At 39.4% G+C, this 574,471-nt stretch overlaps 3 protein-coding genes and 1 long non-coding RNA gene across 11 annotated transcripts; 2 read left to right on the plus strand and 2 right to left on the minus strand.

The window, feature by feature from the left end:
- Positions 1-3,540: 3,540 nt before the first annotated feature.
- On the minus strand, positions 3,541-101,185 carry PIP5K1B (phosphatidylinositol-4-phosphate 5-kinase type 1 beta). Of its 6 annotated transcripts, none has more exons than XM_051643619.1 (17): positions 101,035-101,185; positions 98,150-98,272; positions 72,039-72,117; positions 70,238-70,306; positions 59,669-59,696; positions 58,983-59,113; positions 50,141-50,258; positions 45,403-45,555; positions 43,337-43,636; positions 35,890-36,101; positions 33,258-33,341; positions 33,109-33,157; positions 32,483-32,567; positions 27,734-27,889; positions 25,767-25,911; positions 15,677-15,794; positions 3,541-4,245 (listed from the first exon to the last, which is right to left on the minus strand). In XM_051643619.1, the coding sequence occupies exons 4-17, from the start codon at positions 70,285-70,287 to the stop codon at positions 4,243-4,245; spliced, it is 1,632 nt and encodes a 543-aa protein (XP_051499579.1). In that variant the 5' UTR covers positions 70,288-70,306; positions 72,039-72,117; positions 98,150-98,272; positions 101,035-101,185; the 3' UTR covers positions 3,541-4,242. The 6 variants fall into 6 exon arrangements, with proteins under 6 accessions (XP_051499579.1, XP_051499580.1, XP_051499581.1 ...); XM_051643620.1 differs by lacking the exon at positions 101,035-101,185 and adding an exon at positions 100,399-100,655; XM_051643621.1 differs by lacking the exon at positions 98,150-98,272.
- A 48,591-nt stretch (positions 101,186-149,776) lies between these two features.
- Positions 149,777-163,180, plus strand: LOC127396057 (riboflavin kinase-like). The gene is made up of 4 exons (XM_051643625.1): positions 149,777-149,962; positions 151,433-151,584; positions 152,577-152,679; positions 154,954-163,180. Exons 1-4 carry the CDS (start codon positions 149,881-149,883, stop codon positions 155,079-155,081), a joined length of 465 nt encoding a protein of 154 aa, XP_051499585.1. The 5' UTR covers positions 149,777-149,880; the 3' UTR covers positions 155,082-163,180.
- A 713-nt stretch (positions 163,181-163,893) lies between these two features.
- Positions 163,894-414,279, minus strand: PCSK5 (proprotein convertase subtilisin/kexin type 5). 2 transcript variants are annotated; one of them, XM_051643618.1, is made up of 37 exons: positions 413,561-414,279; positions 390,044-390,148; positions 361,605-361,718; positions 336,119-336,262; positions 333,786-333,862; positions 308,557-308,645; positions 303,462-303,634; positions 288,861-289,073; positions 282,911-283,011; positions 272,060-272,163; positions 253,380-253,497; positions 252,122-252,310; positions 242,143-242,279; positions 232,497-232,640; positions 230,900-231,002; positions 230,129-230,322; positions 228,650-228,734; positions 226,375-226,472; positions 225,673-225,802; positions 224,492-224,607; positions 209,278-209,380; positions 205,895-206,031; positions 204,437-204,634; positions 204,037-204,105; positions 189,280-189,322; positions 188,348-188,490; positions 187,072-187,272; positions 177,168-177,251; positions 176,431-176,626; positions 173,993-174,210; positions 172,436-172,669; positions 171,761-171,991; positions 170,688-170,865; positions 169,301-169,518; positions 167,471-167,586; positions 165,895-166,081; positions 163,894-165,279 (listed from the first exon to the last, which is right to left on the minus strand). In XM_051643618.1, the coding sequence occupies exons 1-37, from the start codon at positions 413,756-413,758 to the stop codon at positions 164,876-164,878; spliced, it is 5,592 nt and encodes a 1,863-aa protein (XP_051499578.1). In that variant the 5' UTR covers positions 413,759-414,279; the 3' UTR covers positions 163,894-164,875. The 2 variants fall into 2 exon arrangements, with proteins under 2 accessions (XP_051499578.1, XP_051499577.1); XM_051643617.1 differs by lacking the exons at positions 163,894-165,279; positions 165,895-166,081; positions 167,471-167,586; ... (12 more) ...; positions 205,895-206,031; positions 209,278-209,380 and adding an exon at positions 220,441-222,692.
- Positions 414,280-415,520: 1,241 nt separating this feature from the next.
- Positions 415,521-427,235, plus strand: LOC127396058 (uncharacterized). 2 transcript variants are annotated; one of them, XR_007891893.1, is made up of 5 exons: positions 415,521-415,964; positions 420,447-420,538; positions 421,392-421,526; positions 423,346-426,424; positions 427,035-427,235. It is a non-coding gene; the product is annotated as an uncharacterized LOC127396058 (long non-coding RNA). The 2 variants fall into 2 exon arrangements; XR_007891894.1 differs by lacking the exon at positions 421,392-421,526.
- The last annotated feature ends 147,236 nt before the right edge of the window (positions 427,236-574,471 follow it).

The following is a 574,471-nucleotide window of genomic DNA, read 5'->3' on the forward strand; positions in this document are numbered from 1 at the left end:
ACTGCCTAAGTTTCTACTGAGTTATTTAAATACTGGTAATACATTATTCATGATAGTTGATGATGTCAAGAGTCTCAGCTAGACATTTTTTATTGTTACTTACACTGAGAATATAAAATAGTTTTACCAGATGAGAGATAGTAATTTATTCTGATGAAAAAGTTTCTTAAACGTTTTCTGTGGGAACACAGACAAATTTAATTTCAGATCCTTGCATAGGATAGGACTGCAAGATGCAACAGTTGCAAGTAAAATCATCAATATGTAAAGCATACAAGTATTAAGAAGCTTACCAATGATTACTGTGTGATCCATTTTTACATTTCTGAAAGTCTCACTTGAGTAAGCACCTGGCATCTTGCAGTGCTTTAGGGAAGCAGTCGTCAAGTTCCTCAACAAAATCTACAGGCATTTCCTTTTTTTTCTTAAAGCTGAAATAATTTTCTACCATATGAGAAGAAAGAGCCCAGACGATTCAAGTCTGGGCTTTGATGTCTGTTGTAGTTAAGAGTTCTCTGTTATCTAGCTTAGACAGCCTCTTGTCTCTTTCTAGCAGTACTGTGTCTTTCTCAATTACCAGAAACCTCCCTCAAACCCTGTACGGGTCTGTGTTCTTGAATTTTGTGAGGGAAATTTTTATCCATCAAGCAGGTACAAGATACTTTCTGGTTCCTTGAAGACCAACCCACATTCTCACCACTCCTGGCAGAAACTAGCTGTTCTTGCAGCTACATACTGAGATAAGGCCTACAGGGAGAAACAGCTTTTATCAGACTGCTGAATAAATTAGTAAAGCAAACAATTCCATTTTCATACCTTAGTGGGGAGAGGGGAAAGCAGCTGGAAGAACGGAGGAATGCCTGTTCTTTTATATAGCATTTGATCCAGTAAAGGTGATGCTTGTTTACACACCTCCCCATTGCTATAAAAACTGATATTTTCTGGTTTTATTGAGGTAGTTCCACAGTGATTGTTCTCTCAGCTTTCAGAGTAATACGTAACTCTGAATAGAAAATCTTCATCTCTTATTTCTAAGATAACAACAAATCAATGAATTAGCATAGAGTTATTAGCCATCTCACATCCTGAGTCTTTTAAAAAATTGTCAACAATGTTAAAGTTAATTAAGTTTACAGGACACTACTACCAGCAAGGATCATTCACATTATTTCAAAAAAGGGCTGGACAACAACAACTTATTATTTTTCACCTTGATCCTTGTCCCTTAGGTTATTGTTGTTCATACCACACCACTTCAGTATCAGTATCTTTGTGGCTGGTGTTAAATAAATGAAAAGCAGTTTCTGATGCAGAATAGCTGCAGGATGAGGCCCCACACCTTCAGTCTGGAAAAAGCTGGTATCTTTTTTGTTGCAAGCAGATGCGTTCATCACTGGGAATAGGTTGGCAAGTGCCTTCTATAAAGATCATGTGGAGTGCAATACTCATTACTCTTTTATCACTGTCTAGTGTTCAGGGTTTGGGAAAAGTGCATTGAACTATATGAAATTAAATTGCTTGAAGTCTAAGCACAGTCAACTAGAAAACAGATCTTGGGGTAGGTGTGAGTATTTTCAAACCATTGAAAGTACAAGGACATGAAATTTTTGTTGGGGTTTGGTTTTGTTGTTGTTGGTTGGTTTTGTTTTGTTTTTAAACTGAGGACAACTGTTACATGCTACCACCAAAGGCAAAACTCGCCCTCTGAATGCCATATGATTAAATCCCTGGGTCAGATACACAAATTTGGAGTTATTCCCTACCTTTCCCTAAGCAGGCATCAACCTGTGCTTTTTTCCTTCTGGGCAGGTTGCAGGGCCAGAGTATTCAGATACCACTGCACACAGATAGCCTTTGTCTGTGACCTAATTCTTCAAATTTTGCTCCCTGTGGTGAGTTCCATCTGTTGAGATCTGGAGAAATAGACCAGTATGTTACTTTAATACTCCAGGGAGTTGATTATACCTTCTGTATGTATTTTATTTCTACTTGATATGCCCTGTCTCATCAGCTTTATAGATATGTTTAGTAGTCATAATGTTTTCATCAAAGTGTACCAATGCAAAATACGAATGCAAGATGAAAAGAAATAAAATACTAAGGCACAAAACACGCATATCCTTACAAACTCCTGTACTCTTTCATGTTTGAAGCTTTATGCCATTTAATGCATTAGAGAAACAAATGGGTTCCAAGTTGCTGATCATTAATATTACTTAGGTGTAATCCATCTTCCATCTCAGTGGTACCATGTACTCACCCAGAAAAAAACCCAACAAACAAACTCCAAAACCCAACAACCCCCCCCCCCCCCCCCCCCACCCAGTTTCTAAGTTCACATGCTTTGGAGAAGGTTCTGCCAACAGACTCTGTAGGATCTACAGGATTTCCTTTTGCATCTATTAAAGGACTTTTCATTTATAAATGACTGTGTTAAATGGATGAAACACAAAGATGGCTCAGTCTCTGAATAGTTTAGTTTAGGCATTCTGGTTTTGTTCAGAACTGTTGCCGTTATGTTGGATGCCCAAGGACCAAGTAATTCAGACAGTCCAGTCCAGTAGGTAATTGGAAAAAAAGTGACATGTATGTACTTCATGAAGGTTAATCTGGTGCTTAAACTAAGAAATTTCATGGCGTTTCTCAAAGAAGACTAATCAGAAGTACCTGCTTTGCACGGACATATGTTCTAAATATGCTGTATTCTATGCATGAAGATATACTACACATAGATGTACAAAATGTTTTTGCTCACAGGGCATGCAGATCAGTCTTTTGTATTTCTAAGAAGAATGTTATAGAATAATTATCTTGCTGAGATTAAGCAATCTAATTTTAAACCCTGGAAGAAAAGTAATCATGAGACACAGGCTCTAAGAAAATACCACCTTTCTATTTCTCTATTCTGTGCATAATTAAGGAATAATACCATCCTCTGTGCCAGGGTTACAGGATTACATTAAAACAAACAAACAAACAACACACAATTAAAAAAAATCCACACTGAAACCTTACATGAAAAATTCTTCAGAGGTAGAAGGCATAATTCTAGGAATTGAAGTTCCAAATTCTGGTTGTGCCAATGCAGCAGGTTTGCAGCACTTACTCCTTAAAGAAATGTTACTAGTAATAATTTCCATAAACTTCTGGAGTGACAGCTGCTTAGTTTTTAAATACACCACTGCACTGAAACATGAAGTCTTGGATTGATGGTCACTGGTGTTTAGGATTATCTCTCTCCTGCTAGGGAAATCAAGGAAACAAGAACAGTTTCTGTAGTTAGGTTAAAATGATTGCACACATTGAAAACCCTTAAATGCGTTTATGAAGCAATGCCTGCTGAGTATGTTCCTTTCCTTTTTCTGCTCTTAATTTCAAGATTCCCCTCTTCATTATAGAGCTGGTAGAGATAAAGACAGACGCTGTGTTACAGAGTGCATGTCATACCTCTTGAAATGCCTCTCCAGACCATCTCAGGAAGGTAGAGGAATACCAAAACATTAAGTCCTGTACAGATCAAAAGCAAGTTGACAGCTGTGATAGTCTTGAAAACAAAATACTTTATTCATCAAAAATCCTATAGTTTACAGTAGTATTTACTAAATAAATTATTTAAGTTCTCTTTTACAAGAAATAAACTAAAATCAAAAATATTTCAAAGACAATGTATGTACACAACATAAGGCCTTGTTATAAATAACATTTTTTTTATCCTTTTCACCAGAAGTGAAAGTATCTTTAAAGGTTCATTTTCATATAGTATGTGCAGAGGTTTGCCATAACCCTTGTATGACATTAATTCCAATTTCCACTGATGTGGACCTAAGTTATTAGAATTGAAGGGTCAAAACAAATTAATTTTATTCACCACTGTGCTTATTTTTAAATCAGTAAAGCAGGTAATAGATTTTGCTTGTGCATAGTTACAGAATGCATGCAGATGAAACCATTAGAGAGATAAGAAAATACCACTTTCAAGTCCAAAAAAGGTGATGGGCAATATAGTAGAAAGCAGCCCAAACACACAGTTCTTCACAGTTCAGCAAGCAACAGCAGATGATAGCAGAGTGTGGAATGTTTCACGTCATTCTTGCCAAGCCCACTTCCTAGAATAAGTTCAGTTGATTATCACTCTTTGTCTATTAGGCTCAGCAAATTCCTCCTTCTTAAATCAGGAGTGCAGAAAGTACTCTTGATTAACCACCGTCACTTTTCTTAGTTTTACTCTTCATGTGTACTTCGTTACTGGAAATAAAGAAATTACATGTGAAGTCAAGATTGGTGTTTATTCGTTTTCTTACAGAAATATAAAAAGGTTACATCCTTCTTCCTCTAAACACACTGCAGCACAGTTTGGCAGTGATTCTTTTCTTACCTTGCCTCTAATCAAAAGCACTGGGTCTCTCTTCTTCACAACAGCTAAGCCCTATGGTTTTGCAGAAATTGCAGTACACTTGTATTATGTGAGAGAGAACCACTTTCTGCTGCAAGACACTGAACATTCTGGACATCCAGAGAAGGCAGTCCAAACTCCGAGCACTCAGCAGTTCACCAAATCTTTTATTACCTTGCAGCATTGACTGAGGCCTTTTTTACTATAAACTGTTAGGGAAAAGACTGCTGTCTTTGTATGTCACGTATAAAAGTTCCGTTAGCTTCCACACAGTACCCTCTCTGGTTGAAAAATCATGCCTATCTGAAAACTTTAATGCACAACTAATACTCTAGTCAATGTCACATTGATCACTCTATTTCACAAAAAAAAACCCCACAACAAAACAACAACAAAACCCAACAAAACAACCAAAAAGCCCCAAACAATAATGTTAATGAACTAAGAGTTTTCTATAGTATCTTCTAGAGAAGGAGCAGTCACATAATACAAATAGTTGATCACTTTTTAGCATCTCTGTCGAGTCAGAGACAAGTTAAAAAGGATCTGCTCTTTGTTGAACACCTTATTGCTACAACTCGAACCAAGGATAATCTAACAGCTCAACAAAATGTTGCAGTATATTGAATGAATCTCAGCTAATGTATCCAACATGGAGAAGGACACAAAACCAAAACAGAGACATCTGTAGTGTCCTGACTAAAACCTCATTTAAAAATATTATAAAGGCATAAGTTCCCATTTATTAAACAGATTTTTTTAAGGTCATTTCTACAATGTACTTTTCAATACAAACATTAAACCAATCTTTAAATAATTCAACAAGAATCTAATCTTTACTATGAAGAACAAAAAAGAACTTCAAAGGCATTTTTAAAAGCTTATCTTAGAAACAGGTAAACAGCAGATTTAAATAAATATTTTAATTATGACTTTTAGCACTAGACCTTGAACCTTTAAGAATGATATTTCAGTATCATTAGACCTGGACCTGAGCCACCAAGGTGCAGTTGCAGCCCAGAAGGCCAACTCCATCCTGGGCTGTATCAGAAGAAGTGTGGCCAGCAGATTGAGAGAGGTGATTCTGCCCCTCTCCTCTGCCCTGGTGAGACCTCATCTGGAATACTGCATCCAGCTCTGGTGCCCCCAACAAAAGACAGGTGGGGACCTGTTGGAACGTGTCCAGAGAAGGGCCATGAAAATGATCCAAGGGCTGGAGCACCTCTCTTATGAGGACAGGCTGAGGGAGTTGGGGTTGTTCAGTCTGAAGAAGAGAAGGCTCCAGGGGACCTCATAGCGGCCTTCCAGTACCTGAAGGGAGCCTACAGGAAAGCTGGGGAGGGTCTTTTCACAGGGGCTTGCAGTGAGAGGACAAGGCGTAATGGTTTTAAGCTGAAAGAAGAGAGATTTAGGTTAGAGATCAGGCAGAAATTCTTCAGTATAAGGGGTGGTGAGACACTGGAACAGGCTGCCCAGAGATGCTGTGGGGGCTCCATCCCTGGAGGTGCTCAAGGGCAGGTTGGATGGGGCTCTGAGCAGCCTGTTCTAGTGGAAGGTGTCCCTGCCCATGCAGGGGAATTGAAACTCGATGATCTTCAAGGTCCCTTCCAACTCAAAAAAATCTGTGATTGTGTGATTCTGTAATATTGTTCTGTGGCAACCTTTAAATCTCTTGCTGCACTGTACACCAGTGTTAGAGAGTTCATAATCACTGATGCTAGTGAGCACGGTGCTAACTTTTCAGAGGCTGTTGTCTCTCTCTAGAGACATCTCACAAAGAGTATATAATCGATTTATAGTGTTTGAGTCCACTTGAAGCTTTTTGTATTGGAGCATCTTTGTGCTTCAGTTCTCTTTTTGCAGATTTGTTTTTGATCTGATTGATTTCCTCATATGGTGCATTAAAAGCCTTGTGGCATGAGAACATATATATTAGTGACAATATGTGCAGGCCCTTCAGCACTTGGTTTACTTAGGTAACCTCTTACATGTAATCTGATATGGTACCTTTTTAATCTAATCAAGCATGTAATTCCTGTGTCTGATTTTAATGAAAGGGTGACTGAAACGTTGCTGCTATGCTGCTTCCTACATAATGTTGCTTTTTCAAGGACACTTCTGCCAAAATATATTTAAGTGCGTGGTTGTTGTTTCACCTCACACCACGTTTCAGTTCTATGAGAGACACAGGTCTCTTTTTCATCTCCTTTTTAAGAGTGTGCATGGATGGATACTGGGGTAAGATACATAACAGAGGAAATGAATAGTTCCTTCACTGCATAAAACAAGTAGGTTTGCTTCTTCAGCCTTAATTAAACAGGATTCTATTTTAAGAAGAGAGTGTTTGATTGGTTCCAGTATGCATTTAAGGATTTTAAGGATTATTCTGCTCTCAAGGGAAAGAAAGGATGTAAGTGAAGGGGCCTGGATTCCCTTCCTACGGTCCCAGAAATAATGTCCAGTCTACCATGTTTTTCCATCAGTATCTTCACAGGAAATAGTGAGGCAGAAAAACTGAAGCCTCTAGAAAAACAGCAATGTTATCATAATTAGAGGTCTGTGGTATAGTGTTACTGTGCACTTTTTAGCTTTTTTTTACATGGATCCTGTCTAGAAACTGCCTTAATTTCAGCTGCACCCTGAAAATAACTACAAAATTATTAGAATTGAATAAAATGTTATGAAAGACCAAGAAGCAAAATATTTCTCAATGAAAAACAAACGCTTCACCAAGGAGCTATGGTGGAAGTACAACCCCCTAGCCAAAGCTGTATCTGACAGGGACACTTAATTCAACCTGGCTTCATTCAAGCCAGGAGGGATTTTCTTCTCTGAAAAAAAAAACAACAACCAACAAGTTTATACGAGACAAGAGAGTTTGGGGTGCTAAACTGAAAATAGCTGAAAGGGGGGGATATTTTCAAGAGAAAGTAACTGTGAAGATGAACAGTGATAGAGTAACCTGACAGCTGAGAGTTTGAATATGAGCTAAGAAATGCTCAAAGAGACAGAACTCTGTGGAGTGAGAACAGAATAATTGAGGAAGAGCACTTAAGAGTAGTAAGAGGCAGACAGTTTTGACAGTTTCTAAACAGGTATTGAATAGATCAATATTTGCAAATCTGCTTATCTATTCATCTACAGAAGCTTTGAAATACAAAATTCTTTTCCAGCCATTGAAATCCTATAATAAAATTGGCATTTGAACATAAACCACAACATAATTCTAAATGTAATAACATTATTTATGCAGTTCATCTGACATAAATCATAGCCACACTAACCACACTCTAAATATGCTGGGCTTGTTCATAGAATCATAGAATGGTTTGGGTTGGAAGGGACCTTAGAGATCATGTAGTTTCTACCCCCCTGCATAGGCAGGGACACCTCCCACTAGACCAGGTTACTCAAAGTTCCATCCAATCTGTTCTTGAACATTTCCAGGGAGGGGGGAGCCACAACCTCCCTGGGCAACCTGTGCTTCATAGTGAAAATTTTCTTCCTAATATCTATTCTACATCTCCTCTCTTCCAGTTTTAATCCATTACCCCTCATCCTCTTACTACAAGCCCAGCTTTCCTGTAGCCCCTTCAGGTACTGGGAGGTGCTATTAGGTCTCCCCAGAGCCTTCTCTTCTCCAGACTGCACAACTCCAACTCTCTCAGCCTGTCTTCATAGGAGAGCTGCTCCAGCCCCCTGATCATCTTCATGGCCCTCCTCTGGACTTGCTCCAACAGCTCCACATCCTTCTTATGCTGGGTGCTCCAGAACTGGACACAGTACTCCAGGTGGGGTCTCATAAGAGCAGAACAGAGGAGGAGAATCACCTCCCTGGACTTGCTCGCTATGCTTCTTTTCATGCAGCTCAGGATATGGTTGTCTTTCTGGGCTGCATTCATCACTACAGTTTTTCCATTCTCCTATTTTACTGAAGCCCTTAACAATCCTTTGAAACCATATATCCAGTGGTAGTGAGTTCTAAACTACATGGAAATTTTGTGAGTCCTTCCTTGAAAAACAGCAGGCAATGCTGTATTTCCATGTAACAATTTCTGTTCTAAGAATCTTCTGTTGTAGTTAATATACATAAGTATTCTTCAAGCTCAAGAGTTCATTAATCAAATCCTACAGGCAGGGCATGTATTTGTTTATTTTAATCTTATAGTTACCACTAGATGCCTTAAGATGCAGAGCATTACAAAGTAGCAAGCTTCAAAGTTTGTTGCTGTACTATTGAAGTGCGTGTTCTTGTTCTACTGAAGTGTAAAGGAAATCAAACCTACTTGCAGTGAACCAATTAAAGTAATTCTTAAGTCTTACTACTCTGATTGTACTGATACTGTAGTCTGTCAAAACAATATGTGAACTGCCTTTCTAAGCAATTTCAAGTGTATGCTGAGTAGTTCATAATTGCACATGTTGCACTTTCAGCGATAGAAAGCTCAATCAAAGAAGTTGGCACTTCACTGCAAAACAGAAGGAACAAGGTGACTTTAAGGTATTGTTTTCTAAGAGAATTTAACACTTCTAAGGACCTCCACATATCAGTTCTTAGTAACACTGGACTAAAGTCTTCAGGATTGGTTACAGTTGCTGGTGTCTCTTAAGAAACTTTTGCATGATTTGGCTTGTATTTCCTACCAATCATATTCCATGGAACACAGTAAACTTTTGTGCTCAACAGTGTTTGCTGACATTCAATGCTTTTCTGCTTGTGTATCAGCTGATGCTCGTACTGACACTAATAAATAGGGCTTTAGGGGAATTTTAAAAGGAGATTAAGTTTATTTCCAGTAGGAAAAGGAAACATACTTTTTCTCTGGGTTTTTTTTGTATTTCTACATCAAAGTGTTACAAAGAAGAGTGTTAGCTTCTCTGTTACTGGCTTACATACAGGACACTTGTTTATCTCAGACAGCATCTTTTGCTTCTAAGTATCTGATCTATCTCTGTATTACATATTCATAAAAGGAATAACCTTTTAATGTTTTAATTCTCTGCACAGAAAATTTCAAATTCCCAACCATTTTATGTACCTGCTTCTATCTTTTTGCAATCTTTATTTAACAAGTACATTTTTAAAATAGAATATTCAGTAGTTGTTTCCCACTGTATGGTACTAGAATATTTGGAAATAATTTAGATTGGCTTATACTTACTGCTCAGTGCAGATCATGGTTAGTCATATTTTACTAATAAAAGATATATTCCTTAAGCTATTATTTGTGTTAAAAGATTTAAGAGAAAATAAACCAATGACACTTTCAAGTAAACTTGGATTTGAGGTTGTTTCTAACAGTGCTGTTTAGAGCTGCAAGTTGCATAAAACGCTGGTTTGATGAAACAGGTCTTTTTTCAGTACTGAGGAACTCTGGGCCCACACCAGCCCTTCAGTATGCCAAAACAGTCAGTATGTCTCTGTACCTGTGTCCTGGAACAAAAAATCTTACTGTTACCAGGTAAATGCTCAATTCTGACATCAGCTGCACAATGTGAGTCTGCAGGGTGTTGCCTTAATGTAACACCCCAAAACTAATGCTCTTACCTGTAATAAGAATTAATTTTAGTTTGGTGTGGTTTTTTGTTTTTTCTTACAATCTGCCCCAGCCCAGCTTACTTGACTGTCTGAATTTTTGCAAAACACTGTTCAGCCAAATGCCATTATTAAGCTGTGTTTTATATTAACACAATGTCATTTTACTACAGTATGTTTTTTTTGTTTGTTTGGGTGTTTTTTGTTGTTTTTTTGCTTAGTTTTTTTTTTTTTCCCCCCAACTATGGATCAAAAATTCGTAACTCTTGAATAGGATTAAAAATCGTCCAAGAAGTTTGGTATTTCAAAGCAGGAGGCAAACACATATAATGGATTAGTGGGGTGACTGAAATTAAGCAAGTGAAGATACTTTCCATTATAATATCTAGCAAGTAAGACTAGAGCAGCTTGCCTTGCAGTAGAAACACACACAAGGATTATTAAGTATGGGATTAAAGGAAAGTCTGGGAATGCCATTTAAAGCTACATTTTCTCCTCACGCTTTTAAAAGGTGAAAATGTATCTTGTAACATTTACAATTAAGGCTTAAATCAGCTAATGCAAACATAATATATTTGATTTATTTTTGAGACCTACATTAGAAATTATTGACCTGTTTCTAGTGTTCTCAACAAGGTGCATCTTCTAGCTTACATTTAATCATCCTCCTATAAAAGTAAAACTGTTTTCGGCAGTGAATCAAACTACTAACACACATCCTGATCCTTCAGTATCTGACTTACCCAACCAGAAGCCAACTAGTGTTTCAGGCAGTCCTGAAGGATATGGGGGGGGGGGGGGGGGCGCATTGTAAGTAAAAGGTTAGTGGATAAAATTGTATCTTATTCCTCTTCCTTCCACAAACACCTCAGCATATGTACATAGGTACATGTGATAAAGTTACTGCTCACTTCCACAATAATCTCAAAACAGTTAGGGAGGCATCAGTGCAGTGTGTGGAACAGGACCAAAAAGGCAGGGGTAAGTAACTTCTCAAGATGAGTTTGCAACTTCAAAAGTAACATGTGATTAGCCACAGTATCCAACCTCCTTGAAGCTGTTGTTGCATACCTAGATGCTGGAGCTATGTGCCCCTACTTTGTCTTGATTATTGAATTTTGGGTATGGAGTGTGTAGAGAAAGGGTGCTGCTAAGACAAAAAAGCATCTATGATTCTCTCTACTTCAAACCTATTTATTCTTCCAGACCTTTCTTTAGGGGAAAAGCTGGGTTTTATTTATTTTTCTGTTGATACTGATTAGTGGAATACACATATACTTACTGCAGTTTCCCAGACTTAGTAGTAATGCATGTTTTACAAGGCAAAAATTAACTAAAGGATCATCATCACACCTAAAACTCAGGACAGCTTTATAGAAGGTATATTACCAATGCCTGTCACTAGATTTTCATAGCATTCCACCACCCACTTATAGATGTCAAACTCTAAAAAAAGCACTTCACAGAGCTGAGCAGTGCTACTGATACACAGATTGCTATATTACAAACCACAAATAGAAGTTTTCAAGAAGAAGTTTTTTTCTGTTAAGTGTGGCCAAGACAACCACAGAAAAGCCCAGGTTGGAAGAGACATTGAAAGATCATCTGGTCCAGCCTTTATGGAGAAGGGAGCCTGGATGAGATTATCTAGCACCCCATCCGATTGCATCTTGAAACCTCCAGTGATGGGGACTCCACCATTCTCCTGGAGAGGTTGTTCCAGTGACCGATTGTTCTCCCTGTAAAAATATTTGTTTCTTATACAAAGATGAAACCTCTTCCAATGCAACTCCTACCTGTCACTCCTTGTGAAGAGAAAGCCTCTTTGTAAAGTACTGGAAAACTGTGATAATGTTCCTCCTGAAGCTTCTCTTCTACAGGCTGAAAACGTAATTGCTTCAGCCCTTCCTCATAGGACAGGTTCTTCAGCCCTTTGATCATCTTCATGGCCCACCTTTAGACCTTCTCTAGTCTGTCTGTGTCTGTTTTTGAACCAGACACCAGAACTGAACCCAGTACCCCAGCTGTGGTCCGACAAGTGCTGAGTAAAGCGAGATGATCAAGTCTCTTATCTCTGCTAGTTGTCTCTTATCTCTACTAGTTGTGCCCCTACAGATGCAGCTCAGGATTCGATTTGCGTTGGTTGCCACAGTGGCTGACACGTGTTCAGCTTGTTCACCAGGACCCACAAGTCCCTATCAGCAAGATTGCTCCCCAGCCACACAGATCATGGCCTGCACTGGGCTCTTGGTTACGTCATCCCAGGTGCAGGACTTCACACTTTGTTAAACTTCACCCAGTCCTTGCCAGCCCACTCTTCCAGCTTGTCCAGGTTGCTCTGGAAGATGGCTGATGTGTCCACCTCACCACCCAGTGTAATGTCATCAGCAGACATGAGGAGGGTACTTTCAGTCCTATTGTCTGCATTATTTATGAAGATGTTGAACAGTATGGGGCCTGGTATTGATTCCTGAGGAACCCTGCTTGTGACAGGCTGCCAGCCTGAGTAAAAAACATTGATCACCATCCTCTGAGTGTGGTGGCTGTGACAATTTTCTGTCCATGTTGCAGACTACCCATCCAATCTGCATCTTGATAGTTTGTCCAGGAGGAGGCTTCGCTGAAGTCCAGGCATGCAAGATCTACTACTCTCTCCATGTTGATAGAAAATGTTATTTTTTTGTAGAAGGTTACTCTGTCATAATTTGCCTTTGGTAAATCCATGCTGGATTTTCCCAATCACCTGCTTCATTTGGTTTGTAATAGTTTCTCAGAGGGCTTCTGGCACCACTTTTACAGGAACAGAAGTAAGGCTAAGGGGCATGTAGTTTCTTGGGTCCTCTTTTAGGCCATTCTTGCAGATAAGATAGGACATTTACCTTCCTTCAGTCATCAGGCATGCCCCTTGATCTCCATGACTTTCAGAGATTATAGGCAGTGGCCTTGCAACAATGTCAGTCACTTCTGTTAACACTTGAGGGTGGATTCCCTCCAGGCTCATCAATTTATGTGGGCTGAGCCCTTGCAGAGGGCCCCTGCTGGTGGGTCAAAACATGCGTTGTCATAGCTACTTCATCCTTTGATACGGGGTCCAGCTATGCTGATAAAAACAGAAGCAAAGAAAGTATTGAGAACTTCTGCCTTGTCATCATTATTAGTAACTCGTTTCACTGCCCTGTTCAGTAAGAGGCCAATGTCTTCCTTGCATTTCTGCTAACTGCTCACGTATCTGAAGAACCCTTTCTTCTTGACATCTCAGGACAATTTCAGTTCTAGTTGAGCCTTAAGCTTTCTGCATGCATCTCTGCATGCCTTAGCAAGGTTCCTGTAGTCCTCAATGGGTATTTGGCTGCCTTTCACAGCTGCTATGCTGCCTTTTTTTTTTTTTTTTTTGCTTTTAACCACACTCAAAAGCTCATTGCCTTCTTCCTTTTCCTTTGTAGGCAATGGATTTTTCTTATATTTCTAGGAGGCTCCTGACTCTCACAAGCTCCTTTGTCCTCCATGTATGCTTCCCATGGAATCTCTTAAATCTGGGCTCTGAGCATACTGAAGTGGCCTTTTCTAAAATTCAGGGTCTTCGTCCTGCTGGTGGTCTTCAGTGTTCTTAGCGGGATCTTAAAACTCCACAATGTTGTGAGCACTGTATCCATGGCTATCGTTGGTAGTTATGTTGTCAAGTACGTCTTTTCAGTTTGTGAGCAGTACATACAGCATTGTACTTACCCTTGTTAGAATGTCCAGCACCTGTAGCAGGAAGCAGCTCTCATGCATTCCAGGAATCTCATGGACAACTTGTGTGCTGCTGTGTTGTTCTCCCAGCAAAATTTTACATAATCTGAGTAAGCCATTAGGATCTTGTTCTGTTGGCCCAAGACTTCCTTTAGCAGCCAAAAAAGGTTTTGTCAGCCTCATCATTTGGTTGGAAGGTCAGTAACAGATAGCTAACACAAGATCATCCTTGGTGATGTACCACCTAGTCTCTTTCCAAAGGCATTCAACAGAACTTTTGCAGTATCCATATCTTAACCTACATACACTCAAATTTATCTTTTTTAATGAAGTATGAGCCAACCTCCTCTTCCTCCTTTTCTATCTTTCCAAAAGTGTTCTTAGTCATCCATTGTGGTCTCCCAGTGATCTGAGTCTTCCCACAAAGTTTCTGCGCTTTCTAACAGATTGTAACTCTCTGACTGGCCATGGAGCTACAGTTCTTCCTCTTTGCTGCCCAGACTGTATGCGTTGGTATATATGCACCTGAGGTGACTGGACTTAAGGTTCCTGCCTTTGTAAAGGGCTGGGAAGCATTCCCCACTATGCTCATCCACCCTTATGAATATGCAGGTGTCACACAGCTCTGGATGCTACCCTCCAAGTTTGTTGGTTTAAAGCACAATTCACTAAGTCATCCAGTTTGCTAGCAAGGTTAGGTGCATATGATTACTCATTTGTCCATTTCCCATAACATTTTAAGATGTGAGTCTCTCTTCAAAGATGATTCATGTCAATATCACATCAGCAACAAGAAACATTAACACAAGTCCTGCAGGAATAGGCTGATTTAATGGACTACTTGAGGACACAGTTAACTGAGTCAATTCTACATCTAATTGGCCATTGCTACTTGGTACTGTCTCATTTCAGTGGAGGCAGGATAGACAACAACTCCAAGTGTGCTTCCCTTCCCAGCTGAATGAATGGACCAGACGATCTGTTGAGGTTCCTTCAAACCTGGGCTGTTCTATGATTCTATGATACTCTGGATCTTAAGACAAATATCAGGAAACTCTAGGGATAGGAAAAATAAACAATGAAGCGCGCTTCTAACCTAAAAAGGAAACAACCATGCCTGTGTGAAACATTTATTAGTCTTTCCTTCTTCACCTTTCCTCTCTAGGAACATTTTTGCCACAGAAGTCACAGACATTTATTTATTAAAATAGACGGAAAATATTATATTACTAGGATACTATAAGAATTGTTTAATTTGTGCTTTATGAAAACAAACCTTTGGGAAAGAAGCCAAGCTAAACATACTTCCCTCCTATACTTATACTGAGATTTTAATTTTCAAAACAGCCTAGAAGAGTTAGAGTCACAAAACTTCACTCAATTGGATCTGGAGCTGGGTGCCTACTGCCTTACATCTGTGGAATGTGATCTGTAGAGACCAACAGAATCTTTAAAACAAAGGTGATATGAAAATAACCAAAGATGTAGACTTCAACTTATATTTCAGCAGCCAGGTAAACTGTTCACTAGGAAGCAAAACAGCAAGGAAAATATACATTTAAAATAATATTCCAGCCACCACAACTGGATAACCTTTCAGAGGAAAAATGGGAGCAGTTGATGTACTTCACCTTGATCTCTACTTTACTGGCTTCAAAATCACCTATGTAAACACAGAACTCCCTCTCTGAAAAAAAATAATTTCTGCATTGTGTAATATTCAACATGAAAAGGAAGGATTTTTTTCCCCCCCCCCCCTCCTTTGGAAAACAAAAACTCCCTACTGTCAGAGAAAAACCGAAAGGCATTTTGGCATACTTAATTGTTAACACAATAGTTAATAGATGTATAGTGTCTTGAAGGATCTGCTTTGGCAAGGTACTTAAGCATATGTCCTATGTAAGAATGATAATGAACTCTGAATCTTGAAGTTAAGTATGTGCTTTAGTCACTGAGCCTGAGTCAAAGAAATTACAGGGGAAAAAAAGCCCATCAGAAAGAGCCTGACAACTTACTAAGTAGACATCCAAAACTGAAGCATTATCATTTTCCATTTCCATTGTGCTCTGTTCTGAAGTCAAATAGATGGCACTGTCTTCTAAAGTGAATGTTGAACTCGAAGGTATCCCTTTACTGCAAAGAGAAAGCAGACCAAAAATACAAAGTTACAGAGAGCTCAGTCATAGCTGTATATTTTAAAGTACATTTCTGTCTCAAACAAAAAGCTTCAAATATCTGAAAAGATGAAATGCAAATGGACACATATAAATGTGTTGACAGTGGCTAGATAACTGGCACCTCATGTTGACTAACATACATAAACCACAGTTTCTACTTTTGCATTAGTTAAAATTTTATCAGAAAGTAATACCGTTCCTGAACTCTATTAACTTAAAGAAAGAATATCTATTATGGTCTGAGTGGGCCAGGCTAATTTTTGGTACCAATAAAAGGAGCTACAGACAGGGTCTTTAAGACTCTGAGGGATCTGAGAGGGGTGGAACAGAATTAAGTCAGTATTCCTTTCCATTTCCTGCCTTACTCTACAGAAGGAGGACAGGAAGCCCAGTCCCTTTTTTCCTACTCCCTTCTTCCTTGCTGCTGGTGTGGTCAGAAGTCTCAGAGAGAGGCTCTGCAGAATCCAGCTCTGTCAGGTACTGTTTAGAACCCTGGACTCCTCACCCAAGTCGGTGCTGTCACACAAACCCCTCAGCCACGTATCTCTGTGATCATTGAGATTGGTTTTATATATATTTGTATGTAATTGTATGTGTCTGCTCTGCATCCCATGTGTTACTGCCCTTGTTTCAGTAAACCTGTTCCAGCTATAGTTTCCAGCCTTTAAGTTTCTCTTCCTTATTCCCTTTTTATCTTCCCTTGGGAGGATGGAGTCAGGTATAGAGAGCAATCCTCTGTCTTTTTGTTTGCCTTGACCACTAAACCAAGACAATGTCACAGTAAATGTGGGGTAATTTCACTAATTGCAAAATAAGTTACTTCCACACTACACATGGTGTACATTTTGACAGTATTTGTTAATTCAAAATAGGAAAAAAAAATTGGTAATTAAGCGCAGTAGCATTGGACTTTTTAATGCAGATATGGGATCACTTGCAGCCAACTATTCAGAAAGGAAAGTGCAAGAACAAGAGTGTACTGTAATTAGTACAAGTCTGCAAGGAAGTGATACTTACAGAGCAGGTGCACTGTACTATTCAGATAAGATTTTTTTTCTCTGCTATCTACAAAGAATGTGAAACTGCAAATGCATCCACACAGGAATCTTGCTTTGTTTTATAAACACAGTTTGAACCACAAAGCTGAAATTTTTAAAGGTGTTTTAATGGAGTCAGGTGCCCATTATCACCTGTCCTCCCTCACTAGCTGCCAGAGACTAGTAAGACTCCAGGCTGCCTGAAAAACCCAACTGTGAGTTTTGCAGAGACAGATTATAAAAGTTCTTATCTATTTACACACAATGTGAAAAGCAAACAATTCTGCATTATATTTAGGCATGAAAACACAGTTACAGTCATCAGCCCAGAAATTACTAATTTCACCCTCCCTTCGCAGTACTTTGTAGTTTAAGCATGTTTCAAATAGGTTATAATTTCAGAAAGGGCAAAGCTAGCATGCAAAGTAGAAAACAAATTCAAATGCTCACCAAAATAATGAATCATCAGTCACTCTCATGTAATTAGTATGAAGTGTACAGCGTTACTTTTGCCACATTACAATGTTCCTTTTGTTATATACCACATTAGGCATCTTTTCAATAGCAAGACTACCTATTTTGTCCCAAGGCTGACCCAGCTCCCACTGACTTAGTAGCATTTTTGTCACACTCATCACTTTTTTTCTATTGGGCAATGCTTCAGTCACATCAATTTTCTGCCAATGGTTTATTTTACTGAAAGGGTGAGGGCAGACATGAAGGGATAAAATGGGATGTTATTGTATGTTAGACTATGTTTATCATCTCCCACAAAATAAGCTCTGGCATGAAAGATACTACTACTCATGGCAAAAGGCAAGGCGGTGAAGTCAATTTCACTTGCAGAATTATTATCTATGCTGTTGCACAGTTCAGGCCTCTGAATGTTCCCATAAATGAAAACCACATGACATGAGATGAATGTTCTGTAAGCAGCTACTACTGCTACAAAAATATGCAAAACCACTGGTCAACCTTCCTTCTGGAAAATAGTGCTCTGCATTACTAACTATAAACCAAGTCAGGTAGGCTGTGGCTTTCATCCTTGCATCAAGTTAGGTTAAACGGCAAAAATGTGAAATCGTTACTCCTTTCATATACATATCAAATCACATCCCTTCCACTTTTACTGCTGTTATTTTTAACTTCTTTCAGTTCCAGAAAACTCTGGAATCTGTGCTCAAGATGACATGAGACTTCTGCAATTCACATCAGTGGCATTTTATTTTACATCCTTCATGTATCAGAAGACTAAGATAAAGTCCACCTACTCTTTCAATTTAATTCACTGGCTTATTGTGACACTTTTCTTCCTCTCTTCTCTGCTTTCCATTAGAAGGCACTGTCCTTCTTTTACTCTTAGTTTGTTAAATTGCAATCTCTGCTGCTTTGCAGCCTGATATGGATAGCAAACAATAGGAATGTGAGTTCAGTGCTCAGTCTTGGACTGTTAAACTACTAGTTTTATATATATAGCAGAATAAAGACAATGCCGTCTTCCCTTTGGAGTGTGTTCTACCTGTTACAGAAATACACTACACAGTCAGGCAGCAAATGACAGCTGAAACGAAAACACCATGTTAAGAGAAGTCAAAGAGAAGCTCCTATAAATGTTACAGATTGGTTATTTAGTAGTCAGCTTCCTAGACAAGGAGATTCAATACACAGAGACAAATAATATGTAAAATACATAATAACATACTGAAAGAAACGGAGCAGAACAAAGTACAAAGATAAGAGTAGTCTTAAATCCAGAAAACCAGCAGCAAATAAAGTCCCTTGAACAAAAGTAGGCATGAAAAAAGAGAATGAAACAACACAGATGCCAATCCACCTTTTTTCTTACAAAGATCCACAACTTATTTGCAGATAGCAATCTCTGTGCTTCTGTGACTTTCATACTGAATAATTAGAGATAAACTCTGCAAAGTAAGACTCATTTCATGTATAAAGAATTATTAGAAGAAGTAGGGTAGGAAAAGTGGCAAACCATGACATGTGAATCAGTAAACATCACAATAAGGAAGAGCAGGGGGTGACCTCTCTTGTTATTCACCAGAATTTTAATCGGAAACCTCTAGAAAGTACCTCGGAGCAAAAAAATATATTAAACAGTTATGATGAAAACAGGGCACTATATTTATTTTCTGCTCTCCTATTAATTATTAGGTTTGCTTAATTTCCTCTTGAGTCACATAGCAGTGGTACTCTTTCTAGAGACGTTTTGAGAGGATAAACTTTTGTAACAGGAAATGTAATGATCTATGAAATCACATGGGCTACTTTTCTGAAAAAAAATACATACATTTTACATATACTTATATGCTTGTAGCAGAACAGGTGAAATTGAAGGGACATTCGGGGCTAAATATGAACCACCACAGTGGATCACTTGCACAAAGCAGACTTAGGAACTTCCATTCATAAGCCTAGTCTTTTAGTCTCTGTTAGGTCCTTCTTCCACTGTCAGGGACACTGACCTTTGACTTTCAGGACAGTACTGATCTGCTCCAGGGAAATAACTGCTTTACAGAACACTTGCCTATTTTACAAACTTCTATTAAGGAAATGCTCCAGCTAGATCTTCTAAAACAATTATCTTTGTTACTGCTTTCTTGCTACCCTTCACAGCTCAAGCATTGAAAATTACTCAGAATCTACAATATGCACAAATTTGACGATGGCAAAACATAAGTCTCTACTTTTGCCACAGTAACTAATAATTTTGAGTTTCTAGCCTTTGTTTTATACACAAGCCTCAGAACATCAGTGGGCTGTCTTGAGAATCAGTCAGCTCTCCTTGCTTTGCTGGAGTTAATGCCTGTTCTGAATTCTTACGTGCTATATGGTATTTAATACTAAATCTAAATACCTACACAAAGAAAAAAAATGTATTAAGAGAAGTTTCCTGTACTTAAATAATACATCAGTAGAGCAGCATTATAACCACACAGACTAGTTTAAATAAATTTTGTAACAAAGTAACATTTTTTTCCAGATTAGTATGTTATTAAAGATTCTCTAATGAGTAAAAGATTAAGTGTAAATGGCTCAGAAAAGTTGAAAGGAAGAACTGTATTTCTTTTTAAGGAAATCTAGGTGCTCCAGTGATCCCTTGGTACTGATACTGACCACTTGTTGACACTAAGTTGACACTAAGGACTCCTTAACCATTTACACTGAATTCCAGGGATTACACAATAGTCCTGTGGCTATGAAAGTAACTCATATTGCAGCTAGAGTTCAGTGAAAACTAGTAGGAAAAGCAAATTTCAGATTAATCTTTCTTAAGACTATGAACTCCACAAGACAGAGACCATCATACTATGTCTGAGGCTGAAATTCTTTATTTTTATGTGTGTCCAGAACAAGCATTCAAATGCCAGGAAACAAGCACTTCATAAACAAACTACAAGAAACTTCTGCATAAAGGAATGATAAAAACCCCACAACAACTAATAATTAATCTCTTAACAGCAACACATGCTGTCAGCAGTTGGTAACTAAAAGTTCAAATTTCTGCAACACCATCAATCAGCTTTTTTGGTCACGAGATTTATGCAGACTTCTGGTAGGGCAGAGAAATTGTGGGCAGGCACAGGAGAGAACAAGAGAAATCCCTATACACATGGTTTATCAGAAAGAACACTTCAGTGGAAGAGATGTTTTGTACAGTATAAACAGTGCACTTAGTTCTCATCCTTAAATTTTCAGACTGAAAAGGAAAAAAGCTAAGCAACTCCCCTCCACACATTTTTACAGTTACTTTCTCCCTCTTAGTAATGTTTAGCCACCATGAGCGTGCGCAGCTGTGCTGTTGCTGTCCCACTGCTAAAGCAGCCTATTTTATCTTGGTTCTTAATTAAAAAAGAAAAAAAAAGAAGCAAAAGTAATTCAATCACAGGAGAACTGGGAAAGCCTTGTTTTTCTTTAAGCCACAATTACATGTTTCTTCAATCATAGTAAAATTTTCTCTTTCCTCCCGGGATTCCCCCAGTGTCTCAGTGCATCTGTTCCTAGCATTAAAGCATTCAAGTCTTTTTACTCCAGCTAGCTGATTATTTTCATGAATCTTGCATGGATTTAATCCTCTTTGAATCAGACTCAGACACATTTTTCTGGGCTTTGGATGCTAAGACTGGTGGGTGGATAGACAGAACATTGAAACTTACGACACAAAATTTTGATTACATGGAAAACCAGAGTGGTAAAAGGTGTGATTCAGTATTCCTTACAACAGTGAACTAATGCCTACAAATCCCTTTCACTGAAACAACAGCAGAAGAGTTTGCTTTTATTTTCCAAGCTGTTTTTGAAAAGATTGTTTGATAGAATATCAAGTCATGGGACACTTCTGTTCAAAGTTTGGACATTTCAGGAAGTTTTGACTGTGTAAAAGGAAAACAAAAAAGCCTCAAAGCCTTCCAAAATTTCAGGTAGTCTGCACCGAAAAAAAGCAGTGCAAAGGTAAGGAAAACAAACAATTGAAAAATACACAGAAAAGGAGGAAGAGGAGGAAAGAGAAATCACAAGTCCATACTACATACACATCTTACAGAAAGGAGGTACAGAATACATAAAGAGGAACAAGAATTAGATTTCATATAAAGTGTTTTCCTAGGCTCAAGCATACAAAAAGAATTCAGCAATCCTCCTTATGTAAACCTTTAGTATCTTGGCATTGCTCTAAAGACAGAGAGGTAAAGTACCCCTTTATATATCATGGGATTTTGTTTGGGTTACTGAATGGAAGCCATGAGATCTGCTGAAAGATACTTTGGAAAGAGACTTTCTGTTGTATCTTGAAACTCCTGTTTAAAACATTTCCAGTAGCACCTGCAAAGACATTATTAGCCTTCTTCTATTCTTTGCAATTGTATAAGCAACGTCAACTGAGACAACAGTCATACTGCTCAGGACATTCAGAATATTAATCTGTAATTTAATTCATCAGTACTAATTAGGAAAACATGTGGAGGGAGGAAAAATCTGTTACCACCTCTGCTATAAAAATAATCTCCAATATAACATGTAAGTATTACATTTTCTAAGATATAGCAAAAAAAACCTTTCAAAAAAATGTATTTGGACTTCAAAATTAACATATATTCTATTGGAAAAAGAGATGTTTTAGGTACTAAAATAAATCTGCACCAAATATAAGTTTGAGAAGGAGTGGAAAATGTTTGAAAACTTGAATAGAAGCAATAAATCGCCAATTCTCTTAGTAATGACACTTGATATTGCTTATGACAGAATCACTTCACTGAGAAATAGCTTCATAGAACAGAAACCAGCTGTCTTCTAACATGAAAGCCTACATTTGCTGAGTAACACTTTTGTCCATTTTTTCCCGTTTCCTTCCCTTTTTTAGATAAAGTTCCTTTTGTGCTGAAAAATACAGCCATTTTCTCACCCCCACTACTCCATTTACTACTTCTACCAGTTCCCCTTCATACTGCCTGCGTAACACCTCGAGTTTCCTCTCACTCTGCAAGGACTGAGGAATAATTTGGTGAAAAATAATCAGCTGTCAGTCTGCAAAACCACTCCTAATAAACTGTATGTTTATGACAAATCCCTAAATGCTGCTCTGCATTATCTACCAATTATTTATGCTAGTTCCAATCTGTACCAAGTCGGGTCTAACATAAACCCTCCTCACATGATAAAAATCTCTGGATCCAGCTCCAGCTCAGCAAGTCACCTCAGTCTGCTTAACCACACTGACAGCAGCAGCTCCTTGCTTCCTACATAACGAGTGCTAATCACCCTCACCGACAGATGAGCTGAGCTCCTTTCTCATGTAACTTTCTCACATAAAATGCAATTTCACTCTCCCTGGAAGAAAATTCCATTAATGGTTGACAGAAACTGAGGGTAATTCTGAAAAAAACCTAAAGTTAAAAAGACAGTGTGAGCTTGAAGGTACATGAAAGTATTATTGTTCTCTTTTTAATGAGGCAAATAATAGCACCTGTCCTCTCACGGGTATAGGCACATAGTGCTTGTCAGAATTAATAGGAGTCAAGGAACTGTACAGATACTGTATTATTACTATGCACACAGGATTATCTCCTTTTGACTGGTTACAAGGATATTAGTGTACCCTCTACTTTGTACCAGGACACTGAAGGAGGAGGAGGAAAAAACCTGATGAAGAAGATGCCAAACTGTAGTTCTCTTAAATAACTTGAAGCAGAATATCATAGTCAATTACATATTTAAAGACTGACAGCAGGCTCACATTTGTAAACAAATCATGTCCTTGCCAAAAGACTAGCAAGGATGTTAGTTGGTCAGCCACTCTGGCAGATCTCCTGGCTACAGGATAAGGTCTTTTGTTTTGGCACATGACACAGAAAGACATACACATCTGTGAACACTGGTGCAAGGTCTGCTGTGTTAAGAGAACCACGTCCTGTTGTACAGATGACTTCACAGTATGCAAACCTGGACTGCAGACACTACAGTTCCAATCTGATTTTGTAAGATAAAGATGTGGAGGGTAAAAGCATAACTGACAACTTGTACTACATTTTAGGTTCTTTCATAGACTGGATAACAACTGAAGAGTAAACAAGTCGAAACACACAAAGTGAGCTCTGCTAAAACCTGTATTTATTTTAGAATTATTCTGGAATATATTTACAGGAAAATATCATGGACTTAGTAACAGCTTTTCTCTACAACTAATTTGTGGAGAGTAAAGAGTATCTGAAATGTTTTACTAGCAGTAAGTCTGAACCCTTTATCCAGACAACTCCACAAGTCTTTTGCTAACTGACACTAACAAAGTACTTCTGTAGTTTCATTTGAGGTTTAAAGCAAATAACACCCCCACCTCCCCCCCCCCCCAAGAAACAAACAGTACCCCACAACTTTGTTTCTAGAAAAGCTAAAACTTGCTAAAAGATCACGGAATACTGAAGTCTTACAGTTAACTTTGTCCCAAACTAGACAAGACTGACAGAAGCTGAGTTGATGGACCTCTATTTCTACTAACGTGTATTCATTAGTAATTTTATTTCCTAAAGCTTGTGTAGATGCATTTTGGGTGTAGAGGCATTTGTGATGGTTCTGTAATTAAAACTTCATCTTTGTTACACCCCATACCATGCCTCATTCTAGTCTTTTACACCAAAACACCAAACCTATGGAAGATGCCGCATCAGTGAGATTTATCTCAACTTGATGAAAATAGAAGCTGCAAGTATTACTTCGATCAAGTAACTCTGCAAGTAATTTTACTTCTTAAAAAAATGTAGCTGGACAAATTTTAATAGGAGGTAAAATCCTACTGCCTCTAGATGGCTTTTAAAATAACTTCACCTCTTTGGAAAACATGCAGTTTAAAGTAAAGAACTATAACTTGGCATGTAAGGAAGCTTCTCGAATTGTGTAGTACAGGATTACAAATTTTTTCAAAGAAAACTCAAGATACTTGGGCCCACAGCAATTACTCCTCCTGATAAAAACAGATAAAGAAATGGCTGTTCTACAGTATGACACATGGTAAAGAGATCACAAGCAGGCAAGAGCACGCAACACATGTCAGGTGTACAAAGTAGAGTACAGGCACATACACAGATGCTCTCAGAATCACAGAACGTTTGGAGCTGGAAGGGACCTTGAAGATCATCGAGTTTCAATTCCCCTGCATGGGCAGGGACACCTCCCACTAGAACAGGCTGCTCAGAGCCCCATCCAATCTGCCCTTGAGCACCTCCAGGGATGGAGCCCCCACAGCATCTCTGGGCAGCCTGTTCCAGTGTCTCACCACCCCTTATACTGAAGAATTTCTGCCTGATCTCTAACCTAAATCTCTCTTCCTTCAGCTTAAAACCATTACGCCTTGTCCTCTCACTGCAAGCCCCTGTGAAAAGACCCTCCCCAGCTTTCCTGTAGGCCCCCTTCAGGTACTGGAAGGCCACTGTGAGGTCCCCTGGAGCCTTCTCTTCTTCAGACTGAACAACCCCAGCTCCCCTCAGCCTGTGCTCATAAGAGAGGTGCTCCAGCCCTTGGATCATTTTCATGGCCCTTCTCTGGACACGTTCCAACAGGTCCTCACCTTTCTTTTGTTGGGGGCACCAGAGCTGGATGCAGTATTCCAGATGAGGTCTCACCAGGGCAGAGGAGAGGGGCAGAATCACCTCTCTCAATCTGCTGGCCACACTTCTTTTGATACAGCTCAGGATGGAGTTGGCCTTCTGGCAACACATTAGTGGTTCATGTCCAGCTTTTGATCCACTAGTACCCCCAGGTCCTTTTCCACAGAACTCCTCTCAAGTGTGACCTCCCCCCGCCTGTATTCACATCTTGGGTTACAGTGGCCCAGGTGCAGGGTAAAAATCAGACAGGCTCTCATCACACCCATGGGTGAAGTTTCAAAGAAATTAACTTCAGAAAACTCTAATTTCTAAAGAACTTAAAGCAGACCATTCAGCACTGTACATTGAGAATAAAGTTCAGCTTGAAAGTAGGTCCCTCTTCCTAGCACATCACAGTTTTCTCCAGCTGCTCTAGGATACAGCCAAGTTACAAGTATTTCCTACCCTGATGTTAATGTAGTTTGATTTATGGCACAAACTAAGGCCTAAGCAAGTTTCTAATGCCAAGTTTAGTTTTTGAACATGACAAAAATTCTAAGTACGCTATAACATGTTTGCTATGTTTTGCTTTCTAACTTGTGACCCCAGTCATAATACAAGAAACAAATAACAAACAAATACATAACAAATCCTATGGGATTATAGCACCCCTCCTTCATTGGAGAGGCTGAAGACTGAGCTATAGAGACACTTGCCTCTTCTACTTTTTCTTCTCTCACAAATCCCCCTTCCATTGCAAACATGGTCAGACTTTTAGTAAAACCACATATACAATGTTACCTGCTAGAATAGAGCATAGGTTGATCACGTTGATAATGCTCATCTACATTCAAGGAAGAACAAGAAATTGTGGTTGCCAAGGAAGCTGCTTCAAACAGAGATGGAGTGCTTGGCACTAGATCTGGCCGGTGGCGTGAAGCTAGTACTATATAGACAAAAATGAAGAACAACATCAACAAATTTGATTTCAAATGGAATGCAAGAATCTTTATGCAAATGTATGGAGTCACATAGTGCTTTCAACAGCTTTTTAAAGGTTCTTAATATGTTTGAATATGTGAGATCCTAATATTCATGTGTCCATGCCCACACTCTCTGGTATTACACGGTGTGGGAAAACAGAACTTGGATTCTGCTTTAACTTTCTTGGAAGCAGCTGTGCAGAGGAGCTCAAGATGAGCAGTGCTTAACTGGGTATTTGGCCTTGGACCTGACAAGCAGGCAAATTAATGTCCAGTGGGGGGGATAGGCCCAGCTCGCTGGCAGGAAGGAATGCACTGCTGTCCTTGTCTGCCTGTCCTCAAACCCAGCTGCCTAATGGCTGCATGGCCAGACTGGGCATGACTTGTGAAGTGAGGCTCCACAGTCAGAGGTTGTGCAATACAGGTCTGGATCCAAGCCTGTCTGACTTCATGTGGTGATTTGCACGTGAAGTGAGTCCTGGGCATTAACAAAGCTTGAATTTACATACAAAGCAGGCACTGGGCATCTCCCTCACCTTTTCTTAATTAATAAGCATTATTAGTTTGTTAAGAATCCACCAATAGACTAGTTATGACATAAGTCCCAGCTCCTCAAAAGGTACTAAATTAGTTGTTGAATCCTCTGCTTGGCACAAGAAAAGCACCTCCACTGGAATGGGTCAATGGGCATGATCCTCTCTTCTTCCCCCCAGGCAGGGACACCTCCTTGGAGATATCATGACTTTCACCTTTTGGGTAGGGGTGAAAGCATCCCCGGGTGTACTGTGTATTGTATAGTTTTAAATTATTACTATTGCTAGCAATATTAACATCTATTAAGAGTACTATTGTTGTCAGTACATTTATCAACTGCTATCTTGAACTTGTTGTATCTGTCACCTTAATAAATTACCTTATGTTTATGTCTAACTACTTTGTATTTGCCACTTTTGTAAACCTGTTCTTACAGCAGTCCTCACTTGAGGACAGCAGGACAAATGTTACGTGGTTGTATGCATAAACATACATAAAATCCTTTAGCTTTAAACTGTTGATTAAGACCTGGGATGTAAGACTGCAGTCTGGCCTCCCCCAGCGCTCTGGTATACAAAGGTTGTTGGAGAGCAAGTGAGCTATAGTCTGAAATCCTGTGGCTTCAATGGGAGGGTCCTCCTCCACCACACAGCTAGCACACACATACATACTTCCAGGCTTTTTGCCTTTACAGGACACAGGACAAATTTCAGCTGCTAGGCAGTACAGTCAGCAGAACACAGCTCAAATATTAAACAATGGTATTAATATCTGATGAATTTTTATAATTTTTGGGACTGGCGTCACAATACCAGGGCCCAGTTTTCAGATTAGACAGCTAGTTTGCCTTTGAGCCTGGCTGCAGATGAGCTCTGACAGGGGCAAACCTTGTATCTTTTCAGAAAGTCTCTGGGAACAATGAATTAAGCTTCGAAACACTTCATGTGACATGTTTGTTTAAATGTCAATGAAAAGCATAGCAGTAGCTCTGGTCTCATTCCACTCTGGGCTGGAACAATTTTTTAAGATCCCCTAAAATCCAAAATACTAACATCAAACTATAACCTTAATTCTGACATCATCTTGCTCCTGAATGTCCATTCTGCTAAATATGACTAACAACTCTCTCCAGGAGAATAACCTGACTAAAGTTTAGAAAGATCAATCAGATGGGAAGCTTACAGGGCTTCTAGAGCTTATACTAAATTCCTTTAAAGACACCGTTTAAGCTGTTGATTTGAAAGATATTACCTTCTTCATCAAGGCTGGCATAGCTTTGTCCTTCAGCAAGAAAGCCATGCTTCTCATCCTTCCACTCCTGGCTAACTGCACATACTATTTCTTGTGATGTTGCTTTTAGGGCTGTGATAGAATTGCACCGTTTCTTTGAAGGTGAAGACTTCAAAGCTGCATTACCAAATGAAAATAGGTGTTGAATGATGTCATCTTATGTACCTGCACATCTTTAACAGCATATAGAAAAGCAAGCTATCTACAAAGCTAGAGTTTCTGAATACAGATGAGAACACATTCAGATACAATCCCACTAAGCAATTATTAAACTAGAGCCAAAGACTTTGTTATTTCATGTATGAGAGAAGAAGTGTTGTCCTTTTCTGAGGTTTCTTACTGCCCACTGGATCAAAAAGATCAAGTCAGTTAACAAATTTTGACACCACTAAGTTACAAATCTCCTATGGAGTATCAATCTCTGTAATCAGAGACATAATAATACAGAGAAAAAAGAGAAGACAGGAAAACTGAAAAGACATGTGGAGTATTCTGAGAGGTTATGATAATTTCCTTGAGCTGTGAACTACTGCTGTATAATGATGTACGTGCTACTGAAGAATTTCCACTTCAGTGACATGTATGAAACATCCTATTTGGGTAAAATAAACATGTAAAAAATTATGATGGCTTGAGCATTCTGGTATGAGTAACTCCTCTGTAATTCTTAGAAGGCCTTGCCTACTTTTAATGGCATTTTGGGTGAGACTCTAGGAACTGCCTATTGCCACGATTACTGAACCATGAACCCCATTTGTAGTTCTTCTCCAGACAGATGCCAGACAGTTCATTTAGTGTTGATCAGTTGCCAGCTGCTGACCTCCTTGCATTGGTTGCAAGGTTACTTGAGATGCACTACATTAGTTCATATTGTGCCCTACTACAAAATTGAAATTAAAAGCATCAAAGCCACTTGGCTGAAGACTGAAGAAGAGAACCAGATCAATAGCTCCATTACATTGCTGAAAAATAACAGTAAATAGCTGCTGAGCTAGCCTTTGCCCAAGGCTTAATCTTCTCATTCTGTTTTTGTTGTTATTTATGGAGGTTTATTCTGCACACTATGGGAAAAAACACACATTCAGAACATTAAGAGTTTAAACTGAAATGTCCAACTTGAACTTTAGAAACAATGTTCCTAAAGGCGGGAACACTCCCAATTCTTTATTTTATGAAAGAATAATAATGCATTTGAACCATTAATCTATGTAAAAGAAGATTAATAGGTTTGTGTGCAGAGAAGATCAAGAAGAGTAGGATATTAAAACAGGTTAATAGCCTGGAAAAACGAGACAGGCAAATTAAGATTAGAGAGAAAATTAGGCATGATGCCCTGTATTCAAATACAAAACGGGTTGTGTCTTGTACTGACATAAATCAAGCAGTCAGAATGAGAAAGAAATGAAAAAAGACTCAAAAGTTCAGGAAACCTATATGGCCACATGAGACATTTATTTTGTTCAACAGACAGAAGTATCAAGTTGTCTACTCCTTACTCTCTATCCGTGCAGAGGAGTTCCCTTTAGTATTGTCTCAGACAACAGAGTTCCCACCAGCTCTCTGGCAAAATTGTTGTAGGATTTTGAAAGACTTTTTTCTCCTTTCAGATTAATTTTGCTTTATATTTTGTCATACTATATCAGATTATTTTGTTTTTATATTAATCATCCTTTCCTGAAAGATTTACACCTTAAATTGTTACCTTTATGCTAGTATTTATAGTGAATCTTGTTTCACTTAAATCTCATTTAGTTCTACCCTTTATTTGCATTTTGTTCTACCTCTAACCATACAGATGTGTTTCTCACTCCAGAAAACTAAAAACAATGTTAAAAGAACAGCACCACGTTGGCAAAAAGGTATTTACAAAACACCTCCTATCAGTTTGAGACAATGCCATGTCAATACCCTTTCTGTAGTATGTGAAACAAGTGTCCATACCACATTTTGACATACAACTCCAACATCCTCTACGTTACAAGTAGAACTGTAAACTGCTAACTAGTATCCATTTGAGAGTATAAATTCCTCTATAAACCATATAGTTTTAGGCAGTCAATTTTATTTCTTTGCCAAGAACTCTGCTTTATAAAAAGTGGTAAAACTCACAAAACACTGTTTCCTAGAGACTAATCAGAAACACTCCTTCTCTTACTAGGAAAACAAGAAAAAAGTGCCATTTCAGCATATCTACAGATTTATAAAATAATTAGCAGGAAAGCAGGAAGTTAGTACAAATGCATACTATTTTAAGCAACTTTTCTGTATGTCTTATGATAAGGTTTTATACCACTTGCCGTAATTGTTGCAAAAATCCTCATTGCTCAGATAACCAGAACAGCTTTCCCCCAAAGGGTAGCCTGGGCCACAGTGAACCACATGCACTCATCTTTGCCTCGTTGGTATATTCATCAGGTCTTCCCTACAGACTTCCTTACTGTACACACACTGAATCCTCTGCGGTTGTCATCATCCTTTTCTGTATTTCACAGAATTATTTGAGTTGGAAGGGACCTTAAAGATTATCTAGTTCCAGCCCCCCTGCATGGGCAGGGACACCTTCCACTAGACCAGGTTGCTCAGAGTCCTATCCAGCCTGGCCTTGAACACTCCAGGGATGGGGCTTCCACAACTTCCCTGGGCAATCTGTTGCAGTGTCTTAGCACCCTCAATCTGAAGAATTTCTTCCTAATGTCTAATCTAAATCTCCCTGCTTCCAGTTCTGATTAATTACTGCTCATCCTCTCATTACAAGCCCCACTAAAAAGCCCTTTCCCAGCTTTCCTGTAGCCCCTTCAGGTACTGAAAGGCTGCTATGAGGTTTCCTGGAGCCTTCTCTTCTCCAGGCTGAGCAGCCCCAACTCTCTCAGCCTGTTTTCATAGGAGAGGCGCTCCAGCCTTCATACCTGTGATGCTTCAGAATGAATATCCTTTCAGTAGCCTGACCAACTCATAAAGGAATTATCCATCAATTCATTAATATTTATAAGACTGTCTAGAAGTCTTACTTTCCTGAATACTCTCACAACATACCATGCATATAGGGAATGACTAATTTGGGTTAATTCAAATTCTCTCTTCTAAAGACTCCTCCACAGTACTTAAAACATGTATTTTCTTGTTGGTTTTGTTATTTTTTTTAGTCCAGCTACTCTCAGCTTTCTGCTTTCATCAGTCTATCTTTTCTTTTTCTTCTTACTTAGTAATTTCACAAAGTACTTAACTACCCACACTTCTGATTTCTTGTTGCTCTTAGTTACCAGTTTTCCCTCCTCCTTCTTGCTCTTTTAGGCCTAATGTATGTTCTAATCTGCAATGTCTCCATCATTGGTTTTCACACACAGTGTCTGCAGGGGAAGGAGATGCTCCAGACACCAGAGCAGAGATTTCTCTGCAGCCCCTGGTGAAGACCATGGTGAAGCCAATTGTCCCCCTGCAACTCATGAAGGTTAATGGTAGAGCAGATATCCACCTGCAACCTCTATAAGACCCCACACTCACGCTGGAGCAGGTGGATGTGCCTAAAGGAAGCTGTTACCATGTGGAAAGCCTGGGTGGGAGCAGGCTCTTGGCAGGACCTATGGAACCCTGGAAAGAGGAGCCTTTGCTGGATCAGGTTTGCTGGCAGGACTTATGACCCTGCGGGGGACCTGCACTGAAGCAGTCTATTCCTGAAGGACTGCGCCCTGGGAAAGGACCAGTGTTGAAGAACTGCATGAAGAACTGCCAGTGTGGGAGGGACCCCAACTGAAGCAGGGGAAGAGTGTGAGAAAGAAGGAGTGGCAGAGATGTTGATGAACTGATTACAACCCTCATTCCCCAACCTCCTGTGTTGCCCAGAGGGAGGAGGTAGTGAATTCTGGAGGGAAGTTGAGCCCCAGAAGAAACGAGTGGTCAGGGGAAAGTGTTTTAAGATTTGGTTTTATTTCTCATTATCCTGATCTGATTTGATGGAACTAAATTAATTTTCCCAAGTCAAGTCTGTTTTGCCCATGGCAATAAATGGTGGGTCATCTTCCTGTCCTTATCTTGACCCATGAAAGTTTTGTTGTATTTTTCTCTCCTGTTCTTTAGTTGAGGAGCGGGAGTGATAGAACAGCTTGGGGGGCACCTGGAGTCCAGCTAAGGTCAACCCACCACACTCTGTAAATAGCCAATAGTGATATGTATCTTACCATTGAGTATTAATTAAAAGAAGGAAGGAGAAATGGAGAGGAAAACTATATACAGGTTATACTGACAAAGACAAAAGGCTTTCTGAATATCCAACTTCTGATTTTTTTCCTTGATAAGCACAGCATAAATCCATATCAAAGGTAAGAAAGACTGTTCTTACAAACATGCTGGAGGTAGTATATAAACAATCTTTACTTTTGCAAATTAGATAAAATCAGTTGAAATATTCCTATGAATAACCGGCACAGGACGAGAAATATCATTAGATCATTACATTTATCTTTATATCAATGCTAATGAAAGGGAACCTGTTTTACCTTCACATGCTCCTAATGTGACAAAAAATACACAGCAAATAATTCTCTGTAATTTTACTATTAGAGTACAATGCCATCAACTCCAGTAAAGAAACTTAACTTCCGGCAATGTAAGTGATACGTAATGTTGAAAGGATTCTTTTATTGGTAAGACAGGAGTGTGACAAAGTAATTATTATAAAAACACCTACAAGTGTAAAAATGACAACTTTCTTACCTTGAACTTTCCTGAAAACTTTTGTACTCATAAACTTTAAAAATCTGTCTGCATAAAAGCTTGGTCGGTGAACTGAAACAGTATCCTACAAGATTGAAAAAAAATCTCAGTCACATTTTCCATAAGTAATTCTCAAGTAAATTCCCAAGAAAGAAGCTGGACACCTCAGGTAAACTGTATTATCCATTTCAGGCATACTGAAAAACAAGTGAACTCCAACTCAAGTTTTTCTTTTTTAAAGGTTAATTATTCTTGACTTTTTCTTTATATATTTAATTTATGACATTATGAATTATTCAGCCATTTTCTGTAAAATCTTCCTAGCATTTGAAATGCTTTTTTTCACACTGTGCACATGTTTCAGTTACAGACTCATCCATGTCCTGCTAAGTGGCCACTGTCTTGCTTAAGATATAAGGACAGGCTTATGATTTTAGTAGCTTTTTGAAAGATCAATAAATAAAATCAGGGCATATATTGGCAAACAGACCTAAAATATTTTGGCAACAGCCCAAACCACATAGTAGACTACAGATATACTGGAGCAAAATCTTTCCTGGTCAAGATAAGTTACATTTCCATTAGCTGAAGTATCAGCAGTTAAAAATAAAATAAAATGTACATACCCCATCATAAACAAGAGCTTTCCAAGAATGTTCCAGTTTCTTCATTAGCCTAAGCACATAAATACAAAATCAGAATTGCTTTGTAATATTTCTGCATTTGTAAGTAATGTCAGAAGCCTCATTCAAGAAAAACTTGAAATTCAACTTACCTGTAAGACTGGAGAATATCAATAATGCCCATAAATAGAAGCAGCTTTTCTCCTTTGTGGCTTTTAGCTGGAATACCGCCCATTCTGAGAGAAAAAAAAAAAACCACAAACCATGTCAGTTTATCTTTTAAGACGTCTCTGATCATCAACTAGCAGGTGAACTGTACCTACTTGCAACCCCCCAAAAATATACACAACGTTAAAGCTACATGCCACAGTGCAAAGTCAGTCAAATGTGGGTCACTTGGTATACAACTGATTTTAAATGGCAAACGTAAAATATGTGGCATCCAGTGGTGAATATCCATTATGAACAAAGAGTATTTTAGGATAACTTTTAGATAGGATTGGAAATATCTACATTATCTGAAAATTGGAAAAAAACATACATAATTTTATTAGTAAGGAAAATAAGTAATTTTGCCCAGCTAAAGGAGAATTTTGTCACTTTATGGATCACATGTAATGAAGCTGTAGAGAGCCTGCACATTACTCTAACTCTAAAAAGGTCGTATTGTGTATCTTTCACTAAAAATTTAGAGTATATGCTTCTCCAAAATTGCTTCACAGACAGATTAGTGACAGAAAAGGTAACAGGACCAAGCTGAAAAGCCTGACTGCCTAGATCTCCACTTGGTTCAGAGTATTTACTCAGCTATGACCTTTAAGAACAGGGTGCTCATTTTAAGACCCTCTCTATGGAGAATCATAAAATGGTTCAAATTTGAAGGGACCTTAAAGATCATCTAGTTCCAACCCCCCTGCACAGGCAGGGACACCTCCCACTAGATCAGGTTGCTCCAAGCCCCATCCAGTTTGTCCTTGAACACTTCCAGGGATACGGCTTCCACAACTTCCCTGGGCAACCTGTGCCACTGTCTCACCACCCTCACACTAAATAATTTCTTCAAAATGTCTAACCTAAATGTGCTCTCTTCCAGTTTTGAACTGTTACCTCTTGTGCTCTCACTACAAAACCTTGTAAAAATTCCCTCCCAAACTTTCCTTTAGTCTCCCTTCAGGTACTGGAAGGCTGCTATAAGGTCTATTCCACCACTTAGGAAAAAAGGTTTATTGTTTTTAGAATCAGAAACTGAAATCTAATTTTCAGTTTGTAAGCTTCTGTTGACACTGATGCACCCACTATGAAACCAGAGATTGAAGATCCAACACATGCAATATCTCCAGATCTTTTTTAACAGTTTGAGAAACAACTAAGACAAACCTGAAACAGCTATCAAAGACACAGCTGAGAGTGTATTTGCCATCCTGCCTTTAAAGCACAGTAGTCCCTTCCCCCAACAAAACAGGACCACTATCCCATTTACTTTTTTTTTTCTTTTTTTTAAATTCTTTTTTATTGGGGGGGAGGTTTTTTTATTATTTTAGGCAAAAAGGAAACCATGTAAGAACAAGTAGAGTTTAAATTACTGTAAAACCCTGTTACTGTAAATTCCAGCTCAATTAACCAGTCTTACATTCAGAAGTGTTAAGTGGCTTACACAACTACATTCTGTCAGGTTTTCCTGGAAGCTATGACTGGAAATTCGATCCAGCACAAGAAGCAGTTACTGCTGCTGGGTATCCATTATCATCCTCATGCCTCCTTGCATGGCCTTACAATGAAACAAAGCAGAAGACTGACCTAGGGTCTTTTTTGTAAAACTTAGGTTTATTTTCACCCACATCAGTGAGATCTGCCACACTACCAGTTATTTCAATATGTGAGAGGACGCAGCGCCAAGAAGGACTCGACTGCTGCAGGAGGCTTTCAGCAGCCATACTACTCTGCTCAGCATCTGGACAGCACTACATCAGCTCCAGTGATGTGGGTGTCCAGGGTGCATTTCCATAATTAACAACCACAAAGACTTTGTCTGATGACCTGTATCAGCCTTGGCTTTAAGTTAAAAAACAAAACCAAAACACAACTCCCAGAACTGCCAGTGTAATCCCTCTGCCACCATTCACCATCTTCTGTGTCAACATGAGTAATGCTGTAAAATCTGGGTGAAACTCAGCTCTAATTAAAATTACACAGTTCTGAACATCTGGAAACTCTCATGATGCTAAATATCCCAATTCTCCCATTTTTTTTTGTGGGAGATTTAAGCACATGTTTCTATACCATCAGTTGTATTTACCTAGACAGCACCCTTGAAAACGAGAACAATAACTCCTTAATTTGTAATTAAGTGCTCATTATAATGAAGGATTGATTATATAGAATGAAAATGGTGAACATAATGCTGTCACTAACACCTAATGTATTTTAAAGGAAACAACAGAGCGACCATTGTGTCTATACTTGAATTTCTACTGCAGTTTTTGCTAGGTAGAAAAATAGGAAGGAGAAGTGCTTTATCTCAGTAAATATCCTACATGGACATAATGTATTTAAAGATAATCAGTCTACTAATGACTGTTTTAATTTCCTGCTCTGCATAAAATCTTGATGGTCCAGCTTTTTTTGGGGGAAAAAAAAAAAAAGGCAGAAAAAAATAAAGGCCTTCAACTCCTGAAACGTGGTGTACGTTTGAATGTTTTGCCTCTTATCCCCAAGTGGCACAGAATGGAGAAACAGAATGTGCAAGTTTTAATAGCAATCTCAAGAGCAGGTTACAGCACTTACGTGTTTGTTGTCTCTGTGCTAAGTGAGTCCCCTGACTTCCCAGGGCCCTGTATTGACTCCATCGCTGTGGAATAGAGAACCTTCTGCCCTCCAGGTCGTCTTGTGTCTGCTGTGCTCTGAGAACTCTCTCCCTCTTTTTCCTTCAAGTTACTCTTCAGCATGTGGATTCCCAGTAGCAGACTGTAATCCATTATCTTAAAACTTTCTAGAACCTATCAGAAAAGAAGAAAATGCTTACTGAAACAAAAAAAAGACTACATACAATATGAATTACACAGCAGCATTTTGAAAACCCAAGTAAAAGTAGGCCTTCAAAGCACAAGTTTCTCTTCTGCTTTATTTTTAATATTTTTTTTACTCTTCCCAGATAAGTCAAAGTGCTAGTTACCTAATTAGCTCAATGCTTTTGTTACAAATGGGAAAGTAAGATGCATAACTGAAATGTAACCTGATATTATTTCGTAGTCAAGGAAGGTATGCCCAGTCAGGACCTTTTTTATTTCTAGCAAATAATCAATTAATAGTTCCACCATGTACTCATGAACTAAATACATTTTTAAAGTAACCTCTAATGCATGTTCCAGACTTTACAGAGCATTTTTGCCTAGATGACTCTCTACCACCCCTCTGCCTCCTGTTTATAATGAAGAAAGCAGTCTGGAGAACTTTCAAATATCAATAACTGCATTTGCTACAACCCTTTCATTAACAGTCTGTGGAATTTGGGTAAAAAAAATCAGGCATATCTCTTCACTAAGCTAAACAAGGTCCACCTGAACTGCAATGCAGTTTTACTTCAGAAATATGAGTCAACCCGCTAGCCTTCTCTACCAACCATCTTTGCCTGTCAGTAGGCAAGTTCCCATTTTTCTTCCACACACAGGTACTTTCTTAAGTTTCTCATCAGTTACATCATTATGAAGTCTGGCATACTGCCATTAGAAGGAAGTAAAAGTTCATGTCAACATGCAAATGTGAACTAGACAAGCCGTGATCACATCTGGTAGTATAACCAAACTGTTAGCAGATAGAAACTGGGATAAGTATCTTATATAAGAAGAGCAGTGCTAAGTGGGGGGAGAAAAATGGAGAGTGACCAGGAGGGAGATGCTGTGACACTCACCTCTCCTTTACTTCATGATTTATGGTGTTTTGGCACACAACGCCCTAAGATAATGTTATAATTTCTGGTATAGAATCAAGAGTCAACAGTACATTTTTTTATGTGAACAAGAACAGAACGTGATTTTGCAGAGATGACAAATAAAGTAACTCCACGTATGTCATTTTGATGATGACTATGGAAGTATAAATATTTTTACACAAAACAGTGAAATGTCTTGTTAACTCTTAGTCACATTTTGCAAATCCAAAATGAGATTTGTTGGCAATCACCAGGAAAAGTCTCATGGTCTCTAAAAGCATATGAGGAAAAAGGAGTCTACACATCCGAAGAGATAATTCTAAATCCAGTGTTCAAGGTGGCCTACAAGAAAGCTGGGGAGGAACTGTTTACAAGGGTGTGTAGCCATTGGACAAAACGGCCTTAAGCTAGAGCAGGGTAGATTTAGATTGGATATTAGGAAGAAGTTCTTTACTATGAGGGGAGTGAAACACTGGAACAGGTTGCCCAGAGAGGTGGTGGAAGCCCCATGCTGCAGTTCAATATGGCTTCAAGTTGTGCCAACAATACTGTTGGTAAGAAATGGGCTACTGATATTATTTGGTTTAAAGAATAATCTGTGCAGACCCCTTGAGGCAGAAAAAGAGAGAAGAAATCCAATAAAACCCTGCCACTACTATGGGTTTTGAAAAATTCAGTGAGTAAATGTGATCACACAAGAACTCTGTAACAGATACTTTGTAATACAGGTGCCAACATATTAATTGCTCTAATGTCAACTTAAAAATGAAAACCAGGTAAGCACATACTTTTGTTTAGAACATTCCTCAACACTTGCACAAAATTATGATAAATGCAGAGAGCACCCCTAATGAACTATGCCTTTTGCTTTTACAGCAACAGAATAATTTCCAGTCATCGCTACTGAATGTCTGAAACAGAAAAAAACCCCAACAAAACAAAACAGAAATCATACCAGTATTGCATCAAGCTATTTCAAAATAATTCTGGTAAAAATGCAACTTTGGAATAAATCAACTCAATTTCCATTTAAAATTATCAGAGAGGAAATACCATAATACAAAAAGCTAAATTCTGTGGTTTGCTTTCTAATTCTACTTACAAAGTCTTAGCAGCAATGTGTTTTGTCCTTCATGTTCTGAAAAATTTTAAGCAGTGAGAAAGAAAAAAACCTCATGACTCAAACTCCTACTCTAATCATCAAACAAAAAAAAGGTCTTCATGAAGTTTAATGCTCCAGATAGTGTGAAAATATTAGTTAAATAATCCTGATTTATCACATAAATAATCCTGACAATACTCCTATGGGAAATCTAATAACTCTCGTAACTTGCTAATGCAAAAACACACTATAAAAATTTAGTGTTCTGTCCAGAAACATTTTGGTTTCCCTATCTTCAGTAAGACATGCCTCAAGGAAAGAGGTGAAGAAGGAAACAGTAGAGCTTATTTGAGTCACTCTTCTTAGTAACATCTGTATTTAGAGAAAAGATACTTTTCCACTTTTATGAATTTATAAGAGATATCCCCAGGGAGAAATCATAAAACATTCATACTTTGCCTACATGTAGGTCATCAGCACTTCAATGGATAGCTTTAGAAATACCCTTTCTATTGAGACAGAAAATCTAACAACTGCAAGACAAAATTCCATGGTTTTACAGAGAGTTGCCTTGTCAGTTCGTGTGAAACAACTTTTGTAAATTAAGTGTTAAATGTGGATTCCTAAGGTTACCATGTTAACTGAGAAGAATTTATAAGCCAGCTCTTAAATACCCTTTGTTTGGGAAAAAAGTCATCCTTAAGTGTGGGAAACTGTTCTTCCCCACATAAGTATAAACAAAATGCCTTTTAAGCCAGCAAAGGCCTTCTGCTGATTATTCCCAGCAAACGGACCAAAACCAGGCCTGCTGCTCTAGGACAAATGAAAGCAAAACAACCAGTATGATACAAGGCAGGAAGGATGGACAAGTTATGCATTGTCCTGCTAGTCACAGCCTTAACTTGGGGTTCATGGATGCCAATTGGCTCTAGACATCAGTATGTTCATCCATTGCAGCAGTGACACTGCCTGGACAGGGGGTCACTGGGGTGCAAAAGGGGCAGGTTCAGCAGGTGAGAGGGGCTGCTAAGACGCTTCCTGCATGGGACACCCCCCTGCTGCTCCTCGGGCCTGCCCTGCTGCGGAGCCTGGTGCGGGCTCTGCCTGCTGACCTGCCCGGGGATCCAGCCTGAGCCCTGACGGTGGGTGTGCCGGGTTCTGACCCCTGGAGCACCGGGGCCTTCCCGCAGCTGTCGGGGCCAGGGCTGGAGTCCCCCCGTTTTGCTGCCGGGGAAACCAAACCGCTGCTGCTGTCCCCCGACACCACGGACTTGGGGACCCTGCCGCAGCTGCCTGCCAAGGAGAGCAGCCGCCGCTGCTGCTGAGAGGGGGCACCCACTGCCGCCTCTGCCGCTGGGGAAGAAGACGCTGGGGACTGCACTGGGGCTGCACCCCCTCCCAAACCCAGCTGCTGGAGGGGAACCTCCTCGCTGCGGGAGGGTCACGACTCCATACACCCCCCTCTCCCTCTCCCCAGACTTGCACACACAGCGCGACCTCGTTGAGGACTGTGTCGGGGCTTCCTCCCTCCCTCTCCTTTGATCCGCAACCCTCTCTCGGGGAGAACAGCTTAAAGGCACAGCACTTTTGCATATAGCCCTGGTAGCCATTTGCCATTTAGTGTAGCCGCTCATTATTAAACCAGTTAATTCGTTAAGTAAACACTGATCCCACTAACAGTTCGTGGGCGCGGTGAGGGTGCTATTCTGATCTCTGCTCTAAAACAGGGCCCGGAGCGGCCGCTCCCGGGAGAGGGGCGAGCGCCACGGGCGACCCTCGCTCTCTTTTAAAATCCCCTCGACCCTGGTGGGGAAGTCACGGAAGCACCTGACAGCCTCTAGCCTCTGGGTCGGCATCGGTTTGCGGCATTCAGCAACAAATCGAGTTCACAGACTCTTAGGAAACCTGGCCCTCTTTCCCCCTGGTTTTTCAAACAGATGAGGAATAAATCTTAACTTCGGTTTTTACAATAGTATGTGTCTTTGCAATTTTACTGGGGAATTTCAACCCAATTTTTAGGATAAATAAAAACGGTTTGATTTGCATAGATAGCTTTTTTAATGTCTGATTTTTATATACATGAAGAATTATGCAAGAGAAGGGAGAAATAATGGGAAATGACTGACAAAAGGAGGCTATCCGAGTGCTTACAGGTAAACATTTACTAAGTAGACATTAACAGCAATGTAATGAGCAATAGGAACAAACTTGTTTTTTTTTTTTTTTCCTTTTACCCAGTTAAGAGAGGTAACTGCCTTTACATGCATTCCTCTGTTTAGCACTTTTCAATTTTCCTTTCTCTCTGGGATGCAGCAGCAGATGGAGAGGGAAAAACACAACCAGGCTATTTTTATTCAAATACCCCAAATTCCTGCATATAATTAGTTGACATTCAAGAACACACCATACCTGAGAGAGTGTTCGAAGCAAAGATTTACCAATACAAAATACTGTGATTACCTGTTCTCCTGAAATCCATGTTTCTTGTTCAAAGTTACATGCTATGTTAGGCAACTAGATGAGAAATAGTGTGTAGAGTAGTATCTCTGTATAGCCAAAACACTCTTAGTTATAGAAGGAATTCCCTTCTTTTCTTTTAATAAACAGTTGCCAGTTCTTCCGTATGGATTCTTCTTTAAGGGCTTACAGGGAAAATTTTAACAGTGTTTTCATAACCAAAACACTGAGCCATATTCTGATGAAATATGCTGTCGTACCTTTCTGACAATAATTTTGGACATGTACCTTTAAAAAAACTCTATCTTAATTTTTAACATGGGGTGATCAAAAGGCCAACTGTTACTTGTGTTTAGACTATTAATTCCTTGTACCAGAAGTGTTTTTCCTGTGCTCTCTGCCCAGAACAGTGGTAATTTTTATTTATTAAACTGCCTAAAGGCTCCAGCAAAGATCAAACAAGTACGAAAGGATGCATAGCTTTACTTCGTGCCCTATCAACTATAAAAAATCAAATCTTACAATTAATTCACTTCTAGCCTCTCATACAGAGTTGTACTTACGGTGCTTGTACCTAACACACAACTTAGTACCATAGCTTATCCTTTGCCCCACAAAAGTATTCCTCTACACAGAAACAATTTCTGAAGGATTAAGTGTTTATAGCAAAAGACAACAGCAGCTAAGTTTGACATGGAGTTTAATTTTCTGCATCTTTAAGAAAAAAAAAAAAGAAATCCACAAGTGCACTTTAAACTATCTTCAATGCATTTGCTGACTTTGCTTTTACTTAGTACTTGCTTATGTGTCACAAAACTTAATCCTTGGTCTCATTTATGAGTATAACTGTTGCTGTTAATATTTATAAGACACTGTATTTGGAAATTCTTTTAGATTCTGCTTATTATTTTCTATATAATAGATTCCCTCCACAGGCTTTGACTGGGCAAGTAACCTTTGGTAAGTGGGGGGAACCCCAACAGGGCATCCAGATCCCCAGATGTGACCACACCGATGCATTCTGCGTTATCACACATGGCAGGAGCTCAGGAAATGCTCATTGCAAGAGGCTTCAAAAATAACAATGTGTAGTGTTAGATAAATGTCTCACACTGAATATGCAGCTGAATATTAGGTCACACAGTTTTACAAACGAAGCACAAGGCATTGCAGACCTCTGTGATAATTAAACAAGAAGTACTATTCATGTACAAAAACAAGGCTTTCCATCTTGCACTGCAGGTGGCAGTGAACAACAAACTCTGAAGTTCAGGATGCCTACTCTGTGTGATGAGTTCAGTTCACCCATTCTGCTGTTTTATTATTAAACTCTCAGGATTCCCTTCAGACAAAGCCAATCTTTTCTTTCCACAACCCCTGTGAATCTTTCTGAAACTTTGAGAGACCCGGATAACTCCCCTTTTCTCTACTTTTTATTTTCTTACTTCTGCTACAGAGAAAAATCCATTTTGCAGCAGTTCTTCCTGTCTGCAAGATGCACGGAATCCATTCATCAAGGTCCTCTCAAAGGACAATGGCAGGTATCCTCCTCCTGCCTTGAAAATGTTATCTGGACAGTAAGTACTGTATTTCAGCTAAGGAAGAAGGTAATTTGCTCCAGAACTAAGACTGCTGCCACCAGACCTGCTTTCCCCACTCAGTCTTCCTAGCTCTTTGTTAACTTAAAAAGAGGCAGACTTACCCAAACAGTACTGAGTTTGCAGCTCTACACAGTTTATTCTTATAAAAATAATAAATTACTATTTAGGACTATTCATTGTGTCTCAGATAGAAATCATTAAAATCTCCAAATTAATGGAAAGCAAGAATGATAATTTAAAAAACACTCTACCAGACTATATCCTATATTCATCTGTGTTTCCACAGATGGAACAGTGCAATTCTGAAAGCATGAATAGCAGAACTGCCCTGCACAAAGGAATCTGAGGGTTGTGCTGGATGGTAAGCTCAATGAGTTAGGAATGTGCCCTAGTTGCCAAAATGGCCAACTGTATCCTGGGGTGCATTAAGCAATTAAGCAAATTATAGCCAGCTGGTTGAAACAGGTGATTGTCCCACTACACTCAGCATCGTGTGGCCCCAACTCAAGTTCTGTGTGCAGTTTTGGACAAGAAAGATGGTGAAAATCCTAGAGGGCATAACTTGCGAGGAGCAGATGATGATATTAAATTTGTTCAGCTTAGCAGAGACTGAGGGGTGACCTAATTGCTGTCTAAAACTTTCTCACGATGGGGGCAGAAAGGGTGGCACTGATCTCTGGTGTCTAGTGACAGGATGTGGAGGAAAGGCTCCAACCTGCATCAGGCAAGTTCTGACTGGGTATTAGGAAAAAGTTCTTCCCTTAACGGTTGGTCAATGACTGGAACAAGTTTCCCAGGAAAGTGGTCATGGCACCAAGCCTGTTAGTGTTCAAAAAGTATTTGGACAACACTCTCAGATATATGGTTTAAATTTTAGATTGCCCTGTGTGGAGTCAGGAGTCACAATTTGATGACCCTCATGGATCCCTTCCACATCAGGATATCCCATTCTATGATCTCAGATCCCAACAGCTTAACTAAAACACAGGCTTCATCGGTGCCTTGACATCCATAGACTTTCCTAATTACATTGCATGGAATGGGAAGGGTAATTAACATTCAGAGCTTGCTCTCTGTTTTCCTGAGGTAAATCTGTATCATATGTGAACACAGAAATTTAAATAGTCAATAATTATTACTCACTCGACAATCCCGCTGTAGTGTTTTCATTAGTGCACTGTGTGTTTCAGAGTCAAAATACAATCCTTCATGCATGTCTTGTAAGAAATCCAAGTCTTTGAATGTAGGGTTTGACTTCTCCCTCTCTTTTCTTGATGCTCTCCGTTTGTATGTCGAGCCTTTCAAGTCATACGTGAAATGCATTTTCAAGGCTCGTGGTAAAACATTGTTCATTACAACAATTCTAATATTAATGCCTCCTGACTGAACGCAGTATAGCCCATAAAACTTGGGAAGAAGAGTCCTTGGATTCTGGTTCAGATTCTAGAACAAAAGATACATGGTTAAATATGTCTCTTTCCAATAAACTTTCATGCTTAAGAAAGTTTCTTTTTAATACCCAAGGACATTAACAAACAAGAAGAAAACTGTGCATGTTTCCCTGTTCAGTGTAGTTTATTTGACCAGCTGATATTCTTTGTGGGTCTGCAATCAGAAAGCTATCACAAAAATAGTCTTTTTGCCAGGAACTTATATAAGCCAAGAGAAGAGTATTAACTGGATTTATTCCAGGTTTCTTTCTCACATCCCATGAAAGAGCAGACTAGGCCAAATCTAAAAGCATCCTGAAGGTTTAATGAATTAATTCTGCGCTGAACAAGCTTTGCATTCCCCCAGCCATAAGGAGTTTGGGTCAAATGTAGTTCTCATTACCTTGACTTGGATTCTGAAAAACAGAACCCCTTTCTCCATAAGGCTTTTCACATTGAGGGTTAGTGCCAAACGACCAGGTTGTCTCCACAGGAGTGTGGAGAACCATGACTGACCATCAAAGAGAAAAGTGTGAAATAATCCAAATTCCACAACAGGCAAGAAATTCACTCTGAGTGGATTAGAGAAGCGAGAAAGAAAATCCTCCTACTGAATACAACTATTCTGTTTTTTTCATTAAAAAGCAGGAACGGTAAAAACTACAAGTCTTATTACTTAGTCACAACATACGACAGGAAGAAAGCACTTTCATAAGAAATTATCAGCGATTTAAGTTTTACACTTTCAAACCCCTTGCATGTGGTAGCAGTGACAATGAAGATCCCAAAAACAAAGCAAAGTGGCCTTATATTTACTTGTAATAACTCAAATTATGCCAAGCTGATTATCAATTAAGTACCTGTCACCATTGCTCTTTTTGATGCTCTCAGTGGTTATTTTTTTTAAACAAACACTGAATCCACACTACTGTAGCCTAATAATGCCACTAATAAAAAAAATAATGTAAGGTAAACAGTACTCCTCATTTTTAGCACATGCAAGAGAGTAACTTTTCAAGTGTTTTTGTAATAAAGCTAAAAAGAAAAGTCAGGCACAGGTATAACACTCCAAAGTTCTGCATACCACCCAAAAGAATGTCTGTTCATATGTATGAGTGTTTTTTGTTAAAATCAGATGAATATTTTGCCCTTTTGGATGATCAACCCACAAAAACCAATGCAATCAACTTAGAATTAGCGTCCAAAAAGCTCAATCTAAAAATTACGTTTTGAACAAATTATATGGATAAAAGTATTTTACATCATTATTTTAATACATGAGAAATTAAAATCAGAAGCAGTCCAGTAACAAAATGAACCTGACTGGTCTAGTTTCTCTCTCCACTCTGAGTGAAATGCAGTGGGTAGACAAACACAACAGGGAGAAGAAAAGTTGAATTAGAAATTTAGAAACTTTTTTTTTTGTTACTAGCTTATTAGAAGCAAAGTTTGTATCAAATCACAGGATGACATTCAGCTTTGTCTTGAATGCTAAAAGGAGAGTGTTTATTATCTTTAATATATTCTTGATTTATATCTATTTTTTCTGATGGATGTGCAGGATACAAAGCTGAGAGACAGGCAAAAAAATGTCAAAAGTATTATGAAAAATATGGATAAAGCAAATGAAAGACAAAAAGGAAACGGACAAAGACAAACAAAAGGCAACAAGACAAAACAAAGGAAAACAAAGGAAGAGACAACAAAGGAAACGGAATCTTCAGAAGTGTGATATGAAACAGAAAAAATACAGGTAAAATACAGTCCTGTATTACTTACCATATAATAACCTGGCAAGAGCTTCTGAAGAAACTCAGCCTCTTTGTGTTGAACTGTTTTGATGATGAACTCGTCATCACTAGTTACAAAAAATAAGGACCCACTGGCACCTGGGTTGGACAATTCAATTAAAGGCTCACTGCAGACTGAGTACTGTAAAAGACAAAAAAATGTTTTTCACTATCAATACATGAGTTACTCAAACACAAGTTTAACACAAAGAACTGCAGGTTCAAAATAGGCACAGGACAACTGTGGAACTTACTCTTTGGGCTTCCACTGCAGCAAAGGTACTACTGTGCAGCAAACTGGTTCACAGTGATTTGGCTGAGATTTGGCCCACCAGTTGTTACACTCCACTCTGCTACAGAACCATGGAAAAGCAGTTGACATCTGAGGGTATGGTCCCTCTTCATGTCCCACTAAACCAGCTGAACTTTCCTTGGAGTGGAGTGAGTTGTTGACGTGGAGCGAGTCCACCCTCACACCATCAGCATTGCAAATTCTGATGTCAGAAGCCTTAAGACAACATTTGCACTGCAATTGTTTGCTTTTCATAGCCATCTATGAATCAGGTACAGCAGGTTGTTAAACACACCAGGACTAGAGTTTTCTCACTGTAGACAAATAGGCAAGTCCTCTCCAGTGAATCCAGGATTGAAAACATTAGAATAATAATTTTGGTATAGCTGCTAATGTAATTTTTTGATAGAAAACTGCGTGAAACAGGAAAACTAAATACTAGTCAACAGGAAATAATGGGTTTTGTAGGACCATTCTTTTGGATACTTAGACAGGTCCTCTCTTCCATGGGGCATCAGTAATAATGACCATCACATTAAGGAGGAAAAAGAAACCACAGAGTATTCCTTACCAGTAGAACCAGATGTCATACGGAGGCTAATGTATATTTATTAAATCTCCACTAATTCACACTTCATACTTCATTCAAACAAAATGGAGAAGAAATAATAAGCTCAGACACTTGCAAAAATCTCTTTACAATTAAACTCAAGAGCTTGTTTAAAATAGAGCATCACTAAACTTTCATTCACACACTCTTTTCCTTTGTTACATATAATCAGGCTTACACACTTGGAGATACACTGTGCAGTCCAGTATTTTAAGGCTTCAGTCTTTGAAAGAAACAAATCTACATACAATATGAATTCTGAGTAGTGTAAGCACCAGGGAATTACTCTTCACAGTGCAGTTTGACTTATTGTCTCCTCAGAACAAAAGGAATAACTGTTTCAGTTACAAATGTCTGGTTTACTGGGTCACTGCCTGACATGAGTTGAGGAATTCCACATAAAAAACCAGGTTTGTTGAAAACAGCTTTAATTAATTTTAACTAGAGTATTGCCATATATTTCAGTGGTGGTGATAGCAAAGAAAACTGATACAAGAAAATCTATTAAGTATATTCTTTTTTGTGAGCAGTTGAATTAAAGAAGCATGCTTCCTATGGACTCTAACCACTGCCTTACTGCATTTTCTTTCCCTGGCTCCAGCTGAGGCTTTTCCCAAGCTTGTAATTTTTAAGAAACTTTTGCATGCTATAAAAATGTTCACTGTTTCTCTTCCTGCTTCTCCAGTTCACTCAGTTCCAATTAATATGAGACATTTCTTACTAGTGCTATAGTTGCAATTGTCCTCAGAACAGCATTGCTGAGCCTTAACACTACAGACCTTCAGAGCAAATCAACAGTTGTACTGCCTGCATTTTTCTTGCCAAAACACATAAAGCTTCATGAGTAATTGTCATTGTTGTAAGCATTTGAGAGCAATTATCCTGAACATTAAAGCTCAATAAAACAGCATAGCATAAGCACGAGTTATTAACCTACACAGTTTGTTGGTAATTTCACAGTTAAGTTCATTTCTGTAAAATTAAAGTCTGTTCACCAACTGTTGCTACACAAACAACACAGCTGATTTTGACTGGATGGTTATGAAAATCCAATTAAAACTGAAAAGTAAGAAAATCCCCAATCCTGTGGCAATTATGTACTTTATGATAAAGAAGTTTCCCAGCAAACCGCCAGTATTCCATGAGGTTGCCAGTTAAAATTTAATTTTACCAGCTGTTCAAATGCATTTACCCTTGTTATCCAGTCTGACTCCCACAGTGCATTACTGCTTAACCTCCTCGGAAAAGGTGAAACTGTAAATCTTTGGCATTTGTCACTGCAACTACACATGAGGCAAACATTTAGAAAGCAATCCAGCTTTCTGCTTTCACTCTACCCTCCCAAAAGCAAGACTACAGAACTAAAATATTGGCTTCTTTTCCCTGCAGTGCACAAAGGGGTTCTACCAAGTGAAGCATACTTTTATGCGGCTCGTGGAGAAGCTCAAACTGAAGAAGAAAGCATACGGGGGATGAAAGCTAGGGCAGGTATCCTGGGAGGATTTCAGAGAGGTTGTCTGAGCAGCTAGGGATCAGGTTAGGAGAGCCAAATCCCTGCTAGAATTAAATCTCAGCAGGGATGTTAGTAACAAACAGAAAAGCTTCTATAGGTATGTTGGGAAGAAAAGGACAACCAAGGAGAATGTAGGCCCTCTCCTGAAGGAAACACAGGATATTGAGAAGGCTGAGGTCCTCAATGACTTCTTTGCTTCAGTCTTCTCTGGCAAGTGCTTCAGCCTCAACACCAAGGCCAAAACAGGTAAAGCAGGGACTGGGAGAGTGAATTACCCCCACTGTAGGTGTAGAGTAGGTTCGTGAGCATTTAAAGAAGCTGAAGGTGCGTAAATCTATGGGACCTGATGGGATTCACCCATGGGTCCTGAGGGAGCTGGCAGATGTAGTTGCTAAGCCTCTGTCCGTCATATTTGAGAGGTCATGGCAGTCTGGTAAGGTTCCTGCTGATGGGAAAAAAGGGAACATAGCCCCTGTTTTTAAAAAGGGGAAAAAGGATGACCCAGGGAACTACAGGCCAGTCAGTGTGCCCAGCAAGATCATGGAGCAGATCCACCTGGAAAGTCTGCTAAGGCACATGGAAAATAAAGAGGTGATTGGTGACAGCCAACATGGCGTCACTAAGGGCAAGTCATGCCTGACCAATCTGGTGGCCTTCTACAACAAGGCTACAGGGATGGTGGATGGTGGCAGAGCAACTGATGTCATCTGCCTGGATTTGTGCAAGGGTTTGACACTGCCCCACATGACATCCTGGTCTCCAAACTGACAAGGCATGGATTTGACAGATGAACCACTTGGTGGATAAGAGATTGGCTGGATGGCCACACCCAGAGAGTTGTGGTCAATGGTTCAATGTCCAAATGGAGGCAGGTGACAAGTGGTGTCCCTCAGGGGTCAGTATTGGGACCAGTGCTGTGTAACATCTTTGTTGGAGACATGGAGAGTGGGATTGAGTGTATCCTCAGCAAGTTTGCTGATGATACCAAGCTGCGTGGAGTAGCTGACACCCTAGAAGGAAGGGATGCCATCCAGAGGGACCCTGACAGGCTGGAGAGGTGGGCCAGTGCCAACCTCATGAAGTTCAACAAGGCCAAGTGCAAGGTCCTGCACCTGGGTCGGTGCAACCCCAGGCAAAAATACAGGCTGGGGGAAGAATGTCTGGAGAGCAGTCCTGAGGAGAAGGACTTGGGGGTGATAGTCGATGAGAAGCTTGACATGAGCTGCCAGTGTGTGCTTGCAGCCCAGAAGGCCAACCCCATCCTGGGCTGCATCAAAAGAAGTGTGGCCAGCAGGGCCAGGGAGGTGATTCTGCCCCTCTACTCTGCTCTGGTGGGACCCCATCTGGAATCCTGTGTACAGTTCTGGTGCCCTCAGCACAAGAATAATATAGACCTGTTGGAGAGAGTCCAGAGATGGGCCACCAAGAGTTGGGGCTGTTCAGCCTAGAGAAGAGAAGGCTGCAGGGAGACCTTATAGCACCTTCCAGTACATGAAAGGGGCCTACAGGAAAGCTGGGGAGGGTCTTTTCATCAGAGAAGACAGTGATAGGACAAGGGGTAATGGTTTTAAACTGAGAGAGGGGAGATTTAGGTTAGATATTAGGAAGAAATTCTTCACTATAAGGGTGGTGAGGAACTGGAATGGGTTGCCCAGGGAGGTTGTTGATGCCCCATCCCTGGAGGTTTTTAAGACCAAGCTGGGCGAGGTTTTGTGCAACCTGGTCTACTGGTAGGGTTCCCTGCTCATGGAAGCGGGGTTGGAACTGCTGATCTTTAAGATCCCTTTCAACCCTAATGATTTTATGATGGCAGCAAATGCATGACTGTTTTCTCACATAAACACTTGAATACTCAGGAGGAGTAAGTCTTCAAAATGTAAAATACAGAGAACAAAGGAGATATTCTAAAATGCTTCTCTTTCAGCTGGCTACCCATTTTTCTCAAGGCTAGCTGGGAACATTTGCAGACAAACACTTCATTAAAGAAGTGATTAAATAATGCAAATAAAATTATTACTTTACTAGAAGTCAGTTGTTAGAAGTCACGCAAGTACTAATTATAACTTCTCTAGAAACAAGGACCTGAATGAGAAGTAATACTCATGTAACTCTAGACAATTAACAAGGTAGGTTTTTACAGGAATTGTCTCAAAGATGAAGAACTAAACACTACAAATATTCACTAGTTATATACCACCCCCCACACAAAATTCACTACCTGTTTGGGACCACTAAAGCAGCCTCTTCTGTCACTATGAAACTAGCATACACTATAATCATTTGCAACTCAAAGGAAAACTGCAGGCTCTTACCAAGTAATCGTCAGGCTTGATACCAAAAAGTTCTCTGAAATAGCGGAAGGCAAAAGGTGCATACGTCTTAAATCTGAAGTCAGGGTAATGATGAGCAGGGGTAAGATTGCTCCCTTCACTGAAAACAAAAACAAACCAAAAGCAATTATTACTGAGTAATATTCAGTGACTTCCTGCAGCTTGTTTTCCTGTAACACTGCGTAACTCAGCCACTGGCCTTCTAAGACAGGAGTCATAAATGCAAATAAACCTCCCTATCACCATCAATCAGTATAACAGAAATGTCTGAGAGAGACAGAGTATTGCCAGTAAATCCCTTTCTCCTTCCTTAAAGGAAATTACCGTTTTCATCACGCACATCTATTTGCAAAAAGACTGGGTTTAAACTAAGGCTACAACTTCTGATACCCTTACAAGGTAAGCCAGTCCAATAGTTTCCTGAGGCAGGAAGGGTTACCCCACTTCATTTAAGGTCTTGCAGAAAGTTTGGACTTCCTGCTAGCTTGGTGACATGAACTAGTCTGCAGGGGAGTCTGACGGGACACAAAAGACAGTACAACAGATAGGGTAGAACTGTGCAGTCTGAACAGTGGGAAAGAAGCAGGACTACATAGGCTTTTGGTGCCAGCCAACATTTGATTATTAGCTAGACTTATCTATGGAACACCACCCTCAGCATTAGTCTCTTCTGCAGGATAACTGCAGTTACGGTATCTCTGTCTTTCTTGCTGGGTCAGTCTAGAATTGGGAAGTCACTTCAGTTTTGCTGAACTTAAAAGTGGTTTTCTGTTTATCTGCCTGTCAAGACATATTTTACCACAACTCAATCAATTGGTAAATTCTGGAAAAGGGTGTGCAGTACAGTTTCCAGCTTGAAGAAACACAAAGACTGCTAGGTTGTCCAGCCTGGAAGACAGTCTTTCATAAAGGAAAAAAAACACAACAAAAAACAAAACCAAAGAAACAGAAAAAATATTGTTGACTCCTTAGCTTGTTTTGTCTTGTCTTTATATTTACTATTTCACTGTATTTTTAGGCTGAAGTTACATGAGTCTTGAGAGACAGAAGAGAGAGGGGAGGGAGGGAGAGGGGAGAGTGCATGAGAAAGAGAGGAAAAAAGCTAGGAATTCATAGAGCTATGAAAAGGAATAAACTCTAAGCAGCATTCCAGCAAAGACTAAATTAAACACCGTGAAAACATTTAGGAGTTTTGATCCTTTACAACTAATTCTTGTAATTTGAACTTGTCACCATCCATTAAAAACAATTTAATGACAGAAGTCGACTCAAACCACCTAGCTACCCCCACACACATACTGCCAAAACCCAACAGAACTGAACTTCTATTAACTAAACAATAAGAGCTGGAGAACAAGCTTTCTCAGGGTCCAGAAATGCCTATACTTCATACTCTTGAATAGGAGATGAAAGGAGGGAAAAAAACTACAGGATTTCAGTCAGTTGTAGACAACAAGGATATATAAAAAGACATTAGAATAATGCTGCTGCTTTTGGGGTGCTAAACCATATGGTTAACAGCTAGTGAGAGATGCCTAGTTCTAATGAACTCACCAGATCACTTTCTAGTCTACACTATCACAACTCCAAGGTATTAACATAAAATCCACATGTATTTTACTGTTCCATTATACAGTTGTCCTGGTTTGAGCCAGCGTGAAGCCAATTTTCCTTCTACTGATTTTTTTTTTTTTTTTTTCAGTAAGCTTTCTTTTAACTAGTAGCAGAGTGTTCCAGCTAGGAATGATAACAAACGGTGGAATGTTTTTCTAACTGCTGGATCTTCAAGGTCACATCTTTACTCTGCTGGCTCAGACACTACGGGGAGATCTATGACCCCCCTGTAGGAGGCTGAGTTAGACAGACAGCAAAACTGGCCAGAGATATTCCATTCCATATATCTACGTAAGCTCAGAGGAAGGTCAGAGACCACAGAAGACAACTTCCTTCCTGCTTCTGCTTCCTTTCTCTTCTCTCCATGGCTGGTGTCCAGGGAGGACTCTGTCCATCCAACACCCTCGACCCCCAGGCTCAAGCTCTCCTGACCCTCAATACTCTGTGCTTTCTCCAGCAGCTCCGGGATTTTTCGGGACTGTTTGCAGCTCAGGAGATGCTGTGGGAGTTGCTGGGGGTGGAGGGAGGCAAGAGGCTTTTGCACATACCTGAACATATTTGTATATAATTGTATATATTTTCTTTTGTCATTAGTGTTTAATTAAAGCGGTGTAGTTGAGTTTTCAATCCAGCAAAGTCTCTCTTTCTCTCTCTCCTTCCCCAGCTGGGTGGGAGGGGGAGGGGACCGAGAACGTTGTTGTTGAACCCAAGTCAAATGGTGACAACATTAAAAAATAGAAAGCAATAGGATACTAGGCTGAAGATAGTAGGTTTTCTTTACAATTAAGTTGTCTTATGCTCTTTTTTTATAAGGCCTTTCAGCAGCTCAGAATACTGCCAGTCTTGTCTGACATGGTTTTATACAGTTGGATGCATCTAGTTCAATTTTTGTGCAGTATGAGGATGCCAAAGGGATAATACGTAGCTACGCTGGGAACCTGAAGGTGTATTTGTAAATACATTTAATTGTTGCAAGATGCAGAGAAGAACAGAAAAGTGTTCTCTGCTGAAGCATCAGGTCATTATCAGGGAAGATTAATAATCTGAAGTTCATAAAAAAGCCTTCCCTTTCTGTACATAAATACCTTTATAAATCTGCTTCCTGCAGCCGTAGCAAAAGCTTCTTTTGAGAAAGCATGACAATAGACTACATGTCCTTACTATACCAGAAGACATACTGTGTTTTTGGAACTTCACCAGGCTGAAATGAAGGTACGAGGTTTGCTATAACGCTATGGGTCAAACCATTCAATAAATACATATAGAGTAAAATGATCAATACTGGGCGTGCAAGTGGACAGTAATGCATAGCAAGTGGAGACTTACTCGAGAATAATTGAAAACAGCACTTACTTTGGAACAGCACCTAAACAGAGGGAAATTCTGTGTATTCAGAGCAAATCACAGAATCTTAGGGGTTGGAAGGGACCTCAAAAGATCATCCAGTCCAACCCCCCTGCCAGAGCAGGGTCACCCAGAGCACATCACACAGGAAGGCGTCCAGGCGGGTTTTGAATGTCTCCAGCAAAGGAGACTCCACAACCTCTCTGGGCAGCCTGTTCCAATGCTCTGTCACTCTCACAGTAAAGAAGTTTTTTCTGATGTTTACATGGAACCTCCTATGCTCCAGTTTGCACCCACTGTCCCTTGTCCTATCACTGGACATCACTGAAAAAAGCCTGGCTCCATCCTCCTGACACTTGCCCTTAGCACATTTGTAAACATTGATGAGGTTGCCCCTCACTCTCCTCTTCTCCAAGCTAAAGAGACTCAGCTCCCTCAGCCTTTCCTCATAAGGGATAAATACATACTCACAGATCAAGGAATGCTTTGGGTGTATTTATTTCCTTTATTTCATTTCAGGGAAGAAACTGTTTCCTACATGATGGAAGCAGATACCATGGCCACCTGTACAAACAGGTATGTGTTTGTTTCTTTCATACTGTGCAGTAAAGTCCAGAGGTAATATCCTTGTATCTCACTACATGTTCTCCTATACTTCTGGTTACTACATGCTGTCCTAAGCAGTCCTCTGCAAGGCAGCTTTAAAATACAGCTGTGAATAGTAAATATCTTCAAAACAAGTCAAGCCAGCCATATGTATATAACAGCTGAATACACAGACATTATTTCACAACCAACGGCAGATGCCACCAAAGCAAAGGAGCTCAAGAGTACTTTAAAAAATAGTTTGTCTACATAACCACACAAATATCGAGGTTATCACAGGTTTACCAAGAATTTGACACTAGCACAAGTAGCTAAGACAAGTAATTAATAATGAACGTGCTTTTGTTCTTGTTGCCACAGTGTCCTCATTTTGAATACTGTTTGTTTTGCAAACAGAAACTACTTCCTCCTATCTATGCTATCACTCTACTCACAAACCATAAAAAGTGTTTCAACACTTGGGGCATCCTGTGCACCTCTGCAACTGAAGTACCAAAGAGCAGCAGTGTTTTATCAAAGGCTTCAGGCCACTTCCTTATCTGTCTTGTGGAACTGCCCAACTGGAAACAAATTCAGAGGCCTAAGTTGCACAACATCTAAGCACTAGTGTGAACACTGAGTACTATTGACACTGAGCCTGCAGATTGTTCTTTTATTACAAAGACACTACTTAGCCCATTATGTAACTTATGACACAATTTTGGTAAAAAGGTATGTCCAAGGGCAAGTGTCAATTTTCCTCATTTTTCCTCAATATTTCCTGAAAAACATATCAGAAAACAGTATACTTTAGGTTTAGGTGTAGGTTTAAGCCCAGACTGGTTAAAATAGATCCAGGGTTTTACTTTTGTTAGTATTTTTGCCTACTTATTTGGTCTGCCATTCAAATACTATTATAATACAATGTTAAGCTTTTGACAATAAATAGCAAAAAGCACCAAATAATCTTTCTTTAGCATCACAATAAAGCAATTTGGAATTGAAACAGTTCACTGTACAGATGACTGTAGGGTGCATACAGCTCAACAGAATCTAACAGACTTTTTAGTTAAATTAGAAATTATAGCAAGTGTTCTCAATACATAGGGTCTAGACCCTGAAAATAAAGAGCACTAGCAAGGGAAGTGCACAAGACTGATCAACAGCTTGCTGCAAAAAGATCACATGCACAGCTGTGCTTAGCAGCAACCTCCATATAAGAAAACAAAGATGGAGCCTGAAACATAGTGCCTTGCTTCAAATGCTCCATATTTCTGAAGCTGCAAATGGCAGACTACACAAACTTAGCTGACTGAATGGAGCAGCTCCAGTTTGGCTTGTCAGGCCTCATAAAGAGTATCTGCTTACTTAGTACATGTCTGCTGGAAATGCTTAAGCAAGATGCCCACATTGCCACCTCGCAGGCAGCTGCATGGCCCCATGGCTGAGCAACTAGCTTGAGCCACCACTGCTGACACAGCTAGGCTTATTAGCTCAGAAACGATCCTTTCTGACCATGTTCACATCACTTGGAGCCAGCTCTACATTGGAATCAAACAGCTATTGAAACACTTGACAAATGACTGATTTAGAGACAAAATGTACCACCAAGATATGACCTGGTTCCAACCAAGGAAGTCCAGGACACAGTGGATAATTCAGGAAGGGAAGAATATGCCCCACACAGCTGAACCCTAGGACAGAGTGTTGATAGCACAGGCAGATGCTCAACCTTCTCACTGAACCCTCCAGCCACTTCTGGAGTACTGCAGTACCAGCACCAGGTAAGTGACTCTGTGGCTGGATTTCCAAAGCAGTGTTTAAAAGCCAAAAGGCAGGTTACTTGGAGTATTTCCCCCTGCAGTTTTATCCTATTCAGGAAGCTGGTGGAGACTTCAGGCACTATCTTCAGAATCAACTGGGTCACTGCAGACTGCATTTGTTTCTCAGTCCAAAGAGCACATTTGCACAGTGCCATTCAAACTCAATCTGGATGGCAGTTTTCAATGAACTCCTTTATAACGCCCCTAATAATGCCTCAGTTCCCAAAAGCACCATGTTATAAACTCCTGGCCAGCCTGCAGAAAAAGGGATGAAGGAGATGCCACACCATGAAGCTGAAAGCAACAAAAACACTTTTCTACTTCCTCCACCACTTCAATGTACAACTGAAAGCAAGCACCTTTGCAATTCAAATCCACCCCCTATGCTTCACTCAAAGTCAGTTCCTGAAATGAACACTTACATGAATCTGGGCTAAAACTCTGACCAATTTACCCAGTTACAAAATCACTTGATAACAGGCATAACCTGAAATCCATGGAGTTATTCACTGCCACAATAAGCAAGGCAGTTACATTCAGGACTGAACTGACCACTTTTTTTTTTTTTTTTACCCTGGTTTTCTTCTTCCTCCTTCATGAATCCTGAACACTGCTGGAAGTGTTTTGCTCTGGTTACCGAAGCTGACGTACAGGTGGTGCTGGAGTGTACTTCAGGGGCTGAGAGATACACAGAAACTACTTATCTTCTGCAACTGAAAATTTGTAAACAGCTGTTGGTTATTTTCCCCTAACAGTAAAAGGGCACAGATAACACTGTTTTGCTTGCTGGCATACAGGCTGCTGTTTTATAGCATTTCTACTGGCTCACATCTATTTTATCACTACCACCGTAACAGTGCTTGTGTTGCTGTGAAAGCAGCAGGTGTGCCTATGACTGAAAAAGAGCTGTCCTCTCACCTTGCTGCCAGACCCAGATGACGAGAGGTGGAGTCAGGGAAAACATGAGAGGAGGTAGAGCAGGACAGCTTGCAAAAAAGCAAACTGCTGTGAATCAGCTACACTGAAGAGGAAGCTCAGCTGAATTATGCGTACTCAAAACACATGGAAAAATTCTGGGCCTGGCTTTATAAGCTGCCTGCTTTCAGCACCACACTTGCTGCACTGACAGATTATCCTCCAGCTGTAGACATGTGGCAAAAAAATTTCTTAACTTCAGCTTGCTCCAGGGTGCTTCCAGGTAGAGGTCAGATAACTGGATTTGCTGGTGTAACTCATTTCAATTAATTGCTTTCAACACAGACCAATGCAAAGGGGAGGGAAAGTCAATAAAATAATGACTTCTAACAATACTGCCTCTCCTAGAAAAAGTGAGGAGTACCATAAATGCACCTTGGGAGCACAGACTTACCTTGAAAACCCATGTGACCTTAGCTTTTTATGTCCCAGTAGGGTAACAAAGCTACCTATAGATCCAGGAGTAATTTATATAATGCCATAATGAAAAACTCAATGTTCCAACACCCTCAACCAGTAGGAAATAACCTTGTATCATTATGTACTATCCTAAACTATAACAATTTATGCAAACTTCTGTTTGAAATCGTTTTAGAATAATGAACATACATTAAGACATAGGAAGGACTTGAAATTTGACAGTTCTATGCATAATCATAAGAAATCAAGTGTCATGCTGCTCTTGCAATTACTTTCATTTGTCTAATTTTCTTAATATTTATTTATAGGAAACTGACCAGAAAAATGCTACTAAAGCTCTTAGAATAAATTCTATGTTAGTGCACACAGGCTATTCCTTCTACCTTTGTTTTCTTTTTAAGGCAGCAGGGATGTCCCCCAGCTCCACCTTAAAACCAACAGAAAACAGAGAAACCTCATTTCCAAGTGTACATGCATGTAAGCTTTATAGGAGAGAAGACATATGCAATATCATGGACCGCAAACCATTTCATTTTAATCGCTTCTTTGCTACTATGGTAAGAAAGAGATTGGAATTTTTTTTGAAACTGTTATGTAATAAAACACTTTTAGCATGTGTGTTTAATTTAATTTCCATGAACAACAAAGCTGGTACCACAGCTAAACAAATTACAGAAGCCTGCATCACTGCCACATTTCACAACTAGGATGGCTTATACTTTCTCACTCTGTTTTTCAGCCCAGTAAAAACTTTGCTACATGATATGCAAATTTCTCAGCTGTAATTTGGATTTTTTTTCAACGAAATTTTGTGATTCCAGTGTATGAAAACACATGCACATAGTTAACTTCTCTGTATTTACCTAATCTATAACAGGAAGACTACACAGCTGTGCATAAACCCTGCAGCTAATATCAGAATGAGGATACAAATATTCTGAATTATTAGGAACTAAATAATGTAATGTAAAAGCTACAATTAAAATAAGAAATACTTTTTCTTCTCCTTAAAGAATATGCCAGAACAGAGGAAAACAGGAATTTACATGAGGAGATACCAACTTGTGCCTGCAATTATTTTGCACATTGTCAGTTTAACACTACATTGTCATTTTAGCTTTTTTTCATGACATCAGTAGTTTTTAAGGATTGTAAATTATGAGAAACAGTTTATGAAGAGGCATTAAAACTACACATGAACAAAAATGTTGAAAACCCACAGAAGGCATTCCCAAATGCAGGGAGTACTGCATACACAGCATGTTCTTACAGAAATGGTGGACATTACTGGTACTTAGCACTTCTAAGAACATAGAAAACACTGAAGAGAGCAAGTAATCCTAATTTTGAATACATTTTTACTAAACCTTCTCTGTCCATATGTAACTTGAAAAAGTTAGCCAGTATTGTACGTGAGCTTCTGAAGCCCCCAAATTAGTACGACCTTGATTTTTCTTATAAGCATAACTGTATTCTTACAAATTCTACACCATTAACACGGCAGTGATAGAACTGGAGGTGGCTAAATGCAAAGCAGTAATGGTGCACAACGTGCAGTCAGCTAGCAAGAGCTGAGCCTGATCACAGGCTAAAGTCATGGCTAAAATTTTATAATGCAGTGTAAATTCTTGCATTTCTCTTAATACTGCAGGACTTCAATTTTCATAAATGTTGATGACATCTAAACAAAATAGCAAGTATTCTCAGTTTTTAAAAACTGAACTATGCATGTGAATGTTGGACATAACACTTCATTGCATACGGAGCCACAAATCACTTCCAATTTTAATTACCAGCTTCTTGAAATTGAAAGTGTCACAATTACTTTCCTTCTCCAGAAGAGACAAGTTTCAAATTTCAGCTGAAGTGTGATCTTTCCAGTTTTCTCCCTGCGTTCACTTTCAATGGCAACATGATGACAGAGCAATTTTCAAGTTCTCATACATTAAATTTACTCTAACCCCATTTTGTTAGAACTCGAAAACAATCCTTGTTTGAAATATCTAGTTAAGACTTTAATTATGAAATTATATTGAAAAATAATTGAATTGACTTGTCCTTACCTTGGCAGAAAGACACTTTCCACGACATAGAAGTCTTGCATAAGAACATCTCTGTCTGGTTTTGATGTAAGGTTTCCTACTGTGTATCCTATTCCCAGCTGGATAGCACCTTTAATAGCTGAGGATGTAGTCTGTGTAGAAAGTAAGAAATCAAGCATGAGTTTGCAAAAAATAGATTTCTGTTATCAGTAACATTATATGCTAAACTATTAATAATTTTCATAATAACAATGCCATATCATTTTTACCTCCTAGACCTCAGAGAGATAACTACTTTTAAGTTAAAAGATTTAAAAGAAACACCAAACACTACTGGACATTCAAACTACTTCAGATAATCTTCTGGAAAAAAACAGAAATTCCAGGCAATTGCACACACATGCCAAGGCATCACAATACAGGCAGATGGTTTAAATGCAAGTTTTGGATACAAATATATGTATTAAGTTCTGCTTAATGGTCAATACATGAGGTGCATTAACTGGGGAGAATACAGAGAGAAACTGAAGTGATGAGGAAGAAAAATCTCTGTATAAAAATCTATATGCAGAGAGTGAAATGTCTTAAATTGAACAAACAGGGCTTGCAAGGGTGAAAAGGGTTTGGAAGGATAGTGACAAATTGTGATACTGTATTTAGATAAATTGAGACCATCTCTGAAACTTTCTCATGCTGTCTAGACAAACCTGCTGGATGGACAAAAAAATGGCAGACCTGTGTCAAAATAAGAAATTAGCATTCTTTCACCAGTTTGAAGATACTATTTTGGTTCCTGTTTTCAGGTTTCACCTCCCACCCACCAAAGAAACAAGACTGTCTCAGCGAAAGCAAAGAACAACAGAAGTTTCACGGTCAGAACAACTTCAGCACGTAAATAAGAACATTTCAGGAGTGGAAATGACATTAAAAAAGGGCTCAAGTAGACAAAACTACTCTTGTTATAGCTCTCAAAACAGCATATGCTAGATTGCTTATTTTTAGAAAAGATAGATGTGTAGCTCCTAAATAATTCTGCTTGCACACCAAGCAGAACTTGTACTTGTGTAACAGCTCAGAACAGAAAATTTGGTAGGAACAAACACCAACACCATTCTTAGACTGGCACTTTGACTACTGAAAAGATTTGGCTTTGTGTTGTAAGAAGATTCACGTTCTTCTTTCCTTGAAAGGCCTCGTATTCATGAATTATTATCGCCCAACAAAAGCCATAATTATGTAACTTTGATTAAACCCGTACACATACAAATAGGCTTTCTGCTTCACAGCAGGACGACCACCCTGCTCACTGCCACAGTAAGGGACTGTGGAAGAGCAATAGATAGCACACAGCACTGTATTTTATTAACAAGAGAGGATAAAGCCATTAAAAAAAGGCAAATAACCTGCCAATGTGATTTCAAGAGGATAAATCTGGATCACCTTTCAAGCTCATAAACAGTCTCTGTACGATTTCTGCAAATTTGAAAGAAAACTACAGCCTCTGGAGTGTAGAATGTAAGGCTCTGTACTGGTACAGTGCAGATCTTACACATACTATTACCTTCCTGTTGATTTCCATTTCTATTCAAGAGTGCCATTAGTAATCACCCATCATTTCTGCAGGAATCATGGCAATGGGTTTAACAGAAAGTCAATGTATGAAGTAACACAGGATACTTTACAAACTGTTTTAAAACAAACTGATAGCAGCTACAGCATGCTGAAGGCAATTGCTGATCCCAAAGTCAATGATTTGTGAACAACTGTTAAAAGTTAACCCCACTGAGGGCTGGTCACCCAATATTGACTTAGCAAATGAATTTTTTCTTTTCACAAGCCTTAAAATGAAAACAAACCCAACTTTGAAATTCATCTCAATACAAACACTTGTTTTGGCCTAACTTCTTTATTATTATTATTTTGAGATCATTAACAGAATCCAAGGAAGAGACAACAAGCTGCTTCTCAAGCCTTAGAGGAAACGTTCTTGATTAATCTATTTTAAGATTATAAAAGTATATTTATTGGAATCTACAAATGCAAATTGAAAAACTTATCTTTCATGCATTCTTCCTTACTCAGACACTCTTGTAATGCCCATTAAGGCTGCAAAATCTAGTTTTAAACCTAAGCCTCTTATTTCTTTCAACTCCTCTTAAATACTCTCCTGCTGTAGAACAAGCAATAAAAACTGATTATCTTCTGTGCTACAAGTTCTCTCTTAGAGACTGAAATAAATTTTTCTTCCTATTAACCTCATGTCATGATTTAAAAAGTGGCCCTGAGTCAATATATCAGCTGCAATTGTACAGCTGACAGTGTATGGTGCCTGTACTCTTGAATATTTTAATCTATTATCAACACCTTCTGAAGCTCCAAGAAATGAAAGAATGAGACTAATTAGCAGGAGAAACAACTTCAGCTAATGAATTTTAGATTAGGAAACTACTTGCATTTGTAGCAAATGGTGCACACTGTGACAACAACTGCCTTTGCTACCAGAAAGGGCACAGAGAGGAAAAGTACCATTGTTCTTTTGCTGATTAGGGCATTACTGTCTACTGCACAGGTGCGTTAGTGGTTTTTTGTATTGACAAAGATGACAAAAACCCATTAAAATGTTGCCAGTTTCAGACTAACCTACCTTTTGTTGGCTCTGATATTTTGGTTGCTAATGTGCCAGGCCAGGATCTGTCCTTGTTGGCAACAACCTCCTCAAAATGAATGTCTCATCACCTCCTGAACACAGCTCAAAGAACAGTAAATTTATGCTAGCTCAATGCTTTCTGCCATACGGCAAGCATGTTCTGGACATGCTAGTGGGATTTCTCTCCAAAGCAAGACTAATACAAATTCAGGTTTAACTGTACCTTATGTAGATAATGACAAAGAAAGCACCAAAGTATAAGGTTAATTACAACACCTGCAGCCATACAAACTGAGAAAATGCTCATTCTCTGTACTACTGCCCCAGAGTGCCAGTCTTGCAGGTAGGGACACCTCTCACACACCTACCACCAGCTGCTTCTTAAATGGGAGCAGAGTAGCTAAAGGAAAAGTTGCATTACAGGAAACAGTGCTGAGAGAAAATGCATCCCAGATAGACTCTGCTAGACTCTGCTTCACACCGAACACAAATAAGATTACCCTTCCCTCTTTAGATTGCTCTGTATTCACGTACTAGATTAAGGCAAATAACACCGGGAATTATTGTAATGACTTTATTTTCATCTCAAGCTACAAAATTCTTTCTCTGCATCACATGTAATGCTTAGACAATTCACCTTTAGCATTCTCACACTTTGTATTTCAGTCAGTTTACCTTGCTGTCCATAATATGAACGTATTCAAAATGAAGCATAATTCTTCCTCCTGTCTACTGCTTCTCTACAGTTTTATCCCTGCATATAAAAGCTTAAATTGTGTTCATTCTTAGGAAACACACCTTTGCCCCTTTTTGTTAAGAAATAACCATATATTTTCTCTAATATTTGCTGTATGGCATTGCTAAAAAGCCTGTAGAGATAAAAACTATATGCAGAGTCATAAAGCATAACAACAGATTACAGGATGAAAACAGAATACAATACAGAACACAAGTATATGGGATCTCTGGATCACTAATAAATATTCTAGCACTAAATGTGCTGTCTCGTGAATGTCTCATGTTGTCTACAGATGGGTATTCCACTTGCTCTACATCACTCCAAGCTGAAATCCTTTTTCAGAGTAGCAAAATAAAAGATAACTTAAATCCTTTCAATCCTACAGTATATTATACTATGCTGTACTGAGAAAGTATATTATACATTGTTCAGTAATTATTTCCATTAGAGTCTCATGTTTGTAAATGGCTGGCAAATCTAACTAACCACTGATGTGATGGTAAAGGATAGGTTCTAAGTATATGGTGCACAAAGACTTCGGATCTGGTAAACAGATTTATTATTTTAAACAAGTTCTCTTGTTTTTCTCCATATTTGTACAGGACTGTTAATGACAGAAAACAAATCATTTAACAAACCATGAGCAGAGAGGAACTGAGTGGGATGCAGGTATAGAAGTTCCACTCAACTCTCCTTCACTAAGTTATTTTCACACTCTTAACTCTTTAATTGTTCTTTTCTAAGTTTTTATGCATTCCCCACAAGCTGCTATGAAAAACATAACTCTTAACATTCTTGCCTACTTTATGTGCAGACATCCTAGGGATATTTTTTAGGACTGTGTGGATGTAAACTTTGTCCTTGTTTATCTGTCCTCCCTTTTCATAACTCATTTTATCACCGCTGAAGTTTGGTCTGTGAACTTTCTGGGGAAAAGATGGTGAGTCTTCCAGAAGACACCTGCCTTATTGCAAGTGCTATAAAGCAATGAAAAAAATAAACAAATTACCCTGCAGCAAATCAACCTCATCACCCCTCTGCAAGGCAAGATGATATGATGCTTGCTTTCTTCCACTGTCTGTACTACTATCAAACAGGTTTGAAAATCTGCCTATTGAAATGCAGAGATACCTAGTTACCACAGTTCTGAGTAAGAGACTGGGAGAAAAAGGCATCTGAGCAGAAGCTACCTCTGATTAACACTGCCCTGCAGCCATGCTTCCCACAACATAGCTTCCATTAATTCATTTTCTTACACTACCATCTGTGGAGAAGCCTGCTTTCCTCTCCATCAGCAGCCCACTCTGCTGCTTGGTGGGACTGAATGAATGAGACTGCTGTAGAATAGCTACATCAGCAAAGGATGTGTGCCTTCAGTGAAGTGTTAAAAAAAATAAAATAAAGTTAAATCCATGGGGTCTCACTTGAACAAAATTATTCAAGCCACATGGGTTAGGCCAGATGTGAATTTTGTACTACAAATAAGCATTTGTTCTTCAGATATACTGGATACGCAAAGTACCAGAAGTCTCATAAACACAATCATTATTTCTAGACTCCTGAAAAGATACCAAGTATTCATAAATTGTGCAAACCCTTATGCCAAACCACCTGAGGAGAGCGCCTGCTGAAAAACAGTATGTGTTCTTCAAGTAACATTTTAAAAGAGCCCTCTTTCAACATTAGGAAGTTGCCACTAGGCTCCAGAAGTTTATACAGCTATTGCCTAGTTTTTGCTTCTGCACTAAAGCCCTTCTTTCATCCTTTAGTGCCACTCTACCTCAGAATGCTTTCTGCAGCTGCCAAGTTTGAGCTGTCAATTTCCTTTTATATCAAATCACAAATAGGGACATAAAAATAGTTACTAGAAAACTCCACTGACTAAACTAGTTTTACTCTTTCTCCACAACTTGTAACCACAGGTCACTACAGCCATGGTAACTCTTCACTCTTCCTTCAGCTCACTTCTTTCTCTCTCAACTGTAGCTGCTGTAGGTTACACTTCATGAAGCTGGACTTCTGCCCATCACTCTCATCTCTGGATCTTGCTGCTGGGGGTGGCAGTGTACGGTCTGGGGTGAGGATGGGGTGAATGGCTATTACTAAGTTTTTCTTTCTTCTAGCATACTATACTGAATGCTAGATATATATATAAATGCTAGATCATCAAACAAGTGCCACTGATAATACTGTGTTTTGTTGTGTTTGGGGGTTTTTTTAACTCTTTATATAATTACTGTTCAAAGTTAGTGAAAGTAGTTTTCTGGTAGTTCTTTGAAAAATTTTAACAATTTTGTTGGAGTGGTTTCTCAAGAAACAGTTAGACACCCACACATGAGATCCTTCCAGCTCAACTTCTATCAGAATAATTTCCTGACTCAAGCTGAATCTGATCTGTAAGTTTTCTTTTGCCAGGGAAGTGGACCACAACTTGACTACTGTAGGAAATTCAAGACATGCAGATTTAATTAATTCAGATAAAGATTTTACCTACCTCTATTTTAGCTGGGCTGACCAAAATAATAAAGAAAATACTGGAAGACTCTAAAGTTCCAGAAATGCAACTGACAGGCCTACAGTCTACTTGCTATTCTGGAAAGCTTTATCCTAGATGAAGTCAAGTATGTTTTCCTGGAGGAAGTTCATTTTTACGTGACTAAGGTGAACTCAAAAACAACGAAAACCAATTGTTACTACAGATGTCTGTATTATGTGGATAGCTATTATAATTATTCTACATAGAATCATGTTTTAAACATACTGCTATTGCACAGGAGAAGACGTCAGAAATAAACTTTTTCACTGTACTCAAGATTCCTTTTTCTGCCAGAATGAACAGAAAAATAATCCCTTTGGGAGCACTCCCATGGCCAAACTATGCTAAAGTTACAGCAGAGAAAGAAGCACATTTTGAAGATTGCCCATTTTCACCAGTGAATGATTCACATGCTTTTTCTTAGCACAGAGCTACAACTAATTTATCACAGCTAACTAGTCCTCAGAGCCAAGGTGCACTAAATGAGAACATTAGCCTCAGCACTGCACACCCTGACAGTATGAACAGCATGCAAAAGGCAGAATTACAGAATAGAAGCGAGAACCACCAAAGAAGAAGCAGGTTATGGAGTTTTTAGTTCTCACTCATTCTCTATTTGCTGTAGCAGCTGAGTCCCACACCACACAGTGCAACTGCAACTGTATGTCCTTTCAGCACTAGTCAGTCCAGTTGCTGAATCATCCACTCCAGAGCCCCCCAAAGTAAGGGGGAGTTAACCATAAGGAAAAGAAAGGGAAAGTTTTCTACATGCCCAAAGAAAAAATTGTTTTATTTTGCGGGTTTTTTTCAAATAGCTGTTAGAAATTGCTTGGTCTCTAATGGAAATGGGTTTTAGTAAGCTATTGTTCTCTGTATCAAAGGGACAAATTGTACTGGCTAAGGTAAGCAGTTTCATTTACACTCAATAAAAAAAACCTTTATCTCCAAGACAAAAAACCTAATTTTTTACAGTTGCATAAAACAGATTGATTAAGAAGAAAAACAGGTATTTGAGATTGTTTTCTCTGATTTTCCCCCAGGTTTCTCTTACGAGATAGTGCACAGCTCTTAATAAAGGATATTTACAATTCCAGATCAAGCAACTAAAACACTGTTTAATATATATTCCTCACTGGATCTGGCATAGGGAAAAAGCCTCCAAAGCCAAGACACTTTTAAATTTTCTCTAACAGGTCACTGGATTTTACATTGCAAAGCAGACATTTTCCATACACACACCACTTTTTCCATTTTTATGTACTTTTTTTCTAGAGCTGCACAGACATAAGCTTTGCAAGCTATTATGAAAGATAAATGGACACAAGACATAATTAAGAAAAACGCAAACCTGTTTAAAACAAAAGGCTGTTCTGCTTTTTAGATCAGACTGCGGATTGCTCTTCCTCACCCTCCACACCCTCACAAGGAAAACATAACCTTTCAGCAGAGCAGTGTAAACACATCCCTTATCCCTAGAGATGCCATTTTATTTTGGTCGTTACGGACACTCTAGCACGCATCTGAGTATCACGTACTTTTTGCCATAAAGTGACTGCAGAATTAGAAGCACCAAAAGCCGTTTTTGAACTGCTGGGAGAAGACAGAGGCACACTGGCATTTTGCTTTGTGAGAAGACAGAAGAGCCTAAGGAAGATTTCGAAGTTAAGACCAAACCACAAAGCTCATGACAGAGTTATTGAGTCCTCATGTGGAACCAATGTCACATTTCACTGTGACCACTGTAATCACATTTCAGAATTATCACTAGCATCCTCTTGAATTACCCATAAAACTCTTCTAATGTCTGTGCCTCTGCACTATGTGTGAGTCATTCTGCCACCAGCTATGCTATTTCTCTGTTGAAACTCTGTGCTCACCTCTTACAACACCACTTCTTTGGCACCAGACCTTTCCAGGGGAGCACATGACTGCTAAGAATATTTCAGGTCAAAGATACACACCAGTACCACAGGTTCCATGTCACAGTCCTTCATAAACTTAGTCTTAACAGCAGTTACACACCTGCCCTTGTGCTATATATTAGAGGTTGAAGTAGAGCAGAGTAAAAACCAGAATTGCCACAATTCAAGGCAACGTACTATCCCTTTTGCTTTTCTAAGCTGAACAGCACAAGCTTCTTCACCTTTTTTCTTAAAAAAAAAATAAAAAAATTGGAAGCGGAGCCTCTGAGTGGCAAGAATTTGTCAGCAACTACTTGAGTGTCATGCCTAAGCATTTCCACTGTGATCAAGGGCAGATGCCCAAGTAGCTAAAAAAGCACCAGTGGAGGAAACAACCTCTTCTCCAGCCCAGATTTCTGGAGGAAGTGGCACAAGAAATCACAGGACAGACCTGCAAATATTTTCCAGCCAAACAAACCAACTGCAACAATCCATGACTGGAGAACTGTAAACGCAATGCCTGCATAAGAGAGTGAAGGAAAGCAATACGGGCAATAAAAACCAGACAGGTCTTAACTGTAAACAAGACTTGAACGGAGCAAGATAGCCTTGTCAAAGTTTCCAAAAAATATGAAAACTAAATGGGAAATGGCATGAAATGCCTCTAACACAAGTACTGCCTGCCTCACCCTCTAGCCAACCTTCCAGAAGTACGAAGTTGATTCTATTAAAAATATATGAAAGAATGTTACATGGAATAATGTCTGAAGAAGGCGAGAACTAACAGCAAGCACAAGGCTTTTATGGGAAGAAAAAAAAAAAGGCAAAAAAAAAGCAAAGAAAAAGCAAAAGCATCAAGGAATGGTGTTCTGGTTTGGTTTGGTGGATTTTCAGGTAGCAGGGGAAGGGCCCCAGGAGTGGCTCCGGTAAGAAGCTGAGAAGATCCCCCTGCTCCAAAACCAGCCAAGAAGCCATTAGAGGGACAATAGATGCACCTCTGCGATTAACTTACAAAAGAACTTAAATGAGACCTGAGCAGAGGAGCACTTAAGGGAGAAGAGCTGTGCTGGTGAAGGAGAGCAGTGCTGGTGGTTGGTAAGGAAGAAGGGGAAGAAGGTGCCCAAACAAAAGTTTCCCTGCAACCCATGGCGAGATGGCAGCTGTCCCCCTGCACTTATGGAGGAACATCCTGGAACATTCCCTGGGGGTGCCAGGAGGGGTGAATTTGGCCAGTGGACTTGGATTTTGTGGCCAGAGGATTTGCTGCCAGTGGACTCTGACTATGTAGCTTTGGAAGACCCAATGCCAGGAGAGGTGGCTGTTCCCAAAGCAGCCCATGACTCTGTGGAAAGCCCAGGCTGGAGCAGCTCTGGACCTCGTGGGAAGGACTCATGAAGGAGAGGTTTGTGGAGGACTCTCCCATGGGAGGGACCCTGTGGGGAAGCAGGGAAGGACTGTAAGGAATCCTTCTTCCTGAGGAGGAAGGAGCAGCAGGAACCACCAGCCTGTGAACTGACTCTAAACCCCATCCCCTGTCCCCCTGTGCCACTGGGGGGAAGGAGGGAGAGAAACTGGGAACCAAAGTGATTCGGGCCCAGGAAGAAGGGAGGGGTGAGGTAACATATGCAAGCCCTGCTCTGTGTGCTGTCTGTGTCCTGTGTGTGTTTGATTGGTGTGAAATTAAATCACTATTTTTTCCCCAAGTTGAGTCTGTTTTGCCCGGGACCTTAACTGGTGAAGAGCCCTCATTATCCTTTGCTTCGACCCATGAGCTCCTCATCCCAGTGTGTGTGCCGGGGAGGGGGGGAGGTGGGGAGTGGAAGAAGCTGAGTGAGTGGACACAGGGCTGGTTCTTTGTTGTCATGTTAGGCCCAAACCACGACATATAGATAAACTGTGGGGTCAAAATTTATTAATTTTTTAATTAACATTATCCCAAATACCAGGAGCATAATGATAACATTTGATGACATGACTAATCTACGTGGCATATTTAACACAGCATCTTGCATACAAAACAACTGAGGGTGTAAGTATAACAAAAGGAATTAAACTGGTGTACAAGTACAGACAACTGCTGGTTGGTGGTTCAGGAAAAAGGGCAGAATTTTGAGATTACAGTCACTGTGACCTCCCAATGTAACATCGTTGTTAGATCTCGTCAGAGATGCATTTCTAGTAAAATACACAGAAGAAATTGTGCCATAGTGAGAAGTATTTACAAGGATTTCTGTAGAATATTGTGAATTTAGAGTTGGACAGGAACAGAGAAAGGCATGTAGGATGACTGGGAAACAGCAACTCACCTTTGGTGAGACTACCATAATTTGTCTTTTCTAGTCTAGCAACATAAAATTGTAAAAGTGTTCACCTCAGGCACTGAACTTTTCTTCATTCCTCACACTAAGCATCAAGAAAAATTTAGAATTCAGTATTTTAAAGTCATAAGCTGGGAGACTGAATGTAACCCATCTTTGAAAGGAAAAACTGTTTTCTCAAACAATTTTCTTAGAAATGAAAGGATAATCTGGCATGTTAAAGTCACCCAGGTACTGAAAATATAGCTGCCAGCAAAAGGGATGGGAAAAGAAACAGTAGCTTATTATTCTCCTTGACTTCACCAGCAGTGCTGTAGGTAACACTCGTAACTTAAGAACTCTAACCCATTACACTTAACCTTGCACTGTAAGATTATGCAGATCTCTATGCTAAATTACAAAAAAACCCCCAACCAAACAAAAACCACAACCACTTGAGGTGATCTGTCAAGAAAATTATCAAATCTGGTGGCTAACAACTTGGATGTGTAAATATGTATAGGAAAATGTGCATTAATAGCTCCCCTTACTTACCAACAGTGCTAGGTCGACCTAAGTAATGCTGGTCCCTGAGAATTGGTGACAGAAAAACAAACACATGACCAGTATCATCTCCTGCTACAATGCCTAAACAGCCTTATGCTGCTACTATTCATACATGCTCCTACATTAAATATGTAGTAAACATATATCTTGTAAACAACACTTGTTTTTCGGAAAACAAAGTAAACAAGAAGTGTACTGTTTGGCAAAGCACTGAGGAGGTGGGTAGGGTACGTTTGTAGTCCAGATGAATTGCCTAAACATTCAAAGCTTTTGGGAACTTACCGTATTAAATATCTGACAAGAGCGTTTATGCCCAGAGGTGTATCTGTTGCTAAGAGCAAAGAATTTCCATCAATCCAGCAACACTGTATACTTCAAAGCTATATTGAAGAAACTTTCAAATAGCTCTGCAGTGGGTAAAAACATCTTATGATTTCACAGAAGAAATAAGTACTTTCAAAAAATTCATGGAATGTATTTTGTTCATTCCTGTACTTTATCAGTTCTGCAATATATTTCACTTCAAGCAGGTCTGAATTACCAATATGAAGTAAAAACATGCAATGGAAATGCCACAAATCTGATTTACCTTTTTGTATGTTTTCTCTTCATTTGGTTTTCCAGCAATAACATCTCCATTTTCAGTAACAGATGACATCTAATAAAAGAAGCTTAAGTTATAAAGCAACTACTTCGTTTAGAAAAGTAAGTGTTCAGAAAACATCTTACAATGTGTTATCCATTTTTTTTCTAAATTAAAACTTTTCAGAGGGCAGCAAGTCACCAAGATCAGTGATATTTCATGAGCATCTTCCTCCATTTAAATTATCTTAAGCTCACCCCTTTTTTTTGGTCACCTGCTTAAAACTATGTTCAGAAGGGCAGAGGGTAAATGTTTTGTTTAATATCACCTCTTTCCCTCTTTATAGGGGCAGTTCAAAATGCACTGCATGTTCTATTTTCCTACTGCATCCAAAATTCACTCTTCCTTTGAACTCATTGCTACTTCAGGAGTATATCTTAGATGACTGTTACATGGTTCTCTCTTAGAATCAGCAACATGCTTTAAGCATACAAACATGACACATATACCCCTTGCCCTTTTCATTCCTGATTAATTATTCTTCTGCTACGCTTATGCACATCTCTGAAACAGCTTAGGTCTAAGTCCAGGGTTCCCACACTTGGTCAGATATGTGATGTCATGAGAAGCAAAACAAAATCCCAGCTACGTGCAGGCCACCAACACATGTTCAGAAGGAGCCAGATCTACCAGCTTAATATCAGTTCTTTACCAAAAGGTAGTGAATTCCACTACTATGATGGCAATGTACTCTATTGGATTATTAAAGAATTATTAAGTAAAAAAAGGCCAGCAATCACATTAAAAGTTAAAGGTCATGCTATCATTTTTCATCACCTTTTCTGTGTGGTTATTTCATCAATCTTCACATATCAACAGTGGCAGATGTCCTTTAAGTCACCTGTTAATTAACTTTTATCCGTTTCTGTGTTACTTGACCTGTAAACTCTTTAGGGAAGGGCAATGTCTATTTACTAGATCCTATTATAGTGGCAGAGTACTCCCAGGTTACACTGCAATACGAAAGGACACAGTTTGGCAAACTGACTAGGCACACTTACTGGACCTTAGTGAAATTTTATTTTCTGTTCTTTTTCTCTTTTAATTCATAGCAACAATGCAATCCTCTTCCAAAGCAAATATATGTTTTCCTTGTGCTTCACACAGTCTCGTCATTTTACAGTTTTAATAAAAGCAAGCACACTCATGCAGACTTTGAAATTCTGGTTTTCTAAGACAACATTTCCACAAATCCTCCTACAAAAATCAAATAAGAGAGGCAAATTGCTCTCTCTCCTCAATCACTGTTCAAGCACCTTATCAGTACTCAAAAGTACTTTTGGAAGTATTTTCCAGGCATACTAAAAGGACAGTACTGCTCCAGGCATGTGCCAAGCTTACAACTGACTCTACATGACCCTGTATTTCTTTTTCCAACATTAGTATGCATGCCTGCAGGAAGACCTTGCAATGAAATCCTGCTCCTTAGCAGACTGCACAAGATAAGGGACAGTGACAGGCGAAACTATGGGGCTTGTGAGCCAAATACTCAGTGGCATGTCTCAGACATGCAAGGCCTTTGGCTGCATTGACACTGTATCTCATCTGAGGAACAAGGAGGTAAAGGACACTGCATCTTTTCATGGCTATAAGACACACTAGGTCAAGCATAAACCACTAAGTTAGAGATCACTTGGTTCAGACACTCAGTGTGGCTGCTAAAGTGAAAGAAACAAAAAGCTACAAGGACGTGTTTTAAAAATCATTCTACATTTTGCCAACACTTTCACAAGGGAAATATACATACCCTTATGAACAACAGGAAAAGTCATCTGGAGAGCAGCATAAAGTTGAAGTCAATCATTGTCATTAATGTTTTCCAGAACCTATTAAAAGAAAAATCTGTTATAAATACGCCATCACGAATTTACATTTTGCAGAGTAGCTTTAGAATTCCTTTTTCTACTATGTTTCAGCCCCAGCAAGAATCCAGCTATGAGTGACGCTGTTCAAGAATCATCTCAAATAATTTAGTTACTAATAGGTCATTTACTATACTTAGAAACTAGAATTACACAGGATAAAAATCACTGCAATCTAATTTTCCTTTGCCCTAGATACTTCACTACTGTAGCACCAGCAACCCTACAATAAATAATTTATATAGAGCACTAGACATACATATTCTAGAGTGCTGGATAATTACATGCTCTCTTCCACAATAATTTTAGAAACTAAATACTAAACCTTAAAAAAGTGCCACTCACTTGGGATAGCCCATATTTTAATTCCATCAAAGCCAACAAGATATGCAACAAGAGTGACTGGAGGACTGCACACCGAATAGTCATGGAGAGCAAATAAACACATTTTGCAAGTTTTGTGTAGTGGTAGTTACTAAAAATAATTTCTGCAAGTAGTCTTGTCAAGGTAAGCTATTTCACAGTTAAAATGGTTTGACTAAACATACGAGCAAAATATTACATAATCACATATTATTTGATACCTCTTCGGAATTCTCTCTCTCTCCCATCTTCCAAATCCATTTTAACCTACATCAGTAAACCTATTATTCAATTTAATTTCTTTGCCACACCAGAAGAAAACAAATCTCTTTTGCCTTTAATCAGTACAAATAGCATCTTATATGTAGTTAAAAATGTATTAAAGAAAAAATATCCCCAGGCCTCATTCACTGAATTTAATTTTCCAGTAATCTGAAAAATACACATTACACCATTAGAAAACCTTTTCACAGGAGCTTTCAAAACTGAAAGAGAAGCAGAATATTAATTAGATCTGAGTGAAAAACAAAACAAACAAACAAAACAAACAAACAAAAAACACAAATAAAAAGGGACAACAAATAGCAACCTGGAACAAAAAACCGCTTCATTAGGAAAACCTCTTCTAACATGACTGAATAGTATCTTCCTGCTGCAGCTGGCTACATTCTTGATTGCAGCCTTCATGCAATTAATGTATCTTAACCAGTAATTTCTTTACTTGGATGTGTACTAGCAAACACATCAAACTCCTCAGTTAAAGGCATCAACTCTGTTTTTATAACTGCGTGTAGTTTATCTAGCTTACCTATATTCACACATTTAACATTAGTTAACACTTATCAATGCCTGTAACATTATTAGTACATGACGAGAGAATTATAAAACTTCTGTTAAAAAAGCTTTTGTAGGAAAAGAATTTTAATCACTAGTAAGAGGAAATTGGTCCCTAGGTAAAACCATCAAAACCCCTCAGATTGCTTTTCTCCACACTCCCCCAAGGGAGTATTGACAAGGTGTTCTACTAGTCCCAAAACTTCCTAATAAACGACCATGCATACTCAGCAAAACCCAAACATGAATGTGAACTTTGTTAATTAAGATGAAGGAAATACTCATGCCAGATAAGGAAAAAAAGTCTTTTTGATTCCACATAGTAAGAGGAATTATTCAAAATCAGTCCGTTCATGTGAAAATACACCGTGATTAAGGTAATTTTTTCCTGTCTATGCCAGTTTATTTTATTCCTATAGGCATCTAGAATACAATTATTTCAGTTCATCATCTTTTGAGAAACAGAGCACACAGCTCTAATTTCTCTGGGGTTGTGTTAAACATCTTTCAAGATCTTTGCTGAGACAACAGTCTCCTATTCCATGCTAACAATTTTCTGCAAAGCAAGTATCACTGTATTTTCTCCCTGCTCTGCAGTTGCTGAGGTGGTAGAGGGTGCTTTCTCACATGCCTTACTTTGTGCATAGCAGAGCTACTTTCTCAGTTCTGCTGAAGTTTAACAGTGCAAGGATAGGTCACAATTTACAATCTTGGACACAATTCTAGGCTAAACTACAACTATTTATTTATTACAGTAACTACTGTAACTAAAGCACCATATCTCTGCATGTATCTATCCAAGGGCAGGCTCACAGTAAGGTAAGAGGAGGTGGGCATAGGAGGTGAGAACAGAGGAGGAAAACATTTAATCCCAAAAATATTGCAGGTATTCAGTCGAAGACTGGGCTATAAAGATCTTCTATTAGTGTCTTAGATGACACAGACACATTTTACTTTTTAGTTTCTCACACTGGAATTTTTGAATTGCATGCTTCTTAACTAACACAAATGCAACTTCCACGATTCGGGGAAAAAAGTGTCGTATGCATTTTCCTCTAAAGCTTCAGGGCTGTCTTTTTAATTTCTCTGTCTAGCCAGAAGCCCTCTGTGTCAGCACTCCCTGCCCACCATGCAGCCACAACTTTGAGAACTGAGGGGACAAACAGCACATGTGAGCTTCCTACCCAGCTCCTCTTTTTTGTTCTTGAATTTTTAATTGTGTTTTCCTTATATAGCAGAAATTCACCTTTTACTGACAGCATAAGGCATTCATTTTCCCAGAGGGTAAGTAACTGTTTTTACACAACCTTAATGACTGAGGCCCAGCTCACAGAAACAGGTATTGGTACTAACACCTGAATGGCTCTTCAGCGCAATTTCAGAGTCCAGAGCCACAATAGCACAAGTAACAGCTACATATTTTATCTTCTGTAAAAAATCACATTATTTGTTTTGAAAATAATCTGCTGTGAATTTTCAGATGGAAACTTGTTTACAACAATGGAAATAACAGAAAAATTATTAAAGAAATCAAAGTTCTGAAGTCCTTAGAAACATAGCATTACTGTGCTGCTCCAACAAAACACATCCCTTCACATTTTTAAGTTCTGTATTTTTAAAATTCTGCATCTCACATAAAACTTAAAAGCCCTCTAGAAAGGGGTGAGTTGTTTTTTCTTCCCCTCCATGAACTTCCAAATTCAAAGCTTCCTTGTGAGAGTCTTAAATCTGTCTTAGTCCTCTACTGCCTATTAGCCTATTTAACATCTACTGTTAACTGCTGTGTCCTCTGCTCTTCCCATAAGTGCTGAAGGATCTCTAATGTCTTTCCTAACACCCACTGTACAAGCAGGGCAAAGCTTCTACTGCATCATAGATGGTGTTCGTGTATTAAGAACTATGGGATTTTTCCAAATCACTGATCCCAGACCAGCAATCAGAAAGAACAAACATTTGATTCCTGACATAACTGACGTCACACTGTGTATTTTGCAGGAACTGCTACAGGCCCTCCTTTTATAAAGTGAAATGGCCTCGTTCATTTCTCATTACTTAGTAACAGACAGTATATGAAGCAGAAAAGTGCATTTATACAGAGCCAAAGATGACTTCCCAATTCCTACTTACGTTTTCAGAATTGAGATTTCCTGTGCCAACAATAGTAACTTTTAGAAGACTAGCAATCTTTCTGTAAAGCCAATGGAGTTACAAATGAAGAAAAATTATCAAAATGGGGTTTTCTTTGAAACAAGTGAAAGAAAGAAACATGTACACATGATATACAACTGCATGTAATAGAAGAATATAGAAGGTAACATAGCTCCACAGTGAAGAGCACAGATAAAAGACACTGCAGACTCCAGAATTGGAGATCTGCTCCATTACTTTGGCAGCTTTGATATGGCAATGGTCCTAATATTACTAAGACATAGCAGACACTGAACTTTGAGATAACACCACCATATAATGAATATTGTCCAACAAAATGCTGCAGCATGTTGGGACAAATGGCTGATTAAAAAAGCAAAAAGCACAAACAGAGGGAAAATTCTTCTACATTTGGCTTTTACAGTATAGCCAAAGTTGAATGACCATAACATGGGGGTCACCATAACACGGTAATGATTTTTTGAAGGAAAGCAAGGCAAACTGCGTCAGTAGGTAAGATCCAAGGGGAATGAAATCTCATACAAAGGGAAAAGGAGGTCAGAGGACGTGTTACTTATTTTCTGAACGAATGACACAAATAGGAGTCCGAACAAACCCACCCAGCTGGGTGAGGAATATATGCAAAAGAGTAATTTGGTCAAACCAACAACTTCAGTAATCTGAAACTCCAGAGGAAAAAAAAAAAAAAAAAAAAATCACATAAAAAATGGAAAATAGGTCAAATGGATAAGGCTAAGTATAAAAAGCATCAGTTCTCTACAGGCAGCTTGTAAGAGAAACACCACTGGGAATTATTCAGCATATTAGCATGCAATCAGTCACAATAAAGTTTGCAGAAGGCTATGCTGTGGAAACACTGAGCTCACTGCTAGAGTGGATCATCACAATCTTCCAGTTCTTTTATGTTCTCTTAGCCTGGCTCCTGCAAGTGTAACTTTTGTACACACAGCTTTTACTGAATGCTAAGTTAAGCTTTTCGGTAGCCAGGTTATCTAAGAAATTCAAGTCTTTAAAATCCCCATTTTTGTCCCCATATAAGGATCTGTGAGGGTCGGTACCCTCCCCTCTCTGGAGCAACTGGCTGTCTCATGGAGCAGTGATCTAAACTGCTAAAAACGGCTGCTCCTCCTGCTCCCTGCCTTTCCCTTCTCCATGGACTGAACAACAACTACTAGGCCTCGCTGAAGAAAAAGACTCTAAGGTGGGAACTCTGTGGTGAGACTGCAGCAAGGTCTTGGGATCTAACTGGATAATAGCTCACAGGGAAAAGCAAAGAACCAATTGGAGACATGGGATGACAATGTAACAAACTATGTAAGAACAGGGATAGATGCCAGCTGGTTTCTCCATTTTGCTTTGGACTGCTTGCTTGCTGCTTCTCCTGTTGGGGTTTCCTCTCCTAAACTTCCCCACTTACAAGTATTGCTGGGTGGGAAACGTTCACAGTTGGAGTGTTACCCCAAGTTTCTTTTGTTATCCCTTATTGTTCTTTGCCCTTACTGAACCTCCTTTCCCTAAATTCTGTTAAATCCCTTAAGTAAACCATTCAATTAATAAACTTTAAATCGACTCTGTTTATCGTGGGTGTGGTGGTTGTTGGTTGCTGGCACTGCAGCTGCCGCTCCTCTGAGAGGCGAACATCGCCTGCAGGCCCGCGGTCCCATTAAATTTCTCCAACAGGGAGAAAAGAGTCAGACTGCAACAGGACCCTTCTATACAGTTGCAATATGTACCTTAAGAGTGGAAGAGACTACACTGAAGGATGTGATAGCTAATGCTGGAGATTTTTGACAGATTAGACAACTGTTTTTCATGTAGTTGGTACCATCATGAAGGAAGGGAAAGGACTAGAAACGCTGTCATGATTCACAGAATTACAGCATCAGAGTGGTAAGGGTTGGAAGGAAATTCTGAAGTTCATCTAGTCCAACCCCCCTGCTAGAGCACAATCACCCACGGCAAATGACACAGGAACATGGGTTTTGAATATCTCCAGAGAGACTCCAAAGCCTCTCTAGACAGGCTGTTGCAGTGCTCCATTATCCTCAGCTTAAAGAAGCTTTTCCTTCTGTTTAATTTGATCCTCCTATCCTCCAGTTTGTGCCCATTTCCCTTTGCCCATTCACTGTACACTGCTGAGGTGACTGGGCCCATCATCTTTGTGGCCCTGTGCTGGACTCTTTGAAGTAGTTGCTTATCCTTCAAGAACCAGGGAGCCCAGTGGACCCCTTGGATCTTTTGTGACAGCTCATATGTGGGAACAAAACCTGTGGTGCATCAAAGCACAATTCCCACTGCCCCACTTGCAAGGATGGACCCGCCAAGCACGGGCTGGAGCTGCAGGCATACGAACGGGGGCCAAGCCCCCCACAACAAGCTGACATGACTGATTTCCCGCAGGCTTTCACCTCTGCTTTTGCCATCGCACACCACAGCTTAACAATCACCACACTGTGAGGCCTATTGACACACAGACCAGCATCTGGTGAGCTGCTGGGGACTGGTGCTCCATTTTTGCCACTTCCCAGCCTTGAATGAACAGGACCAGGAGCTGGACTGTCTCCCTTTGCTCTGAAGATAGGGTGGGCTGGCAGTTCTCGGGCTCTGGCAGAGGCTGGGTGAAGGCTGAGGTGCTCATTGAGGGCATTTTCAAGATCAGGAATGGTTTTCACTGGTGGGTTTGTTATGGGTTAGCAGTCAAGGCTGTACAGGACCAGCACAGCTCAGGCTAACCCTGGACAGGCCAGCTCAAGCCTCCTCAGCCTGTCTGCAGTCACCAGCCGTGGGGGAAGCCCCAGACCCTGCCAGGTACTGGCCTCATGAACTCTTTACTTCTCTAGTTACCTGCGAGGCTCCTCATAAGCGCGAGGAGAACAACAATTCCCAGAAGAGGCCCCCTTTCTCCCCCAGCCCGTGATGCTAGGCCTCCTGGTGGATCAACTGCAGGGACACCGGGGCACCCCTGGGTCTGCCCTCCAGCCTGTCCTGGGTTGGCCGGGTCCGGGAGAGGCTGGGGAGGGTTTGAGGTGGGCCCTGCCTCTCCCCCACCCAAGCGCCCGGTTCCACAGTATCACAAAGGACCACTCAAGCTGTGTATCTGCAGTAATCTCAGTGGATCCAAGCTGCAGCTGCTATGACCAAGCAAGCACTCACTAGCACCCTCACTGCAGCACCAGTGTTCCTCAAGCCTCAGGAGAACTCACCAAGACAAACAAACAGACTAACCTGCCAAGGAGTAACAGGCAAAATGGAACTCTGTACCACGGCAAGCACAGCTTTTATATGGACTACCCTGAGATCAGGAAGAAACTTGGAAGGGAATGAGAAAGGCGATGCAACACGTCAGACCTTTGGCCACTGCGAAACAGGAAATTGATTGTCTCAGTTGTTTCATTCATACTTTCACATAACCTCAAAAGTTTCAAGTTCACTTGTGACAAAACCAGGAAACAAGACTGAGAGACGGAAAGAAGTGTTAGCAGCAGTGCCCAATGGGCTGAGCAACAGCACCAGAACAAAGTTCAAAATGAACCTGGAGGAAAGATCTACAGTAACACAACAGCTGAGACCAGGTACCCAACTGTGTATTTAAGCAACCACTTGGTTTTCAGGTGTCCAACTTGTATGAAAAATAAGGGCACTCAAGAATGGATATAGAAGACCAATGTAAGCACCAAATTTGAAAGTTATGTCTAAATTCAAATGGGAGACATCAAGTTACTGTACCGAATAAGAAACTATGTTATGACAATTAAAGAAACACCCCGCTATTTATTTTCCTTTAGGAAAGTAAAAACTGCAATTAGTACAAGTTTTCCTTGCACTCCTCCAACTTAGTTTTAATTAGAAATTAAAAGAAAGCTCACTTTAGTCTTTAAAATTATTTTTTAAAAACCCTCTTGTATGATTCTCAGCACAGAACAATGCCTACATCCAAAATTTCAATTAGATTCAGTTTCCTATACATCAAAAGTTCCTAACTTTATAAAATGACAAAATCTGAAGCTTTTCTTGGTTTAAATGAGTCTTCTAACATGCTTTTTTATAAACTACAGAGAAATCTTCAAGGGAGAAAAAAGAAATTTAAGAAGCTGCATCTGACAAGAATAGTTTAAAAATAAAGAATGATAAAATAAAATTCTGAAACCAGTGAAGTAAACAACTGCTCTGGATGTGAGGAAATAGCTGCTATTTGTCACAGCTGGTATGTAGTTGTTACCAAACTGTGACTGCAATTTTACAACTACTAGACCACAACCGCACCACTAAGTGCATGAAAAGAACTCCTAGTACTTTAAAAAGTTATGCTATTATCTGACCTTGGGGCTGCTTAAATGTAAAGGTTACTTTTGTCCTTATAAGGAACTGATACTTTCATTCTCTAAGTCAGCCTTCCATGGGCAGATCAAAACAAAAAACTACTTTTTGGCTGACAGCAGCCTGACAGCATGCTGAATTTTGCATTAATCTGAAATTATTAATATTCTTGAAGTGTACTTTAAGGAATTAAACCATACCAGCATGCAAATATATCCTGCTAACATTAAGGAATGTGAGGTACATCTTGGGAAGAAATATGTACAGCTGTTTTAAGGTATTGAAGTGTAGCCACAGAACTTTTAAATGGTGATAGAAACGTTTTCAAACAGAAATTTGTAAGCAGTTATTTACAACCAAATGATGCAAATTGTCCTCTAACAGTCTTCCACCTGCCAAACCAAACTGAAAAATCTACTCCTGAACAGTTTTGGCAGCAAGAAAGCAAAATTAATTCATTACTAAATATTTTTGCCAGTTCCAAAACACTCCATTATTTTTCTGATGTGCTTTATACTCCACATTATTTCACCAATATGAACATTCTTGTATAAAAAAATGCAAGCTCATAAACAATCTAAAAGCACCGTCAGTTTTCCGCCCTGGGGAATTTTCAACAAATGGGTAGCTTTTTGTTTGTGTTAAAATAATCTAGATGGAAATATTACAAGAAAATTAAAAATCTTTAGCTATCACTATAAGCAAAGGATACATCTGCACGTAAATTAGCTTTCCTATATTGAAAAAAAAATAATTGTGAACACAGTAAGAATGGGACTTAAAAAGGACACAATTCACCACACGCAAGAGCAAGCAGTGGGTGAGCACTCAACAGCAGAGCCATACACAGTCTGACACCACTGATTTTAAAGAGGACAGACCAGAACCTGTCAGCGCTTCCAAGGAAAATGAATGCGAGTTTTCCCACAAGTGAAAGAGGTCTTTTACTTCTTGAGAGGTCTGAATACGAATCTCCTTCCTTCACATAGAAGCTCTCTGAAACGCTATCTACACCCCTTAGTGCATCATTTTAAGTGGCTTAGAAGCATCATTATGACTAGGTTAGAAAAGAGTATCATCTGTCAGCTAGCCAGTCAGGCCCACACCATGGTTTTTTCAAATGGTAAAAATACAGCTTACAGTAGTTAGAAAGAACACAAGACACATTAATCACACCTTTTGCCTAATGCATACTGGTTTATGAATCATTAACTAGAAAGAGAACAAAATTCCAACAAGATAAAATATAGTCACCGGCTATGACGATTGTACAGTTTCAATAAACTAAAGTGAAAAAACCCCACCACTAAATCAATAGGTTCTTACAGGAACAGAGTGTTCTTACGATTTAAAGTATACAATGTGATACTTCACTTTCTGATACGCCTTATCTGGCATTAATCAGACGGAATGTATGATTAAATAAATTAAATTATTTTTTCCAACCTAGAATTTTACCAGTTATTAGTATGCAATATTTTATTTTTTTAGTCCAAAGTGACATGAACCAGCATGCTGAAAGGCACATATGTTTAAATATACTTATAGAAAATTGCCTTTCAGTAGTTGCTGTAAGCAATGTGCTCTTACATTCTAAACCTCTTAGTTTTGTGCTCTGTTGCCAGGAATAAACAGCCTGACAATTAGCTTAGTAAGAAAAAAAGGATGTTCATTATTATTTTGGACTAGCTAGCTATGCTTTTACTTTGCAGACAATGAAGAGGCTGGTCTTCAATTTTCCTTGCAATACAGTATCCTTGTAAGAGCAAAGAACCGTAGCCCTGTACTAGTTACTAAGGACCCCCAAATACAGGACCAGAAAATAGCCAAGACCAGCCAAAGTACTCTGTGTGCTTACTCCTCACCATCAGTCTAGCAGCAAGAATGGCCACAGGACAGAGACGGCCCCTTCATTGCAGGTGCAGCAGAAGGTCACCAAACTGGTGATGGTGGTGTGAATGGTCTTCTTGCAGTGCACTGTATTATTCAAATGCGTGTGTATGCAAGTTAGTGAAAGCACACGCGAGAACAACAGAGGAAGGGCAGGTGCTGTAAGATGCCTCACAAGCCAGACCAAGTGTGCTGTACCACATTAAAAAAAGCTGCTGTTAACTAGCAGTGACTAGCACTGAACCCACGTAATAGCCAGAAAAAGTGGACGCTACTTATATCTGCCTTCAAAGCAAATACCTTACAGAAGAAAGCACTGATTTGGCGATACAGGTCTTGCCTTGCCTTTTGGTCAAAAGTATGTAGGAGTTGTGAGGACGATGCTAAGTGAGGCTATGATGGACACAGCCTCAACCCTGCAGCAGATGGAAAACCACTCTCCCCTCACAAAGGTAAAGCAGGAGTCCTGCAATGCTCTTCGGCAGATGCTTCACTTGGGAGTTTCTCTGAATCATGAAAAGTGATAATGAGGTTTTCTAATTAAATAACTCTTGAATGCTTGCTCTACCAAACAACGTGCCCATGTTCAAACACCTGTTTCAGAATAATATCTTGAATCAATAGGCCCTTCAGGTCCTAAACTTGGACACTGTGGTCTCGGCACTGGTTTGGAATTATCTCCTTCCATACCACCAAGTGTAAGGTGGCACAGCTCTGTGTAACAAATACAGCTTCCAAGAGCTGACACTTACCAGGGTTAATGGATAGAAGAGGAATCTGTAGGTGTATTTCATATCTTCATGGCATGTATCTCCATGAGGGTGTACACACCTCTTTGCTCTGAGGGTAGCCAAAGCTATTGAAGTCTCTCTGGCCTAGTCTTGGCGATGCTTATTTCCTTTGCTGTCTTTATGTCCTCACAGCAGGAAGAAAACTAAAACAAGCTGAAAAGCATACTTTCACTTTGAAGATTTTCACACATAAAACAGAAAGAAAGGGTGCAAGAGAGCACAGCGATTTGGCAAATAAAGAAAAATGTGAAAAAGAGGCAAGAAGGTGAGGGAGAGACTCAACAAGAGATTGTGCATGGTTGAACTGGGAGGAGAAAAGGCATGGAAAGCAATACTAGCTGGGGCACAAGGGAGGCTAAGTGAAAGAGAAGCACATGGTAATAGGAAATACATTAATAGAAAGGCTTTCTGCTTTGGTCTATTAAAAATACACATTCTATGTCCCTAACTTTCAGTAGCCAAAAGTACAGTCAGGGGTGGGGGGTATGGAATAAAAATTCAATAAACAGCTGATATAGTATAAAGTTACGTTGCAGGGAAAAGAGCAAAGAAAATAACCTCCATTTTTATCCTCAAGTCAATATTTTTGTCTCAACATACAGAAAGGTCAGTTAACTGTGATCTCACAGAAAGGGCCTGATATATTCAGTCCTGCTCCTTTTGCCTGTTGTCAGGCAACTACTGTCTATACAAAATAGCATCAATCCATGGTCAAGATCAAAGATTAGAACAAACCAAGCAGCCAAACCCAAAGTGCAGTAGTGCTTAGCTGCAGAGGCAATCATTGTAAAGCTTGAAGAGATGTACCTGCAAAACACCATTGGAGGGATACTGTGCACACAAAGCAGAACTGGCTCATGCAGAAGCCTGCGATGGGGTCAGCAAACCTGAGCCGTTTCCTACAGTAAATTTCATTTGCCTACACCAAGCTGCTGTGAAAAGAAAGCATTCTCTCGCCTTGGCTTCATCAGTTTCAGGTATTTACCATGAACTATTATTAGATGAACCACAAACTACACACAGAAATTAAGCTTTCAGATTAAGTGAAAGATTATATTTACAGGTATACATACAGGTTTTTTTTCATACTCTGCTATTTGGTACCTACCTGCAGCTGTTTTACCTGTGTGAGATAAGATGTTTATTACCCTTCACGTCAGTGCATAACATTGTTATCCCAAACTCCTCAACTGAATAGTTACACCACATTATAGGCACAGTTCTGTTTGAAATAGTTGTAGTTTTAGACTGCCAAAATAGAGAAAAATCAGGGCCCTATTCATCTCTCTCGATAAATTTTGAGTCTTTATTAATTCTTCACACCTCTAACTACCAAGCCTCCTAATCTTCTTTCAATAGACAGCTAAGTTGTTTTTTTTTTTTTCTAGCCAGTGCATAGTTTATACTCACAGACATGCATCAAAGAAAAGCAGTATTTGCTGATTGATCAATCCAAATTACCACCTGGATGTTGTGCTAAAACAAATGCAATGATACTAAGAATTCTATTACCAGGAAATCAGTGCAAAAGGAGATAATGCTTCAGTTCTACAGCTTAATAACCAGATTATATCTTTACAAAAGCAAACAAATGTACTGAAGAATTCAGCAAGATATTAAACACTATTTGTATTTTTTTAAGTACATGCTGTCAATACTGTGAAGCATCCTTCTGCACTGCTATTTCAAATATATTGAATCTTAGTAGAAGATGCTGGTGAAGCATATTTTAAAAACCTTGCCAAGCAGCTAAGGTTGCATTACCGTCCACATTTGAGAGGACTCCAAATGGTGCTTTACCATGCAAACCAGACAGATTTAGAAGTCTAGGTGTACAATGTTCTGTAGCAGGAAGTTTTGCAAGCAGAAAAGGTTCTGCTTGCATAGTCTCTGTGTGGGAGAATTTGATGATTACAAAGGGAACCTCTGAGTTAAGTGGAGGAGACAAAGGAGCAAGATGTGAACATGTACTTATTTTGCTGAAGTTCTGTGTTACACTGTTCTTCCAAACGGAACAAAAATAAGTTTCAGTTCCTTTCCTACCTGTTAGGAGGGATGAGAAGCACAGTAATGATAAACCAGAAAAGGCTCAAATGAGTGATGTCCCTTCCGCAACATGTTATTTGATTACAGAGCTTTTACTACAGACACCTAAGACTCTTGCACTCCTTTTCCTCAGTCTTTACACCATGCAAAATAGATCACATAAAGAGACTAAAGAATAATAAAAGGTTGCACACATAGTATTTTTCTTCCTCTAAGTCAAATTCAAGATTAACTATAGGATCTGAGAGAGCAAGACAGGATATCACTACTGTGATTTACCCGCCTTTACATCTTGAGGACATATTTCAACAAACAGCATCAATGTGCGAATTTCAGTATAGCAGTTTGTAACCACAGATGGAGCTCACCTCTCTTCTTTTTGCACAGACCTCAGTCACACACTGCCTGTTGCAAGGACCGAACAGAAAGCACTGCACTCATCATGCAGTGCTTGAGGCCTCTATTCGTCATACCACAGAAGAAGAGACACCATGCAGAAATAAAATTTTTTCTCACTGTGCCTCATTCTGGACATGATGACATAATTCCTAGCTAAAAATATGCCATTCATCAGGCTTGCTCCTTCATGTGCTCACTGAAATCGTTATGAGTGCTATTTCCTATACAACATCGGGACTATCTCATCGTTTCAACTGATCCATGCTCCTGCTAGACCATTTCTAGCTTAATCTCCACATTCCACCACTAAGATGTAATAATGCTCTCAGGAAAACTTTAAACACACTTGTTTTCCTCATATTGCAGCTCATTGTTACGTAACTGTTACCAGGAAAACACATATTTGATAACGAGGAAAAAAAATACAGCATTATTTTCTCCTCCACCTTCAAAACTGTGTCAAATTAGACTTGTTAGTATTTTTTAACATGAAGATAGTCCATAAATATATCCCATGTAGGCTTTTTGCAAAACACACCATTTTATCCATGTTAAATTTGAGGTATGAGACCAAGGAATGCCTTTGGAGCTCATTAAATCAACATCATTTTGACTGTATGTTGCAGTATGTGCCGTCCTGTGTGAGCAAGCTTCCTCACTATCTTCTTACACTCTAACTTTGTCACTGCACACTTTTTCCAAAATAGTTTCCTCCCATTACTTGGCAAGATGCATCATTATCTCTCTGGGCCTGTAATATTTGCAAAAATACAATGATGATGCCAAAATTGAATAAGTGAATAATTAACAGTCCACATCCACTCCCTTGAGGCATTTTCCTGGACAACATTCATAATTAGGAATAAATTTAGGTTTCACAAGAGATTACTCAAAAATAAGAGAAGCAATATTATTTCTGAAGAAAAGTGTCTTCCTTTCCCACACCACTATGGCCTTAGTAAAATTACTCCCATACTTAGCTGCATGGAGAACCAGGCCTTGTTTAAAAAAATAAAGTGGAAGTATGTATGTCACCAACTCAAAAAAAACATCCCACCTTCACTGCAATAGCTGAAGAAGGATCCATAAAGAATAGGAACAGCAAAACTAAGGATAAGGAAACAACAGAAAAACACTTCCCCCTGAAATTCCACAGTTCAGAGTGGTCTAAAAGGGAAACTACTTGAATGCTTGTATTAGCTCTAAGCATAAAGACAATTTCATATGAAATCTCCCTGTTATTCTCACGTAGTATGACACCAACAACTGCATCTTCAGGTAAGAAATCTCTTAAGGGAAAGTGTCTGTGTTTTAGTTAGATAACCAAATAACCTGGAGCCCACAGAAGAAAATGATAGGCCAAATAATGGAATTACAGAGTCCCTGACATCCTTATTTCCTTTGCAGAACCATGCTATAACACTCCTGTCACTTTCCTTGTTCCTCACCTCCAAAAACCGGAAAGTATGAACAACCCCAATGCTGAAAGGATAGGCTGTATTTTAAAAGTCTCATTATTCTTGCTATTGTAAGTTTTCACTTTGCTTTGGAATAAACTGGACTGTCCATTTCTGCCTTGTCAATTCTTAAGATACCACTTTCAACTGGGTTACTTCTTACGCCATACAGGAGAGCAGCAATGAAGAAGGCAGCATGCTGTCTTTCAGTTTACAGCATCTGAGGTGAATGCTGCAGGTTTTGTCTATTTTTATTAAGCGCTAATGGTCCATAAAAAGATCTAACACGTTAATGCTTTTTTTTTTTCCTAAGTGGAAAATCTTGCTGTACAGAGATTATGCAATTTATCCAATTACCTATTTCATGGAATTCTGTAATAGTAATGAACTTAAAATCAATTAAAAAAATTAGATATGTAGTTGAAGACTGCTTCACTGTTCAACTGATGTCGTTGTTTCTAATATCTATTAGATGGGATGTAAGTATCAGCAACTAAAATTTTAAGACATGCTGCTACATGCCTGTACTCTCCAGAGAGATCAAGCCACTGAAATTGTATTTCAGAACAGATTTTTATCAAACATCAGCAGGAAACAAGCTGCTATGGGTTTTGGTTTCTAGACATTCTCCTGGCCACTGACTAAAGGTAGCAGGAACAACAGAACTGTATGACGAGCAAGACACAGTTACCCATGAGGATGACAGTACTGACCTAAGCAATCTGTAAAATTTCTATCTTCAGAACTACGAAACCATGCAAGATACATTCAAGTTCTTACATAAATCCTAAAATGTTCTTACATAAACCCAGAGTCCAGAAAGGCCCTTCAGAAGTAAGCTGAAGTATGTCCTTATAGATGCATATAAAATTTATATGCATTTTTTAACATACTGTCTACAAATCTACACAACCAGAACTGAAGTTACATGAACCAGCTGCAGCTGATTGAACAACTCGATTTCACGTACCAGCTAGATTTAATTTTTCAACAAAATGCAAAATTGCATCAGGTATGCTGTATAAAATTTGTAACTTTACATTTAGTTTTAGCAACAAAGACACAGTATCTAGCAAACCCCACAGAAATCAGAAAGCCATAAAAGAATTTTATTTCTCCACCTTCCAACCTTGGGGGTGCTCCTGCCAATCCTGCTCTCAAGTATATTACCACCCTGTACTACCATTCTCACTTTGTAGATACATATCTTACAGTTTTTCTCAAGAGTGTGCAAAGCACTTTCTAAATGCCCTTTACAGTTGTTAAGCAGAAGCAACAAATACACAAAATGTTTTGAGGTCCCACAGAAAAACCCCAACCCTCCATCTCCCTGTGCCAACTGCTGATTATTGTTTCATTTAGCAGAAGTACCACTGAAAAGTCAGTCAAAAACTGTTTGTTCTCAACCTTTTCAGCTTCAGCTTTGCTGCCCGTAGATGCCACAGCCCTCAATGCTTAAAATGTGTTCATAAATCCTCATATGATAAACAATACTAAATGAGCACTGGAAGCAAACAAAAATTTTACTGTGGTTGCTACTGCAACAAAGTTTTAACCCAAGCAGTTACCAAATTCCAGTCAGAGGTTCATCATTAGTACCTCTAGAGATTCTTGCAAACGGAAAACATAAGTTTCATTTTAAGTACTTACTTCCCTTTCATACTACTTCTTAAAAGCATACATATTTCTCATAGTTTTCATATACTTTATGATGCATTAGCACAATATTACATGGTCACAAACACTGAGAAAAATGTTTACATTTCAACAAACATGTTAAAATCCTGAACGAAACTTAGCATCCCTGCAATCAGACCTGAAGTTCAAGACAAATTCTTTCTGCTTTTTAAAAATCAAGACATTGCTCAATAGCAGCCAACAAAAATATCCTAAGGCATCCTTTGTTTTTAACTCAACTTTTCTGAGCTGCACTTCTTATCATGCACTTTATCATCATTTGCAGATATAGCAAAGCAAAACCAATTTTTTCTACTAATGTCAAGCTGTGACCAAAAAAAACCCCAAAACCAAGCAACAACTTACAAATTATTTCCTAACACAGCCTGTTATTACACACCTAGCTTCAGCTGAAGGCAGTTGAAATTGCCACTGGCATTTTAACCTCCCGTTGAACCATTCCAAACAAACAATGTACTTGTGCTTTCACATTTGCTTTACCTCCTGATGCTATCCTGCTATTGCATATTAAATCAGTCATATACCAGACATTAAAAAAGACAGACTGGACACTAAAGAAATCAGGCTTGCATGAACAAATAAATTAGAAGACTGAAGGAATTTCAGATCATATTTGTTAGCTGCATAAATTAAACTCAAATCTCTAGTATCTGGATGAACAACATACAAGTAGACCAGTTAATTTCATATTAAAATAAACTGAACATGATAATTTTAGACTTAAGCTCTTCCTTGAGACCCTCCCAACCAACGGGAAATCCCCTTAAATTCTGCAAAGCACTATGAACTGCTTGACACTACTGTCCACCACTGACTTTCAGTCCCTCTCTGATCACAAAGTCAGCCTGGCACAGGGATGCAGTCATGAGCAGGTAAGATTCAGCTGAAGTAAGAGCTACTAAAATGCCATACATAGAAATAAATTAAATAGATTTTCTCATAACTGCTGTGGTGTAGATTTGTGAAATAAACCGCCTCGGTGTTCTGGCAGCCTGCTTTAGGTTGCAGGGGAAAAAAAAAAAAAAAAAGCATCAGTCTGCAAAACCTCCCTTTTGAAAGGCAAATGTACAATTAAAATTAGATTATTACCTGGTAATGTATGTTACTATTTAAAATCATGAAGCTAAGCTACTCACCTCCCAATACACAATCAGTACAGATGCTTTTATTACTACAATTCTCACTAACTGCCTTAATCTAATTAAAAGCTGTCTGTGCACTAGGCTTTTTTTTTTTTCTCCAAACAGAACTTTTAACTACTCAAACACAATCTGATGCGAGATGAATAAAGCATGCAAAGCTACCCTTTGTTGTATGGTATCACATTGTGACCAAGGAGTTAAGGCAGTCCTTCAAACGAAGGTAACTTTCACAATTCATTTATAAGCTAAACATAGACCCAAACTGGCCAGAGATTATGTTTATGCATCAGTTCTTTATGGTAATATATTACATACACCCCAGATGCACATCTCGTCGCTATCAGTCTTCCGCAACAACACTGCACTGATGCCTTCCCTCTGCCAGCTGTGCCAAGCCACGTTTGACACAAGGCTGATTCAGGGCCCGGGGAAGGCTGCCATTGGGATGACTGCTAGTGAGAGCCAGAGGGGCCTTTTCCCACATAAAAGAGTTGTGGGCAAGTATGGAAAAGCTGTGTCCAGACAGAAGCCTCACTTCAATCTTTGCACCAGGGCACACACTTACCCTAGAAGAGGCTTTCCTTGTTCACCCAAAGAACACCGGGACTCAGATCTCACCACTTCAGCTGCTGCAGGTGTCAGAGGGAGAGGCTGTAATTGAGAACCCTGTGCAGCAAACTAACAAAGGGAACACCAACTGTAGGAACGAAAGGGTCTTGATTAGGTTTCACATTCTGGAATCACATATTGCCATTTCATATCAAACTTGGAACCACGATTCAAGTGGTGAGACAAGTAAGGGCCATTCCAAATTACAATCTCTGCCATGTGTATGCACAAACTGGGAGGAGTAAAGGCAAGTGCTAAAGGTGACTGCACCTAGTAATTGTGCAGATGTTCACAGCTACTTAGTAGTTAATGATTGACACCTCCACATAAGATCAAACAGCTGCTTAAAAAGTATCATTCTTACATCACAGGTAAATAAATTCAAGCACCAAAAATATGAGGTAGGATACTCATATGATGCACAACCGTTTTAGGTCTGCACCAAACTCACAGTCTGATCACAAATGCACCTCAACTATGTGATCTTTCTTGAGAAGGTTCAAAGATGAGTTCTGTAGTACACAACTACTGTAGGGATCCTTACAACTTTTCCTCTGAAGACACTAACGTAAAAGAGGGTGCTGGTCCCTGACACCTCAACATGTCAATCTTCAGGTGCATTTTCGAGCCTGTAGAGTTCCTATCACCTCTGTGACATAAAGCATGTGAAGCAGAATGAAGCTGAGTAGGTTCAAATATTGAACAGACTTGTGAAAAGAAACTCAGAAGTCACTAACATGCGAGGCATGCACTGTTTGGGCTTTAGTACAATGGAGCTGAGAACACAAAGAAATCCAGCTAATTCTAGAAACCGGGGGCCCCCAGAGACAAGAGACCATGGCTCTTTTTTCCTGTCTAAGCAACATTTCTAACCATTCACATAGTAAGAAAATACTGTCAATGTACTTTGCTGAAACAGAGATAATTTCCTTTCTTATTGTTGCAAGGTACATTAATCTTAAAACACATTCAGCTCTCCCACAGTAAGCACCGTATCTTTTAAAATCAAGAGAGACAAGTGCATATTACAGGCAACCCTTTGCAAACAAGCCTATGCAGAAATGGAAAAAACTGAGGGTACTAACTAGCACTAGAATAATTAGTTTAATGACTCACTGGATTATTATGGGAAAGAGGAAGTTAACTGATAGATTCAGCTGCTAACATAAGGCAATAATCCCAATTTGAGCACCAATAAATCCAAAGAGTGATTCACAACCGGTTGTTTCTTGTATACTGAAGCTTTGTACGCTTACACATGGATAATTACAGCACAACAGGGAGGCCTTTGCTCACATAATAATAAAAACGCAGTCTGTTGAGGTAAGGAGACATAAATGAGGGAAACACTGCCTTCATTACATGCTGTATAGGCTGTAGGTGAGTCAGTATTAATTCGCTGCTCAAAACCTCCCATCTTGCCACTCTGCTACAAACAGCTAGTCAAACAGCACAGGCAGTCCTAGGTGGGGTCTGTCTGCCTGCATTAACACTCAGGACTTCACTGTAAGTGTACGCAAAGCACATGACAAAAGTCACATCCATGTATACACCAACACACAACAAAACCTGATAGTTTGATAGTAACCTAAAGAAAGAGAACTAGCCTTGCAAACTCTAAACGACAGCCTTACAAAATAGCCAGTCTAGCTAGTCACTGGTATGTTTGTTGGCTATTTTGCATGAGAACACCTCAGTACATTGAATCTGCTGTTTAACATAGGCAGACAATTAAAATATTTCTCCACAGACAGCTAAAAATTAGTTGCCCATGTTCTACATAATTCCAGACAGAGAGCTCGAGACTGAGCAGATAATAGCTTACAATACTCAAAAACTTAATTAAAAGTTTTGAGGGCTAATGAGTAGGGTGCTCCTCCTACTGTTGGAGTTTCTTCTTTTCAAACACTGAAGCATAAGACTTTGAATAAAACATCCCTAACAATACATTTCAGACATGAAGCAGTACATGAACTGTCTTACAAAGTTGTAAGCTACTCATTCTTTAATCTTAGCTCTGGAAAACTATATTTAAAAAAGCAAACAAATGAAATGTTACTTTAATGTCAGCATTTTAGCAGACATTCCTACATAAATGAAACAAGTAATTTGCAATCCACATTGCTATTTAGGAGGTCCTTCTGAATTACTGTAGATTATTTTATTGAAGAGGTCTGAAACTCTTCCTTCTCAGAATCAGTATCACTAAAACTTTTCCTAAATTCATTGTTCTGTCAAGCTACAACAGAATTTTAAAAGGTATCTTAAAATGGCATAGGTATTTGTATTTCAATTTTAGGTACTTATAATATCTCATAGTTAATTCCACTATTTGTTCACCAAGCTGTAATATTTTATGTGTTTTTCTGCCCAGAAACCAGATACCAAACTGCCTCTGACAATATCATCTCTGCTTTTGCATATGCTTAGAATCACCACATTGCCATGACTGAACATTAAAGCAACACCACATCTCTCCACAGGATCTCCAATACACATTACAGCAGAAGTCTAACCACCAAGGAAAAAGCGATCATAAAACACTATCATCCTTACTCATCTGCATTCCCAGTAGCTGCAAACTATTTCTAGTGTAAAGACCTGCAAAGATCACAAGCAAAGTTCCAATTTAGATTCCATTGCCACTTAGAAATACACAATAATGCACTTTCAATTTAAAATATTTTAGTGTGCTACTACATCGAGCTATGAATAGCTGGCAAAAGGTTTACAATGTAAACAAAACCTGACAACATGAAATGTACAAGTATCATTATTTAATGAGATTACTTGTTACATCATCATGTTTGTATTAAAAACAAAACCAGAAGCTGGGGCCTCCCATGAAAAGGTTTTCTGTTTCCTAGCCAAAAACCTCTTCATAATACTTCCTTTGTTTCAGCATTTAACAAAGTGACTGAACTTGGTGGGACATCTCTCTTCCCTCCCAGGACCGCTAACTACCACTCAGAAGATGAAAGTTTCTTTTCCTCAAAGTGTGTGCAAGATTGAACAGGGTGTAAAGGACTAAAAGCACCAGTCCCTCAAACACCTCACTGTGTGCCTGCCTTCTTGCACTGCAATATCCTTTATGGGATCATCCCTAATAACTTCCACATCACTCCAAACCAAGCAAAGACACCAGAGTTTTGACAGAACTTGAAGTTTGACTTCAGGGTATGCTCCTCTATGCAAGGTAAGCCACGTGTGCTTACCTTTTTTTGGTTTTTTCCAGGATTATTTATTGAGAGCTCTGAAAACAAGACCACTCAGAGCCAGCGTAAAATGACATTATTCCTGGTGCACAGGAGCTGGGTGGACTGGGTAAGATGCAATCTCGACACCACAGAAATCAGGACCATTCCTTTTACTCCCTGTACAGACTGTAACATGTATCACAAGTTAAAATGGAGGAGATCCTGATCTGCACCTTCAGGTGCGGATCTGCTTATTATGCTCTGCACTATGAAGAGCATAAAGGTGCAGTAATCTTTACCTTAACTCAAAAGCCAAAAGACTACACTACACAGGAAGTCCTCCATCAGCTAAGAAGGTAAATTTTCACCACTCCATCCCCAGATAAACTTTTCCTAATATAGTCAGCAGACACACTAGAGGAAAAATGGCTGAACAGGATTATTTATTGCCTTCAAAATATTTTTTTAGAATTACTCATATAAAAACACTTGTATATTCAAACAAATCAGAACACAAGCCATCTCAAATTTTTAAGACATTAGAACAAGAGAAGTACAACCTAAAGACAAAGTCTGTGACACATCCCCGTCCCTTACTTGAGCTCTCAATGTCAAACTTGACACTAAATAATAAAGTGATGCAAAAAACTCAAATAGCACTATTGAAAATAAAGTTCAGTGTTCTTACCTGAGATGGTTTTGGTTCCTTTCTAGAGGTTAAAAAAAAGTCAATGTGCTACTGTTATCAATGACTGGCAGACAAGCCAACCATATACCACTGCACACACACACCTTCCTATCCAGGAGGAAGCACCAAAAACCCATGCAGAGCCAACCGCCACACTGTAAACCTGGGCATGGTCTCATACAAACACAGCTATTCTCAGGCAAAAAGCCTTGACTCATGACACATTAAAACTGAAACATTAATTAAATACAAAGGGAAAGTACATTTGAAGAATCTTTAAAGGCAGAAAGTTACCTTAGCAGTGTGAAGGGAATGTCAGAATCTTTCCATTTAGTCCAATCATCCTCTGAAGCTTTGTACATATAGCCCTAACAGGAAGATCATTAATTTCTAAATTCCTTTTTAATAATCCTACGACTTTGCGACTTGGGTTAGGAAAGGTACAGAAACATGAAGATGGCTGTTTTGACCCAAAATAAACATCTTCACTGATCTTCTGTGGTGACTGCAATGCATTTTTACATCACCAAAACACAAACATGGCTATTCCCTGTTCCTCTTTGTCTTGAGCATTAAGGATGATTTACCAACAAGTGAGTTTGCTGAAGGAAAAAGAGCAGACAAAGAAAACACATTTCCCAAATTTTTAAGAAACCTCTAGGAACCTAAAAAAAACTCATTAAGACTATGTGACACACAGCCTGTGACCCTGCTGTTGTCTCAAAAATCAGCTGTAATGAGCAAACCTCAGTCTGAGATGTGATATCTCATGCAGTTAATCCTCTTCACAAACTGAAAAAAATCAAGTTCAGATTTCAGGAAGAAACAACAAGTCTTTAACAAATCCAAGACAAAATGCTTATCTGCTCTCTTGTGGCTAATGGCAGAAGATTTCACAAGAGCTTATGTAACTAAACAGAAGTCCATTCCAGCACTGGGAAACCTTTCCATGCATGCCAGTCAGTAGGAGCAGCAAACTAACACAAGACAGAAGCCAGTAGAGGCTACAAGACCAGAACAGACCCAGGGCTCCCATCAGCTTGCCACCCTTGGTACCTCCCTGCTCACAGAATCACAGAATCTTAGGGTTGGAAGGGACCTTGAAAGATCATCAAGTCCAACCCCTCCTGCCAGAGCAGGATCACCTAGAGCACATCACACAGGAACACGTCCAGGTGGGTTTTGAATGTCTCCAGTGAAGGAGACTCCACAACCTCCCTGGGCAGCCTGTTCCAGTGCTCTGTCATTCCCACAGGAAAGAAGTTTTTTCTGACGTTTACATGGAACCTCCTATGACCCAGTTTGCACCCACTGCCCTTGTCCTGTCACTGGACATCACTGAAAAAAGTCTGGCTCCATCCTCCTGACACGTGCCCTTAGCATATTTATTAACATTGATGAGGTCCCCCCTCAGTCTCTTCTTCTCCAAGCTAAAGAGACCCAGCTCCCTCAGCCTTTCCTCATAAGGGAGATGTTCCACCCCCTTAACCATTTTTGTGGCTCTGTGCTGGACTCTTCCCAGCAGTTCCCTGTCCTTCATGAACTGTGGGGCCAAGAACTGGACACAATATTCCAGATGTGGCCTCACCAAGGCAGAAGAGAGGGGGAGGAGAACCTTCCTTTACCTACTAACCACACGTCTTCTAATGCACCCCAGGATGCCATTGACCTTCTTGGCCACAAGGGCACACTGCTGGCTCATGGTCATCTTCCAGTCCACCAGGACCCCCAGGTCCCTTTCCCCTACACTGCTCTCCAGCAGGTCAGCCCCCAACCTGTACTGGTACATGGGGTTGTTCTTCCCCAGATGCAAAACTCTACACTTGCCCTTGTTGAATTTCATCAAGTTTCTCCCCGCCCAGCTCTCCAGCCTGTCTAGGTCTTGCTGAATGGTAGCACAGACTTCTGGTGTGTCAGCCACTCCTCCCAGTTTAGTGTCATCAGCAAACTTGCTGAGGGCACATTCTGTTCCCTCATCCAGGTCACTGATAAAAATATTGAATAGCACCAATCCCCGTACCGACTCCTGAGAGACTCCACTAGTCACAGGCCTCCAACTAGAGTGTGTCCCATTGACTACAACTCTCTTGACTTCTTCCTTTCAACCAGTTCATGATCCACCTCAATACCTGACCATCAAGACCACACTTTCTCAGTTTATTGACGAGGATGCTGTGGGAGACAGTGTCAAATGCTTTACTGAAATCAAACCACATCAACTGCCCTACCATCATCTATCCACCTAGTTACTTCCTCATAGAAGGCTATAAGGTTGGTCAAACATGACTTTCCCTTGGTAAAACCATGTTGACTGCTCTTAATGACTCCCTCATCCTTGATATGCCTAGAGATAGTGACAAGAAGTTGTTCAATCACCTTGCCAGGGATGGAGGTGAGGCTGACCGGTCTATAGTTACCTGGGTCCTCCTTCTTGCCCTCCTTGTAGACTGGAGTGACATTTGCTATCCTCCAGTCCTCAGGCACCTCTCCTGTTGCCCACAACTTACCACAGAAGATGGAGAATGGCCTAGGAATGACCTCTGCCAGCTCCCTCAGCACCCGCAGGTGTATTCCATCCGGATGCTTCAATTTATGGATGTCCAGATTGCTTAACTGATCCCTAACTGCTTCCCCAGCTACTACTACCGGGACTAGTTATGCTGAGACCTGGAGATTAACAGGCACACCTCTGCTACAACTTAGTTATCATTTAGCTGCATGGATGTATGCCCTGGTATTTAGCTGCCTCACAACAGTACTAAGGCAAAGAACTTCTCATGAAAACAAATTCAGCAACAGAAAAAAGCAAATTATTTTCCCTGATAGAGAGGGGCAGGAAGTTCTCAGTACAAAACAGCGCAAGGAGAATCCAGCCCATTTACTCCCTTTGCAGGCACAGGTATGTCCACAGGCTTTGCTATGCTACAGCTTGCAGCAACAGAAGAAAAGGCCTGATGGGTACAGAAAGTGAGATTTAGGCTAGGATGCAGACTGGGTGGCAGCAACAGCTGTTGCAGAAGATAATCAACAAGTTTCTCTCTCTTGACTAGATTAAAGGAATGCCAAGAGCAATCTCACTATCTGTTTTCTCAACAGCAAAAGAAGCTAAGAGGTCTCACTCTACTAATTCCACTTCTCTTCTGCCTCTCCACTGCCATTTACACGTTCCACATAGGACAACCCTACAGATGGTCGTACTAGCAAACTGCAGCAGTTAAGTCAGCTGAAAAACAGCTGCCCTCCACACCAATTTCTTTTGTTCTTGTGAAGTTATTTTCAAGCTGGATCAGTTCAGTGATCTGATATCATCACAAAGCCTCACTAACAGCTGTGCAACCACAGTCAAAAAAGTGGCAAACTGCCATAACAGTTGTAGTATTCTAAATCAGCTTTGGTGCTGAAGGCAACATCCCGTTAAACTGCACTGCTCATCAAGTTGTAAACTTAAATGCTAGCAGTTTCCTTCAGTTCAAATGGTACAGCTACATTGCTGGAGTTGCAAACAAGACTTAGTAACTGCAACAGTAAATCACAGCAATACTTCTGCTATTGAATAGTATTCAATTTTTTAAGTATTTGTGCAATTCAATAATTTTTGTATTTGTGCCTATTATGCTGAATATAATTCTGACCATAATTTAGCAGCTTCTGTTAAAGAACACCAAGATGTTTGTACAGAGACAAAATGGGCCAAGTGGAACCATATTTCACATCCTTGGTACTTTTTTCATAGGACGAGTTTTATGATTCACAGTAACCTGGTCTCCACTAACAGAGGATAAAAATCACGTTATTGACACTAGGCCACAACCTGCAGACACATACTTCTTACATAGCATTGGATGAGTCTTTCAGCCCCAGTGTCTCAGCTCCAGGGTGTGTAATCTAGGTGTTCCCTGGCCTCAAAGAGACATTTTAAAAGGCATTATCACTACCTACAGAATTTGAAATACTGCAGTAAAAAGAATCATACAAAAAACAGAGGGTACCAAACACAGGGGGCTGACCAGATTTCATGCAGTCACACAAGACATTAATCTTGAGTTAAAAGAGCTAGTGATAAAAACAAGCAGCTAAAATGGCCACCATCCAGCACCTGCTTCACTAGACACAAACGTGCTATGACTATGCATGTACACAGCACCACACAAACTTTTACAAGCAACCTGTTGACTGTGATGCAGATCATACTAAAGAAACTAATGCTAGCTCATTACTACTTTTAGTTTTAAAAAACCCTCATACATCAAAATACAAAACACAAGCACATCCAGACAATGGTGAAAATACACAATGTATTTGCAATATCCACAATTTCCCTCTACTTTGCTGATCACAAATATAATAGCTAGTTTCACAGCAAGGAGGAAAAAAAAGTAAAAAGCAAATATTGTACCTTGCAGAAGGCTGATATGGTTTTCTAGTTCACAACAGGAGAATGAAGAAGGACAGAATTTCCAGCTCACTGAGGGAAGACTTGAAGTTTCTTCCTCACATAGGAGAAAAAGCTTGTTCTGGACTGCACAAAAGTGAAGAATAAGACAAGATACATGACCTCATAACCACAGCAGGACTCTGCAATGACCAACGAGACACACTTGATATATTTAGGGAAAATAAAGCTTGCAGTATCAGTGGTGTGGGTCCACAACAAGCAGGGACAGTACAAAATGGATTCACACACAAATTACACCTAGAAGATGAAGAATGGTTCAAGCTGTACCTTACACTGGATGGCAGTGAAGACATGAGTAACCCCCTCCCATTCCCCAGCTAGCAGTATAAGTAAAACTTCCTTTAGAAAAGCATTTCATTGAACTTGTGCAGAGTTTTAAGCAATATGCAGTTTTGAACATTACAACATATACCAAACTACTCATCCATATGCTTCTAAGCGTATTATTTCACCTGATTAGTGAAGCTTGCTTTTTTAGCTTCTACAGTACACAAATACTGTATAGAGTATACAAATTTCAACTATAGCACCATATAATTACCAGCAGTAACCAAAGTAACCACACTCCAACACCAGCAAGGACACATTCTCTAACAATTGTGTCAGACAAAATGCTTAGGCGGGCTCTCAGCAATTGTCAGCACAGCACCATATCCTGCAGGGTGCTGAAAACTGCACAGAAGCTGTGCCAGCTCCCCTTAAAACCAAATGAAGGCTGGGAGGAGAAGGCAAGGCAGTGCTTTACGAACAGCTGCCTAGGTCCTAAGGAAAAGCTGCTGCCAGCTTGCATCCTAAAGTAGCGGAGCAAACCAATACACTTACTGTGCCTTGGTCACACAGACCATAAAAGCAGAGTAGACACTGCCCTCGCAGAGCTGCAAGAATGAGTGAGCATGTCCTCAACACTGGATGGACCACATTATGCAAGCCACAGAGGAAGTATTTCTTTACAGTTTCTAGCCCATTCTTATAGTGTCAAAAGCAAAACCAGAAATCCTTTAGCTACTTACACAGCAGATAAGAAACAAAACTGGAAATAAACAACACCACTCCACAAACACACTATTACAGCAAGCCATGTAAGCATATGCATATTTTTAGGCATGTGCTTCAGCTCTCCTGGTATCAAGACCTAAATACATAACTAAAGATTATAAACAGCCCTTAACAAGCACCAACTGAAGTCAGTGAAAGAAATCTCCTGCTGTTTTTAATGGCTTAAGGATCAATTCCTAAACTTAGAATATGACTTCCCACTCCCTGTTTTGTCTAATTGGAGGAGGAAAAAAAGAAAAGAGATTAAATACAGTAAAGCAAAATGAATGAAAGAGAAACATTTTTCTAATAATATTTTACTTTTCCCTCAATATATTAATTGCCAGAAGTTGACCTTTGAAAGCAAAGCAGATTTAAATATTTGTGTTCAATTTTGTTTTTTGTGAATCAGTTGTGAGATGGCTACAGGGTAAAAATGTACATTAAGGATGGGAGAAAGTATCAGGGAGGAGGAAGAGAGGAGACAAATTAAGAATTATTTATGGTTTTTAGGTTCTGGAAGAGTCAGAGTAACATACCCATTAGGCATTCTTCAGACTATGAATTCTCTGCTTCAAAGTTCAAATAATTTTGTGACACCATTTAATGAACGTTATGCAAAAGCATCTCTACATGGGATAAGCATCCTACAAATTATGTCGATACATAAACACCCCCCCCCCAAAACAGTGGTTGCTATAACATACATGCACTAGTTCCCTGTTAATGGTCCTTACGCTGGGTTAATTTTAAGAAGAGTTTCTGCGGTTTTAATTTTTATCTGAGCCCTCCACCTTACATTTGCCAAATGTTAGCTCGAAACATTTCTATAAATACTCTGTAACAAAATACCAGGAACAAACCCCTTTATTCACCTTAAGCAATATCCTTTTAGAAGCAACATGAAACAAGTATATTTACATTTCCTTTATGAGAGCTAACATAATATCCGCACGAACTTCTCCTACGGCAACAGCACGTACCATAGCTCCATTTTAAAGAAGCCGCACTAAAAAGGCGAGGAAAAAACAAACAAACAAACCCAAAACATACCACCACCACAACAAAACAACCCACCTCTGATCACCAAGCAGTGTTTCGGAAACACTGCTATTTTAGGAAAGCCACTTGACGGTACTAAGAAGCATGTTTACCGTTTCAAGAGTTTCCTGCTGTCGGACGCTATTCAGCAAAAGGAGCATCTTGGTCAGAAACCTCCCGGCCCCCTCCAGCTCTGCCAGGTGCAGCCGTCCGGGGACCCGCTGCCGGGGACGAGCTGCGCGCACCTGGAAAAGCTCCTTCAGCCGCAGCGGAGTTTAATCCTGGCACGAGCCAGCGCCTGAGGCACGCAGGAGTCTACCCCTCGCAACCCTATTGGTTTTGGGTTGTTTACTTCTCCTCAGAAAGCTACGATCCCACAACCGAGAGACGCAAAAGTCCGTCGAAGTTCACAGAAAAACGCTCCCCCCCAAAAAAAAACAACCCCAAAATCCAACCAACCAAACGCCTACAAGAAGCCCAGACAGGAGCGGCGTTTTCAGCCACTCCTTCGCGCTGCAGCCGGCGCGGCTGCCGAACGCGGAGCGGGACCCGCGGCGCCCGGCTCAGCGCAGCCCCCGCCCGGCTCGGCCCGGGGTGCCCCCCCCTCCCCCCTGGAGGGAGCTAACCAGCCCGCAAAATAAAACCAGGGAAAAAGCAGACAGGACGCGCCGAAGCCCCCCGCGCCGAGACCGCCCACCCCCCACAGGGGGGAAAAGGAAGGCAAGAAAACACAGAGGCACCGCACGTACGGATGTGCCCGCCTCCTCCGGCGGGTGCCCGTCAGGGCCTCCAGCACGGCAGCCTCCGCTACGCCGGGGGCCTCGCCACACCGCCGCCGTCCTGCCGAGCTCCCCGAGGCCGGAGCGGGCACAGGGCTGCCGCCCGCCCGGCACCGCAGCCGCTCCCTGACGCCCAGCGCCGGCGTGCGGCGCCGAGAGGCGCGGGGGGCGGGGCGGAGCGCTCCGCGGCCCCGGCCCCGGCCCCGGCCCCGGCCCCGCCCGCCGCGGGCTCGGAGGCGGCGGGTGCCTCCCGGCGGCGGCGCGCGTCCCTTCCGCGCTTCCCCCGCGGGCCGGCGTCCTGCTGGCTGCTTCTGTCGCCTCCTGGCCGGTGTTTGCGGCTGCTCGGGTGGTTTGGAGCAGCGTGGGGGCGGGGGCCGGGCTCCAGGGTTGCTAGCAGACGCTGTTGCGAGGGGTGGTGGCGGGCTCCGTGCGGCTTGGGCGGCGAGGCACTGACGTGTGGCAGCACCTGTGGCCCGTTTTTGGCGGGAGGGGCTCGGCCTCCGAGGCCAGCTGGCCCTTCTGGGCCCAGCTTGTTAGCACGGACCAAAGGGTCACCGACTGGTGCGTGCTCACCTCCTTACCTCTTGTTTTGTGTCTCCAGGGTTGTGCGCATTTATCGTATGTGAGAGAGCTCTGAGTACTGTTTCTCAGGTGGAGCTCCTTCGGGGCCGGCCGTCAGGAGACGCGCGTGACCCGCGTGGGACCACACAAGAACTGTCACTGCAGAGGCTGCCTGGACACTCCTGTCTATGCTGAGAAGGCCAAAAATCCAAGTTGTTAATTCCCCCAACGTTACGTACTTCGCATGTTTTAAGTTTCAGATGCCTTGGGGAGGTATTGAGGAGGAGGGCTGTGAGGAAAGCTATAAATCAGTGTAGATGAATGAATGTGAAAAGGAAGCTGGGGGAACAAACATGCAAAGATTTCCTGCTGAAAAAATGGGGGATTTGGAGGACCTCATCCACAACACTGCTGCATTCAAGGGAACGTGTCTTCTTCTGGGGCCTGAGCAATTCTTGAGGAGCAAGGGAACACATCTACAGAGGCCTGAGCAATTCTTGAGGAACGGAGTGGAACAGAGTGCTGCAGCTGTGCTTCTGTACCACCCAGGGCTGCTGTGCCTGCTCACTGCTTGAGAATGGCTACAAACTCTTAGCGTTTTCCCAGGACCATTGTATTCCTGGTACAACAGGCTACTCCCAAGCTACACAAGATGACTGCGTAATAGCTGTGCATTTATAGCTGTAATTACTGATACTGGATACACTGACTCATGGATGTTGAATTCCAAGTACAGAAGGAACTATTATATGTGTGCACCTGTTAAATCACGTAGTGTTTTAGTGCTACTTCTATTTTGTGTCATGTTGTTCAAGGTCCTACGTTACTCTTTTTGTGTATTCCATGGTATTGATAACAAATGATAGCAGAGTGACTACATCATACATTTACTCAGATCGAGGAGCAACAATCTCAACACTTAAATGGCAGTGACTTCCCTAGGTCAGAATTGCAAGAGAGATCTCTGGCAAACTAGCCTTCTGGTCTTTTCCCCTGGTGCTTCAGCTCTTGCATTTCTTAGCAGTAGAAGTAGAGTGGCTCATATACACTGCAGCCAGATGTGCCATCTGGCTCAGCTTTGAATCTTCAGAGCGGATGACACTTTCTTAACATATTCAAAATTTGCAGCATTAACTATTTTGTGGTGATTTGAATATTTGGAAGATGGCAGATAATGATCTACTATTGTGAGGGCTTTTCAGAATTTTCTTTCAGGTCATTAAGATGGACTGCTTCATATTATGTTTCACCTTAACTGACAAGACTGAACTGTCTTACAGAGCTCTTGCAAAGTATGTTTTAAGAAAAACTGCAAAGAGCAATGACACTGGTTGCATGCAGCAAACAGGCAACAGTGAGTCAGGCCCAAGAAGAGCAGACAGAACCCTTCCTCTACAAAAGCATCCTAAAGTAGAAGAGAGTTTCTTCCTTCTATCTTCCTTGTGCTGAACCAAACAAGTACCTGAATGTTTATTTTTTTTCCACTCGTGCATCACTCAGTGCTATATGATGCAAGGAAACTGTCAGTAAGCAACAAGTTATGAACCATTGTCTGCCTTCTTCTTGCATTGCCAGGGTGAGGAAGCTGAGTGCCCTGGGGAGTGTTAGCAGCATCCTTGCACAGGTAGGTGAAAACCAGCCTGATGAGAGTTGCCACTGTCTGTGGTAGCAGATTGCACCTTACAACCTAACTTTCTGCAATTATGATTTTGATAGGTTGCCCTGCACTGAATTCCATACTAACACTTTTTGCTGTTTACATCATATGAGCTAGCAAGATAACTGCAGAAAATCTGGAGCCATAAGTGATAGTCCAACACATTTTTCTTACTCATGTAATGATTTTTTTTATGGGATTGATGTTGCTGTTTATGTAAAGGACATTTATGTCCATGACTTCAAAACATTAAAACGTCTCACAGCCTGTTTTTTCCTCAGAATATCTGAAATGAGAAAAATACTATTTTTAAAATTTATAAATACATGATTGAAGACCTGTATTGACAATACACTAAAGTCAGTTGTAAGACTCATAGTTCCAGATCAAAAGCACTGAGACAGAGGGAATGGAATAAACTCTTTGCTGGTGCAGTATCCTACAGGAAGTTTATATTAATTAGCTTTATGTTGATGGATTTTTTACCTTTCCTTCCTCAGCAGCTTATATTCTTGACTGTGTGGGGAGAAATGTAATTGCGTGCCATGCCTGACCCAGAACAAGTTATGCTACTGGGACAATCAGTGCTGCACATGTCTAGGAAGAGTTTTACTGCAACCGTCAGTAGTTGCAGTTGGATCATTTTGCCCATGTAGAAAAATTAACAAGAAAGAAACTAAGAAAGGATTTATAGAAATCTGAAAATGCAGTAGGAGGCAATTTAGAGCATTCTGAGTAGCAATATGTAACAAAGCCTTGTGCATCAAAAGCCTTTCTCTAAGATAATAACTTCTGCAGGAGTGAAAACAACATGCTGTTTCAAGACTGACAATTATATAGCATGTTAGTTTGGAGACAGATCATTTTTTCTAGACATGTATGGAACTACGAAGAGTTCCATTTCTTGTCTTAGTTAAAATTAGCATTTTTTCCCATCTCCTATGTTCCCCTCCCACCACGCTTTTAAGTGTATGCAAGGTATTATTAAAAAACACCCAAACTGTTTTCCAGTTCTACTTATTTGATCAGCTTATGAAAATAATGAAATATATTTATTAAAATAATATTAAGCACTCTCATTAAGGATGCACTTTACAGGAAACAGTCTCTTATATTTGTCTGAACAGTCAAGGGCATTTTCTCCTTTCTGCCTAGTAATTGCTGTTATAATTAACCTTTTATTTTCTTACATACTGTCAAGGAGATGTGAGCTATGGCATATCAGCATGTCAACAATAAGCCTGAATTTTGTTTGCAGAAAAGAAGGGCAGGAGAGAAGGCCTTATAAAAGTGCCCTCAGTGCTTTTAAGAAAGAAGACCTTTTTCAGTAGGGACTACCTGGATTTCATATGACTGCTTTCAGAAGTGCGTTTGGTATTTAAGAATTGACTTCTCATTTGCCCACTCCCCTTCCCCCCCCCCCTTTTTTTTTTCTTTGCTCCACAAACAACAGAAATAACTGAGCTCAGCTAGTCACTCAGCTATAGTCTAGAAATTGGAGAGCTCTTCATACAGATACTCACATAAGCCATGGTAATTCATTTGTCTACAAGTTGGCAAATCAGTCATACTGATTCCTTCCTTGGGACAAAACTGCTGTCTTTGTACCACTAATAGTATTCACATTATCACAGGATCATCAAGGCTGGAAAAGACCTTTAAGATCATCAAGTCCAGCCTATATATTCTTCTAGGCAGAACAGTTGCACTTTTCAGGAACTGAAGAAATACGAAAAACGGACTCCTCCCTGAATCCCTTTCTGCAGTCCAGCTAAGTTTACAAGTAAGTTCAGTCTTTATGTGTTCCTCATCCATGACTGTGGCCTCTTAGCCACCCACATATCCTTGCATTTGTCTTAGTTAGTGAACAGTTCTGTGAAAAGCTGTTTTTCTTTGCTCTTGCAATTATGAGGCTGCAGAACATATGTATATGGTGCTGACAACACGTAGATGGACTTCCAGTCTGAATGTTGCCATTATTTCCTGTTTTTTGAAGACTAAACTAGGTCTGCAGGGAAAATTGCATGTAAGAAAAAAGAGGTTGTAAGAACTTTTCTAAAAGTGAAAGAGGGAGAAGCATCTGGGTGAGTTAAAATGCCAGCACTGCTAACCAGAAGGCATGCAAGGTTCTGGCAGTTAATTAATTAAATTAAGTTTTGCCACATGTTCACTTGAAAACTGAGCAGTGTAGAGCTCTCCTAGCCATCAAAAACTAGATGACATTGATTCTGTTTTCCAGTTTATGACATGTATCTGAAGTGATCTAATGCCAAGGAAGAGCAGTCATGGAGAAGTGCCTAAACAATTATTTTCTTTCCCTATTGATTTTACCGCTTAGAGGATATGGATGCAAACTGGTGCAAAATTTTCTGATGGAGAAAATTAGTAAAGTGTTACACTAAATGTCTGGACATTTTTATTGACTAGTCTTGTAGTTTAATGCTTTTCAAAATAACATTTCAATGACTCTAGAAATGTCATTTTAGATAAAAGATTATTTGAATGCACACTGTTAAAGAAGCATCATACCTAAAGTGAGATTGCATTTATAAAGATTTTACATGCTCACTAGTGGTGCACTCATTAATTTACAATAACCTGCATTATTGAAATATAAGAATTCTGCTTTGTATCTGAAGCAACCTGGAAAATGAAAATTCCATTTGAACCCAAACTAGTATAAATGTTTAAATTCTTTAAATTCTACAAAGGCAATAATTACACAAAACTAATGAGAATGCAGGTACATGCATTAACCTTGCAGACTTCTGCTGGCATTTGTGTCTTTCTCCTTCTCAGATCTTTGACTTCTGTTTGAGATACTAAATCAAAGTAAACTCTGGTCTGTGTGCATTCCTCAGGTTTCTCTGACTATCACTCCATATAGTCTTTCAGGGAAATTTGATGCCTGTGTAATATCTTCCATGTAGAGAGTTGCCTTCTCCTGTGCTTGGGATTCTGCCCCCTCTGATAATAAGCCATTTGTTCTTCAGTCTTTCAGTACTGTTTTATGTTTTAGCTTTTAAAGAGTATCTTGTCTTTAAGAAAAAGGTACTCAGAATTAATGTCAGGGAATTTAACTATGAGATGCAGTGCATTTTTAATGGGTTTTGGTGCCAGTTTACTGATAAAATCCTGCTCTTGAGTGCTGTGCACATGGGTGCTCACATTCCATTTCTAAGAGTATTCAGAAGTGCATTACTCATGTATCAGTGTGATATCTTTGTATTTCAAAACAAGAAATTGCATCTGGCTTTTGCACGTGTAGTTACATGCAAATTTTATTGCACTCCTTTCAGAAATCTTTTCACAGTGTGGGTCATGCGCAGTTAGTAACAGGTCAAGAAAACATGTTTTTATTAATTCCCTAGCAAAACAGGAGCTCTAATCCCTGAAAAGTTTCCTATGTAAGGCAGACATAGACAGCAAGACCACGTTTTTTACAGGCACATTCCTTTATAACTGCCTTGGGTCAGAGTTTCAGAGTATTTCTCTATTGCAGCATCACATCATCATATGGAAAAGAAAATGCAAGTATGTACTATTCTTTTCCTAAAGCTTGATCCTGTGGCCTGTGGTCTCTCTGGCACAGAGGGCTATGCAAATATTGTGAATTCTGAAGGGAATTCTGCTATCAGATGCAAGAGTTGCATTAGCAACTTAATTAGCCCAGAAAAAGAGCAATAGTGACATAGTTACACGGTTAGTGCTCCAAAAGCATTGTCTTTCATCACTATCTCTAAATGCTGGTAATTAGGCAGACTGTGACTTTCTAGCCCTGCATGAGATGCTGCATTAGACTGTGTGAGCTGTCAAGCAGATGTTCTGTGGTTAATAAACTGCTGCTTCTAAGTCTGAAAAGAGTAAGAGTGCACTACTGTGAGGAAAATGGTAAAAAAATGTTAGAGTGATTTTTTCCAGTCACAAAAGAAAGAACAAAATAAGAATCATAACAGAGAACAAACAAAAGCAGGAGCACATGAAACAGAAGCTTGTGTGATGAATTCCTCCTCTGCCTTCAAAATCCAGCTTGTTCAGAAGAATTTATTTTGCAGTGTCTGAATATTCTTGTGACTCCATCCAATGAAAATGTGTATCTGGAAAACTTAATAACAGAACAGCAACATACCTGTCATGATGCTTCAAAATTTTTTGCATATGTTCTCTTGGTAAGCTCTCTGTGTTCAGATCTTGGTGTCTGAAAAGAAGACTGTCAAAGGTAATGAGACACTGTGCTGAAGAAGACGTGTCTGCAAAGGTCATCAAAGAACTATAGGTAAGGTTTTGGCTGTGTGTTCCTGAGTTGCACATACAACATAGTTGCTAGCATTTTCATGCTTCTGATTCTGTGATTCTATGAGTCTATGACTGGGATATCTCCTGGAAACACTGTTTTAAAGGATTATGTTAGAAGAAAAAAAATTCCTTAGCCCGTTAATTTTGCTGTAGATAATGGTGTCATTTCTGATTTGACATTTCTGCTGAGCTTCCATGTGTTTTCACTGTATATTGTTATTCAAGTGTTATTTAGGAATGACTTTAAGAAAAAAAACCCCAACAAGTAGCTGTTTCATGATTGCAGTGAAATGTGGAGAAGGGTTCCAATCTTGTTTCCCTTTGTGAGTATTTGTTACACTCATGAATGCAATTCATCTATTTGTAGACTAAAATTGAAGATGTGTTTGAAGAAGAGGCCAGTAAAATTTGATGGGGAATAGGCTTGCAAGTCTGTAAAAGCTGGATGGCCTTCCCCTAAAAACACCTGGCTATTAAGGAATGTTTGTCTGCTCTATTTATTGCAGAGGTGGAAGAGAAAAATACAGTCACATTCCTGTTAGTGCACTTGCTGTCCAAACTTAATTTGTGTTCTCCTTTATGTATTAAAAGAAAAGCTGTCTTCATTTGAAGTGAATTATACCATCAGGAGAAAAGAGCTGCCAGGGCAGTAGGAGATAAATTATTTTTAAGAAAACCTGCAAGGAACAGAAAACCTGTTTCTTTCACTTATATGTGTGTTTGAGGTGTCTGACTTTCTCAAGGTACACAGAAATAAAGTATCAGACCTCTCTCCCTTGCGACTGGCTTGGCTATAGTACTTAGTGGGGTTTTTTGTAAGGTTTTAAGCTTTCTATTCAGTATTTTCTGTAAATACATGGATAGACTCAGCCAAAGGAGAATTTAAGTGTCCATATGTACCTCAGGGCAAGACTAGTTTGCTCCAGAAATTCTTTCATGACGAAGTGACTTTCATTGAGTTCTGTTAAAAATCAAAGGGCTGTTCTCTTCTTCATAGTAACAAATGCTGACCTTCGATGCTCATCTGTACAGTTGAGTTGCCATCTGTTTATACAGCCCCACTAACTTGCTGTGGGCTTCTCACAGAGAGATACACTCTAACCCCATGCATGAGACTGCAGGAATATTTCAGGCAATATTTATAATTGTCTAGGAGGAATATAATTGTCATTATCAGTATCAAATTGTCATTGTCGGTATCAAATAGCCAATATTATTAATTTTAGTAATCTTTCAAAATCAAGATCAGTGCAAACATTCCTACTGAGCTGCTACTACATTGATAAAGCCTGAATTTGCAATAATTTTCTTACGTAAGTAGTTCAAGAGATATTCTTTCTCCAGTGGGTTGAAGTCAGATTCCTACAGTGGACATGCAGGGAGAGAAGCATGCCTGAATTCCAGCTGATATCTCACTCAGTACAGGTCTCATAGCTGTATCACTTGCTCGGATAAACCACAATAAATATATTACCTGCATTCAGTGAGACTGAAATAAATGTTGATATTTTTATCACATATGCCTATAGACTCTTGAAGTTTCTCTTTTGAATTGTAACTGCTTATATGAAACAGAAAATGGCTTAATCTCTTTATTTGTTGCAAATGGAAGACAAGTCTTTGAAATAAAATCACACTCCCACTCTTACATACAGAGCATTGAAGAATTAATTATCAGTGGAAATACTTTAAAGATGTACATAAAATGTTGAACAACTTAGACCACTGGTTTGGTGGGTTTTTTTCATGTTTATTTTAAATGATTCCATTTTTATAGTAATTTCCATTTGCATTCTTTTTTCTTTCCTTAATACTTGTGATTTTTTTTTCCCTTTACTTACTGTATTTTCCTCAATTTTTCCTTGTATGCTATTTTTGACTGTAAATGGTTACCAGATATTTTAGCTTTTGTTTTGATTTGTGGAACTACAGTCTCTCAAAGCTAGGTGCTGTGGATTTCTGCAACTTTTTGCATATTCTTCTATGAAATACACATATTCTATCCTCTAGCAGGTTAAAGGTGTGCAAGATTATTTGTTTTACTTAAATGTGATAAACCATGTTGGCTTTCTGGGTGGAGCAGTGATCAATAGCAAAATGGGAACTAGCCAGTGACTTTTTCATAATGACTCCTTTTGAATGTTGCACTTAGAAACACATCCTGTCAGTATTTCAATTTCTCACTTAAAATGGTATTAATAATCAGAAGCCAAAACGCTTGTTACTTTTATTATTTTAAATGGTTTGCCAGCTTCCACATAAGAAGAGACCTACAAAATATATCTTAAAATTCCTGCTACTTGATGCCAGGTGCTGTATAAAAGCTGCAATTCAAGCAAAGAACTTCCTTGCCCAACCAGCTGCAAAGTCAGGGTGCAGTAATGCAGCATGTCTTTTCTCCCCAAGGCAAAGAAAACCTGCACTGCTTTAGTACTTGAAAAATCATGAACTGAAGTTCTACAGTGTGCAGCTTTTCATACACAGGGTTCCTAAATCGGTCGTAGTAGATATATCTAGCTATGTATAAAGATCTCACAATTTATTTATTTTTTTCTTTGGGTTACAGATCATAATCTTGTTCTGATTCAGTGTTCATTCAACTGGGACAACGAATCCAAACCAATCATTTAACCTTTTGGGTGTACTCAACATTTTGTTAGGTTCTTCAGCATTATTGATTGTGTTACCGTTGAAATAATTAAATACATTAGATAGAGCAGTTAACATGTTTAACAGTAACTGTTTTCCTGTTGTGGGGATCTAATAAATAAATTGTATCCCCACACCCCCTATGTGAAAATGCCTAGGAAAACAGATTATTTTAAGTCCAATCTTTAAGTCTATAAATTAAAATCAGTGTATCAGCTGAAAGATCCTTGCCAGACAATGAAAAATGGGGCATAGAGTTGGTGGAATTTTTTTGAAGTTAGAAGTTTGTTTACTTCTTTTAAGTCAGTGTTCCCATAGGCTGAAATTCCATGTTTATTTACCCTTAAGTTACTAGCCACTTTGTACTAAGTCTCATCCCCTCAGGGAAGGGATAAGATATTAGAATCTCAGTTCTGTAGTGACCAAGGCAAAAGGAATTTAATTTTATTTTTTGTCTACAAATTTGTTACAAAGTATTTCAGAGCATCAATTTATTGAAATATATTTTCAGGCTAATCCAAGTTATCATTTCAATTTAGATTTTATAGCACTGTCCCTGTTGCTGTAATGGTTTCTTGTCTGGCAGTTAATGAGATGGTAAGCATCTCCATGAGAAATGAAAAGGTCAAAAAGAAGTTATATAAAACATATTTGTTAACACTAAATACTTGGAATTCTTCCCACTGTGAATCTGGATAGTAAATATTTAATCTGCTAGTATTCCCCCAAAAAAACTGCGTAAAAAGTTTATTTCATTAAATGTAGTAATTATTTAAATGTTTTTATCACAGGCCTTTAGCACAGGAAGTCAATAAAACCTTACAGTAAACACTCAACTTGAAGGTAAAAAAAATAATAAAAAAATACCTAGAGCAGAGCATTTTCATAAACTTTTATTTATTAACTTTTTGTGTTTCAAAAGCAATTGATGAAGCAAGCTATTACTTAAGTGCTTTGAATTGTTTCTTTGACCTTGTTATTAGTTATTTCACTTTCACAGTGATTATAAAATTACTATTGCCAGTTGTAAACTCCCCTTAACTGTGTTTGAACTGCGTCACCATGTTAAATGGCAACATTACTGTATTGTCCTCACAGTGCAATCTGACATATTTTGAGTCAACAATTTGTTTCATGGATACAAAGTTTTTGGTGACAGTTCACAATTGGCCCACTGACAAATTCTTGGAGAGTGTGGCTCACCAAAACCAGTGTCTTTCCAAGTTTTTTAGCAGATTTCTAGGGGAGTGGGACTGCAGCAACATTACACACCACAGCACTTATCGCAAAACAGAAACAACTTATTTAAAAAAAAATAAAAATAAGTAAATTTGGGAGTATTAAAAACTATTTTCCTCTTGGTGGACTCTTTCAGGCCACTAGAGATTTGGATCTGCTGCTGTTAAAATTGATACCAAAATCCTCAATTATTTTGGTGGGATCAAACCCAAAAGCAACTGGAGTTCTGTGAAGATACCAAAACCATAATATGAATGTAGCAAATATAAGCTGTGATCAATTTGATCTAGATTTTTTTAAAATTTTTTTTAGTAGCCAAGCACCTTGTGCTGGGTTTGTGTTTTTGCTTTTTGTGGGGTTGTGGGGGTTTTGTTTGTTTGTTTGTTTTTGTTTTGTTGTGGTTTTTTTGGTTTTGTTTTTTTTGTATCTTTAAGACAAACCAGAGACTCAAATGCAAAATCCAACATAGAGCTGTATTACACAATTAGTCACAGCTGAAAGTGTTGAATACAAAAATAAGGGTGCTGATTACTATAACATATAAATGCATTTTCTTCCATTTCCCAGTCCTCTTCTGTGATTAATGTATCACTAAATAAGCCTTTGAAGGCTAAATTCACAAAATCGCAATTTAAGCACTCAAGTTTCCATTTGGTACAATTTCAGAAAAATGGTGATCCAAAATTCTTAATATTTGATGCTGAGAACCAAAGGTACCTGCTGGCTTTATACAAACGATCAGAGATAGAATTTCTTTATTCAGACATGTTAGAGTCAGAGGACTGCTTACCAGTATGCCTCTGCCTTAGAAGTATCACTCTAGAGGACTTAAGTATTGTGCATAATTAATAGATCATTTGAACCGAACAAAGGTCTAGAAATTTGTTGTACAGTGTGTTTACAGGAAGAATCAGAATAAGTCCAGTCAGCATCCATTCATACAGTTATCAAAAGCTATTAGTTGTTTAGGAATGGATTTTAACTACTGAGCTAGAGAGAAATTACATCCCATTACTAAGTCTGAGATGTCATTAGTTCCCAAGATTTCTGATAATTGGAGTGAAAAATAAAAGAGGTCTTAGGGAATTTCACATGAGAAGGGAAGTGTGTATGTTGAGGAGAGACTTTTTATGATTTTAGGTTAAGAAAAGACCATATACACAAATATGAAGTGACATATACATATGGATTGTGCATTCAGAGCCCTGAGAAAATATGCAAACAATGCTATTAGTCTGTAGTTTTGGTGAAAATTATTTTTTAATTAAATCATCACTATGAAGTCTTAGGCCGCACAACTGGAGAAACAGAATAATGCTTGCAGCTGTTCTTTCTAAACAATTTTTCATCAGTAGCCAAGTTTTCAAGAAGCAGCCTTGATGTGAGCACTCAGTGTACACATATGCGTAGATTTAGAAAGGTCAGAAACAGCATCATCCCCGTATTGTCTTCATCAGAGTGCAGAAATGACAGAGCACACATGACAAGCAAGAAACATGTCAAGAACATCCTAGCTGCAGTAGCTGTTCTTGCAGAACTTCACTTTCTCCAGGCAAAAATGCACTGTCAGTTTTTAAAGGAGGCAACCAAACAGCAAATCAGCACTTCTGCAGTGTAGCCACAAGCAGTGTCAAAACCACCAAAAAAGACTCCTAGTTGAACCTCCTTAACAGTCTCTTTCTTAGCAAGCTTGCTTTTACCAAGTTCTCATCTGCACAAATATCTAAATAATCTTTTGGGAAGAAAGATGGGCCACATCCTCTCTTCATAAATTGTCTAAATTAAGGCAGCCACTGAAGACTTCTAACCCTTCAAAGTGCCTCAACAAGTGAGCTCAGGCCACCTTTCTATTCCGTAACAAGCTCAGTTCTCTGATATATGTTCCCATAATCTATCTACTTCTCATATGTGAAAGAGTCAAGAAAATCTGGACCTAGGACCATCTTAAAACTCACTCGACATATGACAAATCTTTTGCCAAGTGACTCCTTTAGGCATTTAAAAAAACGTGTACACGCATTTTATCTTTTATTGCTGCTCTATCTCCATAAAGAAAGAATGTGAAAATAGAAGAGTATTTAATAAGTTATTATTTAAAATGGAGTGAAAGTAGCCATTTGTCTGGGTGTCAGTTTTACCCTGTTATATTATTAATCTGCATTTTATAGTACTGGCCATAAATGTTAGACAAAACTGTGTTATAAAAAAAAGGGAGACTGACAGGGGACGTTAGGCAAGAGAAGAAATAGTATTAGGGACAGTGAAGATGGGAGTAGGAGAAGAGATTGGAGACAGAAAGAAAAATAAGTATAGGAACCTTGACAGGGAAAAATGTCCTTGCTACCCATGACATAGGGCTTCCATCCCACAACTCCTCAGTGGCAGAGAAGCTGGGATGATATCAGCCTACTGTTTCATAACTCCACAACTTGGCAGGTATTAAGTTCAAATTAGCATGACAAAGGAAACAACCCTTTATTTCTTAATGCCTAGGCCTCACCTAGGGCAAATACAGTAGCTAAACAGATGTAAATAAATTAAGAAAATTTAAAAGGTACTAGAAAGGCTGGAATGATTGCTGCCAGTACTCTGATTAAAGGGCTTGAGCCTGCTCATCTTGTACATCTAAACTTGTATGTTGACTCAGTATGAGACTTGCCTGTATTTAAGAGCTATATGTTTATATAATGAGACAGAATCTTAATGGTACTGATGTCCTCCCTAATACAGAGAGTGTTTCATTCTAGCTGCCTTTTGACAGCATGGAAGTTCTCCCAGAATCCCCAACTCAGACCCTGCAGGCCAAAAGCTGCTCTCTTCAAAACCTGGACAAAGTTCAAATGAAGTTAAAAAACCTAGTTATCTGCTGACTTCTTTGAAGGATGAGGGGAATGTGTCTGTATACTTTCATGTTTGTTTGGGTGCTTTTCAGATACACAGCTGGTTATGAGATGGCAAGGGCTCATAGTTGCCCTTAAAAGTCCAGTTTTCAGATGTGTAAGACACTATCATTTTACAGTATCATACAGACTCTCCAGGGGATGGCACGTATACAAGACAAGTCAAAGAATTTTGAGACTCATTCTTCAGAAAAGCAAAAGTCAGGTTTTCCTGTTTGATATACTCATTACAGTGAAGTAATGGGAAGTCACATGTTACATCAGAGGACAGAAACTCAAAAAATGTCTATTTCTCTTTGCTTACCAGTATAAACAAAGTGAACTCAGCTCAAACTATGATGCTCTTTTAGTCAGAGTGTTATTTTCCTGCCACACACTGAGATAAACAAAATTTTGTGTTCGTGATTTGGAGAACCATGTGAAAGGGGAGAAAACAGGCTAAAATTATAATAATTGCAATGATACAGCTTATAAATCAAAGCATTTTGATATCCTAGGAAATAACTCTGGTTTGCAAATTGTCCTATTTTCTTCCTCATTCCTTCTTCTGGTGTCATATGCTGCATATAAGATGACCGCAAAGAATACAAGTTTGGATGAAGTGGCCTTCAGAAGAAACTTACTGCCTTGGAAAAACAGGAAATATTTATGAAAACAAAGGCAGCTTTGAGATATTCAGAGCTTATGTTCTACCCAGTATCAGTCTTGGATAAAAATTTAAAAAGCATCCAATGCCCTATTACTTTTGCCAAATGCTCAGCAAGTGGAATTGACATAGAGCAAGTTTACTAGTTGATAGGGGGTGTAATGTTCCTGAAATATTTTGTCTCACACATTTTCCAATAAATCTCAAAACTGTAAAATATTAATAAGAAAGGTACTGAGTTTCACAACAGAGAGTAGCAGCTTTTCTGTCAGAGCAGAACTTTAGCAGAGGAGAGCATAATTTTCTTAACACAGAAAGTAAACATAGTTGGGAAATAAACAGAGGAAAAATGCACTTTTAATCTCAACACGAGGATAATTTAATGTCCCTTGGAAAAAGCAGTGGACTATTATCCCAGTCATCCTGTACAACTTATCAGCAGAGGCTGCATTACTGGTATAGTGACATATTTTTAGATAAGTTGAAAGTACTGCTCTGTTTGGAGACAACATTTCTGTAATATTACTCTGCTAGTCTGGTTACCTGAACACAGAGAGATGTCTTATGAGGCCATCAAGGTAAGTTCTGTGTGGTAAGGTGTGACCCTGTGCCTTTCTAAATGTGCTCCTTTAAAATCCAGTTCAAAGTCAAAACATAGGATAATTAGCCACCACAGTTCCCAAAACAACAGTTGGGTTTTCAAGGTGGTGATTTTCAAACAAGTGATTTGTTTCATTTTGCAGTGCTTGAATACTCAAGGTGAGATATTTCTCTCCCCCACAACTCTTACCTGCTGCCCCTCCAACCCCGGGTTCCTAAGTGTGTAAGACTGAGGTTACTACAAACAAATATGTGAAGAAACTGCACAGGAAATTCTACCTGGAGTGTAGTGAAGCTCCACAAGCAGAACAGCAGGTGTTCCTCTGGGATGCATAGCCTATGTAAAGTCCCCATAGTACTTTTGTCTTACGTGGCACTGTACAAAGAGGTAGAGAAGTGTGCAGGAGAAGTGAGGTGTAGGAGAAATTAGAGTGCCATACATTGTGCATGCTCAAGAGATTGTTCTTTCTAGGCAAGTATGTGACTGTGAGTACCCAGTATTACTATTGCCCCTCTTAGGTGTTGTACCTAAAATATCACTAGTGTGAAGCAAGCACAACACATCGCTAGTATCTAGTAAAATGCCACAAAGAATAACTCTGTATTTTATGATTTAAAATACAGCACTTTACTGATATGTTACTGATACGTTACTTTTGTACGTACACTTATTACCTATGGAAAGAAGGGGTTCTCTGGGAAACAATTACCTGCTCAATGTGATGCTGCTTCTGTATTTAACCTGTAGTTTCTATCTGGGGAGGGGAGGACATAGACAAGGCATGGGAGAAAGGGAATGTTTTTTCTGTTTAGTTTGTGGAGAATTTTGCATTGCCTTTATCAAAAGGACAATTTTTCATCACAAACATGGACTCTTTGAAAAAGTTATGGCTGCAGATCTCAGCGATTTTCTCAAAACCCAGCATATTTAAATAACATTTGTTCTGCTACTGAGTTTTACAGAAATGACTACCGGTGTTGGCCAGTTAGTCAAAGAGTAAAACTCTGTACATGGAGGTGAATATAAAGTTTTTTCACATTTTCTACTGAGACCTTATCTTGTAGCTTATCACACAGAACAAATAAAACTGGAATTTAATTGACGTCATTTCATGCTAGAATGTTAATGGAGAAAGACAATATCTGCCTAAGGAACTTGCTGATCTTAATGACTTCTGTGATATCTTATCTAGGGAAGAATTTTTTACTTGCTCAACATCATAATCTGAATAAGCAAAATATGAAAAATCAGGAAATATATTAGGTCACAGGTTCCATTTAGAATTTTGACTTAGGAAAGCTGTATGTATAGATTTAGGAAAATTGGTTGCTTTTTCCTAAACAAATCTGTACATGAATAGGTGGTCATTCTATTTGCTGCTTATCATTTAACTCCTCCCTTTGTTTGACACTATTTTTTAACATATTCATGTACTAAAATAGTCAGCCTTTCTGCTGTAAAATGTTCAAACCATTCTTAAATTTTACAATTGCCATGAAGTTAACATAAGAGATTTTACGTTGTCACTAACCCTCATTAGCTCAACAGTATCACTTATTTGATTGTTCATTCCTGTGTGCAGCTTGCAATTACAAATCCTCCGGTAATAATTAAATGTATTTTATTTTGTAGAGTGAAAACCACGGAAGACATCGTATCACCCTCAAAAACCTACCCATGATGCCATCTCCATCTTTGCTTTTCTCAGGGGAAGCACGGTGTCTTCATAATTCAGGCAGTGCAGACCTGGGAAGAAAGGGTTGCTTTGGTTAAGACACAAATCCATCTAATTTTGCAGCTTAGCATTATTTAGATCTGTATGGATGTGCTAATATTTATCTTTATTTTTCTTCTTTACTTTCTGTTATCAATCATGTCACCGTAGTTGCTTCATTAACTGAGAAGCACAAATACCAATAGAGCCTAAGAAAAGTCCTTCCTGCCTTCCCAGGTTTGGTGGGAAGCCAAGTCCTATTTGGGAGTTGTAAAAAAACCCATATTTAAATAGGCTGAGGGGAGAGTCAAACCTATTCATTATACAGAACCAGGGAATCAGAGACTAATCAGTGCTGGAAGGGTTCACTGGAGGTTGTCTTGTCCAACTCCCCTGCTCAGGGAGGGTGACCTAGTACATGGTTGCCCAGGGCCATGTCCAGATGGCTTTTGAATATCTGCCAGGATGGCATTCCGTAGTCTCGCTGGGAAACCTGTGCCAGTGTGCAGTAACCCTTGCTGTGAGAAACTGTTTCCTGATGTTCAGGGGGACTCTAATGTGTTTCAGTTTGTCATTGACTCTTGGCATGTCACTGTGTTTCACTTAAAAGCTCCATCTTCTTTGCACCCACTCTTTAGGTATTTATATACATTGATGAGATTCCCCCTCAGAGAAGCTTTCTCTTCTTCAAGCTGAAATAGTCCCAGCCTTCAGACACTTCCAGATGCCATGGTGAGTCAGAGATTACTGGGAATGGCCTCACAATGACATCAGCCAGCTTCTTCAGCAATTGTGGGTGCATCCCATCAGGACACAAGGGCTGATGTTAAGTGCAGTTTGCTGAAGTATTCCCTGACCTGATCTTTTTCCACCAAGGGTATATTTTCCTTGCTCTAGCCTTTCCCCATGGTCTCTGTGGCCTGAGATTCCTGAAAGCTAGCCTTGCTAGTAAAGACTGAGGCAAAGAAGTTGTGCAGTACTTCAGCGACTTTACCATGTTCTGCATAACCAGGTTCCCTGTCTCAGTGATCAATGGGTCTACATTTTCCCTAGTCTTCTTTTTGTCACCTGTGTGCTTACAGAAGCTCTTCTTCATGTCTTTGACATCCTGGCCAGATTAAATTCCATTTAGACTGTAGCTTGCCTAACTTCCTCCCTGAATGTTTGGACAATGTTTCTTTATTCTTGTAAGGTTACCTGTCCTTGATTCCACTTTTTCTGTATGCTTCCTTTTTGTGCTTGACAAGGAGCTCCATGTAGGCCTCCTGGCATTTTTGCCTGTATTCCAACTTGTTGGGATGGACCACTCTTGAGCTTGGAGGAGGTGATTCTTGAATTTTAACCAATTTTCTTGGGCCACTCTTCCCTCCAAGGTCTTGTTCCATGGGACTCTTCCAAGCAGGTATTTGAAGAGGCCAGAGTCCACTCTCCTGAAGTCCAGAGTTGTGATCTTGATTTTTATCCTCTTGGCTTCCCTCAGGAGCCTGGACTCCACCATCTTATGACCACTGCAGCCAAGGCTGTCTTTGACTTTCATATTCTCAACAAGCTTCTCATTGTCAGTTAATATCAGGTCCATCAGAGAACCTCTCCTTGTTGGTTGACCTGATTTCAGTTGATTTGTATTCTAATTGAGTTTCAAATATTGAAGTTGCAAACATGTTCTGATGATCTAGAGCTTAATTTGAAAATGTCGTGTTAGTAGATTATTGTCACTGTTGAGGCCAATCAAGTAATAGAGGGGTGATGGGAAAAGTAATGACTAACATGGGAGAACTCACCAGTGGTACCACTTACAACAGGCAAAGGCAGCCAGTCATCAGCTGACTGTATACACATCTTGCTTCTGCAAAAACTTAGTTCCTAGGACCTACTGGACTTACCGGCAACTTTCCAAAAAGCTATATTTAAAAATACTAGCCCAATGACTCCTCAGCAAAAGCTAGTAATAAAATGGCAAATAAAGGTAATAAAAAGGGAGAGGGTAGTGTGATTTTTCTGACACAGGAGCACATTATGACTACAGAATGCAAGAATTATGTATGTGAATCAAAGTTGGGTGTGCTTTTGAAATTTGGTATCAAAGTTATTATCATAGAATCATAGAATCATAGAATCCTAGGGGTTGGAAGGGACCTCGAAAGATCATCTAGTCCAACCCCCCTGCCAGAGCAGGGTCACCTAGAGCACATCACACAGGAATGTGTCCAGGCGGGTTTTGAATGTCTCCAGTGAAGAGACTCCACAACCTCTCTGGGCAGCCTGTTCCAGTGCTCTGTCACTCCCACAGTAAAAAAATTTTTTCTGATATTCACCTTAAACCTCCTATGCTCCAATTTGTATCCATTACTCCTTGTCCTATCACTGGTCATCACTGAAAAAAGCTTAACTCCATCTTCTTGACACTCACCCTTTACGTATTTGTAAACATTGATGAGGTCACCCCTCAGTCTCCTCTTCTCCAGACTAAAGAGACCCAGCTCCCTCAGCCTTTCCTCATAAGGGAGATGTTCCACTCCCTTCATCATCTTTGTGGCTCTGTGCTGGACTCTTTCAAGCACAATTAGCTCAGCAGTTCTGAGTTTGTCAGTGGTTCTAGGTCTGTTCCTTGAGAGAGTTCTTCCATGACCAGCAGGCCTTCATTAAATGCACCACTGTTGACTTCAGGAGTACGGATAAGGCAATAACAACCCTAAGCTGTGTAGGTGGCAAGCAAATACGGCAGGTGAGCAGCTCTTTATTTCAGTGAAAGCAAAGCTGTGCCTGATGCCCAAACCATGTCTATCAAGATAAACAATTGAGGGCTTTTTCCCATCAGGCTTCCTACAGGGGTAGGAAGGCTATTTCTACAGGGAAAAAGTTTAAAAATAAGTGTGATTGTTGCATAATCACCATTGGAAGTTTGTATTGCTCACTCTTCCAGTAGTTATTGGTTTCTAAAAAAATTCCCTGCTGGTGCAAGAAAGATATTTACACAGAGATGTTTCTACAAAAGACTTTCTACCCTCCACTCCAATGTTACATTCATTAATAATTTCATATCTGTCAAAACTGGTCTATTGTTCCGTATTCACTACCCAAAGGATTGTGTTCCTTGAACTCAGGAGGAAAATTTATTTTGTGCTTGCAACAAAATTATTTTTCTTTTTTTTTTGTCTAAATAAAGAAACAAGCTGACTGTTAAGTGAATAAAAGGAATTGAAAAATACTAAGAATTTGTTTGTAAATCAGACCAGATTAAAAGAAACTTTGAATGTCCTATAAGCCCTAAGTATAGCTCAGATAAGAAAACTTCAGATAATTTGAATGGAGAGCTTACTTGTTTTTGTTAAGATAAATGTGGTATAAATAAAACTCCAGTATTTCCAGTATTACTTTATTTGCAAAATGCTGTATTAACTGAGACCGAAAATGTTTTCAAGATGATATGTGAAGGATGAGATCTTAAGGAGTACACTTACATTATTATTTATTTTTTCTAGTAAATACAAAAATGCAATTCTTTGGCAGCATGAATAAAAACCTAGGGCCACAGGAGGTCAGATCAGTGTGTCAGCTCTGACAAAGAAAACCTTCAGGTATCTCAAAGGGATATACTGAAATAGATTTTTTTGAACAGCCTGTTACAAATCACCTTATTCTGCAATCGGACTCATACCTCCAAACCGTGAGGATTCTGATGTTGTATTTTTAATACTAACTAATCTGAAACTGTGGATTATCACATTATTCGTATAAATGCTTAAAATCCACTGAATTTGTGGCATTTTCTGGACAACCACTCCATTCAAATCACTAACTCTACAAGACAAAATAAATACATTACCTGGCAGAAGTACCTGAATCACTTACTTCCTTTCTCTTATATGTGTAATTTGTCTTTTGACAGAATAAATACTCCCTGTCTTTTCTACTTGACCTGAAACTAAGACGTTTCCAAACCTTGTGATGATCTGTAAGAAATATCTTAGGAGTCTCCTATTCCTACTGCATCCTGTTAGAGATAAGAGTGTCTGAAAATGGTAACAGTAGTTCCACTGTGAGCACATTACTGATATTAATGAGAAGTAGCAGCGCTGGTGGGGCTTCTACTGTGCTATGTATGCTGCTGGCTGTGTCCATTTAGCTAATGAATGATTGACATGTAAGACCTGAGTAATGCCCAGCACACCATATCAATGACATATTAAAACCCATATTTTGAGAGAGAACATCATAATGCTGTAAGATAATTAGTTGACTTATTTTTTTCACAGTATAGGAGTTATTGCAGGAAAAGGAGAAATCCTGGTTTCCTTCTGTTTACTCTGTGTTGAATTGATATATAGGTGGCATTGCTTCTTCCCCTTCTCATAGTCCAGCTGAGGCAAAGGCAAGGCCCTAAGGGTCTTTAATCACATGCCTGTTTCCAGCACATATGGTCTGTTGAAATACATAAAAAATGTACTGATTTCAAAATTAGCTTTCAGAGGAGTACCCATGTTAATATTGGAAATCTATAAAGACGTGTTTTGGGTAAAGACTTTCTTCCTCCCAAGGGCAAAAATATTTCAAAGGGCCCAGGGATTCCCTTTAACATCAAGAAAAGGCATCATGCTGGCTTGAAAAGCAAGGGTTATAGCTTTACAAGCAAGCACAAGGAAGAGCTTGCACTTTTAATACTTGCACGGCTAACATAAATGAGAGAATTTATTTTAGTTTTAAACTGAGTAGTTGTGTGTGTGGCAGCACGTAAAACTAATGTGAGGGAAAAAAGCACAGAAATCTCATTTTGCCTTTGCTGCAGTAATATGCACTACCATTGAGGTGGTGCCCTTAGAACTCTCTTGTGCACCAGGGCATGGTGTGGAGTGCTGCTCTATATGAGGGAACAGCTCCTTTCCACACATGCCATCCAACAAATCCTTGTCGTTTTTAGCTTCCTTCTCAGATACTGAGTGTGGTCCTTAACAAAAGCACTTTTTGGGTCTTTTGCTTCAAGTACTTTTCTTATTACCTCCTTTCTACCGTGGCCAGTGCTTAGCTGATGCTTGATGCATTATTATTGTTGCAATACCAACTTCTCTCCCACTTCCTTCATTGCTGATGAGTAGGGAAATAAGAGAGTCTGGAGATGAGGAAACTAAAGAAATACCTCTGTAGAGTGTAGTGCTGTGCGCAATCCTCCTCTGAGTTCCTGGTTCAGTCCCGGGATGCTACCCTGACTGTTTCCTGGACGGGGATGGGGACTGAGAAAGAGGAGCGCAGACACTTATCTTTAAATTCAGCTGTCCTGGTTTGAGCCAGGATGAAAGTAGTTTTCCTTTTACTGATTTTTTAAATTTTTTTTTCCCCTTCAGTAAGCTTTCTTTTAACTAGTAGCAGAGTATTCCAGCTAGGAACGATAAAAAACGGTGGAATTTTTTTGTAATTGCTGGGTCTTCAAGGTCACATCTTTACTCTGCCAGCTCAGACACTGCAGGGAGATCTATGACCCCCCCATAGGAGGCTGAGTTAGACAGACAGCAAAACTGGCCAGAGATATTCCATTCCATATATCTACATAAGCTCAGAGAAAGGTCAGAGATCACAGAAGACAACTTCCTTCCTGCTTCTGCTTCCCTTCTCTTCCCTCCATGGCCAGTGTCCGGGGAGGATTCCGTCCATCCAGCACCATCAACCCCCAGGCTCGAGCTCTCCTGACCCTCATCACTCTGGTCTCTCTCCAGCAGCAGCTCCTGGATTTTCTGGGACTGTTCGCAGCTCAGGAGATGCTGTGGGAGTTGCTGGGGGTGGGGGAAGGCGAGAGGCTTTTGCACATACCTGAACAGATTTGTATATAATTGTATGTATTTTCTTATATCATTGGTATTTAATTAAAGCTGTGTAATTTAGTTTTCAATCCAAAAAACTCCCTCTTTTTTTCTCTCTCTCCTTCCCTACCTGGGTGGAGGGGGGAGGGGATCGAGAGCATTGTTGTCTCTCCTGAGTCAAACTGTGACACCAGCACATTCTGTTTCTGGATTATTTGTACGGTTTTCTGTAGAAAAATAACTTGTTTTGTCATCACAGTTTTCAAATTTATCCACTTTTCTCTGTGTCCCCTTTTTAACATAGAAATTCTCATTCATTTTGAGGTAATGTGAGGAGACAACTTTTCTTTCTGCTGTTACATTGCAAAATCAGGAAATACCATGTGTGTACAAAGGGTGTAAGAATACAAACACAGTTCTCTAAACACACTCAGCCTTGTGAGAACAATAGCATTTCTTAAGAGTGACTGATCATATTGCATATACAGAATGCTTTCTCTCTCTGCTAAATACTTATGACAAGAAAGAAAATGAACAGTATATTTGTTAGCTGAGTGTGTTTTCCTCTGGATACAATCTGCAGAAGCTAAGTGTTAGTGTAATCAATTTTTCTGTCAGAGCAGAGCTCTGGCTGATGCCACTAGAGACAGGTTCCTGCCTGTATGTGTTATAGAAACAGCAACTCCCTGGCCCAGAGTGAGGCCCCAGGTTACAGTTTTCTAGCATGGGGTGTGTCTGTAGTCCAGTTGGTGTTAACTCTTGTTTAAACAGCATGTTAGTTAGAGGATGCCTAATTCTCTGTCAGGATAGGGCTTCATTCTAAGTGTGGAAACAGGAATAATTCTTTTTCTTTTAGTGTTTTTATCTGTCTGTAGTTTTCTGTGTAGTTTTCAAGTCTGCCAAATTGCCTACATGCACAGATCACCCTCTTTTTGTCATACAAGATTCTTCGATTTTTAATCCAACCTTTTTACAGTGTGGTTTTTGTTTTGTTTTGTTTTAATGTGGTGCAGCCCTTCATTGCTTCTGAAAGTTTTGATTTCTAGGTGGCACAAGATTCTGCCTCTTGCTCCTCTTGGTTAACCTCAAGATGTAACCTCTTGGTTACATCAAGAGCCACCTCTCACTGCTAGTGGGTGCAAGTAGCAACCTAGGGGACAGCTTGGCCAGAAAAATTCTGGCCCCTTGCAAAGCTGGACATGTGCCACAGTAATTCTTCTTTCCTCTTACACAGGTTAAATAAGGAAGGACTCAGACTCTTCCCTGCTTCATCTTCCACACTTTTCTCAAGGTTTTTGTCATAAAAATCTGCAGTCTTTTTAAAGGGTAATAGATAAACATCTCCAATAATTTGTGAGAGTAATTTAGCCACAATGCAGGACAGACACTCTGGCCTCTCTATGGCTTCCCAGTCTTTGACTCAGTATTTTATCACTTATCCCAGTGTACAAGTGGTTATTTTTTTTCCCCATATGATGAAATTGGTGAACCCTACTGTTTCCCATCTGCTGAATTCTTGGTTCCGTGAAACCACAATAGCAGCAGCACAGTGCTGCACTCTTTGTCCTTTGGGCCTTCAACAGGCAATGCCTGGGCAGTGTGGGTGTACGGTGGGTTTGGTGAGCTGGCCACCCTCCATGGCCAAGAGAGACTCAGGAAGCTTCTGCTACAGAAACCCACTTAGCTGAGCGGATCAGGTTTTCAGCTTGGTTTTAGGCAAGTCCCTCTGAGGCCTTGTTGTGACCATCATGGATTGTCTTTCATAGCTGGTTTTTCATTACTTTTCTGACCTCCTGAAAGGCCCTGATTTATTTATTTTTTCTCCAAATACATGTTCCTTTGATCAAGAAACTCTATATTTCTGTATTGTCTTTCAAAGAGTTACACTACCCATGAGAAGATATATTTACTGGAAGATGGGCTCAGATACTTCTACCAATAATTACTCCCACACATCTAATTGTAAAAGATCATTGTATGGGAAGGTGTGGGCATCAGACCTTGCTCCTGACCCTTAGCCATAGCACAACCTGTAATATATAATGAGAAAGAAAACTGTGTAGGAGAGCAGTAAAATGATCCACTTAGTTCAGTCCTTTCCAGATTAACAGGCGTGTAATGCTCCTGCCTTTCATTTTCCCATTAAATGTATCACAGGGTCATTTTTTCTGGCAGTTGTTACATTGAATTCAGCCAGTTTTGCTAAAGGCTGAAAGTTAGTTCCACGGCACAGGTTTTTTTATGTACTTCAAGCCAAATTTCATTCCGTCACTTGCCTGGCAAAACTATCACCGAGTACAGCTCAGTGAGTTCACCATCGACATCCCTGGAAATGCACTAGGAGCTGTTACAGTCCAGGCTGAGCCATGCTGGGAGGCACAAGGCACAAGGTGGTTATAAAAAATAAAAACAGGCTTTTCTTTTCTGTCATTCACAAATTAAAGCCTGCTATGAGCACCAGTTTTTAATCAGGTTGGTGGCTTTGGGAAATGTGTGTGCAGTTAAACTAACATGGTTGTGAGCTCTTGATCATAAGCTGTCCTGTGCTGAGGAGCACAAACCTGACTGTTTAATGATCCTCATGAGATTTTCAGCATAAGTGAAGTCCTGAGAAGGACACTGCTTAGCTGAGAAAGCTTTTCAGCAATTTACTGACAGGTTGTTGCTCCCAAATAATTTAAATCACTAGGTTTTTTACTACACTGGGCTCCATTACTTGAAACAAAACCTTGAGTTGTTTACCCTTACATCTTAGATTACCTAACTCTGTATGCCCTAATTCGGAAAGTAATCAGACTATGCTGAAGAAGTACATTCCTTTTCTTTTTTTTCTTTTCCTTTTTTTTTTTTCTTTTTTTTCTTTTTTTTCTGAAAAGGCAAATTCCTTTAAGTTTCTGGTTTACTACACATCAACCAAAGTAATGGGAAGGTGTTTGTTATTATCAGTGGACTTCAGATCAGCACTATTGCCTTCATAGTAGAACTGGGTTTCTGGTCTTAAGCCTGAAACAACAGAGAGTGTCTGTGTATTTATGGTTTTATCTTGCTATCTAATAGTAACAAACTCTTCTGCTTTTCTTCCCAGATCTTTCCTTGGTGGTAGGGATTACTTTGTTCTTTTACAAGTTTGAAAGAACAGGCTTTTTCAATAGATTGATAAACCAAGATATCCCTGTGACTTTCAAATATACGAGTGCATTGGAAAGAACATGGATTCAAAATAATATTCAGAGTAACATTTAAAGGAATTAAAACTTTATGAGTCTATTTTTAAACAGTATAAAAGCATTGGTATGAACATGATGTCTAAGGACAGAGACAAAGATATTTGACATAGGTAACACATTTTATTATACCAGAGAGAAATACAAACGGAGAAAACTAGCCAAGGTTTAAGCAGATATCTATGAACTGATAATATTTTAAAGAAAATATGCCTGGTGTGTGTGAAGCAGAGGGACCATTAATTTTGTGTAAAGCCAAAATGAAAAGAAGTATTTCTTTTTAGAGAAAGAGAAGGAAAGCTTCCTACTTTGTTTAAATTCTAGAGTAGATGAAGGCAGATCTTGAAGTTACTTGTTTTCAGTTGGTTTGTGGTTGGAAGGCAGTTCCACTTCTGCTTAATTATAGACTCTCCTCAGGTTGTGCCTCCCTTGAACAAGTAGCTCATTGTATCGGTCTTGAAGCACCGAGCAGAGTGAGGGGGCAGCAGCTCGTGTTGTAGAGCTGCTTATGGCAGAAAATTCAAGTGTGCTGCTGAAGCCTTCACAGGCTTCAAGGACAGGACTGAAAACCTCTCAGACGACTGCGCTACACACTCCTGTGAAACTCTGGAGTGGAGCAACAGAAAGGATAGGGGGTGAGGGGGAACATTTAACTTGGAGCTCAGTAATGAAGGAGTTGCTTCACAAAACTGCTTGTTTGCCCCTGTAGTCACTGTGGGATGCAGCAGTTAAAGCAAAGGTTTGCAAAGTGCAGTCATACCACCGGTCCTGGAGCTAGGAGCTGCACTGTGGAGCACTCGTGGAAAAAAGAAGCAGTAAATATTAAAGTCCAGAGTAATGATTCTACAGGCTTTCTTCGCCCCATGTACTCCTAGATTGAATCACTTCCTTTGTGTACTAGAGTATAGAGTGATTCTGACTGTCACTATTTCTCTCTGAGCACAGGAGAGAGAGAAGCTTGCATTTTACATGGCAGTGATGATATGTGATACATTCCCCAGCCGGTGTTTTTTATGGGACTATGCTAATAGCAAATTCTCTGCTCTCTGTGACACTCACTGCAGGCAGGGCAGATTTTCCTCTTTCCAAGAAAATCCATTTTCTTTACAACCGCACACCCTTTCCATAGCTCACAGTTTCAACAAACTTTGCAAGAGTTTGCAAAGTATAAGGACACAATAAAAGGCAGATAAAAGAGATCCTATTCTCGCTTGTACTATAAGTATTCTGTGCTCATTGGCATAAGGCAGCCACTTCAAAATTAGCTTACACTAATCTTAAGGTGGTTTTAAGCTACCAGATTGATGTAAAAGCTACTCACACAGTGCATATTTGTCCTGCACAGTACCCGTGACTTAGTATTTTGGCAGAAGACACCACAAAATGCTGGAACATAGGCACTGCATGTAGGCTTTGCTAAAGAAGAAGCTGTTACTAAACATATTAACTATTCTTGTACTATTTATTCCTGTACAAGTTTCTGGCCATGCTATAATGTGTTTTTTTCTGCAGTCCCAAAACAAACTAAAGACCTTTGACATTTTAAAACATGGATTAACTTGAAAACCCTTCAAAGATAGTTTTACGGTTTTCTAAAATAGAATTAGAAAAATGGAAGAAAACTGAAATGAGGCTTCAGGGAATGAAGTACTCAAAATTAATTCCAACTTTTTAGGTGACTATTTAAAACTGAAAATGCTCTTGGTGATGATAAAGCACAACACATAATACTTATAATGCATAACAGCTTCCAGCTGAGAAATCAGCTTTTTTCACTCAGGGTCCCCTACAGCACACTATACTGCATGCATGAGACCTGCACACATACAGGAGCTAGTATAACTGAATAGATCACTTATTAGCTTGTTTTATGCTTAGGAGAAAAATTATTGTAACCATGTGTAATCAGAGTTTTTCACGGCAACAGGAATTTTAGAGGAATGAGGAATTTAAATAGTTAGAAGAATAAGTATTTTTTAAAACCTGGGCTCTTCTTGACAACCTGACTCATCTGCTTCCATGGGCTGTGTGATGAGACCTATTGGTCAAGTGCAACACCCCCCTGAGGATGAAACAGAGGACACCCCATGATCACCTTGCAGGCCAATTTTGAGTCTGCTGCATACAAGAGAACCGTGCTTGTTTTCATCCACTCTTGATGCACGAGTTGAAAGCATTTACTGGATGCAAACTGTGTTTAAAGTCCTAATAGCATTATCAGTTTCAACTCTTTGAAGTCAAATAAATAATTTTTGTCTGTAGGGCAAATCACAGCCCAAGCTTGTTGGCTGCTCTATGACCCACCAGTGTGTTGAAAACATGTTGAAGAGATCAGCATTGAATTTAGCCAGAATTCTCTGTTTTCTAATATAAAACTGCCCCACTCATATAATTTACCAGCATCTGCATTTGCTCCTCACATAAATCAGTATTGATATGTGGTTCAGATTTTCTCACAAATCTTTTACCTTAACCAAAAACCAGCACAACTGTTACACATATTTAACAGTATTTTCAGTTTTGGAAATATATTCAGTCATATGGGATTTCTGGTTTAGCCCACCATATAAAACACTGTAACTCACGTTGCTTTTCTATATGATAATACCGCTTTACTCTTTTTCACTTGCTTTGCATTATGGTATTTCTGGCCCCTGGGAAACTCACTTCATGCTCTTTTCCAGGGAGGCATGATGAGATTTAGGGCTGAAGAGAAGGCAGAAAAGAGCTCTGTCCTGTTAACAGATTAATGCAAGATTGCTTGGCACATAACCTGGAAGCTGCCAGCACTGGCAGTGTCAATGGGTAAATGCAAGAGCAGGTGGCTGAAACCAAGCTGATTCCTCCTGAAGGCAATCACAGGGATGTTCCCTGTGGTCCCAGCAGAATTTTCCAAAGCCTCAAGGAGTAAAATGCCCTGATGCCCACTCTACTCCTCCTGTACTTCCTCCAGCTCCTCGATCCTCCCACCTACTATGCTCTCAGCACAGCTGCTTTTCACCTGCAGGATCCAGTGCCTCTTACTGTCTGCCAGCCCTTGCTCTGGGGCCTGGGCATGAGGGTGAGGAGCAGCAAGCCCTGAGTTAGGGGCTCCCACAGAAAGCCTGGACATTACTGCAGCAGCCCTAGCTCCTTAGGAATCACAGCCACTTGGGAATCATGCAGTAAAGTTGTGGACACTCAACATGAAAGTCAAGCTGATGTCGGAGGCGTTCATTCAGGAAGCTGTGCAGCAAACTTTGAAGATCTGACATGGTGGCAGAGTTTGTCAAGGTCTGAACATGGGCTGAATGACTGGCCACAGAAATTTGTGATCAGTGCCACGAAGTCCCATTAGGGACAAGTTACTAGTGATGTACCCCAGGGTTAATTCTGAGACCAGTATTGTTTAACATCTTCATGAGTGACATGGATGATGGGACACCCTTGTCATTTTTGCAGATGGTCCAGAACTGGGAGAAGTGGGTAGACCAGATAGTTGTACTGGCATTCAGAGGGACCTGGATTGGCTAGAGAAATGGTCAGAAATTAACCTAATGAAGTTTAACAAAGGAAAATACAAAGTCTTGCATCTGAGGAAGTGTAACTCCAGGCACCAGTACACCTGGTTCACAGCTGTTTTCCTCCAGTCAGATCAGATGCCAAAGTTACAGGGCCATGGTGGATTAAGGCAGGAGGTGCCACTCTAACTAGAATGTCAAAAGCCCAAACTCTGGTCATTTAAAAACATTTTAGTTATTTAAAACCACTTTAATGTTGATAAATTACTATTCCATCTGTGTAGGTAGTTGCTGCTGAGCTGAATTAATACACGTCAGGCATGACAACCTACTTTCTCCAGTGGCTTCATATTACTTCTGAAGTGGGCTGCTCTCAGGGGTCTCTATGCACTCAGCAGCAGTGTATTGATTAAAGACTGCTAATTATTTTACCTCTGTTAATCAACTGTATGCCTCATGTATTGTGCAGTCAACACTGCTCTGCCCTTTTCTGACAGTACCTGTGTCCTTGTTGTGTGATACAAAAAACATTCTGTGCCTGCAGTCATGTGCATCTAATGGAAGGCTTTAAACCCTCTGCTTCTATGCTTCCTCAGTTTTAGATTAGGACATTAATTCTGAACGACAGGATGAAAGAAGGGCAATCCTTGAGATGCACAGAGTAGCTACTGTGTTTGACAAATCCTCCAGACTTCCCACAACTTTGCTGCTCCTCCTCCATCCTTCCTGGCTCACACCTTGTCACCCACATAGGCAAAATACCTTGGAGAATATTTTTAAGGTATGTAAATATAGAATGTAACTAATAGAAGGATTTTTTTCTTTGTCTCTAAGTGAAAGCACTGCAGTTGAAGTTCTTTCCTTCTCCTGTGTGCAATACTTGTAACTGTTTGACTTGGGTTCAACATCAATACTCTCTATCCCCTCCCCCTCCCACCCAGGTAGGGAAGGAGAGAGAGAAAAAGAGAGAGACTTGGCTGGATTAAAAACTAAACTACATGGCTTTAATTAAATACCAATGATAAAAGAAAATATATACAATTATATACAAATATGTTCAGGAAATGTACAAAACCCCTATTGCCTCCCCCACCCCCAGCAACTCCCACAGCATCTCCTGAGCTGCGAACACTAACGAAGAACCCCAGAGATGCCGGAGAAAGCACAGAGTGATGAGGGTCAGGAGAGCTCGAGCCTGGGGGTAGAGGGTGATGGATGGACAGAGTCCTCCCTGGACGCCAGCCATGGAGGGAAGAGAAGGGAAGCAGAAGCAGGAAGGAAGTTGTCTTCTGTGATCTCTGACCTTCCTCTGAGCTTACGTAGATATATGGAATGGAATATCTCTGGCCAGTTTTGCTGTCTGTCTAATTCAGCCTCCTATGGGGGGGTCATAGATCTCCCCGTAGTGTCTGAGCCGGCAGAGCAAAGGTGTGACCTTGAAGACCCAGCAGTTAGAAAAACATTCCACTCTTATCAGCTTTAGTTAGAATGCACTGTGACTAGTTAAAAGAAAGCTTACTGAAGAAAAAAAAAAGTCAGTAAAAGGAAAATTGGCTTCATCCTGGCTCAACCCAGGAATTGCCAGTAGGGCAATTGCCTTTGTTGGGGCCTGTTTTCTCTAGTATGCCATTCCACTCCTACTGTTGGTCTTAAAGCAGTCTCACAACGAATGCATTCAGTAGGTGCTCTTCAACTGCTTTTCAGAAAAAGAAAACATTTTGGAGGGTTGATGGTGCCAGTGTTTCCTGTTGCCAAAAGAATCACTCTGTGTTCCTCTGGTCTCCAGGCTAGCCCTTGTTCCTGGCTGAGGGACGTGCTCCAGCAGAAGCAGGGGAGCAGGAAGAAGAGCCAAACACCATGATCCAGCTGGGCCACTTTGACTCACTGCTATTTACCTCCTTTGACTGGGGCTAGACTAGTAACAGGGCTTGGTTTTCTGCTTCAGGCCCTGGTCTCTTGACTTCCAGCTTTGCATTTCACTCTGTGCACCATTGGAGTTTGAGTCAACAACAAATAACATCATCTGGAATTGACACTTTTGCCACGCCGTTTCCTGGAGTCTCTGTGTCTCAGCCTGGATGCAAACAGTGGCTGAAAAAGGGTCTAATGGATTTTGCTGGGTGCAGACAATGAGCAGCCAGAAGGCCCAAGAAGCTGTTGAGGATTCCGGGCTGCAGTAGTGACCTCCAGGCACTGTGGCATGCAGAAGCTGCTGGCCAACTCACTGCTGAGAAAGGAGAGATTGACCCCACGGTCTCTCAGGAGCATTTTCTCCTCCCATGTCTTTCCAGTTGGAATTAAACTGAGCATTGGGAAGCAGACTTTGAAGTAGACAAGCAGACTGAGTACTTATTTGCATGACTTATGGTGAGACTTAGTAAGGAAAGGTCACATCTACTTTTTCTGTACAAATGAGTATCTGTGTTATGTATCAGAAAATAGTTTTTCTTTTTACCCACTGTGAATTTACATACATTGTTGTATCTTTGATAGGCTTTTTCTTTAAGGTGCATTTAAAATTAGTTTAATATGAACAAACTGTCTCAGATAAAGGTCATCCTGGGACAACCTTCTTCCACAAAACTGGTTAGCCCCAATTACAGAATGAAAAATGGAAATGGTTTTAGAAAAAAGAAACAGAAATGGACTACAGTGTAGCCAGGGTCTGGCGTCCGGAAGATCTCGTGCTGTACGGAAAGACAGGGCCCTCCCCCCACCCCGGGACAGCCAATAGTGTATAGACTGTGATGTAAGCAAAACGGATGTGACGTTACTCAAGCTATATAATGCCATGCCGCATGGCAATAAACGCCATTTTGCCATCCACCACATTGGTGTCTGTGTGCATATGGACCGAGCGACCAGGGGTTGGTCGCCTTGCCTTTCCGAAGGCAACAAGTGGTGCCGAAACCCGGGAATCGAGGGATCTCGCCCCGAATCGGGAAATCGCCTGGAATCTGGTGAACGGCGGCCGGAGCGGTAAAACCAGCCCGGCAGACGCCCCGGACCAACAAGTAGGAGGACGCTCCGGGACCAACGAGGATTGAGGCACTCGTGAAGGTCGAAATGGAAACCCTTGTGAAGGTCGTATTACAAATACATAAGCAGTGGGGGATTGATTGTAAGCCCAAAGATTTTACTCTTGCTGTTGCAAGACTTTTGCAAACCGGGGTCATTGACCAGCCGGTGGATATTCTCCACCCTGAGGTGTGGGACAAATGTACTAAGGCTTTAGCTAAGGAGACAATGTCTTCGGGTAGTGGAAAAAACCTGAAATCGTGGGGGAGGGTCGTGCAGACCCTGGAGAAAGCCCTACAAGAACAGGAGACCTGGAGGGAGGCAAAGAATTGTTTAAAGGTCACCCCGAAACTGGGAGTCGGGGCGGCCACACAGACCTTGCACCCCCCGGGCGGTGACGATTCCGCCGAGCCCGGGGATCCGGGGGGAGGCGAGACAAAAACATTGGAATCTCCGCCCGCTTTGACCCCCCCGCGCAGCCCCAGCCCCGATCGGCGGGGGGGCGGCGCGGCCCCACGGTCCCCGGAGCCACCACGGTCCCCGGAGCCCGACCCGCTCACGGAGAGGCTTAGACGAGCCGTATCCTTTTGGCGCGGGCTGGCCGAAGAGGCCAGGGGCGCCGCGGAGATACCGGGGTCTGAGGAGCTCTGGCCTGAACCGCCGCCATGTGCGCCCCGAGATGGCGCCGAGCGCAAGAGGAGGGAGCGGGGCGAAGGCGCACGTGGCGGGGGCGGGGAGGAGGCGCCGGCAGCGATGGGCGTGCACGAGCGGCAGGGGGAGGGGGGCGTGAGCAAAGGGCGGAGCCAATCAGAGCCACCCGCCTTATAGGGCAAACAGCCCGCCCCGCAGGGGGCGGGGTGAGCCAGGAGGGAGGGAACCGCCCACTCGCAGAGGAGGGGGGCGGGGCCGGAGTCCGCCCGCCCGTGACGGAAGGGGGCGGGGCCGGAGCCCCACAAAAGGGCACTGGCAACCGGAAGCGGCCGGTCAGTCGAGCTCTGACTTCGGGTCAGACACGGACTGGAGTGAGGAGTTCGCAACGGATTCAACTTCAGAGGAAGAGGAAATGGGAATAAATACAGTCAAAAGCAAATATATCCCAATCCAAAATAAAAATAAAAATAAAATCCGAAATAAAAAAGGACTGCAAGGGGAAGAATTCCCTTTCACTGACTGGAAAGGAATAAAAATTGCGTGTGCTGATTTGGTCCCACCAACCACACTAGCATTCCCGGTCCGGCTAACGGAGGGGGGACAAAGGGTCTTTTCACCAATAAACCTTAAGGACATACATACAATTATTAAGGCAATTGCGGACAAAGGACTCAATTCTGCTATGGTCACCAGCCTCATAGATGGCCTTTTTGGGGGAGATGATCTGCTCCCATTTGATATAAATCAAGCCTGTAGAATGATCTTTGACGGAGCAGGGATGTTTGTGTTTAAACAAGAATGGGAGGACCACTGTACAATGCAACTAGCCCAGGTGACCAAGGGCAGACCACCCACTCTACGGCTCCACACTGCAGCGGCTGATGGGTAAAGACCCAACAATGATCACCCCCCAGGCGCAGGCCCAGGGCCTGCGGGTCCATGAAATTATGGCAACCACTCGCGCAGCCAGAGAAGCCATTCACGCAACTTCCAGAACTGTTGTCAAGCCATCGCCGTGGTCCTCGATTAAGCAAAAGGAAAGTGAGAGTTTTGCACAATTTGTGGATCGCCTCCAGGCAGCAGTTGACTCCTCAACCCTGCCCGTGGAAGCAAAAGGCCCGGTTGTCGCAGACTGTTTACGTCAGCAGTGTAACTCGGTAACCAAAGAAATCCTACGTTCACTGCCAGTGAGGTCGAGTATCGCGGACATGATTAGGCACGTCGCAAGGGAAGAGCATCTAACCCCAATTCAGACAGCTGTTAATACCATGATGGCTAATGTGATGGCATGTTTTAAATGTGGTCAGGCGGGGCATATGGTAGCAAATTGCCCTCGGTTGGGGGACCCACCAACAGCGCTCCCCCCGCACCAAAATCGACCCAGAGGACTCTGTTGGGTTTGTGGAAAGAAGGGACATTTCGCCAGGGAATGCAGATCTAGAAACCAGGGAAACGGGAGGGGGAGAGGGCACCAGGGCCGTGCACAGCCCTCTCCCACGTGGGACATGAGGCGGCCCAACCATACCAACCGCGGATGGGGTGGAATGCATCCGAACCCGCAGCACCCTCGAGAAACAACCAACTTTATGGCTCAACCAACAATCCAGCCAAACCTGCCCCTACCTCAGGAACAGCAAGGACCACCCTCTGGGGGCGAGACCCCAGGGTGGCCCTGGCAGTGAAATGTGATAGCCCGCCAGTGGTTTGGGGGATCTGTTCCCTCTGCAATACCTTAAATGACATCACCATTAGTGTTCCCTTTTTAATTGACACCGGAGCAGATGTTACAGTCATTCCCGAAACAAACTGGCCCCAGCACTGGAAATTGGAGAATGCCCCCATGGTGGGCGGAGTCAGAGGACTAACCCAGGCTCGAAAGAGTGCTCAATTAGTAGCGATCACGCTTCACACGGAAAAAGGACCAGAGAAAACCATCACCCTCTTCCCATATGTCATGCCTGGAGTCCCACCCCTGTTGGGAAGGGACGCTCTAGCCCTTTTGAAAGCCAGGGTGACAAATTTACCGTGAGGGCCACTGCCGCACACCCACTTCCACCGATCAGACAGATGTGGAAATCGTCTGACCCAGTGTGGGTCGAGCAGTGGCCCCTGCCAAAGCCTCGAATGGACGCTCTTCTTGAACTAGTTGACCGAGAACTACAACGAGGTCACATAGAGCCTTCCACCAGCCCATGGAACACCCCAGTTTTCGTAATCCCCAAACGGTCTGGTGAAGGGTTTCGTCTCCTTCATGACCTGCGAGAAGTAAACAAGAGGATCCAACCAATGGGTCCTGTCCAAACGTTATTACCTATGAACTCCATGATACCAGAAGGACAACCTTGTGCCGTCCTTGATATTAAGGACTGTTTCTTTTCAATACCCCTGCATGAAGAGGACAAGGAGCGGTTTGCTTTTTCTGTCGTGTTCCCAAACAGCCAACGCCCTAACCTGCGCTTCCAGTGGAAAGTGCTGCCTCAGGGAATGATCAACTCACCTACCATCTGCCAGATTGCAGTGGATCGGGCACTGGCACCGGTTCGGTGCAGTGACCCGACAGCGACTATCATTCAGTACATGGACGATATCTTGATTGCCGCGCCGTCAGGAAGTCAGGTGGACCACCTGGTATCAGCAGTTTCGGAAACTTTAAAAACAAACGGGTTCGAAATTGCGAGCGCAAAAGTCAAAAGGGGACCATGTGTAACCTTTCTGGGAGTGGGGATCACCAGTTCTTATATAACACCCCCCCAAATTAAAATCCGTCGGGACATCAGAACACTCCACGACATGCAACAATTAGTGGGGTCCTTGCAATGGCTCCGCAATATTGTCCTGATACCCCCCGAAATCATGGCCCCCCTGCATGATCTTCTAAAAGGAAAGAACTCATGGGAACAAAAAACTCTGACAACAGAAGCAATGAACTCCCTCGATTTCATCGAGCAACAGGTATCCTCAAGCACGCTTGCCAGGTGGAACCCAGGTGTTCCACTCGACCTGTACGTACATTTCACAAAGGGAGGGGGAGTAGGGACACTGGCCCAGGGGCCACCTGAAAAAGCCCAGCCAATACAATGGATAGTCCTAGGAAAGCCATCACGTGCATTCTCTCCAGGAGTCGAGTGCCTTGGCAATCTCATCATGAAAGGCAGAAAGCTCGCCCTAAGACACCTAGGCATCGAACCTGCCAGGATATTCCTACCCTTCCGCAAACAGCTCCCAATACAATCAGTGACCATGTCAGAGTATTTAGCTATAGCCCTTGTCGGATTTGGTGGAGAAGTTCGGTACGCTGCAAAGCCCCCCTGGACTCAAATGCTGGAAATCGTCAACATTGATATCCCACAGAAGATCATGGACCGGCCCCAACAGGGACCAACAGTCTTCACAGATGCATCCTCAACAACCTCAACCGCGGCGGCAGTGTGGCAATCAGGAGAAGAATGGCACTGCATCAAAATGACCGATTGTGCGCTTTCAGTTCAGCAGCTAGAAGCGATGGCCATAGTGCTGGCATGTGGACTGTTTCCAACGGAACACCTTAACATAGTGACCGATTCGATGTTCGTGGCCAAGCTTTGCTTAGCCATGTCAGGACCCGGCGTGTCAACATCAGCAGTAGCCCTAACGCTGGAAGAAGCACTCTCTTCTCGAGAGGGCACCATATCGGTCATCCACGTCAACAGCCATAACCCGGTCAAAGGGTTTTTCCAAACTGGCAATGACGAAGCAGACGCTGCTGCAAAAGGAGTGTGGGCGCTAAGGGATGCCCGGCAGTTACATGAGTCTCTTCACATCGGGGCCAAAGCGCTAGCGAAGAAATGCGGGATTTCTGTCACCGATGCAAAACACGTAGTTGCTACATGTCCTCACTGTCAGAAAGCACCACTGTGGTCCAGTGGAGTCAACCCCAGAGGTCTCAAGGCCTCTGAAGTGTGGCAGACAGACTTTACACTCTGTCAGTTGCTGAAACCTCGAGCGTGGCTAGCAGTAACTGTGGACACCTATAGCGGAATGATTGTAGCCACACAACACCCCAAAACCAACTCCAAAGCGACCATCCAGCATTGGCTAATGGTCATGGCATGGCTTGGTATCCCTAGTCAGATCAAAACAGACAATGGCCCAAATTTTGTTTCCAAATCAGTCCAGGCATTTGCTCTGAAATGGGGTATCACCCTAATACATGGCATTCCATACAATAGCACAGGACAAGCCATAGTCGAAAGAGCAAATCAAACCCTGAAAACTAAATTAGAGGTGCTGGCAAAGACAGAGGGTTTTGTCAATGTCATCCCCTCAGGAGACCAAGCACGCCTGCTAGCGACCACTCTTTTAGCACTGAATCAATTTCCTAGAGGGGAAGAGATGAATAGCCCTACACAAAAACATTGGGCCACTCGAGCGCTAGAAGGCGGCCCGTTGGTTATAATTAGAAATGAGCTAGGGGAATGGGAACAGGGGTGGAGGCTAGTCCTTACAGGGCGAGGGTATGCTGCAGTCAAAAAAGATGGGAAAGTCAAGTGGTGTCCGCTTAAGTCTATTAAACCTGACCTCCAGAATGAAACTAATGAAAACTGTAAGTTTTTATCCACAGAACCAGATCACCAGACGTCCTCGTAACCTGCATACCCCGGCAACAAGAGGCACAACAAGATTGGTTTGCAGCATGGTTCAACCATTCACCATGGCTGAACACCTTGATATCTACCTTGATGGGACCGATCACAATGATCATGATAGCATTAATCTTTGGACCCTGCATACTGAACAGACTCGTGTCATTTGTCAGGAGCCGGTTAGATACAGTTAACATCATGTTGGTAGAGCATCAACAATTGCTCTAGGAATATTTTTATACCCTGTTACCCCCAAACTACCTCAAGTTCAACATGCCTTGTATTTTTCTATTCAAGTTTACAGTATATATTTTTGAGATCGTTATACGTTTAAATTTTTTAAGATTGTTATAAAGTTTAAGATAGGAATAGGATGTTTTATATCTAGGATTTTTATATCTGTAGTTTTTTAGAACTGTTATATTTAGCCAATTTAATTATGCATAGGGAGGGGGGAAATGTAGCCAGGGTCTGGCGTCCGGAAGATCTCGTGCTGTACGGAAAGACAGGGCCCTCCCCCCACCCCGGGACAGCCAATAGTGTATAGACTGTGATGTAAGCAAAACGGATGTGACGTTACTCAAGCTATATAATGCCATGCCGCATGGCAATAAACGCCATTTTGCCATCCACCACATTGGTGTCTGTGTGCATATGGACCGAGCGACCAGGGGTTGGTCGCCGTGCCGTTCCTGAACCAGGTCGCCTTGCCTTTCCGAAGGCAACACTACAGCCTTGAGATGATTAAATGAAATAAAAAAATATGTATTGGCTAAGTTAGGGGCCTCTCATTGTTAAATGAGATCTGATACAGTTAAAAAGCATGACTTGCTGATTGCACTGTAGAAGTGAGAAGCAGGTCTGGCCTAATATGACAGCTTGACTTCTCTGGCTGGCTTCTCTGGTAGGAATGATGAAAGATGATTCTGGTAAAGCTGGAAAAAGCTTGTATTTTAACCACAGGACACCTAAGCCATGAAGACAGTCAGTCAGGCTCCTTCTGAGATGGACCCCTGTGAAAATAACAAATGGTACTAACTCAAATATTTCAAAATGTTCCAAATTTTATTTATTACCAGTCTCAATGATCTTAAAAGCCCTCTTTCCCAAAGTCAAAACAAACAAAAAACAGTATTATGTATATAACAATTAAAACCCCAAAAAGTTAAACGAGAGCATTTATGTACATAAGCAGGAGTTAATCAGGAGTTCTGAGTAAATGTCTGAGCAGGTTTCCGTGGATTTAATTAATTTCGAAGCTTGGTGATCTAATTCCAGGCTCCTTCTGTAACACTGCAGACTTTGACTCTACAATGCTCTGCTCAAACCTTTCCTTTGATTTACTATGATCTATTACTATATCACAGCTGTTTGTTTGGGTTTTTGTTTTGTTGTTGTTGTTTTTGTTTGGTGTTGTGTTTTTTTCCATTTAAATTCTGGTTCATTTCCTCCTTTTGTTGAAGAGGTTTTTTGGTTTAGTTGCTATATCAGAGAGAAAAAAAATAATGATGAAAGTTTTATATCCTTTTGTGTCCATGTTTTTGCTGGATAACATATATTTTTTTTCTGTAATAAATTATTAAATCTATCCGGTCCTCTATGAAATGAGCAGCATCTTTGATTCAGTTATAATACAAAACATTTTTTACAATGTCAGTGTTTTGCTGTCAGTTGTTGCACAAATGCTTATTCTGGTTCTTGTCATCTGCATTCTGTTGATGTTGCGAACTTCAGGGTTGTTGGTATAAAGTATCCTGCTAAAACTGTTTCATGCTATATTCTCTGATACTGCTACTTTTAGAAAGGAAATAAAAAAGAATCCAGTATTGTGGAAGCAAAATCATGAATGTTTCATAGACTTCTGCAGGCATCCCTAGTTAAGACACATTTGCAGCTAATGTCTTGCCACTCAGAGAGAATTACAAAGGAGTGGATTATTCATTGAAGGAGTGGATTATTTGTAAAAGGATGTACTGTATAGAGCCTCCTTATCTGAAGGATTTAAGTCCCTGTTGTTATCTACCACATCCTACTTGTCTGACACAATTTTGGTGAAGGAGTTGTATATATCAACTCTGAAATTGCCCCACGTGGGCAGACTTTGTATCAGCAGAGATGGCTGCTCAGCTGCTCTGCATTTTCTCCTGTAGCAACAGTAAAAAAAACGTTTCTGACCTGTTCTAAATTGTCCCTTGGTTATTTCTGTGACAGCATCAACAATTTTTTTTTTTTTTTTTTTTTTTTTTTTTTTCAAGAAAGCCCCAACAACAAATGTCAGCTGTTTCAAGAAATAGAACAAAATTAGGAATAGACATACTGAGTAAATGTTATGTCTCTTCAGATATAGGGTGCCCTGCTTTTGTGCAGCATGAGAGGGACCCCGGATGGATCTCCCCTGCACACCACGGTGGCTGTCTTTTGTGGAACAAACAGTGACATACAGCCGTTCCTGACAGGCTGCAACATCATCTCTGCCATAACATCACCAGTGCTCAGCACAGGCCAGAACAGGGCACTCCCACAGATTCCCTTGTGGCATCTACAAATGAGAATACACGGACCATTAGACATGGCTTGCTCAAGATCACTAACCTCAGTCTTCTGCAAGGCTCCCTACAGAAACGCAGACATGCCCTCCATGCATTTGGGAGACAGCATCACATACTGGTGATGGCAAGAATATTCAAAAAATCAGTTTCCTTTTAAAAGTGACTAAATTTTCAGCAGACTTTTTCCTATTTACTCAAGTCATTGCTTATTGCAGAGACAAAGGTGTAATGGCAACCCCTGCTGCTCAAGCCCTCCTTGCCTTGTTGAGGTACAGCACAGGGAAGGTAGGAAGAAAATTTGCTTAATGAGCAAGCAGGATAAAACATTGCAGCCATTTTCTTCACTACCTCCCCTCTGCAATGTGAATCACTAAGGCCTCTATTTCATCTTCTTTTTCTGATGCTACTGCATAGATAGAAAACCTTTCTCCCTTGCAGCTTAAAAATTAACAAGGCCTTTTCAGTTTTCTAGAAACAGTATAGAGGTAGGGCAAATTCAGGTTATTCCTGGAAAAAAGAACACCTACACAGATGACAAGTGACAGAATCACAGAATCTTAGGGGTTGGAAGGGACCTCGAAAGATCATCTAGTCCAACCCCCCTGCCAGAGCAGGATCACCCAGAGCACATCACACAGGAACGCATCCTGGCGGGTTTTGAATGTCTCCAGCGAAGGAGACTCCACAACCTCCCTGGGCAGCCTGTCCCAGTGCTCTGTCACTCTCACAGTAAAGAAGTTTTTTCTGACGTTTACATGGAACCTCCTATGCTCCAGTCTGCACCCATTGCCCCTTGTCCTATCACTGGACATCACTGAAAAAAGCCTCCAGACGCTCGCCCTTAACGTATTTATTAACATTGATGAGGTCGCCCCTCATTCTCTTCTTCTCCAACCTAAAGGGACCCAGCTCCCTCAGCCTCTCCTCATAAGGGAGATGATCCACTCCCTTCATCATCTTTGTGGCTCTGGTCTTTCAAGCAGTTCCCTGTTCTTCTTGAACTTGGGGGCCCAGAACTGGACACAATATTCCAGATGTGGCCTCACCAAGGCAGAAGAGAACGGGAGGAGAAACTTCCTTGACCTACTAACCACACGCCTTCTAATACACCCCAGGATGCCATTGACCTTCTTGGCCACAAGGGCACACTGCTGGCTCATGGTCATCCTCCTGTCCACCAGGACCCCCAGGTCCCTTTCTCCTACACTGCTCTCCAGCAGGTCAGTCCCCAACCTGTACTGGTGCATGACATTTTTCTTCCCCAAATGCAAAACTCTACACTTGCCCTTGTTGAATTTCATCAAGTTTCTCCCCGCCCAACTCTCCAGCCTGTCTAGGTCTCGTTGAATGGCAGCACAGCCTTCTGGTGTGTCAGCCACTCCTCCCAGTTTAGTGTCATCAGCAAACTTGCTGAGGGCACACTCTGTTCCCTCATCCAGGTCATTAATGAAAATATTGAATAGTACCAATCCCAGTACCGACTCCTGAGAGACTCCACTAGTCACAGGCCTCCAACTAGAGTGTGTCCCATTGACCACAACTCTCTGACTTCTTCCTTTCAACCAGTTCATGATCCACCTCACTACTTTACCATCAAGACCATACTTCCTCAGTTTATTGACGAGGATGCTGTGGGAGACAGTGTCAAATGCTTTATTGAAATCAAGATAAACCACATCTACAACCCTACCATAATCTATCCACCTAGTTACTTCCTCATAGAAGGCTATAAGGTTGGTCAAACATGACCTTCCCTTGGTAAAACCATGTTGACTGCTCTTATTGACTCCCTCATCCTTAAGATGTCTAGAGATAGTGCCAAGAACAAGTTGTTCCATTACCTTCCAGGGATGGAGGTGAGGCTGACCAGTCTATAGTTATCCAGGTCCTCCTGCTTGCCCTCCTTGTAGACTGGAGTGACACTTGCTATCCTCCAGTCCTCAGGCACCTCTTGTTGCCCATGACTTACCAAAGATGATGGAGAGTGGCCTAGCAATGACTTCTGCCAGTTCCCTCGGCACCCATGGGTGCATTCCATCCAGACCCATAGATTTATGGATGTCCAGATTGCTTAACTGATCCCTAACCCAATCCTCGTCTACCAAAGCAAACTCGTCCTTCATCCTGACTTCCTCTGGGGCTTTAGGGATCTGGGGCTCCTGGGGAGAGTCTGCAGCAGTAAAGACAGAGGCAAAGAAGGCATCAGTACCTCTGCCTTCTTTCTATCCTCTGTCACCAGGGCACCCACCTCATTCAGCAGTGGGCCTGTATTGCCTTTAGTGTTAGTTCTATCTGCACTGTATTTGAAGAAGCCCTTTCTATTATCTTTGACCTCACTTGCAAGGTGTAGTTCCAAGGAGGCCTTAGCTTTCCTTATTGCCTCCCTACATCCTCTGACAACAGTCCTACATTCCTCCAAAGTGGCCAGCCCCTCCTTCTATGATCCATAGATTCTCTTTTTCCACCTGGGTTTGCCCAGCAGTTTGTCCAGCAGTTCCAGACACCTGCTCTCTTTTCTTTGGGTTTGTATTGCTATTATGTGCAGTAGAAAAAGTACTTGAGGACTTTTCACTCAAAAAGTAGGTGCAAAAAATGTAGCAGCAGCACAGAGCAGAAATACTTTCCAGCTGTGTGATACAGTTTCTGAGTTTTCTAACTGCAGGTAGGAGCTACCAAAGCTGCTTTTCTTGGCACATGTTTGTGACTAAAATTCAACCACACTTTTTGAAGAAACACATCTACAAAATTTGAATACAGGTAATTATATTATACTTATGTAAACTCCTCCTTCCCAGCTGAACTAAGTATAAATTATTATAACAGAAAAAACAGGTCCCAGTATCAGAACGACCTGTATGTGTGTGACCAGCAGGACCAGGCAAATGATCCTGCCCCTCTACTCAGCCTTGGTGAGGATGCACCTTGAGCATTGTGTGCAGTTTGGGGCACTGCAGTATAGAAAGGACATTGAGGTGCTGGACAGGGTGCAGCAACTAAGGGCAACTAGGCTAATTAGGGGTCTGGAGAACGGGTCTTATGAGGAGAGGCTGAGGGAGGTGGGGCTGTTCAGCCTGGAGAAGAGGAGGCTGAGGGGAGACCTCATTGTTCTCTACAACTACCTGAAAAGAGGTTCTGGTGAGGTGGGTGTTGGCCTCTTCTCCCCAGTCACCGGTGATAGGACAGGAGGAAATGGGGTCAAGTTGCACCAGGGGAGGTTCAGATTGGGTATCAGGAATAATTTCTTCACAGAAAGAGTGGTGAGGCATTGGAACAGGCTGCCCAGGGAGGTGGTGGAGGCACTGTCCCTGGAGATGTTAAAAAAATGGGTGGATATGGTGTTTCAGGAGATGGTTTAGTGGTTAGGGGTTGTAGGGCAGGCAGTTGGACTTGGTGACCTTGAAGGTCTTTTCCAAGCTTAAAGATTCTATGATTTTATGGTTCTATGATAATGAATAATTTTTACCGTAGATCACAGCAACCCCATCCCGACTGAGAAAAAGTATTAACAACTATTAGACAGAATGAGATAAAAGTCGTCAGTGAGACTTCTGTGAAATTACTGAACATGTAGCTTTTAAACAAGTACTTATCTGACTTACTGTTTCTCAGTATCTGTTCTGTTATTGAGGGTTACCTCAGTAAACTCAGTGCCCAAAACCTGTGCCCAAACCTGCGTATGTTAAAAAAAGAGATGGAGTGCCATCTTGTGGATGCCACAAGAACACCAAAATTTATTCCGGAAAAAAGTAGTAATTAAAAAAGAATGGAAATAAGCAAGTATACATCTGCTTATATACAAGTAATTACTAAAGGCATAATTAATTACTATCAGAGAGAAACATATTAGGAGCAACATAAAGGTTCCTGCTTCACGATTTTTATTTTTTTTTTTCAGCTGAAATAAACTAAATATTCCAGGATGAGTGGTCACACTGTTGAGGTCTGTCATTAGACATCTAAGTAGCAGCTTCAGTATTTGGGCTTAATATCGGAGATCCTTCCATTAATAAATATCAATAAAGAAAACTTTTTTGTAACATCTGTCTCACCATCCTGTGAGGCAGCAGAACAGCATGTATGCAGTACTTAGAACTTCTTTTTTTTTTTTTCCACTTTTCCTTCTTTTATATGTATTACCATCCCTCTTTTCCTTCAGCTGAAGTTACTACACAATAACTCTGCAAGCCAGTCAAAGTTACACAATCTGAAGCAATCATTTAAAATGTTAGCATCAAACAGATGGTGGTGAAGTAGGATGAGAGAAAAAAAGAATTAGAGAGAGGGCAAATTTGAGGTGAAATAATCTTTAAAATAATGTTGGCTTTATCATATAAAATAACTCATGCTCACAGATCCATTAATTGGTAGCATTTAGCATTTAACAGTGTGACATAACCAGTTTCTCAAGACAGCTCCCTATCACAAGAATAAACTTGTTACAGTCAGCTTTGATTGCAATTAGATATGAACACATAGAATCATAGAATCATAGAATCCTAGGGGTTGGAAGGGACCTCGAAAGATCATCTAGTCCAACCCCCCCACCAGAGCAGGGTCATCTAGAGCACATCACACAGGAAGGCGTCCAGGTGGGTTTTGAACGTCTCCAGAGAAGGAGACTCCACAACCTCTCTGGGCAGCCTGTTCCAGTGCTCTGTCACTCCTACAGTAAAAAATTTTTTTCTGATATTCACCTTAAACCTCCTATGCTCCAATTTGTATCCATTACTCCTTGTCCTATCACTGGTCATCACTGAAAAAAGCTTAACTCCATCTTCTTGACACTCACCCTTTACGTATTTGTAAACATTGATGAGGTCACCCCTCAGTCTCCTTTTCTCCAAACTAAAGAGACCCAGCTCCCTCAGCCTTTCCTCATAAGGGAGATGTTCCACTCCCTTCATCATCTTTGTGGCTCTGTGCTGGACTCTTTCAAGCAGTTCCCTGTCCTTCTTGAACTGAGGGGCCCAGAACTGGACACAATACTCCAGATGCGGCCTCACCAATGCAGAATAGAGGGGGAGGAGAACCTCTCTTGACCTACTAACCACACCCTTTCTAATACACCCCAGGATGCCATTGGCCTTCTTGGCCACAAGGGCACATTGCTGGCTCATGGTCATCCTCCTGTCTACCAGGACCCCAAGATCCCTTTCACCCACACTGCTCTCCAGCAGGTCAGTCCCCAACCTGTACTGGTGCATGACATTTTTCTTCCCCAAATGCAAAACTCTACACTTGCCCTTGTTAAACTTCATCAGGTTTTTCCCTGCCCAAGTCTCCAGCCTGTCTAGGTCTCTCTGAATGGCAGCACAGCCTTCTGGTGTGTCAGCCACTCCTCCCAGCTTGGTGTCATCAGCAAACTTGCTGAGGGTACATTCTGTACCCTCACCCAGGTCGTTGATGAAGATGTTGAACAACACCGGTCCCAGTACCGACCCCTGAGGGACTCCACTAGTCACAGGCCTCCAACTAGATTTTGCCCCATTGACTACAACTCTCTGACTTCTTCCTTTCAACCAGTTCTTGATCCACCTCACTGCCTGATCATCAAACCCATACTTGATCAACTTATCTACAAGGATGCTGTGGGAGACAGTGTCAAATGCTTTACTGAAATCAAGATAGACCACATCCACCGCTCTACCATCATCTATCCACCTAGTAATTTCCTCATAGAAGGCTATGAGGTTAGTCAAACATGACTTACTCTTGGTAAAACCATGTTGACTGCTCTTGATGACCCCCATCTCCTTGATATGTCTAGAGATAGTGCCAAGGACAAGTTGTTCCATCACCTTTCCAGGGATGGAGGTGAGGCTGACCGGTCTATAGTTACCCGGGTCCACCTTCTTGCCCTTCTTGTAGACTGGTGTGACATTTGCTATCCTCCAGTCCTCAGGCACCTCTCCTGTTACCCATGATTTACCAAAGATGATGGAGAGTGGACTAGCAATGACCTCTGCCAGCTCCCTCAGCACCCTTGGATGCATTTCATCCGGACCCATCGATTTATGGATGTCCAGATTATGCAACTGATCCCTAACCCAATCCTCATCTACCTGGGCAAACTCCTCCTTTATCTTGACTTCTACTGGGGCTATATGAAACTGGGGCTCATGGGGAAAGCCTGCAGGAGTAAAGACAGAGGCAAAGAAGGCATTCAGCACCTCTGCCTTCTTTAAATCCTCTGTCACCAGGGCACCCGCCTCATTCAGCAGTGGGCCTATATTGCCTCTGGTATTAGTTTTGTTGGCTATGTATTTGAAAAAGCCCTTTCTATTGTCCTTAACCCGACTTGCAAGGTTAAGTTCCAAGGAGGCCTTAGCTTTCCTAGTTGCCTCCCTACATTCTCTGACAACAGTCCTATACTCCTCCCAAGTAACCAGCCCCTCCTTCCATGACCTATAGATTTCCCTTTTCCATTTGAGTTTGCCCAGCAGTTCCTTTTTTAACCACGCTGGTCTCCTAGCTCCCTTACTAGATTTTCTACCCATTGGGACACACTGATCCTGTGCTTGCAAGAAGTGATCCTTGAATGTTGTCCAGCTATCTTGAGCCCCTTTACCTTCTAGCACTCTGTTCCATGGGACTTCCCTTAACAATTGATTGAGGAGGCCAAAGTTTGCTCTGTGGAAGTCCAGGGTTCTGGTCCTGCTGGGTATCCTGTTCCTCCCACACAGGATCCTGAACTCCACCATCTCGTGGTCACTGCAGCCAAGGCTGCCATTGACCACCACTGCTTCAACAAGGCCCTCCTTGTTGGTGAGCACAAGATCCAGCAGCGCTCCTCTTCTAGTCGGCTTATCCACCATTTGCATTAAGAAGTTGTCATCAATGCACTGGAGGAACCTCCTAGACTGTGAAAGGCTGGCTGTGTAAGTCTTCCAGCAGATATCGGGGTAGTTAAAATCTCCCATGAGGACCAAGGACTGTAATTGTGAGGCTGCTTTCAGCTGCCTGTAGAAAGCCTCATCAACTTCCTCATCTTGATCAGGAGGTCTGTAGTAGACCCCCACAACTGTATCACCCACACCACCCTGCCCTTTAATTCTTACCCACAGACTTTCAACTTGCCCCTCATCAGCCCCTGCACAAAACTCAATACATTCTAGTTGCTCTCTCACATAAAGAGCAACTCCACCACCTCGCTTCCCCACCCTATCTTTCCTAAAAAGCACACAGCCATCCATGGCCACATTCCAGTCGTGTGAGCTGTCCCACCATGTCTCTGTTATTGCTACCAGATCATAACCCTTAGACCGCACACAGGCCTCTAACTCTTCCTGTTTATTCCCCATGCTGCGTGCATTGGTGTACAGGCATTTCAGGAAGCAAGTAGAGCACACTGGTGGGACCAAATCCTCCTTAGACCACCCCTCTTCAGGCCCTGGTATGTTTCTCTTGGGCTTGTCCCTAACAGACCCAGTTTTCTCCCCTTCCCCCTTCACATGTAGTTTAAAGCTCTCTCAATGAGCCCTGCTAAGTCCTGCCCCAAAAGCCTTTTCCCCCTCTGTGACAGGTGCATCCCACTTGCCACCATCAGGCCAGGTGTCTCGTAGAGCAGCCCATGGTCAAAAAAACCAAAGCCCTGCCTTTGGCACCAGTCTTGTAGCCATTCATTGATAAGTAAACTCTTCCTGTTTATCTCTCCACCCATTCTTACAGGAGGTATGGAGGCAAACACGACTTGTGCTCCAGACCCCCTAACTAGCCATCCCAGGGCCCTGAAGTCTCTCTTCATTGCCCTTACATTTCTTGTAATAATTTCATCACTACCAACCTGAAAAATCAGCAGTGGGTAGTAATCAGATGGATTTACCATACTAGAGAGTTTCCTTTTAACATCTCTAATGCGAGCCCCGGGGAGGCAGCAGACCTCCCTGTGGGATGGGTCTGCTCGACAGATGGACCCTTCTGTTCCCCTCAGAAGGGAGTCACCCACCACAATTACCCTCCTTTCCTTCTTAGTTGAAGAAGTCCTAAGTCGTGGAGCTGAGCGACAAGTCCTAGGCGGTTCACTAGACAAATCTGTCATTCCAGCCTCATTTTCCTCTCCCTGAAGTTCCAAGGCCTCATACCTATTCTTCAGGGGCAATTTGGAGGGTGGAGGGAGTTGGGAGGGTTTTTTCTTGCCTCTCCGAGGACGGAACACATCACAGGTACTTACACTTCTTCTCCTGATAAAAAATTAGTCAACTGAATTAAGAATTAAGTCCAACAGCACTTTTGTAACTAGTTGTATCAAGCTGGTAGAGCTGGGAATTGTGCCTTGTGGGAATACACAGAAATGACTGGGAATTCATGTCAATGATTTTGATGATTTTTCAAGGTACTGATATGTGCTTTTACAGAAATGTGTAAATACACTGTAGCAGTCCTGTGGAAAATGACCAAGATTTATTTGCCATAAATGCCTCCGACACTGGAAACTGAATATGCTATCTTGAATATCACACATGCAAATGTAATTTATTTGAGCAGGCCCCTAGAAAAGAAAGTGTTAATCAGCTGGGCATATTAAAGCAGGGTAGCAACACAGCTACAACATGGAAAGTGACTGGAAAAAGAAATCTAAAGAAGTGTTTAGGGGGCCTGTACTTTCCCAGACAGAGTGCACACAGGATGAGTCTTTCTGCCTGGATGTATTGTCCTGAAGGGAATCCCTGCATGGCTAGGCTGACCAGTTATGGAGGAGTACAAACCATTTTTCTTTAGCAAGCAACTATAGTTTGCCACAATTACCTACCAAAACAAACAAACAGGATTTTTTTTTTTTTTTTTCACAGATTTCCCCAGGTGTCTGCTGCATTCCGAAGCATTTGAGCTTTTCTGAAAGAAGAAGAAAACCTAGAATGACTGGGGAAGAAACGTGCGGCTCGCCTGGCCTTCCAGCAGGAGCCTGCGACGGCCCTGCCCCGCGAAGGGGACCCGGCGGGACCCTGCCCCGCGAAGGGGACCCGGCGGCCAGGCCGGCAGAACGGGCAGGACGCAGCGCCGGGACTGGCTGCGGTGACGGGGGCGGAGAGAGCGGGACTGACCTTCAGCGCCGGCCGCCCGGGTGGGAGCGCGTCCAGGTTGGTGCCTGCCGGGCAGTGCCCTGGGTTGAAGGCCGGAGCCCTCCACCCGGAACTCCTCTGGAGGGGAGCGCAGAGCCTGGAGGTGAGCGCTGCGCCCGGCTGGACACGACCTGCGCCATGAGGCACCTGCCGTACTTCTGCCGCGGGGAGGTGGTGAGGGGCTTCGGCAGGGGCTGCAGGGAGCTGGGCATCCCCACCGGTGAGCGGGGGACGCGGGGCCGGACGCCTCCCGTGGCGGCCGCGGTGCCGGGTCTGGGCTCTGGTGCGGGCCGGCGGGTGCGGGAGCGGGAGCGGGGCTCGGTGCGAGCGCCCGGCGCGCCGCGGCTGCTGGGTCTGGCTGAGCTCATTGGAACTGCAGAGGCTCTGAGCGGACCTGCAGGGCTGCGCCCCTGCCGTGGCTTGCTCTTCCTCCTAAACCCCAGTTTCTTCCCGTTTGCTTTTTTTGGTTATTGAGCTCATCTGGATGGCGATCATGATGATTTGCGAGGTGCTGAAAAGCGACGGCGCGCTCTGTGCGTGGTGGTCGTTTGGAAAACGTCTTGACAGGCTTGTTGGACCTCAGGGTAGGAGGGGAAGGGAAGCGTGCACTGGCAGTAGCCTTAAGGAGAGAGGTGTAAGGCAAGTCATGCAGAGATTGAGAAGCAAAGCAAGTGCAGTTCTCCTAAAGAGAAGTGTATTTTCCTGTTGCCATTCTCGGTTTGACTTTCCTCAATACTTAAAATGGATCTCAGTCTGTAAGTCTGAAGTCAGCAGGCATTTAGCACAAATCCTAGTAGGCAGGAAAACCTCCTCTAGCAAAGACTGAGGAACTGAACATATGACAACATCTGTTAATATAAATTTAGCCTTTTTTCCTTGTTGTTTTTTATATGGCTTATTAGTATCCAGGAATGTGGGAAAGAAGCTTTTTCTGCTTGTGAACTAGGACAGGAATCTACTAACTGTAAATTCTTTAAAAACAGCTTGAAACCTTGCATGGAGAGCTCTACCCAGGTGTGAAGTTAAAGTAGCACAGTTGTTTGGCGAAAGGCTTTGATTCTCCTCACTCAGAAAGGAACCTATTTTATTTCAGATTCTAACAAAATCTTTTATTTTCCCAAATATGAATAACCCAAAAGGTAACATGAAAAAATTGGCACGTGGCAAAAATATATATATTTTTTAGATATTTTGTTTACTAAAAAGATAATTTTACTAATACTTAAGTAATTCTACGATTCGACTTTACAGTGCAAAATAAACTTGATTTTTCTGTTCTTTGACCATACTAAAGCCATAATAGTCCCTAATACCGAAATGTATTAAACCCACATATATTTATTTTTATAATAAATATAAATATATTTATTATATTTATATTTATTATATTTATATTTATTATATGTAAGAATATATTTATTATATTTAAGAATAGAATATTATATTTAATAATAAAATAGAATATGTGTAAGTATGACATAGTATGTGTAGAAGTGGTAGCTGGTATTACCCCAGAGACTACATTTTATGAGGCGCTTTTCTGGTTTATACTTTTAAAGTGTCATGCTGTATCACCGTAATCATCAGTGTTGTTAGAAATAGTGTGTAGACAGAGCTTGGCTTTTAGGTGTTTGAAAATTCTGTGATGCACTTTACTTACACAAATGTACACTTTCTAAAATTTTTGCAGCTAACTTTTCCGAGCAAGTAGTTGAAAGCTTTCCATCTGATATCTCTACTGGTGTATACTATGGATGGGCCTGTGTTGGAAATGGAGATGTGCATAAAATGGTTTTGAGCATAGGATGGAATCCTTTCTATAGGAATATTAAGAAATCAGTGGTAAGAATTTTGCTTTGTATGGTACTTTGATGATAATAAATGATCCAGACATTGACTTTGAGTAAGATAAGCAGAATTTGATCCGTAAATGAGAACATAAATTCTGTTTGCTGCTAAAAATGTATTTGGTATCCATCTCAAATGTTTATTATCTGGGGAGAAAAAAAAATCCATCCCAAAAGACTTCTAAGTAGCCACATGCAGACACAGATAAATAAAATTTATTTATATTGGCCTTTATACATTGCTAAATAAACATAAGCTTAATAGATTTCTTCAGAGTTGGAACATACTAACGTGCTACCATCTGCAATACACCTGCGTTTGAAGTACACGGTACTGGGGCAGCTTTATTTGTAATGATTTTCCAGTAATTCTTCTCTTAAATGGTGGAAATCATACATGTGGTGCTATGGCTTAACATACAGAGTCAAGATCCAAAAATAAATAGTAAGAAGACAGAATTAAGACGGTAGCATTTGTGTTTTTCTTGCTGTCAGGTGCTGGTACTTTTCCTGAGTCTTGTAGAACTTGCTTTTAATCACTAATACTTGGAAGCAGTTTTATTTTGAGAAGAATCCCTGCTTCAAATATAGCTGCCTTCATTCTTCTTTGTCACTCAGTTCCTGTGAGTTGCTTGGCAAAAGCTGTCTTTAAAAAACAACTGTTTCAATCCAATTCATTGAAGTTATTTGGTGTAAAAAACTTAATGATTAAATAAATCTAGGCATTATTTTTTATTTGCTGCCTTGAAAATGTTACTTCTGAAATAAATATCACAGTGTTCTTAAATGCCATGCAAAATACAGTTCTCTACTAACATAATCAAAAGATCTAGCTACTTAATGTTGCATTATGCATTTTAGAGGAAGTGTCTCAGTTTTCCTGATATGAATGAAAGATCATTCAAATCAGAGGTTTAGCTCAACATCCTTGCTACAAGGGCAATAAAATAAAAATGCATAATTGTGAACGTATTTATCTTATTTTAGGAAACACACATTATCCACACTTTCAAAGATGACTTCTATGGAAAGATTCTCAGTATTGTCATTCTTGGATATATTCGATCAGAGAGAAACTTCAGTTCTTTAGGTTAGTATTGCAGGTCTCATAAACTAATGTTTATGAGCCATATGAAATTTAACAAGAGTAAGTGCAGGATTATGCACCTGTGACAGGGTAATCCTGTTTATATGAACAAGCTGGGGGACAAGAGGCTGGAGAGCAGCTTGCAGAAAGAGATCTTGGGTTCGGGTTGGTGGCACGTTGACTACGAGTCAGTGGTGTGCCCTGGCAGCCAAAAGGGCCAACCATGTCTTGGGGTGCATCAAGCACAGAATTGCTGGCCAGTGAAGGGAGGTGACTGTCCCACTCTGCACTGCACTGGAACTGCCCCACCTCGAGTGCTGTGTGCAGTTTTGGGCACCTCAGTCTAAGAATGACATCAAACTATTAAAGTGTGTCCAGAGGAGGGAGGTGGTGAAAGGCAGTTTTGAGGGCAAAACTTGGGAGGAGTGGCTGAGGCCACTTTTTTGTTCAGCTTGGAGGGAAGAAGGGTGAGGTGTGACCTCATGGCAGTCTACAAGTTCTTTACCAGGGACAGTGGAGCAGGATGTGCTCATCTCCTCTCTCTGGTCCAGTGACAGGACACAAGGAAGTGGAATGAAGCCATGTTGTGCCTGACACGACAGCAAAGGAACTGCCACATGGCCTCACTCAACTGCCCCCCTCCACACACACACACTATGGGATGAGGAGGACAAAGCTCATGGGTCGAGACAAAGGACAAGGAGGGTTCTTCACCAGTTAAGATCCTGGGCAAAACATACTCAACTTGGGGAAAAAAATAATTTAATTTCACACTAATCAAAGACACACAGGACACAGACAACACACAGAGCAAGGCTTGCATATGTTACCACACCCCTCCCTTCTTCCTGGGCCCAAATCACTTTGTTCCCGGGGGAGGGGGTTTAGAGTCAGTTCACAGGCTGGTGGTTCCTGCTGCTCCTTCCTCCTCAGGAAGAAGGATTCCTTACAGTCCTCCCCTGCTTCCCCACAGGGTCCCTCCCATGGGAGAGAGTCCTCCACAAACCTCTCCTTCATGAGTGCTTCCCATGAGGTATGGAGCTGCTCCAGCCTGGGCTTCCCACAGAGTCATGGGCTGCTCTGGGAACAATCAACTCCCCTGGCGCCGGGGTCTTCCAAAGCTGCATAATCAAAGTCCACAGGCAGCAAATCCACTGGCCACAAAATCCAAGTCCAGTGGCCAAGTTCACCCCTCCTGGCACCCCCAGGGAATGTTCCATCACGTTCCTCCATGAGTGCAGGGAGACAGCTGCCATCTCACCATAGGTTGCAGGGAAACTTCTGCTTGGGCACCTTCTTCCCCTTCTTCCTCACCAACCACCAGCAGTCCTCTCCTTCACCAGCACAGCTCTTTTCCCCTAAGTGCTCAGGGTGTTATCTTCTTTTGTATGTTAATCGCTGAGGTGCATCTACTCTCCTTCTAATGGCTCCTTGGCTGGCTTTGGAGCAGGGGGAGCTTCTCAGCTTCTTACTGGATCCACTCCTGGGGCCCTTTCCCGTTACCAAAAAAACCACCAAACCAAACCAGAACAAGCCGCATCAGGGGAAGTATGGATTGAACATTAGGAAAAGGTTTTTCATTGGGAGGGTGGCTGGTCACTGGAACAGACTCCCCAAGAAAGCGGTCATGACACCAAGCCCATCAGAGTTCAAGAAGTGCCTGGATGATTCTCTTAGTCATATAGTTTTATTTTAGGTGATCATGTTAGGGGCAGGGAGATGGACTTGGTGATGCTTCTGGGTCCTTCCAAGTTGGGATACTCTGTGATTCTATGTCTTATCTTTGACTTTTCAGTAAAATGTTTTTTAAGCCTGTCTGCTAATATGTAAATTGGTCATATTAAAAAAAAAGCAAAGGCCCACAACTTCCAGACTGTCAGTACTTACTTATTTCACTCTAAAAATTATATTGTCTTGTCAGTCATCTGACTAGGAGCTTGAAAATCATGAGCTTGTTGTAAAAGTATTTTTCTACTCTGTCCATTTCTTTTAAAAAAGAATTAATGTTAAAACTGAAGCAGTTAATGAAGTTCTGTTGACTTTTTTGACATGTCTTGTAACAAGGAAAAAGTAGTGTTTACAGCACTAAAAAGTGCAATGCATGTGAACCACATGTTATTTTAGAAGCAGAGAGTGTTGCCTTTCTAACTTTATAATAATATTCTACCTCTGTAATTGTTTTCTGGTGTTCTGTAATACATCCTTTTTCACTTGCTGTTGTGTGTTTAGAATTCAGACCAGCTCTTAAATACTACTTTTCTTTCTTCTGCTTTGCAGAGGCACTCATTTCAGCAGTTCAAGAAGACATTGAAGAGGCAAAAAGACATCTGGATTTACCAGAACATCTTAAACTCAAAGAAGACACCTTCTTTCATCTGCCAGAAAGCAAAAGAGGAAACCGCTAACCAAAAAACCATATGTTTTTTTTTTTTCATCTCCTGGAGCTTTTTTCTTTGTAATACCACGTGCCATGTGTCATTTGATATATAATGTATGTGTATATACTGGGTCTGGCTGGGGTGGAGTTAATTTTATTTATAGCAGCTCATATGCTGCTGCGTTTTAGATTTGTAACCAAAACAGTGAACATAAGGCGCTAATGTTTTAGCTGTTCCTGAAAAGTACTTGCACAGCATCAAGAGCTTCTCAGTTTCTCACTGTTTTCTCCCAGTGAATAGACTGGAGATGTGCAAGAGGTTAGGAGGGGGCACAACCAGACAATTGACCTGAACTGATCAGTTACTCTTTGCCATACAAAAGTTGTGCTGAGCAATAAAACAGAGAGGAGGGTGTTTAGGGAGGTTGGCCATCTTTTAATTGGGGACGTCCTTTTCTTCCACTTCTCCTTTGCTTGTCAGTCTATTTTTACCTTGACCCACACATTTCCATGCTTTTTTTCTATGATTCTTCTTTCCCTGGCATGCTAGGGAGGTGTGGTGGAAGTGAGCTGCTGGTTGTATGGTGCTTAGCTGCCTATCAGGGTTGTCCTGCAACAACATGTTTAGGTAACTGGGATTGGAACTGAACACAAAAACCACACAAGATGATTTAAATTTGTTTGTGTTATTTGATCATTTACCCAGTCATGCAAAAAGAGGAGAAGGCTGTTTTAGGTCTTTACTGAAAAATCATTAATTGAAATGTTACCTGTCATTTATAAATCTTAGCACATGTGGAAGAAGACCTTAGGTATTTGTGACCTCATATGCCCAGAATATGTGGAGAGTTACATGCTTCAGTGAAGACTATCAGTATTTCAGACAGAGAATGTTATTCCAAACTCCCCAATTTTCTGTCATTCTTACGCCTGAATTGTAGACAGCAGCTTAGAAGATGTTTATACTGATTGACTAAAAATTTACCTGTGGTACAGGAAACCAATGATTAGGTAACAGTAACAAGAATAATTCAGTCTAGATCCTAATTTTGTTAAGTTACACAGCTGCCATGGTTGTAGCTGTCTTTTTAATTGAAATTATTTATTGTAATTTTAATTGAAATAGAGGAAGTGACAGTTACTCATTGAATTACTGGAATGTGAGATAGATACTTCTGCCTAGCTGGCTATGCATTTGACAACGCATAACTTGTGTAGTTGCCTTCTGAGGAAGAGTTTCAGTAATGCTCAGGAAGTGAATGACAGGGAGAAAATTGGTACACTGCATAAGTTCAGACTTTAAGGGTGCAGAACCACTCTAATATTTCTGCTCTTTGGGCCCCAAGGCAGAGGAGGAAGCAAAAGGCAACTGCATTTTGGTTGCTTCTGCCAGTTCCCTTAAATGGTTAAAACTGGGTTGTTAACTACACCAACTTCAAGGTAGAAGTTAGAATGTAAAGCACAGAAAAATAATTTCAACCTTCTACACTAAGTGCAGGGAAAGCCAAACTTTTGGCTGCAGATCAGTTAAAAACTTTGGGGATTAAGTCATGGCAGTTGAAGTCCCTGGTTACTGGAAAAAGGGAAACATTGCACACATTTTTAAAAAGGGTATAAGTGAGGACCCTGGGAACTAATGACCTGTCAGCCTCACCTCCATGTTGGAGAAGATCAACAGATCCTCCCAGAAGCTATGGTAGGGTACATGGAGGACAGGGAGATGATTTGACACAGCCAGGATGGATTTACCAAGGGCAAGTCCTGCCTGACCAGCCCAGTGGCCCTCTGTGACAGAGTAACTACATCAGTGGACAAGGGAAGAGCTACAGATGTTTTTCTATCTGGACTTCTGTAAGGCCTTTGACATGGTCCTCCGCAACTTCCTTCTCTCTAAACTGGAGAGAGAGAAATTTGATGGGTGGGCTGTTTGGTGGATGAGGAATTGATTGGATGGTCACATCCAGGGGGTGGTCGTCAGCAACTTAATGTCCAGATGGAGACTGGTGAAGCGTAGAGCCCCTCAGGGATCCGTATTGGGACCATTACCAATAACATAGACGGTGGGATTTAGTGCACCCTCAGCAAGTTTGCAGATGACACCAAGCTGAGAGGTGCGGTTGACACACCTGAGGGAGAGGATGCCATCCAGAGGGACCTGAACCAGCTCAAGAAGTGGGCCCGTGTGGACTTAATGAGGTTCAACAAGGCCAAGTACAAGGTCCTACCTTGTCTAAGGGCAATCCTGGGTATCAGTATAAACTGGAGGGTAAGGAGATTGAGAGCAGCCCTGCTGAGAAGGACTTGGGAGTCCTGTTGGATGAAAAGCTGGACATGACCTGGCAGTGTGTGCTTGCAGAGCAGAAAGCCAGTCGTATCCTGGACTGCATCAAAGGAAGCAAGGTCAGCAGGTCAAGGGAGGTGATTCTGCACCTCTGCTCTGCTCTGGTGAGACCCCACCCAGAGCCGTGTGTCCAGCTCCAGGGTCCTCAGCACAGGAAAGACATGGAGCTGTTGGAGCAAGTACAGAGGAGGGCTGTGAAAATTATCAGAGAAGTGGAACACATTTTCTGTGAGGAAAGGCTGAGAGAGTTGGGGTTGTTTAGCCTAGAGAAGAGAAGGCTCTGTGCTGTATTATGGCATTTCAGTACTTCAGATGGGCTTAAAAGAAAGACAGGGACAAACATCTTAGCAGGGCCTGTAGTGAATGGACAAGGGATAATATTTTTAAACTAAAAGAAGGGAGATTTAGACTAGATACAAGGAAGTTTTTTATTATGAGGGCAATGAAACAGTGAAACAGGTTGCCCAGAAGAGGTGGTAGATGCCCCATCCCTGTAAACATTCAAGGCCAAATTGGACATGGCTTTGAGCAACCTCATCTGGTTAAAGATGTCCCTGCTCACTGCAGAGGGGTTGGGCTAGATGACCTTGAATGCTACTATCTATAGAATGGTACTGTCCAAAATTAATTTAATGGTTTGTTTTTAAAACCATTATGCTTGAGGATAGAGGGCAGTACCAAAAGAAAAACTTGAGAAATTTAGTTTGAATACAACTCTCACCTTAAGTGTGGAGCATGTATACAGATAAGTAATTAACTGCTCTTTGCATTTTTGCCTTCAAGTTAAAGAAAATGTAATTGCATTCATTCAGTTGAGTATACCTATCTCTGCCCATGATTTAATAACAAATATTGTGTATTGTTTTTTAAATCCAATACATGATTTGTCTTTACAATAGAGGTTGTATTTTTCTATTATGTTACAAATAACAATTTCAATTTCTGTTGTCAAACATAGTTTTCCAAATTAATACAGTGAATTAAAATGCTGGAAATTGTCATTAGTAGCATTTCTACTATTGAGTTGCACTAGTGTGAGGTCTAGTTTACTGCAAATTTCATGGATGAAAGAGAATAGTAGAGAGATGCAAGGGGCAAGAAGAAGCAAACAGAAAGACCTTGAGGTGGAAAAAAGCTAGATAAGCAAGTAGATAAGATAAATTTGTCAAAGATAACAAGTGTGAAGGGTAGTTAGCTGAGATTTTTGCAACCTCATTTGCCACATCTGCATTGCGGGGTGGTAATGAGCCAAATGAGAAGAAAATTCTTGCTCCTTTGATTAGTTGCAGATGTGTGTCTGGTAACTGTGGCTAAATATAATAATCACAAAGCTGCAGTAGAGCAACTTCAAAAATTTGCTTCCAAAGGCTTCCTACTCTTTTGATATATTTGGTACCTTGATATTTTGATAACTTTGGCATCCTTAGAAAACTATTTCTAAGTCTCTGTGTATAGATGCTAGTTGGTATCCTTTCTAATTCTTATTCTGTCTTAGACTTCTAGCAATCTTTTGGAATAGTTTATTTAGTTTGAAATCTGTGAGAATCACCACTTTGTTGTATGATAGTAAGTTATTGATGGTATTGCTCTTCAGTAAGTTTTGTGTCTGAGGAGGCCTCTGACAATGACTAAGTTCCTAGGGTGCTTTCCTTTTCCATGCCTAGCACAGTTAGGTGTCTCTGTCCTGTGCAAGGTTTTGGAAGGGTGATTGCCTAAAAACTTTGATGGAAAAGAAACATTTAGAAATTGTCTAAACTAGCTAAAATTAAAGTGTCTGAAAATCAGTTCCCACTCTGGTGATTTTTGTGCTTTGTTTAGGACTTGGAGAAGCTATGTCCTCAGAATTCTATAACCTGAAATAGATTTGTCTAGAGCCTTTCTATCAAAACTTTAAACTGCTTTGTTCTCTTAGAAGTCAGGTGGCAAGAGTTGCAGCCTGTTCTGTTCTGATTCAATTGTTTGAACATTAATCTGGGTCAGGGCAAAGGTCCATCTGCTACAGCTGAAAAGAAATCAGCCGTGTATCTTGAAAAATATTAATCTGACTCATCCCTCTTGGGGGAAAGCTCCTCTCAAGCTTTCACACTGTTTATACACAGACCTTCTGTGTGGCATCCATAAAGTTGTATCAGGAAAGAATGTAATATAATGGGGTGTTGTGGGCATTCCCTAAGGATTGCTTCTTGGGTATGGATGTAGTGAACTCTTCAGAGCACCTTGCTATTTGTGAGGGATCAGGGTATTCTGACAGCACAGCGTCCACACTGGAGGCATGGACTTAAGTGTTAAATCCCCAAGCACATATGTTTTTCTGGTATCTGTTTAACACTCAAGCACTGTAATTTCAAGGATTCAGGCAATATTTTTATTTTAGGAAATTAAATTTAAAAAAATTCAAATTGCCTTAAAATGTATTTTGCAATTAATATGGTCTAAATCTGTAGTAAAAAAGGATGAGGAAGAGGCTGAGGTGCTCAACAATACTTTGCCTTAGTCTTTAGCAGTGGAACTAGCTGTTCCATTGAAATACAGCCACATGAGCTAGAAGACAGGGAAAGGATTCAGAATGAGGTCATCACAATTAAAGAAGAAGTGGTCAGAGACCTCCTACGCCACTCAGATGCATACAAGTCTGTGGGACCAGATGGATTATATCCAAGGGTGCTGAAAGAGTTGGCAGACGTGATTGCCAGGCCACTTTCCATTATTTACCTGAAGTCTTACTTGGGCCACAACAACCCCAGGCAACCCTACAGGCCTGGGGAAGTGTGGCTGGAAAGTGTCTGGCAGAAAAGGACCCAGGGGTTCTAATGGACAAGGGGCTGAATGTGAGCCCGCAGTGTGCCCAGGTGGCCAAGAAAGCCAATGGCATCCTGGCTTGTCTTAGAAATAGTGTGAGCAGCAGAAGTAGAGAGGTGATTGTGCCCCTGTACTCAGCACTGGTGAGGCCACACCTGGAGTATTGTGTCCAGTTTTGGGCACCTCAATTCAAGAGAGATATTGAGGTGCTGGAGCAAGTACAGAGGAGGGTAATGAAGCTGGTGAAGGGCCTAGAGAATAGATCTTACAAAGAACGCTTGAAGGAGCTGGGGTTGTTCAGTTTGAGAAAGAGGAGGCTGAGGGGAGACCTCATCAGTCTCTACAACTACCTGAAAGGTCATTGTAGAGAGGCTGGTGCTGGTCTCTTCTCACAGGTAATTAGTGACAGAAAAAGAGGGAATGGCTTTGAGCTGCAACAGGGGAGGTTTAGACTGGACATTAGGAAAAAAAAAAAATTCACAGAGAGAGTGGTTAGACACTGGAATAGGCTTCCCAGGGAGGTGGTTGAGTCACCATCCCTGGATGTGTTTAAGGGTCGTTTGGATGTGGTGTTGGTGGATATGGTTTAGGGGAGAACTTTGTAGAGTAGGGATGATTGTTTGACTTGGTGATCCCAAGGGTCTTTTCCAACCTGAATAGTTCTATGATTCTATGGCTATACATTTTACCCTTAATATTCTTGTACTTTTCTGAAGGGAGAAGAAAGACATAAGATAAATTATAACCAGAAGTCTTTATTTGCTACTGTGATGTTTAGAGAACTTGCATCACATGTTGCTCCAGTGAACTATTTGGATAGATTTGTGTCCTATTTAGGTTTTTAAGGGAACTAAAACTTTATAAACATTGCTGACAATGACAGTTAACAAGTAAAGAAGGGAGAATTCAGGGCAGTGAGTACAGTAAGATTCATATTTGGCTTTTTAAAAGTTTTACTAATGATGAAACATTTTGATGGTAAAATTAGGTTTTCACATCAGAAAAAAGAGGAAGTGAGAAATGAAGGTGATGCTATGTGACAAGAGGGAGGAGAAATTATACAGAAAAATAATTGGATGAAGATTTTAGATAGTGAATAAGGATATAGGAATACAAGAAGAGCAAGAACTATTTAGCATAATGTTTTATAAGTAAGTGTAGCACCTGAACTCTTCCTGAAAAAAAATTTTAAAAAAAAAAAAATACACTTATCTAAATGCTAAATAGACTATAAATGAGGAAGAAAGGAGGAAGTCATGCAATGAGTTAATTAGTTTATATGTTTTGTTTGTTAAGGTTTGAGAGGAGGTCTCCTTCCAGCATAAACCTAAATCTGAAAAGGGGATGATGGAGGAAAAAAAGCTGTAATTACTGCCTCCTTCTCTAGTACATGTTTTCTAAGGGAAAAATTGTCTTTTGTCATGTTAACAATTAAGAAAATCAAGAGATATGGTAAAATTAGCCAACATGGCAATCAGCCAACATCAGGCAACTTCCTAGATATCTCAGATCATTAGGAAACAACCAATAAAGTAGGAACATATGGTACCTACCTTGAAAGAAGAGCAGAAGTTACATGTACAAATGTAACCCATACACTTGTAAGTGTATCTAGTTTACTGCAGGTATGTCTGTGTACAGTACAAATCTTTACTGTTGTTTGATAGAATAGCTTATTATTATCATATCTATGTACTAATTAGGAAAAAAATGTGGAAAAAAATTCCTGAAGTATTTCTGTTCAAAAGTGCTTTTGAGCCCTTAGACAGAATATTTTTCTGTTCCTCATCAGTATGCATGGATGGTTACTCTAACTTAAAGTTCAGGCCTGAAAATACATGTACACATAAAAGGTTGAAGGGAGCTGAAAAATCAGTTCCAGTGTACTCTGAAAGATATTCTTCTGCCCCACTCCTGCCACACCCCAAAAGGGACTTGAACATAAGTGACCTAGGTAAAGAGTGACTTGCTATGGATTATCACAATTTTTCTGTAGGTAACTGTTAAAGTGGGCATTTTGATTGCTAAGAAAACATTTTTAATGCAAAAATATGCAATCCTCTTGAAACACACTTTATTTTTCATGAGAAAACAAACTGTCTCAGAATACCAATTTGAAAGGTCTCTGTGGTAACTTTTAAAATTAAGTTTATAATATTTTCATTCCTATCGTTGTTTTGAGATTTCAGTCTGAGTTCTCAGCCTGAAGTCCTGCAATTCTTATACAAGACCCAGAGGCAAAAATGTGGTATACTGAGAGAATGTGGTCTGATCAGAGAATAGCTTATTGAGGAAGGACTCTTGGACCTCAAAACACTCAAAATCTACTTCCTACAATCTACTTTTCTTCACCTCCTTTCTAGCAGAACCTCAGGGTAGAGTCAGAGGAGAGAAAACTTTTCTCTATTTACATAAACTCTGTGGAAAAAAAGGGGTAAAGAACCTACATTTTCCTTTGAAATCAAATTACTGGGTTACTTGTGAGGTAAGTGGTTCGTGCAGATGTGATTTTTATGAGATCTTTTTGAAGGAGCTTTCCTACTGAAAAGGTAATGAGAGAGTTCCCTAGTAGGAGGAAGAAAAAATATAAGGAATTGGTGAAGACTGAGGAACTTTGGCAACTCCATGGGTGAATGAGTATCAAAGAAAGAGGTGCAGGGGGAAGGAAGGGCCTTTAGATGGAAAAAAAGATGCCACTGGATGAAAAAAAAAAGGTAACAAGAATTATCAGATGATTAAACGAAAATGAATTAGTAAAGAGTTGAATGGAAGAGATCCCATAGCAGCATTGTTTTTGAAAGATACTTTTTTCCTATGGACGTATTTTTCACTGTGGTGGATGGAGGAGAAGGCAGAAGAAAGCAGAAGAACTGGCTTTGTGGCAACTAAGGATTTGTGGAATTGAAAAATTGTGGATTTGAATAACTGTGGATATGAATTGATTTTCCTTTTTTTTTTTTTTGTGGAAAAAAGTGGTATTTACTTTGTGTGCTGTGTTCTCTGTGCGTTTGTAACTGGTGAGTCATTTCCTCATGTGCCAATTAACTGCTAACCTTTATTTTTCTTCTTTTCTCTGGGGACTCTTAGCAGGGAGTTTTAATTGTGAATGCTGTAGAAGTGGTACGCCTGTGCTGGTCACTACGTTTGAGTCTCACTGACCAAATTTCGAAACTTGCACTTTAAAAAAAACCAAAAAAACTTGAATATGATTCTATTCCTCATATAATATCCTTCTAGCTTAATTCCTCCATTATTTACTGTTCTCTTAAAAAGACTGGTTCACCTTCAAGGCAATTATCTGCCATTTTGTAAGACAGGCACCTTGTCATTCTATCCCAGCTGCTGCAGATATACTGACACCTCTTAAGAATAGGCTTGTAATTTGAGCAGTCCTTTGAATCCTTCCTAGAAACCACTGCTTATTTGAATGGAGGAATTTGCCACTTCTCTTTGAACAAATGGTGTCTCAGGTCTGCCAATACAGTTTTAGTGATACGAGGAAGTCTCTTTCTGGTTTTGACATCCAGGATCCTTGATTGCATGTGGCAGGCTTTGCAAGCCAGAAGGAAGGTGGCAGACTGCAGAGCAGGAAGAATCAGAAGTGAAAGAATATGCAGCTGATAACTCAAAATGGAGTTGAAATTGTAGGCAAAACACAACAAAGAACCTCTGGAAAAAAAAGGCAAATCTGGATTTTTTGTTTGTTTATTTTTTCTTGTTTGTTGCATTGCTATGTTCTTTAAGTTACATTACTGAATAAGTGCTAAATATCCCCCTTGCCACTATTGAAACATTGCAAGCCATTTACAACAGAAATGGAAAAGCTGCCTGAATAAATATTCTGTGTTTATATCACTGAGAAGGTAGTTGAAAAGGCAAAAGGAGTCCTTGTTTTGTGAATCTGCTTATAGACAGTATTTTTCTTTGCAGTAAGCCCAGAAGTTTGTGCTTATAATGAAGGTTTATTTGACAAACACCACAGTAAAGATTCATCAGAAGCTGATATATAAAGTGTTTTAGTTATGATTCATACAAACTACAAATGCAATATAGCTACCTGGAGTGAAATCACGATCAGAAATCTTAAATCATCTTGTCATAGATACATAATTTCACTGGGAAGTATGCTATGAGATTGTAAGGAGGAACATGTTGGCTTTGAGAAACACAGATGCACCAGATGATACCAGTGATGAAAATCTGGGTAAACTCAGCAAACTTGTATATTCTTTTGTGAACTACTGCATAACAATAGTCACAAAGTAGTAACTCCTGGCACTCGATCCTAGTGACATTCATCAGGTAGATAAATACGCCCATCTTGTTTATATCTGCACATTTCTAGCAGCGATTGGCAAGGTTCTCAATAAGTGTGTGTGCATGGTTTGAAGCAGAGTTTATATTAGTTATAATGCACACAAATGCATTTTGGGAAAGGATTTACCCTCCACACAAATGCACAGAACACAACCCCTTTACCAACCTAAATCTGGAGTGCCTACCAAACGTTTATGTAAAGCTTTAGGAAAAAAAATGCTTTTAGAAACCGTTCTGCTCTCACAATAACTGTTGTCTAAATTCTTGAGCTCAGCATGATAAGAAGTAACTAAACATACTTAACTAAATTGCTGTAATTCAACAGGAAAAGCAACAGAGCAGGAAATTAATAAATTACTAAAGAGTTATCTAAATGAATAACTTTCATCATCATATTCAAGCTCATCTTCCTCATCATCCTCCAAAAGTCCATATTTAAATTTGCGATAGACTGTGCCATCCTGGCCCATATATACAATATCATCTTCTTCGTCATCGTCTTCAATATCTCGATCTCTATACTCAATCACTTGGTCTTCCTGGTAACTGGGACTCTCATGGTAATTGCTTGCATAGGAAGGAAAGGTTTTGGAGTGATTTGTCAGCTTCTCATACCCACCTTTATTGACAACCTGGGTTTTGGCTTGTGATTTTCTCCAGATGAATACAGTGGCTCCAATGACAAGGAGAAGCAAAATGCAGGTAATAACAAAGAAAGCAGTTTTGCTTTTGCTCTCGGGTGGTAGAGTGGTCCGTAATACACAATCATCTAGAACAGCAGTTAAAAAAAAAAAGAGTTTAAATGAGCTTGTGTGCAAAAAATGTAGTGGGGGGTGGGGGAATAAGGGGAGTGTTTGTCTTAAAAAACTCAGTAAAATGTTTAGGTCTGCTGACACTTGAAAACATGTTCAACTAAATACCTTATTCTTCCAGCACTACAACTGTGTTCTTGTAGCTGTGATGTTATAAGGATTTAAGCAAGGTTTCTGGAATAGGTGTGATTTTTTATTAGATTAGAAATCATCAGGAAGCAGAGCAAGGAAGCAGAAAGCTAACATGCATATAAATGCATTTTGACACTATGACCTTGAAACACCATGGTTTGGATGGCTATCTGAACTGAAGTGAGCAATTTATGATTTATGAAATGCCTGGCCGTTCAACATACTAGCTGTGAGTGAAAGAGGGTGCTGTTCCCTGCATCCATCACAATTGCTGTTATTTGTATAAAGCTCTTCCTGTTCTGCTGATGGACCAGTAGAAACACAATGTGCCTGCAGCTCAGCAGCACATTTTTGCTCCGTTCTTCTTCCAATTTTTAAATGTCAGCCTAGTCAGTCCTAAAGCCCCTCAGCACCATTACTCCTCTTCAGCATGGTCCTACCTTGTGTTTCACTGCAGTCACAGCACTCTGGGGTTCCTGGCAGGTCAGAGTCACTGCAGCAGGGCAGGCAGCGGCTTTCCTCCAGGTAGAGTTGCATGCTGGCTGGACAGACTGTGCAGTTGAGAGGCCCAGGTCCCTTGCACTCTGTGCAGGAGCTGTCACATCTCTCACATTTGGGCTCGTTCTCCTTCAGACACAGAACATAAGCAATGCACCTTTTGTTTGGGATTCTTTGTACCTAACCTGGCAGCTGTGTCCTGTAGTTCACTGTCTGGGTGGTCATCTTGGAGCACCACAGGTATCAATGGCAAAATACAGTAGGGAGTAGGAAAACTAAAGTTTGTTTTGTATTTCCTGGATTCTCAGTGACCTGCTTGTAGGCAAAAGGTGAAGGTGAAGCAACATGACATAATCTGGGGGGGCGGGGGGGGAAAGGCAGCTGAATTAATTTGCCTTCTAACCTGGGAAGTAGCAGAGATAACGAATGAAGCTGTCTGGAAATTTTCTAGCAAAACAGATTCTTTTTAGATCATGTTGATTCTGCTTTACAGAAACAGATTACATTCAAGTATGCTTCCCAAACTTCTGATAGGCTTCTGGGAGCCTCTGTGTACAAAGACTGCTAAAGATCATCATTGTCACATATACTTTGCAGAATGCTCTGAGCTCAGCTATTTCAGGACATCCAGTGTTCACAGTTCCTGGCCTATTGGGAAAAAAATGCTGTTTTTCTTGTGGTAGGAGCAGTATGCCATATCCACTGTGTGAGTCTGAAAACTCCAATAATCTTTCATTAAACTTGGTATCAGAGCTGTGAGGCTGCTTGTCCTGAATCAAAGAATCTGGACAAGATAGGATGGTCATCACAGGAGGCCCAGCTTATCAGACTCCAAGCTCTTGCAAAGAAATTTGGACCTCTGTGGTCCCCAAATCTTAGGCTGTTTTCTTAGTCTCACAGTTACAAAGCAGCACTGTTAAGGAGATGTTACAGGACAGAGACTCCAGAGCATGTTGCATCTCAGGCCAGCTGGCCTTGCTGCTATATTCTTGAATAAACACCCTTGGAAGGCAGTTGGCGTGGAAATCTGGAAGCTGGAGTGCCCAGACTTGTGGCACAGACCCAAACCTACTTGTGGTCCTACTCTACTATATATACAGCTCTGTTAACTTCAGCCTATCCTTCCACGAGAGGTTTCTGCCAGTAGAGGTGTCAATCAGGAATGCAATGTGATTTCTTGCAGACAAAACAGCAGAAACCTGTAGGGAAGTCTCAGTTATACTGGAACAACAACAACAAAAAAACTATATTACTAGCACAGCTGATTTTATTCACATGGCTTTGGTATCATCGTTGACAAAGTTGTTCCTTTATATTTGTTGGTAGAGGATTACTCTATAGGAGATAAACCCAGAAAGAGGAACATTGCTTTCTTTGCCAAGAAAAGAAAAAAGTAAGCATTTTTGAAGATAAGGGACCTTGAAAACATAGAGAAGAGCATTCTGTGTTGTTTGCATTGTGTTCAAAAGTTAAAGTTCAGCATACAAATCACAGGATAAAATGCCTACAAATAGGTACCTCTTGTCCTGGTGTTGCCTGGACTTTGTATTCACCTACAAAACAGTCGGAGTTGCACATTCCACCTAGTAAACTGTAGCTCCATACACATGATGTGCAGCTAAATGCTCCCTTCCCTAAAAAGGCAAATAAAACAACAGTATTACAACAGGAAAAATTGTCATCTACCTTCCTTTAAAAATTATACAGATCACTGCCACCCAAGAAGAGGATGTTTTTCAACAGCAAGAATCAGCAGTAAGGAGTTCAGCATGAGGAAGTTGGTATTAGAAAGAGCTTGGGCTAGTCTTAAGGTTTTATGTGGCCACAAAGTATGTTTTTTATGTGTTTTGATATTTGTGATAAGCTAATTTGGAAATCAGTTGTATGGGGAAGCTCAGACACATTCAGGAAAATTAATGAGGTCAGTGCACTGAAGTAAAATTGTAGGGAGCCTTCATAAAATCAATATTATTGCTGTCTAACTGCTTTCAAACCACAGGGAGTTAAGACATGTTTATGTTTGAATAGCAAAATAAATTATTTAATTGCATAGGAAAAAAACCCCCATCCATTCTAGGTGCAAACAGAGCATCATCAGCACATTATGTGCTGAAGACTCTTTTGAAGACAGATGATGTTTGCAGTATTTCTGTGAAACACTGAAGTGAAATGGTTTGTCCTACAGGCCAAGATGCACCTGTCTGTTTCCCTGTAACTTGATGTTTTCTGCTGCTGACTGGAAGCAAGAAAATGGAAAACACGAGTAGCTCACATTAGTAACAGTTAAACAGCAGATGCTGGCAACTTTCCGTAACCCAGTGGATTTTCTATGTGATTTTTCTCAGCAGTGCAGGGTTTGCCTTCCTGCTCTTGAGAAAAAAGAGACATCCCAACAACTTCTTTGCTTGTACATCAGCAAGGCATGGGCACTTCAGAAGATCTACAGGTTTTCTGTTTGGAAGGACTGTTTTGTGTTTAATCATAGCGTTTCTGCAATTGTGATAGAAAATCTATCCTGTGGCATTTATCCAAAATCAAGTAAAAAAACAATGGAAACAGTCTGTAAATTAAGATGGCTATCTTTTTGGCCAAAATATTTTCTGTTCCTTGTTACAATGTTGTTATACAGTTGCATTTAAATAGCTCTTGAAGGTGGCTTCACTCTTATTTCCACAATTTTAAATATTGTTATATTGCAATTAGCCATCTGTGCTATATCCATCCAGTATATCCACTATTCAAAACAAATTTTGTATGTTACATTACGATGTGGTCTAAGCTGCAGAGTGGTGCCTTTTAGCTGACATCTGATGCCGTTCAGATAGGACACCAAATGGGTCCAACAGGATTAATGCTGCTTGCTTCAGAATTGAATGAATTAGGAAAAAGAAGGTGAATCCATAAATATGTCACAGAACAAACCAGATAATCTCTCAAAGTTAACTTTTAAAAATACTTAACTATATTAAAAGCAGCAGACTTTGTTTTGTGTTATGTTTTGTTTTTCTTTTCCCACCCTGGAGATATGCTTTATTGTTGTTTCTACTCTTCTGTTTGCTGATTGTAAAGATATGTTGGATTTAGGTTATTCAGCTTTCACAGAGTAACACATGGCAGGACAGCTCGCAGAGGGAAGTATTTAGTCATCACCCAGCCCCAGGGGAGGTCTGCAGCACCCACTGCAGCTACTTAGGTCATGGACAGGTTGGTATTTGTACATGGTATAACTCAAGGGTTTCAAAATAAAACAAAAAAGTGGCAGGGGTTTTGATAACCTTTGGTAAGTATTTTGATAACCCTTTTTTTTTTTTTTTTTTTTTTTTGTCAGAACAGAGCGTATATTTTTACCTTCACAAGTCTGGCAGGAAGGATGGCATCTTTCACAGACATTGTTGTCCTTGCTTTCATAGTAATATTCAGGGCAAGAGCTAACACATTCGTTCTTGGAGCGCAACAAGTAGAAATACGTATCACAGAAAAGACAGTCTGTGGGTTGAGGCCCTGCACACTCCTTACACCCCTTGTGACATCTCTCACATGATCCAGTGGAGTTTTGTGCAAAATACCTGAAACAGATGAGATAGATAGAACTTTGCCTAAAGAAAACGAAAATGTTTATCCTTCATTCTTAGCTTTTACTGTGATTACATTAATGTATAGAAGTGACATTGATGTGATGGCAGAAAACATTTGCAATCTCAATGAAAATAAAATTAGATTATTTTACTTCCCTTTGGTAATTTGAATAGAGCTATAAAGCATGACTTTGTAAACTGAGGGTGTATAAAGCAAGGTGTTCTAGAATATAGGGAGAATTCAGACAATAAGTGTATAAACAGGCAGAGCTGCGAAAACCTCAACTCTGTTTTTCTCTGCAAGACATATCCTGGAGATGCTGGGTAAGCACTGAATTCCTCTCTGCTCCCAGTGAGCTACTGTCAGATGAAAATTCAGAAATTCCGTCTGTCCTCTCAGTGCCCGAACAGCCTTAGCCAAAGGATTCCACCAGAGGAGCAGTGTTCATCCGAGTTGTGTAGGGAAAAAGAATTGTTGCCCTGTGGGGTTTTCTCAGATGTGTTCATTACAGACATGCAGTTTAATAGGATGATAACTCAATTAACAGCCAGTGTGATCAGGTACTGTACTGCAAAATGAAGTGTACCTGAGCCAGAAAACATAGAGCCACATCCCAGATTTGAATTTCTGAGACGTATTCACAAGAGAACACTGAATTAACATTTTGAAATTAAACAGACTCATATTAATGAAATTGCTGCCTAGAATGATGAGTCCTCTGTTGAAAGGTATTGGTTTGGTTGGTTCTTTTATAGTCCATTATAAGCATTCAATATACAACAAAAGTAATGTCACCCAAACTCCAGATTATGTGGAGGCTGCAAGGAGGCTTGAAGAAATTTACACTGGCTGCTTCCTGTGATCAAGCTGACTAATAGATAACAATATATTTATTCTGCTTAACATTGATCTGTATAAGCATAGCCTGAGAGCATCCTTGGAGGGTAAAAATGGCCACACCACATCAAGCTGGTCCCAACTTGACTGTTTTCTACTGTGAGGGGATGTTTTCCACTACCTCTGTACTGGGACAACAATAAGAATTTTTCACCTGACAGTGCAGTTCAGTTCTGTTTCTGAAGTAGAGTATGACAGAGTGATCTAATTTCTCAAAGTTCTCTCTGTGATGTAGCTTCTAGCTGAAGATCTTGGACCTTACCCTGCTGGACACTGGTTTACACATCCTCTTCCTTGTCTGTACCATCCTGGTTTGCAGGAAAGGCACTGTGAGCTGTGTTTTCCAGTGCAAGTGACACAGGCACTGTGGCATAGGGAACATCGTTTCTCATCGCTGTCAAGATAATACCCATCTGGACATGTTTCAACACAGGTTGTATCTGCACAGACAACAATGCAGAATAACACGTCATATTCAGTATTCACTGCTATAAAAGGTCCCATACAGCTATGCTACAGCAAACTCAGGAGATTCTGCTAGAGCTTGTACCAGAAGAAGAAAAGAAAATGTTGGGATATAGTAATTATTTTTTGTTTCTTGTAAGTCTTGTCAGTTCATTAGTCCTGCACCAGAATTAGACCCAAAAAGCTTTGATTCAGTATTAAATGAAACTCTACATTTGAAAGATAATTTTAATAACTTTTTCCCGCAATGATTTTCAATAATATTTTTGCTTTTGAAGGAATATGCAAAGAAGTAAAGTTTAAATTCTGAGATTTTATAGTTTTTAATAATATGCCTCTGAGACACTACAGTCTTTTGCTTCAAGGTCAGAAAAGTGTCTTACAACTCAGCCATCCACTAGATACTGACCTAGCGATCCACTAACAACTTTTTAACAGCTCTGCTAAAGTATTTCTTAGTTAGATCTCCACAGGGATTAAACAAGCCTGCATGAAAATGTGAGCTCTTTGCACTAACAGTAAAGAAAAAAAAGCTAAGGATATCTCTCTTGCCTTTTGAAGTTCCTTGTAGGAAACAACAGGAGCAGTACATACCAAGTAAAGGAAACACACAAGTTTTGTTTAGCCATGATGTTTGATGGTACTTGGAAGTCCTGCTTTGTCCCTAGTGAGTGGCAAGCTCACTCTCACAGTTTCCACATAGCTTCACGGAAGCAATAATCTCTGCACAAGTTATTGGTTTGTCAGGTCTACTTTGCAGTATTTGGACTGGCCGAAGCAGCCCTAGATGCTTCATAAATGTGACAGAAAATTGCCTGTTTCCTGCTTTCAGAGAAGAATAAAATCTAGAGGCAGGAGCAAGACACTTACTGAGAAGATAGCGGTTATTTGCACAGCTGAGACATTGGTGTTCAGTGGGTCCTGAGCAGTGGAAGCAATTCTTATGACAAGGCTTGCAGGTCTGAGTTTTCTCAATGTAGTATTCAGTGAGAGAGCAAGACCCAGGTGCCACACAGTGCCCATCATGGTTCAGCATCAGGCCATTTCTGCAAGTAAGGCAGGCAGTGGAAGTAGAACAAGTCTGGCATGTCCTGTTGCATGCTGAAATAGACAAACAGTAGGATTGTCACAATTTCTTGTTGTATATCAGATTATTATTTCAGCTTTAATTTTGCAAGGAGCAGCCAGTGGCTCAGGATTAGAGGCTGAGGGAAACAAAATGACAGTTCTGCTTCTGCACAGGTTTCCTTTTGTACTGGGGCTGCTTTTGCTGAGCAGTGTTCAACATAGTCTCCAGCAATACTCAGTGCTTTACCAGAGTGGTCACCCATATTATTAAACACATCCAGTTTTGCTGCCTCCCTCTGAGCTTTCTACAATTTTTTGCTGATCTAAGATATGACTTGGTGTTTCTCTGGATTAGCTGTCTTTGTTTCCAGAACACTGATAGTGGCATTAGCCAGCACACACATGCCATTTTGGGATAGCCTTAATGAAACCCACTTGTATCTTAGTACCATCCTGAGGAAAACAACAGTTGCCAACCTTGACAGTCTTTAGTGGCTTCTTCATAGTAAGTCCCTTCAGGGCACTCTTCAAAACACATGCCTTCATAGAGGACAAAGGAGTTGGTACACGCAGTGCAGTCGTCTGAGTCCGGCCCATTACAATCCTGGCAGTCTTCATGGCATAGAAAGCATTGTTTGTCTTCAGCATAGAAGTGAGAAGGGCAGTCCTGCACACACTTTCCCTCATGCAGGAAGAACTCGTCCATGCACTCTGCAGACAACAACAAAAAACAGGTAAGCAAACAGGCAGCAAATTCTGACCTCGCAAAGTGAGGCAGTGAAGACATTCTAGGAAACCATAAAACCTGCAGCGCCTGTCATAACGTGAAGTAAGAAGGCAGCTTGGAAGCTAGGGCTTTCTCTTTTGACTCTTTCTGCCTCCAAACTGCCCACAATCGCCCAACCCTCACACAGCACCTTCTGTGTTACATCCAGAGACTGAGAAGCCAAGTCACCTGTTCAGCTTTATTGGTATTAATGAAACCACACTGCCACTGAAGCTAGGTGGACTTCTGCTAAGATATTATATATGGGACTTTTTTACAGGGGCTTGCAGTAAGAGGACAAGGGGCAATAGTTTTAAGCTGAAAGAAGAGAGATTTAGGTTAGAGATCAGGTGTAAACTCTTCAGTGTAAGGGTGGTGAGACACTGGAACAGGCTGCCCAGGGATTGTTGTCGGGGGTCCATCCCTGGAGGTGTTGAAGGGCAGGTTGGATGGGGCTCTGAGCGGCCTGTTCTAGTGGAAGGTGTCCCTGCCCATGCAAAGGAGTTGAAACTTGATGATCTTTAAGGTCCCTTCCAGCTCCAAACATTCTGTGATATTGTGATTCTGCATTATGAACTTTCTGCAAAACCAGACATATCCACATCTGAAGTTTTGTTTGGTTTATTATTTAACTAGGAGTCTGGCTGGAATACGTGGATGAGAACATTTGTCTTTGTTTAGAGCTGGCATTCAGCTGCTAATTTTATTATGAATACTTGATTCAATAGGTTTATTTATGATATTTCCCCCCCATTTTGTCTCTGTTTATGATTCCAAAATGGCTTGCTCAATATTAACTATCCTGAGAATTTTTGTGGAGGCATTCAGACTTATTGGCTTATCTAAAGTTTCCCTAATTCTTCATTACAGAGATTTCATTCTCTAGGAGTAGCCATTTGCAAAAAAGATAAAAGCAAAGTCCTACCAAACTGGGAAAGAAACATTCTGTGTTTCACATCAGTGTAAATGTGTATAAAAGTGTTTAGGCATGGATACATTAGGTCAGAAATAGAATCAAACCAATAGGGACAAAGGACAACAAAAACAGGAAAAGCAATGTGAAATCTTTACAGATTAATGATTTCTGCTGTGTCATAATCAAGCGCTGGTTGCTTAGCCTGTGTCTTAGAAATCAGCAATGATATGTATATATCTTTTTAAATTTTTGTTCAGTACAGAATTTATTTTCAGATCTGTGTTTCTGCCAGTCTGTCCCTAGACAGATCCAGATGCATTTTAGCCAAGTCAAGACCAATTTTTAATAATACCTTTACAGGTTTTGTTGTGAATGCACTCGTGGCACATTTCAGGGCAGTGTTTGCAGATTCCTTCAGAGGCAAAATGCCTCTCTGAACAAGTAGGTTTACATATCCACTGTTCCAGAAGCAGAGGACTTTTACAGGACAGACATTTGGTTGCACTTCCCACACATGTCTCACAGGAATCGCTGCATTCCTTGCAAGTCTCAGAGTCATTAAAATATCCCCTATTGAAGGAAAACAAACAGAAAGCAAACATCCCATCAATGTACAGTTATCAAACAGTCCAGGCTATAAGAATTATGAGTATATATGAGACTTTCTGAGCACAAACATTTAACTGGATCAAACAGATTTCTCACACTATTTATTGTCCATTCTTCACTTACAACCCCTCTGCCTGTGAGCAGAAAATGAACATGGTTAGTGCTATGAAGGGGGCCTGGGTTTCCTTTGCTCTTGTACCTACTCTGTAAAGGATGGTGGACTTTGTTTCTTGCCCATTTCTTGATTTCTCTATACAGAAGGTAGGAAGTTCTAGAATGTTTGGGAAAATAAAGATGCAATCTCTAGTCTTGCACAACTGACAGTAGTATCAGGGAAGGACATATAAGTACAACCTCACTGTCCCTAGAGGTAAGAAACAGAAGAGACCCTGGAAGCGTGAATACTGAGAAGAACAAGGAGGACTGGAATTAGAAAAACCCAACAAAACAAGGATGCTTAAGTAGTACCTACGTTTAGTAACAGCAAGCTAGAGGCAGTGAGCAGGGATCATGTTTTGGTGGTATTTATGGTGTGAGGGCAATTGTAGACAACCACAGTTGGGACTACTAGTCATAAAGAAAATATAGAAAAAAATTGTGCCTATATTTCAGGAGAAGAGGGATAAAAAGAGAGGCTAGATACAGAAGATTAAAGGACAAGCAAGTCCATATTTTGAGGTGATCACTGATCCATACATATACAGCCATTGATGAAAACAAAGAAAGAAGATGACTGAGAAAGTAGTCCCAGAACATGCCCTTCACATTAACAAGCTTAATCTTCCCATAGAGGGGTGCTTCTCCTTTCCTTCTTGGAGATGATCTTTCAAAATAAAGCCTGACGATATGCATTAGGAGCAAGGTTAGAGAAAAGGTAAGAAGAGCTGTGCCTGTCATCTATTCTCATCTTCTATTTATTTTTTCCTAACTTTTGTCATGATCTTGCATCTGTTTCTTACAGTCCTGCCTTCTCTTATTCCAGTCTTGACTACTTGGTGAGCCCAGTCTTTCAAAATCCTCTGTCAAAAACAATCAATGCAGCAAGTCAACCCTTTCCATCTCTTACAGCATGTGCTAAAACTGAAAAAAACCTCTAAAAACCCTAATATAGTCCTTCGCTCCAGTGGAGAGTAGTTATGCCACAATAACTTTGCCTCAGAGACTGAAACCAGAGTTTAACTCTGGTGAACTTTCCCAAATTATGTCTGGGAAGCCATTATTTATAGTCTGGAGTTTGGAAAAAAGGGAGATAATAACAGCTGAAAAAACTAGTAGCATATGAAAAGGTTTAATTTTGTTATACTGATCCTGTGTGGCTTAACTGTGGGGAATGAATACTGAGAAGAAACATTTTAATGCCAAAACATTATCTTTGCCTGTATGCCACAATTTCAGATATTAAAAGTTGTTTTTGGACTAGAGGAAGCTTTAGTGCAATTACTTTGCATTTACTCTACATTTGATGATGATCAGAGTCTGTTCCACTGGCTCTTTTTGACTTCTTTGGCAAAGTTACCAGGAACGTACTGCCAGGGAATTTGTACTGATAGTAAGAAAAGCAGGTGCTGCTCATTTTTCTGAAGAAAAAGGTTATCCAAGCAGGATCTTCATACTGGATAGCACAGATTTTTTTGTGTGTGTATATATAGGTATGATAAAAAGTGCACAGAAACAGGAGAACCTGATCTACTGAGGTTCAAATATGCATTGCAGTCAAATGGGAATTCCTTCTTTTACAGGAAGAAGTAAAGAGTATAAGCCAAAGAGAGAAACATACCACTAAGCGCTAGATTTCTGTATCAGGATTCTGGTACATCCACTTTCTGGGTTCTCACCCCTGCTCTGTACTACTCTGAGGAAGGAACAAGTTAGGATGATGACTAGAGGCTTATTTTCAGTCACCCTGAAGAATCATCCTGAAATATCATTCAGTTGGATTCAATAAGAGCCGTATAATCTGTCACATTTTCATGTCTAGTTTCACCTTCTGTTTTCCACTTTTTTTCCTAACAAGAGAAAATTTTGATCATTCAGGTCAGATGAAAGTGACTTTTACTTTGTGGTAGTTTCTGGTAGGCTAGGTTACATTGTACATTTGAAAGGTTTATGATTGAGCTGAACTTTAAAGAGAAGGAGCACAATGAGAAAATAAAGAGTAATCAGACAATAGGAATTACTTACTCAGGGCATTCATGTAAACATCTGCCTTTGTGGAGGATGAGAGGCTGATCCTGTTCAGCCTGACATTTCTGACAGTGCCAGTGGTCTAAGCACACCTCACAGCCGTCCATGCACATCTCGCACTTCCCACTTGCAACATTGCCAAAAGTTTTTGGAGGGCACAGGGAAACACAGGTATCAGGGATAAGAAATTTTCCTGGCAAAAAAGCAACCCAGGTAGGAAAAGGCACCAATTAGAAATGTATTTAAAAGACTCCTACCTTGGATGGCTATTAAAAAACTTTCAACTTCCTTGCAATTTAACTTTTTGATGCTTAAAAACATTCACAAAACTTCCTCTAAACCATTTCCCAAAGTAGTTTGCTCGACCTTCACTGAAATTTAAGGGTAGAAGGAATCATCAGGATTATCTAATACATCTTCCTCAATAAATCCTATTCAGTAATGCCTACATCGTGTCTACAACTTTTGACTTAAAAGAAAGAAAGGAACAACATAAACCTAACATGGTTTGGTGTTGTTTTTTTTTTTTATTATTACCTGTGTTGCCAAAGGCATGTGCTTAATTCCTATCTGATGCCTGACTTCAGCTGGAGATTATCTGATTACCTGCATGTAATGTAAGGTGTCAAAGAACGTTTCTGTGACAATTGCTAAAAATATTCCCTGGAAGTGTGTAGGATGCAGAACATTTTAGCCCCCGAAAAAAGTTATTCCAAGAAGCTGAAGCCTCTTACCTTCTGGACACGAAGTACATATGTCAGCAGATTTTTCACAGGTCCTACATGAAGGGTCACAGGACTGCAATTTTTTATTTTCATCTTGGATAAAAAGAAAAAAGTTAAGGTGTTTTGTGTTTGGTTGGGTTTTGTTTGTTTGTGTTTTCTTATAGGCTGTTTTTATTAATTCACCCTCCCACCTTTTGAGGGTGAATTTCTATAGCTTTTCATAAGTTGTTTTAAAAATATACCTCTGTGAATTTTTGGAATTCACAAAGTTGAAAAACTTGATGATTATGATCAGCTCAACTCTATTCAATGGTAAGTAAGGAGCTGTAATAAAGGAAAAGATAAACTATTTCCTGAGATTCACTAAGGCATGGTTCTGGACTACTCATCTCAAATGAGAACATTAATCTTGTTTAATAATGTTAGTTTCAATATAGTGCTCCAAAAGCAGATTCAGATCTCTATTCCTGATTGCAAACAAGAAGAGCTAGAAAGTATTTAAATTTGGGGGATTTGGTGTTGTGAGATATTTTGATGGAAATTTTGTACTAGCTGGTTCCAGAACACCATTACATTGATAAGGTGCCCACTCAGTCTTCTGTTCTCCAGACTAAACAGTAAGCCACTCAGCAGAACTATGTGTGAATATCACTTGCACAGGGTAGTGAAAGCCTATAGTGTTGCAGCTCTTGTTGGTAACTGGCACAATATAAAGCAGCTCCAGATACAGAAGGAGATTAGGAGAGTTTTCCTTGTCACCACCTTTCTTATTACAGCATCTCTGCCCTCTGCGAACAAGAGTCCAAGAGTATTTGCAGGGTCCAGGCACAGGTCGTATGATCCACGCAATAAGGTACATAACAGAAGAGGACTGCACACTATTAAGGTAAAAGTGGGTTGTGGCAGTCCAGACTGGACACTGGGTCTGCCCAGTGTGAGACCAATGAACAAAATATTAGACTCGTGTGTATATTCCCACAAGACAGGAACTAGCTTTAGCAGTGGATTCAGTAGACAGAATTGTTGGTGGCCATGGTGAGTCAGAGACCTATTGAGGACCAAGACAAGTGGACTTAGAACAGTATTTCAGTAGAGTACTAGCTGAAGACAATTTTCAGCTTCAAAGGTACGGAGGCTTTATAGAGAATGCATGAAATGGAATTTTGAGATGTGCAGCCTCAAGCACTGCTAAGCAGCTAACAAAAAAACCCCTGAGCTTGAGTTTTTTATTGATCATAACTGAACCTAAGGAGTATAGTATCAGATAAACATCAGTGTGCAGAAATGAAAACCTCTGGAAAGCTTTTTGGAAAGAAAAGAACAAGTGAGGAAGGTGCAAGTGTCTGGCTTTTGGAAAAGGAAAATGTGGAAATGATGTATAAGCATTGTGAACCCAAGAGGAGGAGGAGGAGGTATTTACTATTAGATTATTCCCAAAGCTGCAGGGGTGGGAAGATAGCACAGGGGTAGGTACTGATGAAGGACTGCGGAGATACAAGGAGACCTCAGTGTGTGAAGTGAGTTTAGTGCTACCTAAAGGAGCCATGAAATGCCCCATATTCTGGAATCAGCAATGGAACTCTGGCCTCCGTGCTGGAGCTCCTTGCAATGAGATTCCTGCTGTTGGGGAGGCAGTTTACAGATTCATTGAATGTTTAGGGTGAAAGGAGATTTCTTGAAAAATCCTGATTAGGTTCTGTACTTTGCACTAAGTATAAGCTATATATTTATATATAGATTAATAGTACTATAGTTTAGGGTGCGAGGAGCTAGAGTTATAATTTTATAATACTATTTTTAGTTACCTGTGAGTTGCACCCTTCTTAGGAGAAGAAGCATTTTGTTCCACTTTTCTTAGCCCTTTTCTTTGTGTGGCTATGGATATATTGTAAGGCTTTCTGCAACAGCAGGTCCTGTGAGTTAGATCTTTGGTCTCTTGCTGACGTATTTTCTACCTTTTTTTTTTTTTTCCTGCTGAAGACCTGTTATCTGTGTTTCAGATTACATCCTGATGTTCCAAGATTCTAGGCCATTTAAATGTTTCTGAACATAGAGGGCAGTTGAAGTCACTTGCACACAAACGTTTTCAATTTGCTTATCCAAATAATCTTCAAAGTAATTTGCTGGTGACCATTGCTTACTCATGTGAGATGCAGAAATTCACTGTTAAAATTTTTTTTTTGGATAACCTACTCCTTAACTTCATGTTTTCTCCTGACTCTTCATTACTGAACAAATCCTGATGTCATCTGTAAGACTATAAAGAATGCTCTGGAAAAGCTTGATGTTTGGTGTTAATAGGTTTTATATTCTCCTATCCTTAAATATGCATACTTTCTCTCTTTTTCTGCTCTTGACAGAAGATCCCCATCAGCCTGAAAATCCTAAGATTTTTCCTTTTTAGAAACAAGTAATTTGTCACTCTCTGAAAAAAGATCTTTGAATAATTGATGATATATTACATGGCCATGTAGTTTTTAATTCTTTGTTGGTTTTGGTTGTTTTGTGTTTTTTTTTTTCATTTTGCCTCTAGAATCTTGTCTGAAAGTAAGGCCATCTGTTCCTGAAGTCTGCCTGCATCCTCCATTCCTCCATGAGTTTCTTGGATAAACCTTCAGAATTTAACAGGGCAGAATTCTGATTTTTCTGCTGAAAATGTCGTTGGCCTTTTTCTAAATATGCAGTAAATAATACCAATGTCAGTTTCCCTTTTCAGCAGCTTTGCATCCAGCTACCTTTCTTTGGTTGATGTTTTGTTTTTTTAAAAATCCCTACTGGGTCATTTTAAGTGCTGCAATTTAATACCAGTTATGTGTGTGAAAAAGCAGGCCAGAAATATTAATGAAGTACGTGTTGCCAGGGGAAAAGGACCTGGGTCCTGGCAAGAGAAGTGGTGTTACATAAAAAATAAGTAGCAGGAAGGTAAGGTTAAACAGAGAAGTTGTAAACTACTGCTGGAGGATGTTTAAACGAGTTCATTGTTTCAAAAACATTTCAGGCCTTAAAATTAAAAAGAAAGATCTTTTTTTGGTGAAGTACGTTTAATTTGCGTTTAATCCTTGCTCCTTTGGCAGCGGTTGCTGTTTTCTGTAATATTTGCTGTAATATTTGCTAGTCACCACCAGAGGGGAATGTGCACAAGCAATTGGGCTCCTTATAGTGGGCATGGGATACAACCTTTTGTTTTCCAGTCAAATATAAGCTCTTAAATACCCAACTTTAGTATTGACTGAAGAAATCTTACAATTCTTTTTTTTTTTTTTAAATTGGTATTAACTGTCGGATCGTATTTTACTTTCTCCTAGATGATTCCTTTCCGTACTTGAGTTTCCAGCAAGATTTCCTTTGAAATATCAGTCTGTAGCTCCTTAATTTGCTCCTTGCAAATTAAACTTGTGGATGTTGAAGCTATGAGTCTGTGATGTGGAGTTATTCACTATCCATATTCAGCATATTCTAAAAGTGGGACATTAACTTTGAGAAACACTGCATACTATTATTATACTGTTCTGCCTTTTACTTTTTTTTTTTTTTTTAAAGGCCAAAGTGTATGACCTTTTAATACATTTTGAAGGTAGTAATGACTACTGAGTCATTCAGACCTACTGAGCTGTATTTTATTTTATTTTATTTTTGTAAAGATAAAAATGCTGTCTATTTAAACTCTATTCAGGCCAGAATCTGACTCAATGTCATGTTGATTGTTCTGTATTTGTCAGAATGAGTAACAACTTTGACATACACTCAGAGAAGTCTCTCCTGTTCCTTTCTAGAAGTTAAGAAACTGAATAACACTGTGACATTTTGTGAGCTAAGGTTTACTGCAGCTCTGAAGTTACTGTAGTGCCCTTACACATTCAAAGGATTATCAAACTGGAAGGGTGGAAGAAGACAATTTTGTTTGTTTGTTTGTTTGTTTTTTTCTATTTTCTTTCTCATTTGGACTTGTGCAGCATACATGAGACAATGGCAGAGTTTATTGAAGGAAATCAAGGAAAAAATGAGAGAAATTTTAGCTCAAATTAGCAAAATGTCCCCATATTTCCTTTCCTCCTGCTTCAGTGATCTTGGAGCTTTCAGAATTATTCAATCTGATTTAAAAGGAAGATTAAATGAGTCCTCAACAATGTTCAACGTGAAAAACACAGGTCAGTGTGGAAATAGGTGAGGTCTTCAAATGCCCACCAATTGTTCTGGAAAATATGAAGTTTATTAAAAGAAAACAACACAAAACTATGTATAAAACCTGTGGACATATTTGCAGAGCTATCTAAAGAGTCACGCCTTGAAACATAACATTTGAAGTACCTCATAGTCCCTCCACCATTTCTTTTAAAACCACAAGTACATTTTAGTAGTTCTTACTGTTATATACTCATTTTCTTCATGCTGTTCATCTTGCTCTATCTGCTCCCTATGGATCTTTTGGCCAGATAGTGTAAGCAGTAGGTGTTAGGACTGGTAAAACATGCTTTTTCTTTGTTTTAACTTTTACTTAGAATAGTAATAGAGGGAGTTAAAAAACTTGTATTTTTAAGTTGCTATCTAAGTAGCTCCTTGTGTAGATTTGTAACACTTAATGTCTAGACATTTACCTCTACAAGGAGAGTATTTTTACAGTATATTTTATTGTTGGAGCATGGCACAATTGCTGTAGTAAGAAATGCAGAGGCAAATTAAGCTGTTTGTAACTGCGAGTATATTCTTTTTAGAAGGTGACCTGTCTAGTTTTTACGCCATGTAGTAAGATGTGATTTTAATGTGATCTAGCTGAGATGCTACTTACTTAGATTTTATTCTGCACATGGTACTGGCCTTGCAAAATGGATACAGTCATAGATAAAACCAAAGAAACAGGTTATGTATCTCCATGAGGTAATTAGAATTACATAGACATGGTAAAATGTTATGAAAACAATATACATATTAATAAAATAATGGAGCTATCCCATTTTGAAGATGTATATGAACTTCAAATTTAAATAAACTATAGGACTGATGAGAAGTAAATCACAATACCCAATAACCCTTACTTCCCAATATAGTTATCTTGTAACAACCATAGTGTTAGTTTACAAACAAATAGCTAGAATATGAAATTGGCATGCCTAAGAACATATGGGATAATGAATAATTTTTGCTTGTCTCTAGCAACCTGAAGTTTCACATACGGATGATGCTCTTCCCATGATACTCTGATTCTGCACTCTAAATGTCATAACATTTTCACATTTGGAAGACTACAATAGTTCTTTACTATCTTCTGCCCATCCTTTTCCTTTTTCCCCACCCCTGTTTTATATTCTGAGATCTTTATAATATACCATATAGCTGCATTAAGGTCTTTTAAAATAATCCTTTTGAAGCCTGTTTTTTGTTTGTTTGTTTTTTTGTTTGTTTGTTTGTTTTTTTCCCCTCAACCAGTACATTTTTACTGTTTTTATTTTACTCTGTATTTAGAAAAAGAAAAATATGCAAGATGAATGCAGTTGGTCAATGGCTGCTTGTGGGAAGTTGCTTTTTTTATTGGGGGTGGTATGTAATAGCAAACAGAACCAGCTGCTATTTAGCGGAGTAATTTACTACAGCATATATTATCTTCATGTATAGAAGCACATATTCTGTTTTGAGTTTGCGTCAGAAACAGCCCTCATTCCATACCCATTTTTTCCCTTTTGTGCTTTTCAGAAGAATGTGGTAGACTAAACTATGTAACTGAGGAATGAACAAGTTTTTAGGGTGCGGTATTTGCAGTGAACAGGCAAAACGAAGAACTGAACGTAACTTACAAAATGCCTAATCCAGCTGAAAGGGTGTGTGTATTCACTTGGTGAACTAAGCTTACACTAGTGTGTCTCGTAGCTTCCAAAGTAATTTCATCATCTGGTACATGAGATAAAATACAGATGTTTCATGCTAGAAACACAGAGCTTGATTCCACACCCCCCCCTCCTTTCTGGGCTTGCTCTGTCTTTTTAAAAGCCTGGATAGCCGACATGGTCTGTTTCATTATTTCAGACCTGGCTATGACTTCTTAAGGATTCCTGATATGAATTGAACTGTTGACCAGCAGAGTATACCCCCAATGTAAATGTCATTTTAGAAAGTTGGTTTTTTATACAATGTTTCAGTTGTTGGATTGTATGCTCATAAAAAATTCTTAAGACTGGTGTATCATTTATCCTTGTATAAGAGACAGCAGAGAAAACTGAAACATGGGAAAAAAGTGTATTCCGTGTCCATGGACTCTTCACCTACAAAGAATAGTCTCTCAAATAGCTATGGAAGTCAGATTCTGTGTTGGTTTCTCCCCGGCAGGCTATGATATGCTGCACATTAATTTATGTTAGTCTTGAAACCAAACCAAACAACAGTCTTTTTTTCCCAAAACTCAGTTTGTGCCATATGGTACATCAATACAGTCACTAAAACCACAGTGGAATCCACTGAAACCATGTGGCTGGAAGAGAGAAAGAAAAATGGCTTCATTATTTGTAAATACAGTCCAAGGTCTAATACCTCAACTGTCTGTTAGTAACATTTCTAAAGAGAAAAAGTAAATAGGAGAATAACATGGTAAAAGCAGATTTGGAAATGCTGGCTGTCTTCCTAGTTGCCTTGTCTTCCTGCATCATGTGGAGCAGGGCGTGTACTGAGGATGAGCTTGGTACAATCTCATCTTCATTCTCATGACAGGAGTGAGGTTGTTAATTTCATTCTTGGTCCCCAAGCTCGGCTCAGTCCCCCAGGTGGGAGGACTAGTAATAGTCTGGACTGGATTCTTTAATTAGGTTCTTTAATTCAGGCCACTGAAGCTCAGACACAGCTCTGCCGTTGTGCTGCACCAGTGTAAATATGTTGACAACATTGAACACTCAGTGGAAGAAGCATATATTGATAAATAGGCAGAGAGGATGAGAGCCGAAGGGCAAAACTCAGCCACAGTCTTTCCAACACTGAGCTGTTCAGCACACATGAAAGTATTCCAATATCCCCTGCAGAATGGACAGACTTCTTGGACCATGCACATGCTGCATGATAGGCTACCCTTAGAAACTGAGTTTGACAACAGCTGAAATTGAAGAACCTTACATTTAACTAAGAAGAAATAGCCCTAGAGAAAATCAAAATGTCTACAAGCAAGCTAAAGAACAACAACTGCAAAAAAGGGGAACAGTGACAAAGTGTTCGATGATCTGTCCAGAGGAAGCAGTGAAAAACTTTGAAAGGTGCTATGACTTAGCACACAAAGTATTTTCTCTGCCTCTTCTAAATTTTCTTCCTTCCTTCCTTCCTTCCTTCCTTCCTTCCTTCCTTCCTTCCTTCCTTCCTTCCTTCCTTCCTTCCTTCCTTCCTTCCTTCCTTCCTTCCTTCCTTCCTTCCTTCCTTCCTTCCTTCCTTCCTTCCTTCCTTCCTTCCTTCCTTCCTTCCTTCCTTCCTTCCTTCCTTCCTTCCTTCCTTCCTTCCTTCCTTCCTTCCTTCCTTCCTTCCTTCCTTCCTTCCTTCCTTCCTTCCTTCCTTCCTTCCTTCCTTCCTTCCTTCCTTCCTTCCTTCCTTCCTTCCTTCCTTCCTTCCTTCCTTCCTTCCTTCCTTCCTTCCTTCAACAATGACATGACACAGCTCCTGCCACAATGCAGACATCCCAGCAAGTCTATCCAAGAGAAGCTGAAGAGCCTCCAGACAGGTTCTGTGGACTCCCATCAGCAGTAGTAGCAGGAATCCTGTGACTTTGGAGCCGTCATTAATGTTCAAGCTTGTAGACCTCTGAGACCAGTCTCTCTTATAGTTTCAAATGCCCGTAAGTAAGATATATTTTAACTACTGGAAGGAAAGAGAATCAGTATGCAAGTGAGAAAGAGGTTTCACAGCACAGCAATGCTGATAAATACAGAACTGCATCAGCTGTCTGCTCAAAAGAAAAAAAAAAGTGACAGTGAATCATCTCATTTGACAGTGCAAGAAGCAGATAGCTGATAGATAGACCAAACTGCAGATGTGATCTCTCCATTGCACTGATGTAGATAGTCTCAAATTGAAAAAATACTTACTCATATGGATGTAACACAAGGAAATGCCTGGAGGATAATAACTTTCTATTAATATTTCTCCTTTTTAGGTCTCTCTGATGTTTTTCTGAAGTGAAAAAATATTATTCCTTTTGATAAAACATTTCTTCATAGATAGGCAGTGAATAGAAAGGGTCAATATTTTCTCTGAAAATATTTGTTAACATATTTTAATCTTTAATGCAAGGTCATATAGATCTAAGAATACTCATTCTTGTGTTTGAGTCAAATAAAGACATAGGAATCAGACGAAAATTTGTATTGAGAGAAAAATAAAGCTGGAAGGGACCTTAAGTAATCTAGCCTCTTGCTCACCTCAGTAAACATCCCTGTCAAATCCTTTTCATGTGTTCTTAAAGACCCCTGGTGATGGAAAGCCCTAGATCTCCTGAAAGATTCTACTGTTAATCTGTTATTCCATTTGAAAGTCCCCTTTTTTCCAAAGCCAAATCTGAAACTTGTCCTGTTTACCACACTTATGGGGACCTTATATATTCCATTCTTCTCTGTGATCGTGTTCCTCTTGGTTTTAGCCCCTCATTTATCTCAGTCTTTCATTAGAAATATTTTTTTTCCTTAGATTTTTGGTAGTTGCCACTTCTTCCTCTCTAATCAGCCCACGTGTTTTTTTTTAAACACTGTCTGAAACTGAATGTGTTCTTACAACTGGTGTTTTACAACTATGAAGAGAGTGAAAGAATCATGTGACACTGACTTTTCTTTTTGTTTACGGTGATTGGCAAAGCTGAAACCTTAGAGGAAATTCTACCCTTTGTTGGAGAGTATGGTGTACATAGAATTTTAAAAATGCCACTTGCAATCCTAACTGTTAAGATTCCACATGCTGCACAAGTTTAACTTGAATAAATATTTAGAGCAAATCATTTAAGTTGTATGCTGGGTGATACATTCAGGACTAGCACTGCCTCACTGAGAAATATTACCGATTCAAAATTGTACCTTTTTATAACTCATGTAATGGGAATGACAAATATTCTATTACTTTTCATTTAACACTTTCTTAAGAAGAGATTTGAGACTGGGATGCATTTAAAGATGCTTATGCAGGAAATAATTTTAAAAATTAATACAGATAATGCCCTTCAAGAACTTTAAATTTGAAAAACATTTTCCTTCCAAATATATATATATTTTTTGGGGGGGGGGGAGATGAGAGGGGGCCAACAACAGACAATTGCCTTTCCCATGCTATAGATGAGAGAATCTATATACAAGGTTGTTAAAATTGCCAAAGTAGGACAAAAACTCCAGAATGTAGTTCTACATCTTATGTTTGGTCCCTTAGACAGTGGTGCATGCCTACAATGGAGGAAGAAGAGAAAGGAAGAGAGCTTGCTTTTAGACACACACTGCACACACACACACATTTGATTTTTCTTTTCATTTTCTCCAACTTATATTCACTTCTGTGTGGGGAATCAATAGTCACAAAGCTGGTATAAAACATAGCCTACAGGGCTCCTAGTGTCTGTTTAGATATGGAACTCCCAGTACCTTAATCAATCATGTCTTTTATCTTTTTCATCTCTTTTCTCTTTTTTAACTTTTAAATCTTTTTATCTTTTATTTTTTAATATTTTATCTATCCAGATAAAATAACTCACAGACAAGGAACATCTAAGTTGTACTAAAATCATATGCTATTTGCAGGAAGATTAATTTTACTCTGTGAAAGCAATGTTTTCCTTCAGTATATTTTTTAAATGACAACATATTTGACAGAAGTGCAGTTTCATTCAAGCTGTGAGATCTTAATATCTTCTTTCTAAAACTTCTAGTAGTCTTCAGAGAAATGGTAAAAGATTAAGGGATCAGTTGCAACTTACCGCTCCAAAATTTCCCACTGGGTGGAGAATTTCTTGGATTCAAGCAGTGCCCGTGAGATAGCTGGAAACTGTTTTTGCACCCTGTACAGTTCTCGTAGCTGTACCCAACACAGGTTGCACAACTCCTGTGGCAAGGTTCGCATTCTCTAGAGACATCATCAGTGAAGAAGCCATCTCCACACTCAGTCACACATGTGCCATCTGCCACAGAAACAGAGCCTTGCATCATGGTGCCCACTGACCCTGTTTATAGCATCTCTCTCTCTCCAGCAAGAAACAGTTGAAGAAAAAATAAAAACTGTGTATGAGAACTCATGAAACTTACTGTAGCTCTAACTTTTTTTGTGTGAAATCTAAATTCAGCTCAGCTGCTTATGCAAATTCATAAACTTCAAACCAATCTGCACTGAAATTTATATCTAGATGGGTTTTCATCCATATCCTAAATCCTGACATGTAAAAATCTTACAAAAAATCTGGATTTATGATTGAGCCCCAATTATACTGGCCCAGTACAAAATTCAAGTCCACAATTCTCTAAGGTGGTTAGATACTGCAGCAAAGCCCCTAGAAGTTGTTACACTGATAGCTTTTTGAGCTTCCTCCATTTTCACCTAAAAGCCATGCAACCCACCAGATGACCTCATGTTGTGACCACAGAGTTTTCCATGAGTGTGATGCTTTTGTACTCTGCTACTGAGCACCTTCAGCAGGCAATGCACAAGAATGTCCTAACCTGAGGATTTCCCTTGATTCATATTTGGCACCATGTCTGAACTACACCTCCCTGAATTATGGCTTCATAATATAGTGAAGAGTTTCCTAGTCTTGTGCTAATTGGATGTGGAATTTAGTGGTTTTCACTGAGCTAATTTCAGAGTGTTTAAGACTCATTATTTTATATGGAACTGAAAGTCAACAGAACTTGCAAATAGTAAGGAACATTTTCATGTCTTTCTGTGAGTTAAAAACCTCTCCTTTTATGAAGTCTGAATCAAATGCAATATTTTTGTATTTGCCCAAAAGAATGGAATTGCATTAAAAATAGAACTAAAATTAAAAAAAAATAAAATAAAAACAGGGAATATGTATTAAAATATATGGAGCCCTTGAACCAAAGGGTAACACTGGCTAACGTAACCACCTCATGTTAATGCAAAGGACCTAATTCTGCAAAGTGCTGACTCCCCTCAGCCTCCACTGTCTTTCATAGAAGAGATTTATTAAAGAGTCTAAAATACTTTTCTATATATTCCATTCTTGGTACGTTGCTCACCTGAGAGATAAAAGCCTTCCTTACAAGAGTCACATTTGTCCTTGTCACAGCTATCACAGTTGCTAGGACACTCTCTACACTGCAGAGAACTTTCATCTATGTAGGTGTTTTCTGGGCAGTATTTATAGCAACGCTGCTTATACCTGTAAGATAAAGTAGAACAGCATTAGTAAGTTTCTTTTGAGGTTATTGAGTTTGTTTTCTGTATGTTACTAGGTACGGCAACGGTAAAGCTCTATTTTCATCCTAAAGAATGGAAATTATTCCTTTAATGAAGGATTCAAAATGTACTTGTGGCTATGCTACTTTTTCGACTGGCAAATATTAACAAGTCGTATTTTCTTAGCTCAGGATTTTAAGTATAACTGATTTGATTTCCTTTATAAGAACAGAAATTAATACATGGTTAATTAGAAATTACTATATTGTGGTTGGAAAGAGCTGGTCACCTGTAAAAATATATAATCCAATACCATTTTTTATAGCTAGATTGAACAACCTTTTAATCGACACTTTTCTTTGTCATTGTAATTTTTACAGAGATCTCTTAACTGTCTCTTTGAAAAGAGGTACAATTCTTCTTTGAAAACAGAGGAGTACTTCTTTTCCCTCTGTTTAATTTAATCTTTCTGTTACTCTCTATATTTTTTCCTTTACTTAACCATTTTACATTTTTAAGTGTGCCTGCTGAACTGCAAATACCAGAACTGGATAAAAAATACTAAGAGCATACTAGTACCAAAGTACTATATAACTTTTAAGCCTTGATAGTTTCCAGCATTTCCCAATACTTTTTTCCAAAGTTACGATTCTCAAATAGGCAATATGTAAAGAGAATGGGGTAACATACACATCACAGGTCTATGTAGTGAAACACACATTTTTTCTTTAGAAAAATGCATAGGCTTAGAAAGCTATACAGCTATACTTACATATAATAGTTCTGAATGCATGTTATACAGATTCTTGGGTCATCTGAAACAAAAAATGTGGAATTATGTAAATAATATTCAGAGATAAAACAAGAACGCTAAAAATAATTGTTGCTATAACCATATTTTATGGTAATGGTTCTTACATTAAAATGACTATAGCCGTAGCTAGAACATTGTTATCTCTGTTTACATTTTTTGGAGATAAACTATTCCACAATCACGTTGTGGCCTGTATTTTTGCAGTGACTTGTGGCTTTTGAGTCCACAGCCTATGGTATCTAGAAGGTGCTGAATGTTTAGGAAGTGCTGTTCTGGAAAGCAGAACCTTCCCAGGAACTCCAGTTGGGCAAAATGAACTCTTAAAAGCAGACTTTAAGTTATCCAAATCTGTAGTTTCATCCTATTTCTTTATTTGTTGCAGAGATAAACTGAAAGAATTTGACACATAGAAAAGCAAGATTTTCGAAAACATGTAAGCATTCAGTTTAATCCTAAAAATCCTTAGCTAGGCAAACACCTTTCCTTATTACAGGAAGGAGGCGGGGGGCCCACAACTTTTGAGTAAACTTTCTTATTAGAAAATTAATATTTGTGTTCAAAATTTTGTTTGCATGAACGGAAAAATTGTTGCACTCTTACAATGATGGATGTAGTTTTATGCTTACATAAAGTGAAGAAAATTTTCTGTAACCTTCCATTATCATCTATTAGCTTTCTATTTCTTTTGCCTTCCTCACAGATCCCAAAGGGAGCAGAATGGAAGGAAACAGAACAACCTGGGCAAATGTATTTATAAACTGTTCTACTACGAAAAGCCTATAAATAAGGCAAAATTTTCACTGAGTCTGTTTGAACTACGTCTACAATAAATCACACTTTAGACATGCAAACTTATTAGGCAACATATACTTGGTTTTGCAAGTAATTCTACCAATTTATTTATGAGGTGTAAAGTTTTACCCAGAAATGTTGCAGATGTGTGAAAATACTCTACATTTAGAGCACAAACAGAAATAGCAATCACCTGATCTTGTGTTCTTTGCATTAAGTTTTACATTAAGACGGGAAATCCTCTTACAATATGAAAATATACTCTATGAAGTCTCCCTTTGCTTCTAGATTGTTATTTAATTTTATTTAATTTTATTTTATTTTAGTCCAGGGCCTCTTTTTGAATGAGTTCTGAAATACTGTTTCTGCATAAGGACACTTGCTGAGATTTATTAATTTGCATGGGTTTCTTTCCTTACAGTGTTTATAGAGCGTTGTTAGGAGCCAGGCGTTGATATGTTGATAAATAAGTGTATTTACACCATTTTAAAATTATTATGGTATAGGCATATACAGACCTTGTGTTTCATTGATGGAAAAAATACAGTGTGTGTCAAAGAGACGTTGTTAAAATTGCTAGAGCTGCTTGTGGGTTTGGTAATGAACTCTGCATGTACTTTCTGTCTTTTATGAAGAAAGGACTCTTTCCCTTCTTGCCTGTGGGAGGTTCTGATGACATTTTTCTTTCCTAACTGTCCCCTCAGTTTTGCCTGTATAGGTGACTATCTATATAGATCAGTTTGAGACAGATCTCAGAAACAATCACAAAGACACAATGTCTCATTGTCCACTGGAAAGAGATTAGAAAAATTAAGTAATTGACCATTAAGTAAAGACCATGTATTTTGAATTGGTTTAGGATCTAAGAGAAATTACGTAGTAATAAATGGGCAACGATAGATTGCAGATTGGAGTGCATATGTGTGGAAAGAGCAAAAACATGTATCACAAATAGAACTTGCTTTCTGCCACTTGTACATGGTTTAAAAGGAAGTGGTAATAGTAAATACCTTATTAGAAGGCTACAAATGTTATAGGAACACCTGGTTTGCTGTATTTCACTTGGGAAAAATCTGTGTCTTTCTTCATACCTAAGATTTTGGAGGTTATTATGTTATTTATCAACCTTTTCTGATCAATTGCTCTTCCTGTTGACACACCTACTAAGAAGAAGCTCTACCACCACCTCTACACTTAGTTTCTAAATTTAAACTCTTGAGGGATAATGAATATGATTCAGAAAGGAGTGCAAAGGGGGCAACCATCTGATAGCAGGCTGACTGAAAAATAAATATGGAACTATTCTTACAATAGCAAATTTGATATTTAATTCATGCTATTTTTCCAAAATCTTGGAAAATAATTTTAAGAACAAACTATGTATAGGGAATTGTATAGATATATATGTGCAATTCCTCAAGAGTGGCTCTTTTAAAACCTGCCACAATCGGTTCTTGAACTAGCAGTAAAAAAGGTCCTGTATTCATGGAGACCTTCATTTGCCCATAAAATAATGAGATCTCTGTTGTGCAAAGTGGGTTGGTTGGGTTTGTCACACTCCAAAAGACTTCTTGTCATGAGAACTGCTAATAGTTTATCTATATTTTACAGTTTCCGTTTGCATTAATTTCCACTGTGCTGAGCCTATGCCACTCTTTTGAAGAAGGGAACAAAAGTAATCTTGATAGCATTGGAAACAGGATTCAACCAACTTGAAAATATAAGGGTTCAGACACAAATAAGTGCTCTGGTTTTCTGGGTTTATTGCAGTTTTCCTAGGTAGGCAAAGACCATCTAGTGTTCACAGAAAAAGTAATTTGGTTTCTTTCTTTGTCTGTAATAAACTCATACTCCTGTTCCCTCCTCTAGCCCCCACTCTTCTCAAGTAAAATACATGTGGACTGCAGCTATGTTATAATGCAGAAAAGGTACATGCAAAGATTAAATATTGATCAGAGGCCAAACTTTCATGGATTCTGTTGAAACTCTCTGATTTGAATGAATTAGTGCTTTTTTTCTGATTCGGGGGGAAGTATGGGAATTAGTGTTACAAGCATAGCATTGTTGTGCTGAAAGGGTATTTTTGTTACTATATGTAGAGGAACAGTGTAAATTTTTTTTTTTTGGTAGTATTAATGTAGAGACTTAATGAAAAAATTATTACATAAGTTCATACATATTAAAAATGAGCTCCATAGCATTTTGGAAATCCTTGTCACTGTTTCACTATTTTTGAGTGTTCAGGGTGTTTAGACAGATCTTAATTGTGGAATCTGAACATGGCCAGCCCACTATACATTTGAGTAGCCTTTACTTAAATTATCCTGTCTAATTAGGCCCAGATCTTGCAATGGCTCATATTCATGCTTGACTTTATCTGCTGCATACAATAAAGCTGGGGGTTGAAGTTAAGTGCAAGAGTACATTTTGCAGGACCTGTATATAGACTGTAACTTTTATTTTAGCTTCCTGGTTTGTTTATGAACTTAAAAAAAAATAACAATTTCTTGAACTATTTATTGGCTTAGCCATGAGCCTAGAATTTGCTGAATATACTTTAATTTTTTTTACATTCAGAGAAGTTCAGGCTATTCACCACATGAGACTCAGTGCCCGGTTTACATTTCTTTTCCAGTTTAATTAAATGTAATGACTGAACAAGTTTTTATACTATATTGTAGTTTCCCTTAAAGGGTTGGCCTGCAGTTACTGCTAAATTTTATTTGCCTTTTACATTCCCCTGAACAATAATTTACAATTACGTAAAAAAAAAGAAGAAAAAGAAAAAAAAAAGGAAAAAAAGTACTTTAAATTGTAATACATCACCAACAAGAGTAATTTTATATTTTAACTCCTTAGACCATGTGAGCCCAACTGAAACCCCAGCTTTCAGTAAGCCTTGAAAATGGAGATTTCTGGTGTGGAAGAAAGGACTCTAGTTTGGATCTTCCAGTTTGTGTGAGAAGGTATTTGTCTGTCTTTGTTGTTGTTGCTGCGGTTTATTCCTTATTCCCATTTTTTTTGTGTGTTTAAGGGATTTAAATCCAGCTGGCAGCCGGTCATGAGTGGTGTTCCCCAGGGCTCGGTGCTGGGGCTGCTCCTGTTTAATATCATTATTGATGATTTGGATGAGGAGATCAAGTGCACCCTCAGTAAGTTTGCAGATGACACTAAGCTGGGTGGGAGTGTTGATCTCCTTGAGGGTAGGGAGGCTCTGCAGAGGGATCTGGACAGGCTTGGTTGGTGGGCCAGGGCAAATTGTATGGGTTTCAATAAAACAAAATGTTGGGTCCTGTGCTTGGGCCACAACAACCCCTGGCAGTGCTACAGGTCTGGGGAGGAGTGGCTGGAGAGCTGCCCAGCAGAGATGGACCTGGGGGTGCTGGTTGACAGCTGGCTGAACATGAGCCAGCAATGTGCCCAGGTGGCCAAGAGGGCCAACAACATCCTGGCCTGCACCAGGAACAGTGTGACCAGCAGGACCAGGGAGGTGATCCTGCCCCTGTATTCAGCCTTGTGAGGCCACACCTCGAGCACTGGGTGCAGTTTTGGGCACTGCAGTACAGGAAGCACATTGAAGTGCTGGAGAGGGTGCAGAGAAGGGCAACTAGGCTAATTAGGGGTCTGGAGAACAGGTCTCATGAGTAGAAGCTGAGGGAGCTGGGGCTGTTCAGCCTGGAGGAGAGGAGGCTGAGGGAAGACCTATTGCTCTCTACAACTACCTGAAAAGAGGTTGTAGTGAGGTGGGTGTTGGCCTCTCCTCCCTAGTGACTAGTGACAGGACAAGAGGAAATGGGGTCAAGTTGCACCAGGGGAGGTTCAGATTGGGTATCAGGAATAATTTCTTCACAGAAAGAGTGGTGAGGCATTGGAACAGGCTGCCCGGTGAGGTGGTGGAGGCACTCTGGAGGTGTTCAAACAATGGGTAGACATGGAATTTTGGGAATTGGTTTAGTGGTTAGGGGTTGTAAGACAGACAGTTGGACGTGATGATCTTGCAGGTCTTTTGCAACCTTGATGATTCTTTGATTCTATATAAACTGGAAGTTGATATATTAATTCTATATGCTTATTCTATATTAATAGGAAGTGGGAGAAAGAAGATGTGAATTTTAATCAAGGAAAAAGTTGGATTCTGTGGTCAGTTAGATTTATACAAGGTAAAATGACAACAGTATTTGTTCTGCCCAAACCCTGTATCACAGAATCACAGAACATTAGGGGTTGGAAGGGACCTCCAAAGTTCATCATGTCCAACAGCCCTGACAAAACAGGACAAAAAAAACCCAAACCACAAAAACACCAACTAGGGCAGATCACTCAGAAAGGCGTCCATACAGGTTTTGAAAGTCTCCAGAAGGAGACTCCACAACCTCTCTTGGGAGCCTGTTCCAGTGCTCTGTAACCCTCACAGTAATAAAGTTCTTCCTCATGTTGAGGTGGAACTTCCTGTGCTCATTTGAACCCTTTGCCCCTTGTCCTGCCACAGGACACAAACGAAAAGAGCTTGTTCCTGTCTTCTTGATGCCAGCCCTCATGTAGTTAGAGACACTAATTGAATCCCCTCTCAGTCTTCTCCTCTCTAGACTGAAAAGCCCCAGTTCTTTTAGCTTTTCCTCACAAGGCAGGTGTTCCAGTCCCTTAATCATCCTCATAGCCTCCGTTGGACTCTCTCAAGTAGATCCTTGTGCTTCTTGAACTGGGGAGCCCGGAACTGGACACAATACTCCAAGTGAGGTCTCACCAGGGCTGAGTAGAGGGGGAGAAGAACCTCCCTTGATCTACTGGAGACACTCCTCCTAATGCACTCCAAGATACCATTGGCCTTCTTGGCCACAAGGTCACATTGTTGTCCCCTGGATAACTTGTTTTCTGCCAGGACTTTAAGGTTCTTCTCCACAGAGCTGCTCTCTAGCAGATCACCTCCTAGCCTGTACGGGTGCATTTTGTTGTTCCTTCCCAGGTGCAGGACTCTGCTCTTTTTCTTGTTGAACCTCATTATATTCCTCTTTGCCCAGCTCTCCAGCCTGTCCAAATCTTGCTGAATGGCTGCACAGCTCTCAGGTGAATCAGCCAGTCCTCCCAGCTTTGTGTCTTCAGTAAACTTGCTGAGAAGACACTCTGTCCCATCATCAAAATCATTGATAAAGATAACTTTGCTTCACCCAGGATGTTTAATGAAAAATATATGCATTTAATTAGAAATATATGCTTTTCTAAAGCATACAATTAAAAAACAACAACAAACGTTTAAATAGACTTAATGTCTTAAAATTATACTTTTACTAAAATTACATCAATTTAGTTTTTTGTACCTTTTTTCGGTTTGTTTTAAAGCTACCATTAATTAGTATGAAACTGAGACGAAAAAAACCCCAAAAAATTCTTTGTGTTATTCTTGGTGTAAAGCTGGTTCACTGAAAAAAATCACAGTTCTAATCTCAATTACCTTATTCTAAAAGAAGAATAATGTCACTTGCTGTCTTTCTATTTTATTGTCAAAATAAAGAGAATGAGGTGCATTTGCCTGTTCTACTACGTTTTAGTTAGAACTAGAAAGGAAATGCAGATAAAATTAAACAAGATTAACACTATAATTTGCATTACCTGAAATATTTCTATAGTTTCTATGACTGTGGTGAAATATTGATAAATACATAAATACTTGCATGTATGTCGATAAATACATCAAATTTGGGGAGAGGTTTCATTAAGACAAAGTGATGAGATCAGGAATAGGATGGAATAGAAATTTTTAAAAACTGGCTTAAAAAATAAGGAGTGGGTCAGACCACTCTAGTCTTTCACCAGACGTAGTTAACCAGTACTGTACTGTGATTTACATCACACATAAAGCTGCAAAATGTGATATGAACCAAAGAAGTTATTGCTTACAGGGATACAAAGAAGAAATAGTGGTTCATTCTTGCTCCTACAAAAAAAACCCCGCAAAAATACATCAACAGATATGAAACCAGGACATCAGCTATACTACCTAACAGTTAAGAGACAGCATTCAGTATATTTGTCTTAGATTTTATGCTATCACCTGGATACTGTGTTATCTTTTGTTCTTTCTCTACTGGCCATTGTTTCCACCTCTCAAAATCTCAATGTGATTTCAGGAAGCATTAAAGCTGCATATAACTAAACCTGAACTTTCTGTGTGTTGAGGTACATTTTATGAGCACACATTATGTTGAGCTGGTCCTTATGCGTTTGCATAGTTTCTTACTACACAGGTAGTTTGTCTGATTGAACAGCATTTCCCATTGAGTGCTTGTTTACAAGCAAGAATGCAGCTGTGGGCCAATAGTCCTAAGCTCACACCACAGGCGTCGATGCAGGTTTTACTTCTAATTTGAACCACTGGATTCCATTAGCCCTCCATCAACAAAATGTATTTATGCAGGCAAGACTCATATGGGAAACATCTTCTGTATATAAGGAGAATCCAAGATTTTGAATGCTACAGTCAATAAGTAGTTCCATAATGTAATTCCTTATTTGAAAGACCAAGAAGCTCAGCTGTAGGTTGGTATAAACCCGAAGAATTAAAACAAGTACATATTGAGGTAGAGCTGCTTGAATAATATAGTATAGCATAACATAGCATAGTATAGCATAGCATAGCACAGCTCCTGGTGGAAGTGACCTACAGACATCATCTAGTTCAACTGTCTGAGCACTTCAGGGCTGCCCAAAAGTCAAAGCATGTTATTAAGGACATTTTCCAAATACCACCTGAACACTAACAAGCTTGGGGCAACAACCACCTGTCTCAGAAGCTGAATCAATTGTTTGACTACCCACTTGGCGAAGGAATGCTTCCTAATGTCCATTCTAAAGCTCACCTGGCATAGCTTTGAATCATTCCCATGTGTCCTGTCCTGGAATCCTAGGGAGAACAGCTCAGCACCTGCCCCTCCACTTCCCCTCCTCAGGAAGATGCAGGGAGCAATGAGGTCACCCCTCAGACTCCATTTCTACAAAGTAGGCAAGCCAAAAGCCCTTAGCCCACCTTAACAGTGTGTGCCTTTCAGCCCTTCCACCAGCTTTGTTGCTCTTCTCTGAACACATTAATGTACTTGAACATCCTTCTTAATTTTGTGGGGCCCAGAGCTGCACACAGTGCTCAAGGACAGGCTGCACCAGTGCTGGATACAGTGAGATAATCCCCTCTCCTGACCAGCAGGTCACACTGAGTGTGATGCACCCCAGGATGTCAGTTGCCCTTGTGGCTGCCAGGGCACTAAGCTGACTCATATTGAGTCTGTGCTCATCAGAACCCTCAGGGCCCTTTCTGAAGGTTTGCTCTCAAGTTGCTCCTCTACTAGTTTGTATGGTTTCAGCACTAATCCACTCAAGGTGTAGAATACAGCATTTGTTGGTGATTCTGAAAAACAGAGTTCTGACAGATATACTAGGCTTGGGGCAAGGTGTTGATATCCTGGGCTCATCTGTTTCTTCCAGTATCTCTCATCAGTACTGGTAAGACTGAGGAAAACACTACCTGTGCTACTGAATCCTTCAACGTTTTTCACAGGGTCCAGAAATCTCTTTTGATTGACCTTCTTCTTTTAGTTGAAACATCACTGGTATTCAAGTGAAAGTAGGTAATAATTTGAAGGCTGTACTAACCCCATGAGTTTTCTGTTGATAACCCTGATCTGGGCCCCAGGGAGGCAGCAAACTTCTCTGCAAGTAGGGTCTGGACTGCAGATGGTTTACATTATATTTGCTTTAATATATTTGTTCTTCAGTAATTCCAGCAGAATTATTCAGCAGCTAACATTCCTTTACTGTTTTGTCTTCTGAACTGCAAATTGTTGAAGGAGTAGCAATACATGCTTTGTTTGTCTTTGTAATTTTAGGAGAGCATTCACTGTCTGGTCAGTGCCTACTGAGCTAGATGAACTTGTGGTCTGATCCAGTATTTTCCTTCTGTGGTCTTGTTTCTGCGGAGAACTCTAAACTAAAATCTGGAGTATCCTATGTTTGCAGAAGTCATGGTTCGATCTCATATCTTAAATTTTTCCAATTACTTTCCCCAAGCCTAGATTTTCTTCCTTAGACAAAGAAAATTTTCAGACAGAATGTTTTCTTTAATAAATAGATCTTGTATCTTTGGTGTGCAATGGAATCTGTATTTCACTTCCCTTCCCCGTCCCCCATCTCACTCTGTATAATTGACTTTGTGGAACATCTGCATGTTATTTTGTCTCACTTTTTGCTTTTATAGCTCTAAGTTTGTACATAGATCTTGTAACCCAGACCAGACTAAATAGTTAGGTTCTGGATAGCCTGTGAGAGTTGCTCAGGGTTTTCTTTGCTGAAACAAAGTCACACTGGAGCCTAAATGCCTACTTTGGAGGCAGGGACACAGTTCTTCGATGTTTCTTGATGTTTGTCTCTTTTTGTAAGGTATTTTTGAAGGAGAAAATTGTGGTAGTTATTCTGAATATTCTTTACTCTGCACCCTCATTGAGGAGCACTTTATATACAGTGTTAGACTTCAGCAGAAATGTCGGAAAAGCCACATTTTGGTGCACTGCAGAGACACAGATGGATCAAAAGGTACTATACATGGTATTTTGCTACATGAAGGTGAGGTAACTTCTGGGGAAACATGAAAGTATTCATATCATATCATGTCATACTCCTACAAGCTGGGCGATGTGAGTGGAAGTGAATCAACATGTAGGTGAGTAAGAAATGAATCAGGAATATGTGAGTACCTGAGAGGACACTAGGAAGCAGGCAAACAAACTGGGAGAATGCCTGACTTTCACACTCCTTTCTGAGAGGAAGACCTATCCTTCTGTTGATTGATATAAATTTAACAATGATCCACTTGAGTTCCATGCATTCCAAATGTTTAGCTCCTCAATGAACTACTCACATTTAGCATTACTGGTTAATGCTGTGGCAGTTTCTGCTTGTGAAGTATATATATATGCAAGTCTGTAGATGTTGCACATCAGAGAAATTTGTCACTTCTTACTTTCCTAAGTACTCGTATTTTGTGTCTGTTCATTATGCAGGTTCAAAAGGGCAAATGCAAATTGTATTATTAGAAACAGAACAAGAGCTGAAAGTGTTTGAGACAACACTTTAGTCCATGTAATGTATTTTATACATACCAAATAAGAGCTAGGATTGTTATGTTCTTGTATTATATTGACTCTGAAATTCTCTGAAATTCTGTTCTAATAATTCCTTTAAGTGGTTAAAATTCTGCAGTTATATCTTATTTTTTTCTTTTGTCCTGTGTGTCAACTTGTAGCTGACTGCTTTCTAAAAAGGTAAGTCTGACACTGAAGGAAGTTTCTAAATCTCATTACAGGTTTAAGAGTCTGGAAAAAGTATGAGTGGTATTCTGAAGTAATCTAAACTGTGACTAAGCAAACTTACATGGAGAGGTGGAAGGTACATATTGCAATAGCACAAGGAAAATATATACTGAAGTCTCCCTTAAGTCTTGACTTGTCTCTGGTTTTCACAATAGATTTCTATGTCTCTGTCATGCCTCTGCAGCGAGAAGTGTTAGATGCATTCAAATGCATGTGGAAAGAAGAAGGTAGGGAAGTGAACCCTGTTGTGCACAGCCGTTGTTTTGACATGGTGTACACAAAACCATGGATCCTTTTGGGGCTACTGCTGTATAAGGCAATTTTCCTGTTACATACCCCAGGTCTTGAGAGTGTCTGCAGGCAGAATGGTGTCAGTGAGCATTAAAGATTCTTTATCTCCTTAAAATAAGAGCAGTCTCCAAATTAATAAAGTGAATCAGAAAGAAAAGTGTCACCTGAATTTAAAATAAAGCATCTTCTGTATTTAAACTACAAAGACTTACCTGTCCTTTATTAAGTTTCTCTGACAGTTCCTGTCTTTGCTCTTAGACCTTCAGTGTAGACACAGTTAAGATCTGTTGCCATTCTGGAGTTCTAAAACAAAACTGTGTCCAAATTGGGAGTGAAGCAGACTTCATTCCCTGGAGGGTCCCAGAAAACAGTGCAAACACTGTCAGTCTTCCACCTTAGTTTCCTCCTTCCTGGTGAAGAATAACTTGCAGGTGTACACAATGAGGGGGTTTTACATTCTTTTCTGAAATGTCTGATGTGGGATGTAACATACCAAGCCAATACAAAAGCAAGGTACCTACATCTTAATCTGCCTGTAGGGTCACTACTGATGAAGAAGAAAGATTTCCCACACAGTCTGCCTCTATAGCTTGCTTTATTCTGTTGGCACATGGCATCATGCCAGAGGACAGTAAATCTCATTCATTTTCTTGCCTGCACAAAGCAGGACAGCACTGCCCAAGACTGCAGGCGGTGTTTTATTCTATTCTTTGGCACCCTGTGAAAAAAATGTTGGCTAAAACCTCCTAGTCCTTCAGGCTAGGAGGAAAACAGGGTGTTCAGTGATCTTAATTAACTTTTAAATCCCTCTTCAAAACTAGATCTGTGTCTACAAAAAAAAAAAAAATTAATAAAAAATCAATTAACCTCTGTACTTTGTAGACAGTAAGAGAACCACAGGCATTTTTCTGCTCTCAGTTTACAATGTAATGTCACTTTGGTGTTATAATATTTTTAAAATTCATTCAGCTTCTATAAGTGACCCTGCATTTAGTATAAATTGGAGAAGTTAATGATTTTTATCTCTTACAATTTGTATCAAAGGATCTTAAGGCATTTCAGAAAGAGCAGGTGCCTGATGATATTTTGTGACAGAATGGTCTTGAGTCTTCTGCAGATCCATAAGTATGCACAAAATGTATTTGCATTTGTATATGAATAACTACTTTTCTGTATGTGAATTATATAATTTTGATTCTAGTTGCTATGATTACTACATTATGTGTTATTATTATTATTATTATTATTATTCCTACTACTATTATTATTACTGTTGCTACTGTTTGGGTGTTAGTTTTTTGTTTTTTTTTTTTTTTTTTTTTTTTAACTGGAGCATTCCCAAAAGCTTCCCACTGCATTTCTAGCAGAAATGTTCATACTATTAGAATACTTTTCCTACTCTTGATCTACAGTTCTTACTCAGATTAAATTCCTAAGTGGTGTTGGAAAAAAGATAAGGCAAAGAAAGACCATGAAATCATGCAATATTTGCATAATTTTAGTAAGACCCTACAGAAAAACCATAAAGATGTGAAACTAAGTGTGTCACATTCCATGTTTTCTCACCTTGAAATTGTACTATTTGAAGTTATTTTTATGGCAGTATAATTTCTTTACAGCTTTCCAGATAATCCATTTTTCCTGAGACAGGCACTTCAGCTCTTTTTTGCAGAATTCTCTAAATATATCAATTTTCTGGTAAGACTTGAGAAACCTATTACTGTGCATATTATATCTATTAATTAAGTTACTGATATGCCAGAAAACTCATGGAGTATTGTAAGCAGAAACACAAGCAAGCAGCATGTCTACTTGATTCATTTCCACTTTGAAGTTTCCTTTATTCAGGAATACGTGGTGATTTGTAAAAGCTGCTTGGGATCTTGGTTTTAACCCACTGTTCTTCTCTTCCAAATAGAGCTAGCTTTAAACAAATCCTTTGACTCTCAATGACACATGCATCATAACTGCCAAAGAGTTTCCTTACAAAACTCTGGCATCCTGATACTTGCAGCTTTGTTCAGCACTGAAAGTTACCTCAGTCTCCATTTTACCTGCATCTGAAGCTTTTGAAAAGCCTGTTTTTAATCAGAACTTTGAGTGCAAGAACCTGAGAGTAAATATGTAGCAGTTATTATGGATGACTAATATTTAGGAGATGACTAATCTGAGGACAAATGTACAGCTGTTTTTTCTGTATGCCAGCTGCTCATGAACAGTCTTGCAGTCTCCTTGTGCAGGCTTATTAAGCTTTTATAGCAAGAGAATCAGCCTCTAGGTTACCTGCAATGACTATTTTTAAGAGAAGCTGCTACTCGTACTGGATTTCACCCTAATTCGAAGCAAGAATTGTTACTACACTGTTGCAGAAGAGATATAAAGGATTTTAAGTCACACGTGTTGTGAAGAGCACCAAGAACATTACCATAGGAAAGTAACATCTGACAGTAGCAATAAAGATTGGCACAGATTCTCTCCTTTTTTTTTTATATATTTTTTTAAAAATTTTTTTCCTGCTCACAACCAAGTGGAGAGCTGGCATGAATCTGGACACCACACCATAAAAACCAGACCAGAGTGTAGTTGCAGTCATGCTTAAACCTAGTTCCTCCAGCTCTTCATTTGGCAATATTGAAAGCTACAGGTGCAGTCGCAGAGGAAAGCACTAGATGTTAAGTGTGTTCATGCAAAATGGCTGCTCACCACTCACAGACAGAGTTTTATGGTGTGATATATTAGTCTGGGTGACCAGCAGAAAGAAGAGAGACAGATGTGATGAAAATCCTCATTTAAGTTTGGTGTGCATGAGCATTCAGGACAGTCTTGTTCCCTAGGGGAAAATAATGTTGGCACAAAACCAAAGACCATAGAAATGGCTGTGACTAGTGGTGGGAATTAATTTCTGATTTTGGTGGTGGTTTTTTGTTTTGTTTTGTTTGGGTTTTGTTGTTGTTGTTATTGTTGTGGGGTGCTTTCTCAGTTTTCTTCCCTGATATTCACTCTAATCTGTACAGCAGCACTTGGCCTCCTGGTACAGACACTAGTGCCTATTACATCGGGCCTCAAAACACATTAGACAGAAAGTGGGAGAAATCAGAGGTCCCAGTCTGAACTCCTCTGTCTGTGAAAATCTGCCTGAATTCAAGGAGGAGATGGATAATCCTGGTGATCTCTAAGTTTAGCCCTTTCAAAAATGGTCTTGGAAATATAACAAGCCAAATGTATTCCTTTCTTTTAACAAATAGTATTTCCAGACAATTATTTGCAGATCAGTGACTTGCTACAGATTTGTACTAAAAGAGGTAAGGTTTAGGTCTATTTTTTCTTTCTGTATAATCCTTTAAGGGGATTTTAACAAAGTCTTACTTTCTGCAAAGTAGATGGTCTTATTGAAGCATCTCGGCATAGCAGAACTCATTTGGGCCCTACCTTACCTAAATTCTGTGCTTTCTTAAGAAGTTTGTCTAAGATGCTGCAAGTGAAGACTGCCTTACTGATGGGTCACCCTGTTGCCACTCATTCTCAAGCTACTGATCGTTGTTACTTCTCTCCATATTTCCACAGGAAATAAAGTTTTCTTGGTGTAAACACAGTGGAAACAATGAATTGTGAGGTTTTTTGAACATTTTTAATCATCTGTGAAGGTGAATTATTGAGATACAGATTTAATAGCATTCAGTGAGTTATATGGCATTTATCTGAAGACAATAAACTTTCTGCCATCAGCAGAATATGTTGAGAGGAAACCTCTGTTGTTTTTTTACTTAATCCAGTATGAAAAATGAATTAAATTTTTAGTATTTTTTTTTAGGGTGGTAGAATTGCTATTGCAGTGACTAAGTCTTGAATGAAATTTAAGGTCTGTCTTTATGTCTATTTCTTTAATGAAAAGGCACAAACTAACAATCTGTTTTCAGGCCTAGAAATCTGAATATCTCTGATAAAGTTCCGTGTCTGGTAAGGACTTCAGAAGGTCAATAAAGCTCTTAGCCCAAGTGTGGCATTCAAGAAGAAAAAACAAAACAAAACAAATCCAAAACTACAGCAAAGATTAATAGCTGAATTAAAGAAAAAAAAAATCTTATTTATGTTGGAAGAGTTTAGAAATTGCATTCTAAACTGAATGCACTGTGGAAAAAAAACAGTTTACTTGATGAGAGAATGTAGCAGTGACTTACTTCTCAGCAGTATGCACATAGACTCATGACGAGAGGAAGAGGAGGAATAACCTTTTCACTACTTTAAGAATAAGACTACAGGTTATAACAGGAATATTTACCCAATTCACACTTCTGGCATCCATCTGAACATGGTATGCAATCTTCAGAGCCAGGATCTTCCACTTCACCTGTGTTTTGCAAATCACCAATTTTGGGTTAATTCTTGGTATTGGAAGGCAAATATTTGAAAGCAGGTTTCTGGAAATAAACTTTATGCAAATCCAAAAAGGAGGAAGATTTACAGCTATTTCTTTTCTATTTTTTTCTTGCTTAACCCCACTCAATTTGAGGAAAATACTTTTTTACATGAACATGATACTAGAAGAGCATGAGAGCTGGAAATTAAGGACTCAGGGTCAGGTGTGATTGTGTATTTCAAAACAGGAGCCAAGACTCCTAACCACATTTCTGTAAAAAGATAAATTAAATATTTGTAAACTCCTACTGAAGGATGCTTACCTTCTTTATAACTATGTTTCTGACATATGTTTTGAGTTAGGTAAAAGCCTCTGAAACATCTTTTGCAGTGGCTGGAGTCCAGGCACACCTCACAGTGTGCAGAGCAAGGCACGCAGGTATGCTGTGAATGGTAGTGACCTGGAGGACAGCCCTCTCTGCACTCCCCATGATACAGGAAACGTTCGATCCCTCTTCTATCTGTGTAGCAAAAAAACAGAAAAAAGCTGTCAGCAACAGAGGACATTTGGGCATCATAAGCAGTTTTATGAAGCACCGATGCTGCAGCTGGTGAGAATTTTGTTCACTGACTGCTAGATTGTGCAGTTTTACAAATACGTATGAAAGTTTCTGGACTTCAAACCTTCCACATTCCTGGCAATTTATCACATATAAAGATGACATGGTAGTGAATAATTACTGTTCACATTCACCAATCCAATAAAATAAGGTCAAGAGATTTCCATTACTGAGTTCCCTTACAGTGAGCATACAACTATTTGTACTGTATTGTACATGTGGATGTAGAAATTCCATTAGGAAAACAAAGCTGCCCACTTCACCTTTGGAAACGATCAGTCTGTGTCTGTCGTAGATTAAATTGTAATCCTTTTCCTAGACACAGCTAGACTCTGGAATATTTAAGGTCTGAATCTGAGTAGCAAGTGTGTATCGGCTAACAGAGCAAAAGCATTCTCTAGGGCATGAGGAACTGGAAGATCCCCTGCTTCAAATTCTTGTGAATGAAACCCTTGATAACCCCTACAACTCCATGTGCCATGTGCTGCAACATGAGAAGTTTTCTGAAGGGTTACACCACAGTATAAATTGCATATGTTATTGTGCTAAGTGTATTTGATTGCAAGAATTACTATTTTTGAAATTGCAGAGAAAGCAGCAATAATAGGAAACAATTGCTGCACCACAGCACAAGAATTCAGATTTTATTCCTTTTACTTCTCATATACAAATCTTCAAAATTATTTTTTCCAGTTTCCTCAAGGTGTGACTCCCATTGTTTTTTTAATTTTGTCATACACAGAAATAAAGGACCATATGTTGCTGTCCATCATAGGGAGAGACTTGAGGAGCAACTATACAAACTTCTCCTTCATATTGCTTTTTTTTTCCTGTTACTATTGTGGTTTCTGTCTCCATTTCTTCTTTTTTTTAAGATTTCTTTTGTTGGGTTTTATTTCTCTTTATTCATTTCTGTTTCTGATTCTCCTATTCAAAATATACCAAAGGAAATGCATAAAAATGCAAGAACAATACAGATTTGTGTTTTCTTGTGCTTAAAAAGGAAAGAGTTCAAATTGCCTTCAGGGTTAAAACAAGGTTATGAAGAAAATCAGTAGGAAAAACACTACTTATTTTATTTTCTCTAACAGGGGGCCCCTGACAAAAGGGAGGCTGGAGACCATGGAAGGGGAAAAAGCTGCAGGAAGAAATCTTTCTTACCAGTTCCACAAGTGGTGCATTTGTTAGGTTCGCTGCCACTGCAGTCCAGGCAGGTATGATGGCACAAATGACATTGTTCTTTGAATGTGAACTTTCCTCTGGGGCATTGCAAAACACAGCGGCCATCATCAAAGACTCTTTCAAGGCAGAGAGAGGCATAAACACCAATTTAGCAACTACTTGTTCTTGCAAGGTATCCTTCCTTCACTCTGTTTACAAGAGTCTTTGCACTTTACTCCTTCATTTTCCTGATCTCATTCTTAGTGTGTACCAAGTGGAAAGTCAACCATGTTTTGAACCTGGATCTTAGACTTCAGGGATTATTTTTTTTCTGAGATTTTTTCTCAGAAAAGTCATGTTTTGGTCTATTCCTAGATGTTCTTCTACCACAATCTCTTCAGTGCTCACTTATTTTAGAAGGAAAGCAAGACTTGGCACTTCTTTGTAAAGGAATAATTAATTTGTTAATGTTTCCTATTAGTTCCAATTTAAATGTTTCTTGTGAGCAGTACTATGGCTTCAATAAAATGACTTTGTACATGAAATGAAATGTATCTGAATGTTGGCCTTTAGGAGCTGTATTTTTAGCCTTGCATATCTGCATGCACTTAGGAGTTTTGCCCTAAGTCTTCTCCTTTTGCTGGGTAATGAATTATTTGCTACAGAAACATTTTATATTATGAAAATTTCTGGTCCAGTTTTCACTGCTACTTAATGTCTACTGCTTTTAATCTTTTTGGAAGAAAAGTAGAAAAGCATCAAAACAGATACAGCTATTAAAAAATATAAAACAAGTTGGCTAGAATATGACAGTGTTTTCAGTATCAAGAAAACATGAGAAGAAAGACTAATCTTCCACACAACTACTTTGACCAGTTTGGTATTGTAGGACTTCAGTCACAATTTCTACAGAAGCTGAGCACCATTCAGGATCTTAGTACAGAATTTGAGACTGCCAGCTTGTCTGTACACCTAGGAAGCAGTAGGCTTTCCAAAACATTAAGATAGTGCATGTTTCCTTGGAGCCAGCAAATGGCATTACAGAATGTCTGCAATATGCCTTCATAAATTTGAGCTGGTATGGTCATTGTCAGATTTATTCTGAAAGAAGATGAGAAAAATATCGTCAAAGTTTAAAACCAATTTTGTCAAATAGTCTTTGATGCCATTTAAAATAGTAACAAAAAAAAGGTTAAAAAAAAATTATTGGAAAAGTCTAGGCCTAAGAAGTGTGAAGATGGAAGAACAGGCTGTTGTGCAAACAGCCTTCCTGAAGTTCACACAACAAAGAAAACTTAGGAATTGATTAAAAAGGCTTCTGAGGCTGAAGGCAGGCTGCTGAGGTGAAATAGGGGTAAGCTTGCATGGGTAGATAAAGCGTTCAGCAAAGATGTATCTCTGCTGTGGAGTCTGGCAGTAAGATAATCCTGTGATGACTAGCTCACAGAGCAGTACCTGCATGTTTAAGGCCTTTATTCAGCTCTTCATGGGGACTGCAGACTCCTCTGGCTGGTTTCTGTGCAAATGCAAAATTACTGTGACAGAACTACTGGATGCAGGTGGGCTGTGCTTATATGCAAATATTACAGTGTTCTACTACATGTGCTGGCTGTAATGTATCCATCCTTACAAACAACTCACACAGTGGTAAAGTACCTTTTTAGTACTTTTTGTTATGTTTCCCCTAGCGGAGGACAACAGCAGGTCAGATCTTGTCACTAATATTTATAGCTCAAACTGTAAACAGATGGGTAAAGAATGTTCTGAAAATCATCTTGGCCATATGCAAAACTGCAATTCAATTTTTTTTTTTTTTTTTAAAGGTAATAACATTTTGAGTTGTCAAAAAAGAGGATTATCTGACAGTGACTTTATTATTAAATGAGGTGACATCTACTGCTAAGCTTACACAAAGAACAGAGATTATTTAGAATTTTCATTTTCATGTTACTTTTCAGTAATCCCAACCCCCACGTTTTTTCATCCTTTTTGAGGAGGAAAAGTGTTCTCCTGCAGGAAAGCAGGACTGCTGAATTTTAGTCTGTATTATTTAATAGCTACTCATTACTGTTTTCAATAGACACCATCTGAAGCTCTCAAAAGTGACAGGATTTACAATTCTGTTTCAATTAAATGGGTCTATTTTGGGTACATAACAAATAGTGTCCATCGGAAAGATTTATTCTTTGGCCTCTGGTGATTTTTTTCTTTATTTTTTTTACTATTAGCTGTCCTAATACGAGTTTTTCTAATAACTTTGTGCAGAAGAGGCGCCAAAAGGTTTTGGAAATGTTAGATACCAAAATAGAAATCTGTTACAGGATTTTTCATGGGAGAGTCAGCAGCACCCTTCCAGAAGGTCACAGAGACCTAACTACTGCAAACACCTAGGTCATTTTGCCTTATGGTGTTGCTTTGTACCTTCTTCGTTTTGCAAATATCTCTGTACAAAACTCACAAAATAGGTTACAAGGAAACACAGACAATATAATTTAAATGAAACTGTGAATTGGAGAAATTCTGTCCACAGTCCAAAATTCTGCCCAGGCTTTCAATGCTAATGCCATTTCTGATGTAATACACCTTCAATTAATCCTGTTGCCTCAGCTGTGAATTTGGGCTCCATTGGCCCTGGTGTGTCTTCTATTGGCACAGTCCTATCATAGGTATTTCCACAGTAAAAAAGCAGGATTGTCTGGGGATTTTTTTTTAATGTAACTATTTCTGATTCTGATTTCATACCAGTGTAAATATCAGCTGGTTACAATGCAATCCAATGCAACAAAGCCAGAGCTATCTGTGTGAGGATAACAGTGTTGGTAGGACATGAATTTAAAGCCAGTAGGTTACTGAATTAGGTGCAAGATGACCTGAATGTAAGAGTCTGATCTGCAATATCCTGTTGTAAAGCTTCTTTATAGTTCCGTTCACTCCTCATTGTTGGTTAGAAAAACCAGTCTGACTTAAAATGCTTGTTAGGGGACAATGTTTAGGTGCTACGAATATCTCTAAAATTGCCAGTGTCAGTGTCCATATTCATGCCTTGTGCCAAACTCTGTAGCTTTGTACAACTTCAGATGCTCTAGACTCTTGGAAATTTGTCACTGTTGTGATTCTGGCTTTTATGACTTTGAAAGGATGACAACGCAAGAAAATTCTGCATGTTAAAGGAAGTTTTACTTTTTCTGTAGAAATAATCTGGCTAAACATCAACCACCTGTGCACTCAACTGTCTTGTTTTCTCACTTGCTCTGGTTTTGTTTGCCCTAGTCATTGCTCGCTTCTTCACTCAACTGTGCAAGCTAGTGCTAAAGACCATACAGCCAATTTTCCATGATGATGATGAGAGATCTTTGGGCTGCACTGTGCTAGGAGACAATTACCTTGTGAGTGGGCAGCTGATACACTTGTCCAGCTCAGGTCCAATGCAGTTCTGACAGGATGCTTCGCACAATTGACATTCTTGGGAATCATCAAGATATTCCCCTGGTAGAAAAAAAAAATAAATTATTTCAGATAAGTACCTCACATTAAAACAAACCGTGCACTGAGCCAGGTTTGAAAATACAATGAGTAAAAAGAATTAGATCTGTTTTGTATTATGGAAATGAGCATGTTTCCTGTGGTATCAAGAAAACAAGTACTGGCTTCCTTAGGGGACTGAGATGCTCAGAATTAGGAGTTTCTAGTCCTTATTTATGTTCTTACTTTTATTTTTCCAAGTGTATTTGACAGAGAGTGATTATTGGGTTAATGATATTTCCTTGGCATCAGTCGAAGTATGGGACTTTTTAGGACTCTCCTTGCAGAGTTACATCAAAATCGGTGCTACCTAGGAGTTTTCATTACTTAATGTCCTTGGTGCAGCTGCAGCATGTACCTCATGGCAAGCTGCAGCACAAAGACTGTGTGCTTATGGGCGTGGGCCATGTTATGGGAGGAAAAGAATTTAAGTAAGCTTCCATTAGTCAGAGACATGTTAGCGCTTCTCAAAACTGTAGCTATAGCATCTTTCGTCCAGCTCCCAAGACACTTAAGCTTCACTTCAGTAACTGGAAAGGCCATGGAGCAAATCCTCCTGGGGACAGTCACATGTCAATTGAAGCCTGTGACTGGGAAAAGCCAACGTGGATTTATCAGGGGCAAATTGTGCTTGACAGACCTGATCACATTCTACAACAAAGTGACCCACTCAGTTGATGCAGGGTGAGAGGTGGACATTGTCTACGTGGACTTCTCCAAGGCTTTTGATACAGTCCCCCACAGCCTCCTCCTGGAGAAAATGACTCATTAAGGCCTGGACAAGTGGTCTGTGCAGTGGGTGGAGAGACAGCTGACAGACCATACCCAGAGGGTGATAGTTCCTTCTCAAACTGGTAACCAGTCACAAGTGAGGTCCTCCAGTAACCCTCCAGAATTACTGAGACAGGCTGGAGGAGTGGGCTGACTGAAGCCTTATGAAGTTCAATGGAGAGAAGTGTAAGGTCTTGCACCTGGGAACACATAACCCAGAAGTGCAGTTCAGACTGGGATCCACCTTACTGGAGAACAGTCCTGTGGAAAGGGACCTGGGGGTCTTGGTGGATAACAGGTTGAACATGAGTGAGCAGTGTGCTGCAGGGGCAAAGAAAGCCAACAGCATGCTGGGCTGAATCAACAAGGGCATCACCAGCAGAGATAAAGAAGTAATTACCCCGCTCTACTCGGTGCCTGTCAGACCACACCTGGAATATTGTGTCCAGTTTTGGTCCCTGCTCTACAAGAAGGATGCAGACAGGCTGGAGCAGGTCCAGAGAAGGACCACAAGGATGATCAGAGGACTGGAGGTCCTGCCGTATGGGGAGAGGCTGGGAAAACTGCGTTTGTTCAGCCTTGAGGAAAGAAGGATTTGGGAAGACCTTATTACCATGTTCCAGTACTTAAAGGGTGGCTACCATGAAGATGGAGACTCCCTGTTTACAAGGAGTCACATGGAAAAGACAAGGGGTAACGGGTACAAGTTCTGGGGAAATTCTGATTGGACACAAGAGGTAAATTTTTCACCATGAGGACAGTAAAAAATTGGAATAGTCTCCCAAGGAAGTGGTAGATTCCCCCACATTGGACAGTTTTAAGTCTCAGCTTGACAGGGTGCTGAGCCATCTCATATCAACTATAGCAGTACCTAGAGAGGTTGGGCCAGATGATCCTTGAGGTCCCTTCCAACCTGGCGTTCTGTGATTTTATGATAAATTACCTAGCCTGAATGAAAATTTGGTGCCAAAATGCCGGTTTGGATTTGAAAAATATTTTTAATTGTATTAATTGTTGCCTTCAAAATGAGAAAAAGATATAAACACAGATCATTAATACGCTAGTGCTACTATAGCACAGAAGTGCAAAGTTTGCCTCTTTATTTGCTAAATATTAATTAATATCAAGCTGTAAGCTCGATAATTTTCAGAGCAGAGATATTAAGTCAGTCAGTAGCATGAATACTGTATCTGTTTAACATCATGCGGGGACAATAAATCAGTTTATCAAGCAGTTTCATAAAGCTCAAGACTGGTTCTTTTATATCAGTTCATTATGCAAAAAATAATACTAACTGAATCTATATATTTGAGGGAATTGGCTTTTCCTTTATTCTTAAGTAATGGAAGAGGTTGGACAGAAAATTCTATGTAATACATAAACCCTGCAGTTTCTATGGATACTTCAATATGGAGAAACTCTTTCCACTTGCATAGCTGCTGGGACATCCAGATTTGGCAAATGCAGTGAACCTTAGGAGTCAAAATACAAATGCGGAATGAGTTGGTTTTGGCTTTCAGTTGCAGAGCTCCTTACACTGGGAGAGCAAAGGTGCTGTAGCAGCAACTGTTGCTACAAGTTTATATGGAGGAAAGAAACATTTCGTAAAACACTGCAAATTATGTTCTCTGTCCCTTGGGTTTTCTACTTCTGTGCTAACAGATTTTATAATAGTTGAAGGCTTTGGTATGAGATACAAACTATGATAGTACTTATAATGTTTAAGGGGATGGGAACAGTATTGCTATAAAGCCATACCAATCAGAACATCTAGCCAGCTGTGGGTGAAAGCTGGGACACCCAAAATGTAAGTAAACACAAAATTTTCATTCTGTAAAGGTTTGTGTACCTCCTGAAGAAAGGAAAGAGGTAAAAGACAAGCCAAAATTCATGACAGAGCTACATAGAAGATTAAAACAATGCTCTGCAGAGGCTGCTGTGGGGTCACTGCTAACTGGGAAAAAACATCCAGAACTGAGAGCAAATGAACATTCTCTCAATGAGATTGGGAAACAGAAATCTTGATATGCATAAACATAACACATTTTTATAGTTCTCATTATCCAATTAAAATTTTATATATATATATATATATAAATGTATTTATGTAATCCCTCACATGCCCACATAGGCCAGACCTTGAGTTGCCTAAATCAACATAATTCCATGGAAATGGTGTAGTTTTCTGAATTGCAACAGTGTTATCTTCTTTGTTAGATTACTTTCTAGAGGACTAATGATAAAGATATAAATTGTACAGCTGTTAGACATAGAATTCAGCTAGATTCTAAATTTAACCAGGCATTACTGAGATAAAATGTTGTAGTGATGAATAACTATTACAATATACAGTATTTATCATTCTGATTTTCTACAAAAAATGTCTGTGGCCTGCTCTCCAGCAGATCATCCTGCCATTGAGAGATTTGCTTCATGTGGGCCTCTTGGCTCTTTCCAGTATGTATTCAGAGGACATAACATGGAAACCCATGATCACACATGCTTTATGAGATTTTAAATTTGATACCTACACATACACACACACACATACTTGTGTCATGCACAGCCAGGAAAAAATGCAGTATCTGGAAAGTTGTCTTATTGCAGGTCTGTTAGATCAGTGTTTTATACTACCAGCTTTGTATCACTAGGAAATCTGACAGGGTAATGCTACTAAATAATTGCTTCTCTGATGTTTGTTTGCGATACGTTAGAAAACCTTTTTGTTCCTCCAGTCCTTTATTTTATTTTCCCACCCTGCCTGTATGCTTATCCATAGAGCCTAAGCTACTAATCAATACATCTCAGCTAGGCCCATTCAAATCTTTCCCACATGGTAGAAGTGCTCAGTTTTAAAAGGTATTTGTTATTTCTCTGTTATGCTTTTCATTGTAAGTGCTGTGATTCATTTCAGCTGTGTTGGAATAGCGCCAAGACCAGTTTTCTGCTGACTTTATTGTCTGACTTGGAGCATTTTAAAGCATACATAAGAATGTGCAACAGAAAATACTTGCGTATTACTCTCTCTGAATTGCAAGTCACATATAGAACTGTAGATCTGTCACTAAATGTTAATACAATAATTTTTAGATGTTCAAAGAGTAAACACTGAAATGCAACTTTAAAGAAGATTTTCAAACTATTCCAGAGGGTAGTTTAACTGTTTGCCAGAGTTCCTTACGGGTGGTATAACTCATTACAAATCTTGCTAGATAAATACTGGTTATCAAAGACTCAACTGTTTCGCTTTTTTATGTCTTCTTCTGTCTTGAATTCTTTCGCCGTCTAACACATATAATGGGGAGCACTCTCAGCAGTATGTCTCAGCTATGCCTTCAATCAGGCAATGCTCATCAGTTACTTTGGATCACTCCATATTTAATCTTAATTAATTTACCTTGTTTAAAAACATTTGTCACCTTATTAAAAAAAAAATAATAATAACTGAGGCTATGTTAACAGACATCTCACAATGGGCAGATTTTAATGGATAGTATTTTGTGTTTCTAGTTAGAAATGTTGAATTCAACATCTGGGCCACATCAGGTTGCACACTGTGCTTTTCACTGCTTTCAAGAAACCTACACGTGGGCTGGGTTCCTATCAGTTGATATGATGCATTTCAAAATGAGGTAAGGACAGTTGCTAGCCATTAAGGAGGCAGAAAAACTAAGCTACAACAAGATAAACAACTTACTATGCAATAACAAACTATAACCTCTCTCCCTTGGTTCCCAGACTAGAGCACTGTATAGCTGCTGGTTAATTTTTATGGCTTTGCATAAGCAGTATTAAGGGTACAGTCTTTATCTTGTAACTAATGTTTGATTGATTACAGCTCCCTGAAAGAAATCTTATATTCATCTTGAAAATATTAGGACATGGAGATTATGGCATTTCCTTTCCCCCAAAATTTTAGGCACTCATACAAAATTGAACCTCTAGCTTTCAGTCTCCTGCTAATTATTCTTCTCCACTCAGTCATTTTACACAATAACCAAATTTCTGTGTCCCTGTTTGGATAGGCAGAAATGACAATAATATACTCTTCATGGGGAAACCTTTGGGGTGCTATGATTTGAGGTAATGACAGGGATTCAGGATTAAAAGTCTTTTTTTTCCAAAAGTGCTCTAGGCAGTGATGAACCAGAAGGCTGACATTAGGATGCTGGTTCTAAGGCACTGAAGCTCCCCCTTGTGCCACGGGACAAGGCAGAACCTTGAAGAAGGCCGAACATATCTTTCCTAAACGGCGGTGTGTGCAGCTGGGAGTGATACAATGATTTTAGGATGGAAAACTCTTTTGTTGCAGGATTAGCTGAAATCAGGTTAGCTTTAATCATGACAGGCAGGAGGGAGGCAACTTTATCCACTACACTATCATACACAACCCTCTACTCTTTTCCCTGCAGAATAACAATATTTACAGTAGCCAAAGATGCATTTTTTGCTGACTCAGAGGGATTTCCCCCCTTCTTTTTTTTGTGTGTTTCTTCTCTAATTTCTATATGGTATTTATACAATAGTTGTTAGAAACATACTGAAGAGCCAGAGCCCTCGGGGCAGTCAGCTGGCACAGACACACTCCAGAAATATGTTATTTTAAAAATCAAGTTTAAGCCTACATTTGTACCATTATCTGTAGCATTTTAAAAACCAACTTTAAAACTCTGTTTGTACTAACAAATGGATGTCTGGAAGTAAACACTGGCTGAGATCTTCTTGCCTGTGTAAGCACAAAGGTCAGAGTCTGGCAAGGTTTCTGCTGCTCACCCCAGGAGAAAGAGGGAAGGGGAATGGCGCAATCCTGGTCTATATTGTTAACATGTTGTTCTGCACACTTCTCACTTTTTGAAGGAGGGTGAAATACTATGGCACCTTCAAAGTTGTAGGCTGACAATGGAAAAAGTCTGTTTAACCTCTCTATTTCTGGAGCTTCCCAACTGGAAATCTTCCTGCCTGATCTTGTCAAGTTTCCTATTTTTTTGTGAATCTCAGTAACTGGAAATTTCCCAAACACCAGTGGAATGGAAACATTTGAATCTCCCTGAAAATTATCACATTGTGCTGATAGTACTGCTTTGAAAAAAAAAAAAAGGCAAAAAAAAAAAAAAGCAAAAAAAAAAAAAAAAGCTGACTGTATACGTTGAGTAAAGCTGGTGTTATTTGCACCTGGAGTACATTAGAGATAGGATCCTTCAATGCTGAAGAAAAACATGTCATACTCCAGAGGCAACCACAGCAGCATGGCATCGCGCTCCTATGCTGTGCAGCAAAGGGTGTGTAACTGGTATACACATAGCCTTCCCTGTCCACAGGGTTTCTGCAGTCTGACTTGGATAGACATACACCTGAAATGGGAAGAGCTGGGTGTCTCAGGGCAGTGTCATCCATCTTAAACAGAAAGACTTCTGCACAGAGTCTTTCTACTGGAGATCTCCAACTTTATCAGGGTGTGAACACAGATCTGCTGATAACGGAAAATTTCAGCAGGCAGATTACTGCCGGACCAGTATACAACAACATGGATTCATACTGTCAATCAAAAGCAACTTCTGTTTTATTTGCCAAGGTGAATACATATTAAAGCCTGAAAGAAATCTACCAAAAGGAACAAGTTTATCTCCTTGAAAGTAAGGAGCAGTCTGAATGAAGTCTTTTAATGAGAGGTAAAAAAGAGTAATTTTTATTCCTATTTGTAACTCTTCAGCCAATTTAATACCCTTACATTGGTAATTTCCCTTTGCTTAAAATCTCCCCTGGTTCCTCATCTCCACTCCAAGCACTTCAGGAATAGCCAAGGTAGTAACTTTTGATGATTACCCTGGAAAGCACAGCCCAGGATGTTTCCTTTAATGACCACATGTTCCATACTGAAGGTGCAGAGACAGGTAAGTGATACAGCTCTTTTAATTCACATAGAGCTGGAGAGAGGCTTTATGGCACTGTTTGGCCATGGGAGCTCGTCGAATACTCCTTTCAGTCCTGGGATTCAAAGTGTTCAGGCAGTCTGTGCTAGTGGCAGACTCAGCAAGAGCACCTTTTACACAACTTTGTTCAGTATGGTTTTGCTCTTGCAGTAAGAAAAGGGGCTATTTTATTTGGGAGTGAATATTTGAATTATTTCTGTCTTTTGATCCAGTGTTACTGCACAGAATAGTGCATTAGCGTGGTCACAAGCACCATGGTTGACAGCAATCTGAGCCATGGGGACTGGCAACCAGGTGCTAGACTTTCTTTCCAACCTACATCTCGAAGAACATATGCAGGCACCAGGAGGAGGTTACTGGACATGCCAAAGACAATTGTGAATAGAAAGATATGTATTATTATCTGAATTGTAACTAAATCACACCAGTTGTGGTGCAGGGAACAGTGTTATTATTGAGTTGACATGATGGAGTCCTTCATTCTCCTGGGGTAAGTAAATATTCACCTCTCTCAATACTCTAGCTTCTCCTGTCCCAGGATGATTGGAAAATGAGCACTTAATTAACTCATTGCACAACACCATAAAAAGAAGATGTTTGAGTTGTGACTGAGCAGCATTTTTTGCTTTGAAAAGTAATGTTGTTTTCCCAGAAGACTTTCAACAAATCCAACCCCCAAACCCTGAGAAACACTAATAAATAAATGAATGTACATGGGGCATTCTTCTAATCTGTACCTTGCCCATCTTTGGCAGCAAATGCATAAGCTGGACATAAAAAAACAAGTGGTGTGGCACTGAGAGGCTGCATTTGTTGCTTAGTGGAAGTATTTTTTTTAAGTCCTTAGAGCTGTCTCACCATAATATGCTTTCCTTTCATTACACTTCCCATGCTAGAAGTGAAAAATGGCTCTGTTTTTATGCAAGAAACATTGCTTTCTAATCCAGAAAGTAAGTCCTTCCAGGATCGTTTCAGTCACAGGCTATTCAAATGCAATTCTTTGGTGGTGTCTGCTATCCTTGCATAGCAGGTGAACATGACTGCAGCCTCTCTGACTTTATCCTGAGGATTTCAGAACAGTTTACCTAGTGAGACTCTGTCACTGTGCTCTGAGACTTCACAAAGATGTCCCAGGATTTCAACAGATCTGAATCTTATTTGTTGATCACTGTGGAACCAATGGTGGAAATGCAAGTGTTCATTGTACTTCCATTGTTCAGATGCAATCCAAAGGTTCAGAGCCTTAGTTTGTTCTCAAGGACACTGCGTTGCTACCCGTGACACTTTAGTACTTGCTAATGAGAAGGATTTAAGCCCCCATGCATTTCATGATGTGGTAAAAAAAAAAATAAAATCAGATAATAAATTTCATCAAAAAATGAAATCTCTTAAGATAGTTTAAGTAAGACAAAGAAATAAAATTTATGCCAAACAGAAATCAGTTTTTCCCTGCTAAACAAAATGCTCATAAAATATATTTTTAACTTTTTTGTTTTTAATACATTTAAACTGCATATTCTGAACTAATTCATGCAAGTTGATGTTGGTGTCAGTTTTCTTTTTGATGAAAACTTGCCTAAGACTTTTCTCTGTATCATGTAAAACTTTTTAAATGCTTGCTTTAAATATTTTGCACAAACATCTAATGGCAAACCTTTTCTTCATTCTTTCTGTAGCAATGACATGACAATGGCATATCCACTATAAATGTAAGGCATGGTAATGGCTCACCAACAAGTTATTGTTCACCAAGTTGCACTGAAAATTGAAAGCTTTGACTCCTACAAGCAGTCACTTAAATGTCTTTACAGGAATCTTGAATTTATAACAGGCCTTCTTACAGTAATTCACATCATTAAATAATTTCATTAAAATGTAGCAGATAGTTACCTAAAATGGCCACTCATACAGATAATGCTCATTTTAGTTGTCATGTGGCTATTAAGAGGATTAATTTGGTCATGACCAGCTGCAAGTTGTATTTAGTGATGGGTGAAACTGCTGTATTCAGCTCTAACATCTCTGTATATAGATTTACTCATCTTCAAGGCTCATATTGTCATACCTTCTATCATTACCTGACAACATGGAACAAGCAGCAGTCCTGCTATTACTCAATATATTTGATAGCAGGCATATTGGAAAGTTGCAATCTCAATAGTGACTGCGGTAGTTTGTAAGGGAAAATCTTTATTAAAAAACAGTGTTTTCCACAGAGGGGAAGTTTGCAAAGCCTCCCCAGAAAGAGGTAGGATGTGCCAGTGGAGACTGGTGTGCACAGGGCCTAAGCCGAGAGCCACAGGAGATACAGGTCAGAAATATAAGATTTCCACTGACATATGCTGGCAGGTATCTGATTTGCTGATCCTGCAAAACTGGTGTGTGGCTGAAGTGGAGAGCTGCAGCTAGAAAGGGAGTAAGGCTGCAACCCCACTGCACAAAAGGAAACATTTCTTCTGTTGTAAAATCATGCCCTCACACAGCAGGCTTCTGCAGGATGTTCTGCAGATCTAGGACATCCTAAAGTTTTTTTCTGTTTAAAAATAGTGTTAGCAAATGTACCGGAGAGGAGATGAGAGAGCTGGACCAAAGCTGTCTTTGTCTTTGAGACTTTTAGTCAAGAAGAGGTCTAGTTTGGTGCATTTAAATTAAGGATTGGGTAAGGATTCTCCTAATCAGACATGAACTGGCAAATACTTTTCCATGGAAGTGACATGTCTTAACTAGAAGAGTATCTTTAATTAGTCATTGCTTTTTGACTTGTGATACAAATAAGGCAGGAGTCAATCACTAGATTTGGATTGATGCCATTCACAGTCCTTTCAGATATGGAGAAAAGTATCATTTTGCTCATGCTTAGCAGTTTTTGATCTTCCTAGGATGGCCCACATCTGTTCTGCATGCCAAAACCACAAAGTCAAATACTGAACAGTCCAAACCACTGAACCACTGAACCAGAGAGGAAGGACTGATCACCCAAGAAAACTCAGCAGCTGGGAACAAACTAGCTTCTTTCATTTGCAGTCCTGTTGCTGCAGTGATCCCCTTGTACAAGGACTAACTACAGTACCACTTATGAATTCTGCTTGCACCTGGCCACTGCTATTATGGCATCACATATAAAAATTACCAAAAAGTCTCTGCTGGCACCAGGAAGTACTGGTTTTCAGACTAAAACTCAGTTCTGTGTTTCCTCATTTGTGAGAACTGACAGCTCAGCATTTACAGATATGGTCTCTAGAGAAACCTTCTTTGGCCAGAGCTATAACAAGATTATTATCACTCTCCATACATTTCCTATCCAAAGAAGATGAAATCTTGACAATATAGGACACTACAATTGATTGAATTTCTCATGACAGTTTGAAGATGAAGCTGGGGTGGTGGCTGAAAGAAGCTGCTCTTCCTACAGTATTGAAGTATGGGTTAGGCTGACCTTTTGTTCCAGGTGTGACCTTAGCAAACTACTGCTAAGACTGTGTCATGCCACATATGCTTTCTCTCAAAGGACTGACAAAGGCAACTGTGAGAATGATGACCTAACTCCTCATTGGAAAACCAAATTGGTGACAATGAAATGTTTAAGGCTGAAAAGTGGGTGGTTTTTTTTGTTCCCCCCCCCCCCCCCCCCCCCCGGAAATTCTTTACATGTACTCGGTGGATGTGCTTAAAACGTTACCTGAAGACATGACTTCTTGGATAAGTGGCTGCTTGGATATCTAAGTGGGAAATGAACGAGAGCATCAGCTAATGTTGATGGAGGATCTCACCATGCAGGGGTCAGAAGAGTCGACATGGAGCCTTTTTGATCTACTGGCAAGGACAGACAGCCTGCTGTTCCCAAGTGGCAGTCTGGGTTTGTGGTCTGAAGTGTACTGGATATGAGTGCTGGCATGTGAACAGACATCAATATCTCATGGTGCAAATGGGCATGTATGACTGCAAAGATGAAACCTTCCTCCTAAACTGTCTGAGCTGATAGGTAGTTATGCCTTTCTCTTTTTAATCCTAAACAGACAAGAGATCATACTCATCTTGAACTCTTGTGGGCCAGAGGAAATGAACACTGTTACCAACTGGCGTTCAAACATGGCTGTACTGCTACTACACATAAGGTAGTTTCCATGGAAACCAGTCATAAACTCCATCACTTCAAACAAACAAACAAAAAGAATCTGCAATAAAATTATATACCCTTATCCTCCCAAATTGCTTCAATGGGTTGTGTGTGGCACCTAAGGGCTCTGCACCATAAAGCTACCTGTTCCCTTCAACAAAGATATTTTACATATACATTATCAACATGTTTTTCCAGACAAAAAGAACAGGAATTTAGGTTAATTTAATAGAAAAAATAAAATATGGAATAACATTGATTTTGGCCAATATCAGTTACAACAGAACTACCCTATTTTACAAATAACAACTGAACATTTTACACATGTACAGTATTTTTTCATTAAAAATGAATTTGGATATAACAATGTGTCAGTTTTTTTAAAGAAAACAAAGATATTAATTTCTTCTCTGTAATAGTGTTAGAGACATTTGTAAGTATCCAAACAAATTCTTTACAATCCATTACATAATTAAATCTCAATTATGAATATATATTTATATATAATATATAATATTAACTTAAACTTTGAAAGAATTATGTTCTAGTTAAACATGTTAAACTGAGAAATGAGGCAGCAACAGACTAGTAGTTAAACTAGCACAAATCGAATTCTTTTAAACTTGAATGTTTATCAGGAAATTTGTAATGGGCACCAAAGGAGCTTTTCTGGCCCCTGTCACACCGCACCAGATTGTAGTGGTTTATCTGCTCTCTGCTAAAGGTGGCACATTACCTCTATGTTTATACCCATTCATTTGTAACACTTACACAGCCATTTTTGATCCTCTTTATTTTCTAACATTACATGCTTAAATCTCTGCAATCCATTTTCTATTTGTGTGTCCTCGAAAGATAACTGAGAAAGACACTTTATAGTTTTAAGTATTATCCCCTGAAAACAGTTATCTTTTAAGTCAATTTTTCTGTTTTCTGCTAAAATACTGTCTTTTGAACAGTATGCTAAGTCATGATAATGAAGATATATTAAACAGAAATTTGTACTGGTATTAGTGTGCCTGGGTAAAAAGAGAAAGCCAAGGGCTACTTCTCTCACTATCCAGGATGGTTTCATAGTGAGGTAATTAGATTTGCCTCAGCAGGACTATTCCTGCTGAAATTTCTATTGTGAGCAGTTAAAAGCAGATTCAGGCCCATGATGACACAACTGTTACACCAAAAGAAACATTGATTTATTGCCCTATATGTAATTATTCCTGGAGATGTATTTGGCACAATTATAAATCCAGTCCTGTAAACACATCCTGTCGTATATAGTCACACTGGCATTTACATATGGGCACTATGAAATAGCTCCATATATCTGTATGATAATATCCCCTTTTTTAAGAACGTTATAAGACAACAATAATTTATGAATACTTCTTACATGTTAGCAATGTTTTCTGACTTCCGAGCGTATACATTACTCAAGCTTATGCAAAACAAGAGAAGTAGTATCTTTTGAATTTGTTCACCACAGGAACAATGTTTTTTTAAAGTTTATTTGAAATAGCTTTGACAATTTAAAAAAATAAAATAAAAATCCTAGCATATCTGTTAATAAGCTAGCTGTCTAAAAATGAAATCTAGTAAGACCAAAAGCACATTTTGGGCAAACATATATACATACTGCATGTGATACAAAAAACAGCACACAGCAGAGGAAGTAAGAAAGAAATGTGTGCAGAAACGTTCACTTTTCTTTTTTTAAATACTGTTACAAAAGGGGTGGAACTTAGTCCTGCACCTAATGATGTTTCTGATCCCCTCAGGAACTCAAGTTCCCCCTGTCAATACACATATCACAAAAAAGACTAATGCAAATATTTTTGTATTGTTTAGTTTTAATCCATGTAAACTTTCGTTGTATTCTTCAAAACTCTTTAAACATCTTGAAGGGGAAAGAAGCAGGGAAAGAAAGGGGAGAAAAAGGACCTTCAAAAAATAGGAATAATCCTAAGGTTGACAGGAAATCAAATAATGAGTTAGATGTTAATTTTGGCATCAAATGCTTTGGTCACACAATACTGACTCTGTGATCCTGGATGCTCAGCTCTAAACACCCAGTTATGAAAGGTAGGCGTGTTGTAGTTTTTCCATTTAAGTTCCAACAAACAGTTCACCATCTCCCCAGACAAAGAGGGGGGAGAGAGAGAGGTGGCTTTTTTTTTTTTCTTTTCTTTGTTGTGTTTTTTTTATTAGTTTGTTTTCGTTTGTTTGGTTGTTTTTTTTTTTGTTTTTGCTTTTGTGTTTTGTTTTTTTTTTTCCTTTTTCCTTTTTCAATAGTACGGATTAATCTATAAGTCTACAGGATCAGGAGGACACTGGGAGATGTCAGTTCACCCCTTATGCGTACATGTTCTGCAACACAATTGCTGAAGCACTTTCCGCTGGCAGAGATTGTTCTTTTTCACCAGCATACAGAATCCTCCCTCGGCCCAGGACTCTTCCGTGGCTTCCGAAGGGCAGCAGCAAGAGAAGGAGGGGAGGTTGAAGGTTTGGAGAGCATGGCGTGTACAATGGAGGAAGGTTTAATTGGTCAGACAGGCAGATTTGGTTGAAGAGACCATTCAGGAGCAGGCAGCAAGTAGGAAATTTGGTCCATCAGAAGGAATTTCAGTCAACAGCATTTTAATTATTATTATTATTATTTTTTTTTTTTCAGGAAGAGATATTGTGTGGTCCGACAGGGAATTATTTGTATCCATTTGTGAAAAGGAAAAAAAGATTAGAAAGAGAATAATTAGAAAACAGTGATATTTACAGCAAAGGATTTTGTTCTCAATTTTTATGAATCAAAAGAATAAAATGGACAAACCACAGAAAAAGAATAACACATTCCCAACAGAAACACAAATCCTATAGAGTGAGTTTGACTAGTAACCCGTGCTTGATTGTCAGATAATGAAATGAGACCTTCTATACTTTTTAAACTAACAGGAAAAAAACACCTTTGGGACTTTTCTTGGCTACCCTAGAGTGTCGAGAATGCGTGCTTTGTGGTGGGATCCAATATGATGCACTGCAGCTGCCTGAATGTGCACACATTGATATGTCGCCCTTTCATGGCAGCTGCACTTGGGATAATGGGGATGCAGTACTGGGATGGGGTGTCCTCTGTCTTGGGCAACTGTATCTGATCAAAGTTACATGTTCACAAATCAAGACAGATTTATCCAACCATACTAAAGACCAAGCTGGAATGTAAAATGTTTGCATTGCAGAATCCAACTGCAAAAACCATACTAAGACTGCAGTTACTCAAAATTCTTAGCAGTCCACTTACTGTTCATTTGTCCATCTATATCTGACCTTGATTTGTTCCAGATTACAATGACACTTCTAACGTTCTGATGTGAAAAGGTCTCATAAATACTTCACCTGTACCTCTAATGTAACTTTAGGATGGACAGGATACTTTTAACTTCCACCCCCACTTTTTTTTTTTTTTTTTTTTTAAGATGTTGGTAAAAATTCTACTAAATCCAGTGAAAATGAGTTGGATCCAACAGTAATTGTTAGCTTTTTATACACCTGATGTCAGGTATCTTCCACATAGCTTAAAACTGGGCTTTGTTCTGGTATGATTTTCCTGTTGGTCTATACTTGTTGGACTGTACCTACAAGTGATTAACATAATAACAGTTTTAGGGAAGCACAATGCTATCTAAGCATCTCTGTAATTGTGACATGAGAAAGGAATTAATATTAGTGAATAATTATGCCAATCATATTCAACAAGAATGCTATCTTAGTTGCCACAGAAAACCTGGAGGAAGTTCAAATCTCCACCACAAATTGGGTGCCCTCTATTTCAGAATTCTTTTGTTCTCATTACCCTTTCACATAATTAATCCAATACTCCAGGTACTTAAAATCCATTTTACTTACCAGCATTTTCACAGTTTAGAGTGGTAAAATAGGTAAATGTGATTATATTGATAGTACACTAGAGTCTTCATCTAAAAATCTTTTGAGAGCAATGACTTTCGAAAAACAACTAAGGAATGAAAAATATGTTGTTGGCAGTGGGGAAACTATTTTAGGAAAATTCAGATAAAGTGGATGTGACTAATGGTGTTAATACATGCAAATGTAGTTTATTCCTTTCATAAACCTGAAAAAATTACGAAGTAATGTAGGCCACAAATGATGAGTGTAACAAAACTAAACAAACAGACTATACCAACCCAATACATGTAAAAGAAGAAACTAGCAGTAGTAAAACTAATTTTTCCAGAGAACTGCACTCACCATCCTTGCAGACTGTTCCTACTACACAAACACCAGTGTCTAGGTTATAGCCACTTGGACAGCTCGTACAGTTTCTGTCTCCTTGGCCACTGCAATCCAAACAGCTGGCATCACATCTGGAACACAATGGCAGGAGTTGTTCTTCAGGCCTCACCAAATACAACAGTTTCTCAAAGACCTTTTCTGAATTGCAAAGGGCTTGTTTGCTGTTTCTAGAGATATCAGTTGCTATATTAATATTAATGTTAATGCTAATATTAGTATTAATATTAACAACAAACAACTTCCTCTGCAACACAGACCTGCTTCTTTCCTCCAACCAGTTCCTATTCACTGTATTTTATTAGGTGCATTACTGTAGTAACTATGCAGAAGTAATCAACAAAAGTACTAAGATGATTGTGTGCACATGGGCTAGCAAGGCATGAGTCAAAGCCACAAGACAGAAAAGACTGACCTGCTGCCCAGTCCTTTCATCACCCTTCTGGCTCTGTCCCATTTTCATTTTGTATCGATTATTTTTTTTCGTGTGTGTGTGTGTGTGTAAAACCGTAACATTTGGTGATTTCCTTACTGCCCTGAAATCAAAGTGAGTCCCTAATTAATGATTCCACATGGCAATGAATGGCATTTGTTTAACAAAGGATGGGACAGAAAAAAATGTCCCTTCCTTGCACGGCACAGCCTTGTTTGAGATTTATCCACCCATTTGTACACTAAGTCAGGTGAACTATTCTGGACAGCAGTCTAGTAATACACTTGTGCCATGTTTGTGAATATGCAGCCGAAAAACTCTTACTGTCCTTCTGAACTGCAATAAAGTTGCAATAAAAAAAACATAGTTTGCCTATTTTCGTTTGTTACTGAGAAATGCAAATCCTCTGACAGATCTGCAAATTTTATATTCTTTTGCATACCTGCTTAGATTCTCACTGCAGGCTCTTTTAACATGGACAGACTTAGATGTACACGAAAAAAAACCCACTTTGAGAAGGCCTTTATTAATATAACTCAGATTAAAAAAACCAAAACTTTTCTCTTTGTTTGCTTGGTATGCAATGTATTTTTCTGTTCTTTGAAGTCAGCAGTGTTGAATGTTCTAATAAATATTATCTTTTTCAACAGAGTAATAACTAATATACTGCCAAACATTAGACACATAAATTAGCCACCGATGATACCTTTTGCAGCTTTTGTATCCACTTTCAGTAGAGTGATCAAGGTAATAACCACTACTACAGGACTGCACACATCTTCCATCTTCCATAAAATAACCCTGTGTACAGTTTATACAGGCGTCTACTCCAGCACCTTAAACCAGAAACAAAATATACTGCATTACTGGCAGCTTCCTCTTACTGCCCAACAGAAACCACCTCTAACTGTAGCAAAATCTTTTAATTTTAGAAACTATGTTTTACCTGCCTTACTTTCTTTCAAACAGGAACATCAAGCAATAAAAGTACATGGCTAGAATAGATAACATTATATAATTTCAGTATATCTTTTTCTGAAATGGCTGTTGGTAGTTTTAAAGCTCGCACAGAATCTACCAGTCTTTTCTCCATCCCAGAAAGAAAATGGAGGGCATTACTGAAATTCAGAACAATTTCTACTAAGAGGAGAAGAAAAAAAAAAAAAGGAAAGAAAGGAAAAAGAAAAAAAAAAAATAAAGTGTATGCACACTTTCAATTAGAAAACTTTGGTTTTCATGTTAGGTGAAAGAAGTCTGCTATAGTTCAATTATATTAAGGAACTATCAAGAGAATTAAGCTTTTACCTGTAAACAATCACTTTATACTGTAACTGTAACATAGTAGAATAAAATCAGAGCCAAAAACATACAGGAAAGGAAATGATGCAGATACTTGTCAGCACGGTACCTGCACATGTTGCACAGGAACGGTGACATGGTTCACATTCTCTACCATTATGGTATTTTCCTTCTTCACAGCGGATAGCACATTTAGTTCCATGCAAACTATTGAAAACAAGAAAAAAACACAGTGTTTGGGCAGATAACAGCAACAGAGGACAACAAGGTCATGCACAAACCAGTAGTTCTCTTTTAATAAAAGAGCAACATATATATTATGATCCACCATCTTACTTCATTGGTCATATTTTATAAATGTAGAAACTGCAATCACTTCAAGCAGGAGAGAAATGCAGTTTTGCCCACAGTGAAATACACAAGCTGTTTATAAACTAATTGTAAATACAACCAAGTAGTAGGGAGCAGGGAAAAAAACCTGAACAATGCCAAATAGTACTAAAAATTCGGGCACATAAAATGCAATTACCCACAAGGAATTTGGCACAGGGTCAGCACCACTGTATTAAAAAAATGCTAAGGGACTTGTTAACAAGATCTCATGCTTCTCTTTGAAAGACCAGCAGCATCTCCTGATACTATGCTAGAGAACAGATTAAGAATAGATTCACAGTGAAGGAAATCGACACCTCTTTCTGCAATATCGGTTTCCTTTGAAACCTCCTAACTGAATGGCTGTTCTGAGTGGCTGGGGAGATTTGTCAAGATTACAGCTGGAGGTATTCTGCCTGCAGGCAGTTTTGAGAGAGAGAACAAAACAGCAAGTAGAGGAAAAAGAAACAGCCTAAAGAGTCACATTTCCATGCTTCTCTCTAAGTAGCTTTTTATGCTTTCATGTCATAAGGTGCCTACAGCAGTGTTTGGGTTTTTTTAAAGCTAGGACTTCTCTGCCATGTTTGCCACTTTCTCTGGCACCTCAGATTTCATCTAATGTAACTCTTCTGCTAAAAATGCTTTTCAGTTCTAGGGATTACCACTCTGAGTGAGTGCTAACTCTGTTTTACAGATTGGATCCAGGAAAAGTTGTGTGGTGCTCAGCAACACTGGAAATTTTCAAAAGTGTATAAAGTTCTGGTTTAGAAAAAAAATAAATCAGCAATTCAAGAAACGTAAGAACCCCTACTTTCTTATTATTTTTCCCTAGTCACATATCTTAAAGTTCTTTATAAGGTACTTGGCATGATCATGTTTTTATGGATGGCTTTGGTCTCCTGACATATTTGCCCATTGTAGGAACTTCTAAACTGCTATTTTACAAATCTGATTTTGCAGATACACAGAAGGTCATGCTGAGTCTTAAATTCTCCAGAATCTTAACACGGACTGCAAATCTCAAGTATTTTAAATGGGAAGCATATTTCACAGAGAATGTAAACAGACCAGTGTTCTGATCAGATCTCATGCTTTCCTTCCCATTAGATTGCACTCCCTTTTCAAAAGGTAAATTTTAAAAGTAGAGATATTAATACTAAAAATTATGCAGGTACTTGGAAACTCTAGATGCAACATAAATATACAAAAATGAGAATTCCTTTACAAAATGTAAAGGAATCCAACTATTGATGTCCTAGAAGTAAACAACATTCAGCTTTTACTAACAGAAGAAAATCCACTTTGATGGAAGGTAAAAGCTTAGTGTTAAAACATTCACAGAACACTCATATGCTGCAAGAAGAAACCCTACAGATATTGAATACTGACTTCATATTTTTTGTGGCATAAAGCCAGCACACATTCCGTCATGAATTTTATAAGATTTTTGACCTTTGCTGCTAGGGTCAAAAGGTCATTAATTCATAAAAGAGCTTGAAATATGTACTGCTGCTTTGTAGATTTTACCTATCAATTACGAGAATTACTAAATTTTCCTGTGGAAAAAATACACCAAAAAAAAGTCTAATGGAATTGAGCCTGAGGTATTTGAGATAAGTGAATGACTGAATGCATGAAGAAATACAATAAAGATAAGAAAATAGTTTCTAACTATCACAGAAATGAATCAGAAAGTTTAATATGATTCATCAGCTCTACCTCTAAAATAATCCTTGACTGCCACACTGTAGATCAAAAAAGTGAAGAAGCCAGCTTTCCACATGCCTGTGGCTTTTATTTTACCTGAAATGATAGGTCTTCCAAAAATCCATTGTTAGCCAGACTGGCACATAGTAGAGCAAGAAAGTACTATATTACAAGCTAAACAGAGATGGAACATGTGAAATGAGGGCCACTCAAGGTTAAATAGCTGTCTGATTTCTTCATTGTGTATCCAAAGACCAGTAAGCTTCTTTAGGCATTGTGTTTAGTGACATCCATCATTTCCTTACCTCAGGCCATGTTTGCATTCTGTGCAGATTTGGAATTCAACACATGTCTTACAGTTTTCACTGCATTTTCGGCAAACAATCTTATCTACAAAGGAAAAAAACAACAACAACAACAAACAAACAAACAAACAAAAACAACAGAAAAAAAACCCCAAGCCCAGAAAACCTTGAACAGTTATATTTAATAAAACAAAATGGATATATTATCACACAACTTAGCACACTCTAGCTTGACCTCAGGAAGGGAAACATCAAGCTAGGCTAAAATAGTTAAGGTCTGCCTATCATTACCTTTTTATTTCAGGAATCAAATGGTTTAATCTATTTCTGTACATTTCACAGTTGTACCCTGAGACAAACATGCTTTGAGGTAATTAGAAGTATCTTCATAAACATTTTAAATCCACATTAACTGATTATAATATGGACTTAAATAATCTTTTCATCTAGCAGTGATATGCAGTAATGATTGCCATGTATTCCAGAAACTATCCTGCAATTTACCCCTTACACTTTCCATGGAAGCAGCCTGTCCCGTCTACCTGATTTGGTGCTTAAAGACACACCTGCATGAACAAGTGTATTCTTAAAGTCAACACATAAATTACTTAACACCTTCATTTTCATTCTAAGAGCTCCATATTTAAAAGAGATGTCTCACTCTCTTCAGACTTTTAAGATGCAGTGTCACATACTCTTCTGAGAAGAAAAAACTGATGTTCCATTTAATCCTAATTTTTCATCTATCTGTCTTAAATAGGTGGAAAGGAGTTTCCTTTATTGTAGTTCCCATACAGTGAAAAATGGAAGAATTAAAGTAATACCTGTTTTTCCTAATTCTCAAAATTGGTTAGGTACCTAGATGAAAAAAAGGATGTGTCTAAAGATAACTGAAGTCAATGCAGTTTTAAGTGCATGGGCAGTCTACTTGTCAATCACAGGAGAAAATGGAAGGCAGGGGTGTCACATGGCAGAGAATTGTTGCTCTTGGGTGATCACACCACTACATGTACTTTGGTCTGTCAGAAACGCTAATTGCAACCACTTTTTACATCCGAGAAGCCCATTTTTCTTAGAGCTCCACTTCAGTGGCCAGGGTCGATTCCTCAGCTCTCTCTTGTATGTGGTGCCATATTATTTGAATTTGTGGGAATGGGAAATGTCTCACATTAGAATCTGGGGGCTTTCTGGAGTAGCGATAGCCTGCTCTCTCCTGCAGTTTACCTGCTCTTGAGCTGCCCTCATTCTGTTACTGTTACTCTCTGCCACAACCAGAAAAAGTATCCTGCCACTACAAATGGTTTTTAAAATAAAGTAACATTTTTGAGGAGATTCCTGACAACACTTGGCAACAATTTAGTAAGAGGAACAGGATAAGAGATAGATGCATCAACATACACTTTTCTTGCTCGTAAGTATTTCAACAGCCTCCCCAGATGAAATTCTGTAGCCCACAATAAAGAAACAAGAAGTACTAACTCTTATCCAGGTAGAACCCATCAGGGCAGTTGGTAATACAGCTATTGGTTACTTCATTCAGGTAGTAGCCAGATTTACAGGTCATGCACTGGTCACTATGGCCTCCAACACAGGTTTCACAATTGGGTGAGCATTTTTTACAGCGTTTCTTGTCTGCATTGTAGTGACCAGGTGGGCAGGTCGAAACACAGATCCTGCAGACAGCAGAGAAGAGAAGGTAGAGTCATTAGTGAAGTAACCTGCCACCACACTCCTGGACCATGACTGCAAAGCAGAAGTATTTCTCAGCATTGCTATTTTTCAATGATCATATGTTTACTAAGATGTAATCGTCCAAAGCATTGCATCAAGCTGCTTCTTCTCTTCCTTTTCCCTGCAGCATATGCTATCTCACTGGCAAATGCCTCAGAAGACAGCCATACGCTAACATTTTTGATAATCTACATTTATTCCTGTCTTGTTCAAACTCAATCACAGATGCTGTAGTAGCTATCACAGTTATACCTATACATATACATATATATATGTATATATATTTCCTTTTCTTAAGGAAAAATAATCAAGAGATGAGGAAATAATCAGAGAAAGATGTCTGAAAGCTATACTTTAAACTCTGATTATCTAGGGTTGGTTTTCTTTCAACTCCTATGAAAATTTGTCAGATTCAGTGGAAAATGAATTATGTAGCGTGACTACAGCAAAGATGAAAGGAAGTTAAGGTATACACTAAGAAATCTATGAAGTAAAGATTTTTTATCATCTTGGGCATACCTTGTGTTGTTCTTAGATTTGTAGTAGTAGTGCAGACAGTCAGTACAATGATCTGGTCCTGGCCCATCACACCCTACTTTACTGCATTCTGCATTGCAGGGACCTGTAATAAAACCAGAATACATGGAGGGGGGAGGAATAAAACTTATCTTTTAGTACTTAGCATCCCTTAAACCACAGTATTTTAATGCAGAATACATTACTCTATTTTTCTGTTTGATTTGAATTCCAAATAGCAATTTGGCTTCACCAAAAAGGGAAGTTATTTAGTTTAGTTGTTTGAAGACCTTGCAAATCCTGGCCTCAGTATTCACTGACAGTGACTGACAATTTTAGAAAGTGTGGCATCCTCTACAGAATCTATCAAAGAGAAACTATTTCTGAGTCCAAACAGATGTCTTCCTAATGAGCAACAAATAATTCTGAATTTTATTCAGAAATGTGTAAAGGCTTCCGTAATTCATAAAGAATTATTAGCAAAATCACTTACAAGCAGGTCAACATAAATGAAAAAAAGACGAGCAGTGAATATTCTGGTTATCAACTGCATAACAACTGGTCCAAGTGGCTATCACAAACCAACTGAACCAGCCACCAGGGCCTGCATGTGCTTCCCACTGTGCTTCCCACTGCTACACACTGCAAAAGCCTCAGATAAGACTTGCTGATTAGCAGGTCTTCCATCTCAGATGCACTCATGTTGGACTCAATGATCCTTATGGGTGTCTTTCAACTCTAGATATTCTATGATTCTATGTTTACCATTTTCAAAAAGGCCCTTCCTACTACAGGAGGAAAGAACCATCAACTCGTGCCTTTATGTAGGTGAATAAAACCTGTGGATGGTTTTAAGTTTCAAGATCACTGCTCTCTTGTGAATGAAATCTATTCAGTTTGCCTGCAACTTTGAAATTTCTCCTAGTATCATGCAAACGTGAAGTAAAGTGAGTTTGCTTTATATAAAAATTTAAGAAATTAGTGATCTTTACAGCAGTGATGATTGTGTTTCATCACTTAACAAAACAAGTCATTCAGCAGCTCTCAATCTAAAATATGGACTGTGGGTGTAACTGCTACTGCAGGAGACTATAATAACAGAAACCTCTATATAGAACTTAGTCCTACTGTTTGTTTACTGTAGCTGTACTTCAGATTCACCAGTCCTAACCAGCTAAATAATACTCCTAATGTTGGAAATTGCCAACCTGACGTATTTTGCAGTGCCAAAAACGTAACTCTATTGAAGTCTAACAACAAGGCTGAAAAACTTCTATAGGGATTGGTGAGAAACAACACAGATGTAGATGTTGTTTTTCATATATATGTGTACATACGTATGTACCTGTAATTTAATATACTTACATGAAAACTGGTGCATTCTTCACAGTATGTCTATTGTACCTTAAAATATGCAACACTTTGCTTACAAACTCATAAGGATGAAATGAAAACATTTAACTCTAAATCATGAAACAAATAGTTCTGATGTTAAACTAAAAATCCACTTCACTAAATATTTTACATACGCAGGGTTTCAGGTCACTTCTTCAACTTCTTATTTCTTCAGTAAGTTGACAGAGTAAATGACTATACGCACCTGAATAGTCATCTGTTCCATAATCTTCTGTAGGGTCTTCAACTGGACTGGAGCGCACTCTTTCCACTTTTGGAAAATCATTTCTTGGCGAGTAAGGCTGAATGGATGTTCCATACAGTACTAATGACCACTCTTTCAATTTGCCTAGAAATTAGGTATTTAAAATCTAGTTTTAGAAAACATTTCTATTTGCTGTGTCTTACAAAAGCATATCACTTTGCAAACATAACTTTGTGAGCAGATTTGGAAGACATTGCTTTTCAAATAAGTGTCTTCAGTTTAATACAGATACTGCAATCACTGTTTCACTATAAACTGAGAAAGCTTACTGCCTTCAGTCACATCTTTATGTAGTATTTTCATTGTGCTCCAGTCTCTTGTCGGTTTAATAAAAGATTGCAACATGAGTTGTACTCAATATAAACAACAAACAGCAAAACCTTTGGCCATACAGTTATTTGAAAAAAGTATATGGTACTCAAAAAAAGGAGTTTTTTGCTCTGGATTTCACTTTATCTTAGAACATTAATGACTGGGCAATTATTATTTGAGAACTTTTAGCTAAGTAGCTGTTTTCAGAATTCTGACAAGAAAGGGGTTACATCTCATTTATTATTCAAAGGTACTTTTCATGAGCTTACAGGACCCATCTTGATGAACAAGAAACAACTTCTTTTAAAACCTCCATGGCAGAACTTCAGTGTGCCCTCCCAAATCAAACCAAATGGAAGAATAAAAAGATATTTGTACATCAAGCCATTAGTTCGGGCTGTCAGAACACGAAGTGTGAACTTCCAGTCCCCATCCCTCTATACTACCCAGTGAATTAATTCTGTGAAAGACCAAAAGGACTCAGGCCTGGAATAATGCCTAAAGTAATGATGCATAAATACACAACCCTCCTTGAAAAGATGAAATGTATGTTTGGTCTTATCCTATTCTCGTGATTGTATTTATGTATGTAGAAGTCTCGTGTTGTAAATATCAATCCTCATCAGAAGAGAATGCAAACAGAGGAGCAGTAAGTATTTATTTCTGCATTGGAAAGATCCTGTTTTGGAGGCTGTTCTGTGATTAGAATACTCGTCTCTTAAAACTATTACTGAAAAAGAAATATAAACCAGGTATGTCTCTTCTCCAGAGAATCACTTATTATATTTAATGTAAAATATTTAATGTAATATATTTAATGTAAAATTCAACTCAGGCAGTCTTCTTTAATTTCAATGATATTCAATAATTTGATGTTCCATATTGTTTCCTTGGACTTTTTCAACCTGTGCAAACAAAGTACTTTGACCTCTACAAGTGATTTTCAGTATGTTTCCCAATGTGACCAGGTATTCTCCCTTGACATGACCAATACAATATGTTATCTCTCTGCTTTTACATTCATCCTCCAAGCAGTAAGCAACAATGAGGAAAACCACTACCTGACAAATTATAGCCCAGTTCTTTTAATTGGTTTATATTAGGGTTAAAGAGAAAAATCTCTGTTATTTCTGTCTCTTGCCAAGCCAATTTAACCTTTCCAGGACAGAAGTTTCTACGTTTCAGATGGAACTTTCTCTGCTCCCAGAGTTACTTTTTTAGAATAAAACATAAGCAAGAGACTACATCACATGACAGTTGTTTCACACATTAGTGTCCAACTTTTCACAGCTAAAGCAAAGCATTAGTTTTTCTAAAGAGACATTCAATCTTGATTTCAAAAATGAACTGATTAAGAGTCTATCACCACTTGCTGCCAAACTACTACCTCAGCTGCTAAAGTCCAAGCAACTTGTTTTTTCCTACCCCTAGCTCACAACCATGTAGCTCTTTAGTCTCCACTAGATTAAAAACATGCAAATAACTTATTTTCTTCTTATATAGACATGTGGGGATCAAGTTACCTCTCAATATTCTTTAGAATGATTCAGTTGGGTTCTTAAAGTCACTATCTTTTCAGGAAAGAGGTCATAGAGGGAGCTCATTTTTATCTAGACATGCAGTCATCTCTACAGCTTTTTCAAAGCTACAGCTTCTCCACATACAGTCTCTGTCCTTTTGGTATTTTAAGCCAATTCTACAGCATATATATACCACAAAATATTGGATGCTATAAAAAAAAATGTGTGTTTTGCTGAGTTATTCAGATCTTTTAATCTGTGTCATTATTATGCTCCAGAGATCACTAAACTTCCCAAGGGCTGATATTATTCTTCTTCCAGAACACTGGTAAAAATACTGGATACTAAAAAATGTATTTGCAAGGACTCACTAAAAATAACCACAGGTAAAGATGCTCCTCAGGCACAGTGTATTTCGTTTGGATTTTAAACACATGGAAGAACTTGTACTCACATTGCTGCAGGAAGGACTGGTGCTTTTAATGCATACCTAATACAAAAAGGTAGTGAGGGGAATAATGCACGGTCTCTATGGAGATTAGTTGCCTTTAAGAATCATTCAGTAAATAAGGAGGAGAAAAATCCATGTGACTTGCCAGCAAATAAATTAAGTCTGCCTCAAGGCAGGTTTAATTTGCACAATGAAAATATTTCAATAACTAAATATATATACAAACACACACAGTTTATAATGAATAAAAAAAGTGTGCATATTTAAGCCAAATATTTCTTTTCCCATTTTTGGCTGATTCCATAATGTAGTTTTGCTAGAATAAACCTTTACCCTGCTTGTATTTTGTATGTAGCAGAGGTCTCATATTTTATGTATAGGAGAAATGGTATATCACATTGTTTCACAGCTAGCACATGTCCACCTCCAGAAACTCTACAGAATTGAATACAGAAATCACATGTACTATTTTGTGAACTGGACCCAGCACTTCTTTAAGAGTAACAGTTGTGGCATCACCTTGCCAGTGTGGGGATATTTGGTTACAGAAAAACTGCAGCTCTTAATTATAAAACCTTTCAATAGTTAAACAAACACATGCACCCAACAGAAACAAGAAACAGGCATGATGGTGATATCAGTGGGATAAGCTGCAGGGTATGGTGATAAACTAGAGAGGCACCATAAATTGTGTTTAAGCACCTTTACTTTATATCACATTCTATTCGTTGCAGAGGCTTACCCAAACATGCCCATTCAGCTGAGTTTATCCACCATTAATACATGGCAGAAAGTTTAAAATCTTGTAAACAGATGTGTTACTGGACAGCTTCAACCACAGGGCAATGACCACTCTAGAAAGTTGGGGGGTGTATTAATAGACAGTCTACAGCAAACCAGGAACAAAATTCACAACCAGACTGCAACTTATGAAATCCAATGCATGTAAAAATCCCAATCAGTCTCAAGCACTGTGTCACATCACGTTTAAAAGGAAGTAAAGAGTAAGTTCTCCAGCAGGACTCATTTCTGCATCAGCTTTCCCCACAACCATCAGCTGGGCAGCTTCACTTTCTTACTTTCTCCACATCCCCTGTCCTTACTGCCCCTTTGCTTCCAGAGTTGGGTCTTTAGGCTTTAGTCCTCACAGAGTAAAAAAAAAAAAAAGGTCCCATGAGAGTCACTGTAGCACTGAGAAAAGTATATATAAAGTACTGAAATCAATAAATCAGCAAGACCTATACAATTACATATGATAAACAGGAGTGTGCAGGAAGAGGCTTTAAAGTGTAAAGCTGCAAATGTAGCTGACTACTATTAGATTGTCCTGGTGACATAAAGGGGCTGTAAAAGATGTCCGAAGAATAGCCCAGATGAAAAATTTGCAAAATGGCTCCATGCTGCCTCTTTTCTAGAATTCAGTACAGGGGATGTGCCATGGAAGGGAGAAGAGGGTAACGTCTGAAACATGCTGCACTGTGCCTCTCCTTCATGCCTGCTGGATTAAACACTGGATTGCAGTGCATGCCAAGGTGAATAGCTACTCTAATTTGTCTTTCAAGCCAGCAGAGATGTTCCTGGCTGCATCAGTGCAAGATGGAGTTGAAAATAATTTATTTTTATATCTTTTCAGTAATCGGATTAAAAGTAAATTATTTAGTTCTTGTTTAACATCTCTCTGCTATCAAAGTCTAAAGCACTGAAAATTAAAAAAACTACCCCAAACACCAAACATTTCCCCTGAATCCCTGAACAGTGCTGTTTATGGCTGATTTTCCAAATACATTTAATAATATCAACTAGCTAAGAATCTTTTAGCACTGCAAAACCATGGTGAAAAGTGAACAGTTCAGAAAAAAAAACTAAGGAAAAATCGAAACACTGGCAATGCTAGTTTTTCTTGTCAGAGCTTTAGATGTTGATATTCAAGATTTTCAAGATGCTGTGCTTAAAGTCAACCAGTTGAGTATACAGCTGACATTTAAATGATACTGGGCACCCTAGAGTTACTACAGACTTTAATAAAAAGTTGTTGGCTGCTCAGCAATTTTGAAAATCACACTAATTATCTTGGTCTTCAGTAGAGACTTATTGCTTTTATATTACATAACAGGTTTTAAAAATCTTGGTTTATGACTTCCGGTTTAGCAACCGCCCAAAAAATTCAGGATATGCAGACAACTGAGACAGGCAATAAGAGTAAACGATTTGATGGCTGGACAGGCAAATAAACTTTTTTTAAAAGCATCAGGCTATTTGGCCATCTGCTGCATTAAAAATATCGTAATTCAGCTAATGAAGAGCAGAAATAAAGAACTAAAATTCTCATTCAATTCTACCAGTTTCAACTGCAGTTGAATGAGGCTCATCTGTGTGTTATTTTTTTAGACATAACATTATATAAGCAACATAAAATAATTTTTTCATTAATTTGAAATGAGATGGTTCCTTTGTGTCCAAAGTAAAATGTATAAACCCAGTTAAGTAAGGTCTATGCACCACCTGGAATAGGAAGGAGACTGGACAACTCCATATTCACACATTAGAATTCCTACTGTGCCCTGGTCTGCTCTAAGTTATGATGGAAGTAGTCCTATTGAATTTGTAAGCTGCAGGAGCAATTGGACCAGCTGGTCTCCCATAAAGGCATGTTTACCTTGAGCAGGTGAACTGCACAGAGTCTTCATTCCAATCTGAATAACTAAAGAAAACAAATTTAGAATGCTGGACCTTGTTCTCACCAACATGGAAGGGCAGGTGAAGGATGCTAAGCTCAAGGGCAGCCTTGGTTGTAGTGACCATGAAATGGCGGTGTTCAAGATCCTTAGGGCAGCAAGGAGGGCTCACAACAAGCTTACCGCTCTTGACCTCAGGAGGGCAGATTTCAGTCTCTTCAGGCTCAAGAGAACGTTATGAGATAACATCCTGGAGGTGAGGGACTGTGAAAACTGGCTGATATATATGGATCAACTTCTCCAGCAATGCATCCCAACTAAGAGAAAGTCAGATAAAAACTGGAGTAGGCCAGCATGAATGAGGAAGCAGCTCCTAGAAAAGCTGAAACTTCAGAAGGAAGCACACAGAGGGTGGAAGCCAGGGCAGATGCCCTGGAAGGATTATAGAGAGGTTGTCTGAGCAGCCAGGGACCAGGTTAGGAGACTCAAATCCCAGACGGAATTAAATCTTGCCAGAGATGTAAAGATCAATAAGAAAAACTTCTACAGGTATGTTTGGGATAAAAGGACAAGGAAGGAAAATGCAGGCCCTCTCCTGGAGGAAACGGGAGACTTGGCTACACAGGATACTGAGAAGGCTGAGGTCCTCAATGACTTCTTTGCATCAGTCTTCTCTGGCAAGTGCTCCAGCCTCACTGCAAAGGCCACAGCAGGTGAAAGCAGGGACTGGGAGAACAAAGAGCTCCCCACTGTGGGAGAACAGTTTTGTGACCATCTAAAGAACCTGAAGGTGCACAAGTCTATGGGACCTGATGGGGTTCATCCATGGGTCCTGAGGGAGTTGGTGGATGCGATTGCTAAGCCTCTGTCCGTCATATTTGAGAGGTCATGGCAGCCTGATGAGGTTCCTGCTGATGGAAAAAAAAGGAACATAGCTCCTATTTTTAAAAAGGGGAAAAGGGAAGACCCAGGGAACCACAGGCAGGTCAGTCTCACCTCTGTGCCCAGAAAGATCATGGAGAAGGACCTCGGGGTGGTAGTTGATGAGAAGCTCAACATGAGCCACCAGTGTGTGCTGGAGCCCAGAGAGCCACTTGTGTCCTGGGCTGCATCAAAAGAAGTGTGACCAGCAGGGCTAGGGAGGTAACTCTGCACCTCTGCTCTGGTGAGACCCCACCTGGAGTACTGCATCCAGCTCTAGTGTCCTCAGCACAGGAAAGACATTGAGCTGTTAGAGAGGGTGCAGAAAAGGGCCACTAAGATGATCAAAAGGCTGGAGCACCTCTGCTCTGAAGACAGGCTGAGAGAGTTGGGGCTGCTCAGCCTGGAGAAGAGAAGGCTCCGGGGAGACCTTAAAATGGCCTTCCAGTACCTGAAGAGGCTACAGGAAAGCTGGGAAGGGGCTTTTCACCAGAGCTGGCAGTGATAGGACAAGGGGTAACAGTTTTAAACTGAAAGAGGGGGATTTAGGTTAGACATCAGGAAGAAATTCTTCACCATGAGGGTGGTAAGGTGATGGAATAGGTTGCTCTGGGAGGTTGTGGAAGCCCCTTCCCTGGAGCTGTTTAAGGCCAGGTTGGATGAGGCTTTGTGCAGCCTGGTCTAGTGTGAGGTGTCCTTGCCCATGCAGGGAGGTTGGAACCTGATGATCTTTAAGGTCCCTTCCAACCTTAACCATACTATGATTCTAGGAAATTTCATTCAAGAGGAAGGCAAAGCACTCCATCTCCATATTTGTGGCAGAAACATTAATAGGCCTTTCTTGGACAATGCAGAATCGAAACATCATTCCTCTAGATTAGTCAGGTACCTGCATATGCCTTATCATGCTAGCATTCTTATTTCAAACTCAAGGCTTTCAAGCACTCCAGTTTGCATCTTCGTCCATGTTTCTTTATGTGCGCTTTTTCATTTAGTAGAAGTAATAAAAGTATTCACACTTAGCTAGGCTTATTAGAATAGTTTTACTGACTTGCAATAATCTACTCATTCATGAATAAACATACTTAAGAATCTCCTATTGTTAAGTTTACAAATAAATATTTTTATAGCCTCACTTACTTAAAGTATGTTTTAAAATTTAGAAAATCAATTAGAAAACTCCTACTGCTTTGTGAATTTACTTAGCTGCCTGAGATGGAATGTATCTTTTACTTCACTAACTTATAAACTAATTCTATTGCTAATGTTGTTGTAGTCCTAAAAATATTTCAGAGCAGAATTTTTATAATTAATTTTATCTATCAGAAAGCAGTAATCAACTAGATTTTTCACTTCCAGTGAAATACTATTGCATTCTGATATGCTGCCCAATCACAGTAAATGTTAATTTAGATTTAGTGATAAATTATTTCCAATACATCAGTGGTATTTATCTCTCAAACATGTTTAAATCTGTATTATTTATTGAAATTATATTTAATAATTGATTTTTTTTTTATTAAAGGAATTCTACCTATTTTGTTGTGGGGCTCTGAAGGAAGGACTATATTCAGTATTCATGCAAAAACAGTGGTGTTTTTGCCTGCGTATAATGTTTCCATTTCAAAATGTTTTTTAAGGTTTAAATGTTCAGTAAGTTCAAAGGCAAGTATGTACTAATCTCTCATAACCAGCAAATAGAAGTAAGCATGTACTCCCATGAGTGTCCCTGAAACCCTTCTCGCAATCTCCATTTCTTTTGAAGTCCTCATACTGAAATATGTGAATGAAACTGAACTGTGCAGTGGGAATTCAAAGCAGAAGAATGACTGTAGACTCAAAAATTCTTACTAGGATCATAGTTTGTGACTGGATGAACATGAGGTCTGTGCACTTTGCCCACACAAACAGGAGCACAATGCAACCTACCAATGCTAGCAACCTGTGAATTCCTTTCTCTTGTATAATTGGATTTTCTAGCTGTGTAAACACCAAAAAAATGTGGGTTTTTTTTTTTTGTTTTTTTTTTTTTAATGGGTAAGGTAAAAATGCAGAGAACTTTGAACCTGTGCAAAGCATCTGTAACTGTGCTTCAGGCATCCTCGTTTCTGAATTGGAGAGACATGGCCTTGACAGATGGACAACTTGGTGGATAAGGAATTGGCTGGAAGGTCACACTCAAAGAGTTGAAGTAAATGGCTCAATGTCCAAGTGGAAATCCATGATGAGGGATATTCCATAGAGTTAAGTAGTGGGACTGGTGCTGTATAACATCTTTGTCAGCGACATGGACAGTGGCACTGAGTGCACCCTCAGCAAGTTGGCTGATGACACCGAACTGTGTGGTGTGGTAGATACGCTGGAGGGAAGACAGGCCACGCAGACAGACATTGACAGGCTTGAGAGGTGGGCCTTTGCAAACCTCATGAAGCTCAACAATGCCAAGAGCAAGGTTCTGCACCTGGGTAGGGGCAATCCCAAGTACAGGCTGGGAGGAAAATGGATTGAGAACTGCCCTGAGGAGAAGGACTTCGGGATGCTGGTTGGTAAGAAGCTCAACATGAGCCGGCAATATGCTACTGCAGCCCAGAAAGCCAACCATGTCCTGGGCTGCATCAAAGAAGCATGGCCAGGTGGTCAAGGGAGGTGATTCTCCCTGCTCTACTCCACTCTTGTGAGACCCCACCTGAAGTACTGTGTCCAGTTCTGGAGCCCCCAAGACAGGAAGGACATGGAGCTCCTGGAGGGAATCCAGAGGAGGGTCACAAAGATGATCAGCGGGTTGGAGCACCTCTCCTATGAAGACAGGCTGAGAGGGTTGGGGTTGTTCAGTCTGGATTAGAGAAGGCTCTAGAGAAGACCTTATAGCAGCCTTCCAGTACCTGAAGTGGCTGCAGGAAAGCTGGACTTTTTACAAAGGCATGGAGAAACACAGTGGAGAGTAATGGTATTGAGATGAAAGAGGGTAGATTTACATTAGATATTAGGAAAAAATTATTTCCTGTGAATGTGGTGAGACACTGGAACAAGTTGCCCAGGAAAGTTGTAGACGCTTCATCCCTGAAGTGTTCAAGACCAGGTTAGATGGAGCTTTGGGCAACCTGGTCTAGTGGGAGGTGTCCCTCTCAGTGGCAGGGGATTTGGAACTAGATGATCTTTAAGGTCCCTTCCAACCCAAAACATTTGGTGATTCCATTATATGTGCGACATCTTTCAAATGTGGCACACGCAGTTTCTTGTATTTTTTGTCAAAAACTGTGCCTAGTAAAAATTTGGGTTTGTTTAAAGCACTGACTCTTGATAACCTGTCAGATGGTATATATGTCTGTCGTTGTTTAAAGAATTCCTGTCTGGTATGATGAAGCTCTAAATTGCCAAAGTATCCTTGTGTACTTTGAGATAACACATGTGACTGCAAGAATGAGGGCAGTTTACCCCTGAGAAGATTTAATTCTCCATGGAAACCAGAAGTAAATTCAGAATTAAACAGAAATACATGTTTTAAATGGCAAATAACAGCAACATAAAAATGAAGAGTGCATTGACAAGCGAAATTAAGAATAAAGCTTTTCACAGCTCTGCCTTCACACTAATACTATGTGAGATGTTCCAGCTGTAAATAAAAGGTGGAAAACTGTCAAGGCAGTATAAGCAACTGCAAGCATTCTTCTGAATTGACTGAGCCAAAATAAGGGTTAGAGTCATACCTGGAGTTTTAAAATTTCTCAGCTGAGATGGAGTGTCACAGATTTCCAATATCCAGTCACCTGCTGCTTTTTCACTCCAGCAGTGAGTAGTCATAAACTCCCAGTTTTTGAATCCTTCCATGGAATGATCAAATAGCCTAAAATAAATAATGACATTACTTTGAAAGAGCCATTTTATTTGGGAAGCTAAGTTTCCAAGTTTGCAGACTCATGAATTATACACCAATTAGCCAGTTCGTTCATCTGTGCCTTTACACAACATTATTTATGATGGTTTTCCCATACATGTTTCAAGTACATTCAACAGTTTCTTGTTTTGATGGAAGACACTCTTTACATGCCATCATTTGTCCTAATATGAAAGAGAACAGAAAGAGAATTAAATAAAAAAACCCCAATTTGCTAATACTGTTTCATAGGATTCATGTGTCTTTGGAAAAGTGCATGCAATACAGCATATCTGTTGCTCTAACAGCACAGTGTAAATACATACAACTTCTAAATTGGAAAATCTCTGTAACGTTTCTTTTTGGCTTTGGATCATAATACTGAGAGGGGTTTTTAAACAATAAAAAGTATGCAGTGACTGAGAAAATATATATGACTTCTCATGGGGAAATAAAATGTAACTGAGACATTGGTCTCAATCTTCAAATTACTCTTGTCAAACACTTGACAGACCTGTGTTTAGGTAAAACAGAAAGACCAATGGCATCTGATGGTTTCACCTAACCAACATTACCCTAATTTAATTAGCTAGGTTGTGGGTGAAGAGGTTGGAGCTTAAGCCAGGATTATGATAGTTTCTATTATGAGGACCTAGTCCAGAGGCTGCTATGTAATGCTGATCCCATGGGGGGAGAAGGTGAAGGAGGACTGGCAGATTTTATTACCTAAAACTGGAATTTATTAATGAGATTTTGGAAAGACACAAGAGAATTTTTAGTTTTATTCAGTGCTCACAGTATCCTGCCAATGCACCCTAAAGCTACTGATGGGAGGTGCGCTCTAATCAAGACTGTTGCCTCCAATAAAATGGCACAGCTCAGCTTCAAAAAATACATGTATATATACACCCATATTTATGTATGTAACTATGTTTCTACACAGATACATGCATATATGTAAAACTATTTTTCATATGCATATATATGTACATATATGTATGCATACCTGTTTGTCAGTACTTTAATTTGGTCTCCATGTGTGAAAATTCTACTAGTAATAGCTATGCTTAAACATTTTTCATAAATCAAGATCTCTGTGGTAAAAAATGCAATACATTTAAAACCTTTTTCCATACAATGGAGGAAATCCTAGTATTAGAATACAAAAACTTTATGGTATTTTGCACTCACTTTACTGTTAGTTTCCAAGCTAATTCTCAAAAGGTTTAGCAAACATTGGGAAAGCAGGATACTTTTGTAGCAATGTGAGTATCTGTCAATTTCTGCTAAAAAATGCCACACAGGATGTGAGTGACCTGCCATACTTCTTGCTGAAAACTCTGGTCAGTCAGAGGCATGGGGTCAGGTACTGCATATCCACACTTACTGCAGCAGGACCTGTGTGAACCTGCACACCTGGTGCACTTCACAGGACTCAGCCCAAAGCTGATTTTCATGCTCTCCTTTGTGCAACCTTCTTCCATTTTAAAAGAATGCCTATAATATTAGTCTTTCTTATTAGTGTAGATAACATTAAATTAAATACAGATATATTTCTAGAATTAGCTTTAATTTTCACTGATAGTTGAGTGAAATTTTCTTCTGTTGAAGTTCTGTGTCTGTGTGTGTCTTTATGTGTCTGTGTGTATATCTATACTCTGCCAGCAGAATTGGCTTGTTTCATGCCACTGCTAAATTAGCTGTTCGAGTACAGCAAATCTCACAAACCTGTAGCACAAATCTTTTACTGAAAGCAGTTGTCACCCAGTGTTTGCATGTAGGTATGCTCAAGTAATTATATAGGTTATTTCCAACAGTTAGTCAAATTATCATACTGTGTTTTGCTGATAACTAATGTATTACTTTCTAAACAGCCTGTCAATCCATCAAGGCAGTGATATTCATCTTTGCCATTACGGCAACTAAATTATATAGTGTAATGTAGTACTGTGCAATTATATTGTAATTTCTTTATTCACTGGGTTTCCACTCACATAAACAGAAACACAAGTTGCTGTTTATTTTTACAGTAATTAGACCAATATTTCCCACAGTATTATTTGATTAAGGGTGTTTATTTGCCATATTTTCCATTTTAATATTGCATCTTTCTTTTAAGTGGAAGAAACCTTATGAAGTTATCATAGTTATGTAAAATCATCTTTTCTTAAAATATGCTATGGCTTAAATTGTAAGCTTGAAAGCTTCCATCCATGGATATGGGCAAAATCTGGTAATCTTTCTCAGAAAATTCTCTACATTTTTGATATAATACTTCTTTGAGAAAGATCTGAGTTTTAGAAATGAAGGTTGAAATTGGACTCGTATGAATTTTGTTTCTACAAAAGATTCTACAAACAAGTTAAACTGTTACAGACAGATCAAAAAACCAGTTAAAACTAGAAATACAGTGAGACTGAGGCTGTCTGAATGTGTAAGTTCTATATACTCAATGGTTGAATATTTTTGTGTTGCTTTGCTTATACACTAAACTCCCAAATTAAAAATCTTGTCAGGCAGCACATGGATTTCCCTTTCAGTGGTGAAGCTTCCTTCAAGTGGAGAAGGGAGGGAGGGAGAAAGGAAGACCAAATGTTGAGGTGTACTTTTCCTTATTCAGAAAGAAACATGGTATAGGAAATAGGATCTTTTAAGGAGTATGGAGCCAGTCAAGATAGTTAATTGATTTTCTTATTTGTCAGACTGATACTGAGCCAAAATTCATATCAAGGACATACATACAGTTTATTATGGACTCGTAAATTACTAGTATATGGTCTGGTGAATTGTTAGTTGACTATTTCAGGTTCTTGGAGATGAAATACTTAAACAATATTGTTATAATAATATGATGATTTTTATGACAATGCTCATATACATCTGCAATATCTGTACTCATTCATGTAACATGATTTTAACAGGATTTGAATCTTTATAACTTATTTGTTAATGTAACCACAATAGAATGCCAGATCTGTTACTCAGTTACCTCTCTTAGTAAGAGGACATTCAAGTTAGGGTGGATGTGACTGTACAACCAACAATATCCAGATAAACTAATTATGGGCTGCTGCTTTTAATGAATAGCATTACATTTAAAAATAATGCCTCTTCTCTTTCTGAGAAATGTTATGACATAGTAATCAAATGTCATATATAGGTCTACATAAGAATATATTTGTTACAAAGTGCAGAGTAAAATAATTACTTCCATAAAACAAATTCAAGAGCCCTGGCCTCTTCCACTACCACCACTTCAGCCCAAAAATCAGATCACTTTTCTATTTAAGAATATAGCTTCCAGCAGAAAAATTCACCAGCAATCAAATTTTAGACCCAGATGAAGACAAATTAGCTGATTTATTGGAAATCCACAAGTGAGAACATGAGGCTAATCTCTCACAGTAAAATCTACTAGCATTAAAAAACCAACAAGCCAGCTATTTAGGAAAGAATCTCTAAATTTCTGAATGCTCAGAATAATTTGTACTAATTTGTTTTAATTTTTAATTTAATGCAAGAAAAGGAAGTGTAACACCACCATCACTCATCACTAGCAGCAAAAGGTAAACACATAAAAGGAGCTTTTTTATTGTCAAGATCTTTTTTTCACCTCAGAAGGTGCAACTGCACCTGACTGACACCATGTTTGTATTCTGAGCCGGCCACATCAAGAGCCAGAAATCCCTGCACTGGCTGATGGCAGGGACTGCGGTGGAGTAGCTGGCAGGAGAAGGCTATTTTCTACTCTGTTGCATGAATGTCTGTTTATGATGTGCTCCAGCCTACTAAGTTGGCAGCCTTGAAACGCAAGCAGTCCTTGCCCACTAATCTAATTGGCCACAAGTCTTTTAGTGAGCTCAGAGTTTAAAAGAGTACAGAGTGACTTCCAGAGTTGTACTCCTGAAAATGCTTTGGTCAGCTATTCTCCATAAAGCACCTCTTGCATGGGGCTCAGTCACCAGCTTCCTGGGAGATGTGGCCCCTGAAAAACTGCATGCAGCTCAAACTCACTTAACCAAAACTTCAGCCGGACCTCCTGCCCACCAACACTGAAGTATTCAGGAAAAAATAGAGCACACAGGCACATCCAAAGCTGTCTCACCTATACGTATCAAGAAAGACCCCATAAAACTTCTGGAAGTGGATCTAAGGAAGATGTACTCAAAATTTGTGCATATACATCTAATTACTATTATTTTTAATTTCCATTCTACATGTGGCTATCACAGTTAATTTTATGAAGAAATAAAGATCTCTGAGCTGTCATGATAAAGTTGTTTGGAGAAGAGTAGTATGGAAAACAGATTGCCTGTCAACCTGAAGTAGTGGCTAGTACAGCAACCACTATCTTTAAATATTGAGAGCTTGTCCCTAGGGACTACAATTACCAGCATGAAATGCTCCATCATGACCAAAAGACGTCATGCCTCTGAGCTCCACACACCACATTGGTCAAACAGTGTGATACAGACACTTTCTTAAATGTTGTGTGTGTTTTCCTATTGGAATTTGCACTAAACCTTCAGAAACTTCACTCTTATCAGGCAGAAATTCTAATGCACGAGCATGAATGAACCTGGTGCCATATATACAGACTTCGTCTACCACATCCTGTGTTTGAAAAGGAACATCTGATTAGAGTAAGGGCAGAAAGGACACTGACTGTCCATAACACAATCCAGTCTATTGTAAGTGAAACTCAATGCAGTAAGTGTTATAGTAAGATTTAGGCGGGGATAGCTTTCATAAGGCTGGCAAAAGATTAATGCATTTTCACTTCAGCAGCTGCAGCAAACCTATCTGCTGCAGCTTGAAATCCTAGGCATTCTTATTCAGCCAGCCTCAACCAGCTCCTCTCTTCTAATTGGTTTAATACAAACCTCAGAAGCTGAGACATTTAGCTGGATCTGAAGTGTGTCCTGAGCCAGTTGTCTTCACTCCTGCTACAGCTATGGAAAATTAAATCAAACTTTAAATGATGGGTTCTAATTTTTCACTAAAACTGAACTTGAGGTGTTGAATTCTAATACATGCCTATCCTACAGATGCCTGATTAATTCTTTCGTAGTCTGTCCACAAAGAAAAGCATGTGTCAATCTCAATCTAAATTGCAGATAAATTGCACTTCATTCTTCCACATTTTTTGAGCAAGTTCCAGTATCAATTTTAGAGTTACATGCATTCACTTACTCTTTTGCACATAAAGCCCATTAGTCTTCCTGAAGAGCAGAGCAAAGAAACCTTTTTTTTTTTTTTCAATTTTTGATATAAAAAAAAGAAAAAAAGTGTTGGGGTTTTTTGTTTGGTTTTTTTTTGTGGTTTTTTTTTAATATATGTATTTATTATTATTATTATTCTTTTTTATTTTGACTTTTTTTTAAACTGATGTTGTGTCTGTAGTATCCTCAGAGCTCCCCAGCCTATCTTCTGCTAATACTGCCAAGTATTGTAATTGTAATCACAGTTTGAAGAATGATTGCTAGAAGAGTAGAGGGATGCCTATTCAAACCTTCAAAAACAAAAACAAAGGCAAAAAAAAAAATAGGTAACTCTAATGAAATAAACCATACCAAGTACCAACTGGGAGAAATGGTTTTCTGAAAACTGATTAATCTTGCAAACATAGTAAAAGCAGAGGATTCTTGTTTGCTCATCTTGGACTTAATAATACCAACACAGAGTTATTTTCATTTCCTTGTAACAGTGAGACTCAGTGTGAAGGCTGAATCTATCCTTTCAATAATATCTGGATACATAAAATGTTGGTTTTGTTATTAGAGTATAAGGTATAAACTACAATAAAGGTGTAGGATGGACTGGTCTAGAAGTCAAAAGAAGTTTCGTCTAGTTCTTATCACCGAGCCTTTTAATGAAGCAAACTAGCAAGTAAGATTAGACAAGAATACCTTGTTTTTGATCTAAGAGTTTCCCACAGAGAAGGGTATTATTAAAATTTACTGATTATCTAAGGTTTCATTAGAGGAAAAAGATGGTAATGAAAATACTTCCCCTTGTTACTGAATAAAGGTATTACTAAGGTCAGCACCATTAAAGCATAGGAGGCTAGTGGCCTGGAAACTTGCCACCATGTAGCTAAAAAATTTCAGTTACGTGGTTCAAATAGCAGCAGCTGCTTTAAATTTAAAGGACATGAATTAAACAAGCCATGACTTCAGTGGGAGATAAACGAGCCCTAAGTTTTCTTCCTCTGTCCTCTTTGAATTTTGTTTCTCCCCCACAGCCCACCCTGTACTGACCTTGGTATATCTCAAAACCACTCAGAAAACCATGCTGCCAAATCCCATGGCCAATTGTTTTTAAAAAGGGGATACTTTTCCCCTTTGGACTTAACTGTAGCCTCATCCTCACACCAGCCAGCACTTTCCAAGCCTGTATTTTTCTCTGATACAGTACATCCAATGTAATCATGTTTAGTACTTTCCAAACAACAAAGCAGATGTTCCCTGTAATGCAGTTTTTGAAGAACGCACATGAGGCTCAAGCCAGTGACAGTGTAATCCACCAAATGTCTGCAAAGGAATCCACATTGCCTCTGACTAACAAGTTTTCTTACTGAAGTCATTTTAGGGGATGCCAGCATTAAGGATAAAATATGCAGAAAAAAGGCCAGATATTGCCTTGAGGGACCTACTCATCAATGTACCCGAAACTACACAATGAGTCTTCTTCTGAAATTGTTGGAGAAGTGCACATGTGTAAAATATACCTTTTGCACTTTCAGACATATTACCAGCAAACTGTTTCAAATTAAACCCAGATGAGTAATGGTAAAGCAATGAGGTTTTCCTTGGGCTCAGTAAAAACAGCTGGTATTGCTGCTATTAATCATGTACATGTGCATTAAAAGATCTTGTATGTCTGAGAAAAGCATCTCACTCAGGTATTAGCAATATAGAACAGCCTCTAGGACCTCTGTCTGTAGAAAAAAAGTCCAGATCACTTGCTGCCAATGCATCTCTCCATGTACTTAAATGCATTTATTCTGATTCCCTCATCAATTATACATAAAAACCCAAATGCCTCATAATTAAATTATTGTATTAGTGAGTAACAACATTCCTACTGAAAGTTTTATTTTATATGATGCTAAAACATATAAACTCAACAACACTCTGCATACTACTAATTGCAAGACCACTAAGCTGTAAGACTTCTAACAGAGAGCCACATAAAACAAGAATAAAATAAACCTTGAAATAACATTTTGAAAAGTACCGTGCTCATATCCATCACTTTACTCTAAGAAAGGGCTTCTGATGACTCTAGGTATTTCAGACCTAGAGTCTGCAAAATACATTTACCCCTTAAGATTAGTAGCTCAGAGTTGTTCATTCCAGACAAATGTGGCAGCTAAGTCAGTAGATCTCTGAAGCTTGCACGGGAAGGGAATTTCTGGTGTGGATAATTTGGTTTTTGAAAAGTGGAAAAACATTAAAAGGCTTTTCAAGTTTCTTTGTTTTCTGGTTGGCCTTCTGACAGTATAGGATAAGAAACAGTTGAACATCACCTTATTTTAATACATACTTTTACATTCTCCATACCACAGGTAGAGAAAATAATTACTTTCTAAAAGGGCATGAGTTACAAAAAGACCAACTGAATTAAACTTTGTACCTATTCCACATACCAGTTATCACCAGAGGTGAACTGTGAATACTGGAATGTCTTTATCTCCCACTTGCTGTGAGTCAGCTGCAAGACATGAAAGCCTAGAGCCAGAAGTTAGCTGTGTTAAGACCACTGGGTTTACACAAGATTGTTTTGTTTGGATACCTCGTTGGAGGATTTTAACTTTTTTTTTTTTTTTTTTTTTTTTTTTTCCATTTTGAAGCATGGAAGAACTGCTGCATGGGAATGGAATAGAAAACTAAAGAAGGATTTCTTCAATCAGAAAAACAAAAGCCTGTTTCATAACTGCTTAGAGGATAGAAGTCTGCCTTTGCACTGGTTAGCAGAGGACAAATTCTTTGTTCAGTGTAGCAGGGATATAAACAGATGTGTGTGCCCACACACACAAAAGGAATTGACAGTACTCGTAATGAAACACGGGAGATAATCTAGGAGGCCCTGAAATTCCAGGACAATTTTCTCTCCATTTGGTGAATTCATGTCTACAGCTTGAAGGGTTTTTTCTGTACACCTTTTCTTTTAAATTAACCTAATATCTAATAAAAATGTGAGTTCACACTTCAGTCAGAACTATGTCTATTTGAGCTCCACCTGTCTCCAAAACAGTCCATCCTCCTTCTTTTTGAAACAGGAGGAAAGATAAGTCCTTCTGTCATAGAGACATGAAAATCTCCAGGGCTAGATGGTCACTGTATCAGCAAATCTAGTTGGGGGAATGCAAATGACTGGGCATTTGGAAAGTAAGCCACTTTGAATTCATTGAAAACCCTGAAGAGTAGGACTGGGGATATAAACATTTGTAAAGACTTGAGTGTGACAGAAAAATTTCTCACAACATAGGTTTGGCACGTTGCAGCTTTTGCTGTTTCTGAGATATAAAACATCAGCTAACACCAACTTTTGTGTGGGAGCTGCGCTCTGCGCGCAGCAGAACAGCAGTTATCTGAATCTGCTACTCCTCAAGGAAAATAGCTTCCCTGTCATACTATGGTTTCATCAGGAAGAAGATTTCCTAGCCAGCTGGAGTAGTATGGAAGCATTTCTTACTGTAACTGTAACTTTTTTCACACACGCGAAAATGAGGTAGTTTGTAGAAGTCTTCTGGAGTTTCTTAGTGCTTTATCTGGTAGGCAACAGTGCACTTGATCACTGATTTAGCCAGATTTCTCTGGAAAGGACTGCCAGACTTTTCTTCCAAGAAAATTTCTGCTAGTAGACCAGAGAAATAGAAATATCCCTGGCAAGTCTTTCAATTTGCTGAGGACAAGTACTAATGATGTCCTGCATTTTCAGGGACTGAAATGTCACTAATGCTGGAAATGCTGAATTGAATAAAGAGATACTTGTTTGAGTCCCATCTGGAGAAAAAGAGACAATTTGGGGCAGTGTAGCAGTTTCTCCAAGAATATAATACAGAGGTGACAGGATGAGACTAAGGACTGATGTTTCTTAGTTGTTGTTGTTATAGTGACTGGACATTCAAAAGCAAGTATTCATCACAGATCTGCAGGATGAAGGAAATGGCTGACTTGAAAATTTTAATAGACTGTTTACAAACGGACTCAGTTAAAAATACTAGTGGAACTTCTTGGTGTTATTCTACTAGAAGCCTTTCATGGGTTGAGCTTACTACTTCAATATGTAGGGGGAAAAAAAGACAGGGAAATTGGTAACATCAGAAGTCATAACTATATTCACAAAGCTTACAGAAAACAGTAGTAGAGAACTACAGTTCTGTGTGATTTTTGTTACTAGTGAACAAAGGATAAGAAAGGAGAAAACGGAAAAGTAAATGCCAGTAGTATGTAGAAACACATTTCCATTCAGCTTCCTTCTGTAACACTGAGCCTTTTACTATTTTCCACATATTTTCCAGCTCCTAATAAATGATGAGCCACACAAGAGTATCAAAATTGACTTTGTTTTGGAGATGATGTCCTTCAACAGCTTTATAGCCTACTCTTCTATTGATAAAGACAGAGATTGCCATTTTTGAGTTAATTTGCACCTCACTCTCCCCTTCTCTCTCACAAAAAGTAATTCGCCTGTGTCAGCCAGCAAACCTACTGTAATGACTCGACTGTTCTTTGTTGATGCTGTAATTTCAATGCAGACTCTGCATGCAAGCTGGACTGTGAAGTTACATTCTCATACTTTACCTGTTGGCCAAGAGCTGTGACCTAGTTCCAGAAGGAGAGGTTAGGTAAATTGCCAAGTCTCCACGTCGAGGGTGAGTAATAGTGATGCGCACAACAACGTGCTCCAAATAGATCACATGGTGGTTAGGATTATCTGAGCAGCCAGTGGCTTTGTAAATGGAACGGACAACACTGTCAGGTCGTATTGTTCTAGAATATAAGCATATAAAACAACATCAGCATTTCTTGCTTGTTCTGTAAAATGAGACAACCATGGATTTTTTGCTTAGTACTGAATGACAATGCTGGACAATTGTTTCTGAGAAGACACTAGCTTATAACCATTAATTTACATACTTCCTGGCTGAAACTGTCAGCACAGGGTAATTACTTCACTGCAGCTAATGGCAACTACCTGGCTGGCTTTCTGTTATGCACACATTATGCTGAAAGAGGACAGTGAAAAACCTGTAATAGGAATAACCCTTGGGGACAGACCATTTTTGTGGATTAGTGGCCAGCTGAGAATTGCTGGGATTGTCATGGGATCACAGCTGGTTGTTAAGCCCCAGGAAATGCCTGGCATAGCCAGAGTCATTGCTTACGTAATAGCAAGTATTACATGTTAACTGTACCAAACAGCAGCTGACTCATCTGGCTTAAATTGGCACGATATCCTTGCAGACTATACTAGTTACAGATCAAGCCTGTCAGGCATATTTATCAAGCGACAGACTTTATGTGTGCCTTATGACTGATGCTGTCTGTGTATCCAGAGTCCACACACAAAATTTTGCTTTTAAGTCTTGTTCTATAGACACTCTAGCTAGCAAGTGGAAAGCAGTTTAGTCTTAGCCTCTGACACAGAGACTCTCCCGACACTGTTTGAGAGAGACAATATCATGCAGTATTTTAATTAAAAGAGCATTTTCTCATTAGAGCCTGGACTTACAACTCTGCACTCATCTTACAAAGGTGACTGCAGTGCACTCAACCAAATGTTCTTCTTTGGTGCATCACTAACATCAAAATCAATCATTATCCAGCCTGGTTTGTTTTACACCTTCAACTTCTGGGGTGTTCTTTAAACCAGGACCTTTATCCAGGCACTACAGGGAACAATGTTTACAAGTGAATGATCTGATAACTGTGAAGGTGAGAGACATTCCCAGTATAGCTTTCAAAATGACACATTATGTATAATGCAAGAGAGGGGTAAATTATACCCAATTTTTTTCCATAAGTTTATGCCAGCAAGAGTTTTGGCAGCGGGTATTACTTGATTTGCCGATCCGTGTTCTCCACACACACATGCTGTGGAGGGACTGTTGTCCACTTTTCTGCTTCTATCACCATTGCTTCAGCATCCATCAGTCCAAATCCATAGAGATGGCTCACTGCAAGGTACAAACAAAATGGTTGCAATTACAGCATAAACCCTGTTTTTCATCCCAGACTAATCCAGAGGGTCACATCCTAACAGGAGCTGCTCTTTTCTACTTCTTTGCTTTCACACAGAGCTCAAAATTCTCCTTGCCAAAACAATAATCACAGAATCATAGAATGTATTGGGTTGGAAGGGACCTATAAAGGTCCAACCCCACTAAATTAAGCAGGGATATCTTGAACTAGAACAGATTACTCAGAGCCCCAACAAGCCTGACCTTGAATGTTTCCAGGGTTGGGGTCTCTACCACCTCTCTAGGCACCCTGTTCCAGTGATCCATCACCAGCACATTGAATAACTTATTCCTAATGTCCAACCTAAATCTACCCTTTTCTAGCTTCAAACCATTAGCCCTTGTCCTATTATTGTCATGCCCCAGTGAACAGGTCTTTCCCAGCCTTCTTATAGGCCCCTTTCAGGTACTGGAAGGTCGCTGGGAGGTCCCCCTGGTGCCTTCTCTTCTTCAGGCTGAACAACCCCAACTCCCTCAGCCTGTCCTCATAAGAGAGGTGCTCCAGCCTTCAGATCATTTTTGTTGCTCCCCTCTGGACACACTCCGACAGATCACATCCTTGTGCTGGGGGCTCCAGAACTGGATGTAGTACTCCAGGTGAGGTCTCACCAGGGCAGAGTAGAGGGGCAGAATACCCTCTCTTGACCTGCTGGACAAACTTCTCATGATGCAGCCCAGGATGCATTTGGCCTTCTGGGCTGCAATTGCACATTGGTGCCTCATGTCCAGCTTTTGATCCACTAATACCCCCAGGTCTTTTTCCACAGGGCTGCTCTCTAACATGTCTTCCCCCAGCCTGTATTGATATTTCTAGTTGCCCCAGGACAGGTGCAGGACCCTGCACTTGGCCTTGTTGAACCTCATGAGGTTCACTTGGGCCCAATTCTCCAGCTTGTCCGAGTCCTTCTGGATGTCATCCCATCCTTCTGGCATATCAACTGCACCACCCAGCTTGGTGTCATCAGCAAACTTGCTGATGGTGCTGTCAATGGCACTGTCAATATCATTACTGAAGGTATTAAACAACATTGGTCCCACTACAGACCCCTGAGGGACACCACTATTACAGAAGTGGCAAATGACCACAATGAATAACACTGTCTTACCATGAGAAGTGTGAACCAGACTGCAGAGCTCCAGGGAGTACAACTAACTCTGACTGGCCTTTGTCCATGTGCCTTAATTCAGCCCAGTACTCTCATATTATTAAAAGGTGTAAAGAACCAGAGAAGGATTATTTCTGTTACTTAAATACCAAACACACACATGTATGTAATTATTGAAGGTAAACAAGACAGTAAGTTTAAGAAAGAACAGAGTGTCTTTTACAATTGCTGTACCTTCTTAACTTCCCTGAGTTTAAGCAGCATGTGGATGCTCTTCTATTCCTGTATGCACTATGGTTGCCACTGGCCAGCCAGCCATATAGATCCAACATCTTCCTAATGCTGTCTGCATGATGAGGATGAAAAGCAATGGTATTCAAAGTTTAGGGCCCAAAGTTAATCTGGTTCTCCTGCAGAGTCTGTGTCAGACAGGCTCCTTCCTCTTCTTCCTTTGTGTATCTGCATAGGATGTAGTGATCTGCAGATGAACTTAGTGCTGGAGAGAGCTGTTAACATTGCTGTTGACCTCTAATACTATCTACTGCATGCATTCCACATGCAACGGTACTAAGTATCTATGCCTGGAGCTTAGCACTCTGTTAACACTCAACCTTGGATATTTCATTCTCGCCTCAATCTGCCTTTCATGCCATGGAGAGCCAACAACGGTCCCTTTGCAAGTAACTCAGCACCTAGTGATTTAACTTTTATGCATGAATACTTTCTACTCAAAGAAGCAGAAGGCTTTAAAGCATCACCTTTCTTAGGATACAAAAACCAGAACTTTAAAATGCCCAGCACCTAAACATGGAGAAGTATTTCCCACTGCCTTGTGCCAATTCTGTATTGTTTACTTTTTGTAATTTTATGGTACTTAACTTTATGTATCTATTTCAAGAGTTCCAGCAGTTCACAGAGGCTAAAAGTTTCAGTTAGTGAATCAGCTGTGTGTTTTTGGTTTATGTTCCAATCAAAACAGAAGCTTGAAAATGGATTTTGATAAATTAGAAGAGCTGCTAGCCATGTTGTTTTATTGTGACAAATCGGTGCTCTTGGTTAAGTTCTGGTGAAAGAAAAATGCTTTCAGAGGGAGGAGTTTAGATCACAGATACTAATAAATCACTTTTGCTTGCTACCACAGATAGTGTTACCAGAAAACCCTTAGAAAAACATAAGTGCTATTTTAATCAGAAATGCAACAAAGAATGGTATTAAGTCTTTCCAACTGCACTTTGCAGAGTTTGTGAAACCAGAGTTCAAAGGACTCCATCCAAAAAACCCCCAACCTTGTCTAACAACAGTTCAAAGCACAAAAATAATCAGTGCTTTAAGGATCATGTCTTCCAAATATGGCAGTATCTAATACTGTCTGAAACTGTCAACTGAAGAGTGTTCCTCAATGAGAAATACTGCAAGGCATGATGAGTACGTAATGAACTGGTTTTCCTCCCTTCTCCTTCCCCTTCAGCCCTAAACTGAAGTCCACATAGTATGGAAATGTTCATTTGGAAAGAACTAAACACAGATCTTCTGCCAAATGAGGCAGATACTGTCTTCAGAAATGAAAAACAATTACTAAAATATATGAAATAACTAAATTCAGGTCTCTTTCATCCTTCTAAATTCTCCATAATGTATTCCACAAACAAAGAGATGTCCTGTTTTTACACATGGGTGGAGGCAGCTAGAAAAAGGGCAAGGGAAGTATAGATGGAGAAACTGTACTGTGAAGATAGTTCCTGTGATGGAGATCACCTTGGTCACATATCATCTTGCAAAAAATGCATCTGATAGTGAGAGCATATTTATTTGTGAGGTCATTTGCCCATCCATCCGTGCATACATTGCTCTACTATTTTAAAATTTTAATTAATAATACTTCTGTCTGCTCTGAAGAACAATGGGAGGGACAAGAGTGTTAATTCACATGGTCTATAACTGTACACAGTTACTCTGTATAGTACTACATTTAAGCAGGGAGGGATTAAATTTTTATGAATGGAAAAATCTTTTGAGCTAACCTATGGAAATTGCATTTTTAATGCCTGACAGGTAGCAACTTTCATTGTGTTAGAACTCAGGATGTCCATTTGTAAGACACTATGCGTTCAACCCGACCACTGAGCTAAAAGAAGAGCCAAATTTCTCCTTGATTCACTTTTTCTCACTCAAAAATAAGGGTGGAAAAGCACCTGATATTGTCACTACCAAGCAGTGACATTCTGATAGAAACTTCAGCAGCTTTTAAGCCACCTCACTTTAGAAATTTTTTTGCTTAAGATCCACATTAAAAATATAAATAAAATCTAGACAGTGAACTTACCATCTTTCCCACCCTAAAAATTACTTGGAAGATAGTCTTCATCCAGGAGAAAAAATTACCTCCCAAGGCTATGTGGTTGTGTTAATTGCCCATGATTCAATGCTTAAACTTTCTTGCATGAGAGCAGAGGTGGGAGTGAGAAGCTGGGTTTTTTTCCACAGCTGAAACAAAAGTACATTTTTTCTTGAAAGGCCTTTCCATTGAAATAAAAACTTCTTGAACAGTCTAAATCCTGCCATGTGGGAAGCTCCCAGGCAACTGACATTTGGCTGTCTGCAACATTTGCATTTCAAAGCCTTGGATTCAGTGATTCATTAGCAGTTGCAGGTACCAGCAAAAGCCTGTAATTTTCAAAGACTAAGTAACAGCAATTTGGGAAAGAATCACTGAGTTAACAAAAGTAGTTGATCTCCACAATCTTATAGAGGAAAGCAGATTTCTTTTTCCTACTGCCTTCAAATTATGCCCCTTTATCTGTGTATATACTAGTACTGCCATGAACTCTATGCCCGGGTGCTTCTCCCAGAGGTTAAAAATTACCTCAGTGGTCCACATGGGGTCATAAATGTCTTCTGGGAAAAACTGCCATTGATTTTGTATGTGAATGATACCGAAATCACTTTTGCTAACCCAGATGGAAAAGCAGTATTTGAAGGTACTGATGATTGCAGAGTAAGATAAGCTGACTAGAAGTGCAAAATGCACCAGGACCTTGCAAATTCCTACTTATGCGCTCTACATTATCACTTCTCTGAATTGCTGCTGGGCTGAGCTGTTGCTAGGAGTCATTGATTATGTCAGAGGGGGTAGAAGGCTGTTTTGTAAGAAGGTATTTGCCTGTTCCAGACAGAATAGGAATGTGAGGTTGGTGCAAGGCAAGCTGGTGACTAAGCAGCAGACTGTTGTTTGAGTTGAGATGAAGGGCTGAAAACTGTGATCTCCTTGTGATCACGGTGTCCATGAGCAAAACTGCCCTTGAATCCTCTCTCTACTCATGCAGCAATGCAAACTGATCCATTTGTATTTCTACAGAATCACAGGCATACAAAGAGCTTTACAAAGGACAAGTTTCTGAGAAAAACTTGCCTCGTGCAACACAAAGTAAATACTGAGTTTTAGCTCATCTCTTTACTCTTCTTATCATCAAAGAAAATAACATTTATCAGGGCTCAAGTCCATTTATTTATCCCTGGAGCAATTCCTCCATTAGAGCACCATGAAATCAAGGCCTATTCAGCTGCTGGACAGACTTTCCCAGTCTTTCTGTAATCCCCTTGTTTTATCTGAAACTGTTACTGAAAATTCAGTAACTTTCTCATTTATATACAAAGAGTATGTAAAGCTACCCCCACATCTATAGGCAGCATGTAGAATCATAGAATCATAGAATCCTAGGGGTTGGAAGGGACCTCGAAAGATCATCTAGTCCAACCCTCCTGCCAGAGCAGGGTCATCTAGAGCACATCACACAGGAACGCATCCAGGTGGGTTTTGAATGTCTCCAGAGAAGGAGACTCCACAACCTCTCTGGGCAGCCTGTCCCAGTGCTCTGTCACTCTCACAGTAAAAAAATTTTTTCGAATATTCACCTTGAACCTCCTATGCTCCAATTTGATCCCGTTACCCCTTGTCCTATCACTGGTCAACACTGAGAAAAGCCTAACTCCATCTCCCTGACACTCACCCCTTACATATTTGTAAACATTAATGAGGTCACCCCTCAGTCTCCTTTTCTCCAAACTAAAGAGACCCAGCTCCCTCAGCCTTTCCTCATAAGGGAGATGATCCAGCATGTATATCCCAATTGACTCTACTGAAGAATAAGAATGGCTGGTGTTGATAAATCATAACACAGATTCATGCAGACTCCAGGAAAGCGTGACCCGGGCACTGAAAACAGAGCATTTCCAGTGCCTCAGTGCAGCTAAAGTTGATTGGTTAGGCTGCAGTTTCATTGCCTGTCATCATAATGTCTCATCAGTAGCTTAAATGCTAAGACTGCCTTATTATTTTACTCATCTGACAAAAAACATTGGAGAATATTATCTCCCTACTGTATTTTTGGCCTTTAATTTTCTATACTGTGAAAGTAGCATTAGAAATATAAATATTTTGCATACATATATCAAATACTAAATAAGAGGAAAGAAATGGTAGTAACTTCTGTTTGTCAAATGAAGAATATGCACCTTTCCTAAACTAGAATCAGTTGTCTGATATGTAAATTATTATGACTTGTTTGTGTACGTTACTTTTCTTATGTGTTGCTGAGCAAGACTAGAAAATGAGAGTTGCTCTTGAGTTACTCTCATCCTAATCTCAAACTGACCTACAACAATATTTCTTTTACATTTGGCATTTTATTAGCAAATATAAAGCTCTAATTCTGTATTACTTTAAATTGTTTGTCCAGTATATAAAAAAATGCTTCAAGAGGGACAGACGATTGTCCAAAGAAAATTAAGGGACAAAAAAGGAAAAATGTTACAATGACACAAGGCTTGAGCCATTTTAACTTTGTTTTCTCATGTCCTAATTAGAGTACATTATTTTTGAATGAAAATTCATCTTGTTTCAGCCATATTCCCATTTTGTGTCAACCTATGACTAGTAATCTGTAATGACTGGATGTGATTTCTGAAACACATAACTGCTTTACAAGCCAATAACACAACCATGCAAACGCATTAATTTTTATTCTTGCTTGTAAAACCAATTCCTTCATGCTTTTTAGATTAAGTAAATTATTTGTATTTTTATATTTTACACAGAACCAACCACTAAATTTTTCTGCTTAAATACAAAGCAAACAGCAAGCTTAGTCCTTCCTTCCCACAAAATTTTCTTAAATCCAGGTATTTTTACGAATTCAGTAGGGAGGTAGAAGATTTAGTTCTTACTCTTACCATCACACCAGAGAAAGACTTGAAGGATAGCAAGTTGCCAAACAGCTAAAGCCCAATCCAACCGGACCTTAAACACTGTCAGTGATGGGTCATCCACAAATTCACTGGGCAACCTGTTCCGATGTCTTAACCCCCTCATAACAAAAAATTTCCTTATTACGTCCAATCTAAACTTACCCTCTATCAGTTTAAAACTATTGCCCCTTGTATTGTCACTATAGGTCATGGTAAAAAGTCTCTATTTTCCATATAAGCCCTCTTCATATATTGAAAGGTGGCAATAAGGTCTCTCTGGATCCTTTTCTTCTCAAGGCTGAAAAATGCCAACTCTCTCAGCTTTTCTTCATCATCTTCATGGTCAGAAAGGCGCTAACAGAACACTTTAAAAATAGTTTTTATTGAGCTTCCAGTGCTTATGTCAATTTCTGTTTTTTGTTTTACTACAAATAATTTCCTCAATAATATATTAGCTAGATTTACCTGATATTAGATTTGACAAACAAACAATACAAAAATATCATCTGGATTTTACATTTTTTTTATCTGCCAAAAAGCTCCTATTTATTGACAAGACAAAATAGAGACTTCCCACAAACACCAGTGGGACACCTAGTAGAAGCTAAATCTGCAGTAGCCAGTATACCTTAGTGAATAGTTTCTGTATACAGCTCTGATACCGCACTGCAGCATCTGCTATGAGACTTCGCAGCTACTTAAAAAATAGCCATAAAACACATCATCTCAAAACACTACAGAACTACATCCAGGATCACATTTGCATTCACATCCTGGCAGTATTTATCTACTTTAGGAATTTAGAATACATATTAAGCATAGACGTTGGCTGACAAAAGGGACTAAAAGTGAAGTACACTTTTACAGTATCAGAGTCAGACTCTACTAGTAGCAACAGCAAATACTGCCCAAATACCAAATCCAAAGTCAATAGGCTTGGGATTTAGCCACCCCATGGTCCATGCTCGGCAGTGAGTGTCCAAGTGTACCCAGCATGGCCATGCCAAGTTCTCCTCTGGCTGCAGAAGATCTGAATTAGTTCCCAATTTACTTCTCAGAGCATGTTTAGGTATGAGTAAACTAGTTTATGCAGTCCTCAGAGCACACAGGATCTACCATGCCCTGTAAACTGGGACATTTTCCCCAGAGTGAGAGTAAATACCAGTAAGCCTTGCTTAAAACCTAAGCAGAGTGACCAGGAAGACTGGTTTACTTCTCTGCCTCTGAAGCAGCAGAGTTGTGACTGACTACTGCTGGCTGATGATTGCTAAGACAGACAAGCTGCTGCTTCTTTGCAGCAGCATTTGGCTGTAAATCATAAAGCCTCTACTGAAGACATTAATTTATATCACTTGAAATGAGATGGCTTATGTAAATGGAATAAATCCGAGGATTATGTCCACTTAGAAGGGAGAAAAAAGTTTGCTGAAATAGAGTTAGCTAAAGAAGACCTAATGTAATAGAAGCTATAGATTTTTAACTAGTTGGATCTTTTTATATTGGATTTTTTTTTTCAAAAAGCACAAATATCTATTGACTAACATGGCATCTTGCAAATTGTCTTTAAATAAAAAAAGCCATCTTCTGACTGCACCATGGAACATCTCTTAAGAAAATGTACTAGTTTCCTCTATTATGAGCAAATTTACCCTCATTAGTACAATTAGGATTCTCCAATAACTCAAAAGTAGCCAAATTTCATTTCACCCTACCAAACAATAAAAACACCTTTTGGTGAGAGCCTCTATGCTAGGCTTCATCTCAGAACAGACGATGACAGATGAGTCAAAGTCACTGTAACTGGAAATGCTGACAGATCATTAGCACAAAGACAGCATTTCTGTGCTGTCAGGTGTATCAGACACATCATGCAGAACATCTTTTCTTTTTCTGTCTCACACAATGGCTGTGTCTGTTCACAGTGTCAGTGCTCCAGAGGGATATTTACCCTCAGACTAATTTCTGAGTGAGCATAGGTCTGCACCACATTTCACCAGAAGAAGGATACACACAAATGCACAGAACATAATAATAAAGTGTTTTGCAAATGATATGATAATAATAACAATAATAACAACAATAACAACAATAATAACAATAACAATAATAATGATATTTAAGACTAAAAATGTATTAACTTCACCCCAATACAGAGAAATTGATCATTTTTATATTGCTATATAGGAGATTCTGATCAGTAACCTGAAGTAAAAGGAAGTTAAACAATAAGACATGTCTACACAGACAGCTGGACCAGTAATTGTGGTAATAGGCCTTGTGGATTAATTTCTGCATTACCTCACTTAAAAATGACTCCCAACAGCTGATTTTTCTGGGAGGGAAAAAGTTACAGAATTACAAACAACTTCAGGCATTTAACTGATCTGAGTTGTCCTATGTAGCCCTTATCTTTCCCTATTGTTACCTGACAGGATGCTCTAGTGCTTAAAATACTGTGGACTCCCTGATAATAAAACAACTGCTGGTTTTGTAATTACTGAAATGCACTATGGAAGTTCAATAGCAATGAAGAACTTTGGTGTTCTCCAAGGCAGGCTTTTGTTGTTTTTTAAAAAAGACAGAACTACCCTGTGCACAAGATGTTGACCATTGTCATGGATGTATACAAGTATATATATATATATTTGCCTAGAACATTCTCACAAGTGTACTGCTTTGATAATTAGTACATTGAAAGGTCATATAAATGCATATAGCTTTTAAGGACTTGTATTTAAAAATTCAGTCTTCTCTGTCTACAATTAAAGCATTCTGCTTTGGAGGATTGTATCAGTTTTTTATTCACTTTTCAAATTCGTTGATCCTGGCTCTTTGTCAGTACTGCAAAATGCAAATCTGTATTTCACATTAAGTGGCAGACTCTTAGGTCTCTATCCTGAATCCTTTACAGAGTTTTGACAAAGGTCTGAGTAGAACTTGTTAAAATAAAATAATGTCAACGGTTATCATTCCAGTGGTGTGCATCCTGTTAGTGCTGTCCCTTGGCAATGTTTGGAATACTAGTAGCCTCAGAGCACAGCAACTGTGCATAGCTTTGTGTCTAGGCCAGACAAACATCAAGTCTGTCTGCTGTTACCACTGCTTTAGAGCCATTTAATTCACATTTTGAAAAATGTGCAAGTTTGATTCACAATATATGACCCCAGGAAAGCAATCAACTGTAACACAGAATGTCAATCTACTTCTCTTTTTTCTTTCTACTTTACTTTTCCCAGCACAGGTCTGAGGTTTTTGGTTAGACTCCATTTTACATGTACAGCTTCACTCCTTGCTTTTCAGAGCCAGTAGAGCAATGCTGCAGAGCTTACGAGTAATGAGGAGCTTTGATAATGAAAAGTTTGAGGCTGGGAGAACTAATGACACCTCCCTTGCTTCTCTGAGAGATTCCCTCATATAGTTCCATCCCTGGAACTATACAGATACATTCTTGATCTGAATTTGTGCTTGGAGGGGAGAAAAAATAATAATAAAATAATCACCTTCTAGGTTGCAGAATTAGAAATATTTTTCCAGCTACCTTCCCCAAATCCTGAAGAGATTTTTTCAGGTCTTACTCAAGGCTATCAGAGGTCAGACACCTGGCAATTTGGATTTAACACATGAAACACTGAAAAGCTCCTAATGCAATGTTAATATTATATTTAAGAAAATTTTATTTATAGCTGTGAGCTGAATTGTTGCATGTGGGAAAGAAACCAAGAGCCATCTAGAAAGGCTGAAGTGAATAATTAAAAAGACAGTACCTTTAAACTTGCTGCTGAAAACCATGTTTTCACTCCACTTTTCCTCAACTATCTTGATTTCCAAGCCTGATAACTTCTTTTAACTACAGCAACGCTTTCTGTATGAAGCACTGATAAAGCTTACGGCATTGACCCTACGGTACTTAAGGTATTTAAAAAATGGTTTATTCCTGAGGACACAGACCTTTTTCTATCATATTTGTTCTGACAGTGCTGGAGGAAACACTTCCAGTCATTGTTAAGACTAGTTATTAGTTGTAGGTGGTTTGCTTGTCGCCTTTCCTAGTGCTAAATTATGCTCAGACTTAAATAAACTTCCAAGCGGGGGCTACCAGTAAGAAGTGTTCAGATTCATCTGACCAGTTCAGCTAACATAGGACTAATGCCTAGCTATTTGAGTGACTGAGTGCCAGCACCTCTCTCAAACTTTACAATCACCAATGTGTTGAAGACTTGGTCATGTATGTATGGCTAGATTGTATTTTCCAAAACTAGATTTGCTTTTCTGGAACTGCTTACTTAGGATCATAGAATCATTTAGGTTAGAAAAAACCCTTAACACCACTGAGTCCAACAGTTACCCTAATCAAGTCTACCATTAAACCATGTCCCTAAGTGCCACATCTATCTGTCTTCTGAATACCTCCAGGGATATTTAACCAACCACTTCCCTGGGCAGCCCATTCCAGTGCCTGACAACCCTTTCAGTGAAGAAGTTTTTCCTAATACCCAATCTAAATTTCCTGTGGCACAACTTGGGGCCATTTCCTCTCATCCTATCACTTTTTACTTGGGAAAAGAGCCAGACACGCACCTTGCTACAACCTCCTTTCAGGTAACTGTAGAGAGCAATGAGGTCTCCCCTCAACCTCCTTTTCTCCACACTAAACAGCCCCAGTTGTCCCAGCTGCTCCTGATCAGATTTGTGCTCCAGACCCATCACCAGCTTCATTGCCATACTCTGGACATACTCTGGACATACTCCAGCACCTCAATGTCCTTCTTGAAGTGAGAGGCCCAGAACTGAACAAAGTATTCAAGGTACAGCCTCACCAGTGCAAATAATTACTCTACTCCTGCATTAATACCTCAGTCTTTTCCTCATCCTTTGTCACTATGTTTCCTCCTGCATTCAATAAAGGATGGAGATTCACATAGAAAAGACAAGGAGTAATGGGTACAAGTTGATCCTGGGGAGATTCCAGTTGGACACAAGGCAAGTTTTTCACCATGAGGACAGTCAAACATTGGAACAGTCTCCCAAGGGAAATGGTAGATTCCCTTACACTGGACAGGCAGGGTTCTGAGCCATCTCATTTAAACTATAGTAGCACCTAGAAAGGTTGGACCAGATGATCCTTGAGGTCCCTCCCAACCTGGCATTCTATGATTCTGGGATTCTCCTTAGCCTTTTGTTGTTAATGTATTTATAGACATAATTGTCTTTTACAGCATTAGACAGATTAAGTTCTAGTTCAGCTCTGGACCTTCTAATTTTCTCCCTGAATGGCCTGCCCCTTCTTTCAAAGGCCATAAACTCTCAATTTTTTCCTGACTTCCAACCAGATCTCTGTTCAGCCAAGATGGTCTTCTTCCCCACCAGCTCGTCTCTCAGCATGGGGGTACGGCCTGCTCCAGTGTCCTTAAGATTTCATTCTTGAAGATTGTCCAGCATTCTTGAACTTATAAACACAGAACTACTGAGGCTGGAAAAGACCTCTGAGATCAAGTACAGCCCATGACCCAACACCACCAGTTGGCTAGACAATGGCACTAAGTGCGACATCCAGTCTTTCCTTGAATACCTCCAAGGACGGTGACCCCACTACTTTCCTGGAAAGTCCATTCCAATGTCTGATCACCCTTTCCATGAGGAAGTGCTGCCTAATACCCAACCTAAACCTCCCCTCGTGCAGCTTCAGGCCATGCCCTCTAGTCCTGTCACTAGATGCCTGAGAGAAGAGCCCAGCCCCCAACCTGACTACAACCTCCCTTCAGGTAGTTGAAGAGAGTCATAAGGTCCCCCCTGAGTCTCCTCTTCCCCAGGCTAAACAACCCCAGCTCTCTCAGCCTGTCCCTATAAGACTTTCCCTCTAGTCCCTTCACCAGCCTCGTTGCTCTCCTCTGGACCTGCTCCAGCACCTCAGTATCCTTCTTGAAGTGAGGGGCCCAGAACTGCACACAGAACTCAAGGTGAGGCCTCAGCAGTGCTGAGTACAGAGGGAGAATCACATCCCTACTCCTGCTGGCCACGCTATTCCTGATACAAGCCAGGACGCCATTGGCCTTCTGGGCCACCTGGGCACACTGCTGGCTCATGTTCAAGGGTTGTCAACCAGCACTCCCAGATCCCTCTGCTGGGCTGCTCTCCAGCCACTCTTCCCCCAGCCTGTAGTGCTGCCTGCGGTTCTTGTGGCCAAAGTGCAGGATCCTGCACTTGGTCTTGTTACATTTCATGCCATTCAGCCCATCAACCCAGCCTGTCCATGTTTCTCTGCAGTGTCTTCCTACCCTCCTTGGTGTCATCTGCTAACCAGACACCAGCTGGATGCAGCTCCATTCACCACTCTCTGGGCCTGGTCATCCAACCAGTTTTGAATGCAGCAATGGACGTACCTGTCCAAGTCCTGGGCTGCCAGCTTTTCCAGGAGGATGCTGTGGGAGACTGTCAAAGGCTTTGCTGATGTCGAGGCAGATCACATCTATAGCCTTCCCTCAAACACTAGGTAGGTTACACAGTCACAGAAGGAGATCAGATTGGTTAGGCAGGACCTTCCTTTCTTACACCCATGTTGGCTGGGCCTGATCCCCTGGTTATTTTGTACATGCTGCTTGATGGCTCTCAGGATGATCTGCTGCATAACCTTGCCAGGCATCAAGGTCAGGCTGACAGGCCTGTAGTTCCCCTTTGCCCTTCAGTACTACCTCCCAAGGGATTCTGTCAACCAGACTCCTAAACAGGCTGCAGTCTGCTCTCTGAAGGTCCAAGGCAGCAGTTCTGCTGACTCCCCTCCATACTTGTGGAAAACTCAAAAACTCCATCACTTCATGATAGCTGTGCCCAAGACAGTGTCCAACCACCTCATCACCCACAAGTCCCTGTGTCCCCTTGTTCACAAGCAACAGATCCAGCAGGTGCCTTCTCTAGCTGGCTCACTCACCAGCTGTGTTAGGAAATTATCCACCACAGGTACCAGGAACCTCCTAGACTGTTTCCTCTTGGCTAAATTGTATTTCCAGCAGATGTTGAAGTCCCCCACAAAAATGAGGGCTAGCAATTGTAAGACTTCTCCCAGCTGCTTACAGACCATTTAATCTGTCTCTTCAACCTGATTGGTTTGTCTGCAACAGACTTCCACCATGGTATCTGCCTGGCTGGCTTTTTCCATGGTTTTTACTCATAAACATTCAACCCTATCATTGCCACCGTTAAGCCTGAGACAGTCAAAACACTCCCTTCCCTAACATATGGGTCCATGCTACCACATCTCCTTCCTTGCCTACCTATCCCTTCTGAATAATTTGTAGCTACCCATTGCAGTACTCCAGCTATGTGGCTCATCCCACCATGTTCCTGCAATGGCAACTATACCCTAGTTTTTCAGCTGCATAACGGCTTTAAGCTCCTCCTGTTTGCTGCTCATGCTTCATGCATTGGTGTAGATGCACTTCAGTCGAGTTATTGATCCCACCATCATGTTCTTTGGAAGAAATCCTAATTTATCTGTGATTGTTTTCAGGTGCTTCTGTGGTTTCTAACCAATCAACACCCTTGTGTCTTTGCCACCATGTGAATCTCCAACCCCTACCTCCTCTGAGGTGGTTAGGGTGTGGCATGCATTAGAACAGGGACACTGCAAACGTGTTCTAGTATACTCAGCACATCGTGGAGCAGACGGAAGGACCTCACTAGCACTCTAGCTCTCAAATACTGGCATGCTGGGCCCAGGTTTATCTCTAGAGAGCCTGATTTTATCCCTTCCCCCCTTGAAATCTAGTTTAAAGCTATTTCAACATGTCCTGTTAACTGCTGTGCAAAGATCCTCTTCCATTTTGAGACAGGTGTATCCCATCTGTCACCAGCAGTCTACAGCAGTGTTATGTAGACTAAATCATGATCAAAAATCCCCAAAATCCTCCTGGTGACACCACTCATGGAAACAGCTGTTGATCTTCTGGGTCTTCCTGTTTCTTTCCCCATTAATCCCTACAACTGGAAGGACAGAGGAGAACACTGCCTGTATAGATCCTTTAACCAGTCTTCCCAAGTCCCTAAAGTATCTTTTGATTGCCCTTGTACTTAAACTTCATGTGGTCATGTTTGGAAATGGTATATTATATATTTGTTTCTTGATAAATGTATTTTCTACATTAAAATAATGTAGCTTAAAGTCTGCTAAATAGAATTTGCTGACATACCCATTCACAAGTGCTTTACTATTCAAATGTCTTATGCCAGCTTCTAACAAATATATAATTTTAAAGTTATTGAAAATATACAGCAGAATGTTTATGACTAGTTTATTTGTCTCCTCTGAAATGAATTAATTGTTCTGAAGATTTTCTTGCTGGTCTCTGAATTTGAATCTGGTCACCCTACAGCAATTTAAATCTGGCCAACCTAGGTTTCTTATCTAGGAGCATACAGAGGCTCATCTCTTTCTCACTCCCAAACTGGTAATGTTCTGTTCACAGCAAAGTAATCACCAGTTAAACATTTCAACAAAGTAATAATATTAAAAGGCCATGAAGCATTAAGTAACCAATTATTTCCAGTGGTCACTCTCCAGTGAAAATAGCAGATAACTTTGGCTAACCTAAAGGGGTATCTTAAAACTCCGGTAGTGTGTTATGGGACAACTCTCAGTTTCTTTAGAAAGAATACTTCCACTGGGCCTACAAATGTCCTGAAAACAAAAAAAAGTGGATACATTTTTTATTTCCTTTAATCTTTCAGTAGCATTTTATCTCACTGCACTGAAGTGTTATTGTCTAGACAGTTCCTTCACTGTGCATGGTCTTTTTCCCCAGAGACAGTATTTAAGAGTATCTGAAGCTTCACTTACAGAGAAAGAATTGTTTAGCTTTTATCGTTATTCTTAAGACAGCAGTATTTTACATCCTGTATCTTTCAGCCTAGAGACATGTCAGCATTAATTCAGTATTCTCTTTTCATGAAAGCAATTGCATACTCTGTTTTTGACTGAACAACTATGAGATTATGATACCAATCTGCCAGAGCAAAACCAGATCAAGAGTTTCGATATCTGCACAAAACCAGATGTCTCCTAGCATTTTTCTGTAAAATCAGTTAATTAACTGCTTTGAGCATAATGTACCTCTAGTGATTATCTATCTAGTGATAAATTGTATGTACAACTAACTAACCAACCACAGAATATCCCAAAATGAGTATTCAAGTCTTGCTTTTTGAGACAACCAGGTAATAAGTGCTTGAGGAAAGCCACATGCTGGTTGACAACAAAACAATAATAAAAACATTTTCAAGAAAAATTCTTTCCCATTCCTGAGTTAAGTCTATTGACATGCATCAAGTGAATGTTGCTTACTTGCCAAGAAGTTAAACAAATAATAGGCACTGCTTTAGTTAATCACTAGCTGGTTTAAGTGTTTTTCATGAATGAATCTTTCTTTTATGAACATTATATATATATATATATATATATATATATAAAGTAGTTCTTGCAACCAGTAATGACATCTGTGAGCTCCTTCTGTGTGTTCTGCAATGGCAAAACACTGCCAGGGACTATAGTGAAGGACGGGGTTGCCATGCAGCCCAGCAAAACAGCCCCATGAAAAGGCATGCTGACCCACTTTCAACTACCAGATTTGCTGACCCTTTGTTGAGTGAGCAGTTCTTCCAAGTTGTTGTTGTTTTCACCCTTTCAGCTCTCATTTCTAAATGAGCAAGGCTGTCTCTCTCTTCCTTCTTATATTCTTCTTTCTTTGCCAATATGCATGGAAGAAAGGCAGATTGTTTCCTGTGACTTTCTTTTAGTTAATTTGAAAAAAAATAATCTTCCACCCCTTCCTGTGTTAAGAACATGATGCGGAAGAAGTATGGATCTTGCCTTTAACAAAATTATGACACAATTCCTAAAGGAACTCTGTTGATCAGAGTAATTCATCTATGAAAAACCATACTTTAATTGTTGCTCTTGGCAACAGTGAAGGATAATAGTGTAATATTATACTAAATGTTGCCACGTGCAATACTAAAAAAATCTGTTTCAGTCTTGCCAGCAGCGGTGTGTGCAAACCCCCCCTTGAATTCAAGTTTGGATGTTGTGATTTAATCTAAATCTTTTGCTTCTCCTTCTTCCAAAACCAACAGAGGTTTAAAGAGAGCTGCATTTTTATTGGAACCATTTGCTCAGCCTAAGTTGCCAAAATAACTTAGTTAAAACTAGTACTTTTATCTGGGTTAAGGTTGATTCCTGAGCTCCACAGAGGTTGAGGCACTTAGTCTGTCTTCCTCTTCTTCAGTTCCTCCATGGAGTCTACAGCAGAGCGCTGCCAGCATAAGTTGTACTTTCTGAATCCCAGTCTCCCATCAGAGCTTATCTATGTTTGTGACTTTGTACAAGTGGAGGAGAAACCTGTTTTCAGACCTTTTCCTCACTATTTTTCTGCTCTAATGCATACAAAAATGTGTGGCTCCAAGGAGTCAGAATAAGCAGGCTCCAGTGGTGCAACAGTGCAAGTCCTACTGCCAATGTTACTACTGCTGGTGTGTTAGTGTGACCTCTCCTTTGATAATGAGTGACAGCTGCTATGAAATGCCTTGCAGGACATTTGCCCCTCTTGGGCAACAAATGAAAAAAAATATACAAATATAGAATTTTGGAAATGAGTTCCAGAAAAAAACTGTTCTACTTTATGCTACTTGAAAAGCATTGTTTAAACTTCAGATAGCTCCAACAAAATGGAAATACAGTCACAATCTCCTGCCAAAATTTTTTAAATCCTGGCAAATGTTTCACAATAATAAACACTGTAATGTTATTGTAATTAAGGAAGTATCTATTTCTCACTGTGTACATTTTTTTGTCTGTGAGCATGCACTTGAAAGTGGGACAAAACCAGGCTCCTGAATGTCAGAATCTTCATGTGATGAGTGAGTTAGAGTTAAATATCCATTTCTATATCTACCCTCTGTAGTCAGAGCCTGGTTAGAATCCAAAAATGGAAGTTTTTTTTTGTTTGGTTTCAATTGCATTGCAGCAGGAATGTCATAGGTCAGAATGATATGTTAAAGATGCTCTATGGTAGATGTGCCTTGATCTGAAATAGATTGAAGCTAGGTTTCAGATTTAAAGTGAAACCAGAGTAAAGATCTGATGGTTCTTGTATATTGCATTCTTCTCTCAGGAGATCCTAGCATAAACCAGTTCAAACGTTATCTAAAAAGATTGCAGTCTTGGGCAGAATTCTCATTAAGAGAAATAAGCAATTCTGTTATTCTCTGTTTGTTTGTTTGTTCTTGTTGTGTTTTTTGTTTGTTAGTTTTGGGTTTTGTGAGTTTTTTGTTGTTTGGGTTTTTTTGTGTTTGTGGGGGGGTTTTTTTGTTTTTTTTTTTTTTTTGTTAAGATGCAATCAGAACTGAAAGAAGTAAGAATTTACTGAGTAGGAATGAGAAGCCAATCTGTGTTGAAACACAATGTTGTATGGATTCAAGGTCCAGTTTTAACCCATCCTGAGTATATACCTTATTTAATGGTGCAAATGTTTACCTCTGCTTGCATTACAAAAGAGAAAAAAAATGTTTAAAAGGTGTAGCTTTAATACAAAATTACAAGACTGTAAAATATTTTAGAAACCTACGTGGCAGCTGACTGAATAGTATGATGTCTATGACATTGAAAGCCTTGGTAGCTCAAGGTTTGATTTTATCCTAATCTGTCAGAATTCTTAAATATAAATAATTTAGGGAGAATAATATAAAACAGAAATTTGAAAAGACTGATTTGTAATTTTTAAACCAATTTTTCTATAATTCTGAATAAGAACATGGCCTGAATCCAGAAATTGCTGTATCAACTCCAGACTATTTTATCAGAATACTAGCTATACAACGACAAATCAAAAAACACCAACTTGCTTAGTTTTCAGACAGCAGTGCATAAAACAGGACTGAAAGGGATTAAGAAGATACGTTAATTACACTTTGTAGGTGCCATTACTTGCAATAATAATTCTAAGAAGCTTTTCTAATGTGAAGAAATAGGCCCCTTCACTTTCAGCCTGAAAGGTCTCAAAACTATGCACAACATAAGGTCAAACAAACTACTTAAGGTTATTTCTTCTTTAAAAATATCATGTAAGATGTTGCCTCTGACAGCAAAGAAAGGAAGCTCTCACCCTTATAACCAGCCGCATTGGTTTTCCAGTCATTAGCATTAAGATGTCCTGCACGTGAAGTCCTTACAATAATATGCTGTATGTCTCTCCAGGTCAGAAATGGACTATGAAAAAGGGGGAAAACAAAGGCACAGATCAGATATGTAGGGATACAAGATCATGTAAGCTAAAAAGTAATCAAATCAATACAACCCTCATTTACCTTCTCTGCTTTCCCTTGCTCCAGTCAAAATAATGTTTCCTAATTTTACAGAATTACTATATGAAATTATTTATAGTGCTGAGAGGATTGTATAAAACAGACTATAATGATATATGATAATATTCTATTACATAATATTTAAAGGAAGATGAAGGAGTACATTTCACACAGGCAAGTTGTATGAGCACCGACTATTATATGTTACTTACCTTGACCACTGCAAAGAAAACAAAACAAAATGTTGCTTTGCCGAAAAGGTCTACTAAATCTTACTAATTGCATGCTCAAGATGGCAATTCCTTTAGACTTTCATCTCCTATTGAAGGCATTCAACAGATGCCTTTGTTGCTTTTCATTTTCTATTAGCCCCCGGTCTTTGAATTCCCTGAGGGTCTATGTGTATTCTACTGAATCTGAATAGTAACAGAGCAACTGACTGCACAGATGTGTATTCCTTTAAGTGAGTCCTAATAACCTGTCTACGAGGAAGGTGAAAGAAGATGCTGTTTGCCTCCTCACTATAACATTAATACACATTTATCTTGCAGGACCAGAGCAAATCTTTAGGGATTATAGTTTTCTTTTCTCTCTTAGATCCACCCCAAGGAGAACTTCCTTTCTCAGAGGACTATCTAACGGTGCATGGCCATCCTTCTCTTTCCAATTCCTCATATTTTTTATTATCTGTAAGAACACAAATAGTATTCCATTTAAAAATGCAGTTCATCAGAGGGAATGATAAACTGAGCCACTAATTAATGAAGAGGAAAAAAGTATTGCAGCATAGAACACCAGTCACAAAGTATTATTCTCAGCATATCATTATCTGCCCCTATTGCATGCACTGGTACAACTCAGTTGTAATGATTAACACAGATCAGAATGAGACCCAACACTGGCTGTCTACATTGCTCAGGACTACACAGTCACTGAAAACCTCAGAAACCATGATTCAGTTCCTTAACACGTGCTCTTATTGCCTCTCAGATCAAGAAGTCATTTGGACCAGCAGACCAATAACTTATTCTCTACAATTTTCTTTAAGGCATGATACTTGGTCTCTGCTTTCACTTGCAGGTAGAAACTACATGAAGACAACAGCAGTAAGAGTGCAAGAAGATCACGCCATGGGTCATTGTAAGTGGGTCATGTTTTGGGGTGAATGGGACATTGCCATCACATGGATTCTATACTCTTGAACCAACAAATAGACAACTTACTAGAAATTTAAATGAGAAATTTCTTTCGAGAGCATGGTAACAACAAACATGCAGAAATATCTTTTTCTTCTCCAAGTCCCCCTGACAGTGGAAAACAGAAAAATCTCACTTATCCTTCTGTTTGATGTACACAAATGAATGCCATGTGGATTGGCATCCTGCATGCATTGTTTCACATCTTCCAGAATCACTTTTGTCAAAATAATGTATTTTTGGAAATTCTTGAGTAATCAATGCTTTATGAAGCTTAAATATGCAAGTAGAATCCTGCTCATCTTGTGAGCTGAATCAAGCTATTAGGAAGCACGCAGGGAATATGTGCGATAACCTAGTCAAAATGGGCAGTTTCTTATTCATTCAAAGTGCATCAATATAGATTTTCAAGTGACAAATCTCAGCTTTCACAAGTTGCATCTTTAGAAAAATGCAGTAGGAACACAGAAATTATTGTAAACTTGTAATGAACTATTTTACAGAAAAAACTTGCTCGTAGCTTATCCTCTGTATGCATGCAGACGTATATATTTATGAGTATTAACCAACAGAAGTTCACCTGTGTTGGTGGAATTACTTGAAGATTAAAATGAATTTCAGAACCATGGCCTCTAATCCCATTCAGGAGAGAAAAACTTGGGCTATCTAGAATGTTCTCTCACATAAAACTGATTTTTACACATTTTACCTTTCAATACCCTTGTAATACTTTAGCTTGAAAACAAGTAGGAGTTACCAAAAAATATCAGAGCTCTTTTATGTTGCAAGATTATAAGGAAGAATGCAAAGACAGTGACAAAACCATTTACTACATATTTTTCTTGTTTCCTTTGAAGTAATACGATACTTATTCTGAGTGTATCTTTTCCATTGCAGAACACTTCCTAGTTGGTGTGTGTAGACCATGGGTATGATGATGTAGCCTAGTACTTTTTCAACCTACAGCTGGGACACCACAGGAAGAGCTATATATTATTCTGGAGTCAACACAGAAAGTGCTGGCTAAGCTTGTTGTTGAAGCAGAAAGAGGAGGTGGAATAATCTGGACTGAAGAAAATTTTTAAGTGATTCTTTTATTAATCATAATCAGAATTCTTTGTAATTCCTTCCTGGCTTTTTCAACTCATGGCCATTCAATTTCTCTCTGTTCATGGCTACAAAATATAATGGTATTCCCATTTTTAATCATTCTGTTATTTTTAAGGAGAGCTGATGCCTTCTGTCCCTGAACATTAATCCAAGCATTAATACAGCCATGGATATATTTTTTTCTTCTTAAAGGGGAATTTCTTACACTAGAGAGTTGGACTAGAATGATACTAAAAATATTTAAAAAAAAAAATGAATGCAAGGAACACTAAGGGTTTTTAAGATAGGGTATGCTTGGATAGTCACATAACATTCTTCAAGAAAAAAAACCCACAACAATATGATTTTATACTAGCTCAGGAATTTCACTGGGAGTCTGTGTAAAGTCTTAGAAAAACATGTTTCAAGCCTTCAGGAAGACCTCCAAGAATCCTGAGAACTGCATTCTTCATTATCTGGAATCTAAACAATCTGTTATTCTATAAAGCAAGCTGTCTATGCTATTGGTGAAAAATAAGGCACTAAAACACTCCTCTCAACCTCTGATGCAGAGATTGAAGATAGGGCACACTCAACTGATGATTTAAAGAGAAGGGATAGATTTAAATATGCCTAGATAAAGGATCTAAAGATGTAACGGTCTTCACTTGAAAATGCTAAAACTCTTATAAACTGGGTTTAGTGGATCAGTCAGCAAACAAGATTATGTCTCAGAATCATAGTTTATTTCTAAAAACAAAAATCATGGCAGAAAGCTGAACCATTCACTGATGTTTCTACATGCTTATCTAATAGAAAAAATAAGGTAAGAATTTTGGAGGCGGAAAACCTTGATCAAAGGCCTGACTTCTAGGACACTACATATATATATATAGCTAAATCAGTCTGCCTCTGATGCAACCCCCAAGTCTTCTTGCTTACTGTATAACTCCTAAGATTTTTATGTTTTCTTCTAAAGGAATGGTGGTTTGGGCATATTTATATCTCAGAGAATTAACAGCATAAGAAAAATATTAAAATAAATCTCTGCAGCCTACTGTAGGACCTTCAGTATACTAAGAATTGAGCTATTGCCAGATTGAAATTTTGTCTCTAGAGTACACACTTTATTTGAAAGAAAATAGGTCTGAAATTTTTTGTTCATAAAATTTTCAGAAACTGTAACAAGAAAAAAAAAGAAAGAAAGAAACTGAAATGACATCAAAATAGCAGTTAATTTTTTTTTTTTCTTAAATAAGAAAGTCAATTTTAAAGCATCTGGAAAAATCACAAAATTGATAAAATATTTTAAAAACATGTCAAAATTGGATCCTAAATGAGTAAACAGTTGTTTGCTAGCCATGTGGGCCCCAGATCCAGACAAGATGTCACTGATGTTAATTGATTTACTACTTGATTAATCTCAGAAGAATTAATGGCTAAACATCTTGAAATTAACAAATGCATTAACAAGAACAGTACTAACTCTGCTTAATAATGGACTGATTTTAAAAAATGGGCAATTTCCTTCCAGAAATTTTTTCTCAATGTCTCATCTGAAATTGTCTTGGGATTACACACACCAGATAATACTCAAAATCAAACCAGAATAAGCAGAAGTGAGAACAATTACATACAAAACTGCTAGTACAGCCGCCAAAGAAATAATGAATGTTGTGTCCTTAGCCAATAGTTTCACTCTAAGGTACAGCCCTCTTCTTTCAGGCTTCTCAAAGTATTTATGAAACAAGGTAACTGAGAAAAAAATGAAATAGGGCAAATAAAATAGATTATACTAGAGTAACATTAATATGAGATTGAACTGTATCTTTTAGCAGGCTGCTTAGAAACAGTAGATTATAATTTTTGGCCAAATCAGATTTTCTCATTCCAAAAGTAGTTTCCTTAGTGACAACTGGGCTAATCCTGGAAATAGTAAAGAATTCAGGCTCTACCCTTTTGAATAATGATACTGAGCCAAAAAAAGAACTGCTTAGAATAAATAACTGGTGCAAGAGATTCAATTAGCAAAAATATGCAAATGCAATAAGCAAATAGGGTGAAACTTTGGTGATGGATTTTTTTTTCTCTTTTTTGTGTGTGTGTGTGTCTTTGTTTGTTTGTTTGTTTCTTAGAAAAATGATATGGTCAGCAATGTGAATGTTTGCTACAATATCTCCATAACTATTTGCATGTGACAAAGGTGGCATGCCTGAAAAAGTATTTCTTGCCAAAATAGCAGAGTCTGATGAGAATTGATGGAAGGATACTATAAACTTTTCTCTAAAGAATCAAAGAAAAACACAGTATTACAGGGTGGATTAAGAAGAGGATCACTGTTCAATCTGGAAATATCAAATAACCTTCTCTGGAAATCTTGGCTATGAAAGAACAAACATGGGTAGTTATTGCTAGAAAAAGGAGTCTCTGTAGAGACTACAGACTCTGTAGAGTCTCTGTAGACATCTTGTACAACAGTAGGAGATAATTTTAATCACTAATTTCTGCATTACATCATCATTAATGGTCTTATGATAAATTTATAAAGAAGATATAAGAAATAGTTGCCTGATTAATTCACACATTCCTGGAACATTCAAATCAGTTAAATTGTTTCTTGAGATCTACAGCCCTATTACTTGTCATAATGACTCCACTATAAAAAGCAATGGAGAGGAAGAATATTAGCTATGTTAATGGGAGACATTCTTCTCTCCCACATCACATAAAGAGTCAGCATGAAGATGTCTGTTGCAGCACAGAATTTTAAGAGGCATGAGACATGAAGACAGCCTCTAATTGTTTTGCTTACCCAGTGCATAGGTGTCTAGGTGGTCTACACCACAACCATCTCATTCCTGAAAATAAGTAGATACAAAAATGGACTCTGGTGTTGAACAACAGTCATGCATACACTGCGACATAAAAAAGCCTGTGTTTTTGACATGTCTGACACCCCTTTAGTTTCTAATTGTCATATATTGTGCAAAAAATCCTGTTAACTTCCTGCTAGAAAAGTAAAGAATATACTTGCTGATCAGCATGTAGCTCACTCTCTGTAAATGTAACAGGTTTCTGCTCTAGTAGACTTTCAATTTTCTGACCTGACAGACCACTGTTCATTTAACTAGGATATCAAGCAAAACCATTTGGTTACTTCAGAGTTGGCTCTCAGTTTCTTTTTTGTTCACACTTCCTTTCTGGGTTCCAGAATTGCTTATCAGAAATTTGCCAAATCTTCTGCTAATTTCTGATTTGCATTCAATTTTACCCAATCAGATGTCTTTGAAAGAAACCCAAGCCTGGCTTAAGATGACAATCCCTAAAAAAATTTATGGCAACTGAAAACACTGTGAATACTGTTTAAAGAGATGTGCAATTAGTAAAATTTTTGGAAAATATCTTTCCAGGATAAAAATTGCTGTCAGTAGCCAAATACACTAATTATCACATTCCTACTCTTTTTCCATTAATCACTTAATTTAGGTACTAGGCAAAAAAAAAGAGCAGTGATATACATCTGAAAACGAATTGCTGACTAATGCTCATTAAGAACACATAATTCAAAGCAATTGCATTTTGAAGTGTCCTGAGATGTCCTTTGCCAAGTTTCACTGTGGCAAGTCACACTGGATCTCTCCATTTCAACAATCACTAAGAAACTTCAGTACATCATTCATATTATAAACATATTAATCTTAAATATCTCAAGCTCACAAATTCTATAATAGCAGAATTTTCCCTTCAAAGCTATAGTTTTTGAACATCTCTTCAAGGTAATAGCACTTTCCTGTATAACATAATCTTTATCAGTTTGTGTCTGGCTCTGCTTTACGTCATTCAGTTTATGTTTGTGCAGCATCTCCATTGTCTGCCATGCACCCTAGTCTCTTCAGGAGTCAGTGTTTGAAGCCTTTTGTATTCGCTACAAAGAGCTTTTGGGTTATCTTCATATTGGGTTTTTTTTAGGATAGAATCCAGACAAGTCATGATATGACATACATTCCTTTAGATGAAGGGGAGGATAAACAGCCATACATCCACCAGCAATGGTGGTCTGCTAAGCTGTGCAAAATCTGCACTGCACAGTGCTGGCAGACTCCAGAGCCTAGAGTAACGTGTTTTTCCCAGAGACACAAAACCCTAAGTGACAAAAAGAAAATCAATGGCCGAACTGCAGGTTGATAATGATGACTTCTGGAGACGTCCCTGGAGAGAGAGGTACCTGAATCATATCTCTTCTTGTGCCTTCTCCAGAGAAAGAATGAAATGGGACCACTCAAAAGACACTGTACACATTCTGCTGAGGGGCAACAGAATGGAAGCAATTCAACAAAACCCTCAGGTCAGTTGCCAGAATTTACCTATTTGCCCACTTCAATGATACTGATAATTTTTAATACAGTTGAGCTATGACATTGTGGAGCAAGGAATCTCAAAAGAAAGACTGTAGGGGGACTGCAATGCAGTGAACCTGCTTCTCTTCTACCTTTGTCATTTTCCTCTCACTGCAAGAACACAGACAGGGAAAAACATATGAGCTTCCTGCTCTAAAGGTGAGCAGCCAGAACCTCTAAAAGCAAATTCTAAGACAACTCTAAGCAGACTCTGAAAGCTGAAGCTGGAGAACACTTGGAGAACCTAGCAGGTACAGGGGATCGTGCTGCCAAACTCTTCAAACTCTCAACTGACCACATGCCAACTGAGATTTTTGACAAGCTTATAAAAGTAAATGGCATTGCACTGGCACCAGAACAACTTGTTCTATTTCTAGTGGCTGCTCCAAAGTCCAGACACAGTAAAACTCATTGAAGAAGTTAAAAATTACCACAGTCAAACTTTTTTTTTTTTTAAAACCTAGACTCAGTTTAAGAAATGTCTGGATGGAATTTTCTTAAAACCTTTTTAAAGCAAGTTACATGGAAAGTATCAGACAGAATTATTATTCTTTGGCAAAGTTACATGTAACTGAAAACAGGACCTTAAAATGAGAAACACTGCACAACTTGAATTCAGGAGAGTACTTCCAAGTCAATCACAGTATAATAACTGAAATTGCATAAGTGGTGCAGGTGGTTAAAGCTCAAAAAAAACCCAACACAGGTTCTAAATTAACCATTTCTTTATGTTTTTCAAATGCTTTATCATTAAGAGCATTATTTTAAAAGTGGTCAAAAAATTCAGATTCACAAAAAGATTTCTAGCTCACACACTCAAGCATTCACTTTTATAACAGACATTCAACCGATGGCATAAGGACCTAGCTAAAGCTGATGGACTTAAATGATAATCTCTCCTCTTACACTGGAAGTCTACATATAGAGGTCACTTGACACTGTCGCATCACCTTCAGCATCTGACTCTGTTTAAGAACAAGCTGTCCTGGTTTGAGCAAGTAGACCACTCGTAACCTTGATGACATGGAAATATGTTCTCTGTATCCAGAACTGCCCCTTGACAGACAGTACACTACTTCACTCCATTCTGTAAGAAAAGCAATCAATATGGAAAGTATTGCAAATATCTGATCAGTTTTCAGAATCTTCCTCTGACACTCCTGACCCCTTGCAATGTGATCTCCTTTTTCCTCTGTGATTACACTTGGTTGTACTGCCTTTTAGAAGAATATGGTACATTGCCACGTTTCTGAATGGATCATTAGTATCAGAATTCACTGAATTTTTTTCTCTCTTCCCAGTACTACCTTGTTCTGGCCTTGGTTTTATGTAACCAAAGACAAAGTAAATAGCTCATGTGAAGAAAATCATGGAACAAAACAGACTTTCTACCAGTGAATATACCACAAGGTAGAAACAAGGCAGATTAATACCCTTTGAGGTGCTACTTCTTACTTACATAACTGCAATTTGTATACCATAAGTTGGAAAATATGCATTGGCTTACAGATAGTAGAGCATGCAGTTCACTTAGGGATGTATATTCTTCTGTCTGCAACACAGTATTTTTTTTTTAATTTGGCTTCTCCGAGGGAACATGGCACAGTGCTCACTGAAACAAACGTGGGTGTACTGTCTCTCCTAACTCTGATTCACCCAAATCTCAAATTCAAACCTTTCATCAATGAGAAAGGATATTTCTGATATCAACAGTAGATGGTACTATGCAATGCAAATAGTTAGTTTTTAGTAAAAACATTGTTTCTGCTGCTGACTAAATAAATTCTACTTTCTATCCATAATTGCTGATTTACAATTAGCAAAATTCAACACTGCATAATGACTAAGAAGTGCAATACACAGCAAGCATTTATTCAAAGAGCCGGAGTAGGATCCTAGATACAATGGAAACCATTAGATAAAACAATGAATTGCCTGATTACCATTTTAAAAAAAAACCACAAAAAACCAGAATATTAAGATTAAGAGATGTCTTTGTGTGACAGTTGTTGCATATCTACATTTCTGCCTTATGCCCTCAGAGATTCCCAACAAACAGTTTAATACTCAGTTGCTCTTCTTTGGTTCCCAAAGGAAACCTGATACTCAAATACCAGACTGTTCTGGTTTGGTTTGGTGGGTTTTTTGTTATGAGGGGGAAGGGCCCCAGGAGTGTTTCTGGTAAGAAGCTAAGAAGCTCCTCCTACTCCAATCCCAGCCAAGAAGCCATTAGAGGGACAACAGATCCACTTCTGTCATTAACATATGAAAGAACTGAAATGAGACCTGAGCAGAGGAGCACTTAAAGAAGAGCTGTGCTGGAGATGGAGAGCAGTGCTGGTGGTTGGTGAGGAAGAAGGGGAAGAAGGTGCCCGAGCAGAAGTTTCCCTGCAACCCATGGCGAGATGGCAGCTGTCCCCCTGCACTCATGGAGGAACGTGGTGGAATGTTCCCTGAAGGTGCCAAGAGGGGTGAACTTGGCCAGTGGACTTTTGTGGCCAGAGGATTTGCTGCCAGTGGACTCTGATTATGCAGCTGTGGAAGACCCTGGTGCCAGGGAGTTTGTTCCCGAAGCAGGCCGTGACTCTGTGGGAAGCCCAGGCTGGAGCAGCTTGCTCTGGACCTCGTGGGAAGGACTCATGAAGGAGAGATTAGTGGAGGAACAATACATTTTCATCCTGAATGTCTGGTTAGCACCATGTAACAGAGACATCTAGATATAAAAAAGTTACTAGGATCTTTAGTCACTGGCACATTTTTGTCTCCATCACTGCATGTGAAGATTTAATACAGACTTGCTTTTGTTCTTATCATAGCAACTATTAATTTGGAAAAAACCCACACTGGTCCATTGGCACTAACATGGGTTTCCTGTTGGCAGAGTTGCCAAAGTTCACAGGTTGTGAAAAAGGTTGTGTAAGTCTTTCTGTGTGTTTTGTCACAATTAGCAATAGCTTTGTTGCAGGCATTGCGTGCTATAAATTTCAATTACAATAATAATGTGTTACAAAATGCACACAAATATAATACAAATATAAAATACAAAAAATAAATTACAAGCAACTTCCATTCACTAAGAAATAATGAGAAAAACTTTCAACAGAATGAAATTTATGCATGTGCAATTCAATCTGCATGTGCAGATTGCTTAGAATGAATTTCAGGATTTTAAAACTGAGATTAGAAATAGATTCAAATGATTTTTTTAAAAAAACAATAGCATTATATTAACATTTCACAATACCTCTGCTTCTAATGACTGCACTACGAAAACTTAATTATAATGACACAAGCGTTGCACTACTCATTGTGTCACCTCTTCAATTAATAACTTTTGTTCTCATGACTATAACCCTACAGCAAAAAAGTATTCTATGTTAAATATTCACCTATGATTTTTTCAAAGAAGCAACATTAAAGATGGAAAAAATTCTGCTGCTATGCATTACATACAATTTGAAATTATTACTGTGTGCTGATCTTTCACTTCCTTCCAAGGCTGCCCTCAGTGGAAACTGGTTTTCTTTAGAATTTTATAGACTCAGTCTCTTAGCACTTAGAAACAGTTGATTGCAAGCAGGATTTGGGGTGGAGACTGAAAAGAGAAGCCTGATGAATGCAACAGATGACCTACAGTAGCCTGCAGAGTACAGCAGATCTGGGCAGCAGGATGAGGGTACTGTAAGACACTGTGACCATGCCATACATCATTTAGAGGAAACTATCTGTGCTCAACACCATTTCATGTTATTTCACCACTGTCTGTTGTCATTTCCCCAGTGTCAGGTTTCCCACACATGAAGCAAGCATGGAGATCTTTCCTGCCCTTGGAAGAGTACAATGAATTACTACAAGTAAGTTTCCAAAGCCCTTTGAGATCCCTGGATAAAGACACTGAATGAATGAGAGAGATTTTTCCATATGCTTAATTAATTGATTCATTTTTTTAAAAGTATAACTTAGATCTTACTTTGCTTCCAGTGCCAGTGCAATGATGCCTGCAGCCATAGGTGCAGAGGCTGATGTTCCAGTATGGCTGTCTGTGCAACGCTGCCTCAGGTCTGTGGTGATCTGGAAGAAATGGAATGAGTGAAATTTACAACACAGCTTCAGAAATCAGAACAAATTTCATTTGCTTGAATAAGTTGCATGTATGTGGAGGGAATCTCCTTTTTTCACTGCAAGGAAAGGGAAAAAAACAGGTGTCTGAATACATGATGTTAGATGTTCTGAGCTTGAAGTCACTTGTGAACTTGGGAAGTGTTCACTGTATTGCACTGAAAACAGAAGTTAGTCTTCATTTTTTTCACGGAATGATCACCAAAAAGACTTGTAACTTATAAAAGCAAGGGTTTTAAAGGGTTTTAAAACTGCAGTTAAAACTCTGCCTTTCTATTTGCATTTACAGAGCACTTTTAATCCAGGAATCTCAAAGTGCTTTACAAAAAGGAATTAAAAAATCATTATACAGACTGGCTATGCCCATTTTAGAGACCATACAAGAGGTATGGAAGGGTTAATTAGTTTGTCTGACGTCACACTGGAAGTATGTGACAGGATAGAACACAGCTGAACTCATACTAAGTACCATGTTTAATCATTCCTTCATGCCTTATACAATAATTCACATGAAATTATGCAGTAATTAATTGGAAAATCCTGATGCAATCACAAATTTTGCCTAGACATCACCAGTCAACTAGTTATTTGCAGCTTTAAACTGTTATGTATTGCTTAATTATATGCTGCCACATATTTTTATATGTAATCTAAGTGGATGTATGAACTGTAATATGTAATACCAAATAAAGCCACAGCCTTCTACTTAGTGTTAGGATGTTCCAATCTTGTAATGAATTTTAGGCATACTCTTCTGTAACACAGAAAATCAAACACAAAAATGTTTTTATTCTAAATTCTACTTCTTTCAAGCAAGGTTAATCTAAAGTCATTCTAATCTATGATCTTCCTGAAGAAGTGGTTCCTAGGCAAAGGTAAGGTAATAGAGACAAGTCACTATTACCTATGAGAAGCTAAAGCAAAACTCAGATGGACCTGAGAACAGTTACTAGCAGACAGCAGCCCACAGCATGGAAACCTCCATTAAGGTGGCAGAGTGAATGACCTGTGACACCAAACTTTATCTTTAGCATTTCATCTGATCTCTGAGATTGAGGTCACTAAGGGAGAGAAAATATCTGCCTGAGGGGCAGAGGAGTTGCTTACACAGCTTCTTACCTGAGTGTAGAGAATGATTGTGTCTCCATTTCCTCTAATGCACTGGTATCATACTTCATTTGCAACAGATACACATAAAAATGGGAGAAGGGGAGGACTGGAGGATAAAAAAAATCACAGAAAAGCACAGGGCAGGTAGAAAAGCCTGTATAGCTTTGAAACCGGAAGGCATGAAAAATATGATCAGGAAAAAACCACTCCATTCCATCTGGGCAGAATACAAGCAATTGCACATAGGAGGTATAGGTTTCCCACATTTGCATTAGTCATATTCAGTAGTATACATACCACTTGTATAAGGCTGCTGAAAGTTCTCATGTTATGTAAGCATATGCAAGCTAACATAAAAGACTTTTAATAGAGAAGGAACTAATAGCACCCAGGAAATGATGTTTGAAAGCAAGTAGTGAGCAACTGAAACAAGATGGAAGCTTTTAGAACTTGAAAACTATGTTTAAAAGCATTTGTGATATTACATCCTTAAATTAGTGAACTTACCAAAGGCTTTATTTCTTGAATAATGAAGTCTAGAAAGAACTTTCTTTCCCTAGTACTTAATATCCTTCCTAAATGCACACTTTGTCAAATAATTTCTTTTATCTGTTATCAGCTAAAAGTTGAACCCCACAGATAAAATGTTCATATAATTTCACACTTGGAGTACCTTCCCTGAGCAACAAGGAACTCATGCAAGATGGTAACAGCAGTGTATTTTTAACTGTAATGTTAGCTCAAATTATTTCGGTCCAGAATTTGCTTTCACTTACTTTAATTTAAAGTTAAATGCTAGTAAGTTAAAAAAACGCTCCATATGGAAAACAGACTTGTGTAGATGAAATTATGTTCTTAAGCTATCATTGTACAAGACCGAAAAAACCCTTCAGGCTAGAAAACCTTCTAAAATTATGTTACATCTTATATTTGTAACAAGCCATTATAAAACCACATAGTAATGAAAAGATTTTTTAAAAAGTCTTTTGTGGAGTTGTAAAAACTTCTGTTAGTCCATATTGAAACCAAAACATCTTAATAAGAATTTTTAGTCCACACATTTGATTACTGTTTGTTCATCTACCTTTTAGTACATTCTGCACATATTGGATAGAAACAAAGGAAAGAAAAAAAATACATTAAACTAAAGAGCTGAAAAGAAAAACTTTGGAACATGAAACTATAATGTTGTAACTATTCCCTGTCCCTAAATTATGGATAGGCTGTACTACAGCCATGGAGAATATCACTTGATATTGGAGTTTGTTCTGAGTTGCATACGTAAGAATGAATTAATTTCTCATAAGAATGAGTTAACTTGACTTTGACTGTAAAACCCATACTAGGTCACTTATTTTGGATTTTCTGCAGTGGTATTTTTGCTTCCTGTTTTGAATATAGGAGTCTCACTCCAACAAATCCAATCACCGTGTGCCTTGATGAAATATTGTTACTCTTTTCATGTTATGCCATGAAGTTGAGCCCTTGATGGCTAATTTGAATATTGTGTATAAATTTATATGTGTAATAGAATCTGGTGAATTCAAATTCAATAATAATCCTTATATTCTTCTTCTATTGCTGTTTTTCACTTTAAACTAATGGCATGCTGTATGCTTTTTGTGGAAAGATATGAAGACATGTCTGACTCAAAAGCAGCAGCAGTCTAAATAAAAATGTGAGAGAGGATGCAGTGAAAAGGATATGTGGTACAGCAATGAAAACAACTGCACATCTTCTTCATTCTAGATGCTTTTAGCATTTTATAGCAGCTGAAAAACTTCGCCCTTAAAATTTTTAGTTCTGTCTTTAGTTCTGTTCTTGTCTCAAAAAAGACTCCATTCCAAGATAAATGAGGCTTGATAGGTCCTTAGAAGGACTGGATTTTAGTAGACAATTTGGATAAGAGAATAGCCATACTACCATTATTGCTCTGAAAATCAGGCTATGAGCAATACAGTCACACAGGTGAGGGCAATGTCCCTATCTCCATGCATGTGCATGATGAAAGGACTGCTTAATACTCAGTTTGAAATGCTGGCTTCACAATTTCATGTCAGTTCTTCACCAGGCTGTAGCGTCATAGAAGCATGTAGCTATTACCCTTACTATACTTCAGTAAACAACAACAAAATCTACTCTTGTGGTTCCTAAGAAAGTCTTCAACAACAAAGGTGAGATCACCTCCTGGTGTTTTATTAGATTAAAAAAAAAAAAAAGAAAAGAAAGTATGGATAGGTGCAAGAACTAAAAAATAAATACAAGTGAACAAAAATAAAGTAGATAGCAATGAATGAAAATTAGAAGACAGAAGATGCTTGGAGGTGGTAAGAAATGTCAGAATAATGTGTAAGGATGTTTTATTTTAAAATATACCAGAAGCAAAACAACCCCCAAACCAATATTGTTTTAATTGTTCAGAAATAATAAAATAGTTAATAGCAATGTAGAATAAATGAATGTTCCTTTTTGGGAAAAAAGTCTAAATGAAATTTTCTGAGCACGCAAACATGATAAGTCATCTTCCTATGTGGAGTTGTTTTAAACAGTAGATTTAAATCAGATAGTTAGTTTAGAAGCACCAAAGACTTTTACAAGACCTGGAAACTGAAAAGAAAATACCTGCATTTTCTGATGAATAGACTTGGAGAAACTTTGGAGAATAAGAAAGTTGTTAAGAGGGCTGGTCCAGGTCGAGTACTAACCCAGTAGAGCCAGTGGTAAACAGTGCAATGAACAGACCATAACTACACTGCTTAGAGTAACAGCTCTAAAAGTGGGTTGGCTGCACACAACAAATGAACACATTACATGGCAGTTAAGCTAAGAGGTCTCAGTCAGGCTAAGGTATAATAAGAGGGGAAATGAGCTGGCACTCACACATTTTCCTGTGCACTTGCTGCTGATACTGTTACTACCTGACTGGTGTGTCCAGTTTGGGTGCTCAAAACTTATAAAATACCTTAGAAAGAATGATGCAAGAAGCTTACCTTCCCTTATTAAAATGGATTAACCGATCAGGCTACATGGGTAGGGAGAAAGATAATGGACAACTAGAATGCTCTTCATACTAGCAATAAAAACTATGGCACAACCAAATGTCTAGAAATTGAAGCTAGAGAGTTCAGACAGCAAACACAAGAAATGTTTTAATGGTAGTGGGTGAATAAATACTACTAGCTTGAAATGTAAATGGTTTTCTGTCGCTAGAAACTTTGAAAGCAAAATTGATTGTATTTATAAAAATTATTGTCTAGCTGACAGCAACTGCTGGATTTGAAGGGCTTGGAAAAGTTCTACAGACTCGGGTAAGCAAGAGGTCAGGCTGGGGAACTGCAAACACCTCCGCTCACCTTATATTCTATTAGTTTTACTAAAACATGACGAATTTATTGAAGGTCTTTTAAAGGACAGCAGAGAGAATTTAATCACAGAAGTGAGGACTGCTAGGAGACAGAATAATTTATTTTCTTTATTATTATTTATCAGGGAGAATAAGAAACATGCGAGGAAGAGAGATAACGTTTCAGCAGAGAGAAGCAAGTTAAGAAGAGAAAAATTACTGGAATGAAGAAGTACCTCATAACAAGTTTAAAACAAAAATTAGATCATCTGAAAATAAGGAAGCATCCAAGAAGGGATGGCCAGCATCCCAGAACCCTGAAAGACAAGGCAGACAGTATTTAAAAAACATAGCTGCAAGAAATTCTAACTCCTCACTAACACCAACAAAGGTACCTGCTAAAGGCCAGAAATAAGGTAATGTTGGATGGATGCTTAAGAAAACATCTAGGGGAAAAAAACAGCACAAATTCCTAAATGTTCTGATCAGAAAGAAATTATGGTTTGTAAGTTATACATTAGAATAGATAAGCAGAGAAGAGAATAATATTTGTAAACATGATAAATCTTAGTACAAAGGTTTAAAAGGATAAAAGGAGTAGCATATTGAATGTCAAAAGTATATTGAATGCACACAATTGGGAAAAGCAGAGGCAGTGTACAAGTACCAGTGGTATCAATAGATTATCAAACAGAATTAAACCAATTTGTTGATTTTCAGCCAAGATGAGAACTAATGGAAAACAGATGCTGACTGCTTAGGAATGAGATGAGGAATAATACAGAAAAGACAAGCACTGAGATTAATCTTGCTTATGATATATTGTCTAGCCAAAATAGGCAGCAATATGAATAATAACTGACCATCACTGAACAGAAAAGAGGAATGAGAGCTATGTACGAAAATTGCTAACATCATATGTCTAAAATATGAAAACTACTGATAACTGGGTTAAAAACAAAAGGATGACATGTTCTCAGGCCTACTGATGGGCTACAAAATATTGGTAATGAAAGAAATCTGTCTCAGTGGCAGTGGCAATAGGGTCTTCAAAAGCATCACTCAGAGTTTGCAGCAACTAGATGAGTGGAAAACCTGCTATGAATTTGGTATACTTGCACTGCATTAAGCTGTAACATGCGAGATACACTGCTTTTTTCAAAGAACAGTATGGTGACTCCAACCAAGAAACACACTGGGGCTAAATGAACTTGCCTACCTATGACTTTTTTCTAAAGCGCTCAACTAGTTAGTTTAATTGAGCTCTCTTTCCCTCCCTTCCTTCAAAGTCATTATGCAAAACACAAACCCATGCACATTACATAAAAAAATAAAATTGAAACCATACTATTTTCCTGTCGTAGGATTCCCCACTGCTGTATGTTGTAGCCAGTGTGGACGCACATTCTTCCAGATACCATGGCTTCTTCCCACTTTCAGCTGTGCTGCTTATGGAGATAGTGTAGATGCTATTGGTGTAGCCATCACAAGAGCAGTGGTCTCGACTTCTTCCACCATTTCCAGATGCCCAAACAAAGACTGAACCTAAGCCTCTTCTTCCCTGTTTGGAAATAGTACAAAAGATTTTATTAATAATCTGTCTTTTGCCCCTCACCTGCTTAACAAACAGTCCTACAGCACCCAGAAGACATCTCAGAGAGAAAGACAAAAACTAACTCACTGAGAAGAATGTGAAATGAAAATCGGATTTATAAGAGTTCAGAATCAAACATCAGAAAAATTCAGAAAATGAATGGTATGAACACAGCTTTACAAAAAACTTTAATACATCTGTTTGTTGTTCTGCATCTATGGTATCCAGCTGTACCAAGAAAAAGGTGCTGAAGTCTCAGAGGAAGTACTGAAACTTCACACTGTGTTAGAAAATGAAAAGAAATACCATACTTGAAACTAAAGCCCTTTGTAATGCATGATACCTTTTATTTATTCAGGCACTCTCAGCTGCTTCTCCTTGATTTTCCTGATGGCACTAGGTATTGTTTGTGTAGCATTATGTACTGTGAACCACAGCATCATCGTATCACAGACACTACTAACCGCAGAACACACTATACCTGAGGTATGGAGGCACCTCAGGTCACCTAGTCCGACCCATCTAGTCAATTATGGATTCTAAAACCACAACACAACACATCAATAAAAAAGGACAAAAAGAAATTATTCTTATAAATCTATTCTAACAAAGCACTAAAGCACAAGTTGAGCATGATACTTTAAATATATGACTAGTTGGGCAAGTTACTTATGCATACACATAATTTCAAATGAGAGCTTAAAATAGGTAAACTCAGACTAAACTTTATTTTATTAAGTTTAATAAAAGTGTACTACCTGGAGAGACCCTTCAGTCCAGCAAAATATGTTAAAAACTAAGTTCTCCTGTCTTATATTTACATAAGGTTATGTCCCTAAAATGCAACTTCTCATTAAAAAAAAACAACATCAACATTTCAAGCAGAGAAAAAAAATCAGGGTGCCGAGTTAACTGTATTATGAAATCCAAATTCTCCAGAAAAGATCAGGCTGAGCAGCCGTGAAGTGTAACTGTTTCAACTTCTTTCACTTCCTTTAACTGATCTTAGCTACTACACTAACAAAAAGATGCAAAATGGCTACATTCTTCGTTATTTTAAAGACAACCTTTATGAACTGCTAGTGCTTTCCTCCTACACCTTACGAACTCTTGCCAAAACAAAACCCTGTTTCCGACTGGGGTTCCTGTTCTGCCTCCTTTCCTCTGCCAGCAGGGGCTAAATTCAGAGCCTCCCAAATCCAGTTTTGTAACTTCAAAGCGCTTATGAGCCACTTCTCCTGCAATCTACTACCTGGTCATCTCCCTTTGCATATCTTTACTCTTTACCCCTCCCTTCTGATAACATCCGATGAGACAGATGAAAGGAAGGGTAAAGAGAAAGATTATTTCATGCATCCTCGATGATTTATTACCCAAGCAGGTCAGGGAGCCAGAAATAAGGGCCTTCTGTAGGTTTGTGGGGAATGGGATGGAGGATTATGATAAAGATATGCTGACTCTACACTTTTTTGTGTCACAGAATCACAGAATCTTAGGGGTTGGAAGGGACCTTGAAAGATCGTCTAGTCTAACCCCCCTGACAGTATACAGGGACAGAAAACCAGAATGTAACTCTTTAAATATTTTGTCTAAAAGTCTACTTCTACTTAAAAAAACTCACAAAAAAATCAAACAAAACAAAACTCACAAAACTTCCGTAAAAATATTCTCAAAAACATATATATACAGGAAAATATCCTATCAATAACAGTACAGCTGTCATTTTTCTGCTATCATCCTCAGCTGGTTTTGTCTGCAAACAATAGTATAACATAACTTGTCTCAGGCAATGAAAACGTCTGCAGAGCAGGCTAGGACTGCAAATTTTGCAGGAGTAATCCTTGAATTATTAGAGAATGTGTTCATATTTCTTTAAATTCATACTTCTGATGCTGTCATAATACTGAAAAATGAGCTGCAGAAATAGACATGTGAATACATTTTTTGGGCACAAAAAACATGCCAATGGATGATAGAAATTCTGCAATGTAGCATTTAAAAATCATAAACACCAACTCAGATTTTAACAGTAATGACAGGCCTTTAAAAATAACAGCCATTTGCACCCAAATTTACCTTTCCATGCAAAGTTTTTTGTAAACAAATAAGAACAGATACCTCTTCAAAATTGATGTTCACTGTAAATATATAAAGTATCAACATCTCTGTTATTGCAATAAAAAAATAAGTACCAGGTGCATTGACTAATGGAAAAGAGTGTTTTTTAATACATACAAGGAAAGAATTCCCATTCCTCTAACACATTGCAATACTCACCATTTCACAGAAAACAATAGCATTACCTTCAGTCTCAAAAACATGGTAAAGATCTTGTTCCTAAAAGCTATTTGACAAAGGACATGGCAACTTAAACAAAAACAAACAAACAAACAAACAAGCAAACCCCTAAACTGTATTCAACCTGACTAAAATAATGTGCCAGGTAAATAAGTTCTGGTTTACATTTACTGCCTATTGTTAAACTACCATTTGTTTTCCTCTTTCTCCCTGTTTCAAACACCCAGCTTTAATTCAATAGACCCAGTCATGCTCAGGAAATTATAAACTTGCTAGTAACTACACCAAACAAGTAATTAAAGCAACAGCATCAGCTGTCCTACTGCATGTGAATGCCATTCACAACTGGTCTCCTTTAAATCCATAAAGTTAAATAACATTTGGACTGTGTTACAAAGTTAAGATAAACACACATGCAAGGCATGCTGTAGCTTTTACTGTTTGTCTAAATCTATCATCTGTCATCTGCCAGATGCCCAAGGGTGTCAAGATGAAAAGTCAAGCCTTGGCTGACAAAGCAGCCATGTGTCATTACTCAAAAGCAAAGGTGCATTTACAAACCACGTGGGCACAACTTGAGCAAAACTAAAAGAGTAAACTACAGCAGAGGCATAGATCAGGGTGGGACGGTGCACAGCAAAGTACACTCAGTGCTTACCCCATGATGTTAAAAACACATTAACTCTACCTTTAGGCACAGTGTCATTTCTGTTCTTCAATTTGCAATAATAGCTATGGACTCCCTCTTCCAAACTCTGCAAGGTAACCATAACTGCACTTGTGTTTGTCAGTGCACAAGTCAGACCATTACGAAATTTTCACCTATTATTTTCTATTTTTTTAAATGGCATAAAGTATCAGGTAATAAAAAAAAATAATCAAAACAAACCAGAACAAAAACATAACTTCTGTTATGGAAAAGTCTTTCACTGAAAAATAAAGACTTGATATTGACCTAGTCACAGTCCAATTTTCTACCACAATTTCTAGGCAAAGAAAGTGTGCTCAGCAGGCAGCTGAAAAAGTGCATGCATCTGTGTATGTGTGTGTGTGTAAACCACATTTCTATGAGTGAAAGTGGCAGGGACCATTAAAAGGCAGAGGTCTTCACACACTCATCTATGGACAACCAGCAGCCCCACATACTTTCAAGTTGTTTTCATCACACTTCTATTTATGAAACCAGATTCTATCTATCTAGCCCCCCAGTACCGGCTTGCGACAGAGGTATAGTTTGAGCCACTGCAGCAAGATTTATCAAGTTTAGACTAGACATTCACTCGCTGCTTTACAAGTCAAGCTGCCTTAATCCAGCCTGTGCATCCTGATGTTTTCCTGCCCAGGAATCAAATGCCCTAATAATTCTCCCTGCCTATGGGGCCAGTTGTATTCTCTGTAAAAGTGATGAAATTTACCAAGAGACAGAGAAGAAATTGTGAATGAGCCAGAAAGGCAGAGGACAGAAAAACTGACCTGGGGTAATCAGAGGTATGTGGTAGCAGCCAGGGAGAGGTAATTCTTCACCAATATGCTAGAAATCCCACACCCATGAGCAGAAAACAAATAATGAAAACGTAAAGCTGACAAGATGAAGGGACACTCTCTCTGCACCTAGAACCTAAACATTCAATTTCCTCTGTTCTTCCCAATATGGTTCTAAAATTACTTAATTCTTCCAAGAAGAAAAACGACTACCATGAAGTGAAATTGATCCTGATGGGGAAGCTGGAAAAAGTAGCCCATGGTATGACCTCTTCTTTAAAAACTAATTTCTAAAGAGGGAATGTTCATACCTGAACAGTCAGAACAGAGGTCACTACTCTGGAGACCTAAAAAACCTACTATGCAGGCATGATTTTGAGTGCAGCACAGTACAATCACTGCGGGGCCAGTCATCAAGGATCAAAGCATCCTGAGAGATGCAGTTGTGTGTGGCAGCATCTCTTTGCTTCCAGCTTCCACTGATTTCTGCACTCCTGGGGAACTGGATGCTGCTGCCCTATGTAGAGGCACAGTGCTGCCAATCTGCTGACTGGCAGCATTTTGCTTTTGAGAAGCAGCATCTCGCAGCTCCTGCTGCGTTTCTACTAGTACATTTAACCTCTAATCTGAAAACGAAAAACAGCCTGGCACAACACCCTTAAAAGTCTCTTCTGTAGACTGCACAACACTCTCACTTGAAAGAAGGCATCGGTCCAAAACAGATAATGGTAAGCTGAGTCCAAGCCAGCAATTCTGAAGTGCTATCAGAAGACAGTCAAACAGATTGCTTTTTATTAAAACAGCCTCCTAGGATATTAAAACAAAAAATTCATGAACAAGTGTAGAAATTTCTGAGGTCATTAGCTTTGTTGAGGTATCCATGATGTCAGAAAAATTCACATTTGTGCATCAGTTAATGAAAAATGTGCACCTATGAGACCTATAAAGAAATGAATAATAAGTCTAACAGGAGTAGATAAGTTAAAACACCAGTTGTATGGAATGTCTAAAAATTGAGTCCTGTGTTTTAATAATGGCAGTCATGTTTTACTCTTAGGAAAACTAGGAAGTCAAGAAAATACAGCCTAGTGCTGGCATAGGCATACACACATACACAACTCAAAAATCTGTCACTGCTTACAGAAAGCAATGATTACCTTATAAGGTTGAAAAGGCTAATTTTTGCTCATAAAGTTAAGCTTTTTGGCTACTTCTGAACCAGCTTCTTAGTTAAGAAAAGACAATTAATCTCAACAAAAAGAAGGAAAAATCTATTTTATTAGCTCATAAGATACGATATGTTTAAAATACTGAAGTGCGAAAAAATTGTAACGTGTGGATAAAAAAAAAAAATTTTAGTAACCACAAGCATCCATGCATTAACAAAATAATTACTGGGATATATCAGTGGAACATTTCAACATGCATCCTTGCATGTGGTGTATTTTTTGTTTTACTCTTCACTAGAACAACAGCTTAAACAGCTCCAACATATTCCCCACAGAGTTATCATTAGTGCTTAAAGTGCAACCGAAAGAAGTGCTGGCTGAAACCTGAAATCTGAACCTGTGGAATGCTGGAACGAATTTCTCATTTTCCTAAACAAAACAGAGCCAGCTACACGGCTGCATGAATTGCAGTCCTGGTTCAGGCTATGACTCCATATTATCATTACTATTATTGTTGTTGCTGATACTGTTAGGGTTCAAACAAGTTGTATATTGTAAATTGTAATAAAAGAAAAGCAGGGTTTTAAAAAATTTCTGTTGCACAAAGAGTCTCTAGTTAATGACAGGTGAAACTGCATGCAAAGCCAAAGCAAACAAGGAATGCACAAGAAAGGTACCTGTATTATGACGGAATGCGGGACAGACTTCTCATGCAAAATCCCATTCTATGGAGCAGGTGCAGGCAGCTCCTGTTACCTTTATGCTAAAGTCCTATTAAAGTCTTTAGAGAGAAGCCCAATTGTCACCAGACCCTCACAGTTGTTGTTTCACTACTTAATGTCAGAATCCTCCTCATGGAAAACTTAGAGTTTTGAGATGTTTGTTGAACTTCTGAGGATCAACAAAGAATCTCAAATTTTCTGCGAATTTAGCTCTTCTTAGATGAGCAGGAAAATAAAGCTTCTTCATGTCTACTTCTGCAGACTGAGGACTGCAGTAATCGCTTTGTGCAGTTTGCCTCCCATAGCTTTTTTTAAGGAAGAAATAATGCACTTCGGCTGTCTGCAAAATCATAGCCCTCATGGTTTTATGCCTTAAACTTCTGTAGAACTCTACTCACAGAAAACTCTTGATGCCAGACTTCCAGAGCTTTCCCTTTCAGAAACCTATTTCTTCCCACATGACATGTACAAATACACACATTTTGCTGTTCCAGTATGTGAGTAAAGTGGATACATGAATTGCCCATACAGCAACCAGATTAATGTTTCAAAAATGCACTCTCTGAAATTCCTAACTAAAATTTACTTCCCAACAAGAATGGTGTGGGTTTTCTACATTGAAAATGTATCACCTGTTTCAGTCTGGGCACCCAAAACCAGTGGCGACTTTTGACAACAAGTCCAAAAGCAGTAATGCTATTCTGGCTTGTTACAACAGTTTCCATGTATGTGCAAGATGGAATGAGGTAACTTTAGTGACTTTGCAACACTATAAGCAAACTGGACATTTTGAGGTATATTTCCCTGTGAATCTCGTTCCAAATTTTCATGCTTTTTAGGATTTCTAGATTTTGCTGAATGTAATGTAAGAACCTTCATTGTATATTATTTCTTTTTTTATTTTTTTTTTTTTCATTTTTTTGTACTGCATATTGAAAGTGAGAAAAGCTCACTTTTCACAGACAGCAAAGGACATAAATTTTAAGGTTACCTTCATTTATATATTTACAAAATAAAATAAAGTGCATAGTATCAAACTTCAACCAGGTATCGCTCACCCTAAACTCTACTTTGTTTACTGGAAGGTAATACGCCTAATTGTGCTTTGGGTGAATACTGAAAGTTGCTAACTATGTGCAAATGGTAGAACAAAGAATTATTCTTAGCTTAACAATGTGTTAAGGTTGATTTTTGCTGGGCATTCTGAATTTGGAGAAAACTTCATCTGCAAAGACATTAAGGCATACTGGGTTATGTGTATTAGCCAAATGCAAGGTAAGAAGACCTAGAAAAGGTTATTGTTAAGACATACAGGAGGGTGGTCAAACTCTTAGAAAGTTGTGACCCTGAAAGAAAGGGAGTTTAGGGTCATGGAAGATAACCAACTGTCTATGAGCTGCCTCAAAATTTAGTCTTCTCCTGGGATCAGTAATATGAACATGTGTTGGGAAAAGGGAAACAGTCCTTTGTGTGCACAGAGAAGGCTACAACTTCGATGCCCCATTCTGGTATCCACACTTGAAAAAATAATGCTGGGAAACAGCATTTCAGAAAGAAGGAATGAATTGTGGTTTGGAAATTCTGACTAAGAGAAGGAAACTAAACATACAAAACGTTCCTGTTAAGTCTGTAGAACAGATTTTAAAGAACAGAGTAAGTGCTGTCAGCATTAATGGAAACAGGTAAAAATGCCACACATACTTCAGAATTCCATGTAAATCTGTTCAGTTCTTATCTGATAACTTATTTTATGCAGAGATATGCATTAGAACCAGTCTATCTGGTTTCTGAAAAACATGATGAGCCCTCCAAGAAATCAGCAATGAAACAAAATAAAATTAAGGCTACTGTAACAGCAAAGTAGAGGTAGAAATAGTTGCACTAGAGACAATGTGGGCTGTGGTGGGGAAACACTTGTGTTAAGAAAGAGTATTTTAAGAATAAGTCAGGGAAACAAAGTTATTAGGTGATGCTTGACATAAAAATAAAGAACATGTTAATGAATCTAGTTACCTGCATTCAAGAAAACAATTCAGACTGGAAGATGTGGAGAGAAGCACCACTCCGATGAGCAAGGATATGGAGAGCAGTCTGAGAGGGGACTGTGTTCTACAACAATGTCAAAAAAAACAAAAACAAAAACAAAAACGGACCGAGAAAAGTTATTTAAGCTGAAGCACAATTTTGACCCAGGAACTAACGGGTAAAAAAACTGCACTTGAGTAAACCTGGCTGTAACTTAGAATAAAGTCTCTAACCAATAGATTAGCAATAGCTGTGAAATGGTCTTCCAACAGCAATAGAGGGGGGGGAAAAACTCCAGTTCATTCTAGAATACAAATTGCTGAGTGCATTTACAGGACATGATGCCTGTGATACTACAGACCTGTACTGGATGACCAACACAGTTGTTTCCTGTCCTGTTTTCCTATGTTCCAATTTAATTTATCCAAGAGATCACTTGGCCAAAATCTATAGTTACTAAAATATGCAGATTTCTAATATCATAAGATGCACCATAAATATAGCAGAAGAGGCATTTTACAGAGGAAAGGAAACTAAGACATTTAGATTAGTAACAAACTATATATTTTTAACTGTGAAGGTTAGTAACTTGCACAGTCATGAACATAACAGGTTTCAGTCAAGACCGGCTCTTCCCAAAAGATGTACAGAAAACAGAAAATAATAGATGGATCAAGAAAACAGGGATATTGATGCAGGAACAATTGGATGAAATTTTGATGATCTGGCTTATGATGAAGGGCAGGACCTCTTCTGATGTTAAAACTATGAAAATTATTTCAACCTAATGGTGCAATGGCTCGTGATGTCAGAAGGAAGAATTACAATGGCAAAACACCATATGAATTTTCCAGTTCTAGTACATTGTCAGCAGCCACCTGTAGTACAGAGCCACTCAAAGTTTAACTTGGTATGTTGATATAACTATGAGATCACATGTTCAGATATTACATCATAGGTACAATAGGGATACACAGTATATATGCAAATCCCATAACAGGTAAATGCCAGAACCTAATGTTAGGTTACATCAGCATACCAGAAGTAATGTCTTCCGAGACCTTCCCCAAGCACAGGACTAATTCTTCTTACTGATCTTAAACAAGTAGTTTTTGGCCAACTAATTAGAAATGTGCAGGAGGTCTTGTACATGCAAAACTTAACTCTATATGATCGGAGATACACACAGATAAGTCTTGTTCAGACTCAAATTGCAGCTGTACAAGATGAACAAACACAACCTGTAATTTTAAAATTCTGTTCGTATCCTCTGCGCATCGTGTATAAAACAACAGCCACTTTGTTTGGAAGTTATTTTGACATATTTGACTGGAAGTCTTGCAGTAACTTCTGCCTTTGATTTCTGTAGTGCAGTTCTCTGGCAAAGGAGAATAGAATAGATCTTCTTTGTGTAGGCAACACATCCTACTCACAATGATGCAGAGAAGCGATGACAGGACAAATAAACTTGAGAAACATCTGTGCTACAATACAGGCAGAAAACCTTTGCCTGGACACTCACAAATTATGAACAACCTCTTACAGTTTGGGAGCCAAAGCATAAAGTGATAAGAATAATTTAAAATATGTGAAAACTTTTTCCCTCTTCTCTGTCTCTTATCTTCTCTTCCCTTCTCTTTTCTTCCCTAGCCTCTCTCTCTCTTGCATGTGGGTAGGAGACTTGTTTAGTGATTGTAAGAGAGCCGTCTGCTCCCAGCAAACACCCTGAACACATGCTCTGCAGCCAAAGTTGGTGAAGCGAGAGAGATGAGAAGGGGCAGTGATGATGGGAGGGAAGGCACCAAGCCGAGTTCTCACAAGAGTTTCAGCCACACAGCATCTGATCATTAATGCCCATCAAACACTTTGGCTTGTGTCCAGCTTGCTAAACAGAATGGTGTCATGGCAATAAGATTAAGGTCCCTGTGCTGATGCAGGCAGAAAGCCAGAAATTTCCATGTAGATTTCCCTGCCTCTCCACTCTCTGAGGTTATATTAAGAATGACCTGCCCTGTTGCTGATTTGGACTACCTTATGAGTACTGCAGAACAAACAACATTAAGCATGCAGTTGGCGAGACGTTTGCAGAGGTGAGATAACCAGCTCTTTGAAACCCTGAAACATAAAATATCAACAGGGGTCACATACCCAGAAACTTGACTATTAGGTCTTTGCCAAACAGCAGTGAAAGAACAAGTCAGAATATCTGAAATGTGTTACTCTCCAAATGATCTTGAGACTGATCCCAGAATAATAGGCTTATTTGTATGAATAGAAATGAACTAGTGTGAATGCAATATCACAGAGCCATGAATCAGCGAGCCTAAGTCTCTCAAGTGCTGAGAGCATTGTGCTTATAGGCTCTGAGACTGTCATCTTAAAATCTAATGGTACTTTGGTTTTATCTTTCTGAATCAAGGAAAGGCTTTTGTGTTTTCCCTTTTGTACCAGACTCAGCACAGTCTTATTACATGATTTGGCTACAACCATGTTTTGCAGTGCTAAGTCTGTTTGTTCTTGAACACAGGGTGAAATGTGACATTGCATACCTAATCTTTTCTTGAATGTGTTACTTTTGGATATGCTGCCCTCCATCTGATTTTTTTTTCAGGCAAGCTCTGCATGATTATAATGGAATTATTTTTGAGATTATTAGGTCTACAACTTCTAATACATTGTAATTTCAAACAAATGCCTGTAGAATTTTCCATGCTTATGGCTGCACTATTTTCAGGAAAAGGACCTTATCAACTGTAAGCATGATATAAGGGGAGCTTTTATATTTTCACAGAAATTGTTTGATAGCAAAGTCTCCAAGGTTTCTCTTTGAACTCAAGTATGCAGATTTAATAGAATTACAAAAAATACCCTAAAGATAACAGAAAATCATGGTACTTAAGACAGGTTTAAAAATATGTTTCTTTTTCCTCTCCCTTGATCCTGGGCAGAATTCTAAAAGCAAATTTAACTTGTGGGCTACGTTGTAATTTCATAAACTTAGTTATTACTCAGTATCCTTTCTTTAAATAGATTTGTCTTTTTCAGTTCATGGCATGTGCTGTCTCTGTGGGACTTTACGGAAAAACTGTACAGTCATTTATCTCTGTTATTTTCTGCAGGATTTGGAAAGACTAATCATATTATCTCAGCAGTTTTAAAAATAATAATAGTTCTAAAACACCCTGCATGAGCTGTTAATTGGAATAGTATGCACTAAAGATAAACCAAGCTTTTTTTTTTTTTCCCAACCTCTGAGCAAGCTGAGTAAGAAACTGCAGCTCTTGCATCCATGTAATTTTTACTTCATTAGTACAATTAAAAAAAATATTCTGTTTAGTTATACTCAAATCAAAGTTATTATTCAGCACCACCTTTGATTTTCTTAATCAAACAAACAGAGCATAATTTCCTTTTCAGATGCTTTAAAAGAAATCTCAACCTTTCCCTTTGCTGTCCCATTTTTAAAAAATCACATCCAGTTGTGTGTGCCTATGTACAATAAATGAATATCAATCGTGAACTTTTGTGTACATCTGAAACAAGGTCTTGCCAGATTTCCCTGTTAATGTTATTTTAATTTACATCACAGATGGTATACTAGATGTAAGACTGCTGTTGTTCAGCTCAGTATTTCTCAAGAAGGAAGGTCAAGATCTGTACACAATGTAATAAGCATTTTTGTCTGCTTATTATTATTTGCACCATTACTATGACTGCTTGGGGAAATCTATGTTTGGCTGAGTATCTAGGCATTACCTTGGACAATGATCTGATTTTAGGAATATTCTGGCACAGAGATAATTCATCTGTTCTTTTCCCATTTCACTCATCTTTTAAAATGAAACATCTTATAGCAGTGTAAGAAAATATAGAAAACGTACTTTTATCTGAACAAGGAAAGGCATGGTTTATTAAAAAGCACAAGAACGGGCAGATCTTAAAGTAATTTTCGGTCCGGAAATTAAGTGTATTAAGGAAAGTGGTAATTGAGACGTACATTTACAATCTCTCAGTCTATATTTTAAAGAATGAAAATTGGAAATTAGTCTTAAACATTTTGTATTTCTTATCAGTATGAATTTACAGAAGTTTGAAAGAGAATTTCGATTTCCTTAGTAGGAACGAAAAAATCTTTAGTAGGCAGAGCTAGACAAATGTCCAAATATACGGAAATTTTCGGTTTTATTCAACTCTGCATGGGCAAATTTGGGCAGAACAAAAAGTTGATTAAATTAAATAGAAGCTAAGTTGTAAAAAATAATAATTTTACTTCCATCAAATATGACTTTTGCTATTTCTAAAAAAATTACACCAAACTCTTCTACAATGTTATCAGAAAAAAGACTGCCTCAGAATTTAAAAATTAAATACTATGTTTCCACTATATGCTCGTACTTACTAAAAATATAGAACAATGTGCTGGTAAAATGAAATTCATCTGAGGTCTGTGGTGTACCCTCTCATATTACAGCTATAATAATAACAACAATGATGGAACAAAAATGTTCATAGGCAAGATCCACACTCTTGCCAAATTATTCCACATTCCTAATTTATACTGGATTTATCCCCAGTTTGAGATTTCAATGAGGAAATGGCAGAGTTTTTCTGGTAGAGAAATTCAGGCTGTACTTTTCACGATTGTCTTTCCCAAATGAAATATGATATTTAAACTAACACATGTATATGTTTATACATAAAACTTAATTTGTTCAAGTTCCCCTGCATCCTGCAGTCCCCATTAGTGTTCCTTTTATTGCTTCACTGTTTTTCTTCTTTGCAGTCACTGTCAAACAGTAGCAAACTCTAGCTGGGCAATGGGGAGCACAGATATTCCATCAGAAAGCAGGAGTGTTGATGCAAAGGAAGCAGTAACAGATATGCATTTGGCCTTCTACATACTTGTTATATTGTTCTAAGAGGATTTCAATAGCTATTTAAATGATGCTTACTAAAGAAAGCAGAATTCTCTGGGGCAGAATCTATCAGTGTCCTGAAATGTGTTCACCTGCTAAGCTCCTTGAATTTCTTACAGAGTGAAGTTACGTACATGCTTGAGAATTTTATTATGGTATGCTTCACCTATGACATAATGTGCAACAAACAAAAGTGTAAATCTGCAGCTCCACACCAAATGGTCATCATATGACCAAGTGAAAGGAAGGCAGTGGTCCATGGCTGCATGTTTAGTAAAGCCTTCACAGAACTGAGTTTGAGACATGTCTTCAACATCAGACAGCATAGCAAACACACTGTCCATGTTGTTTAGTATTTCAGTAATTGCTGTTCATTACTAGGTAGTTAAGAATGTATTATTATCCGTATTTGGGACAGAGAGGACAGGAGTGGGAGTAAGAAATTTATGCGACTTTATTGAGGAAATCAAACTAAGCCAGGGATGCAGCTGTGACTAGATGTGAGTTCGAGTTCCTAGGCTTGCGCGGCTGCGTCTGTTGTCCTTGTTTGCTGTTATGTCTACTTTTTATGGTATCCCTTCATTTATTAGAGTCTCTCAGATGTAGTCACTGTCTTTTACACAGGGCAAAAATCTTCCAGGCTGAATGTTAGTTTGCTAAAATCAGTCTTGGCATACCTGGCTAAAACACTGACTTCAATTATAGCCGCACTTTCCAATTTTCCTGCACAGTGTTACCGTGTTCCAGTAACTATGTCCCAGTTCCACTTTGGTCCAACAGTTTCACCCTCCTTAATAAAATGTTTTGTATCGATCCCCTATTTTCTGATCCTAGAGCCACTCACCACTTAACTAGCAAGTCTCCTGCTGCATTAAAAATAATGCTAAGCTTTAAATTCCTTTCTACCAGTCCTACATAGTGCAAAGAGCTGTGAGCACTGGGAGATGAGGAATTCACTGATCTATTTGGCAGGTAGGAGGGTAAAAGGAAGAATTAAAAACTGGCCTCTGGCATCAAAAGTTCCTATAACTACCTGTTCCTTCTGTGGTCTTACTTGTTTGACAGTAACTTATTAAAGAAAATTGAAAAGGTCTTAGATTTTCTTCATGTGGGGCTGCTTGAGATTTTGTGTGTTGTACTACCGAAGATCTCTGGGCTACATCACAGACAAAATGTAATAGCACAGAGTTGTAAAGAAATGTATATGTAAGCTATAAATAGGCTTTAAGTTGTCTGAAGCCAGACATGAACACTAAAAGAAACATGGGTATAGACTTTTTTTAGCCTCCAGCTCCTTACTACAAGCACAAAACTTCCATCAAGGAATCAAATAAAACAAAGCAACAGACAAAAGGAAGAATGAAGAATAAAACAGTCAAGGCTTTTGCTTTAAAATTTCATCACAATTCAGATTGAAGACTTGGCCCTGCTGTACATTGTAGCATTTTTCAGTCTTATTTTTTCCTGCAGAATTACATAATTACCTCAAAGCAATTTTAAAGGACACTGAGGATGATGTATTCCATTTGAAAATGAACAGAGCTGATTACTTTAGGAAGGACTGACGATGAGGTCATTATAGAAGGAAAATGTATTTTTAGTTTTACACAAGGGAAGCTTCTCTTCTTTTCTTCAGAATCCTTTTCTCTTGCCAATGCTGTGCACTTGCATGAATGTGGAACATGTACCCTTGCACTTGCACATGAGAATAGATCCAGGAGATGCACTTTGATGCCAACCTACCATTCTGATGCCGTTCTCAAAGGCCTGGCGTGCTAGAGAAGCGGGTCCATCCACAGTCTTACCATCGTCATCAGGCCCCCAGCTGGCACTGTAGATATGGATGTGCTGAGGATTAAGGCTTAGAGACTTTGCTTCTACCATGTCTGTCACGTCTCCATCCAGCATTCGCACACCTTCAGAATTAAAGATATAATGAACAGGACCAACCAGAAAAACTTTTCTGTTTTTTCCCCAAGAGAATTGTTGTGTAGGACACTGGACTGAATGCCCCCAAGCCTGTCTGGATATGTGTTTTTCTAACAGAAAAAAGTCTCTAAATGAAAAGATACAAAAAATATACAAGTAATTTATTCACTATCTGGCCTTCAAACTTAAACAACAAACTTTTAGGCTAAAGAAAACTTTTTAAAAGACTTGAACATTAAAATGCTTGTAGGCCTCACTTGAAGATGATATACGATTTTCTTTCTCTTTTTATAGTGCAGTGAAACTGCAGCACCTACTTCAAGTTATTCACAGTCTTAACTATGTTTACAGATATAATAAATGGATTTCTGCTGACAGATAAACAAGGGATTATTCCTTCACTGAATGAGGCTGAAAAGAAGAAACCGTGGACAAAGCTCGTGTGTACAGACCAATTACCACACAGAGTAGCAAGGTGATTACAGGGCACTGCTAACAAATACCCTACATGTAACATTCATCTTGAAACTACAATATTGTGAACATTCTCCTCTGTGGGGAACAACCTTTTGTGAAGTATAATCCTAAATTCTTGTTTTAAAAGAATCCATTCATGTGGCTTTGGACAGGTCAATGTGTCAGCTCTTCTAAATTGAATGGCATCATGATGTTTAAAGATAACTAGACAGGATAAGGAAGCCTTAGAAACTGAGAAAATCATAAAGTTGTTGTTTTGACTAACTGTAATATTTTGATCATTCATTCTGATTGAGAAAAACCACCAATGCCAGTTTTAAACTAAAAAAGAAAAAGAACCTACATACAGCTAGCCTGACATCTGATCAAAGAGATGTTAAATATTAAATAATAATTAGCATGTAACTGTATGATAGCATAGAGTAGTGATTACTTGGACAATTAACAAGTTTGACACTCATTCCCTGTAAAAGGCCACTGCTATTTATAAGCCAAATTTACATATTTTTAATTACAGACACATTTCATTTTGTTCATGAGCTTAGACTGAAGTAACTTGAGTGTTCACCAAGACCTTAACTTCCAATTAACAAAAGGCACAGGGGGTGCTTTGTTGATAAAGGGTCTTTTATTATTTTTCCTTACTCTAATTGACTCAAAAATGAAAACTGATCACATTTCTAAGTTCACACAAAAGCTGCCCATGTTTGGTGAGATAATAAACTTTTACAAACAGTGATCTCACTGTGAACTTTATAAAAAAAGTCATTAAACCAACTCTAGGATTCTCAGGTTTTATTTTTCCTCCTCAGCATAATCTCAGAAAATTAATGATGGGTGGAACTTGTGTTCTCAACTTCTTTCAAGCACATAAAAATATATTTAGTTCTAAATAGAGACAATAAAATGTGCACTGCTTTTGAAAGAAGGAAAATATAGCTTTCCTTTATGTCTCTGTTACTGCACAGAAAACCTAAATAAAACTACATGCACTCAGTGAACAATAACTCCAAATTCTGCTATCAGCACCTGAAGTAATTCACACCAGGTTTTTTGACTAATGGTGAAGAGGTCAAATCTAAGGCAACATGAACAAAGCTGTGACTTAGGTGTTATTTCCTCTGGCCGAGAACTGACAGACATGCTTCAAGGTGACTTTGAACAACAGATATCTCATTGGTTACTTAAAACAAAAATAATTCCTTTCTCTCTCTCCCCTTTCTCCCTTTCTCTCTTCCTTGCTCCTTCCCTTTCCCGCTTCTTTTCTTTCTTTCCTCCTTTCTTCATACTTTCCCCCTTTCTCTCTTTCATGTGCTGATCACAAGGCAATTAACAGACTACATTTGCAGACTGTTCCACCTAAGACTTCAGACTTCCCAATATTTGCAGTAATTGACAAGATGTAAGCAGCATTTTAGTCAGAACAAACTTTCCCTGCATCAGAGCAAACAGGCAAAACTGAGCTGAAAGCAAGTTTTCATCAGCATCTGACTTAAATAGCTTAACCAATTCCTTGTCAGCTGATGACAATCTACATCTGTTGTGTAATAATTCAGTGTAACTGTTTTCCCGTCAGGACTCGAGCCCAGCCAAGTAACTAAGCACCCAAATCCCCACAAATGCTTTGCAACTTCCACAGTCAGTCTGCAACAATAACAACATGCTAACCTTCCCATCCTATAGACTCTCATAGTCTCTGTAGGTGGTAATTTGCGATGTGTGATTACTATAGAGAGTTACATAATAAAATAATAAAAATCTACCCCTTTGGTGCACTGGTTTGTCTTTTAGTGTTAGCTAAGCACAAAGTGCAAAGCATAAAGCTGCTTTTTTGTTTGTTTGTTTGTTTTCTTTTTGTAAATAAGAAACAACCTTTAAAAACCTGATAAAAAACTGAAGATCTAGATTGCAATTTTACTCAAATTTTCTTATCTGCAGACTACAACCCCACTTCTACAGTTGTAAAAGAAGGATCTGACTTTCTAAGGACCTCATTTTTGACCTATCTGTGGTCAAAGGTTCTTAAGAGTGTGGAAACGAGAGAACGGGTACGAACACTTTCAGAAAAAAAAGTGAGCATTACTGGTGGATAGCTTGTTAATGACTTCCCATGACAAAGATAATTAATCAGATTTGTTCAGCTGCCAATATTTGATACAACAATGACAGAAATTATTTCTTTTCCCCTTTGCTTCATCACCTTACTATCCTTTACGTGTTCAGATATGCTTTTTGGTTTGAAGTAAAGAATACTTATAATGGTGGAAGAAATTCAACATCACTGTCAGCAGGTGCTCGTCTGTGTACAGAGAATGTAATTGCTTTAGCTCAACTGCAGTTTCTTCTCCAGGAAGGACCCAGGAGGATCTTTAAACTCCTGGGAAACAAGCGAGCTGTACACTAGTTCACCACAGTATGATTCAAAATTTTTACACTCTAGCTGGCCTGTGGAGAGGGAGCACAACCACTACATATACACATGTATAGCTTATGGTTTTTCTGAGGGAAAGGAGGGAGACATGCCAAATAGAGTTCAGCAGCAGCAAAACTCTTACAGATATACATTTAGTGGAAGGGGAAGCTTTCCAGTATCTTTCCAATACCTTAGGATTACCCCTTCCTTCTGATTTTCCACAGATTATCTGCTGAGCCTCCTGAAGTCTTATTTTCAAGTGTCAATGCTTTTAAAAGGTGGAACATTGCCTCAAGTGGTTTACACAGTTACTACTTTCCAGCTTCCTTTTAAGAGCAAGGTTAATGGTGGCTGTACAGAATCATGGTGAAAAATAGTAGCTACAATCTTTATTTCACTTAGACCAGTGACATTTATTAAAGGCTGTTAGATTCTTTGTACTAAATCAATCAATAAATAAACAAAGAGTAGGAAGGCACACATACCCAGCCTTTACTGTTCACATTAACTGCACTCATACTATGTCCATCTGAATCAGTTTCCACACGATATTTAGAAAAGGCTGTGATTCAGCCTGGAGGGGTCCTAAAACGTTATTTTTGTACATTTCTAAAGTCTAATAAATAATAACCTATTAAGAACCCACTGTTAATAATGTAGAACTGTTCAAGGACATGCTCAAGCTGTTGCAGGTTGTGTGACTATCCAACTCACAAATGAAACCTCCTCAGAAGCCATTTTTATCTCTATCAGTGCACTAACTCTCCTTAACTCTAGTTTGACAGTGCAATAAATCTGGTTTAATAGCTGCTGGTGCAAGACCAAATGTCATGTCAACATGAGACAACCTGTTAATCTGCCACAGACTCACTCACTTCTGTGAATCACCAGTTCAGATTTTCTAAACCACTACTGACAGGGTAACTTTGTGCAGGAAGGATCTCCACCTGAGCGGAAATTGTTTTCCTGCATCACTCTAACTTTATGTTGGATCAGGTATTGTCTGTTCTCTTGAAGCCAGAAGGAAAACAAGAAAGCTGACATTAGGATGATGTAGTGTGCTTTGGCTTATTTGAAATGCAGCTGTGCTCACATTTTATTTGGATCAAACTTGTACTGATCCAGAAGAGAACAGATAGAGTACTATAAATTGTGGAAACATGGCCTCAACTTTGCAAGCTCGTATTTTGAACTGTCCTCTGGTGTATACATAGGTAAACATGTTTCTGTTTTCACAGATGGGCTGTATTTTGGAACAGAAAATCAAGAAGTAGAGTTTGAGCTATAGACCTTTCTTCTGAAAGCCAATATACCAATCTCATTATTTTATCAAAACTACAGCGTAAAACTTCATTTTGAGCATTAAAATCTGTCACAGACAGGCTACTGCCTAGGAGTCATGTAGATAACATCTTGATAGTCACCTCCACAAATTAAGCCAAGGGTCTTAATTGAGCAGCCATTGAGCAGCCATAATAATTCATAGAAACCACTTGGAACCTCTTGGCTGAATTAACCTAAGCATGCAATCTGTTTCAGGCAATAATCTCATCAGACAGAGGGATAAAAAGAAGATTCTCTCCAAACACAGTCAGGCAACACAAAAATGTGTTTTTATAGTGTTTTGTTTGGGATCGATATGCAAGGTAATATTCCTGATGTGTACATTTACTTTTGGTTTGACAAAGTTCATCACTTAGAGCTCTGAATCTTTAAGAAAACCAAAATGTCCTAATTCTGTGTTTCATATTTTCATCAAAGGTCTCACTTTGTATTTTTCGGTGTGTACTGAGAGTCAGTGTTCCAGGGAGCAACGGAGAAGTGTCACTGCAGACAAACTCCTTCAGTACTGGTATTTAATGATCACTCTGCAACTGAGATTTACTTGCTAACACAGCTAGGTTTGCTATCCATACACATTTCCTTCTTTTGTTGTGCTGAATGTACCATTTAGCACAAATGGCTCTTTGGTTTTGTGTGTTTTTTCTTTTTTTTCCATGGGGAGATTGTTTCACATACCTCCAATCTTGGCATTAAAGGCGATTCCTACTGTGCAGTGTGAGTTGTTTGCCGTGGCTGCCACTTCCCCAGCACAACGGGTTCCATGCCTGCAGTCAGACAAACATTTTTCAAAGTAAGCAGACTGTTGGGATTAAAGGCTTTGATTTTGCTCATCCTCAGGTGCTAGAAGCACAAATGTCCACAAGGTTTTGCACTACTTAATGTCTCATAATAACTTACACTCATGTTACAATATTTATCTGAACACATCTTAGCATCATTATCACAATCATTATAAATTTTTCATGGTAGGCTTCCTAGCTACTGGAAACACACATAGTTTGTAACAAAGGCATTCAATGTTGATACATAATCCACAGCACCAGAAAGAAGCCTTGGCCGCTGATTCTTGATGTTGAACCAAATCTTACACTATATATAGAATTTCAGTCCTGCATTCCTCAACAATCACTCATGCTGCTAGTATGTAGATCTTACATTGCCCAACAGACACATATGTACCACATTTTTCCATGAGTTAGATGAGATTGTGCCAATGTCCACACTGTTTAGAGACATGTCTAATACTGGCTATATGCCAGGTATGCTCAAGTCTTCTGTGTAGGCATGTTCTGGTCATGCCTTGGGCCAACACTGCAAGTCTGCAGCCTTTCCAGAAGTAGAAAAAACAGCTTAAGTACCCTCCGCATCAGAGGTACATCCTGTGCCTGAAAGCAGAGCTGGACTCCAAGGGTATATAATCTTAAGAAGCTGCTGAAATGAAACACAAAACCTCTGGGGGTTGCTCACCCCCTTGCCAATGTGCCACTCCACAGTGGGATGCCTTGCCTAGCCCTGATCCAGGTTCCTCTACAAGTTAACAGTGGTTGTAGATATGGCCACCATGCTAGGAAAGTCAACCTTGCTTTTCATGATTTTCACTTGCCATAGAGATTTCACAGGATGCTTTCTACCTGGAAGTTTTGCCCTAATCCTTGTTCAGTTAAGCAGGTTCATTGCAGAAATGCAACACAAGCAAAAAGGAGCAGACGGGGAATTTTAGAGAGCTGCTGTGAAGCTACAGAGTTTCAGACCAAACAGGAAAAGAGATGTTGAGTTTATGAGATGAAGACAGAAAGACAACATAAGGCTTAGGGTAGCCACAAAGAAATCAGTTTGAAAATTCAGAGTGAAAAATAGATAACAACACAGCAAGCACTTCAGAGGAGGCTAAGTAAGGTCAGCTGTGTACACAGGCACTCTGCTGCTGGTGGTGGTTGACAGACTGCTTACATAGACATCTGCAGAGCACGGGTGTTCTGAAATTAAAGTTGACGCCCATATTACAGACAAGAGTCACGGTTGCTTTCTCTTGGTGCAGATGGTTTTGGGTAGAGTCACTTCTATTTTCTTATTATTAGCACAGCTTTTTTTCCTTAGCCTTTTCTGACACTTGGATGAGAAACACTAAGACAACTTGTTTGGAAATAACTGATGTAAGAAAAGAACAAGAAATAGGACTAGGAAAAAAAGGGAGGAAACAAAAAAATAAGCAATACATGTGATAAATGCTAACCTGTTAGAATTTCAAAGAAGATAGTTCAGTTTATCAGATAAATAAGACATCTATAATCTATGACAAAAAGGGTAATCTTTAGTAAAAAAATCAAAGTGACAAGTTTTATGCTGATAAATTCTAAAGCTGGACCAAGGTTTCACAATTATATGTCAATTGAAAATAATTCACTATTAATCTGTTCCAAATTGATAATTTCATTGGTGAATTTAATCAGAGAATTTTTAAGACTGAATTTGAACTTTATTTTTCATATGAAACCTCACGTTCATGCCTGATTTTCCTAATTTTAAGAAAGCCAATGTCTTACCCTGTTACAGAATTATTTTGAAAAGCCTGAAATAAATAATTCAGGAATAACAGATTAAAATAAGCTTTAAAAATATTATTCTTAATTTTATACCATTTTAAAATAGTGTTCTAGCTCTGTGTTTGTTTGAAGTACTGTCTTTTTAAGAAGTATCAACATTTATAGGAAAATGGCTGCCTTAATAACTTTTTGCAAGACACATTTCCCAAGCTTCCCTCTTTCTCACTGTGATCTTGTTAGGTGCGACATACAAGTTAAGAGGCATTATCACTCAAATATCAAAGCATGAATGACTACACTCTAGAAATGGAGAAATACCTCCACACATCACCTCAGTGCATATAATTCATTAGTGAATCACTGCCTGCCTGGTGAAAGGCATGTGGCTGAGCTGCAGCTTCCCAGAAGACTACATTGGCAAGATAACCCTTCTGGGTACCAAGTTTGGGAAGCAGTGATGGGAGAAAGGTTTTTCAGCAGAGGAAGGGAACAGACAGAAACCACAGATGGAGGAGGAAGGCTGTCTGAACAAGAATGAGCTCAAGTTTCTCTGTGGTTCTTGCCTCCTACTTTGCTAGCTACATCCACCGGGCACCATCAAAAGGGTTAGATTTCTGACAGATCACCAAACACATCCCGGCCACCGCAGGGCCACATCATATTTCTAGAGGAGAAACAGAGGGGATGTGTGGTGGGCAGAGGAGTTTACGTGTGACTGCACCTTGCAGCAGAAACCCACAGTAACAAGGGATTAACAGCAACATGAAACCACAGCCTAAATTTCAGGTAAAGTGGAAGTAGACGCAGTGATTGATGTAACTTCAGTAAGAAGTAGCTGAGGTTATGAAGGACTGGTATGAAAGCACCACGATGCATCTTTATTGAATTAAAGCACAGTATGAAATTTCATTCTCATGGCAAAAAAAGTATAGTCCAGTGAGAATTAGATCTTTGGACAGTTTTACAACATGTAAGTTAAATTAGCTTTGTTGACTATTTCACTGGTCCTCATATATTGGAACATTCTTCTTTTCATCATATTTTAAGTCCAATAATGGTATACATTTATTTTGCAAGCAGCTTTTTATCTTAGGCCCTTGCTTCTCTGTCAAGATTATTTTTAATTGCATTCTCCATTTATCATGGAAATGACAAAATTAAAAGTGGTTTTATTCATTTTAAGGTCATATGTATAAAATCGTACTTCTTACAATTAGTTTCTCAATGTGTGAATTAATCATATATGCAATTCAACTTGTTTTAGTATGTTATTTTCTATAGGTCCTTAAAGTAATATTTCAATTATGCTATGAAAGAGAGGACTTTCTAAAAAATTGGCATATAAAAAATCATGTTCTTTTCACATTGCTTTTAATTCTCCTCATCCTAGATTTTCGCTTGAGGTCTACAGTTTGGAACAGACTCTGAATTATGCAGTTAAAATTAGAAAAGCCCTTCTGATTAATCATTACACTAATTTCTTAACTAACTTGATAAACAAATATTATGAAACTGATGCCTGAAATTTATTAAGTCTGCTTAAAGCGATAAAAACTTCTACTTAGCACGGAATCCTGAAAACTTCAAAAAACAGCGTACAGAAGCAGCATAACCAGTAACAAAAGGTGAAACAGGAGGGGCTTTAAAGTAGCATTTTTTGAGAATCTATTTATATCTAAAAATACAACCATTTTCTGTCTTTGTAGGATTCCTCCATCACATACAACTTGTCTAAAAAGTTCAGGCAGTTCTAGAAGAAAGTATGACTGCTCTTCTACAAAGGCCTATCCTGATAAGCCTTAAGGGTCAATGCTTCATCTCTCTGGATCCTGTGCCCACTTATGTTGAAGGAAAGTTCCTTCCCAGGCTACTAAATGGCACTTTGAAGAGATGTTCAGCTAAAAGGTTTTGCACTTGTTCTTTGTGTTAATGTCAGGGTGATGCAGTTTCACAGGACAGAAACATGAAAGAAAGCTTGGTTACGAGCCATTCTGCCCATCTACAAACATGTCTCCTACATGGAGACATGTTTCTTTCTTGTTTATCTCATAAGGAGAAACAAGAAAAATCATTATTCAAAGACAGATTTAGGCTCAAGAGGCCATCAGGTTAAAGAAGATGTCACAGGTATTATCTTAAGAAAAGGCTGGACTTAGATGCTTATAAAGTTGGCCAGCACTTTCAACCATAAAACCATCTTTTATGATTCTGCCTAGCTTCAACTGCAGTAGCTAGTTTTTTTGTTCCAGGCAAATAAATACAACTTATTCATACATGTATTTATTTTCATTTTTGCATATGAGACAGAAAATAAATTAAAAACAAAATATGCAGGCATTTAAGTAATTTCCTCCTCTTTCTGTCAGTCTGTCATTAATAGCAAGTCAACAAGGTGTGAGAGACCTACTTGGGAACACCTTAGTAAAATTAATTTTTTTGACTTACGCTGTCTTCACTATTATATGGTCAAAATGAAATAAAATGTTGAAGAGATACTCTTCTATGAAAAGGTGTAAGTTACTTTTTCCATTGCATGCATGAAGAGTGCTTGAGCACCTGGATGTTAAAGGTATAGTCATTTGATGGCTCTCTAAGATGAGACTGCACAAAGTAAATTTTTTAGTAACAGATTTCCTTCTGAGACAGAAATGGCTCAGTATTTCAGGCAATGATACAAAGAGAACAAGTGCAGGTTCTGTGCTTAACTGTCAGCTGCCTGCCCTATGACTGCTCCATGACTGAATCATCAGAATGGAGGGTTACAGACTCTTTAGGAAGGACAGGCAGGGGAGACAAGGAGGGGGTGTTGCCCTCTATGTCAAAGACCACCTGGAGTGCATGAAGGTCTCCCTGGAGATGGATAAGGAGCCAACAGAGTGCTTATGGGTTAAAAGTAAAGGGGAGGCAGATAGGAGCAGCTTTTAATTCACAAACCATGGTACTCATGTGAGACTTCAACTGTCCTGGTATCTGTTGGAAACACAGCTCTGCAAAGCACAAACAATCCAGGAGGTTCCTAGAGTGTGTGGATGACAACTTCCTTCTCCAAGTAATCAAGGAACTTACAAGGAGAGGTGCTATGCTGGACTTTGTTCTGACAAACAAGGAAGGGCTGGTAAGGGATGTTAAGCTCAAGGGCAGCCTAGGTTGTAGTGACCATGAAATGGTGGAGTTCAAGATCCTTAGGGCATCAAGGAGAGCTCACAGCAAGCTTACTACCCTTGGCTTCAGAAGGGCAGATTTCAGCCTCCTCAGGGATCTGCCTGAGAGAGTCTCACGCGATGATATCCTGGAAAGTAGGGAGGTCCATGAAAGCTTGTTGATATTTGAAGATAACCACCTCCAGACCCAAGAGCGACGTATTTCAACTAAGAGAACATCAGGTAAAAAGTCCAGGAAGCTGGCATGGATAAGCAAGTATCTCCTAGAAAAGCTCAAACTGAAGAAGGAAGCACACAGGGTGGAAGCTAGGGCAGATACCCTGGGAGGATTACAGAGAGGTTGTTTGAGCAGCTAGGGACCAGGTTAGGAGAGCCAAATCCCAGATGGAATTAAATCTCAACAGGGATGTAAAGAGCAATAAGAAAAGCTTCCATAGCTATGCTGGGGATAAAAAGACAAGCAAGGAAAATGCAGGCCCCTCCTGAAGGAAATGGGAGAACTGGCTATGTAAGATATTGACGAGGCTGAGGTTCTCAATGACTTCTCTGCATCAGTCTTCTCTGGCAAGTGCTCCAGCCTCATTGCAAAGGCCACAGCAGATGAAAGCAGGGACTGGGAGAATGAAGCACCCCCCAGTGTAGGAGAAAAACAGGTTTGTGACCACCGAAAGACCCTGAAGGTGCACAAATTTGTGGGACCTGATGGGGTGCATCCATGGATCCTGAAGGAGCTGGTGGATGCGATTGCTAAGCCTCTGTCTCTCATACTTGAGAGGTCGTGGTGGTCTGATGAGGTTCCTGCTGATTGGAAAGAAGGTCACATAGTTCCTATTTTTTAAAAGGGGAAAAGGGAAGACCCAGGGAACTACAGGCACATCAGTCTCACCTCTGTGCCCAGGAAGATCACAGAACAGATCCTTCTGGAAAATCTGCTAAGGCACATGGAAAATAAGGATGTGATTGATGACCGACAAAAAGGCTTCACTAAAGGCAAATCATGCCTGTCCAATCAGGTAGTCTTCTGTGACAAGGCTACAGAGATGGTGGATAGTGAAAAACAATTGACATAATCTACTTGGATTTGTGCAAAGCATTTGACACTGTCCCACATGACATCCTGGTCTCTAAACTGGCAAGACATGGATTTGATCAATGGACCGCTCTGAGGATAAGTAATTGGCTGGGTGGCTGCACCCAGAGAGTTGGGGTCAATGGCTCAGATTTCCCAGGGGTCAGCACTGGGACCAGTGCTGTTCAATATCTTTATTAATTACATGGACAATAAGATTGAGTGTATCCTCAGCAAGTTTGCTGACAATACCAAGCTGTGTGGAGTAGTTGACAACAACACCCTAGAGGGAAGGGATGGCACCCAGAGGGACCTTGACAGGCTGGAGAGGTGGGACAGTGCAAACTTCATGAAATTCAACAAGGCCAAGTGCAAGGTCTTGCAGCTGGGTTAGCACAACCCCAGGCACAAACACAGGCCGGGGGAGATTGGCTGGAGACCAGTCCCAAGGAAAAGGACTTGGGGGTGGTAGTTGATGAGAAGCTCAACATGAGCCGCCAGTGTGTGCTGGAGCCCAGAGAGCCAGTTGTGTCCTAGGCTGCATCAAAAAGACATAGCCTGCAGGTTGAGAGAGGTGATTCTGCCCCTCTGCTCTGGTGAGACTGCACCTGGAATACTGCATATAGCTCTGGAGCCCTCAGCACAGGAAAGACATGGACCTGTTGGAAAGGGTCAAGAGGAGGGCCATGAAGATGATCAAAGCGCTCGTGCACCACTGATATGAAGACAGGCTAAGAGAGTTTGGGCTATTCAGTCTGGAGAAGAGAAGGCTCCAGGGAGACCTTATAGCAGCCTTCCAATGCCTAAAGGGAGCCTACATCAAAGATGGGAAGAAACGTTTCACTAGACAGTGTAGTGATAGGACAAAGGGTAATGGTTTTAAACTCAAAAAGGGTAATTTTAGGCTAGATATTAGGAAGAAATTATTTGGTGTGATGGTAGTAAGTCACTAGAATAGGTTGTCCAGGGAGGTTGTGGAAAACCCCTCCCTGAAAGGTATTCAAGGCCAGGTTGGATGACGCCTTGCATAGCCTGGTCTAGTGTGAGGTGTTCTTGCTCACAGCAGAGAGGTTGGGTCCTGGTGATATTTTATTTTGCTCCCAACCTTAACCATTCAATGATTCTATGGTTTGGTTGGACTTGATGATCTTGAAGGTCTTTTCCAGCTTTAATTCTATGATTCTACTATTCTACCCCACCAACACAATTGAAACGTAAGACATTTATTATTCACTAATCACTCTTAAATTGCCTTTCAGAAGAGGAAGAAGGCGTAAGGCACCAGGAACATTTTAAAGATAAAACTTAATTAAGCTTGCCTCTGAATGTTTAGAGTAAGGAAATATTCAGAGTTAGTGAAGATATCTACTGGTAATTTTAAAAGCCCCTGCCATGTAAATTGGCTCTGTGGTTCAGATCCTCCATCTCTGACAGCTTTCTTTGAATTCCACAAACACTCTGAAAACTTTGTTGGAGTTCATCAGGTATTTCACGAAAGACGTGGGGTCTAGAGGATTTAAAGCCCTCCAGCTTTTCATGACACTAACATTATAGTCCAGCCCACTTCAACCAATGAGTCTTTTCAGAATGGGAACTTAAGGAGAGAAGAATTTCAGATTATTTAAATACAAGCCCATCACAATCACCTCTGGTCACCAGTAATTTAATGAGGTTTTCTAAAAGATACCAAGCACAGGAATTAGTTAGTAAACAAATGCAGAAAAACAGTGGGGGTTGGAGGTGTGTGTGTTTGTGATGGTGGTTCATTTTCTTTTTTTTTTAAGCCAGGCAAATGTCCATAGGAAAAAAATTCACATCCTTTGCAAATTCTATACTGCCCATATTGTAATAATGGATATTAAATAATAGTAAAAATGTTAGAAAAAACGCCCAAACAAAACTTAAAGTAGATAGTAGCTAACCTAAGTTTACACATATTTTAATAGGCTGTGCTTGAACATCCTATTTTTATTACCATCAACTTTCGTTCTCAGTATAATAATTATTTAATAATAATTATGTAATAAGCATATTCCCTATGCATAAAAACAATGCATTAATATTAAGAAAAAAACCACCAACAACTGAGTCTTTATTATAAACTAGAGTAGAATCCAAGGGATGGAGCTGATAACATGAGCTAAACTATGCAATTAGTGGATATTGAAAATTATAGGAACCTTAATTATTGAAAGCATTTTTAAACCTCCATAAGGAGAGGAAGAATGGAATTTTAAGTAGCCATTGTTATCTGTAGGAAAATTTTTGAGCTGGCATTTATCTTTCGCAAAACTTCTTTAGTTAAATATTCAAATGTTTTCAAAGGTCTCTCTTACACTGGGATATATATGTAAACAGAAAAAGTTATATTTGAGACACCACAAAGTAATCGCTGGAGAAAATGTGTATTTTAACAAAAATTATCAGGAATGCATTTAATCAGAAAGACATTTTATTGCCTCCCAGAGTAATGTCTTATGTAGTGCAGAAGAAATAATGTTTTAGACCTGTTGATATATAAACGATCTCTAATAATCTGCAGGATGAAAAACACTTTCCAAACTGGCACTAAGTTGGGATGTTGGTTTAGGAACATCTGGAAAAGGAGATATAAATAAACTTTCAGAAGTTACAAGCATGGGCAAGGAAAACCTCAGTCTTTAGCCTTTCAAACACAATCTGCTAAAGCTGAAAAATAATAAGAAAAAAGCTGTTTCACAAAGGAGAGATGATTTGATATTAACAGCGGAGAAAGAGATGACGGAATAAATGTGAAAAACAGGTTAAAAAATCTCCAAATTGAAATATCAGGAAAAATGCCAAAGACTTGTGTGTTACATCACAGATAGTATGCTGTTTCTGTACATCACAGCGCTGTAATGTGATTACAGCACAGGGCTGGAAGCTGGCTTGAATCAAGGTCCCCAAGACTAATGATGTTTCCATTATTATGGGAAGTTACTGAAATAATAACTTGAAATTATCTATTTCTCACAAATAAAATCAAGGATGACAGCATTAAAACAAACACATGGAGCACTTCACTTCTCAGACACACACATCTTAAATATAACAGCGTGTGTAACAGCAACGCTGCCTTGCCACTCTCTACATTTGCTAGTTGCACTAAGCCACTAATTTGTCACAAGAGTGAAGCTCTGATATAAGCCTAGCAAAGGACAGTGCTTCTACAATACTAATTACCATTTTTCAGCTTTGTTTTTGTGAGTGAGAAATTGAATCTGAATGTATAAAACAAATATGCCTTTCTTCTGTATTTTCTATCAAAGGCAAAACAAACAGTGAATAGATGTTCTGATGGAGCCAATGAAATATAACATAGAATAAGAATATATCAGCAAATAAGCTATTTAGCTGAGTATATAGTTTAATGTCTCAAAATAATTATTTACTAATGTCTTAATACATTTAAACCAAGGTAAAATTTCTGAAGGGAAAAAGGCATTGGTGAGAAGAAATGAAAAAGTCTGAAAGCCAGCAAACAGCAAAACTGATCTGAGATTTTCCAATTCTTGTCCTCATTCATTAAAGCAAATCACAAGTAAAAGCAATACAATTTAGTTCCTGTGCACTGGAATTAAATGTGTTCAGTAGCAACATCAAGGTCAGTATTACCTTGGAACAGTATATTGTTACCTATACTTACCTAATGAAAAAGACTATTTCATTTGCATAGACCTGAAGGCTCCCCTGCCACATAAGCAGAAAGATCTTTTTAAACTTAATTCAGGCTGGTTGAGAGGCTGTCAAAGGGATGGAAAGTCATAGAACAAGTAGGATGTGCTTCAAGCAATCCTGACAATCATTTTATGTATGTGAGGGGGTTGATCCCTTTTTGTGTGCAGCCTGAAGAACAGAGCAGCATAAACACCTGGGAAGAACTGAGTATCTCTCTATACTGTTCTTGTTCTTAATCTGTGAGACCAGACAGTTTCATCACTTCACTCATGACATACAGAAAAAAGGACAAACGAAAGCCATGGGCATGTTATGCTTTCATATCAATGCAACTCTGACCCCAAAGAGAACAATCAGATGATGGACACAGGGAAAAATAGGAAGATATGACACAGGAAAAACTCTGGACATACAGACTTCACCTTTCCTTTGCTATACCAACCTGTGTCTCAGAGTTGCTGAGCACCCAAGCTTAGTCAGGGGGTGTAATACCTGGAGAGCCAAAAAAACTGCCGATGAAAATAATCACAAGACAAATCCTGAACATGGAAGCTGAAGAGGAAATAATGTTCATAACACTTTCTATTCCCAGGTAATAGCACTGTCCTCTAAAGTCTTAATAATGCTATAATGTATAAGTTAGCAAAATTATCCTGCCCCATGCCAAAGAAAGGCTGTCTGGATACTTACAGATTCCAGCTAAAAAGAAAATAACCTTGGCAGGTGCCTCAGACACACCATGTCTTTCTCTTCCCATCTTTTTCCATCTCCATGCAAGAAACTTTTACATCCTTGCAAAAAAACTCCAGAAGTTTTGACACAAAGGTATTCTTGCCATTTTTAGTCAATTCACCACACAGTCTTCTAATTGAAAATACATAATCCCCAAAGCAATCACACAAACACCCAAATCTGAAAACATCTGTATGTCTTAATAAAAGAAGACTGGCAAGAAATATATAAGTCAACAGGAAACCTCACAAAATCATTGGATATGTTTCTAGATGTTGTCAGCAGTTGTGTTGCTTCATCAACAACTATGTTACTTAGAAATTGCATGGATTTAACTGGAAAAACGTTAAAATAAATGTATTTAAACAATAAAAAAAATCTTTGCAGACCTCTTCTTATACATTTTAACAATGTTTTATATCACCTTAATTGACTCTTGTTAATTACGAAAACAAAATATTTCCACACGACATTAGTATATTTAAGATGAGACTAGGAAAATATGTCCTTACACCTCTTCTTTTTATGCAAGTATATGGATAATGAGAATAGTTTAAAGTTTTTTTAGTGATTTTGGAGTCTAAGATTAATCCTAATTTGGGAACAAGGCCTCAGATTGCAAAGGAAGTGAGTGTCACTCCCAATATTACCTTACACAAATCAGAAAGTCTTGGTATACTTAATCAATCTTTCCTATTAACTTCAGCTGCAGGTTATTCATTAAGCTTCACGAATTAAACATCATCAGCATTTCTGAATATAGAGCTATCTAAAGTTGATGACATATTACACTTTTCAATTTTTTTTTTTAAGCTTTAGAGTAAAAACTGAAATACTGACTCTATGAGTATTTTTGGCTATGTCATGCATTTCCTATTCCTGGGAAAAACAACCTATTTTTAACTAAGATACTAGCCTTAGAAAACACAGGCTTGGAGACGAGTAGAGCTTGCTAGAAATTTACTGCTAAAAATTCCAAATGCACCACCTACAGTGAACATGCATGTACTTGAGAAAGGTCACTATGAACTGGCTACACCATGTTATCTATACAGCATAAAGAAGAACTTTGGACGAGACGGATACAGATTAAGTAGTCTGTCATCATGTTTTCTGAGTGCAATAAAAGAGTGATTTACTAAACCCTGCAAATTTGCTTTCTCACCTGCTTTCATTTCACTGCCTTTTACTATAATGTCTATAGTCTTAAAAAGTCATATTGGTGGGTGTAAGAAAATACGACTATTCTCTTTCTACTGAAGAGATACCTAGAAGTTAAATTGCAAATTTGAGCCTTGAAGGAACACATCAACTTGAACAGCCACAGCTTAATAATAACTTTCAGAATAAACACAAATTCTACACCCTTTTCCTTGCTGTGTAAGCAAATAATCATATTGTATCTGTAAACAAAGACAGGAATAAATCTCAGATCTGACATTTCTCAGCATCCCTGCATAAGCTAGCAAACTGTGTTTAAGCCCATGACAGGCAGGAATATATTTTCTCACATCAGTGCTGACTCATGGTAGAGGTCTGCCCTGTGAATTAAAAGACTACATTGCAACCTAATTGTGCATAAAGAAACAAAGTGATGGAATTTATTTGGTTAATGCTTTTAATCTATTTGATCTCATAGCTGGCAAGCTGGTTTCTAAGATTTAAAGGGGACTTATCACCTGCTTTGGCGATAAGTTTTCTATGTATCTGGTATTTGGAGCTATCACAAATTCCTCTGACAAGTGTATCTGCTCTTGCCACATGCATTACCTGAAATTATATGATTTAACAGAAGTGAAGAAGTAAAGACATTTTTCGTTTTCTTCAACCGTATTCTACCTGCATTGCCCTATGCTTCATCCAGTCACTTCCACTGCTCCAGGTGTCAGTTTTGTGCTACTTTTCATGGACCAGTGGATCAGCAGCTCTGCAATAGCTCCACATTTGGGTACTTCTCTGGAGCATTAAGTCCCTTTACCCAAGCATGCCTACATACACAGACAGTATCTCACCACAGATCTTGTGTTCAACTTCACCATGAAATCGGGCTCACAGGAATAATTCTTCAGATATCTGTTACCACATGGAACCTTTCCAAAGCTATTAGAATTACTCCTGGGAACAAGTAGGTTATTAAAAAGTCGGGGTATTGGCTCTGGCAGGCAGTTAACCCCACACAGTCACACTCTCCCTTTCCCATTGGGACAGAGGAAAGAATTGAAAGAGCAAAGGTGAGAAAAACTTGACAGTTGAGACAAAAACAGTTCGATAAATAAAGGGGAAAAAAAAAAAGAAAAAAACACAACCAAGGGATGCATGGGCAATTGCTAATCATGTCCCACCTGCAGACCAATGACCAGCCACTATGAGCAACTGTTACTTTGGAAAAAACTTTCCCCCAGCTTTATTGCTGAGCATGAAGTTAAGTGGTTTGGGATATCCCTTCGGTGGGTTGGGATCACCAGTCCCAGCTGTATCCCCTTCTGGCCTCTGGAGCAACATTAGCCTCCTTGCTTGATGGAGCAGCATGAGAAACAGAGATGGCCTTCACACTGTGCAAGCACAGTTCAGCAGTAGCTGAGGCATGAGTCACCAACACTGTTTTGGTCACAAATCTAATACACAGCACCATATGGGCTGCTGAGGAGAAAATTAACTATGCCCCAACCGGATCTAGTACAACCCGGTATAACTAGGAAAAATAAGCCATTAAATATCCTTTTATCATGACTGCCAACATTCCCAGGCCACCATGACTAACACTAATCCCTAAGTTCTTTATTACTTCGAATTCATGGCCATGAGCCTGCTCTGTTACAGGCACAGTCTGTAATCAGAAATTTTATCTTCTACTCCACATCTTTTTTGTTCACAAGCTTTTACATGACAGTATATTATCAGTCACTATTTATCCTGATAAACGTTTTTCATCCAGACTAATGAGTTGGAGAGTTCTCAGGTGCTTGAGTAGTTCCCTTTTATTTCAGAATCACCACATTAGAGCCCCATCATTTCTATGCAATTAAAAAACAATTGAAACAGAAAGAAAAACCTTATAAAATATTTTGCATCAGTTCTACTGAAATCACACCTAAGCAGAAATGAAAAATACCCTATGAAAAAGCAGATCTGGAGTTTCACATTTAGGCCTCCTTGGTAAGAAAATCAATCCTTTGAACCTCCCAAAAACAGTCTGGGGAAATGCTTTCAGGGAAAAAAAATATTAATGCTTTCATGCAAGGAAGATGCTGACAGCTCCAATGATCCCAAGGTCATAAGGCAAAAAACAGGAGAAAGAGTGATGTGCAGGCAGGTCATGGATGGGTCTTTAAGCATTCTGCATACTCTATTTCTAATAGTACATGACTGCTATGGCAAAATTTTAAAGAACTGAATGTTTTATAATTTGAGTCTCCACCATATTCAAGCTCAAAGACACCCTGCATATTTTAATTTCTGAGTGCAATTTCAAATGTCACTGAGCAATATATGTACTGTACTTTATCCTAAATTTAATTTGATGCTGTTCTGCATTAAGCAGACCTCCCATTCCTGTTTAAAGCTGCATTTCAAAGATGAATTATGAAATCATTGAAATAAATTCAAGTCTTACTCTAATCTGTGTTGATAATTGTTTTTTAATGAAACATATAATTGGTTCATAAGTAGCAAGTTTGCTCCTAATTGGAAAAGAGGCCTCAGAATAAGAAATCTAGTTCTCATGCACTCACTAAACTGCAGAACAAGTTAGTAACTGCTCAGTGGATGTTTATGGAGTGTTAAGAAGAGTACTCCAGAGATGTAAGTTTGGGCAGAAAGAAGAAGTAACACGTACCTCCTCATTACACTCTCTTTGGCACTCTTTGACACCTCTAGCCAACACCCTCACCATCTCACATATTGGAGAAGTAAGCGAACCATAATCTCTATCTCAGTTTACTAAAATCAGACATTCAACAACTCCTTTGGGACTTCACAGAAATACAAACAATTCTCAAAGCAGGTCAAACTTTTGTTGCATAGGCATCATCAGCACAATCTATGTCTATGATAGATACCTGCTTTGCTTCTGTATCTGAATTTCTCTACCTTAATTGTTTTTCTTCAGGAAAAAGAGGTAACTTATCTTCAACAGAGAAATACGACTTTGCTAAAAGTCAATAATTTGACAGTGTATCTTTAAGAAAAAATACAAAATCACTGTAATGTAAAACCAGGCTATAAAAAATAAGCCTGCTTACAGCAACAGGCAGATGCATTTTTTTTTCATTTGTAAGAAAAAGCAGCGTCTGACAGTTTTGCCCTAAAAAGGTCCTATGAAAAAACCTACTAACACTATTAAGACATTTGATTATAGCATAATTTTGCAGAGTTCGGCTGTGAAGAGCATGTTATTTAGAAAAACACTTCAATTAAAAAGCTTTGACACTGGATTCACAATTGCTTTATCAAACTTGTAATTAGGGCTCTGCTTTTGATGCCACAAGCATTAAAGGAGGAATCAATATTATACTTTGTGCATGTGTGTTCTGGCTGAGAAATCAGCCACATTTTGCACTTTGATTGAGCTGACTACTATGAAATCAGATGGCAAAACCAATTACCACATACAGAAGGTTAATCCATTCTTTCATTTTCTCAATACCTAAAAGCACTGAAAAGGGGACAACACATAGAAATGTATTTGTGCTTTCAAATTCTACCTATGTGCATAAATATATGAAACTTGAAACTGGTCTACTATTTTACCAAATCAAAATTTGCCTACTGTAGTTCACAGAATCACACAATGGTTCAGGTTGGAAGAGACCTTAAAGTCCAACTGTTATCTGCCAAGCCCTCTGCCATAAACAGGGACACCTCCCACTACACCAGGTTGCTCCCAGCCCCATCCAATCTGGCCATGAACATTTCCAGGGATGGAGCATCCACAACTTCCCTGGGCAACCTGTTCCAGTGTTTCAGCCAGATCCCACTACAGAATTTCTTCCTAATATCTAACCTCAGTCTACCCTCTTCCAGTTTAAAGACATTACTCCTTGTTCTATCACTAAATGCCCTCGTAAAAAGTACTTCCCCAGATTTCCTGTAGCCCCTTTAGATACTGGAAAGCTGCTGTAAGATCTCCCCAGAGCCTTCTCTTCTACAGGCTGAACAACCCAAACTCTTTCAGCTTGTATTTATAAAAGAGGTACTCCAGCCTTCAGATCACCTTCATGGCCCTTGTCTGGACTTGCTCCAACAGCAGCATGTCCTTCATGAGTTGGGGACTCCAGAAAGTGGACACAGTACTCCAGGTGGGGCCTCATAAGAGTGGAGTACAAACGGAGAATCACCTCCCTTGACCTGCTGGCCACACTTCTTTTGATGCAGCCCAGGATATAGCTGGCTTTCTGGGCTGCAAGCACACATTGCTGGCTCATGTTGAGCTTCTCATCAACCAACATGCTGAAGTGCTTCTCCTGAGGGCTGTTCTAACAATCCATTCTTCACCTATCCTGTAATTGTGCTTGGGATTGCCCCGACCCATGTGCAGGACCTTGCACTTGGCCTTCATGTGGTTTTCATGGGCCCATCTCTCAAGCCTGCCAAGGTCCTTCTGGATAGCATCCCTTTCCTCCAGCATGTTGACCTCACCACACAGCTTAGTGTCATCAGCAAACCTGCAGAGGGTGCATTCAATGCCACTGTTCATGTTGCTAACAAAGATGTTAAACAGCACTGGTCCCAGTACTGACCCTTGAAGAATGCCACTTGTCACTGGTCTCCATTTGGACATCAAGCCATTGACCATAACTCTTCAAGTGTGACCATCCAGCCAATTCCTTATCCACTGAGCGGTCCACCTACTGGATTCGTATCCTCCCAGTTAAGAGACCAAGACGTCATGCAGGACAGTGTCAAATGCTTTGCACAAGTCCAGGTAGATGACATCATATGCTCCTTTGTACTCCATTGACGCTAAGACCCCAACCATAAAAGGCTACGAAATTTGCCAGGCACAATTTGCCCTTGATGAAACCATGTTCGTTGCCATCAACCACCTCCTCATTTTTCATATGCCTTAGTGGAGCCTTCAGGATCATCTGCTCCATGATCTTAGCAGGCACAGAGATGAGATTGACTGGCCTGTAGTTTCCCAGGTCTTCCTTTATGTAGTTGTACACTCTCTTCTCCAAAATTCAAAACCTCAAAATACAGATGCATACTTACAGGGAATGCCAACTCTGGGAACAAAACCATCTGAAAAAAACCCCAACCCTTTAATTTCTAACTCTCCGTGAAAAATAATTCAGAAAAGTGAATGTCACAAATACCATGACTATCAAAGCTTATATCGTTCCTATTGTTGACTTTGAATTGGAAGATCTGACTCATTGTTATCAATTGTTTACATAAAAGAACTAGAAATGGTTGCCTAACACTTCAGAATTTCATTTTATTTGTGAGCTCATTATCTGATACTTCAGTAAGTGGAAACAGGAAAAAGTATTTCCTGTAGAGTTGTGGTTAATTGTTTTGAGACCATGAGAGTCTTATTCATTATAAAAAAGAAAAGCACTGCTACTCAAACAGCAGTTTGGGCAGTGAGAAATACCTCTCAGCAAACAATACCAAGGTAGTGAAAAAGGACTACTGTTTTCATCTCTGAGCAACTGGAGTTATGGCTAAACTTTAGTTTGTTTATTCTGCTGTTTGATTTCTCTCATTTCAATGGCTACTCAAAGAAATGTCTCTCCTTTGGCTCTCAAAAAATTGTAACTGATATCACTTGTGGACTTCAGAAAGGATTACGTAATGCAGTGTGATAATATAATGAGCCAATTAGAAGAGTTTACAAAAAAACCCCAATTTTTGGCAGTTTGACAAAACTTTCTTTAGGATATTTTTCACTATTGAAACTGGAACCTGGGATCAAAAGGCTACTGAATCAAGCCCTGTAGTCCAATGAATTTTTTGTTGTCTTGTTAATATGAAACACTTCACAAGGGACTCACCATAGAGATGAGTGATGAGAGTGATAGTTGTGGGTGAGTGAATCAGCTTGACAAAGACTGCCTCTTCTCTAGCCTGGCTAATTGTCTTCAGCTACCAGCAATTCTGGGGTCCTACTTACTCTCCAAAAGCTTCAAATGAACACACATTTTATTCTGAAGCAGAAGACATGAAAATTTCAAAACACTATCACTTAACTTGCTTTCTGCTCTGTTTTATTGCACACCTTATCTCTTCCCATAGGTTAAAAACCCTGCTCTAGATTAAAAGAAAAACATTATCATATGCCCTTTTTGGCGGGGATTCATGCTCCATGTTTCTATAATATTTCTTTTTCAAGGAAATAAATTTTTCTTCTAAAAATGTTTACACACATGCTCCAAGCTCTTCAGTCCTTCCCTGAAAGAAACAAAGGACGTATGGTGATTATGCCTGAGGTACAGCCACCTGAAGGACAGGCAAGTTTCTTGAGTAACAGCACACAGGGCATCATCTTAAGTAACAGTTAAAAGAGAAAGTGAAGAAAAATTTGCTCCAAATGAATCTGTAAAACAACCCTACTTCAGCACAGTACAGTTTTGTAAGCTGCAATGTTTACTTCCCTTGTTTTTACAATTTTACACTGGGACAGAATCACAGAATCTTAGGGGTTGGAAGGGACCTTGAAAGATCATCTAGATCCTGCCAGAGCAGGGTCACCTAGAGCACATAACACAGGAAGGCGTCCAGGTGGGTTTTGAATGTCTCCAGAGAAGGAGACTCCACAACCTCTCTGGGCAGCCTGTCCCAGTGCTCTGTCACTCTCACACTAAAGAAGTTTTTTCTGATGTTTAGGTGGAACCTCCTATGCTCCAGTTTGTACCCACTGCCCTTTGTCCTATCACTGGACACCACTGAAAAAAGCCTGGCTCCGTCCTCCTGACTCTCGCCCTTCACGTATTTGTAAACATTGATGAGGTCACCCCTCAGCCTCCTCTTCTCCAAGCTAAAGAGACCCAGCTCCCTCAGCCTTTCCTCATAAGGGAGATGTTCCACTCCCTTAATCATCTTTGTGGTTCTGTGCTGGACTCTTTCAAGCAGTTCCCTGTCCTTCTTGAACTGAGGGGCCCAGAACTGGACACAATATTCCGGATGTGGCCTCACCAAGGCAGAATAGAGGGGCAGGAGAAAAGGAGGGACCTTTAGCTACAGTAACTAGCAAGCAACACAGACCTAATATCTCATGATCTCCATGCTGCATCATGCCCCTAGACACTTGGTTGGGTCACTAGATCGCAATTAACTTGGCGGCTAGCTGATGAATCACTAACACAGATCCTTGTAAAACATGGCAATGGCATTGTAAGCTGACATAGACTGAACCCTATTTCATTATTAACATCTGTTAAAACTGCAGCACAACAGATATGACCATGAGGGCAATGAGTTTAAAATCAGAATAGAACCAAAACATGACAAATCATGATTGCTATCTCCTAATGCAGCTGCTATACCAATGACCCCTGACTGTTTGGTTCAGACCCTGATTTTTGTAAACGAATACTTTACCAGCTCAGAGAAAACAATCCAAATGTGCATCTTCTTAACAATCCTAACCAGAGTCCTTCAAATTTGCAGTGACACCAAGACATTTAGTCACTGGTACATGGAATGATCAATACCACCCTCAGTGTAACGATTTGATCTATTTATCTGAAATACATATATATATAAGTTAATACTCTAAACTACCTTCCTGTTAAGGAAGATTTATCTGCTATCAGAGATGCTTCACTGGCCTTGGATAGATCACACTCAGCCAGATGACACTACCACTGTATCCTTTGGGTTTTAAGCCTCCAGAGGCTGAAGAAAGTCAAGAAGAAAAATCAGAGTACAGAAAAAGAGCAGACACTATGGAGCCTTCTCCTGAAAGCGGATACCTTTCTTCAGCTTATCTCTAGCCTTCTTCCACAGCTTAATCACTGGCTTTCCTAGGTCCTCCCTGCAGGTGTGAGCCTTAGGATTTGCAGTTCAGTCCTGTTTGCAAGCCTTGAGCAATATAAAGCAGTCAAATAAAGTAGTAACTAGTCTAAAAAACTTGCCAAGGTCTTCTTTGTTGTTGTGTTGTTTTAACTGGCCATCTGACAGCAGAATTGTTTTTTACACAAAAGATAAAAGCACAAGATGGTGCAGCAGTGCTTCTTAGCACAGCTTATCTTCCCTTCAGTTTTGTCTGCAGCACACAATACAGTCAATTTCAAAACAATAGCAACAGGTGCATACTGGCAATCAAAAAGCATAACCTACATTGACAAATACCCTCAATTGTCAGCACTCCCTTCTATCACACTGCTGCAGTGGGAACCTTTTTAAGATGATGTTTCAAGCCAGCAATGAGAGACTTCAGGCTCCCTGTATTTTGACTGTGCTCAGCTTCAGATACTTGGTCTGAAGGTGTCACAGCAGTCAACGAAACTTTTTAATTTTACTATTTTTGACCATCCAGGAGGCAACAGAAGCTGATCTGACTGTCAAATATCTAGTATCCATTCTGATTAAATTACCTGGGACACGCTACAGGTCTTTGACACAAGCAGACTGTCACTCTTGAAAGAAAATTAAGCTTTTGGCATTTTATTGAGAACCTACATTAATGTGACTGGAAAAGGAAAGTAATAATGAATCGGAATGGGTATCACAGAAAAACAATGTCAATATGTTGGCTCAAGCAAGACTGAAACTGATTAGGTCATTAACCTTTTTTCTGTTGTGAGAAAAAATGTGAAGCTGTCAGATACTGCAAAGTTTATACCTAAGCAGCTTGTGTTTCCTATGATTTTTGAGCAGCAAAAAATTGTTGTGTCCCAAAAATTTAAAAATCATTTAGAAGGTTATTAAAATAAGTTATTTATATAGTGGGATGCATCACTGAAAAATGTTGAAGAGTCATCCAAAGAATGACTCAATTTCTCCAAGAGAGAAACAACAGCTTACTTTTACTTTTTCTTGCATAAGTTTAATAAGAACTGCTCTGAAGTCAACTGCTACTATTTAAAAGAGTTTTTTTAAAAGGTTCTGTTCTATAAAAGTACCTGTGAGCAGAATAAGACCTAAGCTGTGACATATCATCCCCAAGAAATTTCTCATTAAACCAAAAAAACAATTGTTTGGTCAAAATAGCAAAATGTTTTGACATTGTTAACATTTCTGTTTTATTTCTGAGGCTACACAACATGTAGAGTACCACTTCAGTGATCCCATCTGCATTTTGTCTAAGGACCTGTGGCTGCCCAGCTCTTTCAAAACAGATGTTTACAGGTAATGGCAGAATAACAGAAAAATAATAAAGCAGCAGTACTCAGCAGTAAACCAAAACAAGATGCTTTAAGTAGCAGGAATGACTTCATCCACAGCTGACTGCTGTCTTTAGCCTCTGAGCAAAGGGAAGCTCTAGTACAGACCTGTGCCATTTATAAGCTTTGTGATTTGTTGCCAATTTGTAGAAACCAAAGTAAAGTTCTGGCAGAACTCCTACATACCATAGTAGTTAAAGAAACTATCATTCAACCCTGATTTTGACTACAAGCCTTGAAAGATCGGTCTAATCTACCCTCCTAGTCTCCTTAGCTAATATAAGATTTAACGTAAAAATTCAGAAATATAATTTTGGTAAGTACCACTCTGGTTATGTACAGTTGCTTCACAATCCCCCTGATAATTTTTTTCTTTCCCTTTTCCTCACCAATAAGCCTGAGCAACAAAAAGCCTTCACTATTAATAAAAAAAAGGAAAAGTCAGCAAACAGGTCCAGTACCCTGATGTTTTACAGCTGCGTGCAAAGCTGCCCAGAGACACCTGCTTATTTTTACAGCAATTCTTTTTACTGTTTATCATTTCCATCCCTTAAGGTTGGGTTATCGAATGAGGTAGAATAAACTAGATAATTTCACAAAGCAATGTATATCCCGCCTTTACTGGAATATACAAACCACCATTACACTATGTTGTCCAGTTGTTACAGCAGGAAGCAGGAATCAACCAAATTGATCTTGCACATTATGAAGCACAGCTTTCAGAACATTCCCTGGTTATGGTTACCTCAACTTCCATGCACAACTGGAGTATCTAGTGCCAAATGATCTTGTATGTTGGACAGCCAGAATTCCTGCCCCAATTTCTGAAGATATTTTAGACACATAAAAATATAGAGACTACTAGTAGTGCTTTTCAGTACGTAGGTGTGTAACTCTTACTGAGTCCAGTGGAAACTAAGGAAGTGTGACAGCCCCAAAAGTTAAAGATGCTTAGGTGCTGCTTACCAGGCTCAGTGTTCCTGATAATTGGAAATACTGAGCCTCTAAGTGGTTATTAGGTTGTCAAATAATCTTACACTATATGCTTCACATGCCTCTGTGTCCAAAAGATGGTAGTACAGTACACTGATGCTGTACTTCCTGATAAGACTGACGAAGCTCAGTACAGCACAGTAACTGTTTTCTCACCACCACATCCCATGGCAGATCCTCAGGAACTGGGCAGTGAGAGTATTCACCAGGGAAGCAAGGCACAAAAAAATCTAATCCCCCAGCTCTAGGAGAGAAATTTTATAACCCACATAACATTCTAACTAGCAACAAAAGAGAAAGCAGCCTCCGTTCTCTGGACATGCTTTGTAAGAAAGTGATGAGTTCAGTAGCCAGACAAAGAAAAAGACTCAGCTGTGATTCACAGCTGGAGGTGCTTGGCTCCTAGCAGCATCAAACAGACTGAATCCCTCAGAATGCACCTGAACTGTGAAGTCTCCAACTGTACCCTCACCATGCCCCAACTCCAAGGAGGGGAGCATCCTCATGCAGATGAGCCAGGACATGTCTCTGAAGCGTGCTTGGGGAGAAGGGGTGGTGGACAGCAGGAGAGAGGGATGTGTTGTGATGCAAACCAGCAACTCAGCTGGGGAGTATTCGCAGAGGGCCAGGCTGACTGTCACATCTTCTCTCAAAACTCCTTGGAGGCCACCACTGGCAACAGCCTGTCCATAACACGCAGTTTTGTGGACAATTTGTAGGCACTTGGGGCACTGTCACACAGTCACCTTAGTTCACTGAAACTCACATTACTAGTGAGAGGTTCAGGCCACACCTCATTTTCCCCCACTTGTGCCTGTCTCACTCTCCTCTGACCTCAGGCTGAGCTAAATGATGTACCTGGCTGACCTGGCTGAAAATGTAATTTGTTGGTGCTGTTGTCGACAGTGCAGCTCTCAGCATGATTCAGTCTGAAGAGATGCATGAAGGCTGGGGAAATGAGGAAAAAGCAAACATGAAGTAAGAGTGGGGGTGACCACTCTTTTGTGCTGATCAAGCAGCTGCAGTCTTGCTATTCAACACTTTGTACAGGGCTTCAATATAAACATCTAGTACAAAGACAGGGCTGATGCTGAAGTGGTCAGTCATACAAATAAGTTACTGCAGCATGCTGAGTGGCAACGCCTACATACTCGGGGCTGCAAAAAAAATCTATGGTCCTACTTCTTTTCCAGGTAACTAGTATGGTATAAACCTTGCTTGTAGTCCTCGGACCTCTTACAAGCAAAGCAGAGATTTCTGTCATTAGCCACCAAAACTTTATAGTACACTTACTGATGCTGACTTTTCTACACTAGTGACAAGACACCTCTAAAACAAGGTAAAAATGACACATCAAATCCCTCAATTGTAACATAAATAGAAAGCTTTGGAAAGAGTAAGAATTGATAGAATTCTATTTATTCTTCTGTTTCAATGAACGTGTGTCTTGAGGATAACTCCTAACAGTTATAGTGTAGTATTAGCATTTCCCATATGATCATCTAGCTCTGAATGAAGTCCTTGCTCGTCACTGACTTGACTGTGTTTATCTACCATTTGTTCCACATAAGTGTTTTCTTTTTGCTTAAACTTACACTATCCTGCACACGCAGAATATTTACACATTTCAAACCAAACAGTTTTACTGAATTTCTGTTTTTATTCTCTCATGGTATTCTTGCTTTAGGGGATTTCCAGTGAAGAAGAGATACAATTCAGTAAACTGAGCTTCTATATCAAAATAGGATGAGAAAGATATGCCTAGCGGGCAAAAAGAGAAAGAAACAGCTCTTGCATGTGCTTGTTTCTAGATGAAAATATTTGGCAGCACGTAAACAGCATTAAACAAGAACAACTGAATGAGAACATACAGCAAGACTGCAGTCCCACAGAAATAAACTATTATTACAATTAAAATTAATACCAATGTAGTATTTTGAACTGCTTGTAGGCATCACAACTAAGATGTGTCTGTGTGTGTGCATTAACATTTATTTATACAGCTTCTAAGAGCTAAATCCTTACACGTTTCTCATCTTGGCCTAACAGGCAGCATCAAGCTGACTGACCAAACAATAATTTGGCAGAATTCACCTCAGTTTTCACAGTTACTTCACCCTATGGCTGAAAGTAGATCCTTGAAAATCACTGTAAGACAAGAGGATCTATATGTAACAGGCAGCTATCCCTAACAAGGCCCTGTTATTCAGCCAGTCCAAACATGGCTCCTAGCTGTTATGAAGAAGTTGTTGACCAGGAAAGAATTCTCCCATCAAAGTGTGATCCAAATTTGGTGCAACAGGTTTCTCTAGTCAAACCAGTCTTCAGTTTTGCTGCTGGCTGTCAGCTCACACCTACTGCATTCTTCTGGAGAAAGTCTGAGGGATTGTAGGGAAGAGCCAACACAAACCCAAAATCATTTCAGTTGTGTAAAGGACAAAGTTTCACCTCTTGTAGTCTCCCTTCTGCAGACAAACAATACTAAATGCTTACTAAAATAAAATAAAATAAATAGAATAAAATAAAAACAACCAAACCCACAAGAAAACAAAATGTACAGTCAGCATGTTGTCAACTACTAGGATTCTTCTTCCTCTAATTCATTCAATTCCACAGACAGGTATTTCTTTCTGCCAAGTACCTAGTGTAAAAAAGGTTACCTACAAATAACTGCCCTCAAATCCCATGTGGGCAGAAGGGTGGCATGCTTCCCCAGGTAAGATGCCCCTTTCAGTGCCTCCCCCAGACTTCACCACAGCACATGCAAAGAGCAGAGCTGGAATGACAAATGTTAGGAAGCAAAGCTCTGAAGGAGAAATAAGTCATTCACGGAGATATAGCCAACCAGTCATTTGACACAGATAAAATAATCTGACAGATTTGGCATGTCTGGGCTTGTAAGGTTTCTATCAAAATTCCACATGTAAAATCTCCTTCACTTCAAAAGACATTATTAACATGGTAAAAAAAAGATTAAAAAATTTCCATTAACTTGTCTATTTCTTCAATACATAAAGTCTATAAAGTTCAAGAGCCAAGATAGTTGTCACACATAATAACCCCAAATAACTCAATGAGATGACATCTGAGAAAAGCAAGAGTCACCTCTTACATTCTGCATTCCAAAGGGATTGAAAATTGTTTATTTCACATGCTCAGATAATTCATATTCATTTTTACATGTTTTTGGATGGCTTCAAATGCTTTCGAAGAGTAAGTTTCATATATGGAAGATACATAAATAAGTCTTTCAAAAGACTTAAATGTAAATCATGCTGTTTCATGAGGAACCAAGTTTCTTAGACTTTCATAGAAAACTGGTACTTTCTACTCGATGAACTATATTGAAAATGTCATGAATGTCATAGCATCTTACTTGTTCTCGTTGCTGGCATCGTATCGAGGCATAGGGTCAAAATCATTTCCATTGACATCAAAACTGGCTTGCGAATCCTGTAGCCATCAGGAGAAAGAAAACCAGTTTCTCATTAATTAGCAATTGACTCATGTGGCCTACACATTCTTTAGCAGGTTCCTACAAGAGATTAATTAGGTTAACTAACATTCCTGTGGTCTTATGATGATTACATGTTTTAGGAAAGCATTGTATTTTTAATAGTTACAGGATTTACATATTCTATTTTATTTTATTTTTGGAAAAAGAAGGAAAACAAATGTCCTGAAATAAACATAGTTTCATCATCAGAGAGGAAACAGTGAGTGGTGTTTCATGTAAGCAGAAGACTTTTATTCCAAGAAAATTTTGGAACTTAAGAGAGTTCATTCTCAAAACTGAGATTTTGCTAAGTGTTTCAAGATTCAATAAATTATTTGCACAATTATGACTGAAATTTCAGTCATAGTTTCAAGGAATAAGAATAATACCATATTTTTTTAAAATATTGTTAGAAAAACACAGCTTGAAATGCAACATAAAACGCATTCCCATTTCCCTGGAAGCGTGAATGTTTAAAATATTTGGAAGATACCTCTGTATTTTTGTTCCATATTTTACATTTACCAGAATTCTTATAGCTGAAAATAGTTTATAGTGTAAATAGCTGCTGGTTTGTATGGCTCCCATTAATCAATGTAGTAGCATGTGGTGTGTTGACACGGCAAGCAGCTCTTTTTAATCTCTTCTTTGTTCAAAACCAGTTACCACATCCACCTCAAATATTCCTGTTTGCAGCCACACCAGCAATAATCTGACATATAGAAGGCATTTGTCATAAACAAGCAATGTGTACTGCTTTAGGGGAATTCCTTGTTGGCGTGAGGAAAGGAAGAGAGGAGGCAGTAAGGGAATAAATAGCCGCTTTAAATTCAGCAGAAGGACAGTACAGGGATGAGGTGACATGTGATACAACCTGGGTCATTCAATGAGGATATAAAATTATATTTGGTTTGTTTAAATAACTTAAGAGATTAAAATGAAAGCCGTGGCATGCATTAGGATCAAGCATACATTGACAAATAGGGCATTTGCCTGTCAGTTCTTTTTATGCAGTCATCCTCGTGTATTTCAAAGCTGAGTTCCACATGCAGCATAGAGAAGGATACAGACATAAGTATGGCTGATTTATAACAAACAGCTTTAAACTGTGGGCACAACTGTAGCTTTTGATGGTCTGTCAAAGGTGTTTTTTGTCACCTTCATCTCTTCCATGCTCTGTCAAGATTATATGCTCTCTGGTGAAAAGCCTCTGTCCAGGGCCTTTTTACAAGACCTACATCTGTAATGGGACTGAAGGTATACATGACTTGTGCTGGTCATCTTCACCAGTCCCACCAATCCAAATATATTTGTTAATTTTCTTACCCTGTGTGAATGTACACCTTGCATAATTTATTTCAGAGAAATGATATGGTCCTCATGTGCTTTCATGTAATGCCTACTCCCACAGCACAGGACTAATCACTGTAGTAGAACGTGGTCCTGATGCTCTGAACAGCTTCAAATTCTGGCACTAACACAAGAAGTCACCCATTAGAGAAGGAGCTTCGCCTCACACGTCCCCTCCAAGGGATATTAAGCCAATCATTTAAATGTGATGAATCACAAGCAAACAGACTCCTTCTGAGATGACATCAGGCATAGGACACAGAAAAAAAGGACACAGTTCTATTTAAAATTGTGAGTAGACTTACTGGAGTTAAAAGAGATTTACTAGAAAGTCCCCAAAATACTCTACACCTGTTTTTTACTGAGTGAATCGTAACAAGTCATGTCCTTTTCCTTTAATATTATTTCTATCAGTAATATAAATAGAATTCAAAATAAATACACGGAAGGACATGCCTAAAATTTTAGTCTTTGAGAAGAGCTACTGTGTTGCTAGGTGAATGTATTGGCCATAAATGGACTTCAGCTGCACACGTTAACTGAAAAGCACTATATTCTTTTTCTCAGTTCTAATAGTGCGAAGATACTAACTAAAATAAACACAGAAAACAGAAAAAAGCATCCTATCATTGCTTCCAGTCCTTCAGAAATTCAGTAGTCAGCTACAAGAGGTATCCATGTAATAAATATATTCAGATAGAATAGTCTTAAAAAACCAATAGAGATGACCAAAAGCTGTCTTCCTTCTTCCCATAGTTGTTAACATTTGAGGAAAACATTGTATGATTCTCCCTCCCTCCAGGAGCAGCAAATTTGTTCAGGTAATAATAAAGCAGCAAATCTGGATTCCTGTGAACACTCACATAATTCTGCATCAAGTCTGGATGATTTCTTTCAATGCCGTCATCCAGGATGGTGACCACAACATTCTTTCCAGTGTAACCTCTCTTCCAAGCACCCACTATATTCATGTCTGACTGGCAATGGTGAGTGTTATCACTGCAGTGCTGGGGAGAGAAGAGGAGATAAAGATGTTGGATGGTGCAGACCAGTGAACAGTGTGGGGCTGAGATGTTATCGTATTGACATTAACATTACCATCTAAGTCAGCATGTGATCACATTGATTTCAATAGCAAATATACAAGACCAACATCTTCATTTAGACTGAAAATAAATTAAAAAGAAGTGCCAAATTAAATGAAAATTGCTAGTTCTGCTTATTTCTCTTTCTGATTACTCATTATGCTAAGCAATAAAAAAGCAAACTGTCCATACTGAGCCACTAGAAACCATGTGTAAAACAATGCAACTATTCCTGGCTGCTAAGGATGCTCATTTGAAATGTACATTTTAAATATCTGGATTTTTTTTCAGAAAAACAAACCATATGTGGATAAAATTAGACAAATGCCTGTACAGGAATGGTCATGGAAAAAAACATGGCTTTTTGGAGCTTATGTGCTGTATAATTTCTTGACAGAATGTCTGGAAACTAATCCAGATTCATTTATATCTACAAAAGAAGGCTTTTGGCAGGTTTTCTGCAATATCAGCAGGAGATGAGTAGCAGTTAAGAACCTGTAACCAAAACAAAACCCTGAAATCTTGCAGCTTAGGGTGTCTGATGAATTGTAGATAGTTAGGTTGAGAACAGCCTGGGGTACAGTTTTCAGAGTAATCACTTTCAGCATGGTGGAGAAAAACTTTAGGGTACATTAAAACAGAAAGCCGCTTCCTTGACATGAATGCACCCAGCTCATGTGAAGAGATCCAGTTTGCCATGACAATGAGACATGACCCTTTGGTATTCACATGCCCCATTAGTGACTCTCCAACCCACATGCAGAACTTTTCCCTGTGAAGTGAGTTCAACAAGCTCCTAATTGGTGTAGGTTTCCTCCAGCTCCTCTAGGCTCAGACAGAGCAACAGGCAAAAAAACCCAACAAAACACTGGGCAGAGGGAAGGGGAACAGCAAAGGGTGGAAGGAATAATTTAAAAAATAAAATGGTATCATAGCAACAGTGGCCACATGAGCATGGTCCACCTCACTTCCTGACCCATTGCCTCACGTACCCACTTTAACCTCATGTTCTGGCACTTTGCAATTTGAAATGGTCATTCCCATGTGTCTTCAAATCTCTCTCTCTCTCTCTCCCTCTCTCTCTCTTTGTCTATCCATCGCTCTTTTTGTCTCTATCCATCCTCACACAAAGGAGGTTGAAGGATTTCAGGGACCAGTTCCAAAGAATGTGTAGGGCAAATTTAATGCTTTTGTTCTGTGCATTGCTTCAAAATGCTCACACTGCTGGCATTATGCGATGAATTACAGCCTAAACTTGCCACCAGTACAGTGCATGTAATGATTGTACACATGAGACGTTCTAATGAACAAACAAGTGCATTAAAAGTGCGTGATGTCTCCAGGTACTTTGCATTTTTCAAAAGTCTTACTGAATTAGGCATTGAAAAATTCCTGCAGAAGTCATTAATATAATAATTCATATTTTGTTGCAATGGGCAATCTGGATTCCTGACTCTGGTCTCCAATGAAATTTACTGAGCCATTATCCTGCCCCTTTATCATCTTCTCTGAAATGCCAAAGGATCCTTTGGCTGCTCTGCTGACTGTCTTCTCCTCTCTTCCTCTTGGATGAGCTCAATGTTTTGCTTCCATGCTAGTCAAACCACCCCAGCTGAGCAAGCATATGGGTTCTTAATCCCCATTCCCTTGCAAGCTCTCTGGCTCTCTGCCAGAGGATCACTGCTTTTCCCCTTCATGTTGTTGGCACACTCAGTTGGCCTGAACTTCTGGTTTTGTGGCAGTGGCTGAAGGGACCTAATTCACCAGTTGCTTTGCTACATACATGTAGACAAACACAAAACGAGAGACAGCTATTGCTTTACCGCATGCTCCGAATGATTCTCTCAAGAGATGTGCCAGGTCAAACTGATACTCAAATTCTCTTGCTCTGCTTCAAGACTAGGCAGAAAGCTAGTTTAAACAAAATCTTTCTGCATAAAAGGAATTCCAGGGGTAAAGCAGGCATAATTGCATGCCCAGTTATAACTTGGGATCACAGCATACATAACATATGGGTACAAAATGCAAAAGCAGTAAAGAAGCATCCAAGTGGGACTAGTTCCAACAGCAGATACAGGGTTCCGTTCATCTTGGGTACAATATATATCTTTTTCTCTAGTCCTGTAAAACCAGCATTTTTATTTTCTTTTCACCTCTATTCCTCACCTTCCTCCTCTCAATTCATTATCTCTGCTATTCTTTCCCTGCTCCTACCTATTTCTTCTCTTCCAATATGATCTTTTACCACTCAAATTCTAGTTTTGTTTGGTTCAACATCTGAGCTCAGATTCCCATATTTTAACCATAAACTATACCTTACCCCATTGTCTGACTTTCTCCAGGTAATCCAGATTGTCCAGAGGACAGCCACTAAGACATCTGAGGGCTGGAGCACCTCTCCTATGGAGACAGGCTGAGAGAGTTGGGGATGTTCAGCCCAGAGAAGGCTCTAGGGAAAACTTACAGCAGCCTTACAGTATCTAAGGGGGCTACAGGAAAGCTGGGGAGGAACTTCTTACAAGGGCATGGAGTGAGAGGACAAGGGGTAATGGCTTTAAACTGGAAGAGGGGAGATTTAGGTTAGACATTAGGAGGAAATTCTTTAGTGTGAGGGTGATGAGATACTGGAACAGGTTGCCCAGGGAAGCTGTGGATGCCCCATCCCTGGAAGTGTTCAAGGCCAGGTTGGATGGGGCTTTGAGCAACCTGGTCTAGTGGGAGGTGTCCCTGCCTATGTAGGGGGTTGGAACTAGATGATCTTTAAGGCCCCTTCCAACCCTTGCTATTCAATGATTCTGCAATTCTATGATTTTCTCTCATATAAGTCAGATTTGGCTTTTATTTGGAACATTTTAAATTGTGGAGTGCAATTACTCTTTAAATAATAATACAGTATAGATATGGTGTTCCACACTGAACATCATTCAAGATGCCATCTACTACTTGGTTTCACTTGCATTCTTTCCTGACCCTTTAAATTCCTCTTTCTTTCAAAAACATTTTTGTAAGGAATTTTCTGCTACTGGGTTCCATTCTATAATTTTTCTTTAACCATGTGCTGCTTCTTTACCACCTATCCAACTTGCGCTGTCAGCTTCTTAGCAGAGGACTGTTTTTTAATTAATTTGGAAGCACTGTTTCAATATGCACTGTTACACAAACACAAAATAGTAAAACATCTGCCATAATAGAATCTATGTGATCCAGAGTGACTGAATTTTATATGAATGAGAAAGTACTGAATTTTATAGCTCATTTTGCTGTTCTTACTTTTTAGAATAAAACCAAAATTTGTCAAGATAAACTAGAAAATCTGTGTGCTTGGAAGTTTTTATTAGATCTGTTAATATTTGAACTCTTGTTTGCTGAATTTTAAAGGGAATACACAGAAATTCCATCCTCTTCAAGCAGATAGAGTAATTCAGAAACTTCCTGCATTGGTACCATGACTAGATAACTGAAGTAGGCCAGCACTATTTCAACATATTTTCATCTATTGCCTGCAGGATACTTTCAAAAGGAATAAAAAACCTATTGCCCAGTTACAAAGGGTAATTTATTGGGATTTTTAAAAGGCATTCAAGGGATGATCTTTTTCTTTGGACTATTAAATTGTAAAAAGATTAATGATACCACCATTAGTATTTAATAGAAAACATCTGAAAGGTTGAGAGACTCTTGAAGTACATGCAGGAAAGAAAAGGGCTGGTGCATGAAAAAAAATCAGATCTTGAAGATTTCTCATTCTTGAAATTCAGTGCTTATGAGCATAAAAAGACAAAAGAACATTTAGATGTATTTGGACAGACAATTTGGAAGCCTGTCTTTGTGCAACTAACAAGCAGGCATAACATTAGAAAAATTTTCTGTATTGATGAATGCACGATGCATGGATATGGGCCTGGATTCTCTTGGCTATTTTGTGAAATCCTCTCTAAAAACTAGCTTATTATCATTATCATTAGCCTTATGTTTCTTGTCTCTGCCACTAATTTTTGTGTTTGGCAGCTTGGTTGTATTTAAGTTTATATATTTCTTTGTCACCCTCCATGTTACTCCCTTTTCTGAGTTACAGTAAACTTGTTCCAGTTTCATTTTCCAACCTTTAAGTGTCTATCCCTTATTCCCCTTTTATCTTCCCTTGGGGGGGTAGAGGTGGGCAGGGTTTTGTCAGCTACTAACTTGTGAACATGGAGAGGACAAGACGAATTGTACACGATCATGCAGAGAGGAACAAGGACATTCAAGGGGCCATGCATTGACCTTGATCAACACAAGCAAGAAGGGTGACACAGAGGGCCAAGGAATGGTGCCTGGCATTTTGTGGAGCTACCAGAAAAAAAGAGACCATATATCTGGTCTGTGAAAGGAATGTAATATGGGGCATTTGGCACTCTTATCTGTTCAGGCAAATGCACAGGCAGCAAAGTTTATCAGCTTTTAACTTTAGTAGAGGGGACTTCCTGATGGTATGTTCAGCTTGAGGTACAACTTTTGTGCAGTGTTCCAAGTTAAAATTTGCCAATTCTCTCTTTTCCTGCAAAAATTAGAGATAATCTCTTTTCTTTATGCTCTTGATGTGATACAGTACTAATGTGGAATGTAAGAAGTAAAGCAGGGACATAATCAAGAGAGTTGGAAAGGTAGGCTCCTAATTCAAATGGCTTGTGTAATGCAATAGAAATCATGACAACAGGCTTTGCAGAGCATCATATACTGTAAAGTTAATGCGATCTGAAGTTATTTTTCAGATTCTCTAGAAAAGAAAAGAAGAATTTCTCTTCTCAAGAGCTACATTTTCTAAGACTACTAAAATACAGTTACTTTTTACTAGTGTCACATTTTTTTATTCTTTCATCACAATAAAGAGAAGCTTAAAGAAGGATTTTTAGAAGGAGAAGAAGGTGTACTTTCAACTTCTTTGTTTTTTTCTCAGACAAAACCTGATATTCAGTGCATGATGAACAGCAATTACTAACTGTATAGGTAACTATTTTCTTCTGAGTTTCATCTTCAAATAAATTCTGCTTGTTGATGCACACAGCATTTTTAAGCTCTAGCAGAAGCAGGCATATAATAAAAGCTGGAATAGAGAGGTGATTGTGCCCCTGTACTTAGCACTGGTGAGGCCACACCACGAGCACTGTGTCCAGTTCTGGGCTCCTCACTACAAGAAGGATGTTGAGGTGCTGGAGCATGTCCAGAGGAGAGCTAGCAAACTGGTGAATGGTCTGGAGAATAAGTCCTGTGAGGAAAGGCTGAGGAAACTGGAACTGTTTAGTTTGAAGAAGAGGAGGCTGAGGGGAGACCTCATCGCTCTCTACAGCTACCTGAAAGGAGGTTGTAGGGAGATGGGAGTTGGCCTCTTCTCCAAGGTAAATAATGACAGGATGAGAGGAAATGGCCTGAAGCTGCGCCAGGGGAGGTGTAGACCGGATATAAGAAAGAGTTTCTTTACCGAAAGAGTGGTTGGACAGTGGAAAAGGCTGCCCAGGGAGGTCGTGGAGTCTCCATCCCTGGAAGTGTTTAAAAGAAATGTAGATACAGTGTTTAATGACATGACTTAAGCACTGAATGGGTAAATTAGGTTATGGTAGGGGTATTTAGGTTATGGTGGACTTGATCTTCAAGGTCCCTTCCAACCAGGATGATTCTATGATTCTATGAAAAAGTCTGATCCATAATAAATACATTATTTTTTTTTTCATTAAATACTATCTGACTTCTGGAGCCATGCTTACTGGATTGATATTTTTTGATCTGTGTCTGTATCAAGAGAAATATTTTAAAAGTGTACCATTATAAATATTTAACACCAATTTATTGCTTGGGCAACTTCAGAGGGTTTAGTTAATTTACTGAAGAAATTACTTTTGTTCTTAAGTTTCATTGCTTCTTTAAGTTAAAAACCAAAAATACACTTAAAGGCCAATAAGAACAATCACAGACATACATAACTTTATGTCTATTTAAACAATGAAGGAGAAAAGGAAAGGAATATGGAAGGGTGTCTAGTATTCATAGAAGTATCTGATAGCTATAGTGAGACAAGAATAGTTTACAAGACTATATATAAATGGGATTTTGCGGTGAAAAATAAGGACTTCATATATCTTACTCTTTGTCTGTGATTATATTGCTGTTATTTCAAAAAAAGAGAATAATTCATAATGTGTTAAATTTGTATTCAAGACAATTCCATCACTTTGCCATCACTGCCACATTTAAAAGTCTGCACTGGTTGTTTTTCTGCAACTTCCGTGCTGGCTTAAGCATGACTTAATTCAGAGAAACCCTGTATGTCCATTTTCCACAGGGTGACAACAACACAGGTTTTTTAGGAGTGGGAAACTCCCTCAAAGAAGAATAAACATTTGAGAGGTATGTGTTGCTGTATGGACAGATTTCTCCCTCAGAAGTGCTGGGAGAAATGTAAGAACCTGATGCAGGAAATCTTGGGGTGTCAGTAAAAGGCAGAGAGGGGAGAAAATAAACAATTTCCACAGCCTGTGACTACTTTTAAAGCATGCAGGAAGGAAATAACCATGCATGGAAATATATTTCTATATGTGTCTGTATTCTCTCAAGATGACTGTTAATACTACTGCTGCTGCTGCTGCTGCTGCTGCTACTGATACTACCACTACTATATAAACAGCCTACTTAGCAAGAAAAGGCCAGCAAGTAGATAAAAAGTTAATATATATTTTTACCTGCCTGAATTCCTGTCTATGAAAAATAAGCATGGTATTTTTTTTTATTTATTAGAGAGAATATGTGAAAAGAACAGCTGCTGCCTGGGCTCAGCTGTGCACCATCAACCCTGGGGATACAGTACTCATGAAGGATGAATAATTCCTCAGAGAGGCAATTCTTTCCATTCTACCATTTTTGTGGCCTTTGCCTCATATTTATTTTGACCTCCTCTAAGTCAATAAGGGCACTTTTACAGGAAGTCCCAAGATGCCTTTTTTTTCTTTTTTTTAAAGTGCATCAGTTCATGGGGTGACAGTTATCTAATAAGACACAGTTTCCCTTTCTCTGTCTCTCAAGCTAGACTTGATGTTTTTGTTACTTCTATGATAACGATCAAATAGAATTATGGTAAGTCTTGCTTTAAAATAGTTTTAATAAGTTTCTGTGGATTCTTTCTAATGTACTGAAGACAGGCTCATCACAATTTAATTTTTAGGTGATTTTCAAGTCAAAGACCATTACTTTACTCTCAAGTTGTTAAGAAGTATGGGAGAAGAAGGCAGTTTTATTTAGATTTTGTGTGAACATATGTGACAGAATCGAACTAACAACATGGAGGGAAGGCTCTGAGCAGATGGCTTTAATTAATCATTAACCTTCCCAGAGACTGAAGAGAGTGAGGGAGCTCAGGACTTACACAAACTCACTTCCCTCCCATTCCACTCTTTCTTCCAGGGAAAATGGAAAAATTATGTTTAAGAAGTTTAAGAGAGTTGTAGTCAGTGGGGCAGAATCTAGGTAGAAGCCTGTGACTAGTGGAGTCCCTCAGGGGTCGATACTGGGACTGGTGTTGTTCAACATCTTCATCAACGACCTGGATGAGGGTACTGAATGTACCCTCAGCAAGTTTGCTGATGACACCAAGCTGGGAGGAGTGGCTGACACACCAGAAGGCTGTGCTGCCATTCAGAGAGACCTAGACAGGCTGGAGACTTGGGCGGGGAAAAACCTGATGAAGTTTAACAAGGTCAAGTGTAGAGTTTTGCATTTGGGGAAGAAAAACGCCATGTACCAGTACAGGTTGGGGGCTGACCTGCTGGAGAGCAGTGTAGGGGAAAGGGACCTGGGGGTCCTGGTGGACAGGAGGATGACCATGAGCCAGCAGTGTGTCCTTGTGGCTAAGAAGGCCAATGGCATCCTGGGGTGCATTAGAAAGGGTGTGGTTAGTCAGTCAAGAGAGATTCTCCTCCCCCTCTATTCTGCATTGGTGAGGCCGCATCTGGAACATTGTGTCCAGTTCTGGGCCCCTCAGTTCAGGAAGGACAGGGAAGTGCTTGAAAGAGTCCAGCGCAGAGCCACAAAGATGATGAAGGGAGTGGAACATCTCCCTTATGAGGAAAGGCTGAGGGAGCTGGGTCTCTTTAGTTTGGAGAAAAGGAGACTGAGGGGTGACCTCATCAATGTTTACAAATATGTAAAGGGTGAGTGTCAAGAAGATGGAGTTAAGCTTTTTTCAGTGATGACAAGTGATAGGACAAGGAGTAATGGATACAAATTGGAGCATAGGAGGTTTAAGGTCAATATCAGAAATTTTTTTTTTACTGTGAGAGTGACAGAGCACTGGAACAGGCTGCCCAGAGAGGTTGTGGAGTCTTCTTCACTGGAGACATTCAAAACGCGCCTGGACGCCTTCCTGTGTGATGTGCTCTAGGTGACCCTGCTCTGGCAGGGGGGTTGGACTAGATGATCTTTCGAGGCCCCTTCCAACCCCTAGGATTCTATGATTCTATGATAAGAAGGATATGCTGTTATGGGAATGCTGGGAATGGGGATAAGCGGGGAGCTGATTAAATATGGACCAGGGAACTTGTTTTTCTAAGAATCACAGAATCATCATGGTTGGAAAGGACCTCTAGGATCACCGAGTCCAACCGTCAACACAAAAAAGCGCCACAACCTTGGCCACTAGAGCATGTCCTGAAGTACACAGCTTTTGAATACCCCCAGGGATGACTGTTACGAACCTGTAGGAATGAGAGGACTTGTGAGGGAACAGAGGAAGAGATGTTGGCTCTGAATGTGCATACCCAAATTTTAAGGACTGTTGCATTATTGCAGTCCTTTTTTCTCTGTTTCATACTGTGGTCTGATGCCCCAAGAGGCAACAGCCTCATGACATCTGGTGTTAATGGTGGGATGTCCCAGGGAGAGAAGGAGGGAGAAGGAGGGATGTGAGACAAAAAGTCTTGTTCAGGAGGCTGAAGGAAACATACATGTCCCTACTCTTCATCAAGCAAAAGAACTGGGTAGGAAAAACAGGACGCATACAGATCAGAATAAGATGACAGCGCCATATTGCATTATTAGTAACGGAGAGGGAGTTTTTCCCTGTTTTCTTGCAGGTGTGTGCCGTTCCTGAGGCTGGAATTGTTTCCAAGTGCCTTTATTTCAGCAATAAATATCTATGCTACTCGATACCTAGAAGCCTTTTCCCTAAGAACCATAAAAAGCCATCAGGTTATTGTACCCTTGATCCCATTATTTGCTTGGTTGGTATGTCAGAGGACATTATAACTTGCCAGAGGACAAATTTTAAGCTCATGAAACTATTCTCTTGAGACAGAAGTATAAAAATCACTCTATACCCTTCTTAGACAGCCTTACAGAAATGTTTCATTTAACACTGAAATGCATGCTGTGAAAATTCATTAACAGTACAGGATCAGACTAAGATGAATGGCTGGTATTTTAGTTTGCCTGTAAGGAAGTTAGTGCTCCAGGCACCAATGAGCTTTTCACCATTTGAACGTGCTATGGTTGACGAATGCAAGGCCCACTGTGTATTAAAAGAGAAACCTGGGATGACAAGGCCAAACCACTAGAGGGAGGGGCCAGTTGTATTTTGCAGATGAGATCATCTGGCAGAAACAAGAAGTAGCCCAGAGAAATCTAGGGAGTCCCTGAAGGAAAAGGAAAGGCTATTCAAGAACAAAACAAAACAAAAGTTTTACAAAAGGCAAAAAAGTACCACACAGCTAGTTCTCTTGTTATTGTCTCAGGAAATTTTACTCGCTGATTAAAAGTTAAAAGTCCTTCTGCAATGCTGAAGAAGGTTAGTCCAGAGACAGGACACAGCTGTGCATGACAGACTGTGCAAAATAGGCAACAAATGTAAAAATGTAGTGAAAATTGGAATGGGTCTTAAAGGAAACCTCAGAAGATTAAAGCTACCTCAGAAAATACAAATATTGCAGAAAGGTTCTGGAGATGACCAGTATATTTGCAGATACCGTTTTTATGAAGAACTGGACACAGCCCAATGGGGCTTTCTACTAACAGGACTTTCAGGGACTTACTTGGTGAGGTGCTGCTAAACTAAACTCGACTTTATCACTAAAGACACACACATCGTGTTGACTGCAGCAGTACTAGAAAGGAACTTCTACCAATTGCAAATAAAATAATTTAATATGTGGAACTGATCTGAGAACATAATTTTGAACTGATATTAGAGGAATGTGTTCCTGTAGACAAGACAGAATACACAACCTCAGTATAAGGACCTCTTATGCACATCAAAGACTCAAAAATGTAATTTTTCTAACTGGGACTACAAGGAAAATCACATTTGTGACTGTTTTAGGCTTATATATAGTCTGTGTCTAGGGCAGCCTCAGCTTTGAAATTATACCCATTAATGATAACTGCCTCTGCATTTGCAGATATCTTAAAAAAACCCCAGGAAATCATCAGATAAGACACCCAGAGAAGGTCCTAAAGTAAGCTATAAATAGAACACTGTCAGAAGGGACAACAAGATACAATCACAAGTAAACTAAAGAGAAGAGCTCTTTATGTTATGTTGACAATTCCTCTGCATCCACTGCTTTTCCATGTAGCTGGACTACAGCTACAAAATACTCTTTGCAGCTCCTCTTCTCTCTGATCTGCATTCTTTCTTGTTATTCCTACCATCTCTACCAATTTCTTCTGATTCCTGTCATTTTGCATTCTGACTCGCAGCTTTCTGCATTTTCAAATCTCAGCTGTAAATAGATCTTTTTCCTGTTTATTTCTCCTAATAGCTCTGCTGTTTGACTGAAAGTACTATTTCAACATGAATGTTAAAAAAATTGATTGTAAAACTGAAAAGTGGGAATTCTCACAGAAATATAACGTACCTCCAGTAAAACTCTAATTTTTTCCAACTGTTATATTCTACCATGAAAATGCATGAGACAGTTTAAAAAATGTTTTTATTTACTTAAAAACTTTAATGAGATCTTTGGATCCACTAGAGATGTAGTATGAATCCATAAGCAATTAAAAACATTGCCACTCTTCAGTAAGTTAACTGAGGATTTGACATGCCAGTTCATACTTTCAAGCCATTATGATGTCATAAAAGCTACATTAATTTTTTTTAAGGAAAGATTACTGAGCACGTGCAAAATTAAGTCTCAAATCTTATGAGACTACAATGCTTCCAAGTAGTTCAGGAAGTTGAAAATACATTCACCTATGGCACACTCAAATATCTGATAATACAGAAATTAGAGGAGTGTGAAATAACAATGGCAATAGAGATGGAATTATCTGGATCACTTATGAAGGTGCACTGGTTTTATCTAGGATAGAGTTCATTTTCTTCATAATGGTCAGTATGATGCTCTGTTTTGGATTTTTGGGCTGAAAACGGGGTTGATTATACAGCAATTATTTCATTATTGCTGGGCAGTTGTTACACACTGTTTCTCACTGCAACCCAACAGGAAGGAGCCTGGGTGTGCACAAGAAGTTAGAAAGGGACACAGCCAGACCAAGGGATCCCAACTGAGCAAAGGGATATACCAGACTATATAATATCATGTTCAGCATATGGAGCTGGAGGGAAGAAGAAGGAAGAAAGGGACATCCAGAGTTGTGGCTCTTGTCTTTCCAAATAACTGTTACACGTGATGGAGCCTGGCTTTCCTGGCAATGGCCAAACACCTGTCTGCTGATGGGAAGTAGTGAAAGAATTCCTTATTTTGCTTTGCTTGTGTGCACACAGCTTCTGCTTTAGCTATTAAACTGTCTTTATTTCAACCCATGACTTTTCTCACTTTTACACTTCAGATTCTCTCCCTTATTCCACCGGGGGGGGAGTAAGCAAACAGTTGGGTGGGCCTCAGCTGCTGGCTGGAGTTAAACAACAGAAGGTGAATGTATTTAATCAGTGTGTTCATAATACAATTTTTTATACAATCATGCATAAAATAATCCATGTAGGACTGAGAGTGGAAGGCATAAAATGAGATAAAATGTCCAGAAATCACAGTAGTGATGAAAAGGATTTAAGACAGTCACCTACAACTTCAAGATGATGCTCTATAAAGCAATGTATTCTTTTTTGATGGTTAAGCAGTAGAATAGCAGGAAAATTGGGTTAACACACTTTGATGATGACAGCAATGGTGCTATTCCTGGAATAACATGGGCATGGGCCTAGTATTGATGCTTCAAAAAGGATGCTTTTGGAAATTGAGAAAGGAGTCCCTGCTGCCTTTTTTTTTTTTTTTTTCTTTCTTTCTTTTTCTGAGCCAAGTGCTGGAAACACAATTTACAGTGATTCTGAATACATTAAAATAAATTATTTTATCTAAGAGGAAAAAACATTACTTGATTGCAGCATGGAAGTAATTTAATACAGATTTTATTTTTGAAGGAGGATCGAGTAGAGAATGGCCCAAAAAGGTAAGTATAGAGCAAGATAAGCATGCAAGTCCAAGGTGTAAGAATCATTAAGGCAATGCTCTTGTATATGTGACTCTTTACAGATCTGATCTTTAATATATGTATGTGTTACTAAAAACCTACTGCATCTTAACTAGACATTCTGGGCTTCTGTGTACTGATTGTTGGTGAAACAAAATGATCATACAATCCTCTGCCATTTGTGAAATGAATTAACCAAATTAGTTCAAATCCTGCTTCTGTGAGTCTAAAGCAGCTCTGTATCAGGAGCTCCACAGATACCTCAGCAAAAAGTATGATCTCGGAGAAAGAATCTTTTTTTTTCCTCCATTAACTGCCTCCAATACTTCGAGAGAGAGCTTCAGTGTCTGCAGCTGGGTGCTGCTTTAAATATAAGTGTATCCTGGATAATTCCACTCTAAAAACACACAGAAACATTAATTTCTATAAATAAAACTCAATTAAATATTCAAAGCAATAATGTCAAAAGGAAATTGACATGAAACACTCAAATAAGGTGATATTTTGATTTTTTCTTTCCCCTTTGACCTTTGCGTTTAGGAGTGGGTGACAAAAACTTTTGAAAAAATAGTTTTTTATTCCTTCTGGAGTAAAACCTAGAATTTTTAATTTATGAGAATATTTGTGAATAGGTATGGATGGTTATATGACAGAAAAATACGAGTTTATGTGGTTGTTCTGCTATTTCTACGGAAGATAAAGATCTTTAAAGGAAAAAAGGCTTCTAACAAAAGCAAGGAGAAAGTTGGTTTTGTTTTTATAACCTTGGCACTGTATAAAATAAATAAGGCTTTTGTATTGATTCAACTGAAGATCTATTTCAGAGTCTTGTTACAGACACACTGGTCAATTCCTGTATAGATCTATGGCTTGACATAAAACAATCCACACACCACCCCCCCTAAAAAGGTAACTACAGTGTAGTAACAGGCTTATTTAAACACAAAGTCTGGGTCAGCTAGCAGCCAATTAATCTTGATTCAGAGGACACTGAGAAAATCAACAACACTTAAGCACACACTTAAGTTCAGGAATATGCTTGAACCTACCCTTGATCTTCAAAGCATTCAGGTGGATGCCTAATTCCAGTGAGGCGCGAGACCTGATCATGTGCCTGTGCACTTTGTTGCACAGCATCTTATTAACAGCACCATTGCACGTGGCCACTTTATTTTAATGATTTCTGTTATGAACAGACAAGACAGCTTCCCCCTGGCTCCTGGCTCAGCTATTTTAACTCAGTTAACCTATCATTCTGGTTTATGGATTTATGGATGCCAGGATTTAACAAGGATACAACATGAAAACAAGAATCTAGATGAGAACTTTTCAATTCACAATAAATATTTTATTTGATTGTTCAGTATTTTTCTCCTTGCCTCTCCCTCAAAATCTACACATTAATCAAATTAACAACTTGATGCAGCATGATTATAATCACAGGGTTGCTACAGAAAGCAAAATTTTTTTTTTGGTCTAAATACATATACAAACTTGAAAATTGCTCCCATCCTTCCCCATATAACATAACTTTATCATAGGAGATCTCTGCTGCTTAGTGCCTGCCTGGAGGCAACATGGGTCATAACCTTTCTTTCATTCACAGTCATCCTCATGCAAACAACTACCTGTTAAGTGGCAAAAAGAGATGCATGGCTCAGTCTCAGGTTATTTTTTCCTGTTAGATTGTGGGATAAATCTGGTGTGTGAGTCTTTCAAAAGCTGAGACAATCCAAAACTTTTTCTAGGGCTTGGCAAAGTAATAAACCAAACTTACAGAGTGGTTTTGGCCACCCTTGTAGTTCCATTCATTGAGAATATCTACTGAATTAGTCCTCAGAATGTTTCAGTGGTAATAGTTTACACAGTGTACAGTATGATCTCAGGCTATCAGCATGTCTGAAGTCACAAACAAGATCAAAGCTGCTTCACACAGTGGGGTAAATATTTGAAATTTTTGAATACTGAAGAAGAAGTAGCAGTCAGGTCTACTAGAAGCAGACCACATGCCCAGTTTGAATGGGCTTTAAAGACAGGCACCTTCCAGATTTTCGTTTTCTCTCACCAGTCAGTACCATGCAACATCCATGTTAAGCAAAAAATCTGCCAATATTATGGAGTGTTTGGGCAAGCATTTTCAGAGCACAGACATAAAATAGTAGAATGCTCTCACCTTCACAATAGGTTTATCTTTTTATGTAGTAGTTTATCACCAACCTGGAGTGGGAGCAGATGAAAACTGCAGGAGACAATGTTTTAAAAAGGAAAACCATATGAGTGTAGCAAATAATCCTAATAATGAAGTCCAAACCAAGAGAGCAGACACTGTAAATTGATGTTAAGATCATCAAGAAAGCTGAATCAATCTAACTGCTTTCTTGATCCTGCTCCTTCCTTTGTGCTTTTTTTTTTGTCTCTGATGTTCAGGTAGTCATAAGACATGATTCAAGGGATGGGGCAGGATGGAAAAGCTGGGGGCAAAAGATACTGTAGGCTGTAGGATGTGGCACACTGAGCCTCAAGCTTATCTATGATGTCTTCAGAAACTTCATCATCAGACCAGGGCTCTGAGAAAATCTTGAGACATAAATTCAGTAGGCTACAGTAATTCAGGGATTTTTTCCAGAATCATGTTTCTGTAAGCAGACTTACCAAGACGTAAGGACTTTAAAACTTTCTAAATAGGTTGCATTAATTCCTCTATCAACATTGCAATTCATGTAGATGGGGACTTAGTTTATCAGGGATATATGGAATTCAATGTTTTGGCAGTTGCAATCATATGAAGCCCATTCTAACACGGTGTCTGAAAGCTTGCACTTAAACAACTTTCCTCAACAGTCTACTTGCAGCTAGACTGGGAGACTTATGAGGAAAAAAAGTGTCCTGATTCAACATTAAACCTGGATGTGAAAAAGTAGAAGGTTGAACAAAGGAGAAATTATTCAACCTTTTTGTGATTTCAGAAAAAAAAACTGTCTGCATAACTTGTCTTTATTTTTTTCTAAACAGGATTTCTGGGTCCCAAATGTAATCTTGTATCTCCAAAGCAAAAGTTTACTTTTAGTAATAAACTCTGTTATCTGAAAGATACAGAGAGGAAAAACGCACTATATACTTGATGTTCAGTCTCTCATGGAGATTTATATACGTCTCTCCTTAGGCTTCTATGCTTGTACTACTTGAGTTTAATATATTTTTAAATTGTTTTCAAAACAGAAAAGAATTTACTTGTTCTGTTAGGAATTACAATAAAACAGATAAAGACAGGGCAATTATATGCTTAAGTGGTATGCTACTTACTCATGGAGTTGTGGGCTCTAATACAACATAAAGGGTAAGACAAAAGTGGTATCAATACTGTAAAAGATTCACACTTGCAGCAGCCTGAGGGTCTTCCCTGCAGCACACTTCCTCCCTCTGATCACCATGCATTTCTGCTGTTTGCTGGTAATTCATTTATTTTGAAACAGCCAGTGTTAAAGTTTCTGCAGCACTTACAGCCTCCACAGCAAAAGAGCAAGCACAGATGTCTGTATTGCTCCACGTTTTAGAACTGGCATTTTTTTTCCCAAAAGGCCCTACAGCTTAGCTTTCTTTGAGCAGACTCGGGGTCTTCGGCTGACAGGACCTCCTGTATTCAATGACCGAGGTCAAAATGATCACTTTATTTAGGTTAATTTTCATCAAAACTGTATTTAAAAGTCAAGCAGATGTGCAAACAGTTGCTGACACTGATAGGGTTTGCTATACTTTTTTTGTCTCCTTTGCTATCTTCTTCTTATTTGGCTTTTCACCGAAGTTGAGGAGCAAATGTAAGTCACGGCAGGGATTTCATTACACCAGAAGTAGCTGCAAGCAATGCTGAGGATGACCTGCATATAGTAAAGTGGTGCAGAAGACACTTTATTGATGGGTATGGGAATCAGGAAAGCTGGAGTTTTGCTGTCCACATTCTCTCATGGTATCCTTTGTCATATGACATCTGTCTGCAGTAAAGAGGTGCATAATGGTGTGAGAACTAACATTCTCAAGCTCAATAGTAGTTCTCTAATTTCTGCTTTGAAAAGGAGACACTGCCCAGATCAGGCTCTCCTCTGAATGGACCAGTTGGGAAACTGCCTTATGGAAGGAGACCACTAATTTTTCCTCCCTGACTGGGATGTAATGTAGCTACTGCTTGTGTCAGAAATCTGTATTAAGTATCATAGATTATGATTTTGCTTCTGATGAGGGCAAATGGAACAAGGCACACCAGCTCATTCTCTAGCACTCACACCAAACTTCTAGCAATCACAAGCAAACTTTAGGATTTATGCTTCTATACCGTGGCTGTACATTTCTGGTAATTTTGAGGTTCTCGATGTTTGTACAGTGTTCTTTATGTAGGAAAGAAACCCCTACAAAATAATACTTGAGTAGATATAATATTTAGGAATTGCTTTCCTGAAATATCTGGAGTCTTAGTATGCAAACAATAGCAAAAATATGTACAGTGAATGTTTAAAACAAAGCAGTATTTTTTTACAATTAATTAAGTTCCTTTTTTTCAGTAATATTAATAGAGTACTAAGTATCGCACCACAGCAACAAGAAAAAAGAACTGTTTTGCTATTTGATATAACCAGATTTTTATTTTTAAAAAATCTGAAAAGTGGGTAACTAACCAAGCAATTTCTCTTGAAAAACTGCTCTTAGAAAGTAATGATGGGCCATTCTCCTTTGCAAAGAGAAAAAAAGTACTTCCAGATAAGTGTGTACTTCTGTATACACAAGTATGTTTTTCCCAAGAAGTGCTATAGAAGGTAAAAACTAAAATACACCAGACTGTGAACCAGTATACCACACTTCACTGTTGTTACTGTTAGCAATTTTATATGAATTTATATTCTGCATAATTTATTGTTAGCTATTTATTTTGAATGAAAGCTAAAGGCAGATATCCATGATGTCATGAGAAATTGAGCAAAGGTTTTGTGACACAATCATTTCCTTACTAATTGCAAAACTAGTCCAAAAAAGTCAGTTCATGGAAAGACAGCATTTTAGACAAATGATTATTTCACAAATGACATCATACAGAAAATTACATGCAGCATCTTCATATAACTCAGCTGTTGCCCACAAAATAAAATCCATTTTAAATAAATTATTGAATGATAGAATAAAAGTGCATAGTCTCCCTCTGAAGATACTCTCCTTCCCTCACTGTAGCATACAGGCATAGGAATGTGTACTATTGCTATATGATTTATTATCAAATCTTTGACAGTCAGGAAAATTTCTCCCAAAGCAAGTATGAAAATTATTTCAGTATTGCTTCTTCTGGGTTCAGTGAAAATACTGGCACAACCCCTGACATTGCTGGCTTCCATTTTGTGTTTCCTGAGCACTTCCAGGGTTGCTTTTCAGTCCGAACCGAAAGTCCCAGAGGAACAGATCAAGTACCCTGTCTGTTTTTTCTGTCTTTAAACTATTTACTCATCTTGCCAAACAAGTTGCACTAATAATCTATTTTCAGTAGATAAGGATACACTTTTACAGGTTTTTTATTACTTAAAGTATGCTGACATCTTCCAAGGGGAAATTAATTTAGGTCATATTGTGTATTACCTGACCTTATGTTACCAGTTCTGCCTGGTCACAGAAAACAAGAGATGTACTTCCACATGCCAATTTGCAATGTAATGCTGTGACAGGCAGTTTGATTCTCTCTAGCAGCACTTTGACTGAAGTTACATCACAGATTGTCTTCTTAACTTTCTAAAACACCAAATGGTTGATCTTCTTGTGCAGTAAAAACCAGACACACAAAAAGTGCATGCAACAACCAAACCAAGTTACAAAATATGCAAAACACTTACAAGCATGCCATGCCACCTCAGAAAGAACAATGATTTGGCTTCCACTGCACAGAGAGAAAGAGAGAGAACAATTCCTGGGAGACCAATGAAAGGAAAGTGAGGTTCTTCCTTAGTTGCCAATGCCTGGCGTAGGTAGGTTGGAAAGAAATTTTTAGGAGGTCACAAAAAAGGTGACATTTGCTGTGTTGTTAGCATGTGGCAGGTGAAATTCTGTCCAGGATTCTGTACTCGGACCCAGTGTGACCTCTCTTTCCTCCAGCCCAACTAATCAGGAGCCTGTCACTCCTTCCTTTGCTCCCACTGGCTCCTTCCACAGCCCCAGTCACTGTAGCTAACCCCATTAAGGGCCAGGTGAGGGATGTAAAATTCTTTTTCCTGCTCCCCCATTCTAACTCCGTTCTTAGAGCTGGAAGAGAGGCACAAGATAAGCCAACTCCCCACAGATCTCATCAGTGGCATAAGGAAGGCAACTGGCTTCTCTAACTCTTCATCTCCTCATTATTTCATGGCTACAGGACCTTAAAAGACTCACATTACTCACTGTTGATAAAGGTTTATTAGCATCATTCTGGCTGCCATCCAGAGTCAACTAGACTATGTCAAAGGAGAACTGTCTGTCCCCTACTGTGAATTCTAGTGTAGCTCACCTGGGACCTCACAAATATAACCAGAGAGCACTAAGTAGTGTACTAAAGGAGTTTTTTGAAGAAACGAAGTAAGCTGGTTCACCTGTGCTGAAGTTACAAGCAATTGAATAGAAAGCCATTTTTCCCAAGTTTTGATTTCAGCAACAGAGCTCAAGGCAGCCAGCCCTAGATGCAACTAATTGAGATCTCATCTGACAGCATGGACTGCTCTAAGCTACAGTATAGATGATAATTCATCTGTCTATACCAGAAATATTACAGTTCAAATATAGAAGGATGACTGATAAACACTGGCTGATGAGTTAAGATTCTAAGCAAATCTTTTATCTTCAACAGCTTTCTAAAAATATCAGTAACATTACACTGTATCTATAATTATGCAACAACATTATATAGCTGTCTCATCCAGGTAATTAATGAAGTATTATTCACCAAGTAATTTGTAAATGTTAGTTTCCACTGTGGCTCAGTCACCTAGTTTTGCTTCTCCAAAAGTCTCCAGAGCTAAGTCATAACATAAGCAGTTGGAGAAACAGCACAGACAGGCATTGGATCTTTTCTTAGGTTTACAGATTTCTATTAGAGTACCTTTTCAGAAGTCTTGTAAGAAAATTTGATTTTTTCAGCAACTGGAGTGCATTATATTCACTGACTATGTTTTCCTTATTTTCAAAAAGACTACATAAATTACAGTGTCTTACAGTCCTTTTCCATTATATTGCTACCACTCAGAGAAAACTAACTTTACAAAAGCCCTTCCTTTGGGTTCCAAACAGAAGACTGTGAAGTCATCTGCTTTTAGCGTTTCTCCAAATGCATTTTGTCTTCCACCTACTCTCCCAAAGCACAGTTTATGTCTAGAAAGAAGGAATAAGGAGGTGTAAACATGAAGAGAAAATAAAAAAGGAAAGGTATTCTGAAAAAGAAAAATAATTTTCAAAAGAGGAAGTACTCAATTTGTAGAGATCAATAGCAAAAACACACCTTAAAATTATTTAAGACAGAAGGTGAGCTGACAACACCATGGACCTAAGAGTCGTGTAAAACAAAATGACGGTTTTACTTGACCCCCAACTATGCATTTTAGAGACTGTGGCTAACATCTTCCAGGAGCTTAAGACATTTTTAATTATTTATTTTTGTGGGTAGCTCAGTTGTTTTATGCTATTGTTTCTCAGAGGAATACCATCTTGCCCCAGTGATTTACTGTGATGTAATTTCCTTTCCAGCTTTCATTCTGACAGCGTCATACCTTCTCCAGCTATAAGGAGTAACCTATGGATACACATTTCCTCTTTCTTTGATGAAGTGGCAGTCAGGGATAAGAAAACACTTGGGTTATACACTTCAATTATCACATTTATTCTTAGGTGCTCCAACAGAACAGTGCTTCTCCCCCAGCCTCACATCTCTTAGTCCCATAGAAATATCCTACTTTATGTTCGATTCCTAGGCCATGCAGAGTAAGAAGAACCTGGTAGGAAGTGGAAACTTCTCCAAATTAGAAGGATCATGTTAGCACTAGCAATTATTATTAACAATAGAAGGGATGATTAAAGTACTGGAGAGGATTATCCTTGATCAGTGTTGAAAAAGACTTATGCATCTCTGAACTGACTGCAAAGACATAGTCAGCACCTTTGGAGTTTAACAATGGTTTGCTAAAAAAAAAACAACAAACAATGGCTAAATTAATTTCTTGCAGTTACATTGTTTAAAAAAAAAAAAAATGCAATGGAGGCCAGCATCACTGCAGAGCTAGATTACAGTTGCAGAAATCTGTGCTTGTGTGTCTGTGTGATTCCAGCTTCAGCTGACCACTACAAAGCTCTTCTGAAGTGCGGAGTAAACAGAAAGGGTCAGCAAGAAGAGTTTTGTGACTGAAGTCTATTAAAGTAAAAATTAGTAATATTAACCACATCTTTGCATATATTTTTAATTTTTTTTTTTCAATTTTACCTCCTCTACTTTTTATGACCATTTTTCCATGCAGGCAAGATGAGGCAACTCATTAAACCAGCTGGCAGGTACAGTGAAATTGGTTAGCCACAAAGTTCCTTTAGTCATTCCAAAGTTGTTATTACAAGTTAAGTAAAACAGTTTCAGATAGCAGTAGGGCTTCAGGGTTGACTTTGACTTCTTTCAGTTATGCAAAATGAGTGTATATAGTTCATTCAGTTATTTACAAACAGGTTATTTTGTCAACATCAATGAAAGATAATAAATTTATTAGATACAATATGATTATACAATCTGGGGATGGCATATACGACTTAGCTCGCTCCTGACTCAAAATTTGGAAAATATATTAACTAGGGACCTTCTTTTATTTTCTTCAGAGAAGCTGGACACAATTCTGTAGGTAATTTTTTAATGACAGTGAAACAGGTGAAGTTTCATATTATGCAATCTATAAAAATATTCTATTTTACTTTTATGCACAGATGCCTCAGGATTCAGAGGTCCCACCTTTTTTCTTTTTTGCTTTGAATGAGGGAAGTCAGAAGAAAATAATCTTTTCCTTGTTAGTAGACAGCATAAGAAGCTGTAATTTCTCAATAAATAAGACCCCAGTAATGAAAAGTACAAGTATACTTTTTCAGGTGATGTGTGGATCTGGCTGCTTCAGCTTTCACAGAACCATAAGGTGCTAAATAACTATATTCCTAATCTCTCTGCTCTGTCTAGAAATATCCTTGGAGAAAATGGAGGAAAAAAGAGTGATTAAAAAAATACTTTTAATTTACTCACAGAATAGCTCTTAAGACATACTTCCAAACTTTCTGATGGCCCAAAAGGGAAAGAGGGCCTGACACCCTTGTAACTTCTTCCCATGGGTATCACACAAACAAAAATGTATTCTATCTAGACCAGACAAATAAAATTACAAGGAGTGGAACTTGTGAAGAAAAAGCTGGAGGAGGAAGAACATCAGTCAGATATTGCTTGACAAAGTCTTTGAATAAAAGGACTTGTGTCAACAAATATGGACTACATTTACAGCCCTGTTAGAGATTATGCCAGTTCAACGGTCAAAGGTACCAACAACGAAGTTACTTATTAATCCAAATACAAACCTGTATGTGATAATATTTTATTACTTTCTCAATAACATGTCTGTGGCCAGTAACCTAAAAACCTCTTTCTGACACAGCGATTACTTAAAACATTAACTAACCTCAAATTCCTTTTTTTTTTTTTCCTTTTCATTTTGGTAAATAAAATTAACAAAAGTAGCTATGGTCACAATCACAAATTCAGTCATATGAAGATATCTGGCAATGACCCAAGTCAGTCCTGAAGTCAACTCATTCATGTCTTTTTAGCTGCTCTCTTCTGAAATAGTACACACACTAACACTTCACTGATCTGGCAGAGGGGTTTCTGATCTGGCAGAGGGGTTTCTGCTCTGGCAGGGGGGTTGGACTAGATGATCTTTCGAGGTCCCTTCCAACCCCTAGGATTCTGTGATTCTGTGATCTCGCTCAACAAAATGAGACCAAACCACTACCACTAAAGATACTGCAAACAGAAGTAAATGCAGTTAGTCAGAAACAGCCCCTTTCCAGAGGGTCTGAAGGTCTGCAGGGGAGGACTTTCTTCCACAGATACAGAAATTACAATATTCTGAATGTTGTACAAGAGAAACTCTAAAGTCCATTTGCTGCCCTAAACGGCTCTCTGTATTAGACTGTCAATTGTGGGGCAGCTGTGGAGCAGTGTGGCTAGGCAACATAACTGATTTATGAATAGAAGGTTGCTACCTTCCTGGACAAAATTACAGGCAATTGCTATGAGCATCTATAATCAGTTAAAAACCACCTCATCAATCTAGTTCCACCAACAAGGTATGACGGCACTAAAAACCTTGTACAGAAATACAGGAGCACAAAGGAAAAATTACATAATCTACCCTACAAGATATATAGTGGGCTTTTGCTTGACTACTATTATTCTCTTGAAATCTGGCCTCTCTTTTTAGTCTACTGCAGAGATGAAAGTCTGTAGCAATAACGTCAGACTACCTCAAGATAAATCACTGTTATTTTCTAGTTTCAATTAAAAATGCTGAAATAATATTTTTTAAAATGAGAACTGACAGGACACAATATCACAATCTACCACCATTGATTGGAATCTCTCTGTCACCTTATGCATATATTTATAGGACAAGCAGACTGAATAAACATACATATTAGAGAAGACAGACAAGTACACACATTTCAATAAACTGGGAAAAGGATCTGCCATGAACCCATGACCCAAAATAATACAGCTTTCAGGAACAACTGAAAAAAGCCCACATTTTGGATAAAAGCTGTTTTCAAAGTGAGCAATGAACTGCTAAAAAAACCCTTCGCTACATAAGCCAGTACTGGGATAAAACAGAAATGAAATACATTTCTGTTATATAACAAGAATTACTGCCTGAAAGACACAGATCTCTAATAACTCAGAGTAACATGGATCTATTGGAAAAAAAAGAGTCAGGAGTAGAATTCTTTAATAAAAATACGAGCAATTTTGGGAGTAAAGTTATCACTTAGACTCTAATTAAAATACAAGTATTCAGGACACTGAAAAGCAAAGCTACTAGACTTCCTGACTGACAACATGCCTATATGACATATTGATGAAGATAAGGACTTTTCACTGCGTATACTCACAGAAACTGTTCACTGTTAGTTACAAATTACTTACGGTACTTTTTGTTCTTAAATATATGCAACAATGAATTACAAGCAAGAATTAAATCAATAAAACTTAGAAGTATTTTTAAAGCTAATTCACTTGAAATACTAAACTAATGGTTTGAAAGTAATTGAAAATACAGTATCTATGTAGAGGAAAACAATCTTACATATTGTTGCCAAAAAGGCATATTCTCCTCCCTATCTGAAGCAATTCAATCTATCAAGTCATAAAACTTTCTGAGAGTCTTAATGTCAGCAACACAGGTGACACAGTGAGAAAACAACACATAGAGATTTAGAACAGCATCAACAGGAGAGTTGAGAAAGCAAGCAAGTCTTTTATCAGCCAAAAGGGAGATGTGTCAGCTGGAGTCAATTGCCTACTAAACAAAACTTTTAATTGTACCAGTGGGTGAAAAGCTGGACATGAGCTGGCAAAGTGCACTTGTAGCCCAGAAAGCCAACTGCATCCTGGGCTGCATCAAAGGAAGCATGCCCAGCAGGTCAAGGGAGGTGATTCTGCACCTCTGCTCTGCTCTGGTGAGACCCCACCCAGAGTAGTGTCCAGCTCTGAGTCCTCAGCACAGGAAGGCCTTGGACCTATTGCAGCAGGTCCAGAGGAGAGTCACAAAAATTATTAGAGGGCTTGTGCACCTGTCTCATGAAGCTAGGCTGAGAGTGTTGGGGTTGTTCAGCCTGGAGAAAAGAAGGCTCCCGAAAGACCTTATTGTGGCATTTAAAGACATAAAGGGGGCTCATAGGAAAAATGGGGACAGACTTTTAAGCAGGGCCTTTGGAGACTGGGCAAGCGCTGATGGTTTTAAATGGAAGGGAGATTCAGACTAGATATTAGGAAGAAATAGACAGGGCTCTGAGCAACCTGACCTAGTTGAAGATGTCTTCTCACTGCAGAAGCATTGGACTAGATGACCTTTAAAGGTCCCTTCCAAGCCAATGCATTATACGATTCTGTGATTTGCACATTCCCAGGTGAAATGAAGGTATTTTTAAAAACATCATCAATACAAAAGTTTCACTCCAGGCTTTAACTGTGACTATCAGGAAGAAATAAAACAAAAAAAAACCAACTAAAAACTTGCTTAGAAAGCATGCAATTCGTGTCAGACAGGAAGCAACACAAATAATCAATTTATTTAATCAATGCAATTGTTCATTACTAAAGAGTGTAATTATAGCACTGAACAGTCATGGCTCATGTCTCTTTTCTTATTTTGGGATACAAGACATTTCTAACCCACTGAGAACACAGTCAGTAAATAGGGACATACAAAACAAGTGGTTTCACTGCTGTCACAGGTTGTGGCTAAGTTCCTTCCCTTCTCAGTTTATCCTCTATTAAGTATTTCCCAAGACATCTTGCAATGGGAAACATTAGTGAATTAATGCATTAATAAATGCTTCCTATTGCAGGGTTCTCTGGGACTTCTTTATAAGACTTGTAAGGAGTTTACAGATCTTAATTAGTTTCATAAAAAACCTCCAAATTTGCTTTTTCTAAACATACGATTCCACCCCTTTTCAAATTATCTCAGCAGACAACTAAATGCTAACATGTAATAGAGCCAATGCCCTTTTATGTACTTACCATGTACCACATGCTTGGCCACTTGGGATCATTGAAATAAGTGGATTGGGTACCACCAGGTTTATAATCCCTCTTTATCCTTCTTTTAACCACCTGCTGTTGTATCCACTCCACCTGCCAACCAGGAAAACATATGGAAAGTGTTAGGGTTCTGTGGAGATTATCAAGAAATGTGTGAAATCTTGGGAAATTTCCCATTACCATAATCCAAGATGTATTTCATGTTAAAGAGTTCATTTTGGCAGTGAGAACACACAGCTCACCTCGGCATACTGTTCACTAAGAAATATGTCCAATTTAGTTAGTGTTACAAATCTCCATGAACAACTACTTAATTCACCTGCTAGACGGACTTAATTAGCTAACCTTTTTTGAATGCTACTATTTTATTATTTTTTCATTATTAGATTAGTGTTTCTTTCAAATTTATAAAACCAGCTACTTTTACAAAATTTAAAATTATATTACAATGAGAAATTAGATTTATGACGGGGTAAGTTTGTTTGTTTTGGGTTTTTTAATTTCTTTTTTATTTTTATTTAAGCCTGTTCTGGGAAACAAAAACATTCATAAAAATATTCACAGGTTTTGTGTAACCAATATCTAAATTACCTTCACCATTTGGATGGAAAAACATAATTAAAATGTATTTTTAGCAAAGTGATTCTTTGTCATAATTCTCTCACTCTCCAAGCAAGCTGCAACTTTCATTTTATACTAAATTCTGCCAGGGAGAAACAGCTGGGTACTGAGCAACAAGTCAAATTACAACAACCAAAAAGAAGCTTGAAACAGGAAAATAAAGGATAAAATCCAATTGTGATTTACATGCTTGTCTGTCTGACACCTCTTCAAAGATTCATGACACAACCAGAAAGGGCAGTACCAAGTTACATCAACCTTACAGCAGACAGGACTGTGCCATTATTTCTGCATTAGCTATTCTAAATGGGAACTAGTTTCTATAAATGTAAATAATACAAACTATTCACAAACTCAAGCTATATTTACATACATATAGCTTCCTGACAGCTCATGTATCTGCTGAAGTGTTTCATGGAATATAACTATAAAAATTCAATTCACCTCTCTCCAAGCAAGACATCCATTTCCTACTAGTAGTGAACTCTGCACTTTTTTTTTTTATGCTGTTTATGAATATCTGTGTATGCACACAAAGTTACAAATATATACAAGAATTTTACTTTCAGCTCACGTATTTCTTTGTCACTTGTCAGAGACGGTATGAATGTTTTCCCTTAGCAGACTAATCTCTACACTGTTCATCCATAACTCAGCTTCAAATCCTTCAACAGACAAAGATGTATTGACATGAACAGAAATTTTGCTTCACATCCATACCACGCCTACCTCTACAACCTTTACCATAACACTCTGGGCTCTACTTCTTGGCTGGATTAAAACACAGGAAGATATCCCTGAATTCAGAGCATGAGAGGACTTCTAGGACTTTCCTTATAGAGGTTGGCAAGGCTTCCTGGTTTCCTTTATAAAGAAAAAATGTATTTTTCACCTTTCTGAGAATTAACTTCAGGGTCAAGACTATTATTCTAGAAGAGAAAATATGTAGTTTAAGAATACAGACTATCAGGTAGTGTTCACATTGAAATCCATTTTTCTGTTAAATCTTCTAGGGACAACCATAGACCTGTTTCTGCTTCTATGAGAATGGAGAAATTTGATAGTGTGCCTTTCTCTCATGGCTTCTGTGCTCCCCTTTCAGCTCAGGATGAAATCAATTTTGGTGGATGCTCTCTCAAGAAGCCAAGAGCTGACTGTCCCCTTCAGATCATACAGCATTCAGAGTTCCCTTCATCAGGTGCAGACAGCTAATCAGACTTAGGTGCCATTTGATCTATCAAAGTCTGGAGGCCAGTAAGGTGCACAGAGTGTATCTGGGCAAAGGCCAAAGGAAGGAAAACCAGAAGACTTGGCTAAGCACTCTTACGGCTGCTTTTGAACGGGATCAACAACCCCCTCAACTAGACCCCTCCTGTATGAAGAAGGCTGATTTATAAATGACTTATAATGAAACCTACTTCCTTTTCACTTGCTGCTAATATAGCCTTAATTTTCCAGACTTTCATAGTAGAAGCTCACTTTTTTCAAAGTTTCTTTCCTTGGATGTAGCCCAGACCTCACAACACCTTATACAGATTAACCTTCCAAGCCTTATTATAAGATTTGGGTCTTGGTGTTAGGAAAATTTTCAGCTGAGTGAAGAGTCTCAGGCTTTCATGCCATAAGAGCATCCACTGTCATATTCAATCAACCTTACCGGAAGGAATTAATCACATAAATATGTTGCTGTGTTGAGAAAGTTATTTAAGTAGAAAAAAATTCAACACTTCACAGTCCCAGAATACACAGGGCACACCATGCCTGCATGGTCACTTATTACGAAAAATCATTCATTATCTTGAGTCTGCAGGGAGGAGTTACAAATGCCTACCACCAACAGAACCCAAGGATCTAACAAGTGCTGTGAAAGTGTCCACAAAGAAAAAACAATGAGATAGACTCAGCAGAAGAGGATAAATCTTTCTACCAGTTCTACCTCTGATTTAGATGCATGAACATTAATGGAAGAAGGTAGTCACCAACCCGACTACGGCCTAGAGGAGCTGTTAATCAGAGACACAGGGCATCTACTTCAGTAGAAGGGACTGAAGTGTATCAATGCTTCTATAAGAACTACCATTAGCAACTGTGAAAAGTTTCTGAAAGACACTTTCCTTTTGTAAATGGAGCCAGAGGATTTTGAATTATTCCAGGAGCCTGTGCAACACAAAAATTTAAGGAGAACTTCAACAACCTAAAACCATTTAAATGAAAGGACTTTTCCTGACAAGACAATTTGCAAAACTCTCTACTAAAATCGCAGAATGGTTTGGGATGAAAAGGACCTTTAAAGGTCATCTAGTAAAAGCCCCCTGCAGTGAGCATCTTCAACTAGGTCAGGTTGCTCAGAGCCCTGTCCAACCTGACCTTGAATGTTTCCAGGAATGGGGCTTCTACCACTTCTCTGGGCAACCTGTTCCAGTGTTTCATTACTCTCACTGTAAGAAATTTCTTCCTAATATCTAGTCTGAATTTCCCTTCCTTCCATTTAAAACCATCAGCGCTTGCCCAGTCTCCAAAGGCCCTGCTTAAAAGTCTGTCCCCATTTTTCCTATGAGCCCCCTTTATGTCTTTAAATGCCACAATAAGGTCTTTCGGGAGCCTTCTTTTCTCCAGGCTGAACAACCCCAACACTCTCAGCCTAGCTTCATGAGACAGGTGCACAAGCCCTCTAATAATTTTTGTGACTCTCCTCTGGACCTGCTGCAATAGATCCAAGGCCTTCCTGTGCTGAGGACTCAGAGCTGGACACTACTCTGGGTGGGGTCTCACCAGAGCAGAGCAGAAGTGCAGAATCACCTCCCTTGACCTGCTGGGCATGCTTCCTTTGATGCAGCCCAGGATGCAGTTGGCTTTCTGGGCTACAAGTGCACTTTGCCAGCTCATGTCCAGCTTTTCATCAACCAACAACCCCAAGTCCTTCTCCACAGGGCTCAATCCCTTTGTTCGCCAGCCTGTATTGATACTGAGGATGCTTCAACCCAGGTGGAGGACCTTGCACTTGGCCTTGTTGAACCCCATGAAATTCACATGGTCCCACTTCTCAAGCTTGTCCAGGTCCCTCTGCATGGCATACTGTCTCTCAGGTGTGTCCACCGCACTACTCAGGTTTGTGTAACTGCAAATTCTCTGAACCCACTATGTCACTGATGAAGATATTAAACAGCACTGGTCCCAGTACAGACCCCTGTGGGACACCACTTGTCACCTGTCTCCATCTGCACATCAAGCTGTTGGCCACTACCCATTTATTTACTGCCTATTCAGCTGCAAATCACTGCAGACCATTAAAAATATGGAAATATAAAGACATACTACTTGCGGAGACTGATACGTGCACACAGTGATATCTCAAAAAATGCCTAATTAATTACTTTTCCCTGTTTCTGTTATTCCAGACAACATTATCAAGAACACACATCAGACAGATATTTAGTGCGTGCAATCATAAACACTGTGTCACTGCACCATTCCAGTTTGTTGGAACAACAATTTGTCACATGAAAATTTGGTACATATGTTGATATTTATGTACATGCATATATCTGTACGAAAGCTTGTATGAATTAATATAATCTGCAAGCCTATGGTATAGTAGGTCGTTAGATTTTAGTGAGGTGTGGATAAATATTTTTACTTATCTACTGCCTTTTAACAAAAAAAGCAAGTGACTGTACCTTAGATTTTATATCTGTTGCAGGGCCTATCGGTGTTGCATGCTGCATGTTGTCCATAATTCCTACTTCCTCAGCTCCGAGCAAAATTAGTGATAACATATAAAAGACTAATTTTGCAGAAGGGCTGTACAGCTTCCATGATCAGACCCAAAACCAGAAAAAGAAAAGTAACTTCCTGTCTTCCCATAAGAATTAATGACAATTGTATGTATGCATAAAATTACTGTAAGTAAATAGCCATTTAATTTCATACAAACACAGAAGGGTGTTCAGTTTTGGGACCCCACTACAAGAAAGACATTGAGGTGCTGGATGGAGTCCAGAAAAGAGCAATGAAGCTCTAGAGTCTGGAGCATGAGACTGTTTGAAGGAACGGGGGTTGTTAAGTTTGAAGAAAAGGAGGCTGAGGGGAGACCTCATAGCTCTCCACAACTACTTGAAAGGAGGTTGTAATAAGGTTGGGTTTGGTCTCTTTTCCCAAGTAATAAGTGATAGGACAAGAGGAAATGGGCTCAAGTTGTGCCAGGGAAGGTTTAGATTAAGTATTAGAAAAATTTTCTGCACTGATAGGGTAATTAAACTCTGGAATAGTTTGCTCAGGGAGGCAGCTGAGTCTCTGTCCCTGGAGGTGTTCAAGAAATGTATAGATGTGGGGCTTGAGAACATGGTTTAAGCATTGGAACTGGTAGCGTTAGGTTATTGGTTGGTAGAGTTAGGTTGTGGTTGGACTTCATGATCTTAAAGGACTTTTCCAACCTGAATGATTGTTATTCTGTAAAATGACATGTTTGCCTAAGTATGCATATGGGAAGATAGTGCTGGTACCTCTGTAATGATAGAATGGAATGAAGGGGAGTGGAGGGGAGTGGAGTGGAATAGAATGGAACGGAACAGAACAGAACAGAACAGAACAGAACAGAATAGACTAGACTAGACTAGACTAGACTAGAACAGGATAGAATTGAATCAAATTGAATCAAATAAAAAATAGATTTCCATTGGAAGTGACCTACAACAATAATCTAGTTCAACTGCCTGAGCACTTTAGGGGTGACCAAAAGTAAAAATTCTTCACTGTGAGGGTGACAGAGCACTGGAACAGACTGCCCAGAGAGGTTGTGGAGTTTCCTTCTTTGAAGGCTTTCAAGATCCGTCTAGATGTGTTCCTGTGTGATCTGCCCTAGGTGTTCCTGCTGCAGCAGGGGGTTTGGACTTGATGATCTTCAGAGGTCCCTTCCTACCCCTATGATTCCATGATTCTACATAAAACTTAAAAAATAATAATTTTTTTTAAAGCATGTTATTAAGGGCATTGTTCAAATGTTTCTTAAACACTGAGAGGCTTGGAGCATTGACCAACTACCTAGGAAGCCTGTTCCGGTGTTTGACCACCCCCTTGTGAAGAAATGCTTCCTAATGTGCAGGCACATGTCCTAATGTCCTCCCAAGAAGCAGCTTTGAGCCATTTCCATGCATCTTCTCACTGGATCCCAGTCAGAAGATTCTAGCACCTCTCTCTCCACTTCCTCTTCTCAGGAAAGTTCAGAGATCAATGAGGTCACCCCTCAGCCTCCTTTCCTCCAAACTAGACAAACCTGGTGTTAAACGTTAAGACTCATTTTGAGCACTTACAGATACTGACACCACTGAAATGGGGAAGTCAAAATGACCATTCCCAGTCAGTGACTATGCACTGCTGTGAGGGAGACAGTGCAGTATGCTAGACAGAGTAACCTAAACATCACAACATGCCTGATCATAGTCTTGATTGTAGCTTTGTCTGGAAGATTTTTAGCAAACACCTTTTGTTGAGATCTGCCTACTAATTGTTCTTATTCAGAGGATGTACTGATACAGCCATCTAGAATATAATTTAAAACATCACAGGAAGACAATTTTTTCATCTGAGAACCCGTGCATAAAATTTGGTTTACAGAAGATACCCTTACTCTATAAATAGAACAGCTTACTCCACTGAACCATACAGTTTGGGTTTTTTCTCTAATAAGTGAACAGAAAAACTTGCCAGTTTAAGTAAAATTGTACAATCACTGGGTTATATTAATGAATGCAATGTCAAGACTCAGCAGTTATTTTACTATCTTGATGTATACTTTCTTTGATATTTTATGTGTATTCATCCACACGTCACTGTCAAATGCCTGGTATATCTTGGATTTGTTTGATTCTGTATGAAAATAGCCCATTTGTATGAAAATATTTTCTCTTAACACGCATCCACACTTTATAACCCCAAGTCCTTGAAGGAAAATCTCTGGAATAATTGATTATACAGATTCCCATTTCTTGCCAAAAGGAGACTCTATGCAAACAATGAGGTGCATTTTAACATTTCCATAAAGTCACACTTACTGAGGGCGAACAGTGCACATTTTCCCATTGACTTCAGCTTTGAAAGTTCCATTTCCTGAACGTCTAGAAATCAAAGCCAAGCCAGATTGGAGACCAAACTATTTTTAAAAAATCACTATTTCCAGTCTCCTCACTTCAGCACTCACAGGGTTGTTCTGCGCATGATGCAGATCTCCTTCACAGACCTGCATGGAACAGTGCTATAGCATAAAAGTCACTCTGAACTAATTAAGTGTACTGGTCTTTTATTCTCTGAGTGCTAAAAATTACAATGAAACGTTATTTCTGTGTGAAACAAAACTACTTCCTACCATTTGTACTCTCACTGCTTTAATAGAGCTCTCCGGAAAGGAGTTCCATGTAACTATACTGCAGTAATACCTCCTCCAGTGTAATAACCTATGAAAAAAAAGTTTGAAAAAAGGGAAAAAAATTACCATGCTGACAAAAAATTATCATGCTGAAAAAAATAATCCACCAACTTATCAAAGGAGAGTGATTTTTAACATACATACACTAGACACTCTTACGAAATAGCACTTCTAATATATCATGAGATGGTTGGCTTGAATAAATATTTTCAAATCTATTAAAAATATGTCAAGTCCAGTAGCTGAAAATTCCATTACTAAAAAGCAGAAGCTGAAGGTGTAATCCTTTCCATTTTGATGAAAACATCCATGGAGGGGAAAAAAACCACCCTAACTCTGAAGTAAGTTATACATTTCATATGAGAAGCTACTAGTTTATGCTGCAGAATTAAACATGAAGGTTTGTGTCTTCAGTCTGTGAAGAAGGTCCCACTGCCAAATGTAGTTATGGTTTAATCCCTTATACTGCCATCATGCACCTCAATCTGTCCTATGCTTGTAAGAAGAAATTAGAAAATCCTGCTCAGATAACAAGAAAGCAGGTGCCACAGGAACACCATAGATTAAAAAGAGAGACAAAACTCAGACAGGGGATACTGAAAGCATGGCCAAGCAAGCAGTGAATACAATATGTATGTAATCAGCATGGATTGCAGGATTCTTACTTAGAGTTTGTCTAAGGACAAATTGACCTGGGCAAGCACCCTCCTTCCCCAAGCGAATAGTCTCATGCTGCACCTGGCACACTTTGTCCTTCACATGTTCACAAAACTTAACACTGTACATGGCCCAGAATAGGCCTTAGGAGAAACTCTGTTCTTAAATTCCTGCTCTAGAGGGAAGGGATGCCATTCAAAGGGACCTTGACTGGCTTGAGAGGTGGGCCTCTGCAAACTGCATGAAGCTCAGTAAGGTCAAGTATAAGGTCCTGTACCTGGGTCAGGGCAATCCCAAACGTGTTTTACAAGCTGGGTGATGAGTGGATGGAGGACGGCCCTTTGGAGAAGGAGTTGGGGGTACTGATAGATTTAAAGGAGCCAGAAAGAACACTCAAAGCTCAGAAAGCCAACCATATCCTGCATGGGCTGCATCAAAAGAGGCATGGCCAGCAGGCCAAGGGAGGTGATTCTCTCCCCCTCTTCCACTCCTGTGAGAACCCACCTGGAACAGTGTCCAGCTCTGGGAGCCCCAACACAAGAAGGACATGGACCTGCTGAAGCAAGTCCAGAGGAGAGCCACAAAGATGATCAGAGGGCTGCAGCACCTTTTCTAAGAAGACAGACTGAAAGAGTTGGGGTCACTTAGCCTGGAGAAGGCCCCAGGGAGACATTTTAGCAGCCTTCCAGTACTTAATGGGAGTCAACAGGCAAGATGTGGTGGCACTCTTTACCAGGGAGTGTAGTGAAAGGACAAGGGATAACAGTTTTAAACTGGAAGAGGGCAGATTTAGGTTGGACATCAGGAAGAAATTCTTTACTGTGAGGGTGCTGAGTCACTGGCACAGGTTGCCCAAAGTAGTTGTGGATGCCCCCATCCCTGGAAGTGTTCAAGCCCAGGTTGGATTGGACTTGGAACAACAGGGTGTAGTGGAAGGTGTCCCTGCCCATGGCAGGGGGGTTGGAACTACATGATCTTTAAGGTTCCTTCCAATCCAAACAATCAATGATTCTATGATTCTAACTAACCCAGTATGTACCTTAGTTGTCCTGTCATGAAATTTTCTGTGACAGAAGCTCTACTTTATAATATAATTTCACAACAATCTCTTTTTGCATTTCACATTGTAATGAAAACAAAAAGTCAGTAAGTTTAGGATTACAGTGCATAGGAGAAGATACCAATTTCCAAGGACTATATCTTGGTTACTGAACAACTGAGACCCAAGCCATTACTCAGGAATGCAGGCGAGGTAACTAAGACTGTTGGCACACCTCCTGCTGCCCATGTGCAAAGTCACAAAAGTGAGATCCCCAAAGTTGGACTATTCATATTTATAATTTCATGGGATTTTAAAATTCTTATTTAGCATCAAGCTATTTTCCTAACCTAACAGTATTATCTGACTTGCAGTAGCAGCAGCCAGTTTGTACTATAAAAATAGATTAAGACAGTTGGGTAAAGTAGCTGTTGACATAGGTCAAGAGTGTAGAAGATTATTGCAGATATCATTTCACAAACTGCAGGAGTCTAAAGCTGGACAAAAAGTCAATGAATCCAGCAGTGCTATGTGAAGCATTATTGCTGATTGATGAAGGGCTTCTTCAGCAAGGGTGAATGACAATCCACAATCAAAGCAGTTGTCATAATTATGCCACATATCCTGAAAAAAGGCAAGTTAAAAACCGAAACAGATGTTAGGACATGCTGGGGAGAAAAATGAAAAGCAGAGAAGGAAAGAAAGCAGAAGAGAATGCTTGAAATTACCAGTTAAACTCAAAGAAATACATCTTGAACAACAGTGGGGCAAGCTGCCACAGTTTAACCCATGAAACAAACCTGAAATTCAATGAATATTTTTCTGCTTCATAGCCACAGAAAAGCCAAGGAGTCCTGACATGAATTAAGTGGGTTTTACCTACTTTGGTACATACAAGTAAGCCATTATATCACTACAGACATAATTCCTATCCATGAGGTACAATGATCCACAGCTATGAATTTTAACATACCTGAAACACCTTTTGCCTTTCCTCTGCATCTTTCCCACCACCAGAGCTCAGAGTTGTTCACAAATATCAATATGTATGAGCCTACAACTTTGTATGGCAGGAAAGTCTTCTTCCAGCTTTAGGAGCAATACTGTAGAGGAATAACGTTTCTCTTGTAGAGGAGAAAAGGGCACAGCTTGGCTCGTGGTGAAGATGCACAATCTCTGTCCCAAGGCAGTTTATTAGCAGCCATTGCTGCTGGGAAGGACAAGCATTACACTGAAATGCAGGAGAAGCTCAGTGTGTCTGCTGCTGGGCAGGACTCATATCCCACAGGAAAAGAAAGAAACAGTATGAAGCAAGGAGACCCCCATTTTATCTCCTTGGAGAAGCCTCAGCAGGTTTTCTATTCATAGGTGCGTCTGTAGCAACTGCAGAGTGAATGTGGCCACAGACTCTGCCCAACCTCCCTCTGCACCACATGAGACCACAGGGTGTTTAAAAATTATAGGATTAAAATCACACAGCAGATTTGTAGCAAAGCTGAGAACAAGTTCCAGAGAGCCTGGGATCCTGCCTAATGGGTTCCAGCAGCATGAGCCCCAGCTGGCATAGGCAAAGCATGTCTCAAGAAATTGGGCTTTTTTTCTCTTCCTCAGATTTGCAGTGCTCTAACCAGCTCAGATGCTCTGGTTCAGTTTCTAAAATAACTTGGGTGTGGAAAAGTGAGGAAAAATCTTTACTACATCACCTTAAAAGCAGCTCTTATGTTTATACAAGGTACTTTATAGCCACAGGTAACACGCCTCACCTCATCACACCTCAAGAGCAACACAACTTAAAAAAAAGACCTCTAATTGACACATCTGCTTGATACAGTGCATGAAGCTCTGCTTACACCATTACATACTATTTTAGTATATCTAGTCTTGGGACAATACAATCTAGATTTTCAATAAACCACGAGGGTCATTATTATATCTCTGAACTCAAACTGGTATGTCATAACACCATCAAACTTAGGCCTAAAATTGCATCTTCTTAATAAACTCAAAGGCTGATGTGAAACCCTGTGCCCACTAGGGATAAAACTTTAAGCTCCCTCAACTTAATTAGCTTTGGAGTCTAACATCTGGCATTTGAAATAACTTGGGGTTTATGTTTATATTACTGTAGTAAAAATGATATATATTTAAAAAAAAACTGTAGAAATTTCTGATGGATTTTTTTTCTTTCCTTAGGCTAGTCCAACAAACCTTTTCACCAATCATTTCAGTCCTCAGACATCTGCATGTGCTAATTTAAGATGGCCTTTAGGAAGACAAATTTCTCTCATGGGGTCAAATTGAAATGTTAAAAATATCAGTGTAATTCCAAAGGTGTTGATTTAGTCAAAGGTTTGCCATGGCTTCTAGTGCCATAGAACAGCAGTTCAGCAAATCCACTGAGAATTAGGGAGACAGTAGAAGTATTCTGTAAGTAAGCGATATATAATATCTCACAGTGGTATAGTGGTTTTGCCAAAGGAAATACTTCTCCTGAGTAGTCCCCTCAGTGACCAAAAACCCCTTGTAATTGTCCTCACACAACACTGTTGCTCTCTACAAAGGAAGAAACTATCAACTACTGCTCAGTGCATTTCCAGCACTTTAGCTTAATGATGCTTTGCCAACAAGGAAATGTTTTACATAAATTCACCATGGAAAAACTTAGGTCACAAACCATATATTAAATATAAAATAAAGCAGTTTTCTGATCAGAGTACTTTTAAACCACAAGAAAAGTTGATCCCGCTTGTTTTTTGATTGTGTCTGTATGACTACTATTTAGTATATCCCTAATCATTAACAAAGGATCAATTGTTTTTTTCCAAACCCACGCCATTTATACCACATACTTAGAAGTAAGCCTTTAAAATTCAAAATTAAGCTAAAAGTGCTTATACCAAGCTTCAGTTTTAGAGTTTTAAAATACTCAAAATACTTGGGTTTTGCTCTTCATGTGAGTATCAGTAGCATATTTTATACCACCTCATTTCACTAGTTCTTTGGTATTTCATATGCCTTTGTAAAACAACTTGATAAATATTCCTATTTCTTTCATGGTCAGCATGGTTGGCTCTGATCTATTACTTCAAATCAAGAGAGGTGAATCATTAGCATTGTCTCCTCTGGCATAAGGTGCAGTGAAAGAAAAAAACAAACACAGAAAAGTGTAACCTTTTAAGTCATTGTGGGCTTACTCTCTGTGACCCAAGCTCCAGCACAACTCTTTCTGTCCTGAACTCCAGTCTTGCTGTTGTCAGTGAAGTTTGCTACTACTAAAATCACAGAATCATAAAATCACAGAACGCCAGGTTGGAAGGGACCTCAAGGATCATCTGGTCCAACCTTTCTAGGTACTACTATAGTTGATATGAGATGGCTCAGCACCCTGTCAAGCTGAGACTTAAAACTGTCCAATGTGGGGGAATTTACCGCTTCCCTTGGGAGACTATTCCAATGTTTGATTGTCTTCATGGTGAAAAATTTACCTCTTGTGTCCAACCGGAATCTCCCCAGAAGAAATTTATGCCCATTACCCGTTGCCTTTTCCATGTGACTCCTTGTAAATAGGGAGTCTCCATTTTCTTGGTAGCTACCCTTTAATTACCGGAACATGGTAATAAGGTTCCCTGAAGTCTTCTTTTCTCAAGGCTGAACAAACGCAGTTTTCTTAGCCTCTTCTCATATGGCAGGTTCTCTAGTCTTCTTATCATCCTTGTGGCCCCTCTCTGGAGCCTCTCCAGCCTGTCTGCATCTCTCTGTAGAGCAAGGACCAGAACTGATTGCAATACTCCAGGTGTGGTTTGACAAATGCTGAGTAGAGCAGGATGATGACTTCTTGATCTCTGCTGGTGATGTCCTTATTGATTCAGCCCAGCATCACAGAATCATAGAATCATACAATCATAGGGGTTGGAAGGGACCTCGAAAGATCATCTAGTCCAACCCCCCTGCCAGAGCAGGGTCACCTAGAGCACATCACACAGGAATGCATCCAGGCGGGTTTTGAATGTCTCCAGTGAAGGAGACTCCACAACCTCTCTGGGCAGCCTGTTCCAGTGCTCTGTCACTCTCACAGTAAAAAAGATTTTCCTGATATTCACCTTAAACCTCCTATGCTCCAATTTGTATCCATTACTCCTTGTCCTATCACTAGACATCACTGAAAAAAGCTTAACTCCATCTTCTTGACACTCACCCTTTACGTATTTGTAAACATTGATGAGGTCACCCCTCAGTCTCCTTTTCTCCAAACTAAAGAGACCCAGCTCCCTCAGCCTTTCCTCATAAGGGAGATGTTCCACTCCATCATCTTTGTGGCTCTGCGCTGGACTCTTTCCAGCAGTTCCCTGTCCTTCCTGAACTGAGCGGCCCAGAACTGGACACAACACTCCAGATGCAGCCTCACCAATGCAGAATAGAGGGGGAGGAGAACCTCTCTTGACCTACTAACCACACCCTTTCTAATGCACCCGAGGATGCCATTGGCCTTCTTAGCCACAAGGGCACACTGCTGGCTCATGGTCATCCTCCTGTCCACCAGGACCCCCAGGTCCCTTTCCCCTACACTGCTCTCCAGCAGGTCAGCCCACAACCTGTACTGGTATGTGGCGTTTTTCTTCCTCAAATGCAAAACTCTACACTTGCCCTTGTTGAACTTCATCAGGTTTTTCCCCGCCCAAGTCTCCAGCCTGTCTAGGTCTCTCTGAATGGCAGCACAGCCTTCTGGTGTGTCAGCCACTCCTCCCATCCTGGTGGCCTTCTTTGCCCCTGCAGCACACTGCTCACTCATGTTCAGCCTGTTACACACTGAGACCCTCAGGCCCCTTTCCACAGGGCTGTTATCCAACCAGGTGGATCCCAGTCTGAGCTGCACTCCTGGGTTATGTGTTCCGAGGTGCAAGACCTTACACTTCTCACCATTGACCTTCATAAGGTTTCAGTTAGCCCACTCCTCCAAACTGTCCACGTCATCCTGAGGGTGGGTCTGCCTTCCAAAGTGTCAGCCTCTCCACTCATCTTGGTGTCATCAGCAAACTTCATCAGGGTGTTCTTGATCCCAACATCCAGGTCACTTACGAAGATGTGAAACAGCATTGGGCCCATTAGTGATCTGGGGGACACACCACTTGTGTCTGGTTGCCAGTTTGAGAAGGAAACATTTACTATCACCCTCTGGGTATGGTCCGTCAGCCAGTTCCCCACCCACTGCACACACCACTTGTCCAGGCCTTAATGAGTCATTTTCTCCAGGAGGAGGCTGTGGGGGACTGTATCAAAAGTCTTGGAGAAGTCCAGGTAGACGATGTCCACCACTCGCCCTGCATCAACCAAGCGGGTCACTTTGTTGTAAAAGGTGATTAGGTTTGTCAAGCACAATTTGCCCCTGATAAATCCATGTTGGCTTTTCCCCATCATGTGCTTCAATTGACTTGTGACAGTCCCCAAGAGAATTTGCTCCATGACCTTTCCAGGGACTGAAGTGAGACTAATGGGTCTGTAATTACCTGAGTCCTCCTTTGAACCCTTTTTATAGATGTCTGTAACAGGAGCCTTCCTCCAGTCTTCAGAGACATCTCCCAGTCTCCACAGCTTCTCAAAGATTATGGAGAGTGGCTTTGCAATGACATCAGCAGCTCCCTCAGCACCCCAGGGTAGATGGCAGAATGTTATCTGGACCCACCGATTTCTGTGGGTCAAGCTTCTGTAATAGCTGACACACCAGCTCTTTCTTCACTGATAGCAGGTCAGTGTCTGTGTCAACCTGTATTTTTGTTCCTATGTCCTGGGACCCAACAACACTGGTAAAGACAGAGGTGAAGAAGGTCTTGAGGACTTTTCAGCATTGTTGGTGACTAGTTCACCTCTCTGTTTAATAGCAGGCCAATATTATTCCCATGTTTCTGCTTGTGGTTAATATATCTGAAGAACCCTTTCCTGAAGTTTTTGAAGTCATTGGCCAATGTCAGCTCAAGCTGAGTTTTTGCTTTCCTAACTGCATCTCTGCATGCCCTGGCAATGTCCTTGTACTTTTCAACCAGTAATGTTCCACTTTCCACCTCTGGTGCATTTCCCTTTTGGTTCTGAGCAGACCCAGAAGCTCACAGTTAATCCAAGGGGGTCTCTTGCTCCACCTACTTCCCTTGCCCTTAGAGTGAGAACTGGTTTTGCTTACTCTAGGACAGTGTTCTTGAAAAACTCCCAGCACTCACTAGCTCTTTTGCCCTCCACAGAAGCTTCCCATGGGATCCCTTCCAACTGAGCCTTGAGTGAGCTGAAGTTTGCTCTTCTAAAATCTAAACCCATTGTCCTGGAATTAACCTTCATTGTGCTCAGCAGCACCCCAAACTCCACAATATTGTGGTCATTGCAGCCAAGTCTGTCGCTAACCAAGATATTACAGAGCTGTTTTTTTTATTAGTAAGTCCAGCTGTGTCCCATTCTTGGGTGGCACATCCAACATTTGTGTGAGGAAGCAGTCTTCTACACATTCCAGGAACTTGATGAATGTCAGGTGAGCTGCAGTGTTGTTCTTCCAGCAAATGTCTGGGTAGTTAAAGTCTCCCACAAGGACCAGGTTTTGTTGACCCAAAGCCTGCCTGAGCCATCTGAGTATTGCTTCATTGGTCATGCCGTCTTGATTTGGGGGTTGGTAACAGATGCCTACAAAATATCAATTGCTGCAACCCTTAAGCATCACCATCATCACCATCTGAAAGAATCTATTTGTGAGACACATAGAGCCAGCCTCAGGAAACAATGCAGACCAACCCCCAGGCAAATGAAAAAGGACAGAAGTTTCTTTTCCTACATTCAGTAGGCTGAAGAAAAGCAAATGTTTTTTCAACTGAAGTACTATTCCCACACCTCACAAACTGCTGACAGTGCTTCCAGTGAGAAGGTATCTCTTGATTTCTGCAAGTCAGACCACATAAAAGCTGGAGTGATGCTTGATTAATGAACCTGCTCATTACTGCTTTTATTTATTTTAAACCCCTGGCTCAAAGAAGAGAAACATCTCAAGTTTTGCAACTCCCAGATGGTCCCTGTGCAAATTATGACATTAGATATGTGCCAAGAACAGTTACTTAGTTATGGATTCATTTCTTTGTGCTCATAATTCACAACAATCTTCATATAATAAATTGAGAAAAAGAAAATAAAAAGCATTATTTTCATGGCTATAATTTACGGGATAGACTTTCGAATTGCATATACTAAAGGTTTTCTGGTCTCAAACCAGTCCACTTATATGAGGTCGCAGTGTGGTCTCTACAGTCTTGCCAAAACTTCTGTTATCTCTGTCTATGTCATTTGATAGCAATCTTTATGAGCTATTTCTACTTTGTCTTCTGTTGGGATAAAAGGGCTTTAAAATGGCATAAAGTAAATGTGATTCTTTATATGATTACTGGCTATGAATACTCTCTATACCAATAAAACCTTTTTACTTCTGACCAAGACAATCTTAAAATGTGCAAACATGTATCTTCTGAAGTATACAAACATAAGCTTTGTTTGATATAATCTGGGACATATAACAGAATATGTCTGCTCTTTTCAGGGATTACATTTCAGGAGCTTCCAAAACTATAATGGCTCCCATAATCTTTCAGATTAGTACTGTTATTATATCTCTAATCATCCATCCAACTCCTTTACCTGCTGATAGGAGAGACTGAAAGACAAAACTGGACTCTGGTGGATTAACAACACATATATTATCATGAGATAACAGCTTAAAACCACCTGACTGTATTTCCACCATTTGCCAGGAAGTGTGAAAGTCAAAAGACATGGGAAGCCTTCTTCAGACTACCTCATCAACGTGTATTTGGGCTCATAAAATGACACGCAAGTTGACCATACATCTGCACTGAGCAGGACTGCAAATTTCACTGCTCACTTCCAACATCCAAGAGAAGGGAAACATGTTTATACAGCAAGGATTCAGGAAAGAAGCCCAAAAATGATGAGGAGAAAAACAGGTTGACAAGGAAGTGATTTGAGATGTTCCTAGCTGAGGAAAGAGGGCATTAACAGCACAGTGTCCGAACATTTGCTTTATAGCAGTATATTCCAAACTCACAAACAGTTATAGCAACGTGAAATGGCTAGAAGCTGAAGCCAGATAACCTCAGATAACACAAAAATACAACATTTCTAAAACTTATGGAACCTCTCAATTGCTGGCAGAGTTTTAATTCAAATTGGAAGATTTCTAAAAGCTATGCTCTGCTTCAAGTATAAATTAATTTTGGTGAGCCATAAGACATCTGGTCAGTGATGGTTTGACTGGATGATCACTTTGTTTCCTTCTAGTCTTACAGACTGTGAATACATTTGCAACAGTATTTTTGAGGAATAGTTTCTTAGGAACACCCTGGAAAACTAAGAACTGGTTAGAATTCAGAAATTCTGGTTTTATTATATGATCACACAAAGTTGCTATACAGCTACAGATGAAACAGGGGATTGAGTATCAGTTTGATAAACAAGCCTTAAAAAGAAATATTTTAATTTGGATCCCTTACAAAAGAAAAGATAAAATTATATTCTGGCCTTTATATTTATTTAGTACATTACCATCAAAGGGAGTGACAGCATTTACACTCCTCTTATAAAGGGGGGAAAGTAATGTCAAACAATATTCTAGGTTAAACACAGCTGATGCAACAAGGAAAAGCCAACACACCAATGGATATGACTGCTTTTTTACGTGGATTATACGGAAAGGATTTAGAATGAGTGTTTTATTTTACTAAAATGTTGTTTGTATTCATAAAATCCTCTGTGTGATACCAAGAGAAGTACAATTCCATAGAACAAAATAGATAGTACTTGCTGTGCAAATTGACAATTTGCAAAAGTTTTTACTCAACTGTCAGCAATTTCTCCATTTCACACGTCAGAGAGTCAGAGGCATGAAGGAGTGAAGCCGTGTGTTAAAGGCCACACACACTCAAGCAGCACAGCTGTGAACTGGACATAGCTGCTTGGCACCTCCTCTGAGCCGTTACAATTTGCAGCTCACAGGACAGTGAATACCTGCTAGAGTGAAACATACCAGCCAAGGAAAATGAGTGGCTTTCCAGTGATTGACTTTTTAAATTATTCTAAGAGATAGGATGATGCTACACACAAGAAGTTCGGCACAAAAAGTTGCTTTGTTTTGGGGAGGCATGGCTTTCCTCTCCCTGTCTTAATTACCTGTTAATAATGCTACACATGGCAAATTATCTATGTGAATCATGATTTCTTACTGTTCGGCATTAAGAATACCTGAGTGAGATAGCAACCACAAGAATTAAACATGATTGTCTTGTCTGTCAAAAGCAAGCAGACAGATGCCTAAAAATTTTGACACATAATACCAGGAATATGCATTGCTGCCAGGAAGTTTTCCAAATGCATGAGGGGAGGAGGGAAAAAAAAAAAAAAAAAAATCTTTAATCTGTTTTTCTATTAATATCCTGCACTATAACCAATATCATCAGTACCAGATGAAGCTGGATCCCCTCAGGAAATGGTATGTAGAAGCTGTTCTGTCACATTCCAAGACAGTCTGCTCTGACATGCTCCTTTCCAAAATGTGTTTTCTTTCAGTCTCTCTCTCTCCTGATATTCAGGCATTTGGCCCTGCAGGATTAACTTCTTCCAGAATGGCGCATCTTTCCCTAGACTCGGTTCCCTTATGAGGAAAGGCTGAGGGAGCTGGGTCTCTTTAGTATGGAGAAAAGGAGACTGAGGGGTGACCTCATCAATGTTTACAAATATGTAAAGGGTGAGTGTCAAGAAGATGGAGTTAAGCTTTTTTCAGTGATGACCAGTGATAGGACAAGGAGTAATGGATACAAATTGGAGCATAGGAGGTTTAAGGTCAATATCAGAAAAAATTTTTTTACTGTGAGAGTGACAGAGCACTGGAACAGGCTGCCCAGAGAGGTTGTGGAGTCTCCTTCTCTGGAGACATTCAAAACCTGCCTGGACGCCTTCCTGTGTGATGTACTCTAGGTGACCCTGCTCTGGCGGGGGGGTCGGAATGGATGATCTTTCGAGGTCCCTTCCAACCCCTATGATTCTATGATTCTATGATTCTATGATTCTATGATTCTCTCCAATTCCTCCTCTTCTGATTCTCTCTGATTCTCTCTGATATCCAGCAATTTTATAGCCCAGTAGCCAAAACAGCACCTTGCTATCCCTCTTCCACTAGCAGTGCAAACTGACTTTAATGACAGCAAAAGCACATTTAATGTAACACAAGACCATTGAAGCTGTCAGAGCTGCTGTCTTCCCTGGCAAGCTCCTAGAAGACAGACTACATATGAAAGAACTAATTCTCATTTTTTTATTAAAACATTTAGTAGCTTTATCATTTTTCACCTATAAACCCACTTTGTTGCTAAAAAACCTAGGAACGTGCACTGCTTTACTGAAATTGTAAAGAAACTCCAATGTTATTAACACCTACTAGCTCCCATGTCCTAAGGATTGCCAAGCAGTTTCCTTTATATTCCTCTGCTTTTGCATGTTTATGACTGCTATGATGAAATAGTAATCTTACAAGTTTACATATCCCACACAGATTTACCTGAGGTGCTTTTGTCATTGTTACAGGTGAGCAAAATCCTTTAGCCATTACTGAATTGTGAGAGGAATATAACATCCTTTTCCTTTTCAGATTGCAATTAGATTTTCCTTGGGTTTTTGAACATAGCTTTTGCACTTACAAACCTGGGTGATCTGGCTGCCTGTGCATTGCACATCCCTCATGCACAGTCTCACTTTGAATGAGGATGAGCACTCACAGCTTGCATGAGGAGAGACAATCACGCAGATGTGCCATTAAGCAAGAAAGCAACAGCCACAGAGGTGCTGAGAAAATCTTATCCCAGAATGGAGAGATTTTAGAAAATATTTCAATACCTCAAGGTACACAAGATTAAGCCAGTGATGTCTAACTAAGTTAGCTATACAGCATGCTCCATAACCCTCTTAGCAGTCTCAACAAAAGTGGATACGATCTCTACTAGTCCCTGCTCAAACCAACTGCCAGCTAAAGATTCCCATAGCATGCTGTACCATGCTGGACTGTGTGCTGCCCAAACACTTTCTCCAACCTTTACTTCCATGGTTGTGATGCTCAAGGGTCCTCTGATAAAACATTGTGTGGTGAGAGGTTTTTTTTTCCTCCTTGTTTTTGTTGTTTCATTAATGTACAATCAACTTTGCAATCATGATATCCTGGATATACCTACAAAATGTAAGGTGGGAATGAACACAAGTCATCACAACTAATTATCTGTATCCTAAGTGACAACTATCATGTATGAACAGGCTAGATTTAAGCTTTATGATACCTAAATATAGGGGGTTTTTGTTGAGGTTCCACTAGTGACAATGAAGGGAAAATACACAGAAAACTCTTTCTCCTAAGTTTTCCTCAAATTCAAGAAATGTAAGAGGTGTGTTATATTTTAAATTTTAAATCTTAAATTGAGAACTGTATAACATTCGCTTTCAGAAATATTTGTTCCCTACAAAGCAAAAGTATCACCTCTCCATCACATCTAAAATCCAGCTAATTTTTTTAAGTCTCCAAGACATACTATATTCAAGTTCTGCAAAATTCAAATGGGTTACTTTTTTTTTTTTTCCCCTCTTGATAAACTGAGTGCCTTGCAAATCCCTAGGCCATTGCATGTAAGTAGGATCCTTCTGCCTCTCCACAGCCAGCAGGTTCCAAATACATCAAATCAAGAGACCAATGAAATCTGCCTCATTTTAAATATTCCAGTCTCAGAAGATTTTAGCTCCTTCTCTGAGAGATTGTTGAGTCCCTGCCTATCAACATTTTTCCCATTGACTATGAAGTCCAGAGACCGTAACAGCACCTCAAATGCAATCCCTATAAACTGCTGAGTGCTGGAATGGGGTATTTAACAGCTGACCTGACACTGGGCTTCTGTGATATTGTGATAACTGGATAAAAAGGGTAGGGCAATGAAGTTTTTCACAGTACATTATAAGTCAAAATCTTTACCCAACTCCTTGCCATCCTGTGGTCTTCAAGTTTGCCTGCCCATCTCATTACCAGCTTAAGAAAATAATTATATGAAAATAGCAAGGGAATGTGATCCTGCTGTATAACATTTTTTTCATTACTCAAACAATTTGATACACTATTTAGAAAGTAAGCCAATAATACCTTTTGACTAATCGCCAGCTCTTGCCCAAAAGTTAACAGAGAGGCTGTCATTGCTGAGGAGTTCTGTAAAATCACCTAGAACCCAGAAAACTGGAGTGTTCTGAAATCTAATTTTTCTTTCTAATGCACACACAATTAGCACTATCAAGGGGACAAAACCCTTTTGAGGCAGGTGCTAACAACTCGGATAATCATGATGAAACAGAAATTTAAGTGTAGGTAAGAAAACACCACAATTTATTTCAAAAAACACTTCCATATTCCCTGACCATGGACATTTTCCCTTTCTAAAATTGTATTATACTGAATTCCTACTGACCATTTTTCTCCCTTTAGTAGAAAATATCAAAAGGTAATTCCACCAGTAAGCTTCTGTGATTATTTTTTGAGGGTTTCTCTAAGTGCTAACAGAAAAGTCAGCTACCTCATCAACATTCTAACAGAATTACACATTAATAAAGCTTTTAATCTTCCCAAATAAACCTCAGTCCCATTAGTGTTACAATTAACTTCATTAAATATTTCTACCTATCGTTAGATATATGAAGTTACCATTATATGACAAAATTTGCTGACTGAAGAACTGTTATCTCCTGTTACAGCACCACAGCATTTGGCCAATGTGTACTGTCTGAACACGCTGTCTGAAGATGCTATAGATTAATCTTTTCATCTTTAGGTTACTGTCACCCAAAGTTCAGCTCTGAGCTGGTTTTGTATCAGCCACAGTTGAAGCACAGTTTCATGTGCTGAAAAGCACCACATTTTAGGTTGCTATTCCTCAGAACGATTAGAGATTTCACCCTACCTTCTCAAGTGTTTCAGGTGTTGGATTGGTGCAGACAAGGGAGAAACCTGCTACAAAAGTTGCGATTCCACTCCATTATTGCACTATTCACTGGTGTTTATCACTGTGGTGTTCCTCTAGGTCTAGGTATATTGTGAACTGCAGTCTAGTCTATCCTGTGTCACAAATGAAAAGACAACTGATGCAGCCTTGGCATGGCAATATTTGTCTTGACTTCTGCTGAAGTAACACAGACTTCTCAGGGATTTCTGCTGATGGAGAATGTAGTTTAAGCTAAAATTAAAGCTAATATAACAGGCATCCTTGTAAGTACAGATTTCAGTCATCATTAAGGAAACAAAATACCAAATAACTTATGAAAACTTTACAATAATGTAACAAATTTCTAGAACAACACTAATTACAGAAGGATCTAATGTATTTCTTTGTTAGTGAACAGAAACTTCATATCTCAAAAGCTGTGAAAAAATCCAAGTGGTAGGATTATTTGCTCATGTTTATAAAATCACAGAAACATTGACCAGTTTGGCTTGAAAGGGATCTTTAAATATCATCTGTTCCAATCCCCGCGCCACAGGTAGGGACATAAAGAAGTTGCCACATCTTCCCTTGGGAGCTCAGACCCACTGATTTTATTGTCAGAAAGATTTCCCCTTTCTCTGCTTTCCAATTGTATCTTTATTTGTCAAGTAAATTTACACTTTCTAGTAGCTAATCTAAGCTTTACTACATGTTTACATGAAATTTTTTTAATACTTGAGAAGCAGGTGCTGAAGGGAGATCTTGCTATATCCTGTCACACACTGTAATTCAGTTCATGTTCTAACTCACCCAGCAACGGGCTCCTTGGAAATAGTGAGTAATTCTTGATTTTGACTAAGCTAAAGATAGAAGTCTTGCCCATGTAAAAGTTTTTTGAGTCAATTAAACAAAGAGTCCACAGTGGTAAATACTGCATTACTTAATAACTAACTTAAACCTTTAGTCAAACTCTGGAGTGGAAAACAGCATGACAGTTCCTATTGTTTTGCAACCAAGTAGAGTAGTACTACTTCTTTGTCTTCTGCATGTACAGATTAGGCTACTAAGGCAAACATCAGTAACTCACCTGGTTCCAATGTTTAACTGTTGTGTTTTTCTGTTTGGCTAACAAAATATCTTTGTTTACTAATGAGGTTTAACAGCTTAACACTTAACTCTGTCAATATGAAACACAAACTTATCCATAACAACATTCTCATCTGAATTTCTCCAGGTCTAAGTCCATGATACTGGCTTTTAAAAGTTTGGGGGTTTATTACTGTAATAACAGTCTTAATTTCTGCTGATTTTTTTGGCCCTACATTAAATCCACACTGTTCAAAGCTTTATTTTCTCCTTATTCAACCTCATACTGCAATCTTGAACATTAAAATTAATAAACAACTGAAAAACACAACTATGATCTTCTTAGCACTTAAAATTTTAACCCTCCTTTCTATTTTCAATGAACAGTCTGATCCAGAGTAATTGAATGTGTTTCCCAGAAGCACCCTCCACAAGCAGTAGCATACTCCTTGCCAAAGCAAGACCATCACCTTGTGGTGAAATCTACCTCTTCCTTTACTTTTTGGACAGCTATCTCCCATAACAACCCAGGATATTATTTACCAATATGAACTGCTGTAACTAATTGAAATATTCACTCGTGGCTGCTACAGTTCTGCTTCTCTCTGCTGTCTCATAAACATACACAGTGGCCTACCAATAATAAGGATGGGATTCTGGCATGTACTTTCCTATCCTCTGACAACAGCCTGGATCATTTAGTGTTGTCTCATCAAAAACATGCTTGTCAGCATTTTACATGCAGCTACCACCAGTTCTGATCAGCTTGTTATCGCAAAGGTAAGACTCCCTTCCACACACACAGTACTAACATTTTTTTAATCACCAGGCCATACAGATCTGCTCTGTGTGTGGTTAGGTTAGGCTAAGTAAAATGTAAATGCCTGGAGTGATGTTTCCCCAGGTATTCTAATACTGGAGCAGAGGTGACAAAGGCATGACACTTCTGCACAATCCTGCTCAAGCAGCGTATCTTGCTGAAAGTAGTTAGCTTTACTTGTTCTTTCAGTGGAATTGTGATTGGAAATATTGCCATTTCTAAAAGATGAGTGAACCTGAACCATCAACTATGAGTTCAAATCCCAAATAAACCTACCTGAAATTAATAAAAAATTTTAAAAAGTTGAGGTGTCATCTTAGTTGAGATTGATAAACACTAATGCTGTAAAATGTTTTTCCCATTAGTAAATGTGACACTTTACAGGAACATCAATTATTAGTCTTGTTCAGATACCCATTGTGATGGAAAGCACTGGGGACTTTACAAAGAAAATGGAAAAACTTTAGTTTGTACATACATCAATTTAATATATTTTCCATCATAAAGCTGCCTTTTATTATCTTAAGAATTGTGTGCTTCTAGGATTATTGTTTTTGATTCGGTGGATTATTTTTCACCATGAATCACAAATTTCATTATCACATCTGACTTTTCATCTCCCAGTTCATTATTAAAAAGACAGCTTTCTCATCTATACTGTCCATTTAACATCTATGCATTATTGTCATATGCAGACTCTTCAACTCTTCAACATTTCATTGAAACCGCAATCTTTTCAGTGATAGAAAAGCTCCACCTGATGTTCCTTATGCTTTGTATGGATGTAAAATCTGACTTGCAGACTGAGGTTGTAATAATTATTTGCAATTTTTTCTACTTTGTGACTCTTCATTTCACCACTGTGGCAAACCTGGGGGTGCGCCACAGCTCTTTATTCCCACCTCTGCAAGTGCTGTAATAATCTGATTTCAATAGAGGGCCTAGCAATAAACTTAACTATTTAATAGCTGCAGTAGAGCTTCATTAGAAGTAGAGCACCTTTCAGCTATGGACTGATTCTATCCATCTTCCCACTACCTTTCCACTCTTGCTCCCATTGTTTTGTGCATTGTAACATCACAAAAATAACATTAGAATCATAAAATCATAGAATCATTAAGGGTGGAAGGGATCTTAAGGATCATCAAGTTCCAACTCCCCTGCCATGAGCAGGGAACCCTACCACTAGATCAGGTTACACAAAACCTCACCCAACCTGGCCTTAAAAACTCCAGGGATGGGGCATCAACAGCCTCCCTGGGCAACCCATTCCAGTTCCTCACCACCCTCATAGTGAAGAATTTCTTCCTAATATCTAACCTAAATCTCCCTTCTCTCAGTTTAAAACCATTACCCCTTGTCCTATCACTGTCTTCTCTGATGAAAAGACCCTCCCCAGCTTTCCTGTAGGCCCCTTTCAAGTACGCGAAGGCTGCTACACAGTCTTCCCTGAGCCTTCTCTTCTCTAGGCTGAACTGCCCCAACTCTCTCAGCCTGTCTTCATACCAGAGGTGCTCCAGGACTTTGATCATCTTGGTGGCCCTTCTCTGGACCCTCTCCAACAGGTCTACACATCTTCCTTGTGCCGAGGGCACCAGAACTGTACACAGTACTCCAGGTGGGGTCCCACCAGAACAGAGTAGAGGGGCAGAATCACCTCCCTGGCCCTGCTGGCCACACTTCTTTTGAAGCAGCCCAAGACACAACTGGTTCTCTGGGCTGCAAGTGCACACTGATGGCTCATGTCAAGCTTTCAATATTACCCTCAAACCTCTTTTCTCCACCTCATCACTACCTACCTGAAAGATCAAAAGAGGGTAATAGACTGAGGGCCGTATCAGACCAGAAAGTTTCCTGGTTATATCCCTTATCCTGGCCCCAGGGAGGCAGCAGATTTCCCTATGGGAAGATTCTGGCAACTTTGCTGAGAAAACTCTATGGAGCTAAGAAAGGTGTCAATTTATGGTATGGTGCTTTCATTGACCCTTTCCAAAGGCCAACCACAAGGAGTACATCAGCTGGAGAGTCCAGAAATCTCTGTAATACATGTAATTCAACATTTAGCTTCAGTGCGTAGTACTAATCTCTCCTTTGAATCCACTAACTTCTCTCACTTTGTTTTTCTATCAACACACGGGAAATTACATATAACTACACACAGGCCTTGAAAAGGTGCTGTGGATAAAGCTATTTTTCAAATTTTCTCCATTACTATCTATGCTAGGACATTAGAGCCTCATTTGGGCATCTCTTCCTAAAACTGCTTAATCCATTTAATCTCTAAATGACACCATGTTGCATTGCTAGGCAAGGATGTGGATGATAATGGACAACATTGTGTTATACAGCATATCTTTTACCTTTACACATCAATAAAGAGTAATGTTTAGCTAATGCTGAGAAAATTGCCAAAATGTGTAATCCACGGGCCTTCAGTTTATGTTCCCTGTTGGATCTGTTTATGCTGCCTACAACAGTGTCAAGAGGCTTTTCCAGAAGGAAAAAAACAAACAAGCCAAAGATCCTCAAAGCAATTAATTAATTGAAATCCACAACAGCAAGATTTTATATGACTTATATATCTTTCCTTGAGCATTCACATAGTGAATCAAACACTCTTCACAACAGTAGTTTAGAAAAACCACATTTCCTACTGGTTCTTCCATTATATGCAGTTTATTTACATAATAAATTACCACTCAATAAAAATTCCTTCAGTGAAAATTTCATCTTTAGTGATCCACATCTGAAGCAAGCACAAATCATTAGAATTGTGTGTATGCCACACAGAGAGGATTTTAAGCATTAAGTAAACTACCATTAAATTATTTTCAAAGTAAACCAACCTGTGTTCCTTTGTTCACAGATACACATGCCATCTAGTCTGCTGCAAATATTGGTATTAGACAGTCACACTACTAAATATAATAGTACTTGAAAATTCTTACAGGCATGAAATGTACCTTATTTAAGATTAAATCTTTTGGTTTTAAAAGGTCTAGTTTATGTAATACAATTAAATTTCCAGTCTACCTTAATAATAATTAAATTATTATTTAATTATTTATGACACATACTGAGGACAAACTCGCCTTTATTCTACAAATACATGTCCGTATATTGATGTGTCTGCAGTCACACAAGAATTCACAAGCTCAGATTCAGTGGAGCAGTCACAAAGTCAATCACAAACACTTTTGCAAGATCTAGGTATTAGACCATCAGTTTTTCTTTGCCTATATTTTCTTTGGAATCATTAACAGGCTTCAGTACCTTGCGCAATCCACCCTACAGCTTTTCTAACATTAAAGTGATATTTAATAATTATTCAGAAATTCAGAAATTCTGTACCACCAGCAGCACAGACTGGGGACAAGACTTGAACAGCGTAAGATGGAAAATACTAGAAATGTGTGATGAAAAGTGATGGTTCTATTTTCTGCCATGTTCTGCCTTAGAGTCTCTCATGATTCTGGCCACAGTAGTGTGAGCTAGGTTTGCGAGATGCAGAAAGGGTATCTGGAACTTGGCGTAACACCAAAGTTTATGGTAGTACATGCATGTGAACTTGCATATTTGTGTGGAAATCCCTCCACCCTGAGCACACAGGACAGTCTCCCTTCCTTTTGCAGCATTGTCTATTCAAAGAGCAATGCTTGTTGTTTGAATGGTAGATCTCAGCACTCTAGGAACAGAGATTTGGGCCCTAAACATTAGCATACTAATTGCCAAAATGCACTTCTCCTCAGAGTTGCTGGTGCTCTTAAGGGTTAAGGGTTCCAGACTGCAGAGGTATTCCTGTATAATGCTTAATTTGTACACTGTACCTCTGTAGTATTCAAACTTCACAGATAAACACTTTAACTTCTCATAAATTATTTGTCAAGTAAAACCTTAAAAATCCTTCACAGACAACACTCATGATCCAAGGTCCTAAAGAAAAACTGACTCTGTTACCACCACTGAAAGCCACCAGGAACTCGGGGATTTGTTGGTAAGAGTGGGTCACACGAACAGCATAAAAAAGGTAACAGGATCTTCTCCAAATATGCCTCCTAGAAGGAAACCAGAGGAAATCCAGTTCCACAGCCATTAATGAAGCTACTAGCCACTGAAACTAAATGATTAAAACCAAAGTGTGTCTTGAGTATAGATAGAAGACAATATTATACTTAGCTATAGATCAGTAATTAAATTGACAGTTACCTCCTATATTAAATACCCCAAAGATGTGACATCCTTTTTCAAATAAATCTTAAAATTCAGGTCAGTAGAAACTGCCAAATGGACCACAGAAAACAGCAGGTTTATTTTAACCCCTCATACACTAAGTCCAGAAAAAGACCAGAAAAAAGCAAGAAGAACCTTCCTCTGAACATCATACCATCCCACATTGCTCATCTTCATTCTGAAAGCCAGCTGATTTACAGGAGAAGATCTTCAGATGAATGTTACACATGTGGTTTTGGGGAGAAGCACAGCACAGTGATTAGTGCATTAACAAAATTCCTGTACTCATCAATGAATAATGCTGGACCTTATGTTCCAAGAACAGTACATACTTAATAGCATGGTGTTGTCTTCCCTTTGTTTTAATGAGAAGCAGAACCTTAGCAAGCAGATAGTGTGCCAGTTCTTGTAATGCTATACACCATTCAGGTGAATGTGCTCTGGTATGATGTTTCATATAAAAAATGCAAAGGCTTTTGCCTCAGACACATACGTAGATTTTCTTACCTTTGGTTCCATTGAAATGAAGCTGTGGGTACCTCTGCTTGACAGAACTGACCTTTTAATTGTTTTACTATGATAGAAGTGGTAGTAATCCTTCAGTGTTCCAATCTGTAAGGGGAGAGTAGAAAAAAAAGAGAGGGAGATTTAATTTATGAAAACCAGTTTTCTGGTTTTCATTTCTAAAAGTCTATAAATTATGCAATTTCCTGTGCACTGAAATGTTACTTGAACCTACTGATCATCTTTCAAAAAAAGGACATATGATATGAAATGGATGGAGTGTCCTTGAGGCAGTAACTGCATAACCAAAGATTATAATTGAGCTGCTTAGTCTGGCTGTATCTACCTTTTTAATGTTTAATTTATATGCAGTAATTTAAGTAATTCTATATCCATCCATATCCAAACTGTGTTCAAATGGCAAGTATAAAAATCGTCAGGTGGCTATATGGTTATTAAAAACCACTCCATCTAGTTTGCTTAAGGAAATGTACTGTAAAAAGCACTAGATTGGGTTACTTATATAATTAAATTAATAAAAGGACATTCACAGCATCAGACTACACAACAGGAATAGGCTTCTCTTTCTGCCAGATGTGGACAAGAAAGAAGCAGAGGAAAGACAGAAGTGGTAACTTCGTAGGATAATTACTAGCTCAAAGCACAACATCAAGTCATGCAAAATTGCAAATTTCACAACAGTACAATAAAAATACTTCTTACTCATCCCATCAGTACACAGTAGCAATGTAAATATCAAACTAAGGCAGCCTTCACAATTTGACAAAGAAATTTTCCTTTCCAGACTCGTTAGTATCTAAACATTCATAACTTGAAACTTCAGTTTAATGCACCTATAAACAACCATTCAGCCTCCTTGTCTTTAGGGAGAATGTCTCTCCAACTCATTTGGAATTTGACATTGTATTGCACTGCAGACCTTGTAACACACTTAATATTTTAGTTAAAAGTTTCTTAATGATGAGCAAAAAAGGGACAATTGAGCTTACTGTAATTTCAAGTTGAAACTCAAATGACCTCAGAAAACAGGTTTGGTTTTGCAAATAAATCTGGATTAAATCACCAGAGAGGATGGAGCAAAAACTTTAATCTCAAAAAAACCCAGTCTTCTGAATTTGCATCTAGAAGAATACAAATGCAAGAAACTTGAGAGCTCAACAGTAAACATTCGAAGAGAACTGAAAATTAAGTCAGGGAAAAACTCTGTGAATATTAGAAAAACAAATCTTAAGAAAATATCCGTTGACTAAGAAGAAATATTGATAGAAATTTTTTATTCCCAGGGAGCACTTGAATACATTATACCTGAAAATTTAAAGATGTAAACAGCACAGGGGAGTGTGGAATGACCTTGTTTAGGAAAAAATAAAAAATAATAATAATAAAAAAAATAATCAACAATTTAAATTAATTCACCTAATGGGGAAAACTGCAATGGGGTCTAAGATACTAATGCCAGCTCTGTGCACTTGGTCCATTGGCATCTTAATTTCAGGAAGAATGACCTAGGTTTAGTTTAAGTGAAATACTGAAAAGCTCAGTTAAACTGAGTTAGTTTATCATAAATTAAATAGGAATTGGTTTGACTAAACCAAATTAAAGTATATTAGCCCTACAATAATATTTTTGATACTAAAAAAATCCTTATTATTTTCTGTTGATAATAATCTCTTTGAAAGGCAACTCCAGCTGAAGTGGTGCAACTCTGTAGCGTGGATGAACCTGATCTCCCATCTCTACAGGCATGCCCATGAATAAACCCTCCTTAAACATATATGGGAAAGTGGATACCTCATTGAGTTGCAGGACCCTGGGCCTTCTGGGGAGGTCCCTGCGGACTGGAAGCTAGACAGTGTTATTCTAGTCTACAAGAAGGGTGTGATGGAATACCCAGGAATTAGTCTAACCTCAGTTCCAGGAATAAATATGGAGAATATCTTACTGAGTACTATTGAAAGGCATTTAAAGATCAGTGCAATTACAGGGTATGGTCCACATGGGTTCACAAAGGGATAGTCCTGTCTAATTAATCTGATACCCTTCTATGACAAGATCATCCATCTAGTAGAGGAAGGGAAGGTGGTGGATGTCATTTTTCTAGATTTTAGTAAGGCTTTTGATACTGTCCCTCATAGCATCCTTCTGGACAAGTTGTCCATCTGCAGGATGAGCATGATCATGGTGCACTGGGTGAAGATCTGGCTGAAGGGCAGGGGTCAAAGGGTTCTAGTGAAAGAGGCTACATCTGGCTGGTGACTGGTCACCAGCTGTGTCTCTCAGGGTGTAATTCTAGGACCAGTTCTGCTCAATAGTTATCAATGTTCTGGATGAAGGAGTTGAATGCACCAGTAGAAGCTTTCATGGGAACCATCATGGGAATTTGTCTGGATTTGTTTCTGTGTGACCTGCTCTGGGTGATTGTGATTTGGCAGGGGGGTTGGACTCAATGATCTCCAGAAGCCCCTTCCAACCCCTACCATTCTAGGATTCTATGCTAAGTTTGCCAATGATACCAAACTGGGAGGTGCTGCTGATTGTCTTGACAGACAAGAGGCCTTGCAGGGGCATCTAGATAGGTTGGAGCACTAGGCTATGATTAATGGGAGGAAATTTAAGAAGTCAAAATGCTGGATTCTGCACCTGGAATGGACTGATGCCAGGCACAAGTATAAACAAGAAGATGAATGGCTGGAGAACAGCCCTGCAGAAAGGGCCCTGGGGATGCTGGTCACACACTGCTCAGTGTGAGTCAGCCCTGTACCCTGGCAGCCACCAGGGCAACCCACATCCTGGGGTGCATCACACACAGCGTGACCAGCTGGTCAGGAGAGGGGATTATCCTGCTGTATCCAGCGCTGGTGCGGCCTCACCTCCAGCACTGCCTGCAGCTCTGGGTGCTACAATTTAAGGAGGATGTTCAGCTACTTGAAGGCACTTTAATGTGTCCAGATGAGGACAACAAAGCCAGTGAAAGGGCTGGAAGGCACATTCTGTGAGACTGAGTGAGCTCTTCAGGCTTGTCTAGTTTGTAGAAAAGGAGATTGAGGGGTGACCTCGTTGCTCCCTGCAGCTTCCTGAGGAGGGAAAGTGGAGAAGGAGGTGCTGAGCTCTTCTCCCTGGGATCCAGTAACAGGATGCATGGGAATGGTTCAAAGCTGTGCCATGGGAGCTTTAGACTTGGCATTAGGAACCATTTCTTAACTGAGAGGGATGTCAAACAGTGGAACAGGCTTCCTAGAGAGGTGGTTGATATCCCAAGCCTGTCAGTGTTCAGAAGGCATTTGGACAATGCCGTCAATAACATGCTTTAGCTTTTGGTCAGTGCTGAAGTGCTCAAGCATTTGGTCTAGATGATCATTTTAGGTTCCTTTCAACTGAAGTAGTCTAATGTATTCCATTCGCTTGCATCACTTTTTGACCACATTAACTAGAGTTTATTCTGAGCTTAACAGCATGTAGCACGCTGAATGTGCCTTCGCATCAGGCTACTGTTGTACCCTTTTTGAATTATTATTTATATCAAACATTTAAATTTGGTGCCAGGGTTAGCACCAGTGCAGGTGATGGCATGCTTCCCTGTAATAAAGGAGTGTAATTATTAGTCACTTCGGGGACACTTCCTGGACTCATCAGCAGCCTCAAACAAGGCTGAAGAGCTAACTACTGGCAAGTGATGCTACCCTTACCAGTAAAGTACAGTTTCACCACCAGTAAAGTACATTTTCACCATACCAGAGCGCTCTACAAAGGTTACAGACCTTTTAAGGACCTTGCTGTCTTCAGAGTGAATTAGAAACCTACCTCTGTGTGTGTGTGTCTATACAAGCACACACATTACTGAAAAGACACAGCTCAAGCAACTAGTTGTTTTTTACAACTGCACAGAACTGCATAAATATGTCGTATTTTAGGGAAAATAAATATCTGTTCTGTTTAGTGCTACACAGATCTCAGTATCACCTAGTTCTCTGTGTCTTGTCTTGCACAGGCTTGAGGATTGTATTTATTTATCTATTTATTTACTACAGCTAGAAAAACTCTACCTAACCTCCTTGAGGGCATCGAAACCAGCAAATTTAGGAGATGACCTAATTGTACAGTAATTCTAATGTTATGTCTTCCAGGCACCATCAGTTTGTACATAAGAATAATTCTTATTAATATTAATTAAAATGGGAGGATCTACATCTTCAGTTCATAACTGTCAATGAAATTAAAGGATTTCAAATCTTGTAAAAGTAATTTAATTAATATTCACCAACTGTCAGTGCCTCTCACAGTAAGGTAACACCAGCATTATTTAAAATTTTATGGCCCTCTTTTCCTTTAATAGGAATTTACTTAGACCTTAAAAAATCTTGGACCACTTGGAGAACAATTAAACCATGGAAATACAGGATGATAAAAGTTAGCATGGATATTCTTGTTAAATTGTTTTTTTATACTTTTCACTACCAGGTCTTAGAGGCACTCTCAGAGGAAAAGCAATACAAAGACAGAAACACCAGTCTGCAGAGCTGACTACCTTAGATACTGATGCCAACTTTACTGTTTTATCCTTGGGAAATCTTTCTTATCTCCTTTTTGACCTGGAGGACCTGATTTATTTCAAAAGAAAAAGAAAAACATGCCTAAGGAATTGCCTGTCCAAAAGCAAAAAGAATGGATAGCGAGAGCAGGGAAGACTTCTCTTTTTGGAAGTAATCTTCACAACTGAACATTTTAAATTGATATATACACCCATTTTAATAGTACCATACTAGGTTTATTCAAGGATTAAATAATTCCTGGAAGTAACAAACCTACAATATCCTACTGGAATATCAGAAAACCAAAGCATCCACATAATTACATTAATTTATATTTATTAGGTCTTATTTTCTATGTAACATTGAAAAAATGTGTAAACTTTAAAAGTATCATAAAACAAGAGTCAAACTTTCTAGGCTTGTCCTTGGAAAATAATTCTTTCATACATAGTTTTATAGTCTAATGCAATATTAAGATAATTTAAGACAGAACTACTGAACTAATTAATCTACATCTGCATTGTGTCCTCATAAACTCTAAAGCTGCCTGTTAAATATATAGGGTCACCAAACTGACATATCCAGCTAAGTTCTGCAGCTACAACTGAAAATTCTATGTAGCAGAACTCAAGCAGGGAAGTCGTTCAAGCTAATATGGGAGGAAACCCAAGAGATGCCTTCCCAACAGTTTCTTATCTAGTAAATAAACTTTTTTAAAGACAAAAGTCTTCTAGATATCTGGCTGCAAAGCACACTACTCCCAGTGGGTTGAATGGAAACCAATACACTGTTGAGTTGGTTAATTGGTGGATATATTTTAAGGGTCCCTGTTTCTCCAGTCTTTAATGACTTAGCTTCTAAGTGGATCAGGAAAGGAAGGCTGATCAGGTCCAAACCTGGTTCACAACTCTATAAAGTGCTAGAAGCACAGATCTGTTCCCCCTGTGCTGACCTGTAACATATGCTATTACAAATAGGTACAGCAATGTAATTCACTGAAGATCTGACATTTACTTCTTTCAGAATTGCAACAAATTTTAGAAGTGCTAAAGTCCTTGACAGAAGGAAATACCAAGAAAAAAGAGACGAAGAAATTTTTTTCAGGTTTATTATCATCATCTTGTTTCAATAAAATAATTTCAATTATATTTGAAACTTTAAAATGTTGTCACACTATACAAAGTATACTGGATATGGTGTTGCAGAGTATAAATCCAATATTTCAGTCTGAAAATGTTGAAACAGAATGTGTTGGTATTACCAGAGCTTTCTTTTTTGTGTTAAATGCCAGTGAAGCCAGCCTAGTATCACAAAGCATTTTGACAGAACCAAATGTTGACACAGGTTACAATACTGCTTATGTTCCTTTGACACACACCACTTGATAACTGACATGAAGGAGGTGAGTCCATAGCCCTTAATTCTGATCCCTGATCCCTGTTGACCCCTCTATCCACAGGTGAAGACAGGTTCATTGACACTACAGAAAACTGTCACACCCTTTCCCTTTCGTGTCCCTCTAGGCTTATGGAGTATTACAATTCTTAAAAAGGGTTCTGATCTCAGGCTTCCAGGGCAAGAAAGCTCTGCAGAAGCTGTTAAACATTCACTGACCTTCTCAAACTAAAGCACCCATGTCTGGAAAGGGCATGTTCATCCAAGACCTGAAACCTGAACTTGATTTATATTCTGAGCAGCAAAACTGTGTTTTTTGGAGGGTGGGGTGTTTGCTTTTTTTTTTTTGACCCCGTAAGACACTGCAATAGTGATGGTACTTTCCTAACCTCCAGCTCTCTTGCCCCAGACCCCACTGTTGGGTTAGCTCAAGGCAAGTGCCTAGACAAAGGAAAAATACAGAAGTCTGGAGTGTAAGGGAACTTTAGAGAAGCAAAGATACAAACTGGCAAGTTAGGCTATTCTTACCTTGAGCACAAACAGAGATGTTCTCACAACTTGTGCTGTCAAATTTTGGTTAGCTAATAGGACTTTAAAAAAATCCGTGAGAACTGGGTTGCTTGAGCATTTGAGCATAGCTGGAATTCAAGCTTCCAGAGCACTCTGGATTGTGTCTGAAGTGAGAATATTATGTTGATACATTACCTTGGTTCTGCTGTTGGTTTGAATTCTTTTAGTTAGCCAAGTTTGGGCACATTAGAAGTGCACTTTCCTGGTTTTAGACTGAGTAAGGTCCCAAAAGCCTGTGCTTCTGTCTCCTAAGTATTTAAAAAACTGATCTTTGTAAGAGCCCTAAATTGTCCAACACTGAAAGTGGTCCAGTCTTTCGCTTCACTGCACTGTGCCATATGTATCCTAACTTCGCTGTTATTTCTTGTGAATGACACATAGTATGTGAAATTCCTCATTCTGATGAAAAAAAGCCAAACCCTTAAGAAAGCTTTTGATTAGAGGGCATATTTGGGAGAGAAAGAGCCCCCATCTCAGTCTGCAGATCAGGTGGGAGAGCAGCTCTTCAGCTGTCCTCATGGTAATTGCTCCTCCAGCCTTAGTGTGATGATTTATTCTAAATATATCTTAAAATGTATTTAGCAACAAAAGAAAACAACTAAGTTTCCTCTGAGATGAATAAACGGTCTGTAACTTTTACGAAGTTCAGGTAAGTTGGAAAAAGCTTCCTAGATTGTACTTTTTGAATACCGGTTACTTTGTAAAATTGCATTTAAAAACAAATACAACCAAATGAAATTCTGCTTTTTGAGATTCCAGTACTTTAGTGCTCTCTTGGTAACACTGAATTACTTGAAAGAAAAACAAAACAAAACAAAAACCCTAACAACGAAATAGTAACATAAGATGTTTTGCTTCATAAAAAAAAATATTATGTTTTGTTATGTAATACATCTAAGTTTTAGTACAATTATCTTTGCAATAATGGGAAAGCATAAGTCACTAAAGAGGTCACAGGTAATGAGGTCAGGAGGTAATATGACTTTAGGTATTAAAAATATATTAATTAGAACGGTATTGTAGCTTTATTCTAATTGTTCTAAATCACACTAAGATTTATTAATTTAATATACCCTAACATATAGGATGACCAATACTTCCAAAGAGGATTGTGGCATCTTTTTCTGGATTATATATTAATATCAGAATTAAGATCCTTCCACCTTATTGAGTTCTGAAAGGAGGGAGAGGTTAGCTGACTTTCTTTAAAATAAAAGTACACTTTGACCATATCTAATCATAAACGATGCTACTTTCAGAAGTGCAGGAAAAAAAGAATAATACTCAAGACAAATAATGAAAAGAGAAATCCCAAAGAAATGCATCAGATAAATACAGACAGGTGAAATAAAGACAGGTGAAAATAATGTTTGAGTCTCACATTGACGAGCGGTGAAGAGAATCGTGCCTTATGCTCCACAGGTCTCACAAGACCACAGTAGATACATATTCGTCCCAAAAATTATGACAAAAGCAGAGGCTGAGCCTGGCTTCTACCTTTCTCTGTTGCATCTCTAAGAACAAGAAAATGCACTAGTCTCTATAGGAGGACAGGAGCTTGCAGACTTCATTGAATCTGAACTGTGCTGCACATTGGTAGCCCCTGAACACTTGCTGTGTGGTACCACTTCCTCAGAGACAAATATACCCTTGGTGAAGTTAAGAATGAATAAAATATTTGAAGTAGATGATATGTGGACACTATGTTGATTATTCAAACATCACATTGAAAGAAATATCACTACAGTACTTTAAATCTTTCTTTTAAAGTCAGCAAGGAAGAGTTTCACCCACTTCCCTTATAGGACTGATAAACTGGTTGTGACTTTATAACAACATTCAAAACAGTAGCTAAAAGCTAATGGACACAGTGTCCGCAATTACTGGGGGGTCATGGGGAAGCAGGGGGAGTAAACAGGTTTTTATATGAAGTGCAGGTTTGGTCTTTCAACAGATACATTAGCCTGAAAAAGTTGGTTTGATATGGCAAAGGAAACCATTTCCAAGTTATGTGGAATGTTACAATTTGAGTACAAAAATGGACATTAACAACTGCAACCCCATTGTCACTGCAAGCTTCACCTAAGAAGGCATCGCAGCAATTGGCAAGTTCGTGTCCCTATCAAATAAAGTAATGCAAGGTTGCTCAGCAACTGTAGATTTGCAGTTCCAGAGTAACATTACACATTTCATGAAAACTCTCAAAAGGAAATCAATTACTGCCTTCATTCCCATTAATCTTTTCTATTGTTCCTCTTCAATACAGAAAGCAGTGCAATGTAAACTGGTAGTTCAAACACTATTTTTTGGTGATGCTTAATGAGTCACCCCCTTATTTCTGCAAGTAAAAATTGGTGCAACAAGGTGCAGTTATTTTCCACTGCATGAACAAACTTTAACTGCAATATTTCATGTGAATTCAAGACAGTAATCATGCATGGTAAGTTGAAACCTTAATAATGTTTCTTTTATCTGCAAAGAAGCTGTTGATGTCTGTTCCAGTGAACAGCCCTACCATGAAGCCATTGAATAGGAAACAAATATCTTTAATATTTTGGGAGATCAACTAAATTGCCACTGCTTTCTGAGAAGTTGGTGTTTTTTTTTTCCTTTCCCCACTCACTACTCTGTAATTTAAAATACCTAAATTATATACTGCATTGCCTAAATGAGATTTGTCATTATTGTATTGACTTCCAATTCTATTTTGCATTGTATACTGAACAAATGTAAAATCATGAGAGAACAAGGATGGATATTCATGCAGTTATCATGAATGTTTATTTAAGTAGCAAACAGAATCACCACATTCCATGCATTACCTCCTCCAGACTCCAAGCATTATTGTTTCTTCATAACCTGTACTCTCTAATATGTAATTACAATAAATCATATGAATGAGATTTGACAAAGTTCTGACACTGTTATTTTACTCATGCAAACAGTGTAAAGAGTAGTTAAGAAATAGGTTTTATTTTTAAACAAGCTACAGCAAGAAAAATATCACAGCAAAGTATTTTCATATTAATTTCTTTTTAAATCTCAAACATTAAATGTTTAATAACCATTGTGCTTGTCCTGAAATTTGTAATCGTCTGCTCAGTCCCCATAGGATCAAGTCCCTTCACATTAAAAAACATAAATCAGAAATAAATCTGTTGAACCTAATGAAATTTAAGGAGCATAAATCAAGGGCAATCAAATCTAACAGGGTTACTTGTATGAGTAAAAGATTTAAGAACTGTGCAGCAAGTTAGATACACTGTTAAATCTCTATTCAGTTATTTAAACATCAATAGAAAGCTCTTAAGCATATTAATAGCAAGAGAGTTTATAACATTCAAAATTACTAATGCAGTGACCTACAGTAGTCATACTGTTTCCCATGAACATTTATATTGCCAGCAATAAACCTTTTCACACTGTACTTTGTCTTACAAATCTGAATTCAGCTCTTATTGGCCATAGTAAATAGTGTTTCCATTTAACTGACTTTTTCATGAGCCTTGATTTAAACAATTTCCTCCTCTATCACCAATATAATCTACTGAAGAGTAATAAAGAAGTGACTCATGGGAATATCTAGGACTGAGTCAAGTTCATCTATGTGATGAGTAGGCAGTAAATCTAACACTCCTTCTCAGTGAGCCTAGAACATACGTCCTTAACTTTGTACTGTATCAAAGACCTTCACTCTATACAACATGCTTAACCAAACATAAGCATGTAGTTTGTCCAGAACCAGGCATGATGCTGACACACTCACCTATCTTATTTGGTTAACACTAGAGCTGTACCAATGTTTATATTTTTCCATGTAAAAGTAAGGTTCACCATATTAATTATTTATATAAGCAGTCTCCACATCCACATGTAATCTTACTGATTTTGATAAAACAATTTGAGCAATAACTATTCACATGAGTTTCTGGAGAGGATCTTACACTTTATTAAGTTTAACAGTATGGAAACAAACAAACAAAAAAATCTCACTTTGTACACGACCTAAAGACACACATAAAGAAAAAGTAAATAAGCAAATGAGACTAAAGAATAATCCCCCAAACATCTGCATTACACAGCATTCAAACCTAGCAAGAAAGAAAACAACATCATAATAAGTAATGTTTAGTAAGGATTTAAAAAAAAATATTACAGCACACCAAGGGTCTGTTAACTCTAGCATAATAATGTAGTAGTTCACTTAAACTAGCTATTTGCAATTACAACAGCAACAACAAAGTGACGTATTAACTAGACTCACGCAGGTCTCTCCTGCTGTACAAACTTCTATAGTGCCAGAAGAGAGATTAAGCTTCAACTCAGCTTTCATGGAATCAGTGGGACCTTCCACTGTCTTTAACGGGAGCTGCAATAAACACTTAATGAAGAAAGATATATATTTTTTTTTAATCCAATGAGGTCTACATTTTGGATTAAGTTAGAATCCTAATGACTAGGTTCATATACCAGCTTCTAAATTACCTCAGACTACACAGGAAAGTCAAGGATAAATGATATCCAATTAAAGATGACATATCTGAATTCACCAAAATAAAGAAGTCACAGATCTCATACACCGTCCATTTCACATATTTAAAGAATATTCTTTGCGGCTTTCTTGTTTGGAAAGCAGAATCTTACAACCTGAAGACTGAATGAATGCTTAGGTGTGCAACTGAAAGTAGATTTTTTTGGAGAAAGAAATGTTTCTACCATATATTTGTTTAATATATTGGTATTAAATATATAATAGCAAAATACTGAAATAGGAAAAAGTTATTGCTGCAAGTTAGAACGGTAGCAACAAATTGAATACCAATTATTATAGATTTGTATGTTAAGTGAGACCTACAAGATCAGAAACATCAGGAAATCAACAGATTCCAGCCACCACTAGAATTCCTCACTGGGTAGTTAAGTGTGTGAGATTAATATTTGTAGCTGCCAGGCAAGAAATGGAAATTACGTAAATTTTGAAAAATGGGAATCACAGAATCACAGAATCCTAGGGGTTGGAAGGGACCTCAAAAGACCATCTAGTCCAACCCCCCTGCCAGGCAGGGTCACCTAGAGCACATCACACAGGAACCTGTCCAGGCAGGTTTTGAATGTCTCCAGACAGGGAGACTCTACAACCTCCCTGGGCAGCCTGTCCCAGTGCTCTGTCACTCTCACTCTAAAGAAGTTCTTCCTGATATTCACATGGAACCTCCTATGCTCCAGTTTGCATTCATTGCCCCTTGTCCTATCACTAGACATCACTGAAAAAAGCCTGGCTCCATTGTCCTGACACTCACCCTTTACATATTTGTAAACACTGATGAGGTCACCCCTCAGTCTCCTCCTAGCTAAAGAGACCCAGCTCCCTCAGCCTTTCCTCAAAAGGGAGATGAATGGTATTTATCTACGAGAAAGCTTCCAAAAGAGCAGTCTGTTGCAATGGTAGAACCATTCATTCATAAGACCTGTGATGTCAACACAGTTCAGAGTCCTATTAGGTAACATTAGGATGGTTAGCTTTCTCAGAAAGCAAGGCTCATCCATCCTGTTTAATTCCAGCTATAAATTTTCCCAGGTAATAGCTTTGTCACTTGTCAGTTGGCCATGATCATCATGCATTGGCCCTAAGAATTATCAGGAGTTCATTCAGTGATGATGGATATTTAAACATCTCTGAGCTGAAGCAAAGGTAGTGCTTGACCAGACAGGTAGAAAGGAGTAACGACAGTAATGGCAGAAATGGGCTTCTGTCAAGGAAATGCCACGTATTGCCATAAATGTCCTCTCTGGAAATGATCCTGTACTTCAAATACGTGTGAATAAAATCCTACTAATGCTGTGCTTTCATTCCAAGGAACAGAAACTATTTGGCTTACAATGGAGTAAAAGGGAATCTTCCAAGAGGAAAACTGAAAACAGTATCCTACTTAAAATACTGTCATGCTAGTTTGGGCTGTAGTGGTGATGGGATACATCTGGTCTGTTAGACTTCCTGATACAATTGGGGAACCTGAAAATGCATGTCTAATATTAATACTAAAAGGCAACTGAGGCCTTTGCATACTGTAACTGAATACTTTGCTGAGCTAAATTTCACAGACTCTCTCTGAGGTCCAGTGACAGAAATGTTTTTCTTTAAAAGCAGAAGAAGCTAATCTGAGCTGTAAAATCACTGTTCAGGTATCAGCACTGGCTACACTCCACTCCCAACTTGTAAAATTACCACTCCTCACACAGGACTGCTCAAGACAATACAGAGCTTATTATGCAGACCATTCCTGCAGGGAAGCAGCAACATTTCCAAGGACAGGGGAACTTTTTCAGCTCAAAGCCCTGCCATTGTTGTTCATACACACTTGGCTCACTGGAGACCAACATATACACAAAGCATTGCATTTTTTTTCAAAGTTCAGCATATGATTGATTTGTTTACTTCAGTTCAGCTCAGATGGGTTACTTGAGATATGATACTTGAAGTAAAAGTAGTCTACAGTGTGGAAGGACTATGGATGAAATAGATGAATAAAAACACTCAGAAAATTAAAGTAACTGAAAGCAATATAAGAAGGGGCATGAAAACTCTCCCTTCAAAAATAGTTTTCACATTTCTGAACAGCTTTGTGATGAATGTGATGTCAGCTTTTGAAAGGAGACCTGAAGCACTATGAACTTGCAAGTCACTACTAAACAAGTAAGTAGAAACCAAGAAATAAGTGAATTAACGGGCACTAGGATTAAAAAAATTACCACTTTGGAATTCTGCCTTATGAATGTATTAGTCTTTGAAGAGGCCAAGCATGTAGATAAAGATGGGTGGACAGGCATACTCTGGTTGGACTTCCAAAAGGCTTTTGACAATGTCCTTCACCAACAGCTTCTTAAGAATTTCAGAAGTCATGGCGTAAGATCTTGGTAGAAGCAAGCAATCAGTTAAAAGACCAGAAAAAAAAAAAAAGCTCAGGAGATATTTGGTATTTGTTTATTAAAAAGCAATTAGTTTCTCACAATGGCAGAGGTCCCTGCTGGAGTTCTGCTGGGGTCTATGATAGAATATTTTCTGGGACCTGCACTATTTCATAAGAGAATTACATGGAAAAAGGAGTGAGCAATGAGGAGTAGATGTCTGCTATTGCTAACAATCACAGATGTAAGGACTGTGGCTGACTATGTAGAAGCTGCAAAAAAAAACCAAAAACCCCATAACTTGACCATAATTTGACAAAAAATGGTACCTTGTTGATGGCTATCTCTAATTTAGAAGCATGTTGTCTCCCTGGAAGCAGATTCCTTCTATATGGAAGCATTTGTGATAGGAATTTTTTCTTCCCTCATTGTTTAGAACTACATAATCCATGACCATGCCTGGCTAATGTGCTTTTTACAGTCTCATCTCCATCATACAGCATTATGTAATCCACAAGAATTTCCACAACAAGCTATTCTGGCAGGTTTTCATGGCATAGCTTTGATACTCTTCTGGACTTGCCAACATTTCATTCCAAAGAGTTTTTCATTCTGCAAATATCAATCAAATCGGGTCCAGCACGTGGCCAAATAATCACTTACTGTCTTAAGCTATACATCTCTGGCAAGCAGGATTCTGCTTGACCATAATTCTTCCTGTGTTTGGCAGGTGATACAAAGAGCACCACAGTTCTTGCCGTATGATTTATTTACATCCATGGTTGACATATGTATCTCCCTACTTTGTGATTTTACAAGTAATCATTTGGAGAGGAAGAGACAAATAAACTGGTCCACCACAGATCCACAGAGCATAGCTGCACAACATGCAAAGACAATACTGGAAATATCTTTCTTGACAAAGTCTAGACAATTATTTATGACACTGTACAAAGCAGTGGGGAGGTTACATACAAGCTAGCCATCTCGTCTGGTCAACGCAAACAGATGTGGAACAAAATACAGCAACTGGAATGACCTATCTTCCCCTTGAGTGGGAAGCCTATCTTCTAATAGGAAACCAGAAGCTACAGAAGCAAAAGTGAAGGCTGGATGAAAATGTGCTGGAAAAACAGGCGAGACACTTAAGCACAAGAACAGATACTGGCCATGACTAAATACAGTCTGTAAGTTGGAAGTAACAAGTAAGAAAGCCACTTTTAATACTGGCTAGTTTTAGACTTGTTTAAAACTGAGGCAAAAAAATCCACTTATGAATACCTTAAGGTATGTAACAGCAATCACTGATGATCCAGTCTGATTGAATATCCTTGTGATTTTACTATTTAATTTACTTTGAAAATTAAAAATTGTATCTATCTTCAAGTACTATTTGATTAACAGTCCCCTTGAAATTCTTGAAGTAGGGCACAAAATTAAACTATGGAATAGTAGGTCAAAACTATGTAAGTAACACTGATACATCTATTTATTACAGCAGACCAGCAAATGGCTACCTGCCAGTGTTCCTCTAGAAATTGTTTTGGTCAATACTTCAACTACTGACTGGAATATCAGCATAGGAAAGACACATATTAACATAGATGCAGAGAGAATCTACAAGCATGCTGGGGGGTAGGAACAGAACTAAAATAGCCCTGAAACTGTGAATCAAAGTCTGCAAAAGCAGGGGAAAGATTTAGCAAAGACATATGCAAAGTACTACACCTAATCAATAATAATTTACTGGACCAATCCAGATTGGAGAACAACAGGCTAGGAATTTAGCAGAATCAATTTGTGAACCACAGCAGGTTACAAGCGGAACTAAGTAAAAAATGTCATACAGCTACAGGATAGACAAACACCATCACAGGCAACATAAATAGGACCACTGCCCTCAAGACAACTTAAAGAATCCTTATGCTGTGCTCAGATGTACCACTCTAGCAGATCCTCGGTCAAGAAGGTGATGATCACTTAGAAAGATCAAACAGCAAGACTGATCAGTGAAAGGCCAACTGATGTGAAACAAGGGAGAGGACTGGGCTTTGATGAGAAAAGATACAAGAGGGCGGCAGGCAGAGTGGAACACTGCAACTTTTCTGATGTTGTTACTCTTTATATCCATAAACAAGAAACACAGCTTTGAACTGCAAGACAGATACAGCTTAGACTTTACCAGGGCAAAGATGATAACAAGACACTGGGAGTGACCATGCCCTGACGCTGTGGAGCTTCCTTACTGGAAACTTTTGAAAACTGGTTAGGTATCTGCCAGGAAAGACATGGGTATATCTGATTCTCCTAAGGGCATTGCAATGGACAAGCTGACATGTAAAGATGTTCCCCCTGCCTTTCATTCCTACAACTGTCCGCCATTGTCAGCCACTGGTCACATCACACCAGGCATGACCACAGTCATACCAGAGCTATGACACAACACTGATTCACCTGCATATGTGTTTTTATATTTCTTCCGTTTCTTCCATTTTATTATAGCTTTGTCCACTACTTCACATATTTTGTTCAAGAGGAGCAGCTCCCACAAACATTGCCATCTGTAAGTTGGGCTTGCAACTAATTTTTATTCTTAAAAGTATAATTTAGTGTGTGTTTGCCCAAGGGCTTTAAATAAAAAAAAAAATCATCACATAATTTGTAACTTGACTACTACGTTGTTAAACAAGATTCTCATCTTCCCTCATTTTGTAACAACATACAAAGACTATTAGATTGCCTCTATCACCAGAACCCAGTTGGCACACCCTTTTCTTTATCCAGCTTCTAATGAAAACTTACATTTAGTAGTAGTAGGCCCTGCTCTTTCTCCATCCTCCCTCTCATTTTTAGCCACAGAGACAAGAGAATGACTGCTAAGTATGAAGTAATTAGCCATGGCATACCCTTGTATTCTCCGATATGTGCTGGTTTTCTGGTTTTGTGGCATGTGAGCATTTGAAAGAGTGCTGTTTGAGTGCTGACATTTTCCAATGATCTTTCTATGTGGTGGTTATACTCTACCACTCCCTAAATGTACTAATCTATTTTCCTTGGTGTATATGTAACCACAGTACATCTGCATGTGTATGCAGCTTAGAATAGACCTAGGTTTGACTGTTTTAATACCATAGCACTGGTACTTGTATTTCCAACAGTAGGGACTTTGTTGTAATTTTCCCAGGTATAAAATTTTAGTCAGAGTATACTCTGCTTCAGTGCTCTGATCACACAGGCTCTTAAAGGGCATGACTCTTCTACTAACTGTCCATATCATCATTCCAGGGTAGCTGATCTTCTTTGCACACAGTTATACCATCCTTCTTTTTGGAGTCATCCATGTAAGGTGGTGGAGATTATGACAGTAAACTCCTTCCTTATCTAAAGACAACAACCTTACTTCAGGCTCTTTATCTTACAATAAGCTCTCTTTTCTCTTAACAGAATCTTTGTTTTCTAGTTACCCAATTTCAGCTACTTAGTTTGCAAAATCTCCTTTTGACTACCATCAGGAACAGATTTGGAAAATGGAAAAGAGCCATTTCTCCCATTCTTTCTGATCAATTGATCTTGTTACACAACATCTTCTCTGTGCCATCACTGGGACTTCAGGTTTGAAATGAACTAATATTTATTAACCCTTTGTGTGGTTTGCTGGCTTTAAATTGATAAACTCCTGATAAAATAGAAAACAATTTTTTGGCAATTTACACCACCATTTGCATTAAGTAAAAAACCCACATTTGTATATCTAATAATGACTCCTGGGCCACATCTCAAGCTTAGCACGCTTAGGTGTCTTTTGGCAAACAGTGTGTATTCCTTTGCAGGAAGAAAATTGGAGAGTAAAGGTAGTCTGTAACTTGCCAAGGGTGGGGAGTAGGCCACACTAAACCCTGAAAGAGATCAGAAAAGAAAAATTACTGAAAGAATACAATTAGGAGAGGAAAGATGTGATCTGGAACAGTGCTGACCCAACCTCGGCCCCTACCTAGAATTAAGAAAGAAAAAGGAATAGGAGGATCTAAAGTTTACTGCTGTACTAATTAATGCAGCATTTCTCTCCCTTCTTGGAGCCACAGATAAGATATTTTTATCTCTTCCATTCTTCCAACACCTTTGCAGTATCAGCTGTTTGTTTCTCCTGCATCTTCAAATGAAGTTCACTACCTGAATAAGAAGCTCCTGGCACCTGATGACAGCAATCAGAAACTGATGATGTGCCACTTTCTGTAAGAGCACAAACGTAGAAAACCTTCCTTATTTTGAAGCCCACACATTTCAAAATAAAATAAACTCACATGCCCAGAGTCAGTTACTGGAGCTCCTCCTTTCTCCATATAAACAAAGAAGTGAGGGGAAAAAACTTACATCAGTAGCTTAAGGGTGCAAAAGTCTTCAGCATCAGATCCCAGAGTAACATTCCCAGCTTCTCAAATGCTTCACAAGTCACCCCTCAATAAGCTAGTGTTCCTTTCTCCAGCATATTGAGAATATTTTAGCACCAAATAACAAATTTATATCCAGTGAGAAGCTGTGTTTACAACAAATGATGAATCAAGATGACATATCAGGATATCTTAATTTTCATGGTTGTTTCAAAAGAAAACTTCCTTTTTTCAATGTATAGTAAGGACTCTTCACACTACCAACACAGTCATATTTGTGCCAATTATACAAAATGCTACAAAGACTATATATGTTTAACTCCCAACAGCTGCCAACAGTGAAAGAAACTTTCCCTAAAGTCAGTGACACACACTTTGTTCTAAAAGAAAGGTCTGCTCAGTGCAGCCACTGCAAGATAAGAGGGTAAAACACATCCGTGAGAAGCTCTTGTAGGCTATGGTATACCCCAAGCTGCTCCATCCAGTGCTTAACTTAGAAAAAGTCCTTGGCTGCTTTGCATTACACTACCTTATCACAGTCCCAGAGAGCTTCAGACCACTTTAAAGACTCATACAAAAAGAATAGAGGCATTTTTTTTTTTTTTTTTTTTTTTTACATTTGGAGAATACCCAGTTGAGTCTTGAAATACCTCTTCAGTCCATTTTCTTATGACAAGGATTTGCTTGCTAAATAAGCTACTAACTGCAGTTCAGGGGTAGGCCAGAAATGCCTGCAACATGAGGGAAAAGGAAAAAAAAATCAGCTCTGCATTTCAGTGCTGGTATTACAGATTTATGCTAGTTTTAAGGCCCAGTGAAAACACAAGAGACATTGGGCTGACTTTTTTCTAGCGTATACTGATGCTTCACTGTATTTGCTCCATTGTCTTTAACAAGCCTGTGGTTATGTGACAGAAAGGAGATTATCAGTAATCAAGAACTCAAGCCTAAAGTTATGGGACAGGCCTTTAACAGGCATTAAATGAAGGCCTGTAAATTTCAGTGTCAGCTCAAGAGGGCCCTGCTGTCCAAACCAGAAGCTCCAAATGGGTGGCACTAGCTGCAGCAGCCAAAATCAGTGACTTTCTGAAGGACAATCTGCTCGCTTGTGTCAGTAAGGGCATCTATAGCCTCTGGCTTTGTGATAGGTAAGGTTTGTTGAGTCCTGTGGGAAAGAGGGTTTTCCAACAGAAACTAAGTAACAGTTGATGCAATGATAAGTCTAAGTTGCTGCTAAATGCTTTTCCGAGCTGTAGACGAAGATGATTAATGGCAGTTTCACTAGATTCACTGCAAAAATTCACGTGTCTTTGAAGAATAAGCTTCTATGTCTATCTGACTTCTATATCACCTTCACAGTGGTAACGGCAAGGAAATCCAGGATAAATGAGCAGTATGTTGGCACAATTTGTAGGAAATGAAGCAGAATACGTAGCCTGGAAAAACACAGTGTAAAACAAGATCCTTTTTCTTTTGTGCTGTGTCTCCTAAGAATTAATAGAAAACCCTTCTTCTCAATAAGCAGAGATGGTAAAGCTTCAAATTTCTGTAACAAGAGATGGTGATCACAGAAGTTCGAAAGCAACAGGCGTTTACTAGAAGCTGTGAGTTGCAGGAACTCTGAAGTGCTCACCAACAGGTGACCTAAAGGCCTCTATCAACAGATGGCCTTTTTGCCATCTGACTGACTCGTCGAGTCATTCAGATAGGTTTTGTGGCTTTCCTGTCATCAGCATGGCTATGAAAATAGACTTGGGAGGTATTTCAAGACTCAACTGAATATTCTCCAAATCACACAAGCATCAAAAAAGGGAAAGCTAATTCTGGCTGTTACCAGGAATGCACCAACTAACAAAAACTGGGAGAAAGGATGCTGTCCAGTATTTCTGATTCACAGGCTTCCTGGGTCTACCATCTTGTCTCCACCGATAAACTTACATATCTTTCAAGGCCAGTTTTCCATAAGCACAAGCCAAATATTGCCTAATGTTAACTGTTTTGCTCCTAACCTACCTTAATGGCTCTCTCTTCCATAGCACCCTGCATCTCCTCATGGCTGGTAAGATCTTCAGAACACATCTGTTTTCCACTAGTCTGTTCACCTCTAATCATGCAATTAACTGTTGTCAGAACAATTCTAGTTTGTAACTTTGCAACTATATGTATTTCACTTTCCACTTTTTATGCAGTTTCACTACCCCTTGTCTTCAATATTTAAATTCTACTATTTTTCTGAGTCATTTGTAATGAGTCAGTTCTTTAGGCCAGCCATAGTGGAATCTGGATTTAGCTTTTTACACTTTCTTCTTAAAGATGAGCTCACAAATTTAATTTAACCAAATATATTATGTTTAATGCATTGCACTGTGTTTTAAATAATCTATTTCAGATCATTGTGGATGTTTTTTTCATAAGATTTGTAATTATCTTCTTAAAGCAGAAGCAAACAGCTTAGCTCTAACACTTACAGCGTTAATTATAATATTTCAGCTTACCTAGAAAAAATATTATCTGCCAAAAATTGCCTAGCCATAGCTGCTACAATATATAGACATTAAGCTTGTGAGTCCTGCCTCTAACAGAGAATTTTCCTTACTGGTTAACTCTTTCAGAGTTTTGATAGTATCTTCACTAGGTAAAAGAATGTCTTTCAACATCTCGCACCAAATACAGATTTTTAATTGTTTGCAATTGCCTCTCAATAATAAACAGTAGATTCTTGCCCCATTCTCATGTGCCTTTGCACTTCCTCTTTTTTTTTGTGCCAAGTATCTCCTGCTTTGCCAAATCTACGCAAAAAACCTGTAACAAGCAAACCAATCAGTCCAGACTCCCTGATTCCCTTTCTGTACTTCTTTTACACATCTTTATCAAGTGATACAGTTTACAAAGACTGATCAGTACGCTTCAGAGCAAATGATGCACATATTTAAATACATACAGTTACATAATTATTTTACATAGGCTTTGAACGCTACAGACATGTTTTAAACTATGTATGGCCAGACCACAGCCATTTGGATTGTTTTATGAACTCTGAATTCTCAAATTAGAAATTCTATCTAGTGACCAGGACAGCCTGATTCAAGTAGTATAATCATTAGGAGGGAATAAAAGAACAGACATTAGACTGACCACCAACATAGTAACTAACACGCTGTCAAAGAAAGGCCATTTGGAGATGATTTTGCAAGAAAATATCAGAAATTTAACACCAGCCATCACAAAAAGATACCCATGAAAAGAAACTCTAAGTAAGACTGTGCAAATGCACTACACTTCTTAGGGCATGTAACTGTAATGGTAGAGCACTGAGCTCTTGGCTGGCACAGCACAGTGCCATGTATCACCCAGTTACTCCAGTCTCAAAGACTTACAGGAAGGTCTGTGGAATTTCTTCACATGTGCCCAGTGCCTGCATTTTTTTCTTAAAGGCTGGTTGGAGCCAGAAGATGAAGAATCACCCATCAGCCTAGTTCACATTATTACTGAAGTTTTCTTTCTCATGCACTCAGTATTTAACATTCACATATTCATCTCCTACTTGCACTTTACCTATCTGCCTAACTAACTGTATTGCTTCCCTCTTTTTTTATCTGCATATCTAGTAATGTATTTTCCAGTTTTTCATTACTTACACTGTTTTCTCTCATTCCTATCTGTATACCTGATCAGTAATGTATCTATTATTAATATCTTATAGGTGTATACATGGCACTTTCATTGACACATAAGAAGCAACAGTAGGTTACTACATTCTTCCCTTTAACTCAACATAAGGCTTGGATGTGCAAGGTATAAAAAAGCAGCCAGCTGGCCTGACAAAAGGGGAAGACATGCCTGCTCTCACAGACTATTGCTTATTTTGGCACTGTAAAGGCCTAGTAGATAGGAATACAGAGAAACACCTTGAGCAAAAGACATGTTTAAGACAAAAAACTTTGCACTTCAGTTCCTAAACGGTAGTTTCAAGGTGGGGGTTCAGTTTTGACATGAAAGCTTCCCTCCAAATTTTTGAATCTCCAAATGGGAAAAACACTGCCTACCCACCCAAGTGCTCCAAAAAGGAAGCAGGTACTTAGTTTTTCTAAGTAACTGAATTTTTACCCATCAAGTTTTGTGCTACCTCGATGCCCAGCTTTTCTTAGGTAAATTATTTATCTTAATAGACAGCACAGCTGTCTTACTCAGCCTTGCAGTGATTGGGAATGGTTGAGATGTGCACTTCCAACTTGAGTCCATGATGCAGTTCAGGCATGGGAATTTATTCTACAACATAAAAATTGGGTCTTACTTTGATCTGGTTGATGTAAAAGGCCTGCTGTGCAAACGCAGACACGGTTTTGTGAACTTGGAGTACAAAACAAAGCCTTTTGTACCTGTAAATATTCGTTTCTAAACTCTGAATTCATGTAGTGCAAACTACAGTCTAGAAAGACTGTTCTTGGATCTTCACACCCAAGTGCACAATGGAATTATTTTTTAGGCACTCACCTTGCTAAACCCTACATATGCAACTCATAATTTGAGGACTATTGCCAGGAAATCCTAAGATGCTGGACACAAACTGTCAGAAGAAAAGCCTTGTTTGGACGTTTTAAACAGCCATTGTACCTAGCTGCAGCAGCAGGGGATGTTTCAGTGTGATGGGATCCAGTGAGAATTAGGTGTTTATCACTTGCAGTTCCTGAACCGGATTGGATCCAAGAATTTTCTCACGGGGTGCTCTCTTGATCTAGCCAGTCCAGATGTTTTCTAGCGAAACATCTGCGGGCTGCGCCGAGCTCAGGTGCTGCCCAACCGGCCTGGTACGAGCCGGGAAAGCTCTGCCGACAGCGCCGGCATCCGAGAGCCTACTTCTCGCCCCTCACTTCATAACAACCCCGGCGGAAAGCGAGTGGGCTCCGGGACAGCACGCACCAGCAGCGCCTGAGCCGGCTCCCACCCCGGGCCAGCCGCACGGCGGCCCCGGCCCCCCGAGGCGCGCTCCCCTTCCCTGCGGGACGCTGGCCACACGCCTGGCAGCCGCCCCGGGGCACCGGCGCCACCCCTGTCACCTTTTCCTTCGCACGCTCCTCCAGACGGAGGGTCGGGACGCCCCCCGCGGTGGGCCGGCGGCCGCAGCTGCCACGTCCTGGCTGCCGGGGAGACGGGCGCTCGCTGCAGGACGAGCTCTCTTTTATTGGCGCTTTTTTTTTTCTTTGCGAGGGGGGCCGGCAGGAGCGTGCCCGGCGCGCAGCCCAAAGTTCGGCCGCCGCCGAGGCAGCGCGGCTGCGAGCAGACCCCGCCGGGCCCCCCCGCGCCGCCCTCCCCCCACGGCCCGCGGGCGACTCCGCGGCGCGCACCGCTCCGCACCTGGCCGCGGAAGGGGCGCTGAGGCCCCGGCCCCTCCGGCGCGGGTCCGCCCGTACCTGCCCCCGCGCATCACCTCCGATGCCCGCGGCGGGAGGCCGGGACGACGGGGGCGGGGGGGGGGGAGGGGGGGCTTCAGAAGCCGCCCCGCAGAGACGGCGGCGGGGCCCGCGGCGGGGCTGGGGTCGTTCGGCGGCCGCGAAGCCGCCCGTCCTCTGCCCCCGGCCTGGGGGCGCCGGGCGGCAGCAGCCGCCCCCGCCCGGACCCTGCCCGCCCGCCCGCCCGCCGGCCGCGCAGCTGTCGCCCGCTCGCAAGTAGTTGTAAAGGGGTTGGGGGGAGGGGGGTGGTGGGGGGGTTACCTGTCCTATATTGACGTATCCGTATTTGCTAGCTATCCGGTTGGCCTCCGAGAGCCCCCCAGTTATCCGCACAGCCCAGTGGTTGGTGTAGAGGCGCGTCCTGCAGGCGGGCAGCAGGAACCCCAGCAGCAGGGTGAGCCGGCAGAGAAGGTCCCCGCCGCCTCCGCCTCCCCAGCAGCAGCGGCGCTTCCAGCCCATCTTCTCCTCCTTCGCACACAATCCCCGCAAAACTTCTCTTCCCTTCTTCCGAGGCTCTTCCCCTCACCTCCCGGCGGCACCGGCGGCGCGTCCTCCCAAGTTAGCCCGAGGAGGAAACTAGGAAGAGCTTGGAGTAGTGCATTGAATCGCCCGCGGGTTAAATGATGAGGGGTTGGGAATGATGGTTATGATCGGTGATTAGTGCTGTCCCCTCCTCCCGCCGCTCTTCGGGGATTAAGTAACTTGCTTGGAAAGCTCGCACAGTTTCTGGGCGCCAGCTTCTTCTCCCTCTGTCCCCAGCTACATGGGAAGTCGTCTCTCCGCGGGAAGGAGAGCTCCTTTTCTCCGCGCTTCCCTCCTCTCTGACTTCCTGCCCCCTGCCAGCGACACTGTGCCTCCTCTCACAACTCTGCCTTTTCCTCGCTTTCCCTCTCTCCCTCTTGCCCGGCGCTCAGGAGCAGCGGGGCTGAGGCGACAGGCGGTGTGTGAGTGTTGGCAGCTGAGCGACTCAGTTCACTCCGGCTCAGCCACCTCCCTCTCCCCTCTCCTCCTCCCCCTTCTTCTCCTCTTCCTCCTCCTCCTCCTCCTTCTTCTTCTTCTCCTCCTTCTCCTCCTCCTCTGCCCGCCCCCGCTCCCGCCCGCTCGGCAGCGCCGAGGGCCAGGGGAAATGGCAGCCGCGGCAGCCCCGCGCTCCGCCGCCCCCTGCGCTCTCAGGCCCGCGGCAACGGCCCGTCCCGGGCTCCGCAGCCCCCCCCGAGGGCTGCCCCCTCGCCCTGGCCGGGCTGGGAGCCTGCCCGCCCCGCCGCCGGAGTTGCCGGAGCAGGGCCGAGGTGCGAGGCCTGCGGCAAGGCCTCGTGCCCGGCACCGGCTGCGGCCCCTCGGCCCGGCGGCCGCGGGCACCGGCCGCGACGCGGAGCCGCGGCAGAGCCCGAGCTCCCCGGCACGGCTGGGCCGGCCCCGGCGCCCCGGGGGGCGGCACCCGGGCACGCCGGGGTTGCCTCAGGGGCAGCGGCTGTGCCTCGGCGGGGGTCGGCAGCCGGTGCTGCAGCAAACGTTCCTCGCCTTCGTTTGACACTGAACTTTGCTCCTCGGTCTGAGCGTGGTGACCACGCTCAGAAAGACAAGCGAGCAGCTGCTGCTTCAGCAGCGGGGCAGGGGTCTGGAGGAGGAGCAGCACAGCCTCTCCGCTCTTTCCTTGTTACTGGCCCGGGTGGCTCTGGCCACCTTGCTAGAAGAGCTTCCGCAGCGGCCTGTCTGCAGGCCTGGAGAAGACGCTGCTGGTTGTGTGGCGGCTCCGAGCCGCCCGCAGCTGGACCTGCCTGGGGGGGCTGGCAGAAAACTCGGGTCCACCCAAGCCCAAATGGTCACTTCATCAGACTAAGCCTTAGAACCCCTTACAATGGCTTTGAACAACCTCTGGATCTACTCCTTTGTTTGAAAGGTAGAGTAAGCATCTCTAATACGCAGTCAAACAGACCCACTGAGAGTATCCATTACAGACTGTGAAGGAATCTGAACATGAGAAGTGCTATACAATGTACTAATGTAAATGTTGCAGGGTTTCTTTTTTTCTCTGAGGAAGCCAAGGTGTCCTACGAAGTCAGGCAGCCATCATTCTCTGGTTCACAGAGATATGACGTATGAGAAGTTAAATGCTTTACAGAAAGTCATACAGTAACACAGAGTTCCTTTTTGTTTCTTCCAAGACCTGTGCTCCTACCTTTAAAACCACTCCTTTCCTAATAAAGTAGAAATAGTAAAATGCAGACAGCCAAAACCACATGTTCCACTTTAAAACATTCTTTGCCCTAAGTTCATTTTTCCCCTAAAGATCAGTAACATCTCAATGACTAACATCTTCCCACATCCTCTGATTTTTTTTAAAGGGGAGAAGAAAGGGAAATCCATTTTCTACCTCCCTGTTTGTACTATGTCTTCAAACATTCATGTGCCAGCCATTAGTTTTTCTCTGTTAGTATTTTTTTCCTGTAGTTTGCATTATGATTTGCTCAGTATATTACAACATACTGTTTACTCTTGTTTGTAGGTTCAAGACCTCCACATAGCTCACCTTTCCTGGGATTTCATAGATGATGGCCCACTGTTTAGCCATCATTCTGCTGAAGCCTCAATCAAGACCTTACCAGCTTCAGAAGGAGCAGTGTTAGGCACAGGCAGTTGCATCTTGAAGCTAATGTTCATCAAGGTACAGTCATTGAATACGACTTTAAATCTCCTCTAGCAAGTAGCCCTCCTTATTTATTGGTTCAATTATAATTACACAAGTCAGCTCTCTTCCTATATCTGGAATGCTTAAGGTATGTTTAATCATGAATGGTGACCTTACAGAAGTAGATGGCAGTCAGTGGGTCACAAAACCTGAACCTTGTGCAGTCTCAGGGTTTTTTTCTCCAGAGGATAAATTCAAAATCTCTTTTCTGATCTTTTCTTAGTGAATTTTACTGTCATTTTGACTACCTTTTTTCCTGCTGTAGATGATGTGGTGTTTTTTTTCTTGCACAAAATACACAGTCTACAAGGAAAAAACTAAGCCGCTCTGTCATGTGTCTACTTAAAACTTGCAGAGTATTTTATACACGGGCACCAAAGCCACTCGGAATGGGTAGACTTGATAAATAATACATCATTGTCCTCAAGTATCTTTTCCTAATGCTGCATTGCGTCACATAACAAAAATGTTGTGAAAGTTATGCTATACATAAAAACAGTCTTTGAAAAAAAGGATGGACCTACTAATCCCCAGAGGCAGTTTTCTGTTATTATAGAATCCTCTTTTCTGAGGCCACTGAGGCAGATGGCAGTCAGAGCTAGTGTGGAAGCATTTGAACATTGGTCATATTGTGGAGCATTTGAGCCCATTTCAGAGTGAACACCAAACTGCAGAAGTTTTGCTAAGTACCTCATCACAGCCATGTCCTTTGGGCAGACTACAATTCCTCCCTCTGCACCCTCACCCCTAAAAAAAAAAAAAAAAAAAAGAAAAAAAGCAATAACTCCTGCGTTTCTAAGCCATGCCACATTCTAATTTAAGCTATTTCTTTCTGACACAGCTAGGAATTAAGTATCCTGAATACCAGGTGGATGAAGAGACCATGGAGGGGACTGTCAGCAGTGGTGTAGTTTGTTCAGCGTACCTGCTGCATGTGGACTGCTTGTAGCTGAGCTTGCTTCTACTGGAGGCCAGTTAGCTGTCTGTACACATCACCCTCTAGGGAAAACTTTTTCTTCTCTGAGCAAGAGCACTAAATTGGTCCATTTCATCACTATGTCACAATCTATGCCTTTAATCTCTTTTTTTTTCCCCCCCACATTCTTACTCCTCTGCTATGATCAAAATCAGTATCTGGCTGACTGCTCAAAATGCAGGTTTCCATGTGTCTCTGTCTTGTCCTTTACTTACTGATAGTGAGCCCTGAATCTCTCCTCTATTGTTAGTTCCACATTATTGTCATCCAGGATCTGACCTCAGTCTCTGTTCTCATTTTCCTCATATTTGATCTAATTGCCTCTTTTCTTGCTATTTTGCTTACCTAGTCCAGAAATTATTCTTTGCTTTCTAGTCCTTTCCCAGCCTGAAAATCCCTCTGGCTCAAAAGCTCTGGCAGCCTCTCTACTCTGCTGTGCTTCATTTCCAGCACTTTTCTCTGTGAGTTGAGCAAAGCAGAGCTCCAGAGATGTATTAGGCACCTTGGGGTTATAATAAAGGATGAAACCACAGAGGGCCTATCCGTTCAAAGGAAGTGGCAGCCCACAGTCCTTTAGGAAGAAGTCCTGCAAGCAGATATGCTGGCCCATGAAGACCTTCCAGAACAGAGAATGTTTTCAGAAAGAACTGGGGGTGTATGTTCATCAACTTTTGGAGTGGGAGAGTCTGAAGCATAGTAGATGAAAGGGTACTCTTCAGGGAAGAGAAGGAAAATCTTCAAAGAATGGAGGTTGTGTCAGGGAGTCACTTAGACATTGCCTTAGAAAGATGGATAGTTTTGGAATCCAAAGGAGTATTCAGATTTCCTTAGTTTCAGACATAACTTTTTTATGAAAAGTGCAGCTAGGTCATTTGACACCAGCCACCATATGATCCAATTTGCTGGTACGTAGTTTTTGATCTGCAGTTTTCCATGCTTCAGGCTTGCCTCTGATTTTATTTATTTTTAACTTCAACTGCTTTTAAAGGGAATAAAGTCTGGGGTGTTTTGTTGCTTTTTCTGGGGGTTTTTTGGTGTTTCTTTGTTTTGTGTGGTTTTTTGTTGTTTGTTGTTGTTTGTTTGGTTTTAATAATACACTGGTTTTGCACATGATAAATTATATTTGCAGTTTTTCCTTAGCAAATACCTGCCTCCTTCTGCTTTGAAACAAGATTGGATCTCTGTTTTGATTATATTGCTGTTCTCATGAAAAGCCACTTATGTATGTAAAAATGTTGAGTGACAGTCTTCAGCTGTATATTAGACAATTTTTGCCTTCAGTAATCAATAGCTCAAAGTTGGTCATCCTCACTAGACATGCCTCTTGCTGTTCCTAGCATGTAGTCTGTAGGGTCCATATCCCTAACCCTGTGTCCATGGCAAAGCATGACATTTACGCAGCATTTACTGTTCCCATTTCTTTTTGGTCACTATGGGAGTGAGTATGATAATTGACAGCTGTCTTTAATGAGCTTTCTGGCTTCTGCCCTGAATGTAGCAAAGACAAGAAACTGGGCAAGTGGAAGTACTCAGTTGGGATAATGAGTCTAGGGCAGGAGACACGAACAGAAAAATTGTGACAGGGTTTTGGCAGGGCAGATGTCTGCCTAGGGTGTCCTCCAGCCTAAGCCTTCCTTGCATTTCCCCTGAGCAATTTAATGGCAGTTCAGTGATTCACATGAGGAAATAAAAGACAGGATCCTTTGTCTCCTGTCTGTTGGTAGTGAAGAAATATAATTTGTGTCTGGATCTTGGAACAGGCTCGAGTCTGGGCTTTTCCTGATCACTAATATTTGGACTAGTACTGCCTCATACAGTCACCCTGTGGATTTTATTCTGTTTTAATAAATAGAACTGCACCACATATTTTTCCATTCTGTTTTCCTTCTGCTTTCTCTTACCTTTGCTGATTGCATTTCTGGTCTTTTCTGAGTCATTGGCTCCCCCCTCATTACAGTTCTGAACACAGTGGTGGGCATAGTTTGAGAGTATTTAGCATTAGTTGCAAAACTATCCAGAGACTCTCACCACTTGTACTGATGCCTGTGCCAGCATGGTTGTTTGCCATCTTCTCCTTTGTGCAGATGCACCTCTTTGATTGGGCTGAAATCTAAACTATGTCATTAGAATAATAGTAACCTACATTAAAAACAAAACAAAATAACAAAACAAACAAACAAAAAACCACAACTTTTTGTTTGGTTGGTTTGGTTTTGTTTTTCAGAGATCTAGTTAACAGTGCATATACGTATACTAACTTTACTGGCAATCCACAGGACACAGCTAGGATAAGTGGCTAAGGTGTGGAGAGAGAAGGCCAGTGGAAGCAGGAATCTTTTAGCTTGCTCCATTGCCTGAGCCAGCATCCTGTGACACTAAATCTTGAGTTCTTTTCTGGAGAAAAACTGCACATTCTCCCTCTCCACCTTCTTATTGGATTTTAAATTCCAGTTATAGAATCTGAAATACACACAGAAAGTAAGCATCAATGTGGCATTTCTAGTGTTTTAATATTAATTCTATCTATGGAAATATATCCTGGGTGTCCTTGGTATAATGGTGGAAAGGTCATTCATCTGAAATGGCTCATTGAGTGAATTTGCCCACATGGAAGAAGGTGTTTGGTTTGTTTTTTTTTTTTGTTCTCTAGATTTACTATTCCAGTTAACTTGTTTCTCAATCATCCCCTGAGTCAGAATGAGTATAGCTACCCTTTTCTGTAAAACTGACTCAGCTATACTGTAAGTAGCTGTAGGATTTTATTTTCCTGTTATAGTATCATAGAAACCATCAAGTGCAAAAGTAATGTTTATTTCACTGTTCTTTTCTTAGGCCAATACGTTGCTAGCGTATGGCTGAGATAATGTTCTTGCTAAAAACAGTGGTCCAGTAGCAAGTGAGAATCCAACCCAATTTTCAAACTGTAAACATGATTTTTAAATAGTTGAATGTCTTTACCTGAAGAGAGAAAATATAATCCCTCATCTTCCAGCACAGCCTGCCCTCATTTCATGATCTCTCATTGAGCTAGTTGCATTTTACCCAAACCCTGCTGAGAGACTATTGCAGACTCTTTGTTAGGAGAGCTGGAATTTAGCTGATTAACAGCCACATTTTGTACCTAATTTAGACATGGGATTTTCTTATCAATTCTTGTTTCCTTATCTTTGTTCAAGTGGTTCAGTGAAACTTACCTTGATATTAATGTATATACCTAAGAAACTAACTTCATTTTAACAAAATTAACTAACTTCATTTAACAAAATTTAACAAAAAAGATTAAGATGATGCTTAATCTTTTTTTCTCTTTTCTTGTTGTGTGGGGAAGTCAAAAGTCATATCTTTAACCTGTAAGAGAACCTGTGCACCTTTTCCACTGAATAATGTGTAGAAATAATTATTAGAGCAGCCCTTTTAACTTGAGACCCTCCACTGTTTCCAGTACAACTCCTGTGCATTTTACACCTGCCTTTTCTTTGCAGGGAACTTGTGCAGTGGAATCTGGTGAGCCTTGAAATGAGTAAGAGCTGCTTTACTACAGCCTGTGTCTACCAAAATATATGACCTAGAAGTGGTGAGTTTATTAATGGGGAAGAAGGCTCTGAAAGAACATCAACCTATCATTTAGGAAGTATGGCAGATTTTGGAACACTGTGTTCCACACAAGGAAGTTGAGAAAGGGTATTTTAGGACATATGTCTATTTGTTTGTGGTTAAATAAGAAATAATTATTTTATAATTTTTTAATAGTTATTTCCTCAGGAAGGTCAGGTCACAGCTGTGGACCATCATTTTCTCCTAAGATAACATTCGCGAACTTTCTTGCACCTGAATAGTGAAGAAGTCAAAGGGTTTACCAAACAGAAAGGTAGTTCTGTTTGGTGTGTGTGACCACTAGTGGAACAGTATATTTTCTTCCCTATTGTAGTAGTAGTTAAACAAATGCCAAGACTTCAGGAATGGAAGTTCTCCTTCATTGTTTAATACTGTTAAACAAAATTGGAGAAAGACTCAACTAAGTCTGATACATCCTGGCAGATTTTAGGTCTGAAATGAGATGGTGGGCAGAAACACAGATATCAAGTAAGAATGGCCCAGGTACAAAGAAAGATACTGTGAGTGCAAAGTGTTTGTTTCCAAGGGGTTGACACTGATCTCTTACCTCAGAAACTCTTTGCTGTGTCAAATCATTAAGGAGACAATTCTGGCATTTCTCTACTATGGATAGAAAAACGCACATCTCTGCAGATGCCCCTGTGCTCTGCCTGCTGAAGAGCAGAGATGCACTGACAGTTTCTGTCAGAGCCTCTTTGGTGTCCTTTGAGTAGGCACAAAAGACAAAGTAAGCCATTGATGAGAGTTCTTTCCTTTCTCAAACTCTCCCCTTCATATCCTTTTTTTTCCAATATATTTTTTCCTTTCTGCAGTCTATCTGCCTTTCCTGTGCTCACTGCTGTTGGTCATGAAAAACAAGGGACATCATAGCTGAACATTTTCCTGAATGACATTTGAGCATGATGATCTGTATCCAGTACAGCATTTGCTGAGAGATCTTCTCTGAGGTATCATATCTTCATGATAGATAGTATCACAATGCTCCATAACTGGCAGTCCATGTTCAAAGTGCAGAGTCCTACAGTGGTGTTTAACAGTGGCTCTGCATCACACTGTTGAGTCTTCAGCACAGTGATGTGCAAACTAGCACTGTGAGGGGGGAAGAGAGATCTTGCTGTGTTAAGCTGCTAGCTAATTCAGACAACCAATTTCTTCCAGAAAGTTTTAGAAATGTTGTATTTTATGTAAGACTTCTGTATGTCCACTTTTGCTCACCTGTGCATTTACTGTCTAACCTGGTGTCTGGAGAATGGTGATAACTAGCAAGTGAAATTAACACACCTATAATCACAGAGCATCATCTGAATCTTAAATTTAGCTGAGTCCTTAGTTGTTGATCTACAGATACTTTTTAGATGGATTTTTCATTATATTATATTGTATTATGTAACAAGAGTCAGAGAAGGACACGAGAGAGAAAAGGTGAGGAAGAAATAGAAGAAGGAATTAATAAAAGAAAATAATTAATTACTAAAATGAGGCTAGGAGAGTTAAGCCCCTGGTGAGAGTTAAGGCTGAAATAGACATTTTTAATAACTGATAAGAATACTGTGCGACTTCACTATGTGAGTAATATATGATTTATGATCTCCTTATTAACTTCCTTGCTGTTAAATGCCCCAGCTTTTTAAATGATGTGATACTGACAATAAAGCACATCTTTCAGGGGACTTAACTGTTTTTTTAAAATGAATGTGGGGTTTGTTTGAATTTATATTGTGAGTGATGCAACAGTTTTTGCCACCTTTCTCTGCTGTTAGGAAATTAAACTCCCACAGTTCATGAGGAAAAGTTTCACTCATTCTGGTTCTAAGTTTTGTCAAGTTCTTCTGCACCCACAGGCACTTCACTCCTTTTTCCCTTCTGCGTCAGCCTTATCTCCGCTTTGTCTCTTCTGTGTTGATTCCTCAGCTGGATAATTAAGCGCTAAATATTGGTAATTTTAAATTTTTTATTCAGGAACTGAGCAATTACAGAGCAAACAAACCCAGGTCTCACTGAGAGTTAAAGAAGTCTGGGCATTCTGGAGACTTCCTCCTGACCAGAAGAGTGACATTTTACCTTTAGAGAGACAAGCAATATCCTCTGATTTCTGTGATTAGTTAGAACTTGCCAACATAGATGAATTTTGGCATATCCTGTGTCACTTAGTGTTTTGTTTTGGTTTTTTGTTGTTTTTTTTTTCCATTTAATCTATCCATCCATAAAGTAAACAAAACCAGAAAAAGTATAATCACTCCTAGAACTAAAATAATTAATAAGAAATCACAATATTTGGTAGACATTCAATAATAAGTAAAAGAAACTGAATCCTCAGTCTTGTTACTGTCAGTATGACAGAGGAGTCCAGCAGCATGCAACAGAGGTGCAAGGACAGTGTCCTGTGCTCATTTAGTCAATTGTGTTCTGAGTTGCTTGATCAGGTCTAGTTCTGGCCAGTTTTCTGATCAGCTCCACAGCAGAATATCACCCTCCTGGCTTTAGAAGAAATACTCCAGCTTTATGTTAGTGTAACGCTGAAGAGAGTTCAGCCCACTGAACCAGGGTGATGTGTTTCCAGCATATATGAGGGAGGGCACCTACTCAAGTCATGTAACTGGACGATGCTGGCTGACTGTGGAGTGGATCCAAATGTGTATTTATTCCTGATTCAGATTCTCTAGGTGCACAGATACATTTTGTTAACTTGGCTGTGAGGTGGTCTTAAGATGACAAAGACAATGCAACCATTTCTGAATAATATTGTTAATGTTGCTTCAACTACAGGAAATGATGCTTGAATGCAACTGCATGCATTAGGAGAACAAGAATTCCTTCTCCAACAGAACACGCTTTGTTTAGCACCAGCAATACCACAGGTGAAGACCAAATGGAAAACCTTTCAACATAAACAGAGAAAACAATATAACACAACTGGCAAGCTTTTAATCTCTAGTGTCACAAGGAGACACTGTCAGGATTAGAATTTAACACATGGAAGCCAGCTGTAGCAACTAAATATCTCAAGTAAACTTGTTCTTAGATAATGAAATCCATTCATGAGGAATATCACAGAAAACTGGAGTGACCTGAAGAAACTCAGAAGAGATTACCAGATTTATTCTTGGAAAGGCAAAAAAGTGGAGCTCAAAGCCTGACAGACTAAAAATGTGATTGTTAATTGAAAAGTTATATCTCCAGATACTCAAAGAACATTTTTTAAAGATAACATGTTGCATAATATATTGCAAAACCACCCATAAGTGTATGTAAAGCAAACTAAGACAAAATCAGAAAACCAGTTACATTCAGAAATACAGCTGGACATTCTGTGAAAAACTGCTAAAATTACCTGATCAGAATTCTCGCTTTACCATGACCTCAGTATTAAGAAAACCAGGCTGCTATGCTGCCCTGGAACAGACAGGGAAACTAATCTGAGGAAATGGTGACTTACAGAAAGACTCTACTATACTGGGGTTATACCAAATGTGACATATAATATCTCAATGCAACGGTGCAGCTAAATACAAGATGTATTTGATGGATGCTCTAAGATTGCTCTTTGCCCCTTCCATGATAAGTGCATTAGGAGGACACCATGGAAAAGACAAGGAGCAACTTTGGGTGATCTAATAACTCTGTAGTTATTAGAGGAGCAGCCACTCATACCTATCATGCTTGCTGGTGTGAAACTGTGTGTTGCAAACATAACTAAGATGTTCCTGCTGCTACGGACCCTCTAGCTGTTAAAATGCATTGGAATCTCCAGGTAACATTATTCATTGTGTTCATCTGAGCAGGCAGAAGTGACAAGTAGATTAAGAGTTTCTTGTGCGTTTAGACATGACAAGTTAAAAGCTTTCACTACCCTTTAAAAACATTTACAGTAAACTGATGTCCTTAATTGGCTGTCGAAGAAGCACAAATGTTTAAATCATTTGAAGCCTGTAATAAAGCTTAATTAAAGGTAAAATAACTTTTCTATACATTTTACATGGGCTTTTGCTATACATCAAGTAAAATTCAGGTTTGAACTCAAACTTTTAATAAGTCCTTAATAAAATGGATCTCAGTGTCATATTGCTTGGTTAGGGACCTGATTAGAAGCTATTCAACATTAATGAGAGTAATTTTATTAAAGGCTTTTAGAATCAGTCCCATGTAAACCGGGCCAAGTTAACAAAGTCTAATGTGTGTGTAATGCATTTGTCTGCGCATCCAGTGCTATTCATGCATGCAGCTGGTCTGCACAGCTCACTGAATGGGAAGATAAGCATACATAGAGGTGGCTTAGAGCTCACCTTTAAACTCCGCTGATTTTACTGCAAACCTTATCTTTTTTTCCCCTGCTCTATCTTATACTAGTCGGAAATTCTCTCAAAAGACAGATGCAGGTCACCAAGTTGTTAAGATGTAAAACTGTATTACAAATTTCTTACTACAGTGCCACAACGAGAATGAGCAGTGAAATTTGAACCTACTTGGATCTGTTTCTTCCAGCAACACAACACAAAAGAGCTGTACTGTGCTGGAGGTTTTAACAATGTGAGTGCAGGAGCTCACTGTCAAACTTTCATAGTTAGAATATTCTTTTCACATTTGGATGTAGATGTATCCCATGTCTGTGAGCTATGCAGGGAGAGGGATGAGGGGATAAAGACTGCATAACATGTACACACATGTAAGAAATATATTTTTGCAGTCCCCAAGCAAACAAAGAATGAACCAATTTGCTTTCATAATCTATTTTGTTTTCACCTTCTCCTGATGCCTATAGGCAAAAATCCACACATTAAAATGGCGAATTTTTCAAAGTTTTGAATTGTTGCCTAAAATGTTGTACAAATTTTTGTGTAATATTTACTGCTACTGGAGCTCTCACATGAAGCCAAGTGGTCCACATGGAAGTGAAAATATCTGTTTCATCAAGTTTTCTCTACGGATGTGTGTTATTTTTTTTTTAAAGTTCAGCTGGACTTTAAAAATTAAATTGATATCCCATCAGTTTTTGTCAAGTTACTGCATGATATTTTTTAGGGGTGGTCAGTTGTCTGACTCCAGTTTGTTTGTATGTTTAGAAGCTGTCACAGAGTAATTTTTTTTTTTGCAAAATTATCTGTAGAATTTTTAAGCCTGGACATGATACTTCTGTTAAATTCACAGGCAATTTGATTTTTTTTATAGCAAATTTGAAAAATCAGGACTAAAAGGCATTGTTGACAACACAATAAATCTTGTTACAGGTGTCTGTTGGTCTCTTTAATTTTCCTTTCAGTTAAATATTTAACGGCAATACTCAGATTTTTAGGCTTTTATGTGTTTCTGAGTCTGAAGGACCAGAATCAGGCTTGTAACTGTGCCTTGTGAGACAGCAGTTTCTTACTTTGTTCACACTGTTCTTTGAAGATCAAGATTTCACATGCATAGAAGTATCTAGTGTGAATGAAGGTAGAGTCTTGAAAGATTCTTTGTAAGCCTCCAGTTCTTATTGAAGTATAAAATGTTCTTTCAATAAGGAAAAGAGATCATATTGTGCTATATGTCTCAATTAGTGACCTATTTTTTCTTTGTGAGGAGGGGAGTAGACAAACAGGTACCTGAGACTAATCTCTTTTTCCTTCTGCAACTTTTACAGTGCAGACTACTCTGTTGTTCTTTGTGGTGGTTCCTCTCTGATTCATAGTTTGGTTCAGTTATCCATTCTAAACCACTTTGCAGAGAACAGAGGTATATCAGTGTTTGCAGAGTGTGCCATCCCCTTCCTGCCTGGGAAGCAGGAACAGAGCATGGGGTGCTGTTGTGATGATGACCTTTGGCAAACTGAGATGCAAAGCACCGCGCAGGAATTTCCTCCAGCACAAAGGTATTTAACAAATTCTCCAATTCCGTGGTGGGACCTAGTCAGTAGGTGGTCCACTTGTCTGTCTGTCTTTCCTTATTCTCATCTTTGGCTTAGAAAAGCTGTAGTAATAAAAAAAAAAAAAAAGGGGGGGGGGGAGGGGGGTGGAAAAAAAAGGAAAAAAAAAGGAAAAAACAAAACAAAACAAAAAAACAGCTATTACACTGGAAAGACATGTGATCTGCATAATTGCTCTAATTGCAGCTAGTTCTGCAATGAATAGTCCTGCTGTCAAATTCAACAACGACTTAGAGGAAAAAAAAATCTGAGTTCTTTTCTATAACATGAAAGACATGAAGAAACTCTTACGATTACTCCCATTCAGTTTAAAGAGCCAGTGACTAATTAAGAGGGAGGAGCAACAGTGCTATTGTTGAATTATTAAAGAAAGGATTAAATTGGCAAGCATAAATAAACAAAATTAAACTATGCACCCCTCTGGCCTTTTTGAGTTACACAAATTGGTATATTAGTCATGCATGATAAAGGTAGTTTTCACCAGCATTAGAGATTTTTAACATATTTGTAGCAAATGTTGTATCAAACATAGACTATTCAAAATGTTCTATTTCAGGATTCCAAAAAAAATAAAGAAGTAAAACTACATGGACAATGGGCAGAATGTCATCCATAGACCTGAAGGCAGAGTTTAAAGAAAGGAAAGCCAGCCAGCCCTGACTCAGACACTACCTCTCTGGCCTTGCACAGACTTCTCCGTGTCTCTTCCTTGATTTGCCTATCTTGAAAATGGGGTAATAAAACTTACTTACCTGTCTTATTGTATTGTGAAACTTACTTAATGTCTAGATAATGTAGTTGCTATAGAGAAGCAAAATATTTATAGATCTCTTTTAAAACTTGTTCTTGAGATGTGAGCAGTGATAAAGCTTCTGTTCATACTTAGGAAGCCTAGTTTTGCAGAGTAGAAACCTAATCAGGCTATCCAAATCTAATGCCTAGTAATAAGGAAGTGACCTGAGAAAAAATGGTTTTTATATACTTAAGTGTGGCCATGGAGCCTGTGAACATACCCTGGGTTAAAAAAATGAAGAGTGTTTTTCCTATTTAATTTCCACATTCATCTGACACAATCAGAACAGGAATAATTTTATTTTCCTTTCATATCTTTGAAACATTATATGCTTTCCACTTTGTGGTGGGTTGACCCTGGCCAGCAATTAAACACCCATCAGCTGCTCATTCATTCTGCCCTCACTGGGATTCAGAGAGGACTGAAAGACCACATGTGAGAAAATCCGCATGGATCAAAATAAAGACAGTGTAATAAGTGAAGGGGAAAAAAGGAAGAAAAAAAACCCAAAACCAAGTGATTCAAAGGCAATCACTCGCCATGTCCCACAAGCAGACTGATGCCCAGCCTGAGAATGATGTTATATGACATGGGACAGCCCTTTGGTCAGTTGGGGTCAGCTGTCCCATCTGTGTCCCCTCTCAGCTTCTTGTCCATTCCTGGCCTCCTCACTCATAGGGGTCAGAGAGAGAAACAGTGAAGGCCTTGACGCTGTGCAAACACTTTTCAGCAGTAGCTGAAACATGGGTGAGTTGTCAGCAGTGTTTTGGTCACAAATCCAAAGCACAGCATCATCCTGGCTGCTCTGAAGAAATTTAACTCCATCCCAGCCAGACCCAGTACAATGCTGCATCATCTAAAGAGATTTTTCTTCCTGGGATTTGCACTTATTCTAAAATTCTGGTCTTCTCTGTACTCTATTTATGTATATTGGACTGAAACGCCTCTAAGCCTAGTTCCAGGCACCTCAGACTTTGAAAAACAAGTAAGATTCGGACCAGTGGTTATTTCTACCCAGCCTGAAACAAATCCTTAGATTCAGACATGTCCAAAATTAGGAAAGTTAGAATTTGTATGTGAGCTTTGTGCCTTGGGACCATCTTGTATAGTGAAGTTGAATAAAGTAAAGGAAAACAAGATCAAAAAAACTCAGACTCATACCCAAGATGCAGTGGGAGTAGCCCTCTTTAAGAAGTTGGAAACACTCTGCTAGTTAATTTTAATCTCTTTATTTTTGTGCATTTTTGCACTTCCTTGTTCTTTTCATGGTAGAAAGTTAAGAGCCTGTACTGGCAAAATATCTGGCCTGCCTGGAAGTGGGAAGTACTGCAAATGGCATAAGAAAGGCTGTACTCATGACATTTCCTGTCCAGTTTTGCTGACTATATAGTTGAATGCAATCCTATTCAAAATGTCAATTGATTTTACCTTGTTCCATGCCTGCCATCATGTCACTTTTCACGTCCTTTACCTGCTGCTTCCTGTCTGTCTAGATGGTACCTCTTGGTCCCTGTGTAATACCTTCTTCCAGAAATGGTATTCAGTGGAAAGGATGTATGTGTGTATATACATATATACACACACATATATACATATATCTTCTTTTTTTCCCTTTTTTTTTTTTTTTCCCCCATGATGTGGAGAGCATAAGTACTCAGAATTACTGAGCTCTCCGTAATGGGCGCTGTTACAGAGTTATGTTATTCTAAGACCAAATGTGGAACAGACTGACTGTTTTTAGGCATTGTTCCCCTCCATTAGTATTTTTTACGGTGTGATATGTATTAGCCTTCTGTCTCCACTCTTGGTACTAACCAGTGCGCCAGTGGCAGTCTGATTTGTGAGGCTAAGAGTCTGTATTGCTGTTGGCCTTCTTCTCCTTGCTTATGGTATCTTTCCTGAGTTCTATGGAATAAACAGGCAACTGTGGAAGACAGACAGAAAGTCCAGCTTCAAGAGTGAGGTTGCAGCTGCTCCATACATTTGCAGCCTCTGTATAGAAGCTCCATAAACTACAGAATTTAGAGGCTGAGGCAGGGTAAAGCTAAATCCTACCCCACCTTCCAGCTCCTGCTGATGACATCTGTGGTCCTTCTCTTTTGCTGTATGTGACTCCTTCTGTCTGGCCCCTGTTGATAGAGAGTTCCTCTGTCTTAATATGGCACTTTAATTTAAATTTAGACACCAAATCATAGGATCATAGAACTAAAATAAAACTGATGTTCTACAAAATCTGCTGCCTCTGGGGAAAACTGAAACCTGAATGTACCATGAAGAAAGCAAACCTGGAAAAAGAGCTGAGTGGAAGGAAGGAAGGCTCTTTAGAAGCCCCTCACATCTTAAAACTATCTGTGAGTAAAGGGGATAACCAAAGATTGAAGCTGTACTTTACTTAATTTTTATTACATTGCAAATAAAGGAAGTAGCAAAGAAGAAGACTCTGCAGGCACAAGAGAATAAAATATTTGGATAGGCAGGAATTTTCTGTGATACTCTATGCTTAGCCCTGGAGCTAAGCATCAGTGAATTCAAGACCCCAGAACAACTGAGGAAGACATTGAGTACCTCTTAGAAAACACTCTGCTCAGAACTGAGAAAAAGGAAATGACCCATGTTGTGTGATTCATGCCACTAGAAATCCCTTGCAACTTTAGGTGGAGGATTAGAAGAGGTTTTAGTTAGCTTTATTGTGCTGGGGCTATGGTTCTGTGTTCAGGAATACCAGAACTGTATACCACCATTTCACTTCCTAGTACAGATTTAGACTGGATCAGGTCTGATAATATGTTGCATTTTTGTTAAATGAGCTAGAACACCTTATACACTATTTATTCTGGCTTCACATCCACTGCAGGATGACAGGTGACATGTAATCTGGCAGAAGATCTTGCAGGACAAAGTTATCCTTTAAAAATGTTTTTGAACAAATTTGGATCCACAGAGTGCGTTTGTACTACCTGAATTGTGTTTTCTTATGAGTATTTAGCATTTTGGATTCAGCATGTGTTCAGCATAAGAGTAAAGGGTGGGAAAAAAAAAATCTCTTTCAGTTGCCTATAGATCTCCTTCACCAAGGAATAAATACATAAAAATAAAACACAACACAAGCAAAAAAACAACCAACCAGCCAAACAAAACCAAAACACACACAGACAAAAACACACACCCAAACCCAACCAAACAACCAACCAAAAACCAATCCCAAAGCAAACAAAAATAAATAATAACTTTAGCTTTGTCTTTCAATGATTAAACCAGAAGAACCTTTCCTGGAGAAGCTGAGCATGATAGGATTCCCAAACTCAGATAGCCAGTGTGCTTGTGACAAATTCCTCCCTCAAAGCTTGCCTGATAAGTATGAGTAAGTGGGAGAAAAGAGCTTTTAAGTGAGATACACTTCAATATCTTTGTGGCCTTTGGGTGCAATTTCACTTTATCCTTAATCAGATTTAACTGCAGGAAGACACTGAGTGCCCCTCCTCCCGCTCCACACCACCATTGACGCTACATGTCTTCAAGGTACAAGCTGAGAAGAAGATGGGATCGCTAAAGATCACCTGATATGTGCCATGGCCACAGGCCTTTGAGATCCAGCAAGAGACGAGGAAGAGACATACATGAAGAATACAGGGCTACCCTATTTGGTGTAATCTCTCAGTAAGATTGAATTTAATATGACATGAGACCGTATCCTTTGGTATCTTAATTCCACAAATAATGTAAGAAAACATTAATTGGCACTGTTGCAAAAAAAAAGTGTGTGCTCTCTTCCCACCAGGACTACTTGGTTCTTCCCCTTTTCCTCCTTCTAAAAGTCTTAAAATTGTTCTCTTTTTTTTTTTTTTTTTTTTTTTTCCCCTAAGTTCATTTTAATGGATAAGTTTCCCGGGATGGCCACCTAAGAGCTTGTGCTCTCAGGACCAAATTTGGGGCATAAGAATTAACTTATGCTTATTTAAACTATGTAACTGAATTAAAGCACATATCTCAGCTAGGGACAGAGATGAAAAGACACCCAAAGAGACTTAATTGTCACCTTTCAATTGCTAGTAATTAACATGCTCATCTTAAAATGGTCTCTGATTCTCACAGACAGATTTCTCTCAGATAAGCCAATACACAGATAGTGTTAAGTGCGTGCCTGTACCACACTGTAAACAAAACTGACTTCAACAGGCAACTATAAACTATTTGTGTGTCTACATGCAGAGAACAGTTTGAATGTTTATGAGGTTGATGTTAATCTGTCTATTTACTGGGTATATGTTTAAATGTTACTCTCTTAGCTTCAAGAGCACACTGTGGCAGTGCCTTTAAGGGCTGAGGTTCCCCGGCACAGATTGTGCACAGGGTGCTGTGAAGCCCCTTTTGTTATTATGCACAGCCAATTAAAACCAAATACAAAATAAAGCAGATCCTTTGCAAGAATCTTAAGCCCTTGAATAATCACCACAGGTGTCATCCATCATTTTCTAAAGAACTTGTAAGGGAAGGAAGGAGGCACTGGAAGGGGACAGAAAGGAATCAGGTTAGTCTTCCAAAACAAGGCCAAGCTGCAACACAAGGCACGCTAGAAAGAGCATTTTCTAAATTACTTGCGATCTGCTCTTTCTTATATAGACTAAATTTGTTGCAGGAGCTTTCCTTTCCTCAGCATGTCTGTCTGGATTTGGCTTTGTAGTGGCACCAGCGACAAACAGCTACAGTGAGAGGGATCATGTGTGGCTACTTGGTCCATTGATTTGCTTGACAGGCCATTTCTGTTGATTCTCCTTTTGTTTTCTTTGAGGAGACAGATGCTGCTTGTGTGCAATTACACTGGGTGCTTCAAAAATGTCTCAGTGGACATGAACAACTACCTATAGCCTCCTGAAAAATAACATACTATTTGCAGGGTTTGTTTTCCTTTTTTAATTCTGTGTAATACAAAAGTTTATTTATGCATTTCTGGGGAGGAGAAATGGGAAAATTAGGAGCAAACCTTTTTTGTTTGTTTTCCTTTTTTAATTCTGTGTACTAGAAAAGTTTATTTATGCATTTCTGAGGAGGAGAAATGGGAAAATTAAGAGCAAATCCATTAGCCTGGCTGAGATGATGGAGGCTAATGAATATTGCCTCACTGTCTCCTTAAAAGCAGATAAATCAGTGGACTGAAATGATACTCTCAATCTGATTTAAAGCTATTTTCTCTCTAGGTGTCCGTGTACAGCCACCAGGGAAGACAGGATGAATAGGCTAGAAAAACTTTTAGTCCAACTTGATATGGCAGATCTTATGCTCCCTGTGTCTAGGAGATGTGGGATTTTGGAAAATGAACCTGGAGTAACATAGTTGTGGCTTGGTAAGCTAATGTAGCCCCCAGAGGGCCAGAGAGCTGCTGGAATTGGTTCTAGTGCACTAGCTGTGCACAGCTGGGAGGGAGAGGGCTCTGTTGACACGGTTCCTTTCCCCACCAGCATGCAACAGGCTTTGCTGTCCCAGGAGCTGCTGCTGTTTGTGCCACACCTCTGCTTTCCTCTGTATGCTTTCTACCTCTTGCAGTTGTATTGGGAAACCAACAACGGATACAGTTGGCCATGCAAAAAAACCTGCCCTCAAAGCTTTTAGGATAAACCACAGATCGGTGATGTCTTTAACAAAGAGATACGTAACTTGTCTCTACAGGGCTCCACTACCTCCTGTTCCAAATCATCTGTAAGAAATTAAGTGCTTAAAAAATAGAGGGTATGTTATTGGGTCTTATTGTTAATTCTCTAATTCTCCTCTAGAAACTCTGTATAAAATCAAGATTGTCAGATTTCTTTTTCTGGCTTTTTAGTTTCAATAAGAAACTGGTAATAGTGGAGAGCACAGTTTTTTTCTTCTATTGTTGAAAAAAATTTGGTGGCAATATACCTGTGGATTGAAGATGGTGAGTGCATAAGTCACAAGGAGAAAGATTACTGCAAATTCACTTGTTGAATCTGCAAACCAAAATGTTGCAAGTTAAAAGTTTGTGCTTGCCTAGCCATATCAGATTCGACATGGTAATGTTTCAGCTGTTGTGCCTTCATCACGATGTGTCTTGAACCAACCCTTCACAGCAGTTTGGAACAGATTTTCACATGTCAAGCTAGTTAGAAGTACTTTGGCAGTCATGTCATGTTTCCTGTCATGAAGGCTTTTTGTTGGGCTTTTTTTTTTTTTTTTTTTTTTTTTTTTGTTTCCAGTAGCTTATTGCTGTCTAAATAAAATCTGTCGTCTTAGGAACAGGAATTTTATTGGTTGTTTCCTTGTTATCTCTCTACCTTAAATACTTTTGCAGGCATTTGTCTGTTAATTACTTCCTCGTTCAAATTAAAAAAAAAAAAAAAAGAAAAAAAAAAAAAGAAAAAAGTTAATGACAAAGGAAAAAAAGATGGAGCATGCGTGTGAATGCTGCCAGACTCTAGATGATCAGATAGTTGTACTGAGTGAATAAGGTGGCTTTCCAATACATTATACTCTTACAGAGACTGACAGAATGTAACAGTTGAGAATTTCTATATCTTTTGATTAAGCTGAGATTGGGGAAAGACTGAGACAATAGGCCAGGACTGAACATTCCCCAAATTATGATACTCTGTCTCCAGGTAAGGATTTAATTTTTAAAAATATTTGTCCCAGGAAACATAAATCACAGCATACTGATTGACTTCGCTCTGACCGTAATAATAGCACAGCTGTCTGCCAAAGGCCATCACATTTTGGAGAGGTATTCAAAGTGCTTGAAATGTAAATCTTGTTCTTGAACTGCAATTTCTTATGGTGTTTATAAACCAACACAAAAAAGACTGGGGCTTTTTGATGCTCGTACCCCCCGATCACTAATCAGCCAGCCACCTTGATCAGAATGAGAATTGAGACTACTAGAAAGGGAGCAAACCTCCGCCTAGGACTTTAGTGCCTCCCTGGAGGCAAAATAATTTGCAGCATTTAGCTTACATAGGATGAGTCTTCAGCTGGTCTTGCTGGTTTCTTTCATAGGAGAACTGTCCACCAAAACCATGCCACAGCTACAAAAGAAAATGGTATCCTTTCCTGGTGAAAAAAAACCCAAACCAACACTACTCCCCAAAAAAAAGCCCCAAACCAACCAACCAAAAAAAAACACAACACAAACCAAACCAAAACCAAACAAAACACCACAAAAAACCCCAAACCAAGCAAGCAAAAAAGTAGCTGTGGCCAAAGACCAAGTAGTTTTCCGCTGAAATTTTCTTTCATAAATTCTTCAAGGAACAAGTGACTAATGTTTAGTAAAACCAGACCCTCCACGCTGTGATAGTCATCCCCTACTCTGGATGTGACTCCCTGTAGATGGAAGGCTGGGGATGTGATACAGAAAAATTTACCTCTGGCTGCTTGTGACAGGTCATCAAATTTCTATTTGTATCCTTTATTTCTGCCCCAGAGTAAAGGAGGGAAGAGACTGTCCTTTTCATAAGACACTTCATGCATTTCTTTATGCAGAATGTGGGAGATCACAGAGTTGAATTCTTAAGGTACCCCAAAAATTCCCTTTTAAATGATAAGGTTGTGTACTTATTATATGGTAGTTGCTTTCTGAGCCACAAAAGGAATGAGATTTAATAGTTAAATACACATGATGCATCTGTGATATCCTATTGTATAGTCTTAAAAAACTGAATAGTAGATTTTGATTATCTGTCATTATAATCACAGTCTCTAATCTAACTCTACCATCTTTCAGCTAGAAAATATTACCCCCTCACCTTACCACTACATGCCCTTGAAAAAAGTCCCTCCCCAGCTTTCCTGTAGCCCTTTCAGGTACAGGAAGGCTGCTATAAGGTCTTCCCGGAGCCTTCTCTTCTACAGGCTGAACAACCCCAACTCTCTCAGCCTGTCTTCAGAGGAGAGGTGCTCCAGCCCTCTCCAGCCCCTCCATGGCCCTCCTCTGGACTTGCTCCAAGAGCTCTGCATCCTTCTTGTGTTGTACTGAACACTTGTAGTTTCCTTATGAGCTGCAAGATCTTTCTTTTAGCCTTGCATTGTAAACTCTGCTTCAGAAACTTTTGCCATACCAAAATGTGATGTGTAGTGTCAAATCTCTTGCAATAGTCACCACTTTCAGTTACCATACAATTCCCTTTTAAGATGTGCTTTATATGGGTGTATGTATATCTACACACACAGATACACAGTAACAACAGTGATAAATGCCTTTCAGATTTCATCAGATGTTTTTGTATCGTTCCAGGAGCAGTATTCTGAAAGAGTCATGCTTGCAATATATGTATGAGTGTGTCCTATTTTTAAAGAGCTGCTTCGTTTAATCCATTAATTCTTAAAACCATAAACAAAATGTAATTCCAGTTAACATTCGGTTTCCATTCAAAGCTGTAATGTGAATTTTGTTTATAGCTGAGATAGATTTTGATTACTGGAAGCTTTTGCAATGTTGTGGGCCTTTTTTTAGGAGGAATGGGTAAAATCATATTTATCTTCCTTTTTCCTGACATTTCACAATACTACTGCTTGTTGCCCAAGCAGTAATATGACGTATCAATGCAGATGGGATCTGTCACATTTCATTCTTCCTTCCTCTGCCCTCATGTGGCTCTGTTGCTCTCATCTGCCATTTTTTGGTTCTCTTCACTGTTCCTTCAGTAATCATTGCTCTCCCTCTCTACTCAATTCTCTAGTCAGGCTAAGAGAATCATGGCTTCCTTGTCACTCCACAGTGTCCCACTTACCATCCCTTGCAGTCTCTTGGGTCATCACCTGTACAGGCCCATACTTTTAAACAGGCAGTGTGATTTCTCTCTGCTGCAGCCTTTCACCGAGTTAGTTTCTTCTGACCCTCTAAACTTGTTCTTATGCATTTTGTTAGCTGTTCTTAGCTCTCCTGTCTGACCTTCTTTCCTTCACTGCTCCTTTTTCCTTTTGCTTCCTTGGGGTTCTTTTAAAAGGTATCATTCTTTGCATTTTTTTACTATCCATCTTATATTAATTTTGCCCTACTTTAGTGTCACCATGCCTTGCTGAAGAAAGATACTGTGAGCATCATGGAGTTTTCAATTCTACAAAAGATTTTCTCTTTTCTCACCCATTTCTCTGTCCCGTGACCAGTATCTTTATTTTTCTTTTCTCTTCAACTAGCATGACCTTTCTCCCTTCAATTCTTTGCTCTTTCTGAATTTCTTCTAAAATGTCCTGCTCTGTTCCTATCTCCTCTGCCAAGCATTTTCTGCCAAAGAAATTGTCAAGCTTTGTAAAAGATGGAAGAAAAAGTCATTGATTTAACTCAGGAACCTTTCCCTTTGCTCCACCTGGCACTGTCTCCTCTTTTTTCTTATTTTGACCTTTCCCTTGCTCTAACCTTAAAGCATTCCTTTCCAGTTCTTTCTTTCACCTGCATTCCTCCTTTTTCTCTGTATTTCATTTTAATGCTTGTTCCCTTATCCTGAAAAACATGTTCACTTTTCTTTCCTATTCTTTGCTTTTCCACTGTTTTTTTTTTTTTTTTTTTTACTCAGTGAAGTCTGGTTTTTGCTTTTATACATCACTGGGCTTCTGCATTCTCCTCTTCCAAAACTCGTCAACGTCTCCCAAACTTCCTGTCTATCTATATAAAGCTGAACTTGTATTTTGCCTGCATAGTAATCTTTTCCATGGGGCAGCTGGTCAGTTATCAGCAGAAGGGGGCGTTCTTTTCATTTTCCCCTATGTCCTTATTTATGGAAGCCAAATAAGTTGGTTTTGCATACTGTTTAGAAGGTTACACAATTTTTATTGGTGCAATCAATTGGCACAAGCTTTTCCGTAAATCATAAAGTTGTCATTTTAGGGTTCAGCATTTCAAAATCTTTCCAACATGGGAAAGAAAGGTTTCTGGAAATGGCTCAGGAGCCTTATATGCCCTTCTGGAAATACCTAGAAGAATGGTGAAACTAAGGAAGACAAGTATATGGTCTGCCCTGTATTTCCACTGCTTATCATACCCTTTGTATGATTTTAATAAACAGTTATCTTGACAGTTAACAGTGCTAATTGATCATAATTTTTTTTCTTCCTTTGACTGTATTACATTGCATATGGCAAATTTCCTTTTGATTAAAATACACAAATACTATAAATGTTTAAAAACTGCATGGTGTCTTTGCTGTTGTTATTACTTGAAATGGATGCTCCTCACCCTTTTCTGTGAAAAAAAAATATTTATTTAGTTAGACAGATAACACTGGTTCAACCTTTCCCCACAGCGGCCACAGAAGATGTAAATTCAGAATGATACCCCATTAGGGTCATACAGAGTTATGCCCTCGTCTTATGCAAATAAAAATTTTAGTGACATTTCAAATCACTGAAGTCAGAATACATCTCAGTGTGGCACTGGCAAATACCTTTTCATGGAAAAAAGTACCTTTTTTTCAATAAACCTACTCCGTGTATAAAGAAATAAGCCTGAAAATGTCAGTGATGCAGAGCTAGGATAGAAATGCAGATCCAACTGTTTTCAATGGAAAAACATTATATTCAAACTGGAAACCTGATCTTGCAGACCTTACACTTACAGGAGACCCCTGATCAGGAATTAAGCACGTGAAGGGTTTGCAGGATTCATCTCTGTGATTTGAACTTAATGTGAGGAATCCCTGCTCAGACAGTGGCAGTTACATATTGAGAAGGCACGGCAGGTTGCTGGTGCAACAATCATCCACCGAGGTGGTAAAAGTTGCAGTGGGAATAATTCTAAGAATTCTAAGGGAAGTTAAAGCAAGAGATAGGTTATTTAGAAAGAAAGGCTACACAGAAACAGAGACATCTAAATAATGAAGAAGAGGAAGGAAAACATACACTGAGTGTTGAAAATAAATGAATCAATAGGCAGTGGAACTAGAAGCTCATTTTTGAAAGTAAGAATGTGAATCCTCATGAAGAAGAGAGTTTAAGAGTAATAGTGTTTCTGCATTAGGAATGGAACAAACCTGATTTCTCCATTTCTCTTTTCATCTTCCTTTAGTCACTAACTGCTTTATGTTTTCTTCTGTAGTTAGCTTCTTCTTGCACACATCTGTGGAATTTTCTATTGAGCAGAAACATAGAATACACAGAATGCTAGCAATACATCATGTCTCTTTTGTTATATCTAAAGGATAAATGAAAAGATCATCCAGAAGAATCAGATTATGAGACTAATTTGCAACGGTGAACCCCAATTGCTCCTCTGCTTTTGGTATGGTGGGGTAATACATTGTATCCTAGTACTGGAATGCAAACATTTTGAATATATTTTGCAAATAAGTGCACACACTTTTGAAAATATGTCCTTTATTATTTTTTTAAATTTTAATTTATTTTTTAAAATATCAAATGGCATTTATTTGCTAGAAGAAATATTTGTACCAAGGTTGTGAAGTGCTTGTTTCAATTGCTCCTTTCAAAATTAAGTGTGAACTGTTGTGGATTTACAGTTTCTTTGATTTGTCTGAAGATCTTGTCCCATTGTTTGATGAGGAGCAGAAGGGTTAATATCTACAGGTTTGTGAAGCAGAAGTGCTTGTGTAGTTTGTGTTACAGAAACAAAACCTGATAGAACAGTTTCAATTGAACGATCCTGATAGAGCACTGGATTGTCTGTGAATATACATAGCAAACAGAATTTACTTCAGCTAGCCTGCTGAAAGTGAAAAAGCAGGCTAAGCCTTTCCAGACTTTCTATCTTTTAACTTTATCCCAGATTACCTGTCAACAGGGCCAGTGCAATTTACATTAGGTAACAAATCTGATCTCTAATTGGCGTAATATCCTCTGTGAGAATGACTGAGAATATGAAGTTGTGCTGTCTATCTTGAATGCTTCTTTTTAAACATTACACATGTTCAGTCAAAGAATATCCAGGCAGATTTAAATTTTATAGGCAGAACAGATGACAGTGAAGAAAGAAATAAAATGTTTGAGGATGATATTTACTGTTGTTTGACATTTCACCTGTTCTAGAGGGAGAATTTAAGGATAGTAAGTCCTGTGAGCTTATGAACAAGTTTACTGCACTCCAAAACATGCTAGTCTTCTTTACAATGTTTTTGTTTTAAAAGTGGAGAGGGTTTCCATTTTTTTTTTTCTGTTTACAAATGAGTTATTCATGGGATCTCTAACCGAGCTCCTGTATATTGGTAGTTTGTATTGGAAGGTGAAGTATCTCATTTTCCTTAAGAATCTTTTTAAGCACAATCCAGAAATTATGGGAGCTCTTCAAGCACTAGAAATGAGCAGAACATATTAAAAATCTGAGTAAAGGAAAACATTCAGTTACAGTGCCAAAAGCAGGATAAGATCTCCCTTCTTATCTCTGGAAGCAGCAGTCTTTTTTTTCTTTTCAAATCATTCTAGTTGCTAACCATTGCTGTCTCCATTTTCCTCTTCCAAAAGCACTTTTCAAACTTGCAGAAACCAGACCTATCTATTCTTTGCTTTCTGTTCCTCAGGTAATGTAAATTTGAGGATGATATTAATAATTTCCAACACAGATAGGAGATTTTTTATATAAAGAGAAAAGGTTCATTTCTCTTTAAAGAACCTCTTTGAATCCTGATCTAAGTATCTCACTAAACCACACAAGCAATGCAGTGAACTCCTGAACATCGCACTAAACCACACAAGCAATGCAGTGAATTCCTGAACAAGTACCACTGAATCAATGCAGGATGCAAAGGACTCTGTAAGCTATGTCTGACACAGAAAAGCATCATGGATTGCAACTTTCTTTGATTTCTTGAAACTTTATGACATTGTGAATTAGGGGGCTTGGCTTGCTAACATAGGCAAAGCACTTCAGGATCAGCAGATGGGAAGATAATAACAGTACTTTGCACTTACTCTGTTTTGTATTAAAACTATAATTAAAACCTGTTTTTAATGCAGTTGATTTATGTGATAGCATTAATTCAGTGCAGTGTAATGTATCCAGGTTTGAGAGTACCAAGATACAAATTTTCTATAGCCCTGCCAACCTGAGGTCACCTGGGACAGCACCAACTGCTGCCAGCCTGTTGATGAGGCAGTTATGGGGATGTGTGCATAGGGGTTACTCTAAAACTAGGACAAATGTCACAGTCTTAGTGTTCCTGGTGAAGTGATAGTCAAATGGTGGCTTCTGTGATGTAGCAGATGTTGGCAGAAGCCTTGTGTTGTCTCCTGTGTATCTTAACCAGTTTCAACAACAGAGTGTAAAATAAGAAAAGTTATTTTGCAATGTTTATTGCACTATGATATTTAATATGGCATCTTAGTTATTAAATACAAGGCAAGAAGGCACCTCCAGCTTCCTGTTTGACTTATTTTCCATCCTGATTTAACATTCTAGCATTTTACTTTGGTTGTACTTTTCTCTTTTTCTTCGGAGCAATAAGAATGTGTGAGCTGTAATCATTTACCTCCAAGTCACTTACAAAGTCTTACCAATCAAGGGAAAACATTGCTTTTATAACTGAAAAAAAAGGTATGTGTGTGATATTATTTCTACCCAGAAGGGGTGTTTTGAATGTAAAAATATACAGCATGGGGACAATTCACTGCCTGTGTTAGATGGCAGTTGCAGAGGTGGACTTGAGCTAAGGTCTCAGTTATAAAAAGCATGGTTTCTGGAGGTGGGGAAATGTAAATTCTTCCAATGGCCCTCTGTATAAAGAGTTGACCCAGAAATTTGGATACAAATGCTCCTTTGCCGTGACTGAATCCTGCTCCATATCCTTTATCTCGAGGTCAGCTGTAACTCTGTGGTGTCAGGAATTAAATGAAAAAAAAAGTTATGTTACAATACAGAGTGCAGCTCTTGTGTGAGGGTGGATGAAAGCACTCCATCATCACTGTACCAGTCATGAACAATCAATGGTTATTGCACTGGTATGGAAGTATTTTGTATCAGTCCATTTTCTTGTTTCACACAGTCAGCAACCATTTCTAAACATTGTTAAAGTCAGGGGGAGCAATTTAATAAGGATTTTTAATGTGATTCTGTAACAAAATAATGCCTGTGATATGCTTACCATCCCCTGAAAACTCTTTTTCATCCATTGGCCAGTTCTTAAAAAAGACAGTGTAATGCTGCTGAATATTTCAAGGGAGTTGCTGGCTTAAGAAAGGATAGAGATCCAACCTAATGTCCTTAGGCAGTCAGTATGTTCATAACATTTTTAGATATTCCTGAGCTCTCTTTTGCTGAATAGCTGTTTTGAGGGCACAAAGAACTGGATAGACAAAGGAACTTGTAGGAGGTACAGCCAAATGTAAGAACTGAAAGTGAAGTTAAATTTAGAGTTAGTACTCAATTAAGGGAGTGCACAGAAATAGTTTGATCCCGTGAAAACAGCAAGCGTGGCCATGGTGCTATTCTACATTACTTTGGCATAAATACCAGTTTAATTCATACTAAAGTGTAGCAATGCACAATTACAAACTACAGCACCAGCTGTAAGAATAAAAGTAAACAAAAAATCAACCTGTACTCATTAGATGTCTTGGAACCTAAATTAAGATAATATCTTCTGTGTTAAACAGAAACTTGGAGAATCCATTGCTAACCAGAACATGCCATAGAGGGATGGTAGCTCTCTCTGCCCAGTGGCCACAGAGTGGGCTGACATGCAAAGGCCAGAGTCAAGCTAAACCTTTGGGAGGTTGTGTGGATTGCTCATGCAGTCAGACAGCTTATTTGGTCATGGACACTTTTTTCTTCTTTGCTTGCTGCTTCATCCGTACCTCTCTCAATCTTTCACTATTTCTCCCAAACTTCTTTTTTTTTAATCCTTCAAATTTCTCTGTGTCCTTTGCTCCTGGTTCTTTTCTGTCATTCTTTTTTCTTCCTTTATCTCCCTGTTTGTGGTTCCTTTTAATGTAATCCACATCTATTTTGTCCCATGCTATTTTCATCTGGAAAAAAACAGTTTAAAATATTTTAAGATACAGGCTGGACTTTCTGACTTAGCCCTTTATTAAGCTGTCCAGGAGAGCTTTGTCAGGCTGCCATATGGTTCAGCTTTCCCCTCACACTGATACTGAGAGCTATTTTGGCCATCAGCTGCAGCAGTGTCTTTTTCCTTAGACTTTCTGACATGCACTGTGCTTCTGAAAAAAAAATAAAAATAAAAGGAATTTGCATTCAGAGCACACTCCACTCTGAAGATCTATATGGATGCTAGACTTTTCTGGTGTTTTATACTTTCTCAGGTCTGAAGAAGTCTTCTAGGTTTACACACAGAAGGTACAGCTAGTAACATGAACAAACAGAAATAGGCAAAGTAAGAAGTACTTTCTTGCTCATTCATACCTCATTTTGTCCATAGCTATGGACCACTCCTCGAGCACATGTCAAAATGAACCAACTATGTCTAGGATTCACCCAGCTTTTATTCTCAGAAGCTTTTTTTTAACTTTTCCTTCTGCTTCTGGTCTCTTCTCTTTCATCCTCCAGTGCATACCTGTATAAGGAAAAAAGATACATTACTTTCTTACTACTCAAATTGGTGGTTAAAGGCCATTTATTTTTAAGCATGATTCCCATTCATCTAGTGGTCCAAATCTATTTTGTGTGTTTTCCTCCTTATCCAAGCTATCTCACCAGATAATTTGTTGTTTTTTTGATTTTGCTGTTAAAACCCCCTCTGCAGAGCTGAAATTCAGTTTAATTAGTGCCTTAGGTGCTCTTGGGTGCAGACATCACCTCCTGTCTCAGAGTAGAAAAACTGAAGATGTGAGCCTATCAATGAAAGTTATGTCCTAGTCTAATGGAGAAGGCAAACAAAATGCAAAACAAGTCAAGACTGTAATTCTGAATTCTAAAATGCCTTTAGAGAAACTTATCAGACATGTTAATTACACCATTGTATTAAAGGGAATTGAATGCCAATTCCTGTGCTAAGAGTACCTGTTTCTTCTCTAACTATTTTTAACAGGTAGGTCATTATAATAATAACAGAGAAGCTGCTAGTGATCCTTAATGCTTTTGATAACAAAAGATGCTTGGGATCTTTTAAAGTTATGCTGACTGTTGTTTGCAACAGACGTTTGAAAGGTGACAAGGGAACCATCTTAATGCTAAAGAGATGTATTTTTTTTCTCTCATGGGATCCGGTTCCACAACAGCAGGAGAACTAAAACACTGTCAGTAGGTTTCTGTGACATTAATATGCTATCACCTAAAAGAGCAGGCAATGAACTGGAAGAGTTATATTACTGTTCTCACTTCCAAGACAGAAAAAAGAAATTGAGTTTAATGTTTCTGTATTTTCCACAGACCTTTAATTTGCTGCTATGTAGTGTCCCAGCATGGAGAGGTCTTGCTGTAGATCGAGACTGCATGTGCTGTGCCTGTACTGAGGACCTATTCATAACGTGTGTCCAAAGCTAAACGAAGCTTACATTGCACAGCACTTCTTATGGTCTTCCCTTCTGCACCGTTTGCCTACAAACCCTCTCCAGTGCTAGGGACTTCCCTTTACTTTCAGCATGAACTAGTGAGTTAAGAGCAAGCTAATAAGCTGCTATAAATAACTCTGAGTACTCTGGGCACTACGTGCAGTTTGTGACAGCCATGTGAATAGTGTAAATTGTTTATTTCCTTTGTGCAAGAATGAGTTGAACTGAAAACAACTCTAAAGGTGGTAGTGGTCTGGGAAAGGGCTTCTCATATCATTTTCTCTTTGCACGAGTTAAGAAAGAAATTTAGTTTGGCTCCTTAACCTTCCCAGTGAAGGCAAGGGGCAATTAAAAAAGAGAATAAAGGGTCCTGATCAGTCAGCAGAGGGGAAAACGGCATGCTGTGAGTATTACTTTAACTGTAAGTTTAGGTTTTTTTAATTTGATGAAGTGTACATCTTTGTTAAGCTCCAATTAATCAATAAAAGAATAGACTATATTTAAAAACAGAAGAAAATAAAAAGTAGGTGAGAGAGAGGAAACCAAAGATGCCATCAGAAGCTAAAGATTGGCAAAAGTGTCACATCAGTCATCATCACAGCCATCTATGGCCTCATCATCTATTGCACCTATGACGTACTTTGGCAGCCCTCCAGGGTGCACAGCATGAGCAAAGATGCTGCAGTTAACTTTGATCAATGTCAGTCTTTCAGCATTTCTGCCAGCAGACTCTTTCATTGTTTAGTGACAGCTATGTCCCCAGCACTAAATAATTTATTGGGATTATCATATGATGTGTTTGCCGTCAGTATAAGGCTTTTCTCATGGGTTTTTACTTGAACACTGTAAAAATTTTCCCTCTTTTGTCTTGTGATCTTAGTTTAATATCTTTTTCAACCCCCTTGCATTTTGAAATTTTTTGCTGAGTTGCTCATGAAAGCAAAAGACTAATAGCACTGGCTGTAGTCAGGTGTGATAAAGCAGGCAGGCACTGTGTGTTATTTCTTTATGTCATTTGACAGATAAACCTCAAAAAAGATCCATGCCTCATATACTAGCAGTACAAGACTTGATTCCTGTAAGAACCATTTCTCTGAAGGAAAAGAAGGAATTTAAGTTCTATGGGACATGGATCTCCAAATGTACTGTTATCAGGGTAGTTTGCTGAATCCAAAGTTTTAGTGTGTTTGTAATAATTCTATATTACTCCTCCTGTACATGGTACTTCAGGTGTCAAGATTTTTCAGTCCAACCGCTGAACTGCATGCCAGGTACGCAACAAAAACTAGTTTGATCTCATGTGAACTACTCCTAAGTTAGGAAGAACAAAATCTGTAAAACTAGTTAGATACCAAAGCCCTTTTCCTGTCAGTGAGAATTTGGCACTTGGATTAGATCGTATTCAGCAACAGAACTTCTGTGCATTTGTGCTCCATCAATTGCACAAGTACTTATAAAAAATATTCTCTGAACATTACAATTTTAAATTATACTTATTATCTACAAGAAGTTTCTTTTATTTGTGTGTTTTTAATTAGATGACATTTTTAGCATATCATGTGTCAAAACTCACTTATGAATGTGGGTAAAAAGAAGCCAAATTTATATTGGAGTTCAGCTAAGGAAAACTAAATTTCTTGCCAGAAACGTGTTTTAATGACAATGTTAGGGCTTTATTTTCAACCAAAATTATAACTCTCTAGAAATAAAAAATGTAGTTGACCTCTTTTTTAAGCAGTCTTATAAATTGTACAGTTTAGTGCCTGTAAATCAGGGACAAGATAAGTATACTCAAATAACATCTGCATAGCTAAATTCAGAACTTGGAGGCTTCACATCACACAGAATAACCAACACAAGTTACACAATGTGTTCTTTCAGATTGGAGAGAGGAAGAGCATGTCTCTCACCTCTGCTGCTTTCCCCTGTTGGCAAGTTACCAGTATAACTATCAGCTGTTTAAAATACTGGTACCCTCTAGTGTTCACTCATAGAAAAACTTGTAAGGTACACTCATGGAAACAGATTCTCTGCTTTTAAATGATTTTTTTTTTTTTTTCCTGCATGTCTAAATCAGAATACGCTTTTATAAGATATATTATTTTTCTTTATCTTTATGGGAGTGTTTCTACCTAATGCTTCCACCTGTGTATTGGCCTATTGCAACATTGACATAAGGAGTTATACCACAAGAACAGCTGGGCTCTGTTTCTGTTACAGTGTAAGTTACTGAGATGCAAAATTAATTAAATGCTGAGGATGTTTTGTTTTCATGTGGACCGTGGCTGCTAGTGAGAACATGCATTCTCCTGGAAGACATACCTGCATTCAAAGGAGCAGAGGGAAATACATTTTACAGACCTGGTTTAGATCATCACTGCATGGCCACGGTAAGTCAGCCTCAAGAAAATTCTCATTTGTTCAATAATAACACGTCAAGGAATTTTTTTTTTTTTTTTTGTGATCACAGCAAGTAGTTGTGTCTCATATCTGGAGTGAGTCCAGAGGAGAGCCAGGAAGATGACAAGATGATCTCAAGCACCTCTCCTATGAAGGCAGGCTGAGAGAGTTGAGGTGGTTCAGTCTAGACAAGAGAAGGCTCTGGAGAGACCTTATAACAGCCTTCCAGTACTTGAAGAGGCTACAGGGAAGCTGGGGAGTGGCTTTTTACAAGGGCATATAGTGAGAGGATGAGTAATGGCTTAAAACTGCAAGAGAGGAGATTTAGTTTGAGATGTCCCTGCTTATTGTAGGATGATTGGACTAGATTACCTTTATAGGTCCTTTCCAACCCAAGACTTTCTATGATTCTATGATTTAGATAAGAGATTAGGAGGAAATTTTTCACTATGAGGGTGGTGAGACACTAGAGCAGGCTGCCCAGGAAAGTTGTGGATGCCACCTCCCTGGAAGTGTTCAAGGCCAGGCTGGATGGGGCTCTGAGCAACCTGATCTTGTGGGTTGTGTCCCTGCCCATGGCAGGGGGGTTGGAACTAGATGATTTTTAAGGTCTCTTCCAACCCAAAACATTCTACAATTCTGTGATGCCTTGACTCTCTTATTTTCTTAAATAACACCAGATTAACTCCAGAGGTTTTATAGGTGTAATTTTCCTAGAAATTTAATTCTTAATATCTTTGTAAGATAATTAGCACCTGAAACTAACTGCCCAGTAAAATCACTGTGGAAAACATAGAAGCTGGATGCTCTGTACTGGATGGCTGCTTTTTAAGGGTTAGTTGCTTGGGGTAGTGGGTTGTTGTTTTTTTGACAGGAAGATTTGGGAAGGGTTAAAGCTCTCACCTAGTCACTGATGACATCCAGTTGCTGTGAGTAGAAAGATTAAATTGCAGCATTGTTAGTGGTGTGAATTATGACAGTTTTGTAAAATGAAATGGAAGTGTAAACAGCAGTAATGTAAATATCCTTGTGGAAAAGGCAGGGAAGCCATGTGAGGAAGTGAATTTTAACAGCTGTGATAAAATTAACACAAGCTAATAAATTATGTGTCTCCATGACATTATGAAATATAGGAAGCGTTTCTTAGTAAGAAATGGAGAAAATTATAATGGGAGCTATTGTCCAGCTCTGAATTTCTCCTGTTCTCTGTAGCGGACACCTAAAGTGGACATTCAGTAAAGTCTGGAAGTGCTGTCTGCAGAAAAGATGCCTATCTACTCCTTAAATGTTGGTTTGATATTGCAACCAGAATTTCAAACTTCATCTCTGTTGGAGATAGTGACTTAATTTCTGCAGAAAATCAGCTGTTTAGTTGCAAAGGGCTGTTGTAGTGTTGCACTGCCATTTGGTTGAGGCAGGGTAGGTGCGATGGACCAAGGCTCCCTGGATTGTCTTTTGAGGTTTTGGGTTGCTTTGTACACGTGCATTTTGTAAGGATATTTTTATCACCTGGTTTTACACTAGTAGCTTAGAGCAATTGGTACATTGTTTGATCAACTGTGCATTCACAATAGACTATGTACATGTCTAAGTAAGATGCCTGTCTTCTCAATTTAAGGTGTAGGGAAACACAAGCCACATAAGGTGAGAGAGCTTAGGACGGGAGGGCTGCGAGTGCTGCATGGTGAGGTTCACCTCATGATCTCAGCTTAATATTTTGATAATTCCAATCTCCTTGTTTAGGAGAACTTGATCCATGTTTTTCTTCCATGTCTTGAACCATTTCTGAATGTTTTAGTGAATGCTCTTAAAAGAAAAATAATAAAGCAAAGCAAAACCCTTAGTTACCTGTCTTCGTTTTTCTGTCAGAATTTTGGTCTAATTCAGCATATGTCCCCTTTATTATTTGTTAGTAATATTATTGAGTTCTTTTCAGTTTAAGTGAGAAAAAACTGGCATAAACATTCCTCCTTCCCCTGGGGAACTGAGGCACAGAGAGATGGAGTGGCGTAATCAACGGTACAATAAGTGGGAGATGAATTTACATCTCCCATGCCCAAAGATACCACATACAGACGATCTGTCCCTGTTTAGTCATTTGCAACCAAAGCCTATCTGAATCTTTAAAATGTATATCTAGGTTTGAAAGTTATACTCTATAAATCATGCATATTAATGAATTGTCTTCCTTCCTTTTTTAGTGACTGGAGTGATAATACTTTAGTACAAAGTATTAAAATATAAGAGAATTAGTGAACTGGTGTTGAATAAATATTACTGGCCCATTTCTAGCACAATTCATGTGACAAATATATTGTCATTTGTAGCACTTCTGAAGTTCTTCAGTGTGCCACTTTATTGCAGTTCTACCCTGAGAATCTACCTATTATTCAAAAATATGTTATTAATATTTGAAAGTGGTGGATTTTTTAATACTTTGTGCTTTTGGTGTAAAAATTTATCTAAAAAAGAGGTTCTTTTTTTTACATATTCCCAGGGTGTAAGTGGTAAAATTCAGCCTTGGTATGAAGACTAGTTATAAGATCTCTGCTTGGCAGAAAATAAACCCTACAGCTTCTTTCCATCAAGAAAGATGAAAGAAACACTCTATTAATAACATTCAACCTGCAAAAGAGTGATTACTTCCTGTTCCCACTGACCTTGGGGATTTGTCCCTTCCAAGTGCCTTACATAAAGCTGTATTCAGCAGACTGGGGCTTGGGTCAGCAGTGCAGATGGTACAGAAGGCAATAGCTCATTGTTTTACATACTGCAGCAAGAAATCCCCCTGTCATGCATTGCTGTGTTTTATGTGTATAGTCTCAATGGATTTGTACACATTCCTTGCTTGGTTTTGGAGTGGAAACACCTACTTGAAATCAGTGAGGAGGCAACACTACTTCTGTTAGATGCCAACTCAGACCCCGGGGAAAAGCAACTAACAGGAGAGATCAAAGAGCCTTTCTTCAGCTTACCTAAGAAAATTAAGACAATACAATGTCTTTCAAAGCTCTTGGCAAAGAGGGCTGCCTGCTTATGAAAATTTCATATAGTAATGGAAGTGAACAAGACAAAAGATTTTAGTGATCATGTAGAGAATAGTGACTGGTTTGAGCTTTCGGCCTGGTGTATGTACAGGTTACATCTCTGTAAAATACCACAGTGTGCTGCAGGAAAATTTGTCCATCCTTTGGACAGCAGTGGTGTTGGCCTACTGATATGTTTGCAGATCTGTGTTTGCAACCCATTCTGAAGGAGTTAATAGCGAAAATGGTACTATACCAGCATAAAGCAGGAGAGCTGACATATAATTTGAAATTTCTGTTCCATAAGAAATTTTCCAACCTCCATGTTAAACCAAAATTGAGACTATTAAAATGGTATTCTTCAGTTACAATGCAGTAGCATAAAGTCCTACTATTGTGAATAGTACAAACTACAGTGTCCTCCCAGTAAAGGTAGCTCAATACCAATTCCTCATTTCTGCTGGCTTAGAAAGTGTCAAGATGTAATATTGGTATGGACAAGGCAGTGGATTTATTCTTACTTGTGTAAAAGTCATGAAAAGTTGCAGTATTTTGGATGGCTACTGTCTAGTTCCAGGCTTTGTTAACTCACACTAATGCATGGGCACTCTGGAGCTTATTAAGTGACATAAGAAAAGTAGGTAGCACCCTTCAGTAGAGGACTGAGTAGCAACCAAATTGAATTAGCACCTCTGTTTCTACATATCGTGGGAGACTGGGGCTACTGCCTGAGGCTGTTGCAGGCAAAAAAAATTCACCCTCACTCCAGGAGAGAATGGATGGCCCTTCAGGAGAGAGATCTGCAGGGTCTTGCTGAAAAAGGCAGGTCACTTCAGATTTGCCATATTGCCTGTGCTGGAAATAAGAGGCTTACACAGTAGCAGGGTATAAATTACATGGATGTTGGCCCTATTATTGCTGTTACAGGAGACAGGAGACCTGTGGGCCTGGTCTATATTGATTTTTTGCATTATACTGAGCTCTTCTTATGTTTTAATAAGATTCACCACCCAGCTAGGGTGAAGAGCAGCTTTCCAGATACTGTTCCACAGGCTTGTAATGCTGCATGGGGTTGTTGTGGCCCAAGTGCAGAAGTTGGCATTTGGCCTTGTTGAAGCCCATATAATTGGCCTTAGCCCATTGATCCAGCCTGTCCAGATCTCTTTGAAGAGTCTCCCTATCCTCAAGCAGATCAACACTCCTACCTACCTTGGTGTCATCTGCAAATTTACAGATGGTGCTCTCAATCTCCTTATCAAGGTCATCAAGAAACGTATTAAACAAGAGATACCCCAGCTCTGAGCCCTGGGGAACACCACTTGTAAAGAGCTGCCAGCTGTGTTTAAGTTCATTCAGCACCTCTCTCTGGGCCCAGCCATCCAGCCAGTGTTTGATACAGCAGAGTATATGCCTATCCAGGTCTACAGCAGCTAATTTTTTCTATGACAATGCTGTGGGAAACAGTATCAAAACTTATACTAAAGTCCAGGTAGACTATATCCACAGCCTTTCCCTCATCCCCCAAGCAGAAAGAGATGAGGTCATAGAAAGAGATGAAGTTCGTTAAGCAGAACCTGCCCTTCATGAACCTGGGCTGGCTGGGCATGATCACTGGTTGTTCTGTAAATGATGTATAATGGTACTCAAGATAATTTGCTCCATGCTCACATGCATGCAGTTGTGCAGCATAGAGCACTTTAACTCTTGGTTCAGAAAACAGAATCTGGCTTTGTTGGCCATGCTCACATAAAATAGCAATAAAACATAATTGCTAACACCTGATTTGAGTAAAGAAGTGAAGCCAACCCTTCTTTAATGGCTGACCGTACTACTACTCCAGACTACTTTTGAAAGGAAGAATCATAGAATCATAAAATCCTAGGGGTTGGAAGGGACCTCAAAAGATCATCTAGTCCAACCCCCCTGCCAGAGCAGGGTCACCTAGAGCACATCACACAGGAATGCATCCAGGTGAGTTTTGAATGTCTCCAGAGAAGGAGACTCCACAACCTCTCTGGGCAGCCTGTTCCAGTGCTCTGTCACTCTTACAGTAAAAAAATTTTTTTGAATATTCACCTTGAACCTCCTATGCTCCAATTTGATCCCATTACCCCTTGTTCTGTCACTGGTCAACACTGAGAAAAGCCTAACTCCATCTCCCTGACACTCACCCCTTACATATTTGTAAACATTGATGAGGTCACCCCTCAGTCTCCTTTTCTCCAAACTAAAGAGACCCAGCTCCCTCAGCCTTTCCTCATAAGGGAGATGATCCACTCCCTTAATCATCTTTGTAGCTCTGCGCTGGACTCTTTCAAGCAGTTCCCTGTCCTTCCTGAACTGAGGGGCCCAGAACTGGACACAATACTCCAGATGCGGCCTCACCAATGCACAATAGAGGGGGAGGAGAACCTCTCTTGACGGACTAACCACACCCTTTCTAATGCACCCCAGGATGCCATTGGCCTTCTTAGCCAAAGCTAAATATTATACAGAAAAACACTGTGCAGTAGGTCATTTTCCCCATCAGGACAAGGATTTACCTGCGAGAGTCCAACAGAAGCTACGAGGATGATTAAGGGACTGGAACATCTGCCTTATGAAGAAAGGCTAAGAGACCTGGGGCTTTTCAGTCTAGAGAGGAGAAGACTGAGGGGGGATCTAATTGATGTCTATAAATACACAAGGGCTGAGCATCAAGAAGGCAGGGACAATCTCTTTTCACTTGTGCCCTGTGATAGGACAAGGGGCAATGGATTCAAACTCGAGCACAGGAAGTTCCACCTCAACATGAGGAAGAACTTCTTTACTGGGAGGGTTACAGAGCACTGAAACAGGCTCCCAGGAGAGGTTGTGGAGTCTCCTTTTCAAGTCCTGTCTGGATGCCTTTCTGAGTGATCTGCCCTAGTTTTTGTTAGGCTTGTTGCTTTTTTTTGTGTGGTTTGTTTTTTTTTGTTTGTTTGTTTGTTTTGGTTTTTTTTGTTTAATGTTCCTGCTCTGACAGGGGGGTTGGACTCAGTGATCTTTGGAGGTTCCTTCCAAACCTAATATTCTGTGATTCTGTGATTCTGATTTTCTGCACAAGACAGATAAAAAATAAAGTGGAAATAAATCTGGCATTCTGGTGTAGTTTAATTTGTAAATAATAAAAGAGGAGAAATTTGTTTTTAATCAGCATGTGTGCTCACTATCAGGAAACAAATAAATAACTATATATAACCAATATAAGACAGAACAACTTTACTTGGCATTATAGGCATACTTCTAACAAATCTCTGCTTTTCTGTGATAGAAATACTGCAAAGGCTTTGTGACTGGCTCATTGACAATAGTGCAGAAGAGTGAAATGCACAGGAGATGACAAATATTGTCAGGACAATGTTTAGTTCATAGTGGTTATAATAAAAGTTTCAGATCCCATTGTCAATATGTAGTGGTAGTGTTTATTCTGAGTAACTTGTCAATAGAACACCTGCTTTGAGAGGCAGAAAATGTAGGAGATGTCAGCTTGTTATACAGGGCCATCAAAAGGGCAGAGAATGCTTAACAGATGGTAGTACTCACTGAAAAGTTAAATACAGATTTCTGCATTGTGAGAACTCTCTTAAACAGGTAATTTTAGACAGACAGGTGTCTGCAGGACATTGAGATTGATGCTTAATGTTGTTAATGCATGTCGAAATTTTAAGACAGTGCAATTCCCTTAATTATATTACTTGAATAGACAGAACTAGCATAAAGAGTCCATTTCAGTTAAATGTCTGGACATATACTCTACCAGTTGGGAATGGAGCTGCAAAGGAACATATTCGTGACCTACTGTTCAGCTGTGGAGGGGCGGAGGTTTAAGAAAATTTACGCAATTATGAAGACTGAGGTGCAGAGGCTGCTTCTTTTATCATTTACAACCATTCTGATTTGTTTCTTAACAAAGTAATACCGTTTTTACTTGCAGAAGTAAGCAGCTGTCAGTATTCCCAACTGGTTTTGGAGCAGTTAAACCAAATGACACCCAGCTTTTTACATTTGAGACCATGATCATGAGACCAGACCAATACGGAACTGAAGTGCAAATGTCCAGATGATAATGAGTTTTCTATCTGAAAACACAGTAAGAATTGGATAGAAAGGGATCTACTTAAGGATTTATGTGAAAGCTTTCAATTAATGCCTTAATCTACATTGATTTTTGGTACCTCTAAACTAAAGTTTAAGCCTTAGTAGTTCTTTTAAAATCTGTTATTCTAGGACATAAAGCTGAATGTGATTTGCAGTAATACAACAACGAGATCTTTGCCTGATTTTTAGCAAACATGAGATTTATTTGTGGCATTGAGAATTCCATTTCCCAAAGTGCCCTTGAGGGACAGATTCAATTCTTCTTCTGGTCATGTTTGTCCTGATGCAAACATGGAAAGACTGCCTTTACAGTTATAGTGTAATAATAGTATAGCTATAATGGTGTATCAGTTATGTAAATCTGCTGAGTCAGAGCTGCTGGGAGAGACTTTTCCTCTCTGAACCTCCAGAGACTGGCACCAATAGTTCTCAGCTACCTTTCTACTCCTCTGTCCCTTGGTTGGCAGGGAACCAAAATGAAAACCAGGAAGCCTTGCTGCTTTCTGAGTCCTGATAGCTCTGGGTCTGGACCAGTGCAATGGCTGAGTGACAAGGATGACTGAACTTCAAGCCCTGAAATATCTTGCCAGTCTCCATATGTTTTATAGGAGAAATTGAGGGAGTAAATGCTTTAGAAAAATCAGTTTTTTAAAGCAAGGGTAGTGGATGCTGTCACAAATTAGTTTCCTCTTTTCATTTGGCTGAACCATGAACTCTTCTAATCTAAAGGGTGTGTGTCAGATAATCTGAAAGCAACACTACAGAGTTCAGAAGAGGAAACTGTGTTTCTAGTATTACCTGCAAAGCTTAGCAGACCTGCAGAAAAAGGTAGACAGACAGTTGCTAATCCAGTTGGTTCCAAATAAATGCTGACTAGCCAGACCCTTGTCTTTCGAGCAATGACAGCTCCTGTGGTCTTCCCTGGAAGATTAAAAGCAAAATTTTACTTCATGAAATAACTTCTTTCTGCCACTTACAAATAACTGTTTAAAAGCTTCCCATCTTTTTCTAACATCTCTGCTGGTTCAAATTCATTGATGACAAATACAGCTATGTTTTAACAAGTTAATTATATTTATTTAGCTGCAGGGCTTTGGCAATGCAAAGACTGGCTGTCAAAATATGATAAAAGCTCATCCTCAGCATACATTTTGGGGAACAGGAAAACATTTCTTGTTGTGTAGGACAGTCTTCTCTGCTGAATGCTAGTTCAGCTGGAACTCATTTCTTGGTGTGGACTGCTTGTGTAGTATGATACTGAATTCCCAAATCATCAAAACCAGTCATAATTTTGAAAGCTTCATTTTATAAATAAAATGCTGCTAGCTGCCTTTATTTGACTTTCCAGAAACCCAGAAGCAGCAACTACCTCAGAGTAACCACATAGTTCCCTCCCTGCCAGAGACCAAAATACACAGTGCTCCTTTATTTTTCCATTAAAGATCTATATTCCTTTATTGACATTTTATTAAGAAATTCACTGAAGTAGTGGTTAGATATTAATTAATGTTAATTATTATTCTAATGCAGGGAGAGATCGGAATGTCAGGAACATAAAAAGGAAAGTGAAGAAGTAACCTGTAGGTCACCATATGCATTCCCTGGCTGGTCATGTGCTGCTCTCAACAGTAGGTGTCTGTCAGGGTTTTTTACTGGTAAGGTATTTACCTACTTTATCATTCCTACTCTTTGAACTTCAGCTCCAGCTTCTGACTCTAGTTGGCTACTTTGAAATTCAGGCTGTGTTTTCAGTCCCCTAGAAGTTACCTGCCTTATGAACAGCAGATTAGGGAAGACAGTTTTTGTGACTCTTGTGTCCATTAATAGATTTCCACAAAACAAGCATATCAAGACTTCAGCTACAGAAACTTTCTTTTTTCTCCTTCAAGTCCTGGAATGGAAAATTAAAGACATAAGCAGATTGCTGATGTTGATTTGCATGTTAAAGCATACAAATTTGGGGAAAACAGGAAATATACCATGAAAACATAGATTCGCACTCATGTGATAAGACTGATCCAGAAGGAAGAATAGAAAAGAGTTTGCATTATGGTGCATTGTGGGTCCCTGTATTACCCCCCTAAAGGTAGTTGCTGTAGAGTGCCCTACTGGATCTTTGGTGTCTGAAGCAGGAAGACACAGACCAGGAGAATTTTTCTTACATCCCTTGTGGGATCTACAGAGAGGTAAATGTTGCAGTAAGGTAAGCAGTGGGGCAAATATTTACTGATCAAATCTTGACAGAAAATTACTCCTGCATTTGATCAGCTCCAGAGCTCTAAAATTTAAATCCAGAACATCTTTGTCCTGGTTTGAGCCAGGGGATCCATCAATTGGGCTGGTCCTGCTCAGTCAGACCTTTTTACATACTGCAGATGGGGATAAATTCCCTGTAGTATGTGAAAGAAACGTGTTGGGTACAAGTATTTGGGTTTATCCTGCTTCAGGCAAAGGTAAACCTGTCCAGAGTGTTGCTTTTGCTCAAGGACCTGGGCATGCCTGCTGTGTGACGATGGGGATGGTGAAGTACAATGTGTACCTCAAGGTAATCTGACTTTGGGGGAAAATTTTTAATTTGACAGCTGGTAAAGCACAGAGCCTATATGTAATATATGGTATGGCATAAGGGGTAGAATGTCCTGGTTTGAGTCAGGATGAAGCCAGTTTTCTTTTTGCTGATTTTTTTTTTCCTTCAGTAAGTTTTCTTTTAACTAGTAGCAAGGTGTTCCAACTAAGACTGATAACACTGGAATGTTTTTCTAACTACTGGGTCTTCAAGGTCATATCTTTATTTTGCCAGTTCAGACACTAAGACACTACGGAGAGATCTGTGACCTCCCTGTAGGAGGCTGAATTAGACAGACAGCAAAACTGGCCAGAGATATTCCATTCCATATATCTACATATCTCAGAGGAAGGTCAGAGATCACAGAAGACAACTTCCTTCCTGCTTCTCCTTCCCTTCTCTTCCCTCCATGGCCGGCATCCAGGGAGGACCCTGTCCATCCATCACCATTGACCCCCAGGCTCGAGCTCTCCTGACCCTCATCACTCTCTGGTTTCTCCAGCAGCACCTCTGGGACTTTTTGGGACTGTTCTCCGCTAAGGAGATGCTGTGGGAGTTGCTGGGGGTGGAGGGAGGAGAGAAGCTTTTTGCACATACCTGAACATATTTGTATATAATTGTATGTATTTTCTTTTATCATAAGTGTTTAATTAAAGCTGTGTAGTTTAGTTTTCAATCCAGTGAAGTAAAATCCAGTAAAATTCTCTCATTCTCGCCCTCCTTCTCTAGCTGGGTGGGAAAGGGGGGCGGGATTGAGAGTGTTGTTGTTGAACCTGAGTCAAATGGTAACAATCTTCCATTTCCCTGACCTTATGTGGTGATGTAGTGACTCTACAGTTATATAAGACTTTTTGACTCTTCTTGCTATGTACAGTGCTTGGAAACTAGTTTCTACCTAACATTAGCTGTCTATCTCTGTATAGAAGGGATAATAGCCTCAGTGCTGGGAATTTTGAGGATACTCTTAGAGTTAGGAGACTTTGGAAATTCAGATACCTAACATTTTTCAAAAACTGTGGAAACATTTTTGTCACCTTGTGACTAGATTTCACTCTTAGTAGCAAATCATACCTTTTTCAGAGCAATGTTATGTCATGGATAATTCACCTCTTAAGAAGTTACACATCTGCTGGGCAAGCTCCATGCATTGGTTTATTTCCTCTTACTACATTTTTGCAATTTTTATTGTATTTCCAGGTACAACAGGGACATAATGTATTGTGTCTTTTATGCAATGGTTTTCTTTCCTGTTACTGGCAGAAACGGTAGTCTTAGGAATGTCGCTTCTATCAGTGACATATTTAAGACACATGGGCTTTGGAAAATCAAATAATACTATATATTAAGTGGAATTTTTACAAGAAGTAATTGTTACCAGGGGCAGGAGTGGGAAATCATAGAAATATCTACTGCTGTTGACCATCACCTGATTCTGACTACTTGCTTTTGCCAGCTAGAAAGAAGGGTGGCAGGCTGTGTCAAGGCAGATATTCATAATATCTAATTTTACGTAATTTAGCCATCTAAAGAATTCAGCGCTTGAGGAAGGCTCCAAAATTTCCTCCTCATTCTCACCTTTCCTCTCTTACAGTATTCAGATCCCCACACTGTGCATTTAATCCCTTCCCATGCATTGCCTTCAGATTTCTAATAATCATGTAGTTTTTTTCATGGAGGTCCTACTATGCCTCTTCTCTGTCATAATTGCTTTTGCATCTTTTTGTTCCAAGTATTCTCCAGAACCTGGCAGGTAGATGTCCCTCTTCCACATCAACTCAGAGAGCTCTGAGTCCATCCTGATTTTTTGCTGTGGGTCTGCTTGGCATCTGCAGCAACTGACAGAAGGGAGCTAATGTACATGTCTTCAATTTCTGCATGGGGGCATGGTGCATGTTTGGTTTTGCCCTCTTTTCTTCTGTCCTTCCATATATTAGATATCATGTACCCGTACTGTAGTATATGAAAGCTAGGATTCAGCCCTTCCAGTCCACCCTGCAAACTGTATTAATATTTTTAGTGAGGCCTTTTTATGTTGATGGCCTTCAGGCCAGAGGCAAAGGGTATTCAGAAGTTTCAAAATGCAGTCACTCACTCATACCACCCCCATATGAAGATGACTCCCATGTTAGAAATAGCCTATGGGCTTTTCTTTATGTGCTAAGTGAGAGAAAAAATGCCCACTGAGCCGCAGCCCATTGCTACTCTACCATGAATGACATTAGTGATGGGCTGTGGGAGTGGGATTCTCTCTTCAGTAATTCTGTTGTGTTTGTTGCAGGTTGAGCAGATGCAGTCCAGGAAATGTGAACTATGCTCCAGCTGTACCTAAGTGTGTGTGGGTATCTTCATGAAGATGGCGTTATAAAGCTGCGTCTCTTTTTGTCCTCAACAGCCTTCCAAAAGAAAGCAGTGTTCGTTTTTTTGTTGTTGTGTGCCCGGAGTGTAAAATGGCTCTCAATCTGTACAGATGGGAAGGAAACAAAATGTAGGGATTGTGGTTTATTGTGAGGTGTTTGGGTTGTTCTGCTGCTACCTCATCCTTCTTTTGTATCTTGGAAGCTCTAGAGAGTAGAAGTAAGTTACTAACTTCATTTTTTGACTGAGCTCACATGCTGGAGCCCTGACTTGTGATTTCCAGGTCTGCACAGATACTGCAGCAACATAAATCTAACACAGCCAACAGCGACCTACCCTTACTCATGCCTTCATACCCAACCACCTTTAGAGCTATACTGTGTTTCTTCATAGGCCTTTTGTTTAGCTACTTCAGAATTTTTAGTGTGATTTATCTTGTGATACTTGTCCCTGTTCTTACCACAAAATTAAAGTAAAAAATCTTTTCATACCACAGAATTGTAGTAAAATAGAGTGTAACAACCCAATTAAGAAGTGAGAGGGAGATAAACATGATATTTTATTTGTCATCTACGTAAAAGAAATGGAGAAGGAAATGCAAACACCTCTAAAATTCAAGACCCTTCTCTTTCCAGGTGCATTTGGTACATACATCTATCTCTCTGGTTGCCTGACAACTGACAGGGTAAAGATCCCTTTTCTAGTGGCTTATAACTTAGCCAGACCCTAATGATTTGGGCTTAAGTTTTCCATGCTGTGTTTCTGACTCAGCCTGGCTTTGGAGAAATTGAGTAAAAATGGTTCAGCGGCTTCTGAGAAGATGATTAGAGCAAATCATATTGTTTTAACTATGTTTAAAAAAAAATATTAAAAAAATCATACAAAGTGTTTGTTGAGAAGTGCTAGCTATGCAATGTTTTGGCAGAGGAACTTGAAATTAGGCAAGTGGGTTGCCTTGGTGACAGGAATGTGATTTTCATCTCCATGAAAAACTGCCTAAATTTGGCCAAGTTAAAAGCCTTTGAAAAACCTTATTCACATTCTCAGTAGAGACTTGTTAAAATTTAGCAGCCAGTTCTCCAAAGACTCCATCTGAGCTTAATGTGTATGCTGCTGGACCAACTGAGCAGGGCTTTACCCCCAGTCACTGCTCCCACAAACACTGGGTCATGATGTTGCTTCCATTTGGGAGTAAGAAAAGGAGGAGACAAGAATTTTCTGAGGAAAGAGGCTGGAAAAAGAGTTCAAAAGTTTGAGGACAGAAGAGTGAAGACTGACATGGGCATGGCATGAGATGATGGGGATGGAAGGGGAGCATTAGGGCATGTAGCACTTGGGGTAAATTCTGACACTTCCAGCTCTGAGCCCCTGGTTGAAAAATGTTGTGGAATAGCTGTGAAATGGTTGAGTTGCATGAAAAGTCAATTAATTCGTCTTTCTTCACAGCAGTGTTATGAATAATGTAAAGAAGTGGAGGAAGAGTGTTGGTATTGAATAGGTGCCTTCCAGTGAGCACAGTGCATCCTGTGCCCAGAAGGAGGCTGGAGTCCTGTGGAAAAAATAGCATGTAATAATTTAATTAAAACCTCTACCATTACACTTGTGCACAAGGGGGCAGAATTAAGGCTCTGAAACTTCAATCCAGTGCTAACTTTCAATGCTTGACTTCATGTCCTTAAATAACTGGAGTTTTTTAATATTAGAAATTAAGAGAAAATTCAGTGGAACAGCAGTTTCTTTCCATATTGCGATAACAAATAATCAGCCAGGGAGAAAATCTGAAGAGAGAAAAACACAAAGAGATATCTTTATGAAGCGGGTTTGATTTTTTAATATATTTTTTTCTAACTCCCCCCTAAAGCTATGCAGCATGTCTTGAATGCTGCTACCCTGTGGATGTTTGGAAAGAGAGGACGTGGTTCCCATCTCTGTAGACTTTTCATACTAAAATGCCCTGCTGAAAACTCATTGAGGAAAGCAGGCTTCAGCCCAAGTGCCTTTCCTGAGCACAACTGCAGTAGTATAGCATGAGGAAAAAAACCAGCCTCTTAAACATGCAGATCCAAACCACTGCATTTTTAAATACATCCCTAGGAAACTTGTAAAACATGGATTATTGGTCTGACAGGTCAAACTGTTAGACTCAGGTATGTAAACATATCACCAAAGCCTGGAGGAATTGTTGATTGCTTTTTGTTTGTTTGTTTTTAAATGAACCTGGTAGACTATAGCAAGAGCATAGCTCCATTTTGAAATACAAAAAAACTAGGACACTCTCTAGTGACCTCCATTAGGGTCATAAAATATGCATAGAAAAAGAAAAAAACCCACATATTTAAGAAAATATTTATGTCAGTGTTCTTCCTGCCAGATTCTGACTCAACAGTAACACAAGCATATTTCTTAAAGTCAAGAATTTATTTCCAGTAACGTAGTGTCTTGAATTAGTTTATCACTGAACCAGTGTCATTAACATTCACTTAGAGCAAAAGAACAGCTTTATAGTGGCTGTGCTGCTCTGATTTGTCCCTTCATGCCAAACACTATTTATCACAATGAATGCTTGCTCTGCTGACTGTTTGTTCCTGGTAAACACAAGCAAATTCTTTTTGGCAAAACCATATGGCTTGAAGAAACAAACTGAAGTTATAAAACCCCCAAAAAGGCCAAATGAAACCCCAACAGGCCCCAGACTGACCTTGTTCTTTTTGACTGATGTAATGAAAAATGAGGATATCTGAGTTTTCCCTGTAGAAGTTCTCTGGACATCACAGAAGTGATTGTTTTGCCTTCTTCCTGGCACTTTTTTCCAAGTTAGATCAGCTCTGTGCTCATCCTTAAGTGAAGCTAATCCATTTTTGTCCCTCCTACCCACACTCCACAAGAGAAAGAATAGGTCAGCTCAAGTAGGAATGAAAGGATGAGGAGATTAAATGCTCATCTGGAAGGTAAGACAAGTCAGATCTGCAGGGAAAAAAACCCACCAAAACCAGAACAAACAAAAAAAACCAAAAACCAACCAACCAAACAAACAAAATAACAAAATAAGAAGAAAAGCAAGAGACAAAGAGTAAAACTAATAAGGGTGACCAAGCAGGATTGTTCTACCATCATCACTCCAGTCTGACTCTGTTCAAAGTGTGTATGCTTTGCCAGATGGGTATTGTGTAAATTTATCTTGTTCACTGCGGTTCCATCATGGGAATATGGCAAAAAGGTCAGACTCTGAAGTGGGTAAATATCAGAGTAAAACCATAGCTTAGTGCAAAGAGGACTGAAGCATGTTCTTTTCATAGATATGTAACTGAATATTCTGTTGGTAAGCTCCATGAGTGAACTCTATAAAGCCCTAGCAGAAGAAAACTCATCTATGCAAATGCAGCCCAGGCGTAACACATCCCAAGGACTCTACTCTCCACTGCATTGACTGAAAATGTGAATTGACCTTAGTGGGGTCTCTAGAGCCAGATTTTGCCCCTCCATGCCATTTTGGGAGACAGTTAGTCAAGTGGATAGGTTACTCTTACAGATGCCTCTAGTACGAAAGTCTCTTGGGGATTGGTATGAGCTCTAACTGAGATGGGTTTTCTGCTGGCAGACATGTTATCCATTGCCACCTTCACTGCTGGAACAGCAGTTTTCTACTTCCATAGGATTTTATCCATCCCAGTAGTGAATGGAAGGTACTACTGGCAAGTGAAAATTGAAAAGGGCAGTACTTCTAGTCCTATGTGCACCTATGTGCTCCCAAGCATGTCTCTTCCAGAAAATCTAAATAGTGAATAAGACTATTGGGGAGGGACCCTGTGGGGAAGCAGGGAAGGACTGTAAGGAATCCTTCTTCCTGAGGAGGAAGGAGCAGCAGGAACCACCAGCCTGTGAAGTGACTCTAAAGCCTATCCCCGGTCCCTGCACTGTGGGGAAGGAGGGAGAGAAACCGGGAACAAAGTGATTTGGGCCCGGGAAGAAGGGAGGGGTGGGGTAACATATGCAAGCCCTGCTCTGTGTGTGTCTGTGTCCTGTGTGTGTTTGATTAGTGTGAGATTAATTTTTTTTTTTCCCCAAGTTGAGTCTGTTTTTCCCGGGACCTTAATTGGTGAGGAACCCTCCTTGTGCTTTGTCTCAACCCACGAGCTTTGTCCTCCTCAACCCAGAGTGTGTGTGTGGGGGGGAGGCAGTTGAGTGAGTGTCCATGGGGCTGTTCCTTTGTTGTCGTGTTGGGCCCAAAGCACGGTATTAATGGTGAGCCAGGCAGGAGAGGGACAAGGAACCATGACAACTGGCCAGTGACTGTTTCTACCCATTAAAAATCTTCCATATTTGGTCAGCTAAATATGGGTATGCTTTATGTCACAACTGAGTGACCATGTGTATCATTAACTGAAATTAAAAAGAAAACATCTAAAAGGAGACCTCTCTTGTGTGCACGCGATATCTTATAGTACTTAACCAAAAAGCAGGGTTAGGGAGGGTTCTAGGCTATTATTTTTTTTTTTGCCTTACGTATTTATGTGCATATGTTTGATCACAGGCTGTAAAACAAGAACTCTGACAGTAGAGATAATTCTACAGAGCCTCTACAGAGATTTGGACCTGTGTAATTCCAGTCCAATGTCTTGTTTTATGTGGTCACATTGTGGGAGAAAAAAAGTCATTTTGTGAGTTTATAGGGCAAGGGTGATGTCAATGTTTGAGTTGAAAGGAATCTGAGATCACAGTTTAAGCTTCTTTCTTCCATATTGATTAATTACTTCTTGAGACTGTTGTTTTTGTGAGCAGTATGTAGATTTGCACAGACCCTTGGAAAAGATTAAAAGATTTGAAAAGATTTAAAGGGTTAATAATGATTGTCCCATGGAAAAAACACTGCTTTTGTCAGTGCAAAACAATGGACATAAATTCAAAATAGACATTTCATCTTTCTCACCTTCCCCAGTATTCATTTAACACCATAGGGATGTTTATGGAAAATAAAGTATTCAGCAGCAATGATCAATACGTTGTTCTTGCAATGTCTCAAGCTATAATAAATGTTATTTTATTTTAATGTGCCTAATCTGTATACTTCTGACACAAAATATGCTGCTTTTCATTATACTGTCCTCTGTTCCTTTGAAATGTTTGCCTTGTCTTTCTAGTTCATACACAGACACACATACAAGAAGCCAAATAATATCTGTTTATCATACGGTCCCATTTCCTGAAGCAATTTAATTGGATTAATTTCAATTCTTACACCAGAAACTAATAAAGGATTGAAACTGGCAATTGAAATTGAGGCTAGGTTCAATTTCCTGACTATTTCCCAAGATTATTGCCTCTCTTAGGTGCATTCAGAGGGATTAGTTTGACAGATAAACTCAGGAACACTGCTCTGTGTTAGAGGATTCAAAACACAATTAATTTGCAAATCATTCCTGAACATTAATGAAATCTTTCCTATTAATGGAATATGGGAATTAAGTTGTTAGCACCAGAGAGTGTGATCTTCCTGGCGTACATCAAGTTATGTCCTTCATTATTTGTCAGAAAGGGTGTAGTTACAATGAGGGTATACAAAGCAGAGATGGGATTGCAGTAGATGTGTAGAGTCTTTGTGGATCCATTAGTCCTACTGAATTATTGAGACCTTGGTCTGGTCATGACATAGGTTTCATATGCAAAGAAAAACTACTTTCTAAAAATAATTAAAGTTTAACCTTTTTTAGTGCTTTAAGACATTCACTAGTTATATTTCTCTCTGGCAAACCCTTGAGCACTGAATTAAGATTACTGTTTAAGGATGTTGCAGTTTCTTTAACCTTGGTATAAAACTTTCCTTTTTTACCTCCCTACTACAGAATCTACTATTTTATTTTTTATTAATTGACCAAATGAACACTAGGGAATACACAATACTCTGATATTTGATGTAACTCCTTGATAACTAATATAGTGTTTTAACTCTGGATAATGCTGAATGATGTGCCAACACAAAGAACCCATTTCTTACTCATGCTTGTGTACACATGTATACACCATACACACTAACACAAGTCTTTTCAAGTCACCTATTTAGCTCATTAGAAAATTAGTTTTATGCATCATCATTCATAGCTACCCACCCTGTACCTATAACATGAATAAACAAAGCCTACTGTCAGAGATGAAAGGCCAGAGCTTGGTTCATTAATCTATCTAACACAAGGTTGACACTCAATATTCAATTTTAGATTAATAGCCTAGGGAAAATGCTTCTTCCAAAGGCAAGCAATAAGAGAACTTTTTTTTTTTTTTTTTTTTTTTTTCCCCCCCAGTTAAAAACAGGCAATGTGGAACAAATGAAAGGAAAACCAGATAAAAATAAATCAATCTTGAAGTTCAGGGGCTAAGTTTTGCTAGCTTTACATAGAATCATCATAGAACATAGAATGGTTTGGGTTGGAAATGACCTTAAAGATAATCTAGTTCCAACCCCCCTGCATAGGCAGGGACACCTCCCACTAGACCAGGTTTCTCAGAACCCCATCCAACCTACCCTTGAACACTTCCAGGGAGGAGGCAACCACAGGTTCTCTGGACAGGCTGTTCCAGTCTCACCACCCTCATAGTGAAGAATTTCCTCTTAATCTTTAATCTAAATCTTCCCTCCTCCAGTTTTAAACCATTATCCCTTGTTTTCTTACTGCATGCCTTTGCAAAAAGCCCCTCTTCAGCTTTTCTGTAGCCTCTTCAGGTGCTGGAAGGCTGCTACAAGGTCTCCCCAGACCATTCTCTTCTCCAGACTGAACAACCCCAACTCTCTCAGCCTGTCTTCATAGGAGAAATGCTCCAGCCCTCTGATCATCTTCATGGCCCTCCTATAAACTCACTCCAAGAGCACCATGTCCTTCTTATGCTGGGGGCTCCAGGCCTAGACACAGTACTCCAGGTGGGGTGTCATGAGAGTGGAGTAGAGGGGGAGAATCAGCTCCCTTGACCTGCTGTCCACATCTGTTTTGGTGCAGCCCTGGGCTGCAAGTGCACTTTGCCAGCTCACGTTGAACTTCTCATCAATGAGCACCCCCAAGTCCTTCGCCTCAGGACTTCTCTCAATCATTTCTTCAGCTAGCCTGTATTTGTGCTTGGGTTTGCCCTGACCCATGTGCAGAACCTTGCACTTGGCCTTGTTGAACTTCTTGAGGTTGGCATAGGTCCATTTCTCAAGCCTGTGAAGGTCCCTCTGGATGGCCTTCCTTTCCTCCTTCCTGACCTCACCACACAGCTTGGTGTCATCAGCAAACTTGCTGAGGGTCCATTCAATGCCGCTGTCCGTGTTGTCAACAAAGATATTAAACAGCACCAGTGCCAGTACTGACCCTTGAGGAACACTAGTAGCCGCTGCTCTCCATTTGGTCCCTGGCTGCTTGAACAACTTCTTTGCATTCCTTCTAGGCTACCTGTCCTTGTATCCACCCTCTGTAAGTTTTCATTCTATGTCTAAGTGTGTTCAGGAGCAATTTGTTCAACCACACAGGCTTCCTGTCACTTTTGTCTGACTTCCTCTTTGTTGGGACACATTGCTTCTGGGTTTGGAGGAAGTGACTCTTGAGCATTGACCAGCCTCCTTTGTCTCCTCTCCCCTCCAGGGCTTTACCCCATGGTACTCCACAAAGCAGATCCCTGAGAGGATCAGAGTTTGCTCTCCTGAAGTCCAGAGTAGAAAGCTTGCTGCACAGCCTTCTGGTTGCCCTAAGGATCTTGAATGCCAAAATTCCATGGTCACTGCAGCCAAGACTGCCCTTAAGCTTATCCACCATGAATAGCCCCAGTTGCCTTTAAGCAGAACAGAGTGTGTAGGAGGTGTTTGTACTGATATATAGTAAAACTCAATCTCTATTTAGAAAACCAAAGAATGCAAAGACTCTAAAGTTAGAATGGAAGTAAACACATTCACTTCAATGGCCTTGCAGGGGCTGAATTTATTTTAGTAGGATTACTCACATGAATGATCTGAAAATGATTAACTAATATAGGAAAAAATGTCTGGAAATATGATTTGTTATTCAAATTCAGAATGAATCTCATGGAATGTTTCCAAGTAGCTTAACTAAGGAAGGTGCACAAAATGGCCAGAAAAATAATCAGAAATAGAAGGGAAAAAATATTTTAGATGAGCATACTGTAAGCTAAATCACTGTTATAATTAGCTAAATCAATCGGACTCTACCAAAATCTGTGAGATTTTCCCAGTGAGCCTGAGAGCAAGTTGGACTCAGTCTCAGGGTGAAAAGTCAAGCATGTGAGATATCTGTATTAAGTAATTATTTAACTTCTGATAATCAGTTATCAACAATCACATTAATGAAGATTCTACTTAACAACAAAGAGTAAAATAATTAAAGTAAACAAAGTAAAGTAAAACAAATCACAGAAAAGTGTGATTGACTTTGATGGCCAATAACTTGCCCAGAGATTTTTAGCTTACCTAACTGGCTTTAAAAATAGGGAACTTGCCCCTGACATTTCCAGTCCTAGGTCAACATGCTTGGTGAATTTCTTTCCTAGCACAGTTCCAGCATAAGGTACTGTGTCATAAGAGATGAACAGTGGAAAAAACCAAAGTATTTTTTTGACAGCAAACGTATCTGAAACCTTTAGTTTCTCTGAATGTCTTTTAAACAAAGGAAAGCTGAAATAGGTGTAGGTAGGGAGACGGGAGATACTTGGAGCTCAGTGTCATTTTTATTCTCTATTGCAGGCCCACACCTTCCCTAGCTGCTAAGTGAAAGGTTCTGCAGGGAATCTCCATTGTAAAGCTACCTTTGTCTGAAATCACTTAGGAACTGACTCTAGGATCCCAAGATCTAGGTGGATGTAATGCTGGCACATACACACAGGTTGGAAAGACATTTCTGCCACTCTAATTTCCCTGATGCTCTTCTTCTGTCTTCCCTTGCCCAGAGAGGTGATACACGTCCCATCTCTGATAACATTCAGCTTCAGGTTGGATGCGGCACAGAGCAACCTTATCTAGTTGAAGATGTCCCTGCTCATTGCAGGGACATTGGATTAGGTGGTATTTAAAGGTCCCTTCAACGCAAACTATTCTATGATTCCATGATTCTATGATTCTATGAAAGACCATCTTCTGTAAGACCTCTTGAATGCAATGTCATTGGCAAATTTTAACAGGAGCTCATAAACCTACTTAGTCTCAAATGGTTTGGCTGTGATAATATCCAGGTGTTTGCGTTATCCTTATCATGATGGGGCAACAACCCTTAAAGACATCTCTTCCATTTCATGCCGTATAAGGTCAAGGAAAAAATGCATATGAACCCTCAACTGTACAGACTGAAGCAAATTCAGTTCTCTATCACTGCTAAAAAAGTTTGTTAGCACAGAATCACAGAATATTAGGGGTTGAAAGGGACCTCCAAAGATTAAGTCCAATCTCCCTACCAGAGCAGGACCAAAAAAAACCAACCAAAACAAAACTAGGGCAGATCACTCAGAAAGGCATCCAGACAGGTCTTGAAAGTCTCCACAGAAGGAGACTCCATGACTTCTCTGGGCAGCCTGTTCCAGTGCTCTGTAACCCTCACAGTGCTCTGTAACCCTCACAGTAAAGAATTTCTTCCTCATGTTGAGGTGGAACTTCCTGTGCTCGAGTTTGAATCCATTGCCCTTCGTCCTGTCACAGGACATAAGTGAAAAGAGCTTGTCCCTGCCTTCTTGATGCTCAGCCCTCATGTATTTATAGACATTAATTAGATCCCCCCTCAGTCTTCTCCTCTCTAGACTGAAAAGCCCCAGGTCTCAGCCTTTCCTCATAAGGCAGATGTTCCAGTCCCTTAATCACCCTTGTAGCCTTCTGTTGGACTCTCTCAAGTAGATCCCTGTCCCTCCTGAACTGGGGAGTCCAGAACTGGACACAATACTCCAAGTGAGGTCTCATCAGGGCTGACTGGAGGGGGAGAAGAACCTCCCTTGATCTGCCGGACACACTCCTCTTAATGCACCCCAAGATACCATTGGCCTTCTAGGCCACAAGGGCACATTGTTGTCCCATGGATAACTTGTTGTCTACCAGGATCCCAAGGTCCTTCTCCACGGAGCTGGTCTCTACCAGATCACCTCCTAGCCTCTATGGGTGCATTTTGTTTTTCCTTTCCAGGTCCTTTCATACAGTCTTTGGTCTCCATACCTTTTTGTGACAATGATGAAGCCCTTACATCTAGTCATATGATATGGTTTTATGCTATTATGTGTACTGGAAAAATAAATTCTGTGTACTTGATCCTGCACATTTGGGTTCTGAGCTCAACTAAGCATGCAGACAGCCCATATAATTTATAATATAATATATCAACCAAATTATTAGGTTAGTAGCTGCTGTGGAAAAGCACAATGGGGGAATGTAGTCAACATTACATATTTGCACTATATAAAAGATCATCTCTTAAGAGTTTGCTGTACTGCTGTATGTGTTACTATTAAAATGCTGGTTTTGAAGTAAGAGGACCCTAATCCTTCTGTCCCACTATGTTACAGTTTCACACCACTACACCTCCAGCGTGACAGGAGAATTGCAGTTCTCAGCTTTTTTTGTACCATACAGGAAACAACCTCTGAAATCTACACTTCAACTCCAATTTTTAAGTGCTAAATAGCAGACTGTAGTGATTCATTTGGCACCCTGAAGATACATGGCTTCCAGTCAGCTTAAAGTAGAAGTGCTTTGACTTGGCCACTAGAGATTTTACTCTTTGTTTTTAAAGATATTGTAGGGGGAGAAAGAGTTGTAATACAGTTTAGGGCTCAAATACAAGATACAAAAATTTCCTGTAGGGAGAGCAGCAGCTGATGCAATTGCCCTGAGCACAGAGATACCTGAGGGGCAGATACAACTCAGCCTCTTCCACAGCTCCAGTTACCTGGAGGTGCAAAATCCCCTGGCAGCACCTGGCAGACCTGTGGTTCTTTGCTAGCTTGCTACTCAATTCTGCCATACACTACCATTCCTAAGGCAACTTGGAGTAAAGTAACATTATTGCCTTTTTCTCATTCTGTTATTAATAGATGTGGCAAAAAATTTCTTTCTCTCTTGGTATCATTATTTATGCTTTTTTTTCCCCCCATAAATTCTGAAGTTTGCCTGTAAAATTGAGTTACTGTCATATATGTCATGTCCCTGTTTTTTGACAAATTAATTTGTTTTTCTATGTTGTGGCACCAATCAGCCATTTTATTATTTCAGCATATCCTTAAAACATTTTTTTCAGGGGCAAAAAGCCCTTGCTAAGGGAGGCAAAAACCAGTAAGAGTCATAAATGTTGACTATTTTATCAACTCTGTGTTTCTGCAGAACAAATCCTCTTTCTGTTGAGAACATCAAACCTTTCCAAATGAATTAAAGCTTTTGTTTTAAATATGAATATATTCCAAAGTACCTTTTTTTAACATTTTCAGTTCCATTGTGAGGCTTCTCAGTGAATCTGTCAATAAAATGACCACAATTAGAACCCTAATACTAAGCAATTAAAACAAAATTTGGTTGCCTGTAGCTTTCAATGTGCTTGTGCCTCAAAGTCCTTATGTGAGCTTAATATATGGAAGCATATGGAAAGCCCTATTGCTTTAAAGAGAAATATTCAGAGAATTACAATTAAGTTTGAACACAGTTAGAAGCCCACAAGCCCAAGCTTAAATTTAATGTAATTAGTGTTTAGACCTGGCACTCTCAAGGCAAAATCAAACATTACTTGTGCATAGGTGATCTTAGCCTCAATAGCTTGCCCTTCCCTGCTTGTACAGATTGAATACTGAACACATTAAAAAACAAAAAGCAAAAAACAAAAAACAACACAAGGAAAAACCCTTACCCCTTCTCTTGTGGAAGTTTATCCCAAACCTGGTAAGAAAGACAATATTTTAGTAAGTTAAATGGCTTTTGGAGGTACTGCAGTATCCTTAATGATGGAACAAATTTTCCCCACTACAGGTGTATACGGGCCATGTAACACCTCAACAGGGCCCCTTAACAAATTGCATCCTCTGTTTATAGACAGCATGTAGAGAAAATAGATGTATTTCTGTGCCTGTAAAAAAGAGGAAGTTGTTCAGCTGAGATGAAAGCCCTGCAAGTACCTGGCTTCTTTTGTGTGCTGAAAACACCTCTTACAAACTAAAAATAATAGTGAAAACCTGCTGTTATAAACACTTCCTGTTAATAAGCAGGGATTAATTTCCAGAGTGAAGTTTTCCACATGTTCTGACTTTGCACATAAGAAGTGTTGATCCCACATGTGCTCTTGCTCTCCTTGTCAGCGCAGAACATCTATTGATACTGGAAAGTTACAAACTGGGGAGGGGTCAGTGAAGACAACACTGTCTCCTGATCAGCTGAGGTCAGCTGGGTTGCCTGGGAGCTGTTAGATTTCCTTTTGCTAGACTGGTTGTGGGAAATAACAAATCTGTTTGACTGGTGAGTGTATTTGTAGGAAGTAGGCCAGAAAACAGGGCTATGCTCACTTGTTTGCAAATATTTTGGTGGGTTCTGGTAATGCATAATGATGTGGACTTGAAGTGAGCTTGTTACTGAAAGAAGACAGTACTTGATTCTTTCACTGCAATGCCTGATGCTGGAAATGATAAGAGTGTGGTAACTCATTGTCCTGGATGCGGCAAGATAGCAAACGAGGTGTATATATGCACAGACCAAGACTGGTTGCAAACAGCACCAGGACCTTAACTAAACTAAAAAGGCACAATCACAACTGGATTGTATGGGAATGCAGGTATTAGAACAGAATGCTAAAGCATTAATGCAGAGAGGCATCTTATGAAATGCATAACTAATAATCAGTCAGTCAATAAGGGTTAACCACTTAAATGCTGCCAACTTACTTATTAACGGGTCTAAAACTGGATCTAAAACAATGATTAAAATAATACCTGGCGAGGTGATAAGACAGCAAGTGCACTTAGCTAAAAGTTTAAAACTTAACAATAAAATATCGCTTACTGTCAAGTTAACTAATAAAGACATATAAGCAGTTAACACCTCTCATTCTCTTACAGCCACAGCTGGCTGTCCCTTTTGTCTTGATCCTCAACTCCAGAAAAATAATCCCTCTGGCAGGTGTCCCTTCTGGAAAGGAGAAGGTCCAGCACATCTCCTGGAAAGGGTACTGGAGTCTCCCTGATCAAATATGGGACCAGGCTTTTATAAAATAAAGTGGATTGACTGCTGTCATTTAACTATTTAGCTGTACCTCCAAAATCTGTCATTGGAGAATAAAAGGAAAACACCCAAGAAAAAAAAAAAAAAGGAAAAAAAACAGAGGATGCCCTTTTCTCACCAAGCAAATTCTTTTGTTTCTCCATTTGTTCTTACTTTATCTCTAGTTTGGGCCTAGTTGTCACTAGGCTGGGCTCCGTGTTCTTCAACACCGGAGAGCAATTGGTGTTAGAGGTGTCAGCTTGGCCTCTGTACTTTCAAGGTTGTTAACAGTTCAGAGCTTGCTAGGCCTTTTCCTTTCCCATGGAAATCTTTCCACTAGAGCCCCAAGGCTACAAAACTGAGAGAGCAATTGAATCATAAAGGGAAACTGGGGGAGGCACACTGAGAGCTGCAGCATCTTGCTACACTCATGATAATGCTTTTTATTGCCATATTACATAAGTATAAGGTAGCAAAAATGTCCACCAAACTCATTTTATCTGCTTCAAAATACAGACATGAACCTCAGTCAATCAATACATTGCACTAATCAAACTTAAAATAAATATTTACTGAACATTTACTTTACATTTGACTTTGTTATTGAGTCTAATGCCATTATGGAAAAGTTGAAAATAGTAGAGACGTGACAGAGGTAAAAATACTTTATTTGTATTATTGGGGAGAGGGAAAATTGCATTTAGATTACTTCTGATGGATCAGAGATGCTTCTGTAGATTTTGTCACTGTGAGAACTGGCAGATACTTCTATTTTAAGGCTGACACTAAGGTGAAAAGCTGAGAGCTGTTATCGGGGGAGGAGGAGCTCACATAACCTCTTAATACACCTCTTCATAAACTGAGTCATCAGAAAACTGTGCTGTGCATCTTACTGCATTATAATGCATAATAATGAGGCTTCTAACAATATGCATCTGACACTCTTACATGGTTATGAGACCTACTCACCTCTACTTATAAATGTTCTCAAGACAAGTGGGAGTTCATTGCCCTGCTTTTGCCCAACGCGGTGTAATTGCTAACCACAAAAGGGTTTCCTTGCTTCTCTTCAGCTGCATTTACTCCATTTGAGGTTGAGCCTCACCCTCTTATCAAATGTCTATGTAATGTTCATACCTTGTTGCTCTGTGACCTTAATTAACTCATGACAATGTAGATAACTAAAAATTTTGAAAGCTTAAATAGTAAAACACACATTAATAGGCAAGTACATTTGTACACCTCTGGTAACTAGTGAGTGGCGATATATGTAGTCAACTACTTTGTTTCCAGTACTACAGATGTCAACGGAGAACAAAATTAAACCAATTAAGTACATAGATGCATAGGGCAATATACAGCTTTTCAGACCTTGTAAATAAGTATGTATTTCATATCTCTCATTTATCATTTGGGTGACAGAAGAGGTAGTCTGCAACAGAATGTAATATTTCTTTCAAAGAAAAGTCAGTGGAGAATTTCTTCATCAGTGTGTCTTTTGTGAGGAGTTTGAGTAGGGCTTTTTGTAGTCTGCTCTAATCAGTTTTTGCTTTGGGGTTTTTTTGTGGTGTTGCGTTATTTTTTTGTTTGGTTGGTTTTTAGTTGTTTTGGTTTGGTATTTTTATTGTTTTTGTTTTACTGTGATAGAGTCCATGTGAGACAGACAAAACCTGAATTTCTGCCTTTTCCTACCTATATGAAACTGGCGTATTTCTGTTATAGGTGACACCACTCACATCCCAGATGTTAGTGACTTGAGTGGTTGCAGTGACAGAAGAAGGGGTGCTCCATGCACATTGCATCCTTTTCCCCATGGGAGAGCATGACTATGCACCATTGAGTGTGTACAAGCAGGTGCTATAAAGAACTCAACATATTCACTGACTTCAATTAGATTTACTCATGTTCAGAGGCTTTCTTATAGGAGTAAGCCCAAGAACTTGAGTATATTTCATTTAAATCCTTCTTTTTTATGGCTGAGGTACTTAACAAAACAACTTTCTGCTGTAGAAAGTTGAAAATAGAGTCAGCATAAGGAACTGCTGCCATGCCTTTTGCTCACTCTCTGTGTACAATTGGCTTATTCTTAGAAAAACTGACTGCCAAGTACCAGGCAGCTCTGGCTTAGATTTTGTGCATAGCCTGAGAAAGCTGATAATTCTGCCTTAATATTTCTCTCCCCAGACTATTAGTTAATATAGTGGCCACATACAGCCTGAGCCCACCCAAATAAATAAAAACAGTGTGTGGTGCCAAGTACTACATATTGTTTCCTCTTTGCATGAAATAAATGTGTGTGTACTTTAATTTAAATAGGGCTTTATAGAGTTTTCCCATATGGTTGCTGACACAAATATGCATGTACTTTTGAATGGTTTTCCAACTTTTCAAATTTTATTGAATCTAACCATTTGCACCTATCTCCATAAGTGGCCTGCCTCTTCCAATTTATTTTTTCAGTAGGTTTTTTTTTTTCTTACTATGAATATGTTCAGTTTATTTGATTGCACCACTTCCTCTCTTTAATCATTAGCATAAGACTAAACATGTTGAATATCACTGACAAGACTGCTGGATGAATAATGTAATAAGCTCTGCTTTTGTTTAGTTGCCAGTAATAGGACAGTTCATTGCAGGACTTTCACTCACTCTTGAACTTTACTTCTCTTCAATAAAAACAGAACAAAATAAACCCACCCCCCCTGCAATTTATCATGACCTGTCTGTAGGAGCTATCTAGTTTGCAGTTTAAAGGAGCTGTGGTTTTCCCTGTGTGTTTCTCCTTAGTCTAGTGAGTAGAAGCATACATTTTCATAGCATCAGTGACACCCTCAACAATATGGAGGTGACTAAAATTTTGTTATCACCTCAGTTTTCTTATTTTTTTATAACTTGAAGTATCAAATAAACCTCATATCAGGAAATAAACTATCCTGGACTGTTGATATATTTTCTCTGAACTAATCTCATTAACAGACACTTAGTGACATATGAAGAGGTGAGGAGTCAACAGAAGTGGCATGGAAGAGTTTGTGCATTTTGCGGTGGCTGGAAAGGTCTGAATGATTGTGGCTGTAGTATGTGGGGAGGCTTGTTTCTCTTGTTTTGAGAGAAAAGACAGATTTTGTTGGTCTGTGTGTTCAAATACTTAAAAGTTACGATTTTGTAGAAGATGAGAGGTTCTTCATGAAGAAATTAAATAGTGAAACAGGAAGGCTAGAGTGTAGCAGTCAAGTGGATGAAGTTAGGAAGGATTTTCCATCAGACCATTTAAAATTAATTTGAGTTCCTATTTTGTTTCTGCTTAGTTCATTCCAGTGCCTACAATATATTGTGGGGAAGATAATGCTTAATTAAAAGTTCAAGTGTTTTGCATGCTGTACTAAAGTGATAGCACTACTTGTATATATTTTAATGTGGCTTTGGTGCTGGAGGAAGAGTCTTTCATTAAATAGCATAGCAAATCAATCTTGGTTTATGAAGTCATATCTGCATACACGTGATCCTACTAGCTGTCTGGCCCATCCAAATATTTTTTATTATTTTATACTGAGACCATCCTGAAAGTATCAGCATTCTAGTATGGTAAGACGTTTGTGTGGGAAACTGTGCTCTGCAAAAGCATAAAGAATAGTGGAATATGTTGCCCTTTTCATTTGATCTTTCATCAGAACAACTGCACTTCCCCAGAAAAACCTGTAATGGTGTAATACCCAAAGATTTCTTCCCATTCAGTAGAACATGCTCTCTGGCCACGTCTTCTGCATCTGCAAGCAGCTTTTTTTCTTTTTTGTTCAGTCAAATCCTTAAGGAAAAGGAAATGGTTCTGGAAAGTTTTCATTCAGCAAGTACCTTGGCGACCTTTAAAACAGACAGAGACGCATGGGTAGAATATTAATCCCTGAAATGTTGCAGCTGTCTTTGAATGTGGGGTGTGTTTTAACCAGAGTATCACTTTGTTTTTACTTCTGGTACTTTAAGTTTTCCTCAGAAATAATAGATGTCTTATGCTCCATCTGAACTGACTGCTTTCACAAGGGCTTACAGTATATTTGCCAAAATTGAGTCACAGTCCAATATTTTGCCCACTTGATTGTGGAGATACAGGGAATGTATAGACTGAAGGTTTTTTAAAAATCTTTTATTTGATCCCACTTTTTCTTTGAGGCAATGATAAATACTCACTTTAGTGCTTACAAGGGTAACCTAGAGAATCACCACTACATGGGGTGTGGGGAAACTCTTAAGAAGGAACATTTTTAGTTGTTAAAACATCATACAGACTGATACTGTTCAAAGGTATGTTAGACCGCATAAGAAATAGACTACAGGAAAAAAAGCTCTCCAAATATAAGTACCTCTCTGATCTTAGAAGTAGGAGTCATATCTGCCTCTATCAATGCCCATTCAATAGCTTCTGTATTCTGAGTACCAAGAGCTCATGAACGGCTCTTTTCCCATTTGGATCCTGGAATTGCTCCAAATTTAAATGGTGCTCCAACTGAAAATATTACAGAATGTGAGGAGAGAAAGGTTGTGTTGCTCCAAACTATAGTTTTAATGCTTATCTGTTAGGACTGATAAGCTGTTTATTATTGCTGAGAAAAATCCAGTTGTTGGCTAGAGAGAATAAAGAGGAAAAGAAAGGGGGAAGGACCCTCCAACATTAAGAAAATAATAGATATAGAAGAGAGGAAGCAAAAATTCAAGAACTAGACATGTTATGGAGAGTGTATGTTTTCCAACTTGAATGTTCAGTCTTCCAAACAGGGAGGGTGTTGCTTATTCAAGTGAGGAGTAATGTCTGAAGCTTCTCCTTTGGAGCTGCATGGATGTGGGAAGGTGAAAGAAGCATCTAGCAATGCCTCCTGAGTAACCTTGGAAACTGACTGTGAGCCCCTTTTGCAAGTAGCTAGTGTATTTAAGCCCTGTGCAGTATACTTCACAGCTTTCTCCAGCTGCTGGAATGACAGCTGATTATTTCTTAATATAGAAGATATTTCTGGGCAATAGGCATGACTCGGGTGAACCTGCAAATTTTTATCACAATCTCATCCTGTTCTGGGAAGAAACTTTATTACAACTGCAGCATGTGTGGAAATTAAGGACTCCCTTGCCTTTCAAATCACAAATGCTGGGTGCAGGCTAAGTGGCAGTGCCTTATCTGCTCTAGTCCAGACCAAACTAGCAGCTTTGTGAAAGACTTTCAGCTTTATGAAAATACAACGTATATGACAGTAAAAAAAAAATCCTGCATGGATGAGTCTATCTGGTTGGTAGGACAGAAAAAATCTTGCCTCGAGCAACAGCCCCAGTTCTTTTGCCCATTCCACAGCAGGGACTCACTTTTCTCAGGAGAGGTCTGATTTTTTTCTCTTCTGTACAAAATGTGTCATTTCAAATTAACAATTAGCCCTTGGTGGTGGTTCCTCTTCTCACTGGTATAAAGGAAATAGAGGTCATTTACTGTTTCAAAAATTAAGTAATTTCTTTCCTTCTTCAAATGTGTTCTACAAAGAAAAACAAAGTTACTTGTTAAGACTAAGCCAGAAGTGCTCTTTAATGTGCCAATTTATCATGGTTACTGGTAGTATATGGGATTTGTTATTAGCAAGATGTCACTGAAACACTGAAGGCAAGAGACTGATTTTTAGGACTTAACCTGAATACCTTGCAAAGAAAAAGGAGTCAAAACATGAAAGCAGACCCACATTTTAATTAAAAAATAATAAATAAATAATTCTTACTTAAAAATAAGCTTATGTTTGTTTATTTTAAGGTGTTTTCATGGAAAAACTGTCATTGTTTTACATCATGGTCTCTTTCATTGAGCTGTGGCTGATTATGCATGGTTTTAAATACAAAGTTGCATATTTTGGCTTGAACTGATTGTAACAGTCCAGTGCTACCAATGCTGTTAAGCAAAGGAGTCTCCATTCCCCCTTGCTCAAAGTAGGAAATTTGCAGAAAGTGCAACCAACAAAAAATGTCTTCTGCCAGGTTTGCAAGGTGAGTTACGCTGGTGAAAACACCAGAACAGGTACAAAAGAATGGATGCTACTGCCCACCCAAGTATAGACAGGATAGAAAAGAAGTCTGATTTTCCTGTAGTTTTTGTTGGGTATTTATTTGTTTTTTTTCTGTTTGCTTGTGTTTTTTTTCTGCAGCCAAATATCTGATTTCTGTTTCTACAGGTCCGCAGATTTCCAGCATTCAAAGTGGAAGCGCACAACTTGAAGTAGTATAGATAGCATGGTAGTTACCTAAACTAGACCTATGTGGGTGTGTAAATACTTGCATTTGCCTGTGAGGGCATGCCTACTTCAAAATATGAATGTATGAATGTTAAACACATATCCCAAGTTCTGCCATGGTGGATTACAGTCTTTTTTCACTCTATACCATTGATCGTACTCATTAATCCTAATAACATATTTCTGAGTTAAGGACTCAGAATTACAAATGCTTTCAGTTTGCTTTGAGATTTTTGATATTTCCTCTTCTTCCCACTGTCATAATTGTCTATGAATCTTATCCTCCCCTTGAAGAAAGAAAAGCACAGGCAATGAGAATCTTGGAGCAAACTTAAACCAAGGAACCAAATTAAAATGAACCAGAATTTATCATTTTACGAAATCTCTTAATCTAAGGATATTTGGTATGTTTTATTGTTTGAAGCCAGTGATATAAATAAAGTTCTGAGCAGAGGATGCAACATGCAGTACAGATGTGGAGTCTTATCCCTAACAACCAAAACCTCCTGTATAATGTGGTTGCTTGTATGAAGGTTTAATTCTCAGCAGAGCTGTGAGAGAGTTAGTGCTCCTTTGCTTCCCTGGCCTGAAATGAGCAATAAGGCATTGCCATCTGCAGCACTTCTATATTCCCCATACATGGTGTTGAACTTGGCCTGCTTTGGCTTATTTTCATAACTTCTGTCTAAAATGACTTTTTATTCCATTTCTTATTTCCTCCTGCAACTTAAGCGGTATAATCACCTCTAGTCATATAACCTTGCCAGTGTTAGTGGATTTCTCATCTTCAGCGCTTCAATGCTCTCTTTCTCACTGGGATAGTCTGTAGGTCTCCTGACTAATACTGTGGCCACCAATATTTTTAAAGTTTGCGTGTGTGGTCACTTACATGTCAGTGTGCAACATTCTGTGTAAGATATCTTTGAATTAGAAAGGTGTATTAAAAGATCACTTGAAGATTGAAAGCAAGAAATAGGGAGCGACCTCATTAATTTTCCTGAGATGAATGTTTGACGTTGATGGAACTGCAAGACCTAGTTGTAACAAAGTCTATCATACTGCATATTTCATAAATTGGGTCTGTCCTGATTTAAGCCAGGAGGAAGCGTGTTTTCCTTTTACTGATTCTATTTTTCCTTCAGTAAGATTTCTTTTAACTAGTAACAGAAAGTTCCAACGAAGACTGATAATGGTGGAATGTTTTTCTAACTGCTGGGTCTTCAAGGTCACACCTTTACTTACCTGGCTGAGACACTATGGAGAGATCTATGACCCCCCTGTAGGAGGATGAATTAGACAGGCAGCAAAATTGGCCAGAGATATTCCATTCCATATATCTACGTAAGCTCAGAGGAAGGTCAGAGATCACAGAAGACAACTTCCTTCCTGCTTCTCCTTCCCTTCTCTTCCCTCCATGGCCGGCGTCCGGGGAGGACTCCGTCCATCCAGCACCATCAACCCCCAGGCTCAAGCTCTCCTGACCCTCATCACTCTGTGCTTTCTCCAGCAGCACCTCTGGGACTTTTTGGGACTGTTCACAGCTCAGGAGATGCTGTAGGAGTTGCTGGGGGTGGAGGGAGGCGAGAGGCTTTTGCACATACCTGAACAGATTTGTATATAATTGTATATATTTTCTTTTATCATAAGTGTTTAATTAAAGCTGTGTAGTTTAGTTTTCAATCCAGTAGAGTCTCTTTCTTTTTCTGTCTCTCCTTCCCTACCTGGGTGGGAGGGGGAGGAGATCGAAAACATTGTTGTCCAACCTGTGTCAAATGGTGACAGGCTCATATTCTGTACCAAAAAGTCAGTATGAAGCAGAAAAAAAATCTTTGTCTGAGCTTTGTGGAAGTTGCAGTGAGGTAGCTGCTGGATTTTTATCAGGCCATTTAAAGAAATTATTAAATGTTTTCAGTAGGTCCAGCTTCTTCTTACTGTAGGATCACTATCTTTTCCTTTTCCTTATGGAATAATATTAATACAGCACCTATCCCTAATGTTCCAGAGTATAAGTAGTAGGATTGTAATTTCATTATTTGTTGGAAAGTACTTGTGCATTCCAAATGGGAACTGAAAGCCCTCTCTATTTCATGCAGATAGCCTTCTCTTCTAACTTGGCATTTGCTGCTTTTTTCTTTTCTTTAAGCAAAAGCCAGTAATGGACTGATGTAATCATCAACACATTAATGGTATTTCCAAAAGGCCTTAAATAACTTGGCAACAATTTACTTTATGCATGGGAAGAGGTTCTTATTTTTTAACTTTCACTATTCAATTCTGCTTCTAATAAGCTTGTAAATACTCAAGAAGAAGCAGTGCCATGTTGTTCTCTTCATCCTTTGTCAGATGCTTTGCAATAACAATAAGGTAACATTTCTGAAATGTATAGATCTGGACATGTTTTAAAACTTACAAAAGGTCTCAGTAGTCACTATGCATACCAGGCTACATGAATCAGCAGCAGGGGCCTTCGGGAGATGTACTTTTCAGTTAAAAGACAAAGCAATGGCTGAGAAATTGTCTTGTGATCACAGGGAAATCTATGGTACCAGACAGCATTGTCCTTTTGTAGTCAATACAGATACTCTAGCTTATAGCTGTCTATGATATGGAACTTTTCAGTTTTAAGGACCGAAGCACTAAGAGCTCATGATAAAACACCAGCTGTGCTGTTAGCTTTTACACCTAAACTGTACCAATAGGAATAGTATCTCAATGCAATCAAACAGGGTTTCATAGATGCAGACTGCTGATTTTAGAAAGAAATGCCAAATGCTCAGGATGCACCTACTAAATTAATAAGCACTGTGTATATCAATCTGTGACTATCAACCTTTGGAATGCACAGCATGGGCATTTTCATCCTGACTGTTCTATTTTTGTAAGTTCAGAAAGAATTAAAACAAGGTTTTTGCAACCTGCATTAGCTCACGCTCAGCTTGAAAATGCTGTCAGAAAGGGGAAAATGCACATTTCTCACTTCAGAAAACCTAATGCATCGGTTCATTCAAATAAGTTTAAAATACTCATTGTGTCAAAATATGTAACATGTTATTGTTACTTATAGAAGGCAAAGATTAAGTAGAATTATCAGGAGACAGATGGTCGGGTTTTTCTATCGCAAATCATTGCTTATTCCAGACAGCCAAGTGAATTTCATTGCAATTATGCACAGGGTCCTACAAAGCTTAAAGAAATACCATGATCTTCTGCTGCAATATTCTGAATTACTTGGGAGTCATTCTCCTCCTTGCTTTCTTAGTATCATTTGATGCTTTCTTTCTTTGGTAGTGCAGCAGGGCATTAAGTGAGCAGCTGGGGTGAGCGGGATACCTTCTTGCTCTTGTGGTAAGGATTTGGAGTAAGATCCAAAGTCTGCTCAGGCCAAAGCCTGAGTAAAATATTTTGGTCCAGAGGGACGAAATGTTTGAGCTGTGCACTGATGCAGCCTATGAGCAGCTGCTCAACAGACCATTTCTCTCCTTGCAAATAAGATGGTCTGGTACAGATTTCCCCAACTGGGTTCCCTCTGCCTGTTCTCAGACTTGCAGTTAATTATTTTTCTTGCCTTAAGACACATTGTATGTGTATGTAGCTTGCATGCATTTTGCTGCAGCAAGATCCTGACTCTTATCAAAGAATGCCCTAGATCTTGGAAGTCTGCCCATGACCCCTATCATTCTTATTTGCATAAACCCAGAATAAGCAGCTCCTGCTTAAAGATGTTTATTTTACCTCAGGCTGACCCATCAGGACAAGTGGGCTTAAATACCTTCCCACATCAGGACTGAGGCCTGGAAAAGTAATGCCCTTTGTGTTTAGGGTTTACCTGGGCAAAGCGCTTTCTGAATTGAACATTAGTTTTGCCTGGACTGAGAGTGCAGTGGTGAGCCCATGATGGTCAGACTTGCCTTGCTTTAAGGTAAATGGGGTGGGTACAGCTGCTGAATTCTGATATATATACTGAAATCTGTTAAATATACATATTTAGCATGTAGCCCCAGGCAGCAACATCTTGTGCTGACAGTTCTCATATGTATGTATCTCCAGGCTGGAGTAAATCACTGAAGTCAGAATGCTAGCTTTGCACATCCCAAACCGCATGGAGGTGCCTTGGTTTAAAATAAAGGGGGTGGAATATATACAAAGGACTGTAACTTACTCTGTGACAGATGCACACTGTCTTATACTCACACATATTCCTGTTAACAGTAATGTTCTGCATGTAAGTGCAACCTGGTTAGCTAAAAATCCTCATTTTGTTTGGAGAGGCTTGGTAGATAAAAAATGTAAATCATTCTAACACTCCCCTCTCATCACTGTCACTGTAGGCAGTGGGAATTACCTGCCTTCAGATTTTTGTTGAATCAAGTAACAGTCTTTTAAGAATCCCATTGTAATTGCAAAGTTTATTTGTAAGAAACATGAGAAATGAAAGGTCTTGCAGTAGCCAAGAGAGAATTTGAGAAATTTATACCAAGTGTGTATACCTGTTTCTGTCGTTATTTGAGACAAGTTACTTGACTTCTGGGTTTGGTTCGGTTTTCTTGGTTTGGTTTTGTTTCTTTTTTTGGTTGATTATTGCTATGTTTTGGGTTCTGTTTGTTTGTTTGTTTTGTTTTTAGTAATTCTTAAGGATGGGGAAAAAAAAAAAAAGAAGAAGAAGAGAGAGAACAAAATCCCCACATTTTCATCATTGTGTAAAAATCTGACCTTATCATCTCTTGATTACAGGCTGCAAATAACTGGGCTGTAACATAGGTGTCATCTTCTTTGTAAATCATGTAATTTGACGCTTCTTTTCACTCTATCACAGTAAACCAGGCATGCAGTTCATTATTTTGTTTGGACAGTTGGTCTTCTAATTAAGAACCAGGTGACTGTTTCTGCACCAAATGGTTCTCCTTTTGTATATCTTTCTGCTTCCTGTGAGGTTAATACATATTGAAATGGGATATGCCTGTGCCCAACTAGGAGGGAAAGTAACACGGGAACAGGGGGAACAGTAAAGGGAAACAGAACAAGTATCAAAGCAGCTTGTCCTCAGTTTCTACAAGGACCGCAAACTATAATGCATCTCCATGGCTGACCTGCTGCTCACTACAGTCCAAATGACTTCTGGGGTTGGACTTAGTTGGCTTTGCCAGGATAGGCATATGGTACATGTCTCAAAACAGAAATCAAAACAAACATAACAAGAATTCAAGAGTCATGCACTCCAACCTGGCTAGAAGGCAACAATCATGCTGTGCCCCCATTACTTGATCTACAGGTGTGAAGAGAAGCTGTGTAGCTACTCTGGTTGAAAAATTGGTGTGCGATAAGGAGAAAATCAGATCCCTGGAAATATCTAATGTAATATGCTGTGGATAAACATTTGTAAAATGTTTTGTATTTTATTTAATCCTAATTTCTCTAATCCCCTGATGATTTTCAGATTGCAAAGTGTCAAAGTATATGAAAGGTTCTTGCTTTAGAGAGGAAAAATTTGAGTTACACAGGTATTACTTGACTTGCCTACAAGCAAGGTGTAGGCTTGGCAGCATGAACCACTTCCCCTAATCATCTTTCCTCTAGAGGAATTTGTTCAAGTTGGCATTTTGGGATGAGCTGAGGTGTCTCTGAATCCAGGACCCTTGTGTTCGCAAGTGAAAGAGGGAAACACACAGTAATAGCTTGTATGTATTTATGCTGATGTCCCTCTCTATAGGTATACTTCAATCTTCTCAGCTCAGGTATATAAAAATAGCCATTGTGATCTGCTCATAAATCAGCACAGATTAATAATAAAGAATTATGCCAGGAGGAAAGCTTGCCTTTCATACTTAGTGCCATTCACTGAAACCACTCTCTAGTTCATTATTTTTCTTTGTTTATTTGCCATTGTCTTTTGCTCCACCATTTGTTTTACATAAATATTTAACATGGTGATGCTGCTTTCTGACCAGTGGGAGGGTGTAGCCTGGACTGAAAGGCTGGTTCCAGGATTTCTGAGAGTTCATAGTATGCGTCATTACAGAACAATATGAATGGGAACAAAGAGCATTACAAAACTAGCAAGTGAATCACTCCTCCCTCCCCATGCTCACCCTCCCCCCCATGCCTATTCAAAAACAACTTTGAAATCTCAAATTAAATTTGAAAAGAGGGAGCAGAAGGGGGGAAATGTAGGGTTTAGGGTGGATACCATGGCATGTATGGTCTGTAAGAGTCCGCATTCTCTAGAAGTGCTTACACAATGGGGTGTATTGAGGGCAAATGAAAGATCTCCAGCTTTGTGAAAGCTTAAGCAAAACCCAACATTATTTGAGACTCTTTTTTTGTGAATTAATTTTAATGATTTTTTATTTTTCCTTTGAATTATATTAAGAGGCCAGAATTCTCACAGAAAAATAAGACAGCTGAAGTACAGACTTCTGATGATTCTTCTTTTTTTTTTTTTTAAATAAAATCTATTAAAAAAAAAAGTTATAAATACAAGCAAGGTTTGTATGAGGTGAAGTATTTCTGCTTAACCTCTATCACACTATTAAAACAGGCAAAGACTCTTGACCGAAATCCTTCCATTTGTTGTCTTATATGGAATACATCTTATATGAGAAGTTATGAGGTAGTGAATCTGAAAAATACTGTAATAAATGCAAATCAGGTGATTGTAATAGCCGTGAAGAGGAGGAAGATAACATCTGCTTCTTGAAACTTCATAAACTGGGCTTTTTCATGGTGACTTTTATCTGTGGTCCTCTCCATGAATTCCTGTTCTGCTAGTGCCTTCATGGTGGACTCCTAGTCTTCCTCTATCTCACTGGTCTCAGTTCCACACTAAAGAAGCAGAGGGAAGGTGTAACTCTCACACGCAACATAAAAACATATATTGGGATGATGGAAGTCTAACTCACCACAGGAGCAAAAAGCTACATTTCTGCTTGTCCACAAGCTTTAGGTACTGCTCAACTTAGCATCAATCAGAATTAGGAATAAGGAGGTACTTCTCATTAGTAGAGTGAAGCTATATTAGATGGATTACAAGGAGAGTTTAAAATAGAAGAAAGAAGAGAAATACAGGAATAGGATTAAGAAGTTGAAGGGGAAGGCACAGAAACAAAAGATGAGCATGCAAAGAGAGCAGATTCAGAGAGAAGTCTGGCTGCATCTAAGTTAACTACTAGGAAAAAAGATCCCACACCTAAAACTTTCTCTGATAAGCAGCTACAATCAGGTTGAAATGTCTCTTGTAGTTTTTTTGAGTGGTCTCCTGAAGTGGCACAAACCTATATATATCTGTGGAGTCTGTCTTATTTGCTGTACAGTCAACACAGGCTCATGTCAAATGTCCTTTTTGAGAGAGCTGCTTCGGTATTCTGTGGTTCTTTGAAAGGTATTGCACCACCTGGTCATGTTACTCTGACAACTTACTCATGTGACCAAGAATTTCTTTTTTCTTTAAACAAGTGATTTTGAAAAGCACTTGTGGTTATCTGAAGTAACTTCAAACATCCAGTACTGTTAATGGTGTTTGTGTGGCTCTGGTTACCTGGATTACTTTGTTTCATCTTTGTCTCATCACCATTTTTTATTTACAAAATATGTGCTGTTCACCTTTTCTTAAGAAATCAAATCTATCTGTAGTTTCTTACCTTGTGAGAACAATTACAGGGAAGTTATCTGTAATGCAGTTGTAATGCAGCAGTTGGAGAAGAGGGAAGACTCTCCTACGGATGTTGGGATGCCCATATTCATCTCAGAGGAGCACAGTTTCTCCAGACTTTTAAACAGCATGTAAAAGCCATGGTAAAGACAGAGAGGCACAGAAAAGTCTGTGAGGGATCTGAGGTAATAACAATCATCCCTCAAGCTTTCAAAAATGGACAAGAGAACATGACTTCTTTCTTGGTTATATTCTGAATAATAATTGGTCATTGAAATGATGGACTCATGTACTTGTGCATTGGTATTTGTATGGAGCAGGACCGAAGTGGATTAAGTGGGTGTGAATCTTTCAGTGCACAACTTCTCTATCCATTTGTCTCTTACTGCAAAATTATTACTATAGCTCTATGGGTAACTTTCTAGTATTTACCAGTCTACTTCAACCAGACTGATATTTTGGGGAGTTCCCACTGCTCCATTGGGCTGCCAAAATAAGTAATTTCCCCTACAAACCATTTCTAGATGCTGCTGTAAAAAAAAACACAACAAAACAAAACAAAACAAAACAAAACAAAACAAAACAGCAAAAGAAGGATTAAGAAGAATCTCCATCCATTACCAGATGCAGGGGGAAACACAGTGACAAAGGATGATGAAAAGGCTGAGGTACTCAATGCCTCCTTTGCCTCACTGTTTAGTAGTAGGACCAGTTGTTTTCTGGGTACACAGCTCCCTGAGCAGGAAGATAGGGATGGGGAACAGAATGAAGCTCCCACAATCCAAGGGGAAATTGTTCGTGACTGCTACACCACTGAGACACACACAAGTCATAGGGCCAGATAGGATCCACCCAAGGGTGTTGAGAGAGCTGGTGGAAGTGTTCACCAGCCACTTTCCATCATTTACTAGCAGTCCTGGCTAACAGGGAAGGTCCCAGTTGACTGGAGACTGGCAAATATGACACCCATCTACAGGGACAGCCAGAAGGAAAATCTGGACAACTGTAAGCCTGTCAGTCTGACCTTGGTGCCAGGGAAGGTTACGGAGTAGATCATCCTAAGTACCACCACACAGCACACACAGGACAGCGAGGCAGTAAGGCCCAGCCAGCATGGGTTTATGCAAGGCAGGTCCTGCTTGACTAACGTGATCTCCTCCTATGACAAGGTGACCCACTTAGTGAATGAGGGAACGACTGCAAATGTTGTTTACGTGGACTTCAGCATAGCCCTTGACACGGTTTCCCATAGCATTCTCTTGGAGAAACTTGTTGCTCATGATGGCTAGACCCAAAGAGTTGTGGTGAATGTAGTTAAATCAAATTGGCAGTCAGTCATAATATCAGTTACTAATTGAAGTAAGTAAAATTTTGGATAAAATTTGCAGTTAAGTGAGAATCAAATAAAAAAGAACAAAAGAGACATGCAGAATAAAAACAGAACTTGCATAAGACCTAAACAGCAAGAAACAGAGAAAAACATACCCCAAGCAGTCATCTACCTCTCCTTGAAACAGATCTGCAAAACAAATGAAAGGGATGGAAAGGAGTACTTCTCACAAGTTACCTTGGTCATAACCTTGACCACTAGGTAGAAAACATTGAGAAACTCGATTCTCTGTATTAACATATCATTAACATATTAGTGGATGACTAGCATATTAAAATACACACCCATAGGCTAGAGGGACCCCTCCTAACAAAAAGCCCCTACACTTTGGGCACATGTAGAGAAATTTTTAAGTATTGCCACTTTAAATGGAAGTAAGGAACTCGTTCACAGAATCATACAATCATTAAGATTGGAAGAGATGCCTAAGATCATTGAGTCCAGCTGTCCACTCAACACCACCAACTAAACCATGTCGCTAAGTGTCACATCTATATGTCTTTTAAATATCTTCAGGGATGGCTACTCACCCACTTCCCTGGGCAGTTACTCGAAGCCATTTCCTGTCATCATATCACTTGCACTTGGGAGAAGAGACCAGTCCCCAACTTACTACAACCTACTTTCGGTTAGTTGTAGAGAACAAGAAGGTCTCCCCTCAGCCTCTTTTTCTCCAGGCTAAACAACCCCAGTTCTCTCAGCTTCTCATCACAAGTACTGTCCTCCAAACCCCTCACCAGCTTTGTGGCCCTTCTTTGGACCTGCTCCAGCACCTCAATGTCCTTCTTGCAGTGAAGGGCCTAGAACTGAACACAGTACTTGAGGTGCGACCTCCCCAGTGCTGAGTACAGGGGGACAATCATGTCCCTAGTCCTGCTGGCTGTGCTATTTCTGGTACAAGTTAGGATGCTGTTGGCCTTCTTGGCCACCTGAGCACACTGCTGCCTCATGTTCATTTGGCTGTCAACCAAGACGCTCAGGTCCTTTCTTAAAAGGCATCCTTCCAGCCACTCTTCTCCAAGCCTGTAGCATTGTATGGGGTTGTTGTGACCCAAGTGCAGGACCTGGCACGGAGCCTTCTCGAATCCCATACAACTGGCATCAGCACATTGATCCAGCATGTACAGATTTCTTTGCAGAGACATTACTCTCAGGCAGACCAACATTCCCATCCCACTTGGTGTCATGTGCAAATTTATCCTGATTCCCTCACCAGGTAAACTGATGAAGATATTAAAGAGAACTGGCCCCAACACTGAGTCCCAACCATTTAAAAGATATTTAGATGTGGCACTTAGTTAAGGACATGGTAAAGTGGTGGACCTGGCAGTGTTAAGTTACAGTTGGATTTAAAAATCTTAAAGGTTTTTCCCAACCAAAAAGATTCTATAAATACAAACAGTCATTTTCAACTGCAAGTTATTCAGGGGCAGGAAAAAAATAAAGTTGAGTAGCTGTAACTTGTATTGGGATTGGATGTTGAAGAAATTAAGTATTATGGTGCTGAAAGCCATACACATTTATAGTAGAAGTGTGATTGGTAATTCTTAAATTTTATTTCAGTTACCATGCTATCCTTTTACAACATCAAGCATTGTTTCTTTCAGTAAGGTATGTTAGGAGATTCTTGCCAAGATTAGAAATTACTAGTTCTAAGAGAATGGAAACTGGTGTCCTGCCTTTACCTAGTGATTGCCTTTGTATTGAGCTTTCCCTAGAATGAGATTTTATTTCTAAAATAAATGTTGAGACATTTTCCAAACAGTTTTAACCAGGTATTTACTACATAGATTTTGCCTGGTTTATTGGCCATCTCTGCAAATTTTCTGTTGTAACACATGTCAGCCAAATCCCTTCCTCAGTGAGTTTTCAATGGTGTTGCTGAATGTAGCTGAAAAACCCATGCAAGACAGTAACTTGCATTATAACTGCATATATAACTTGCAGTCCTGAGTCCCTGTGAGCTTGGACAACGGCTTGCCTGAAAATCCACCCAGTTCAAATGAATTTCAGGGATAAACAGAAAAAGAAAACACAGTGGGTGGTACCAAAAATAGTCATGCCTTGATCAAGTTTCCTGACTACAAAAAGTCACTTCAAGGAGAAGTTAATGATCCTTCTGTACTGACCTCCACAGATGAACAGCTGCTCACTCACCTACTGATCAAACTGCTCTGTCTCTTGATTTATATTTCACAGGGGGGGTGGGATTCTCTGTCCTGGCCACCAGCTGTTACGGTCATCAACTACCTCAGTGGTGTACTTTTTAGAAAGCCAAATGAATACAATTTGGTTTCCAGATACCACTAAAGCTGAATATTGAAACTGGAGTGCACCTTTTTTCTTTCTATGTGTTGACTCTGTTTTTTCCTAATACTGAGTAGTATTTAACAAAATCTGGGCAATTCCATAGCTGATTTGCAGTGTTTTAAGAGGTTAACTGCTCACTGAAGATGACTATGTCCATTGCCTCTGCAAAACTAATACAGGTTACAAAAAAATTGCTCCACTGACCTCTGAATTTCAGCCCTCCTAGAGAGCCACAAGTCCTGGGTGGAGGCAGAGAAGGGCTGAGCTGGGGGAGCAAGGGATACTATCGCACCGGCTACAGCAGCCCTTTACAATAATAGCTAAGGGATTGGGGCAGAGCTGACTTTCTCGTCTGCTGGAAGTCCATGCTGGGCTCCAGGCAAACTCCGAGGACAGAGTGCCACCTACTGAAACACCGCTGCTGAAGAGATGTCTGCAGAGATGTGTAAAACTGGAGGAGCCTAGGGCTTAGTTAGTAGCTGGGTGAGGTAAAAGAGTCCCAGACCTCCACAGTTCTATAGCTTTTCTATTTTTTAAGGGCCTTTCTATCTGCCTACTCTCTTTTCCTTGTAAATCATTACTATTGCTGGTGTGGCCAGCACTGGGCTGACAACTGACTCGCATTTCAGGGAACAGTGCTGGATAGTCCAGTTATGAAATAGACATCATCAAAATGGACTAATTGGTCTGGAAAGGGCACTGGAAACAAAACTCCACTCTCAGAAGAGAGGGGCCAGCTTCTGTAGTGCCACAACATACAACTGATCAGCACTGATTTTTTTGCAATGAAGTATTAATCTATATTAGAAATTAATCTCTAGGTTTTTTGTATGTACAGCTACAAATCCTGCCTTGCTGTTGTTGGTCCATGCCATATGGACTGCAGTGTGATGGAGTCTTGTGCTAAGCTAGGCAGAGTAGGTAAGTTGAAGCACATGATGGCAGCCGTGACGTGGCAGAGAAGGGACATTGTATGTCAAGAGATACAGCTTGCAGTAAGAACCTGAATGAAAATATGACGATAGGCAAACAGAATGAAATTAAATAATCAATCATTGGCAAAGGAAGCAGCTTGTGAAACTCATCAGTTCTGAAATATTGTTCCCAGAAAATCAGAATTTGGCATGATCTGGTCAGTCCTCTTCACAATTCAAAAGGAAAAGAATAAACTAAATTTTATTTAAAATAGTTTGTGTCTCGTTTCACTAAAAGTTATTCGTGTTTTTACATCGCTGTTTTTATATCACTGAGATTCCCTTGCACCTGTCACCCATTAATGGGTCATATAAGCTTGGATATATTTAATTTTATTATTGTGGTAGTGGGGCTGGCACTGTCGAAAAGGGAATTTACTAAGCATAATAAAACAAAATAGCTAAAGCCAGTCAAAGCTTTCAAAATGAGTGATCCACTGTCAGTTTCAAAGCTGGCTTGTCTACTCTCCCATCTCCCTTATTAGTGTAAGGGAGTATACACATAATTTACAGTATCTTACTGCTAACACCTAACACAATTACACCTATAGTATTTTTCCTCTTCTTTTTGGTAAAATTTTCGTTAATAATACCTCAAATGGCTTTGCTATTGCCTTTTGGATAATGACTGGAAGATTACTTCTATGACTTGTTTTCATTATACTTGATGCTATGACATGAATCAAGAAATAATGTATTTATTCAGAATGTGAGACATCCAACAAAGTAGATAAGGGACGAGAGAAGAGTGTGAAAAATGGGGCAGAAAATATGTGCTATAGAATATATAATGACATAGAACTTGGGGAGAGCATCGTAAGTTACAGAGGGCTCAAAATAAGGAAAATAAATCTTAATTAAAACACTAATCTTCAAAAGAACTTTGTTTATTTTTGAAAATATAATCTCAGACATTAACATGCCATATGTTTCCTGCACTGATTAGTACTGATTGACACTTTGGAAACATGTTACTGAAAGAGCAGTAATGCTTATAGCAGCCTGAACATTAAACACATAGACCTTTAAAAGAAAATGCAGGGAGTTCACACACACACACAGCTTCCAGACTGACGTTAGAAAGTACTCAGTCCTGAATTTTCTGATGTCTCCTGAAGCCTTGCAAGTTTTTCACCACTGACTGTACTTACAGCCAAACTATGCTCTCTGGAAGCCTATGGCACTGCAAGATATTTGCCTCTGAATTTTATTGTTTCTATTGTCTATTTTAATAAGAAAACATTCTGTGAAAAACATCCCATTAAATGTATAAAACCAGGGCTATGTCTTTAGCAGAATAGATCTGACCAGTTCTGGATTAAGTATTGTACAAGCTTAAGCTTTTAGATCATTTGCAAACTAATTTTTGTTGCTCCAGTTCATCTCATAAATCACACTACTTCATAAATAAGTTTATCACATAGTTGATTTGCTACTGGTTTTGCTGGCACGGCTGTCCAGTGACTCTTCACAGGTGGGTACCTTAAAATGAGTGGTCAACTTTGCACCTGCCTCTTGGTTGGATATCTGACTCTTCCTTCACATGAGACAATGAGTACTAGATGTACTAGATAAAGATTAAAGATTAAAGATGTACTAGATAAAGATTAAACAGTAAGTGTGAAATCACACACATCCAGCATCTGTTTGGAGATATCCTTTTTGCTTTATTATTTGTAGAAAATTGCAACATTTAAGAATGGTAAGGAATTAGTCCTGCTTTGTCTCTATTAGCTGTGTTTAATAGGCTCCTCATCACAGTGAGTCAGTGCCACATTTATCATTGCTGACCTTTAATCTGGCTACTCAGTATTCAGATAGATAAATACCTCTTGAGAAGGCCAAAGGACAGGTTAGTGCTCTGTTAGGGCTTGTTTTCCTTAGCTGCCATGTCCTTCTACAAAGAATCACTACAGAGGTAAGGAACCAGGTTCTCAATTGCTGCTCTTGTCTTCCAAGTAAATGAGATTAATTAACAGACGGGATGAGCTCTCCAAAATTACGTAATTGTTTTTCTGTGAATCTGTATGTTCTCCACACCACTTCAGTTTATCTTAGAGGATTATCAGAAGTCCTACTTCAGTATGGGCAGGTGAGGATAGGATGTAGCTAAGTTAATCAATGCATTTTTTTTCTTAAAACTTGTCATTTTAGTGTTAAACTTATATAAACAGGTAAATGAGAGAGTTTGCTCAGCTATCTAAGCTTCTGAGGGGGCCTAGGGAAGAAGCAGGTTTCCAGAGGATCATTGCCTCAAGTTAGCATGGGAGGGTTGTTAACCCACTGGTTTCAGTGTCCTCTTTTAAAGGTTTATTTTAGTGGACATTGAACTATTTATGGACAACTCTGCACTGAACAACCAGTGTCTGCATGTGCTGATCTGTCACCAGCTTTCTCCTGCCTGGCTCTTACTGTCTCTAGTGGCCTCATCAGCCCCAATGCAAGAACTGTGCTCTCATTCTTCCATGAATCTGGGAAGGGAAGAAGGCTCATTTCAGTACCATTTCGCCTCTTCACATCAACATGTTCTCTCCAGAACTGCAACCAAGATAAAACAAACTGGTTTAAACCAAAGCTCAGTAGAAACTGAATGGTTTTGTTTTGCCTTTGATACTGTATAAGATACAAACACGAATAAAAATGTATGCTTTCTGCTGACACTCAGGCCAAAAAATTTAATGGGCAAAATAATCTTGCAAAAACAGAAAAAACAGTAAGCTGATTGTCTAGGTGCTACCTTACAAACAACTAGCAAGATTTTGACTCAGATCCTCTAAGTATATATTATCACAACCCCAGTAACTGGGCAAGCTCTGCTCATCCAGTCAAAAAAGAAAATAAATGTGATTTATATGACCAGCTGGAACTTTTTAATAAAAAATGAACATTTTGAAATCAAGTACTTGAAATTCATATCAGATTGCACTTAGATCAAACCTTGAAATTTTTTTTTTTTGTGGAGTCAAATATGCACATGTGAAAAGTCTTTCTAACAGATAGACCTTGAAATTTGGTTTTATCTGTAAATTATTTTTTAGGATATAGGTATTGAATTCCATGTACAATGAAGACTAAAGTGAGATCCCAAACCTCTAGCAATAGAATTAATAATACTATGGAAAAAATAGTGGGATTAATGTCATTAGCAATGGGTCTCCCAGTTTTCTGATGACACTTTCAAAGGCAAGTCTATTTTTGCAGGCCCGATGGTTTGTATATTTACTTCCTCACCATTATAAGGAAAAATCCAGGCTTTAATAAGCCAGCTCTCTCCTCTCTGTCTCTTTTCATATTTACGAATCAGTAGTACAAAAAGTCTGGCAACAAAGAGCAGTATTTGAGATCTATGTGCACAGCATTTTTTTTCTATTGGTATTGTTGAGTTTCTATCTGTTCTTTCTCCTGTGGATGTTGTGACAGGGATTATATCTGAGCCTTTATTCACCCCAGTGTTGTACATGGCTCCTGTGGGATCCAGGAGATGGGGTTCTGCAGGCAGCTGTGGCATGGAGAAGTCCGAGTTCTCACACAGCCCTGCAGAGGCAGAGCTGTAGTCTTGGGGCTGCTCCCTCCTTTCTGGCTCCGTGCTTGCTCCTTGGAGGTGGCAGAGATGCCCCAGTCTCTTGCAGATGGGAGGGGAGATATCAGCATCCACAGTTTCACTATTTCTCCATCTTCTACCTGTTTGTCAGCATGCAGCTATACAGCAGAATTGCTGGGATGAGACCTTGTTTCCTTTGAACAGACACCTGGGAACGACTCCTTCCTCTTCTTCTCAAGTTAGTCCATAGATAATTTATAGTTAAGCTGGTCTAAATATTTTATTGGATATTAAGTTATGTTTTCTGTACCCAATGTTAGAAAGACTTTAAGCTAGTCTATAGAATCAAGCCTTTGTACCTCACTGACAAGACGCAAGGCTTTTCAAGGGCAATTAAGTACTGAGTGGTTGGTTTTTTTCTTTATACTACATTTGAACCAGGTGTTACTGTAACCCTGACTCACTGGGGGTGAAAGAGGAAACTGGTGTTTTCTGTGCTCTGTGTCCTGTCTCTGAGGTGTTGGTGGAGGTGTTGTTTTAGTACGGTTGTTGGTAATGAAATGCATAAAGGTACCTAGTTGTTCATACAGCTGTAACCATTTGTTCAGCTTCTCCCTGGATTATTGGGGTTTACCCAATCATAAATTTTAAGCCTAAACGTAAAATGACAAAAAAAAAAATTACCCCCACAACCTGCTCATATTGTAAAATGCTTGCCATGTTTGTAGACAGCAATTTTGTGCCAAGAAGAGACGGTGGTGTTCAACAAACAAGCAAGAGCATCCACATCAAAGGGTGACATTTCATTTCAGCTGTCCTGCCTCAGAACTATACCAGGCAAAGCCAGCTGAAGTTATGCACTGATAGTTTCTGGGGAATATGAGGTTAATCTGTTATGAATGTGTACCATGGCTGAACCACCAGGTAGGGACTGCTGTGCTGGTAGTGTATTATATACATTGCCCTTAGGGCATAGGAGTTTTCCCTAGAAATTATGAATTCTTTAGTATTGAGACTGCATGGAAGGAGTAGCCTGTGGATGTATATTGACAGTACTCTCTTGTGCTTCTCCACAGCACAAGCAAGAACCCCTGCGGTCAACTCAAGTCAGGCTGTGTCATTTGCTTTCTCTTCCCTTTAAAACATTTTAACTTTTTAAATACCATTTTTAATAATTCATTATTTCCAGTGAATAAAAAGAAAATTTGCTCTGAAAAAAAATGACAATGCATAATTTTGTGTCTTAAGTTAGTGCTGCCAGTTTCAAAAATTAATGCGTCTGGTATCTTCAGAGAGCAGATTTTGTATTTGTTTGCGGAAGAATGGAAAGTACATTTTCAATAAAGCTCCTGTGCTGAATAAGTGGCTCAAAAATAGCAGGCTAAAACTTGCTTCTGTGCTGTCAGAGCAGAGTCTGCCAAGTAATTTGCCTATATAAACAGTGTAAGAGCAAAAGGGCTATTGTAAACCTGATTTTATTTTTAGATACAAATTTTATTATTCACTCTTACTTCCTTTCCCACCAAGAGCTTGCTTTCACTGCAAAACAAGGCTATGATGGCAAATGCACACCATCTGATTGCATAAGAGCTCCAGACAAGAAACCCTGCCATTCCCAGGTCTGCTTCTCCAGAACAGGAAAGATACACGTGTGTTTTTGTGCTGAAATTTGATTCACAATGAATTTGCAAATCATTAACCCTCCTTTGCAGTACCCCAGCACAATCACATTATTATGAAGCATAGGAACCCACAGCTTGATTCTGCCCTGATTCTCAATTCTGTACAATGCTGCTGATGTAAGAGGACTGGTTTGCGTGGGGGTTGGGCACAGTAGGAGCTTTGGTCCTGAAAAGAGTCTAGAGTTCTGCAAATATATTTCTCAGTGTACTTAATCCTCCAACACAAATCCAAAGCAGATGTACACAGTTGATACAGGAATGTTTAAAATGCCTTCTCTACATCATCACTGAAAGCTGCATGTCAGTTTTCCAGTTCTGGAATATAGTAAAGAGGGCTTCTTCTAAGCTTGTTTTTGACAGGGTTAAGCTGGCAGTATTTCCATATTTTCACAGCATGAGTGCACTCACTCAACATCTCCATCAATTGCCCTGGTTACTTTCAGTTTTCAGACATTTTTGGAGCTGTAGCAGCTGTCTGTGGGCTCTCTAGGGAAGAGACATGCTAGCTAATTTCCAGCCTTGCAACCTCCATTCATTATTGTGCTTTCCAGGATCTGGCCACTCTTTCTTCATTGAAAAGATTCGTAGTTGACTCGTAATTGTGTGATCCCTTTCAACACCTATAGATAGGAGAAGGTTTTACTGAAAGAAGTCATGATACCAAAGCACAAAGCAATAACTCTTGCTCAATCTGACTTCCTTTCACCTGCAGAACCTTGTAAGGAGAATGGCCATTGCCATGCTTTTGGTCAACTTTTTACTATTATCTCTTTCCTGCTATAGCAATGTTTCTGGTTCATGATATTACATACTTTCCTCTAAGCAGCATGTTTCTGTCTTCAGAAGACAACAAATGTGATGTTTTTGTTATTATGTGGAGAAGCCACTAAAAAAAAAAATCACCAGGCTCAGTTCAGAAAAAAGACAGGAATTATCTAGAGTTGTCTAAATCTAATGCAACATGATAAGAGCACATAACATTTTATGTCATCCTTTGCTGAAAAGGGAGAAATGAATAGTTATTTAATATGAAGCTGGTGAATCATTGGAACAAGTTGCCTAGAGAGGTGGTGGGGGCCTCATCCCTGGACACCTGCAAGGTCAGGCTTGATGGGGCTCTGAGCAATGAGTTCTAGTGCTAGATGTCCCTGCTTATTGCAGGGGGATTGGACTAGATGATATTTAGAGGTCCCTTCCAGCCCAAGATATTCTATGAAGTTAATAATTTTTCCAGCATAGACCTGCATATTCTATGCAATAACAAAGTATTGAGAATAATTTTCTAGTTCCATTGATGATGTTATTTTACAAGGTTCTTCTGAATACTTTCTTTAGCTGCAATATATATCACAATATAATAAAATTCTTGTATGGATTTTACAAAAAAATTCATTTGTATATAAGAATCAAGGTAAGTGGTGAAGTCTTTTAATCCCCATTTACCTGATGTGAGACTTATATCACAGTACATGCAGTTACTGGATTTCACACCACGTGACTGGAAGTGAACAAGATCAGTTAACCTCTAAAGGTTTTCTGGGAAAATCTTACACTGATATTCCTTTTGCAGCATTCAAATAGAATATAAACTTTCTGAAGAGTATTAAAAACCTCTGTCTACTATTCAATAAATGCTTTTGAGGCAGATTTCTTCTGAAGATGATACTCAGCGGTCTCCCAGAATCTCCCAGATGGTGCTTGGGGAACATATTTCCACTTCGTAGAAGCAGTAGTTGATAAGTAAATGTGAAGGCTTAAAAGAAGAAGAAAAGAAAAAAAAGACAATTCATATATTTGTTACATTGAAGTATCAAATATCTTCAGGAAGCTTACTATCCTGTCCCATAAATTTAAATCTGTTCTCAGAAATGTTAAATAAGATATTTTTAAAACTCTTTGGAAAATCACTAATAATATTGGAAGCAGTAAACTTCCATTGTAATCAATTTTTCACTGTCTCTGTTACTGTGTAAGTTATGACATCTTGCAAAATCACTGCTTGGATTATAATTTATTTTCTATAATTTCTATTATTTTCTATGTGGATCTATGTTTTGTTAAATGTATCTGTTAAATTTATGGGGAGAAAGAAAATCTCTCCATACAACAGAGACCTGTGCCATAACATTATGGTATTCCTGCCTAAATGCTGTCCACCACATGTGGAGAGCTCTGCCATGAGCTAACTTTGCTTGGGAAAACCCTGAGAGAGTAGAAGAGTCTGTTCTATGGTTAGAGTTATATAGTGGGAAAAGACAATGTATTTTAAATACTTGCTAATATGAACAATGAAAGTGTTAGCAAATGGAATTAAAGCCATGTGATGAAATATACTAGTGCTGCTACAGGACTGCCAAGTAGCTATGTTTATGCAAGTAAGAATACACACTGAATCTGGCTGCAGAGAACCTACTGGAAGTCCCAGCTGGTGGCTACTCTAATGATTCAGAAGTAGCAGGGCTGGGTTAATGTCATGCATTTACGTAAATAGATAGGTATTTCTCTTGGTCTTTAGCCTGCTAAACATCTACTCTACCACTGAAACTTCCAGGTCCTTTCCTAAAAATTATCTTGATACCCTTTCTGAAATTTAATATTAGAAAGTCTGTCTTGTTAATACTTTATAACAGTGATAAATAAAACTTACTTACCACTTACTTACTGTAATGACCGCTCTTGGGTTTTTATTGCTTTCTTTTAAAGCTAAATATTTGGAAAAAAAAAATGTGATTCCAGGACTGATTTGTCCAAGTATATTCATTTACACTGTACCTTTATATGTCAGGTGTAATAAATACTAACAGTAATAAGCCACGGTGTTCACATTCTGTTAGCTATCTGCTGAACAGCAGGGTACAGCATTGCAGAAACAGTCTCGAAGGGGCTCCAGAGACTTGTGATAGGTTACTTTTTTGCAAAGTGGATGAGAAGGTGATGATCAAGTAAGAAATTGTGAGGTGAAGGACAAAAAAAAAGCTAGCTGGGGGTTAGTGCAGGGAAGAACAGATGTTTTGCAAAGGATCTGAAGGTGATTAAGGAAGAGATCCTTTTAGTTTAGGAAGAGAATTATTTCATTTTTATTAAAGTCTAGATAGTATTGCAGGAAGTAGGAGATGGCATGGAACTTAATTCTTTAGCACCAAGAGTAGTTTCTAAAGTTGTTAGGATATAAGCTTGTAAAAAAGTAAAGCTGTTTATATTAATGACCCAGACTGTATTTACCATATGTGATTCTGAGTTCATTCTGAATTAAAGCTGATGAGTTCATCAAGAGGCACTGGACTGTGGGGGTTTTTAATGGCATTTCTGAAGAGAATTCGAGTGCTTACATATGTGAAATCGTACATTCTAAAAACTAAAACCATCCATTAGGTCATTTATAATGGTCACGTGCTGTAATGGCAAGAAGCTCAGATAGACACAAATATAGATATATCTTGGTGGATTTCCTTGCAATTATCTCTTCCTGTTTCCTCTCAATAGCAATGCTTGGCTCTTTATTAAAACTGTAAGTAACTCATCTTCCAGCACGTCTGTGAGGAGGCCATTATTTACTGAAAAAGATTAAAAGTAGAAGGAGTTAGTATACTCCTCTTTGAGACAGAGATAGGGAGCTGCAAGGTTATGTGGGCAGCAGCTAATGGCCTTCAGCAGGCTTTGCACACTTAGTCTGATGTGCTTTTGTCACACCAGTGACCCAAGGAGGGTTACTTCATTTGACATTGAGGACCAAGCAGGACACCTCTGTAAGGAGTTCTTGCACTAAAGCAGATCTGTGGCAATGTTCAGTGCTTCCCACTTGCCATTTCCAGGGCAGGTCTCACAGAAATTGTTGAATGTCAGGCTTGCAAGAGCAAGAAAACCTCTGCTGACCTGTCTGAGACTAAGACACTGTCCTCTCTCAGTGCTTTATGCTCTTTAGGGATTTTCCACCTGTTAATCCCATGGGAGAACCAGCTGCTATAAATGACATTACTACAAATTTTCTGGCTTTTAGGGTCATTTTTAGAATTAGAGGACAGAAGAGGACACCATCAGTATCGCCACAGCATAACTACTTCTCTTATTTCTTTTTCATGTACTAGGAAGAAAGAAAGAGAACAATGTGGCTGAAGCTGTTCCAGATAAAATAACCTTCCTGTTTATGCTGATGGATTTTGCTGGAATGTTTACTCTGAGATGATTAAGTGGAATCCTCTGGTTTAGTGTTTCATTTTTTATTCAGATAGTAAAAATAACCTTTCAAGATAGGCTAAAAGTTTCTCTATTGACTGATTTTGAATAACTTGGTCCCTTAACAGTCTTTCTTTCTGTAACACCTCCATTAATATAACATTGGCACTAAACCTAGCTCTGACAGCAGTCTATCTGGCATCAGCAATAACCAGAGAGAAGGACAAGAATTCATGAGTACTTCTGCTTTAAGAGTGTTCTGTTTTGGGGAAATCCAGACAAAACTGATTCAGTGTGACCCTCTCTCACAAACAGGAACTTCTCCTGTGTTTGTTACCAGAAATAATGTATCTGAATGAGATTTCCTGTACCTGACAAATACAAGAAAAAATAAGTAATATTAAATTTGTTTTGGAATAGCAAGTGTTAAGTATCTAATGCTACCTCTGGATTATTTGCAGGTTAAGAAGAGATGTCATATACTGTGGCAAAGTAATAACTTTTTAAATGTCTGGTAGTGACTTAAAAAATTATTATGCACTAAGTAATTTCTTTATGCCCCACACCTGGGTGTAATAACCCAGATTGCCTGTGACTTATGATTATATTTGGTAACATTCACCATTTCCCACTTTAGTGTGAAATTAATACTGCACACAGTAGCTGTGGCACTTACTGAACACAAGGGAGCTGATTATAGCTCCATAAACTTGAAGACTGCCTCTGCTATTACTTAATTAACATTCGTATCTGTGCATAAAATAGAACATAATTTACAATCATTCCCTGGTTAAAGGTTTGACAGAATCTTCACCATACCATCTGTAATTTAAATAATAACCTAAGATGTGTCAATAAAAACAAGTTTGGCTGACAACTTACACTGGCAGCATGCACTTCAGAATTCTCTTTTTTCCCCTTTTATTAATATTGGCTTAGTATACATTTTTTTGAGTCCTTCTTAAAATTGGTTTTCATACAGAATAAATCTACACAGAATTCTAAATTTTCTTTTTGTTGATTTCTCTCTTTTCTTCCTCCTCCCCACCAAGGAAAGCCTTTGTTTACCTACTAGCTCAATAGTTTCTGAGTTCAAACAGGAACACTCTGAGAAGTGAACCTTTTCATAGAATCATAGGATCATTAAGGATGGAAAAGACCTTCAAGACCATCAACTCCAACCATTAGCCCTACACCCCCATTTGTTTCTTTTGAGAAAGCTTTTTACATAACATCTGTTGTTATGTTGTTAACTGGGAAATAGTACTGCAGATATGAATGGAATTTGGCTCAAATTCTTGTCTATTTGCAATAAGTTACCTGGCAAACAAATTCAGGCAGAAACAGCTTAGCTGGGTTTTGCCCAAGAACTATTTCAGGGGTGTGGACTGAGAAGGCAGTGACGTCCCTCCTTCAAATGGAGGGACATACAATGGGGTGAACCAGAGGCAAAAAGCATCCTGAAAGGGAGACTAAGAACTGAGAAAAAGTAAATGAAAGTGTTTCCAAGTGTTTAGTGTACATAACTTCTTACTATTTCTCAAAATCTGGTATTTTTTTGTTTGGTTTGGTTGCTTCTTTTTTTGGGGATTTTTTTTTGTTTGTTTGTTTGTTTGTTTGGTGCTGGTTTTGTTGTGTTGGTTTTGATTTTGTGTTTGTGTTTTTGTTGTGGTTTTTTTTTGTTCTTGTGTTTGTTTTTTGTTGTTTTGTGGTTCTTCTTTTTTCTACTGGAACTATAAGATACTTAACCTCTGTTTAATCTTTTGGCATATATTTAGGCACTGCAAAAGAATTAATTTCTTCAACAAAAAGCTGTATGGTAAACAAGCTCATTGTATACGTAGCTTGTATTGAAAGATTTACATATATTGCTCTAGTCCATATTATTAATAAATATTATTTTATTTTTATTTTAATTTTTAATAAAGAACGAAGGAATACTCTATTAGTGAGTCTGGGGTTTCTCCTTGTTTTAAGCAACTTTTTCTGGGTCACCTGACAGTGGAGATAATACAGCATTTCTACTGCATCACCAGAGCAGATTATGAATGAAAAATTCAATTTTTAATTCTCTTAACATGAGTTGAATGTATTTTTTAAACACGACTTCCAGGACACCTTTCTGTCAACTGAGAAATGAGCCCATAGTCCTCAGTCTGGTCCTTAGAGAACTGTCTTCCACAACACAGCAAAAAATATGCAATTTATTATCATGATTAGGTCACAAAAGTTGTATTGAAAAATATCCTGGAAGTGCTAAGAATTAAACATTAGTAATTCCATCCCTGGAAAGGTAATGGAACAACTTGTCCTTGGCACTATCTCTAGACATATCAAGGAGATGGGGGTCATCAAGAGCAGTCAACATGGTTTTACCAAGGGTAAGTCATGTTTGACTAACCTCATAGCCTTCTATGAGGAAATTACTAGGTGGATAGATGATGGTAGAGCAGTAGATGTGGTCTATCTTGATTTCAGTAAAGCATTTGACACCGTCTCCCACAGCATCCTTGTAGATAAGTTGATCAAGTATGGGTTTGATGATCAGGCAGTGAGGTGGATCAAGAACTGGTTGAAAGGAAGAAGTCAGAGAGTTGTAGTCAATGGGGCAGAATCTAGTTGGAGGCCTGTGACTAGTGGAGTCCCTCAGGGGTCGGTACTGGGACCGGTGTTGTTCAATATCTTCATCAACGACCTGGATGAGGGCACAGAATGTACCCTCAGCAAGTTTGCTGATGACACCAAGCTGGGAGGAGTGGCTGACACACCAGAAGGCTGTGCTGCCATTCAGAGAGACTTAGACAGGCTGGAGACTTGGGCGGGGAAAAACCTGATGAATTTTAACAAGAGCAAGTGTAGAGTTTTGCATTTGGGGAAGAAAAACGCCATGCACCAGTACAGGTTGGGGGCTGACCTGCTGGAGAGCAGTGTAGGTGAAAGGGACCTGGGGGTCATGGTAGACAGGAGGATGACCATGAGTCAGCAGTGTGCCCTTGTGGCTAAGAAGGCCAATGGCATCCTGGGGTGTATTAGAAAGGGTGTGGTTAGTAGGTCAAGAGAGGTTCTCCTCCCCCTCTATTCTGCATTGGTGAGGCCGCATCTGGAGTATTGTGTCCAGTTCTGGGCCCCTCAGTTCAAGAAGGACAGGGAAGTGCTTGAAAGAGTCCAGCGCAGAGCCACAAGGATGATTAAGGGAGTGGAACATCTCCCTTATGAGGAAAGGCTGAGGGAGCTGGGTCTCTTTAGTTTGGAGAAAAGGAGACTGAGGGGGGACCTCATCAATGTTTACAAATATGTAAAGGGTGAGTGTCAAGACGATGGAGTTAAGCTTTTTTCAGTGAAGACCAGTGATAGGACAAGGGGTAATGGATACAAGTTGGAGCATAGGAGGTTTAAGATGAATATCAGGAAAAATTTTTTTACTGTAAGAGTGACAGAGCACTGGAACAGGCTGCCCAGAGAGGTTGTGGAGTCTCCTTCGCTGGAGACATTCAAAACCCGCCTGGATGCCTTCCTGTGTGATGTACTCTAGGTGACCCTGCTCTGGCAGGGGGGTTGGACTAGATGATTTTTCGAGGTCCCTTCCAACCCCTAGGATTCTATGATTCTATGATTCTATGATTCTATGAAGTGAGGGAATAATTGGCCAAATGTAGCTCAGGAGAGCTGCTTAGCCAAATCTATTAACAGTATACAGGAAAATGTATCTTTGTGTGCCCTTTTCCTTTAAAACTGTTTTTTCAGAAGAGTGTTTTACATTAAAATGATACGGTTTTCAGCAGAGAGAGAAGCATATTATTATTATTATTGTTGTTGTTGTTGTTTTTATTACTGTCACTTCTCATGAGACATTCATCAGTATTTTCCTCTGATTTCCAAGTGAAGGGAGCTCGCAGGACTGACTTGGTGACTTTGAGTTGGACAGGTCCTTGAAGATCATCTAGTTCCAGCCCCCTGACATGGGCAGGGACACCTCCCACTAGACCAAGTTGCTCAAAGTCTCAGCCAACCTGGCCCTGAACACTTACAGGGACGGGGCATCCACAGCTTTTCTAGGAATCCAGTTCAAGTGTTTCAGCACCCTCACAGTAGACAATTTCTTTCTACTGTCTAATCTAAATATGCCCTCTTTCAGCTTGAAAGTGTTGCCCTTTGTTCTATCACTACCAGACAGTTGAAAATCTGGCATGCAAGTCTGTGGAGATCAAAAGTCCATAATATATAAGCTGTGGAAGAGTGAGAGTGGAAAATAAATTTTTTATGCTTAAGATAAAATTCTAAGACTTGCTTTCCTGGTTGGTTGAGTGCTCATGTAATCACACTTGTAATCCAGGTACCTGCTTTGCTTTTCCTGTTTGTGTTTCCTATGCCAGAAACTGTTCACTGTGGAGTATGCATATTAGTCAAGGCTGAGAGCTCCCTTTTCCTTCTGTACTCCTGTAAAGTGCCAAGTGCTTTAAAATAGTAACAACAAATAAGAATAAGAATGTTGTTACTTTCTTTCACATGGGAATTGACAACAATAGAAACTGTTGAAGGCGTCTATGAAAATACACTGTATTTAGGAACCAGGAAATCACATTTCTGATTTAAGCTTCTTTTATTCAGATGGTATTTTATTATGTGCACTCCTTTTTTCCAGTTTTATTTTACTGTAGCAGGAAATAATGCCATTTCACCATACCCAAGAGAGAGGGCAAGGAGGGCTGTAGTAAATAATAGGCTGCTAAATAAATCAGGTTCAATCTGTCTTTTGCATATATCTGCCATGTTCTCTTCAGTCCATGTTTTTGCTAGTCATCTACTGATGATGAAGACTCACACTGGTGTAATGCAAGATGCCTATGGGCATGACAAATATCCCTTCATGGAGTTCCATTGAGGGATACAATAAGGGGTCAACTCAAAGTCAGCCCTAAAGTATTACTGCAAAAAAGTATATTATTTGCACAGAGTGTGACAGTCTGTCCCTTAGTTAAATAAAGCTTTTTGAAGATCTTAACACCAGAAGTTATATATAAGACGAAACAAAAAACCTTATTTATCAGGGAGAACTATTTGCCATCTCCAGGAAATGTCTTATTCCAGTGAATTGTGAAGGGAACCTGAGGGAAAGGGTGTGTGTGCAGAAAGTGCACTTAAGTTTTCTTATACGAAATGTCTCAGAGTAGTGAAGCCTGATGGATATCTCACACTACCTTTGTGTAGAAGATAAAAAAGTTTTAACTGCAGGTTCTATGGATTAAGGAGGAAATTAAAATGCTTCCTTTTCAATTATCTGGATGTTTATCAGTGCAGTCCTGTCTTTTGCTCTAGTCAAACACAGCTTATCTGCAAATGACATCTCCAAAAGGGGGATTTTTTTTTTCTCAACTGCTAGGAATGGGAAAAAAAAAAATCAATACCTTTATGGTTGTGCAGGCTGGAGAGTCCTGACGTTGCAGGAGAGAAGAGCTTCTTCACAAAACACAGTTATGGAGACTGATGCCTGTGATAAACTGAGATGAGACACTGGCCAGAATGTTAAATTAGAATCCTGGTTAAGAGACAACAACAAAAGGTACTGAAGTCCGGGGAAGAACATTATTAGCTAAGAATAAATATTTTCTTTATATCCAAGCTGATACCTGCTTTCACTAATTTAAAATGCCTGTGAAGATGTCCTTATGCATTGTGTAGCCTGTTTTTTTATTGATCACCTTGATTGTCTCTCATCTCCATTAGATCCTTGCTAATGTAATGCCACTGTTACAAGAAAAATGAGAATCTGACTCTGGAATAGACCTGCTTTAGTTTACTCTACTGAAAGTATAGAATCAAACAGTGACTCAGGTGGATTTCTTCTGTGTTACCCTAAAAACATACTCTGTCTCTGGCATTGCCTACACTACTGGAAGTGGGTTTTTGGTCTACAGATTTACACTGGTAGAGAAAAAAACAAGAAAAGAGAGATTTAGGATGACATAGTCATACAAGATTTTTTGAATTTTTTTATTTTTTTTTCCTAGTGCAGAATTATGCAGCTGAATTTAAGCAGTATGGACTGCTTAACTGTCAGCCATCATCTAAATCTTCACATCATATAATCTAAAAAGCTGGCCTTTGAGGTAAAAATGTTTTGATGGCAAATACAGATGCCTGTATTTAGTCACCTTTAACTAAAATCTGTCTTAGATATTTAATATATAACATGATGACAAATACTGGCATACTATTTTTTTCTATGTACAGTCATGGAAATATGATTTCAGTAAGTTGAACTATTGCTCTGAGTGTTCCAAGAGTACTTGGTCTTTCTATTTCAAATGTTCTTAATAATTTTTTTAGACATTTGGTTATTACTTCAGTACAGAAACTGTTTCAAAGTATAGATGCAAAAATCTCATCAGTTGAAGAGAAGTGAGGCTTATAATACATGTAGTGAAACCTGAACATGTGTTCAGTGTTCCCTCCTTTGCCCTTGAAGGGAATTTAAATGTTGACTGTCTTGCTTGGAGTTATCCTGTTTCAAGGAGAACTCACTACAGTCCTGTTGCCTTCATGTGTATTTCTATCTGTTAAGAATATATGTTAGCTAAACTGGCTCCTTGCTACAGACAGCAGGATTCTAAGGTAATCTATTTCTCTCAACTTCTAGCCATGAAAAAAAAATGTTCTACTTTTCAGCTTTGATGCCTGCTGAATTTTAATGAAAATAAAAATACTTTTTATTTCCCTATTTATACAATGAAGCAATTATTAATAGACTAGGCTTTTTTTTTTTTTTTCCCCTCTCTCTGTACAGTTCATCTGGAAGTGTATAAAATCTTCATACTTTAAAAACATAGTTACTCACATTCTCTTTTTTCTTGATGGCATGGTGCACCTATTTTTCCCCCTGAGGCTGTGTCATGTCCCTAGAGGTTAAGTTACAAGATTTCTCACCAAGCAATGAGGCCAAAGGAATGACAATGCAACAATGGGTCTTGATGCAAAGCTTTCTGGGTGTCAAGGTTTAAAGCTGGGTTGGCAATTAACAAATGGGAGATGCTCTCTGTTAAAGCTTCTCCCTCTCCAGAAAGGGAAAGGAAAGATAATAAGAGTGAGAGAGTATGGGGTTAACAACTAAACTACACAGCTTTAATGAAACAATTCAGATTAAACAAGAAAGCAACTAAATATATACAAACATATACAAACCCACTATCACGCTTCTCCCAATAATGTTTACATTCACTTGCAATGCTGCATGGCAGCCATGGGAAAGTCCTAGACTGTGGTCCTGGAGTCAGCAGCAGACTGGAGCTGGATGCAGGAATGCATGGATTAGGGAATGCATGGATTGGGGTCAAAGGTAGATAAACAAAGTCATCCTACAACGTCAGCCATGGACAAGGAAAGCTTGACTCTTGTGATTCTGCAGATTTACACCGAGTATGACATGTGTGGGATGGAATACTTGATTCTGTCCATTTTCATTACCTGTCTGATCTGCCACTCCCCACAGGAGGGTCGCAGGTGTGACCCATTTCCTCCATTTATTTTTTTTCCATAACATAAGATATTTTGCAGAAACCAAGCAGTGGCCTTAGTTCTGCACGCCATTCTCTAGCAGTAACTATAAATATAGAGCCTTATCAGTCCTAGAAGCAGACATTAACTGAAAACTAGGTGGATAATTTCAGCAAGTTCAGTTACTTAGAAGAAACTTAACTGAAAATAAAATTACTGCAAAGAAAATTGGCTCTCTGATGCACGCAAGTGTTCTGATTTTAGCCAGGACAGAACCAAAGTTACATTTTTGCTTTCTTCAGGCTCCTTTCTAGATACTTGCTAGTTCTCAGGTTCATCATCTGAAGTGGTTTAGTTATCAAGAATAGTCTTCAAGAAGAATTGCTGAAAAAGTAAAAAAACCGCACAACCTATATATTTCTTTCCCTATAGAAGGGTTAGTGAAATAACTCATAACTTTACTTCTTTAGAAAGTATTATAAGTTCAAAGACTCTTCAAAACTGCTCTTTCAGAAGCCCCTTTTATGGAATGACCTCCTGAAGTAGGTTATTATGCCTTGATTTTTATGCTGTGAGCATTTGATGTTTGTTTAAAAATCAGACTTCTTTTAAGTATCCTAAGCAGGCTCCCCATATATAGAGGTCTTCTGACAGCCATCATCTTTGTTCTCCAAATATGAGTGTTACATCCACATTAGTGACAAATTCAGCCCTAAGTTTTACTGGTGCAAGTCTCAGTGAAGTCTGTGAATGTTAATGCAGGTCAATATCAGCAGAAAGAGCAGAATAAGTTACTAGAGCACCATCTTCTTGGAACTGGAAAGGTCTGTATTTGACAATTCTTTTGTCACATATGGGAAGGATATACCAGAGACAGCTTTTCCAGAACAGTATTTTTCTTGTGTTAAAATATTTTTTAACTTCCTAGTATACTCTGTGCCCATGTCCTCCACTTCAAAAGACTTGAATATCTGATATTGAAAGATAGCTCCAATGTAAGGAAAAACTATTAAAAACATTTTAAACAATAAAACTCCTTATTTTATTGCTGTCTCTAAAAATCTGCCTAGATGGGCATGAGAAGATCAAATCCTGCAGTTAGTACTTGCAAATCAATTTATAGAATTGTTGGGTTTAGGTGGCACAATAGATATCTTGCTTGCTATTTGATCTGTGAAAAGGAGACAGTCTCAACTGAAATCCCTTTCTCAAAGAAAATAACTCTGACAAAGAGAGTCCTGATGTCTAAAAGTGAAACAATTTGGTCATTACTGACAAACATTTCTTTCAAATTCTAGGCTATTAAACATCAGGGGCTAAATTAATTTTGTTAAAGCAAAGTAAATAGGATTGCAAAGGAATTTTACAGTTCTTTACTGCTGACCCATTTGTGAAGGCAAAAAGCTTAACAGCATGAGAGGGGTGAGAAAGCCCACAGACCTCCCATTCAAATTTAGACAACATCTGTTCTCTTTGCTTACAATTCACACTGTTTGAATAGCTGAATAGTCTCATCAACAATGCGTAAATCAGGTGTCTACACAGTTTTCTTATATTGTGATTGTTTGGCCTGTAATAAAGTCCCTAATGAAATGCAAACTGCATGTCTAGAACAAATTTGCAATAAAGACTGTGCAAAGTTTACAGAGTAAATTTTTTTAAAATTACTGAATATGTAAGCACAGTGAGTGTTAAGTAAATGTGCTTGAAGAAGTCCTTTGTCTCCTAATTTGCTATATGATTGTGATGGCTGATATTTGCATTTGGTAGTTTATGTGTATGCTGGAGCATGTTCTGGTGATATCTTATCCTCAGTGATAGTGTACAGTTTCAGCTTCAGTTTTTGCTAGGAGGTGGAAAAAGAAAGGGAGGCCATCATAGAGGTTAATGAAGTGCAGTCACACAAGGTTTGAACTGGTCTCCTCTGCTTGTAACCAAAATAGAACTGATTTTTTGTCTTATGCACATTTCATAAATCACTTTCTTTTTGGCTACTATTCATGCTGAACTTCGACATTCATTTTCTCTCTTGTTCTTCTCTGCTTGACTTGAAAACCATCACCTACAAAGTTTTTACATTATAAGGTAAGGTTCCACTTATCTTCCAAAATCTTCCAAATATAAGATTTGCAGCCAAAACAGGTCTTGCAGGCTTCCAGTTGACAGGACTTGTGCAAGTACAGTCTCAAGTAAATACCTATAAGCATGTAGAATACTTACATATGTAATGAAATGTAATTTCACTAGCTAGCACAACTCTTTGTCCAAGATGAACATCCTCAAGAAAGGCACCAGATGCTCTACTCTACTACTAATGTAGTGCCTTACTGCTGACTTCTCTGTCTGGGAAATTGTCTCTACCAGTTTAGCTAGCAAGCACACCATCTAGCCTAGAAACTTACAAAGTAGATGCAATGAGCTATGTTTCCAGACAGGAACACTACGTGGTCAAAGTGGATGGTACTCTCAAAAGCTGTCCACAAAGAGAAAGCACCCCATCTGAAAGGAGTCATAACTATCATCCATATAGGCCTAAAACAGGTTTCCATGACATAAACAGACTGTAAAATCTACATCCTTGTATTGCTTTACTTTGTAGAATTGAATTGGCTTAATTCTGGGCAATTACTTCAATTCTCACATTTAAAAAAAAGTTTTCCAGATGCCTTGGTATCTGTCTTGCCCTTTCTCTCTCTGTTTGGCAGATGGCTCCAAAACTTCTTCCAACTTTTCCAGAAGCTAGAGCTGTGTGCTGTTCTTCACAAGCTGTTAACAATGTGCTTGTTTTGATTTTGCTTGATCTCTTCCTTTTTTAGACATAAAACAAGTTTGTTGGAACTGTAGGTAGTGCTGTCTTCCCTTGCCTTTCATTAGGGATGGCTGTATCTCTAGTAAGCAGCTCAAGAGTTAGTGGGGATGCTGATGTACTGCTGTCTCCTTTCAAGGTGTAGTAGGATTTCTTCTGTTGCCTGAGGCTGTTTTGCTCATGCTGCTGTGCAATTTTGCTCTGCATCCACAAGCATGAAAAACATCCCCTGCCCCTCAGCCACTCATGCCCCAACTTAGGGCATACACAGCCCTGGCCTTATCTGCCTGTTTTTGCAAATGATGGTTCTTGGTTGCAACATAGACATGTTTGGGATGACACTTGCTCATTTTTCATGACAGGAGACATTTTGCAAGCCATTATACTAGTATTTATCATGAATATTGAAAATGCCAAGCCATTAATAAATCTAGTAAATTTTTCCTTTTGAGACAGTTAAGGACTCCTGTTTTGTGTCTCTAATCTGACAACTGCAAGAGTTTCAGTTGCTGATGTGTTTGATTTGAGCCTTTGGTCCTTAATATCTATATGGATTAATCCCTGAACGTTTAATAATCTGGAGTCTGATTGTCTTAGTTTACATGCTTGTTGAGGTCTTCAATGTTTATTTACATTTTCCAACTAGTTCTTCTGGTTTTATTACTTTCGAGATAGCTTTTAGTTTTCCTTCCATCATTCATGTTTTGGAGACTTTCTTTACATAGGATGCTGTTATCTATTTCATAACTCTCAGATCTTGGGAAGATTCAATATTTCTCGTGCATGAGCTTTGGAATACCAATTTCTACCTTGGTTGCTGGCTCTTTTAGGTAATTGCTTTCCCTGCATCTTCTGAGTCATGTTGCTGAGTCCTCAGGAATGGGCTGACTTGTGGTGGTATGGCATGCAGCTTCCTCTGACCTGACTCATATTCAAGGCAGTCTACTAAAAGACCTCACTAAGACTTTCTAATTTTCATTATATTTTACTATAGAATTTTACATCTATAGTGTTAAGTGGACTTACTACAGAGAATTTGTGAGCTGTGCCATATGAGGGATTAGATGGGAAGATGATTACTACTACTGAGGTTTAGCTTCAGTTTGGAGTGCATGTCACACTACTTAATCATTATTTTTTTTTTAATGTTGGATAGTAAGCCCAACATTAAGTTGGAAAGTGGTTCTTTTGCTTTTCCAGATATTCTATGCTATATTGTGCACTTCTCCGCTTTGGGCCCTTTGTCAATAAGATGTAATTATTTATAATTTTGTAATGTAATTTTGAATTTGTAATGCCTTACACAGGATACTGACTCTATATCAGCAAATAATTGCATTTTTCCTGTGTTCTGATAGCCCATTCAAAATACCAAGAAATCTTTTCTTAATCTGCAAAGTGTCCATTAATGGCTTTCACTTTCACATGTAATTTTAGCAAGACTGATTATGCTAAATTATTTTTTCCAGTACTAGCTGTACAAGCCTAGGTCAAAAATCTAAATGGTTATGACACAACTTGTAATAATTCTTAATAGACTGTTCTTCAGAGAGGATGCCCTTTCTAAACTATTGGTTGCAATTTAGTATCAAGTCCACAGGTAGGTTTAGTCTTTTGATGTACGACCAACAATTAAAATCATATGGTATCCTTTCTGGACTTACTAAAGAAACATCTGCATCATTATTCCAGTTCTTGTTCTGTGAACAAAAGTCATATTTGGTCAATACCACTAAATTGTTATTTTACCCCAGATTGCATGTTCCATTTTGCTTTTCTGTGTCAGGAGGAGGGAGGAGAGCTGTGCTAATTGAAAATGGGTTTGTGCCATCTGATGTACTCTTCCTTGTCCTGTGTCTCACACAGTAGAAGTCTGCTTCTGGAAGGCCCATTATACCTTGAACTTGGCCATGCGTTTCCTCCCTGTTGGTGGCAGGTGATCTATCCCTGTTTTTTCTGTTGGCTGAATTAATATGTTCCTGATTCCACTTCTTTGTTTCATTCTGTGAGCCAGAATGAGTGCTGGTGCATATCAATTACTTCATGCTGCTGTGCCTTAGGCCTTCAAGTCGGAAACTCTCTTCCTCTATACTTTATTCTCAGGAACCTATTGAAGTCTGTGCAAAAAGATAAACGCTAAAGAGTGATAATTCAGATTTTGTATTAAAATACATCCAATGTCTGGGAAGCCTCTAGTTTTGGATTCTACCTTGCAACACCTCTCTTGACTTGTAGTGTTAACACCTACCTTTCCTTTTCTCTCTGTCCCGTTTCCTTGTTGATGGGAGATGGGGGATGCTGGTGTTCAACACTTCTGCCTATCAGACCTACAGACCTTCTGCTAGCAATGGGGGATTGGTGGGACCTCCTGGAAAACAAAACAAACCAAACAAAACAAAGCAAAGCAAAGCAAAGCAAAAAACTTCTCAGTCACTAGAAACTTCTGTGGGCAAATTCTGCCTGAGTAGCATCATTTAATGATTCTTATCTATGTTACCCTTTGACTGAAGCGTATCTCGTCTTATGGAACTGGACCTCAGTTTTATAGTCTTCTTGCTGAAGAAGAATACACTTGAGACCCAGTATAGCTTGCTCTGTTCAGCATGACTGATCATACTCCCCAGGTTCTTCCTGCACTGCAGAGACAGTTTTTCTTGGAGTCCTCTAACCCTTTAGACCTTTCATTCTGCAAAACTGTCCATTCTTAGCAGTAGTATAAAAGAATGGAGAAAGCTGCTTGAGGCAGTGCAGCATTTGAGTGAGTTGAGGCCAGCTCAGATTTACAAGGGTATGTTTTAAGAAATTTGTAAGACATTTGTTTCAGGGCCGGAAAACAGGGAAGGATATGTGTCAATCAGGTGGGAGGACTCCATAGCAGACTGATTTCTTTTCTGACCTGTACAAAAGTAAATTGTATCCATTGGTTCAGCATGACCTATCCCTTGAGATAGCTGTTGCACTGTTCCCTTTGCTTCCTCTTGAAAACTGGTATGTTTGTGTGCTACACTAATATATCCCAGAGTGTGTGTATCCTTCAGGGTCACCTTGCTGCTCCAGCTCTAATGAACTGGCTGGTAAGCCTGAAGGCAAAGTACTGCAACAGACTAAACCCTGATTTCAGACAACCTGGATCCTTTCCCTTTGGATGCATTAACTATTAATCTTACTTAAAACTTCTGTTTTCACCCACAAGCTCTCCGTGCATTTGAAATTAAGTCCTCAATACTATATGGATGATAGCACTGGCTAAGTGAGCTTCACTAGTCAGCAAAACACATATAGGGAAAATGGAACCTTTTTTCTCCTCATACTGTAGGATCCTCCTCTTCTTATGTCACTTTTCTTCAAGACATTGTCCCACAGTGAGAACAACAATAAGAATACATTCTTTTTTTCTGTTTAGTTTCCAGTGGAGTATTACTTCATACCGTCTTGTGTCATAAAAAATAACACACTGAAGTTGGTAACGAAGTATAAAAAAATAATAGAGGTTTGTTTCTTTTTAATCACAGTTTGTGAGTCAGGGCAATGAAAGTATAAATTTAAGAGATAATTAAAAACATCTGAAATTTAACCAGCTTATTAAGTAATAGTAAAAAAATTGCCTCTGAAAAGAACTTCAGCCACTGTACTCTTTAGTATCTGCTTGAAACAGTTACCCTGTGTCTACTTCTATAATGAACTGCTCATATAGCTCTTAAATTACAGACAAAGTTTGCTGGAAGCTTAATTAAGCAGGACAAATGATATCACATGTAGACAATCTGAACACCAAATACTAATTTTCAGCTATCTTACATAACAGAAAGGTGCGTCTTGAAAGTGTTTGTAATTTTTCACTAGATAATTTTCATCTAAGTTTTTCCATGATCATAAAGCAAGTGTCAGGATTTCACTTCTAACCCACAGTTTGTCCCCAAGGACACTCCATTGATGTTCACATTATCACCTTTCTCAAAGTCTGGCAAATATGTAGATATCTGTTAATTCATTACTAACAAGTTCTGCTTCTCTAATTTCTGTTTATTTGTCCTATTATCTGGATCCAGCTAAGGAGATTTCCAAAAGGATTAAGAGATGTTTCCCATGATAACACTCTGCAGCTTCCCAGTTTGCAGATAAACTGTTCTCTTGCTTCATTTGGAGGGAAATAATTCCTACAACCTTCTGCAGAAAAACTCTCTGTAATATTGTCACAGTCCACTCCTCAGTGGACACATGGTGGTTCGTTTCAGCTCTGATCCCAAAGTGCAAAAAAGAAATGGCAACAAGCCCAGGGAGTAAAGTTATCAAAACACAATGACTTTATTGGTCTTGCCTGTAAAGTGACATGTGATAGAAAGGAAGAAAGAATAGGAAAGATGAGGTAAAAAAGGGGGAAAAACAATAATAGCTACCACCATGGGTCCAAAGGCGTCCCTGTGGTCCCGAATCCAGAAGGCATTCCACTGCTGCTTCTTTGATCATCGTGATCTCTCAGTGGGGAAGATCTTCAAAGTCTGGTTACTAAGGACCATCTTTTATCCTGGGTAGCACACCTTGCTCCTCCTTGGACCCACCTCCACTCCACCTCTGTCTCATGGAAATATGCGAGTCTCCACCTGTCTGGAGTGAGGCTTCCATGCATGCCCAGAGAGGAGTGTCTGAGGCATGGCCAGCTTTGGAGGCAGGTAGCTTCTTACCAGGAGGGGTGTTTTTGTATTATAATAACATTATAGTGAGGAAAGTTCAACTGAGGCTTCCTCGGTGTTGGTACAGCAAGTGCTATCCATCTTCCTCGACAGCTGTTTTTTGCTTTGCTGCACCAGCAGAATAGACTTGTACCAGGTACCAGCACTGTCCATACCTCAGTCCATTCTCCATGGTTTCTGCACCTGCAAGCCAGTTCAGCAAGCCACTGCAAACTCATGTTGAGATGTTAGTCCAGATTTTGAGGTCTAGTCACTGATAACAACGTTGAGACAACACTGATCTTCTGATTGACACTTACAAATATCCAAGACTTATTTTACAGTTTCAATAAAGGCTCAGAAAGATTTGTGTTAGCACATATTGCATCTGTGAGCTAGCAAGGTATCTTTCCAGTTAATTTGTATTGCAACGTGATTATATAAACTGGCAACCTGCAGACAGTTCTTACTAAGTTCATTAAAGTCCTGGCTCTTTTTCCTTCACATGGGTCAGCCTGAGTCTGACCTCTTCAGTGCTTCTCTACACAGTGAGAACATTAGCCACCAAATTCAACCAGCTAGGCATCACAGCTTCTGTGTTTCTTTTTGTCTGGTGGTTTCCTGAGGCCCCTGAAGATGATGGTATGAAAAAACAAAACGGTTCAACAAGACCACATATGGTCTGTGCCTGACTTCTGCCTGCCCCTGTTGCTTTCCTTTCAGAAGCTGTCTGGCTACATTCACAGATCACAGAGATCAAGCAGAGTTGCAAGCTGCTCTCTTTCATCACCTTCACATTGTGGTGATCTTATCCCCAGCTGGCCAAACATTCCTTAGATGTGTATCTAAACTCCTTGAACCCATCTGCTCATTGTATGTGCACATGTTAAACAACCCTGCAATTTGGGCTGTCCATTGCAGTGTGTTTCATAGATTTGTCAAAGGTGACTTTCACTCTTCCCAGTCCTGCTTTTGTTTGTGAGTGCAGCAGTGGCTCACGAATTTAAAGACTAGCAAACAAGTTTCAAAATTACTTGAGAGAATGATTGTATGATATCTTTTAACAGATGCCCAATATTTTACAAACATAGGTACAACCTACTTTGATAGACAGTAAGAAGTCAGTTACCTTTGAATGTTTCTAAGTCCTTCCTCCATTCAAGACTTTCCAAGGGAGAGAGTGGGATGAAATTATTTACATATAAATGGCCCTGATAAGTACAATCTCCACAGACTGTAAACAGTTTAATAGATGTTCAGCTAGTGAAAATAGTTATGTGCTTTATATCAGTAATTCTTGTCATAGAGGTCTCAATAAGTAGCCACTTGCCACTGAAAGAAATTTCAGAAAATGTTTACTCTGAAGTAGATTAATGCATAAAGATAAGTATGTAGATACACATGTGCATACACACCTATACATATATGTATGTAAACATATATATATGTTTACAAACATATATATATATTTATACACATGTGTATATTTAAATACACATAGTATTTTTAATAATAATTCTTGATGTATTGCTACACATGATCTCAGCTCAGGTGGGATTCCATTTTTGTGCACTCCCTTGTGGCAGCTGTGTCTGAGACCTAGCTCTTCTACAGGCTGTGCCAATTAAAAATTACTATTTCTGTCACGGATAAAGGCAGTGCGCATTTCCCGACTGTGTTGTCTAGTCTTGTGGCCTTTGTTACTTTAAAGAAGGTGTGTTCTCTTCTCATATACTGATCCCGTAAAGAAAGGACAAAGGATTCTCAACTGCAGTTCTCAATGAAAAGTGTGCCTTTATAAAGAAATATTCTTTAATCTGACACAAATCTTTCTGGTTCTTTTTGTTTCAGTTAAAGCAGTTGATCTCTTGAAAGCTTTCAGATTTTTTTTATTTTTTTTTTTCCCCACATTTCAAATTTTCAGTTTGCTTCCTATCTGGAGAAGAAGCAAAGATTTTGGGCTTTGTGGCACGGAAACTCTTGCATCTGCTTATTAGCTACAAAGGAATTCACACATTCATTTCAACAGACCACAGAATCTTTAAGCTTAGATTGATGCTCAGTCTCTAGCCTCTCATTTTAAGCCCATTTTAAAAACATTGAGCAATGTTTATATAAATCAGCTGGTCTAGTTCTAATGGCACAATATATTTCCTGAAGCCTTCACTTTTTTTTTTTTTTGTTTGCATTCTGTAAAAAATATGCCAAAAAAGCTCTAAAAGTAATAGCTGCTGATAATCTTCGGTAGCTAAGTATGTTTTCTAAATGCATATGTGTAAGTTTTTGTCTTATAGTAAGCAGAATGGCACCTTAATGGGTCTCATTTTTAGTACACTTCATTGCATAACCATGTGCCGACAGATTATGTTGTTGATGTCTAGCTTGTTTTTCTACACTAAGGAATGAGTAATTTTCAGTTCTCAGTCCTGCAGTACTGTCTCTTGATAAGAACTGGTTAGAAAAGGCATGCGTTTCCAAGCAATGTGTTCTGACAGCAAATACTGCAGAAGATTACTAAAGGGTGAGGGACAATATAGGAGCAGTAGCTCACTGAAGATAAAAGTCCTTGCTAGGTGTTTCTAGAAAAAATTATAAATGCTGAACAAAATTTTTGTCTTGATTAATATCTAGCAAAGTTACTTTTATAGGATTGGGAAACTTAGGTATTATTTGGACATTTAGATACTATTCAGTGACAAAAGGGTCAGCCTATCATTCTGTTCCCTTCCTCATTTAAGAAATATCTTTACAGTAACAAAAAGCAGTGTCGGTAATATCCAGCAATATCCTGCAAGTCTTGAACAGCCAAAACTTCAGTTGAAGTCATAAACGTAAGCTTCCAGATTATTGGTTGAAATGAATCTGAATATATATGATGTGATTGTCAAGAATCTGTTTCAAAACGGTTTTAGGCTCCTATAGATTTTAATTATACCCTCTGGCCTTGGAGGCCTAGTGGTATAGCATGCCTCACAGGCAATTTTCAGCTAGCCCCTTGGGAAGCTGTTGCCCCTGCCCTGTGCCGAATACAGTTTGGATCTTCCTTAAAATGAAACTTCAGATTTGTTACTGTATAATTTCTGTCTTTTCCTTGTTTTCTTATGGGAAGGTAAACATCAGCTAGGTAGATTGTAGATAGCTGCAATAGTATCCCTTTAACTCTTTCCAATTTGGAACTTGATTTACCTAAGTGTTGAGCCCACTCACCTGAGTAAATGTGGCTTGAGTCAGCTTGATAAAAGAGAAACTATGACTTGAAGAAGGCTAGAAAATTAATAAAGGAGAGGTTGGTTTGGTTTCACTGTTATGAAGTTCTTCCATTTCAAGAGCAACAACAACCTTCAGCTATCATGCAAAACAGACTTGAAGGTTAGCTATTCCATGTGAAGGCAAGTGGAGTTTCAGCTAAACTCTTTCTCCCTGTGATATACATGACTGGGGAGATTGAAACACAGGTGCAGGGAGGCCTGGGAAACTAGGTGTGCTTACAGATGCAAACTTTGACTATCTGAATGGAGCTGATAGGATTCTTTGTTTCCAGGACCTGAGAATGTATTGTCATTACTCTCAGTATAAGGGTATCTCCAGCACAGGAAACCAACCTAAAATTAGTGTCTACCACAGCTGTATTTGCAAGTTTTATTTTGCCACAAGTATAGTGAGGTTACTTTTTGTCTTTCTGTTATTCTATTTCTATAAGAAGCATTATTATGAAATAAGAATGTTCTGATAAAGTCAGCAAATATTACACCTACAAAAATATTTGTGATGGCTAAAACATTTTGCTTGAGAAGTTTTCTGACTGTGGCTTTCAAATACTACCAACAGCACTGAACTCTAAAGTCTTGGGTTAATTGATCTGCTGAAGAGACAACCTATGGCCTTGGTACTTTTTTTGTTGGTTACACCAGTCTTTAGCAAATTTCTGCTGCTGGTAAGACACATACAGACAATAGCCAGGGGCTAAAGTAACCAAAGAGGACAGAGCTTCATTGGCTTGCAAAAAAACCAAACCAGATTTCTTTTTCTCTGGTTTGTATATACCTATACAATGTTTTCCTTGTAACAGTGAGACTGCCCACACTTGTTTCAGTCTGCTTTAATTCTCAGGTTTGCACAGATTCCCTAGAAATCTCTGAAGTAGCTAACAGCAATTTTATAGTTACGTTACAAAAGTATTTTTAGAGTAATACACCTGCTTTTGAGCAGATTGGGTCCTTGTACTGCCCGCCTGTGCTGCTTGTCACCAATGTTAATTCTTTTCACACCTATCTGACAGTGTTATATTGGTACCCACCATCAAGGATCTGTGGTGCTGATGTTAAAGAATATAAGAAGCCCATATGGATAACCGGTGACCTGCAACTTCCAGCTCTATCATGTGTTGTTTGCCAACACAAAAAAAAAAAAAAAAAAAAAAAAAAAAAAGGCAGCTAGATTAAATATTTGTAAAGTAATCAGAATAGCTGTTATTAACACAGAGGTTTCCAAAGCATGTTTTGCAAAGTATGTGTTAGACCTAATGTTGTCCCTCCATTCACTTAAATGTTTGTTCTCTTGACTATTTATTTTTCTAAGAGCAGAGTATAAATTTGTTCAGGGTGAAATCTGCTATGAGTTTTCTGAGCATTTCCAAGCAGATAAAGAAGACTCAAACACTGTTGATCTACTTAAAATGTATCAGATTCCGTCTTGTTTCCAGTATTTTTCATCTCTCTATTTCTTCATCTTGCATAACAATGCAATACAAAGATTATTTGCTTTTTTTATATACTAAACTCTACATTTAAATTGTAAGGGAATATTCCAGGAACTAGATTGATAATGATCATAATTATTTTTAAAAATGCCAGCAAATATGGAAGTGCTAAGAACCCAATCTGTTTCTTTAATCAACAATTCACAGCCCATTGCTTTCTAAAATACACTCCAGCTTTTTTGGGTCTGTGTGTGTTTTACTTTATCATCAAATGTATAGATAAAGAGAACATTTAATACTCTTTACAACATATGGTGGTAGACAAAAGAAAACTTACCTAATAAAAATCTGATAAAGACCTTTTTTCTAAGTTTATAGAAGTGTAGATAGAAACTAGATGAAATCTGAGGAAGAAATAAAAAACCTAGACCCGTATAAACTCCTACCTGATAACTAAGCAGGCAGGCTATATATTTCAAATAATGTCTTGAATTTTTGCAAGAGTGTTTTCTGAAAACGGTCTGTATCTTTACTAGGTGTGGCAATTTTTATTGATTTTCCAGCGACATGATTGAGACATCCTCAAATTTCTTCCTTCCTCTAGGGATAAGGGATCACTGGACCTCCTCCACTCCTGGTAGATTTCATTCATAGTCCTTCTGAATTCTCAAAGTCCAGATTTCTGGTTTTAGTAACTGCATTTCCTGAGGGAGGAACCAGATCTGACTAACCTTGACGGTTGGCAAGGAAAGTAGAAGCAGAAGGCTGAGATTCTCCAGCTGAGCAGAACCAGCTCGGGAGTACCTAGTGCTGCATCAAAAATGCTGCTGCTGTTTGACTTTTTGCAATTTTACTATTGTCTATTTCTGCTGTTCTTTGGACCTTGAACAGATACCTCCTTGGATACCTGTGTAATGGTTTAGCTTAATTCAGAGCCTTCATAGAACCACATAATGGTTTGGGTTGGAAGAGACCTTAAAGATCTTCTAGTTCCAACCCTCCTGCATGGGCAGAGACACTTCCCACTAGACCAGGTTGCTTAAAGACTCATCCAACCTGTCCTTGAGTGCTTCCAGAGGGGGGACTTCCACAGATTCTCTGGACAACCTGTTCCATTTTCTCACCACCCTCGTAGTGAAGATTTTCTTACTATTGTCTAAATATACCTACTTTTATCTTAAAACTGTTACCTCTTGTTGTATTGCTACATAGCCTTGTAAAAGTTCCTCCCTGGCTTCCCTGTAGGCTCCTTTCAGGTACTGGAAGGTGCTATAAGGTCTCCCCAGAACCATCTGTTCTCTAGGCTGCACAGCCCAAACTCTCTCAGCCTGTCTTCATAGGAGAGGTGCTTCAGCCCTCTGATCAAATTCATGGCCTTCCTCTGGACTCACTTCCAAGATCTTCATGTCATTGTTATGTTGGAATGCCATGATAGAAAAGTCTTCTGTGAGTTCTTAAGGCTCAAAACCTGTCAGAGGATAGAGGTTACCTCTAGGATGGATTACTTTACTGATCTCCTAGTTCAGCTTTGCAAAACTGAATTGCTTTCCAGAGGAAAAGAGGAAGGAGAAGCACCTGTAAATGCTGGCAACAACTCTTGCTTTAGGTCTTGGGTTCAGGAGCACTCTCTTCTTCTGTATTTATTTCTACTGATCACCTTTGAGTCAGCAATGAGCTTCAACAGTGCATAAGAGATGTAGTTCCTGTAAAACCGCAGACAAGCTTGGATCTATACAGCTGCTTTTGCTGCCTACGGCAAAGCAAGAGTGATGTGTTGTCCCTGCATGCTGTGGTAAAAGTACAGCAGTATCATGATTTTCAGAAGGCTGTTTCCTAAGTTACTGGCTGAGTCCATTAAGAAAAATGAGGCTTAGGCCTCTCCCCCCACCAGCACTCCCTACAGAGCAATTGCAGATGAGCAGTGTGCTTCATACAAAGCAATTTCATGCAGAAGATGACACAACTGGGGTTCATGCTACATAAACAATACAATCTTACACTAAATTTTTGGTTGAAAAGGCAGTAATATACCTCCATCTGCCTCCATTCTACTCTGCCTGGTGATCTGGGTGGGCACAGCATTAATGACCACAGGCTGAGCTATTGTAGAAGTGCAAGGGACTTTACAGAATAAATTATCACCTGTAAACCTGTCACAGTTTAACTCAGGATCAGCAACTGAGACAGCGACAACAATGCTCTTGATCCCCTCCCACCCATCCAGGTAGGGAAGGAGAGAGAGAATAAGAGAGAATTTGCTGGATTGAAAACTAAACTAGACACATTTAATTAAACACTAATGATAAAAGAAAATATGTGCAATTATATACAAATGTGTTCAGGAATGTGTGAACCCCTCTCACCTCCCCCCACCCCCAGCAGCTCCCACCACACTCTCCTCAGCTGCGAACAGTCTCGAGAAGTTCCAGAGCTGCCAGAGAGAGCGGCAGAGCAGACAGAAACTGGGGGGAGAGTTACAAAGGCCAGGAATGCACAAGCCTGGGGATCAATGGTGACGGATGGATGGAGTCCTCCTGGGATGCCAGCCATGGATGGAAGAGAAGGGAAGAAGAAGGAAGGAAGCTGTCTTCTGTGATCTCTGACCTTCCTCTGAGCTTACATAGATGACTCTTCTGCTCCCTTAGCTTCTGAGGCCACAGTTTCAACAAGTAGAGAGAAATCACCTTGAAGTCCCAGCAGCAACATAAACATTCCAGTGTTCTTAGTCCACTGGCTGGAAAACTTGCTGTTAAAAGAGAGGCCTCTAAAGGAAAAAAATCAGTAAAATGAAAATTTGCTTCATCCTGGCTTAAACCAGGACATAACCTCACAAAATCCCTTAAGAGACTGCCATCGTTGCTTTCTCACTCTGCAGTCTCTACTTAAAAACATCCTACTCATTAGCATTTGTCTACCCTTTGACTCTGGCTGGTTTGGGTACCTGAAATACAACCTGATATTTTTCATGTTGGACTGACTGGGCTCAGTCTGCACCAAAGGGATACCAGAAGGAGAATTTTCCTTACAGCAGTGCCAAACCCTGCAAGTCTCAATCCCTAAGCAGGTGTCACGAAGATTCAGAAATCTCTTTCACTTAGTGCAACACTCAAGTGTGAAATTAGTTTTAAGGCTATGTGTATTATTTATTCTGCCTTGGAAATGTAACGAGATCCCTGAACTAACAGCAGGACTAATCCTAACGTAAGAGTGCATGACTGAAAAGTAGCCAAACATGACTGAAATGTAGAATATACTCTCTTTCCTAGATTTGTGCTTTGGAATTTATATCGACACCAAATCAGGATTTGACTCAGGTTTTTTAGCCACACTTATTTTGGAAAACAAACACATGGATTTGACTGTCAAGGAAACTTGCTTTTTAAATAATATTTATTTAAAACCATGGAAAATTATATATTCTGGCTAAGATTAATGCATTTTCATCAGAGTAAAATAGATCAGAATAAAGACTGGTTTGGATCCTGTACTTGAGCATTTATCCAGGCTTTGAATTTCTTACACGGTTTCTCCAGCTCCTGTGGGAATCTTTTAATAACTCATTGTATCTCTTTCGTAGCTTTTCCCACAAGTCCGATGTAGAAAACAAGAGGCAGTATAGATGAATCTTAGTTATTCTTACCTACTGGGATAGGCAGGGTGTACTTTTAAAAACAATTTAGTACAACCCAGAATAAAATCTGGGTCAGCCCTGAATCTCATCAAGGCTGACAATTCTTCTTAGAAAAGATAAAAGGAGCATTTTCTTGGTCTTGGAGACTGTCCTATACACAAGTGGATCAGACACAAGTGGGACAGACACAAGAAAGGAATTAATCTCCAGTTCCAAGCATATAATAGAACCTTGTGCCATGGCATCTTAGTCAATACCTGCTGCTTATGACAAATAGATAGCAGATAGATAGGCAGATAAAGACAGTTTAATAGCTAAAGCAAAATCTGTGCACATAAGCAAAGCATAACAAGGAATTAATTTACTACTTCCCATCAGCAGACAGGTGTTGGGCCATTCCCTGGAATGCTGGGGTCCGTCACAAAGACGAGAGCCATAACTCTGGATGTCCCCTTCTTCCTTCTTCTTCCCCCTAGTCTCATATGCTGAACATGATGTAATATGGTCTGGTATATCCCTTTGGTCAGCTGTCCAAGCCATGTCCCCTCCCAGCCTCTCGTGCACCCCCAGGTTTCTCATGGGTGGGGTGAGAAGCAGAAAAGGCCTTGACACTCTGTAAACACTGCTCAGCAATAATGAAGATGTTCCTGCATTATCAACACTGTTTTCCACACAAATCCAAAATAGAGCCCCGTAGTAGCTACTATGAAGACAACTAACCCTACCCGAGCCAAAACCAGTGCAAGTCCGGACATGACACCTTGTCTGCAGAAAATAGTGAGTTGTGTGTCATAAAGCTTATAACAAACTATAATTGGCCACATTACATCATCCATCGCATTCCATTTCATAGAACCATTTAGGTTGGCAAAGATGCTAGAGATCATAAAGAAATCCAACAGCGGAATCCAACCATTAACCTAGCACATAGCCAAGTCCACCACTAACGCATATTCCTAAATAAGTCTCACGCCTACATGTCTTTCAAATAACTTCAGGGATGATGACTCAGCCACTTGTCTGAGCAGCCTGTTGCGATGCTTAACAACACTTCAGTAAAGAAATTTTCCTTACTATCCAATCTAAACCTCTCCAGAGACAACTTTAGGCCATTCACTCTCATCCTGTCACTTGTTACTTGGGAGAAGAGGTTGACCCCCACTTCACTGCAACCTCCTTTCAGGTAGTTGTAGAGAGCAATAAAGTCTCAGCCTCCTTTTCTCCAGACTAAACAACCCCAATGCTCTCAGCCGCTCCTCATAAGACTTGTGCTCCAGACCCTTCACCAGTTTTGTGTCTCTTCACAGGACATGCACCAGCACCTCAATGTCCTTCTTGCAGTAAGAGGCCCAGAACTGAACACAGTACTCGAGGTGTGGCCTCACCAGTGTTGAGTACAGGGAAAAGATCTGTTGCCCAGATCTGCCGGCTATGCTATTCTAGATGCAACCAGGAGGCTGTTGGTCTTCTTGGCCACCTGGGCAAACTGCTGGCCCTTGCTCATCTGGCTGTCAGCCAGCACCCCCACGTCCTCTTCCTCTGGGCAGCTTTCTAGCCACTCTTCCCCAAGCCTGCAGGATTGCACAGGGTTGCTGTGATGCAAGTGCAGAACCTAACACTTGTTCTTGTTGAACCTCATACAACTGGCCTCAGCCCATCTGTCCAGCCTGTTCAGGACCCTCTGATGAACCTTCATACTCTCAAACAGATCAACACTTCCACCCAACTTGGTGTCATCTGCAAACTTACTGAGAGTGTACTTTACTCCTTGCTTCAGATCATTGACAAAGACAATAAACAAGAAAAAAAAATATTTTAAATAATTTAGGTGTACGGAGCAAAACTAAAATGAATGCGGAGTAGTGACAGTTGTTTTTTAAAATATTTTTTTCTGAATCTGTAACTTTTAAACACTGTATAGTTAAGGATCTTCTCTAATACAAGTAGGTAAGTCTAGTCGCTAGTGTGTTCTAGAGAGACTAGCCAGCAGATTGCAAAATAATGTGTGCTGTTCAGAAAGTGTTGCTACAGCTTTTCTTAGATACAGTGAGAATTCAGAGTTGATGGAAATAGAATATTCTTTTCTGCATTGAGGCAAAGAGATTTACACTATATGAACTCTTATGATATCTTTTTATAATGGTAGAATCACCAGTTGGGTGAGGGGTAGAAAGTGATAGAGGGTGGTTCTCCCTCCTCTTCAAAGTGAGAAATTATTGCAAACACTTCTGTTTTGCTATAAGTATTTTGGGCTTGTTTAGATTATGTGTGTTGTACTTCCTCATATGCTTTTATGGAGTAGCAAGACTTACAAAATTGAGATTCATGTGAAAATAAATCTTCATGGTTCTTCGCAAATGCTTTAATCTAGAATATAATGAAATAAAAAGAGCCATAATGAGACCAGTTCTGTTGCCTGGTGTTTTGTACATACTTCTCCAGAATAACAGCTCTTTATGATCATATTTTAAAAGAAGATGTTATCACAAAAAAATTGGCTTAGTAAAAGCAGTCACTGACTGATGAAGTTATGAACGTGTATATATATGGGTGAAGTTATGCATGTACAGACATTTTATGAATGCTAACATAAGGAGAAGAAACTTTTTTACTCTTATTGTTAATGAAACAGCAAAAATGGACAATATCCACCCCACAGATTATGACTGCTTGAGCTTTTCATAGAGCTACTTGTGCAGTCACACAAGGCACATTAAAAAAGATTTATGTAATTCTTGAAAGACAGAAGGATAATCTTCAGGGGTGATGCATCCATATTACAAGTAATTTATATGCATTCTGCATTCTCACAGTGAATTACTGGCACAGACTGTACTTAAGCAGAATTTGGGTGTTCTAAGCTGAAGCAGACAGGGCTTTGGTTTCCTTTATTTGAGGATTATTGATATTTTCTTGTCTTCTTTGTACTGCTAGGAATATGGTCATTCATGTTAATGACATAGTGTATTTTCAGAGGGAAAACTTGCTAGTGCTTTTGACTTTAGCCCAGAGCTAAATGATTCTAAGCAGCAGGGTATTTAAAAGGTTTGAATTTTAGACTAAAACATTGTTTCATTTTTTACATGCTAAAGTTTTCAAGCTGTTTACTGATGAGAACACTCTGTGCACTGAACCATTGACTCCATTTTAGTTAGATGTATGATATTTTAATTTCTGTCAAAAAGACCTGTAAAATTCAAGAGAAGCCTTATATTCTTTTCTATTTAAAGCAAATGACTGTCAAGAATATGGCACTTAAAAGCAAAACCAGTGTACAGGGATTGTACATGAATTCATTTCCTACAGAGAGGTTATTTCTTCTGTGTAGATCATAAAAGAAAACCAAGTATCTGTAATTAGGTTTTTAATGGATTGTAAAAAGAAAGTGATTTCCAAAACTACCCTTGAAACTGAGAGGACTGCTACTAATTCTTGGACTGGTCAGTCAACAACACGCAGATGCATATCTTTAGTCTCCAACAGAATCTGAATTTACTGCTGATACCAGTACAAGTCGACTGAAGAAAATGCTGGAGAGTATTTTTGCCTTCATAGAATCACATAATGGTTTGGGTTGGAAGAGACCTTAAAGATCTTCTAGTTCCAACCCTCCTGCATGGGCAGAGACACTTCCCACTAGACCAGGTTGCTTAAAGACTCATCCAACCTGTCCTTGAGTGCTTCCAGAGGGGGGACTTCCACAGATTCTCTGGACAACCTGTTCCATTTTCTCACCACCCTCATAGTGAAGATTTTCTTACTATTGTCTAAATATACCTACTTTTTACCTTAAAACCATTACCTCTTGTTGTATTGCTACATAGCCTTGTAAAAGTTCCTCCCTGGCTTCCCTGTAGGCTCCTTTCAGGTACTGGAAGGTGCTATAAGATCTCCCCAGAACCATCTGTTCTCTAGGCTGCTCAGCCCAAACTCTCTCAGCCTGTCTTCATAGGAGAGGTGCTTCAGCCATCTGATCATCATCATGGCCCTCTTCTGGACTTGCTCCAAGACCTCTATGTCCTCCTTATGCTAGGGGCTTCAGAACTGGACACAATACTCCAGACGGGGTCTCTCAAGAGTGGAGCAGAGGGAAGAAGCACCTCCCTTGACCTGCTGGTCACACTTGATGCAGCCTTCAAAGTCTCTTTGTCAGGAAAATTGGAAGAAAGAGAAAGAAGGATAATATTCTATTTCCTCAAGTGGGTTTATAAGAAATGAAGATAGTTTAAAAAACTTTTTATTTTTAGTAAAATGTTACACTCTTTAGAAAGGGAGTTCTGGAATTAGCTTATTTTGTAAAAGGAGAGGTCAGTGTGAGCTCAGTTGTTACATGAGAACAGGAACAAACATTAAGGTGAGTCAACATTGAGTTTGTTTCCTTTTTAGTAATAAGGACTTGCTGGAGTTGCTGCTCACTAACCAAGAAAAATTGCTTTTTAATATCTCAGTTAGTGACAGCCTTGGCTGGAGTGATCACAATATTTTGGAGTTTGGAATCCTGCAGAGCATGCTGAAGTTTAATACCAAGACACAGTTTCCAGATTCTAGAAGAGCCCATCATTTCTACTTCAGTTGCTGGAACAGTTATGAAAGAATCCTCTTGGGGACCATCACAAGTCGAATGAAGCATGTGAATGGAAAAAGCCAGCACAGATTCACCAAAAGCAAATCGTGCTTGACAAACCTGATTGCCTTCTGCTATAAAGTAGCCTGCTCTGTTGATCTGGGGTAAATGGTGAACATTGTCTACTTGGATTTCTCCAAGGCTTTTCAGCTGAACTGGCTGACAGGCTTCACTCAGCAGGGGGTGGTAAATAGCTCATTCTCAGACTGGCAACCAGTCACAATTGGTGTCCCCCAGGGATCAATGTTGGGCCCAATGCTGTATAATATCTTCATAAGTGATCTGGATGATGGAATCAAGTGCAGCCTGATTAAGTTTGCAGGTGATACCAAACTGAGTGGGGGTGTGGACACTTTGTATGGGAGAGCCATCCTATAGGAAGTTTACTGTGCTGGAGGAGTGAGCTAACAAGATCATTTTGAAGTTAACAAAGACAAGTCTTTGCACCTCAGAAGACATAACGCAGGACTGCAGCACAGGCTGTAATCTGCCTGGCTAGGGAGCAGTCTTGTGGAAAGGGACCTAGGGGTCCTGGTGAATGAGTTCAACATGAGTGAGCAGTGTGCTGCAGAGGCAAAGAAAGCTACCAGGATGCTGGGCTGCATCAACAAGCAGAGATAAAGAAGTCATCCTAGGTGCTTGTCAGACCACACCTGGATTATTGTGTTCAGTTCTGGTCCCTGCTCTACAAAAAGGATGCAGACAGGCTGGAGAGTCTCTCTCCAGGGAAGGAGTACAAAGATGATCACAGGGTGGGGAAGCCTGCTGTATGAGGAAAGGCCGAGAGAGCTGGTTTTGTTCAGCCTGGAGAAAATAAGGCTTAGGAGACATCTCATCACTGTGTCCCAGTATTTAAAGGGTGACTACAAAGAAGTGGACTCTCCCTATTTACAAAGAGTCACTGGAAAAGACAAGGGGTAATGGGTACAAGTTACTCCCCAGGAGATCCCAGTTGCACTCAGAATGAAAACTTTTCACAGTGAGAAGGATCAGATCTTGGAATAACCTTCCTAGGGAAGTGAGGGATTCTGCAACATTGGACACATTTGAGACTGGACTGGACAGGGAGCTGGGTCATCTTCTCTAAATAGTGCTTTTGCCAAGAAAGGTCGGACCAGACAATCTTTGAGGCCTCTTCCAACCTGGTATTCTGTGGAGTGTTCTTGTCACTTTTCTCTTGCAATATTTCCCCACATATTTCAGTGTCATTCAGAGTGAAAAATTTAGGAGCTTCTTTGTCATCCTCTAGACACCTCGATGTCACAAAGAACACTTGGGATCAACAGGCTTTTTTGTGTCAGTCTGTCTCCTTCTCCAGTGTCTGTTCATTTGTTCAGATGTTCATTATCGCCTGAGAGTCATTTTGCACCCAGAGCTTTGCACTTGGTCTTGAAAATTTTCCTGTACAGCCTTTCAGGATTCTGAGCATAACTCAGAAACAGCATTAACATTTATAAAAATTGGTGAATATTTTTCTAATCAAGAGTTATTGCATCTGACAGGAGGTATGTTAAGTTTCAATCTAATTTTAGAAGACAGAGATTAATGGTTCCAGTCCAGTGATTAATTAATCATTGCTTCTTAGGAATCAGCAATGGCAACCTATCACTTATTCTGTAGGCAAATAAAGGACAATCTTGAACAGTGAAAAGCATCAGGTGTACGTAATTTACCAAAGCTGAGAGAAATTGAGTGAAGTTGCTTTGAAGGACAAATTAAAATGGAATAATGCAAGTGAGACAGAGGCATTCTTCAGGAGATTATTAGAGGAACAGCTGGCTTAAATTGTACACCCTAGATAAAAGCCCATGCAAGATGACTGGAAAAAAAAAATAAGAAATTAGGTTGAAAAAAATAACATGTAAGAGGGTAAGAGCAATTACTAACTGACTGTAAGCTGAAAATCATTAAGAAATTAATAAGAAACTGAAGGTATACTAGGTATGAACAACTACAGTTGACAAGAACATGCAAAACTAATGTACCCACATATATGTTCCTCAGAATTCTACTTTTTCCCCCAAGGTATATGATTTTTCCTATGAATGGCGGTTGCTTCTATATAGCTGAGGCATTATGTGCAAAGAAACTCTCTAATGAGACTGAAGCCAGATGAATACATATGAGCAATATGTAGTCCTGAGGACTATGACAATGTGAGGGTGACTAACCATAGGACAGACTGTTAAGAAAAGCAACCAATTCTTCATCCTTATATTTTTTCAAATCAAGACACACCTGAGGCAAGGAGAGATGATGCTCTGGAGAAAATAGTGTAAATGTTCATCAACTACTGATCTACATATGAGCAACTGTGAGGAACAAGCAAGCAACTCAAATACAGAGGGGGAAAATTTTCAAAACACGGAAAAATTGTGTCTTTCATGGAAGACATCAAGAATTTTACCCTTCACATCTGCTGTTCATTGACTATCCAGGATTTTCACATTTGCCAGTGAAAGCACTCTCCTTTAGCTTGTTCCTTCCTTCAGTCAGTATTCACATGCATGGCAGAGCCAAGAATTTTCCTTTTGTTAGTTTATGGACACCACATCTCTCGCAGAGCAGGTTGAAGAGAAGAGATAGACCGGCTTGCTGACTACAGAAAGAGAACCCTTTTACACATCCCTTAGGTTTATAGACAGGTTTGGCTACTAGCTGTCTAATGGTTCGGAGAAGGACAAATAGTTGTGTCTTCCTCCACTGAGTCTGACAATTGCACCTCCTTTGCCATGGGCATAAGATGTATCATTTCCACCTTCTTTACATAAACATCTATGCTTGTGTAACATGGGACCAAATCTATACAGGTCAGATTTTGTTTTATGGCACTGTATGCCTAGAATAACATCACTGCAATTAAAGGACAAGATGCTAATTTTCAGTAGATGTTTCTCACTCTTTTGATAAGGCAAATCAGTTCCAGCATAAGCAAGTAGCTGACATTTAACTGACATAACACTGACATGCTCCAGCAGGTACAAATATTGCATGTGGACTGTTTGGGTGTTTTTGAAGTCATGCTCGGTTGGCAGAGCTGAGTGGAGAACACAGAAATGTGGTAGATAACTGTTTTTCCTTGTGTAGCTTTTTATATCAAATAAACGACAGCTGAACTCATAGTGTCAAACTCTGGGAAACCATTTTCTTTTTTTTCCCAATTTTTATATTACCAGGTTTAACAGCATTTTGTATCCACTTTCTTTCAATATTATTGGTTATGGTGGAGAATAATATCTAATACACCTTTTCAATTATTTCATTATCTGCTTGCAGGTTTTTGTTGTCACCAGATGTGGATTTTTTGCTAATAACTGATGTAGGAAATAGCAGCATTTAATGCTGTCTGCTCCTTGCTGGAACTCATATCATTGTTGCACTGTTGCAAAGGCAACTTCCAGAGGAAGCTATCGGATTTAGATGAAGGATTTATAGTTTGGAACCCTTGCAGATTAAAAATTAACTTAAAGCTGAATTTTTCAGAATCTTTCTCTTGGGAAGAAGTGCTTTCTAAGAACACTAACATCAGAAAATGCAAAAGATAAGAGATGTGGGCAGTGTTTAAGTTAACAGAGTATCATAGAGTATTGGTATGTTTTTACAGGTGTGCAATCACTTTTACGGAAAGCTCTGTATCACAAGATTCTGCATACCTTCAGCAATGGGTAGGCTGGCAAAGTAGCATTGCTCAGCCTTTTGTGTGATTTCTGTTTCTATGGTCTCTACAGTCACCTTTCTGAAGCATATTTTAATATAAATATATATATATATATAAAAAAATATATAAACCAGATATTTTTCCCCTGCTTGAGCTACTTTGCTTTTATATTGGTGCAAGATGGAAGCTTTTTAAACACTGGGTTTGTCTTCTGGTGTAAGGATATGAGACTCAAGTGTAATAGATAAGATTTAAATTTAAATGAGTGATACCTGGAGATTCTGACAGCCCCTTTTTACTTAAGTCTTGACAGCCTTTTCATAAGCCCACATTTTAGTAGAAGACCACAGGCTTGCCGTAAAATTTGCCTACTGTCATATTTGTTGTCTACAGAAAGCCCATTGGTGGTATTCATAAAAATTATTACCTTAGTAATTTCCTTTTAAAATTTGTTCATTCATTAAATATCTCACCATGTTCTATCTCCAAGGGTGTTAGAGTTCTACATCTTTTTTTAGTTTTTGCTTTGCTTATCTCTTTTCTTTTTTCCTCTGTCTGAGCTTTTCAACCTTATATGACTTTAAAATTCTTGTGTTTATTTGGGAAAGAAACAGAAAACAGCCAGGAAATGTGTATTGGCCTTTGTCCTCCTTATTTGCCCCTTCAGGATGCAATCTTATCAGATAACAAGGTACCAGCTGCAGGGAAGCTCTCCAAACAAAATTTTAGAGCTGAAGTCACTAACAATGTGGTGTTGTAGTTACTGCATCCCTCTATAACTGCAGTTTGAGTTCAGGTTTTTAAAGAGTAATTAGTCAGGGAACAACAGTAGGTCTCAAGTCTCTCTTGCTGTGCAAGTCTATGTTTCTGTAAGTGAGGAAAAAGATGGATTCTCCACAGCAAAAAGTGAAAAATATATCAGAAAATGAAACTTAGAACAGTTCTTCTGTAATCCTCCTATACTTCTAACTCCAGCCCTGTAGGATACCAAAGGAACCTTGCATCTTCTTTTGATCTTCTCCTTCATCTTTTGTGATACATATCAACACCTGAAAGCTCCATTTTATGCATTTTCTTGAAGGGGAGAGGAAAGAAGGAATACGCTTATTTATCTTCAGAGTGATCATCAGTTCCTTGGTAACCAGTATTATTCCACAAATTATTCTAACACTCATATTAAATTGAAATTATCTTTTTTGAACAGAAGCAGGAAAGCCATATGGTTTAGCAAAGTAAGGTTCATCAGACGCAGTGGCATTTTAAATTCCACTTAACATACTTAATGTGTCAGGAAACAAAATGTTAATTTAATATGATACTGTGACTAGTCTTTTTCACAGTAGACTGTTATACGCAGGAACATAACTCCACAACATGAAAGGCCTCAGGAGACCAAATCTGCATGCAAGAGGTGAGAATTTGTCTTAGAGGATTTAATCTACAGGCACTACTGCTCATTTGTCCAAAATTAAACACACAGTTACCGTTAGCGTTTTGAATCACTAGTGACATCTATAGTGGACTCCCGGCTCTTTGGTTATTTCTAAAATGGCAATTAATTTTTTTTTTTAAAAAAAAAAAGGAAAAAGAAAAAAAATATGTCACAGACAAGAAAGTAAAACAGTAGTAGAAATAGCTGGCTTTTGTCTTACTTCAAGGTTTTGTTACGTCAGGTACAATTGCTCCAGAAGTTTTGGACTGTAGTTGAGTCCACAGGCACCTATATTTCCATGGGAATGCTTTTTTTCCTGAGCTTTTTATCAAGCAGCTGCTAAAGTTACTGATGGCTCTCAGACTACAGGGTGCTCCTCCATTATTGCCAGATTCTTGGAAAGTGTGGGAGATAGTCTTCTGCTCACTGGAAAAAGAGAAGGAAGGAGAAGGGAGAGAGGGAAGGAAGGGCTGGGACAGAGAGTGACTTGTGGAGCCCTCTTTTGCAGAAGGTATTGCTATATTTCTTTCTCCTTTCTCCCAGTTTTCTCAAGTAGTTGTTATCAAACCCAACATTGTTTTCCTGAGGTCCAGGTCCTTCCTGGTTCCAGACTCTCTGTCCTCAATTTCACCTGCAGCTCTGCCACAGCTTTCTGTGTTCCCTATGACCTTTCCCTGCGCAATACAATTTGGATCAACCCTGGCTGGTCATGTCTTCTCTGCCAGCTATCACTCTTCTCCCTGATATCAGTGTGATCCAAAATCCTAAAATCTCTCCAAAAGAGAGTACTTTGTGCTTTCTTTGGTTAGTCATGACAGATCCAGTCAGCTCAAATGGTAAATAATGAACAAGACTCACCAGGCTGGTTTTTGCTATGCCCTAGGTGTCTTTTTCTTCTGCAAAATCTGTGACAACACTTGATGCTTCCGAGAAAGGACAAATTAAGATAATATTTAATAATTTCCTGAATAAATTATTTTAAACATTTACATTTGAATATGAATGTACTCAGTGTAATCGTGGCGTTCATCCATGTGCTGAAGGAGCAAGAAAAATGTTTAACTTATGTAAATACATATTCACTGCATGCTACTGTGTCTCCTCTTCTGAAGTTTGTATGAAAATTAAAGTCGGAGTCCTCATGTAAATTCTGTATCTTTTACTAAGACTTTATATTGCAAACTTAATAAATCAGCTAAAATTGTCTTTATTCTTACTTGATTATTTCTAATGAAACTCTGAGGGTTGTTTTGGTTTGTTTGTTTAGGTTTGCTTGGTTGTGGTTTTTTTTCAGGCAAGTCTTGTGTTTTTTCTGCTTAAAATTACTACATTTTTTACTCAATAATCACTCTCCTAATATAATATCTAGATTTTATCCTTTGACCCTGTGGTTTTTTTTTCCTTGTTTCTTACTTTTACGGGCAAACTGATAATATCTATGTTGTAAATTACAGCATTAAACAGTAGTATCATATGCAATACACAACAAACCATTGGAGTAATAATTTCAATATTATTTACATTTTAAGTTCATGTTGTCCAAGCTGATGAAAGTGCTTTAAAAAAACAGAAGGTCTGCTGTGTCTGGGAAATAAAAAAATGACTAAAAATCCCATGTGGAATTTAGAATAAGTTTCTTACTGCTTTTTTTTTTTTTCCCCTTTTTTTCCCCTTTCTGGGACCTTCCTCACAGCAAGAGACTTGTCTTCAACAAGAAAAAAAAAGCTGAACCTCCAACACACCCCAGTGAAGAACTATCAGAAATTATTGACTCACCATCCATCGGTTGTTTTCCAATTCATCCCTCACTGGTGTCTGTGGAAATAAATTTTCCTGACTGCTGTAACATAATTAGCATTCTTTAAATTTAGGATGCTAAGGTACCCAGAAGAGACTGTAGAGCCCATGTAGCCCCACATTCAGGTGGCCAGAGGATGCACCAAAAGCATAACTCTGCCATGCATTCAAGGCTGGACTTCTCACACTGTTCTGTTTTTGTACCTTATAGAAATGTATAAACCCGAGGTTGCAAAATCCAGTGACCACCTAGTTACTAGTAGTGTTTCTCAGGGGCTGGTGCTATATAACCTCTTCGTAATTAACCTGGGCAATGGGACCAAGTGCATTCTTTGCATGCTTGCAGATTATATCAAACCGGAGAGACAGAACAGGACTGCTACTCAGACTTCAGCATTCTGGAGAACTGGGTTGACATGAACTTCTCAAACAGTATTAAAGACACATGCCAACTCCTGAGTCTGGGATGATGTAATTCCATGCTGCAGTACAGAGTACCAACTAACTAGAATGCAGATTTTAATAAAAGGACTTCAGATGTCCTGGTAGACGAGACAAACACAACTCAGGGTATGTCCTGGCAGGCTTGAAGGCCATCTACATCCTGCATAATATTAACAAAAGTCTACTAAATAAGTGAAAGGAAATAGTTTTTTGATGTTTTTTTTTCCTATTTCATACTTGTGAGATTGCATCTGAAACAGGGCTTGATTGTTGCCTCCTCAATACAAGAAGATGGTTGACATGATGTGCAAGTTCAGTGGAGGGCTACTGAGATGTTTATGGGGCTGGAGCACAAAACATTAGGACAAGCTAAGACAATGAGGTTTCTTCTGCTTTGACACAAGCACACTTGAAGCCTAGAGCTGACTTCATTGCACACCTGATGTTAGAAAAGTCAAGCTCAGACTCTTCTTGGAGTTGACAGGAAAGAAGACATGAGACAAGCTGTATTAAGGGAAATTCCAATTGGGTACTAGAAATAATATGATCACAGTGGGCTGTCACACACTGAAAAAGGTTGGCCAAAGAGGTTGTGTAGTCTCCTTCTTTGTAGATAAGCAAAACTGGCCTGGATGAGGCACAGGGTAACCTTGTTTAATTCCTGCAGGGCTAGGGCCAGTTGATCTCCAGAGATTCTTACCAACCTTTTATTCAATGATTACAAATTCAAAACCAGGGCTGAGTTGTGGTAAGGACTTTTCAAAATAACTTAAAAATAGCCATTAACGAAATCTATGCCAACTTGGTCTCAGGTGGGAAGTGAGAGTTTTCTACAAAGCTATCAAAAATATTTGTTTTTACAGTTTTTTGCAGCATCATACTCTTCATATAGGAGCTCCTTCCATGTCTCATTTTATCTTGACACAAGTAGTTCTTCTTCTCTGCCTCCTTCATGACAGGGGATCAGCAGATGGCTTAGGAAATCCAGCTGCCTTTTAAGTCTGCTTATACACATCCATAACATATTTTTTAATGATATAACAATGCAGAAGTCCATTATGGTATTACTTAGTAAGAATTAGAGAAAAGTTATTATTACGAATCATAGCATCATAGAATGGTTAAGGTTGAAAGGGACCCTAAAGATCGTCAGGTTCCAGCCCCCGTGCTATGAGCAGGGACACCCCACACTAGACCAGGCTGCACAAGCCTCATCCACCCTGGCCTTGAACACCTCCAGGGAGGGTCCATCAACAGTCTCCCAGGGCAACCTATTCCAGCACCTTACTAACCCCGTGGTGAAGAATTTCTTCCTGCTGTCTAACCTAAATCTCCCCTCTTTCAGTTTAAAACCATTACCCCTTGTCCTGTCACTACCTTCTTTGGTGAAAAGCTTCTTATTTTGATGCAACCCAGGACACAACTGGCCCTCCGGGCTCCAGCACACACTGGCGACTGAAGTTGAGCTTCTCATATGCTACCACCCTCAAGTCCTTTTCCTCAGGACTGTTCTCCAGCCATTCTTCCCCCAACCTGTATTTGTGCCTGGGGTTGTGCCAACCCAGGTGAAGACCTTGTACTTGGCCTTGTTGAACTTCAGGAGGTTGGCACTGGCCCACCTCTCCAGCCTGTTAAAGTCCCTCTGGATGGCATCCCTTCCCTCTAGGGTGTCAACCACACCACACAGCTTGGTATTGTCAGCAAACCTGCTGAGGATACACTCAATTCCATTGTCCATGTCTCCAACAAAGATGTTGAACAACACTGGTCCCGATACTGACCCCTGAGGGACACCACTTATCACTTGCTTCCACATGGATGCTGGGCCATTGACCACAACTCTCTGGGTGCAACCATCCAGACAATTCCTTGTCCACCTTGTGGTCCATCTGTCAAATCCATGTCTTGTCAGGTTGGACACCAGGATGTCATGTGGAACAGTGTCAAATGCCTTGCACAAATCCAGGTAGATTATGTCAGCTGTTTTTCCACTATCCACTATCTCTGTAGCCTTGTCATAGAAGGACACCAAATTGGTCAGGCATGACTTGCCCTTAGAGAAGCTTTTTTGTCTGTCACCAATCACATCCTTATTTTCCATGTGCCCTAGCAGACTTTCCAGGAGGATCTGTCCCATGATCTTGCCAGGCACAGAGGTGAGATTGACCTATCTATAGTTCTCAGGATCTTTCTTTTCCTCCTTTTTAAAACTAGGGGCTGTGTTTCCTTTTATTCAATCAGTGGGAACCTCACCAGACCACCATGATGTCTCAAATATGATGGTCAGAGGCTTAGCAACTGCCATCTCCTTCAGGATCCATGGATGCACCCCATCAGATGCCACAGACTTGTGCACCTTCAGGTTCTTTAGGTGGTCACAAACCCGTTCCTCTCCTACACTGGGAGGTGCTTCATTCTCCCAGTCCCTGCTTTCACCTGCTGTGGCCTTTGCAATGAGACTGGAGCACTTGCCACAGAAGATGGATGAAAAGAAGTCATTGAGAACCTCAGTCTTCTCAATGTCCCGTGTAGCCAGGTCTCCTGTTTCCTGCAGGAGGGGGCCTGCATTTTTCTTGTTTGTCCTTTTATCCCCAGCGTAACTATGGAAGCTTTTCTTATTGCTCTTTACATCTCTCTCAAGATTCAATTCCATCTGTGTTTTGTCTCCCCTAACCTGATCCCTGGCTGCTCGGACAACCTCTCTGTAATCCTCCCAGGGCATTTGTCCTGGCTTCCACCCTCTGTGCGTTTCCTTCTGAAGTTTGAGCTTTTCTATGAGCTGTTTACTCATCCATGCTGGCCTCCTAGAGTTTCCACCTGACTGTCTCTTAGTTGGGATCTAACACTTTTGGGCCTGGAGAAGCTGATCCTTAAATATGAGCCAGCTTTCATGGCTTCTCTGCTCTTCAGGATGTTATCCCAAGACAACTGCTTCACTTGTGTTACTGCTTCACTTTTTCATGTCCAATGGTTATGCAATCAGTTACAAATACTCATACAATAATATGGTTGTCTATGCAAATGCTGCCTTACTTTTCAACTCCTTGAAAACCAATGGGCAGCTATTCAGCTGCAGGGTCATGTGATTACAGATGTGTTCCAAAGATACTCCTCACTTCACTTTGTTTTCAGTGATGTAGCCTTATTTCTGTTAAGTTCCTTCCCCAGGATTCCTAATGAGTCTACTCCCAGAAGATACATAGTCCATGGAATTACATGTGGCTACACAATATAGAATTATTCTTTTCTGGTCTTTGTTATTTATTACCAGTTCTCTCTATTAGAAAATACTATTTTAAGAACTATGGTGACGTCTGACATTCTTTTTTACTTCTACACATACCTTATTTTACACAGAGATGAGAAACTGTGGTGTTCACCAGAAGTGGGTGCAGATGAGTTTGTAGAACAAGTTTTAAGAAACATGTTCCTGCTTATTTCTCTTAATTGAGTAACTGAAGAATCATAGGTCTGTAGACTGAGTGTTAAATAGCAGTGTTGCGTTTTTTAAGGAAAATATAATCCATAGATTGATGGATAATGTTTGCAGGATTAATTACTTGTGACTCATCAGACATCATACCTTTGAAGGACCTTTTTACTCCCATGGGTCATACTGACACTTGAAGCTGCCTGTGTCTAACTTTTTTACTAAAAGAAACAAAAATCTCTTCAGTTCTTGAAGTTCAGAAGGTTATTACTCCCAGTGGAAAGAGGAAAATCACTGGCATGGAAATATATACATACAATCCTCTACTCTTTATGTACATTTGCAAATACACAGTTGTTGTACAGTGTGAAAAAGTGGTGTTACTATTAAAAGGTCCATACATTTTCTGGTCTGCAAAGACAAATTTTATATCAATGCCTATTAACAAATTACATATATTTTTAATAGCTTGCTATCTTTGTCTTTCTTACTTGACAGTCCTTTGTTCTCTATTAATGTCATAGATACATATTTTTCATTACATTTTAGAAATAAAACATCAACAAAGGTTTATTACCTTGACATTTAACCTCAAAAAATGACTGTTCCTGGGGACTGAAGAGAAATGGAACTGTTTACAGGTCAAATCCTGGTCTTCCCACAGTATCTTTTAACTTGAAGCACCTGCCCTCCTGGACAACCACATGGAATATTTCACAACAGACTTATAAGCTCCATAAGAGACTCTTCACTCTTTCATCCAGGTTGTTATTCTTTTGCCAGACAGATGTTCAGTGCAGAGCCAACTGCAGGAGCAAACCCCTTCAGAACGCAAACAGTGCCTCACTTATATTGCAGACAAGCAACACGTAAACATACTCTGTGTTAGATAATGAGCAGCTGAGGTAGTGAGTGAAGCCAGGTGCAGAAATGATGGGGCTGCAGAAAGCTATTTGCTTTGTCTAAGCTGCCTGAAAACAGTTTCGTGTTCAGACTGAAGCTATGTCCATGATTTATTAAAATGTTTCGAGTTGCATAATAAAACTGCAATCCCAGCTTTTTCTTTTAGCAATATTTGCTTGAGTGGTATCTCCACAGCCACACGCTACGGGCATCAACATTCCAATTGAAGCACTGAGGTCTTCTCAGTTGTCAGGAATTCAAGACCATAGGTGATTTCAGAAGATGACCCCCATGATTTGCATTTATTCCGTTGCTGTCTTGGGTATTATGATAAAATTCCTGTAGGGACACTTAAAGCAAACAAAAATTTTCTAAGCAAAATAGACCTGGCATGTTTTAGAGTTGTGAGGCAAATAAGAGCTTATTAATTTTGCATTTGTAATGAACAAGGCACAAGTGATTGTCTCTGATTTTTTGCAGCAGACTCCACTATCATTGGGCAGAGCTCTGGCCCCTGCAGTAACCCCTGTAATAGTAATAAATTAAACATATATTATGGCTGTAAATTAGCCACAAGGGACTGTGGAAGACTTGAGGATCTCGGCATCATAGACGTGATATGGCTGTTAAAGCAATTGGTCACCATTTGTTATGAATAAGGGGTTTGCTTAAGGTAGTTAGGTTGTTAGAGGCTTCAGTGTGGATCAGGGTACACCCTTTTTCTGAACTTAGAGATCACCCCCAGCTTACTAACTCCTGAGTTATCAAATGTAGAATCGTTTTCAAGAGAAAATACACAGAACACATCTGACTTCACTCTGTGCAGGGATTCCTGTGAGATTAGTTATTCCCAGAGGTACAATTCTCTCCAGACTCCCCTCAGTCACCTGAATCCTCAGTTGGTTTTCACTATGCAAAGTGAATCCTTCACTTGCGAGTGACCTGACTGCAATCATTGCATTTGATTTAGTCTATTCTTTGATTTTATTGTTTCTAGATAAAGTTAGTTGTTCGTACGCATTGACCACTATTGTAAGTATTTAATAGATATTAGTTAACCTTACGATACATAAAAATAATGAAGTTAACAGGAGTTTCGTGTTTTACAATTCTTAAATTCCTTTGATCTGTTAATTTTTTAATTCTGTTTTTTTTGCTCTGTCCAAGTATACAGTATTATGCTTACAGTTATTGCTGGGTACTAATGACTCATGGGGTAAGCCCTCCAAATAGCACATGATACTTCTGAAGAACTAGCCCAGGAGATGTTTATCTCCACTCTTCATGCATTTATACACATGAACCACAAGGTATCATCAAAATAATATATATAAGATATTTAAGAATATCTTAAAACAATAACATATATAAAATAATATATGATAATACAGCATGACCCAGAAAACTACATTGATAAGGACGGAAAAGAATGTCAACTTCAACTGCTGTTTCTTCCTTCAGGGAAAATATTTTTCCTTTTTTAATAAAGGTTTCTGGATTAATGTTCTTCTCTATTTGTTCTTACAATCTGGTTTGGTCCCTACGGGGTAAATTCAGCTTTCATTTAGAGTGGTTTAAAGGTGTCCAATAACTGTGTGGGGAGGTGAAGGCTCCTTCTGAGAGCAGCCTTCTTCATTCAAGCTCTTTCACAAATGTTGAATGGATACCCTCTTGGGCCAGTCTCTTTTTAAAATTCTGGTGTCAGCATCCATGACTGGTTCTTTTATAAGACACTTTCTGGATACCTTGTTTCCAGAATCACACAGAATGTTTGAAGTTGGAAGGGACCTTGAAGATTATCAAGCTCAAACTCCCCTGCATGGACAGGAACACCTTTCATTAGAACAGGCTGCTCAGAGCCCCATCCAACCTGCCCTTGAACACCTCCAGGGATGGAGCCCCCACAACATCCCTGGCAGCCTGTTCCAGTGTCTCACCACCCTTACACTGAAGAGTTTCTGCCTGATCTCTAACCTGAATCTTTCTTCTTTCAGTTTAAATCCATTACCCCTTGTCCTCCCACTGCAAGCCCCTGTAAAAAGACCCTCCCCAGCTTTCCTGCAGGCCCTCTTCAAGTACCGGAAGGCCACTTCAAGGTCCTCTCGGAGCCTTCTCTTCTTCAGACTGAACAACCTCAACTCCCTCAGCCTGTCCTCATAAGAGAGGAGCTCCAGTCCTTGGGTCATTTTTGTGGCCCTTGTCTGGACACGATCCAACAGGTCCACATCTGTCTTGTGCACCAGAGCTGGACACAGTATTCCAGGTGAGGTCTCACCAGGCAGAGTAGAGGGGCAGAATCACCTCTCTTGATCTGCTGGACACACTTCTTTTGATACAGCCCAGGATGGAGTTGGCCTTCTGGGCTACAACTGCACACTGGGGGCTCATGTCCAGCTTTTGATCCACTAGTACCCCCAGGTCCTTTTCCACAGGGCTGCTGTCAAGCGTGACCTCCCCCAGCCTGTATTCATATCTTGGCTTACCTTGGCCCATACGTAGGACCTTGCACTTGGCCTTGTTGAACCTCATGAGGTTCACCTGGGTCCACTTCTCTAGCTTGTCTAGCTTGTTTAACTTGTGTTAAACAACACTGGACCCAGCACTGACCCCTGAGGGACACCACTTGTCACTGCTTTCTGTCTGGACTTAGAGCCATTGACCACTACCCTCTGGATGTGACCATCCAGCCAATTCCTTATCCACTGAACAGTCCACCCATCAAACCCATACCTCTCCAATTTAGAGAGAAGGATATTGTGGAGGACTGTGTCAAAGGCCCTGAAGTGAAAGGCCTTGTATATGGTGGGTAACCTCCATAATTCAATCTTCAGGGAGCTTTTCTGCAGGAGAATGGAGAAGTGGTCCATTCCAAAGGCAATAACTAGATTGTGGTACTCAGTAGGGTGGATCAGACAAAACTCTGTATCAGAATACCAAGACCCTAACTCTTTGCATATCTGTGCCCTGAAAACCTACTCTTCCTCACCTGTGAACTGGCATGAGTAATGACAGGTTAATGGAGATACAGGGCAAATGCTTTCCAAGCTAACTGTAATCAAGGAAGCAACTCAGTCTTGGACATCCTTGGGACTCATTTACGGTGAAGGTAGTAATGGAGTCAGGTAAACATGAGGGCGGGTGCTGTAATGCAGACCACCTTCTCATCTGCTGGCAAAATCAATTCAGTCTACAGTGATTTCTTACTGTGAAGTTAAATTGTGAACAATATGTCAAATAATACGTAAGTTTCCTCCTGTCTTGCACTGGGTAAAGTATTAAACAGAAGTATTAGCCTACTTCTCCTAAAAGCAGACCCACTAAGGGGATAAAAATTCCTAATGATAGAAGCTTAGAAACAAATCTGTACTGTGAAGCAGAGGAAATGTGACTTTCTGCTGTACTGTTGATTATAAGGTCAAATGTGACCATGCTGAGGTAAAATAGTGGATAAGTGTATTATTTTGTATCCCCCTTCTTATTTCTTCAAGAAGGGGGATTGCTTAAGGATTCCAGTTGGGCAATAATTGAATTCTAGATGGTACACACCTAGAAACTTCTAAGAATCTGACATTTTAATTTCAAACTTTCTTTCACACAGAGAGTTGCAAGTCACTTTGTTATGCTCAGTTTTGTACTTGTGTGTCATAGTTTACCTTTTCAGGCATGCTGATAGATCCTTTGTGGTTTAAATGTTATTAGCCACTTCTAGTGAGATCTTACGAGATTAAGTTCTTAATAAAAGTTGTATGTGACATCTGTGTATGACAAGGTGAGAGGAACACGTTGAAAAGCCTTGTGCTTCTACAACTCTCTGAAAAAAGAGAGTTTTGGGAAAAAAAGATCTTGTAAAGTCAAGAGTTGCTTACTGTTCTGTTTTGCGGCAGGATTTCCCAGTTACTAACGTAAACTTCTCACCCTGCTAGCTGGCCCTTTGACATGATTTTAAGTCTCCAAGATTTCTCTCTGTGTTTTGGGATTTTTTAATGTGAAGGAGGAGTAATCATTTAAATATAGCAACATTGGTAAAGAAAGAGAAGGAGACAGGTATGTTAAACTAGTACAGGCTGTTACTTGTGTTAGTAACCAAGAAATGCTTACCCAGTTTGGATCTTTGTGAACTTTGTGCAGCCCTGGCTTTCTCATTCCCTCTAGTCTATTTTTATCCAAGAGATCATCTATTAGATATCTTATCAAAGACACCTTAGAGGAAAGAGATCTCAGCTGTCATCATATCAGTAGGTTAAGAACAGATAAAAGACTTGCACAGTACTGACATGATTTAAAAACCACACCTTGTATTTTAAGGCATGTATAACTGTTAGTAGCTATTGGCAATCAGAGATTGGTGAAACAAAATTATCGGTAGAATACTTTAAAGTTTTTAACATAGCTGGTTCTGTGATGCCACTTATTCAGTATATAACTGACTAGGTATTTGCTCTAACAAAGGGGATAATGGCTTAGTAACTGTGGCACCTTTTTCTTGGCAGACCTTAATACAGTTTGGGTTTTTTTGTAATTTAGTTTTAAGAATACATGCAGGGTAGGTTTATAGTGCATTTTGAGTCTGCTCCCATTTCAAAATGTTAGGACATAAGCCTTTGCTGTAGCAGAACCTTCAGGTGGGCTCTGGGCATGGCAGAAGAGAAAGCACAAGCCTGAGTCTTGCCTCTTATCCTCTGGCAGATACTACTATATATATATGAGCAGGGGGTGCTCCTGACACAACTATCACCCATTTTCTTAAAGAGTGACTACAAGACAGATTGTGTCTCAATTTCCAATTGGTAAAATGAGAATAAAGTATTCATATGGGACATTTGTAGTGATGAAGACATCACTAAAGTTTTTAACCATTTAACTCAAAAGTAGCTGAGACATTTTTGTGTGGCTTTTAGAAGTAAAAGTCATGGAAGTACAAAAAGGAAAAAGAATTTGGTTTCTGAGTGACCAAGATGGAATTCTATTAGCTTTCATAACCTGTATAAAAATGTGTTGCAATAGATTTACTCTCAAGATTCATAAGAGTATAATAATCTATCTTAATATAAGATAATATCCTGTCTTAATGAAGAAAAAAGATTTTGCAGTACGTTGATGCATTTCTTTTACAAGGTTATAAACCAAATAAGAAACGTTCACAGCATCATGGATGATGGGATGAGGGAAAGGTTGTGGACGTTTTTTACTTAAACTTCAGTACAAATTTTGACTCTGTTTCCCACAGCTTTCTCTGGAAGAAAACGACTGCTCATGGCTTGCACAGCTGGATGCTTTGCCGGGTAAAAAACTGTCTGGATGGCCAGGCCCAAAACGCTGCAGTGAATGGAGTCAAATCCAGCTGATAGCTGGTCACCAGTGATGTTCCCCAGGGCTCAGTGTAGGGGCCAATTCTCTACAATATCTTGATCAATTACCTGGATGAGGGGATTGAGTGCATCCTCTGTAAAATTGCAGATAACACTAAACTGAGAGGGAGTGCTGATCTGCTCAAGGGTAAGAAAGCTCTATAGAGAGACTTGGACAGGCTGGATTGATGGGCCAAGGCAAATTTTATGTGGTTTAACAAGGCCAAGTGTCATGTCCTGCGTTTTGGTCACAACAACCCCAAGCAATGTTACAGGCCTAGGGAAGAGTGGCTGGAAAGCTGCCCTGCAAAAAAGGACCTGGGGCTGCTGGCTGACAGCCAGCTTAACATGAGCCAGCAGTGTCTCCTGGCCTGCATCAGGAATAGTGTGGTCAGCAGGCCTGAGGAACTCATCGTCTCCCTGTTCTCGGCACTGGCGAGGCTGCAACTTGAGTACTGTGTCCACTGCAAGAAGGACAGCACTGAATTCAAACCTTTTTTTCCTGTTCCTTGAATCCCAGAATTGTGTAGAATAAAAAGTGCAGGGATCATGGCAAAGCTACAGAAGAGATCATTACTAAAAGAAAAGACTGTAACAACGAGGTTTGTGTAAGACAGATGTATTTTAAAGTATTTTTTAAATAGTTCACTTTTAGTTTCTATTATAAATGTCCTTCAGGGTGCCATGCATGCTGAATAGAGCAGGACAGGCTGAATGAGGAAGGTATTTTTCTCTGGAAAAGAAGATCTGAGACACCAACTACTGTGGAACCTGCTGTGCATTGTCCAATGAAAACGGCCTAGAAATAACTGGAATCTGAGAAAACCGGAATCTGAGAAGCCCTTTTTTCTCAGTGCTTCACAAATGTTTGACCAAAATACAGCTACTTGTGAACAGCTCTTGACCTCTGACAGCTCTTAGCAGTACATGGGAAGGCTGATCATTTGTAAGCCATTTGACCTACAGTCAGAGGACCTTCATATGGAGGCAGGAAGTTTTCTTTATCAGTGATGTTCAGCAGAGAAGAGGTGTTAGATTATTTGCATGTATATGTAGTAGGTTGTAATAGAATCAGAGTAAAAAGTTATTTTATTTTACTTGCATGTTATAGGGAAGCTAAAGAATAGAAGTAATTCTCTTTATTTGCTAAAAATATAAAGAAGTATGGTACAATTAGGTGCACTACAGCAAATGAGGATAATTGGTGGAAATCCTAGGGACTGTCTAAATTCTTTAACTGTTGTTTCAGAAAAGAAAGAAAGGCACTGAAAACACCACAATCAAAATAATGCTTTGGAGAACAGGCTTTCATATAAGAAGGCAGATCAGAAAACTCCAAATGAGGGAGAATTAAACTACATCAACTTGATTTAACAGGGTGAAAATATAATTCAAAGAGAGTATTGAAGGCAATAAAGTAATTGTAACTATGCACAACTAGCCTAGGGTGGCAATTGGGTATGAGTGCAGTAAAATTACTATTGGTAGCTCAGCTGTTAGCTAAATCTGAACTTTAACTTTGCAGAAGCACAAAACACAGTACCTTCTTGTTTTTGATTTTTATTTGAGAAATAGTATTGGCTCACAAAAAAAAAAAAAAAAAAAAGCTTCAGAAATAACAAATGACCTGTTTTATGTGAAACCTTCTTCTCTATTCTTTTGTGATACCACTAAAGAGGAACCCTGCTCAGTGATGGCATGCTGCCATTACCAGCAAGGAAGAGAAACAGAGTTACAAAGTGCAGTGCCTTTAGTAAGGAAATGAAGTTTATAGTCTGGTCTAGCAAAGCGGAAAAGAGAAGTTGCACTTCCTCTCAGGAGAAATGGCATCTAAGAGGTAATTCACTAATAAATGAGATAAGGGAACTGGAGGCCAGCCCTGATTAAATTAAGCATTTGAAATCAGCTGTCCGGAGAGAAAGCTGCTACTAGTTAGGGTGTGTTGTGTAGAGGATCACTTAAACTGCCTCAAAAGAAGCAAAGAGTGACCCTGTAGTAGAACATGAATCCCAAAAGGAACTGCATTATTATGCAGGGAAATCACTAGAGAAGAAAGATGGCACTATCTAATTTAACAGAAGTGGCCTATATTTACAATTTAACTGCAAAGTAGCACACTAGAGTTAATTTAGATTCATAAGAGTATAAAATACAGTGTTTTTTAAAAACTTTCAAGGACAGAAGAAAGCTGATGTGTGGTTTTGAAGTCCCTGGGTGAAAGGAAACCCTGAGAGTGTCCCTTTAAAGTTTCTTAAAATGAAAGATACACTTGACATTCAAACTCTCAGCAGACTCAAATCCTTATAAAGGATGGATTGAAAATCAGTTTAAACAATAAACCAGGACAGTGACATTTTGACTGCTCTTCTTCTGGATGGTCTAGACCAATAGAAGACTTCAAATATTAGTTAATATTTTATTTAGGTTTATTGCATGCATAGAGTGTGGATGCATCAGGACTTACTTTCATGTACTACATAAAACGTAGTTCTTTCTGGTGGCCTGTAAAAAATTGAACAACCTTGTTAACTCTGTTAGACATAGTGGGTTAGACCTGTGTGTTGTTGAAAAAGACGAATAGCACTTGCTCTTATAAGATGACAAGAAATATGTGCCAGATACTTTTTGACCCCTCTTAGCAGACTTCACAGTCCCATTCACAGAAACATCAGTTACATTTAGACAGCTATTTACAATGTTATTTCTGCAGAACACAACCTGGTACTTCAAATGTATTAATACATAATTTGTCTACTTGCTACCAGTCAGAGCTTCACGTTAGGTGATCAGCAGCTATTTTCGGAAAAGGAAAAGTAATAGAGTATCCCCATTGTATTAAAAGTTTGATGTCTTTGAACCACAATATTGACACCACTACAGAAAATCTACCTTTCAGTGAACAGGCAGAAAGAAGAGAAGTTTACAAAAGCACCCACCTGATTTTCTAGTAGTCTGAAGTCTGTTCAGATCAATCTGGGGAAAAACAAAAACAAAACAAAAACCAAAAACACGAGTATTCCAGTAGGTGGAAAATCTCCAAGACGTTCAGTTAGTGCAATATGAGAGATGATGTAGAGACTGGCTTGACAGAATCATTAGGATTAAAGGTTTCAATTTATTTTTTTTGTTAATGTATTTTGTTGATGTAGTATTGAATCAGAGTGTTATTAGGTTGGGTTTGGGGTTATGGGTTTTTTTGTTTTGTTTTCTGGTTGTGGCTTTATTTTGGTTTTTGTTGTTGTTGTTTTGGGGTTTTTTTCTTCCCCTTGGTTTGCATGATTCCTTCTAATTTAAGCCACCACTGTATTATAGAATGATACAGCTCATTTAAAATAAATTAAATAAATTTAAAATAAACTTGATGCAAATTAAACTGGAAACACTCCAGAGTAGCATTTTAATTTAATGGTTTATGATGTACCCAGTACAATAGACACCTTTAAATGTCATGGTTTGTTAGGCTTTTAAAATATTTGTTAGATTGAAATATCTCTTTATAACACCACTGTTTTTAATTAGTTCCCTTAGGATCATATCACTGAAAAATTATGCCTAAGAGAAGTTCTTCTTTTCTGAAAGGCACAGATACAGAAGAGATACTGTTCTACAACTGTCTAACCATGAGCACAATTCTACTGGCACAGGATTTTCTTTTATCAAAGGTAGGGAGGGGATAAACATCTTTCTCAAATTTTTCACAATATTGAAACTCTCCATCTAAGCTAACATGATTTATCCCTGATTACAACTGCATTGTTTGACTTAGAGAGGAAAATGAATTTAAATGAAATTGAGCTGTACACATGGAGTTTTCCAGATTGAAGATTCCTGATGAAGCAGATTATAAAAATTTATTTAAGAAGTTCATCACAGTTTTAGTATGTAAATGTACTACCTCCTCTGAGCCATAAATACCAAGAGTGTTCTGATTTACCCCGGAAATTCCTCTTCAGTGTTTTTTTTCTCTATTCCTCACTCTTCTTTTCAAATTATTATATTTTTGAAGATGTGACACATGTAAAATTTAATGTTTTCAAAAGGATGCTGTTCCTACTCCAAGAACATCCATTACTGCACATGTTAGGAGACAGGACCATAGGTCCAGATTGTTGGGTAGCAACAGAATTGCAATCACAAATAGAGGCTTAAGACAGATGAAAAGCCTGTTGTGAGAGGCCCTACATCAGCACTAATGTCAAGGAATGTTGGTATCTGTTGACATCAGGTTTTTATCTCTGGAAATAAAGAAAGAATAAGCCACTTGCTCAAGGTCACACAACAGTTCAGTAGCCAAATCTTAGCTATAACCTGGATCTTCTGAATTCCTGCTTTACTGTCTGATCTGTTCTACCATATTGCATTTCCTGTTTTAATCTGTTAATTCCCAAAAGACAAATAAAACTGGAGGCCTTTGCTTCTTCTTTCTGCACAACAGCTCCATCTTTTTCAGTGTCTGCAAGGCTGTGCTCTAACTTTTTCTTCTCAGCTGGAGTCAAATAGCTACAAGAAGGACAGAACTGTCTTCCCTGCCCAGAAAAATCTAGTGTCTCCTTACCTCAACCTGCATCACACATACATGACTCAGGGAAAAATGAGGTTAAGAAAGTCCCCAAGAAAATAACTTGAAAATTTTCCTAAAAGTTTTTTATGTGACCTTACAAGCAGCCACAATGTACCAAAATGTTTTCAAACTGTTTTGTCCATGCCCATGTTAAGCATTGGGTATGAAAGTGAAGATGCATTCCACAAGAGGGTGGCAGTATTGCTGGCTGATTTTGGGGAAATGTCTGATACACTTGTGTGTCTATTGGTACATTCTGTAAAGCTGTTCATAACGTTTTGAGCACCCATAATATATGGAAATATGACTTGAACTTAGTATCTTATCCAAGAACAATCCAGTGTAGCAAATATTACCCTGTAGTTAAATTCAAAGTGCACTGTGGACAACTGTCAGCAGAACTATTATTATGTGAACTAGAAACCAGACATATTAAAGCCAGCAGTTCTCTTGTTTCAACAGTAAACCAAGTTGACTCATGCGAAGTGTACAGGAGTAGATCATAACATGCAGTTTACAGCTATGAGAGCTAAGGAAATATTGACAGTGTGGTCCTCTGATGTACACCCTCATGTAGTTGCCTATGACATAATACATGTAGCAATTTGCCCTCTAATGAAATGAACACAGCCTCATTAAAAAAAAATAATATAAAAAAAATTTGAACATCAGAAAAACAAGCAATGATACAAAATGAGAGTAAACATTATCCAGGATACAATTACTTCAGAATGCGATTTTTCAGATATCTATATTTTCTTAGTTATCATAGCCAGGGTTTGTAGCATCACTTAAGATTAAAATTGCCTAACATCTCCCATTATAAGACCTGGTTTTCAATTGCTTATAACTTTGCCAAGTTATAACATTAGGCTGAAGTTTTGTGTAGAATGCCTGTCTGGTCCAAATTTTTAAAAACACTAATCAAATACCTTCAGCTGTGTCCAAGGTAAAAAATAGAAGAAACTGCATTTTTTGGGGGGGGGAAGAAAAAAAAAAAAGAAAGCAGGAAAGCAGGGTAAGGGGGTCTGAATGGGCTGAATGGGACAACTATCAGAGCTTGACTGCTGCTAGTTCTTATGTTCCTTCATTTCAGTTGAGCTCAGGAACTTCTGCAGATGACTGTATCAAGCATGTAGAAGTATCTTCAGTGTCCTGAGTACAGGTTAACTGTCTTTCCCAAACTGGGCGATTGACAGAGAAGTTGAAAATCTGAAACAAGACAAAGAAGTATAACTAAAATTTTAGTCTCTTCTAAGCACTCAGGACAGCATAAGCTGTTGTAACATTTCAGGTACTAGCTAGTAGTTTGTGCTAGATTTGAAATATAGCTATTGTTTAATCAGTGGCCTTTTTCACACAGTGACAAATAAGTAAGATGACTGTTCACAAAACGCACTATACACTTAAAATGAATCAGACCAATCAGGTGTTGTGAAAGGTAATATAATAAGGATGGCCAAATCCTGAGCTCTTCCAAAGGCAGATATTTGAGATTCCAGTCTCTGGATCAGTTCTGATTCCAGACAGGTTTTACAGGATTTGCAGAGGTAAATCAGAAAGCAAAGTCAGGCCCTTAGGGTACTTAGATATTTGGGGCTTTAAAATAGCTAGAAATACCTTTTGACTCAGGTGTCCAGATCAGTCACTTAGCAAACTACACTGACCTTACTGTGAAGGTACAGTGATCTTGAAATCCCTCAGTCGTAGGTTCTTTATTCATAGATAAGAGTGAAATTGTTCATTCTGCTATTCAACTGTTGCTGAGTCAAAGCAAAGTTTTTTCTCAAACTTTGTCTCCTGTGAATATTGTTTTTCTTATTCCTCAGAAAAATACATTCTTTTACTATAATTTTCATTAATTCCTAAGGCTCTTAGCATTATTGTGGATGCATTGTAACTGTCTTACCATTCTGGAATGCATATTGTACAGAAAGGAATCAGGAATCCAGCCTCATTCAGAGGCATTAAAAAACTGACATATTTTCACAAAAGTATGATGATGAAAAAAGGTGCTTTCATTTTTGTTAACTGCACCAAGATTACTTGGAATCAACAGAGAAGAAGATGATGAGGAATGTTTTTTTGGTTTATATCAGTGATGGGCAACTGTCCAGGAGCCTAGAAAGGCAAGATTTGTCCTGTGGCAGACTACGGGAACAGGGAACAACAGCAAACTTACTGTGTTGCTTTTCATCTTCATGTTATGTAAACTGAAAACTGCCAAACAAGTCTTGGGTTTCCTCAAAGCTCTTACTGTCATCTCCACAGTTTTGAGTCTCTTCTTCAGTATCATTTTTTAGTAACTCAGGTTACTGGTGGAAGTTACCAGTCTACCAGTATGGCCTGTATTCAGCATTTAGGCCAGTTGGCCAAGACAGCCCATGGCTTCCTGGCTTGTATTAGAAATAGAATCACCAGCAGAAGAAGAGAGGTGATTGTGCCTCTGTACTCAGCAGTGGTGAGGCCACACCTGGTGTATTGTGTCCAGTGATGTTGGTGAAGGGCCTAGAGAATAAATCTTATGAAGAACACTTGAAGGAGCTGGGAATGCTTAGTTGGAGGAAGAGGAGGCTGAGGGGAGACCTCATCAGTCTCTACAACTACCTGAAAGGTCATTGTAGAGAATTTGGTGCTGGTCTCTTCTCACAAGTAATTAGCGATGGAACAAGAGGGAATGGCTTCAAGCTGCAACAGGGGAGGTTTAGACTGGACATTAGGAAAAAAAAATCACAGAAATAGTGGTTAGACACTGTAATAGGCTGTTCAGGGAGGTGGTTGAGTCACCATCCCTGGTTATGTTTAAGGGTCATTTGGATGTGGTGTTGGTGGATATGGTTTAGGGGAGAACTTCATAGAGTAGGGATGATGGTTGGACTCAGTGATCCCAAGGGTCTTTTCCAACCTGAATAGTTCTATAATTCTGTGATTCTACAATTTACTTTCAAGCAGTCTGCAAATCTAGCAGCTGAGCATATATATTTGAAAATCTAAGTTTTAGAGATGTATCCCTCTAGAGATCCCTTCCAAAGACTGTTTTTGTGCCTCAGTTGCTGGATGTACAATAAATATATATCAATAGTTCCTTACCATGCAGAGGTTGTGTGCAGATGACTATGTTTGAAGCGTTGGAGGAATGATGGGCACAATGCACTGGAATAAGCACACAAGTGGGGACTTTAAGATTTTTAAAAGTTTTCTTTGAATACACATCAGAAGATTTCCATTGTACAGTAGAGACACAATATACTAACAGTCCTATTAGAAGCCAAGTGTTGCAGTTCAGGCCCAGCTGGTGACAAAGAATCAGGCATCTTCACACTCACCCTTCTCCCTGCTGTGAGACTAGGAGGAGAAAATCCAGCTAAAAACTTGTGCATCAAGACAAAGACAGGGAGGGTTTCACTCACTTATTATGCCCCTTTCTTCTGCCATGCACATCTTTTTGCAGTTTTGTTTTCCTCTTCTTGAACATGTTACTCACAGGTGTGCAGCCATCTAATGAGCTAATGAGCTCAGTCTTGGCCAGAGACAGGGCCAGAACTGGAGTGGGGAGGATCTTGCAGCAGCTTCTCACAAAAGCCATGCTTGTGGTCCCCTCTGATGCCAAAATCTCACCACCCCAAAACAATGGGACATGTCCAGTGCATCCAGCCTGGCCTGCCTGGCCCCAGCCTGTTCTACTGGAGCAGCAAAGCACTTCCCTGTTTCTAAGAAAATGGCCATTTTGTGTGGACATGTATTTGTCCTTTCACTCATTTTTCACCTTTCTTCGATTTGTGAGCTTAAAACTGACTTTAGGTTACTTTAGATTTCAGGCTAGAGGAGTGGAGCCTATCTTAGTTTATGTACCTACCCATTGTCTGTTATGATGGGACTTTCATTTTTAGTTTCTGAGCTGCTACTGTTAATTCTTTAGTTCTTTATTTGAGAGAGATATCACCAGTTTGGAAGGTTGTAATTAAACATTAAATAGTTAATAATAATAATAATAATAATAATAATAATAATAATAATAATAATAATAATAATAATAATAATAATAATAATAATAAAACACAACTAAGGTCTGGCAAGCAGAACACCCTGTTTTATTTCCCTTTGAAGTTGGACTGCATGAGGAACAAGGGTAGGAATGTTACATCACTATCAGAAGCAGCATTTCACTAGTGCTGAAAGCAGCAGACCAGACAGTAGCCCGTCTAATGTCACAACATTAACCTTATTGTTTTATTCAGAAACAGAATTCACAAACTGGCTGCGATTAATCTGAAATTAAAAATCAAGTAAAAGGTTCCTTACTGTTGCAGTCAGGAAAGAGGACAGGGGAATCCTATGTTGTCTATACCCTCATAGTTATTTTATACAGATTAAAAGAACTTTTGAACAGGGAAGACCAATGTTGTGTTAAAACTGTTCAACATATAAAGCCAAGGTTAGGAAGTCAGAAAAGCTATGACCTGCTTAGGTTAAACACTATTTGATGATTCAGTGTAATAAAACTAAAGCAAGGTTCTTTTTGACCGCAGGAATTGTTACACATAGTAATGAGCTTATCTCGGCTGTGCCTATGCAGAGAAAATAGGTGAACTAGCCACAACCATTGTGCTCTGGCCAGTAGCTTTTTTACAGCCTTAGAAATTAGACTTAATTAGTGACTGTTACCTGGATTTCATTGGTATACCGCCATGCAGAAAGTCTACAAGTACATTGGGAATACTTCCCCTAGAATACATCCCAGAGCCTATGAACAATTAGGAGTTCAATCCACACACAGTTTTGGGAAGCTGTGAGTCTCCTGAGCCTGTGATGAGGATTGATTCTGTCTCACTTTCAGTTCATTCTACTAAAAGTGAAGAACCCTTCATCCCACACCTCTATCTCAGTGATAACCAGCATTAAATGCCTGCTGTAACACAGCAGAGGAACCTGTTTCAGGTCTGAATAAAATGTGCTATTACAATCTCTAATTGGAGAGAAATCCAGAGAGAGTTAACTTGATTTTACAAATAAGTTTTGAGAGAAAATAAGCCGGAAATAATTAAAGAAGCATTGTGTAAGGAACTAATTAGTGTTGGGTGGGGAAATGGAATCCCTTCTCCATCTCCAGCCATTTCATATGCCATGAAGATCCCTACCCCTTGCTCATGATAGTAACATATAAATGCCTTCCTGTACTGTAGTGAGCAACAGCTTGACCTGGTACACATTTTACTATTTTAGTTTCTCTTCCTGAGGAGAAATGTGTTGTGGAATAGTTCTCATAACATAGTACATATGCTAAGGAAAAAAAAAATTAAATAACTGTTAATGTAAACCATCTTCTTCCTCCCCCCTCATCCCCAGAAATCATATATCTGAATGCTAATTTGAACATGCAAATTTCATTTTCACCATATCTGATTCCCCCATTAGCTATCAGCCATCTAGTTGCCTATCGCCACAAAGGCAAGTTTCTAGGTGACACTTCTGGGACATATTTTTGTCACAGCAAGCAAGACATCTCACTCTCACAGGAAGCTGAATATGGATAGTGGTGGAATAATTTCCTATATATTTGACTATTTATAGGATAAATAATTTTTTTCTAGGAAAGGGAGATTAAGAGAGAGAAACACTGAGGTCCCACCTGCCCATTGTTTTCTCATCAGTCCAAATTGGAGGTAAGAGACACAAGTCCTCCAACTTCAGATTAGAGGAAATTGCAACCTTTATCTTGTGTGTCATGGTATCGTAAATAACAAGATATTGTTTGAGAAGCAGTGACGCCTTCTTCTAAGACTGGCTAAGGTTCACAGCTGCAAATCTTGGCTATGGGAGGTGTCTCCCTGCAACTACAATAGCTGCTAGTGTTTCTGGGAGGCTGATGAAGAAGACTTTGGATGAGTATCTATCTTGCTATTAAGGGTGCCTCTTACCCAGAAACAAGAAGAAAGGATTATCTTCAAGTTATCTGTTTAGACAGGAAATGAAATGTATGTTTTCCGAAAACAGCAAAAGGAATTAATAATAAGACCACAACAAGGTCTTATTATTAACTTTCCAGTCTGCCTTCTCTTCAAGATCTGGGCGAGTGTTCTCTTAAACCATTGGCATTTACAATTTAGTATTTCAGAAATTTCAGGTATCTATGGCCTAAGCTACTTCAATAAAAGCAAAGAGACACCAAAGTTGTTGTTGGTAGGTCTCATATATTCGTAAGAGCTGACAAATTCTTGCAAAAAATACCACCTGGACTTCAGCAGAAATCAAGGAGATACAATTTTGTTGGAACACTTTTTGATTTTTCAACACTGTTTTTGCTGGTCGCAACATAAGCCATAAGCTTTGAGGAGTTAAGTCTTGTGGGCTTTATTTTGTTTTGTTGAACCCCTGTGCAAATAAATGAGAGCTCCCTATAGATCATGGCAGCATTTCATGAAGATATATGAAGTACATAAAATACTATGTAGCAGAATGGCTTTGTTCGTAATTTTACACCCTTAAGTAGAGTGATTTGGTTTAGTTACAGAAGAGTTTAGTTACAGAAGTCTTCAGTTGCAGATGAAGGGAGAATAAAGTCTTCTGTTTGCTGAAATGTTGTGCTTCTGTGGAAGACAATCACATTCAGAAGTTTTGCTGTGCATTTGTTTGTTTGTTTGTTTGTGGGTTTTTTTCCTCTTTCTTTTTCTAGCTGATTGTCCTTACAGGTGTTCAGCCTGTAACCCTCAGCTCCACAGCAGCCCAATGCACAGCACTGCACATACTTTGCACAGCTGCAACGCAGGCAACCCTAATGCAGAGAGACCATTATCTCCTACCTAAAAACAGGTACAGAAAAATCCTTTTTCTATTGAAAAAAAATCCCAACACCACACCCATAAAAAAATCGTATCAATCTGTTCTTCTCCAAGGCTGCCTTGCAAACACTGTTACAAACACTATTACTTTTGAAGCATGACAAATTTAGCTAGGGCTTGGAGAAGATCAGCTCAGCTGATGGCAAGTAGATGAAGCCAATAGTTATGGATATATGAAGACATAGGGCAAAGGTAGAGAGAGAGGGGAAAAAATTTGGAGGAAGAGGATGCATGTTAGCTGGTGTACAGTAAGAGCTGGATCCCAAGTTCCTCCTCTCTATGACTGTTTTGCAGGAAACAGATCCCAGGCAGACATGAATGTTGCCTGAAACTACTAGAAAGAATGCTTCTCCTATGAGACTTACCCCTTGGCCTGTCTGGTCTTCCAACTTGAAACACCACCTTCTCTGGAAAAAAGACTGTGGAAGACTGAACTCCTAGATTCCTAGATCAGGCAGCTCTTGAGAAACTGTCGAACTAAACCCTTTAGAAAGGAATTTTGGCTGCTAAGCTCTCCAGAGGCCAACTTGAGACATGGATTTGCTGTCGAGGTCCACTGGAGTGGATGGTGTTCCTCTCTCAGACAGCTGTGCTGAACACCTGGCAGAAACTGGCACCTTTTGGAAGCATCACTGATTGCTTTCTCCGAAGTTATTTAATCTTCATGCCAATGTGACTTCATTGGCATCAGCAAAATTTTGGTGGCATGGAAACAGTGGGAAATTGAGCATGAGCCTCTGAATGCGTTCAAGAAAATTTGTTTTTGTTTTCGGGTTTTTTTGTGTGTTTTTTTTTCTTCCTAGCTTTCTCCTCTTTGCCCTTTGTTAAATTTCAAATATTGAAATGAATTGCTTTTGATAATTATGTCTTTTCCCCTTTTGGTTAACTAAAAATTTTAGTAACCTTTTTTTTTATTTATTTTTTGTATTGTTCCAATCTAATGGAAACACATGAACAGTTGTTAGCAGTTTGCTGTGCCTGTATTTGTGGCAGATAGAGTGAAAACTCAGTTTCAATTACAGCAGATAAATTGAAGGGAAAAAAAACAACCAACCATTTATATTAATATGGTTGCATGGAATTTTTTCAGTAGGGATATTGCTGATTATGGGTGAAGTTCTGGACAATTCTGGGATCCAGGAGTTACACTCACTTGACAGATTGATTACTGCAGCTTACAACCAGCAAGCAAAATCACTGATTGGACCTAGGCTCCAAAGGGCAGTCTCATCAGTGTAGACCCAAGACATAGGTTTTACAAGGAGTGCCAAGTGACCTCAGTATCCTCATTGAAACATTATCCAGTGCTGTGCTTTTGCATATCCTGAGTTGTAGTTATATGAGAGTATATTTCCTTTCCTCTATTTTAGCATTAGGAGCTCACATGTCTCTAGCCTGCATAACCTCACTATCAGCAATTTGCAGAATTCCACAGAGTTATTGCAACTAGCCTATGCACAGACATACTACAATGAATCTCAGAGCAATAAATTGTGGCTTAGCTGCTTATGAGTAGTGCACAGAAATGCAAGAGCAGCAATTAGTTTTCTTTACACTTACTTCAAATTTAAAGATTAGTTATGTCAAACTCTTACATGAGTCATTCTAGAATATGTACATGTTGTGTCAAAACAAGCTATTTCTGTATTTTCAGAGCATTTTGAATTAGTAGCCTTTTGTCTTCTCAGCTTGACCACCTCAGTGACTTGATTGCCAGGAAAGCACACACTTTAGAGAGAAAGGAATATTAAAACAGTTCTATGAAATCTTCTCCAGGGATGACCTAAAACCATTTCCAACACAGAAAAGTACCATTCAGTTAGAGTCTGATATCTTTTAGTGCTGGCAAAATCCAGTATTATAACATTCATGAGAACGCTAAGATCCTTTCTTTGCTGAGATTCCCATAAAGACCTCAGCAGAACTCTAACAGATCAGGTTTTAAGGACCTGAAACTGTTACATAGAGGAAAATATGGAACACACAAGACTGTATCCTTTTAAGGGGGTACAAAAGTCTTGCTCCTTGCTGTACAATAAGATAAAACATTGTCAGGTAAGCTAGTGCTGCTAGAAGGATCTGTATTTCTCTTGAAGGTCACAGAAAGCCCAGAGCATATGAAGAGCACTGGCAAGAAATGTAATAGATTTGCAGAAATGTGGGTATCTTCAATTACTCTTACAATACATGTGCTCAATGCACATCCTACAAAACCAGTGCTTTAAACTCAGCTTTTGACCTGCAATTGAAGAAACTTCAGCCTTTACCGACTGTAACCACAGTGCATTCTCCAGGATGCTCAGGTTATTTTACTGACTAGAATTCAGAGCATGAGAGTACTCATGAATGTCTGGCAGAATTTATCAGGCAAAAAATTCATTTTCATAAAGTACACTTAGTATTTCATATGTAACTGGGCATGGAAATAAATACCCAGTAGGGATTTGGTTTACACGCTGTATGCACTTAAGGAAGAAGAAAAACATGACTCCTTGGAGGAATCTTCAAAATTATGAGCAGTTCAGTAAAGCATCCTAGGGACTGCATTTTCTGTGCATTGCACCGAAAGGTTGGCAACCTGACTCCTGCACTCCATAAAGTCTTCAGTCTGAAGCTCTACAATGACTAATAAAAAATAAAATAAAATGTATTAACAAGGTAATGGTGGTCCAGTACTTCCTCATTACAACAGATTTTGAACACATGGAGTCCAAAACTACTTAAAGTTGTCTCAAGCACCTGACCAACTATGGAAAAATGATGAGTATTTTGAAATTCAAAGAAAGTATTTGACCAGCATTTGCAGTTAGATGAGACCTACAGCAGACAGGAGATTTAGGCTGTGAGGGGGCAGGTTCTCGTGCTCATAGGAGGTTGGAGACAAAGCTAAAAGCTGAGTTTACATAATAGAGGAAGAATTCCCCTATGGAGAAAACATTACTTCAGTTATGGCTGACAGTCAAAAAGAGCAAATGTACACAGAATCATCCATATTTTGGTATGATTTTTCCTTGTATTAATGAAGGTGTCTGTCACTCTGTGATGAGTAACTCTTTTAAGCAAGACATTTCTTTTCCTTCTCTTCCTTTCTCTGGCTTGAAAATAAATAGTCCAGCATGTCAATCTCAAACAACACAGATTGAAGATCTTCTCCTTCTGTGTGTAATAAGATAGGCAGGTACTGCCTGATTGATTTCACATAAAATCATGGTAGGTCATGATGTGTTGTGATGTATTCTTCAGTCCAGGTGGGTTTCTTGCACTTTTAATTCTTGCTTTTATTTTCTTCCAAATAAAACATTAAATATTGCCTTGCAATTCAGCAAATAATCAGCTCAGATTAATTCTGTCTCTCTTATAGAAAAAGATACCCTATACTCTACCACAGAAACTACTGTCCTCATTTTTCTTAACCTGTCTATAATTACTGCTGAAAACTGTGGGTCTTTACAACTTGATCTTAATCTTGATAATATCTGACTATTAGTTTTTCACCATGGCCAGTGTTTAATTGGCAAGCAGGTCTGTGGCATACACGGAGTTAACACAGGAGGTACGAGATGGATGGGAAGGACATCACAAATCGTCACCACAGATTGACTTATTCTTTGGCATGGAGACAGTGAGGAGCATTATCTCAGAATACTGATATGTCCTAGGTCATTAAAGGATGCCGTCAATGACAGTGGTGTTTTATCCAAGACATGGATTAGATGTCCAAATAAGTCTCTTTGATATCTAGATTCACTAAACTAACAGAAGCTCTAGTAGTAACCTAACATGTTTTAAAAACACCTTCTGACAAGGGAGTTTGGAAGAAACCTTAGTAGGGCTTGGGACTAGTTCTGACTTGGGTCAGTCCAGGGCAACCATAGCACTGATCATGACTCAGGGTCAGGCACTAAAGTTGTGTGCCTGGTTACTTCCAGCTGTTCTTCATGCTCAACAGGAGAGGTGAAGGAGGGCAAAGGCTCTGCTGTGCAAGACACTGTGAACATGTTGCAAGGCTAAAGGCTTCTTCTGTTTGTTTGAACTTAAAAGAGCTTTAGGAGGCACAAAAAAGCAAAGAAGCAACCTAGCACATGCCACCAAGATTCCTTATAGGTTTGGCCAGTATTCAGTGTGTAAAGTCAAGATTTTCACAAAATCTGAAATGCAATCCTGAGAAGGAAAATGAGATAGTGGCTGTTAGTTCTCTCTCTGTACTGGTAGTATTCAAAATTGATACCAAAGACCTCCCAGCTAGGAATACCACATTTTCAAGTAAGTATTGTTTAACTCTGATAGCTTGCAGCAGTATAGCACAAGTATTTCTACCTGTACCAAAGGGATTGTACCATAGCGAGTCTTCTTTATCAGATAATAGGCCTCTTTATGTCTGGGTTTTTTTGTATATTACATACATTTAGTCATCATGCATTTTGTGCATGCTGCAAGTTTGGGTTGTTTCAAGGAGTTTGAGGCATCCAGATGTGCAGGGGAGCAAGAGCTTAAGATATAACTGGGCTGCACAACATTAGTTGCTAACCCACTGATAAACAAGAACCTTGAATTTTACCATTCATACTGGACACAGAGCTGCACCTGATCAAAAGTGAACTATGGTATAAACACAGACATGACAAAACATTTCAGACAAATGTTTTATGTGATGGTGAAGTATATGGTAATCATGTGGTATCACCTCATTAAATTACTGTTCCCTGATCAATCCCCTCTGTCTGTCACAAAAGTGTTACCTGTCAGAATCTCTTCATTTTTAGGTTTTGTTTTTCTGATGTGGCTGTGCAGATTCAACCTTGGAATTAATTTAAAAATTATTCCAAATAAAGTCAACCAGCAGCCCTCTTCTCCACTGACTTGTCATCTGCTGTGTATGCCAAGATGATGGATAACTTTGTGAAACACTAAAAAAGAGTTTGTTCACTCTTTTGGCTTATGTTTTGTTCTTATCTTGTCAGTGCTGCAGAGGAATGAAGGTGTCTGGTTGCTTACGAACCTCAAAGAAGGAGGGTATTAATGTCCTAGTACGTGTGAAAAGGTCACCAGATGCTGGTGCCCCACATATACAGTGCTGCTTCATTCCAATGATAGAACAACTACTATGGTTGTATGATTAAAAATTATAGAAATAGACATCTATTTCCTTCACAGAAATGGATGAAAAACACAGCAAGAAATAAGAATGGGGGGAGGGGGAAGTTGCAATTACACAGAATGTAAAGCTATTAAGCACAATGAGAGATAAACAACAAAGGTAATTAGAGGCAGGCTGACAAGCTTCTGCTCCCTTGATAAGGAAAAAAACAACTCTTGCCAACATCTCCCATGTGAATTGTCAGAATACATTGCTTATCTGTGGCTTCTCATAATAGTTCTTCTTGTAATATCTGCAATGTAAGTGATATGTGACTGATAACTGGAAACAGGCATAGTGCAGCATTCAGAATTTGCAAATGGACTTTTCAGGGAATTCAGGTTCAACAAGGCAGAGAGGTCCCGTCAACAAGGACAAGGTCCTGTAGACCAGAAAGTGTGGAGCAGGGACTCTCCGTAAATCCTGCTGTGCTCTACATCTGTCTCCCTCTGTGAGGCACTTAGTGATCTGCAGTGGGGTTTTGCAGATCTGGGCAGAAACAAGTTATCAGCAGCAGAGAGATGCATTAGCAGTGACATGTATCAGAGCAGTGGGAGATTCACAGTTTCTGGAGAGAAGCTAGCATTGAGATGGCTTTACACTGTGGACTCATCAAAGCAAAAGGAAAAGCACAAGTATGCCCCATTAGCTGAGAAGCCTGAGAACCAGGAAGGGGCTGGTGGAGGAGAGCCAAGGACACAGCCAGGGCTGCAGGTAAGGGTCTGAGGCAGAGGTGCTTGCTGCACCTCTAAACACCATCTGGATTGAATTGCAGTTACTGGCATTTAGCAACAACTCCCAAGAGCACCAAACAAGAGAAATACAATCAGCACAGGGTAACAGCCAAGGCTGTAGTGGCTTAGCCAAGAGGAGAGAAAGAGTATCGTACAAGTGTTTCAGTCCTCCCAGGAATCCTGCCTGAGGGCGTGTAATGGAGAGGACCAGCAGTAAGTGATGAGAGCTTGGTTATGCAGAGCTAGAAATAGGAGTCAGCTCTGAGTCAGGGCTTGAGCAGTAATCTGTTTCAGAGAAGAACCCTTCAGCAGACTGAGACCAGCCCTTGATGTGACCATTGGCAGCAACCAGTGTGTTACATGGAGTTATGCCAAAATAAAAAAAAATGCTGTTTCTCCAATGTGTTACACTTCCAAATTTTCACATACTTCTAAGACACAATTCAAGATAGATATATGGAAGGAGAAATGTGTGCATAGATGTGCCTGTCTACCATGGCCACACAGCTGTTTGCTGATCATGGTAATTACAATGCTGAAGAGTATGTTATGACATTCAGGACATTAATAAAGATTAGGCCACTTCTTGTCTTAACCGGACACATTACTTCACCAGTTGTTGGTTGTGTTTATTGGTTTACCGTGGACTTGCAACTTTTTTACCATAATCCCTAGGAAAACCCCACTGTCTCCATGTGTCTACTTTGATGCTAATCTGTAGGACTTTCTTCCTCTGATACTGGTCTATGTCTGCCTTTGTTATGTTGTCTTAACATCTAGACAATAACTATCATGCTCCAGAAGTCCCAAGTAGTTCATGCTCTTTTCAAACCCAACTTTATGTTTGCATCCATAAATATCCCCACATTAGAGCACTTCATATCCTGCTTTAGAGGCAAGTTGCTATTACTTGCTTCTGTCCCTCTTCTGCCTAAGTCTCTAAACTCTTCACTCCAAAGATCATGCTCAGGGTTATAAAAGTTTGTGTCAAACGTAAGGGTATTATCCTGATCACAGCCTATGGTCCTTGTGCATCATAAACTAGCACAAATTCCAGTCATTGTGTCAGTGTCTTGGGTATAAAGGCTTCAGTGTTGTTTGGTTTACAGAGTTTGATGGGAGCTTGTCTGAAAGTACCTGTGTTGCTGCTCTGAAGGGGAAGAGATAGTTTTTAATGCCAGCAACAGGGAATCTCTCAAAGCCATTTCTGAGTACTGAAGAAAGAGGATCTGTGAGCAGATTTTGACTGGCTGGCTGAAAAACAGTCTCTGCCTTTCCTGCAAAGGCATGCTGAGGTAGACAATGCGAAGGTATGGACTAGACAGTTTCTTAAATAACACTTGCTTTTGTAGGCTAGTAATTCTTACACTTTTTAAACTGTCACAATGAAACCACATTGTTCTAGCACATCGACAACTGAATTAAACATGTTGTTGAGGCTTCTGGTGTGCTCAGAAAGATGTTGCAGCCTTCCACATGCTGGCTTCCCTCCCCTCCTTCCCTGGATTGAACAAGAGAGAGGCATTTTTCCCTTATCTGATGGTTTGAGAGGTGAGTTTGTTCATTGTTTAAGTGACACTGTTTTTAAATGACATAAAGGGATCCCTTTATGCTCAGCTGTCACTCAGTTTTATCCTCTAATTTTGCTTAAACTGAGTACTTGATAGGATGCCTTTTCTACTACTGTTACTGTTGTTATTACTATTATTTTTGCATCTCTGGCTACTTTTAGCTCAGGGCAGCAGAGTCAATGAAAATCCATTTCCCCTGGCACAAAATTATTGGATGTCACTCTGTTAAATCTAACTTCAATCAAATACTAAAGTGTATAATTAAGAAATTATGGCATTGCTTAAGTGTCCCCAGTTCTTTGATCAAAAGACCTAATTTAATTTGAAAACATGTGGCTGTGCTGATGTCTGGGCCAATCAGTCTAGACATGAGCAATGTGTGTGGGCCAGATGCAGAGTTTGGCTGCTTTCTTCGCTGAAGTCGCAACACTACTTTTAAAATTCTTGAAATGTTTGAAGTGGGGGCTGGGGGTGTTTTGTTTTTATCTGTGTGTTTTAAACAGAAGGCATCAGCCAGCTTATCTCTGATGGGGAGGCTTGGTCAGCTGCTGCATGCTTTTTTTTTGGTAGGACAAGATAAGCTTTGAAAAAAATATTTCTTTCCCCCAAAACAATGGTATTTCAAAAATTAATTGTGAGGCATTAAATGCTCCTGGAAGCTGAAACCTTGGACACTCACCCCTCTGACATGAGTGTCTGGCATTGCAGAGCCTTTGTCCTGTATAGTGCACCCCAGGACATGCCAGGAGCAAAAGAGAGCAACTCGAGGAAGTCCCTTATATTTAGTAAGAGTAAAATTGGATGGTAGCTGTGTTGATGTGAAATATAAGAGTATCAGCTTGAACTCTGCTTTATTAAATGGCTTGCATGTGGGCAGAGTATATGTAATTTTTAGTGGTTTTAAATAAATCTCTTTAAAAAAAAATTTCAAGTACAACAAGATGTGTTACAACGTTATCATTTTCAAATAATGATGTCTTGTTCCCTTGGGCACCAGTGGTTTATGAAACTCATGAGTTATTACTTGTTACATTTTCATAATTAAGGCCCTGTCCCATATTCTTTTACATTCTCACTTTGTATTACCTTTAGTGGGTGTTTTAAATATAAAGATAATCTAGTTTGGAGCCTGTAATACCAGTGGAAAAAAAGTGAGCTAACTCTTCTTAGTTACAGCTATTTACATCAGTGAAACAAAGTCTGCAAGATGCTAACGATTTAGTCATGGACCATTTAGTGAGTGTGGAAAAGATTGTTCATTTGAATTAAAAAAAGCAATAAACAAGCAAGAATAATAAAAATGTTGCATGAGTAGTTAAATAGCTTTGCAACATTGCTATCACAAATGCCACTCAATTCAACTACTGTTCTAGCATCTCTTTCAGAGTCTAAGTCATGGATTTGTGACAAATAAATTTTTTTTTTTGACCCCAAGCTTTCCACTGCCTACTTATATCACAGATAAACTGTGGTTTGTCTTCTGCATATAGTGCTAATGTGTTTTTTAACTTGGATTTAAATCTCAGTACTTTTATTTAAGACCTTAGTCTTTTAAGGGAAAAATTTCTATCTCCGTTGAGCTGTACTCACTCTGACAGTAGCTCTGGACAGGCAAATCAGGACACAGTGGCCAAACCCATGGATAGCAACACCAACAACTTCATCCTTGCACAATCCCTCACAGGGATTGATTAAAACAACTATTTAATGACCCTACATCTTACCTAACTCATGATGAGGGGTTCATTAAGAGCAGTCAACATGGTTTTACCAAGGGAAAGTCATGTTTGACCAACGTTATAGCCTTCTATGAGGAAGTAACTAGGTGGATAGATGATGGTAGGATGGTAGATGTGGTTTGATTTCAGTAAAGCATTTGACACTGTCTCCCACAGCATCCTCGTAGATAAACTGAGGAAGTGTGCTCTTGATGGTCAAGTAGTGAGGTGGATCATGAACTGGTAGAAAGGAAGAAGTCAGAGAGTTGTGGTCAATGGGACAGAATCTAGTTGGAGGACTAGTCGAGTCCCTCAAGGGTCGGTACTGGGACCAGTACTGTTCAGTATTTTCATCAGTGACATGCATGAGGGAACAGAGTGTGCCCTCAACAAGTTTGCTGATGACACTAAACTGAGAGGAGTGGCTGACACACCAGAAGGCTGTGCTGCCATTCAGCGAGACCTGGACAGGCTGGAGAGTTGGGCAGGGAGAAACTTGATGAAATTCAACAAGGGCAAGTGTAGAGTCTTGCATCTGGGGAAGAACAACCCCATGTACCAGTACAGGTTGGGGACTGACCTGCCGGAGAGCAGTGTAGGAGAAAGGGACCTGGGGGTCCTGGTGGACAGGAGGGTACTCCTCCCCCTCTCTTCTGCCTTGGTGAGGCCACATCTGGAATATTGTGTCCAGTTCTGGACCCCTCAGTTCAAGAAGGACAGGGCACTGCTTGAAAGAGTCCAGTACAGAGCCACAAAGATGATTAAGGGAATGGAACATTTCCCTTATGAGGAAAGGCTGAGGGAGCTGGGTCTCTTTAGCTTGGAAAAGAGGAGACTGAGGGGCAACCTCATCAATGTTTACAAATATGTTAAGGGCAAGTGTCAGGAGGTTGGAGCCAGGCTTTTTTCAGTGATGTCTAGTGATAAGACAAGGGGCAATGGTTGCAAACTGGAGCATAGGAGGTTCCACATAAACATCAGGAAGAACTTCTTTACTGTGAGAGTGACAGAGCACTGGAACAGGCTGCCCAGAGAGGTTGTGGAGTCTCCTTCGCTGGAGACATTCAAAACCCGCCTGGACGCCTTCCTGTGTGATGTGCTCTAGGTGAACCTGCTCTGGCAGGGCGGTTGGACTTCATGATCTTTCAAGGTCCCTTCCAACCCCTAAGATCCTGTGATTCCATGATTCTATGAAATCTCTGAAGTAATTGCTGGCTCTAGAGGGCCACATTGTACCTAATTAACTGCACATCTTATCTAACTCATCACTGAGTCTCCTTCTCTTTAACCATCTTGTAATTATTTGAGTTCTTTGAAACCAATTTAGCAGGAGGGTTTTTGTCTGCATGTTTTTTTGTTTTGTTTTGTTTTGTTTTGTTTTGTTTTGTTTTGTTTTGTTTTGTTTTGTTTTGTTTTGTTTTGTTTTGTTTTGTTTTGTTTTGTTGTAGTTTACTCAAAAAAAACTCTCCTTGGTTGTTGCTACCCATCAAAATGGGTTATGAAATGCAGGTCCTGCTTGACTAACCTGATATCTTTCTATGATAAGGTGACCCACTTAGTGAATGAGGAAAAGGTTGTGGATGTTGTTCACCCACACCTTAAAAAAACTTTTGACTCCTTTTCCCACATCATTCTCCTGGAAAAAGTAGCTACATATAGCTTGTATGGATATATGTTTTGCTGGCTAAAAAACTGTCTGGATGGCCAGGCCCAAAGACGTGCAGTGAATGGAGTTAAACCCAGCTGGTGGCTGGTCACCAGTGATGTTCCCCAGGGCTCAGTGTTGGGGCCAGTTCCCTTTAATATCTTCACTGATTACCTGGATGAGGGGATCGAGTGCATCCTCTGTAAGTTTGCAGATGACACTAAGCTGAGAGGGAGTGTTGATCTGCTTGAGGGTAGGAAGGCTCTTGCAAGGGACCTGGACAGGCTGGGTAGATGATCTGAGGCAAATTGTACAAGGTTCAACAAGGCCAAGTGTTTGTTCCTGCACTTAAATCATAACAACAACCCCAGGCAATGCTACAGGCCTGGGAAGGGGTGGCTGGAGAGCTGCCCAGAGGAAAAGGACCGGAGGCTGCTGGTCAACAGCCAGCTGAACATGAGCCAGCAGTGTGACCAGGTGGCCAAGAAGGCCAACAGCATCCTGACCTGTATCAGGAACAGTGTGGCCAGCAGGACTAGAGAAGGGATTGTCCCTCTGTATTTGGCACTGGTGAGGCTGCACGAGTACTGTGTTCAGTTCTGGGCCCCTCACTACAAGAAGGACATTGAAGTGGATGTCCAGTGAAGGGCCACAAAGCTGATAAACAGTCTGGAGCACAAGTCTGAGGAGGAGCAGCTGAGGGAACTGGGATTAATCAGCCTGGATAAAAGGAGGCTGAGGGGAGACTTTATTGCTCTCTACAACTACCCAAAAAGAGGTTGTATTGAGGTGAGGGTCAGTCTTTTCTCTGTAACAATTGCTAGAATGAGAAGAAATGGCCTTCAATTGTGTCAGGGGAGGTTTAGATTGGGTATTAGAAGAAAATTCTTCACTGGAAGTGTTGTCAGGGACTGGAACAGGCTGCTCAGGGAACTGGTTGAATCATCATCCCTGGAGGTGTTTAAAAGACATATAGATGTGGTGCTTAGGGACATGGTGTAGCATTAGATTTGGTTGAGTTAGTTTAGTGGTTGGACTCAATGATCTCAAAGGTCTTTTCCAAAGAACAATTCTATTATTATATGCTTTGGTTCTGAATTTACTCCAACTCAGAAAACAAGATACAACCCCCTGGGGACTTCTTGCTTTGCTTATGACAAGACTGCAGCCTGTTCCTCTTCCTAGAAATTGCACCCAGAGAAACCAAACCAAACAAGGTGAAATAATTTTTACATGTTTCAAATTATTTCAATTTCAGTCTCATGTTTTCCACAAAATGTTACTAAAAGCATCACTTTTCTAAAGCCAAGAGTGTTTCAGGTTACAGAAATGCTACTCTTTTTGTTGGTTTTTATTATATAGTAGACTTGTATGTCATCTTGTTACTTTCCAACCCTACATTTGGACTGAAAAACAGTCCAGAATCCTCAGATACATAAAACTAGTTGTTGTAGCTTAAAACATTCATTCTGTATTCATAGATCTTGCGAAGTTGAGGAATTTTGCTTTCACAAATGTCAGTACTCCAAATTTTCAGCAGAAAAAACCAACTTCATTCATCATAATTTAGCATTATTTCAAAAAGTTGCCACCACCTTAACATCTACCATGTTTCTTGGAAAGCAACCAAAATATTTTCCTTCTGCGTGGTTCGTGCTCAAGAATATCAAAAAATAAGATGAAAATATTTTCTGAGATAATAAGATGAAGAAAAAAAGAAAACTTGAACCAGTGCAGCCTCACTAAACCCAGACCTAACTGGAGAATTTCCCTTCTGCAAACAGGAACCCACCTCTGCACTATTCCAGCAAGAGAGGCTGCTCTGGTGGTCCTGGGTTCTTCTGAATAGTGGTAGTGTTGAACAGTATCCATTGCTGGACAAGTCCTAAAGACAGGCTTATATGGAGAACAGGAGACATTGATTTCAAACCTTTGTACAAAGTGATGTTCTGCTTCCTCCAGTAAAACCTGTCTTGGTGGAGCTTTTCCATGGGATATTGATTACAGTGGAGCACATGGAGGGAAAGCTGTCTCTTCTTTCTAACAAGAACCAACCGGACTGACTGGGCTGGATGGAGATGGTGTTTCTCTGGATACCTGATTCAAAGTCCCAGGAGCTCTTGCTTTACATCAGTGTCTCCCTTGATCATTTTACTGTTGAATACTGTCTTCCCCTGCAGCCCCTCTCATTGCCTCCAGGCTCTTCTACCCACAGCCATGAAGATTTTTCCTTGCTTAACTGTCCTAAGCAGCAGAGGAAGGATGAAGGAGGATGAAACTAATATAATAATTAATGATTCAGGTGACAGTGAAGGCTGCCAAGGCATGAGGGGTAGATCAGTAACATGATGTGGTGCTAGGAGTGGTTTTTGTAGCTTTGCCTGTGCTCAGTTAATAGGTCTGTATGCCAGAATTTCAGAGCTATCCTGACTGAGATATCTGTGTGGTTAAGGCATTAATTGAAGAGATAAGACACGACCCAAAGTGAGTGCCAAATCTGTGGGAAACCTGTTGTGCCTGTCCTGAAAACTTGGGCTTTCTTTTCTAAAGGCATTCTCAAAACTGTCCCAAAATGAAAGCTTTTTATTTCCAGTTAAGTGGAACATCTGTTTCAACAAAAAATACCATTCTCATTTTTCTTTTAATTTGTTCCATTGAAAAAATAGTCTATGTAAATGTTGAGTTTTCCTTAGTTTTCTCCCTACCTTTCTGCTTCAGCTTTTGGGAAAAAAATGGTAGTTTATTCACAGACCTCAAGGGAAATGCAGGAGCTTTCCTATGCCATACAGTTCCCTGTGGAGAGGATTTATTTATTTTTTTTAAATTACTCTTATTCCTTTACTTAGCAGTAGTGATACTCAAGATACATTTTTATGACTAAAGCTGCTCAGCAGAATCCTAAAAGATAACCTGTAATGGTAAGATAAACATAATGCTGATCAGTCCCAGGATTTCATTGCTGCCCATCTGAAATAAGCAATTGCTTCTGAGCAAGAGGGTAATACACATAATTCCTACAATGTGTAGGAATAATAATAAACAAAGCAGCAAAAAATGAACCAGTATCTCCACTTGACGTGGCATGGCTCACAGGTGTCTGGAAATTTGCTAATGAGGCTGCTGGTATTCCGAAGTATGGACACTACTCTTTTTAAATAAAAGTGGGTAGAGGTATACCTCTATATATACTCTCCCAAAGTCAGAACAGTCTCTGCTATGTGAAGAACATCCCTGATAATGCATAGCTATTGGCCTGTTACTAAAAGCTGTAATTCAACATGGAGGGATGACCAGGAAATATCCTCAACTGCAAGAGCACATCTCAGGATGCCACAAAAACTAAATTACAAGAAACATTCCTTGGAGTGCACTCTAGTTCTTGATTTTCAGTTGAGAGTAAAAATTTTTATTATTACTGTACTGACATTTTTGAGGAGCTCATGTGGCAAAGATAGATTATTGCATGAGGAGATGAAGGAGACAATGGCTTGAAAAGTGTAGTGATAACAAATCCATATTACAAGGAATGAATCAAAAGTTTCAAGAATGACAGACAATGAAGGTATTACCAGCTAATTCTTTGCGATTAAGGCTGTCACTGATTCATTTATTGTTTTTAGATCATGTGTCAGAGCTTCTTGTCATTTATGAAAAAGTAACTCTGGACAAATTTGAACAAAGTCACTTAATGGCAAACATTTTGGCAGTTTTCTTGTTGAAGTTAGAATATTATCAGTGGTGCAGAGAAGGGGACACTGACACCAGATGCATATTTGGAACTTAATCTGTGTCCCTGTGCTAATATAGAACCTAGTTCAGTCATGGGTCAACTGATGCAAAAAGCTGAGGGAGCTGTAGGATGGCCCACAAACTGCCAATACTCTACCTACCGTCAAGTTTTAAAGGAGTAAGTCATAAAATCTATTATTGAATAGATTCGGAGACTCTGTGTCTCTGACCTAAGAGCTCATCTTTTCTCCATCTGACCCTGACCCACAGCTCCAATAGTATATGTGTCAATGTGACAGAAGGATTTAAACTAGACTGAATTTCCTCAGGTTTTTTTAAGTTGTAGTTGTCCAGCTAAACACAAATCCTGGATGAACTTGTCCTTATATTTGCTAACACTGTAGTTTTCTTTGTGGTAGGTCCATCAGTGACATTAGAATGAAGTTTATGTCCTAAAATGGAGAAACTGTTCTTTATATATGTTTCTCTGTGTACCATGGGGTAACGCATTTGTGTTTATCTTGTAGAAGAGTCCATAATGTTATGTTGTAACTAGAGAACATTGTTTCAAATTGAGATCTAACTTTTAGTTAAACAGGGATGGACAGAATTGGAGATGCTTACTGTCTTATTTACAAGTGATGATGAGACATAAATATAGAAATTATCGGTAACTTCTAACACTATTTTCATGAAAATGTGTCTTAATTTCAGCGTTCTTCTAAGGTTTTCTGGGCATGAGACAGAATCTGTGATCAGCAGGAACCAAAACTCTGAGATCACGGCTTCCCAAATCCTGGCTGAATACAATATCCACCAAATATTTTACTTTTGTGAGGAAGAGTATTCTGAAAAGTCCTTTTGCCAGCACAAGCAGTAGCAAAATAAATTACAAAGCCAATTGCTTTTTCATTGGTTTTAGGTGAACTTCTGGAAAATCTCACCTAGAATCTGAAAGCACCTAGTAGTCCTGTTGCACTGATGTCTGACATTAATTTTCTTGCAAATATTTGATTGTAACCTTATTATTAAGAAATGTTGCGACTAGTACTGACTATTTATTGAATGCACCCAGAAAACCTAACCTGACAAGTCTTTAAAAGACAGCTGACCTTGTGATGGAAACACTGTCATTAATAGGTTAGTCCTTGCATTTTTTTTTTCAGGATTCTGTTGATTTTTTGTTTAGACTTTGATACACTGTGATAGTTTTAATCAAATGAAAATGCATGTAACGGCCTGCGGTTGGAGCGGAGGGAACTGTTCCTAGGGTAAGTTTTTTAACTTCTCTCACTGGTTTTCATATGAAGTTAATTTGCAAAGGCTTTGGCAAACTCTGTGGTGTGCATACCCTGCAAAGATAGCACTCTTTTGCCTCTAATGATTTGCAATCTAAAGAGATCACATTGGGCCAGCTATAAACTTCCATCTTTCTCACACTCAATCCAAGGAATCAAAAGGGGAAAAAAGCTGTAAAATGACATGGCCATCTGCTGATAGGAAACTGTGTATCTTCTAAAATATGCACAACTGTAAGGGAGAATAGATTTCAGTACTTATTTAATGAGTCTTGCAGCCCAGAAAGCCAACCATATCCCAGGATGCAGGAAAATAAGTGTGGACAGCAGGTCAAGGGAGGTGATTCTTCCTCTCTACTCTGCTCTTGTGAGACCCCACCTGGAGTGCAATGTCCAGTTCTGGAGCCCCCAAGACAGGAAGGATGTGGAGTTCTTGGAGAGAATCCAGAGGAGGGCCATGAAGAGGATCCGAGGGCTGGAGCACCTCTGCTATGAGAGAGTTGAGGCTGTTCAGTCTGGAGAAGAGAAGGCTCTGGGGAGACCTTATAGCAGCTTTCCAGTACCTGAAAGGGGCTACAGGAAAGCAGGGAAGGGATGTTTTACAAGGGCATGTAGTGAGAGAGCAAAGCTTTAAACTGGAAGAGGGTAGATTTGGGTGAGACATTAGGAAGATACTCTTTAGTGTGAAGGTGGTGAGACACTGGAGCAGGTTGCCCAAGGATGTTGTGGATGCCCCATACCTGGAAGTGTTCAAGGCCAGGTTGGATGGGGTTTTGAGCAACCTAGTCCAGTGGAAGGTGTCCCTGCCCACGGCAGGGGAATTAGAGCTCGATGATCTTTGAGGTCTCTTCCAATCAAAAACATCCTGTGATTCTATGATTCATTCTCCACAGGGTAAAATTGCATGAAGAATCAACAGCACTTACTGAAGAGCATGTGTAAAGAATGAATAATCAGATTAATAAAGTTTGTACACATAGGGAAAAAATGCCAATAGAATTACAGCAGCATAGATCCTCCTGTGGATAATCTGTTGTTGATACGTGTGTACATGCATAAATGTCACAGCTCTAAGTTAATGACATGTAGTAATACCTCTAAGTCTGCAGTAGGAACACAACCCTACAGATAAGCATGTTGCTGCAGGAGCTCAGATGCTCAAGGAACCCCAAGGTACCTTCTTCCCCTTTTCCCAGTTTTACACCATTGAAAGTGAACAAAGATTGTAGAAACCTTATGATTATGAAGGCAGTTACACATCATGCAATGTAAAACTTCAATCACTCTTCCAAGTTGTGTACCACTGATTGTCTGTGAGAAAAAAAAAACCCTCTATCAAAATCCACAGCATTTCCAGTTTACATTTTACTAAAAACAGCAGAGAATGAGTTTTGGTATTTAGTCACTGCCTTGGTAGAAGTGATATTGGAAACATTGAAGTGAATGTTGTGATATTGTGAAAAATGAAGTTGTGTCAGTCTTTATAGAGTTACCCATCAAATTTGTGACTCATCCTTCCTGGCACTTCTGAGTTCCTGCAGAACTGCTGTGATACAAATGTCAAAAAAGTAACTATCTTGAGGACTTTCAGGCCAATTCCCCTCTGACACCTCTTTGTCTGTAAGGATATGTAGAAACGAATTACTAGTTCTTTTATGAGCTGCTCTGCAAAATTATTCTTGCACATCAGGATCAATGCTGCAGCCACTTCAAACATGCTGAAGTACCATCTTGGGGGAGATTGTATCAGTTAGCCCAGGGGTTTAGAGATCAATTTATTATTTTTTTGTTGCCAAAAAGAAGACTGAGAGGGCCTTCCAGAAGGAAGTAACTCTTTGCTTCATACTCTGCATGAATATCAGAATTATCTGAAGAGAAGGTGAGAAGTAGACAGAATTTAAATGTCAAACAGGAAACAGAAATAGCAACATTTGACAGAGGTGAGAATAAGCTGCTACGAATTTAGGCAGACATGCAATATATTTCAATAAGCATTAACACAGGGCCCTAAGAATAGAAAAAGAAAGATTAACTTTCCTTTCATGCAATGACATGAAGAGCTGGACTTGATCTTGTGTATGAGCTGTGCACTATCAGGTGAGTGCTAATGTGGATATATTTATACTTGCACTCTTTGGGCATGCGTATGTGCTCCTTGTGATTATGATGGTGCAGATACCTTCTGATGTACCTTCCCTGTGTCATCTGCTACTGTTATGTTCAGACAAGTCCCTCAAGATATTCTACTTAATTTAGAGACACAACTCATTCTAGGGCCAGCGTAAACACGAGTGATGTATGCACATATCTGTGTGTGGAAAAAAATGTACTGGTAGTGCAGTCACCCTCTGTGATTAGATGGATTAGGAATGGAGGAGCGGAAGGATTCACAGGCTGACAGCTTCTTCATGTCTATGTAAGTGGGAGCCTAAATCAAACTACAATAATTCTCAATGTCTGAGAGGAAGATACCTGTAAAGTTAGTCTTCTCCTGTTGTACAAGTGCTGTCAGAGTTATTTCGTTTTCTGACACAACCTATCTACAGACAGAAATACACACTGATTATATCACAGTGACTACTTGTCAGATAAAGCTGGAAAAACACACTGGCAAAAGAGGATAACAGCACTTGGTATATAGCTCTGAGTTATGCCAGTAAAATAATTGCACTATAAAACTACCTTTGAAAACTACTACTTATTAGGAAAAGCCTGTGGCAGGATGATCAGCCAAAGAAGTATATGTAGTATGAATGGATAAAGTATTGTGACACCAAAGGGACAAAGTTGTCTTTGTTCTGGTTTTGGTCCATTTTCTTTTTTTTCTTCTTCCATAGCTGAAGCCTTCCTATTAACGAAGAACATTTTTTGAGAAGAACTCAACAGTTGCATATCCAGAGGCTGTGGTTCCTGACATGCTTCAATCTAATATAAATCCATGCTAATTCTAGGTGGGACAGTGCTGCTTCACCACCACTCTTTGCTCCTGCTGGCACAGGCACTTGTGAGGCCA

The sequence above is a fragment of the Apus apus genome, chromosome Z (genome assembly GCF_020740795.1).
Source record: "Apus apus isolate bApuApu2 chromosome Z, bApuApu2.pri.cur, whole genome shotgun sequence".
Classification (NCBI taxonomy): domain Eukaryota; kingdom Metazoa; phylum Chordata; class Aves; order Apodiformes; family Apodidae; genus Apus; species Apus apus.

Bases quoted from the DNA above. Each gene is read 5' to 3' on its own strand.
- LOC127396057 (XM_051643625.1), top strand. From the start codon at position 149,881: ATGAGGCACCTGCCGTACTTCTGCCGCGGGGAGGTGGTGAGGGGCTTC. The intron at 149,963-151,432 runs GTGAGCGGGGGA...AAATTTTTGCAG, and splicing joins GGAGCTGGGCATCCCCACCG to CTAACTTTTCCGAGCAAGTA. The intron at 151,585-152,576 runs GTAAGAATTTTG...ATCTTATTTTAG, and splicing joins GGAATATTAAGAAATCAGTG to GAAACACACATTATCCACAC.
- PCSK5 (XM_051643618.1), bottom strand. From the start codon at position 413,758: ATGGGCTGGAAGCGCCGCTGCTGCTGGGGAGGCGGAGGCGGCGGGGAC. The intron at 230,323-230,899 runs GTATGCCCAAGA...TGCTGTCTGCAG, and splicing joins AAATCTAAGAACAACACAAG to GATCTGTGTTTCGACCTGCC. The intron at 169,519-170,687 runs GTAAGGTCCAAG...CATCTGTTTCAG, and splicing joins GTAAACCAGTGTCCAGCAGG to GTATTTTGCACAAAACTCCA.
- PIP5K1B (XM_051643621.1), bottom strand. From the start codon at position 70,287: ATGGAGATGTTATTGCTGGAAAACCAAATGAAGAGAAAACATACAAAA. The intron at 45,556-50,140 runs GTAAGAGCCTGC...TGTCTTTTACAG, and splicing joins TCAAGCCTGACGATTACTTG to TACTCAGTCTGCAGTGAGCC. The intron at 43,637-45,402 runs GTAAGTAATACA...CTTTTGTTCTAG, and splicing joins TCTTGCCAGGTTATTATATG to AATCTGAACCAGAATCCAAG.